The 576,716-nt window shown below is 43.4% G+C and overlaps 3 protein-coding genes across 3 annotated transcripts; 1 reads left to right on the forward strand and 2 right to left on the reverse strand.

Moving 5' to 3' along the window:
* Window positions 1–125,539: 125,539 nt before the first annotated feature.
* CLUAP1 (clusterin associated protein 1) lies at window positions 125,540–349,449 on the forward strand. The gene is made up of 12 exons (XM_082261862.1): window positions 125,540–125,653; window positions 138,109–138,220; window positions 147,955–148,039; window positions 189,153–189,332; window positions 191,943–192,038; window positions 218,332–218,415; window positions 259,445–259,578; window positions 260,392–260,533; window positions 320,869–320,941; window positions 343,935–344,048; window positions 347,671–347,720; window positions 349,232–349,449. The coding sequence occupies exons 1-12, from the start codon at window positions 125,632–125,634 to the stop codon at window positions 349,403–349,405; spliced, it is 1,266 nt and encodes a 421-aa protein (XP_082117988.1). The 5' UTR covers window positions 125,540–125,631; the 3' UTR covers window positions 349,406–349,449.
* An 8,150-nt stretch (window positions 349,450–357,599) lies between these two features.
* NLRC3 (NLR family CARD domain containing 3) lies at window positions 357,600–424,483 on the reverse strand. Its single transcript, XM_082261861.1, has 19 exons — window positions 424,379–424,483; window positions 406,894–407,020; window positions 406,443–406,703; window positions 403,438–405,112; window positions 397,573–397,659; window positions 395,337–395,420; window positions 395,003–395,086; window positions 394,075–394,158; window positions 392,439–392,522; window positions 392,180–392,263; window positions 388,401–388,484; window positions 383,232–383,315; window positions 383,029–383,112; window positions 372,871–372,954; window positions 371,699–371,782; window positions 369,573–369,656; window positions 362,878–362,961; window positions 361,711–361,794; window positions 357,600–358,051 (listed from the first exon to the last, which is right to left on the reverse strand). The coding sequence occupies exons 2-19, from the start codon at window positions 406,898–406,900 to the stop codon at window positions 357,961–357,963; spliced, it is 3,213 nt and encodes a 1,070-aa protein (XP_082117987.1). The 5' UTR covers window positions 406,901–407,020; window positions 424,379–424,483; the 3' UTR covers window positions 357,600–357,960.
* A 48,896-nt stretch (window positions 424,484–473,379) lies between these two features.
* SLX4 (SLX4 structure-specific endonuclease subunit) lies at window positions 473,380–574,369 on the reverse strand. Its single transcript, XM_082260361.1, has 15 exons — window positions 574,277–574,369; window positions 556,017–556,413; window positions 552,877–553,026; window positions 552,609–552,786; window positions 551,643–551,849; window positions 547,115–547,302; window positions 546,675–546,991; window positions 542,084–542,315; window positions 541,900–541,994; window positions 537,119–537,265; window positions 525,577–525,746; window positions 520,361–522,456; window positions 511,907–512,009; window positions 485,188–485,538; window positions 473,380–474,007 (listed from the first exon to the last, which is right to left on the reverse strand). The coding sequence occupies exons 2-15, from the start codon at window positions 556,300–556,302 to the stop codon at window positions 473,680–473,682; spliced, it is 4,848 nt and encodes a 1,615-aa protein (XP_082116487.1). The 5' UTR covers window positions 556,303–556,413; window positions 574,277–574,369; the 3' UTR covers window positions 473,380–473,679.
* Window positions 574,370–576,716: the final 2,347 nt, after the last annotated feature.

Consider the following 576,716-nt stretch of genomic DNA (forward strand, 5'->3'; position numbering starts at 1 on the left):
GTAGACACTCTAACTTTTGTGCAAACCAATCAATATACGCTTGTTGGGATTTTTTTTTTCAAAAAATATGTAGCAGAATACATATTGGCCTAAACTGATGAAGAAATTAGATTTTTAACATTTTTTTTATTGGATATGTTTCATAGCAGAAAGTAAAAAACAATCAAATGCCACCAAAAGAAAGCTCTATTTGTGGGAAGAAAAGGACATCAATTTTATTTGGGTACAGCGTTGCATGAACGCACAGTTGTCAATTAAAGTAACGCAGTGCCGTATCGCAAAAAATGGCCTGATCATGATTGCATTGTAGCCCCATTGATCTCAATGGGGGAGTTTGACAGGCGGTGCTGCCTGCCAATTCTGCAATCCGTGGTAAAGACCTTGTGAAACAATCAACATGATTTCTATTAGATACTTTAATATTGTTTGCAATGCGCAGTTGAAATGTATACTGTATGTCTTGAAATTCAATAAAAAAAATGTATTGAAAATGAAAAATGCAGCAGTCGCAAAGCAAAGCATCATAGCCACAGCATGTGTACAGCCTTGATAGGCTGTAATGTTAGCATTTGAGTGAGCAATTGTGAGGTGGCAAAACTCAGCCACCTGTTTTTACCACTCTGGCCACCCATGTGAAAGAACTGTTAGACTATTGTAGTGCTGCACATTACATGGGCTTCTGCGTTATGGTGTCATTCACTTTAATTTTCACCCCAATGTGCTAAAGTAATGCATATGCTTTGTAGTGTGCCACAAAAGTTAGCAATGCAGCACAGTGCGTTGCAGTGTATTTCAAATTTTGCGACATTTTTGGGACCTTTTGGTGCTTTGGGATCCTATTGTTTTTAATGGGCTAGATCAGGCTTCTCCAAATTTTTCAATATGAGGGTCACATCATAGATTTTACAAATACTTATGGGTTAAAATAATCAGTTTTACAAATGGATGACAAGAGTGCACAAACACCTTGTATATTACCCTAGATAAATGTATTGAATCCACCAAGACAAATGGCTACTTACAAGCGGACAAAAAAGCAAGCATTCAACTAGTGTACTTCAGCAGAACGCGGTGTAACCCGTCCTATGACCAAACAATTAGATGGCTGATGCATTTTTGGGGACAGCCCCCCTTCCTCACAGCTCAGAGAAAGGGGGTCTGTCCCCCAAAATGCGTCAGCTATTCAATGAACTGGCCCTGGGATAGGTTAAACTGTGTTCCCGTTGAAGTACACCAGTTTTATGCTTGCTGTTTTTATCTGCTTGTGAGTATCCATTCGTCTTGGTGGATTCAAAACATTTGGTCTATGGTAATGCACAAAGTGTTTGCGCCCTCCTGTGTTTTTTGCATTTTATTGAAGATTTCCAAGTGTGATGGGGGCTACACCCCTAAGAGGCATTGTGGATTGAAGCATTGTTAGATAAAACAAAGTATAATAAATCTACCGGCCAGATCGCCAGATGAAAATAGAAGAAAGAAAGCCTAAAAAACGGAGACGAATACAGCCATCACATTTAAGAATTGGTAAGCTGCAATATTATATTTGTTTGCTTTTGGGTTTAATACCATTTTAAGCATAGCTCTGCTTATGCGTTTTAGCCTAAACAGCCTTTATCATAGCTGGATATGACTAACAATTTAAGGTTAAAAATTATTGGTGCTAATCACCAAAAACACCTGCGCTATGGATTAATATATTTATAGGTGTAATGTGAATTACCAAGTAAGTATGTGGAGTGTTCCAACAAGTGAGCAGCAACGTAAGCGTGAAAAAACATGCAAAAGAGCTTATATAAAAATAACCGCGCTCAAACAAGTGACATACCATATATAAAGAAATTCCATATATAAATAAACAATAAGTAAATAATTAATTAATAAATGAATGAATATAGACCATCAATCAATCGGTGTAAAAATATAGGAAAAAGTGAATAGTGGTACATAAAAAAAGTCTCTGGTATTGAAAAGCTGCAAAAGATATCCCAAATTCAGGAAAATCCTTTAAGGAAGCACTACTGTTGTTCACCCAGATACAGATCACCTTCACCTTCACTCTTGCACCCGGTGTGTGCAAAATACCGCTTACCAGAATTATCAGACCCCTTGATTATAGAGGGTCAGATAAAGCAATGTTTCATATATCCAGCTGGTATAAATAGGATCACTTTCCTTTCAGATGTATTAATCAGCCCATTTGATTATATCCATAAGGACCAAGAAAATATGTAGAGACAAAAGAAGGGGCTCTCATGGCATAGTATCAGTATCAGGTGTTTTTATAAACCATAAAATTGCACTTACTACAATAGTTTTCCAAAATGGCCAGTGTACAAGACGATGGCGGTTCCCAAACAAGGAGCAACGCTTCCGCATTCCACCTGCATTCCAAATGGAAACTGGAACTTGCGCTATTGACATCCCACGTCCTGACGCGTTTCGTCAGTGCGTAGCCAACGTCATCGGGGTCATTTTATGACCCCTGATGACGTTGGCTACGCGCTGACGAAACGCTTTTGGGAACCGCAATCGTCTTGTACACTGGCTATTTTGGAAAACTATTATAGTAAGTGCAATTTTATGGTTTAATAAAACATCTGATACTGATACTATGCCATGAGAGCCCCTTCTTTTGTCTCTACATATTTTCTTGGTCCTTATGGATATAATCAAACGGGCTGATTAATACATCTGAAAGGAGAGTGATCCTATTTATACCGGCTGGATATATGAAAAATGGTGGTGTCTTACAACAGAATACCGTCTTGTCCAAGTAATTGAGTGAGATCATCGCTTTATCTGACCCTCTATAATCAAGGAGTCTGATCATTCTGGTAAGCGGTATTTTGCACACACTGGGTGGAAGAGTGAAGGTGAAGGTGATCTGTATATGGGTGAACAACAGTAGTGCTTTCCTAAGGGATTTTCCTGAGTTTGGGATATCTTTTGCAGATTTTCTACACCAGAGACTTTTTATGTACCACTATTGACTTTTTCCCATATTTTTGCACCGAATGATTGATGGTCTATATTCATTCATTTATTAATTATTTATTTATTGTTTATTTATATATGGAATTTCTTTATACGTATATGGTATGTCACTTTTTTTGAGCGCGGTTATTTTTATATAAGTTCATTAACAATTTTAAGTACATAGCTCTGCCCCCACAGCTGATGCCTGTGGGAGATAAATCAAATCAAAGAAAATCAATTAAAAGTATATAAGAATAATCAATTCATAATACTCCTTTTAGGATAAATATTTTAAGAACAAAATTAATATTTCACCTTTGATTTAGACCTTGTGGTGTTCTTGTAGCAAATTTAAGGATCCACCAGATCCCTCATTCTAATATTCATCTGTGTGCTTCTCCTCCTCAGGTCGATCTGTTAACCCTTCCAATACCATGGAACTGAAAGCCAGAAATGTCCCCTGCATGTACATTCTTAAAGTGTTTGGAGACCGACGATAATTGTTTGTCATTTTCATTAATGTCATCACAATAATGTCCACCAATGTGGACCCTTAGTGGTTGAATCGTACAACCAATATTATTGTAATGTGCATTGTACCACGTATATGACATTTTTTTTTTATATTCGTTATATGACCTTTTTACTCCCTGGTCACTCCCCCGTGACCAAAGTTTTTTGGTCTTAAAGTATATGTGAGCCCTTACTTTGTAAAACAAACCATTCAATTCAAAATAGAAATGAAATGCAATACTTATGTCTATATGTATAAAAAATTATATTTTCCTTTTTTTTTATAAGAGATCACATAATCTCTGTTCTCAGTTGCATAGGGGGTTTATAGAGACGGGGGTGGAGAAACAGCAATACACTGATCTTCCCAGTGAATGGCGGGGGCAGCACAGGTTTTGGCCAACACAGCTAGAAAACAGACCACATTAAGATTCATGTGCTCTCTGCCTAGCATGGTCAGTTTGAAATAGGAAAGCAGGGGGAGGAAGAAATACAATTAGAACAGGACACTTTATAACACAAGTATATGGTACATCAGGCATTTATCAGGAATATAAAATGTTGGGATAACATATTCTTTATTGTATACCCGACAATATCGGCATGTATTTATACCACTTTTGTATAAGCCAACAGTGGAGAGCCAAGATCCGATAGCTGAAGGTTGTGATTGTAATGTTCTGGTACCTCTGGTACCCTTGTCTCCATATTTCTCCTCTCCTAATTGCGTCCCATCTTGTGTAACAAGGGACGCATATACCTTTAAGACCGGATGACATCATTGTCGAGCGCCGCTATGAGCCGCTATTTCAATCGCCGGTTTGCTCTCACTCATCGCTCGTTCAAACCGCATGTTCACCGCACCTACTCCTGTGAAGTCGGAGCTGCTGACATTCTCCCTTGCTGAACTGAAGCCGGAAACCTCGCTGGTGATCCGTATCTCGCTACGGGATCACCCCTCTCCAATGGACACTGTTACTCCTAAACCTATCTAAGTGATAAGTACCCCGCAGGGGATTCTTACTAACCAATCTCCTACTGTCATCTACTGCAATTACCAAGACTATCTGTATCTATCTATTCACTATCATCTGCATAGACTGTTAGCTCTTGGGACTACCTTCAACTATCCTTGCACTAGGTTACTCTGTCTAAGTATACTCCATCTGTGTCCTCTTACCATCTGCACTATACTTGACATCAGAGCCTATCTGCTTTACCATCACCTGCAACTCTCCTAATACTACTTCTAGTGCTCACCATACAATAGCCTGTCTCTCATCTATATATCCTCATATATTCTATCCCTCCATTAAACATCTATTAATATATATATGGTATATAACAGGCTGTACACGGTGATGAAGTCCTGAGAGTTGGATATGTTTGTTCAACAGATTCTCTACAAGGCTACTGAGTGTAATAATTCTGCAGCTGTAAATCCATCCACTAACAAAAACGCATGAACGTTACAGTGATATGAAGTAGCTATGTGACTTTAGAGAGACGCAGAAAGTAGCGGTTCATGCGAGGATTCTTATCAATATGCCTGAACATCTTTACCATCCTGTAAGTGTTTTTATCCCCTTGTCTGCAAAAAATCTTTTAATGCTGCACTTAGAGATGCCTTTTTTTTCTTTCCTTATGTGACAACAAAGATCTTAGTGTGGGGGCTCTCCTGCTCCAAAAACAGCAGCGCTTCCTAACAATGTCCTGTAGACTACCATCTGTAAATAAGATCGGCAAACTCTTTAAATAATCCTATTTCTTCATTTTCTACAGAATACAGTGTCTCGCAAAAGTGATTATACCCTTCACGTTTTTGTAAATATTTTATTATATCTTTTCATGTGACAACATTGAAGAAATGACACTTTTCTACAATGTAAAGTAGTGAGTGTACAGCTTGTATAACAGTGTACATTTGCTGCCCCCTCAAAATAATTCAACACACAGCCATTAATGTCTAAACCGCTGGCAACAAAAGTGAGTACACCCCTTATTGACAATGTCCAAATTGGGCCCGAAGTGTCAATATTTTGTGTTGCCACCATTATTTTCCAGCACTGCCTTAACCCTCTTGAGCATGGAGTTCACCAGAGCTTTTTAGGTTGCCACTGGAGTTCTCTTCCACTTCTCCATGATGACATCACAAAGCTGGTGGATGTTAGAGACCTTGCGCTCCTCCACCTTCTGTTTGAGGATGCCCCACAGATGCTCAATAAAGTTTACGTCTGGAGACATGCTTGGCCAGTCCATCACCTTTACCCTCAACTTCTTTAGCAAGGCAGTGGTTGTCTTTGAGGTGTGTTTGGGGTCGTTATCATGTTGGAATATTGCCCTGCGGCCCAGTCTCCGAAGGGGATCATGCTCTGCTTCAGTATGTCACAGTACACGTTGGCATTCATGGTTCCCTCAATGAACTGTAGCTCCCCAGTGCCGGCAGCACTCATGCAGCCGCAGACCATGACACTCCCACCACCATGCTTGACTGTAGGCAAAACACACCTGTCTTTGTACTCCTCAACTGGTTGCCGCAACTCATGCTTGACACCATCTGGACCAAATAAGTTTATCTTGGTCTCATTAGACCACAGGACATGGTTGCAGTAATCCATGTCCTTAGTCTGCTTGTCTTCAGAAAACTGTTTGCGGGCTTTCTTGTGCAACATCTTTAGAAGAGGCTTCCTTCTGGGATGACAGCCATGCAGACCAATTTAATGCAGTGTGCGGCGTATAGTCTGAGAACTGACAGACTGACCCCCCACCCCTTCTACCTCTGCAGCAATGTGTAACGCTCCTGCGTTTTTATTGTAAGCTGGATTTGCAGCTGCAGAATCTCCACTCAGTAGTCATGTAGAGATGTGTTGGAATACCAGATCCAACTCTCCAGACTCATCACTGTGGGCCTGTCTGCTTCAGCATACAGATATACACACACTCAATAAGATGTTCCTGGAGTGATAGGATGTATATGATAGTATGGAGGTGATGTGCTGAAGGGACAGGTGTGAGCAGTGACAGTAATGGTAAGCACTTGATAGTAATGTTCAGGAGAGTAGTAGATGGTAATAGGTAGAATGCAGATAGGTTAGTAATCATGTATGGTAACAGGTGGTAAGGACAGCAGATGACATATACAGGATAGACTAACTCAGTGCAAGGATAGATGGTAGTAGACTCAAGAGCTAGCGATCTATGTAACAGTGCAGATGGTAGAATTAGTATGCATAGATAGTAACAGTCCTTAATGTGCAGAAGATGATAGTGTAAGTTAGTTATGGAGGATTCCCCTGTGGGGTACTTATCACTAGTAAGGTTTAGTAAGTAGAGGGGTCCAGTAGTGAGGGAGTGATCCGGTAGCGAGATACGGGATCAGTAGCGAGGTTCCGGTCTGTTCCAGGTAAAGGCAAATAGCTGGAGGTTCCGACAGCAAGGCAAGGCTTGTAAGCATGTAGGCACACATTGAACGAACAACGTGAGAGAGAACGCCGGCGATTGAAATAGCCGCTCAGCGGCGCTCAGCGATGACGTCATCCATCTTAAAGGTGTATGCGTTCCACCTAACTAGAAAGGTGGGACGCAATGTTGAAAGGAAAATGGTAAATAAGGGTACCAAAGGTACCAGAATCTTACACAATGCTGACAGCACTCATACGTCAATTTTCCAAAGACAACCTCTGGATATGATGCTGAGCATGTGCACTCAACTTCTTTGGTCAACCATGGCGAGGCCTGTTCTCAGTGGAACCTATCCTGTTAAACTGCTGTATGGTCTTGGCCACTGTGTTGCAGCTCAGTTTCAGGGTCTTGGCAATCTTTTTATAGCCTAGGTCAGCTTTATGTAGAGCAACAATTTTTGTTTTTCAGATCCTCAGAGAGTTCTTTGCCACGAGGTGCCATGTTGAACTTCCAGTGACCAGTATGAGCGAGTGACCAGTATGAGCGAGAACGATAACACCAAATTTAACACACCTGCTCCCCATTCACACCTGAGACCTTGTAACACTAACGAGTCACATGACATCAGGGAGGGAAAATGGCTAATTCAGCCCAATTTAGACTTTTACACTTAGGGGTGTACTCACTTTTGTTAACAGCTGTTTAGACATTAATAGGTGTATGTTGAGTTATTTTGAGGGGACAGCAAATTTACACTGTTATACAAGCTGTACACTCACTACTTTACATTGTAGCAAAGTGTATTTTCTTCAGTGTTGTCACATGAAAAGATATAATAAAATATTTACAAAAATGTGAGGGGTGTACTTACTTTTGTGGGATACTGTAAGTAGTAGTTAAAGTGACCCAGTTATCCACAGGGCCACATCTCCTACCACATCTGTTTTATGTTTCTAAATCCCTGGTATACAAGTGGGATGGTTAGAATCCAAGAGGCTATCCTGCAGACAATCTCTATCAATTTGGAAGATTCTGGATATGAACATCTCTAATTTCTTTCTCTAAATCTATCTTTAAAGTGGTTATATGGTCTTTAAAACCACTTGCCGACCGCCAGCAGTACATATACTGCAGCAGGTCAGCTCTGTCCCGCAAAACGAAAGTAACTGTACGTCTCTGTCTCTTAGCGGGACCGCGAGTGGGGGTGGAACTGCGAGTGGGGGCGTGCCCGAAGCAACCATTCGCCACAGGGGAACCTAATATGCAGATCCGGATTGCCACCGGGCACCCGCAATCTCTCCCTGTGGAGACAGAACAGCTGTCCCAACATGGCAGACCGCTGTTCTGTCAGTAATGAACACAGGGATCCATAAGTACATCCCCCACACAGTTAGAACACATCCCCTAGGTCAGTGATGGCGAACCTTGGCACCTCAGATGTTTGGAACTACATTTACCATGATACTACTACACTGCAGAGTGCAATAGCATAATGGGAAATGTAGTTCCAAAGCATCTGGGGTGCCAAGGTTCACCATCACTGCTCTAGAGACACATTTAACCCTTTGATTGCCCCTTGATGTTAACCCCTACCCTGCCAGTGTCACTAGTACAGTAACAGCGCATATTTTTAGCACTGACGTACCTGTATGCCGGAGGCGCGCACTCGCACCGATTGGCCAGATGGGGAGCCAATCAGTGGGTTCAGCGGATGCAATTTCTGCCGGCCACCCGCGATCACTCCCCATTGAGACAGAACGGCGGTCTGCCTATGAAGACCGCTGTTCTGTCAGAGATGAACACAGGGATCCTGTGTTCCTCCTATTTAGTAACACAGGTCTCCGTGTTCATCCAGTGAGTCAATCCCCCATACAGTTAGAAAGCACGCCATAGAAGCACACTTAACCCTTTGATCGCCCCTGGTGTTAACCCCTTCCCTGCCAGTGTCATTAGTACAGTAGCAGCGCATATTTTTAGCTCTGATTACTGTAGTAATGTGCCAAAAGTGTCACAAATGTCAGTTAGGTGTCCGATCTGTCCGCCGCAATGTCGCAGTCCTGCTAAAAATTGCTGATCACCATCATTACTAGTAAAAAATAAATAAATAAATAAATAGGAGTTACATAAATCTTTCCCCTAGTTTGTAGACGCGATAACTTTTGCGCAAACCAATCAATATATACTTATTGGGATTTTTTTTACCAAAAATACAGTATGTAGCAGAATACATATTGGCCTAAAATTATAAATATATATATATATATTTTTTTCAGAATTGTCGCTCATTGTTTGTTTATAGCGCAAAAAATAAAAATCGCAGAGGTGATCAAATACCACCAAAAGAAAGCTCTATTTGTGGGGAAAAAGGGACATCAGCGTTGCACGACCACACAATTGTCAGTTAAAGTAACGCAGTGCCCATTTGCAAAAAATGGCCTGGTCATTAGGGGGAAAACCTTCCGGTCCAGAAGTAGTAAAGTACCGTATTTTCGGGCGTATAAGACGACTGGGCGTATAAGACGACCCCCCTAATTTTCAAGTTAAAACATAGATTTTGGGCTATACTCCCCGTATAAGACTACCCCCCTTCCGAAGCAAGGCAACACTATTGAAAAACATCAGATTTCTCATAGATCTCCAAGGTACCCCAAGTACTGTAATACATGTAATCTCTCATAATATCTCCAAGGTACCCTAAGTAGAAGTATTACCAGTAGATGTAATCTCAAGATGCTGGCTGTGCGGGAATCCTGTACCGGTATACCGTATGTACCGCAGCTTCGGCTACATACAGTATACCACGCTGAGCCAATCACAGTGAGCGATGTATTCTATTATTGAATGCAAAGCCTGCTCGGATTGGCAGAGTCAGAGAGGCGGGCTGATGTTACTCCGCCAATTTGAGCAGGCTTTGCATTCAATAGTAGAATACATCGCTCTCCCTGATTGGCTCCGCGCGGTACACTGTATGTAGCCAAAGCTACGGTACAAACGGTATACCGGTACAGGATTCCCACACAGCCAGCGGCTTGAGAGATTATATCTACCGGTAATACTTATACTTAGGTTACCTTGGAGATATTATACTCGGCATATAAGATGACCCCTCATTTTTGGGGGATTTTTTTGAGGTTCAAAAGTAGTCTCATACGCCAGAAAATACAGTAACAGTTTTTCACCTTAGTGAATTCCCTGCATTAAGGTAAAAAAAATGCTACTAACTGTTCCCCCCCCCCCCCCGCCAAACATTTACCTGAGTCCTGTCAGCGATCCAGCACTGTCCCAGCTGCAAGTCTTCTCCCATCAGTCCCTGGTCTTATAGGACACGCTGCTGCTATCAGTCAGATCCTGTGTGGAGGGTACCAGGTACATGGCTAATCCTCGCTGTGTGTCTATGGATGAACACAGCCCGGCTCGGGAGCGTGCCAGCATGGATACCCCCTTATCACCCTACTAGGTGAAGGGGAACTTGGAAGAGGAAGGACTGGAGAATGCCCGTGGGGTACTCCAGGAAAGGATGTAAGGGACCACTCTGTGCAATACTATTGCACAGAGCTGATAAGTATAACCTCTTTTTTATTTTAATAAAAAAAATGAGGCTTTATTATCACTTTAATAATGTTACATTCTAAAACAACAGCAGCCTCACTGGAATAGTTTATTTTTGCACAGAGACATTCCACTACAGGGATAGCTCTAATCGTGTGGGCAGGATGAGAGCTGCTGGCTTGTAGCGTGGAGTTACCTGCGTAGGGCTTACGACAAGACATGGTATTAACTATTCCTGTGCTGTAATCCCCCTCCAGGGAACTAGCTACATCATTGATGCTAACTTCCTGGCACTCAAATGTAAAGGGTCGATTGAGTTCATTGGAGTTCAAATCACTGAACCTGCTCTCTAGTACCTCTCCAAACAAGCATGAGATCATTGATCTAACATCTGTATTTTTAATGGGTTGCCTTAACACAAATTAACACCGCACACATGTAAACGTAAAGCATCTATGGGACCATATGGTTAACCAGAACATCCACACTTTCTAACACTTACACCCCTCACCTCAGTGACCTACATAGCTGTCCCCCACTACACCAGATTATTTCAGGCTATTACGTAGACTCTGGGATTTGTGGATAATGCATTCTTCTAACTTCTAAATGCATTGCAAGTGTCATATCCCACAGGACACCTACATTCTCTGTTATTTGTGCTTGTGTATTGAAAATGTCTTACGGGGGCGCATGCATGGAGGCGTCTGAGGCGGTAATGCCTGGTTGAAGCTCCGCTCCTGACAGACATACAACCGCGTTATAAAGAGGGTTTCTGGCCACAGACTTCAACCAAATTTGCCCTAAAGGTAGCTAATACAATATAGTACACAGCCGTATGGTCTTAATCGGGAACCGGCACAAAAATAAAACTAAATCTCCTAAAGAGACTCTGTCCCGCGCTCCTGGCAAGATGGCGGCGGCTGTGGCTAGTACCTCAGTTGCAGCAGGTGTACCCGTACGCCCAATACGGCCTGCTCAGTGCTCTATTTCCCCTGAGATTTCTGGGTCATTCTCTCATCAGCTTGACCACAATATTTCCTTACAGGGAAGTTTAAACAGTGGAGCAGAATCTCCAACAAATGGAAAATATGTTTCAGAAATTATTATCTCAAACGTCTGACCACATCACAAATAGCCTCACTAAGGAGATTAGAGACTTGGGTTTTAGGTTTTCTGACCTTGAAACAAGAGTGGATGATATAGAAAATTATTCCCAAACTTATTCTGCAGAAATTGAATCTCCTAACCACTTGCCGACCGCCGCACGACTATTTACTGCGGCGGTCAGCCCCTCACAGGCAGAGCAACGTAGTACTACGTCGCTAGCCTGTGAGGGTCTAGGGAGCGAGCGCGCGCCCGCTCCGGCGTGGTCACCCGTGCGTGTGACCGGCGGACCCGATGTCCGCTGGTCACTCGGCAATCGTCGGTGCAGAGGGAGAAAGGCAGGCGGTTAATGTAAACAAGCCGCCTGTCATTCTCCCCTGTGTACGAATGGTGATCATACAGTTCTACTATGTAGGACCGTTGATCACTGTTCATACACCTCAAGCCACAGCCAATCACAGTTAAAATCACGCCCCTAGGTAAACACATAACCCCTCCCTCTCAAAAAAAAGTTACCCCCTTCACTGCCAGTGTAATTTTACAGTAACAGTGCATATGTATAGCACTGATTACTGTAGAAATGTCACTGGTAACCCCAAAAGTGTCAAAAATGTCAGTCAAGGGTCCGATCTGTCCACCGCAATGTCGCAGTACCGCAAAAAAAAACGCAGATCGCCGCCATTACGCGTTAAAAAAAAAAAACAACAAAAATGACAAAAATCTTTCCCTTTTTTAGTAAACGCAATAACTTTTGCGCAAACCAATCAAAATACGCTTTTTGCGATTTTTTTTTACCAAACATATGTAGCAAAAAAGAAATTGGCCGAAAATGTTAAAAAATTTAGATTTTTACATTTTTTTGGGGGGAATTTAATTTAAAAAAATGTGAAAAATATTGTTATTTTTGCAAAATTGGCGCTCTTTTTTTTGTTTATAGCGCATGATCAAAAAATCGCACAGGTGATCAAATACCACCAAAAGAAAGCTCTGTTTGTAGGAAAAAAAGGACGTCAAATTCGTTTGGGTACAGCATCGCACGACCGCGCAATTGTCCGTTAAATTCACGGAGTGCCGAATCGCAAAATAGGCCCTGCTCAGGAAGGGGGTAAAATCTTCCGGGGCTTAAGTGGTTAAAGAGGAAAACCTTTTACTACAATATCGCCTGGAGGATTTTGAGGATAGGGCTGGGCGCTCTAATATACGCATTAGGGGCATCCCTGAATCTGTAACTGATTTACAGACAATTATGTTGGCACTTTTCCAAGAACTGCAGCCCACTATTCTAGCTGATCGCTTAGAAATGGATAGAATTTGCACTAAAATGGAAATGGATAGAAATTGCACTTGCTCCTAGGAAACCTGATGGTCCGCCTCCCGATATCATAGCTAAGTTTCATTATTATCGCACTAAGGAACAACTCGTGTTAGCTGCAAGAGAAAAAGATGTTCTGAACTTTCAGGGCCATACTTATCAAATTTTTGAAGACCTCTCTCCACTCACTATTAATAGACGTAGAGCCCTGAACCCACAGCTTCAAATACTGCAGCAACACCAAATCTCCTATCAATGTGGTTTCCCCTTCTCCCTCCGCTTCACTTTCCAAGGCACCAAATATGTATGCCACACAGCAGAAGACTTGCAGTCCACTCTTCACGATCTACTGTTGACAGAATCACCACCTACCAGTGGCATCCCACGTCGCAGATCATCTTCGAATTCCCCATAGAACTATCCCAGAAAGAATGGGAAGAAAGGCAAGCAAAGTCCAAACAAGCGCGGCCGCTTCATCTCTCCTAATTCTGATCCTGCAGATTCAATGGACTGAGATATCTTAGTTAGCCTCATGGCTACGCCTTTTTGAGAGTACTCCTTTCTGTTTAGACTTCCTGCATAAGTGCTTGGTATTTTTTCAGTAACCCTTTGTTTGCAGGATCCTTTTTTCTTTTTTTCCCTTTTCCATAATTTTTTATAACGACCACATATCATATCTTTTTTGCTCAACATTATTTGTTGACACTGACTGATATTTTTGGATGTCTATGTTTTCTTTTTTTGGTGATTTTTTTGGGGGATTTTTTATACCCCAGGTCATTATAACCCGTGTCACACCATCCTCTCTCTAATACTTACTGTTGTTATGCTTTGTATATGCCATTAGACCCCCGCTGACCTGTTGAGTCCTATTAGGGACCCCTGAGATGTCCTATCAGGGTCTGTGGGTGTAGTTTGGGCATTTTCTTTTGTTTGCCCTCATAGTTCACTATTGGTATTATATATTACGGTTCGGTTGTCTGTCACTGCCGGGGTTTTTTCCATGTGCTCCCATTGGTTACCCTTAAGAGTCTGTGTTCTATATGGGACTCCTGACGTTGGCCTCTTTTCCCTTCGTGGGGGACGATATACCTCTTCTTCTTCTTTGTAAATCTACAAATATTTTTGTTTTATTATATGCATTTATTATAAATTTTTTGTTCTTTTCTCCTTTCTGCTGCTTCCTTTTTTCCCTCTTGCCCTCCTGCTTCTACTTATGATCTCAGACATAAAACCTATATTTTTTGAACGTGTTATAAATGTAAATTTTAATATCATAATATCTGCTAATATAAAATGGCTCCGCTGAATATTTTTTCCCTGAATGTGCTGGGATTAAATAATCCTCACAAACGTACTAAAGCTTTCCGTGATTTTGCCTCCTGGAAATCCCACATTCTGTGTCTTCAAGAAACCCACTTCTCGATTCACTCTACTCGCAAATTTTTCAGCTCTAAATTCCCACAGGTTTTCATAGCCTCTGCGGATACTAAGCAACGTGGGGTTCTAGCCTTCCGCCGCAATACGCCTTTTTCAGTTCTTAAAGAGGTAAAAGATCCTGATGGTCATTACTTGATCTTAACCGGACACCTTTTAGATAGTGCTGTCACCATTGTCTCTTATTATGCCCCCAATAGGAATCCTATACCTTTTCTATCACATCTTTTACAAGTAATAGATTCCCATAAAATAGGTACTATTTTATTGGCTGGTGAATCGAATCAGGTCATTTCACCCTTTCTAGACAGGGCACCCGCTGCTCCTTCACCCCCTCAGAGAAGACTATCTTTGAACGATCTAATTACTCAATACAGCCTTGCTGAATCATGGAGAGAATCCAATCCGACTAAAAAGAGTTTTACCCATTTTTCTCATCCTCATAACTCTTTCTCACGTATTGATCATATTTTCCTTTCTATTGACATGCTCCCAGAACTTTTCATCTATCATTATCCCCATTCCTTGGTCTGATCATAATGCTGTTTGTACCACCCTCACTTCTGCCGTTCCTAAAGCCCATGATCCTACTTGGTATTTAAATTACATTTTGCCCAAACATCCGACTCACCGATCCAAAATAGCCAACGCCTTATCAGACTATTTAGCTAATAATTCCACACCTGAAACCTCACCTTTAACCTGACCTTTAACCCTCTGGGAAGGACATAAGCTGGTACTTAGAGGTATATGTATACGACAGATGTCGCGTTTGAAAAAAAGAACACAAAATCCTTTAGCAATAAATTGGAATCTACCTTTAACAAATGTTATCTTGCGTTCCAAAGTGACCCCAAGCCTGCCCGGAAACATGATTTGGATAACGCCAGAATCGAATTTGATTTCTTACTGAGACGGCTGACAAAATAATCCGTAGAGCAAGACACCACCTTTACCTTAAATCCAACAAACCCGATACTCTTTTGGCCCGCATGCTTAATAAAGCTCACAACCCATCTAAACATATTAAACTTAAGATAGCGAACAATACCTATTCTAGTAACCCTGTTAAAATTCTAGAAAATTTTGGATACCATCTTGCTGCACTATATAACTCCAGCGGTTCTATTAATCCTGATCGGGCAAATCCTGACCTAAATCTTCCCTCTATCCCTACATCACAGCTAGACTTTTTAGACTCTCCCATCTCACAGGATGAAATATTAACAGCTATTAAATCATTGAAACCTAATAAAATACCGGGTCCAGACGGATTTTCTACACTATATTATGAACCGTTCTCCTCTGCTTTAGCTCCCCTTTTGGCTAATGATTTCAATTCCCTTCTGCATTGTGCTTCCTTCAGAGGGGAATCTCTCAGAGCTTCCATATGCATGATGCCTAAACCTCATACAGACGATACTACCTGGTCTAACTACCATTATATATCCCTTTTAAATTTAGGATTCTTGGCAAAAAATCCTTGCTTTAAGGCTAAATAATATTATTGGAAAACTTATTCATAGAGACCAAGTAGGTTTTATTCCTGGTCGTCAAGCAGGCGACAATATCTGTTGGGCGTTATTACTCTCCCACATTGCTAGAAAGAGACATATCCCCACCTGTTTCTTATCTTTAGACATTAAAAAAGCTTTTGACTCAGTCTCCTGGTCCTATATGAATTTTGCTGTACGCAAATTGGGCTTTAACACTCATTTTCTAACATGGGTGTCCGCCCTATACAATGAACCTAGAGCATATATTAAATACGCTGGGTAGAAATCTGAACTCTTTCCTGTAAAAAGAGGTACACAACAAGGTTGTCCCTTGTAGCCCCTACTTTTTCCCCTATTAATCGAACCACTTGCTCAACATATTAGACTAAACTCTTCTATCAAAGTGATCGAATTAGGGGGCCATCATCATAAACAGTGTTTGTTTGCAGATGATGTCCTTCTGTTCCTCTCTGCCCCTCATATCTCCGCATCCAACCTAATTCATACTCTGCGGTCTGCACGAATTTGGTAACAATTCGTGCCTACATGTAACCCTTCATAAGTCTACTGCATTGAATATTTCCCTATCCACAGAAGAACTCCACTTCACCCAGTCCGCATTACCCTTTTCCTGGTCCTCACACCACCTTCCTTATCTTTGTATCAAACTTACTGCTGACACATGTAGCTTTTTCTAGGCTAATTACCCTCCCTTATTGAAAAAGATTAATGATCTATTTAAATATTGGACATCTCTTCCTCTCTCCTGGTTAGGAAGGATAGCAGTTATTAAAATGTTGATTCTTCCTAAATTTCTTTATTTATTTAGAGTCCTTCCGATACCAATACCAGCTCATTTTCTGCGGAAAACATCAAATTTCGCATGGGGGGGTACTAGACCGATGATTTCTAGTAAAAAGTCATTCCTTCATAAGATTTGTGGTGGTTTAGGGTTCCTGAATTTTAATACTTACTATATAGCGGCCCAGATTGCTCCAGTCACCAAATATCATGCAACACAAGAAATACTGTTATGGGTTGCTATAGAATCTGCTGAAATTGATCCTCTCTCGGTTTCCAATTTTATCTGGTTAAAACCCAAAGCTTTTTTTACCTATTCATCATCCCATTATTAAACACACACTTTCAATCTGGGATAGAATGAAAACACCATACGGTCTTCAATCGTCACATAATCCTTTGCTCTCCTTTCTTAGAAATCCTTCTTTTTACCCAGCCTGGATATCTCCATCATCTTTCCGTAACTGGGTCACATTGGGACTAACCAGATTATGTAATTTGATCTCTTCATCTGATTTTATACCTTTTCCGGATTTATGTGCATCCACTTCTCTACCTTCCTTTGAACTTTTTCAATTATTGCAAATTAAAAACTCCTTTTCTCCGCTCACTTCTGGAGCGGTCCCACTAAACCAGTTTTCGCCTTTTGAGCGTATCTGCTATAAGGAACCCCACGTTAGGGGCCTTATCTCTCAATTATATTTTTAACATCTTACTAAACCTGAGGAACGACCCCATGAATATGCAGTGAAATGGGAATCTGATTTGGGTCGCCCTTTGAATAGCACAGAATGGTCTAATACAAAACCCTCTTCCACCAATGTTGTGGTGATGGAGGCTTCTTATAAAGTACTCATGCACTGGTATTTAGTGCCCTCCAGAATAGCTAAATTCGCACCTCAACTTTCAGCACTCTGCTTTCGCGGCTGTTTGGAGGTTGGTACCCACTTACACATTTGGTGGCAGTGCCAGATTGTTTCCTCTTACTGGGGGAAAGTCTTTAGATTGACTTTAAAATAGTTTGATGTGCCATTACTGCCAGATCTGGTGATTGCACTTTTAAATGCAAAACCAGATATTCTTACGTGCACACAGTTTAAACTCCTTATGCAACTCTTAACAGCTGCAAAGCAGACAATTGCTAAAGCATGGAAATCCTCTTCTCTAAACTTCGGTGAAACTAAACAACGAATGAATCTTTCTATGATACATGCCAAGATGATTGCCCTAGATAATGATACCTTGAATAAATTTGACATCTTTTGGAAGCCTTGGATCTCTTACTCCCCCCTGACTTCAATGAAGCTGTCTTACTTTCCTGGTAACATTCCCACACGTTCTATTATACTATTCCCTTCAGCCTGTGCCTTGTTTCCGAGAACTACTCTCGCTTCTTTTTTCTATTTTCTATTCTTTTCTTTTTCTGTTTTCTTGCCTTCTGTCTTCTTTTCTTTCCTTCTACTTCTTTTTTACATTTTTTTTTTTATCATTTGGTTTGCAGTGATCTCTTGATATAACAATATATATTTTCTCTATTATATTTGAGTCCCTGTTTATTTTAAATGACTAGGTACCTTCATGCCACACTATATTGGATTGTCTTTCATATGTTGTATGAGATACTTTTATTGTTTGAGATATGTATTTCCTTCGGAGATCCCCCTATTTGTCGAATGTTCCTTCTGCCTGTTCTCCTTCTGGGTCACAGTTTGAACCCATCAGGGGTGACCTAGAGGGTGGACGCGGGCATGTTGTTTCCATTATTGCAACCCCATTGACTTCCACTTAATCATTACTTATTATACTTATCAATTTTACATTCTCACCTGATGATTCTCTTTATACCTTTGGTTCTACTTAGCCACCCTATATTTGAACTCAATCCTCTCCACATTTTTTGTTGTGTCCTTTTGTACACTTCTGTTGTATATATTGTATGTTCATAATAATAATAATAAAATACTATAAACGAGAAAATGTCTTACAAACCGTTACTAAAAAAAAGTACATTCTACAATTTCTTTAACCACTTGCCGATCAGCCGCGGTAGTTTTACTACTGCAGGTCGGCTCTATAACGTCAATCAGTGGGTTCAGCGGATGCAATGTCTGCCGACCACCCGCAATCACTCCCCATTGAGACAGAATGGCGGTCTGCCTATGTAAACAAGGAGGACTGCTGTTCTATCAGAGATGAACACAGGGATCCTGTGTTCCTCCTATTTAGGAACACAGGTTTCCGTGTTCATCCAGTGAGTCAATCCCCCATACAGTTAGAAAGCACCCCCTAGGAGCACACTTAACCCTTTGATCGCCCTTGGTGTTAACCCCTTCCCTGCCAGTGTCATTAGGACAGTAACAGTGCATATTTTTAGCACTGATTACTGTAGTAATGTCACTGGTCCCCTCAAAAGTGTCAGTTAGGTGTCCAATCTGTCCGCTGCAATGTCGCAGTCCCGCTAAAAATTGTTGATCACTGCCATTACTAGTAAAAAAAAAAGAAATAAATAAATAAAAATGACATAACTCTATCCCCTAGTTTGTAGACATGACACCTTTTGCACAAACCAATCAATATACACTTATTGGGAATGTTTTATAGCAGAAAGTCAAAAATATTGGTTTGTTTTTCAGAATTGTCGCTCTTTTTTCTTTATAGCGCAAAAACTAAAACCGCAGAGGTGATCAAATACCACCAAAAGAAAGCTCTATTTGTGGGAAAAAAAATGACATAAATTTTTTTGGGTACAACGGCGCACGACTGCATAATTGTCAGGTAAATTAATGCAGTGCCATATCGCAATTAATGGCCTGGTCATTAAGGGGGTAAAATCTTTTTTTCCTTTCATAACTGCATTGTTTGGGCATTTCAAAATCTGGCAGTAGTTTAGCTTTGAAGCTTTGCAAAACTTCCTCAAAGAAGAACAGGTGGTAGGCGATCTGCCCACCTATTGAAGACTGTTGCAGCCACTGGGACCCATGAGGGGGCCTGGATTAGCCAATTGTTCCCTGTACTGCCCGAATCTAGCCACTTCTGTCTTTAATAGATCCCTGTCCTTCGCCCTGGACAAGGTCACCCCACTAACTACACACAGCATCAGGCTCCTACCCCTACAACCCTGACAAACAGATGACACCAGAAGTCTCAAAAAATGCAGCCATGCTTTTGAGTTTCTCAGAAAGACTTCAACCAATATAATTCTGCCCTCCAAAAATACAATTCCTGCCTCCACACTGCCGAGCAGATTTATTTTATCACTCTCATTAACAACTTCTTATCCATTCCTCATCAACTCTTCTTCCTCTTCCCCTTCCTCCATCCAGTAACCCACTCACTGCCCAGGAGATTGTCAGTCCATTTGGAGATCTCTGCTGTGCAAATACCTCCTCCACTTAACACTCTATGTTCACAGGCATAATCATTACTCCCGTCATTCAACCCTGCTACCATAGACAAGGTTGCTAAACTTTTTTCTAATGCCCGCCTAACCACCAGTCTCCTTTTCTTTCTCAAATACTGGCTTGAACCCTCTGGCTCTATCCTACACTCTCTAACCCACATCTTTAATCTCTCATTCTCTTCTGGCATGTTCCCTAACTCTCTGAGACATACACTAGTCACCCCCATACTTAAAAAGCCTTCCTTGGACCCCACCAATCCTAACCACCTATGACCTATCTCCTTGCTCCCCTTTTCCTCCAAACTCCTTGAACCAACTCATTAAGAATAACTTTCTTGATTCCCTTCAGTCTGAATTTTGCACTCCACAGAAACTGCTCTCCCAAAACTCACAAATGATTTACTAACAGCTAAAACCAATGGACCCTATTCTGTGTTCCTAATTTAGGACTAGGACCATTCGGCTGCCTTTGATATGGTTGACCACCCCCTCCTCCTCAAACTTCACTCCTTTGGTCTCCATGACTGTACACTTCAATAGTGTGAATCATACCTATCCCATTGCACCTTCAGTCTCACTTACAATTCTACTTCCTCTTCTCCTCTTCCTTTCTCTGTTGGGGTCCCCTAAAGGTTCTGTTCTTAGACCTCACCTATTTTTGATCTACACTTCCTCCCAGGGTCAGCTGATAGCCTCCCATGGCTTTCAATATCATTACTACGCTGATGACACCCAAATCTATCTCTCTATTCCACAGCTCACAACATGAATCTCTTCACGCATCACTATTATTATTCTGGATGTCTCACCACCTACTCAAACTCAATCTATCCAAAACAAAGCTCATAATATTTCCTCCCTCATGTGCCTCTTCTCCTGATTTCTTAATTAAGATCAATGGCACAACCATCAACCCGTCCCAACATGCCTGGGTGCTAGGTGTTATTCTGGACTCTGATCTCTCCTTTTGGCCGCACATTCAACCACTGTCCAAAGCTTGCCACCAGAACCGCTGCAATGTCTCTAAGATACGCTCCTTCCTAACCAATGAAACAACAAAGTTCCTAATTCACTCTCTGGTCATCCCTCGCCTCGACTACTCCCTCCTCATTTGATTACCTTTACATAGGCTATCCGCATTCAGTCCACCATTAATACTGTTGCCAGACTCATCATCCTTACCAACCGTTTAGTGTCTGCTACCCCTCCCTGCCAATCCCTTCATTGGCTGCCACACACCTAACAAATTAAATTCAAAATACTAACAATAATTTACAAAGCCATCCACAACTTGGCCCCCAGCTACATTACTAAGCTAGTCACAAAATACCAGCCAAATCCTTCTCTTGGTTCCTCCCAAGACCTCCTGCTCTCTAGCTTACTTGTCATCTCCTCCCATGCTCACCACCAGGAATTTTCCTGAGCCTATCCCATCCTATAGAACTCCCTACCCCAATCTTTCGAACTATCTCCTACTCTGTCCACTTTTAGGCAATCCTTGAAAACGTTTCTCTTTAGAGAAGCCTATCCCACCTCCAAATAACAACTGTATTTCCATTTTCTCCATCAGCTTATCCCCCACAGTTATTACCTTTTGTATCACTTGACCCTCCCTTTTAGATTGTGAGCAGGGCCCTCTGGTTTCTCCTGTGTTGAATTGTATTGTACCCATACTGTCTGCCCTCATGTTGTAAAGTGCTCTGGGCCTGAGGCCTGCCTTCCTAGATATTTCTGACCAGAGGCCTATCTCCTGTAATGAAGAATGATTGCTCAGAATAATTTTCAATGCTTTACTATAAAACAATAATGGCACATAGTATCACCTCTTCCTCCTTGAACTGTCAGCACAGTGCACTCCAGTGTCATAACACAGAACAGAAGTCTCAGCACAGTACACTACAGTACCATCTTCTTAGCAATCTCTCATGAGTCCCTTAGCAATAGTTCCTCACAAAAGGTATTTCTCTACTACCAGGCCCCAAGGCCTACAATACTCTAAGCTACAGACCTGCTAAACGTAGCTCAGGGGTAGCTAAAGTTTTTCCACCTTCTCCCATTAGAGTCCTTATCTAAGCCCCCTTGCAGTCCAGCCCTGCAGAAGGCTCCATGCCTCACTCTTCAACACAGATCACCAGGTGACCCTTTTCCCATACCCGAAAAGCCCAGAGCGGATAATCAAAGGGCACGGACTCCACCCACTAACATCACTAGAGGGGTGACATCACTGCCAACACCCACATGAGGATCTTCCTTGATTTGCTTGATAAATTGTACAATTGGTGAAGCATTTACTTCTTTTTATGAAGAAAGAAGGTAACAATTACAGATCGATCCTAACTATTTTCCTGCATGATCATGATCTGTTTGGAATTTAAAACCTAAGTTTAGCCTCAATTAAAAAATGGACAAATCAGCACAAGGGACATAACTTACGTTTAGTATGATGTTTCCCTTGTGCCTCTCAATTTTGGAAAAATCTTCATCTGTTCAAGCCCCAGCCACCCCCGCAGCCATAATATTCTGGTGCAGCAGGAGTTAATACAGTTAAGGGACTGTCAGGAGCTCTCTTCAAGAGATCTCAACTATACTCACCTTACTTGCCAGATCCTCCATTCATAGGAGCTGTTCTACAGCCTCTATAAATGACACAGTATCTATGAATGGGAGACAGGAGGATGACTTTCCCAGATCCTGTGTCATTCATAGAAGCTGTAATATGGCTTCTATGAATGGCGGATCTGGCAGGAAAGGTTGGGCATAGGCTAGCTGAGTTCTCGTGATGAGAGCTCCTTACAGCCCTTTAGCTGTATTAACCCTGCCACAATGATTACAGTAGGTGGGGTGGGGAGGGCTTGGACAAAAAAAGAGTTCTCCTAAAACACAAAAAATCAGCACAAGGGACACATCATACTAAATTTAAGTTGTGTCCCTTGTGCTGATTTTTTTGGTTTTTAATTTAGGCTAAACGTAGGATTTAACTGCTACATGGCCAAGTATTCATTAGAGATGATTATACTCGTCTGAAAGAAGCCCTGTGGTTGGCTTCAGTACCTCCAGGTATTAATGAGCCAAAGGCCAAACTTCCAATGCAGTGAAACTTGGCATCTGTTCCTGATTTCCACCAACTCTCCAGGTTTTGAAAATGAGTCTTTGGAAATGTGTCTGTTTTTCAGGACTGACCAGATACACCATAAAATTACTGAATTACTACTTATTTTATTTTATAAAATGTGCTTTTTCAGCTCAAAGGAAAAAGGTCACAAACAAAACATATTGTATGTAGGCTGTTACTATTGACTGACATGCTGATCCCCTAGTTTCAGTACTTTCTGAATCATGGGTGCAGAACAAAAATGCAGGTCTGGAGTTCTGACTTCACATGCTGCATACTTTTTCCGGGTCCTAATTTCAGAAAATATTGAGGCTGGAGTTCCAACAATGCCCCCCTCACTAGAGGTAAACATGCATAGGGACAAATATGAAGGCTGCTATTGCTGACCTTTTACTGTAAAATGCTTGTTGCCTGGCTGTATTTGGCTTTAAAACATACATTTAATGGTCATTTATTGGCCATCTTCGAGCTATTTCCACTATCCCTGCTATTTTGAAAAATGTAAATTTACAGAATGTTGGGATTTTAAAGGTACACAAATTCCAATCTCATTAATCAGGAATTTAGTATTTATATTTTAAAAAATCCTTCATATAAAAATGCAAACGCGGTACATTATAAGGCTGGTAATATCAGTTACAGTAAAATGTCTTACATACAAGCTACCATATATCTAATATTCAACATGCTTAAAATATTTCAAAATGCATGTATTGCGTACTCCTTTCCTAGAAGTGTAGCAACTCTCTACGCGTTTCATGCGCAACATTTACTTCAGAATAGTGTAAGTACATGGTAGGTATAAAGACAGTAAGCCTCAATTTTAAAAATGACATGTTTTTAACACTCTGACATTCTGCTCTATCTGCCAACATCAGATAGCAACTTTGAGGCAAAATAGGATATCTCTCAATGTCCTTTCCTTAACGATTTAGATAACTTTAGTCTATTATCCTTCCCACTTCATACCCCTTTTATCTTTTATTGTGTTAATTACATATCATTTTAATTGTGTTAATTACATGTCATTCATCCTAAAACTGTAACTGGGTATCCAAGAGTTGGTGATATGTCATTAGCTCTATCTCTATATGAGTTTGCACAAAGAGCCCAAAGACAACGTTGTAGCACGCAAAGATTGAGGTTGCATTTAAAACGGGGAGTTTTGTACAAATTTTAATTACATGTAATTTTATTGTGTTAATTACATATCATTCACCCTAAAACTGTAACTGGGTATCCAAGAGTTGGTGATATGTCATTAGCTCTATCTCTATATGGGTTTGCCCAAAGAGCCCAAAGACAACGTTGTAGCGTGCAAAGATTGAGGTTGCATTCAAAACGGCGAGTTTTCTACAAATTTTAATTACACGTCATTTTTTTGTGTTAATTACATATAATTCCCCCTAAAACTGTAACTAGGTACCAAGAGTTGGTGATATGTCAATGGATCTACCTCTATATGGGTTCGCCCAAAGAGCCCAAAGACAACGTTGTAGCTCGCAAAGATTGAGGTTGCATTCAAAACAGGGAATTTTACAAATCTTTGTAACATATTTTTCTTGGACTTCAGTGAAGTGGGGTGTCCTCACCTTATCTAAAGTGGAAATGAGTGGAGAGGTTAGTAATTGCAGCCTCCAAAAGCGACCCAAAAATGTAAACACATGTAGCGCTACCCCCGCAGGAGCCGCTTGAATTTTTTTCTCTCAAAAGAACTGTGTAGCAGATCATCAGCCGGACCATACAGCAGCTGTACGGGATGAACAAGTCCCTTTGTAGCTGAAGAAATTCAGTGGACTTTGCCTCTTTGCGACACTAGGCAGTGTCTCCTTTGGCTTGCACCCAGCAGCTGACTTCTAGCACCCAGAGGGGGATCTAACAGCACAAATCCCAGGGATCCCCTGTGGGGGTCTGTACTCACAAGGCTCCTGAAGCACACATGACAGCCTTCCTCAGCAGTACCAAACAGGATCCACAGACATCCTCCCTCAGTCAGCTTACTCAGGAAACATGGGTTGCAGCTTAAGTGTTTCAGGCCCTCTGGTTGACCACTTGAGGCCGCATGGCAGCCTGTGCTGAGGAGGGGCAGCAGCCCCCTCCCCTCCTGGACCTCTCTCGCTAGAGGAAGACCTAGAGCCCACAAGCTCTTTAGATATAAATGCAGTCACCCAGCATGCCTTGGGGCACACCCCCTTCTAATTGGCCAGGGCTGTCTAGACATCCATGCTCCCATCTGCAAGGTTTCCAACCACTGTCCAGTACATCCAATGGCTACCAGACCAGTGTGAAACTTTCAAGACAGCATGAGCAGCACCAAAGCACACTGAGCAAACTCTACCAATCAATTACAGCTCCCTGTTAAGCAGACAGCATATACATTTGCCTAGCTGCCTCCCTGTAAAGCAGAGAAATCAAAAACTATATAAACTCACTCTAGCACCTACCGAGGAGGGCGCTACACACACAAAGAAAAAGAAAAACTTAAAACGTATCTTTCTTGCTGTCCATTCTTCAAAAAATGTTGCTTCGTTAATAAGCAACGCTCCACTGAAGTCTGTAGGGAGGAGTGCAAACTGACACTTCTGGGAGTGTCAAGTTCATTGCCCCTCCACAGTTCTTACTGGTTCTTGTACTGATGTAGAGGTCAGCAGGAAGAACTGCAGATTGACACTCCTGGAAGTGTCAGTTTCCCAGCATATTTTAGTAGAGGATTGCTTGGGGTTGGATGGGGTGGTCTTGGATACCCCAACAGCAAGAGCTTCCTACCATAATTCCCAACTCTGTTCTCATCCACATTTGTGTATTCAACCTTCTTCTGCTTCATCTCTTTAAAATAAATAGTTCAACAGAGAGAATAGGACTGGACATTTAACTAATATGTAAGACATGGCTTAGAATTATCCAAAAATACCTTTATTAATAACTTCCTTCGTCATAACACATTAAACATGACGAGGTGCTCTGTAATATATACTGACAAGCAACACTGAAAAATACAAAAAAAAAAACCATAGTGCAATTTATTAGGTGTGTGATAATTGGGCGAATCCCTTGAGGCAGTAATATACTTAATTGTCTTATATGCACCAGCCCGGTTGTCAAGTGTCCCCGGAAATTATCCTAAAATGTTGGCAATTAGGCACTCATACAGAGAGCCCAGCTAATAAAGTACAATGTATCAGTATCTGTGCAAAACTTACAATGACTAATAGTTTAATGAATATATAACTGCATTAGTTGGAGTTTTTTCTATACATGCCTGAAGTTTAATTTTCAGTATTAGTCAAGCACCACATGGTTCCTGTACATATCTTCAAGGATATAGTGTACTTTGCACACCTCACCAGAAGAAGCAGCCTCAGATGTTCTTTTCATTGACCAGCATGGTGACGTTTCTGTGCTTTCTAATTAGTGCATGTTATTATAAGAATTATGATGGAAAATTCACTCTGGGGGTGTATTATGGAGTACAGAAAGCTACACCCGCAGCAGGAAGCATTACGGCTGCTATGTGCAGCTGAGTCCAGAGGGTTAACCACTTCTGGACCGGAAGGTTTTACCCCCTTAATGATTTTTCTTTTTTTTTTTGCGATACGGCACTGAGTTATTTTAACTGACAATTGCGCAGTCGTGCGACACTGTACCCAAATAAAATTGATGTCCTTTTTTTCCCACAAATAGAGCTTTCTTTTGGTGGTATTTGATCACCTATGCGATTTTTATTTTTTGAGCTATAAACAAAAAAATGAGCGACAATTCTAAAAAAACAATATTTTTTACTTTCCCAATAAAAAAAAATGTAAAAATCAAAGTTTTTCATCATTTTAGGCCAATATGTATTCTGCTACATATTTTTGGTTAAAAAAACTCCCAAAAAGTGTATATTGATTTGCACAAAAGTTATCGCGTCTACAAACTAGGGGAAAGATTTATATCATTTTTTTTTTTACTAGTAATGGCGATGATTAGAGACTTTTAGTGGGACTGCGACAATGCGGGGGACAGATCGGTCACCTTACTGACACTTTTGAGGGGACCAGTGACATTACTACAGTAATCAGTGCTAAAAATTGGCACTGTTACTGTAATAATGCCACTGGCAAGGAAGGGGTTGACCCAGGGGCGATCAAAGGGTTAAGTGTGTCCCTAGGGGGTGCTTTATAACTGTGTGGGGGATGGACTTATGAAATGAACACAGAGATCTGTGTTCCTAAATAGAAGGAACACAGGATCCCTGTGTTCATCACTGACAGAACAGCGGTCTGTCGTGTTTACACCAGCAGACCAAGTTCTGTCTCCATGGGGAGCGATTGCGGGTGTCCGGCGGCAATCGCGGCCACCGGCCCCGTGATTTAGCTTCCCTGCTGGCGCATGCGCGCCCCCAGGATCGCTCCCGCCGATCGCCGTACAGGTACGGCGATTCGCACAGCCGAGCCAGCCTGCCGCAGTATATATGCGGTGGGTGGTCAGCAAGTAGTTAAGGTGAAGTGATCAGGCTATGAACATTCAAGTATTTACATCGTTTTCACAAGTTGTACATTCAAGTGATTGTAAGGTCTTGTTTTTTTTTTTCTATTAAAATCACAAACATGTAAACTTGCACAGAGCAGCCCCGATCCTCCACTTCTCTTGTCCCTGGCTGGAGCCCCTGGCCCCTCCCTCCTGTTGAGTGCCCCCACAGTAAGCAGCTTGCTATGGGAGCACTCGAGCCGAGCTGCAGCTCCGTGTATCCATTCAGACATGGATCTGCCTTTCAGCCCTGCCCCCCCTGATTGGCTGACTGAATATCAGCAGTGGGAGCCAATGGCGCTGCTGCTTTGTAGCCAATCAGAAGAGAGAGAGTCCCGGACAGCCAAGGAACTTGTGGACATCTTTGGATAGAGAGGAGGCTCAGGTAAGTATTATGGGGGCTGAGGGGGGCTTCTGCACACAGAAGGCTTTTTATCCTAATGCTCTAATCGATGAACCCCCCACCCCTGATTTTTGGATATCCATTTTTTTTTGGGCATTTTGTACCTTTTCTGTCGTTTTTCCAGCAGGACTTCGATTCGGTATCGATTCGGTGTGACTGCAAAATCGAATAGATAATGACGTCACTCCGGGGGTGGGCGGCGCTGGTGCTTGATGAGTGGCGGCGGCGGCCGGGCTTGTGGAACACGGAGCTCCTCGCAGGAGAGGAGGAGAGCAGAGCTATCAGTGCTCTGGCCCCGGGAGGGTTCGGGGTCTTCCCAGCCTAAGATGTGATGGTGGAGGATGAGGAGGCCTCATCCAAGCCGGAGAAGCGGGAGAGCGGCAGAGCCAGGTGAGGGGGCAGACAGGGGGAGCACACTGATAGAGAGGGGGAGCCGGACTATCCGGCATGGTCACAGCACCGGAGATTCTCCAACCCAGATATCCCTGAGGAGACCCCCATCTAATGCCATGTATATAATATATATCACATCCCTGATATCCCTGAGGAGACCTCCATACACCAGTGGTGTATGGAGGTCTCCTCAGGGATATCCAGGATGTGATATATACATGGCTGTGTATGGGGGTCTCCTCAGGGATGTGATATATACATGGCGGTGTATGGGGGTGTCCTCAGGGATGTGATATATACATGGCGGTGTATGGGGGTCTCCCCAGGGATATCCAGGATGTGATATATACATGGCAGTGTATGGGGGTCTCCCATACACCGCCATGTATATATCACATCCCTGAGGAGACCCCCATACACCGCCATGTATATATCACATCCCTGAGGACACCCCCATACACCGCCATGTATATATCACATCCCTGAGGAGACCCCCATACACCGCCATGTATATATCACATCCCTGAGGAGACCCCCATACACCGCCATGTATATATCACATCCTGGATATCCCTGAGGAGACCCCCATACACCGCCATGTATATATCACATCCCGGATATCCCTGAGGAGACCCCCATACACCGCCATGTATATATCACATCCCTAAGGAGACCCCCATACACCGCCATGTATATATCACATCCCTAAGGAGACCCCCATACACCGCCATGTATATATCACATCCCTAAGGAGACCCCCATACACCGCCATGTATATATGACATCCCTGAGGAGACCCCCATACACCGCCATGTATATATCACATCCCTAAGGAGACCCCCATACACCGCCATGTATATATCACATCCCTAAGGAGACCCCCATACACCGCCATGTATATATCACATCCCTGAGGAGACCCCCATACACCGCCATGTATATATCACATCCCTAAGGAGACCCCCATACACCGCCGTGTATATATCACATCCCTGAGGAGACCCCCATACACCGCCGTGTATATATCACATCCTGAATATCCCTGAGGATACCCCCATACACCGCCATGTATATATCACATCCTGGATATCCCTGAGGAGACCACCATACACCGCCATGTATATATCACATCCCGGATATCCCTGAGGAGACCTCCATACACCGCCATGAATTTATCACATCCCTGAGGAGACCTCCATACACCTCCATGTATATATCACATCCCGGATATCCCTGAGGAGACCTCCATACACCACCATGTATTTATCACATCCCTGAGGACAGGGCTCAAAATTTCAAGTCCTGAGCTACTAGCCAGGCCTTAAGAGTTACTCGCCACTTGTTGCCCCACCCAAACCCTACCCTGCTCCGCCCCTAAACACGCCCTTATAAAATATCTCATAAAATTACACTGTTAAATATTTTTATTCAGAATTAAGTTACAAAAATAAATATTAACAACAACAACAACTTTAACAGTATCAATGTTAGCACACCTCCAAACTCCCCTCTCGAGCACACCTAGGCATCCAATCCTCCCCCCCTCCCAATGCAGTGCATTTATGCTTTCAATATTTCGCCAATCCATCATAAATATGCCTCCAATTCCACCCCCCAATCCACCATACCTATGCCTCCAATCCCACCCCCTCCCCCCTAATCCATCATACCTATGCCTCCAATTCCACCCACCTCCTCCCCAATATATCATACCTATGTCTCCAATTCCACCCCCCACGCCAATCAATGATTATACCTATGCCTCCAATTCCACCCCCGTCCAGCAAATGTATCATACTTAATTATGCCTCCATTTTGACCCCTCCCGCCAAATCTATCATACACATGGCTCCATTTTCATCCCTCCCACCAAATCCATAATACCTATGCCTCCATTTCCACCCCCTCCTCCCCAATCTATCATACCTATGCCTCCAATTCCACCCCTCCTCCCTTCCAACTATCATACAGTATGATAGATTGGGGGGCGGAATTGGGGGCATAGGTATGATGGATTTGGCAGGAGGGGGGTGGAATTGGAGGCATATATGTATGATAGTTTGGGGGAGGGGTGGAATTGGAGGCATAGGATCGATAGATTGGAGAGGGGGGGCAGAATTGGAGACATAGGTAAAATTTATTGGGGGGGGGGGTGGAATTGGAGGCAAAGGTATGATTCAGATCTTTGCCTCCAACTAACTCCCCCCCCCCAATCCAGCACATATATGTCCTCAGTCCCCCCACTCCCCCTTCTTCCTCACAGCACACTTCTTTATATATTTTACCAATGCCTCCACTGTAAATTAACAGAAACTCTTTCTGGGTCTGACATGCAATTTAAAAAGGAAAGAAAAAAAATAGTCGTTTAAAGCCTGATTGAACATCTTATACCTAATGTACTGAGGGTGCATATACAGTAATTTTCTTCAATATACCCTGCACCACTTAAATACACTGCTTTAAGTTTATTTATGTATATACACCTTGACAGCATTACAGTGCAAGAGGATTCCATTGGGCTTTAAGATGTTGAAAACTTGGTCCAGTTAGCCATTGTGGTATTTAACTATTGTTGAAATTACCTACCCTAGAAGATCTATACTTACATCTTTCCCCATGTAGTAGCCAACATCAGCAATGTCCACATTAGCTTGTTTCACTGAAGAATTCTGCTTTAGATCTATGTAGATAAAGTTGTCATCATGTCCACCGTTCTCCTGCAGCCAAGGAGGGGGGTGGGGGGGCTTGTCAGGCATCAGTGCACAGTGTGGACTGAGAAGGTTTGAGCCCGCCCACCAGAGGCATGCACCGCCCACCTCCTTGATTATGCAAGAAGAGGGAGGTGGAGAGGGTGGTCACAGGCATCCCTTGAAGCTGCGAGCCTGTGCGGGGCGGGGACATGCTTCAGGAGGTAAGTGGAAGGCAGGAGTCTTTTGTGGGGGGCGAGCATGTGTATCAGGTGGAGGGGTGGAGTGGGTAGGTCCCAGGGGCCCAGTAAGTGTAATGCGAGCCTGTGAGGGGCAGGGACATGTATCGGGTGGGAGTGGAGTGGGGAGGTCCCAGGCGCTCAGTTAAAGCGGAGTTCCGGGCACAAAATCGGTATTTTTTTTTTTGTGCCCTTCCGCTAGCTACACATAACCTGAAAAGGAATTGGATAGTTATTTTTTTTTTTTATGTACACTCACCTTGTAATCGAAGATCGTAAATACTCACCTCAGGGTACTTCCTCCTCCAGCGCCGAGGCTCACCCCGTCACTTCCTGCCTCGCGATGATTCCTGGGAGCTGAACGTCATCGCTCCCAGGAATCAATGCGATGGCACCGGCCCCGCACGTCACTTCCGGGCGACTCCGCATTCCCCTGCTAAACAGCTTCTGCGCATTCTGGGAGAAGAAGACACCGAAGAGGACCGCGCCGGCTTCAGCTGCCCACAAGAAAGATGGAAACGCTGTGGAAGAAATTTTCAAAGTAAGTATTTCTTCTTGCAGGTAAGTGCGAACCGGGACAGATCAGAGGCTAGCCATTGTGGAATGTGCTAGCCCTGACTGTCCCGGGGGTATGTTCATCAAAAAATTAGATCTGTGCCCGGAACTCCGCTTTAACTGAGTGCAATGCTCACGCTGCAAGCCTGTGAGGGGCGGGGACATTCAGCAGGCGGAGAGGGGCGGTCCCAGGTGCAGGAGGGGGAGAGGAGCTGTACACAGAGAATGCAGACACTGGGCTTTCACTACACTCCCCATACAGCACAGCCCTATTTCTTACTCGCCGTCCTCATAATCCTACTCGCAAAATGCTAGCAGGCGAGTGGAATTTTTGAGGGCTGCCTGAGGAGACCTCCATACACCGCTTTGTATTTACAGTATCACATCTCTGAGGAGACCTCCATACACCGTTATGTATTTACAGTATCACATCCCTGAGGAGACCTCCTATATGTTTGCAGTGCACTATGCAGGGCTTGCAGGCCATGCCAGGGTCCAGGGAAATGTCCTTTAAAAGCAAATGAAAATAAAAATGATTCTTTAATTTGTGACTGATTGATTGTTTGTTTGTTTTTTTTTATAAAGTTTTAAAAACCATTGGGCAGTGGGCTGGGCATGGGCATTGGGCAGTAATCGTTATGCATCGTGATGCATCGCGGAATCAAATCGTATCGAATCATTGCCCTAATAATCGTAATCGAATCGTGAGGTAAGTGAAGATGTGCAGCCCTGGTAGCTTCAGCTAGTTACAGAACATCCCTATTAAAAATGTTAGCCCACTGGATGTGTATACAGTACCTTTGGCAGCTTACAGAACGTCCCTGTGCTGTAATACTCTATGTACCGCGCTGAGCCAATCACGGGAAGCGGTGTATTCTATTAATGCATACAAAGCCTGCTCGGAGTCAGAGAGGCGGGTTGATACAACCTTTGCCAATCCGAGCAGGCTTTGTATGCAATAATAGAATACACAGCTTGCCGTGATTGGCTCAGCGTGGTACATAGAGTATTACAGCACAGGGAAATTCTGTAAATAGCCAAAGCTTACTGTATACACATCCAGCGGGCTAAGCTATTAATAATAGAGAAGTTCTGTATGTAGCAGAAGCTACAGTACATATTAGGGCACATCCAGTGGGCTAAAATATTTAATAGGGACGTGATGGCTCCACTGATGTTATGAAATGGAGTTGCCTCAGAAGAGGGGGTAGTCTTATACAGCGAGTATAGGGCAGCACCGCAGGAGTGGACACAAACATTGCGGGTGCGGGCGGGAGTGGACACAAACATTGCGGGTGCGGGCGGGAGTGGAACACAAACATTGTGGGTGCGGGCAGTCCTGGTCATACATTCAGCGGGTGTGGGCGGGTGTGGGTTTAATAAAACAGTCCCGTGCAGGGCTCTAGTACATTGGACAGTGGAGGAAACCAGCCAATGACACACAGGCTTTGATACCATAGCATGGGTTTATCACAGAGAGTGGTGCATCATGGGATAGGGTATCAAAGCCAGGCGCACATGAGGCGGGGGGGTCTTTGGGAGGGAAGCCAGGTTCCCGGAAGGAAGGTGACGGCTGTCTCTCCTTCTGTAGCAGTGGATGGTAGTCACAGGCAGTCGACCTGGTGAACCAGAGTGTGGGGCTGAATCTGGAGGTCCAGGAAAGCTGACTGGTGGAGTTGGAGGCAGCAGTAACTTTGGAAAAACAGTGACCGTGAGTACAGAGGGACTTGCCCAGGGGTCTTCCCAGGAAGGGGACCACTTCAGAGGATAGAGTCAGTGGATGGGTGTCAGCACACACAATAAGAGAGAAAGGGGGTGCCAAGTTTAGATTCCTGAAGAGAATTGCAAGCAGGAACACTAAAAAATATATTAATTTCAGTGGCAGAGTGAAGCAGCGGCCTTGCCGAATCCTAAAGTCAGTTGTCCTCAAGCCAAGAACTTAAAGTGTTATGTTTCTGCGACCAGTTGCTACGGGTAACCCAGAGGAATCCAGAAAGTGTTATATCCAGCAGTCCTCTAGGGGGCAGTGCTACATGGGCATCCCATAATCCCTAACCCCATCCAAGTTATCACCCCCTAATAAAAACAACAAAAACAAGTCAAAGGACCAATTTCTGCATCTGGATGCAAGAAGGAAGTGCTGTGTGACTGGCTGTGCAGCAGTGGGGAACCCTGACATCTGCAACTCATACAGGGGTAGTGCTACATGTAAATTCTTTAGTGTGCATAGTCTAGGCACAGGTTCACTTTAGGAAAATGCATTTAATGGAAGAATTAAATTGTGAATTCTACATCTGACTAGAGTTCAGCTTTGAGGATAGGCTTGAAACTCTATGTCTCATAAGGCAGATGACGATTGTTTCATGCCACAGGCACTTTCTCAAAATGCTTCAAAAAAGTGCCTTGGGCATGAAAAGTTCATAAGCTTCTTGACTTTCTGTACCCATTTTAAATGGAGTTGTCAATAAAGAAGTGGTGCTATAATGAATGCAAATGGTCTTCTCTGTGCGGATGAAATGGGTTCTAAATTGGGAATACTGCACTGGAGGAGAGGCAATGTAAAAGAAATATTAGATTTAAACACTCCAGCACAATTCCCTATGTGTTTTAAAGTATGTTTCCCACTTCTTCATATATTTCTTTATTTTTAAAGTCTGGGTGTAGTTTCATAAAAAAAAAAAAGTCAGCTCAAGGGACGGTACTTACAGTTTCTCACAAAAGTGAGCACACCCCTCACATTTTTGTAAATATTTTATTATATCTTTTCATGTGACAACACTGAAGAAATGACACTTTGCTACAATGTAAAGTAGTGAGTGTACAGCTTGTATAACAGTGTAAATTTGCTGTCCAATCAAAATAACTCAACACACAGCCATTATTGTCTAAACTGCTGGCAACAAAAGTGAGTACACCCCTAAGTGAAAATGTCCAATCGGGGCCCAATTAGCCATTTTCCCTCCCCGGTGTTATGTGACTGACCAAGGTCTCAGGTGTGAATGGGGAGCAGGAGTGTTAAATTTGGTGTTATCACTCTCACGCTCTCATACTGGCCACTGGAAGTTCAACATGGCGTAAAGATGGCCTAATCTATAAGAAGATTGCCAATACCCTGAAACTGAGCTGCAGCACGGTGGCCAAGACCATACAGCAATTTAACAGGACAGGTTCCACTCAGAACAGGCCTCACCATGGTCGACCAAAGAAGTTGAATTCACATGCTCAGGGTCATATTCAGAGGTTGTCTTTGAGAAATAGATGTATGAGTGCTGCCAGCATTGCTGCAGAGGTTGAAGGGGTGGGGGGTCAGCCTGTCAGTGCTCAGACCATATTCCGCACACTGCATCAAAGTGGTCTGCATGACTGTCATCCCAGAAGGAAGCCTCTTCTAAAGATGATGCACAAGAAAGCCCGCAGTTTGCTGAAGACAAGCAGACTAAGGACAGGGATTACTGGAACCATGTCCTGTGGTCTGATGAGACCAAGATAGACGTATTTGGTTCAGATGATGTCAAGCGTGTGGGGCGGCAACCAGGTGAAGAGTACAAAGACAAGTGTGTCTTGCCTACAGTCAAGCATGGTGGTGTGAGTGTCATGGTCTGGGGCTGCATGAGTGTTGCCGGCACTGGGAAGCTACAGTTCATTGAGGGAACCATAAATGCCAACATGCATGTTGACATACTGAAGCAGCGCATGATCCCCTGCCTTCGGAGACTGGGCCGCAGGGCAGTATTCCAACCAGTGTTACCAACCTACCAGATTGAAGTTTACTGGCACGACACCAAAAATTTACTGGCACAGCCAAGTTTTTACTGGCATTTCCAAAATGTAAAAAAATTACAGTTTTACATCCAAATTTCAATATTTAGGCTACAAATAAGTAAAATATGCAATTAGCAATGTGATTTAAGATGGATATTAAGGCAAAAAACCTGCACCTATTCTCCTAAGGAAAAAAAAAACATACTGCAAGTAGTCCAGGTGGCCTGGGCACAGACAGAATGCAGTACTGGATTACAAGGGTGACCCAGAAAGGGGGGAGGGGGGGCCTACCTATACACTGAGAAAAGCAGTACTGCAAGTGGTCCAGTTGGCCTGCACACAGACAGCAGTGCTGGGTCGCTGGTCTTCACTCCTGGTATAGGCACCAGTGAGGAATGTATGGCATTAGATTTAGGTGTAAAAAAAAAATGTTATTTTTTTTTTTTTTATTTAGTACAGGAGTGGAAAGAAGCTTTTAAGCTACAATGTAAAACCATTTTTCAGCAAGCATTGGCTTTTAAATTAAAGTTCTTCTTTGGGCACTCTTAAACCACCCTCCCAAGTGGGTGGTTTAAGAGTACCCAGAGAGGGACTTTAATTTAAAAGCCAATGCTTGCTGAAAAATGGTTTTACGTTGTAGCTTAAAAGCTTCTTTCTAATACAACAAATTGTCTTCAGCTCTGACATTTGTCTTTGCCAGAGGCAGAGCAAACATTCTTTTTAGTAAAATGACTGAAATATACATTAACCCAGGTCCATCCACACAAACTTAAAGTGCGTAAGGGGTTCTTCACTGTAAGAGCGGTAAGGATGTGGAATTCTCTTCCACAAGCAGTTGTATCAGCGGGGAGCATTGATAGTTTCAAAAAACTATTGAATGGACACCTTAAAGACCACAACATACAGGGGTATACGATGTACGGTTAAAAGCAAACACACACACACATCATAGGTTGAACTGGATGGACTTATGTCTTTTTTCAACCTCACTAACTATGTAACTATGTAACAAACTAAATCTATCTGCTGCATTATGTGTTAAGCAGCTGAACAGCAAAGACTGCCTTTATCTGACCGACCTGTGCCTGAGCTGGTGTCCGTGACTCCCTCTGTGACTGTGGATGGATGCCGTCCGTCCTGCAGCACAGTCACACTCCACCACGACACAAGGCTCCATATTCCGCCTGCTCAACTTCAGCTTGGCTCTTGTTTTTTTAAATGCTGGCGCCTGGCGGCAGTGTGGCGGGAAATGCGCCATGACATTCAGCAATCAGCACTCGACTCGCGGCGCCTTGTCACAAGTAGGCGTGCCGCACAGCTTCTGACAGCAGCCAGACCCACCCCCCGGCCAGGGCCCCGCCCGCCCACCCGGCCAAATACAGGAAAGGATCGGGTCATCTCGGGCCTTTCCGGAACTGCACATGCGCAGTTCCAAACCGAGCCGATTGCAGCCATTTTTCACAGGCACTTTTCTCCTGCTACGGGCATTTACGGGCAGGGAGAAAAGTGCCCTGTTTTTACGGGCTGCCCGTAAATATACGGGTGGTTTGCAACACTGATTCCAACATGATAACGACCCCAAACACACCTCCAAGATGACCACTGCCTTGCTAAAGAAGCTGAGGGTGAAGGTGATGGACTGGCCAAGAATGTCTGCAGACCTAAACCCTATTGAGCATCTGTGGGGCATCCTCAAATGTAAGTTGGAAGAGCGCAAGGTCTCCAACATCCACCAGCTTTGTGATGTCATCATGGAGAAGTGGAAGAGGACTCCAGTGGCAATCTGTGATGCTTTGGTGAACTCCATGCCCAAGAGGGTCAAGACAGTGCTGGAAAATAATGATGGCCACACAAAATATTGACACTTTGGGCCCAATTTGGGGTGTACTCACTTTTGTTGCCAGCGGTTTAGACATTAATGGCTGTATGTTGAGTTATTTTGAGGGGGACAGAAAATTTACACTGTTATGCAAGCCGTACACTCACTACTTCACATTGTAGCAAAGTATAATTTCGTCAGTGTTGTCACATGGAAATATATAATAAAATATTCACAAAAATGTGAGATACTGTATATATATATTTATTTATGTATAAATTAATATATATAGTAGATACTTCCCATATGAGCTGACACTGCTGCCTCTGTTGCATTGAAATACCAAGCAGTTTTACCAGCCCTGTCCAAGACTGCTCTCCTGGACTACAGTTGTGGTATGAATATGAGGAGAGGGGGAGCTGTTCTGTAGTCCAAGAAAGCAGAATTGAGCAGGGCTGATGAAAATTGTTGGAATTTCAATGCACCAGATATAATTGTGTTGTTAGTTTACAAAATAAATTTAGGTGCACACAGCATTTATGGCAAGATCACCAGTTATTTTTTATTTTTAAAGAGACAAAACATGGGGAAATGTGCATGCATTGCAAAGATGTACTGCATGTGTTGTTTGATGTATTTTGCCCAAATAGAAACTTTACAAAATAGCTATCATGCTATATTGCAAAAACTGTATATAGTTGATATTTGTAATGTTAGTACTCAGTATATGAATTCCTGTTTTATGGAGGCTTCCATTACTGGCCTCCATCTGAAAAAGCTAGTTGTTTGGCTGCCTCTTACTTCAGTTCATTCCACTTCCATATAGGAGTTGAATGAGAATATTCGGTTGGCTTCACATTTTTCATCTTTTTCACTTATTATGAACTCTTTTTCTAAAAGGACTCAATTTATTTACAATTATATTAATATAGCACTGTTTTATGTATATCAATACCACTTGAACATATATTCATATGCTTTAAAAGGTTCAAATTATTGCAGGTTGGTGATGTGTTACTTTTTAACACACACCACTATATTTGTCACATTTGATTGTATATATTGCATTAGTATTTATCACTGTGCACTATTAGAGTTAGCGCACCATTTTTTCTATATCATCATTACTATATCCTAGTATTCAAGAAATGCATTGGTGCTGCAGTCTCGGTACCTGATTGGCTAAGCGCAACCCGCAGATATTGCTAGTAGCCTGAGTAGTTTTGCAAAAGACAACTGTGAGGGGCTGACGCCACTCAACTCACAACAGGACTGAGTGCATTTCAGGCAAATTTACATTTTTATTTTGTATTTGCAGGATCTTTAACCACTTTACTACTGTCAATAAAATATATATAAAAAAATGGCAGATTGGAAGATGTCTATTTCTGGAGTGCTGCTTATAAATGTCTTTCCAGAAATAGCCCTCAGGTGGCAAATGTGGCTGTTAATGTCTGCGGACTAATGCCTCGTACACACGCAGCGATTATCGCCCGACCGATCGTCCGACTTTTGTCCAGAGTTGTGTTTTGTTGGTTGGAATGTGCCTAGACTGCACACAAATTTTCTCGGCCAACAAAAATCTACTTCAGAAGTGATGTCATGTGCTGGTTTACTTTCCGTGTGTTTTTTCTTCTCTGAGCATGCCCAGTCTTGCTCATCAGATTTTTGTCTGCCGAAATCTGTACTGACTGACGGAAAATCGGCCGTTGTGTTGACAGCCAACAAAACTTTTATAGCATGCACACCAGATTTTATTCAGCCGAAAAGTCGGAGTCGGTTGTCGAAAGCATCATACTAACAAGCCGAAAATCGGCCGATCGGACGTTGGCCGAAAATTCCCGGCCAATAATCGATGCGTGTGTACGAGGCATTAGCCTCCTCAGATTGCTCTGTTCACAAACAGACACTGAGGAGAATTAACCACTTCCATACAAGGCCAATTCTATGGCACTCCACTCCTACATGTAAAAATCATCATTTTTTTTTTTTTGCTAGAAAATTACTCAGAACCCCTAAACATTATATATGTTTTTTAGCAGAAACCCTAGGGAATAAAATGGGGGTTGTTGCAAGTTTTAATGTCACACAGTATTTGCGCAGCAATTTTTCAAATGTGTTTTGGAAACAAACTGTTTCATGAATTAAAAAAAAAAACCCACTAAAGTTAGTCCAATTTCTTTGTATAATGTGAAAGATGAAGTATAATGAGGCGCTACTACCCTTGTTTTGCACCAATTGATAAATGATTTAAAAGTGAAACCATAGAATTAGAAAACAACATTCAATATTTAAAGTGCAATTGTGCCTATTCAAGTGCAATCAAATTGGAGTGTATGCTATATTCTAAAATGGAGTATGATATAGCACTATTATCCTTATTATACACAAGTCAAGTTAGTGGGTATTGAACCATTGAATTATAATAAATCATTTAAAGTGCAATGGTGCAGTTCCAAGTGCAATAAAAAAAAATTGTGCAAATGATGCAAAAATGTATAGATCCCAAAGTGCATGTAGATGTGCAAAAAATTATTATGCTATACTCAACTGTAAGCATCCCTTGTAATAGGAATAGTGCATGACAGGCCCTCTTTATGGAGAGACCTGGAGAGATCAATAGGGCCTCAGATCTCTTCTCCAGACTGAAAAGCCTTAGATAAAAAAAAAAACAATCTAGGCTTCCCAGCTGAGATAGCAACAGTATTTACAACTGCTAGGCCGGAGGTGACCATCTAGTCCTCGGTATTCTCTATGGTTTACTTCTGCCGCTAGTGCAATCTTTCCCCGACTCACTTATCGCACTGGTGAGCTGATAGAAGCACCGGGAAGGCGCCAGAAGGGGGGGGGTGTTTCCCTCCCGTCGCCTGTAAGAACAATCAAGCGGCTGAATAGCCGCTATAATTGTTCTTACGGTGAAGGGAATCACCGGCTGAAAAAAATGATATCTGAATCATGCCTGCAGCTGCACCCATCATTCAAATATCCCCACTCAAGCCCAGGATGTCATATGATGTACTGTGGTAGGAAAGTGGTTAAAGTGGAGCTCCACTCAAAATGGGAAGTTTTGCTTTAAGTCCCTCCCCCCCTCCTCTGCCATATTTGGTATATGATTTTGGGGAAGGGGGAGGCGGGTGCCTCTTGTTATGACAGGTACCCACACCCACTTTGACTCAGATCGCCTAGGATGGACCCCTGGACAGGTAAGTGTCCTTTTATTAAAAGTCAGCAGCAACAGGATTTGTAGCTGCTGACATTTCATTTTTTTCCCCAGAGTGAAAAGCCAGATGGCACCCCAGGGTGCAGTGGCACCTTGGTTGAGAAACACTGGTATAGTATTTACATCAGCGAGGCCTCTAATTCCTCCTATGATGGCGGAAGGGGAAAGCAGGATCAAATGAATGCATGATTCATTCATTCAATAGTTCCAGATCTACAAATTCCTAAAACATGACAGATACTTTTAATGCAAAAACCATATTGGTAAGTATTGTCATCATTGGGCAAAGTGACAACTGGATGTACTGATCACCTTGGTACATCTCCCCTGGTCTGCTGGCAGGATCGTTATGCTTAACTAAAGGCAAAGCTTTTTTTTTTTTCATTTAGGATATAGTGGAGAGGGATTAGAACCCCTGTCAGTTTTTATTGCTGTCTGTGTCCTGGTTAAGGAGATTCACCCTCTCTGTTTGTACTGTTTACTATTACCTTTGAAAGTGAAAGTAAAAGAAAATCCCAAACTTTGGGTTGTCCCCAAAAAAGTAATAGGATTAGGGAGGAAATCTTCCAAAAGGTACACTCGTTCTGGTGATCTGGGGGCCCCGAGGTATTCCTTTAATTTGCAGGGATTTCCTCTCACTTCCTGTTTTGGCTATGGGATAGGAAGTGAAGGGAAATCTCTGAAATGGGACATAGATGGTGAAAAGAAAATCTGACAGGGGTTATAACAAACCCTTACTCTATCCAAAATGAAAAAAAATAAGTTTTGCCCGTGTAGAACAATTCCCAGCCGTTTTGCTGGATATGGGCCCCCCTGGGTTACCGCTAACAACAACAGCACATTTAAGCATGTTCTCCAAGTGTGAGCACTGAGACAATGACCAGTCCAGTATCTTTGGGTTTTTGAATTATTTAGGAACTTGGATGGGAGAAGGGATGAGTGGGATACTCCTTTAACTCAATTATGCAAAATTTGGCGGAGACACTTAAGAAGTACTGTTTGACGCTGGCTTGACGTTGGCTGAATGCCTGCCAATGCTGACTTGATGCTGGTTAACGCTGGCCGGATGCCTGTTAACGCTGAACTATTCTTGTAACTGAGCTTCAATTAAAGAAATCCTCTCTTAGCTGCCTTAGGTACTCCTTCCTGAGGTAGCTACTTGTACACTTTTGCAGCACTGCTGAACGCTTCAGGGCCCACACTGGCGCCCCCTTTCACTCCCTTATCTTCAGGGCTGAACACGTGGCACCCCCTTTCTATGCCACAACTACCGGTTAGCTGGCTTCTGGATCCCTTTGACCTTCTGGAGTGGCCCCCTCTCTTAGGCAGACCCCTGGGCAGATTTCGAGTACTCACAGCAATGTTTTTGCTGGAAACTCCTGCCCAGCAGCTCCACTCGGTCCACAGCACTCTGGATCCTTCCTGTAGCCCAGCTTAACCTCCGGTTCTTCTTGATTTTTCTTGATATCTGGATTAAATCCGCAATACTCAATTCAAATCTAAAACTATATGAATTAGACCAATACAAAAAGCCAAAAAGGTCACAAGGATACTGGACTTTTAGGACCGATGCATGGGACTCTGATCTTTAGTTGAAGGCACAGAGCCCAGGTGCACTGTCCAGCCCCAATGCTGACAGACTGTCAAACTGTACAAGAGGCAAACAGTTTTTGTTGCTGGATGGGGCATCTAGCAATACAAGCAATTGGGGCAGTATGCGCCAGGGGACAAATGCCCAGAACGCAAGAAGTTTGCGTTCTAGGCATTTGTCCCTGGCCGTATACGGCCCTAAACATTCATACCGCTAGATGCCCTGTTAAGCCACAGCAGCTGTCAGCCTCTCTTAGAGTTTGTCAGGGGCTACGGGAAGTGGACCTGAGCAGCACACATCTGCCCTCTGCCCTGGGCTAAATGTCAAAGCCCCCATGCACCAGGGCTACCTGCCCAGAGTGCATAGAGCCTAATTATGTATTAATGATTACAGATCTACCTGAAGTTCAGCTTTTAAAGCATCCCCCCAAGGTAAAGGATACAGTAGTTATGTGGAGGTCAGCAAGGGAAACCAATGATAACTGGGGGGGGATCAGATGTAGAGCTACCCCCAGAGAAGCCACTGAATTGTTTTGTGATTTTTTGTGATTTCTTTGTGTACCTGAAGATGACACACCTAGCTTACCGACACACCTTGTAGCATTTAAATTAATTTATTAGGCTAAGCATTGCTTAAAAAAAAAAAAAGGGGGTAGCAAGTATACTTATGCAAACAATCAATAAGACAATAACACAACTCTGAGAGATATGGTTAAACACCTACAGTATTCTGACTAAGACCCCCGTTTACATAGGGGCGATGCTACTTGCTGGGGCGACCTCGGCGCGACATGCACGGACTTCATATCATTGAAGTCTATGCAGGTCGCCTTCAGGTCGCCCCAAAGTAGTACAGGACCCTTTTTCTAAGTCGGAGCGGCTTGTGTCGCTCCTATTAGAACGGGTCCTGTGCTAATCTATGGCAGGCGACCCACCGCGACTTGTCAGGCGACCAAGTCGCCAGACAAGTCGCGCTAGTGTGAACCGGGTCTAATAGTAACAACCAGAACTAAACTGCACTTACCTAGCAACAGTATATAAAGATAGTCCAAACATGTTACAATAGTCCCAGTTTTATCCCACTGGCCAGTGGTTGATAAAAACAATCATTGGCCAACAAATCTGGAGCCCTTAAGGAAAGCACAACAGCCAAGGCTGTCTTTAATATTGATTGGACCCTGGGCAAACATTTTCTTGGAGCCCCTGGGCTTCCCCCCGCCCCCTGCTTGCATGCAATTTCGCTCTCCACCTTCTCTGAGACACAATAAAAAGCAGCTAGACTCAAAATCTGTTTATGCAACAGATCAGGCAGCGGTTACTTGCCAGGGGTCACAACACATCATTACCGCTCACTGATTATTTGCTAGGGGTTACAACACATCATTTCTGCTTGCTGTTTGGTTGCTAGAGGTTACTGGCCATCCTTACTACTCACCAATTGTTTGCTAGGGCTGGGGGGGGGGGATGGGGGGGGTGTGATCAGTGGCAGTGCTGGTTGGGGGGATCAATTTTAGTACTGGGGAAAGGGGGAGTGTGTGATCAGTGGCCCCACACCCTTTGGGCCACCCGCTCTCTCTGTGAAGATGATATTCGGGGTTCAGACATATCATCCTGCCTGCATCCTAAGGACACCGCTGTCGGCACCAGATTGGCGGATTTTGCTCTGCTGCCCTGCATCCCGCCACCACCACCAGTCCAGGACTCTACATGACAAGGTGCTCAAGGGGCAGCAGCTTTCGGGCCCCCCTAATAATGACTGGGCCCTGGGCAGCTTCCCCTTATGGTCCACGTTAAAGACGGCCCTGACAACAGCTCCCAGGAGACAACAGATTAACTTGTACAATGTTAGTCTCTTACCAGACCCAAACAAAAAAAAAGACAGAAGAGTGCCTCTAAGTGTAATATTTGAATGTATATAAATCTGTTATGAAGCAACAATTGCTGCTTTCTCCATGTCTTTTCCACTGTGATTGGAAGACATGGAGAAAGCAGCAGCTTTGCTTCATAACAGATCAAAGTACCAGTTAGAAGTATATACATAATCTGTTATAATTATAGATTATATACTGTATCTCTACTTGCCCCAAGATTCCTTTCTCCGGTGCTGCGTTCCATTCTGCTGTCCACCCAGCTTTCATCAGGAATTACTCCATCCTCGCTGGCGAGTACACAATACATAAGGGCTTTAAACCTTCTGGACTGGACGCATGGATCTCCCCACTTCTGGATTGGCACCCTTAGATGAGCCTTTATTTCTGTATCCTATGTGAGTTTTTATTTGGCTGATTGCTCCAGTTATGTACATTAAAATATTACACTTAGAGGCATTCTTCTGTCTTCCTTCTTATGCTTTATCCAGAGTCAGCTTCACTCCAGAGAAGAGCTGTGCCCTAGTGTATATTGACCATCCACAGCCTGTCTTACAAGTCGCCTTGATTTTAAACGGACATTGTAATTTACTTTATGTAACTCTGACATTATAATTTTTTATATCTAGCATTTTATTTCTCCTACCAAACCCAGGGCACGCTTCTCTGGGTCTCTGGACACCTGCTCTGGTTCAGTAGACGTTCTCTGAAAGGGATAGCAATTGCTGTGGTGTTTTTCTGTCAGACCGGCTGAGACAGTCCCCATTTACTTCTTCACAAGTAGCAGGAGTGCTCTCCAATACAGTCTGATCCCACTAGGCACCCAAATCTCACCACAAACTCTCCCAGGGAGAAAGTTCCCAATCTCTGAGGCAAGGTGAGTAGTCTTTTTGCTTCTATAGGAGTTTCGTCTGGAAAAAGGACCCAAGGGCACCACATCCCAATTGAGGAAATAGGGAAGAGAGAATTGGGTTGGGGATTTTTTAAGTGCCAGTAAACAGATGAATGATTTAAAATATACAAATTTTATTGTTAAATTGGTTTAAAATGAAGAAACAACAGAAAATTGAAAGACATACAATATTAAAATCAATTTATGAGCTGCATGTATACTCAATTCATATGCAAAATATGTATATTGAAATCGCGGAAGAGCAATCCCGACATGTTTCACCAAAACGGTTTCCTCAGGGCATAATTTCTGAGCTACTTCAGTGATGAGACAGGTAGAAAATCTTTATTAACCGCTTGCTGCCCGCCCGCCGTCATATGACGGCGGAGCGGTGCGACCATTATCCTGGGCCGCCGTCATATGACGGCGGCACTTTAAGCAGGGCAGGCGCGCGATCGCGTGCGCGCCGCCCTGCACTGCCGGTGTCGGGGTGTCCCCGGGACACCCCCCGTCACCGGCAGGGGGGAAACAGCCAATGGGCGTGGCTGTTTCCCACGTGATCGGCTGTGTTCCAATGACACAGCCGATCACAATGAAGGCGCCCACAAGATGACCGCGCATGTGCGATCGGGAGCGCGCAGCGCGGTCATGTCGGTGGCACTGTGTTCCGTAGGAACACAGCTGTCACCGGCGGTAGTAAGCAGTCACTGACAGTGATTGTTTACTATGTGATCGGCTGTGAATCCATTCACAGCCGATCACAAAATGTAAACAAAGAGCAGTAACTCAGTGTTACTAGCTCTTCTCTCCTCATACAGTTTCCAGTATGAGGGGAGCAGAGCTAGAAACAGTGAGTTACTGCTCTGTGTACCTGTAAAATGTAAAAGCACAGTAAAATCACACAAATAAAAGGTCCCCACACAGTCCTCAGTCCCCCCCCAATGTCACCTGTCACCCAACAGTCACCTCATCAGTGCCCAGAAATTGACACCCATAACGTTCACATGTGAGCGCAGCGATCGCAGGCAGAATCACAGCGATTCTGCCCGCGATCCGGAAATCATTGCAAATCACGGGACGCCTGTGCGTTGCCCCTGATTTGCAATAGCACCCCAAACGCTGTGCGATGTTGCCGCCATTTCCGCCTGCCGAATCGCGGTAACATCGCGCAAACATCGCATGACGCCCAAAAAAGGTACAAGAGTTTCTTTGGAGCGTCATGCGTTGTTTGCGCGATGTTACCGCGATTCGGCAGGCGGAAATCGCAGCAACATCGCACAGCGTTTGGGGTGCTATTGCAAATCACAGGCAACGCACAGGCGTCCAGCGATTTGCAATGATTTCTGGATCACGGGCAGAATCGCAGTGATTCTGCCCGTGATCGCTACGCTCACATGTGAACATAGCCTAAAGTTCACTGGTCACCAGAGACTGCCATCAGTACCGCCGTGCACCATCGCCGTCACCTGTCACCCATCAGTGACCATCGCCCGTCACCTGTCACCCCATCAATCACCGTCACCTGTCACCCCATCAGTCATCGTCACCTTTCACCCCATCAGTCATCGTCACTTGACACCCCATCAGTGATCGTCACTTGTCACCCCATCAATCATCGTCACATGTCACCCCGTCAGTGATTGTCATCTGTCACCCCATCAATCATCGTCACCTGTCACCCCATCAATCATCGTCACCTGTCACCTCATCAATCATCGTCACCTGTCACCCCATCAGTCATCGTCACCTGTCACCCCATCAGTCATCGTCACCTGTCACCCCATCAGTCATTGTCACCTGTCACCCCATCAGTCATCGTCACCTGTCACCCCGTCAGTCATCGTCACCTGTTTGCCATATACATGCAATCACTTACTGACCGACTATATGCGTCGGCCATTAAAAGCTAAATACTGGGGTTATGGCAGCAGATAGCCCCCATAACCCCAGTATTTTTTGAAACGGCGGGCGGTCGGCTTTCAGATAAGGGTGGTCCCAGTGGCGGATTCGCCGCGGAATTACCCTTACGGTGCAGGGGAAGAGGTGCCCCCCCTCCTGCCACGTCCCAGACGTTTTCCCAGCTTACCGGACCCGCCGGCAGCGGGGAAAACTATCCGATCCCGGATCCTCAGAGACAGGAAGTCGAGTGAGGGCAAAATGGCCCTCATTCAACTCTATGGTCTTGGAGGACCGGAGCTACGTGAAAAGACGTTGCCTAGCAACCGGTTTAAAGGGCCGCTTTTTTTTTTTGCTTTTTTTTTTTCCTCTTTCAACAATTTTTTTTTTTTTCTTTAGTGTAGTTGTGAGGTGTGAGGTCTTTTTGACCCCAGATCTCACAATAAAGAGGACCTGTCATGCCCATTTCTATTACAAGGGATGTTTACATTCCTTGTAATAGGAATAAAAATGATCAAAACATTTTTTTTTTTTAAACTGTGTAAAAATAAAAAAATAATAAATAAAATAAATAGGAAAAAAAAAAAAAAAAAATTAAAGCGCCCTGTCCCCGTTAGCTCGCGCGCAGAAGCAAACGCATACGCAAGTCCCGCCCACATATGTAAACGGTGTTAAAACCATACATGTGAGGTATCGCCGCGATCGTTAGAGCGAGTGCAATAATTTGAGCCCTAGACCTCCTCTGTAACTCTAAGCTAGTAACCTGCAGAAATTTTTAAAATGTTGCCTATGATGATTTTTAAGTACCAATGTTTGGCACCATTCTGTGAGCATGCGCAATTTTGAAGCATGACATGTTGGGTATCTAATTACTCGGCGTAACATTATCTTTCACATTATGGAAAAAAATTGGGCTAAATTTACTGTTTTCTTATTTTTTAGTTCAAAAAAGTGAATTTTTTTCAAAAAAATCGCATTTGGAAGACTGCTGCGCAAATATGGTGTGATAAAAAATATTGCAACGATCTCCATTTTATTCTCTAGGGTCTCTGCTAAAAAAAATATATATAATGTTTGGGGGTTCAAAGTAGTTTTCTAGCAAAAAAAATGATTTTAGCTTGTAAACACCAAGTGTCAAAAATAGGCCCAGTCTTAAAGTGGATAAATGGACAACTTTGTGTAAAGCGCTACTTGGATGTGAGGCCTATGTATGTGGCCAGGCTGTGAAAAAGTGTTACACATGTGGTATCGCCATACTCAGGAGGAATAGCAGAATGTATTTTGGGGTGCAAGTTTTGCTATGTACATGCGATGTGTTAGAAATATTGCATAAATGGACAGCTTTGTGTAAAAAAAATGTGTTTTCATTTTCTTTCCACATTTTCCAAAAACTTGTGGAAAAAAATGACATATTCAAAAGACTCATTATGCCTCAAAAATTATACGTTGGGCTGTTTGCTTTCCAAAATTGGGTCATTTTATGGGGGTTTCCATTGTCCTGGTGCTCCAGGGCCTTCAAAAGTGCGATAGGTTGTCAGGAAATGATATGTGTAATTTGTGCTCCTAGAATGCCGGACGCTGCTACTTGGATGTTAGGCCTCTGTATGTGGCCAGGCTGTGAAAAAGTCTCACACATGTGGTATCGCCATACTCAGGAGGAGTAGTAGAATGTGTTTTGGGGTGTAGTTGCAAGTATACATGTGCTGTGTGAGAGAAATAACCTGTTAATACGGCAATTTGTAAAAAAAAAAAAAAATAAAAAAAAATAAATCTTCATTTTGCAAAGCATTGTGGGAAAAAATTACAACTTCAAAAAACTCATCATGCCCCTTATTAAATACCTTGGAATGTCTACTTTCCAAAAAGGGGTCATTTGGGGGGTATTTGTACTTTCCTGACCTTTTATTGTCTCAAGAAATGAGATAGGCCTTCAGTACATCAGGTGTGATCAAGTGTGATCAATTTTCAATGATTCGCACCATAGCTTGTGGACTCTATAACTTTCACAAAGACCAAATAATATACACTTATTTGGGTTTTTTTTTACCAAAGATAAGTAGCAGTATAAATTTTGGCCAAAATTTGTGAGGAAAAATTACTAATTTGCAAAATTTTATGACAGAAACAAAGAAAAATGCGTTTTTTCACGATATTTTCAGTCTTTTTTTATTTATAGCACAAAAAATAAAAAACCCAGTATTGATCAAATACCATCAAAAGAAAGCTCTATTTGTGTGAAAAAAAGGACACAATTTTTGTATGGGTACAGTGTTGCATTACTGAGTAATTCTCAGTCAAAGTGTGAGAGCGCTGAAAGCTGAAAATCGGTCTGGGCAGGAAGGGGGTGAAAGTGCACTGTAGGCAAGTGGTTAATATAGTACCATACATTAGGTTGATTATAAACGGATCAAGGAGCGCATCCAACGGATTAATAGGTCAACTATTATATGCCTGAATATCTTCCGATATACAATGTTGGAAGGAATACAGGGATATTCATAATATCAAAATTGGCAGTTTGGGTAAATGTAGGAGGATTTATTCCCCAGGGTTGAGCAAAACTTGGTTAAATGTATTAGATTAGGGAACAATGAGCTTCAGCAGAACATCCGTGTATGGCAGAACATCCATGTTCTCCTTCTTTCTTTTTCATTCTTTTTCTTCTCTCTTTCTTGTCCTTACATCCATGTTTCTGCCACACGATTTGGTGTCTTACTCCCTTTTCCACATCATTAGCATCATGTGATGTAGCATTACCTATACACTTAAATACATTTTCTATACCTCTTTATCCTTCTGCTACCATCATCATGTGATGCAGCATTTTATCTATATTTACACACTTGTTTCAGCAGTACACATGGATTTTCAAGGACACCTTTCCACTACCTTTGGTCTTCCGTGTCCCCCATTTGTTGCCCATTGGGATGTCCATCATTCCACACCTCCAGCTCCGGTACCGTACCCTTCACCACTGCCTCGGGATCACAGTGGCATTTTATCCATTCTGGCCTCACCCTTTTGCAAGTATGTATTTCTAGCAAAGGGTCTTTCATTAGTCTATATATGCTATTAGACAATATGACATATACTTGAATACCTAACAATGATACTCCATGTACTTTTCAGACCTGTCTATTAGCATCCACTCCTGAAGTAGTGAGCTGTGGTCTCACAAAACGCGCTGAGTTCTATGATGCTTAAGTTTATATGCACTGTATTTACTCTACTTGCAAACTTATTTTTTTTATGGATTTATGACATACCCTTCCTGTATGTACATGTGGTCATATATGATGATTGTTATACTTTCAATAAATTGATGTATTTCACCTACTTATTGGCCCCCTTGTTTCCACCTCAATTCAAAGTCCCAGGGCATCCTTTTCTCCTGTTTTGTACCTTATTAGGGATGGAGGTGTGGCACTGACAATATCGGACCTTTTTATCCCTGTTGTATAAATCATAACATATGGGTTATATAGCAACCTACAGGTGAAGGACACTGGCAACCAATCAGAAAGAATGTCCCCCTATATAACCCCTCCCACACAGGAAGTACCTCCATTTTTCGCCAGTGTCTAAAGGTGATGGTTTCGGTGGAGAGTCTCTCAAAACTTCTCTTCAAAGAAGAAAGAAGATATGCTATACACCCCAATCAAAGATCATTGAATTTAAGGGAATAGCTATCAGATCCATCTAAAACAGTCAATGGACTAAAAAGATGGTACCTGAGGCTCGGGAAGCAGATTCGAGGTTTTGCCTGTAATGCTGTCCTTTTTAGGCACTGGACCCTGGGATCCGGAGCCTTGGAATACCAAACCCCAAAGGCGCTCCATGCAGGGTGCTCTACAGGTCCAAAGCTGTGGCCCCTCTAAAACAAGGGGACCCAGTCCTTAAAGGTTGCCAAGACAAAGCTTGCCGTGATGGGTGAAGATTGGATTCCTGTTTCAAGCAGAATCCTGCGGCAGGACTGGTGAGTCCAATTTAAAATATTTACACATACAGAAAACCTTGAAGATAAAATTGCTGGCATGATTGCAGATTGTAAATATTTTATGCACTGTTCCCTTTAAAAGATAACAGAGACCAAGTGCCATGTGAGTCTCTGCATGAGACTATGGATGTTAAGCCTAGGCAAAATACATCTTGTTAAGCATTATTTCTTTGCTTGCTTTTCTGACACACTATTTTCACCCAGTGTTGATCACCTGAAAGGTATCAGCTGTGACAAACCAATATGAGCTTGTACAGTTGTGGGATTGATGCAAAGTTTGTTTAAACATTATTTCTTTGCCTATTGTTATCACATTGTTTTTTTGCCCTGGGCTGATGACCTGAAAAGTATCAGCTGTGACAAACAAAATTCAGCTTAAGCTGCTCTCACCCCATGTGGTGGCTGTTTTCGCCTTGGTGCATAAGCGCCTGCATATTCGTCCCCTCCCTTGAAAGCATGTCTGTGGCCAAGGCCCATTCGCTCGATTTAGAAGGAACTGTTTCCAACGCGCTAGCCTCTGCCAGAGGCTGAAGGGGACACAGTGCAGCAACAGCTAGGTTGCATGAGTCACTGGGGGTGTATGTTACTGGCACAAACAGGTCCTGTATCTTGGGATAATCAGTGCTGTGTGCGATAAGCTGTATAAGCTGGCACAAGCCTTGAGTACACTGAAGTTAGTACCTCAAGTTTGTCTTGCTATAAAGCAATGTCTGCCTAAAAAATGTTCTGGGTGGGGGGCATAGTTGGAAGAGGCACTGTGATGCCACCGTCAGGTCCTAGCTGTGCTTCCTCTGTGTCTAGTCCCCCTGAAGAGCCAGAGGCGACTAGCCAATCTGAGCCATTATGGTTGTCAGGCATTGTAGCTACTTCAAGTACTTCTGCCGCAACCTACGTCACTATGGACGATTTGGCATTGGCACTAGCCAGCCTTGAGGGTAGGATTGCTGGCATGATTGCAGCATCACAAGGAGGGAGGAAACGTGATAGATCCCCCTCACCTGAGCCACCCCCTGAATCAGTTCAGGATAGGGCGGAGGATTAGGAACAAGTAGCTGAGGATGATGAGGATCAAGCTGAGGTTTCCACTTGTGGGGAGTCAGGGTCAGAGGAGTCTCTATCAGCCTCTCAAATCCAGAGATTGTTAGTTCAGTCTCTTACTGAAATGGTCCGGTCTGGATACAAATTTCCTCCCTTAGAGACAGCTGAAGTCTCTTTTTCCTCTCTATGCTCACTGCACCCTCCTCATAGTCCTTGGAAGTTTCCTATACATCCGCTCTTGGAACAAGAAATGTATAATGATTTGGACAATCCTGATAGGATTTTTGTTCCTAGTTTAACCTGCCCTGTGGATAATGCCCAGGTTTTTAAAGATCCAGCAGATAAAAAGTTGGAATCTTTATTAAAAGCCTCCTTTGCAGTTGCAGGAACTACGATACAACCAGCAGTAGCGGCCATAGGAGTTTGTCAGTTTTTAAAACACTGTATAAAGCGAGTGTCCAAGACAGTTGTTTCTCAAGGAGAGTCTATGGATGATCTGTCAGATCTACCTCGCACTATTTGTTTCACAGTGGATGCTCTTACGGACTTTTTTTTTTTTTTTTGCTCTTACGGACTCCATAAGGCAAATGTCACGGGTTGCTCTGATGACAGTGTATATGCGCAGAATTCTATAGTTAAGGAGCTGGTCTGCGGAATTACCATGTAAAAGGTTACTGGCTGGCCTCCCTTGTCAGGGAGAACGCCTTTTTGGTGACGATCTGGATAAGTATATCCAAAAGATCTTGGGGGGGGGGGGAGTACGTTGCTACCTCTAAAAACGAAGAGCAAGCATCCTTCTTTTAAGATCCTCAGCACTCATACTACCAGTGCTTCTAATTCCAGACGGTGGCGATGGCCTCAGGCATCTGGGTCCGTGGACCAAGCCTTCCGAGCAGGGTCAGAAAAAGCCCTGGGCCCAGAGATCAGCCAAGTCTTCCTCTAAGCCTACTCTGTGTAGGGGCACCCCCACTCACTTGGATGGGAGGAAGGCTGCTTTGGGTCTCGAAGGTTTGGGTGGAAACGATCCAAAACAACAGGGTTATCTCCACCTCTCAGAGGGGTACAAACTGGAATTTCAGGGGTTCCCGCATCCTTGGTTTGTAAAGTCAAGTGACAGATCCCTTAAAAAGAAGGTCTCTCTTCCTGGCATTGGACCAGCTGAGGGTCCAATGAGTAATAACGGAGGTTCCGGAGAACAAAAGGTATAAGGGTTTTCACTCAAACCTGTTCCTAATCACCAAACCAAGCAGGGATGTGAGAGCTATTCTGGATCTCAAAGCTCTAAACCAGTTTCTGAACGTTCGTACTTTCCGTATGGAGTCAATTCATTCAGTCATAGACTTTGTAATGTTTGGGGGATTGTGGCTCCACAGGACCGAGTGTAAAAACCGTTAAAGTTTAAACAAAAAGGCTTTTATTCAGCAGGATAAACTAAATACGGCTTCCAGCAGCACAAAAAAACGAAATAAAGTCCACTTGTCTTCAGCACAAAGTAAAAGCAAAAACACATACAGTTTGTAGATGGGTCTTCACCCCAAACACTCCTTGTTAAATCCTGTTTGGCAGCCTCCAGCAGACTCACAGCTCTCCAAGACAGAAGTTCACCAACTTCTCCTCCCCACCACACCTACTACTACTACTTCCTGTCTTTTAAGAGCTGCTTCCTGGAGGTTCTTAACCCTGTGTGTGCTGGAATCCCACTACAGGCGGTCTCTGGGTTTCAAACATCTGACTTACAAATGACTCCTACTTACAAACGGAGAGGGACAACAGGAAGTGAGGAGAAATCTAGCCCCAGGAAGGGAGATTCACTCCTGTAAGAGTTTTCATGGGAAAAAGGTGTCTCCATTGTCTCCACTGAAGCTTTATCACTAATCCTTGTTTGCACAGCAACCCAAATTTTTCAAAATCCAGTTGTCATAGGGACAGAAAGTGAGGTGAAATCTTCTGAACAGGGGTACGGACAGCAAAACATTTGGTACAGGGATTTTAACCCTTCCCTACGCTATCCAAAAACGTAAAAATTATTCTTTTGGCTGGAGCTAAACTTAAAAAAATGTACCTGTTCCGACTTACAAACAAATTCGAATTAAGAACAAACCTACAGTCCCTATCTTGTTTGTAACCGGGGGATCGCCTGTAGTCAGAGGTGGAGACCCCCACCTGAATATCACTTCAGGGTCTTCAGGTCTTCAAAATTTCCAGGTCCCAAATATCTCTCTATTAACACAGAGAGAACTGCGAATCAGTCCTCTTCTGGTTCAGGCTATTCCCGGGAATTCCTCACCCCTCCTGGGTGACCCCCTGAGTACTACCATACTTTAAAAGGGACCATAACCCAAATATTGGTGCTATATAGCATCCATCCAGGACCCAACCCTGGCGTCCTGTACACCTCCCTGCAGGGGGAGGAATTTCTAGCATCCATAGACATCAAGGATGCATATCTTCACGTGCCTATATTCCAGGCTCATCAAAAGTTTCTACCCTTTGCAAAAGAAAACCGTCATTTTCAGTTTGTGGTTCGGGTTAGCCACAGCTCCAAGAGTGTTCACAAAGATCCTAGCTTCAGTATTGGCAGTTCTAAAGTCCCGAGGGAAATCTGTAATAGGATATCTGGACGATCTTTTACTTATAGATCGATCGGCTTCGGCTCTAAGCCGAAATGTCCTCCAGACAGTGCAGTTCCTAGCAAGTCTGGGTTGGATACTGAACTTGGCAAAGTCAGCATTACAGCCAGTCCAGCGTCTGAAATATCTGGGTCTTCTTGTGGACACAGTACAGGCAAAGATATTCTTGCCAACAAGAAAGGTCACAGACCTGAAGGATCTGTTTTGGTTCATAGTAAGGCTGAGATATTCTTCTATACGTCTTTGCATGATGGTATTGGGGAAAATGGTGTCAGCATTCAAGGCAATTCCCTATGCTCAATTCCTTGCCAGACCCTGACAGAACAACATTCTGTCTACATGGACCAGAAGGGTTCAGTCTCTGAACTGGTTCATGTCTATGGTACCAGAGTACGTCAGAGTGGTGGTTGGTGACCAGAAATCTGGAGAAGGGGGAAATCCTTTCTTCCAGTAACTTGGAAGGTGATGACTACAGATGCCAGTCTCTACGGCTGGGGAGCGGTTGTGGAGGAAGCCACTATTCAGGAGAAATAATCTTTGGTAGAGAAAGGTCTCCCCATCAACATGCTGGAAATCTGAGCAGTCAGTCGGGCTTGGAAATACTGGACGCCCAGACTTTGGGGTCACCCTGTCAGGGTGCAATCCGATAATGCCACGGCTGTGGCTTATATCAACCATCAAGGAGGCACAAAGAGTCAGTCAGCCCAGAAAGAGGTGGGTATCACCCTATCCTGGGCAGAGAAGTTTGTACCATGCCTGATTGCAGTTTTTTATTCCAGGAATAGAGAACTGGCAGGCAGATTTTCTGAGCCGTTAACAGATGTTTCCGGGGGAATGGTCCTTACATCTCGAGAATTTTCAATCAATCTGCCTATGCTGGGGGGGTCTCAGACATAGATCTGTTGGCATCCAGGTTCAACAACATGTTGAAGAGATTTGTGTCCAGGACCAGGTATCCGATCGCAGTCAGAGTGGATGCTTTAGTGACTCCTTGGGAGGAGTATTCCCTGATTTATGCCTTTCCTCAGGTGCAGCTGATACCCTATCAGTTGCACAGGATCCAGCTAGAGGGGAAACCAGTAAACCTGGTAGCTCTGGCATGGCAGAGGAGGGTTTGGTATGCACAAATCCAAAGATTGGCAGTGACAAGGCCCTGGGCTCTTTCACTGCTCTCTCAAGGTCCGATATTCCACCCTGCTGTACATTCTCTAAATTTGATGGCTTGGCTATTGAAGCCTTAATCTTGAAGGAGCAGGATGTATCTGGCCTTGCAGTTTATGCCCTGATAAATGCTAGGAAACCTGTCTCTAGAAACATTTATTACAGGGTCTGGAATTTCTGCATTACCTAGTGTGAAGCCAGGAAATGGCATCCCTGCAAATATATCATCGGGAGAATTCTAGCTTTCCTTCAAGCAGGGGTAGATATGAAATTAGCCTTGAGCACTATTAAAGGGCAAATTTCAGCCTTATCGGTTTTCTTCCAAGAACTGATCGCTTCCCATTCGTTGGTTCAGACCTTCGTCCGGGGAATGTTACGTTTGCTTCCACCTGTGAAGCCACCATTACGTCCTTGGAACTTAAATTTGGTGCTGTCAGTTTTACAAAAACAGCCTTTTGAACCTCTGGGGCAGGTTCCCCTGGTTCTTCTGACCAGGAAACTGATTTTTTTTATTGCAATAACTTAGACTAGAAGAGTATTGGAACTAGCAGCTCTTTCTTGCAAAGAGCCAGTTTTGATGTTTCATCAAGATAGGGTGATTCTACATCCACACTCAGGTTTTTTTGCCCAAGGTGGTGTCCGCCTTTCATTTGAATCAGGACATATTACTACCTTCCCTTTTTCCAGATCCTCACTCAGAGTAGGAAAAGTCATGGCATTCTCTTGATGTAATGCGTGCACTTAAGTTTTATTTGGGAAGATCAGCTCGGATTCGTAAGACCAAGAGCTTGTTTGTGCTGCCAGAAGGGCCCAGGAAGGGGTTGGCAGCATCTAAGTCTACAAATTCTTATTGGATTCGCCAGGTTATTACCCAGGCATATGATTTAGAAGGGAAGGTTCCACCTTTTCCTGCAAAGGCACATTCTACCAGAGGAGTAGGTTCCTCCTGGGCACATCACCATCAAGCCTCAGATTTTCAAGGCTGCAACCTGGTTGTCAGTGCATATGTTCATTCCTTCCTATCAAGTGGATGTTGAGACCCAGGAGGAATCAGCATCTGGCCTGCAGTGTTCTGCAGGCAGCAGTGTAATCCTTTTTGTGGTCGGATGGCGGTATTTTTTTGGTGTCCCCCCTCCCCTCAGATGCATGGCTTTGGGACATCCCATATGTTATGATTTATGGCTCTGTGTCCCGTGATGTACAAAAAGAAAAATGTATTTTTTAATACAGACTTACCTGTAAAATCCATTTTCTGAAGTACATCACGGGACACAGAGGTCCTTCCCCTCTTCTATGGGGCCTTTATTGCTTGCTACAAAACCGAGGTACTTCCTGTGTGGGAGGGGTTATATAGGGGGACATTCTTTCTGATTGGTTGCCAGTGTCCTTCACCTGTAGGGAGCTATTTGACCCATATGTTATGATTTATGGCTCTGTGTCCCATGATGTACTTCAAAAAATTGATTTTACAGGTAAGTCTGTATTAAAAAATCAATTTTTTTCAGGTATGGCTTGTTTGAAAAATATTCGTCAAGACTTTGGGGTTGATTTATTAAAACTGAAGAGTGCAAAATCTGGTTTAGCTTGTATGGTAGCCAATCAGCTTCTAACTTCAGCTTGTTCATTTAGGCTGGAAGCTGATTGGTTTCTGTGCAGAGCTGCACCAGATTTTGCACACTCCAGTTTAAGTAAATCAACACATTTGTGTTGTATATTTATAATAATATTATAATAAAATAATATCAAATAAAAATAAAATAATATTAATGTTATAATATATTTTCGATCACCTCACATATATCTATAGGTTGAGAAACATAAAATGTTAATGGTATATCTAAAAAAAGTAAAAAGACTATATATTTGCTCAAACATAATATAAATGAAACTCATAAACATGTATTTTAAATAATACGAGTTTGTCAGAATTCAATTTGGAAATTCGAGAGAGCAGAAATATATTTTACATAAATTGGATCAGTTTGTACTTTTACAGTAGAGAGAACAGAGCTACAAATAATTCTGGTGCTTTTAAGGTACCTAAGAATTTTAATAAGCACACTTTATGAGGAAAACCAGGCTGAGGGAACGGTTCCCATCAAATTATACAGTAAGAAATACATTAGTTTTTCTACATTAGAGCTTTGAAAATTACTTTCTTCATATAGCAAGTTTTGGAAGTCTGTCCAAGTTGCTGGGAGGAATTTTTTTAAAGGGACACTGGGAGGGACATTTATAGATAAAGTCAGGGCCATTGCGTCCCTTGAAGAGACCCCACTATTGGACAATTTTTTGTTTTTAAATCTTCATGTACATTTAACATATTTTATGCATGCTATTTTCCTGTAGGAGCAATCACATGTGTAGAAATCCAAATGGCCTAAGACTGCTACCATCTTGAATGTGATGTCAGCACCCCCAACAGACTCAGAGTTGCAGTGACGCTCTATAGCAGGGATCTCCAAAAGTTCTAAACACAGGGATGGTTTATTGTCCTTCAGACTTTGGGAGGGCAGACTATGGCCAGAGGGAGTAGAAATTATCCCAGCATCAGTGGGAGTAAACAATGCCTTAGGCTTGGTTGTCAATGGGAGTAATAAAAATGACATGTGGACAGTAGGAGGAGGAATAGTTCTCTATTATTGGTATTGGTGGGAGGAATAGTGTCCCATCTTTGGTATTAATGGAAGGATTAGTACCCCATCATTGTTATTAGTGGGTGAAATATTACTCAATCGCTGGTGTCAGTGAAAGAGTGGAAGAAAATGTACCATATCATTGGTGTATTTGGTAGGAAAAGTCCCCCATTGTTGGCATCAGTGAGAGAAATAGTGCCTCATTGTTGGTGTCAGAGAAGGAATAGTGCCTCATTGTTGGTGTCAGTGGAAGGAATAGTACCTCATTGTTGGTGTCAGTGGGAGGAATGGTGCTTCATATAAGTGGGAGGAATAGTCCCCCAGGCTGCATGCCTGCATGCCACAGTTTGGAGACCACTGCTCTTTAGTATTCCCATTTGCTGCTTCCCCTGGCAGCTACAAAAAAAGGTAATGTACGGAGGTGAGGGAGGTGAGGAGGGGGGGGGGGGAGCAGAGTTGCTGAGCAGAGTTGCTGAGCTAGCACAGACCATAATTAGACACCCCCTAAAGAGGAGATGACAAGCAAGGAGGAAGAAGGCTGTGCCAGGGAATTGACTCTTGCTGAGTAGTCACATTTTCCTAGCATGCTTAAAAGCACCTTGCAAGTGATTAAAAAAGAATTAATGGAATGAAAAAAAACTAACAGTATTTAAAATATTTGATTTTTCTGTGCTTATCTGCATTTTTGGTTGATGACATGTTTTCTTTAATGTGCCGAAGTTTGCTAAACTGTTATAAAAATGTGACAGATTAGTCATAATAAAAATTCTAAATTAACCCTTTGCATATGGATATAAACCCTTACATATTTCCAGCAAACTTTAACATAAAAGTAGAGATTTTTAGTTTTTAGTTCACATATATTCAAATATTAGAAAATGGGAATTCCGCGATGGCGCTGCCAAATAATATTATAGTCTATTTGTAGTGGTAAGGATGGAGTATATAATACCACTAACAAATGTATAATAGATGGTAATATAATAAATAAATATAGTAAAAACAGTTGGCAATAAATAATGGTGGTAATAAAATAATAACAATCAACAATATAATAAGTGCAATAAAGTGATAGTGACCGTAATATTATGATCAATATAAAATTATTGTAATGTAAAAATGGGATCTAAAATAAAGTGCTAAGTGAACAATATGTGACTATTTGAATGGCTGAGGGAATACCTATTTTACTTCATGCTGGTTACCCCTGCAGGGGTGTCGAGCTCTGGTGAGTGTGGGAGATCCTGAGGGTGGATCACCGGTTTCCTCACCCGGCACCCAATATCTGGATCACCTCGGAATTCACACATTGAGTTTACCTTGAAGCCTCATCCACTAATTTATCACCTATGGACTTTTATTGCAATTTTTTATAGATAAATTATTATTTTTATTTTTATATACATTTTATACTTTTAATTTTACGCACCAATTTTCACTTGCTAATTTATATTGGCACACTTGAGATTTTGCTCTCAGACCACTTTACATTATATTTATTTATATCAATCAGTTTTTGCCAGTTGGATAATTGGCCTCACACAGCACAGAGCCACTTTGCTCACTTTGCTTTTATTCACAAATTTATTTTATTTATTTCTGATTTTGCTGTATTTATTACATATTGCTCACTTAGCACTTTATTTTAGATCTCATTTTTACATTAAAATCATTTTATATTAATCACAATATTACGGTCACTATCACTATATTGCACTTATGCACTTATTATATTATTGATTGCTATTATTGCATTACCCCCATTATTTAATGCCAACTGTTTTTACTATATTTATTTATTATATTACCATCTATTATACCTTTCTTAGTGGTATTATATATATACTCCATCCTTACCACTACAAATAGACTATAATATTATTTGGCAGCGCCATCCACCTCACTATCCCTACATATATTCAAATATATGTTCAAGCTGGCAAGCTGAGTCAAAATAATTCCTCTCTGGCAAGTCCCTACTCTAATGTGCAAGTTACTTGCTTATAGCATACTTTAGTGGACATAGAGTACTGTGCAAAAGTCTTAGGAAAATGTGAAAAAATGCTGTAAATTAGGAATGCTGTAAACTAGAAATGCTGTAAATTAGGAATGCTTTCAGAAATAGAAGTGTCAATTGTTTATTATTTGTCACTTAACAACATTGCAAGTAAAAGACTTGAAGAGAAATCTAAATCAAATCAATAATTGGTGTGACTACCCCTTTGCCTTCAAAACAGCATCAGTTCTTTAATTCTTCTAGGTACACTTGCACACAGTTGTTGAAGGAGCTTGGCAGGTAGGTTGTTCCACATATCTCAGAGAACTAACCACAGAACTTCTGTGAATGTAGGCTGTTTTATCTCTTTATGTAATCCCAGAGAGACTCAATGATGTTGAGATCAGGGCTCTGTGGGGGGGGGGGGGGGGGGCAAACCATCACTTTCAGGATTTCTTGTTCTTTTTTTATGCTGAAGATACTGTAGATCTTAATAACATTGACTGCATGTTTGGGATTGTTGGCCAGCTGCAGAATAAAACTGGGGCCAATGCCACACTTCCCTGATGGTATGGCATGATAGATAAATATCTGCCTGTATTTCTCAGCATTGAGGACACCATGGATCCTGACCAAATCTCAAACTCTATTTGCAGAAATGCAGCCCCACACCATGCTTCACGGTTGCCTGTAGACACTCATTATTGTACCACTCTCCAGCTCTTTGCAAACAAATTACCTCCTGCTATGCCTAAATATTTCAAATTTTGACTCATCAGTCCAGAGCACTTACTGCCATTTTTTTGCACCCCAGTTCATATGTTTTGTACATAGTTGAGTCACTCAGCCCTGTTTCCATGTCATATGCACAAAAACATAGGAACCTAAAACATTTGCACAGTACTGTATAATGTCAATATGGGGGAGACAGACACAGAGAGCGCTACAGACTTGGGTCTTGCTATCGATAGAGATGTCCCGAACTGTTCGCCGGCGAACAGTTCCGGCGAACTTCGCATGTTCGCGTTCGCCGCTGCGGGCGAACATATGCGATGTTCGGTCCGCCTCCTACACATCATCATTGAGGCAAACTTTGACCCTGAATCTCACAGTCAGCAGACACATTCCAGGCCAATTAGCATACCCTCCCTCCCACACCCTCCCACCTCCTATAAATAAGCAAGGGCAGCATCCATCTTAGATCATTTCTGTGTTACTGAGAGCAGGGAAAGTGCTGCTGCTGCTGCTGCTGTTATAGCTAGGGACAGTTAGTCAGTGTTCCCGGTCTTGTTAGCCAGTGTTCTTGGTACACTCCTGCTGTAAGGACAGCACCCCAAAAAGCCCTTCCTAGGGCTGGTATTTGAGGTTTTTTTTGGATACATATATCTATCTATTGTCCCCAAAAAGCCCTTTTGAGGGCTGGGATTTGTGTAATTTTTTTTGTTCTGTGATATATATATATATATATATATATATATATATATATATATATATATATATCTATTGTCCCCAAAAGCCCTTTTGAGGGCTGGTATTTGTGTAATTTTTTTTGTTCTGTGATATATATATATATATATATATATATATATATATATATATATATATATATATCTATTGTCCCCAAAAGCCCTTTTGAGGGCTGGTATTTGTGTAATTTTTTTTTGTTCTGTGATATATATATATATATATATATATATTGTCCCCAAAAGCCCTTTTGAGGGCTGGTATTTGAGTATTTTATATATATATATATATATATATATATATATATATATATATATATATATATATCTATTGTGCACTGCAGTTACCTGCCCGCTGTGTGTGAGAGGCCACAGACCCACCACAGACTGTACTGTGTGCACACCACACTCATTTCGGGTGGCACAGGCACAGTACCTTGCATTTTAAAAAATATTTTTTCTTTTCCTCTGTCATAATTGCAGTGAGTGCTGTGTCAGGTCCACAGAGTGTACTGTACCCACTGCAGTGCACTGCCCACCACTGATATATATACGGTGGAACAGCATCTTGTTGCAAATTGAAAAAAAAAAAAATATTTTTTATTATTGCAGTTGCCTGGGCTGGCAGTGACTGTCAGGTCCACAGAGTGTACTGTGCCCACTGCAGTGCCACTGCCCACCCACCACTGATATATAAGGTGGCAGGCATGACTTTTTTTGGATTAGTGTCTGGGGGGGTCTAAAAAGCGTACCTGTGAAGTTTCAGCTCTGTAGCATGTCCAGAACCAGAAAAAAAAGATCATATAGGTGTAAAAGGGGTTTCCACCATCCCTGCTCTACTGAAAAATGATCTTTTTTTCTGGTTCTGGACATGCTACAGAGCTGAAACTTCACAGGTACACTTTTTAGACCCCCTAGACACTAAATCACACAAAAAAAGTTCTTAAAAAATTTCATTTTTGATAGAGAGCCAATTATTGGAAAAATTAAAAAAAGAAAATTAAAAAAAAAAAAAATTCTTTGGATTTATTGTCTGGGGGGGTCTAAAAAGTGTACGTGTGAAGTTTCAGCTCTGTAGCATGTCCAGAACCAGAAAAAAAAGATCATATAGGTGTAAAAGGGGTTCCCACCATCCCTGCTCTACTGAAAAATGATCTTTTTTTCTGGTTCTGGACATGCTACAGAGCTGAAACTTCACAGGTACACTTTTTAGACCCCCTAGACACTAAATCACACAAAAAAAAGTTCTTAAAAATTGTCATTTTTGATAGAGAGCCAATTATTGGAAAAATTAAAAAAAAAACTTAAAAAAAAAAAAAATTTCTTTGGATTTATTGTCTGGGGTGTCTAAAAAGTGTACCTGTGAAGTTTCAGCTCTGTAGCATGTCCAGAACCAGAAAAAAATAGAATTAGGGTTAGGGCTAGGGTTAGGGTTAGGGTTAGGGTCAGGGCTAAGGTTAGGGTTATTTTTAGTGCTTAGAGTTAGAGGGGTAGGGGTAGGGCTACTAACTCTAACCCTAAGTATCTCACCGTAACCCTAACCCTAGCCCCTAACACTAAACCTAACCCTAACCCTCTAACCATAACCCTAACCCTCTAACCTTAAACCTAACCCTCTAAGCCTAGCCATAAAAATAACCCTAACCCTAAACCTAACCCTAGCCCTAACCCTAACCCTAACCCTAACCCTAGCCCTAACCCTAACCCTAGCCCTAACCCTAATTCGTAATTGTTTCTGGTTCCGGACATGCTACAGAGCTGAAACTTCACAGGTACACTTTTTAGACCCCCCAGACACTAAATCCAAAGATTTTTTTTTTTTTTTTTTAATTTTTCCAATAATTGTCTCTCTTTCAAAAAATTAAAATTTTTAAGAACTTTTTTTTGTGTGATTCAGTGTCTGGGGGTCTAAAAAGTGTACCTGTGAAGTTTCAGCTCTGTAGCATGTCCAGAACCAGAAAAAAAATAGAATTAGGGTTAGGGCTAGGGTTAGGGTTAGGGCTAGGGTTAGGGTCAGGGCTAAGGTTAGGGTTTTTTTTAGTGCTTAGGGTTAGAGGGTTAGAGTTAGAGGGGTAGGGGTAGGGCTACTAACTCTAACCCTAAGTATCTCACCGTAATCCTAGCCCTAGCCCCTAACACTAAACCTAACCCTAACCCTTAAAGCCCAGTTCCTGTCCCATTTTGGTCGGTTCTGGTCTGTTTGCGGTTGTTTGCGGTGCGTTAAACGGGGAGTTTGGTCTGTCACTGTGAAGCGGGCATAACCCTTACACTACCTGATCGATACAACATCATACCTGATCGTATACACACACTGGATGTTTTAAAGCACTTTATTCCAAACAATTTAGGAATGTTAGGTGATTTATGCCCTTTATGGAATAAAACCCGACTCTGCGTCAACTACGTAATTTTCCATGGGAGTTTTGCCATGGATCCCCCTCCGGCATGCCACAGTCCAGGTGTTTGTCCCCTTGAAACAACTTTTCCATTACTATTGTGGCCAGAAAGAGTCCCTGTGGGTTTTAAAATTCGCCTGCCTATTAAAGTCTATGGCGGTTCGCAATGTTCGCGAACATTCACCGATGTTCGCGTTCGCCGTTCGCGAACGGCGAATTTTATGTTCGCGACATCACTAGCTATCGACCTGCACTATTCCATAGAATTGGAAGATATATAACTGTGCTCAAATCCTAATAACTTACATATACATTATACATAGTTACATAGTGAGGTCGAAAAAAGACATCAGTCCATCCAGTATACAGTATAACACATCAAGTGTAATAGGGGATGTGACCACATTTTAACACAAAAAAATGATGAATTAACCCTTTACACGATGCTATACACCGTTACCTACTTCTAGCAAATCTTTCATAATGGGATCTCCTACAATTGAGCACAAATGGATTAAACTGTTGAGTGTCATGTAATAATTGTGTCATTTTGCTTTGCGTCTATTGTTTTGTCAGGTTACGTGATCAACAATTTGCCTAAAAATAGCCTCCAGAAAAGCACTTGAAAAGAAATGTAGGGGAAACCCCAAAACTCATGGGTTTCAGTAACATTTTGACTGCTGAATCCAAATTGCAAATTAAGATGGGTGGTACCTAACTGCCCTGATGACATTCATCTATACACGAATAGCTTTTCACATAGACTTGTTACTTCCAGCCAGTTTGGCTAAACAGGTCGTCAATGGCTGAGATAGCAATCTTGCAAATTAAAGGGTGGGAAACTGGTGAAAAACTGGTGTTCAGAAAGAGGAAATACAAGATGTTTGATCATCTGCTTCATGACCAATGCATTTTATAATAAAATATATATTTTATTTATAACTTAAATGGCTGTTCCCTCTTCCCCTTCAGAAGCCTCTTCTTTATCATAAAAATTACAGTAAAAGCTCCTTTAGAAATATTAATAATCTACAAACAGATACTTATAGACAACTGAAGGATTTTTATTCTATCCATACCTTATTTTTTCTTTTCCTCTCCATTCTTCTCTTTGTTGCCATTTTCACCAATGGCAGATTAACCCATCTTTCTTTACTTTCTGGAACTCTGACTGTGCCTCCTGGAACAAGAGGTAGTGCACATCATGTGAGGGGAAAGGCACTGGTGCTGGAGCCTTCCCAGGATGCACCTGTGTGACCACAGCTACATCACCAGTGCCTCACTCAACCAGGAAGTAGAAAAACAGTAAGTAAAGGCAAAAAATGTTTGCTTATCTAATGAATGTAAACATGATTTCATATTAGCATGCAGAGCTGCACGCTGATGTGATTTTTAGTGAAGGGAGGGGGGGGCTTTATGAAGGGGGCTTTATGGGGAAAATGCTTTAAGAAGTAATTTCATATAATTGCATCTATTTTAAATGTGGTTCACAACACTTCCTAATTTTGTGACAGATGTTGATTCCGCTGCTATCTAGTTAATTACACTTGCAACAAATGTGTAAAGGCGGGCATTTGCAAATCACTTAAACACATTTAGGTAGGACGGCACTCACAAATGTTCTACTGCAAAATGGAAAATATTGTGTGTGAATGATTGTTCTTGAAATTTTATAGATGGGCAAGTGCTATCCTTACACTGATCAGTGGTTCCAAATTAATGATAACTAATGCAGTAGGGAGTAGACCCAAAAAGATACACTCAGCAAATCACAGTTCTATTTATTTGGCACAGCTGAAGTTTTTAAACACATGCTTACATAGGTATCACACTAATGTTAATATATCTGTATGCTTTTATATTAACAAGCAGCGTAACAATGGCAGGCTAATTTCTTATCAGGACTCAAAAGAATGTGAATACGTAATCAAAACATTATTAGCGCCGGGCACACAATGAGTGCATAAAATACATAAAGCTTACAGCCTGAAATGCAGTTTTATGCAGAATTTACAATTCTGTTCACAATGATTTACTAATTTTTGATGCAAAATTTATAAATAGAGTGCAAGTGGATTGATAAATGTCTTCCGTCAACATTTTCGTTTTAGTTTTCAATATATAAAGACTTATTGCTGATGTCAAAAGGATGAAATCTGATACACATTGGTGTTTATAATTTTATATTTTGAATGGCAGCATTTAAAGTGTATCTGTAGGTCATTTCTATTTTTTAATGTTGGATGGCATGGGAAAGGGTTAGAGCTTCTCCCAAGTTTTCATTGCTGTTTATTTCCCCACTGGGGAGATTAACCACTCAGTTAGTATGGGCGACTAATGTCCCCAAAACAGAAAGTGAAGGGAAATCCAAAGTTTTAGAGTTGTCCCCAGAACAAGAGGTAAGAGAAAATCTTCCAAAGCAAACATCTGTAACGGGAACAACTGTCTAAGAGGAAAATTCTGCTTACTTTTAGAGATTTCCTATAACTGCTTGTTGGGTTCCTGGGACAGGTAGCGAAAGGAAAATTCCCCAGTTTTAACTCTTCCTTACTCTATCCAAAACCAAAACCATGTTTTGGATATATGTACACTTCAGCTAAATATTTTTTAGAGATATAATGTTTAGAGAGATAATTAAAACTCTCTTATTATAACACGGTCTCACTTGTTTTGTGAATATTGACAGAGAATACTCTATTCTAACTTGTTTCAGCTGTTTCTATTCCTACATACAGTAAATAACAAGGAATATCTAATAACAGAGGTTAGAAGAGTACCTTCACTGCTACATTTGACAAGATCTAAAGCCTGAACATAAAAGCATTTTTTTTCCATTTTTAGATAGAATTGTTGAAACACCTGCCTTCCCTGGAATGATTGTCTGTTTTATTTGTGAGCATTATAAAATGGACAGAAACTGATGGGAAAACCAAACTGTTCCAGTTGCTCCCCAAGTTGGGGGTTTGGGGTAATGTTGAAATAAGAACAACGGTTCCAAAGACAACCTATTAAGAGGGGATTTTACCTCCCTTTGGAGAAATGTCTTCTCATGTCCGGTTTTGACTTTTTCATATTTCCTTATTAGCTGTTCAGTTTCCTCACAAATATAAAGGAAAGCCTCTAATATACTGGTTATCCTGGTTACCATAGCTGACTTATTCTAGAGGAATGTAATTGCAAACTGACCATGTCCTTAAAAGGTCATAGTGTTGTTTGCAGTGGGGGTTAGCCATTCCTTACACACAAGTCTATATGCTACAGTTGTAACTTGGAACATTCAGACTCATATTAGAACTGCCAATAGGCATGCGTTTGGACCTAATCATCAGCCACGCCATCATGGGTGGGACTCTGTGCCAAAACTGCATCTTTAATTAGGTATTCCTGTTATATTTTTTATTATTATCTGTATCTGTCATTACTTTTATAAAATGGTATACTATAGGTATTTTTGTGATCTCTCTTTGAACATATCGAATACGACCCCAAAAAAATAAGTTATTATGCGACTGTGATAAATGAAAGTCAAAACTTGAGAAAATTATGAAAAATCTCCCCATAGGTTTTTAGATAGATAAAAAAAAAATAAAAATAAGCAGGCCTGAGACTAAAGAGTTATACCACAAGTTAATCTTCCAAAAGTACATTTATTTCAGTAAAAGATCGTATAGAAACATTATCACAGAGCCAACACATTTATGCGTACAGAAATGGCCCCCTTCAATAATGTTATATAGACACAACAAAAGAATACAATAATAATGTGTATAATTTTATATTGGACATGTTTAAAATAGAAGAAATCAATATCAGAATTGAATTGAAAAGTATAATTCAAAAATGTAAATTCATGATTGGAAAGAATAACAGTGTTTTTAGACTACTGCTGAAAGTAACTTCACTTTAGTTGAGAAAAAAACATTTTCCTCTGGGTAATCTACATACATTACAAGGATTTTAACAAACTGTTGCAGATTCCTACCTTCCGAAGAAATCCCTGTGTGTTTGTCTGTATCCATGCGGAAAAGTGAGTCTAATGGGAGTGATTTCATAATTATCAATCAGCTGTGCACCTGCAGGACTCTAATGAGGGAAGCTGCTGGACCTGCATCCCTTTAGCCGTCATTTCTTATTGGAAGTATCTCACCATAAACTACATTTTATTGCAGAGGATGCCTAAAATATGACTTGTATCTTAGTGTAGACTTCTGGGAAAATTGTTGAGCCAATCACACAAGCAGGAAATTATGTTTACGGGGGGCATTCTGTATACATTCTGTGAATAGAACACCTCCAGGTAGCCATATTGCATTTTCAAAAAATTGCAGAGCTGCAGATTAAAAAGAAAAAGTAATTTTAATAACATTCAATTACATTATGACTTGTGTCGCAATTGTATGTGCTATTTTTTTTTCTTTCTTCAATTGCTTTTTTTTTTTTTTCCAAACGAAAGTGGAGTTACCCTTTACATATAAATTAATGAAGGTTTTTCCATCACTTATTAACATTGACCAAACTGGTATAATGCACCAGCTTTATGGAGATGCAGATTTCATTTTCCAACAGGACTTGACACCTGCTCACACTGCCCAAAGTAACAATGCCTGGTTTAATGATCATGGTATCACTGTGCTTGATTGGCCAGCAAACTCGCCTGACCTAAACCCCATAGAGAATCTGTGGAACATTGTTAGGAGGAAGATGAGAGACACCAGACCCAACAATGTAGATGAGCTGAAGGCTGCCATCAAAGAAACCTGGGCTTCCAAAACAACTCAGCAGTGCCACAGGCTGATCGCCTCCATGCCACACCGTGTTGATGCAGTAATTCATGCAAAAGGAGCCCCGACCAAGTATTGAGTGCATATTATACTGTACATGGACAGACTTTTCAGTAAGTTAACATTTCTGTCTTATATAATATTCCAATTTTATCAAATACTGAATTTTGGGTTTTCATTAGCTGTAAGCCATAATCATCAAAATTAAAAGAAAGAAATGCTTGTAGGAGTTTCACTTTTTGAATTGAATTACTGAAATCAATTACCGTGATGATATTCTAATTTTATGAGATGCACCTGTGTATATACTGTGTGTGTGTGTGTATATATGTGTATATATATATATATATATATATATATATATATATATATATATTTATACACAGTATATATATTCATGACAATAACTGAGTGATTTTTTATAATAGTAATAAATGGGGGGTTTAAATGGTAAAAAGAGCAATTAACTTTAAATGAATTTAAAAAAAAAAATTTAGTTTACTATAACTGCAAAAATATCATAACTGATGTAAAAAGAATAGTAAACACTTTAAATAGTAATGGATTTTAAATTTTGTTAAAATGATGAGCTTGAAATAATACAAAACAAATCGGAATTAATGTGGCTCAGAGTGACTCATATTGTTGAGTACTCTCAATTATATAGTGCCAGCTGGGGATGAACTACAGCATCGCAGACAGTATAATTAGAAGTTATAGCATTAAAGTAAATGCATAAAATGATGAAACAATTGTGTATTACTTTAAAGATGGGAAACAATATAGACTGGAAAAATATAAATACAAAGTACAGCGCCAATATAAACTCAAATGCTGGGAATTTCAGTATGAAGAAAAAAGTCCAACAAATGCAAGTGTTGAAATCCAAAGTTGAAGATTAGAGTCCAACACCAAAGAATAAGATCAATAAAGCTGAAAAAATGAACACCGTGTGCACCGGATAGAAGGGGTGTCTGCTTACCGGAACCTCTTGACCTCTGGTTAGGGTGGGTCAAATGAGCGTGTAGTAAAGATATCCAAAGGGGTCCTCTGGGAAAAGGGAACCAATCCAGTGGGATCACTCTAGAACAGGCAGGTCTCCAGTGCTCAGACAAAAATAGTGCAGCAGATGACAGCTTTGATAGTGCAGCAGGTTCCGGTAAGCAGACACCCCTTCTATCCGGTGCATGCGGTGTTAATTTTTTCAGCTTTATTTATCTTATTCTTTGGTGTTGGATTCTAATCTTCAACTTTGGATTTCAACACTTGCATTTGTTGGACTTTTTTCTTCATACTGAAATTCCCAGCATTTGAGTTTATATTGGCGCTGTACTTTGTATTTATATTTTTCCGATTTGTATTTGTGTACTGACAGCCTTTGTTGTTCAACACATTTTTAATTTTTTCATTTATTCATTGTATCCTGGGTGTGACTAAGCGCGGCCAGTTTTATTTATTTATTAACAATATAGACTGAACTGAATTATGAATACAAAGTGTGTGGTACCTTTAGGTGAAATAAAAGAGAATAAATGAGACCATAAATAGGAATCATAAATAAAAGTAGGAATCATAAGTTTTGAAGCACACTGTTTGACATGTTGACAGCAGCAGAAAGAGAATACCTTGGGAATACAAGAAAACTACTGAGTACACAGAATACACTGAACAGGGCCAACAATCTAACAATATAAATTTTTATTAAAAATCAGAGACCTGATATACCTTTAGGAATATTCCACTAACAACCAAGCAATGCTATAACCAATAGTCGACACTGAAACCAAGACCTTTTGTGAGAAAAGAACAATGACAACAACTCAACAAAATTTAACTAAAAGTGCCCATAATTGGTCTAATCCGCAATCAAGAGCTTGGTCTATCAACACATCTACAGTACAACCATAAACAAGATAAAGTACAAGAACAAATGAAATTCTGCCATCCCACCTTCGATGGGTCTGCGATCATCACTTCTGAGAATCCTTCTAATTCTACGACCACTTCCATTCTTTCAGAGACAGATGTTTCGAATAGCAATCCAGATTCTCCCATAGACACATCCCCATCCACCAATTCTCCAGTTCACTAATAGATATTCTCTCTAGCTCCTTGGCAATCGGTTTACACACTACTCTGATCATTCCACAACTGTGGAAAATAATACGCTTTTGCTTCCCAGTACAGACCAAAAGAAAATATACCGAAAGAAGATGAGAATGTTGAGTAAGTGCAAACAGAAAAAAGATTGCCCCTCAAACCCCCAAAAAGCGAAGAAACAGTAAGAATCTTTAATTTGTTATTCAACCACAATTAATAATCTCTCCTTAAAAAGGTCTTACATTTTTGTCCCACCATCTCTTTATGGACCTCCAAAACTTTGTGAGAAGAATAACCCTCTAACATTATCACACCAATAAAAGATTGAAAACCATTCCAGATTCAGTCAATACTAATTGTATTGACTGAGTCTTTATCAACCCTCAGGGAGTACTTACTCAAAAGCTGTATAGATATAGATCTCAAACCACGCATTACATCCAATTCAAATCAATCAAAGTAGATCAGAGTTAAAAAGTAGCTTTAAAGAGCCTAAAAGAAAGTTTGAAATTATTCATTAGGAATGCTGATAAAGGTGGAGGTGTTATTTAGGATTAAGACTACATTCAGGAATCCAAGATATTACTTAAAGAGTAAAGAAACAGACCCATTAAACAGTTTTACCATAGTATTTGTTGATTTATAGAGGAGCTTTCCACACATGAGCTCATCAACTAAATTAAAAAGGAGTTCACTTTTTGTTTAAGGTTTTTAAATTATTTTTATTACCTTTTTAAAAACTTGAAACAGAAAAGCATTAAGATGCAAAACATTCCCAAACACTGGTAGTATTCCTAAAATATACATATGAGAAAAAAAGGATTTAAAAAATAAAAAATCCCAAAATGGGCCTCCATACACCCCACAGCGTACAGCTAATTTCCAACTTCTATTACATAAAAAAGGGAAGAAAGGTATAGGATGGACCTTAATCTTTGAAGCATAAACACCTAATTAATTCCGCTCCTAACTGTATTTAAAAATGTACCCAATCTCTCCATCTAAACCATCCCCCCCGCCCTCCCCCAGGGAAGAGAAAGAAAAGAAAACATTTTTACACATGCAACACCCCAACTGTGGAATAAACTGTAAAAAAGACAAAACTTAAAAACCAAAAAATATGTGAGTTCACTTTGACCAAAATCCCAACAGTTCTTAGTGTTAAAATTTATCATAAATACATAAATCATTAACTCATTTCCCTAGTGGAGTGATCATTTCCAGAATAAATGCACTTCCATTTTCTCACAGTTTATAGACTTTCACCGAAAAAGATTTGTAAGGTTTCATTCACTATCTTACTAGCAACATATGAGGGTTCACTTCTATGAGTCACCCAGGACCTATTGAATACCTACATGTCACACTGGAAGAGATTAAAGATGGCAAGGTTGTCACCAAAAATTATTTTAAGAAGGTCGACAGCAACAGGTATTTAGTTTTTAGAAGCTGCCACCACAAACCATGGCTCAAAAATTCTCCAGGAGAAACTGATGCCCAATGGCGGGCGCAAGCCCAAGTATTCTAGGATCACTTTATGAAGAAACACTACCCAAAAGACCTAGTTAGGGGAGCATAACAGAAAGCTACTACCTACTATTTATACCCACTACACGGGTCAGCATCTGATGCTCCAAACCATCCTTGAGAAACACTGGCATAAATTGTGGGCCAATTTGCTACTGAAGAAATCTCTACCTGCTCATGCCAATGTCATACTGTATACCGTAGAGCACCTACACCCAGCACGTCTTTCACCCAGCAGAATTTCAAACATGGAGTCAAGCTGTTCCCCAAGGAACCCAGTTACTCGAACAGTTATTGTTTACTTTCAATGCAGAGTGCCAAAATGACTAACCTGTCAATTTCTTGATAGGAGAACAAATTCAGGAATTGCCACAAGCACCAGTATCGAATGGCCTATCGGTTCCTTTCTGAATGTTTTATTTCAGTTTATACTTTATGTTCTCAGATGTGCATTAGGATTTATTTATTTATTTTATTTTGTTCGTACAGGTACTTATATAGCATTGTCAATTTATGCAGGGCTTTATGAATATATTGTACATTTATATCAGTCCCTGCCCTCAAGGAGCATACGATCTAAGGTCTCTAATTCACATTCATACACCAGGGCCAATTTAGACAGGATCCAATTAACCTGCCAGCATGTCTTTGGAGTGTGGGGGGGAAACCGGAGTACCCGGAGGAAAACTCACGCAGACACAGGGAGAACATGCAAACTCCAGGCATGTAGTGTCGTAGTTGAGATTCGAACTGGCATTTATTCTTTCTATTTAACATACAGTATACACGGTCCCCACCTCCAGTCACTCAACATTTACCGCAGTCCTTGTTCATCCAAGTTTATCCATTCAAGAGAACTAAAACCACCCCTTTCAACTGTCTCTCTGCCAGATTCTGGGTGGCTTCTTTAACATTTATGCACAGTTGATCACCATCGCTGGTCACTTCTCATGACATTTGCTGATGACCACAAAATTATTTAAAGTAAAGATTCTCCTTTTCACTCCATTTATAGTTACATTGTCATTTATTCCTTCTCCTTTATCGTACTTGCATACATACCGCTTACTTTGTATTATCAATAATATAGTCCAGTTTATATATTGTTTCCCATCTTCATCCTCTTATGCTTCTACTTTAATGCTTTTAACTTCTAATTAAATTTAACATTCTACAATGTTGCAGTTCAGCCCCAGCTGGCACTTTTATAGCATTGAGAGTACTCTACAATATGAGTCATATTAATTCAAAATGTTTTTTTCTTGTTTTAGCACTATTTTTAAACTCATTGTTTTAACATAATTTAAAGTCCAGTAGTATTCTAATACTGCTGTTTTTAACATAATTTAAACACTTGTCTACCAGTATCCGTTATAAATGCCAAGGTAGACAAGTGGTTAAATCAAGCTGACAGCTGCAGTTGTGATCTTGATACCAGTTTAAAAAGTGGGTTGAAGAGCTTTCTGAAAAAAGTGATCAGTTTTATGGAGCTCTCAAGGAGGTGCCCCCGCCGGCGGCTTCCACAGTGCTCATGGGGCTCTCACATTCCCCCAGAGGAAGTCAAGAACTTCCAAAACTGCTTCCCCCGAAGTAGGAAGGAGGAACTTATGGAACATCCATTTCTTGTCTCTTCCTGTGAATAATTATTCTGGCAGTGATGTGCTACCTCACTTCCAGGGTCACAGCTGTCATTCCTCGGCTAGTGTAGCCAAGGATGCAGCTATTCCAGCGTGATCTGTGCTGGAATAGTTGCATTGGAAAACAGGGAAGACATTGGTCTAATAGATCCCTAATGTTTCCATAAAGAGTACCTAGTTTATCACATGGGGGCTTGTTAGCCCCCTTGTGATATGAATAAAGTAGAAAAAAATTAAAAAGCATAAATAAATGCATAAAATAAATAAAAATAATTTACCATTTTTTTAAAGCACTCTCATAGAAACATAGAAAAGTGATGACAGATAAAGACCGAGTAGTCCATCGAGTCTGCCCATTTTTTTTTTTTATTTAACTTTTTATTGTATAGATCTATTTTGTCCCAAGAATGTTTGAAGCGTATAACTGTTGACTCCTATGACCCCTGCACACACCCAATATAAAAAGCTCAGCATAACGGGAGCATGTGTATGTAAAAATTAATTGCACCACACATTTGAGGTATTCTTGCATCTGTCGAAGTGATAGCAGTAACTCTGGAGCCATGGTTCATGGTTAACACTAAACCGATGACCTGAAAGGGTGTTTAAAGTGTTGCCTATGGTGAATTTTTGCAGCTGTGCGCAACTTTAAGACATGACATGTTTGTTATTCTAGATTCTATAGTACACTCTAATGACATCATAAACATAATTCCACATTTTTCTTTTCACTATTTTTAGCATGATTTAAAGTTGATTATTTTTATTTGTACTATTTAATTTTCAATATTTTTTTATTAACTTTTTTTTAAAAATAACATATGAAAGATTAAAGTTTGAACATTCGTCAAGAAAGAATTAACGGCATCAGAATACATTCGTATCAGTAACAATCATAGAATTCCATAAAATTATGCATACAAATCCTATTACAGAACAACATGTGTCGAATAGTTGCATCTAAAAGCAGTAATCACCAGCAACATCCATGTATCATATCAGTATGGGAAAACGTCAACTTTCGGAAGCAAGCCGTCTAAGCCATATCGGATTATCCTGTTGAAGTAGAACGCAAAATAACGAAAGCAGAAGAGAAGGAAAAGAGGAAAGGAAAAGGAAAGATAGAAAAGAAGAGAAGAACAAGTCAGAGTCTGTCCCCCCCCCAGGACTGTGCCCTATTACAAGTATATCATGCCACCTAATATTCAGGGAGCCTGAAGATATGCCACCCACGGTTTCCACACCTTCTCAAACTTTATCTGAGTGCCTCTACGGATACTAGTAAATTTTTCGTTAACCATGATCAAGCAGATTTTATGTTTGACCATCACAATATTTAGCACCGGTGACTTCCATGAACGCGCTCATGGTATTTTAGCTGCTAGGAGGATAAAGAAGATGAGGGTATGCAGATGTCTGGGAATCTCCCCCGCGAGGTCAGCAAACAGCGCTGTGTTAGCAGCCCTGGAAACATTTTGTCTCGTCACCGAATGGATCAGGTTGAACACCCTGATCCAGAAGCACCGTAACCTTTGGACAGGACCACCATGGTGCATATCGCCTACCTGCCCACATCCCCTAAAACATAGGGACGAGGCACCGGGATATAGCTTTGCCAATTTTGACAGAATCAGAGACCAGCAAGATAACAATTTATATAATTAGCTTCCACCAAGGAGGTGTTAAGTATTCCCCTGTGCACCATAGTCAACCATTTTATCCACTCCTCCTCTTCGATTGTTTCTCCCAGGTCTGTATTTGTATAATTTAAAGCACACATGAATTTTATTACTATTACATTGTGATATTTCACTTGTCATTATCACTATCAGGGTTTTTTTTTTTTTTTTTAGCACACTCAGTTTATATCATGAATACTGTATATATCTGAGTCTTCAGTCTCAGTCTGTGAAGCTCTGAGCAGACCAAACCTAACAATCACTGATCCTGTCATTACACAGAAGCCAAACTTAATTTACCTAGAAGCCTAATGCCTGGTACACACAATGAGATTATCAGACGAATGATTATCTGGTTTTTTTTGCCTGCTAATCTCATATCGATAATGAAAAGATTACTAAAGTGAAGAAAATTCTCGTACAACAGAAAAAAATTTGGAAGTGATGTAATGCGTCGTATTGTGTTTGTATTGTATTTTCGAATCACAACTGTACTTGCTAAAGGAAAATCGTACAATCTGGTATCATACAAGGAACATTTCTGTGCTTGTCCCATTAGATGATATCAGATGAACTGTCGTAATTGACTCTCGAAAGCTGTGTACTAATGATCAGATTATCGTACGATCGCTTAGAGAGCTGTATTTTACATACCATTTTGTGATCGTGTGTATGGCCATAACAAGAAGGGTGCTACAATAGTTTTATCAAATCCATTGCAACCAATCTCAGCCTCCCACTACAGGATTCTGTGCTGTGCAACCTTCTTCTCATGCTCCAATGCATATGGCTGAGAATGCTGTTAAACTAGAAATGGCCAGTGTGTTCGAAACAGTGAACACAATAATTCATGGCAGGTCAAATGATGAGAATACCAGCAATGATATAAATGTCTCTGGCTGGATACCCAGTTGCTAAAGTAAATCCTAAAATGAAAATTAGAACAGGAAATGTGTGTCTCCTGGGTTAGCCAGAATGTAATGTTCCCAGTTTGTATGAGAGGATACCCTTAAAGTGTTACTAAACCCATAACAGTAAATTAATTCTGTTTATGCAGTAAAGCATGCTTGTTATATTCATTGTGGAACCTAAGGGGTTAATCCTCTGCATTGTGTAAAAAGGCTGTTTGATCCTGTCTTCTCTCATCTTTTCATTCTTTTTGGTCCTCAAACAATCTTCTGATAGAACAGAGCCTTGGAGCCAAGCTGCACATGTTCAGTTTGGTGTGTATTGCTAGAGAGTTTTGTTTTCATGGGAGAATGCATGTGATCAGCACAGGGCCAATAAGCATTGTCCAGACAGAGGCTCAGGGGTCCTGCAGCCTCATAGGACAATCAGCTTTAACCGCTTGCCGACTGCTGACAGTAATCCTACTGCGGCAGTGCGGCTCCCCTGGTTCCAGTGACATAGACCTACTTCACTGGACTTCTAGTGGTCTCGGCGGCACGAGCGCGCTGCCAGAGGCTCGCTCCCACTGTGTTTAGACACAGCGGAAGTCAGGCCGGAGGAGAAGAGGCGGCGGAAAGTGTGAGAAGACCCGCCTGCTGTGACAGACAGGGAGAGATCACAGGATTCAGCATAGCTAAACCTGTGATCTCTGTCTGTGTCACAGAACCCCACACACACACACACACACACACACACACACACACACACACACACACACACACGTCAGTAAGCATGAGGCATACATTTAACCCTTTGATCACCCACAGGGTTAACCCCCTCCCTGCCAGTGTCATTATTACAGTAACAGTGCATATTTATAGCACTGATTACTATAGTAATGTCACTGGTCCCCCCAAAGTGTCAAAAATGTCAGTTAGGGGTCCGATCTTTCTGCCGCAATGTCGCAGATCTGCAGAAAATCACAGATCGCCGCCATTACTAGTAAAAAAAAAAACAATAAAAATTACATAAATCTTTCCTGTAGTTAGTAAACGTGATAACATATGTGCAAACCAATCAAAATACGCATATTGCGATTTTTTTTTTTTTTTTTAAATATATAGCAGAAAACAAATTAGCCTAAAATGTTAAAAAAATTTTGATTTTTAATTTTTTTTTTTGGGAATGTTATATATCATAATGTTATGTATAAAAGTTCATAAGCAGTGCTTGATAGAAGGGAAAAACCCCTACCTTCAGTGCGTCTGATAGCACACACCACCAACATGTGATCTCTCAATCTCCTTACCAGAATGAAGATGAAAAAAGCATGTAGCCAGTGTTGGCAGAGGATCAACCCAATGATATGTCAGTCCCCAATTGCAGCTTTGAACCAATCAACAGGGATGGTGTAATCCGATATAACTCTCCAGCCAGCAACAGAATGAAGGTGAAAAAAGCATGTAGCCAGTGTCGGCAGAGGATCAACCCAATGATGTGTCAGTTCCCAATTGCAGCTTTAAAAGAATCAACAGGGATGGTGTAATCCGATATAACTCTCCAGCCAGCAACTCAGATATAACCCAAGAGGGATAAAGGAAATCTCATAGTGCAGTATGTTCAATAACTTTTAAAATTTATGTGCAAACATATTTACAAAAGCAGATAAAATCCAAGCATTAAAACATTTCAGAAGTCCCAGGTCATTCAGCATGTGTCAGCATGCCCACCTGATGCATTTCGGCCAATCAGCCGTTGTCTGAGATGTTATATATCAGAATGTGAAAAATATTGTTTTTTTTTTCAAAATTGTCGCTCTTGTTTTGTTTATAGCACAAAAAATAAAAATCGCACAGGTCATCTAATACCACCAAAAGAAAGCTCTATTTGTGGGAAAAAAGGACGTAAATTTTGTTTGGATACAGCTTCGCATGATCGCGCAATTGTCCGTTAAAGTATCGCAGTGCTGAATTGCAAAATAGGGCCCGGTCAGGAAGGGGGTAAAATCTTCCGGTATAAAAGTGGTTAAAGGGAAACTCCACTTTTGTGGGGAAAACAAAATAGTAAATAAAGAAAAAACAATATAGCGTATATAATTGTGACACAAATCATATTGTAATTGAATGTTATTAAAAATGAATTATTAAAAGATTCCTTTTCAATCTGCAGCTGTTGTATTTTCTGAAATTGCAATGCAATATGGCTACCTGGGGGTGTTCTATACACAGAATGTATAACCAACCCCCAGAAACATAATTTCCTGCTTGTGTGATTGGCTCACCAATTTTCCAAGAGGTCTGCTTAGGATACAAGTCAAATTTCTGGCATCCCCTCGTTGTGGGTGGTTCTGAAAATAATTCACACAATGCTAACATGTGAGTGTTACTTAATGCACTAAGGCTGGTGGTGTATTCTTGACCACCTGGGCTTTCAGGAAGTCAGTTGAACAACGCTGGTTGTCTTTTAACCCAGAAGAGCACCACCTAGCATAGGAAAGTGGCTTTCTGCTGGAAGGCAAGTATTGCAATGCTATTAACAGTGCTGTATTTTGGCCTAGGCCAACACTTTGCAAGGGGGCAGCAAAAAAGCTGTCCCCCCCCTCCACCTGAGACTCTATTGGCCACTGGTTGCTATAGCCACCTCTCCCCCCCAATCTCTCTCACTCACCCCCTCTCTCTCACCCCTCCTCTCTCTCATCCCCCTCTCTCTCATCCCCCCTCTCTCTCTCTCTCACCCCCCCTCTCTCATCCCCTCTCTCTCTCTCTGTCATCCCCCTCTCTCTCTCATCCCCCTCTCTCAACCCACTCTCTCTCACCCCCCTCTCTCCCTCATCCCCCCTCTCTCTATTATCCCCCTCTCTCTCTCACTCTTTGATTCCCCCCTCTCTCTCTCACCACCCTCTCTTTCATCCCTGCCTCTCTCTCCCCCTCTCTCTCTATCATCCCCCCTCTCTCTCTCTCCCTCCCTCACCCACTACCCTCTCTCTCTCCCTCACCCTTCTCTCTCTCCAACCCCCTCTCACCCCCCCCCCTCGGGAGATCTCAGGGGTTCATGCTGGGACTTGAAGTCCTTCAATTTTGGAGGGAGTCACATCCGTTAGAAAAGGAGTGGGACAAATTTACATAGGAGGGGGGCGCCCAATTTTAGTCTTGCCTGGGGCAGCACAAAACCAAAATACACCACTGGCTATTAAGTGTGCTAGACTGGGTATTGTCTAGATGAAAATTCTTATAAGCAGAACTAGAGTTCTCCTTTAAAACAAACTTGGCTTTAGGCAAAATAACAGTTTTTTTTAATGGCCCCTTTCCCCAGGAGCTCATGCTTCTATTCTCCCCCTAGCTCAAAAGAATCAGCTCCCTGTAGGACAAGGCATGTGACATACTTGAAACTTGTACTTTGGCTACATTTGAATATCAAAGGTGACAACTGCCTCTTAATATACCTACAGTAAATTCTATTTGACATTGCATTTTTCTGTTCACCTCCCATTGCTTGTCTGCCAGGGACATGATGCTCAACTGGTTGTCACCATCTGCTCTGCAAACTCCACATCCTCATACCCTCTCCTCTTTTTTTGCAGCAGTTTACATTGTATTTCACAAAATAGGTAATAAATCACGAAAATTACGCTTATTGTGAAATAAGAACACTTTGTACTCAATAGTACCCATTCAAACATGAGCTGGAGCAGGGAATTGGACTGACTGGAGCTAGGCAATATTTTTTTTCCTATTAGCCAGACAATAAACCGGAAGATGTGATTTGACTTTGTCACACATTTGCAATAAATAGGGATGGATCTAGTGGTCTGTGTGATAAGAAGCACTATTAATTGCCCTTTCCAACATCACAGTAGCATGGTACATTCTTTCATTTTATATTGTAAGATTGACAGCTGTACGGAAACTTTTCAAAGATTTTCTTTTCCAGAAGAAAGTTTATATTTCTGTATTGAGCATCCTGGGTTCTGGGGCTCCTAGATAAAGGGCCATCTTACCGAATGGGTATGCTGGGCAGTTGCCCGGGGGTCCCACCTGCCCAGCGACCCAGCCCAGCCAAGCATTATTCAGATTCCCGTGTGCATCTCGCTGCCGAACTTAACAGGTGGCAAGTGCCTGTCGGCCCTGTGCTGTCAGACCACTTGGGCCGTGGAGGGGGAGCCCACAACTGCAGAAATGCCTGTCTGCCTCCACAGGAACAGGCACACACAGGACAGTCAAGTCTGACTCCTGTCCGTATGTGTGTTCACCAGACCCAGCCACCAAACTTGGAAGCTGTCATTAGCCTGGCACTGCTGTATCAATAAATATAGCCTTATCAATAATTTGCATTTTTATTCTCATGGATGATTGTGTAGGCAGGGCCACAGTGCACTGTATTGCCCGGGGCCCTTTAATGTTCTTAAGATGGCTTTGATACTATATAGCAGGGGGTGTCAAACTCAATTTCATTGTGGGCCCCATCAGTATTATGGTTTCCCTCAAAAGGCCGATTGTATCTGTAAGACTATGTACATTTAATCATGGCTTTTTCTCAAATAGGTCAAGGAACTTAACAGCACCCTCTGCCGAACCACATCGAACAGTGGGTGAAGACAAATTGCACTAACAGTGGAAGGATATTAAAGGGACAATAAATACCAGGCGTGGGTTATGTGTGGAATTCAGGGGTGCGCTACATACAGTATCTCACAAAAGTGAGTACACCCCTCACATTTTTGTAAATATTTTATTATATCTGTTTTCATGTGACAACACTGAAGAAATGACACTTTGCTACAATGTTAACCTTTGCTACAAGCTGTACACTCACTACAATGTAAAGTAGTGAGTGTACAGCTTGTATAACAGTGTTAATTTGCTGTCCCCTCAAAATAACTCAACACACATCCATAAGGCTCCGTTCACATTATAGCGTATGGATCACGGGCAGAACCGCCGCGGTTCCGCCCGCGATCGGGAGATTATTGCAAATCGCGGGACGCCTGTGCGTTGCCCGTTGATTTGCAATAGACCCCCAAACGCTGAGCGATGTTGCCCCGATTTCCGCCTGCCGAATCGCGGTAAAAAATCGCGGGACGCAATACGACCAAAAAAGTACAAGAGCTTCTTTGGATCGTACTGCGTCCCGCGATTTTTTTTGCGCGATGTTACCGCGATTCGGCAGGCGGAAATCGCGGCAACATCGCTCAGCGTTTGGGGGTCTATTGCAAATCAACGGGCAACGCACAGGCGTCCCGCGATTTGCAATAATCTCCCGATCGCGGGCGGAACCGCGGGGGTTCTGCCCGTGATCCATACGCTATAATGTGAACGGAGCCTTAATGGCTAAACCGCTGGCAACAAAAGTGAGTACACCCCTAAGTGTAAATTGTCCAAATAGGCGTGTACTCACTTTTGTTGCCAGCGGTTTAGACATTAATAGCTGTGTGTTGAGTTATTTTGTGGGGGCAGCAAATTTACACTGTTATACAAGCTGTACACTCACTTTACATTGTAACAAAGTGTCACTTCTTCAGTGTTGTCACATGAAAAGATATAATAAAATATTTACAAAAATGTGAGGGGTATACTCACTTTTGTGAGATACTGTACATATTGCAGAGTTCAGGGGTGCGCTTTGTACTGAGTGTAGGGTTCAGGGGTACACTATGTACAGAGAGCCATTTCAGGGGTGCCGTATAGACATGTGCGGTTTGTTTCGTTCTGAATAAATATTCGGACAAATTTTTCCTTATGTGGAGATTCGGATATATCCGAATACCTGAATTACAGTATAAACAAAGTTTACGCCCTGAAAAATGAAGTTTACGCCCTGAAATGCCCTGAAAAACGGAACGAAATTCATCTGAATTTCAGAAATTCAAATTGAAATTAGAATCAAATTTTACATCGAATTCCAGTCAAATTCGAACTGTAAATATATTCCAAACAAATGCTGTTTTTGTTAAGCCAAAGGTGATTTAAAGAATAATTGTACTTATTTAATGAAGATTGTTCTTTTGTTTGTTTATTTTGCCAAAAATCTAAAGTTTCCAATTCGACCGAAATTTATAGATTCAACCGTTTCGAATTGAAAAAAGATAGGTAAACTCAAAGTAAATTAAAAAAAGACATTAAACGAATTCCGAATATGAATCCCGAATACAGGTTGAACTAATCAACCAAATTTAACAAAACTAAATAACTAAATTAACAAATGTAAATGAACCTAAATAAATACATTTTTTTCATCATGCACATGTCTAGTGCCATATACACAGAGTGCAGAATTTAGGGATGCGCAGGGTTGAAGAATGTGCTACATACAGAGTGCAGGGTTGAGGAGTGTGCTACATACAGAGTGCAGGGTTTAGGGATGTGCTATGCACAGTGTGCAGGGTTCAGATCTCTTTCACAGGCTATCCACATCTCAATTCCACCCCTCCTCAGGTCTGACGTCTGCACCACCCTCCTCCATTCCTGACCTCTGCATGCATCTCCCTCCACAGCCCTCATCTCTCCCCCCCCTCCCCAAAAGCTTCCTCGCATCTCACCTACCCATCTCTAGTACCTCTGTGCGCTGCACTGTAGGCACCTCTGTCTCTTTCTCACTTGCAGGGAGATCATTGGTTTGCATCTGTGCACCCGGGTAACATATGGGGGATCACAGTTCAGCTTACCATATGATGCCCCATCCCACACTACAACTGAATCTGCAACCCCCCTTATCCCCCCCCCCCATGAGTGCAGGGGAGGTAGGTATCTGTAAGAGCCTTCGAGAAGAAAGCTGTTCTTGTAAACACAGAAGGCTTCTGTGTTTACAAGTGACAGTGGTGAGTGGGGAGCGAAGGGTGAGAGACTGAGGTGGCAGAACTGAGTTTTGCCACATTCTGGCTAACAAAAAGCCCTGGGTGCAAGGGCAACATGAATAGATCTGGGGGGCTGGATTCAGCCTGCTGGCCTTGTGTTCTGGTACTTCTTCCTGTCTGTTTTTAGTTAAATGTGTTTTATATTCCATCAGCCTACGTACCTAAATCTGTTTTGATAGTAGTCTCCTGTCATCCACAGTACTTACTACGGGGAGCCAACATGCGGGGGGGGGGGTGTAGGGATTGAGGATACTGCTTTGGCAGATGGGGAGGCAAAGGACATTGCTTTCAGTGGGAAGAGAACACTGGGGGGGGGGGGCAGCGGACACTGCTATGGGGGGGGTTGTAGAGGACACTACAATTGGGGGGGGGTGATGTGATGTGAAGAGGGGCAGAGGACACTGTTTGGGGGGTACAGAAAACTAAAGAGGGGGAGGGTGATATGAAGGGAGGCAAAGGACACTGTTTTGGTGGTGTACGGGACACTATAGTGGGGGGGGGGGTGAAGTGAAGGGGGCAGAGGACACTGTTTTGGGGGAACACAAGACACTACAGTAGGGGGGTGGTGTGAAGGGGCAGAGGACTCTGTTTTGGGGGGTAAAGGACACTACAGTGGGGGGGTGATGTGAAGAAGGGCAGAGGATGCTGCTTTGGGGGTACAGGACAGGGGCAAAACTAGGGGGAGGCAGGGGGGCGCCTGCCCCGGGGTGTCAACTTAAGGGGGGGTCCCTAAATTGTCTGCAGTGCTGACACTAGCTGGGATTTGGGAGGTTGGATCGGACTGAACTGAGCCAGCTGAATCGCTTAGCTGTATTCACACAGCGGGTGGCTCTGTGAGCCTACACTGCCACTGATTGCAAGGGAGCCAGGATCTTGACTCCGGGGATTCAGCCTGCTACCTTCAAGTCAGACCCCCGGCGGGGTGGAATTTGCTAGAACCGATCGGCTGTATTCTTCTCCTGCTACTGCTGAAAGCCAGAATTAGTGGCTGCAGGAGGAAAATACAGCCAATGGCGATTCTCACTCTGTATGTGAACACTCACTCTGTTTACTAACTGAAGCATAGTAAACTGTGTAGTTCAGCAAAGCGAACTTCCCATTCATTTATCTCAGGCTGCAGAGAAAAGAATTGAAGAACTTGTGTCCTCAATTCCTTAATCTGTCTAAAAAGCGAGACATTAGGGGTCTGTTTAGACGCCTGATATTTCACCAAATCCCCCCAACAGGCTCACTGGTGGGTACAGCTGGCTGGTACTGCCGGAGGGTACAGCTGGCTGGTACTGCTGGTGGGAAATGCTGGCTGGTACTGCTGTGGGTACTGCTGGCTGGTACTGCTGGCTCAGGCTGGTACTGCTGGCTGGTACTGCTGTTGGTACTGCTGGCTCAGGCTGGTACTGCTGGCTGGTACTGCTGTGGGTACTTCTGACTGGTATTGCTGGCTGGTCTTGCTGTGGGTACTGCTGGCTCAGGCTGGTACTGCTGGCTGGTACTGCTGTGGGTACTGCTGGCTGGTACCACTGGTGGGTACAGCTGGCAGGTACTGCTGGTGGGAAATGCTGGCTGGCACTGTTGGCTGGCACTGCTGGCTGGTACTGCTGTGGGTACTGCTGGCTCAGGCTGATACTGCTGTGGGTACTGCTGGCTGGTACTGCTGTGGATACTGCTGGCTGGTACTGCTGGCTCAGGCTGGTACTGCTGGCTGGTACTGCTGTGGGTACTGCTGGCTCAGGCTGGTACTGCTAAACGGTACTGTGTTGTGGGAACTGCTGGCTGGTACTGCTGTGGGTACTGCTGGCTCAGGCTGGTACAGCTGGCTGGTACTGTGCTGTGAGTACTGCTGGCTGGTACTGTGCTGTGGGTACTGCTGGCTCAGGCTGGTACCGTTGGCTGGTACTGTGCTGTGAGTACTGCTGGCTGGTACTGCTGTGGGTACTGCTGGCTCAGGCTGGTACTGCTGGATGGTACTGCTGTGGGTATTGCTGGCTCTGGCTGGTACTCAGCAGTACAAACAGCACAGTACCAGCCAGCAGTACCAGCCTCAGCCAGCAGTACCCACAGCAGTACCAGCCAACAGTACCCACATCACAGTACCAGCCAGTAGTTCCAGCCTGAGCAAGCAGTACCCACAGCAGTACCAGCCTGAGCCAGCAGTACCAGCCAGCAGCACCCACAGTAGTACCCACAGCACAGCACAGTACCAGCCAGCAGTACCAGCCTGAGCCAGCAGTACCAGGCAGCAGTACCAGCCTGAGCCAGCAGTACCCACAGCAGTACCAGCTAGCAGTGGCAGCTAGCATTTCCCACCAGCAGTACCAGCCAGCAGTAACCACCAGTAGTACCAGCAAGCTGTACCCACCAGTAGTACCAGTCAGCAGTACCTACCAGCGGTACCAGCCTAAGACAGCAGTACCAGCCAGGAGTACCCACAGCAGGACCAGCCAGCAGTACCAGCCTGAGCCAGCAGTACCAACAGCAGTACCAGCCTGAGCCAGCAGTACCCACAGCAGTACCAGCCAGCATTTCCCACCACCAGTACCAGCCAGCTGTACCCACCAGTAGTACCAGCCAGCTGTACCCACCAGTGGTACCAGCCAGCAGTACCCACAGTAGTACCAGCCAGCAGTACCCATAGCAGTACCAGCCAGCAGTAGTTACAGCACAATACCAACCAGCAACCAGCCTGAGCCAGCAGTACCCACAGCAGTACCAGCCAGAAGTACGAGCCTGAGCCAGCAGTACCCAAAAGCATCAAGTATTCCCTAAGGAGGAAGGGAGAACATTTGAGAAGCCCAGAGCCTGGAGTTGGACTTTAGTTCTAACCTGAAATTTGGTGTCTCCATCCCTCAAATACTTTTTGCAGTGGTACACATTATAGCTAAGTCCAGCCTTACCCAAGATGGTCAAAGGTGACACAGTTACCTAAGCTGTCCTCCCTTCTCTCCCATCTGATATCTTATGAGACCTCTCAGTGCTAAAGCTTGGCTGTCACATCTTTCTAGTTTTATATTTGAAACCATGTATGCTTTCTTGTAGCCAATGTTTACAGGCAACTGGATGCTCCAATAATAAGGAAACCCTAGGGCCTGCTGTTCTCAAGGTCCTTGGTCTGCAGCCTTGCGGGAGATGCCACCTGGACTTGTTTTGGCAATTATTTTACATTCAATTACATTCAACAGTCACAAAATGAATCCTTCATACTCTGCGCATATTAACAGTATGAATAAACACATTATAGGCAGTGGGAAAAATGGTTTACTGTGGCAGCGATTTACATCAATTACATCAATTAAGCTGACAGCAGTTGCAATGAATTAGACACATTGCCAGAATGCTGAGACTTGTGGTAAGGGTTATGCAAAGAAAGCATTCTTTCCCAGGCCCCTGGGAATGATGATGCCCTTTGTAAATGCTTAAACCATAGGTGTAAATAAAATTCAAAAGGGACAGCAGAATAGTTTTCAAACTAAATAGATCATAGCTCCTTAAAAACCAATCTACTGCTCCTGCCAGCTGTTGATGTTAGTGGCTTTAATGAGAGTTAATGAAATGTCCCTTTTTCAATTCTTACAATCAGGAACGTAACTACGAATCATTGGATCACCAGCAAAATGTTGATGGGACCCCCTGCATAATCTGTCTGTAGCAGCCAGCAGTCTCAGTTGTGACAATATGTATCATTGATGCTAACATAAAGTATGGTAAATCAAGGAGAGGCAGCAGGAGAGCTTCCAGTACAGTCAATTCACTACTAGGCAGCAGAGCTTTGACTATAAGTTATAGTTGAAGTAGTAATAATAATATTCATGATGATATTTAATATTATGACAAAAAAAATAATGATTTTGCACAAAATACTCTAACCCTTGGCATCATTTACACTGGTATGCAAACAGAAGAGGGCACTGTTTCAAGCGAGTCACTGGCAACCTTTTGACAATCCTCGCATGCAAGTGCTTGCTCCGGCTCACTCCTGTACACACTGGAAGAAGGAATGATGAATGGGTGCACACCACTGTGGAACTCTGCTATGATTTATTCCAAGTTTCAAAGAACAGACAGCATAACGCAGCAGAGGACACAAAGCAGCTGTTGACACGTTTCACACAATTCAGTGCTTACTCATAAACATGCTCATAAACAGCTGCTTTGTGTCCTCTGTATATGTTTATAAGGATACTAGTGCGCTGCTATATACAATGAAATTGTTTTTAAATAGAAGTGAAATATAGGTGTTACAATTGCAGAACTGCAGCAACCACTGTTATAGTAAACCACAACCACTAAAAGAATGTATACCAATTAAGGAATGGTGCGCTTGTTCAAAAAAAAAAAAAATGACTTAGCTTATAAAAATACCTTGAACCATGTCATATATAGATTTTTTGTGAAATACCATTTAGTGTTAAATATACACATGTAGCAGGATTCCCAGACATTTTGCTGAATATGGGTCCGCCAAGGTTACGGCTAGCAACAGCAACACAGTTAGGCAAATTCTCCAAGTGTGAGCACTGAGACAAGAATCAGTTCAGTATCTTTGGGTTTTTAGGTTTACTGAGAACTTGGATGGGAGAAGGGATGAGTGGGATACTCTTCTGGCTCAACTATGCCTAATATTAGGGGGACAACTGAAAAAATGCCTGCTGACCCGCCGGTTGGCGTTACTGAGCGCTGATTTGTGGCCTGTTAGCACTGAACTGACTTCTCTCACTTTCTTGTGGCACAAAGTCCTTGTAGAAGCTCCCGTAACACTTTTCTGTGAGGTAGCTACTTGTACATCTGCTGCAACGCTTAACACTTCAGGGCCCGCACCAGCGCCCTCTTTATACACACTTCTCTTCAGGGCTTAGACTCTGGCACCCCCTTTCTAAGCCTCCTCCTGGTTAGCTGGCTCCTGGATCCCTCTGACCTTCTGGAGTGGTCCCCTATCCTAGGTAGACCCCTGGGCAGTTTACAGTAATCACGACACTGCTTTCCTGGAAACTTCTGCCCCAGCAGCTCCACACGGTCTACAGCACACTGGATCCCTTTCTGCAGCTCAGCTCAACCTTCTGTCCTCTAGGCCGATCGCCAAGGACACCTTTCCTGACGCTGACAGGAGGAGAGACAGCCATCACCCTCCTCCTGGGACTCTGCTTTCCGCCAAAGACGCCCTGTCATGTGCTCCCCTCAGACTTATATCCCCTCCCAGGATGCACTGCGGCAGATTTTGCCCTCTGGGGTAGATACAAGCTGAACAATTAGGCCCCCCTGATAAACAGACAGGGCCTCCCTTATGGTTTTCCTAGCACCTTCCTAGGAGGTGCTACATCCACCCCCTCCCCCCCCCCCCCCCCCACCAAAAGTGATTCATGTCCCCATTGGCTCTGAGGCGGCCGCCTCCTGGAAAATTCTGCCAAAAAAACAAGAGTATCCCACAAACTTGGAAAGGGGGAAAAGGGAGAAAACAAATGTACAAATAGATTACGTGATAAAAATATATATATAGGCATCTTTGCTTTACAAATATACAAACATTTAAGGTGCATGAAAAGATGCACCCCCCACCAAACAAATCTGCCTAGTGAGGATTTTAGGTAAACAAAACTTCCTGACTTACTATCTCTACCGTGAGCCCGCCTGTAGAGAGAAACAAACGTTTAGTCACCTGCACACATATAACAATCACAGGCCTGACTATCTGAACAGTTGAGTGAGAAGACCCTTCCCGCAGAGGCAGCCTTCTCACTCTACTCCCTAACTCCTCTGCTACTCAGTGCTTGACACGCCAGATCCAATTCTCCCCCCCTTTCTTGGGAATCCATGCCCTATCACTGACAACCTAAGCAGAGTCCTTGAAGAAGTTAGACACAGCATCTTCCTGCTGTCACTCAGAATGCTTCTTCTTTGTTGGAAACAGGACAAACCACTGGAGCCTGAGTGGTCTGTAATCCTGCTGAGTCAGGGAAATATAAAGGGGTCTTCCAGGGCACCCCCTCATCAAATCTCCTTAGTACAGCCAAAGGATGTGATGGTCATTTGTTTTTCTCTCGCTTGAAATTTGCACAGTTTCTTGCACAATATTTGTAATCCACAGAGATCCTGGCCCGGTGGCCCAAGGGAACTTATAAGGTTCAAAGTATCTTCCTGAGACCCTGGCCCAATGGCCCAAGGGGTCTGTAGAACAATATAACACTTTCAACTTGAAACAGAGCATTATTTCTTGGTCAGTGTGATGGCTAGTCAGCCTTAGATACACACCCGTCTTGCAATGAAGAGAATACATTTAGATGTAATATTCTGGGTGGGGGACGCTAACAAGGGCGCCCTGACTGTCCTACACTTGGATGGACCAGGCCTGGCCCAATACGTCTGGACGGCGGACCTCCACCCTGTCAATATAAATGGACCGTCCATAGTACCATTGTGTTTTAACTGCAGTGAACTTTTCCTTAAGGTCAGCCTCAGGTGAGTCTCTAAAAAGTTTAGGAATAAAGAGGAAGTCCCAAACGGCTTAGTCACACCAAAAGTCCCTTTGATATTCAATGAGTAGCATGACCTCCCTTGGAGCATATGGATAGTCATATCTGTACTCCAGTGCCACCTTGCGTTGCATCCATCTTTGCATCCTGGATAATTGGGGGAGGGTTTTTCTGTTACCTCTCCTTGGCAAAGAGAAAGGGGTCTCTACCCATTTGATTAAAGTATCATATGCTTTATTTTGATCCTGAGCCCGGGCGTAGTTTGCAGGGGGAGTCAGATCTGGAATTCTCTTGATGTAGGCCTCACAGAACCCCAGTTTGTGTGCTAACTCTCCTCTTTCTATGGCCTCCTTGGCTTCCTCGTCAAGGACAGTGATAACTTTAGGGCCTGGGGAGCTTCTCCCAGCCTCCGAACCCCAGTCCCATTTTGTTTCCCCAATCATCAATCCCCTCTTCGATAGATCCATACTTTTACTGAAATAAGGGGGATCCTATATTGACAATCCCAGCTTCCTCTTCCCCACTAGTACTTGTGGGTGAAACCTTAATGGCCACAGGCCATGTTTGCTGAGGAATGGGGATGGGGCAGACCTCATTGCTGCTGCTGCTTTTGCATCCTCTTGCCACTTCCTGGCCGATTGGATGGGCATGCATCCTCTTCCCAGAGCTCCCAGTGCCCGAGTCCCTCTTACTGACAATGCTGGCCCACTGTCTGGTTGCATGGCCTCCAGCTTCATCATAACACGAATCATGTCCCTCTCGCCTCCGTGGTGGAACCTGGACTCTGCACCGGTCACCTCCTCTGTGAAATTGGACTCCCAAGACACACACACACATCTGCTTGGGCTGCCCTTCACTTTTATCTGCCCGCAGCAGCAGATAGCCACACTGCCAACATTGGCTCCACGCTTGCACCTTCATCGTGATACTAGTGTAGCAAGGTTTCCAGGCCTGTGGCCTGATGTAGGTCTGCCATCAGTACCGGTACTCTCTCCAGCCCATGTAAGCTGTGACTCTGGGTGTGACAACTGAGGCAGCGACAACTTTGGCATCTTTGTTTGTGGTTTTTATTTGGTTTAAAGGGGATGGGAGAAGGAAATGAGTGGGATACTCCTTGAGGCTTGAACTAATTACATGAGGGACTTTACTCCTGAAAAATGTCCGTTGGCGCTTCCTTGACGCCAGCCGGTGCCAGCCAATGCTCTCTAACACTGTAAATATCCTGTAGAACACAGAAGTGCTGAATCCTTCCTCCAGAAGATCCAGGACTGAGAACTGTAGAACTCCTGACACTGTTGTGCTGTGGAAGTCACTGAATACTGTCCCCCGCTTTGACTAGCTTGAGGTAGCATGAAGTAGAACTCTGTATAGCTGTACTTGCAACTGACACACTCTGTACAAATCAGGGCCCAACCACAGGTGCCCCCTTTAGCTTGAACTCTTCAGGGTCCACTGACTATGTACCCCCTCTGTAGCTTCAGGGTCCTCAACCTAGGCGACACCCCGAGACATCCACCTTCCTCAGACAGGAGAAGAGACAGCCGCATTCTCCTTCCTGGGACTCTGCTCCCGCCAAAGACATTGTGTCATGTCCCACCCCCAAACTTATACCCACTCCCAGAATCCTTTGCAGCACAATCTGCCTCCTGGGGTAGTTACAAGCCTGGATGTGTCCCCTGATTGGGTCTCCTTCACTTCCCAATGAGAAGCCTCTCACAGGGCCAGCGAGGAGACTCCCCTCTCAGCAGACACACTTGGTAGCAATGACAACCTACCTGCACAAAAGAAAACATGGCTCTGCTGTTAGGCAGACAAAGCCCACTATATTTTACCTAGCACCTACCTGTAGGGTGCTACACTAGTACACTGTGGACATACCATTCCTGGGTACTCCAGGCCTCCTCCTGTGCACAGCACGAGCCCTCCTTCTGGCACCATCCGGATACCGGTGTCCCAAACAAAGGTTTGGCTGGGCAGTCTGGTCTGCTCCGACGTCTGCCTAGCAGGTTGCCCGCCAGTGGGTGAAGCGGTCACACTCTTATGTTTTCCAGCAAGCTCCATGTTGCTTTCTCCTGCACGTGTCTCCCTCTCAGCCACACCCGAAGGGGGGTATTAAATGTACTCCCCTAGTCACTCCTGATTGGCTGGGTGCGACCGATGTCTCCACCCTCTCTCCTTGTTTGGCGGTGGCTCCTCCTGCTAGGCAGTGCTGTGTGGATCTCGCTTTCCCACGCAGTACAGTAACTCTTCCCCTGCCATGCTCTCTCTCTCTAGCCCACAGGGAAGTTACTGTAAAGCAGACCACGTCCCTCGCCAGACGTGCATCCACTCTTCTTACTTGCAACAGGGCCACAGCTGCGCCTCCCTCTCCCGGAGCCAACTGTCCCTCTTTGCCAGGCAAGAGAATTATCCCGCTGTCATAAGCACAGTCAATAGTCCTCTCCCCAACACATGTGCAAGTAAGGCCCTCCATACTGTCTCCGAAGATAGTCCCACTCACTGCCTTCTCCGGCATGGCCGACTGCCATCTTCACAGTATCCATGCACTCACTGTACAGAATGAATGTTCCGCTGTCATAAGCATGGTCAACATCAGTCCATATAGCTTGTACACACACCTAGCCCCTGGCACCTTGCTCTTCGTGCCCCTGGCCGCCATTTTCTTTGCCCCTCCCTGGACCTTTCTCTATCAGGCAGCTGCAACTCTTATTCACTGACACAAACTTTTCCCCTGCTCTCCAATGCCTGATACATGTCATATTCAAAATGGAAGGTTCCCATTGTTTAACAGAACTGACTGGAACACTTGCATTGCCATGGGCAACCCTCCCTGTGCACTTCAATCTTCATCCCACTCTCCCTGCCTTCTTTCGAACTGACCTCACACTTGGCTTGAGTTTTGAACAGCAGTTCCAGGCACAAAAATTTAGATTTTTGAGGTTTTCTTTGGCTGTTGCCAAGGGCATCCAACCCAGTAACCCATAGCGAAATCCCGGACGAGCTTACAAATGTAGCAGGATTCCCAGACATTTTGCTGGATATGGGTCCGCCAGGGTTACTGCTATCAACAGCAGCACAGTTAGGCATATTCTCCAAGTGTGAGCACTGAGACAAGAATCAGTCCAGTATCTTTGGGTTTTTAGCTTTATTGAGAACTTGGATGGGAGAAGGGATGAGTGGGATACTCTTCTGGCTCAACTATGCACAATATTAGGGGGACAACTGAAAAAATGCCTGCTGACGTTGACTTGACGCTGGCTGAATGCTGGTCAACGCCGGTTGGCGCTGATGAACGCCGACCTGCGGTCTGTTAGCACTGAACTGACTCCTGTCACTTTCTTGTGGCACAAAGTCCTTGTAGAAGCTCCCTTAACACTTTCCTGTGAAGTAGCTACTTGTACATCTGCTGCAGCGCTTAACACTTCAGGGCCCGCATCCGCGCCCTCTTTACACACACTTCTCTTCAGGGCTTAGACTCAGGCACCCCCTTTCTAAGCTTCCTCCTGGTTAGCTGGCTCCTGGATCCCGCTGACCTTCTGGAGTAGTTCCCTACCCTAGTGCTTCCCACCAAAGACGCCCTGTCATGTGCTCCCCTCCGACTTATATCCCCTCCCAGGATGCACTGCGGCAGATTTTGCCCTCTGGGGTGCATACAAGCCCTGGTGTGCTATTGGCCAGGTTTCCTCCACTGTCCAATGAGAGCCCTCATTGGACACAGTAGGGAGACTCCCCAAGCTCAACAGATACACCTGGAAACACATCTAGAAAAAAAAAAAACAGGGGTAGGTCTAACTTGAAAATTTTTGATATAGTGCCACAGTGATCACCATAAGTATGGTGGTCCTTCCTTTGGCTCTAGAACCATATGCATATAAAGTGTACTGGGAAAGGCCAGTGGACAGAAAAGAGAGTCTTTGAGGGATGGACAGAATGAAACAGCAGGGCAGTTTGTTCAAAATAAATTGTATTTATTCTGGTTATAAATAAATGCAAGTAACAATTAAGGTTCAGACAGGGAAGTGCAGAGGTATGTGGTGCTTTATATTGAGTAATGGCGTTGATGTGGTACACTTTATATACACCTGGAAACACATGACAGCCTAGCTGAACAATTAGGCCCCCCTGATAAGCAGAGCAGGGCCTCCCTTATGGTTTTCCTAGCACCTACCTAGGAGGGTGCTACACACATATAAGTGACCCTAATATAAAAAAAATCCCAAAAATGCCCTACTACTAATTGTAGTGAAGAAATAATGTAAAATATATTATAAAAATAAAAAATAAATGGAATTAAAAACTCCTCAATATCAAATAACAACAAAGTCCATCTTCACAAACACATTTCAATCAATGCAATATGTGAAGGTCCCATCCATATAATCCAAATTCATGTTACACAGCCATCACCAGACACCTCTGTGTGCAGTGCCTGCTCACCTTTATATTTGTAACATATTACAGCTTATACTTCGCCTTTTAATAAAGTAATGATCTGATGTGGCTTCAATCCGGTCAACAACCTCCTATTACCCTTCTTCTCACATTTTGCATTGAATTGAAATGTGTTTGTGAAGATGTATTTCATTGTTATGTTTTGATACTAAGAAGTTTTTAACTTCATTCATTTTTGATTTTTATAATATTTTTTACATTATTTTTTTACTACATTTGGTAGTAGGGATTTTTTGGGATTTTTGGATGATATTAAAGTCACTTATATGTGTATATTAAACACTAAATGTAAAGTTCGGTACTCCCCCCTGAAGCGCGGTACTCCCTCCCTATTTATTTATTTATTTAACTGTGAGTGGTCACCAGTAACAGTACAAGCAGCATTAAGGGCATACACATTTTTAATATCCACCAAGACAGCGCAAGAATCATACCCATATAAATATAAACACTAAATGGTATTTCACAAAAAATGTATAGTTGAGATGGTTCATTGTATTTTTTTAAACTAAGTGTGTTTTTTTTTTTTTTTTTTTTGAACAGCGCACCATTCCTTTATTGTTATACATTTGTATCCTCTGTGTGTGGCCTGTCCTTTGACAATTGCTGGAATAACCCATAAATCAGTCCCACGGTTGTGTGCAGCCATTTATCATTTCTTCCCATTCACAATAGTACTGTCAAACCTGCGTTTCTATGTATTAAAAGGACTGTCAGAATATTTATACTGCTCTGATATAACAGTGTCTCCATTTAATATGTAACGAGTTCTTTTTAATCCATTAATTTCTTTTTAACAGCATATACCAATATTAGTGAATACAGTCTACATTAGGGAATATATAAGTATATTTATTCACAAGACATGTGTTCACAATAAATGGGTAGACTTGAGGTGACACAAAGAGATAACTTTTACATAAAATACAAACTTAAAACGATAAATGCAATGTGATATATAGTTTAATGATAAATTAAAAAGAAAGCAAGATTACGTTTTCCCCAGGTATAGTAGAAACCATAGATACCGTATATACTCGAGTATAAGCCGACCCGAGTATAAGCCGAGACCCCTACTTTTACCACAAAAAGATGGGAAAAATCATTGACTCGAGTATAAGCCTAGGGTGAGAATGCAGGGCGGCGGGCATGGTACAGGAGAATTCAGGGTGACTGGCATGGTGCAGGAGAATGCAGGGTACTGGCATGGTGCAGGAGAATGCAGGGCGGCGGGCATGGTGCAGGAGAATGCAGGGTACTGGCATGGTACAGGAGAATGCAGGGTGACTGGCATGGTGCAGGAGAATGCAGGGTGACTGGCATGGTGAAGGAGAATGCAGGGTACTGGCATGGTGCAGGAGAATGCAGGGTGACTGGCATGGTGCAGGAGAATGCAGGGTGACTGGCATGGTGCAGGAGAATGCAGGGTGACTGGCATGGTGCAGGAGAATGCAGGGTACTGGCATGGTGCAGGAGAATGCAGGGTACTGGCATGGTGCAGGAGAATGCAGGGTACTGGCATGGTGCAGGAGAATGCAGGGTGACTGGCATGGTGCAGGAGAATGCAGGGTACTGGCATGGTGCAGGAGAATGCAGGGTACTGGCATGGTGCAGGAGAATGCAGGGTGACTGTCATGGTGCAGGAGAATGCAGGGTACTGGCATGGTGCAGGAGAATGCAGGGTACTGGCATGGTGCAGGAGATTGCAGGGTACTGGCATGGTGCAGGAGATTGCAGGGTACCGGCATGGTGCAGGAGATTGCAGGGTACCGGCATGGTGCAGGAGAATGCAGGGCACTGGCATGGTGCAGGAGGTTGCAGGGTACTGGCATGGTACAAGAGGATCTGGGGTTGTGGGCATACTACAGGAGATGCAGTGCTGTGGGCATGGTACATGTGGACCATGCCCGCAGCACTGCATCCCTCGTAGTGTGCCCGCAGCCCATGGCAGGTAGTGAAGCTGTTTCACTTACCTGTTCCAGAGGCGCCTTCATTTTAAAAATGGCGCCGCCCGGCGCAGACACGTCATTGCGCACGCGCCGCCTCCGCTCGTATACTTTCGGCTATTCCCGGCCTCTCCCGAGCGGCGCCGGGAATAGCCGAAATTACACGAGCGGCGGCGGCGCGTGCGCGGTGACATGTATGCGACGGGCGGCGCCATTTTTAAACCTTAAACCCGTCGGAGCGGACAGAATTTTTTTTTTTTTTCTTGACTCGAGTATAAGCCGAGGGGGACGTTTTCAGCACAAAAAAATGTGCTGAAAAACTCGGCTTATACTCGAGTATATACGGTAAGTGTTCTATATAATCAGACCACAATTGTCTGCGAATTGCGCAGCCAACAGTCACTCCGCTGCAGTTGGAGTGAGAATAGGCTATGCAAAACGGGAGACTAAATCGCTAATATTGCGCTAAACTTGTTATTAATAAAAACGTATAAAAACAAAAATCAGTTTTTAGAGAAAAATCTAATATGGTTCATATGGCTGGGACTGTAATCTCGTTACCCTTTCACATGAAATTTAAAACATATAAGGAAGGAAATAAACAATAGTAAATAATAATCAGATAAACAGCAAGGTATATTTACCACACTTAAAATGACTGCTAGCTTAAAATGGTCGTTACCAGAGTCCTTAAGATGGCTGCCTTCCCAAAATGGTGGCCGGTTAGGGAGGAGTTTCATCTGGCGTCCTTCAAAGTTTCAGATAAGGGATGGAGCAAGATGGAGTATGTATAGATGAGTATATGTATGGATGTAAGTAGCGTGTGTGTTGAAGTGTAATGAATGTTGTTGCAATGTGTGTATCCTATCACATCTGGGCTTCCCTTTTTATATTGTGTTGAACAAAAGGGAAGTAAAATTTACCATAAGCCGAAACCAGAAGGAGGAACTTTATCCCCATTGGTTGGGATTACTTATCCATTAACTGGTGAGGTCATTGAGCGACACCTCTACTAGTCATCCAGTATATTGGATATTAGAATTATATGAATCTGTCCATACTCTCATGGTACATAGGTGTCCATCTAAAATCTCCATCATGTATCTAGGTAAGGATTGGACCTGGTAACGCAGTTTAATAAGGATATATTATTAATACAATATATATATATTTAGATTGGAAATTACTGATTTAACCATATACTATACCCAGATACCATATATTTACATTTAGTAGCAGTCACCAGAGGGGGAGTGTTGTATTACTATTAGATTCAGTATATAGAATACAATTGCATTATTTTTCCACAGATAACCCTTTGACCTTAGACTGGGTAAAGAAATGAAATCACTTGAATTCTGTCAAATTCTTCAGACATTTTGGCTAGGATGGAGGATCTATAGCGGTCATAAAACTTTACAAAACCTTACATAAACACTCCCTATAAGTGAAGCAATAGTTTGGGAGTTGCCTTTTTTTCCAAGTTTATTTCAGAGTAACTTGGATGGACTTAAGGAGGAGGTGGAATACACCAAGACACTGAACAGGAATGTGAGGACACTCTTCCCTTTGTAGCTACTTCTCAAAGAAGTTCATTGAGCAGTAGGACTTGAATTGGACAGCACTGGGACACCATAAGCAAGCCTTAATTCCCGTGTACCAAGGGTTAACAGCAACAACAGTCACTAGGATCCCCCCTCTCAGGTCTGTACTCACAGTGTCCCTGGGAATTGGATGTCTCCTTCCAGAATCAGGCAGACAATATCCCCATTGAGCCTTCAGGCTGGATCCTCTGTGAAACCCCTCTTTTATCTCTCTAGGAACTTGCAGCAGAATAGGCCCCTGAGCTATGCACAGCTTGGATTTCAATGAGACTAGCAGGATCTTCAGCTGAATTGCCAGGAAGGGCAACAACACTTCTGGCTGGGAACCTCTCCTCCTGGTGAAGAACCCTGCTCTACCAGGCTCCAGACTATTTATATACTTCCCCAGGGACAATCTGAGCACCTCCCACTAGGGATTAGCTGGAGTTTCATAAATATTCAGGCTGCTCATTTGATTCTCCCACCCAGTATATTTTTAAAGTCTCCAGAAGACAGGCGGGAACAATCAAACTTGCAGCCTGCAGAGCCCAGGGCAGACCACAGTAATCAGATGCTGCTCTGCTAATTACAGCAGAACCACAAGAACTACATTTGCCTTATCCTTACTACATCAATATGTTGATGAATAATAACCTGTGTGATATTTTTTTGAATAGACACTGGTTAGTCCTATATTCACAATCTTTCACTCTGATTTACCATCCCGGGTTAAAAAGCTGTCTCATTTTGATTTCATGCTACTACAAGATGTAACATTTAGAGAACACTAAAAAATGTGGAAAACAAGAAATGCTAGAAAAACATGATGTATCAATAAAACATATATAAAATATGAATAAAACATGAGCTGAGTTAATATGAGTTGCAAGTTATTAAAGGAAATCCTAGTTTAGGAGGGACACATGCATTGTACATAGACACTTCAAAATGAACCGTCATTCTTGCAATTTCTTTAACCTACTTAAACAAACATGGTGTTGCTAAGAATAAAAGGTGATTGATCTAAACGAACGAAGTCTTGTTAAAATTACTTCAGTTTTGAAAGGCTTCATACTCATAAGTATTAATGTATTTGTTAAGGAGAGATTGAGGTTAAAGCATTTTAGAATGTTTACAGAGCTTTTGCATACATTCATTTATGGTTAACATTTTTTGTGACATTCCAGCATTTTCAAAGTTACCTTGAATAAAAGAAAGATTCATGTATTATGCTTAGCCCTATTTATCATCAGGTTATACAATGCACACAGACCTTGGCTTTTTAGTCTTCCAACTCTAAAAAATAACAAGAAAGAAAACATTAAAGGAAAGAAAACACTGAATTGTTGTCAATAGCAATTCAAGTGAAGTTAAACTCATGAAGGAGAAAATATGCTATGTGGTAGGGAACATATAGATATGTTAATTGTGCCTAAGCATTTCCTCTGAAAACTCTACCTTTTGTTTTGAATTGTGACCCACGGTGTGTTAGTGTGCTGCTCAGGCTCAATCAATATGGGGAATGATGTAGAAAGTTCGGCATCCTCTGCGGGAGTGTCGGCAAGAAATGGAGCTCGCCCCAGCTCTTGCAATCACTATAGGGAAAGAGGAAAAAAATCACTAGTGCCGCATATCCACGGAGTCCTGTGGTAGTGAGGAGAGTGGCAACCTCAGCCGGGGCTCCGCTTAGTAGTTGGGATCCCCATGACTAAGCCTGGGGGGGGGGGCAGAGCGAAAAGGATTAGGGGGGCCTGATAGGAGCCCAGGCTGCGGTTGCCACTCTCATTATTACCACAGGACACCATGGATGTGTGACACTAAGAATTTTTTCCTCATTGCCTTGTTTCAAATTCCTCCTGGAAAATATTAATGCACTCCCTGAGCCTCACCATAGATGGTTCGAAAACCGGCCAAGATTCGAACCGGTATGGGCAGGCTCCCGCCATCACTAAAGGGAAAGAGGAAAAAATCACTAGTGCCGCATATCCACATAGTCCTGTGGTAGTGAGGAGAGTGGCAACCTCAGCCTGGTGTAAGATCCTGGTACTTTCAGTACCTTTCTAGCCTCTTACTTCCGCATTGCGTTCCACCATTCAGGTAGGTGGAACGCATATAGCTGCATGTCTCTTTAACATCTGATGACGTCATCACTAGGCGCCGCTCTGAGCGGCTATTTCAACCGACGCTGTGCACTCACAAGGTGTTCGTGCAAGCGCTCATTATACATCCCTGTCTGACGCTGCCGAATCCTCCAGCTATCTTCCTATACCTGGATCGACCGGAGCCTCGCTACCTGATCCTTTACCTCGCTTACCAGTTAGTGATAAGTACCCCGCAGGGGATCCCTTCCTATCAAGTCACATGCTATCTATTCTATAACTAAGTGCTGATGCAGAAGGCTTCCTCTACTTTGACAACAAACTCTACATACCTCCTGGTATGCGTACTAAAATCTTGGAACTATCACATGACGTACCTATGGCAGGACATATGGGTATGACTAAGACATTTAATTTGCTCACCAGGCAATTTTGGTGGCCTGGAATGAAGACGTCTGTACAGAAATTTGTTTCCTCATGTGACATCTGTGCAAGGTCCAAAATTGACACTACAAAACCATCTGGTCTACTTTGCAGTCTACCAATACCCAAAGTTCCATGGGAAGTTGTGTCTCTAGACTTCATAGTAGATTTACCACCTTCCAAAGGATTTACTACCATCCTAGTGTCAGTGGACCATCTGACAAAGATGGCACATTTCATTCCTATTCGCAGACTACATTCATCTAAGGAAACAGCGGAATTACTAGTGAAACATGTGTTCAAACTACATGGAATTCCAAAGACTCTTCTATCTGACCGGGGTTCACAGTTCATCTCTAAGTTTTGGCAAGCTCTATGTCATATACTACGTATTGAGCGAAAACTTACTTCCCCTTATCACCCACAGACCAATGGACAAACTGAAAGAGTCAACCAGTGTATTGAACAATATTTGCGTTGCTACACCTCATACCTACAGGATGATTGGGTGGACCTCCTCCCTTTGGCGGAATTTGCTTATAATAATGCAACCCACAGTACTACTAAGCAAAGTCCGTTCTACCTAAACTATGGGTTTCATCCCACACTTCTTCCACCACGCATCCTACCATCAAGTAATCCAGTAGCCTCTGACTATCTTACCCAAATAAAAGACTCTCTGGGTTTACTTAACACCACCATCTCACATGCTCATAGCCAACAAAAAAGGTACTACGACCTTCGTAGAAGACCTTCTCCTCAATATACTATTGGGGATCTTGTTTGGCTATCTACAAAAAACTTGAGGTTGAAAATCCCCAGTAAAAAGCTTGGACCTCTGTTTTTGGGACCTTTCCCAATCGAGAAACTCATTGGGACATCTGCAGTTCGACTTACTTTACCGGGAGATCTTAAGATACACCCCATTTTCCACGTATCTCTACTAAAGCCACATATACCCAACCAAGGAATTAGACCTACCATCTTGCCTCCACCTCCAGTACAAGTTGAAGGGGGAGAAGAATTTGAGATTAGGGAGATTTTGGATTCTCGTATCCACAGAGGAAAACTCCAATATCTCATCAGATGGAAAAACTATGGACCCCAAGATGACACCTGGTTGGATGCTTCTGACGTTCACGCATCCAGGCTTATAAGAAGGTTCCACTCTAAATACCCTGAGAGACCAGTGCTATAGGCCTTCTGGAGCCGGCCTTATGGGGGGGGGGGTACTGTAAGATCCTGGTACTTTCAGTACCTTTCTAGCCTCTTACTTCGGCATTGCGTTCCACCATTCAGGTAGGTGGAACGCATATAGCTGCATGTCTCTTTAACATCTGATGACGTCATCACTAGGCGCCGCTCTGAGCGGCTATTTCAACCGACGCTGTGCACTCACAAGGTGTTCGTGCAACCGCTCGTTATACATCCCTGTCTGATGCTGCCGAATCCTCCAGCTATCTTCCTATACCTGGATTGACCGGAGCCTCGCTACCTGATCCTTTACCTCGCTTACCAGCTAGTGATAAGTACCCCGCAGGGGATCCCTTCCTATCAAGTCACATGCTATTTATTCTTGCATATTAAGAACTGTTGCTAAACTCTAGGATATATGCACTACAATATCTATCACCTGCATCGTTACTTAGATTGCTAGCTCTTGAGCCTACTACCACCTGTAACTTATATCCTTGCATTAACTTAGCATCTCCTGTACACTTCATCTGCTATCCCCTACCACCTGTTACTTGTACATGATTGCTAACCCTCCTGCATACTATCTATCACCATCTGCTACCGCTCCTGCAACATTACTACCTGAGTGCCTATCATTAATTGCTACCACTACTCAAGCCTATTCCTTCAGTATATCATCTCAATACTATTGCATAGATCTCTATCACTCCAGCAACATCGTATCTGAGTGTTTGTGTATGTGCATACTGAAGCGGGCTGAGCCACTATGATGAGTCAGGAGAGTTGGATAAGGTGATTCAACACATCTCTACAAGACTACTGAGTGGAAATTCTGCAGCTGCAAATCCAGTTCACTAAATCAAACCCCAGAGCGTTACACCTGGGCTCCACCAGGCCACGCCTCCAAGGCATCCTGCTCTGGCCCCCAGAGCTTAGTCGTTGGGATCCCCATGACTAAGCCTGGGGGGGGGGGGCAGAGCAAAAAGCATTAGGGGGGCCTGATAGGAGCCCAGGCTGAGGTTGCCACTCTCATTATTACCACAGGACTCAGTGGATGTCGGGCACTAGGAATTTTTTCCTCTTTGCCTTTGTTTCAAATTCCTCCTGAAAAATATTAATGCACTCCCTGAGCCTTACCATAAACGGTTTGAAAACCGGCTGAGATTCGAACCGTGTATGGACAGGCTGAATGTACCCAAGTTGATTGATCGACCAACTTGGGTACAACCAGTCTGTTGAATTTTAATGTTAAAGCCGCTAGCAATAATCACTGTGGGGGAGCCATGGTTGCAGGAAAATAATTTGCTCTGTCTATGGCTGGCCCGAAGTCACTGTTGCCTTTGACTGTTAATCACATAATATTTGGAATGATATTTGGAGATGTGACTACTATGCTTTTCACTGTTCTTCCTTGCTGGGGAGAAAGTTATACCTGAGGACTTGCAGTGCATTGATCTCCTTCATAACCCAGACTTGCTGCCATCTTTTTCTGGGTACAACCAGTCTGTTGGATTTTACTGTTAAAGCCGCTAGCAATAATCACTGTGGGGAGCCATGGTTGCAGGAAAATAATTAGCTCTGTCTATGGCTGGCCCGAAGTCACTGTTGCCCTTTACTGTTAGTCACATAATATTTGGAATGAGATTTGGAGATGTGACTACTATGCTTTTCACTGTTCTTCCTTGCTGGGGAGAAAGTTATACCTGAGGACTTGCAGTGCATTGATCTCCTTCATAACCCAGACTTGCTGCCATCTTTTTCTTCTCCAAAATCCAGTCACTGCTCCACCACTTCATGTTCTGGCATATCTGTTCCTCTTCCCATCTCTTACATAATTTAGTTTAGCTGCCTTTTCCATTGCCTCCCGCTATATTCTAGTCACCGTACCATCTTTCTCTACTTTCCACAATTTTGATTCACTACTGTCTAGTAGCTCTAGCTCTGTCTCCTTTTCCTTAGTTCCAATTTAATCCCAATACCTTTTCTTTAACTCCCCCCCCCCCCACCCACACACATACAATCCTACCTCGCTGCCTCTTTCCTTCCCCTCCACTATCCAGCCCCATTGTCTCTACTCTCTTCCCCCTATATTCTTCCCCATCCTATATGTGGTATTACTGCCTTATCCTTCCTTATCAAAAACAGCATTTAAAATGGGGTAAAGGTAGCGTAAAGCTGGCTATACACATACAGTGACTAATTCTCTCATTCAGTCCTGATTGGATGCAGTCTCTGTTAGGGTGACCTTTTCCACCCTGTTCCCTCAATTTCTTAATCAAAGTTTGCAAAGCTGAGTGGTGTCAGCAGGGCCACCCACAGCTCACAGGAATTGGCAGAAATTTGCGCTTGGGGTGGCCAGTTTAAGTGAATTTTTAAACATGTTATCTCCCTAATTACCTAATTGTACAGGCCATCCAATTTGTGCAACATACTATGCAATTTTATTTCAAACATGTGACTATTTGGCATCAGAAGGAAGATGATATTAGTCTCCCTGGGCACAGAAGCTGTTAAAGTGTGTCAGTGCAAAGAATAAAAAAAAAAAAAAACATGTTCAGCACATAACTGCAATACATACTCTTGCTTTATCCCCGTAAAAATGCTTCAAGAACGGAAAAACGCTTTTTGATCTTCCAGAGATCCAGTGTGCTCTCAAAATCCTTCTTGAGTTGACAATACCATGGGGTCAATTCACTAAGCTTTACCGCATGCAGTAAGTGTTTTATGTTATTCATTTGAATAAATTATTGCATGCGGTAAATAAAATCAGATTTTGCGGTAAACAATGGAAAAAAATAATTGTCAGTAAATATAAAAAAGAAAATCGTCCAAATCACGAACGAAACAGGAACTAAAAAAGGTGCGATATTTAACACCACCCTTTTATTGGCAGTAACCCGTGCTTTACCAGAAAAAAGGGCCTATTCAAACCCTCAGAAAGGTGCATGCCACCCACCGAGAGCCTAATTCCACCCACAGAAGACCCACAGGAAGGGGTAGTATTACCTCCACAGAAAGGGGTGCAAAACTACCCTCAGAGAGGGGTCTAATTCCACCCACAGAGGACCCACAGAAAGGGGTAGTAATACACCCCACAGACAGGGGTGCAATACTACCCTCAGAGAGGGATCTAATTCCACCCACAGAAGGTTGACACTAATCAACCAGCAGTGAACACAGAAAATGTGGCATTATACATATTATACACGATATGTTATACACGAGTACACAAGTTTATATTTATTAAATCAAAAAGTCATGAAGTACAGTGCAAATTAGATGCAAAAATTGTCTGACATTTAACATCAAGAACTTAAAAAAAAAAATACAACAAGTTAAACTTGGATAGGAACATGAAAAATAAATAAAAGGGTTTTAAAAAATTATTTAAAAAATATAGTAAAGTTTTCTTTAGTTTCTACAATATAAACATAGGCAGCAGAGAACTGGGCCAAAAACATAGAACAATCCAGTTAACAGCACTTTTAACAGCTCTAGTACGCCATACCTACAAAAAAACAAACAAATTTTTATGAATGTATGGTATGATGGATTTAGCAAAGGAGAGCAACACAGCCTAAAAGCTGTTTTCAGGCAACAGAGTTCCACAAAAGACACAGCTTTGATTACCAAGCATCAGGACACATTCATTTGAGAAGATAGTTCCAATTTCAATGCCTCAAAATAAAAATTACTGTAAAAATGTTTGATTGAAAAATAGTTTTTTAGCCAAAGAAAAATAACAAACATGTTAAAACATAAAATGTTATAAGAAATGGATCAAGGGGACGTGATTAATTTAAAGAACCTGCCTTTTGTCTTATCAGCTCTGGTAAGCGTACATCCATAGGGAGCCTGTTTGAATATTGTGATCCCATCTATGGACTTTATGGACTTGATTTTCCATTTTTTCAATTAGCGCGACTTACTATACGGATTATAAGAAAATGACCTTAGACAGCCCTTAACCACCGACACGTGCGATAAATTACCACATGAGAAAATGCAGTACCAAACAATCGAAAAAATACCGCATTCGTTATTTAACACTAAATTCTTGAATTTAACTTTCACAACTGATTTACCGCATTTTATTTGCACTTTTTTTTAACTCTAAGTGGATTGACCCCCATGTCTCTTAGGTAGTAAAAACTCCAACATCATTAATAGTATTGCTTCCTGGACTAGAGAATTCCACCTGTCCCCAACCCCTCTTTGTCTCTTTGCAGTTACACTACTGCATACATAGGCTTTCCAGCAAAATAGTACTTCTGTTTTGACTCCCAGGAGCCTGTCCAGATACTATATGTATGAAAGGGGCGCTTGAGAGTTGTAATTCTGGGGTTCTTGTTTAAAGTATCCCATCCTTTAAGATTTATTAAGATCTTTTTAACTTGTATATGTAAAAAAGGAATATCACAATACAGTATGTCATTCTCTTTAAAACCACACCCATATATTACTACACCCACCTAAGGTTGTGAAAGGACCCATTGGTTATATGTGGCCCCCACTACACCCACCAATAGATGTGAAAGGGTCAGTTGGTTATGTGTGGCCCCAAATCCTCCCCTTCTTGTAAGTACAAGGTATGTTTGTTCGCCACCAGCATCTGAACAGAGAAGAACAGGGGCACCAATGGAAGGTCAATAAAAGTGGCTGGTGGGCACAGCACGGGCTCGTTTTAGTACAATAAATAGGACAATGTTACCAGTTTTCCATTGATCCAGTATACTAGTAATAACCCTTTTTGTACCTTTCTCCCCACAGATATAGTTACAATAGTAACTTATTTTTGCCTTTATTTAACAAACGTCTTGCCTTCGCCTACTCCATAGGTAGTCACTAATTTAAGCAAACCTACAGGGTTAAGAAACAGTTCAGTGTATGAATATATCTGAGATTTTATTCTACTCAAAGGAGTAGTTTCTTATTAAGCGTAGGAATAATTACTGAAATATGCATTCAAATTGTCTGGAGATTCCACTCCAGGTGTATTTATAATAACTTCTTTAATTTATTTTAAAAGTTCTGTGCACCAGAAAAGAGAACACAAAAGCTTAATTGGCTGAACCCTAGAGCTCAGGTTCCATTCTTAATCCACTGCATTACCTTTAAAGTGCTAGTGGCAGATTACTTCACACTAGTGTTAATCATTGCCAATTGGTTTCCCGCTAGATAAAAATGAATAGCTTACAGTTAAATGTACAATCTTTGAAATGGTAAAAATAAAACATCTAATGCAGAAAATAATCATTGTCCTACTATTTATTTTACAGTCTTGGAACCCATCTAAAAAAACGTGTTTTGGACAAGAAAAGGGGCATAATGTCAGTGTTGTTCACCAAATACAGACCTTAAACTAAAAGCAATTAAAAATGACCTGGGCAAACAGACTACTTTTATGATATGAACAAAAGCTTGAATGGAGAACAGGATGATTAGTGAGAATACTTTGTAACCACATCAAAAAGAAAGAAAGACGAGAAAAGTGAAAACAATATAAAAATTGTCAACATTTGTATTCTACCCTTTAATAAATAGGCTCATTAGGGCATATATATATATATATATATATATACATATATATATATATATAAAAAGCAGTAAATGTAAAGCTCCATCCACATGGGCTGAATGTTGGGAGACATTGGCCAGTTTGTATGCCACCTGTTTGGCTGGCTTCTGTCGGATGAGCGTGCTGGAAAACCAGCAGCCAACCGACTCCCAATCAGCGCTTTTGGAGTGCTCTGGTGGGGGGCTCCCCCGTGTCAGAACACAACAGCTCAGCAGGGTAGATGGCTGTACTAACTTTGCATAGTTAGTACATGGCTTTGACAAGAACTGACAATTTTTTTTTCAGGTTGAACAAAAAAAAATAACTCATAAAGTGTACCAGGCTTAACTTTCATCATTCATTTGCTGGTGGCGAATCAGTCACTGTTATTTAAAACACACGCACCTGGAAGACTTACCTGCTGTGAATGTTCGGTGATTGTCATAATCATTGCTTTACAAACTATTCTATTAATATTATTATACAGGATTTATATAGCGCCAACAGTTTGCGCAACGCTTTACAACAGGGGCAGACAGTACAATTACACTATAATTCAATACAGGGCAGCCCATCTCGTCAGAGATTATAGTCAAAAAGGGAAGGTCTAGTGGCCAAAAGGTAATAACTGTGTTAGGTGGAGGTAGGATTCTTCTCTGATGAGAAGGGTTTCAGGGGTTTTCAAAAGTGAACAGAGTAGGAGATAATCAGACAGATTTGGGTAGGGACTTCCAGTCGTATGGGACAGGGTCTCAGTCTCGGGTAGGGTAACCACCCCATCCCTTTGAACCAGGACACACAGTAATTACACAGGTTCTGTGGCCGTTTAAGGTGGAAATTAAACTCAGTTACATAGTGCCTTATGTGCATTATAATAGCCTCAGAACCTGTGTAATTACTATGTGTTCTGGTTTAAAGGGATGAGGTGGCAACCCTAGTTTCGGGAGAAGTCCCGGAGTTGAGCATGAGAGGAGGTGACAAGGGTGTGAGAGCAGGAGGTCTTCGGAGGAACAAAGAGAATGATTCAGTGGGTATTTTGAGACTAGGTAATGATGTAGCTAAGAACAGAGTTGCGGATGGCTGTTTTGAATTTTCTTTGTTAAGGGAGCGGAAGTCAGTGGAGGCATTGCGAGAGAGGGGTGGCAGACACTGATCGGTTGGTAAGGTGGAACGAGTCTGGCAGCAGCATTCATGATGGACTAAAGGGGGGATAGCCTATATAAAGGTAATTCAATGAGGAGGGAGTTGCAGTAGTCTAGACGAGAGATAAATGGGAAGCGAACTAGAAGCTTTGCGGTGTCATTTTGGAGATGTTGAGGGGTCAAGATTTGGACAGACATAGGGCAGAGTCCAGGGTTACACCTAGCACATTGGCATGCTGGGACTGGCTAATAGTTGTGACAGTTGTAGTTGAGGAGGTGGTCAACTGTACCAAAGGCAGAAGAGAGGTCCAGGAGTACAGAATAATGACTATTAGTTTTAGCTATTAGTAAATCATCTGTGAGTTTTAGGAGAACAGTTTCTTGGAATGTTAAGGGTGAAATCCAAACTAAAGGTCATTCTCAGTGAGGTGGTAGCTCAGTCAATTGTAGAGTTCAAGTAGTTTTGAGGTATAGTAATGCAAGGAGATGGGACAAAGATTGGTAAGATTGGTGGGATCCAACAGTGGCTTTTTAAGTATGGGGGTGACTAGTGCATGTTTTAGAGAGTTGGGGAATATACCAAAAAAGAGGGAGAGTTTGAAGATGTGAGTTACAGAGTGCAGGAGGGAATCTAAAGGTGACTGTAGTATTTGCAAAGGAACAGGGTCCAGGGGGCAGATGGTTGGGTGGTCATATAAAAATAAAAATACAGTCCCCTTGCAAGTTAATGGCATAATGTTCTAGTATGTATTATGTATAGTATGTAAGTATTACTTACTGTATATGAAAAACGAAGCCCTCCAGCTGCGAGCTGTCTCCACTGGCAGGGCTTCCATCTTTACCTAGTCTTCCTTCCAGGTTCGCGGGCTCTGAATGGCCGAGCCGCAATGACATTACTCCACGCATGTGCATGGGAATCACGGCCATGGCACAGAGCTCTGGACTAAAGGCACATTCACTGTTCCCTCAATTTACAGTGCAGTGTGCATGCATTGGTGATGTGGCAGGCTGCAAAACAAGCACATTTTTCCTAAAATGTGCATGTTTAGGAGAAATTAATTTTACTTACAGACAGGGCAGCCGATAAGGGGCTAGCACCGGTACTCCTGTACCAGACCCAGTGTCACGTACCTGATCCGAAACCGAGATGCAGATAGGGCTCCCCTTGCAGCTGAGTGCGGCACACCCCTGAGGTTGGGACAGAGGGTGTAGCGCCCACAGAAGCACTGGTTGCCGGCAGCTTCCTGATGGTAGACAGGCGGTCTCTAGCAGAGTGCTGGGCAGGAATACACCGGACAGTCCAAGGAGGAACCAGGAACAACCAGGCAGTAGGTGTAAGACCGGCTAGGGGGGTCAAACACAGGGCTCGGCAGGAAGCTGCAACAGGTGCAAGCCAAAGGTATAGCAGGAAGGCCCGGAGCAGACAAGTCCGTGGGAAAGCCGAGATCAGGTACTGGAGGGCAGGTAGACAGGAAGAAAGTCCGTGGGCCAAGCCAAGGTCAGATAACAGGAGAGCCAAACTGGGATGGTCAGACGAAATCAAGGGTCAAAGCCAGGGGAGAGAGCAGACAGGTCAGGAACAAGCCGGGTCAAACTGGAATCCAGGAAGTAGCAAACCCTCAGGACACAGGAGGAGCTGAAGACAATCCAGCAATTTGATGGGCTGAGCAGAGTCCTTTTATTGGCCAGTGAATGAGTCTATGGCCTGAGTCCATTGCGGCCATGGGAAGTACTGGCGAAGTTGCCATTTGTAGCACAGCCATTTGTCTGACAATGAGTCTATGGCCTGACTCCATTGCGGCCATTGGAAGTACTGGTGGAGTTGCCAGTTGCAGCACGGCCATTTCTCTGACACCCAGGGCAGCAGGGAGAATTGGATGTGGGCAGTAAAGGGGTTGATTGGTCCAGCAGGGGGCAATTATAGGAACCGATCCCCTGTGTGTCTCTCCCTGCAACAGTTGAATGTCAGCTTCTCCTCCTCTCTCTCCCCTGGCTTTCAACTGCTGCAGGGAGAGACACAAAGGGGATCAGTTCCTGTAATAGCCCCCACTGTACCAATCTGTGCACCATCCTCTTCACCCTGCTCCCTTAGGAGATAGAAAGTATGGCAGCCAGGCAGAGGCATCAAGGAAGATTGATACCAGTCCAGGAGGCCAGTAGATCACAGCAATTCTCAGAGAAACTGGAGAAAATAAATTAATTCAATGTGCATCAAATGAGGAGAGGGACAGAGAGGGAGGAAAGTGAAAACCCCAAAAAGGTGCTGTGTGGGGATGAAAGGATTCCCACCCCCCCTCTTTTCTGTCCACTGGGTCTGGGGGAGTCCAGAGAAGACCACCATGGGGGAGGGAAGCAGGAGAACCAGACTCTAATTCATGAAGCCAGGTTTCAGTAACAGCAAGTAGATTAAAGAAGTTAGTAATAATAGCATGTACATGGTGGAGATTGAATTGTTGTGGAGGGGTCCCTTGCACCTCTAACCCAACACTCCTAAAGATGGAAACAGAGAGTGTGAAGGAAAGGAGTGGCACAAGTGCTGGAGTAGCTGGCTGGTGATGTCCACTCTTCAAGTGGGTAGAGCTGGTAGTTGCAATCCTCAGAAAAGAATGCAGAAGCAGCTTGCCACCAGAGCGGAATACAGAAGCAGGATCAGGAGACAGGCAGTGGTCAGCAACAAGTGGACAGCGAGGGACCAAATCAACAGGCAGAGCAAGTCCAGGAGGTAGGCCAAGGTCAGTAGCAGCAAAGCAAAACAGTAGAGAATCAGCAGGCAAAGACAAGTCCAGTAAATAGGTCAAGGTCAGAGTAGTTAGGGGAACAGAGTTGAGGTACGAGCAGAAGCCAAGTCAAAAGCCAAGCCGGGTCATACACAGGTAAGCACGTACAGAGGATCAGGTTTCAGGAACACAGTAACAACCCGAAGACCATTCAGCAACTGCTCATCGTAACAGACCAGTTTAAATAGGTCACTGGGCGGCAAGTGCACACGCTAATTGGTTTATATACGTTTATCTTACCGATTTATCTTTATGGAAAGAGGTGAGTTTGTTACAGACATTTCAAAGGTTGCATAAGAATGGGAAGATATATCTCCAGACATTAGAAAAAGCAGAAGGGTGAGGGAGGTAATATGGGAGTGTAATTTATATGATGGGATATGCCCCAGCACCTTGGGGGTTTTATTTGGCTTAAGAAATGCAAGAGTTGATGGGTGCAGTAGATGACAGAAGAGAGGGTGATAAATATAAGCTGGGGGGTTTGGAGAAGAGGGCTGGAGAAATGAGAACTAAGGGAGAGAGAGCAAAGCTGAGACAAGGAGAGGTAGAAAAAGAGTGGAAAGATTAAGAAGAAGACTGGGTAAGAGATAAAAATTCTGAATGGGAAATCAGGATCACCTGCAGTCTGTTTGCTGTTTAGGAAGGCAGTTTGCAGTGGATTTTCTTTTCCTGCAATCATGGGGTGCATAGAGGAAATGCCCACTTAATCAAAGAAACCCACTATATCGATAAAAACCCAGACTATACTACCCCATCCATGTAATAAACAAATAAAAAACGAAATACATAAATAGATAAATATGTCCCTAGTTCAGTGTTTCTCAACTGGAGCTCGGTTTGGGTTCCCCGGGAGTGCCGCAAACCCCATCATGAGTGGCTGTGGTTACGGTATGGGCAGACCAGCACCATAACAACCATTGACACTTTAGGGCCAGGAAGCACTATGTCATTCATTGCTATTGATTTGGCAGACAGCCTGCCTGCACCATGGAAATGCACAACGCTGATCCAGGGCAGATGGCATTCAGGGCTACCCCCAACGTTCAGGAGAGCACAGAAATCTGCCTCCTCCAGACATGCTCCACCTTCTGCCATGCTGCTGGAATTTAAAGGTAGAGCTCTGTTGTGAAGAGGGGACTATGTGATTGGAAAGCTCCCGCAATGAGAGGACTGTGTGAGTGGGGGGTCTGTGATGGGGAACTGTGTGAGTAGAGGGCTCTGTGATGATAGGGTCTCTGATGGGATGAGAGGACTCTGCCGTGGGGGTACTCTGATGTGATAGGGGAGCCTCTGACATGAAAGAGAGCCGCTGTCATTAAGGGAGGAGTCTGATGTGATGGGGGAACCTCTGAGAAGATGAGGGGGCCTCTGATGTAAAGGGTGAAATCTGACATGCAGAGGGAACTCTGATGTGAAGGGGGGGACATTGATGTGATGTGCATGCATATTTTTAAAGGGTGTTGCCACTGAAAAAAGGTTGAGAAACGCTGCCAGTTGTATCAATGTGTTCCTAATAAGGAATGGTGAATGTACTGTAAAAGAGGTAAATGTGCCTAAGCAATACCCTGAAAAATTTACCTTTTGTGTTGAATTGAGTTTTTTGGCATGTGAGCGTGCCTAGGTAGCCCTATGCCTACAGCCTCATAGTTGTTTATCTGTAGTGCGCACACAGGCAATATTTTTCTATATATTTTATTTTTTTTAATTAGTAAATCTAAGCTAGGCTGAACTTAGTTGGTATACTATGATCAAAATAATTGAACAATGTTATACTTATTATTATTATAACATTATTATTTATTTTAACATTGCTATTATATTATGATGATGATGATGATGATGAAGATGAATATTATTATTATAGCATTGTTAGGCAATAAAAGAGACTAACCTTGAGGACTTGGTCTCTGTGCTCTACTAGTAGCCCTTTACTCTGGGACAGTAGGAGGAGGTTGTCCAGACAGTGGTGTAGGCGTATGCCCTTTCCCCTAATCAAGGCCACTACGGTCAACTAGACCTTGGAGAAAACGGGAGGCGACATTGAGAGACCAAATGGCAGGCATGTAAACTGAAGATGTTGGTCCCCCTCCACAAGGAAGGAGGGGGGCTGAGGAAGCTCTGGAAGGAGACTGCAACCGCCAAGTGGAAGTAGGCATCCTTCAGATCTATAGATATGAGCCAGTTGCCTGAGTGTACTGCCTGCCTAATGGAGCGTTTCCATTTTGAACTTCTCCTTTGCGATAAAGTGATTGAGATGTGTGAGGTCGACGACTGGTCTCCAGGACCCAGATTTCTTTATGACCAGGAACAGGGGCGAATACATGCCCTGAAACTCTTCGAGCAACGGAACTGTTAATATTGCGCCTTGTTCTACTAGGGACTTGATGAAGGATAGGAGCACTCGTTGAACCATGGAAGCTATGTAGGATCAAACTTTAGTCGAGGAGAGCTCTTGAAGGTCCACGCGTGCCCTGACTAGACCGTCCTGGGGGTCTAGGCATCTAAGATTGAGACCGCCCAGACATGCAGGAAGTGGAGTAAATGAGCCCCCACTGGGTCTGTCTAGGTGGGCCCGATCTCAGAAGGGCTTTGAGGCTTCTCAACCCCCTGTGGATGCTCTTTTTGACGACTTCTGAAAGGGCGACTGGCCTCTTCTCCAGTTCTTCCTAGATTCTCGGCCAGGCCTATAAGAACGGGCTTCCCTTAAAATGATCTGAGCCCTGCCTTCCCATCTGGGATTTCTTCTGGATGAGCAAGCGGCGGTGCTGGGGCAAGAACCCGGACCTTCCCCCTGGCAATGTTGAGTTTATTCCCAAATAGAGAAGAACCCTCAAAGGGAATCCTGCACCAGGCCTGCTTGGAGGCAGAATCCGCCAGCCAAGGGTGTAACCACAAGGCACGCTTGGCTGTTACCGGCCAGAGCATAGCCCACGACCAGGGACCGGAGAATATTGATCAAGGCCTCACCAAGGCCAGTTTCAGCTCTGTCACAGGCAAAGATTTGACTGCCCCTCCGAGACACTCTTGAGCGAAGTATCCACTTCATCCACCCAAACCTTCATTGCTTTAGACATGGCTGCGAGAGCCAAGACTGGCTTACAGGCCGACCTGGCCGTCATATAGATCTTCTTCAGATCCGTATTGATTTGCCTGTCCAGACCATCTTTAAATGAGACAGCGTCCTCTAATGGCAGAGTGATGTGTTTTGCCAACCTCATGAGGGCCGTATCCACCAAGGGAGCTGTTTAAAGGTGCTGGACCTCTTCCGCTTTTAATGGATAGAGCTTTATTAATCTACTCTGCTGAATGTTTTTCTCTCAGTCTTGCTCCATTCATCTGTGATGAGGTCCTTCAGCTCTGGTAACAGCAGGAAGTTGCACCACTCTTTCTTAAGATGTTTGAAGTACTTGCTCTGCTTAGAGCGGGACTCCACTGGATCTTCCCATTTCAAAGCCTCTTTTACTGCCCACAGCAGAGAGGCGACTAGTGAGAAGTCGAGCCCAGAGTAGTTGTCATCTTCGTCTGTGCTCTCTGAGGCCCCTGATAAAGGTTGACTAGACTGATGCTGTTACAGTTCCCTGCGGCTGACTCTGGGTGGGGAATCTGCCGACCCACTGGCCGCAACTTGCGTTTGACTGGCATTCCAGTCTTTTAGAGAATCCCGCACCACTCACTTGACCAGTGACACCATCCGCTGGTTGTCGCTTTTTCTCTCGTTCAGCATTTGGGCAAAGCATGCTTCACACAGCGACTTGCCCGCTGGGGTCTGAGATTCGCAACCCCAGCAGGCTCCGAGCCTGGGGCAGCTGGGCTCGCTGTGAGCATGGTACCTGGAAGAGGATTTGACCTTACTTTGTGGTGTCTGAATCTGGAAGACCTGTGGTGCCTAGATATTGAGGGGGATCTGTGCCTATGAGACCTAGGCAGGTCCCTTTCCTCGCATGAGGACACCTGGCGTTCTGACCTGAAAGGGCTATATGCCAAAAAACAAGAAGAGAGAGAGAGAAAAAACCCCAGATGTCTACCTGCTGCGTACGAGCTGACCACCAGGAGGCGGAGACACATCCATGGATCAACACGAGGCTGGCGGTAGAGGTGACCTGTAACAGAGGGGCCAATATTCTAGTGCCCATCAGCACTGGGAGGTGACAGGCGGTATGGAGAGCAGCACATTCACACACTCACCAATACCACGTGGCCGCCAGAGCTAACATCCACTGGTAGCATGTATCCCAATATGACAGGTGATCTGTCAGATTTAAAAATCCCTGCCGAGATGAGTCACGCCCCCTCCTGTGCAAAATCACAGCCCTGGATTCCTTTACGGGGGAATCAACTGCACATGTGCGTCCGGCCACACTGTGCATACACGAACCAAGCCTCAGTTTCACCTCGGGCTCTGTGTATGAACCAGACAACCCGGAATCCGCTGGGGCCACAGAGAGTGGTGGCATGAACAAGCAGGATAGGAGTTGGTGCATCACACATACCTATATAGCATCAAGAGGTATGTAGTTCATGTATAGTCATTAGTCTGGTGTAGTTAATGGCTGGGATGGGTGACACTAAGGCCCATCTCAGGTGCAGAGAGAAGTCAGCTCTGGAAGAGGAAATAAAAAACGAAAAGCAGAGCGCCTCTAAGTGTTATCAGTTTAATTAAAAGGGTAAGGCAGGTACAGGAAAACTGCTCACATTAAAAACAGTACAAAATAGCTCATCTGTTAGGTGGTCTGCAGGAACACAGGGGTCCAGGGCTGGAAGGCTGAGAGCGGTGGTATGGGGCACAGAAGCGCTCCAGCTGCCATGATAGGCCGATAAGCACTAGATCCAGGGAAAGAGACAAAAACAATGCACACAAAGGATAAATAACACCACTCAAGTGACCTGGATCCAAGAGGCAGGAGCAGCAGCAGCATCAATATCACCATCATCATCATTCTTCTCAGCTGCAATCATGCTGGGGCACATTCCAAGGGTCACTACCCCGCTGATTGCTGGGGTCTCAGTGACTGCTGGAGCCATCTTGGAAGCCCTTCTGGACACCGCAGGATACCACAGGACACTCCTGACATTCGCGCAGCTGTCCTGCAGACCCGGTCGCCGACACTTCCAAAAGGTAGGAAAGCTTCTTACACAATGGTCCTATGAGTGAGGAGGACAAAAAAAGAATGTGGCCTCTGGCTCAGCCTGGAAATTTATGGGAGTGGGGTCCTATAGGGTAGGAGCGAGGATGGAGCTACCCAAATGTATGCTGTCATGGAAGTCTGTCAGGAAATAAAAGCTCAAATGCCTGTAAAAGCAGCTTTTGACTGCTACTTATAAAGACTTTGCTTGAGAATCTGTCCTTGTGGGACCTCATCTCTGCACCAACCTGTTCTCAAGTACTGAAATAAATACTCAAAAAGAGACCCCTAGACTGAGCCTGAGTTTTGTTGGTGTGCTCTGGAGCCAGTACCTGAGCTGGCAGCCTCTAAACAGGTAAGGGAGACCTGGTTTATTTCCAGTGGCCCCGTCGAGGGTGAGCACTACGTATAAATGTGCTTTTTACTAATTTATCAGACATTTCTATGACTATGAATATTTATATAATTAAGTGAATGACCACAGGTGCTCATTAACATCCCGTACTTACATACCGCTTCTTCAGGACTCCATGGAATGGAGGAGCTATCTGTGCTTTACTAAAAATAATCACTTCCCTTGTAAGATAGTAAAAAATAAACATCTCATTATGCAAGAAAAGTAATAAACACTTTGGAAACGCTTACACAGACTATGTACCTCTATGTGCCTGCACTCCATACCTGATACCATCTGCTTTCTATTTAAAGCAGAACTCCAGCCTTACCTTCAGTCCTTTATAGATGTACAGACGGGGTCTTCAAACTATGGCCCTCCAGTTTTTCAGGAACTACAATTCCCATCATGCCTAGTTATGTCTGTGAATGTCTGAGTTTTACAATGTCTCATGGGATGTGTAGTTCCGCAACAGCTGAAGGGCCGTAGTTTGAGGATCCCTGATGTACAGGCTCCTCAAACATCATCTAGCTCTATCCTCCCCAGCCAAATGATGGGGCCCAGGAAAATGTTTTTTTATTTTCTGCACAATCTAGGAGCTACCTTCAAGCTTTCAAAACTGCCTGCACACTATAATGTAACTTGAAGGTGCCCAATCCCCCTGTTAAATTCATGGGGCCCAGGCCCCATACAGGAGGACTGGTGGTACCTCCTTATCAGTGGTCCTGCTCTACAGAAAAGGTGAGGTGGAGGGATCCAGACATAGTTGTAGAACAAACAGTTAGTTTAAAGTACCATAACCAAATTCCATAGGCTTAGAGAGGATTGACCCGTGCATTGTGGTAACATGCGTTTTACTATATGTTACCATACAGGCCTTTTATTTTTGAATTACAGTTTTGAATTACATTTGTAGCCAGTGCACCACTATGCATGTGCGTTTTAGCGGTGAACAAAAATGCTGCAGGTGCATTTGTAGTGGTGTGTAGGAAGCCAAAATGTATAGTTGAAACATCCCAAATCCACAGCATTACTCTCTCTGCGTGCCGGCTCAAAAGGCCCATCTCTATTTACCTACAAAAGACACTAATGAATATGTAGCAAGGTTTCCAGGCCTATGGCTTGATGTGGGTCTGCCATTAATACCAGTAATCTCTCCAGCCCATATGAGCTGTGACCCTGGGTGTGATAACTGAAGCAGCGACAACTCCGGCATCTTTGTTTGTGGTTTTTTTTTGAATTAGGGGATGGGAGAAGGGAATGAGTGGGATACTCCTTGAGGCTTAAACTAATTACAATTGAAACTTTTACTTCTGAAATGCCTGTTGGAGCTTCCTTGACGCCAGCCGGCGCCAGCCAATGCTCACTGACACTGAGAATATTCTGTAAAACAGAAGAAGTGCTGAATCTTTGACTTATAGTACAGAAGATCCAAGACTGAGAACTGTAGAATTCCTGACACTGTTGCACTGTGAAAGTCACTGAATACTTTCCCCCGCCTGGCACAGCTTGAGGTAGTATGCAGTAGAACTCTGTATAGCTGTCACTGTAACTGGCACGCTCTGTACAATTCAGGGCCCAAACTGCAGGTGCCCCCTTTAACCTCAAACTCTTCAGGGTCCACTGACTATGTACCCCCTCTGTAGCTTCAGGGTCCTCAACCTAGGTACCCCCTTTGCAGCTAACTGACACTGGATCCCAGAACCTCTTCCGGAGTGGTCCCCTCTAACTTCAGGCAGACCCCCAGGGGCAATCCTCAGTACTCACGACCTGTGTAGGCTTTCCTGGGACTGGACCCCTCTCTCTCTCCGCGGGCTCTCGGCACACCGGATCCCCCTCAGCTCAACTCAGCACTCTCTGGACACTCAGGCAACACCCTGAGACATTCACCTTCATCAGACAGGAGGAGAGACAGCCGCACTCTCCTTCCTGGGACTCTGCTCCCGCCAAAGACACCATGCCACGCACTTCTCCCCAGACTTATACCCACTCCCAGAATCCTTTGCAGCATAATCTGCCTTCTGGGGTAGTTACAAGCATGGATGTGTCCCCTGATTGGGCTTCCCACACTGCACTATGAGAAGCCTCTCATAGGAGCCAGTGGGGATACTTCTCCCCTCAGCAGGCACATCTGGAAGCCCTGACACCTATCTAAACAGATCACAGCCCTGCTTTTAGGCAGACAAGGCCCACTATACATTTACCTAGCACCTACCTGTAGGGTGCTACAAATAGAAGCTGCACCAAAATATCCACGCTTCCAAGCACTTTTGGGGCTCATGCACACAGGGATAAAAAATAAAAGTCTTTTACGGGTGTTAGCCTTTTTTTATTGCCTGTAAATGCATCTCTATGTTAGCCTATGAGTCTGTGCACACATAGGCATTTAAGAAGAGGAGCATTTACAGACTGAAAAAAAACATCACCAGAGAGGCAGAAAAAATGTGGAATGCACAAAAACACGCATAAACGCTGGATTAAAGCGGTTGTATACCCCGCTTGGTTATTTTTACCTACAGGTAAGCCTATACTAACTTAGCTGTAGGTAAAATGAATATCTCCTAAACCTACACGGTTTAGATAGTCACCCTGCATGCAGTCGCTCACATCTGTGGCACATGTGCTCTGGAGGTCCGTCGTATTGTGCCGGGACTTCAGAGCTGTTTGCCTAAACGGAAAGCTCCCACTCGCATGCGGAAGAAACGCAGAGGGAACATGTCAGCCCCCTCAGCGGTGACCGGGTGTCGCCGTGGGGGCTTGTTTATATATGCATACTAGCTAGCACATTATACTATTGTCTTGCAGGTTTTTTTTCAGCAGTTTACTACCCCTTTAACCACTTAAGCTCTTGAAGATTTTACCACCTTCATGACCAAGCCATTTTTTGCTGTTTGGCACTGCACTATATAAATATCATCCCCCCCCCCCCCAATTAGAGCTTTCTTTTGGTGGTAATTGATCAATATTTTTTAATTTCTGCTTTAAAACATATCCAATAAAAAAATTAAAAATAAATAAAATTTCTTTGTAAATTTAGGCCAAAATGTATTCAGCTAAAAAAAAAATCTCAATAAGCTTATATACAGTATATTGATTTGCATGAAAGTTATACCATCTGCAAACATTGGTATACTGTATATATTGGAATTTTTATTTATTTTATTTTATTTATTTTTATTTATTGATCAGCAACTTATAGTTGGACTGCGATAGTGCAGTGGGCAATCTGACACTAACTGACGCTGGGTGGGAACTGACTGACTGCCACTGACATCACCAGTGACACTAATACAGTGATCTGTGCTAATATTAAACATTGTCACTTTACTAATGCCACTGGCTGGGAAGGGGTTAACATATTGGGTAATCGAGGGGTTAAATGTCTGCCCAATGATGTGTAAAATGGGCTGATTTTTTCTACTAAAGAACTCTTTGTTTCTTATCCCCGCTTTGCAGAGATAAGAACAGAGAGACCGTTCCCTCTGTACAGAGCCCTGTGTTGATAGTCAGCACAGGAATCTGGGCTGTGATTGGACATACGCGATCAGCAGGTCCCAGTCATGAATCATTGTTAAATCACAGCAGAGACGGCGAGGTGGGGGCGCGCGCGCCATGAACCCGTGAAAAAGCCATAATGTACATGACGCAGATCCACAAGCAGTTAAATGAATAATAAAATATGAATTAAATTATTAAATAAATATTCTGGCAAATGGAATGCAATAACACGCATTAATGTGCGCAAACAAACATTAGCGTTTGTGCAATACGCAGCTTTTAGCACATTTTCTATGCAGCCTAGGGAGCTGAGCAGATGTTCAGTGTGCATGAAGGCTAATCAAGAGTACAATAGCATCCATGGTATCCAAACCCAGGGACAGTTCCCCCCAATGCATTTCACCACTAATGGCTTGGCATGATCGCAAGGATAGGGACACCCCTTAACTGAAGCAACTGTGGCATCTATACGCCTACCACACATGTGTCGCTTACTTTCATTTGAAAAATAACTTTCAAAGCTGTCCAAACTATACCTCTCATTTAATATATAAACCGATCGACAAGATAAAAACACTTACTAAATGGCAAAATCCTCCTGAAATCCAAATTCGCACAAGGATATTAGCATAAATATTAACAATATCTCACACCCAATGAGCAGCATAATCTGAAACACCAAGATCTTCAACTAGATATAATGTAATGCCCCCAAACCACACTATTATCACGGACACACCACTGCACCAGCAGGCTTAAACAGATTCATTTACAATGTTTCATTTTAAATGAATCATCCTGTGTCTAATCTCAAAAGCCTTCAGATAAACATTTTACCAGATCAGCACACTTGTATGAGCACAGGGACGCCACAGATCCTCATAGCATATGCAAATCACTAAACTTATTAATTAACACCATCAAAACAATACAAAACATATACTGTACATACACTATATTACCAAAAGTATTGGGACACCTGCTTTTACACGCACGTGAACTTTAACCCCTTTACCACCGGAGGATTTTGCTGTCTTACGTCCAGGCCACTTTTTGCGATTCGGCACTGTGCGACTTTAACTGACAATTTCGCGGTCGTGCGACACCGTACCCAAACAACCTTTTTTTTCCCACAAACAGAACTTTCTTTTGGTGGTATTTGATCATCTGTGCGATTTTTACTTTTTGCGCTATAAACAAAAAAAAGAGCGTAATTTTTGAAAAAAATAACAATATTTTTCCCATTTTTTTATATGAAATTCCCCCCCCCAAAAAAATGTAAAAATCAAAATTTTTTTAAATTTTTGGCCAATTTGTTTTCTGCTACCTATGTTTGGTAAAAAAAATCACAATAAGCGTATTTTGATTGGTTTGTGCAAAAGTTATTGCGTTTACTAACTAAGGGAAAGATTTCTGTCATTTTTGGTGTTTTTTTTTAACGAGTATTGGCGGCGGTCTGCGATTTTTTTTGCGGGACTGCGACATTGCGCCGGACAGATCAGACCCTTGACTGACATTTTTGACACTTTTGGGGGTACCAGTGACATTACTACTGTAATCAGTGCTATACATATGCACTGTTACTGTAAAAATGACACTGGCAGGGAAGGGGTTAATTTTATTGGAGAGGGAGGGGTTAATGTATGCCTGGTGAACCCTGCAATCTGTCACTGTCTGTCACTTAGGAGAACAAAGTGTAAACAAAGCGGGCGGATCTCCAAACTCGATTCCCTGACGATCGGCGGTGATCACCGCCGCTCCTCCCCAGGCCCGACTCCCGCTGTGACTGAATACAGCGGGAGCGAGCCTCCGGCGGCGCGCGTGCGCCGCCCACAAGGGGAGGAGGTCTACGTCGCTGGACGGGAACTGACCACTTTGCCGCAGTAGAGCTCCAGTGAGCGGTCGGCAAGTGGTTAATGGCATCCCAGTCTTAGTCTGTAGGGTTTAATATTGAGTTGGCCCACCCTTTGCAGCTGTAACAGCTTCAACTCTTCTGGGAAGGCTGTCCACAAGGTTTAGGAGTGTGTCTACGGGAATGTTTGACCACTCTTCCAGAAGCGCATTTGTGAGGTCAGGCACTGATGTGGACAAGAAGGCCTGGCTCACAGTCTCCGCTCTAATTCATCCCAAAGGTATTCTATCGGGTTTAGGTCAGGACTGCAGGCCAGTCAAGTTCCTCCACCCCAAACTTGCTCATCCCTGTCATTATTGGCCATGCTTTGTGCACTGGTCCAAATAATTTGGTGGAAGGGGGATTATGATGTGGGGTTGTTTTTCAGGGGTTGGGCTTGGCCCCTTAGTTCCAGTGAAATGAACTCTTGAGGTGTCAGCATATCAAGACATCTTGACCAATTTCATGCTCCCAACCTTGTGCGAACAGTTTGGGGATGGCCCCTTCCTGTTCCAACATGACTGCACACCAGTGCACAAAGCAAGCAGGACCCATATACATAATTGCGATCTCTAGGCCTAAACGAGCAATGACTGCTTCAGACTGTGAGACCCAGAGAAAATGTTAATATAATCAGCTCAAGCAACCTGGTGCTGGAGGTCTCCTGATATAGTCTGTTTATTAAGGTGGTATGTGTTTATTAAGTTGGTCTCTCCCATAGTGTGCCTTCCCATTGTTATTGGGTCACCTATTGTTTCTGTCTGTCTGCTAGCATTGTCCACTTCACCATGTAACCAAATTATTGTGGGATGTTATATGTTTGTTGATTAACTTACTGGTTAATTAAGATCACTGTTAGTTGTTAGCTGTTAATTTGTTTGGTGTTTGAAGTTTGCATGGTCATGCTAATATCCTCAAGAGGGGAGTGTCCTCCTGTGGGGTATAAAGTATGTGTCTGAGTTTCAATAAACAGGCATTCCTTTGGTTCTTATCCCAACATCTTGTTTGTGTACGATGCTTGGGGTACACAGCCTGGTAATCTGCCTGGCAATTTTCCACCCCCTGAATGTGTACAGCAGAGATGGATGAAACAAAACGTTCTGCCCACCTTAGAATGCTACTTTCCGAGCCGCCTTGGTGATTGGAATAGGCCACAGCCGTGGTATTGTCTGATTGAATTTGCACTGGACATCCATGAAGACAATCCATCCAATGATCCAGACAAAGTCTGATCGCTCTGAGCTCCAGTACATTGATCAGCAGTCTGGACTCTTCCAGTGTCCAGACCCCCTGAGCAGAATCTTTTCCGAGGATGCCTCCCCACCCGGACAGGATGGCATCTGTGGTGACCACCGTCCAGTGCAGGGGGAGAAAGGATTTGCTGTACTAAGGAGGTCAACAGGTCCAGAAACAAGCAAAGACGACCCCCCGTATTTAACCCTTCTTATTGTGATGGAATAAACTTCATGACTTTTATCTATAGATCACTGTGGAACATTTTTTTTTGTGTTAGACTGTCATCCTTATCTGATCTCCCCTTCCTGGGGATCGCCTGTTTGGAGCTTCCCTGGATCACATCCAGGTCCCGGCGTAAAAGCTTGGTCCACTCAGTCAGAGTTTGCGACACTAGGGCAATAGTAAAACCGGATAAGGAGGGGCTCCCAATGCCAAAATCACCTATCTAAATGCTTCACAGTCATGGCAACCACTACTAGCAATGAGAAACCACTAGAAACTGGCCGCTGAGGCTACACAGACAGGAGGGGTCCCAAAAGCCATGAAAAATGACACCAGCAGAAAGGGGGGCCCAGGTAGGAGCCCCCACAAGATACAGCCCCCTCCCAAAAGCCAATCGTCTGGTCGCCAGACTCCCCATCTCAAGCTCAGCACCCCAGACTGACCTGAAAAGGTGGTATGGCCACCTCATGGGGGAGGGGGGGGTAGGCAAATGAGGGGCAAAGTGTCTGCATGGACCATCGAGGGAAAACCCTGCATGGGAAAGAGGAGAACCCGGGGGTCCGACCCTCCCAGGGAGGGGACCACGTCCATCCCAAAACCCTCTAGGGGGAGAGGGGGGACAGCTACTTACCATACCAGGAACAAGGTGAGCACCGCTCCAGACAGAACCTCCTCTCCATCGAAATAGGGGACTGTCGGCCAGCAGGAACGCTGCGACTCAGGCTGCAGGCAGGTCATATGCGACCTTGTGAGATGTTTAACTCCCAGGCCAGCCCCCATCCACTGGGGCTATGTCAAGGCCGAGCTAGCGCGGCGCTGAGGCCTGTGCGGGCTCGCAGGGGAAACTGGGATGACCACTGGATTTTAAAAAATATCCAGCCCATCGCCCAGTCCAGCAGTTGATTATAGATTCTCACACAAAAAATCCATTAAAAAGGAAAAAATTGCCAGGACCAAAGATCCCAGCAAGGAACTAGGTCCTCACTACTAACCAGGCAGAAAAAAACTGAGTGCCTATAGCAGAGAGAGGGAGTATACCCCGTGGGTCAAGGTTCTTTTTTCTGCCTAGTGTCCTACTCCTGTAGGGGGCAGTATAACCCAGTGGTTAAAGCAGAAGTATCGTCACCTTTTACCTACAGGTAAGCCTATAATAAGGCTTACCTGTAGGTACAATTAATATCTCCTAAACCTGCAAGGTTTAGGAGATATTTGCCCAGCGGCGCATCCGCTCTGAAGGTCTGGCGGACCTTCAGAGCTCTTTGCCGGCTCCTTGCCGGAAAGTGAACTCGCACGGGATTGAGGTCATCGCGGCTGCGACCACTCACAGCGCTGGAGCCGCTGAACCCGGAAGAGACGCTAAGCGAACATGACGGCTCCCTCAGCGGTGTCCTGGCGACCATGTTGGGGCTTCGATTTAAGTTATTCCATAATGAGCTAGTATGCGATGCATACTAACTCATTATGCCTTTATCCTGCAGGGTTTGTTAGTTTTTTCGGTGAGTATACAACCGCTTTAAAAAGAAGCTGTGTCCATCAATGAACGATAGAGAAATAAAAGGCATACAAAGTGTTTCAACAAAGTCACTCAGTTACAATTTATATCAACTTAAATAATCCAAGTAAAAAAAAAACAGATGATTAATGCTGCAGACAAGCTCAGATCTGAGCAGCCCATCAGCACGCACCGCCACTGGCGCCAGATCTTTCCTCACTCACTGACTGTACAGCTCAGGCAGCGTGTGACTGGAACGTAGTGCGCATGCGCCGGCCTCTAGCTCCCTGCGCTTTCTGAGCCCTGTGAGTCACCGTACGACAAGTGGTTGTCATGGAAGCGAACGCCTCCGCCTGGTTACGGCCTGCTTCTTGTAGTGATCTGTTGTGAAGCGGAATACGGCGGCACCGACACCGGCACCATGTCTTACCGGGACCTGCGGAGTAAGAGCTGTGTTCTTCTATCTGTTCTCCTCTATTATGTATTAGACTTTCTTCTTATGGACTGTGCTTGGTCATATGGACCTGTGAGCACCTAGTAATGACTGTGTGTATACCTCACAGCTTTTCTATAGTCCACAGAGGGGTCTGTGTGAGGGGGACAATTGGAGGGGCCCTGTGTCCCTATATAGACCACCATTAGGGCTGATATATAGTTTTCCAGGTGTGTCCCCGGAATGTCTTGTCCTCTATAAGGAACCGAATGATCAGGAAAATTCTTCACTGCGACATGTGGGGTTTAGATGGTTAAAAATGTGCGTTTTTACGGCCTCCTTTAACCACTTGACCTCCGGAAGATTTACCCCCCTAATGACTAGGCCATTTTTTTGCGATATGGCACTGCATTACTTTAACTGACAATTGCGCTGTCGTGCGACGCTGTACCCAAATAAAATGTATCCCCTTTTTTTCCCCACAAATAGAGCTTTCTTTTGGTGTTTTTTAACCACTTTACCACCGGAGGATTTTGCTGTCTTACGTCCGGGCCACTTTTTGCGATTCGGCGCTGTGCGACTTTAACTGACAATTGCGCAGTCATGCAACGCCGTACCCAAAGGAAATTTACGTCCTTTTTTTCCCACAATCAGAGCTTTCTTTTGGTGGTATTTGATCACCTGTGCGATTTTTACTTTTTGCGCTATAAACAAAAAAAGAGCTTAAATTTTGAAAAAATAACAATATTTGTCACATTTTTTTTATATGAAATTCCCCCCCCCCCCCAAAAAAAAATGTAAAAATCAAAATTTTTTTTAAATTTTTGGCCAATTTGTTTTCTGCTTCCTATGTTTGGTAAAAAAAAAATTGCAATAAGCGTATTTTGATTGGTTTGCGCAAAAGTTATTGCGTTTACTAACTAAGGGAAAGATTTCTGTCATTTTTGGTGTTTTTTTTTTTTAACTCGTAATGGCGGCGATCTGCGATTTTATTTTTATTTTTTTGCGGGACTGCGACATTGCGGCGGACAGATCGGACCCTTGACTGACATTTTTGACACTTTTGGGGGTACCAGTGACATTACTGCAGTAATCAGTTCTATACATATGCACTGTTACTGTAAAAATGACACTGGCAGGGAAGGGGTTAATTTTATTGGAGAGGGAGGGGTTAATGTATGCCTGGTGCTTACTAACGTGTGTGGGGGGAGGTGACTGAGTGACACAGGGACAGATCGCAGGTTCAGCTATGCTGAAGCCTGCAATCTGTCACTCCTTGTCACTTAGGAGATCCGCCCGCTCTGTTTACACAAGCGGGCGGATCTCCACACTAGATTCCCCGACGATCGGGGAAGAGCAGTGGCGATCGCCGCCGCTCCTCCCCTGGCCCGACTCCCGCTGTGACTGCGCCGCCGAGAGAGGGGAATGTCTGGCGACGTAGACCTACGTCGCCAGACGATAACGAGCCACTTTGCCGCAGTAGCAGCACAGTGAGCAGTGGGGAAGTGGTTAACAACCTAAGGACCAGGCCTATTTCTGACACTTATTGTTTACAAGGTAAAATCAGTATTTTTTGCTCGGAAATGACTTAGAACCCCCCAAGCATTATATATATATAGTGAAGACTCTGGAGAATAAAATGGCGGTTGTTGCAATAATTTTTATCACGCGGTATTTGCGCAGCGGTCTTTCAAACGCAATTTTTTTGGAAAAGATACATTTCACTGCATTTAAAAAAAACTAAACAGTAAAGTTAGCCCAATTTTATTCTATAATGTTTGAGGTGATTGTAGCCGTATAAGTGCACTTGCGACAGAGACAATTGAGTACTGTCCATCATACATTTTTTATTTGCACTAACATACAATTTTTCAGGACAAGCTTTCAGGGTATGTCCCCTTCATCAGGAGTACTGCTTGGATCTTGATGAAGGAGACCTACCCTGAAGGCTTGTCCTGAAAAATTGTATGTTAGTGCAAATAAAGTATCACAGACAGTACTCAATTGTCTCATTCTCTAATGTGAAAGATAATGTTACGCCCAATAAATAGATACCCAGCATGTCATGCTTCAAAATTGCGCGCTCTAGTGGAATGGCGACAAACCTTGGCACTTAAAAATCTCCATAGGCGACAGTTTAAAAATTTCTACAGGTTACCAGTTTAGTGTTACGGAGGAGGTCTAGGGCTGGAATTATTGCTGTCGCTCTAACGATCACGGCGATACCTCACATGTGGTTTGAATACTGTTTACATATGTGGGCGTGATTTGCCAATGCCTTCACTTCTGCACGCGAGCTAACGGGGACAGGGCACTTACATTTTTTTTTTTCTTATTTATTTTACCTTTTATTTTTACACTGTCCCTTTTTTTAAAAAAAAAATTTTGATCCCTTTTATTGCTATTACAAGGAATTTAAACATCCCTTGTAATAGAAATAAGCAGGACAGGTCCTCCTTTAATGTGAGATGTGGGGTCAAAAGCACATCAGATCTCACATCTACACTAAAATAACAAAAAAATCAAAAGGCATTTTTTTTCATCATAAAAAAAAAAAATGGGCCCTTTAAGGCCGTTGGGAGGAAGCAACAAATGATGTCGCTCCGGTCCTCCAAGGCCATAGAGTCGAGTGGGGGCCAGCTTGCCCTCACTCAACTTCCTGCCTAGAAGGGGAGAGGACCGGTGTAACGTGAGAATTACCTACCCCGTGAGAAAAACCTACCCTCGTCACTTCCGGGCCAGGAACAGCTGAGCAGCGCAGCAGTGCGCATGCTCAGAGCCCCGGATACCTAAAGGAACAACTGAGGAGCAGACTAGTGCGCATGTGCACTAGTATGAAAATAGCAAGGTGTACCGTGAAAAAAAGCTACCCACGCGGCGGTTACATAAAACAGCTGGGCTGCAATATAAGTCATCTCCACTCCTGTCCCTGTCACTTCCCTGCTCTCGGCAAGTAAATTTAAAAGCGGCTGGCGGCTCCGTGATTCATGTTTTCATACACCCGCCGCCGCTTTTATATTTACTTGCCGAGATCAGGGAAGTGACAGGGACAGGAGGCGGAGATGATTCGTATTGCAGCACAATTGTTTTAATGTACCCGCTGCAATACATACAGTCCTGTACACCGGAAGTGATGAGGGGTAGGTTTTTCTCACAGGTAGGTAATTCTCACGGAACACCGGATCATTTTCCCCACTACCGACGGCTCCAATAAGCAGGAAAAATGACTGGTGGGAGGGGGGGGTACCTCTCCCGCCGCCCATAAAAGTGATCCGTTGGTGTATCAGTCGCTGAGACCACTTTTATAAGAAAGAGGACCGGCCACCCAGTAAAAAAAATACCAGGGTTAGGGCAGCTGTTTGCTGCCATAAGACTGGTATTTAACGTCAAAGTAGCGACGTATAACTGCGGCGGGCAGTCTGGAAGTGGTTAATCACCTCTGCTGCTTTTTATTTTTTGCACTATAAACCAAAAAAAATACATTTTTGGGAAAAAAAATAAAAAAATGTTTTACTTTCTGCTATAAAACAAAGCAAATAAATATTGAAAAACAAGTTAGTGAATATATGATTGCAATACCTTTTTATTAGTGAATAAATTCATAAGTCACTCATATATCATCAAACTTGTACCCTATGCAAAACACATAATATGCAATAAAGTGACTGTGCTGGGCTTAGAAAAATTCATTAGCATCCGTGAAAAAGTGACATGTGCTTTGATACAGTATAAAAGTCCATAAAGTGTCGTGCTAAAAGTCAAACAATGAGTCCATAATGCAGTATAACAATACAGCAAAGTGCGCTAAGATGTAAATATGTGAAATCAAAAAACTGCTGCAATCAAACATTCCTTGAATAGCGAGGAGGAAAAAAACATTGTAAAATAAATAAGATGCGCTTTTTTTGACTGAGATATTATCCTAAAAGGGATTAGGTAACAGATGCAATAAAAAATATGCAATAAGCAAAATCAAACAATATGCAAACAAAGGAGTCAAAATATGGGTGACCAAAAACAGGTCTCATAAAGTGGCTCACCCCGCGCACAAAAGAACAAAGTAGATAACAACACGGAACTATGAAGACGCAAAGTCTCAAAGCAGCTACTATACAAAAAGAACTGTTAACAAAGGTGTTGTAGAGTATTTGATCAGGAAAAATAAACTATAACCCTAGCAGCGCTAATAAAAGGTCCATTGAATAAACCAGTGTCCTTAATGACTCATAAAACATATGTAGTGCAGTCCATGCAGTAGGCACAATTCACCAGGGAAGGGGAGTGAAGGGTCTTGACTGTTCCTCCAAAAATGACACCACACTCTCGTGCTCCCCCCCTTTGGATGAAACACTCACCAGAAACTGGTGAATGTAGAGCCTTAAATCCACCAATCAACGGGTGTACTGATCACTGCTGGGCTGCACCAAAATCCTCCTTCCTCCAGAATTCCTCCGCTCAAAGTTCATGCAATTGAACAAAGTGGGGGCAACAATAGTGTAATTCTGCAAACTTTTATTAAAACTACACACAGTAAAGCCCCTCTCCCCTCAAGATGTCTACTTACAGGAGGGTAATGGAGTGAAGGCATAAAGGATCAAAATATGTACACTGGATGACCGATTCGAAACTTTCCTGCAATCCCATAGGAATCACGAATGGTGTCCTGTGCGAAATATTCTGCGACCGCGCACATCAGCTCTGACTTTTCGTCCTCACGACTTCCTCTGAGAGCCCCTGAGAGCGGCGCGGTCGAAATGCTTAAATAATGACGCCAGCGCATGCGCACCTGCGTCCGCCTAAAGCGTCACCCGGAAGTACACCTCTTATTGGCTGCACAGCTTACATCGGTGCTCCGATGTACAGACGTGTACTTCCGGCCATGCGTGATGACGCACATCCGCCGGCGACCTCAAGCCCAATAGCTGATGACAACATCCGGTTATGTCACCGGATGTACGTCACCCTCGGGATGTTCCGATACCTTCTCTGCGGACACCCTATTGAATCGAGCCCAGGAACCTAATACAATCCGAAGAGCGCCATATACCCTCAGGATGCATAAGTCCTCCCACTCGACTGTGAAGTTATCATCAGCCTATATCTATGGGGCAATTTAAAATGTATTTCTGATATGCCGCATCCATATTTCATACTATATGCCTTACACTTTACACCGGTAAGTATCATAAGCACAACTGCAATAAAAACAAGATAAACGCATCAGGCATCAAATATGCGGTCTGGTATATATGAGTGAATAAACTATATACTTCCAACCATAATATATGGATAGCAAATAATATACATAAAAAAGAAATATCTGAAAATATTAAAAAACCTTCATTTAAGAAGGATATACTATATAAAACCTATGATTAAAATATTTTTACACAAACATGAAATCAGTCTGAATATCAACATTGTATATAAAATTGAAACCTTAAAACAGACATTAGAAAAAAGACACAAAAGGGAGAGAAAAATGAAGAAGGGATGGGCCTCAAAGACCTCAATAGTAGATGTTACCACATATATATTTTGGGAATATGCTGCCAACAACAATCTGGATAGGAACTACCTCTAAATATTAATAATTGCTAATAAAGCAGTTGATATCCAGATCAACATTTAGACCCTTGGGATATAAACTATCCGTCAGATAAATCCAGTGTGTTTCGCGTTTCGATATTTCACGAACTCTATTTGAGCCCCTCCAAACTGGTTCCACTTTTTCTATACCCCAAAATTTGAGGTGAGTAGGATCACTATTGTGGAAATCTCGGAAATGGAGTGACACACTGTGATCCTTGAACCCATTACGAATGTTAGTAATGTGTTCCGACACTCTCGTGGTTATTGTCCGTTTCGTCCTCCCAATATAAAGAAAATTGCAGGGACACTGCAAGCAATAGACCACGTGAGTGGTATTGCACGTAATAAGGTCTTTTATTTCAAAGGAAAGGCCATTAGATGGAGAGGTAAAATTGGTGAAATTCCTCAAATGTGTGTTCACCTGTTTACATGTCTTACACCTCCTACACGCAAAGAAACCAACTCTTTCATCCCAGAACATAACTGGTTTCTTTGGAGGGTCTAGTACTTTTTTTACTACCTGGTCTCCAAAGGTTGGTCCCCTTCTATAAATGAAATTTGGAGACTCCGGCAGAACACCACACAGAAGCTTGTCCATGCGAAGCACAGGCCAATGTTTTTTAAAAACCTGTTCTACTTCGCGATGTTGTGCACTGAACTGTGTTATAAAGCTCCATTCGTGTTCCTGTGTCCTTTGTTTGACCGAATCCCTCAGGCACTCTTCCTGCGTTAGTAAACCTATTTCAGTAATTGTCTTATCCAATTTGGCAGTTTCATACCCTTTTTCCAAAAATCTCTCCTTTAAAATTTGGGATTGTTCAAAATAGTCCGCCTCCAGGGTGCAATTCCTTCTAACACGAAGGAACTGTCCCCTGGGAATGTTAGACAACCATAATTGATGGTGTCCACTCTGGACGGGGAGATATCCGTTCCGGTCGGTCGGCTTGAAGTACACTTGAGTCTTCAGCCCACCGTCCAGAAGGAATATCTCCACGTCCAGATAGTGAATCTTTTCGCGGCTCCAACTGAAGTCCAACTTAATGTTATTGGTGTTAACATTAAGTTTGTCACAGAACTCCACTAGGTTGTCTAACATTCCCAGGGGACAGTTCCTTCGTGTTAGAAGGAATTGCACCCTGGAGGCGGACTATTTTGAACAATCCCAAATTTTAAAGGAGAGATTTTTGGAAAAAGGGTATGAAACTGCCAAATTGGATAAGACAATTACTGAAATAGGTTTACTAACGTAGGAAGAGTGCCTGAGGGATTCGGTCAAACAAAGGACACAGGAACACGAATGGAGCTTTATAACACAGTTCAGTGCACAACATCGCGAAGTAGAACAGGTTTTTAAAAAACATTGGCCTGTGCTTCGCATGGACAAGCTTCTGTGTGGTGTTCTGCCGGAGTCTCCAAATTTCATTTATAGAAGGGGACCAACCTTTGGAGACTGGGTAGTAAAAAAAGTACTAGACCCTCCAAAGAAACCAGTTATGTTCTGGGATGAAAGAGTTGGTTTCTTTGCGTGTAGGAGGTGTAAGACATGTAAACAGGTGAACACACATTTGAGGAATTTCACCAATTTTACCTCTCCATCTAATGGCCTTTCCTTTGAAATAAAAGACCTTATTACGTGCAATACCACTCACGTGGTCTATTGCTTGCAGTGTCCCTGCAATGGTGTCCACTCTGGACGGGGAGATATCCGTTCCGGTCGGTCGGCTTGAAGTACACTTGAGTCTTCAGCCCACCGTCCAGAAGGAATATCTCCACGTCCAGATAGTGAATCTTTTCGCGGCTCCAACTGAAGTCCAACTTAATGTTATTGGTGTTAACATTAAGTTTGTCACAGAACTCCACTAGGTTGTCTAACATTCCCAGGGGACAGTTCCTTCGTGTTAGAAGGAATTGCACCCTGGAGGCGGACTATTTTGAACAATCCCAAATTTTAAAGGAGAGATTTTTGGAAAAAGGGTATGAAACTGCCAAATTGGATAAGACAATTACTGAAATAGGTTTACTAACGTAGGAAGAGTGCCTGAGGGATTCGGTCAAACAAAGGACACAGGAACACGAATGGAGCTTTATAACACAGTTCAGTGCACAACATCGCGAAGTAGAACAGGTTTTTAAAAAACATTGGCCTGTGCTTCGCATGGACAAGCTTCTGTGTGGTGTTCTGCCGGAGTCTCCAAATTTCATTTATAGAAGGGGACCAACCTTTGGAGACCGGGTAGTAAAAAAAGTACTAGACCCTCCAAAGAAACCAGTTATGTTCTGGGATGAAAGAGTTGGTTTCTTTGCGTGTAGGAGGTGTAAGACATGTAAACAGGTGAACACACATTTGAGGAATTTCACCAATTTTACCTCTCCATCTAATGGCCTTTCCTTTGAAATAAAAGACCTTATTACGTGCAATACCACTCACGTGGTCTATTGCTTGCAGTGTCCCTGCAATTTTCTTTATATTGGGAGGACGAAACGGACAATAACCACGAGAGTGTCGGAACACATTACTAACATTCGTAATGGGTTCAAGGATCACAGTGTGTCACTCCATTTCCGAGATTTCCACAATAGTGATCCTACTCACCTCAAATTTTGGGGTATAGAAAAAGTGGAACCAGTTTGGAGGGGCTCAAATAGAGTTCGTGAAATATCGAAACGCGAAACACACTGGATTTATCTGACGGATAGTTTATATCCCAAGGGTCTAAATGTTGATCTGGATATCAACTGCTTTATTAGCAATTATTAATATTTAGAGGTAGTTCCTATCCAGATTGTTGTTGGCAGCATATTCCCAAAATATATATGTGGTAACATCTACTATTGAGGTCTTTGAGGCCCATCCCTTCTTCATTTTTCTCTCCCTTTTGTGTCTTTTTTCTAATGTCTGTTTTAAGGTTTCAATTTTATATACAATGTTGATATTCAGACTGATTTCATGTTTGTGTAAAAATATTTTAATCATAGGTTTTATATAGTATATCCTTCTTAAATGAAGGTTTTTTAATATTTTCAGATATTTCTTTTTTATGTATATTATCTGCTATCCATATATTATGGTTGGAAGTATATAGTTTATTCACTCATATATACCAGACCGCATATTTGATGCCTGATGCGTTTATCTTGTTTTTATTGCAGTTGTGCTTATGATACTTACCGGTGTAAAGTGTAAGGCATATAGTATGAAATATGGATGCTGCATATCAGAAATACATTTTAAATTGCCCCATAGATATAGGCTGATGATAACTTCACAGTCGAGTGGGAGGACTTATGCATCCTGAGGGTATATGGCGCTCTTCGGATTGTATTAGGTTCCTGGGCCCGATTCAATAGGGTGTCCGCAGAGAAGGTATCGGAACATCCCGAGGGTGACGTACATCCGGTGACATAACCGGATGTTGTCATCACGCATGGCCGGAAGTACACGTCTGTACATCGGAGCACCGATGTAAGCTGTGCAGCCAATAAGAGGTGTACTTCCGGGTGACGCTTTAGGCGGACGCAGGTGCGCATGCGCTGGCGTCATTATTTAAGCATTTCGACCGCGCCGCGCACATGGGCTCTCAGAGGAAGTCGTGAGGACGAAAAGTCAGAGCTGATGTGCGCGGTCGCAGAATATTTCGCACAGGACACCATTCGTGATTCCTATGGGATTGCAGGAAAGTTTCGAATCGGTCATCCAGTGTACATATTTTGATCCTTTATGCCTTCACTCCATTACCCTCCTGTAAGTAGACATCTTGAGGGGAGAGGGGCTTTACTGTGTGTAGTTTTAATAAAAGTTTGCAGAATTACACTATTGTTGCCCCCACTTTGTTCAATTGCATGAACTTTGAGCGGAGGAATTCTGGAGAAAGGAGGATTTCGGTGCAGCCCAGCAGTGATCAGTACACCCGTTGATTGGTGGATTTAAGGCTCTACATTCACCAGTTTCTGGTGAGTGTTTCATCCAAAGGGGGGGAGCACGAGAGTGTGGTGTCATTTTTGGAGGAACAGTCAAGACCCTTCACTCCCCTTCCCTGGTGAATTGTGCCTACTGCATGGACTGCACTACATATGTTTTATGAGTCATTAAGGACACTGGTTTATTCAATGGACCTTTTATTAGCGCTGCTAGTGTTATAGTTTATTTTTCCTGATCAAATACTCTACAACACCTTTGTTAACAAAATCAAACAATGGTGGATGTTCAAATGGCAAAGTGTTACTAGATAAGTGAAACTCTTGTTGCCTAGAATGCTGTAACAAGTGAATTATATAAAAATACTTTTTATTGTGAATAAGTAGCCATGATCTGTTCATGAAAAATGACAAATAATAAATGGTGCAAATAGTTCATAAATAGTCCAGTGCTCCACAATTCGATGTGTTTAGTGAATAGATGATGCTCCAACTTTCCCACATGCACGCACTGCAGGCGGCCGTGCAAGATTTTATCTCATATCGCTCTAATTCATTGTCCTTGATGTAAGTGCAATTTTTATTAACTGCTTGCTGACCGCCCGCCGCAGTTTTACGGCGGCAGTCTGGCGCTCCCAGGCAAAGTGCCGTACATGTACGGCGCTCGCCTGGGAGGAGCTAGGGGGTGATCGCAGGCCGCCGGAGGCGTGCTCCCGCCCCCACTCATCAGCTGGAGAGCCAGTTCGTGTGCCCGGTGGCTCCGATGGCCACCGGCCACCTGCGATCTCCCGCAGCAGTGAGAGAAGGACAGACGGCTGATTTAAGCACAGCCGTCTGTCATTCTCACTGAAGTAATCACAGAGGCTATGTGATCCTGCTGTATAGGATTGCATGTCTCTGTGATTATTTCACAAGCCATGCCCCCTGACAGTTAGAATCACGCCCCTAGGGAGTCAGGACACACTTAACCCCTTGATCACCCCTTCCCTGCCAGTGTAATTTTTACATATTTATAGCACTGATTACTGTAGTAATGTCACTGGTACCCCCCAAAAGTGTCAAAAATGTCAGTTAGGGGTCCGATCTGTCCGCCGCAATGTTGCAGTCCCGCAAAAAAAAAAAAAAAAAAATCGCAGATCGCCACCATTACTAGTTGGAAAAAAAAAACAATAAAAATGACATAAATCTTTCCCATAGTTAGTAAACGCAATAACTTTTGCGCAAACCAATCAAGATATGCTTATTGCAATTTTTTTTTCCTTTTTACCAAAAATATGTAGCAGAAAACAAATTGGCCTAAAATGTTAAAAAATTTGGGTTTTTACATTTTTTTTTTTTTGAGAATTTCATATAAAAAATGTGAAAAATATTGTTATTTTTTCAAAATTGTCACTCATTTTTTTGTTTATGGCGCAAAAAATAAAAATCGCACAGGTGATCAAATACCACCAAAAGAAAGCTCTGTTTGTAGGAAAAAAAGGATGTCAATTTCGTTTGGGTACAGCGTCGCACGACCGCGCAATTGTCTGTTAAAGTCACGCAGTGCCGAATCGCGAAATAGGGCCTGGTCTTTGAGCAGCCAAATCCTTCAGGGCTAAAGTGGTTAAATAAACCAGCTTTATATGCATTAATGCACTATGAGCGTCTTCCATTATCTTTAATAACCACATGATGTGATTAACGAAATTAAGGAACACCATAAGCCTGGATACATTCCCTGGAGTTGGCTGACCACTTGTCTTCAGAGGTGCTTCCACTCACACGCATGTGATCTCTTGGTGGGATAATTTGATTTTGTAAGCGGCCAATTTTCACACATAGAGCACAGCAGTGAAACACTTTCCATTGTGGATTATTTCAACTGCATTACAGTTTGTTGTATTTGCACGTGGGAAAGTTGGAGCATCATCTCTACACTAAACACACTGAATTGTGGAGCACTGGATTATTTATGAACTTTTTGCACCGTTTATTATTTTTCATTTTTTGTGAGGAGATTGTGCAAAAATATTCTCTTTTTGCAAAAAATAAAAAACCCAGCGGTGATTAAATACCACTAAAAGAAAGCTCTATTTGTGTGAAAAAAATGTCATTTGGGTACAGCATTGCATGACAATGCAATTGTCATTCAAAGTGTGACAGCGATGAAAGCTGAAAATTGGCCTGGGCAGGAAGGGGGTTAAAGTGCCCTCTATTGATTAAAAAATGCACTTACATTGTTTAAACCACAATGCAGCATTTGTAATCAGGAAGTCCGGGACGCAAATGCACACCAGAAGTGATGTGCTGACGCTGGAAGCTTCGCCCTACGTGTTTTGTCACATAAACGTAATCACCTTGTCGGTAGCGCGGAACATCTCTCCTTTGGTTCATTTTGTTTATTAATATATTTACAACTTGCTTAGCACACTATGTACCATAAACTAATATAACATTTTTTTATCAGAGGTTCCCTAGGGCCTGAAAAGGCTGTGCTGTTTGGTTAAATATGGGTTACCATAGAAGCTATATGTTTTATTCAATAAACTGACTTGTTTTTTAAATAACAAGCTTTTGAATAATTTTGGCTCCAGTCAGATTGGTGTTGGAGTCTGTTGAATCTGGTTTTCCAGCATGCATGTCCGACAGAAGCTGGCTGAATGGCTGACTTCTGTCGGACCGACTGCCATACACACAAGCTGAATGTCAGCCAGTTTTATTGAACTGGTTGATGTCACCTGACAGTCTGCCTGTGTGTACTAGGTTTAACCCCTTAAGAACAGTAGCACCTCACTAAATATTGCTAATGGGAGTAGACCTTGCATCGCTGATGTGAGCAGTCTTCTGAATGTACATTGCTATTTTGTTCTTTAATAGCCTTTAAAACCTGGTGATGGACAACAACAAAAGCATGTCCATCAGTAAGCCCTGATGTCCTGGCAATGTCCTGTGTTAACTAGTGCTCAACTTGTTTTTCAGATTTTACAGAAATGATGAGGGCCCTGGGATACCCTCGTCTCATCTCTATGGAGAATTTCCGTAGTCCCAACTTTCCACTGGTAGCAGAAGTTCTCATTTGGTTAGTTAAAAGGTATGTACCTGTAAATATTGAGTCCATCTCCCCAGATCTTGCTAGATGGATAGTTTTTGGTGTTGTCTGCATATCAAATGCATAGTTTTTATATAGAGAAACCGTTTCTACACCCATGTTCTTTTGCTTCGTAAGATAAAAATTAACATTGATAAAAAGGTATACCTGCAGTATCCATTGTGCTTTGGAGGGTAGGGAAGTGAAATGCTGTGGTCCTTTTGACAATAAGGGCTCTTTCACACGGAGCGGACCGTATTGTGATCCGCTCTGGCACTTTTTTTTTTTTTTTCACGGACACTGATGACATTTGTGTCATCTGCTCCGTATGTCCGCATATCATCCCATCCGTTTGCGGATGATATACGGACATAATGTATGTCTATGGGCATTGCGGATGTCAGCGGATGACACCGCTGACATCCAATTTTGCATCCGTTCCATTTTTTAAACAGAACAAAAATAGGGTTCTGTTCCTTTTCAAAAAAATGGAACAGAACTGAAAGGACGAAAATCGGATGTCAGCGGATGGTCATCCGCTGACATCCGCAATCCCATAGACATTCATGGGGTGATTTACGGACATACAGAACGTCCGTGTGAAAGAGCCCTAATGGTGCTTCTAGCTAATTTGATATTTAACCCAGCCCGCTCCCTTTACTGAGCCATCCTGCATTAAGCCAACTGTGAAATGCCAGAACTTCATTGAGAAATAGGGGCTCTGCCATTGACAGGGCAGTTGGATGATCACTGTATTCTCAATCTTGATTTGAGCCCTTGCTTTATAGTGCCTCGAAAAAAGTATTCATACCCCTTGAAATTTTCCACATTTTGTCATGTTACAACCAAAAACGTAAATGTATTTTATTGAGATTTTATGTGATAGACCAACACAAAGTGGCACATAATTGTGAAGTGGAAGGAAAATGAGAAATGGTTTTAAAAATGTTTTACAAATATATGAAAAGTGTGGCGTGCATTTGTATTTAGCCCCTCTAAGTTAATACTTTGTAGAACCACAATTCGCTGCATTTACAGCTGCAAGTCTTTTTGGGTATGTCTACCAGCTTTGCACACCCTAGAGAGTGACATTTTTGCCCATTCTTCTTTGCAAAATAGCTCAAGCTCTGTCAGATTTGAAGGAGAGCGTCTGCGGAACAGCAATTTTCAAGTCTTGCCACAGATTCTCTATTGGATTTAGGTCTGGATTTTGACCGGGACATTCTAACACATGAATATGCTTTGATCTAAACCATTCTATTTTAGCTCTGGCTGTATGTTTAGGGTCGTTGCCCTGCAGGAAGGTAAACCTCCGCCCCAGTCTCAAGTCTTTTTTAAGACTCTAACAGATTTCCCTGTATTTGGCTCCATCCATCTTCCCACGAACACTGACCAGCTTCGCTGTCCCTGCTGAAGAAAAGCATCCCCACAACACAATGCTGCCACCACATTTTACGGTGGGGATGGTGTATTCAGGGTGATGTGCAGTGTTAGTTTTCCGCCACACATAGCGTTTTGCTTTTAGGCTAAAAAGTTCAATTTTGATCTCATCTGACCAGAGCACCTTCTTCCGCATGTTTGCTGTATCCCCCACGTGGCTTTGCACAAACTGCAAACGGGACTTCTTATGGCTTTCTTTCAACAATGGCTTTCTTCTTGCCACTCTTCCATAAAGGCCATATTTGTGGAGTGCATGACTAATAGTTGTCCTGTAGGCAAATTCTCCCACTTGAGCTGTGGAACTCTTGGCTGCTAGTCTGGTTAATACTCTCTTTGCCCGGCCTGTCAGTTTGGGTGTGGGTATGGTTGGCCATGTCTTGGAAGGTTTGCAGTTGTGTTATACAATTTTAATTTTCGGATGATGGATTGAACAGTGCTCCGTGAGATGTTCAAAGTTTGGGATATTTTTTTTTTTTTAACCTAACCCTGCTTTAAACTTCTCCACAACTTTATCCCTGACCTATCTAGTGTGTTCCTTGGCCTTTATGATGCTGTTTGTTTACTAAGGTTCTTTAACAAACCTCTGAGGGCTTCACAGAACAGCTGTATTTATACTGAAATTAAATTACAGTTGGACTCTATTTACTAACTAGGTTACTTCTGAAGGCAATTTGTTTCACTAGATTTTAGTTGGGGTTTCAGAGTAAAGGGGGCTGAATACAAATGCACATCACACTTTTCAGATGTTTATTTGTAAAAAAATTAAAACCACAATGGCTTTCATTCATAGCCATTCATTTTGTACTATTGGGATCTCTATGATTGGTCACAGTGATCACATGGTACAGGGCCAATCACAGCTGACCGGTACAATGTGATAGCTGTGGCAAATCACAGCTATTACAATTGTACACAATAGCACATGAATGGATGCCATTCATAAAGTAAAAAGTAAGTGATCATCACTGTAATAAGCAATCATAGTGTAAAAAAAAAAAAATCCTAATCACCTCCCACTATGGTGAAACCATACTGCTCTGGTGATAGTATGTAATCAAAATTGTAAAAAAAAAAAATATATATATATATATATATATATATATATATATATATATATATATATATATATATATATATATATATATATATATGTCATATGGTGATGCCGTATTGCTCTGGTGACCGTATGTAAAAAAAAATGTATTTAATTTCTTTCTTTTTCAAAAAAATTGGGACAAAAAATTGCAACTTCAAAAAACTCATATATATATATATATATATATATATATATATATATATATATATAATCGTAGATTGTAGACTGAAATGTGGCAGAATACATATTTTTTCCTAAATTTATGAAGAAAATGTATTTTTATTTTTCATTCATTGGCAGGCACAGCTCCTTAAGATTCTTGACCATTGGGTTATACTGCCCCCTACTGGAGTAGGACACAAGGCAGAACAAAGAACTTGAGTATGCCTATGGGCGGTCCCAGGAGGTATACTCCCTCTCTCTGCTATAGGTACTCCAGTTTTTTTTTCCTGCCTAATCAAGAGTAAGGACCTAATCCTTGCTGGGATCTCCTGGTTCTAGCAATTTTTCCCTTTTTTTTAATTTTTCTCCCGTTTTTTTCCTGTGAGAGCTTCAATCAACTGCTGTACTGGGCAACAGGCTGGATAATCTAGATCCAGTGGTCACCCTAGTCTGGCCAGCGAGCGTGCGCAGACTACAGCTCCACGCTAGGTCGGCCGCTACATAGCCCCACTGGATGGGGCTGGCCTGCGAGTAAAACGCCTCGCGAGGACGCATATGACCAGGTCTCGGCCTGAGTCGCAGCGTTCCTCTGGCCGATAGCCACCCATTTTGATGGCGAGGTCTTCTGGAGTGGTGCCCGCCTGTTTCTTGGTATGGTGAGTAGCTGTCCCCTCTCTCCCCTTGGAGTGTTTTGGGGTGGACACAGGCCCCTCCCTGGGACAATCAGACCCCTAGCTTCTCCTCCTTCCCATTTGACCCCCCCCTGTGTTCTAGTGGTCCCTGTGGGTCATCTAACCCCCCTCCATCTAGGGTAGTGTGGTGGTCTGGGCTTTATCTGGGGCTAGGGCATGGTATTGTATTAATGGTAGCCATTTTGTATGTAGTTATAGTCTATGGCCCGCTGCCATGTTTGTGGTCTGGCGCCCATTTTTTCTTTGGTCCGGCATACAACATAGCGGTGGCAAATAAAGAGGAGCCTTTTCCCCTCGTTCTGACTCCTTGGTTTTTCATTTCCTTGGACGCCGCTCATGGAGCAAGTGCTATCCTGGTGCAGTCAGTGCCTTTCTGGTGGGGTGGTGAGTCTGGTGGGATCCCTCCCTCTCTCTGCTGCAGGATTGTGGGGTGCTCTGTTGCTGGCGACCTGGTGGTGCTTCCAGTGCGGTGGGGTGTCCCTTGGCAGTCTTAGACTCGTTTTGTGGGGGCCCCCTCTTTACCAATGGAGTCTTTGGAGCATGTTTCCCCACCTCACCCCCTTTCAGAAGCTGCGGGTCCTTGGGGTCCCAACCATCTATTGATGCACTGGCGTTCTTAGTGTCCCGGGTAGAGGTGACTTGGGTGGTGGGCTTGCAAAAATCGCCCCCTGCCTCATCTGTCTACTCAGATCTTGAATCTGATTTGGCTGCCGTGGATGTGGCCCACCCTGCGGGGTCCGGGGCCATGTGCCCTGACTTTTCTGATAGTGAGGATGATTCCTCCACACTTGTAGCTGCGCACGAAAAGGCCCTGGTGGACGCACTGATTGTGTCTGTGCTTGAGACTTTAAAAATGGAGGATGCAACTGAAGATGTGGGGGAGGTGCCGGTCTCCTTTGACACTCACAAGCTGTCTAGAGCGGCGGAGGTGTTTCCTTTTCCCTCCTATTTTGACAGATTTTGTCGCAAAAGAGTGGGAGCATCCAAAACATCCCTTTGTGGTTCCTAAATGCTTTGCAGTGAGGTACACTTTTTGAGGAGTCCATCCTTAAAAAGTGGACTGTTCCACCAGTGGTGGCCCACCCTGGTTTTTGGGTTGAATAAGGCTGCCATGATTCCGATGAGAAATCAGCTGCCTTTTAAGGATCAGGCTGTCAGGAAGGCGGAGGCTGTGGCCCGCAATATGTTCACTGTTGTGGGTTCAGTGCTTAGGCCAGTCTTCACCATTGCCCTGGTGTCACAAACTCTAACCAAGAGGGCTAAACTTTTGCGCCGTGACCTGGAGGGTGAGCAGCTTCCCCCTGCCTTTGCTGAACTAGCAGACCAGTTGGTCCAAGAAAGTACAATACAGCGCTTGCTGTATATATAAAACATATAAAGAACCAGAAAATTAAAAAGTCCAAAAATGTCCAATAAAAATCAATTATTCAAAAGTAAATCTCCATATAAAGTGCTCTTGTGCTCCAATCTTCTTCAAAGTGCTGAATTGCTCTACATAAATTCACTGTGTGATGTGACAAACACCCCTTCTGTGTCCCTACTTACCAGAGATAATGGACTCCCAGCTTTTCAGTCTGGGGGTCAGACAGGCTTTACTCTAATAAACCGGTAGGTAACAAGTATCCAGTCACGAACTCCCCAATATGACTCTCCGATAATCCAGATATCCCTCAAGCTCAGAACAGAGAAAAGGAGCCAATAGTGAAGTACTGTAGGTTGACGTTTTATTGCGCAGTAAAAAACATACAAAACAGAGGATAAAAACAGGCATATAAAATGCAAGGATACTTTTGCAAATGCCGTAACCAGCATGCGTTACACGGCAACAGGAAGTGGTGTCATTAGGATTCCGAATCGGAAATTACGTCAATGCGTTTTGCCCTCCCACAGGGCATCATCAAGGACCTCATTTCCTGTAGACGGAGATCAAAGATTTATACTCAGAAAGGAGCAGCCTCCTTTTTGGTGACCAATCGGGTTATATGACGGCCATTTTAGATGCAAACCATCAATTACAATTACTTACGATTCCCCTTACTAATTGAGGATAAATCTGTCGTAACTACATCACTTTCAGCTAAGTGCACATAAATTATAAAACGTTAATACAAACAATAATAATAAAAACATTATGACGTTTACTACAAAACGGATAATAACTGATTTGAATTTTACTGATTCAATAGATGCATACTAAAAATAAAGTAAAATAAAAAAAGAAATAAGGATGGAACTGAAAATAAAAATAAACTGAAATGAACATAAGGTCATCTATGTATATTTTGTAAAACCTCAATTGAGGTATATTATTATCACAAATGGCTTCCTTCTCCCAATAGCTCATGAAGAGGTTTGCCACTGAGGGGGCATACATGGCACCTATGGCCACTTCTTTCTTCTGTCTTAAAAATGTTTGGATGTAAAGATAAAAATAAAAGATATAATGTGAAGGTCTGTTTGTATATGTCTATTAAAGCATATAAAGCATCCAAATCCCCTATTTGTCACAGAGGGGATAGAAGTACCATAGTATATTGGACAAGGGAAAAAATAAGTCAATAGTATGCACAAGTCAGAGTATAAAAACCTGTTTGCCTAGATCATGTCACTCCATCCTAATATCGAATCAAAGAAGGGGGGAAGGTTTGGGACTTTAAATGAGAAGTGCGATGGGATTGTCGTGCGTCTCCATCCCTAATTCATGTAATGAAAACAACAAAATGGTTGGGACTTTAAATGAGCGACATGATGCGGCTTGCAGGAAAAAATATTTATTAGAAGATACATATAGGTGACAAAAATGACATGTTGAATATGTTGTAACACAAACGAAATACATGGCTGATGTATAGCCCAATTCCAGTATATCCAAAATAACCACATAGCAATTAACCAGGGACAATACAGTAATATAATAGCAACATCACTAAACTGTGTGGGTCTACAGTATATGGGTGATTGATAAAAACATAACATCATTAGACTTGACGCGTTTCGTGGACTGAATGTGTCCACTTCTTCAGAAGTCGATGTATGGTCTGTAAAAAATAAGTATGTGTGAGAGAATGGCTGATGAGGATAATTGGAAACTGAAAAGGGAAGGGAAAAGAAGGTAATAACCTCAAATCCCTAAAACTTACATTGTGTAGTAAGTGGTTGCTGGCATGGGGAACAGGGCATGGTCTCGGGTGTCTCCCACGGGAGCTGAGGGTGCCCAGGGCCGGCAAACATGGATTAGATCATTAAGAGTCTCTCAGGGGGGAAGAGTACTTTTTTCCGCAGGCTGGTAAGGGTAAGGAACCTCGTTGCAGATGGGGCCCATCCTTCTCGTCTCACAAGAAGTTTTTTCGTTCCTTGGGGTCCTCCAACAAGTGTTCAAAACCTTTCAAATCCTCCTCGGGAGGTTCCAAGTGGCCCTGGTCTGGCAAGCTGAGAGCGGGATTCTCTAGACCCGCGGACAAGGCTCCTTCGGCATGAAAGTGTGCCCTCACCTGTGCCTGGGGTGGGGGGGACGTCTTCGCTGGTTTCTGGGCCCGTGGACCTCCTTGGTGCAAGACAAATGGGTCCACGAAGTGATATGATCCGGGTACAAGATTTAGTTTTGTTCTTACCCTCCGGTTGTTTTCTTTCAATGTGCACCTGTCCCCAGACCGATTGCAAGCTCTCTTTGGGACAGTACAAGACCTGCTGCTTCAGGGTATAATTGTCCTGGTTCCAGCCTCGGAACGGTTTCAGGGTTTTTATTCAAACCTGTTTACGGTCCCAAAGAAAGAGGGCAAGGTGCATCCGGTTCTGGATCTCAAGGCCCTGAACTACTTTGTACTGGTACAAAAGTTCAGGATGGAGTCCATTTGCACAGTAGTGGCATCCCTACATCAGGGGGATTTTCTTGCCTCTATCGACATCAAGGATGCTTACTTGCACATTACAATCTGTGCCCATCACCAGCGCTTCCTCTGCTTTGCGGTAGTAGAGGAGCATTATCGGTTTGTGCCGTTACCCTTTGGTCTTGCCTCCGCCTCTCGGGTCTTCACAAAAGGGTTGGGTCCAGTTCTCGCGTTGCTGCTTCAGTGGGGAATTGCAATACTGGGTTACCTGGACGACCTCTTCTTGCGAGCAGAGACTTCCTGCAGTTCTGACGGACGATGTGGAGAAAACTATAAAGACCCTGAGGGAGTTCGGCTGGCTTCTGAATTACCAGAAGTCTGCTCTGATTCCATCCAGAAAATTGGATTATCTGAGCCTGACTCCGCTCCAGCCAGAGTGTTCCTTCCTCTGTACAAACTCCAGAAGTTGTACGCTGAGCCGGGAAACCAAAGGGTCTCTGGTCTGATGGCTTTGCTCTCCGGCTCTTCGACAGGGCAAATCCTTTCTCCCCTTGTATTGGACAGTGGTCCCTACGGATGCCAATCTGTCACGGTGGGGAGGTGTCCTGGCTTGGAGCTCTGCTCAGGGTGTTTGGACACTGGAAGAGTCCAGACTACCGATAAATGTCCTGGAGCTCCGGGCGATCGGACTGTGCCTGTATCACTGGATCGATCGTCTTCAGGGGTTTCCAGTGCAGATTGAGTCGGACAACGCCACAACAGTGGCTTATGTCAATTACCATAGTGTAACAAGAAGTGTGTTGGCAGCACTGGAGGTAGCCGGCATTCTACAGTGGGCAGAACGCTTCGTTCCTGCCCTGCCGTTCCTGCCCTCTCGGCCGGGCACATTCCAGGAGTGGAAAACTGACAGGGGGGGGGGATTATCTCAGTCGGCAGGCGTTGGACCAAGGGGAGTGGTCCCTTTACCCGAACGTGTTTTATCAGATATGTCTCCGGTGGGGCACCCCCAAGGTAGATCTGTTGGCATCCTGGCTCAAGGGAAAAGTTCTGAGGTTTGTGGCACGGTCATGGGATCCTCTGGCAGACACCACAGACACTCTGGTGGCCCCGTGGGGCCGGTACCATCTGATCTACACTTTCCCCCCTCTCAAGCTTCTGCCGAGGCTCTTGCGCAGAGTCGAGGCAGAAGGGATTCCGGTCATTCTCGTGGCCCCAGACTGGCCTCACCGGGCTTGGTATGCCGACCTGGTGCGGCTGGTTGCCGATGTCCTTTGGAGACTGCCTCTCAGGGAGGATCTGCTGTCTCAAGGACTAATCTTCCATCCTGCTTTACAGTCGCTGGCTTTGATGGCTTGGCTGTTGAAAGCCAGGTGCTGAAGGATAGAGGTTTGCCTAGGTCAGTGATTCCGACGCTGCTGAAGGCTAGGAAATTTACCTCTAGGAATATCTACCATCATACATGGAAAGCGTAAATTCCGTGGTGTGAGTCGATGGGAGTTCACCCTCGCTCTTTTTCAGTGGCTTGACTTTCCTTCAATGGGGGTTGAGCAGAAATTGGCCTTGAGTACCATCAAGGGCCAGGAATCGGCCTTGGTGGTCTTCTTTCAACTACCTCTGGCCACGCACTCCCTGGTGCATACCTTTTTATTCAACGGGTTCCACATCTGACTCCACCAGTGCGGTCTCCTCTACCACTCTGGGATCTGAGCTTTCCACTCTTCAGGAGCCTCCATTTGAAAATATTCAGGAGATTCCCCTGCTTACTCTGTCTCAGAAGGTGGCCTTTTTGGTGGGTATCACCTAAGGAGAATCCTAAGAAGCTGTGCCCATCAGTTAATGCAGAGAAAGGGATTTTACAGTAAATCAAAAATTCTATTATTTGCAATATTGTATAACAAAATAATGTGTTGTCATTTTTTTCCAAAGGTTCGGTATTTTTTCATTTATATAGCAAAAAACCCAGTGGTAAAAAAAATACTGCCAAAAGGAAAATCTATCTCTCAAAAAAATTATAAAATGTTGTTTGTACTGTACAGTGTTGCATTACTGAGTAATTGGCGTTCAAAGTGTGACAGAGCTGAGAACGGAAAATTGACTTGCGGTGAAAGTGTCTGGTATACTGCCTTCATTCCAAATTCCATCATCATTGTGAGCTAACTGGGGCTAGTTCATTTATGTTGCTGCACTGCAAAGTCAGCACTGGCTCATTATTCTCACAAAACCTGACCACTTCCATTTTGAAAAATATTTGCATTCCAATAGAAAAAGTATGTTTTGAAGGAAAAATGAATCCAAAATAAAGTGTGCTTAACTGATTTCATTATGTGCATGTGGTAAACAAAGCCAGATTTTCAAATTTGCTTAATGTGGCTCTGCTTGCATTGAAAGGATGACAGCTAGAAGCTGACTGTTTGCCATGTGCCAGTTTTTTTCTCCGCTGTAGGATTTATAAATGAGCTTTATGTTTTTACCATTTTCCCAGACCAAACCTTTCATCTCTGTGTCTTTTTTTCTCACTAGGTACGAACCCCACACAGTTATTCCTATGGATGTGGATACAGAACAAGACCGAGTGTTCTTCATTAAGGCCGTAGCCCAGTTTATGGTAAGAATCAGCATCATGTTCCTCATACCTTCCTGCCTTTTCTCTGGCAATTGAATAAATCGCTTACTGGAGGTTGTAGTCACAGCATTTAGCATTTAAGCTAACCCTGAGGGCATAGACCACTAGCTGACAACTTCTGATTGTCATAATGGCATACAATATCTTTATTGAACAGCCACACTGCTTTAACCCAAGGGTATATATGATTGTGTGACAATGCAAGACAATAGAACCAACATGCAGTCACTCCACCACACACAGTGGAGCATAAGAAGAAAGCTGCACATCATAGAATTACGATGCAATGGAAGTTTCCAGTGCTGGACTCAAATTTAAATAAGTATGGGAATATATATTTTTTTAATCATACTTACCTAGGAGGATGCAGCATCGGTCCCATGCTGTATCTGTTCCCCACCGGCTCTAACACTGAGAACTAAGCGATCAAACACCGCTGATTGCTTGGTTTTCAGGGCTCTGTGAGCAGAGAGCTGGTGACGGTAAGTCAGCAGTTCTCTGGGCTGTGGAGGGGGCTGGAGAGGCCGGCTCAAGCTCTCAGCAGCTCAAGGGAGGCTGAGCCGGGTGCCGGTCCAGGCATGTAGGCGGATCCCAACTATATGATTGTGATCTTGCCTGGCTCTGTGACGTCAGCTGACAGCGGGCTTCAGCCCACTGTCTGCTGAAAACGGGTCACAGGAGTACAGAACAAACTGCACTCCTGTGATCCACTGGAGAAGTACAGCCAAACAAGCTTTGGCTGTACTTCACCTTTTTAAAGGTGACCTCTACTTTTATATTACTCCAAACAAGTCCATAAGTCCAAAATATCCCCCCCCCCCCCCCCGCTGCTAACAATACCCCCTTGTACTTGCATTAGAACAGCTGATGAGTTGTCCGGGAGCCAGTGCATATGCTGGCCAGCACCCTGGTCCCTTTTCATACCTAGCTTGGAGGGAGATGGATTTTTTCATTAGGTTCTAAAAAGTAAAGTTGAGCATATGCAGTGCTGTGCTGTGCAGTAAACATGTAATATTCACCAAAGCATGTAAACTAACATTATTGGTAAAGTGCTGGCGCTTGTCACACTTTAACTGCACTTGAAATCAGCTCCTTTCTGCTTGGAAAGAACCTTGGATCATAGGCTCAGGCTTTGCATAAGGTCATGACTTCTGTTTAAGTAACAATTAAGCCCCACCCACTGCCACTCAGTTGACAGATGCCAAAGCCCTTGCTAGTTGCTGAGGTTCTGGAATTTGACTGTTTGACAGGGATGGAGATTGATTCTTAGTGAAAAACCATGTTAGGGCTCTTTCACACGGTCCGCCTCCGTAGGCGGATCCGTGTTGCTCAGCGGGGATCGATCCGCGATCCCCGCTGAGCCGGCGGATGACAGCTCCGTCTCCGCTTGCACAGCGGAGAGGGAGGTGTCTCAGCCCCCGCTGCCCTCTATGGGGGATCGGATGAGAGCGGACCTTTTGTCCGCTCTCATCAGATCCGATCCGATCCGATTACTGAACGGATGGAAAAATAGGGTTTCTATCCGTCCAGATTTCACGCACAGGATCGGATGCGGGTGTCAGCGGAGGTGTCTCCGCTGACATCCACTGCCCCATAGAGCTGCATGGAGGATCCGATCAGATCCGCCTAAAAAACTGACAGGCTGATCTGATCGGATCGCCCGTGTGAAAGAGCCCTTAGTAGCAGTGGTAGTAGAGTCCTCATGACCAAAAGGAACCGATATAAAGACCAGTGCACTTTTTTTGCAATGTTAGTTTTGTGCACTTTGTTATACACTGACACTAGATGGAAATATTAATTTATAATTGTATGACATGTTGGTAATTTTTCTGCCTACATGCACTTTCTCTGCTATTGGCTGCACATCATATTTCAGGGTGGGCTTCCCGAAATTAAGTGCACTTTAAAACATCCTTTTGTCCTCTTCCCCTGACCTAACCCAACCCAGTCCCTCCTTCCCCCTCAATTTTTACCACCTAAAACCTTACCTTATAGGGAATGTTTAGTGATTTAGCACATATTTTCTTTTTGTTTATTTTGGTCAGTACATAAGGATGTTTTCCTTGTAGCTGATGACTATTAAAAATTAGGTCCATACCAGTGCGGTCTTCCTGCAGCCGGTTCTTCTTACTGTTGCGAATCCCCGGCGCTGCTATCTTGGATATGGGAACTAGCTGTGGCTTCCTTAGAAACCACAGCCGACTCCCTACTGCACATACGCGAGCTTCACATTTTGAGTTAACTTTCGCTTTAAGTATTGCAAATTAATAGTTGGTGCATTAATAATATTATGTAGACTTCTATAAACGTCTCAAAATGTAATTGAAAAACAAAAAAAATTGATTCTAAATCATTATAATTGACCCTTTTTGAGGTCAGTCCACCAAGGTGTCATATATTTGTAAATGCCTAGCAGGAGTGAAGACCTGAAATCTTGAGTGGAAAGAACTGGCTACAGATTTCCGGGGATGACACTTTTGTGTGGATTTATCATTAAAAAAATCTAAGGAGGTACAGTTAGTATGTGTGGGCACAGAATGACTGTGAACCTCACCTCCTGTATCTTACGTGCTTCCTTTGTGATCAAATAATATGCATGAGGTTATAAAGAGTCTTGGTACTTTGCAAAGCTTGCTTGTTTCTCAAACCATGATGAATAAAACAAACTACAATAGCTCTTGACCTGTTCCTCTTATTCTGCCCAAATGCATCCCGTGATTTAGTAAAGTGTGTTGAAAGCAAAGTAACAGTTTTTGAAATCCTAAAGAATCGTAATGAGCACATGTTTGCCTGTGCTAGTTAGTGTGTCCTAAAGTGTTGTACCTGGGAGGGTCAAGAATTTTTTATTTTTTTTGGGTCTGATACAGTTAAAAGCACACGTGTGCCATAAAAAGTAAGAATTTTGTTTCTTGCATGCTTTTGATTTAAATGCATGTATATTACCTGGCTCTCCTATAATTTTCTTATTGGGATCCTGTCAACAGACCATTAATTTCAACAGTCTTTCAATCTTTCAATAAGATTATGTGTGAATGTAACATATTTTGGGCATTTGGTTTACCTAAAAAAAACACCTCCCTTGTGTAGACCGCACAAAGTGAAAATTCGGAGAAAACCACTCCTTTGTGTGCCCTGACCCTTATCTGTAAAGATGAATTTCAGGTAGCTGTAAGACAAATAAATGTGGCTCTGCATTCAGCTGCATTCATACCTGATCATTGTGTTTTTGAGTGTTTTTGTCAGCGTTTGTATTTGCATTTTTGTGCCGCGTTTTGAGCCTTGGCGCTTTTTAATTAACCAGTAGAGAAAAATATCATCTGCTACATCATTTGTTTTTCAGCTTTTTCATCCACTTGTATTTAATATTTAATAATTTTTTAACTTTTTTTGTGTAAGGTGTTAAGGGTTCAGGGTTGAAGGTTAGGACTAGGGATTCATTTATTATTATTATTTATTTATTTACTTATTGTTTATTAGGTTAGCGGTTAGGGTTTTATATTAAGGGATAATTTTAGGGTTAGGGGTTAGGCTCCATTCACACCTGGGCGTTTTTGAGCGTTTTTCATCTCCAAAAACGCTAAAAAAAACGTTTCAAAAGGCCCAACAAGTAAAACCCCATTCATTTAAATGGCCCCTGTTCACATCTGAGCGTTTTAACGCCTGAAGAAAAATGCCTGTAGCTGAAAAAAAGTACACAAGCTTCTTTTTGGGCTGATTACCAGCGTTTTTGATAGATGTCAATGCCTGCCTCCAAAAACGCCTGACAATCGTGGTAAAAAAACGCGCGAAAACGCTACGCTCAAGTGTGAATGCAGCCTTAGGGTTATTTATTTTTATTTTATTTTTTCATGATGATTATTTATTTATGCGTTTTAATAATTAGAATTTATTTATTTTTATTTATTGCATTGGTGCAGAAAAATGCTCAAAAACCCGATTCAAGCTACACAAAAAGTTCCAGAACTTTTTTGAGCTTCAGGTGACTTGCAGTGGAGATGTGAATGACCTCCATAGAGAATAATACATTTTTTTCTCTTTTAGTGTTTTGGAGCTTCAAGCTACAAAACGCTGAAGTGTGAATGGGGCCTAATGCATCCATTAAATTCTTTTTTTTTAAATGCAAGCAGTGTATGTCACTGAATTTTGACATGTAGTCAAACTCTACAACAGAGTTCGGACTGGAGATGGGAGAAGCAGTACAGGGAGCCAAACCATTTTGCTGCAGGGCTCCTCAAATGTGGCTAGAACATAGTGATTAGCTTATCAGTTGCTTCTTTCACTGTCTAGTAACAGGGTGGCTTCAGAAAAAAAATCATTGTCTTTTATCCTACCAGACAGAGCTGTGCTGTGAGGCAGAGCTATGTAAATTTCAAGACTAGATGGACAGAAATACAAATCGTTTGGCAACTAAAACAGCATTTATACATGTAGTTAACTGTTTGCCCAGAAATCAGCTTTGACCCAACCCTTAGGCCCTTTTCACACAGGGTGATCCGCTTGCTCAGCAGGGGATCTATCCGAGGATCCCCGCTGAGCAGGCGAATGACAGGTCCATGTCCGCTCCGCTTATGCAGAGTGGACACAGACACAGGCCGCTCTCCTCTTCTATGGGCAGCCAGATGTAAATGGACCGCTTGTCCACTTACACACGACTGCCATTCAATCTGATCCGCTAGATGTAAGGGGAACGTTCCCATCCTTTTTTTTTTTTTTTTGATCGGATAGGATGTAGGTGGGTATAAACGGACACAGATCCATTTACAGCAGCTGCTCCATAGAGAAGAATGGGAGTTCCAGTCAGGTCTGCCTGAAAAAACGGACAGGTGGACCCAATCAGAACGTCCATGTAAAAGGGGCTTTAGGGTGATCCTAACAAGTAACTGCCCCCTCACCTGGGCCCTAAATTGTAATTAACCCCTAAAATGACACTGTAACCCCTATTGCTATAAGGCTAAAGTCTAACCTGTCTTCACTTCAAAAGAACTCATCTCTTGCAGGGAAAAAATAGAAACCGCATGATTGGAGTCTGAAGCAAACCCGACTTCAATTCAACAAGCGTGAGAATTACTTCTATAGTAAAATCACCATGTAAATTTCTAAAGCTGATGCTTGTCTTTCCTAAGAAAAAATAAATGTCATCAAGTCAAGGGGAAACTGATATAAAGTACATTTAATAACTGAGCTAGCATAGCACGGCTGAAATTTTTTTTTTTACAGTACTGTGTTACGAAAAAAAAGGTAATCTGTTATATCTGCTCGCCCACTCTGTTCTCTGAGGTGGATATTTTTGTATTAAAGCGGTGTTCCAGCTGGGGAAAGAAAGTTAAAAGTGAGTAGCTACAAATACTCTAGCTGCTGACTTTTAATATATAGACACTTACCTGTCCAGGGAGCCTGCGATTTTTGCTCGGCTGCCGCCGCCTTTCATTTTAAGGGGAACCGCCAGTGAAGTTTTCGGCTTCACAGCCGGTTCCCTACTGCACATGCGCAAAGCGCGTTGCACTTTCTAATTGGCCAGTGGCGGGGGAAGGAGGAGGGGGGGGTGGACTTTAGAGGGACGGCGCCGGGGTGCCGTCTCCCAGAAGTGGGGAAGTGTACCTGCCAAAAACAGTTACCTGTTCTTCCCTCCCACTGAAAGGTGCCAAAAGTGGCATCGGAGGGGGTGGAGGAATTAGATCAGTGGAAGTTCCATTTTTGGGTGGAACTCCGCTTTAACATTTCAAAATAATTTTAAAAAACCAACTGTTAAACTAAAGTGTAGGCCCAGCATGTGGCCTCATATGCAAAATGCGCTTGTACCATCTACTGGTTACAATGGAATAGGTGTGGGAGCTACTTAGCTATAGTTATAGACATGGGTGACTTAAAGCCTGGTACACACTATTAGTTTTTTCCAGTTCAACCCGCTGAGCTGTTATGTTCTTATATTCTGACAGGGGGACCCCTCCCCCCCACCCACCAGAACACTCCAGTCAGCACTCTCAGCCATTGGCAGATATCTCTGATCCGTAGCTGCTCGGCTTCTGGTTTTCGGCTGGCTTCTGTCGAACTGGCTGGCATACACACGGGCCAAATGTCGGACGTGTTTTATTTTTATTTTTTAATTGGGTGATGTCTGCTGGCATTTGGTTCGTGTGTACAGGGCTTAACATGCTTGATTCAATAATGGTGGTAAGGTGATCTAATGATGAGTACTGAAGACTGAGTTGAATGTACTTTGTGTTAATGCACAAGACTTCATATTAATAGTATAATAATGTTGCATTTTGATATTACAGGCAGTCCATGGGTTACAAACAAGATAGGTTCTGTAGGTTTGTTCTTAAGTTCAATATGTATGCGAGTTGGACCAGGTACATTTTAAAAGTGCAACTCCAACCCCATTTTTTTTTTTTTTTTTTACGTTTTTTGGATAGCATAGGGAAGGGTTAACACCCCTGTAACATTTTGTTTTGCTGTCTGTGCCTCTGTTGAGAAGATTTCACTTTACTTTCTGTTCCTCTGACAATTGGATTTTAAACATTTTTGATTTTCATGGAAGCAAGGATTGGTGATAAAGCTTTAGTGGAGACACGTTTTCTCCATGCTAACTCTTCAAGGAGTGAATTTCCCTTCCTAGGGGTAGATTTCCTCACACTTCCTGTTGTCCCCCTCCGTTTTCTAGTTTGAGTTGTATGCAAGTCGGATGTTTGTATCTCAGGGGCTGCTTGTATTAAGTCTGGGTTCACACTAATGCGGTCTACCGCATTGCATGTCATTTGTACAGGAATCTAAACAGATTCCTGTACAAATGACATGTGAATTCAGTGCGGACCGAAATTGCACCGCATCAATGTGAACCCACCGTAAAGTGATTGTAAAGTCTCGTTTTTTTTTGGTGTCAAAATAACAAACATGTTATGTTATGTTACTTTACAACCACTTTAATGCCCTTCTGCGGCCTAATACAGGGTGTAAAATAAGTATTCAACACGTCACCATTTTCTAGGTAAATATATTTCTAACAGTGCTATTGACATAAAAATTTCACCACGTATCGGTAACAACCCATGCAATCAATATATACAAAGAAACCAAAGCAATTAAGTTCAGAAATTAAGTTATGTGTAATAAAATGGAATGACATGGGGAAAAAGTATTGAACGCATGTAAGGGAGGTGCAAAAAGGCATGGTACGCCAAGACAGTAATTAGAACGCAATCCTGCCCCTTGTCAGTGCAAATTAATATCAGCTGGTTCATTCCCAACTGATGGCCTATAAAAAGGTGTCTCATTACCAAGGTGTCACACAAGAAACATCTGTTGATGGGTATAAGCAAAGAGCTCTCTTTAAGACCTTTACAACTTCATTGTTGCAAAACATACTGATGGCATTGGTTACAGAAGGATTTCTGATCTTCTTAATGTTCCAGTGAGCACTTTTGGGGCCATAATACGAAAGTTAAAACAACATAATTTCCCCAAAAACTCTCCACAACCAGGTGCTCCTCCCAAGATTTCTGGCAGAGGAGTGAAAAGAATTATCAGAAGACGTAAGGACCACTTGTGGAGAGCTTCAGAAAGACCTGGAATTAGCAGGTACAAACAATAAGTATTACACTCAACCACCATGGCCTGTATGCATGCTCACCATGCAAGACTCTATTGCTAAAGAAAAAGCATGTTGAAGCTTGTTTAAAGTTTGCTGCACAAGATTTAGACAAGCTTGTGAAATACTGGAAGAATGTAGTCTGGTCAGATGAGACCAAAATTGAACTCTTTAGATGCCATTATACACCCCATATTTGGAGGTCAAATGGCACATCACCCCAAAAACACCATACCATCAGTAAAGTTTGGAGGTGGGAACATCAATGTGCGGGGCTGTTTTTTTAGCATACTGTACTGGCAAACTCCATATCATTGAAGGAAGGTGAATGGAAAAATGTACCAAGACATTCTTGATAGAAATCTGCAGCCATCTACGAGGATGATGAAGACGAAACGAGGGTGGACATTTCAGCAGGACAATGATCCCAAACACAAAGCCAAGGAAACTCTCAATTGGTTTCAAAGAAAGAAAATAAAGCTGCTAGAATGGCCCAGCCAATAACCTGACTTGAATCCAATAGAAAATCTATGGAAAGAACTTAAGATCAGAGTTCATAGAAGAGGCCCTCGGAACCTTCAAGATTTGAAGACCTGTTTTGTGTGGAAGAATGGGCCAAAATCACACCTCAGCAATGCATGTGACTTGTTCCTCCATACAGGAGGCGTCTTGAAGCTGTCATTACCAACAAAGGATTTTGTACGAAGTATTAAATACATTTCACTTAGCGTGTGCAATACTTTTATCCCAGTGTCATCCCATTTTATTTCATTTAACTTCATTTCTGAACTTATTTGTTTTGGTTTCTATGCATTGATTGAATGGGTTGTTATCGACCTGTGATGAAAATTTCATGTCAATAGCACCTTTAGAAATATATTTACCTAGAAAAATGGTGACGTGTTCAATACTTATTTTACCCACTGTATTAATGTAGAATTTCAGGCTATTCCTAACTATGCTTAAACCTGCTTTCACACCCTTGTAAATACTATTCTAAATAGCCTGTAAAAGGAAGACGCTTATACCTACCTATTTTCAGGGCTCTCTGTCCAGTCACATGATCATCCATCAGCAGCGGCTTCAGGGGAGAGGTGGAACAGCCGACAATGGATGCTCCCTAGCAAGCTTATGGGTGACGTCACGGCACAGGTATTTCATCTGTTGTCGGCGATCTCTCCTTTCCCCTGAAGCTGGACATTGAGTGATCACATGTTAGGACCAGATTGCCTTCAGAATAGTCTGCAAGCACTGATCGGATGCTGGTCAGCTGCTGGTTTTCAAGGCTGCTGTACACCCTAGCCGAATGTCAGCTGGTTTCTGTTGAACCCATGTGTACCTGTCTTAAAGCTGTGCATTAGCATCAAAAAGAGAATGGTATTGACAAGCTATATAGCCTGGTGCAGTTTTTGAATGTCAGGATCAAACTTATAAATACACACCAGTTGGATTTTGTGAACCAATTTACTGTCCATGTAAAGCATTTATGTCTAACAGGAATACATTTTGAATTTCTGCTTGCATAAATCTAGGTTCACACTTTTGTGTCTGCATTTTCCTGCGTTTTTTTGTGAGTTTTCGATGCACGTTGAATTGTTGATGCACATTTTACCTTAAGAGTCGGTTCACACTAAGGCGACACGACTCTGTACTTCTTGTGCATTGCCATGCACCACGACTTCGGAGCGACTTGCAGGGACTTCACATAATGGAAGTCTATGCAAGTCGCTCCGAGGTCGCCCCGAAGTAGTACAGGACCCTTTTTCTAAGTCGGAGCGACTTTTGTCGCTCCTATTAGAACGGGTCCTGTAGCGGTCAATGGACCGCGAGGGACCGCGACTTGTCAGGCTGACAAGTAGCCCGACAAGTCGCGCTAGTGTGGACCGGCTCTGAATCTTACTGTGTTGTTTAAATTATGCGTTCTTTTGTTTGACCAATAAATAAAAATGTATCCTTTATACATATTCATTGAATGTTTTAAAAGAAGTATAGTAATGTTTAGCTAACTGTATAGAAAGTTTGATGTTTGACCTAAAGCTTTGTAAAATAAGTTACATTGCAGTTTCCAATAAATATACTTGAGTATGTTATTTATGGGAACATGGTTTTTCAATCAAAGTGGTCCACCTTGCTGTAAAAACACTACAGGAAGCCATTCAGAGCTAAGGCATAATTCACAGAGCTAAGTACAGTACTACAGAGTGCAAGAAATAAAAAGTACATAAAATTTTAGGCCCCCCTAGCGTCTTCTAAAAATGTACGTTGTTATAGATTTTAGAATAGAATTTTGGTCTTTTCATACTGGAACAACATGTGTGTTGCCTTTGTGGTCGCTAACATTGGTGCAAAGTGACTTCTGGTCATTGGGCTCTTTCCATCTATAAGCACGTGACTGACCTCCATTGTTTTATGACAAAGAAATGGCAGGGATGAAGACTGGATCTCTCAGAGAAACCTCTTAGAGCTGAGGTATGTTTCTGGACTATCCTGTTTGGTTCACATAATATTACAGTGCTTCAGGTTTACAGTTTTATTTTGACACACCTTATTTTCTATTTTTTTACTGTTTTTGACATATTCATATTTTGGAAGAAATTACAGTGAGTTTTATTTTTTATGTTTTATTTTTGCTTTTTTGGGGTGCTAGTTTTGATATTCGTGCATGTATATAAATAATCTTTATAATTCTCCTCCTATTTACATTATACACAGGTATAATGTGAAAAATTAATGGTGTTAGTCTCTCGCTCTAATAGACTTGGTAAAGTGCTATGTGACAATTAATAGAAATATTAGAACTGCTGCAACTTATACTATACTAAAATCATCAAATCAGTGCAATACATCAAAAACCATACACCAAGTTGCGCAAGATTATTGATAAATATAAATAAATATGTAAAAAATCAGTATATCATATACAAGAAAAATATAATATAGCTGTGCAAAATTTGCATGTAAATATAATATAGCTGTGCAAAATTTGCATGTAAACAAACTCAAAGTAGTGGACACACACAGTGAACATAAAATTAAAGTCCCGTAATGTGCTTAAAGCGATCAAAATGCCTAAAAACGGGCAGAAAGTCGCTATAAAGTGTAATCCAAGTTCCAAAATAAATCACTAAATAACAAGTGCTCCTGAAACAGTGATCCTTTCAGTCATTGAAATCCTATTTGGACTCTCCAGGTGTGGTTCCAGTGAATCAAACTCAAATCACCTTAATAAACCACCACCAATGTGCACACCAACTTCCATTGGATGGTTCCTTACCAGAAATAGTCCCCCCCCCCCCCCCCCATTCTCATGGTGTGGGCAAAAGCGTTTTGGGAATAGCAGTATCAGTAATTCTCTCCAGGTTAGAATACACTCAGAGGGACCTCTTATGCATGATTCCCATTGTAATGTTCTGGTACCTTTGGGTACCCTAATTACTCTTTCATAAGTGTATGCGCCCCACCATTCTCTTTTGGTAAGGTGCGCATACACCTTTAAGACTGATGCTGTCATCACTGAGCGCCGGACTGGATGGCTATTTAGATCGCCGGCTCTCACTCACATGTGTTCGTTCAAACTGCTTTGTGCCTTGATGCTAACCTGTCTTGAAGCTCTCATGCTTGCAAGCATACCTCGCTGTCGGAACCACGCTGCGCTGATCCCTGTATCCCGCTACCGGATCATCCGCTCTTGCCGAACCTCTCCTCTGCTACATTGCTATTAGTGATAAGTACCCCACAGGGGAAACCTCTATAACCTTTATACTAAAGTTTACACTATCTAGCTCTGCATACTAAGGACTATTACTACATCTGCATTATCTAAGATTGCTAGCTCTTGAGCCTACTACCACCTGTTCTTGCACTGGGTTGATCTCTCTTGTATGTCCACCTGCTACTCTGTCATCTACTACCATACATGATTGCTAAACCTATCTGCATCCCATCTGCTACTATCTTACTTTCAAGAACATTTCCTTTCAAGTGTCTGCCATCTACCATCCCTACCCAACCTGTCTCTTCAGCCTATCATCACTGTGTTACTATATACATAAGTCACTCTAGGAAACATCTTATTGAGTGTGTGTATTTACTTGCTGAATTGAGATCATCCACACATGATGAGTCATTGAGAGTTGGGAATGGTGTCTCAGCGTTTCTCTACATGACTACTGAAGTGGAATATTTCTGCAGCTGAAAATCCACATCATACGTAAAACGCAGGAGCGTTACAGATTGAACGAACCACAAATGGATTCAGCAGAAATAACCACTCAGATGACACAATTAAAACAGCAAGTAACTGCGTTAATACACGCACTTGCTGAATTAAAAGAAGACAATCAGGCTCTGTCGCAGCAGGTAATTAGACTGACACAACTTACCACTGCTCAGTCCCCTGAACCCAAGATAAATCCTCCTTTGGTATTTACAGGCGATCGCAAAAAATTTCGCGAATTTAAAAACGCATGTGAGTTACTTTTCTTGCTAAAACCCCGTACCTACCTTACTGATCACATTAAGGTTTGTACTATTATTTCTTACCTAACAGGCGATCCTCGGGCCTGGGCAGACTCTCTTTTTGAGAAAAACGACCAGCTTCTCAACTCCTACGCCTTGTTCCTAGCAGAACTCACTAGCCTATATGATGATGATCCCAATAGGCAGAGTACTGCCGATCTTCAATTAAGATCCTTGAAACAAGGTAGGAGACCTGTAGAAGACTTTGTCGCAGAATTCAAGAGATGGACCCTTGATTCAGAATGGAATGATGCATCTCTGAAAACCCAATTTAGGCTTGGCCTATCAGAGGCCGTTAAAGACGAGCTCGCCCGAGCGGATCTGCCAAAAACCCTGGATGCATTGATACAACTCAGTATCACCATAGATAGAAGACTACGAGAAAGAAAGGCTGAGAAAATGGGAATGCCATTATCCAGTTCTTCTCGGATTTCGGCCGTTGACCCCGTTCCTATGGAGATAGGAACCATACGCCCACCTCTATCAACTATGGAAAGAGCCAAAAGACGATCTGGTAATCTCTGCTTGTACTGTGCATCCCCGGATCACAAGATAAACGTCTGTCCCCATGTCTACAAAAAGAAGGGTGAGTGTTCACATGTCCTCCTAGGGGGATTGACAACTTCAATCACTAACCCTTACCTTTCTGTTTGCTTAACATTACAGTGGGACCAGAACAGGATTACTACTAAGGCCATGATTGACACAGGATCTTGTGGAAATTATATTGACATACGTTTTGCTGCTTTAAATAAAGTTCCTATTATTTCTAAACTTAAACCTGTCTCAGTAAGTCTTATTAACGGTGTTCCTTTATCCTCTGGTCCGATCACTGATCAGACACAGGCACTCCTAGTCACTACTAACGGGTCTCATATGGAGACCACTACCTTCAATCCAATACCTTCACCCCACTTTCCCATTGTGTTGGGACTTCCCTGGTTGCACACACATCAACCAACCATAGATTGGAAGGAACGGACCCTGGCCTTCCTCTCTTGCTATTGCGAGAGTACGTGTAACCTCCCGTCTTTCGGGAAGATCCTGTCTGTGGTGACAGATGAGATTGCACCACTATGTTATCAGGATCTCTCTGAGGTTTTTCTTGAGAAAAATGCTCAAGCACTACCTCCCCATCGAGACTATGATTGTAGCATTGATCTACTCCCAAATAGCAAATTGCCGTTTGGTCATGTTTATCCTCTTTCACAGGATGAACTTTCCCATCTCAAAGACTATTTGGATGAGAATTTGAAGAAAGGTTTTATTAGACCTTCCACTTCTTCCACAGCAGCAGGACTCTTTTTTGTCCGCAATAAGGACTCAAGTCTCAGGCCTATCATCGACTATAGGCAATTGAATGCTATTACAATAAAAGATCGCTATCCTCTACCGCTTATCCCTGAGCTCATTGAGCAGGTGCGTGGAGCTACCTATTTTTCAAAATTGGATCTGAAAGGAGCATACAATCTCATTCGAATCCGTGCTGGACACGAGTGGAAGACTGCATTCAGAACCAGATACGGATTGTTCGAATATCTTGTAATGCCATTCGGGCTATGCAACGCCCCTGCAGTTTTTCAACGATTTATAAACGATATTTTCAGAGACTTACTAGATGTCTGTGTTGTGGTATATCTGGACGATATACTTATATATTCACGATCCCTGTCTGAACACATAAGACATGTAAGACTAGTATTATCGAGATTGCTTGCACACAACCTTTATGTGAAACTGAAAAAATGCTTGTTTCATAAAGAAGAGGTACTGTTTCTAGGCTACATCATATCCAAAACAGGAATCGAGATGGACATGAGTAAGATATCCTGCATTCAGGATTGGCCTACACCAACCACACCAAGGCGCTACAGCGATTCCTTGGATTTTCGAATTTCTACAGGAAGTTCATCAGAAACTTCTCTGCCATTGTGAGACCCCTCACACAGCTCACTAGCATTAAAAAAACATTCAAATGGTCAGATGAAGCAAATAAAGCTTTTCACCTGTTAAAGACAAGGTTTACTTCTGCTCCCATATTACGCCATCCAGACCCATCCCTCCAATACACTCTGGAAGTAGATGCGTCAAACATGGCAGTAGGGGCAATACTCTCCCAACGACCAACTCACACTTCACCACTTCATCCAGTCGCCTTTTTTTCTAAATTCCTAAGCAGTCCAGAGATAAATTACCCCGTGGGTGAAAAGGAACTGCTTGCTATAAAATTGGCTCTGGAGAATTGGCGACATCTACTCGAAGGAACCCAATTACCAATACTTATATACACGGACCATAAAAATCTCCAATATCTTCAGACTAACAAAACTCTCTCTCACCGACAGGTACCATGGTCACTATTCTTTCTAAGGTTTAACTTCCTAGTGACCTACACACCTGCAGATAAGAACAAAAAGGTGGATGCACTATCACGACTAACTGAAGAAAACTACTTCGAAATCCCTTACGTTCCTATAATACCTCACAAAAGCATTATTGGAGTTGTCCGTTCCTTGAAGGAAGAGGTTTTGCATGGTATAAGTTTGGATTCACCCCCACCACAACTAAATACTGATGCAGAAGGCTTCCTCTACTACAACGACAAACTTTACATACCACCTACCATACGCACCAAGATCTTGGAATTATCGCATGATGTGCCTATGGCAGGACATATGGGTATGACAAAGACTCTTAAGCTGATTACCAGACAATTCTGGTGGCCTGACATGAAAACATCTATACAAAAATTCGTCTCTTCATGCAATGTCTGTGCCAGGTCCAAAATTGACACTACGAGACCATCCGGTCTACTATGCAGTCTACCAATACCCCAAACTCCATGGGAAGTTGTGTCCTTGGACTTTATCGTGGAATTGCCTCCTTCCAAAGGATTTAATACCATCTTAGTGTCAGTGGACCATCTGACAAAAATGGCACATTTCATTGCTATTCGCAGACTACCTTCGTCCAAACAAACGGCAGAACTCCTGATGAAACATGTCTTTAAGTTACATGGTATCCCAAAAACTCTTCTGTCTGACCGTGGATCACAATTTATTTCCAAGTTCTGGCAAGAACTATGTCACATACTACGGATCGAGCGGAAGCTCACTTCTCCTTACCATCCGCAGACCAACAGACAGACTGAAAGAGTCAACCAATGCATCGAGCAATATTTACGTTGTTACACTTCTTACCAACAGGATGATTGGGTGGATCTTCTCCCTCTGGCAGAATTTGCCTACAACAACGCAACCCACAGTACGACCAAGCAGAGTCCGTTCTACTTGAACTATGGGTTTCATCCCTCTATTCTTCCACCACGCATCCTTCCTTCAAATAACCCAGTAGCCTCAGACTATCTTACCCAAATAAAGGACTCTCTGGGTTTGCTTAATACTACCATTGCACACGCTCATAGTCAACAAAAGAAGTACTATGATCTTCGCAGAATACCTTCTCCTCAGTACGCTATCGGGGACCTCGTTTGGCTCTCAACAAAAAATTTAAGACTGAAAATCCCTAGCAAAAAGCTTGGACCTCTGTTCTTGGGACCTTTCCCAATCAAGAAACTTATTGGAAAAGCTGCAGTACAGCTTACATTGCCAATAGACCTCAAAATACATCCCATTTTCCATGTGTCGCTACTGAAGCCACATGTTCCTGACCAAGGAATAAGGCCTACTATCCCACCTCCTCCTCCTGTACAAGTTGAAGGTGGAGAAGAATATGAGATAAAAGAGATTCTGGATTCTCGTATCCACAGAGGAAGACTTCAGTACTTGGTCCGATGGAAGAACTATGGGCCCCAAGACGACACCTGGCTAAACACCTCTGACATACATGCCTCTAGATTAGATTAATCCGCAATTTTCATGCGAAGTACCCAGACAAACCAGCTCCAGAGGCCTTCAGGAGCCGGCCTTAAGGGGGGGGTACTGTAATGTTCTGGTACCTTTGGGTACCCTAATTACTCTTTCATAAGTGTATGCGCCCCACCATTCTCTTTTGGTAAGGTGCGCATACACCTTTAAGACTGATGCTGTCATCACTGAGCGCCGGACTGGATGGCTATTTAGATCGCCGGCTCTCACTCACATGTGTTCGTTCAAACTGCTTTGTGCCTTGATGCTAACCTGTCTTGAAGCTCTCATGCTTGCAAGCATACCTCGCTGTCGGAACCACGCTGCGCTGATCCCTGTATCCCGCTACCGGATCATCCGCTCTTGCCGAACCTCTCCTCTGCTACATTGCTATTAGTGATAAGTACCCCACAGGGGAAACCTCTATAACCTTTATACTAAAGCTTACACTATCTAGCTCTGCATACTAAGGACTATTACTACATCTGCATTATCTAAGATTGCTAGCTCTTGAGCCTACTACCACCTGTTCTTGCACTGGGTTGATCTCTCTTGTATGTCCACCTGCTACTCTGTCATCTACTACCATACATGATTGCTAAACCTATCTGCATCCCATCTGCTACTATCTTACTTTCAAGAACATTTCCTTTCAAGTGTCTGTCATCTACCATCTCTACCCAACCTGTCTCTTCAGCCTATCATCACTGTGTTACTATATACATAAGTCACTCTAGGAAACATCTTATTGAGTGTGTGTATTTACTTGCTGAATTGAGATCATCCACACATGATGAGTCATTGAGAGTTGGGAATGGTGTCTCAGCGTTTCTCTACATGACTACTGAAGTGGAATATTTCTGCAGCTGAAAATCCACATCATACGTAAAACGCAGGAGCGTTACACCCATAGGGTTAATATGGAAGAAAGAAAAAACTCTCCTCGCGTGATACCGTTTTAAACTGACAGATTTATTAAAATAATCCTTCTCCCATTGCACTTACATTAAAAACATTTAAACAGCACATTGATAAATCCACAATAGCAAGTAGCGGTGCACCGATCTGATATTAGGATCGGATATCGGCCTTGATACTGCCAAAATAGCTGGGTTGAATAAAATTAACAGGTCCACGGGCCGATCCGGTTTAGTCGCAGCAGAGCTTACCGCGGTGTCTGCTGAGTCCCGATGTAACGTTAGAAAACCATACCTCGTTAGAATTCCATACCATCGTCACTTCCTGACAGAAACAGCTGAGCAGCGTAGCAGCGCGCATGCTCAGAGCCCCGGATACATCATTGAACAGCAGAGAAGTTGACAAGTGCGCATGCTCGGAGGGAATGAAATTATCACGGTAGTGTCTGTAATGTTATACTTGCGGCGGTTACATAAAAACAGTTCGGCTGCAACATGGGTCATCTCCGCTCCTATCCCTGTCACTTCCCAGAGGTTGGCTACTAAATATAAAAGCGGCGGCGGGTGTATGAAATGTAGATGACGGAGATGTTGGCTCCGTGATCCGCTTTTATATTTATTAGCCGAGATCAGGGAAGTGACACTGGTAGTAGTGGACATGGCTCATTTTGCAGAGGAGCTGTTTTAATGTAACGGCGGCAAGTGTAACGTTACACACACTACTGTGATAAATCCATACCCTCCGTAGGTGCACCGGAAGTGACGAGGGTATGGTTTTCTCGCGGTATGGTTTTTTCACGGAACACCGGCTCAGCCGTCACATACTTGCACGGAGCCGCTACTTCCTGTATAGGTCCGGCTCACAGGCGGAGTAATATCAGATGCACTCCGCCTGTGAATGGAGAAGCCATACTCAGGAAGCAGAAGCTTTGCTCTGTACTGCACCTGCATGCTTCCCGGGCTCAGCCAGACAGACAGACACAGTGCCTACAAGCAAATCCCTGCAAGTACTCTTATTGCTATTACTGTATACTGTGTGTATATGTATGTATGTATGTATGTATGTATATATATATATATATATATATATTATGGTGTGTGTGTATGTATGTATGTGTATGTATGTATGTGTGTGTGTGTGTGTGTGTGTGTATATATATATATATATATATATATATATATATTTCTCAAGTTCAGCTGCTATGTTGTATGTTGCATTTTAAATTCCTGTTTGCAGGATTTTGCATTTCATATTTTTTACATGTTTACTGTTTGATATGTTCAAGCAATAAACTGTTTATTTATTTTTTTCTTGTGGCTACATTTTATTCTTTTTAATTTTGAGTTTGATTACATATATTTTAGATTTTGAATGCACAATTGCTATAACAAAACAATAGTTCTGGATCGGTATCGGCAGATACACAAAGCCAGGCATCGGTATCGGTATCGGGACTAGAAAAGTCAGATCGGTGCACCCCTAATAGGAAGTGCAGCGCCCCAGTGGTCCTTACCACCTCCACGCTGGTTGACAGACTATGGATGCCGTCCTCCACTGCCTTCACAAGTACTTGTGGTTTGCCGTATAGCCATGCTCCAATGCGTTTCGTCACTTCTGACTTCGACACTGGGGGTGACGAAGTCGGCCAGCTTAGTTATGGATGAAGTTTGAAAGGATCAGAACTGCTGTCTGGTTTTTAAGAGTGGTGCATGGGAGAAATACAAAATAACCATCAATCGCCCTCGGTCTGGAGCTCCATGCAAGATTTCACCTCCTGGGGTAAGGATGATCGTGAGGAAAGAGAGGGATCAGCCCAGAACTACATGGGAGGAGCTTGTGATTGATCTCAAGGCAGTTGGGACCACATTCACCAAACAAACCATTGGTAACACAATACTCCGCCATGGATTGAAATCCTGCAGTGCACTCAATTTATAACATTTGCATCCATGTGTTTGTTTTTTTTTTTTTTTTCTGGATTTTTGGTTGACATTCTGTTACTATCATTTAAAATACACCTATGATAAAAATTATAGACCCTTCGTTTCTTTGTAAGTGGGCAAACTTAAAAAATCTGCAGGGGGTCAAATAATTATTTCCCCCACTGTATTTATCTTTTGGTGATCAAACCATTTGCAGTAGCTAATTCTTGAACAGAAATTGAAGTATATGGTAAGGGGTTTATATAACATGATTGTTTAACCACTTAAGGACCACCCCACCTCCGTAGGACCCTTTTTTGTCCTCCTCCTGAAAGGATTATGGTCAAATCTTACCTCATAAAGTTTCCCGATTCAGGCCTGGTGGTCTGCACGTTGGATCCGGTGGTGTCCCCTTCATGTCCAGCATGCCCTAGCTATTAGCGGGGTAGGACACGTGCGTGGAGTCAGTTGTCAGAAGAGCTTACAAACCTGGCCAATGGCAGGCAAAGCGACATGGCCAATCATCCCAGCTATTAGCGGGAGGCCCATTATTACGCCCCATCGTGTGTGCAGCCGCGGTGTCCGTATGGTCCAAGGTCTGGTCGTGGAAGTGGTGATGTACCCTGCTTTACATTCTATGGCAGCAGTTTGTTTTTTTTATATTCTCCTGTTTGGTCTAGTTCGGCTGTGATGGTGAGTGGCGCTACCACCATGCACAGATCTGTTTGTGCATTAAAATGCAATTGACGTAAGGTAATACTTCAGAAAAAACAGTGTTTTAAACATAGACCGTGTTTGTTGAAAAGTGCACTGTGCTAAAATATGGGGTCTTCCCCTTGTGCTGTGTTCAAAAACACTTTATAAGAACACTGTGTTTAAAAGATATTACAAATATCGTGAATATCAAAAAGTGCACTGTGCTGAAGTATTATAGTGCCAGCATGCTGGATGACAATTCCAGATGCTGTTAATATTCTAATAGTGAACAGTTGTTATAAATTGTGCACATTTAAGGACTGCTGCAAATACATAAAAGTGTTAAGTGCTAAAGTAAATGGTGCAAATAAATAAAAAAAGAAAAAACGTGCTTTAAACTTTTTATTGTGATATCCAAGGGGTGAGTAGATAGGTAGATAAATGAATGTTAGGGTGTCAACAAATAGGGTGATGAGTACCAGCCTTTCATGGGTGTGTCACCCTCTGGTCCTGTGCTTGAGGTGCAAGTGCTAGTACCTGTGGCCCCACAAGGTAAAGCACTTACCGCACTGTCTCGCCTGCTGTAAGTGTTAGACTGGTGGGTGAGACTCGGCTGGTGGGTGAACTTGGCGTTCCTTAATAGATATCCCACTGTAGCTATAGAATCAATATACAAAAAGAAAAACCTCCATTGCGTAGTATATCTGTATAATAGGGAAACAATAGCATAGACTCACTATTGAGGAAGTTCACGATCAGCTTCTGGGTGTCCGGCCGCCTCGGCGCTTCTGCGTTCCATGGTCCGGAACCACTCAAACGGAAGTGACAAGTGACGCTGTGTCTCCGTCCTACGCGTTTCGTCACCACAACGTCATCTGGAGCGGCGCCATCTTACGCTACTCCCGGTGATTAAATAGGCCTCCGTATCCTGGTAACCAGTATGTTTACCTCCGCCATATTGAATCCTATTGAAGCCTGTCGGCAGCCATATTAGTACGTAATCAACGTAGTACGTATCATACAGGTGTTATAGAGACTAGAAAAAAAAAAATAGAATAAAATTGCTTTGGTATTTATTGAGGTAGAAATTAAAATTTAAAACTCCCTACGGGAGTGCATGATGCTAAAACGACCAAAAAATGAAGATATGTGAACGCTGGAAATACTGAAAAATACTAAAAATTACTTCAAAGTAGCTTACTTTACATGGAGGAAACGTCTAAGTAAGCAGTTGGGTTAGAAATGGAGGGAACCCCCACCTCACATCTGCTTGGGAGTGGGGTCTGCTTGTCTGGGTTGTCATATATGTTTAATGGGAGCGTATTGGGAAAATTACTTGTGGGGGCGATAATGTGGATTTAAAATGCTTATATAAAAAATGATACAAAAAATTATGTAAGAAAATTCTCTGTATAAAAAATTGAGGATAAAAAGAAAAAGAGGATAAAAAAAAAAACTTGAATAAGAGAGGCTTTAAACCCATTATTGTTCAAAAATCCGTAATGAAACAGTTTAGGTCAATGTCTATGTTAAGGCCTTCGGGCTGGAGGGTTTGCAAGAAATATATCCATTTTGTTTCATTGCGTGATATGTTGATTTTCTTGTTACTGCCCCTCCAGTCTCCCTTGATTTTGTCAATGGCATAAAAAATCATTACTGAGGGGTCTTGGGAATGTGCTATTTTAAAATGACGTGACAGGCTGTGTTTATCAAAGCCCTTTCTTATGTTTTTTTATGTGTTCCCTTATTCTAATGAACAGTGGTTGGGTGGTTCTACCCACATACTGTAACCGACAGGGACATTCAATCACATATGTCACGTGTGTGCTTGTACAGGTAATTGTCTCTTTAATTTTATACTCTCTGCCCATGGCCGTAGACTGGAATGTAGTTTTTCTCCTGTCCTGTCCCTTGTTGGTCCTGCACGGTAGGCATTTTTTACATCTGAAAAAACCTTTTAAATTGCAAACCCTCCAGCCCGAAGGCCTTAACATAGACATTGACCTAAACTGTTTCATTACGGATTTTTAAACAAAAATGGGTTTTAAGCCTCTCTTATTCAAGTTTTTTTCTTTTTATCCTCAATTTTTTATACCAATTTTTTATACAGAGAATTTTTTTACATAATTTTTTGTATAATTTTTTTATATAAGCATTTTAAATCCACATTATCGCCCCCACAAGTAATTTTCCCAATACGCTCCCATTAAACATATATGATGGGGGGGCGTGGCTACCACGCAGCGCGATGGACGTCTGACCCTGCTGCTCCGCTCATAGACCGGGACCCACCGCCTCATACGGAGCTCCATCGCCACATCACGGCCGACATCCACCCTCAGGAGTGTCCCTACACCACGCGGAAGCTCTCTCATTTCTTCCTCCCGGCGGGTCGCGGCCTACTAGAGCTGCACGATTCTGGCCAAAATGAGAATCACGATTTTTTAGCTTGGAATAAAGATCACGATTCTCTCACGATTCTCTGTGTAACAAAAAAAAAATTGGGATAACTTCACTGTTACGTTTTTTTTTTATTCATTAAAGTCTATTAATTGCGTTTGAAAGACTGCTGCGCAAATACAGTGTGACATAAAATATTACAACAATCGCCATTTTATTCTGTAGGGTCTCTGCTAAAAAAAATATATAAAATGTTTGGGGGTTCTAAGTACTTTTCTAGCAAAAAAAACTGATTTTAACTTGCAAGCAACAAATGTCAGAAAAATCCAGTCTTTAAGAGGTTAAACTTCCTTTCTCCCTGGCAGAGGGAAGAAAAAGATACAATGTAATCACTTTTGTTTATAGTTACTGGGAGACTATGCTGATAGTGTTTGCCAGGAGGCTTTTTTTTTTTTTTTTCCCCACAGCTGTTCTCTCTGCTATGCAGCTATGCAAAGAATCGAGCATATCTCAGGGTTAGATCGTCAGGAGGGGTGAATCGAGATCGCGATTTTCATACGATTAATCGTGCAGCTCTACGGCCTACCTCAAAATGGTGTCGAGGCCTCCTCACCAGCGTCCTCCCGCGTCTCTCCTGCTTCCGCCCGTGCCCCGGGATCACCCCAGGGTTCCTCTACAAGATCCCCGGATGCCTCTACACCGCTCTCCAGGAGCCCGGCGAAGTCCAAACCAAGGATGGACACGGATCAGCACAGGGACAAGGTGAGCCCCTCATGATTCCCTGGATGACACCAGGGAGCTCAGCGCCACTATTGATGCCTTTCCACCACCAATCAACCCCTCTCAGACACGGCACTCAAGGACATGTTTGTCTCACTCAGAGCTACCATGCATGCTGACATGATGGTATGCATGCGCTCCTTTAAGTCTGAAGTAACTGCACTGGGGGGGGGGAGAGTGGATCATGTAGAGACTAAGATGGAGGAATTTGCATCCTCCCACAACTCCTTAATTGATGTATGCAATGAACATATCGATGAAGTCGCATGGCTGCGCTCAAAAGTCGCAGACCTTGAGGATAGCTGCGGGGGGTCCCTGAATCAGTACTGCCAGCCCAACTACCGCGATATGCTAAAGACCTCATGCAGGCATACTTCCCTGAGCTCTCTGACATGGATCTGCTTATTGACAGGATTCACCGCCTACCTAAACCTCCTCATCTCCCTGAAAATGTTCCCAGAGACGTCATAATGAGAATACATTTTTTTCATGTCAAGGAACAATTTGCATCAGCTTTTAGGAGAAATCCTCCTCCTTCTGAAGGGCACTCCCGCCTTCAAGTCTTCCCTGACTTGTCTCAGCACACTATGATGCAACGCAAAGCACTCCTACCTATCACCAAAGTGCTTCGTAACTACGCTATTGTGTACAGATGGGGGTACCCCACAAAACTTACTATCACCAAGGATGGTTGCTCCGTGGTAGTCACCTCTTTGGAGGAGGGCTTGGCTCATTTGCGAGAATGGGATCTCATCCCTCTTTCTTCTCCTCCCTCTGAACCCTCTGCTGCTCCCATCCAGCACCTACAACCCGACTGGCAAGTGGTGTCGCATAAAAAGAAATCCAAAAAGAAGAACACTTGAGCTCCTGTTCACTTTTACATTTAAATCCCTACACTGGGTCCTGGCTCCCTGATGAGCTTCTTTCCCACGAAGTTCCCCTCCGCTTCAGATGTGCAGTTTTTCTGCAGATGGATTCCCCTTGGAACCCTCCTTTTTTTAACGAACTGTTCTCTCCATTGTTTTTCCCTGTTTGTGTTTCTCCTTTCTCCCTCTCCCTATCTGATCTACAGATGCTGGAAGCTTCTGCTATCAAGATGATAACCCCTGCTGAGAACTGCCACCTGTCGTGCTTTCAAGCTACCTCCCACACAAACGCTTTGCCTTTACCTGTTGTCTCGCTGGTTCTGGTAAGACATCCCGATCCGGACGCCAGATTTTTGATCCTGGTAGCTGAAATTAACAACAAACTGTACACTATTGTGTCCCTATACGCCCCCAATATGGGTCAGCTTCGCTTTCTGAAGCGACTGTTTCACAAGATCAACGCAGTACGTAAGGGATAGTTGATTGTATGTGGGGACTATAACCTTACAGTTGATCCTACCTAAGACTCCTCCTCCAAGAGCCCCCGCCCTCCACCTAACTTATGTTTGGAGATGCCAACACCCCTCCGAGAGGGATTTTACCTTTTAATTTCTCTAGACATAATATGTATTCACAAATTGATATGATTTTGGTAGACAGGCTCTTGCTCCAGACGGTGTCCTCCTCCACCACCATCCATGACATAACGTGGTCAGACCACGCATCGGTCTCAGTAGGGGTGGTGGAGGGGAACACCCCTGGAGCCGCATACCTTTGGAGGGCAAACTCGCACATTCTCCAGCTGCCTGAACATATTCCTCTGATCACAAAACGGTTGCAGGAATATTTTGATATTAACAGTACCTCAGTTTCTAGCACTTTCTCGCTGTGGTGTGCCCACAAGGCATATATCAGAGGTGTTTTACTGCAATTAAGTGCTAGGGTTAAGAGGCGGAGGACAAAGGAAGTTGACGACCTTCTTTCTCAAATTCGATGCTTAGAGCTCCAAAATAAACAATCTCCCGAACCTGCCCTATCTGACCGACTCACGCAGTTACGCTGTGATTTGAGAATTTCCCTTCTTGGGCAATACAATAAACACATCACTGCATTAAAACTATCCCACTACTCTATGGGCAACAGAGCTGGCAAACTTCTGGCCCAGAGGCTTAAAGAACAACGCCGGAAAACTAAAATCCCTTTTCTGCTCCACCCGACCACTAAGAGTAAATTATATGACCCTAAGGACATTGCTGACTCCTTCGCAACCTACTATAGCTCCCTATACAATCTTTGCGAGGATCCTTCCACCCCTCAGCCTACCGAGGAACTAATTTGTGACTTCCTCAGTACTCTGAATCTCCCACGACTAGACCCCGACCAACTCTTGACCCTCAATGCTCCCATCACCCCGATGGAAATTTCTTGGGCAATTGCATCTCTTCCTGTTGGTTTACCAATGGAAACAGGCCTTCCGGGTGGTCTATCTGGCCTCGAGGTGTGTTAACCTCTGGGAACTTACCCAGAAGATAGCGGTTAGATGGTATCTCACCCCCTACAGGTTATCCATGTTCTCTCAGACTTCCTCCCCCGACTGTTGGAGAGGTTGTGGGCAATCATGTAGGCAATATCTATCACATATTCTGGTCTTGTAGATCGCTCACTAGTTTTTGGAATTGAATATTTCGTATTATCTCTGATATGACAGGTATCCTGACCTGTCCAAATCCCTCCCTGGCAGTTTTAAATCTAGGTATTGAGGTCTTTCCAGCACAATATCGTAGTGTAGTTACACACGTCCTTCTAGCAGCTAGACTGCTTAATTCTAGAAAGTGGAAAACGACCCTGGCTCCTAATGTTTCGGAGGTCCTTGATATTGTCCGCACAAACTTTCATTTTGAATCTATGCTGGCTTGCAGAGCGGGTGTCAGCGCGAAGTTCTCCTATATGTTCTCCATTTGGACTGAATGGTATGAACTCTCTTAATTATTGCTTCCCATCCAGTACCTTCTTTCCCTCCCTTTTTCCCTTTTTGGAATCTGATCAGACAATGTTGTTGTAGTATTACTACTGTTTGCCTACACTAATGTTGTATTTGCCACTTATCCTTGTCTTAACATGTTTGTAATTTATATTTTGTTGTTTGAAAAACTTCAATAAAAACTAATTTGAAAAAAAAAATATAATATATATATATATATATATATATATATATGACAACCCAGACAAGCAGACCCCACTCCCAAGCAGATGTGAGGTGGGGGTTCCCTCCATTTCTAACCCAACTGCTCACTTAGACGTTTCCTCCATGTAAAGTAAGCTACTTTGAAGCAATTTTTAGTATTTTTCAGTATTTCCAGCGTTCTTCATATATCTTAATTTTTTTGGTCGTTTTAGCATCATGCACTCCTGTAGGGAGTTTTAAATTTAAATTTTAATTTCTACCTCATTAAATACCAAAGCAATTTTATTCTATTTTTATTTTTCTAGTCTCTATAACACCTGTATGATAGAGGTTTATACTGTGTTTTTACACTGTTATTTTATATTGTTTTCTCATGCACTTTTAAGGTGTAATAATAAATTATGGTTTATTGGATGCTTCTAGCATCATCATTATTGTACACTAGAGGAAGTTCACATGATGAAATATATACAGGTTTACCGTATCCATATATATCAATTGGCCTCGGCAATAAATAGAGCAATTTGATTATGTACTAATATGGCCGCCGACAGGCTTCAATAGGGTTACCAATATGGCAGAGGTAAACATACTGGTTACCAGGATACGGAGGCCTATTTAATCACCGGGAGTAGCGTAAGATGGCGCCGCTCCAGATGACGTTATGGTGACGAAACGCGTAGGGCGGAGACACAGCGTCACTTGTCACTTACAGTTGAGTGGCTCCGGACCGTGGAACGCAGAAGTGCCGAGGCGGCCGGACACCCAGAAGCTGATCGTGAACTTCCTCAATAGTGAGTCTATACTATTGTATCCCTTTTTGTACAGATATACTACGCAATGGAGGTTTTCCTTTTTGTATATTGATTCTATAGCTACAGTGGGATATCTATTAAAGAATGCCAAGTTCACCCACCAGCCGAGTCTCACCCACCAGTCTAACACTTACAGCAGGGGAGACAGTGTGGTAAGTGCTTTACCTAGTGGGGCCAAGGGTACTAGCACTTGCACCTCAAGCACAAGACCAGAGGGTGACACACCCATGAAAGGCTGATACTCATCACCCTATTTGCTGACACCCTAACATTAATTTATCTACTTATCTACTCACCCCCTGGATATCACAATAAAAAGTTTAAAGCACGTTTTTTTCTTTATTTGCATAATTTACTTTAGCACTCTGTGAACACAGCACAAGGGGAAGACCCCACATTTTAATGCACAAACAGATCTGTGCATGGTGGTAGCGCCACTCACCAACACCTTCTTAAACCCCAATTCATCTTTACCCTAGTGGTAGGTTGGAGGCAGCTAAAACCACTGGTTTTGAATACAGTTTTATATTAGGAACTCCATAGCTCGGGTATACCAACCCTTTTATTCTGTAGTTCGGCTGTGGGACGCACAGCGTTCCATTCCGCGTCCTTCCCCTCCGTTCCACTGCTTCCTGGTGCAGTGGTTCCAGTTCCAACCAACGAGAAGTTCCAGGGTCTATATTCCCCTCTCTTCTTGGTTCAGAAAAAGAGCGGTGCTTGGAGACCGGTCATAGACCTCAAGCACCTGAACTCTTTTATCAAGAAGGAGAAATTCAAGATGGAGACACTATTCACCATCCGTCAAGCAATACAACCGGCAGACTGGCTTGTGTCAATAGACCTCAAGGATGCCTATTTCCATGTGCCAGTTGCAGATTACCAGAAGTTCCTGCGATTCGCAGTAGATCAGAATCATCTACAGTTTGTCTGTCTCCCGATTTGGGCTTACTACATTGCCGCGGGTATTCTCAAAGGTCTTACTAGCAGTGGTGGCTTTGATCAGGACCAAAGGCGTCCGTCTACACCATTATCTGGACGACCTGCTCCTACTGTCACAAGACCGAGAACCACTTCTGGTACACAGGTCTCAGGTAATAGCCACTCTTCGCGATTTCGGCTGGCTACTGAACATGGAGAAGAGTCACCTGGAGCCTACCCAGTCGTTAATATTTCTGGGAGCTCAGTTCGACACAAGTTGAGGCACAATTTCTTTGCCCCTCGAGAAGATCCCGGTAGTCAGGGACAGGGTACGCCTAGCTATGACGGCCACTCACCTTCGAGCATCTCAGTTTAGAAGAGTGGTTGGGACCATGGTAGCCACGACTCCAATGGTGAAGTGGGCACAGTGGAAAATGCGGCCTTTCCAAGTTTGGTTTCTCCATCAGTGGCGTCCAGGAGATCAAAATCACCTCATTCGCATAACATCATCAATGCGGGAGAGCCTTCCATGGTGGCTGCAGAGCAGGAATCTCCTCAATTGCCATTCCATCATGCCCATCTCTTGGATCACAGTTACCATGGATGCCAGCAACACCGGATGGGCTGCCCTCTGTCAGACGGAGATAGCCCAGGGCAGCTGGGATTTCCAAGCTCACAGGGTAGTGTCAAATATTCTAGAATTGCGAGCCGCGTTCTGCGCTCTGCAAGCATTCTGTCACCTAATAGAAGGGGCTTCTGTGATCCTGAGGATGGACAATATGACCGCGGTCTCCTTTGTGAAGCGACAAGGAGGCACTTGCAGTCGCTCCCTGTTGAAGGAGGTAGATCCAATCTTAATTCGGGCCCAGAAACACCTGGTCAACCTCACTGCAGTGTTTCTTCCGGGGGTACAGAATGTTCAAGTGGATTTCCTCTCAAGAGTCCGCTTGGACAACAACGAATGGAGCCTTCACAACGATGTCTTCCAGTGGCTCACTTCTCTGGAATTTCGCCTAGAAGTGGATCTGTTTGCATCCCCATGCAATCACAAGCTTCCGCAGTATTATGTGAGGTTCTGTTGTCCCCAAGCCTTTGGGACGGATGCTCTGACAGACCAGTGGAGATTCCACAGGGCATATGCCTTTCCCCCCAGTTCCTGTCATTCTCCGGTTTCTGGCGAGACTCAGGATGAAAGATGTGGAAGTGCTAACAATAGCCCCATACTGGCCGAACAGGCCATGGTTTCCCCTGCTGATGCTCCTCAGTTTTCGGGATCCAGTTCCTCTACCCATCAGGCCAGACCTTCTGTCCCAGGGAGCAACTCTACACCCATGCCCGGCTCATCTGTACCTGAAGGTATGGTTTTTGAGAGGGAAAGGCTGGAGGCGTTAGGTTGCCCGAGTGGGGCAATTTCTACTCTAAGTGCCAGAAGAGCGGGCACTAACAAGGTCTATGGAAGGATCTGGTCCAAGTTCATGGATTTTGTTACCAAGAAAGGGGGGTCATGCAATGACCTGAATATTCAGCATATCCTTGGTTTCCTGCAGTCGGGACTGGACCTGCCATTATCCGTTAGCTCACTATGTGTGCAAGTTTCTGCTATTTTGGCCTTCACAGGAAATTCTTGGGCGTCTCATCCCCTTGTTCGTCAATTCTTTTGGGGAGCGTCCAGACTCGGGCCACAGAGGAAGCCAAGGTTCCCTAAATGGGATCTTCCACTCATCTTGAACTTCCTTTCTGATGTCAGAAGAAGTCACACGGAGCAACTCTACATTAAAGATCTGTCTCTGATATCGGCCTCCGAGTCTCTGAGATTAGTTCTCTGGGTTGCAAAGAACCATTCCTGACCTTTCCAGATCGTGTGGTTCTTATCCCCATGTTGGGATCACACCCCAAGGTGGTCTCTGTTTTCCACGAGGTACTGTGTTTGGTTGGTTCCTCAAGCCAAAAGAATTGGGATTGTGTAGGCAGTAGCATAAGTTAAAAAATATTTATTTATACAATTTACATACAAAGTGAGAGCAGTAAAGACAACAGTGGTAGTAACAATCGCTAGTTATTCTTATACTTTAGTTCTATTGAGGTGATTCGTCGTTTAAACTGTGAAGACATCCGGGCTGAATGTGAGCCAAACTGACGGTTTTCAGACACGTTTCGGCTGTAGAAATATAACCTTTATCAAGGTATCAGTTTTCCATGAGAACCAGGAGATTTTCCTTCCAACATTCAAATCGTCAGATGCTCCGGATACACATCCATTCGATGTGGGTGCAATTCTGAGACTGTACCTGGATGCAACAGCTTCCTTCAGGCGTTCAGATTATCTATTTGTTCTCCTCCATGGGAAGAACAAGGGCTTGTGGGCCTCTTCAAAGATCCATAGCGGCATGGATTGTTCAGACCATCCAATGGGCATATAAGGCTAAGGGCTTGGCTCCTCCAGAAGCGGTGACCGCGTATTCGACAAGAGGGGTGTCCACGTCCTGGGCGGCTTCTTGTCAAGTGGCCCCTGAAGTAATATGCAAGGCGGCTTCATGGTCTTCCATTAACACTTTCATGACTCATTATTGTATTGAGCCAGCTTCATTGTCTTCTGTTAACTTTGGTTTGCTAGTACTGTCTGTTGATGGTGCAAATTCAATTTCTTTTGGCCAGCAGTTTCCCACCCTTGCGTGTTTCGCTAGTTATTTCCCACACGTAAGCTGCCATGGAGTCTGTCAGGAAAACGGAAAATTGTTATCAAATACTTACCGTAATTTTCCTTTGCTGATGGACTCTATGGCAGCTGGAGTCCCCTCCCATCTGCTGGAGTAGGCTATTTATGAAACACGGCTTCTGGCACGGAGTAAAAATTTATGGGAGTAGGGTCCTATGAGGTAGGAGAAGGCGGGACTAACCCACACATAAGCTGCCATGGAGTCCATCAGGAAAGGAAAATTACGGTAAGTAGTTGATAACCATTTTCCCTTTTTACACAGTGAAATCCTCTGGGGCTAAAGTGGTTAAAGGTAACCATCCTCACCTGTGGTCTGTTTGCTAGTAATTAGTGTGTGTGTATAAAAGGTCAGTGTAATTCTGGACTCCTGACAGACCCTTGCATCTTTCATCCAGTGCTGCACTGACGTTTCTGGATACTGAGTCATGGTGAAAGCAAAAGAATTCTCAAAGGATCTGCAGGAATAATAAATGGCTTCAGCCAAACACTAACCATGAGTGAAAGAAAAGAAAAATGGCCAAGAAATCATCTATTCTGTCAGGGTATGTAAACTTATGAGTACAACTGTATGTCCTCCCATGCTTGAACTGCCTGCTCGCTCCCTCTGGGGCTCGCGCGGCTCGCTCCCTCTGGGGCTCATGCGGCTCGCTCCCTCTGGGGCACACACGTGCGGCTCATTTCCTCTAGGGCGTACACGGCTCGCTCTGTGATCAGCGAGTCCACGAGAGTAAGGGGCTGGTCCTGGCTCCTTACCATGTGATCAGCTGTCAGCCAATGACAGCTGATCATGTGATGTAAACCGCAGTCGGCAATGCTTTTTTTTTTTTTTCTCCTCACGCTGTTAGCGCGAGGAGAAAAAAGAGCTGATCTGCTGCTGTCAGAGGGACATTGGTCCTGAAGAGGAAAAGCAACTGTGCCCACCAGTGCCACCTACCATTGCCACCTATCAATGCCCACCAGTGCCACCTATCAGTGCCCCATCATTAGTGCTGCCTATCAGTGTCACTTACCAGTGCCCATCAGTGCCACCTACCAATGCCCTTCAGTGCCGCCCATCGGTGCCAACCATCAGTGTCGCCTATTAGTGCCCATCAGTGTCACCTATTAGTGCCCATCGATGCCACGCATCAGTGGCGCCTTATCAGTGCCCATCAGTGCAGTCTATCGGTGCCCATCAGTGCAGCCTATCGGTGCCCATCAGTGCAGCCTATCGGTGCCCATCAGTGCAGCCTATCAGAGCCCATTAGTGCCGCCGTATCAGCGCACATTAATAAAGGAGAGAAATAATCGGTTTGCAAAATTTTATAACAAACTATAAAAACTTTTTTTTTTTTTTCGTTCTTTTTTTGTTCAGCAAAAAATACAAACCCCCGTAGTGATTAAATACCACCAAAAGAAAGCTCTATTTGTTTGAAAAAAAAATGATAAAAATTTAATTTGGGTTCAGTGTTGCATGACTGCGCTATTGTAGTTCAAGGTGCAAGAGCGCTGAAAGCTGAGAATTGGCCTGAGCAGGAAGGGGGTTTTAGTGCCCAGTAGGCAAGTGGTTAAAAAGCAAATCAGCAAAATTAGTGTCGGAAGATCTCTTTGTGAGCAGGTCTCGGCCCTGGCCCCCTTTTTTTTTTTTTTTTTTTTTAGAGAAAAGTGAAGAATCCAAAATATCGGCATGGCTGCCATACTAGGTTGAAATGTTTGACATTTGATCCCATACCATGGCTTAAAAAATATTACCACTGCCACCATTTTAGTGCTTTGGCACCTTGACTCCTAATTCAATGATCAAATCTTGAAGTGATCTCCAATTGCCTGGCATTGTTCATCCTAAATTAATTTGCAGTGTCCCCAAGGGAATGCGGTTTGTGTGATTAAGCCTCTATCACACTAGTGACACGATCAGGTCCGCCTATTATTTTTTTTAGGTGGACCCGAACAGACCCTCCTGTCTCCTTTAGGGAGTGACGGTGTCAATGGACATGTGTCCGTTTACACCCACTGACATCTGATCCTATCCACTAAAAACAGACAGATGGGGATCCCAATCCGTCTGATGGATTGGATCAGATGGCAGTAGGGTGTAAATAGACAGACAATCCGTTTACATCCGACCCACCACCTATAGGAGAGGAGGCTGTGTCTGTATCCATTGTGCAAAAGCGGAGCAGAAACACACCAGCCATCTGCCTGCTCAGCGGGGATCAGCGCTCAAATTCCCCATTAAACGGCCCGACTTCAGTGTAAGCAGCCTCAAAGGGTAACTCCGCTTTCATGGAGAAAAAAAATAGCAAATAAATAAAACAATATAGCGTAAACAATTGCAACACAAATCATATTGTATTGAATGTTATAAAAAATTACCTTTCCTTTTCAATCTGCAGCTGTTGTAATTTTCTGGAAATGCAATGCAATATGGCTACCTGGAGACATTGTGTACTGAGAATGTGTACTGACCACACCCCAGAAACATAATTTCCTTATTGGCTCACCAATTTTCCCAGAAGTCTGCCTAAGATAGAAGTCAGATTTTGGGCATCCCCTGCAACAAAAATGTAATTTTTGGTGAGTTACTTCCGATAGGAACACGTCTAAAGGGATGCAGGCCAGCAGCTTTCCTCATTAGAGCCCTGCAGCTGCCACAGCTGACAGATAATTATGAAACCACTCCTATTAGACCCATGATTTCTTCAGAATAACAAAAGGTAGGAATCTGCAGCAAAGTTTGTTAACCACTTTAGCCCCAGCCCTATTTCGGACACTTTTTGTTCACAAGTTAAAACCAGTATTTTTTCCTAGAAAACTACTTAGAACCCCCAAACATTATATATATTTTTTTAGCAAAGACTCTGGAGAATAAAATGTCGGTCATTGCAAAATTTTTTGTCACGCGGTATTTGCGCAGCGGTCTTTAAAACGCCATTTTTTTGGAAAAAATTTGAAAAATCACATTTCACTGCATTTAAAAAATACTAAACAGTAAAGTTAGCCCATTTTTTTTGTATATTGTGAAAGATGATGTCACGCCGAGTAAATAGATACCAAACATGTTACGGTTTAAAATTGCGCCCCCCCGTGGGATGGCGACAAACTACGGTCAATAGAGATCTCAATCTGCGACGCTTTAAATTTATTTAACGGTTACCAGTTTAGAGTTAGTGTGTAGCTCTTTTTTTTTAATTATTGCCCACGCTCTGGCGATCGCGGCGATACCTCACATGTGTGGTTTGAACAGCGATTTCATTTGCGGCTCGACTTGCGTATACGTTTTTTTTTGTGCGCGAGCTAACGGTGACGGGGACGGCTAAATTTTTTTTTTTTTTTTTCCTATTTATTTTTTCTTTTTTTTTAAACTTTATTACAGGTTTTTAAAAAAAAAAAAAAATCTGATCACTTTTATTGCTGTCACAAGCAATGTAAACATCCCTGGTGACAGCAATATGTCGTGACAGGTACACTTTATGGAGGGATCGAGGGTCTAAAAGACCCTAGACCCCTCCACTACACTTCCCTGTATGCAAAACGCCGAAAACGGCATTTTTGCATACAGCCGTTTTTCAAATCTGCCGCCTTTTGCAGCACAGTAACCCGGAAGTGACGTCATGGACGCTGCCTCCGGGTTACGTCATTGGAGATCCGATCGATGCCGTTTCCGGCATTCATCGGGACTCCATCCAGCCGGCGGACGTGCCGGCTGGGTGCTCGGGGCTCCCGGTGGGACGGTAGCCCCGAGCAAAGCCGCGGAAGGCGGCGGGAGGGGGGGGGACGTCCCCTCCCGCCCCCCCGGGTAACGATCGAGCGGCTCCCGAGCCGCATCGATCGTTACCGACGGAAAGCCGACCGTCGGCTTCAAACAACGGTACCGGGATGATGCCTCTAGCTAGAGGCATCATCCCGGTATAACCCCGCAAAGTCTGCTGACGTAGAGGTTACGTGACTGGTAGTAAAGTGGTTAAAATTGTTGTAATGTAAAGAGATCACCCAGAGGGGAGTGTTTTTTCTCAACAAAAGTGGAGTTACGCTTTAAGTCTTTCAACGGTGTACCAGTGAAATAACATGCACAATTAAAAATAACATTTACTAAACTAATACAGATGACGGTTTACAAAAAGGTTTACAAAAACAGCAGCCTCAGGTTTCAGTGTGACCCGGCACACTGGAGCGAGAGCAGTATTTCTAGGGTTATCATTCATTTTTTACTCTAAACTGACGGAGTATAAAGCCTTCCAAATCCTGAGGACAGTTTTGGGTACCAACTTTGTCTTTGTTTCATGGGCGTGTATCTATTTACTCAACACAACCTGTGAAGGAAGCAGGTATATACTTAGCTGTTTCGTAGCTGGTTTACCGAAACCTCACCCACTTGTAGAGTTCTGTGAGCAGATCCTATTTGACTCCTCAAAAAGCTGTCCTCCTGCTGGCTGCTGTATTCTTTCTGCTGATTTATAGTAACTGCAGGATAGGACACAGTAGTGAGGGTTATCAATAGGAACCACAGTGGCCAGCACCTAGAAATGTGGTACCGTATTAACGCACATACTTCTCCCAATGGCACTTTTCCACTGCATGGAACCGAACGGATCGGCTCGCTTTTGTGCTTTTCCACTGCTGGTACCGCATGGTACGGTGTAGGTACGGTACGGCGGCGCTTTTCCACTGCATGGAACCGAACGGTACGGCTCTCTGTACCACCTCGATTGTGGTTCCAAGAGGTACCATACCGGTACCATATCCCACAATCCTTTGCAAGCAGTCACTACTAGCCACTGATTGGTCAGAGAATCGTTGTTATCCCACCCACTTAACTTTAGTACTACTTTAGTGGAAAAGCAAACCGTACCGAACCATTCCAACACCGTACCATGCGGTACCAGCAGTGGAAAAGCAAAGCGGGCCAAGCAGGGCCCGAGTAGAACCGAGCCGGTACTTGCAGTGGAAAAGTGCCATTGTATTTTCTGTAGCCCTCACAGGCTTATGCTCCTCAGATTTCTCTCCTTCCCTTGGACAGGACTGCAGGGATTCAATGCAAGCACTGCATCTTTCTGAAATCTGCTATGAGATATATTGTACATGACCAGCCCGGTAGTGTTATCTTTAGAAACCATTCTTGTACCCATGGGGGCACCTGTATGCTCTATTGGCTTCCAAGCAACAGCAATAGAATATGGGGGGGGGGTCTGAAGGAAAGTAGAATAAAAAAGCAGAAGTGGAATCAAATAGGAATATATCTGAGAATGAATAGAAAGTATACTCCAAATGTAAAATGGTGAGCCAGGGTTTTAATAACCTATTAGGAAAACTGTTGTATATTTACAGTAAAGGAAAGAGCATCTTGTCATTTATCACCACAGGTCTAGCATTGGGCGATATGTCACTGATCAGCTCCTATCTACTCTATATTTCAAGGAATCAGCCGGGGACATTATTTTATAGATTTTCCCTGCAGGCTTCTTACATCACCTCCCACCCCCGGACATCATTGTTCCGTCTAGCAGTGTATGCAATTAGGCGCTGCCTTCCTGAACAATTACTGCATGATGCAAAACTCAACCTCTCCTTTTGAAGATTTAGAATGCCATTACACAGCCATGAGGAACCAGCTTGGAGCCCACCTCTGTGGTGACTAATTGTTGTCATAATTGGCGGCAGTGCTATTTTTCCTGGAAAGCATTTGATTGTGAATGTAGGATCACACTGGTTATCTTCTTTACGTGCCTCTATTAACAGTCTTATTACTTTTTAAATCCACCAAATTATGAATTTGCCAGAATCCCGTAATTATTATTCTTGTTAGGGATAGCAATATATTTTTTTTAGCTAAACTGATTTCAAGAATAAGTAAAAACATTTTTACGTTCACTATGTGGTTTACAAAGCAGAAAACGAGAAAAAAATAGTACAGCAGCAGAAGGCAGTAGTAACATAGTGTGATAGGTATCAAACTGCATACAGTACAGTGTATGATTGCACACAACAAATTAGAAGACAGTAGTCAACATAGCACAGCTACATTCAGTACATGCAAAAAAGAAAACAATTTGAAGAAAATAAACAGGGCCTTACAAATGCCAGGCCTTTACCAAATAAAGCATCATAGTCCATGTGCTGCCATACATCAAGGAAGCAAGATATTAACAATATGTTTAGAGAAATATATCAAAGACATAAACGATTAAACCTCACTAAACTAACAATATTAAGTGCCGGTTCACACTTATGCGCTTGCGCTTGCAATGCGAATTTGCAGTGCGAGTTTACCTTGTGTTTTTCAATAGTACCAGCGCGATTGTAATGAAAATTTGATTGCGTTGATTATGTTAAGCTCAGGAGGGGTGGAGCTGAGGGGAAAATCAAACAAAAAATAAGAATTTGCACATAACAATTCACACATATCTGAACTGATAATGCGAGTCCAGACCGATTTACATTGATGTCTATGGAGACTAAATTCGCAACGCTGTAAACTCGCACAAGACCCTTTTTATCATCGCATCACATTCGCATCTGGATCGCAACGCATAGATGTGAACGACCGTCACGAATTCAATGTATTTTGTAAATGCATGCGATTGGAGACTATTTAGAACGCATCGCATTCGCAGTACAAGCGCATAAGTGTGAACCGGCACTAAAGGAGTGGTCTAGGCAAAAAGATATTATGTCATACAATAAGCAAATCCAGGTAAAGGTTACATATACAGACACAGACTATTGCATCCCTCCACATAGAAAAAAAGTTTGAGACATTTGAGTACAGGACAACCACATTATACCTTGATGATTTAAGAGGGCCAAAAAGGAAGCAAATCATTTTTTGGGTTATTCAAAAGTTTAAAATGTATCCACCATTGTCTCCAAATTTTATCAAATTTTTTAGGACATCCCCTTGCTTCAAAAGTTAGTTTAAAAAGTGATAGTAACTGATCAAATTCTTCCAGAGATTGATGGGGACAATCTCTGAATGAACCCATGGTAACACCACAGTTTTTCTGGCATAGAATAGCAAAAACCTAAGAAATTGTTTTTGATGGGAGTGGAGATCTATGTCCTCCAGGATCCACAGTATACAGCACTTTGGGTTATAAATATTAGGGAGATAAAAATTTGTAGAGATAAAGAGTGACTTGAGACCAGAAGGGGCGTATTTTATCACACCTCCAAAGCATATGTAGAAGGTTGAGAAAAAATGGTGATCACCAAAATGAACTGCGCAGATGGGTATTCACACTCAAATATTATGGGTGTGTTGAATACAATAGTTATTGTGAACTTTGAAAATAATCGTGAATACATAAATAGTCAATGAATAAATATATAAATAAATAAATTAATATGTGGGAATATCTTACACACTGCGAGCTGCAAACAAACAACGTGTTGACGTGATATATGTGGGATTAAAAAGATATATTGCGCTCAACAATCACTTAAAAAAAGTGCATTAGTGCAAATAAATAAATACAAATAAACATAAAAGTCCATTCATGCTTAAAACCATCAATAGTGATTGATTGTTAACCACAACAATTGATAAAAGCACAGGCTTGATATAAATAAATAAATAAACAAATAAATAAAGTCCTTAAGTGCTTAAAACATCAAGGTGATTAGATGGTTAACCGCAGCAGTAATTAAAAGCACAGACTTGACAGAAGTGGCATCTAAAACCTTCACCTCCACACCTTCACCCAGTGCTCTTAATAAATACTCCTTACCAGAAGGACATGACCCCTTGGTTATAGGGGGGTCACAATAAGCATTGGTATCCACAAAGAATCCAGACCATCCACATAACTTTTCCTCTCACCAGCAAGGATGTGTGATCAGATGTTTATGGAACTCCAAGTTACAGGACATATAGGAGTAATAAAAGAAGGCTCTCATTGTGCAGTATATCAGCTTAATATAACATTTTATTGATACATATTGCACTTACTACATTTCGTATAAATTTCCGCCTTAGTACAATCACAATTCTCGGTTCGTTGGAGTGTAGAACGCCGCTCCACGCTAGCGTTCCGCCAACCCGGAAGTCTACGGTCTCACGTTCCCGCCGCACGTTTCGTCAGGCCGGGCTGACGTCATCAGGGGATCATTGATGATGGTCGGATCGCTTGTCTTTCCATCTGAACCCGATCAGGTTTTAAAAACCCCACAGGTGATCAAATACCACCAAAAGAAAACTCTATTTATGGGAAAAAAAGGATATCAATTTTATATCAATACAGTGTCGCACGACCACGCAATTTTCCGCTAAAGTAACGCAGTGCCGAATCGCAAAAAAATGGCCTGGTCATTAAGGGGGCAAATCCTTCCGGTCCAGAACTGGTTAAAAGTCAGCAGCTACACTTTTTGTAGCTGCTGACTTTTAATAAACACAAAAACCAATGGAACTCTGCTTTAAGCAAAGTGCCCATATGGACTCCGTGCTGTAACCGGGAGTGAGATAGTGGTGATGCACTGGACAGGTGGAGAGAGCATTGGCTTTGTGTCGCTCTCTCCTAAATGCACAAGTGATCATGTTGGTGTATATGACATCAAGAGAGTTTACTACAGTTTGTTCATGTCATCTGTTTGGTCATTAGTGTGGCTAAAGGAAAGGTATCCCATGTGAAAGACAGTGACTCTGTACAAAGTGCTATGCTCCATGCTTCTGCTGATTGGAAAGGTCTGACTTTGACTCAGTAGCTGGTGCGCAGCAAAGAGATCATTGATTTACCACAGAGCACAGGGGTCCCCACTCTGCATCTGCTGGCAGAGGGCAAGCTTTTGAACTCCAGTATGTGACTGATTTTGCACATCTTTTGCTATAATGCACCTGGAATGTATTTGGCTAATTTAAACCTAAGTTACGTTTCTTTTTAAAGGCACCGATGGTTTGAAGCGCATACAGTTTGTAACTACATGTGCCATTGTTATAACCTTGATTGTATGAGGTTTACATTGTATAACATTTTTAATGTGTATTTAAGAAAATATAAATTTTATATTGAACGCTTGGGACCCTTTTAAAATAAAGTTGAATAAACTCCATATTCTCAGTTGTGCTCTGCAGGTCCTCCATTGTCTAGTTTGATAAAAAAATAATAATAATATTTTAGGAATTTGGCAAAATATGTCTTAACAGAGTTGGAGCATTTCAAAATCCTTTCTCTGGTGTAGAGTTATTTACACTGAGATAAAATACCAGCCTAACCCATCTAAGACAGTTTGAGGCTTTCCTCTCATATCTTTTGAAAGACAGCACAGAAATAGTCTTTTCTTATATCGACTCTCCATGCCCTTATCTTTGTGTACATTTGATCATTGACTGCTTCTTTTTCTCTCTGAAGTGCCTTGTGATGGGATATATCACATTATTTTCGTGTGAACGTATGTATTTTGAAGAAACCCATTTGCAAAAATCTCATATTATTTTTAAATTGGTAATGTACTTTTAGGACATTGCACAAAGCCAAGTAAAGATCAGTAATACAGAATTTGAGTACAGAGTAGTAAAACAAAATTTTTTAATTTGAGTGCAGTAATTTACTTGCATACAAGTGATATACAGTAACTACAATACTGGCAATGAAGAAGAATTTAAGGCTGGCTATACACAGAGCGAATTTCGCTTGATTTCCCCATCAACACAGACCGTGTTGATGTGAAAATCCCTCCTGCCGGGCAATTGTCTTCTCCCAGCAGGGGGATGGGGGCAGGGGAGGACTGGGCCAGGGGGCAAGGGGGAAATTGCCCCCTGGGCCACCCTGATGCCCTGTAAAAAGGCTGCACTGCTTCTGCCACAGACATGCCTAAAGGATTCCTGGTGAAGAGAAGTAAAAACTCCCCACTGCTGACCTACGAGTTGAAGACAACGACAAAGCGCATAGCCCCCCCCCCCCCCCCCCCAGCATGGATGGTGTAAACTGTGTCCGAGCAGAGGCCAGTTCCATGCCCCACTAGAGACTCTTCTGCCCCGGCCAGCCCCAACCGAGCTGTCTTGGCTCCCCCCAACCTCCCCTTGCTGGCCAGATCAAGAACCCAGATTCAGCCAGTCAGTAGAGAGTATCTGGAGCAGGGCTTCAGCTTGGAATGGGGGTCAGGAGGAGGGTTGGGAGAGTGGGAGTAAGGGTGAGGGAACTTGTGGGAGGTGGGCTGAGTCGCTGCACCATAGGCTTTTTGTTTGTACTTGCCCCCTGGGCCAAACGTTGCCACTCTGCACCAGGATGGGGCAGAGTAGGGGAAGCTGCCCCCCGCCGGGAAAAGGCATTAATTATAGCTAGCGGCTATAGCAGCCACTAGTGATAATCACAAGAGAATTTGACAGGCTGATTGTACCCAAGTTGATCGATAAATCAACTTGGTACATTCAGCCTCCCCTTTAACGGTTCGAATCTTGGCCGATTCAAACCGTGTATGGCTGGCCTTACTCATCTATACTCGTCTATATGCTTACAGACCTTTACTTGCCTATACTCAACAATACTCAGGTCTTTACACACAGTTTTTGGCCCTTTGCACACGGATGTCACAAGTTCCTGAGTAAAAATCAGTCCATTATGATGCCCATTTGCAAGGGGCCTAAATCTGCAACTTTTTTAAAATAATGTCTTGTCTTCTTCACTTATGTTCTGTTTTGGGTGACAACACTTTGTCTCTATCTCCCAGTTGCTCTTCTGTGTTGTCACTCTGTCGTGGGCCTCTGGGTGAAACTAGGGAGCCCACCCTGAACAATAATATGGAGCCACTGCTGGAGCACAAACATGGAGACATAAAGTGGCTACAAATGGGCTGTTGTAGAACAGCAGTACTGAGATGCAGATAAGGATGAAAAACTAGAAAAAAGTATTTTCTAAAAGAAAAAATAAATGGGTCTATATAAACTATTGATTTGTGAAGAAGAAGTGTGCAAGTCTGTATGTTTTTTGTTGCAGGCCACCAAAGCCCACATTAAACTGAACACAAAGAAACTGTACCAGGCAGATGGATACTCTGTAAAAGAGCTGCTGAAGGTAACCACAGTCTTGTACAACGCTATGAAAACCAAAGGGATTGACACTATCCAGGATGGGGAGGAAGACACATCCACTTTCAAGTTTGACTTGGGAAACAAGGCCAGTAATAATTTGCTGTTTGTCTCTTGTTCTTTTACATTGCTTTTACCATTTTCAGCTAGTAGATTAAAGTAGACCTGTAGAACTATAGGCAAAACCTCTTTTCATTTTGGGAGGGAGGGTTATAACCTTTGTCAGATATTTTTTCCGTCATCTGTGTCCCATTGCGGAGATTTCCCTTCACTTCCTGCCCCATAGCCAAAACAGGAAGTGAGAGGAAACACCTGCCAATTAAGGGAATTCCTTGGGGTCCCCCAGGTCACCAGATCTAGTGCCCCATTGCAAGATTTTCCCTCTTACTTTTCCAGGAACAACCCAAAATGTGGGATTTTTTTCTACTTTCACTTTCAATGATAACGGTAAACAGGAAAAATAGGGTGAATCTCCATAACAGTGGTACAGACAGCAATAAAAACAGATAGGTCTTCTAATCCATCTCTAGTCTATCAAAAACTAAAAGAAAATGTTGCCTTTAGTTATACTTTAAGTGCTTATGTAGGCCAGCCCTTGTCTACCGAAAGTACCAACACACCTCTGATATCATTTTCTCTGTGCACTGAATAAGTTCCCTGCCATATTTGGACTAGCACCTTTAGGATTTATAAGGCCTCTACACCCAAAAGCTTTTACAGTCAATTTGCACATAATTGCAGTGAAGAAATGTATTCTCTGTTGCATTCATTCGTATTTGCTTTCAGTGATCTTCTAGTGAACATTGGACTTATCTCTGATGCTGCTGCTCTTATTTTGGTGTGAGAGAACATCAGTGAGTACTAATGGTGTCAAAGCCAATTTCTAAGCCAATGTGAAGACCCAAACAATGTCCAGATGGGAAGAAGGTTGATGGTCTCTCTCAAAAATAATTGAACTGTTTGAACAAGTTTGCTTTAATTTGAAAAAATAAGGCACCAGCAAGGTAACCCCAAATACTACTCTTTTCTATAATGATGTAGTCCATCTAGATATAACCCTAATGGTTATATAAACTTAACCCATCCCTTCAGCAGCATGACTGGTCTTCACTCCTGAGTTCTGAAATTTCCAGGGTTGTGGTCTGACATGCCCCTCTGGCGTGAAGTGACTTTTCCAATAGGAACATTAAAGCGGAGTTCCGGGCACAAAATCAACCTTTTTTTTTTTTTTGTGCCCATCTGCTTGGTCTCCTTCACCTGAAAAGGAATTGGATAGTTAGGTATATTTTTTTTTTTTTACTCACCTTGTAATTGTAGATAGAAAATACTCACCTATTCTCTACTCCCTCCCTCTGTGCCGCGGCTCCATCGTCACTTCCTGTCTTGCGATGATTCCTGGGAGCTGAACGTCATCGCTCCCAGGAATCAATGCGACGGCACCGGCCCCGCTCGTCACTTCCGGGGCGACGCCGCATTCCCTGCTAAACAGCTTCTGGGCATGCCCAGAAGCTGTGGAGGAATGCGGCGCCGCACCGTAAGTGACGAGAGGGGCTGGTGCAGGCGCATTCTGGGAGAAGAAGACACGGAAGAGGACGCATAAGAGGATCGCGCCGGCTTCAGCTGCCCACAACAGAGATGGCAACGCTGGAGAAGAAATTTTATAAGTGAGTATTTCTTCTTGCAGGTAAGTGTGAACTGGGACAGATCAGAGGCTAGCCATTGTGGAATGTACTAGTCCTGACTGTCCCGGGGGTATGTTTATTGAAAAAAAGTTTTCGTGCCCGGAACTCTGCTTTAAACTGGCAGAGAGGATCTAGTGATACAGAGTTCCCATTGTCTTTGGGTTATAACATAATTGTGAATGCCCAAAGATTTTACACAATAGCGAGGTCTGTAATATAATAGTAATTTGCACATTATTATATTACAGATACTTATATAGTTACGTCAATTTATGCTGCGCTTTACATATACAGTATATTGCACTTTCATATCAGTCCCTGCCCTGAAGGAGCTTACATTCTGAGGTCCCTAAACTCACATTCATACATACAAATACTAGGACCAATTTAGACAAGAGCCAGTTAACCTACAAGCATATCTTTTTACTGTGGGGATAAACCCATGCAGGCACAGGGAGAACATACAAACTCCAGTTAGGTAGTGCCGTGGTTGGGATCTGATCTGACAACCCTAGTGCTGCTAGGCAGAAGTGCTGACAACTTTGCCACTGTGCTGCCCCTATTTTCCCTTAAGGTCTGTAATATCTTTATTTAAGCATTCTAGATCCCCGGGAAAAATAAAATGGAAACAGATGGTGTGTTTTATTTAATAAAATGTATTTCTCTGGATGCAATGAGAGCGTGTATACAGTTTTCTGTAAGAATTTACATACAGAACAAGCAGGTTTCTTTGCAAGACTAGTGACACACAGGGATTGCAGACTGATTAGTGCACTTCAGAATCAATAGTCAATCTACTGTAGTGGTGATTTTCCCACACAATCGCTGCAGGTAAACACTGTAATTAGACTTCCCAGTGTTCCCATTCTGTTATCATTGCAGTACATACCAATATGGAAGAAAATGAGTTAAGGTTATCCTATTGCACATAGCCTCCAGCGTCTTTAACTGATGAATTGCAGTCCCTGAGAGCAGTGAGGTCACACTTACTTTTTTTTGTGTATTTTCCTCTGCAGATCACAGACCTGAAGATGGCCAGACAACTTGCATCTGAAATCACCTCCAAAGGAGCATCACTGTATGATATCCTGGGCAAAGAGGCTGATCTCCGAGTAAGTGTGAATTTATAATTTAATAGTTTATGTAGCAGCAAAAAAAGTTTTACCAGCAAGTATTACTAGTACATAAACAAAAATTGGGAAAGTACATATCATTACACAGCAAAATGTGTACCACGGAAACAGCATATACTCAAAAAAACAACATATAGAGGAAAAGGTAGATAGATAAGGAGTTAAATATAAGGTAAACATGTAGTGGTTTTTAACACAGTCTATCTCTCTATAATGTTTAAAATTTAAAATGATAAATGTAATTTTTTTTTTTTTTATAATTTTTAAGGTAAATGTTAAATATTGCATATGAATATTATGTATTATTATATACAACCAGCAAATAGAGCTTCAGGCTCTTTTTCATATGGTTTCCAGTAGGGGTGTTGAAAATGATCGGCTCATTGATGCATTGCTATTCAGCCTTTAACGATTCTGCACCGATGCAGATTCCAGCTGAATTGCGATTACGCATGACGTCATCCCGACTCCTCCCCCCACAGAAGTGTCATTACAGCGCTGGCGGTGTAATGTGTTGGTGCTCTTCCGCATCCTGCTGCTGACAACATGCGCCGGTGGCCTGGCTGCAGCTGGTGCCGTTGCACCACCATTGGATGTTGTAGCCTCAGGAGGCGGGCACTTCAGGACGTCAGCATGCCGCCCCCACCTACGTTCTCCCCCGTCTCCGGATTTGTAGCTCTGCACACCTATCACCTCCCCGATTGGTGGATGCAGCACGCTGTGACACACATCTCTGTTACATGGAAGAGCACAGGGATAAGGCACAGAGTCTGCTTTAGCAATGAGCTGTGAGGTGGGGAAGGGGGACAGTAGGAGGGGTCCAAAGGTTTACATGACCAGAGACCTGCTTGTCATCCTTAATGTAAGTGAGGGGTGAGTGTATAGAAGTTGCAAATCTCCCACTTGCTGCATCTATTAGGTCTTTGTGTACTGTGTGCCTATCAAATTGGGGGCTGCACTCCTTTTTTCTGTCTAGTTCCTTCCTGGGATTTCCCTATAATTTTTCCCCTCTGGAAACATCCACTAATCTGCAAGCAGTATACTTCTTTCTGATTGCTGATTGGAATGCCTTTTATTTTTTGCAGCGATGTTGACCTGTTGTCTATTCAAGTTGCTGCCAAACGACCAATTGATCAATGATTTGTAAAAGTGATACTAAAGGGTATTATTGTTTTTTCTTTAAAATTAAAAAAGATATAATACTTACCTCCTGACCATCTCTGTATCATGTCTGCAGTCTCTAACCATCTATTGTATCATGTCCGCAGTCTCTGACCATCTCCTGTATCATGTCCACAGTATCTGACCCTCTCCTGTATCATGTCAGCTGTCTCTGACCCTCTTCTGTAATCATGTCAGCTGTCTCTGACCCTCTCCTGTATCATGTCAGCTGTCTCTGACCCTCTTCTGTATCATGTCAGCTGTCTCTGACCCTCTCCTGTATCATGTCCGCAGTCTCTGATCATCTCCTGTAGTAGGTCTGCGGTCTCTGGCCGTCTCCTGTTTCATGTCCCCAGTCTCTGACCATCTCCTGTATCATGTCTCCAGTATCTGACCATCTCCTATATCATGTCTCCAGTCTCTGACCCCCTCTTGTATCATGGCCACAGTCTCTGACCATCTCCTGTATCATGTCTCCAGTCTCTGACTGCCTCCTGTAGTATATTGGGGGGAGCCTGGAGCTCTTCTTTAGGTTGGTGTCTGCTGTGTTCAGACTTTACTACATGCAGGAAGTGTCTTTTTTAAAGCGTTTAGTTGTTATGACTGCTTGAATTTTTTGATGAAAACCATAGGTGGAATTTATTCGAATCGTTGACAGGATAATCAAATCGAATCGTGAGACCAATGAAGGTGCGCACCTCTAGTTTCCAGCTTCTCCTGACCTCCTGTTGTAACCAGCCTGTTACCAACAGAGCTCGATAGTTCAAGCTAAAGTAAAAAAAAAACACATGCATGAATTAGTGCAATGAACCAACCACCCCCCTCCCTCGTCTGTCTGTTCAGGCTCCATACAGAAATTTAAAGGACAAAGAGAATATGAAGGCAACGAGCTACTGCGTTACTCATTCTTAAGAAAACATATAATGATCTTGCAGGCTATTATAGCAGGTAGTGAGGAGGCAAAGTAATGTCTCCTCACCGCCTATTTTAACCTCATAATTGGCTCATCAACCCACTGCAACTGCATGCATTGCACGCAGTTGCAGGGCGTTTGCTGTGCTTCTCTATTCACTTGAATGCAATAGGAATGATACGTTTTGCAGTGGGACAAAGCATTACAATCACTGCATGTGAGCACCCCCATTTGCTGCTTTTGCAGCCCTTAAATGCTGCCACATTGCTGATCCCAGTTGTTGGCAGATATTGGTGAGTTAACTAAGGCCTCATGTACACTGCTGCTGATAAACGGACGTTTAAAAGCAGTTGGGTATTTTTTTCAGCAGCCCCTGAACTCTCCACTGTTATCTTATCTGTCCATGTACACTGAGTTTTTTATAGGTGTTTAGAGGCAGTTGCGTTCAGAAGCATTTTCTTGAAAGCAAAAAAATGTGTTCAGGACGGAAGTTTATAGGCATTTCAAACGCCAAATGCTTCTAACAGCTTGCAAACGTGTCCAAACGCGTTAACAATGTCGTTTATAGGCGTTTGTAATAGAAAAACATTGCTGACCATTTGCAATGGGGGGGGGGGGGGAAGAGATGAATGCCAGTAAACTTGGCATGTAAAAGTGTTCAAACAGACGTTTTTTAATATTGTACAGCAGCTGTTCAAGTTCCAGCGTTCAGAAGAGGTTTTCAAACATCCAGTGTACATGAGGCCTAACTGCTACTCCTGTTGCATTCTGTGGTTTGTCTCACTGGCTGCTACATTCTGTAGTTATGTACAAGTTGGTGGGAAGTACCACAGAGTGCAGTGAAAGGGATAGAAACACCTATATTTGCCAAGGATCAGCAACACAGGAGCCCCTGAAAATGTAAGTTTATAGCCTCTTATTTTACTGACTTGGGCTGTTTGAATTTTGACCTTGTAGTAAAAGGGTCACTTTAAATTGCAACACCGTTAAAAGATAGACGTAACCCTAAATAAATGACATTTAGGGCCCATTCACACTAGGAACTGCTTTTGAATCGCACAGGATCTTGCTGCGTGTTTCTCTCCAATTCACATCCAGTTCTGTGCAGTGCAATTTCAGCCCAATAATTTTGAATGGGCTGAAATCACACCACACCAAAAGTAGTGCATGCATTACTTATGAAAACACACTTCAAACGGATCGCATGGTGCATTTGTACCATGCGATCCAGTGCGGGCAAACACTGTGCATTTGCAACCCGCATTTGGGCTGTCATTAACTTTGCACTGTCACCTGCTTCAGTCTGTAAGGACAGTGTGATCTGAATGCGGTGTGGGAAACTGGCACAGAAAGCGGTCTTCCTGCACGACATTCTAGTGTAAACAGGCCCTTAGATAACTACAGCGGCTTGTGTATTATCTTCTATTGCTATTTAAAAAAAATGTATTTGCTACTTTTTATCCTTTTTTTAAGTCTTTTGTTACCTGCTAGTACTGCTGATTTACTGCAGCTCCATCCTGTCTACATAAATTCAGTGAGTGATGTCTACATGTGATTTTTCACAGTGGGTTTCCAAATTGTGACAACAGTGGACCATGCCTGTGTAATGTTTATTGAAAGGGCCACTTGTAGTCTCCATCTGAAGTCCATGTGACAGATACACAGTGCAACATCACCAAATGCCAGAGATTTTTTAAACAAGGACCTTTGTGGCATGATCATTTGGTATTATTTTTTGAAAGCTGCACATTTAAAATGAATAAAAAGGACATCAGAAGTGGCCACCCTGTTGCAGAAAAGTGCAACAAGAAACCTAGAAGATGCAGAGGAGAAAATGGCGCCGCTGACAGATAAAACGGCAAGAGGTAGCTTTCTACTTCAAGACAGGGAAAAAAATCAGTAAAAACTCATAACTTTCAGGTACAGCAATATACACAGAAAGTATGTGTAAGATTTCAGTTATGTTTTGGGCTCATTCACCCAGAGTGTGCTACCGTGTGTGCACGTGTGCAGGGCGGGGTTTACTTGCACAAAGATGTAAAGGTGTTTCCATGCATCCCCTTGCAGGCAGTTCTGTTATTGTTAGAGCAGAGGTAGAAAGGACAAAAAAGAAAAAGAGGGGCGCACCGACCTAGTGCATTACCATAAAAACATTTATTAAAATATTAAAAAGTGTACAAAGTATTCACAAGACTGGTGTGATACAACACACATCGAGAATAGCATATACAGTCTCCAAGGTAGCCAGGTCCCAATTGTGACGAATTGGCATGCAGATGGTCGCATGGGGCTGCTATGGCTAGGCTGATGCGTTTCAGGGGCGAACCCCCTTCCTCAGAGCCAGATGAAGTGCTGCTAGATCACAAGCCGAACGGCCGAAGGCTAAATGGGAGTAGACCCCACCTCTTCCTGCTCTGCCCCAACCCCAAGGGCGGGGCAAAGGGGAGGGGAGAAGGGAAGAAAAGGGAAGAGGAGGGGAAAAAGGAAAGGGAGAAGAATGAGATGGAAGAGGCAGCAAAAAGGAAAGAGAGAGGAAGGAAAAGTGGGGATGCTGGGACGGGGAAGAAACATGGAAGAGGGGGGGGGGGGGTTTCAAGGACACTTGTCCAGCCCAAACCAAGCCACACCCACCTTCCAAGGCCAGCTCGGACTATGTGATCAGCAGCAAAAAATATATATATACAGCAATTGAAACACTTGTTAGAACAAAAAAGGGAACAATAACAAGCCAAATGTAAAGAATAATGCATTGAGGACAAAGGCGGTATACATATATATATATATATACATACATACATACATACATATATATATATACACACATATACATATATGCACACATGCACATACACATGCATATACATACGCATACGCACACACATAAACAGTCAATACTTTAGGTTTCCACAGGAACAGGAGAATACTCCACTACTTTACCTGTGCATCTCCATTATCAAGCAGAACAGTATCAACCACCCCCAACCTGTAACACTGCAGGGGGGACTATCCATGGGAGTAGAACTTGTACAACTCGCCTGGCATGGTGCACGGGGATCCCGCTAGCCTCCACACACACAGATGATCCCTGTAGTCCTAATGTGAGGAGGGCGCCGCTGGCCGGGACTGAAACGGTCCGCTGTATGTTGGAAAAGCGCCATTCGGATGGCTGCGTCCCTTCTCTGGGACGCACGCCAACCCGTACCCGGAAGTGAAAAACCGGAAGGGCAGGTGGATGCGTTCCACCCACATCACTTCCGCCATCACTACGGGGCGCCGCACGGACCATAAGTCCACAGGTCACTAGCTGTGCTGACAGAGCGGAGCTCACCCGACTCCGCCCTCCTCCTTGTATCCCTGTGTAAACTGCCAGTACTACATGTCCACAAAGGCGGCTCAGAACCATGGACAATGATGGCATGGACTTGCAAGACACATATAGAACATGATTGAGACACAACAACAATCAAAGGACAATAAGTAATAATAGATGATTGATTGATAAATTAATAATATAATAATGACCATAATGACACTGAAACACTATACTAAAATAAGGAGATTTTCTTGAGGGATGGAAGTAAACCACATATGGAAAATATATATAATATACTATAATAAAATAATATATAATAGTGGTGCCAATAATCATAAAACGTATATAGATATATGTATACGTTTATATCTAGACATGTAATGTCTTATATTGTTAGATCAGACACAGTGGCTGCACAGACAAAGCCACTCCCAATTTAACAAAGGTGGGTGCAGGTTTGTGTCCCCTAATTCACACTGTTTGCATTTGAGGATATGCACCCGCATTCACCCACACCTACACAGGTGCCAAATTGGGAGCAGCTCAGAGGCATAACTAGAACCTTCAGGGCTTTGGTGCAAGAAACCATGAAGGGCCCCCCCCCTGACTTCCAGGCCCCTTCCATCGGTTCCGGGGCCCTTCCTTCCAAGCCTGGGGCCCTTCCAACTGATCCCGGAGTTTGCAAGCAAGTCGCAAAGAAATTGCAAGTTATTTGCACGACTAAGTCGCAAGGGTCACAACAGTGTGAACTCAGCTGGTCCCACAGGTAGACCCTTTTAAATATTCTGCAGCTGCTCCCTTCCTGCCGTCTTGGGGCCCCACCACGGTGGCGGAATGCAAGGGCCCAGTCGCAAGTTTGATCTTTGCGACCCTGGTAGTTCTGCCACTGGAGCAGCGGCTGTGTCCGTGCAGCAACTGCTTCCCAATTGACATCAGTGGAACTGCCTGCACAGAGCTGCTTGGAACACATGCATCCCAATTTACATCAGTGGGACTGCCTGCATAGGGATGCACAGAACACTTGTACATCCTTGTGAGGTTATGTCACATATACAGTGTGCTATGAGTATACTGTATATATTTCAATGTAGCGCAAAGATCATCATGCAGTAGCTCACAGCCAATTAAACCCAATATTTTTAAAGCAGACATAATAATGAAGTGCAGTAGAATATAGTTGACAAGCACTGACCAAAATTTTGATTTTAAATGGAAATCAACAAGTCATCACTAACTATGGGTGTTTCTGTTTTTTTTCATAGCACTAAATGAAATCCTGGGACTTTTATTATCTATAATAACAGCAAGCCTTAAAATGACCAAAAAAGGGGTTAAATCATTGTGATTTATTACGTTTCATGAAGCAGTTCAGCCACATGCTTGTCAGTGACACACAAACGTGTGTAATTAAATGGGTGAACCTAAGATCCCAGGCAAAGCGCAACCAGGGCACACAAAGACAGCCACGAAGCTAGTGTGTGCTCATTACTCACAGCCACTAATGAACTGAATGTGATGTATTGCGTTGCTCCTATGCACTCCTGAGCACCCCTCCCCAATGTAGTGAAGGGTTTTAAATAGCCAGTGCATAGAGGTGCATCACAAGAAGCATTATCCGGTGTATTCAAAGAGGTTCAGACCACAAGCCCTATTACTGGAAGACAGCGGGCCACCTGGTTTTTCTAATGACATCATTCAGATTCTGATTTTACAACGTGTTTTATAAATACATCTAGTAATTTAAAGTGATTCTAAAGGAAATAATTTTTTTTTTTAAATAACAAATATGTTATACTTACCTGCTCTATGCAATGGTTTTGCACAGAGCAGCCTTGGTCCTCTTCTTTTTGGGGTCCCCCACTGGGGGTTCTTTGATTCCCCCACCGAGTGCCCCCAATAGCAAGCTGCTTGCTTTGGGGAAAATTGAGCAGGCTTGCTTTTCACTTACAGGGTGCAACTTAGCCCTGCCTCCACTGTATCCTCATTGGTTCACTAGCTGTGATTAGCAGCAGCAGGTGCCAATGGGTCCTGCTGCTGTGTGAGCCATTGAGGAGAGAGAGAGACCCGGGAAAGCTGCTGCTCTAATGCACATCGCTGGATCAAGATGGGGTGCATCTCAAAAAGTTAATTTACTTCAGTAATTCAGTTGAAAAAGTGAAACTCCTATATTATATATATTTATCACACACCGATATTTCAAGCATTTCTTTCTTTTAATTTTAAAGATTATGGCTTACAGTTAGTGAAAATCCAAAATTCAGTATATCAGCAAATTAGAATATTGTGAAAATTTTCAATATTGTAAACTCATGGTGTGACACTCTAATCAGCTAATTAACTCAAAACACCTGTAATGGTTTCCTGAGCCTTTCAATGGTCTCTCAGTCTGGCTCAGTAGGTTACACAATCATGGTCAGTCATTGAGTTATGGACACGACTCCACAAGGAGGGTAAGTCACAAAAGGTCATTGCTAAAGAAGCTGGCTGTTCACAGAGTGCTGTATCCAAGCACATTAATGGAAAGTTGAGTGGTAGGAAAAAGTTTGGTAGAAAAAGGTGCACAAGCGACAGAGGTAAGGGCAGGTTTGAGAGGATTATGAAGCAAAGGCTATTCAAGAATTTGTGGGAGATTCACAAGGAGTGGACTACGGCTAGTGTCAGTGCTTCAAGAGCTACCACACACAGATGTATCCAGGACATGGGCTACAACTGTCGCATTCCTTGTGTCAAGCCACTCCTGAACCAGAGACAACGTCAGACGCAAGTTACCTGGGCTAAGGAGAAAAGGGACTGGACTGTTGCTCAGTGGTCCAAAGTCCTCTTTTCTGATGAAGGTAAATTTTCCTTTGGATATCAAGGTTCTAGAGTCTGGAGGAAGAGTGGAGAGGCACAGAATCCAAGTTGCATGAGGTCGAGTGTGATGTTTTCACAGTCAGTGATGATTTGGGGAGCCATGTCATCTGCTGGTGTTGGTCCAATGTGTTTTATCAAGTCCAAAGGCAGCGCAGCCCTCTACCAGTAAAGAGCACTTCATGCTTCCCTCTGCTGACCAGGTTTATGGAGATATTGATTTAATTTTCCAGTAGGACTTGGCACCTGCCCACACTGCCAAAATGACCAATACCTGATTTAATGATCATGGTATCACTGTGTTTGATTGGGCAGCAAACTCACCTGACCTAAACCCTATAGAGAATCTGTGGGGTATTGTCAAGAGGAAGATGAGAGACAACAGACCCAATGCAGACAAGCTGAAGGCTCCTATCAAAGCAACCTGGGGTTCCATAATCGCCTCAGCAGTGCCACAGGCTGATCACCTCCATGCCACGCCACATTGAGTAATTCATGCCAAAAGGAGTATTGAGTGTATAGTGTAAACATAAACATTATGGGTTCTTCATATGAATGATGAGTTCTGTTGAAATACAATCTTTATAATGAAAAAAAGCGAAAAAGATCCACTTCAGTGGAAACTCAGATCCAAACTGCGAATGCTGGTGATATTTTAGGGGGATCTTTTTCACATTTTTGTTTGTTTATTTATAGTTCTGGACATAACTATTCTTACATTAGCTTTTATTGTTATGTTGTCTGAGTGTCAAGTGAAGAAAAAATACCTCTTGTAGGATCTACCATTGGACTTGGAAGGCATTTTAACCCCCCTCAACGTATTCTATTCCTAGCATCCTAGCCTTCCTCCAGTTTGGCCTGGATCAGCATCTGGACCGGCATCTATGTATTCTAAAGGGATAGGTTGCTGCCTTATCCATTTTTATTACAGAAACTTTTGGTTTCAAAATCTCTGGTCAAGGCTTTTGTTCAGGGAGTGGCTCATGTAGGCTCCACACTCTAACCCTCCTGTGTCTCCCTGGGATCTGAATCTGGTACTTTCGGTTCTTCTAAAAAAGTGAACATTTTGGGATATCTCATTGGGGAATCTCATCAGTGAGGTGGCCTTTTTGGAGGCCGTTACCTTTGTTAGGCCTTTATCCAAGTTTGTGGTAAGGAACCTTTTCTTAGCTTGCATAGAGACAAGGTGATTCTTAGACCCAGACCCTCTGTCTTCCCCAAGGTGGTCTCTTTCTTTCACCTCTGTGAGGATGTTATTCTCTCTTCCCTGTGTCCTGCCTCGAAGCACACCAAGGAGAATTCACACCACTACCTAGATGTGGTTAGAGCAATTAGCGTTCACCTAGCTGTAACATCTCCCCTCTTATTCTCTCTTTGTCCTCTTGGGACACCTTGTCGGAAGGTCCCAAGAAGAGACATCCTGCTTCATCTTTCCACCATTACTAGGCGGCTCAGGCAGCTTTTTTTCAGGGCTTATGCCTTTAGAGGGGTTTTAAAGGCAGAAGGCTATATTTATCTTAATGCATTCTATGCATTAAGATAAACATTATAAGTGTGACTAAAACACACTTCCCATAGCACTTGTTATATCAAATGCGTGTACTTGTTACACAGTGATAATTCATAAAATTCATAAAAAATATATACATTCTCTCTGTGATTTCATAAATATGTATATTTAAATATATTTATGCTTAAGCACTATATCACTAAAATTGAATAAATTATGAGTAAATATATGGATAATGGAATGTAAATATAAATATAAAAATAAGTGCTTGAGTATAATCCGTGTAAATCAAAATAAAGTGCTTGAACATATAGTGCTCCGTGTGGTCAAAAGCAAGAGACAAAGGCCATCCACCAATATTCCTCTTAATGGTTAATTGGATATTTGACAGATGATCACTCCAGAGTGTCAGTGAAATAGGTAAAATACCTACTCGCCATATGTAGTTGATCTTGCTTGCCCTATAGCAACAAGATCAAATAAAGCTTGTGTAGTCACCGTGGCAAGGTACAAGACGTCCTCTGAGTAGTGATCCTCCTGCTTCCTTATTTCAAAGACAGGTACCTTGTGCAATTGTAAAATAAGGAGACCAGACTCCTCATAGTGAACTCCATTGATGCTTTTATTGCCCAAACCTAGGCTAAAACAATTTAAAATTGTATTGATAAGCAAACCGCAGCAAGAAAAAAAATTTGTTCGAGTACAGCTTCCCCGCTCAAGTGTTGGGTTTGAAGGCTGGGAAGCGAGGCCACAACCGTTTCCAGCATGCGCTCCACCTACGGCAACTGACGTCACCGCCTGCATTCCAAACTAACGCGTTTCGTCATCAAAATAACATCTTCAGAGATTGGGGAAATGTTTTTCTTGCTGCGGTTTGCTTGCCAATACAGACCTCAGCTCCGTGCTAGGTCAGCCACAACATAGCCCCACCGGATGGGGGCTGGCCTGCGAGTTAAATGCCTCGCGAGGCCGCATACAACCGGGTCTCGGCCCAAGTCCTATCGTTCCTCCTGGCCAACAGCCCCCCATTTCGATGAAGAGGTGCCCTCCTGGTTCCTGATAGGGTAAGTGACTATCCCTCCTCTCCCCCTGGAGGGTTTTGGGGTGGACGTGTGCCCCTCCATGGGACGGTCAGACCCCTGGGTTCCCCTCGTTCCCATTAGGCACCCCCCCCTTGCTGAGTCCCTCACATGCCCCTCCACTTACGCTGGGGCTGTTTGGGTGGTCTGGGCACTTACTAGAGATGGGGGCTGGGGGGGTGCACCGTCCGCGACCGGATGATCCACTATACAGGGGGTTGTATGTGGTGGGGGCTCCTGCCAGGGCCCCCCATCCTGCCTGGATCTGTCCTTGAGGCCTGGTCACCCTCCTGGGTCCCTGTAGGCCTCGTGGTGTTGCACGGGGCCGCCATTTTGTTGTAGCCCGTGTATTTTCTATACATGGCGGCCATGGCAGTGGAGCCCTGTGGGTGGCGATTTTGCCGGTGGGAGCCTGTCCTCATCCCCTGGTGCTGATTCCTGGATCATTGTGCTTCCCGATCACTGCAAGTGTAGTGCATTATCCTGGTGGCTGCAGGTGCTTGTTTCTGTGGCTGGTGAGTATGGTGGGGTCCTCTCGCTCTCTGTTGAGGATCGCTTGGTGCTTTGTGCCTGCCGACTGGATGGTGCTGCCGACGCGTTGGGGGGTTGTCTCTTAGCAGTGTTTTACACCTTTTGTGAGGTCCCCCTGATGACTTATGGAGTCTTTGGAGCACATTTCCCCACCTTATCCACTCTCTGAGGCTGCAGGTCCCTCGGGGTCCCAACTATCCATTCACTGATGGCGGTCCTGGAGTCCCTTGTGTCTCGGGTGGAGGTGGATTTCGGGCGACGGGCTAGCAAAGACGCCCCCCGCCTTCCCCTACCTCATCTGTCTCATCAGATCCTGAATCTGATTCGGCTGCCGCAGACGTGGGTCACCCTGCTGGGTCTGCAACCACGTGCCTGGAATCCTCTGATAGCAAGGATGATTCCTCCACGTCTGTGACGGCACACATAAGGGCGCTGGTGCATGCACGGATTCTATCTGTGCGTGAGACCCTATAGATGGACGCAGCTGAAGCTGCGATGGAGGCGCAGGTACCCTTTGGCACTCACAAGCCATCCAGAGCGGCAAAGGTGTGTCCTTTCCCTGCCTATTTTGACAGAATTGTCGCTAAAGAGTGGGGATGACCAAAGCATCCCCGTGGGGTTCCTAAGCGCTTTACTAGGCATTACCCCTATGAGGAATCCCTTCTTAAGAAGTGGACTGTGCCACCGGTGGTGGCCCTCCAGTTTGCAGATTAAGCAAGGCAACCTTGATTCTGGTTGAAGAGTCCCCGGCCTTTAAGGATCCGGCTGACCGGAAGGCGGAGGCTGTGGCCTGCAATATGTACACTCTGGCTGGTTCAGCAATGAGGCCGGTATTCACCATTGCCCTAGTGTCGCAAACTCTGACTGAGTGGGCAAAGCTCTTGCGCCATGACCTGGAGAAGGAACAGCTCCCCCCTGCCTTTGCCGAGCTGGCGGACCAGCTAGTCCAGGGGCTGCAGTTTATCTGTGATGCCTCCTTTGGGTGCGGCTCCCCTGGTGGCTCGCCTCTCTGGTTTGGCAGTGGTCTTCCGGCGCGTCTTTTGGCTCAAGTGCTGGTCTGCGGATCAGACTTCAAAAAAGGCCCTGACTGATCTTCCTTTCCAAGGATATCGCCTGTTTGGAGCTACCCTGGATCACATCATTAAAGGTTTAACAGGGGGAAGAGTACTTTTCTTCCAGAGGCTACTAAGGGCAAGGAACCCCGTCGTAGAAGTGGGCCTTCCTTCTCAGCTTATAAGAAGTTTTTTCATCCCTCAGGGTCGACTGACAAGGGTTCAAAGCCTTTCAGGGCCTCTTCGGGAGGAACCAAATGAACCCGGTCTGGCAAGCCAAGATCGGGTTTCTCCAGACCTGTGGACAAGGCTCCTTCAGCATGAAGGTACGCCCTAACCCATATAGGGGGTTGAAGGGACGTCTTTGCTGGTTTGCGGATCCATGGATTTCCCTGGTGCAAGACAAGACCTGTTCCTTGAAGGGGGGATTGTCCCGGTTCCGACTTAGGAACGTTTTCAGCATTTTCACTCAAACCTGTTCACTGTCCCCAGGAAGGGAAGGAAAAGTGCGTCCAATCCTTGACCTCAAGGCGCTCAACTGCTTTGGGCGGGTACAGAAGTTCAAAATGGAATCTATTCGAATGGCGGTGGCATGCCTGCATCAGGGAGATTTCCTCGCCTCTGTTGATATTAAAGATGTCTACCTTCACATTGCACTATGTGCCGGTCACCATTATTTTCTCCGCTTTGCTGTGGGAGAGGAGCATTATCAGTTTGTGGCATTAACCTTTGGTCTCGCCTCTGCTCCTCGGGTCCTCCCAAAAGTGTTAGCCCTGGTGCTAGCTTTGCTAAGCCAATGGGGGATTGCGGCACTTGGCTACTTGGATGATCTCCTTCTGCGAGCGGAGTCTCCCTCTGCTCTGGTGGAAAACCTGGAGATCACAATATGAACTCTGCGGGAATTCGGCTGGATTCTGAATTTTCAGAAGTCTGCTCTGGCTCCGTCCACGAAGCTGGACTATCTGGGCCTGACTCTGGACTTTGCCTTAGCCAGAGTGCACCTTCCTCTGGACAAACTCCAGAAATTGCAGGCTGCAGTTTGTTTCCTGCTGCCCAACAGATGGTCGTTCCTCTGGACTTGCATGCGGATGCTGGGCTTGATGGGGTCTACCTTTTGAGAGGGTTCCGTTTGCACAATTCCATACGAGGTCCCTGCGAAGGGAGATTCTGACCAAATGGGACAAGACTCCGCAGTCTCTGGAAATCAGATCTGGCTGAGTCGGGGAACGAGGGAGTCCCTGATATGGTGGCTTCGTTCTCCAGCGATTCGGCTTGAAAAATCCTCAACCCCCCCCCCCCCCCCTGTTTTGGACAGTGGTCACTACGGATGCCAGCTTGTCTGGCTGGGGAGGTGTACTCGGCAAGTATTCTGCTCAGGGAATCTGGATGCTGGAAGAGTCCAGACTACCGATCAATCTCTTGAAAATCCGAGCGTTCAGACTGTGTCTGGATCATTGGACGGATCGTCTTCAGGGTTTTCCAAATCTAGGAAGATCTACCATCGTACGTGGAAGACGTACATTGCGTGGTGTGAGTCGCTTGGGGTTTATCCTCGCTCCTTCTCGCTGGCTCAGATCTTAACCTATCTTCAATGGGGGGTTGAACAGAAGTTGGCCTTGAGTACCATCAAAGGCCAGGTGTCGGCTTTGGTGGTTTTCTTCCAACGATCTTTGGCCACACACTCCCTGGTGCATACCTTTCATCAGGGTGTCCGACATTTAGTCTCTCCAGTGCGGGCTTTGTTGCCGCCTTGGGATCTCAATTTGGTGCTTTCAGCTCTACAGAAGCCTGCCTTTGAAAATATTCGGGAGATTCCCCTGCTGAAGCTGTCCCAGAAGGTGGCCTTTTTGGTGGCAATCACCTCTGCGTGCAGGGTGTCGGAACTGGCGGCGTTATCCTGTCGTTTCTGGTGATCTGGTGATTTACAGGTATAAGGTGGTTCTTCGCCCCTGTCTGTCATTCCTCCCAAAAGTTGTCTCTGACTTTCATGTGAATGAAGACATTGTGTTGCCTTCCCTGTGTCCCAGGCCTAAACATTCAAAGGAAATTGCCTTGAATGTGGTCCGGGCAATAAGGGTGTACCTGGCAGCTATGGCGTCTTTCAGGAAGTCATGCTCTCTATTTTTAAGTACGGACGGATCTTGAAAATGATTTTCCGCTTCCTCTGCGACCATTTCCAGATGGATCAGACAGACAGTGGCTCAGGCCTTTTCCATCAGGGGTCAGGTTCCTCCTTTCCCTGTCAAGCCACACTCTACTAGGGCGCTTAGTGGCTCCTGGGCCTTCTGTCATCAGGTGTCAGTGACGCAGGTTTGCAAGGCGGCCACCTGGTCGTCTGTGCACACTTTTACAATGTTTTATAAAGTGGATGTGTTGGCATCTGCAGATGCTATCTTTGGTCGCAAGGTTTTGTAGCCTGCTGTTTAAGAGGACCTGGTCCTCTTTTGAGGGTGTATTGTTTTTTTTAGATGGCCTCCAGTTGTTTGGTTGGGCTCCTGTTGCCTGGTTGGCTAATGTTTAGCCTTGGGGATTTTTTGGTTGTTCCCACCCCTTATGTTTAACACTGCTTTAAGACATCCCAATGGTTATGAATACCAGGAGCTGTGTCCGTCAATGAACGAAAGAGAAAATGGGATTTTTGACTTACCGTAAAATCCATTTCTCTGATGTTCATTGATGGACACAGCACCCAGCCCTCTGTGGAGTTATTATTCTCCTGACACTGCTTGTAACAAAACTGAGTGGCTATAGCAGAGAGAGGGAGTATACCCTCTGTGACTGCCTATGGGTGTAGCCGGAATTCTTTTCCGCCAAGTGTCCTACTCCTGTAGGGGGCAGTATAACCCAATGGCTATGAATACCAGGAGCTGTGTTCGTCAATGAACATCAGAGAAATGGATTTTACGGTAAGTCAAAAATCCAATTTTTTTTTTGTATATTTGTCCATTACATAATCAGCTAGTCTTGTACAGCCTTACAGCTTAGTTGGGCTGTATCCTTCTGTTTTCTCCACTGTGATAAAAAATATACCCCGGTTCGCAAACTGCACCCAGTCTGCTGAATGGATAATGCAGGAGCATCATCACACTGATAAAGTGTTTAGTTTGCTTTATCATCTGATAGCCAACTTTTTGTGTTAAATTGACGGCTCTGAGCAATGCAGTTGACTGCTTCACAGTGCTACACCTATGTCTCCAGGTGCTTCTTAACTGGATAGTACATGATGCCAAAATAATGACTGATATGGGAAGTTATATTATTGGCTTTCCAGTCATACCCTATCTACCCCTACGCACATTCTAATACAATTCTATCTACCCTGTAAAAGTAAAGATGCTTATACTTACCTATTGTGAAGCAGGACCGGTCTGGACCAGCATCCTGTATCAGCTACAGTGTAGAGCAGTGGTCTCCATACTACGGCTTGGGGGCCAAATGCGGCCCTTTTGCTTGTTTTTATCTGGCCCTTGAGGTACTATTCCTCCAACTGACACCAACGATGGGGCACTATTCCTCCCAGTGATACCAATGATGGGGCACTATTTCTTCCTTTGACACCAACAATGAAAACTATTCCTCCCACTAATACCAGTGATGGGGTACTATTCCTGTCACTGGCACCAACGATAGGGCACTATTCCTCTTACTGACTCCAGCGATGGGGCACTATTCCTCCCACTGACTCCAGCAATGGGGCACTATTCCTCCCACTGACACCAGCAATGGGGCACTATTCCTCCCACTGACACCAGCGATGGGGCACTATTCCTCCCACTGACACCAGCGATGGGGCACTATTCCTCCCACTGACACATCGATGGGGCACTATTCCTCCCACTGACACCACCGATGGGGCACTAATCCTCCCACTGACTCCAGCAATGGGCCACTATTCCTCCCACTGACTCCAGCAATGGGGCACTATTCCTCCCACTGACACCAGCAATGGGACACTATTCCTCCCACTGACACCAGCGATGGGACACTATTCCTCCCACTGACACCAGCGATGGGACACTATTCCTCCCACTGACACCAGCGATGGGACACTATTCCTCCCACTGACACCAGCGATGGGACACTATTCCTCCCACTGACACCACCGATGGGGCACTAATCCTCCCACTGACACCAGCGATGGGGCACTATTCCTCTCACTGACATCAGCGATGGGGCATTATTCCTCCTACTGACATCAACAATGGGTTTCTATTCCTCCCACTGACACCAGTGAAGGGGGACTATTCCTTCTATATTAAAATGGACAGAAATCTGGTATTAGGGGACCGCCAAGGAAAGATACAGCAGAAGGGTGTGGGGCGGCACAGTGGTGTAGTGGTTAGCTCATTCACCTAGCAGCAAGAGGGTCGCTGGTTCGAATCCCAACCACGACACTACCTGTCTGGAGTTTGCATGTTCTCCCTGTGCCTGCATGGGTTTCCTCCGGGAACTCCAGTTTCCTCCCACACTCCAAAGACATGCTGATAGGTTAATTGGATCCTGTATAAAAAAAAATAAAAAAATTGGCCCTACTGTGTATGTATGTGAGTTAGGGACCCTTAGATTGTAAGCTCCTTGAGGGCGTGGACTGATGTGAATGTGCAATGTATATGTAAAGCGCTGCGTAAATTGGCAATGCTCTATAAGTACCTAAAATAAATAAATAAAATAAATATAGGGTTCTACTTAATTACAATGTACAGCACAAACAAGTTGAAAAACTTTCAGAAAACGCTGGAATTTATTACAGAGAGACAGGATCCTAGGGTCACATTTACCTCCAGTCCCTAAATTTGTTTACAAAAAAGCACCTACACTTAAAGATAAGATTTCGCCGGGGGCCATTGATGCCCGGTGGTAGTGAAAAATTAGATGTTTCAGTTTTTGAAAGGTTTCCACGCGTGTGGAAGATGTTCTGCTTGTAAGCACAGTAAAGTTAACCATAAGAAAATCACTGAGTTTACAGCTACGAGCACCCGGAAAAAATATATGCGATTAAAGATTTGATCACTTGTTCAACTGTAGGGGTGGTGTATATGCTCGAGTGTGGGTGGGGTCTCCAGAGCATTACAGGTTAGATTAAGGGAGCATATTATTAATATTAAAAAGGGAAAAGATACCCATATTGTTTCCAAGCATTTCAAACATGTCCATCACAAGGACCCTAGTTCACTGAAATTGTGGGGTGTAGAAAGGGTAGTTACCATTGGAGATGAGGCAGTTTCATTAGAGCCCTAAGTAGGCGTGAATCCGTATGGATTTACGAAACTAAGGTTTTGACACAGAGGGGACTCTGAGGTTGATATTAATTGTTTTATCAGTGATAGATGATTGTGTTTTTTTTTTTTTTTCAGGGAGTGATGTGTTTATAGTATTTTATGAAATTTTTCTATTGTATGTTTGTTTATTTTATATAATTTTATTTAATGTTTTATTACCAAAACTATCCATTGTACTTAATAATATAACTTCTTGTGTCGTGTAATTGTAATTTTTAATGTATGAGGCTATATATTGTTAATGTAGCAAGAGAGCTGGCTGCTGGATCCTGATCCTCTTAGATGCTCCGTTAATTTCAGATTTTCCATCTAAATTTACTATAAGTGACCCCGTATCCTTCCCTGGGACAGTGGTTTTTGTGATTTCAGTTAGCAGGGGACACGCCGTTGGGAGTGCCCTTTAGCCAGGAGGAAGATAAATCTAGTCCGGTGTACTGCCGATATTTTCAACTTGCCGAAAATATCGGCAGTACACCGGCTTGTCCATTGACTCCACCCCTACTGAGGAAGTCGAGAGCTTACAGCCTTTGACACAACGCGTATAGGGTGCCGGAGACGGACGAGACTCGGCAGCTAGCACAGGACGTGGCTCCTGTCTTGCTTACAATACCCGAACAGCCCGCACAGCTATACGTGCTTGACTTGAGTGTACCTTCTTTTATTTTGCCTAAATAAACCTATTTTAAGCGGCGAGCACTAGATTTTCTTTTCCTCTTCTTTCTGCAATGTGTGTATCGAGCATGTGAAGCAGGAGGCAATCTGATCTGCAACCCCCATAGTGTCTCAAGGAAACTCCTGAATATGGTGGCATGACCCCTTACATTCCCATAGGGGAACAGTTGCTTTTGGCCTGGTGGTGACACACAGGTCGAAATTTGAGGTGAGAGGCAATCCATATATAGTGGAAGGATCACGAGCTCTCTTAATTCATGAATCACTTGAGCACCCTTGGGATTTTGAAGAGATTTTGACCTTGTTGGATGCACTATATGGACTGTTATATGTTTATATTTAATGCGAATGATGTTTTACTATTAATTATTGTTAGCACTAGATGCTAAAATTGCACATTAACAGTACTTTTATGTATTTAAGCACTTTATGGTTATACCATTTACTACTCACGCGCCATAATCAATTGTAGGTTTTTGCACAGCAATCAGTATTTGCACTATTGGGATTATTCTGACACTAGATTAACACCTTCATTCATTTATGCACTTTAATATTGTTGGACTTACACATTTTTGTAAGGATTTGATTGTCTACTTTGGATGTGCAGTGATGAGCGTATGATATAGCAGCTACGGTTCATTTCAATACTTATATATTTATTATTGGATTCCAGATTTTTTAGTCGCGCTGACACACACATAATATATTCCTCCCACTGACACCAGTGAAGGGGGAGTATTCCACTGACTCCAGAGATGGGGCACTATTCCTTTCATTGACTCCAGAGATGGGGCACTATTCCTCCCACTGACTCCAGAGATGGGGCACTATTCCTCCCACTGACTCCAGAGATGGGGCACTATTCCTCCCACTGACACCAACGATGGGGCACTCTTCCTTCCACTGACACCAACGATGGGGCACTCTTCCTTCCACTGACACCAACGATGGGGCACTCTTCCTTCCACTGACACCAACGATGGGGCACTCTTCCTTCCACTGACACCAACGATGGGGCACTCTTCCTTCCACTGACACCAACGATGGGGCACTATTCCTTCCACTGACACCAACGATGGGGCACTATTCCTTCCACTGACACCAACGATGGGGCACTATTCCTTCCACTGACACCAACGATGGGGCACTATTCCTTCCACTGACACCAACGATGGGGCACTATTCCTTCCACTGACACCAATGATGGGGCACTGTTCCTTCCACTGACACCAATGATGGGGCACTATTCCTTCCACTGACACCAACAATGTGGCACTATTCCTTCCACTGACTCCAACGATGGGGCACTATTCCTTCCACTGACTCCAATGATGGGGCACTATTCCTTCCACTGACTCCAATGATGGGGCACTATTTCTTCCACTGACATAAATAAGTACAGGTGAACAGCCTCCACTTCACCATCCTGCCTTCTCCCCCAGTTGTGGCCTGTGTCACCTTGGGCATCTCCAGTACTCACTGAGCTGGCGGAGAGCAGTGTACAATGCAGTGCGTAGGAGTTTCTTCATAAGACCTTATGGACAGTTGTTCCAACTGAAGGCTTGCCAATAGACAGATTTTCTTATTGAGAAGCAGCATGGGAAGTATCCACAAGCATCCAGTTGCAATAGAGAATTGCCGCAGACACCCATATCTGTGCTGATTGCAGGCAAAGTGGGGGGGGGGGGGGTCTGGCAGTTGAGTTTTTATAAAAAGCCTATTGTAGGAAGCCTTCCTTAAAATAATGTGATTCTCTATGCCTGAAGTTCATGTTTCAGTGGGGAACTGCTGCTGACATAAACACCTAACTTCTAAACCAGTGTTTGGCGGTCCTTGGTCTACATTTACTTTATAATCTGTAAATCAAGCTGACACAGTATACTGGAATATGTTGTTCAAGAGCATCAAGAAGGTTCAGATTGCTTTAACATGTTTTAATAGATAACCATGTCTATAAAACAGCTGGAATGCACAGCATGTTCAAGCCTGACCTAGATTAGTGCATGGAATACATGTGTCTTCTCCATGTGTGACACAGTTTGGAAGAAGCTGCTCTCCCATTAGTAGGGTCTGTTTGGTCTTTAAATAAATCTGCTCCAACATACAGATAAATGGGAATATCTCCGGCACCTGTCTAATGAATCTTCTCATGCCAAGGGTTTATTTTTCCTTGTCAGAAGATTTCCATCTCTTATTCTTCATTGAGATCCATTTATTGCGTACGAGGACAAGTCATTCACTTTCTTTGAGTGAACATGCATTACCAGTCCTGCCTCTCATGTGCTTGTTACTATTTAATGACAGCACTTTATAATCCCTTTTATTTAAAGGAAACCTATATTTCTTTTGAAGCTTTTTTATATTGTGTTTCTGCATATAATCATCTTAAAGTGCAGCACTCCTTTATTTAATTTTCTACCTGTAGCATATTCAATATAGATCTTTTTTTGCTATATGCATTTATCTTCCTTACCAACTTTCATTACTCTTCACTTTGCTTTACCTTCCATCTCTCTCCTTTCATCTCAATGTTACAGGTTGCTGTGGGTGACCTGTGCGTATGTTTAGCCCTATGTGTATGGCACACTGTGAGGTTGATTTACTATAACTGGAGAGTGCAAAATTTGGTGCAGCTCTGCAGAGAAGCCAATCAGCTTCCAGGTTTTTGTCAAAGCTTAACTGAACAAGCTGAAGTTAGAAGCTGATTGGCTTCCATGCACAGCTGCACCAGGTTTTGCCCTCTCCAGTTTTAGTAAATCTCCCCTATGACCGCTAAAATCCCCCTGACCTGATTTTAGCATTATACAGTAGCACAGCTTCTTCGAGCTTACAATAGAGTGCATGTATTTAGTCAGAAAGTGGCTGCAAGCAGACTGCAAGTGGATCAGCAGCAGCACTGAGAAGCAACAAAGGATGAAGCTGTATTTGATTGAAAGCAAAAACTTTGGAATCATTTTATGCACTGTGCTTTAGGAAACTGTATTCCAGTTAGGGTTTACCTGCACTTTAATAATAATACCCATGTTAATTAAAAACTCAGTTTTAACATTCTTTAAATGAACATAAGCTTTAATTTTATAATAATGTAATTGTGATAGCATAAACAATGATACTTTTGACAATCCAATATAAGCTTACTTGTAAAATCTTTTATTTTGTGTGTATTGCCTGTCTGCTGGCCATCTATTTTCATAACTTCCTGGACAGGGCTGCCGCTAGAAATCCCAGGGCCCCATACAGCCTACCTGACAGCCCCCCCCCCCCCTCACTTCTGGCCGAAAATATCAAAATTATATTATCACCCCCCCCCCCTTCCAATCACCCCTCCCAGCACAACCCCCCGAATCCCTCCACAAATTCACAACCCCATCCCCCCTCCTAGCCCACATCCCCCAGCACCGCTACTAACACAAACTTTCCTCTCCCAATCCCCCCTTCTGGCTCAAATCCCCCCAAACCATCCTACAAGCACATACTCCCCCCCCCCCCCCATTCCTCCTACTAACAACCCCCCCCCCCCCAAATCCCCATTACACTTTCTAGCAAAGAGAGCTGCCAATCCCTCAAACATCCCAGGCATAAATTATTTATTTTCCCATTATTATTTCTGTAAGCCCCCCAAACCGACAGGGAGAAACCACTACTAAGCCAGGACCAGGAGGGGGTGCACTGTGTTGTGCTTTCCCCTCCTGTCTGATCAACACACAGCATAAGAGACAGGATCGCTCTTACATTGCATCTGACTGTACACTCACACACACAGTTTGATTACTGCCCCCTACCCACATTTCCTGCTATCGGTAGATGAGCAGCCCATGGAGGAGATAGGGGGTGGTAATCAAACTGTGTGTGTGTGTACAGTGCGATGCAATGTAAGAGCGATCCTGTCTCTTATGCTGCATGGACCCAGGTCCATGCATCCTGCATCCTGCATCCTCCCAGGTCTCACCTCTCCACGACTCCCCCACTACTCCAGACTGCTGTCCCCGTGTCCCAGCTCTGAGTTTGGGTGGGGACAAACAGCTGAAAGCCGGCGAGAGGAAGAGAAACCGGCTTTCAGCCGGTGGAGGAAGAGTGCATCGGTTGTGGACATTTTTCACCTAATTTGAGCTTTGAGGATTCTCTTAATATTACTATGGCTGTTTGCAGTTTTCTGAATGTCATTTATTCACCTTCTGCTCTTTCCTTTCTTTACCTTGCTGTCTACCACAACATTGCATAGCTCCTCTCTAGCCTAATTTCTTCTTTTTTGTTTTAATATTGCCCAAAAATTTGGCAGTTTTTTCTTCAGTATTCATTTTAACAGACTGCTTCACTAAATCTTTGCAGCACCTTTTCATTCATGACCATGTCTACTCAACTCATTTTTAGGATGCTTTTGTAGCACCACAGTTCAAAGCTTGTGGTCCTCTTTTTTTAGACTACTTAAAACAGCCCCTGGGCTAAACAAAGACACCGCTTTCCATAAATGTAATACTAGATAAAAACAGCACTGAGCACTGAACCAATACTTTTAAAGGCTATTGTCATTCCATCTGTGACTTTCATTATGTTTTGAAAGATTCAAATTTGTGGACTACTTGATCATGGCCGGTGGATGGTTAAAAGGTAGTCGGTATGGGTTCATATTATATGTGTCTTTTTATACCATGTCTCTGTATTCCATCTGGGAGTATAAGATTTCATGTTTAACCACTTCAATACAGGGCACTTTCACCCCCTTCCTGCCCAGGCCAATTTTCAGCTTTTAACGCTGTTGCATTTTGAATGACAATTGTGCGGTCATGCAACTCTGTACCTAAACCAAATTTATGTCATCCCCCCCACCCCCACAAATATAGCTTTCTTTTGGTGGCATTTGATCACCGCAAGGTTTTTTCTTTTTTGCTAAACAAATTAAAAAAAGACCGAAAAGTTTGAAAAAAAAAAGTTTTTTAGTTTGTTATACAATTTTGTAAATAAATAAGTTTTTTCCTGCACTGATGAGACTGCACTGAGAGGCACTGATAGGCGGCACTGATAGGCGGCACTGATAGGTAGCACTGATATGACGCATTGGTGGGCACTGATAGGCGGCACTGCTGGGCACTGATAGGCGGCACTGATAGGTGGCACTGATCGGCACTGATGGGCACTGATAGGCGGCACTGGTGGGCAATAAAATGGGCACTGGTGGGCGGCACTGATAGATGGCAATGATGGGCACTGGCGGGCAGCACTGATGGGGAGGGCAATGGGGGGCTCCCTGAGCCCTGATTGCCATCCCTGGTGGCCATAGTGGGCATCCCTGAGGGCCATGGGTGGGCATCCCTGGGGTCATGGGTGGGCATCCCTGGTGGTTCTAGTGGCACCCCCCCGAGGGTCTGCACTGGTAATCAATGATCTGATTACCAGTGACGGCCCCCCCCCCCCGTCAGAGGAGCCGCTGATCGGCGCTCCTTTACTCGTGCCTGTCAGGCACGTACTGAGGAAAGCCGATCAACGGCTCTTCCTGTTTACTATGTGACCAGCCGTGATTGGACACGGCTGGCCACATGGTAAAGAAACTACGTCAGTAGGCTCTTTACTGAGATCGGAGATGCAGGGAGTCAGTGTGACACCTCGCATCACTGATCGCCGCTCTGCGCGCCCCCGGGGGGCTCGCAGAGCGCATTATCCTGCCGCCGTCATATGATGTCCGGTCAGGATAATGCAACCACATTCCCGCCGTCATTCTGCTATAGGGCGGGCGGGATTTGGTTAAACAAATAAAAGTTATGTTTTTGTAGCATATCTTTGTGCATGGTTAGAAAAGATCTTGTTCCACCTTAAAAGTTTTGAGATATTGTGATGGGAAAACGCTTTTGAGCCATACCTCAGAATAAACCAGACAAGTCTCTTAGTTAATTATAAACCTGTCATCCTTTTCAAGACATTTTCTTTAAATCCACACTATGATAATCTTGCTCTTTACCCTGTAGCAAAAATGTTGTATTGAAAGCTTTAGGTAATAAAAGTGTCTAAGTCAAATACGGCATAAGCCTAAAGAGTGTCATAAGGCACACAAGGCGACGCTTGCTGGTAGTTCATTTTAAAAGGGTCAACATGAGTGGGTATAAAAACAATACTGATTTGGTTTTGAAAGATGTAATCTCTGGGCCTGAGGTCCTTATCCTGTCTTTCCTATCTGGAAAAAGCATGCAGCCCTTTGTTGGCCTCTTGTCCTCCACGCTTGATCAATGACAATAATTTAGTTCTAAAGCTAGGATCAGATTGAAGGCCCTAAAGGCAGCCACTTAAGAAGCAGTTTACATACTGATTTTACTTGTCTATGTTCAATATATTCAAAAAGATATGTGAATAACATTACAATGTTTGTGGAGAACTGATATAAATGTATGGTATTTCCTGCCGTAATTAACTATTCTTTTGGAATTACCTACAGCCTCATTCCACAGGCTAGATCTGTTATGTCATCCCTCCATCAACAGAATGTTCAATACCTTCCAGATGCCTCCCACAGACATCTCCTTTTTCTGTCATCTGCTGTTTGAGTGTGGTCTTTCCACATGACAGTAAAGCAGCAGTGGTTTGACACCTCTCGCTGTGCCTCTGCAGCAAATCACTCCATTTCTAAAGCTGCCTTGATTTGGTTTGTCTGGATATTAATACATTGTAGGAAATATTACACTGGTACTGTAGTATAACATAATGCTTTAAATTTGTAAATGGCTTTTGGTGATGTCATTCACAGACCTCTGTACACAGTACAATGTTGTTTTTCATAATTGATTTCCCAGCAAGAAAGCACCATGTAATTATGGTTGAATAATGAGCCTTACAAGATAGTGACTTTTTGAGGCCCCTTAGTTTGTGCTGTGACGTTAAATAATAAACCTATACCAATTAGCCATACCATTATAGGCTCTCACCCTAACATGACCACCCGCATAATACTAAGTAGGTCCCACTTTTGCCACCAAAATAGCCCTGCCCTATCGAAGCATGTACTCTACTAGACATATGCAGGTATGTTGTGGTACCTGGCACCAAGCCGTCAGATCCTTTAAGCCATGAAAGCTGTGAGGTGTGGCCTTCATGGCTCGGTCTTGGTTTTTCCGGCACATCCCACAGATGCTCGACTGGATTTGTATGTGGAGAATAGACCTCATCTTCCCTTACTCCATGGTCCAGTTCTGATGCTCACATGCCCATCGTAGGTGCTTTTGGCATGTGGAGACGAGTCAGCATGGGCACCCCGACCAGTCTGCAGCTACTTAGCCCCATATGCAACAAACTGCAATACACTGTGTGTTATTACACCTTTTATTTTTTTTTTTTTTTTCAACTTTAACATTTTTATTGGAATTTTAATTTAACAATTTCAATAATAACATTTACAGTTATTTGTTACTTCTGTCTCATTGCTTGGTACATGTAACAACAGTTAGGTATTACACCTTTCTATCAGAACCAGCATTAACTTTTTCAACAATGTGAGCTCTTCTATTGAATTGGATTACACGGGCCAGCCTTCGCTCGCCACGTTCATCAATGAGCCTTGGCTGCCGATGACCCTGTTGCTGGTTCGCAGGTGTTCCTTCCTTGGACCACTTTTGGTAGATCCTGACCACTGCAGACACGGTATATAACCCAGTTGTCTAGCCATTACACTCTGGCCCTTGTAAAAGTCGCTCAAATTATTACACTTGCACATTATTTCTGCTTTCAGCACATCCTACTTCAGGGACAACATGTTCACTTGCTGCCTAATATATCCCACCTACTTTCAGGCGCCATTGTAACAAGATAATCAATGTTATTCACTTTACCTGTTAGTACCCATAATAATATTGCTGATTGCTGTAGATTTTAAAGTTAAAAGAAATTAACCCCTAAGTTCTAAACAACAATCTCTGTATCCTTGCAGGAAATGAGAACAGCTGCCATTGCACGTCCCTTAGAAATCAATGAGACTGAGAAGGTGCTGAGGATGTCCATCAAAGAAGTCTTAGTAAGTAAATGTTACTATATATATATATATATGATATATCAGCCTTATGGCTTAGTGGTAAGGATGGTGTATCCTGCAACATGGTGGTACTGGGTTCACTGCCCACCAGGGTTACTGGCTGCTATATGTTTGTATGTTCTCATTGGTTAACCTCAGGTGGTATGGTTTTGTGCCACCGTCCAAAATATGGTAGGTTTTTTGGCATATGATCAAATTGTCTTTAAAATGTGTATATTTGTGTGTCTGTATTATGTTGGTAATGACATTACTCTGTTAACACTTTTTTAAATTGGCTTGTATTTAAAGTGAATATTTGCTGTCTTATACTTCTAGAAATATGAAGCCCTACTGAATTTTCAGTTTAAATCGGCTACATACTTTCCAGATGTATCAGTATAGGTGTGCAAAGTCAGCCGCAGCCTGACTAGACAAGCTTGTGTCCTGCAGAGAGCATGGGTCCTACGCTGCAACACCCAGGCTAGGTTCACACATATGCAAATTGGATGTGTTTTAAACCACATCCAATTCGCATGACATATGAAAGACCATTACTTTCTGCTGTGCCTGTTCGCATATGTAGAGTGCAGCCGGAGTGCGGATTCAGTGTGAATTAAAAAGGAGTCCTGTCAGTTTTCTGAGCAGTGTTGTCTGGCTCAGGTGTGTATTCAGGCCCATTGACTTCTATGAGTGCTTCTGAATCGCACGTCATTCAGTAGTGAACAGGATAAAATCCTAACCTGATCGTGATCAAAAACTGACCTGAAACACTGAACAATTTTGTCAATTCGCACTACACATGTGGAAACCCAGCCTTATACAAAAAATAAATAAACAAAGGCAAAGGACCTCATACATCCATTTATGTGCAAGTGGCTTCAAGCAATAACAAATAATAAATCCCTGTGATCATAAACCAGCATAACATCCGCCCAATTAAATTGTGTCCCACCTTTAATTGTGTCTTGTGCTCTCACCCAAAATCAATCCTTCTCCCATGACACAATGATAAAAAAGTGTTAATCCAAAGAAAATATAAAGTGTCCACCTCAGTCTTTTCTTTTATTCTTTTGTGTAAATCTGCATTCCACACTGAGCCAAATCCTTCCACCCTGGGATTGATACCTGTGCAAAATCACCACCTCCAATCCACAGTGATCCCCTTAACCAGACAATCAAATTCTCACTCACCACAAAACACTGCCTCTCTTTCATAAGAAAGACTAACGGGCTGAAGCTGCCTCAAAGAGAAATTCTCCACTGCTTGTATAGGTGGCTGCTTGGGAGAGAGGATGAATCACCATTAGGAAGAAAGATCCTTACAGTGTAGTATATTAACCTCTTTGCGCCGCCTCTTGGCTTTTTAAAAGGTTCTAAATGCCGGAAGGCAGAGGCAGACTTTACGATCTTGGTACCACTGTGATTGGCAGTCACAGTGGTCACATGTTCGAAAAGCTCCCAACCGTAAGTATGCATCGGGAGGTTTCCAGTACCCACCGGTTACTGTGCTGGGTCTGTGCAGAGAGCACACTCTCAGCACAGTAAGGTGTTTACATAGGAACACATATATGCACCCTGTTGGGGTTAAAGCCCACCCACCAGGAGACCACATAAATGCATACCGGCAACGGGGAGGGGTTAAAAAAAAAACATGACTGTTTATTTAAACCAAGAATATGCACTCTCAGATTCAGAACAAGAACAAGATAGCAGGCACAATAGTCCAGTAGCCTGCAAAACAACTGAACTGCCCCCGTCTAACAAGTCACCTTAAAAAAAAAAAAAAAGGGGAGGGGCTAGTGGTTGGCATGTAAGCAGCGGATATCCGGAGCTCTAGCCGGGACTATTTATCCCGACACGATCCTGCAAGTCTAAGGCATGATTTTTTTTTTTACTCCAACGTGTGTCGGAAGGTGTACGGAGGTGCCAGGCACCACCATCATGGTTAAAGTCAGCCCAGAACCCGGGAAATCTACTGGAGAACGCCTGGGTAAGTTTGTCTGGGGAGTCCAAGATGGCGGCGGCAGTGACAAGGAGACACGCAGAAAGGAGAGTGAGCATCAGTAGCATGCAGGAGATCTGATATCTGATCTCTAATGTGGCGGTAAGCCCTCTCCCCCGCAGGGATCGAGCCCTCAGAAGGGGGTTCTCCCTAGATAGACTACCCCAAGGAGATGCTGAGTATACTGGAACGGGGAGAGCCCCTGAGTATACTGGAAAGGGATACAGAGCCCTTATTGAAACAAATTATGGAGGCCATTCAAACATGTCAAACACACTAACTAAACGAGGGAATTAGAGTTGAAATGTCCTTCCTGAAGCAAAATATGCATAATGTTAAGGAACAGGCTGCAGTGGCGGAGCAAAGAATAAGTGACCTGGAGGATGTAGTGCAGCGCTTGGAGGGATCGGTACAACATGTTCAAAAAGAGGTGGTTGCCCATACTGACAAGCTGGGATATATGGAAGATCGCTTACTGCGTAATAACGTGCGCTCTGTGGGCTTCCCTGGAAGGCAAACAACCTGAGGACTTCCCTGAATTATGGCTTAAAGATAACATGGAGGACGCTATTTCCTCTCGCTTATTTGCCATAGAGCAAGCTCATTGTGTATCCTCCAGATCCCCATTACCAGGAGCACAGTCGCGACCACTGATTGCTTGCATACTTCTCTTTAGGGAAAAATATTCACAAAAATATTCTGAAAGCCACAAGATTGATTGGAGAGATTGGGTATAATGGCAATTGTATTTCTATATAACCTGATTTTTCTGAAGCTACGCAGAAACAACGCGCTAGGTTTGTGTACAGTTGAGCAAAAAAGTATTTAGTCAGCAACCAATTGTTCTCCCACTTAAAAAGATGAGAAAGGCCTGTAATTTTCATCATAGGTACACTTCAACTATGAGAGACAAAATGAGAAAAGAAAATGACATTGTCTGATTTTTAAAGAATTTATTTGCAAATTATGATGGAAAAAAAGTATTTGCTCAATAACAAAAGTTCACCTCAATACCTTGTTATATACCCTTTGTTGGCATGACAGAGGTCAAACGTTTTCTGTAAGTCTTCACAAGGTTTTCACACACTGTTGCTGGTATTTTGGCCCATTCCTCCATGCAGATCTCCTCTAGAGCAGTGATGTTTTGGGGCTGTCGCTGGTCAACACAGAATTTCAACTCCCTCCAAAGGTTTTCTATGGGGTTGAGATCTGGCTAGGCCACTCCAAGACCTTGAAATGCTTCTTACGAAGCCACTCCTTTGTTGCCCGGGTGGTGTGTTTGGGATCATTGTCATGCTGAAAGACCCGGCCACGTTTCATCTTCAATGCCCTTGCTGATGGAAGGAGGTTTTCACTCAAAATCTCATGATACATGGCCCCATTCCTTCTTTCCTTTGCAGGGATCAGACGTCCTGGTCCCTTTGCAGAAAAACAGCCCCAAAGCATGATGTTTCCACCCCCATGCTTCACAGTAGGTATGGTGTTCTTTGGATGCAACTCAGCATTCTTTCTCCTCCAAACACGACGAGTTGAGTTTTTACCAAAAAGTTCTACTTTGGTTTCATCTGACCATATGACATTCTCCCAATCCTCTTCTGGATCATCAAAATGCTCTCTAGCAAACTTCAGATGGGCCCGGACATGTCTGGCACTGCAGGATTTGAGTCCCTGGCAGCGTAGTGTGGTACTGATGGTAGGCTTTGTTACTTTGGTCCCAGCTCTCTGCAGGTCATTCACTTGGTCCCCCCGTGTGGTTCTGGGATTATTGCTCTCCGTTCTTGTGATCATTTTGACCCCACGAGGTGAGATCTTGCATGGAGCCCCAGATCGAGGGAGATTATCAGCGGTCTTGTATGTCTTCCATTTTCTTTGCAGATTCAGTCTTCCCAGCCTGGTGCAGGTCTACAATTTTGTTTCTGGTGTCCTTCGACAGCTCTTTGGTCTTGGTCATAGTGGAGTTTGGAGTGTGACTGTTTGAGGTTGTGGACTGGTGTCTTTTTTATACTGATACAGGTGCCATTAATACAGGTAACAAGTGGAGGACAGAGCAGCCTCTTAAAGAAGAAGTTACAGGTCTGTGAGAGCCCGAAATCTTGCTTGTTTGTAGGTGACCAAATACTTATTTTACCGAAGAATTTACCAATTCATTCATTAGAAATCCTACAATGTGATTTCCTTGATTCTTTCCTCCTATTCTGTCTCTCATAGTTGAAGTATACCTATGATGAAAATTACAGGCCTCTCTCTCATCTTTTTAAGTGGGAGAACTTGCACAATTGGTGGCTGACTAAATACTTTTTTGCCCAACTGTTTGTCAAGAAAAGGCTACAGAATTACAGATGGTTTATAGTATGCTCTAACCCCACCAAACTTCTTCATCACACTTCTTCACCACTCCCATGCTTCTTGCTTGTTGGATGCTAGAGGGCGCTCTAGTTGCGCTGCAAAACACTGAATGGCTTGCTCTTCTTGTTGGCATGACAGTGTACATATAGAAATGGTAATCTGTCTGATCATTCTATGTTCCCTGTTTAAGCGTACCACGTGTTTCTTTTTTAGCTGGGATGAGAGGGCACTATCTTGACTTCACTCTTCTTTTACAACACAGCTATCTAAAGGATCACTGGGAACTTTGTTTTCTAGTAATTTTGTAGAACCCTACTGACCTCTGGAGGAGTATCCTGAACGTTCTTACACAGTCTATCTGCTGGTATTGTTCTGTGAGACTCTAACAGCAGAAGTGATTTGTCTTATGACTCTAGTTTATTCACATGGGTCCCGTACTGAACTGACGGTGCCTAACATATTTTCAGTACTCTAATGTATGTTCATACACACTCTGGATCACTCCTTTTATGTTTTTCGGGAGTGATTTATTTTTCTTGGTAAATTTACCTGGACAGACTTTTACCTACATGGGATCCTTCATGTTCGTTTCTGGGGATTATTTGTGATAGGTAGTCACTTCTATTGAAGACTTTTGGCCCCCAAGGTCATTCAACAGTTTGGTTATGGGATTGAAGCGTGCAACATGTTGGGGTTGTGTGCAGGGAAAAAAACCAAGGGATGTTTTTTTTTTTTTTGTTCTTTGTTTTTCGGAGTGTGCTGTTATTTATTCTTCTTAAAATTGTGTTATGCGGGTTAGAAGGGCTGCTACTGTTTTCTTGATTATGTTGGGAGGAGCCAAGCTCTATGTTACTGAAGATTTAGCACTGTATTGGTTGACACACACTGTATCTCACAAAAGTGAGTACACCCCTCATAATTTTTTTTTAGATTTTATTATATCTTTTCAAATTTGCTGTCCCCTCAAAATAACTCAACACACAGCCATTAATGTCTGAACCGCTGGCAACAAAAATGAGTACACCCCTAAGTGAAAATGTCCAAATTGGGCCCAATTAGCCTTTTTCCCTCCCCAGTGTCATGTGACTCGTTAGTGTTACTGGTCACTGGAAGTTCAACATGGCACCTCATGACAAAGAGGATCTGAAAAAAAGAATTCTTGCTCTTCATAAAGATGGCCTAGGCTTTAAGAAGATTGCCAAAACCCTGAAACTGAGCTGCAGCACGGTGGCCAAGACCATACAGCAGTTTAACAGGACAGGTTCCACTCAGAACAGGCCTCGCCATAGTCGACCAAAGAAGTTGAGTGCACGTGCTCAGCATCATATCCAGAGGTGGTCTTTGGGAAATAGACTTATGAGTGCTGCCAGCATTGCTGCAGAGGTTGAAGGGGTGGGGGGGGTGTCAGCCTGTCAATGCTCAGACCATACGCCGCACACTGCATCAAATTGGTCTGCATGGCTGTCATCGCAGAAGGAAGCCTCTTCTAAAGATGATGCACAAGAAAGTCTGCAAACAGTTTGCTGAAGACAAGCAGACTAAAGACATGGATTACTGGAACCATGTCCTGTGGTCTAACGAGACCAAGAAAAACGTATTTGGTTCAGATGGTGTCAAGCGTGTGGGGCAGCAACCAGGTGAGGAGTACAAAGACAAGTGTGTCTTGCCTACAGTCAAGCATGGTGGTGGGAGTGTCACGGTCTGGGGCTGCATGGGGAGCTACAGTTCATTGAGGGAACCACGAATGCCAACATGTACTGTGACATACTGAAGAAGAGCATGATCCCCTCCCTTCGGCGACTGGGCCGCAGAGCAGTATTCCAACATAACAACCCCAATCACACCTCCAGGATGACCACAGCCTTGCTAAAAAAGCTGAGGGTAAAGGTGATGGACTGGCCAAGCATGTCTCCAGACCTAAACCCTATTGAGCATCTGTGGGGCATCCTCAAATGGAAGGTGGAGGATCGCAAGGTCTCTAACGTCCACCAGCTCCATGATGTCCTCATGGAGGAGTGGAAGAGGACTCCATTGGCAACCTGTGAAGCTCTAGTGAACTCCATGCCCAAGAGGGTTAAGGCAGTGCTGAAAAATAATCGTGGCCACACAAAATATTAACACTTTGGGCCCAATTTAGACATTTCCACTAAGGGGTGTACTCACTTTTGTTGCCAGTGGTTTAAATATTAATGGCTGTGTGTTGAGTTATTTTGAGGGGACAACAAATGTACACAGTTATACAAGCTGTACACTCACTACTTTACGTTGTAGCAAAGTGTAATTTCTTCAGTGTTGTCACATAAAAAGGTATAATAAAATATTTACAAAAATGTGAGGGGCGTACTCACTTTTGTGAGATACTGTATGTATCCATTTGGATTTTATGCAATGAATTTTATGCAAATGGCACATAAGTTAAAATTGTTGTCCTCGAACGCCCAGGGCCTTTATTCTAAGGTTAAATTAGTATTTGGCTGTATTAAAAGATACAAGCTTCAAATTATACTGTTACAAGAGACCCATTTGCAGGGCTCACGGGGTCATGGCATTGAAAAGAGCAAATGTTATGCAAGTCCAACATGCTAAGTACTCCACCTATGTTAGGGGGGGTTCCTATTCTGACCAAGGCGGTGAATATACACGTCCTACACATCAAGACAGACCGAGGGATTAAAGAGTTCTCCTGCCATTCAGAAATGCATAGAACACTTTAGAGAATTGATATGCTATTATCTACAATTGAGAGTTTGTCTTTAATACATAGTGTAAAATATCTGCCTAGGGCCATATCAGATCACTCCCCTATGAAGTTTATATTAAATGTAGGCTCAAACCCTGGGATAAAACATTGGCACTTGAATGGCCAATGGTTGCAGGAGGACTATATTAGAATAAATTGCCAAACTTCCATCTCTCATTATTGGGCAGAAAATGGAGCAGATACCCCTACCTCTACTCAATGGGAGGCATTTAAAGTGACTCTCAGGGGGACGTTTATCAAAGAGGTCAAGGATTTTTCTAGGACTTTGGGTTCAGATGTTGTACAGGCAGAAGAACGAATTACTGAGACAGAACGTTCCTATGTTTGGGATCGCTCTCCCACCAATTTTAAAACATGGCATGAATATACGCGGACTTACCGTTTACTTTTGACAGAACAAACTAGCAAGAACCAATTGCATCAGTACAGGCACATTTTTGAATCTGCGGACAAGAACGGCCGCCTTTTGTTGTTCTTGGCCAAACCCTCTTATACCTCGGTTTCTATTATGTGTCTTAGAAACTCGGGACACTCTTGTAGAGGATCCCCAGGGGACTCTACATGCCTTTGTAGAGTTTTATGGGCATCTTTATCAATCCCAAAGTAGGAAGACAAATGCAGAGATCTCGAAATACCTTGACAATATTCCCATATCAAAGTTACTCACGACTGAGAGGGAAAGTTTAGATCAAGCTATAACACACAACGAAATTTACTGCTGCTATTGCTACTTTTAAACCTCATAAATCACAGGGCCTAAATGGTTATCCAGCTGAATGGTATCAAGTTTATAAAGATACCTTAGTGCCACATTTAAATAAGGTATATAAAGTACTAGAAAGGAAGGCATACTACCACAATCCATGAGAGAAGCTCGTATTGTGGTGCTACCAAAGTCTGGTAAAGATCCCTTTGAATGTGAATCTTATAGGCCCATTTCACTGATAAATGCGGAGATAAAAATCGTGGCGAAGATATTAGTGAGTAGACTGCAATCGGTGATGACTAGGAAGATGTGCCCAAATTAACCTCAGGAGGCTCCTTATTAACTTACAAGTACAACATGACAATATTGCCAGTAGAGTGATAGCGTCCTTAAACACAAAAAAAGCATTTGACTCGGTGGAATGGGGATTTTCGCACTTTTCAATAGATTGGGATTTGGCCCCAGGTTTATTTCCTTGGTTCAACTTCTGTACTGTGAACCCGCAGTCAGGAATTAGGGTCAATGGGCTTATCTCAGAATCATTTAATATATATAGAGCCACAAGGAAAGACTGTCCCTTATCTCCTCTCCTGTTTGCATTGGCCATTGAACCCTTGACTGCAAAGTTGAGGGAGGATTAGAATGTCTGATGCTTGCAAATAGGAGATCTAGAGGAACGTGTTTCTTTTTATGCCGACGACATGCTCCTATATCTGAATAATCCAGATCACTCATTGTCTGCGGCCTTCTTGTTGATTCAGGAAGTTGGGGACTATTTGGAATTTCGTATCAACTGGTCAAAATCAACATTGTATCCATTGGATCCGAAACCCAACTTACTGGCCCCTACTCTTTGCCCTATCACTATCTCAGACAACTTTAAATATTTAGGGATCAACATTTAAATGCCCCTGGAGGGTTTTGCAGATATAAACATTTGGCCTATTATCAGGACGTTTAAAGACAGGATTCAAAAATTGAAGGACCTCCCATTGACATTACTAGGCAGAGAAAATCTATTTAAAATAATTTTTCTACCAAAATTTCTGTATGTTCTCTCTAATACTCCTGTGTATATCCTTAAAAACTTTTTGATTATATTAATTATTTGATAAATTCTTTCCTATGGGGCTCTAAGGCGCCACATTCCTCACTAGATATTTTACAGCTGCCAGTTGATCAGGGAGGCCTAGCATTACCGGATCTTGTTATGTATTATTTTGCATCTCAATTGATGTATATCCGCAGCTGAATAATGCGGCAGTAGCTGCTGAAGCTGCAGTGGCATCTTCCTTTGAGGTTCTGCTGATTTTTTAGGGGTCATGGACATACTCAAGATTGCTAAACGTATACAGTATCTGACAAACCCTTACATTTGTCTCACTATGGTTCAACCCACATTTAAATGAATTTTTTAAACTGGAAGATGGATCTAGGTGGATTCAGTTTGGGATCAAATATCTCTATCAAATATGACACCGGTAGAGTGATATAATTTTCACAACTACAAGCATAGTTGTGAGTACCAAATACTTGGTGTTTTTAAAATACCAGACTGAAACATGCAGAACAGTGTCAGTTCAGGACTGATCAAATCGCAATTACTGATACAAACTTAGAAAAACTGCTGTTACAGCCTGAGCACTCTAAATTAGTATCTACTATTGCTCTATTTTAATAGGGGTTGAAAGTAATAAAACACAGAGAATTCAGGAAAGATGGCATACCATTTATACCAGAACTGAGGGAACAACTTTGGGAGGAAGTGCTTAACTCTTATATGAATACAGTCGTTTCTGTCAGAAATTAGATGATTCAATTGCTATATCTTCACCAAATGTTCTATACACCTCTCCAGTTGTTTAAAATGGGGAGGAGGGATACCTCTATATGTTGTAAATGTTTAATGGCTGACGGTTCATTTCTGCATATGGTATGGGAGTGCAAAAGGGTCCGCCCTCTTTGGTCACAGGTCACTCAGTTTATAGTGGACACGTTTGATCTCCTGAACATATGCAGTCCCTTGGTTGGGCTTTTGGGAATTATTGAGGATGAGCTTATAGAAAACAGTATGCAAAACCTTCTAAGATTGTTATTTTTTTATGTTCGCAAATTAATTGCAACACAATGGATTAGGACGGACTACCTTACGTTATGGGCTTGGAAGTCACTGGTCAATTCTGATATCACCCTATATAGAATGACTTATGAGGCTAGGGGATGACCTAAGAAATTTAATAGAATTTGGGCTAAATGGATGGAGTCTATGGAGACCGTTGATGACAGCCCTTGAAGAGGGGGAGAGGTAGTATGACACCTTGGAAGATATATGTGGTAGTTTGTGAGATGCTGCATGCCTGCCTACAATCTGATATGCATACTCAGGTGACGTCATTAAACGTCGATAACAAATGAGGTAGTTTACCCCTTTTTCTTCTATGTTTTTTATATCTAGTTAACAAATAAAAAAAAAAAAAGCTTTATGTACACATGCGATTACTGTTGAAAGTTATGACAATTTGTCATGTACTGGAAAAGTAATGTTCTACTTGACATTTTGCATACATATGCTCTTTAAACTGCTTTTTCCTTGGTTTTGGGCATATGGCAATAAAATTAAAAAGAAAAAAAAAAAAGTTTTGTTTGCACACATTTGCAAATACATGCATAAGTTGCAGTGCCCACATCACATCAAGGCTGCTCTGTATACTGTGGTCCTAACTAACTGTATCATTTTCAGAGGTTGAGGGTTTTTAACCTTTATGCATTCTATGAGAGAGCTTGGGGGTGAACCTGTATGAGTGCTGCCATAGCAAGCGGCGAGGGGGAGGGGCCCAGAGCACCAGCAGGGGATGCGAGAAGAGGCTTTTAGGTACACACTGCAATTAGAACTCAAGTTTAATGCTCGATGAGCAAACAGTTTGCTTTTACTTTAATGAAGAACTATATATTTTTAATTACCTTTCCATGGAATCAAGTGCATATAGCACTTGGTCCTGTTCAAATCTGTCTCTTAAGGGCCGTACACACTTGACGAAAATCGGACTAAATATCCTCCGATTTTTCTCTGTCTTCTCAGCGTTCATTACCGTTTTTAGTCGACAGTGCATAAATATTCACGAAATTTCTCGTCCGATTTTTCTTTTTTTTGGCACATTTGTTCCTAGACTTCCGGGTTGTCAGCAACTTCAGATCATGTGCGGTCTTTCGTATCCGATTTTTCACGGACGTACTGCATTCACATTAAACGAAAAATTTTGGTGTTTGTCCCTCCGTTTTTTTTCGTTGAAAATGTCGGCATCGGCTGCTGAAAGTTGTGTACACACTAGGCGAAAATCGGACGATTTCACATTGGGCGGGAATTTTCGGCAGATTTTCTACTAGTGTGTACCCCACTTTAGTTTCCTAGAAGCGTGGTCAGACAGGTTCCCCCATCCCCCCCACCCTCTGTAGCGCTGTGTGATCCATTGGCTGGGCTGTGCATGTTTAAAAGCAGCTGCTGATAGACACACAACACTTCAGCTCTGAGTGACCTGTTATCATGAACAATCACCACTGCTTGTTCATTCATAATAGTAAAAGATCAGCCAGAGCTGCGCCATCGGCAGATACTTTAAACATAGCCAAACCTCTGAGTGATCTTTTACTGTTATGAATGAACAAGCAACACTGAGCCTAGGTTCCCACTACTGCGATGCAGTAACCAACGCAATTCTAGTGCGAGTTACTGCATCGCATCTTCCCCGCAGGCAGTTCACACTGCCCTCTTCAAACCACTGCGGATGTCTATACAAAGTTAATGACACCCTCAGATCGGTTTGCAGATCGCAGTGCAAACTGTGAATTCGAACAGGAATCTGATTGCATGGGTGTGAACACCGATGCAATCCGAATCCAGTGCGGGGGGAAAAAAAAGGTTCCTGCACCTTTTTTGTGCAAATCCAATGCAAGTTCAGCCATACAACTGTATGGCTGAATTCGCATTTGCACAGACAATCACATGTGATCTGCACAGCAATGGGGTGCAAATCACATGCGATGTCGGACATCGCATATGTGTGAACCCAGGCAGAATGTTTATTCATATTTCTGACAGATCACTTAGCTTAGAGAGGGGGCAGGGCTCTGTGCTGGCTGTACCTCCCCCCACAGGAATGCAAATAATGTGGATTTCAAAAAGAGGTGGTGCTACAGCCAGCATATGTGTGTTTTAGGGATAATCAGGCCACCAATTAGAATGGAACCTTGTGCTTACATGAAGGTTACCCCTTGACTAGGCAGATAACATGAAAAATATTTTAACTTCGCTCTTTTTTAAAAAGCCAAGGGCTATGAATATCTTGACAGCATTTCCTTGTGTGGGGAAAGTTTTCCTGGAGAACCTTTTTGAACAAGGTTACTGAAAAAATATGAGCTGGAGTCTGATTGGCGTCATGCTGATGAAAGGTATAAAGTTGCTGGTGTTCAAACAAGAGGTTTCAAAGATAAGAACCTGCTTGGAATCTACTGAAGGAAAGAGAGTCGGATCTGATTTGCAAGTCATTGACTGTTATATATATTGATGTAGATCATATTAGTGGTGCTAAAAAATATGCCATGTAATGAGACGTACAATGTTCTCCTACTCTGTCCACTTCAGAAAGGCCTATCCTGCCCCCACTTAACAACTGTACTTTGATTTTCTCCATCAGCCCCCCCCCCCCAGTTATTACCTTTTGTATCTCTTGTCCCTTCCTCTTAGATTGTAAGCTCTAATGAGCAGAGCCCTCTGATTCCTCCTGTAATAAACTGTATTGTAATTGTACCTTCTGCCCTCATGTTGTACTGTCTGCCCTCATGTTGTAAAGTGCTGCGTAAACTTTTAAATAAATCCTGTATTATAATAATAATAATAATAATATAAAGATTGTACCAAAAATGGAAAGGAATAAAGTAGAACTATAGGCAAAACCTATTTTTTTCATTTTGGATAGCGTAAGGGAGGGTTATAACCCCTGTCAGATTTTTTTTTTTTTTTTTTTTTCACCATCTGTATCTCTGTATCCTATAGCAGAGATTTCCCCTCACTTCCTGTCCCATACCAAAACAGGAAGTGAGAGGAAATCCCTGCAAATTAGGGGAATTCCTTGGGGACACTCAGATTACCAGGATTAGTCTCTTTATTGGAATATTTTCCTGTACTTTTCTGGGGACAACCCAGAAGGATCTGGGTGTTCTGTTCTGGTAGATCATAAGCTTAATAATAGCATTCAATGCCAAGCTGCCGTTTCCAAAGCAAGGAAAATCCTTTCTTGTATTAAAAGAGGCATGGACTCCAGAGAGAGCAATATAATTTTTCCCCTGTACAAATTATTAGTAAGACCTCATCTGGTATATGCCGTTCAGTTTTGGGCACCAGTTCATAAAAAGGATATCGGGGAACTGGAGAAAGTGCAGAGAAGGGCAACCTAACTGATAAGAGGCATGGAGGAGCTCAGCTATGAGGAAAGATTAGAGGAACTGAATTTATTCTCTCCTGAGAAGAGGAGATTAAGGGGGGATGTGATCAACATGTATAAATATATAAGTGGTCCATAAAGTGAACTTGGTGTTAAGTTTTCAACTTTAAGGACAAGTGGGCACTCTTTATGTCTGGAGGAAAAGAGATTTCATCCCAAATACGAAAAGGCTTCTTCACAGTCAGGCTGAGTTCACACATGTCCTGCTGCAGATTGCAGTTTGGTGTTCCGAGCATTTGTGTTCACCATTTCAGGTGCAAAGTTTTTCCTGAATTCGTGCCTGAACCTTAACCTGACCCAAAAAAAGCACAGGATCCTTATCAAATTTGTACCGCAGCCGCCCCTGACATGTGTGAGTGTGAACAGGCTCTATTGAAAGCCAGTCACACTCGCATGGTATGCAAATTGGATGTGGTGTAAAACTAATCTAATTCACATAAATGTGAGCCCAGCCTAAGAACTGTCAAAATGTGGAATAGACTCCCACAAGAGGGGGTTCTGTTCAGCTCAGTAGATTGTTTGTTTTAAGAAAGGCCTGGATTATTTCCTAGATACACATAATATAACTGAATACTAATATTTATAGGTAAAGGTGTTCCAGGGAATATCCGATTGCCTCTTGGGGGATCAGGAAGGAATTTTTTCCCCTGCTGGAGCAAATTAGAACATGCTTCGCTGGGGTTTTTTGCCTTCCCTTGGATTACCTGTGGGTATAGGATTGTGTATATATAGGATTGTATAATTATTTTTTTCCCCCTTTTGTTGGTTGAGCGTGATTGACTTGTGTCTTTTTTTTCATCCAGACTAACTATGCTACCATGTAACCCAAAATGTGTGATTTTCTTTAACTTTCACTTTTAATGATCATGGTAAACAAGACAGGTAGAGAGGGTGAATCTCCTTAAAGCGGTAGTATACTCCGCTTTTTAATCTTTACCTACAGGTAACCCTTTAATAAGGCTTACCTGTAGGTAAAATTAATATCTCCTAAAACTGCATGCGTATCTTGCCGGACCTTCAGAGCTCCTTGCCGGAAAGTGAACTCCCGAATACACGGGAGTGACGTTATCACGGCTCCGGCCACTCACAGCGCCAGAGCCCCCGAATCCGGAAGAGACGCCGAGGGAACATTTCAGTTCCCTCAGCGGTGTTCGGGCGACCGTATGGGGGCTTCGTTCTAAGGTATTTCATAATGTCCTAGAATGCGATGCATACTAGCACATTATACCATTGTCCTGCAGGGTCTTGTTTTTTTGGGGGTTTTTTTTTGGGATACAACCGCTTTAACAGGGGCACTGACAGGGGTTCTAACCCCTATGCATGCTATTAAAAAAATAAGGTTTTGCCTTTAGGTATACTTTTAGTTATCTAAGAAGAACTGGTAGAAACATTGTTAAAGCAGTACAATTTCATTAAAATCGCTTTAAAACACATCAAACATCTGTTGCTCTCAAGCACATTATGCTCGTGCCTGCATTGATGTCTCCATCCAACACCCATTAGCAATCTGTTCTGCTGTAGATTTTGTTCTCCAGTCAGGTGACCAGACCTAATATATATTGAGTTCCAAGTTGGCTAATAAGACGGTGGAATAGAGATGTTTCCCAATGTGTTATGGACATAAACTTTTCTTCTTGAGGAGTAAAAACTAGGCTATCCCTAAAATAAACATGAGCAAAGTTGTATGAATTTCATGTATGTACATGTATCACACAGTTGCATATAATCTACATTTACCAGTTCTGTACCGGAAGGATTTGCCCCCTTAATGACCAGGGCATTTTTTTTTGCGATTCGGCACTGCGTTACTTTAACTGAAAATTGCGCAGTCGTGCGACACTGTACCCAAATAAAATTGGTGTCCTTTTTTTCCACAAATAGAGCTTTCTTTTGGTGGTATTTGATCACCTGTGCGATTTTTATTTATTTTTTTTATTTTTTGCGTTATAAACAAAAAAAGAGCGTAAATTCTGAAAAAAAAAACAATATTTTTCACATTCTGCTATATAACAGTCCCAAAAAAAAAATCTAAATTTTTCATCCTTTTAGGCCAATTTATATTCTGCTATATATTTTTGGTAAAAAGAAAATCGCAATAAGCCTATTTTGATTGGTTTGCGTAAAAGTTATCGTGTCTACAAACTAGGGGAAAGATTTGTCATTTTTATTTATTATACTTCTGAAAGAAAAATAACACTTTTCACATTCTACTATAGAACATGCCCAAAAAAAAATGTTAAAATCAAACATTTTCATCCTTTTAGGCCAATTTGTATTCTGCTACATATTTTTGGTAAAAAAAAAAAATAAAAATTGTGTCTACAAACTAGGGGGAAGATTTATGTCATTTTTATTATTTTTTTTCACTAGTAATGGCGACGATGTGTGATTTTTGTGGGACTGCGACATTGCAGCGGACAGATCGGACCCCTAAGTTACATTTTTGACACTTTTGGGGGACCAGTGACATTACTACAGTAATCAGTGCTAAAAATATGCACTGTTACTGTAATAATGACATTGGCAGGGAAGGGGTTAACACAGTGGTGGCCAAAAGGTTAAGTGTGAGTCTACGGGAGTGTTTTCTAACTGTATGGGGGAGGGGCTTGTGAAATGACCACAGAGACCTGTGATCCTATATAGAAGGATCACAGGCGCTCTGTGATCATTTCAGAGAGAAGAACGGTCAGCTGTGTTTACAACAGCTGACCGTCCTTCTCTCTCAGCGGGGAGCGATCGCGGGAGCCTGGCGGTGATCGCGGCCGCCGGCCCCGTGAATCGGCATCCCAGCTGCCTAGTGGGGGCGGGAGCATGCTGCAGGCGGCGTGCGCTTGCCCCCCTGGCACAACGCGCGCGACCGACGTAGAGCTACGTCGTTTCCCGCAGCTGAGCCAGCTTGCCGCAGTAAAACTGCGGCAGGTGGCCGGCAAGTTGTTAAAGGGATTGTAAAGGCAGAAGGTTTTTTTATGTTAATGCATTCTATGTGTACAGTAGCCCCCCTGTGCCCCCCAATACTTACCTGAGCCTGTCTTTATCCAGCGATGTTGTAGGAGTGTCTAAGCTACCCAGGACTCCCCTTCTCATTGGCTGAGACAGCAGCATGGTACAATTGGCTCCCGCTGCTGTCAATCAAAATCATTCAGCCTATCAGGAGAGAGAGGGGGCTCCATGTCTGAATGGACACAGGGAACTGTGACTCAGCAAGCTTTGGGGGCACTCAACAGGAGGGAGGGACCAGGAGAGCCGAAGAGGGACCTGTGAAGAGAAGGATCCGGGCCACTCTATGCAAAACCACACAGAGTGAAGTGAGAGGAAATCCCAGCAAATTAAAGGAATTTTTTGGGGGACCCACAGGTCATCGGAACTAGTGTCCCCATTGGAAGATTTCCCATCTATTACTTATACTTTAATTGTGCAGCTGGTACAGCCTAACATCTATAAATGTTTTCTAAGAGTTAGTAGACCACTTATCAGGCACATTTTTTTCTTGTTAAGGGAATGCTTGATAAATAATGTGTAAGTGTAAGATATGTAGATATTTGTTTTCTTTGGTGGTAAAAATAGAAGGTTGAGCAAAGCCAGCTGTACGAGGTGTTCACATGCGGTGCAAAACTGATCCCCCTGTCAGGTTTGGTGTTTCCGAACGTGACCTATTTAAGTGAATGGGGCAGTGATGAAACCACGAGTGCTAGGCTTGTGTGGATGCAGTGTGGTATTCCCATTGAAAAAGCCCATTCACCTGTCCAAAAAAAAAAAAAAAAACACAGCCATTGAGAGGTGGCAGTATCATCTCCTGAATGCCTGTCAGCCACCCCCTTGTCATTCCGTGAAAAGCAATCCACTGCAGATTGCTTTTCACAGACATTGCAAGTATAAATGAGCCCTAAAAAATGTATTTTCTCCTAAAGTGGTTGCAATCCTCCAACATAAAATATGAACAAGGCATATCCCTCTGTAGTTTGTGCTTATCTACAGAGCACTAAGTGTCATTTCTCTCTGTTGCTTTGTTCCTCTATCAGCATGAATCATTTCTGACACCAAGAGAAAAAAGGTGACGGGAGGGACCTCCAGCACACAGCCTGTGACTGACAGCCCCAGCCCTGTTCCTGTGTGCTATGTGAAGGTGGATGTGTCATTTCCCTCCAGTTAGCTCTCACTGAGCTCTGCAGAATGTAACCTTAGCTCTCCGTCCCCTTTTTTGGAAAGCTCAGACAGCTTTATAAATTCTGGACTTTGGATGGATATAGAGAAGAGAAGACTGCAGATAATCAGGGACGACTTAAGCAGGAGGATTTGTTTCATCTAGATTGTCACTTTACTGGGTATATATAGGGGCTTACACCCACTTTAATGGAGAAATTTGTAAACTATACAGTTTGCATCCCAATTGATGTTGAGCAAGCTTTTGTTCAGGTATACAGTGAGGAGGAAAAAAGTATTTGATCCCCTGCTGATTTTGTACGTTTGCCCACTGACAAAGAAATGATCAGTCTATAATTTTGATGGTAGGTTTATTTTAACAGTAAGAGACAGAATAACAACACAAATATCCAGAAAAACGCATTTCAAAAAAGTTCTAAATTGATTTGCATTTTGAGTTAAAGTATTTGAACCCTTCACAAAACATGACTTAGTACTTGTTGGCAAAACCCTTGTTGGCAATCACAGAGGTCAGACATTTCTTGTAGTTGGCCACCAGATTTGCACACATCTCAGGAGGGGGATTTTGTCCCACTCCTCTTAGCAGATCTTTTTCAAGTCATTAAGGTTTCATGTCTGACATTTGGTAACTCGAACCTTCAGCTCCCTAAACATATTTTCTATGGGATTAAGGTCTGGAGACTGGCTAAGCCACTCCAGTACCTTAATGTGCTTCTTTGTTGCATTGGCCGTGTGTTTTGGGTCATTGTCATGGTGGAATACCCATCCACGACCCATTTTCAATGCCCTGGCTGAAGGAAGGAGGTTTTTACCAATCATCCCTTTTGATATGGTGAAGTTGTCCTATCCCCTTAGCAGAAAAACACCCCCAAAGCATAATGTTTCCACCTCCATGTTTGACGGTGGGAATGCTGTGCTTGGGGTCATAGGCAGCATTCCTCCTCCTCCAAATACGGCGAGTTGAGTTGATGCCAAAGAGCTTGATTTTGGTCTCTTCTTACCACAACGCTTTCACCCAGTTCTCCTCCGAATCATTTAGATATTCTTTTGCAGACTTCAGACGGGCCTGTACATGTGATTTTTGAGCAGGGGGACCTTGTGGGCGCTGCAGAATTTCAGTCCTTCATGGTGTAGTGTTACCAATTGTTTTCTTGGTGACTATGGCTCCAGCTGCCTTAAGTTCATTGACAAGCTTCTCCCGTGTAGTTCTGGGCTGATTCCTCACTGTTCTCATGATCATTAAAAACGCCACAAGGTGAGATCTTGCATGGGGCCCCAGACCGAGGGAGATTGACAGTTATTTTGTGTTTCTTTGATTTGCGAATAATCCCACCAACTGTTGTCATCCTCTCAGCAAGCTGCTTGGCGCTGGTCTTGTAGCCCATTCCAGCCTTTTGTAGGTCTACAATCTTGTCCCTGACATCCTTAGACAGCTCTTTGGTCTTGGCCATGGTAGATTGTAATTTGACTGATTGATTGCTTCTGTGGACAGGTGTCTTTTATACAGGTAACAAGCTGAGATTGTTTAAGTCCCCGTTCACACTGGGGCAACTTGGAAGGCGACTTAGCCGCCTGACAAGTCGCGCTCCATTCAGTGAAATGGAACCGTTCTAATCGGAGCAACTCAAGACGCTCCGACTTAGAAAAAGGTTCCTGCACTACTTTAGGGGTGACTTGCATTGACTTCTATTTAGGGATGCACCGATCCCACTTTTTTGGTCCAGATCCCAATCTTTTGCTTTGTGAAATCGCCGATCCCGAGTCCGATCCGGAAGTACTGTTTTGTGAGCTTATAACAAAATAATACTTCTGGATCGGTATCGGCAGATACCTTATAACATTGTGCATTCAAAATCTAAAATGTCATGGGTTTAGTCTTTAAGAGGTTAAACTTCCCTCCTCCGGCAGACGGAACAAAAAGATACATTGTAATCATTGTGTTTACTTAAAGGAGTAGTCTGAAGCCCCATTCCACAAAATGCCAGAATTTAGCCAATTGAAATACCTTTTCAATGTCGCTACTTTTAAGAAAATCGGCCCAGCGGTTATTCTTTTATTCCCTCCCGAAGTTTTCAGCACTTCCTGGTTTTCTTCTATGGCAGCCATGATAAAACTACCTCTCCCAGCATGCCCACTCATCTCTTCCTGTAATCTCCTGCCCTCCCCCTGTGACTCCTCTGCTCGGCCCCCTCCCTAAATTATAATATTACACGCCCCCTTCTCTCGAACCTATTTCCCTATCCCCGCCTCTTAAAAAACGTCCTATTCTATTGGCTTGCCGAGCTCCAATGAGCTTTCGGCTGCCTCTGCGTGTGTCATTTGCTGAGCTGAGCCAATGACAGCTCAGCTCAGCGCATATATGAATAAATTAGCTAAGGGGGAGTATTCGACTCCGGGTGAGGAGGCCGGCGCAGCCCGCAGTGACTCCTGGGAATCGATGAGTCACTGGGCAAAGAAAGAAGTCGAGCGTCATGAAAAGACCCAGCTTCCTGCTGGAGAGAAAGTCGAGGAGAAGACCAGGAAGAAGACCATAAGGAAAACGTGAGTATATTTAAATGCGTTATAACTTTGTGTGATGCTCTATTTCCCCCAGAAAAAGTTTGCTTCAGACTACTCCTTTAACTGGGAGAGTTGAAAGGCATTTGCAGGAGGCTCTTTTTTTTTCTTTGACAGCTGTTCTCTGCTCCTTCACAAGCTATAAAGAGCAAAACCGGATCGGCCCGTGGATCTGTTAATTTTACCGATCCAGCTTTTTCGCACGTATCGGGGCCGATATCCGATCTGAATATTGGATCGGTGCATCCCTACTTCTATTAGAGAAGTCGTTTGCAAGCCCCGCTGAAGTCGCGCTGCAGGGGCCGCCCAGGTGTGAACCCAGCCTAAAGCCTCGTACACACGTTCAGATAATCTTACGACTTATCATTCGCATTTTGTTGCATGATACTAATATCGAATTCAACAATACGTACAAAGCGTATGATTTTTTTTTTTTGTACGATCCTGGAAAAATCCTGGTTGCGTAGTTATGTATCAGATAGTGCAAAACAAAAACAATGGCGGCCAGGCTTTTTCCAGGTTATTTTTGTGTTTCTGATCATGCGTGGTCTTTGTCTATTGATTTTTAGCGGATGCATACTGTACTGATTAAACGATTGTCGTTTGCTAGGCTATCATACGACAGAAGTTTTCATGTTCGTTCAGATTTTGCTGGACGAACTGTTGTGATTGGCTGTCGAAAGCTGTGTACTAACGATCAGATTATCGTGCGATCAAGTCGAAAGCGATTTTTTTTCGTACGATTATCTGAACGTGTGTACGAGGCATTAGAGAGTGCTCCTAATCCTAGCTCGTTACCTGTATAGAAGACACCTGGGAGCAAGAAATCTTGCTGATTTGATAGGGGATCAAATACTTATTTTACTCATTAAAATGAAAGTCAATTAATAACTTCTGGATTTTTTTGTTGTTATTCTGTCTCTCACTGTTAAAATAAAACTTCATTTTAAAATTATAGACTGATCATTTCTTTGTCATTGGGCAAACGTACAAAATCAGCAGGGGATCAAATACTTTTTTCCTCACTGTATAGCATATAGATAAGCAATGATGGTCAGATGCCTGCAAACCTTTGGCTCTATAGTGTATATCTGTATAAGCAGCAGTTTTAAACCACCTCCCTCTCACAAATGAAACTGTTCCTACACCCTTGTTTTCTAGCGCCACTCTTCTGTCTATATAATCTTTACAATGCAGCCCAGCAGACCAATATCTTTTTTTTTTTTTTTTTTTTATCCTCTTATAAAATAAATCAGCTTTGCAATTGAAGTGAGTTGCATGAGTTACCCAGGCCTTGGTTTGCTGCAAGATTAAATCTATGAATAATTGAAGAGAAAAGTTGCGGTAATTTTGCAGTAAAAGTGACATTGTTTCCTTTGACATGCAGCAAAGGAAATTGGATGGCAATCTGACAAGATCGTCTTATTAGACCCGATTATAAGTGTCCTATTTATTTTATGTCCCATAAAACATGCACATACTAAGGCTGACAGGCAGAATTGTGCTCATTTGAGAGAACCAAAGATGAGAGCTGAGTTGGTGTGACCTTCCTCTCTTGAAGTGCTATTTATTCACATCTCCAGAGATGTCTTTCTGATGTTCCACAGAACAACAGCCAGCGTGCCAGAGATGGCTGAGCGCTGCATAAGCATTTTCAGACGTAAGAAGAATTCTTAAAAAGGGCCTTCTAGTCAAAATATAAATACACTCCCTGGAGAGTTAACATCATGACAAGAGATGTACGTTTTATTCATTAGCCCCAGTTTGTACACCAATTATACAGCATTTGATGCCTATCTGTAATTGTGCCAGGCAGTGATATAACATGGTCAGGAAAAGTGTAGGAGGAAGCTGCAGAAAAAAAGTCTGTTAAGAGAGCCAAGCAGAGGGCAGCAATGAGCTGTTCAGGATTAGAAAACATGCAGTCTGTTCATTCTGAGTTTCATTTTGCTATTTTGCACTTCAGCTAAATGCAGTGTTATCATAAGAAGAGAGTTGATACAATAATTGCTGTTTGTCTGGGCTTCTATATATTCCCTTCTAGCAAAGTAGAACTATGGTCATTGCGAAAAAAAATGGCATATATGAAGAAGTCTGCCAGTACTAATACAGCAATTATTGTTTGAGTCTTCGTTAAGCCTCGTTTACACAGGCAGTTGGGACAGTAAAACCACGCCATTGAGCCGCAGTTTTACCGTCTCTCCAATTGCTCACACTTTAGCTACAAAGGCAGCAGAGCAGTGTGTACATATGCCACAGCCATGATGCTTTACTGCCCACTGAACAAAGACCTTTTCAACTGAATGAAGGTGCCCTGCAACCGCATACAAGGCACCCAGTCACCTGCAACCGCATGCGTTGCACCCAGTTGTGGCGCACTATTGCATGATAAAGCAGGTGATGAGGAGGTTATACAGTGTCTCCTCATTACCTGGTTCAAGCAGAGGGTGAGGAGGTAAAGTAACTCCTCATTACCTGTCAACTGCTTTCTGAAGAATGATCCACATGCCCCCATGCCTGGTTCAAGGAGTAAAAGCTGCCAGTGAGGAGGCAGTACAAAGCTTCCTCACCGCCTGTCAACTGCTCTCCGAAGAGCAATCCGCACGCTCCCGTCCCTGGTTCAAGGGGTAAAAGCAGGCAGCGAGGAGCAAAACCTCCTCACTGCCTGTCAACTGCTGCCTGAAGAGCAATTTACAAGCTCCCGTCCCTGGTTCAAGGGGTAAAAGCAGGCAGCGAGGAGTCGATACAAAGCCTCCTCACCGCCTGTCAACTGCTGTCTGAAGAGTGATTTGAACACAGATCGCTCTTTAGAGAGCAACAGTGTTTTAGACTAGCCTTTATGGTTTGTCCAACTCCTGTAGCTGTCCCTTCATATACTTATTTATAATATTAAACACGTAACACAGTGCAGTGGTGCAGTGGTCAAGGAATTTGAAAGGCCCGCTTTTCTTCCCCGTCTCCTTTTTAGAGCTTGCAGGAAGAATCAGAGTAATTCTGATTGGTCGAAGTGGTCACGTAAGAAGAATCGCTCTGATCCATCCCAGAAACCCTAAGGAATTTGGGGGAAGAAGAGTGGAGCTTTCAAATGTCCAGACTACTGTATTGACTGTGTGGGCATTGACAGCTAACCACCCATGAATGTAAGTACATCAGGACAGACAGGAGAGGAGTGGGGAGGGTGTAGGATGTTAGTTTTTGTAAAAACATGAATTCACACTTTAAAGCTTCTGGCTCCCCCTAACAGGGAGACGAGAATGCAATGAGGGGCTGGGAGGAGGGTTATTTTTTGCCTAAAGGTGGGCTTTGAGATAAAAAATGCAGCTTTATCTACAAACCTCACCCAATCCGTGACTCAGCAGCCTCATCACTTTCCAATCAGCGCAGGTCCTTATCTTGGTCAAATGACACCCCTCAAAGTGCTTCATTAAGCCCCCCTGGACTCACCGGAGAATGCTGCAGGTGAACGGCACAGACATCATTACTCCTTAACACTATTAAAACTCATTCACACCTGATGTGTTGGGGCTACATTTGGCAGCTTTTTTATCCCCAATGCATAGAGACAAAATACCTTGCTTTCAGGGGTTTCAGTTCATTGCATAATCTACAGCCTGCCTTAGTCTTACAGTTTCAAGTGACAGATAGGAGGGAGTACGTTTTCTATAGGAGACACTGGAGGCCGAGGTAATCCAGCTCTAGAATATAGAGAAAGCTTTTTCTTTTCTGCAGCAGAGGTACAATAATGGTATATTGTTATATAGGGAATGTGGAATTTTTTTAAAAAAAAGTTGAATTTAGCCTTTAATTCACTATAAAAATCAGCAAAGTATGTAGTTTGTCCAGATTAGCTTGTCCTAAAACTTGGATCAGAACAATACTGCAATGATGAGGTCAGTATAAAATACACAGCGTGTAACTAAATTACAAACACAGGTTTCAATAGCAGGTTTATTCTCTTGGCTTCTGTTAGGAGCTTATTTTCTTGATTATGTAATTAATTTCCTTATGCCAGTGCCCACCAGAGGAACCATCAGAAAGTTCGCTCACCATCCGCCTCTTCACTGTGCAGGGAGTATGTTTGAATATGTCTGAATTATATCTACCGCTATGCCAGTACTTAAAAACAAGTCTACCCACACATTAACTTAAGTATTTGTTCATGCAAAACTTTAAGTGCAAATTCTCCTGTTGTCCCGCGTTATAGACAGGTGAGTCACTTAGCTTTATTTTTAGCTGCTGTTGATTTGACTTGAAAATTTTGGCTAAAACTTATTGCAGATTCAAGAAACTTGGAGCTTGTGCTTTAAATAAATTAAATTTAAATAAGCCATGTACAGTGCACCTGGAGAGTATTCACAGCGCTTCACTTTTTCCACATTTTGTTATGTTACAGCCTTACTCTAAATAGATTAAATTAATTATTTTCCTCAAAATTCTTTAACCACTTACCGCCCGCCCGCCGTCATATGACGGCGGGACGGTGCGGCTATTATCCTGGGCGGCCGTCATATGACGTCCGCCCATTCAAGCAGGGCAGGCGCGCGATCGCGGGCGCGCCGCCGTGCACTGCCGGTGTCTGCGTGTCCCCGGGACACAGCCGATCACCGGCAGGGGGGAAACAGCCAATAGGCATGGCTGTTTCCCACGTGATCGGCTGTGTTCCAATGACACAGCCGATCACAATGGAGGCGCCCGGGAGATGACCGCGCATGCGCGATCGGGAGCGCGCAGCGCGGTCATGTCGGTGGCACTGTGTTCCGCAGGAACACAGCTGTCACCGGCGGTAGTAAACAGTCACTGACAGTGACTGTTTACTATGTGATCGGCTGTGAATCCATTCACAGCCGATCACAAAATGTAAACAAAGAGCAGTAACTCAGTGTTACTAGCTCTTCTCTCCTCATACAGTTTCCAGTATGAGGGGAGAAGAGCTAGAAACAGTGAGTTACTGCTCTGTACCCCTGTAAAAAGTAAAAAGCACACAAATAAAGGTCCCCACACACAGTCCTCAGCCCCCCCCCAATGTCACCTGTCACCCAACAGTCACCTCATCAGTGCCCAGAAATTGACACCCATAACGTTCACATGTGAGAGTAGCGATCGCAGGCAGAATAACCGCGATTCTGCCCGCGATCCGGAAATCATTGCAAATGGCGGGACGCCTGTGCGCTGCCCGTGATTTGCAATAGCACCCCAAACGCTGTGCGATGTTGCCGCCATTTCCGCCTGCCGAATCACGGTAACATCGCGCAAACATCGCATGACGCCCAAAAAAGGTACAAGAGTTTCTTTGGGGCGTCATGCGTTGTTTGAGTGATGTTACCTCGATTCGGCAGGCGGAAATCGCTGCAACATCGCACAGCGTTTGGGGTGCTATTGCAAATCACGGGCAACGCACAGGCGTCCCGCGATTTGCAATGATTTCTGGATCACGGGCAGAATCGCAGTGATTCTGCCCGCGATCGCTACGCTCACATGTGAACGTAGCCTAAAGTTCACCGGTCACCAGAGACTGCCATCAGTACCGCCGTGCACCATCGCCGTCACCTGTCACCCATCCGTGACCATCGCCCGTCACCTGTCACCCCATCAATCACCGTCACCTGTCACCCCATCAGTCATCGTCACCTGTCACCCCATCAGTCATCGTCACCTGTCACCCCATCAGTCATCGTCATCTGTCACCCTATCAATCATCGTCACTTGACACCCCATCAGTGATCGTCACTTGTCACCCCATCAATCATCGTCACATGTCACCCCGTCAGTGATTGTCATCTGTCACCCCATCAATCATCGTCACTTGTCACCTCATCAATCATCGTCACCTGTCACCTCATCAATCATCATCACCTGTCACCCCATCAGTCATCGTCACCTGTCACCCCATCAGTCATCGTCACCTGTCACCCCATCAGTCATCGTCACCTGTCACCCCATCAGTCATCGTCACCTGTTTGCCATATACATGCAATCACTTACTGACCGCCTAACGACTATATGCGTCGGCCAGTAAAAGCTAAATACTGGGGTTATGGCAGCAGATAGCCCCCATAACCCCGGTATTTTTTGAAACGGCGGGCGGTCGGCTTTCAGATAAGGGTGGTCCCAGTGGCAGATTCGCCGTGGAATTACCCTTACGGTGCAGGGGAAGAGGTGCCCCCCCCCCCTCCCGCCGCGTCCCAGACGTTTTCCCAGCTTACCGGACCCGCCGGCAGCGGGGAAAACTATCCGGTCCCGGATCCTCAGAGACAGGAAGTCGAGTGAGGGCAAGATGGCCCTCACTCAACTCTATGGTCTTGGAGGACCGGAGCTACGTCAAAAGACGTTGCCTAGCAACCGGTTTAAAGGGCCGCTTTTTTTTTTTGCTTTTTTTTTTTTTCCTCTTTCAACAATTTTTTTTTTTTTTTTGCTTTTTTAGTGTAGTTGTGAGGTGTGAGGTCTTTTTGACCCCAGATCTCACAATAAAGAGGACCTGTCATGCCTATTTCTATTACAAGGGATGTTTACATTCCTTGTAATAGGAATAAAAATGATCAAAACATTTTTTTTTTTTAAACTGTGTAAAAATAAAAAAATAATAAATAAAATAAATAGGAAAAAAAAAAAAAAAAAATTAAAGCGCCCTGTCCCCGTTAGCTCGCGCGCAGAAGCAAACGCATACGCAAGTCCCGCCCACATATGTAAACGGTGTTCAAACCATACATGTGAGGTATCGCCACGATCGTTAGAGCGAGAGCAATAATTTGAGCCCAAGACCTCCTCTGTAACTCTAAGCTAGTAACCTGCAGAAATTTTTAAAATGTTGCCTATGGGGATTTTTAAGTACCAATGTTTGGCGCCATTCTGTGAGCATGCGCAATTTTGAAGCATGACATGTTGGGTATCTAATTACTCGGCGTAACATTATCTTTCACATTATGGAAAAAAATTGTGCTAAATTTACTGTTTTCTTATGTTTTAGTTCAAAAAAGTGAATTTTTTTTCAAAAAAAACGCATTTGGAAGACTGCTGCGCAAATATGGTGTGATAAAAAATATTGCAACGATCTCCATTTTATTCTCTAGGGTCTCTGCTAAAAAAAAATATATAATGTTTGGGGGTTCCAAGTAGTTTTCTAGCAAAAAAAAATGATTTTAGCTTGTAAACACCAAGTGTCAAAAATAGGCCCAGTCTTAAAGTGGATAAATGGACAACTTTGTGTAAAGCGCTACTTGGATGTTAGGCCTATGTATGTGGCCAGGCTGTGAAAAAGTGTTACACATGTGGTATCGCCATACTCAGGAGGAATAGCAGAATGTATTTTGGGGTGCAATTTTTGCTATGTACATGCTATGTGTTAGAAATATTGCATAAATGGACAGCTTTGTGTAAAAAAAAATGTGTTTTCATTTTCTTTCCACATTTTCCAAAAACTTGTGGAAAAAAATGACATATTCAAAAGACTCATTATGCCTCAAAAATTATACGTTGGGCTGTTTGCTTTCTAAAATGGGGTCATTTTATGGGGGTTTCCATTGTCCTGGTGCTCCAGGGCCTTCAAAAGTGCGATAGGTTGTCAGGAAATTATATGTGTAATTTGTGCTCCTAGAATGCCGGACGGGGCTACTTGAATGTTAGGCCTCTGTATGTGGCCAGGCTGTGAAAAAGTCTCACACATGTGGTATCGCCATACTCAGGAGGAGTAGTAGAATGTGTTTTGGGGTGTAGTTGCAAGTATACATGTGCTGTGTGAGAGAAATAACCTGTTAATACGGCAATTTGTAAAAAAAAATAAAAAAAAAAAATAAAAATCTTCATTTTGCAAAGCATTGTGGGAAAAAATTACAACTTCAAAAAACTCACCATGCCCCTTATTAAATACCTTGGAATGTCTACTTTCCAAAAAGGGGTCATTTGGGGGGTATTTGTACTTTCCTGACTTTTTAGTGTCTCAAGAAATGAGATAGGCCTTCAGTACATCAGGTGTGATCAAGTGTGATCAATTTTCAATGATTCGCACCATAGCTTGTGGACTCTATAACTTTCACAAAGACCAAATAATATACACTTACTTGGGTTATTTTTACCAAAGATAAGTAGCAGTATAAATTTTGGCCAAAATTTGTGAAGAAAAATTACTAATTTGCAAAATTTTATGACAGAAACAAAGAAAAATGCGTTTTTTCACAATATTTTCAGTCTTTTTTTATTTATAGCACAAAAAATAAAAAACCCAGTATTGATCAAATACCATCAAAAGAAAGCTCTATTTGTGTGAAAAAAAGGACACAATTTTTGTATGGGTACAGTGTTGCATGACTGAGTAATTCTCAGTCAAAATGTGAGAGCGCTGAAAGCTGAAAATCGGTCTGGGCAGGAAGGGGGTGAAAGTGCACTGTAGGCAAGTGGTTAAACAATACCGTATAATGACCACCTGAAAGAGGTTTGTTTAAAATCTTTGCAAATTTATTAAAAATAAAAACAAAAAAATCACGTGTACTTAAGTATTCACAGCCTTTGCTCAATACTTTGTTAGTCCCGGTTCACATTTGTGCGATGTGGGAACGCTGCGAATATGCAGCGTGATCCCGCATCGCATCCCTGGCAGTTCACACTGCCATATGCAATACGCAGGGGGTGTCAATTAACGACACCCCCAGTTGCGATCGCATATTGCAGTGCGATCTGCAAGTTCGCACAGAATCGGATCGCACAAGTGTGAACCACTATGCGATCCGATTGCTGCGGATAAAAAAAGGGTCAGGTGCGTGTTTAGTGCGGATGCGGTGCGAATTCAGCCATACAAAGCGTATGGCTGAAATTTTCACCACACATGAGATCGCATATAATTTAGGAGCAGTGCGCTCCGAATTACATGCGATCTCCGTGATTGCACTAATGTGAACCGGGGCTTAAAGCACCTTTGGCTCCAATTACAGCCTCAAGTCTTTTGAGTACAAGCTTGTCAGACCTATTTTTGGGCAGTTTTTCCCATTCTTCTTAGCAGGGCCTCCAGAGATGTTAAATCGATTTCAAGTCTTGGCTCTGGCTGGGCCACTCAAGGACATTCACAAAGTTGTCCCATAGCCACTCCTTTGTTATCCTGGCTGTGTGCATAGGGTCGTTGTCCTATTGGAAGATGAACCTTTGCCCCCAGTCTGAAGCAGGTTTTCATCAAGGATGTCTCTGTACATTGCTTTCCCTCCATCCTGACCAGTCTCCCAGTTCCTGCCACTGAAAATCATCCCCACAGCATGATGCTGCTACCACAATGCTTCACTGTAGGGATGGTATTGGCCAGGTGATGAGCGGTGCCTGGTTTTCTCTAGAGATGATGCTTGCCATTCAGGCCGAAGAGTTCAATCTTTGTTTAATCAGACCAGAGAATTTTGTTTCTCATGGTTTGAGAGTTCTTCAGGTGTCTTTTGGAAATATCCAGGCGGGCTGTCATTGGCCTTTTACATAGTTACATAGTTACATAGTAGGTGAGGTTGAATAAAGACAATAGTCCATCCAGTTCAACCTGTGTAGGTGTGTGTGGCTGTACTCATCTCACATACCCCTGAATGTTCTGATCCTTGAGATGTAAGTCTAAGAGTCTTTTGAAAGCCACCATACTACCCGCAGAAACCACCTCTTGTGGTAGAGAATTCCACAATCTTGTAGCCCTAACAGTAAAGAACCCCCCACGTTGCCTGTGGTTAAAACGCTTCTCCTCTAATCGCATTGTATGCCCTCGAGTCCTCATGCAATCCCTTCGAATGAACAGCTTTTTTTCTAAGCTGGGATCCCCATTAAGATATTTATAAATTGCTATCATGTCCCCCCTCAGACGTCTCTTCTCCAGGGAGAATAAATCGAGCGATTGTAGACGCTCTTCATAGTCAAGGTCCTCCAATCCCCTAATTAGTTTAGTTGCCCTTCTCTGGACTCTCTCCAGCTCCAACACATCCCTCCTGAGGACTGGCGACCAGAACTGGACAGAATACTCCAGATGTGGTCGGACCAGAGTTTTATAAAGTGGAAGGATTATAGTCTTATCTCTGGAATACATCCCTTTCTTTATGCATGCTAATATTCTGCTGGCTTTGGCAGCTGCCGCTTGACATTGCATGCTGTTGCCTAATCTATCATCAACCAAGACTCCCAGATCCTTCTCCATTTTTGATTCCCCCAAGGGTTCCCCTCCTAACGTGTATTGTGTTTTTATGTTTTTAGTCCCCAAGTGCAAAACCTTACACTTCTCCACGTTAAAACCTCATTTGCCATGTCGTTGCCCACTCTGCTTCATGCTGTGCAGTTATTGCCCTGGCCAATTTTGTGTCATCTGCAAAAACTGATAACGCACTACTGATCCCGTCCTCAATGCTGTTTATGAATAAATTGAACAAGGTTGGTCCCAGGACTGAGCCCTGGGGCACCCCGCTTACAACCTCAGACCAGTCTGAGTATGCGCTATTTATTACCACCCTTTGGACACGCCCTTTAAGCCAATTCCGTATCCAAGAGCAAACTCTGCTGTCGATACCTGCAGACCTTATTTTATAAATTAAGCGCTTGTGAGGAACTGTATCAAACGCCTTAGCGAAATCCAAGTACACCACATCCACTGGTCTCCCCCTATCTAGCTCACAGCTTACCTCCTCATAGAATGCTAAGAGATTGGTTTGTCAAGAACGCCCATTTGTAAACCCGTGCTGATTACTGCTGATGATGTTGTTGTCTTTAGCAAACTCTATGATATAGTCCCTTATCATCCCCTCCAGAAGTTTACATACTATTGATGTCAAACTGACAGGCCTATAATTTCCCGGTATATGCCTCTGGCCCTTTTTGAATATCGGAATCACGTTAGCTTTCCTCTAGTCACCTGGTACATCTCCTGTCCTAATACTGTCAGCAAAGATCAGGAACAGTGGTCTGGATATAACCTTACTGAGTTCCTTGAGTACTCTCGGATGTACGCCATCCGGGCCTGGTGATTTGTTTGTGTTAAGTTTATCCAGCCTTTCCCTGATTTCACCCTCTGTTAGCCATAGTGGCAAGTCCTGTGTATTACTACTAACCATACAGTCATGGTCAGTGTACCCCTCCGTTTCCTGTGTAAAGACTGACGAGAAAAAAGCATTCAGCACGGTTGCTTTTTCAGTGTCCTCTGTAACCATCCCCCCATCATCGCTAATTATGTGTGCAATATGCTCTGCCCTAGTTTTTTTGCTGTTGATATATTTAAAGAATTTCTTTGGGTTTTTTTGCTATCCTCCGCTATTTGTCTCTCAAAGTTGATTTTAGCCATTTTGATTTCGTGTTTACTTTTCTTATTTGCCTCCTTGTATTGCTCGAAAGCCAATACAGTGCCCTCTGATTTATATTTCTTGAAGGCCAATTTTTTTCCCCTAATAAGTTTTTTAACGCTACGGTTTAGCCAGCCCGGTTTGGCTTTGTCTCTTCTAAATTTATTTCCCATAGGAATGCACTGCAAGATGCCTTTGCCTAATATGTTCCTAAAGCATTCCCATTTTTCCTCTGTGGTCAGGGATCCCAGGGTTTGGTCCCAGTTTACCCTTTCCATCAATGAGTACAATTTTGGAAAGTTTGCCCTTCTGAAGTTTAGGGTTCTTATGTTCCCCACTTGCCTTGTTATATTGTTATTTATACTAAATGTGATCATCCTGTGATCGCTAGAGCCCAGGTTGTCCTGGACTACTACCTCCGAGATTATGTCTGGGTCATTAGTGATCAATAGATCCAGGACTGCATTTTCTCTAGTCGGAGAATCCACCAACTGTGACATGTAATTATCCAGTAATGTTTCTGTGAATAGGCGGGCCTTCTGTGAGTGTGCAGTCCCCTCATCCCAGTCAATGTCGGGATAATTGAAGTCCCCCAATATGATGACTGATCCCAATTTTGCCACTTTACTCATTAGTGCTAAGGATTCCAGCTCTACCTCCTCCCCTTGGTTAGGTGGCCTATAGCAAACCCCCACAATTACTTTCCCCTTTTCTCCTTCCCTATGGAGTTCAACCCACACAGATTCTAACTCCATACTCATCCCTTCCGTAATGTCACTCCTTTCTATCACCTTTATATTGTTCTTGACATAGAGACATACCCCTCCCCCTCTTTTTCCTACCCTGTCCTTCCGGTACACCGAATACCCTTGGATATTGGCCAGCCAGTCATGTGAGGGGTCGAACTGAGCAGTGGCTTCAGTCTGGCCACTCTACCATACAGGCCTGATTGGCGGAGTGCTGCAAAGATGGTTGTTCTTCTGGAAGGTTCTCCTCTCTCCACAGAGAAACGTTGGAGCTCTGTCTGAGTGACCATTGGGTTCTTGGTCACTTCCCTGACGAAGGCCCTTCTCCCCCGATCGCTAAGTTTGGCCGGGCGGCCCACACTGGGAAGAGTCCTGGTGGTTGCAAACTTCTTCCATTTGTGGATGATGGAGGCCTCTGTGCTCATTGAGACCTTCAATGCTGCCCAAACTTTTCTGTACCCTTTGCCAGATCTGTGCCCTGATGCAATTCTGTCTTGGAGGTCTACAGACAATTCCTTGGACTTCATGGCTTGGTTTGTGCTCTGACATGCACTTTCCAAATCATGTCCAATCAACTGAATTTACCACAGGTGGACTCCAATAAACTTGTAGAAACCGCTCAAGGATGATCAGTGGAAACAGGATGCACTTGAGCTCAATTTTGAGTGTCATGGCAAAGGTTGTGAATACTTACAGTATCACACAAAAGTGAGTACACCCCTCACATTTTTGTAAATATTTTATTATATCTTTTCATGTGATAACACTGAAGAAACGACACTTTGCTACATTGTAAAGTAGTGAGTGTACAGCTTGTATAACAGTGTAAATTTGCTGTCCCCTCAAAATAACTCGGCACACAGCCATTAATGTCTAAACCGCTGGCAACAAAAGTGAGTACACCCCCAAGTCAAAATTGGGCCCAAAGTGTCAATAATTTGTATGGTCACCAATATTTTCCAGCACTGCCTTTAACCCTCTTGGGCATGGAGTTCCCTAGAGCTTCACAGGTTGCCACTGGAGTCCTCTTCCACTCCTCTATGAAAACCCCCAACATTGGTGCAAGTGAACACATTAATAGCCCTCAAAATTGGTGCCAGAAAAATAACCCCCTGCATTGGTGTCAGTGGATGCAATGATAACTCCTAGCACTTGAGTCAGTAGAGCTATTGGTGCCAGTGAATGCAATATTAACCCCCAGCATTGGTGTCCGTGAACACATTATTAACCCCCAGCACTAGTGTCAATGAATGCAATAATAACTCACAGTATTGGTGTCAATGGATGCAATAATAACCTCCAACATTGGTGCAAGTGAACGCATTAATAACTCTCAAAATTGGTGTCAGTGGATGCAATAATAACCCCCAACACTAGTGTGAGTACTATTAACCCTCCCCCCATGACCACCAATGCAGGGAGGAGGTGGGTTCACGATCACTGTATGACCACCAATGCAAGAGGGGGGGTGCATTAAATGTCACTGCAATTACCACCAATGTGGGGGCGGGGGGCAATGGCAGTGAAAGTTAACCCCCCCATCCCCATCTTCTATTGGTGGTAATGGCAGTGACATTTAACCCACCCCACCCCCCCTTTTGCATTTGTGGTCATAAAGTGAAAGTTAATCAACCCCCCCCCCCGCATTGGTGGTCATGGGGGGGTTACATTTTTTTGTCACTTAATCCCAGCCCCCACCCGATTGTTGATCACTTACCAGGCCACAGGCTCCCGTGCTGCTCTCTCTCCCTCTAGGCAGGGACTTGCTTGTCTTGCCTACTGTACACTCAGCGTGCTAATGACACAAGGGAAATGAGGGGACACTGGAGCTGTCCTCCTGGAACATGACTGTGGGACAGATGGGGAAAAATGCTCTCCCTCCACTGTCCTATCAGAGTATGGATGAGATAGGCTGCTTGTGTGGATGTGCGACTCCCGCAACTGAAAGACTACACTAGCCTAGCAGAAGCACTGTGGATCGAAGCTCTGGGGGGTGTTTCGACCCCCTGTTCCCCCTTATATATGCCCCTGATCTGCAATCTTCTCTTTTTGACATCAGTTCAAAGTGTTAAATGTACAAGCGTGTTTGAGAGTTCAAAAAAAAGAGGGCGGGGAGCTGAAGTTACACACTGCAGAGCTCAGTAAAGGAGAGGTCTGAGAGATGATTGGAGGTAAGGGACACACCCCCTTCACACTACTCACAGAAACAGAGATGAGGCTGTCAATCTGCTGGAGGTCCCTCCCCTGTCACCATTTTTCTCTTGGTGTCAGGAAAACTTGTCAGAAGTGATTCATGCTGATTCAGGCTTCAGTTTGGAGACCCCTGTCCCAGTAGATCTCTTAAATGACAGCAGAAGTAGGAAAAAATTGTGAACTCTTTTATTTGCACACTTTCTTGACTTAGCTAAATATATTAAAATGAGGTATGAAATGTAATGTTCTCTTATTCTGTAAATGATACTGACCATATTTAATAGGACATAAGACAGTAATACAGTAATGTAGCAGTGTATCTTTAGACTTCTATAATGCCATAAGTGGGCTGCATGTCTGATACATCTCAGCTGTGAAACACACAGAAATTTCTATTGAACTCTGTGGTGACAGTATATATTTTCCCCCTATAATAAATTATTTTTATAGCGCTAAATTAAAGCTATGTTTTATTTAAATTCTGCCTTCAGGTTGACTTGGCGCTTTGTTCATGGCAATTTTTCACTTTGCTGTGCAACAGTAGGAGCAAATCTGCACTATACAGCAATTCAGCTAAAAGCGGTCTCCGCTCCTCTCTCTTTATCCAGAGAAGTCAAGCATGACATCTTCCCTTTATGCTGTACTGACATCTGTCATGAATGCCCACTTTACAACTACTGTGTTAGAACTAGAGAAAGGACTAACATTGTAAATGCACAGATTAATAGAAAATGAACATGCTCATGGCCATTAGAGAGACTCTGAAAATATTGTTAACCAACGTGTTTATACCTTTGACTGGGCCCCTCGCATACATGTCTACACAATAGGATGAACAGTCACAGGATATAAATGAAGACAGTGAAAAAAAAAGAGCTTTCAGGGACCTAAATTAGACCTATACTCAAATGGTACTTTTCAGCTGTGTAATAATCTTGCTGAACTGGATAAATGAACAGGGATAAGAATGCTGGAAACCTCTTCTAGATCTTTCCCTGAGCAAGTGTTTCTCTAGGCTCCCCCTGTGCTGGTTGCATGACCAAAAGCCTAGTCCTGTTTAGTTTTTTGGTCATGTGATCATCACATGAGGAGGGAAAATGGAACAAAATTTTCAAAATCTTTTGGAAAGCCACCATAGCTGCAAAGAAGGGGAGGCGAGGCCTTATTATGCAAATGTTTGTATTGGCATGTCCATAAAGATCATATAGGTGTGATGATCGGGTGTTCACAAGCTTTTGAACATCTTATATATCAGTGGCACCACCCTAACTTTTATATCAATGCTAATTTTAGGCAGATGCCTAAGTTTCATGCAGATGTTGGTGGAGCTGAGGGCTGTACATCAGTGAACAGCCCCCCTTTATTATGTGTGTGTGTGTACAAAGAAATGAATGTCTTTCTTGGAGAAGCACTATAAAATGTTTAGTTTTGGCTTCACAGAGCTTTGACCCCCCCCCCCCCCCCCCTCTCGCCTTTAGTAATGGTGGGTACACAAAAGTAGAGTTTTGTTAAAGAATTAGCAAAATTTGAATGGGTGGGATGGAATTTTTTTGGGAAAAATTGTACAAATTATAATGGGACCTGTTTGATCTGCATATGATTCCATTCAAAAAAGCAAGTGTAGACAAATTGATGAGGACTTTTTAATGAAATTGACTTACTAACGGCAAGAATGCCCTGATAAACCATTTCCACTTGAATGTATGAGTGAAATTCTACGTGTTTACCTAGCTTAAAGCAGTATTAAACCTAAAAGCAAACTTTTATTATATTGCAGCTTACTAATTCTTAGATGTGATAGCTGCGTTAGCTTCCATTTTTTAGACTTGCTTTCTTTTATTCTTATCTGCTGATTGTGCAAGTAAGTTTGTTGTTTTTCAACAGAAAAGCTATCTTGTAGTTACAGGAATGAGACACACCATGTAACACTGACAGGGGTGCTTAAAATGGTCCAGCTTTTATCTATTTATGTAAAACCTTTATTCCAAAAGGATAAAATGGTTAGCTATAACTCATTATAAAGTGCTAGCTGTCATTTTAGCTTCAATTTATTAGTGTATTTAAATCTGTTAAAAAGGAAAGCGAAAGTAGAACCCTATTTTCTCACAGGACATGGCAGACTTTGTAGGCACAAGATGAAGCAGTTTCTAAAAAATATATCAAAATTTTATTACAAATATGATTAAAAGAAAAATATTCATATAAAACCATGATAAAACCCTCTACATTCAGTAGGTCAACAAACACGCAATCCTGAGCATAGAGGTAACAAACCGAGCCGTATTTTTGATGCAAAAAAGTCCATCAGTAGAAATAATATATCTGATGTCAACATGAATATCGAGATTCAGGCCCAGAGTTTCTCCATACTCGTGCAGTTTCGCAAGATTAACTTGTTTCCATAGGACTGATTTGGGTGGGTGCTGTTATTAAAACAAGCATTTAAAAATATTACATAATTATTATATATAAATTACACAATGTATTAATTCATTTCATTTCTTTCTATATCTCTGTGCATTCCATTCACAAAGCAATAGGATAAATTAAATTATGCTTGCCTGATCAAATTTAACTGTAGATGTATGGAGGATGGTAGATCATGGGTGCGAGCACAGGGGTCATCCCAGGGGAGGGGGAACCCAATAAAGGATTCCCACTACTTTTTAGACAGAACCAACCACACGTGAAGGTGTATAATAAATTATTCAAGCCACAACGCTCTATAGCGAGAGGGATGTATGTTACATTTATTCATTGAGACCTAGGTAGGTAAAAGGCAGCCATGTAATATTGTAGCATATCTAGATATATTACCCCAAAGATGTAAGGGTATAGCCAAACAGCAGGTCCTGGAGTAACAGTAGAAACCATCCAGGAAAAAAAATTGTAAACCAGTAGTATAAAGGTGGTATTCAGTGCCCTTAAATCAGGGGGTTAATACCTGTGTTCGAGCCAATATTTGCAACTTCTTTTGTGTTGTTTTCCAGTATATTGCCCAAGTTGCTTGGCTCACCGGTTACACTACCGTAAGGTATCCTATTTATGGTGTCATATTACCGTCTGTCTTGATTTTGGGCGGTGAATCTCTTCCCCGGGATTTTTTCACTTCCCCTTTTCCCACCCCTTTTTCAGGTAGTCATATGAGCCCAAAAATGCTGAGAGGGATAGACTGTCAAGAGTGGTACCCTTCTATATATTGCAAGAGAAAGTAGGAAGTGGAACAGCTATAGAGTCCACAATGAAGAGCGTTTACCCCCAGGGTTTTGGAGTAACACCTATAAAGGAAAGGACATATATATTGATGATGAAAAACTATGTAAAAATGACTGTACTAATGTCATAACAAAAAAACAGCTGCTAGCACTACAATTCAACAAAATATTGTGTAACAATCAAAAGAAATGTAAAAAGTGCAGCTCTAAATATGAAGCATAATAGATATGTAAACCAATATGTATGAATACAAATAATTAAATATATAACTCAATAAAGCGCAATGTGCAGTAAACAAAATATGTGCTTAATACATAATATAGACGGTAATAATACCATGGGACAATGGAAAGTGCAATATGCAAATGAAAGAATAGGTGTAAAAAATTCAATAGTGTAAAAGTCAACACTTCAAAGCTGTGAGTATAAAACTGCCACTGTGTATCAAGACTGTCCCAAATGTAAAAAGTTGAGAAGTCCACTTCAAATGGAGTAATAGAATATCCAATGTCCAAATAAGGAGTCACCAAAACATGTGCATCCACAACCCAGGAGGGAGAGTAAACACGCTTACCAGAACATGTGGACTCAACTGCCACTGTCAGTCTCCCTCCTAGACTCTGCTTCCTCCTCCGACTGCTGTTCCAGCAGAGGCTCCGCCTCTTCATACACACTCAGGAAGGAGAGAATGGAAAATCCCACATCATGTAACACCTTTTACTAAAAGGAAATACTAAGTGAGTGCAGTTTTTAGTATTTCCTTTTAATAAAAGGCGTTACACGATGTGGGATTCCCCTTTCTCCCCTCTGACCGAAGACTGAGACTGACAGAAACAACAGCAGACTGGCAGGAGTGAACGAGGAGGATACGGTTCCTTTGCCATTGGAGTTTATGATCTGTTAGAGGGACCAGATGTGGTGGATAGTGATGGTGACAGCTCTTCAGAGGCTACTATCTCGACCATTGTCCTGGTTTTTCCATATCCATGCATGATTGATTGCAGCTGGCAGTGAGTCCACATGTTCTGGTAAGCGTGTTTACTCTCCCTCCTGGGTTGTGGATGCACGTGTTTTGGTGACTTCTTAATTGGACATTGGATAGTCTATTACTCCAATTGAAATGGACTTTATTCTCAACTTTTTACATTTGGGACTGTCTTGATATACTGTGGCAGTTTTAGGGCTTGTTCACACTTGACTAAATTTCTGATGCTTAACAAATGCTCCTATAGCGTTAGTATGGGCATTAGACTGGCTTTAATGAGCTTTAGTATGGATGTTAGACAGGCGTTTTACAAGCCTTAATGAGGAGTTAAAAATGCTTCTCAAACGCCCTATGGGCAGTTCTGAAGCATTTGATGAGCATTAAGGAGCGTTAAAACTGCTCCACAAACATATTCCATTACAGTTAATAGGCTAATCTTAACGCCCCACAACTGCTCTGCAACTGCTTGCCAGAGCATTTGTGAACCGTTACCATAGACTTGAATGGGAGGCGTTGAAAAGCTTCAAACACCTCCTGACTCGACATGAGGCTTTAATTTTCAAGTGACGCTAACACATCATGCTTTGATAGTGTGAACAGCACTGTGTGCGGTCTATTGTATCTTGTGCATAGGCGTTTGAGGGACGTTTTTAACACCTCTCAAACGCCTGCTTTTAATGCCAGTGAGAACTCAGCCTTATACTCACAGCTTTGAAGTGTGGACTTTTACACTACTTTAATTTTTTACATTTATTCATTTGTTTGCATATTGCACTTTCCATTGTCACATGGTATTATTACCATCTATATATGTACTGAGCACATATTTTGTTTATTGCACATTGTACTTTATTGTGTGATCTATGTTATTATTTGTATTCACGCATATTGGTTTACATATATATTGATGGAATTATATAGTATATGAATCATTATTATAAGTCTAAAACTGCTGAAAGAATGTTAACAGTCCCATATGGAATCGTATTACCCACCTTAACACAACGGGCAGGCATCCAACTAAAGATGTCCCCTACATGTAATTTTCAAACAGAGCTGCTGCTGTAAACCAATGGGGAAATGGGCCTACAAACAGAAGAGGGATAAGGAGTATAAAATGCCAAATGGCATTTCAAGGCATGCAAGCCGCCATGTAACATGGGGATTAACTGCTGCCCCAAGGAAAAAGGCCTCACCTCAGAGTGGATGTCTGATGGTAACGTCAGGCTGGTCACTGAATCGGGATCCCCCAGATTTAAATCTGCTAGTACTTCTAACACCGACCCCCCCCCCCCCCCAAATGACAAAAGCTTCTGTCAAAATCTGCCCTCTGTGCGCCTTCATCCAGAATGTTGTCTGTAAAATAGAGGTGGTGTGTTTTGCTGGCCAGATTACCAGGTAAAAATGGGGGAAAAGCCTAAAAAGTAAACTAATACAGCCACCCCTTCTAATGATTGGTAAGCTTCCATATATTACAGTTTTGGTTTTGGGTTTGATACCACTTTCTAGTAGTTGTAATTCTCAGACATAAAATCTGAATAAAGCACTTTCTTTCTAAAGTGTTTACTTGCCTCGTTCCACTGTATTTCTCTCTGCAATTTTTTTCCTCTGTTATCTGCATGAGTCATTTCAGACTTTGTTCTTGACACCAACAGCTAAAAAGGTGACAGTGACAGGGGAGGGATCTCCAACACACAGCCAGTGATTGATAGCCTCAGCTCTGTTCCTGTGTGCTGAGTGAAGAGGGGTGTGTCCCTTCCCTCCAATCCGCTCTCAGAGCTCTTGTACAATGTGTAACTGCAGCTCACTGTCCTCAGCTTTGTGAGTCTGTGAAAAAAACCTTTTCATTAAAAATGTACAGTAAAAATGGCTACAGATAAACGGGTACAACACATGTAGGGGGATTTGTTTCACTTCCATGTATCATATGAGACTAGTCACTTTACTGGGTGTAGGTAAGTGTTTACAACCACTTTAAAGCAGATTTCCACCCTATTTTTGATTTTTGGCCCCCGGCATTGCTAATCATATTACAATGAATGTTTGGAATGTTTTTCCCAAAGCATATTACCTGTAAGATAAATATAAAGCTCCATTTCCGTTGTACCTCGCCGCAATTAAGTGCATCCTATCCTGCTGCCCATTTAGTTCCTGGGATACAAAGTGTCAATAGTCCCAGGAGCAGCTTGGTATGCTAGCTTTCCTCCAGATTTTCTATATTGATTGACAGGTTGCCATAACAACGGGGTTGGTACTTCCTCCGATGCCGCCATTGTTATGGCAACCTGCATTGCAACAAGTACGCCGCACTTTGTACATAGTGCACAGGCATGAGATCGGGAGGTGCATGCTGGGTAGCCAGCTGCACCGTATCATGAAAGAAACTCCTAGCGGGCTTCAGATGCCCACAATGAAGTAAGTAAAGTAAGTAAATTTAGCAACTAAATAACAAAAAGATTAAATGTACAGCATGTGCCAGATTACATTAGATAAACTGCGACTATTACAGGGATGATTTAAAAAAAAAAAAAAATGACATGAGCTCCGCTTTAAGTCTTCACCCTGGGCTATCCTTACTTGTTTCAGGAGCAGTGTCAGAAAATGAGAGACCTTCTGACTAATGGCACATCAGATGAAGAGAACCTAGAGGCTAAAATTGAGAAGCGCAGGAAGGAACTTGAGAGGAATCGGGCCAGACTGCAGACTCTACAGAGTGTCAGGTAAACGAGGCTTCCCTAAAGGAGGATTTTCTTTTGAAAAGAAATGTACCATCTGCTTCCAACATTTCTATGTAATAATATGAGTCCTTGGTGGGAATGTGGATTGGATTAAAGGAAACCTATAGCAAGAAAAACATGGTGGTTATTATCACTACTGACCGGTTCTGCAGAAAAAGCATAGCTGTCATACTCGTTGTCTTCCTTCAGTACTTAACCTGTTGCCACCTATGTAACGCATATGTTTACTGGCAAAGTGTGTGAGCTTTTATGCCCACTCAGAGCACATATGTGTCAATGGACAACCAAGGTTTCTGTGCTGGGAACGCACAGTGCCCAAGCTGTCATAGACCGCTCTCAGGTCTCTTGTTATGATCAGAACCTGGTAAAACAGACTCCCAATCATGTGACTGCTGTGAAAGCCAATCACAGTGAACCGGAACCCAGCCACTATATGGAGGTGTAAAGATACAGCTTCAGCCTAAACTTCTCTTGTCTATGCTAGAGGGACATGGTCAGGAGGAGTTCAGGCTGTATCTGTATCTTTACCTCTCTATATAGTGGTTGGGTTCCAGTGTGCGGCTTTTTCACCTTCTGTCTTCTGATCTGTTCCAGCTGGCTTGGATAAGCTTGTTTGAACATCTGAACCCGATCTGTGCTTCCGACTGCAGTCACAGTAATCACATAATCAGAAATCCCCCCTCCTTTTTTTTATTTTTTTCTAAGTCCCACCGTGTCTTGGGTAGCATTGGAACATGGTCACACAGCCCTTTGTTCTCCAATCCTCTGAGTTTCATGATGTATCTTTCCACACAGGCCTGCCTTTATGGATGAGTATGAGAAGCTCGAGGAAGAGCTGCAAAAGCAGTATGAGATTTATGTGGACAAGTTTCGTAACCTCTGCTTTCTGGAACAACAGCTAGAGGATCATCATCGGGTGGAGCAAGAGCGATTTGAGGTAAGGACCATAAGGGCCTGCCTACACATTTATCTGTCATAAAACTCATTGAAATTAGAAATACCATTTATTATAAATCATTTTTTTTTAAGTTCTTTCTTTAGCCTTACCTGGTCCTTTAAGTTAATATTGTTTCTTGTTAGTTATACCATATTAGAATAAGCTGTTCACAAATTGGTATCTTATACCTTATTGGAACCTTGCGATGTGTTTAATTCTAAGCACCCATCTCTTAAGCTGTCACTTATTCTGAGGTCTTGATGCAGTATACTACACTGAACATTTCACTGCCCCAGTCTTCTCACTTGTCAGCAATGAACATGCTTCCTACAGGCACCTGCTATGAAGATGTCACTTTTGATGGCTTCAGCCACACTGACTTGGCAATGAAATTTTTTCCTACCTCCAAAGAACTAACAAAGAGTTAAATGATTCTGTCAATTATGCGACATTAATAGTAGCCTCACGAACAGAGGCTGGCCCGCGAGACCCCTAGGTGCATGCCCCACTGTTTGCAGTGGGTATAGTGTAGGGGAGGTCCCAGTGCAGTGCGTGCAGTGGAGTCTCCCCTAACGTGTGTCCTACCTTCAGAAGGGGGTCCCCTTCCAGAGGGTGCAGCATGCACAGGGAAGATCCTGGCAGCATGCTGTAGCTGATGGCGGCCATTTTCTCATAGTCTGGCTGGTCTCCGGTTGGCAGCCATGTTTGTGTAGCCTGATGATGTAATGGGAGCCATTTTCCTTTAGTCTGGCTGGTCTCCGGTTGCAGACATATTTGTGTAACCCGATGATGTCACGGGGTCCATTTTCCCTTAGTCTAGGAGATGCTGGAGATGACCGAAGCCTTGTGGGGATGGCGAAGCTCCTCCTTTTCCTCTTTTTCAGTTTCCTCTTCCTGTGCCCAGGACATATGAACAGGGATGGCGCCCATGGTGATGCTGGGTCCAAATTCTCAGCACTCCTCTGATCGGTAGGGTGAGTCCTTGGGGGTTCCTGTTATCTCTCTCTCTGTTGATAGGTACCCTGAGCCTTGGGGGGATCCTTTAGTGGTGCCAAAAGATCGTTTTTTGTACTGCAAGGTCTTCCTTTCCTTATGGAGCCTCAGGATCACATGTCCCCCACTGACCCCCTCATGGAGGTAGCAAGTCCCTCTGAATCCCAGCTTCCCATGGTTGCACTGACGGTGGTCCTGCAGTCCTTAGTGTCCCGGGTTTAAGTGGCATGTGGGTAAGGGCCCAGGAGGAAGCGTCCCCTGCTCTCTGCTCAGTCTTTCTCATCTGATTCTGATTTGTAAACAAATAAAATTAGCACAATTTCCGTAGATTAACCCATGCTCTATCTAATTGATGCGATATGAGTACTGAACTCCTAATAATTATAGCTGATTTTATATGTTAAAAATTATAAATAAATGTACAAATGTGCAAATAAATGTGCCAAACTAAAGTGCAAATGCCGTATGTCTCTCTCAATAGCATCTGTGTTAATATGTGTTATTTAGCTCTAGCCAATATATATATATAGTATACCCAGATAAATCTTCAATTTTAAATTATGCTAGTGCAATAAGTATTTTGTATATAGGAAAAGTGCCAGTGCAATTAAATATAATAAATGTACAAATTATATCAATTATTGGAAACCACAATTAGTCAAAAAGAATATATCAAAAAGTATATAAATTATAATGGTGACAAATCAATCAATATTGATGTGATAAAGTGCAGAGTACTGCTTGATCACAAACGAAGTGTTCATGGTGTTCACACGTGAAGATCCTCTCACCCATAGTGCTATAATAGTTTGACGCACTTCCGGCAAACGGCTACCACTAGACGTCAATACCTGGATTCCGTGGAACGCACGCCGGCTGCGTTCCCGGAAGGAGCTGTGATCGCTGTTCAAGTGGATATTATATTGTTTATATGCCCAATATTCTTTACTGCTTGTGAGTACTTTTAACCATTTGAATTAATAAACTTTTTACGGGCTTCACTATGTTAGTTTATTCCTTCTTTGAGTGACCCCGGAGAGAGTTTCCTGATTGGAGAACTGCAGGTCCAAACAGCTCTTAGGCTCATTTGACCCACTGGCTCTGGTGAGTGGATTCTCTTAGGGGGACCCGAGGCACCTTCCACTGTATGGAGCACCATAGCACCTTTGGCATCAGCACATCATTGAGCACTATTGCACTTAATTAAGGGACTATCAATTCAAATAATTGTGTGAATTGCTACACTGTGGACATTGATATTGTTTGCACCTTTGCACTTATATTGAGTACCTTATTTTGGCTCCATTGTATTTAATATTGTTTTGATTCAGCACTATTGCACTTTATACACTTACGTATGATCTAACTCGGCACTATTGTACTTTATTGTTTATGTATTTATGTTATTCATACCTAAGTGTTCAAATTTCACCGTCATTGCATGTGCTGCTTTTTGGCATATTCATTTGCTATAATAGTTTGTCTAGATCAAACTCACCAGAAGCTCTGCTGGTAAAATTATAAAACAGCAAGCAAGCATAAACCCCAACGGCAATCAGCCAGACACCTTTTCTCCTTATAATCACACCAGGATGGATCAGGGCTCAGGATGGTCCGTATGGAGAAACATAAAAAGGAATGCCGTTCATGTAAAATTGTATAACACTCATTTTTTTAAACATAAGATTAAACACACTCACATGGGCCGGTGTCTACCAGACACAAAGAATCTGCGTATATAAAATCCTCCACTGCCTCGGTCGCCGTAACAGTGAAGACGTCAGGTGACGAAACCGGTAGGGCGTGGCGTAGGACGCTGAGACATTACCGCATCGCATTGCTACACTGCATCTAGGCTCCGGGTACACTGTTACGGCGACCGGGGCAGTGGAGGATTTTATTTATGCAGATTCTTATGTTTAAATAAATGTTATACAATTTATGCTTGCTTGCTGGTTTATAATTTTACCAGCAGAGTTTCTGGTGAGTTTGATCTAGACAAACTATTATAGCACTGTGGGTGAGAGGATCTTCACGTCATTTGTGATCAAGCAGCAATCTGCACTTTATCACTGGAGGATTTTTATGGATTTGTTTGATGGACTTATTTCTCACAATATTGATTGATTTGTCACCATTATAATTTATATACTTTTTGATTCATTCTTTTTGACTAATTGTGGTTTCCAATAATTGATATAATTTGCACATTTATTATATTTAATTGCACTGGCACTTTTCCTATATACAAAATACTTATTGCACTAGCATAATTTAAAATTGAAGATTTATCTGGGTATAATATAAATATATATTGGCTAGAGCTATATAACACATATTAACACAGCTGCTATTGAGAGAGACATACAGCATTTGCACTTTAGTTTGGCACATTTATTTGCACATTTGTTCATGCACTAGCACTTTTAATTATTGATTAATTAAATTTATTTCTAATTTTTAACCTATAAAATCAGCTATAATTATTAGGAGTTCAGTACTCATACCGCATCAGTTAGATAGAGCATGGAATAATCTACAGAAATTGCGCTAATTTTATTTGTTTACAAATTGCATATATAGCATCGCTATAGTTGATTGGCTGCATTTCTGATAGGCTATCCTTAATATTCAAAAAAAGCTCTCTATTTTTTCCAAAGAGCTCCTAGGCACCAGTTCCCCTTATTATTGGGTATCATCTGATTCTGAGCCTGATGCTGCCATGGACACGGCCCGTCCAGGGGGGCTTAATATCACAACCCCAGATCCATCCGATAGTGAGGATGATTCCTCCATGGTCGCAGCACTTATCACTGCAGTGCCTGAAATTTTAAAAATGGTGGATGCGGCTGATGTAGCCACGGACGTGGCTGTGTCATTTGGTAAGCATAAGTCACCTCCAAAGGTGTTTTCTTATGTGCCTTATTTTGACAGGTTTTCCTGTAAGGAATAGGAACAACCAAAATTACCTTTTGTGGTTCCCAAACGTTGTGCTGTACGTTACGCTTATGAGGAGTCTCTTTTAAAAAAGTGGACTAGTCCACCAGTGGTGGACCCTCCTGTTTCCAGGTTGAACAAAGCTACCATAATCCCAGTAGAGGAATCCCCATCCTTTAAAGACCAGGCTGACAGGAAAGCGGAGGCTGTGGCATGCAGCATGTTTACTATGGCTGGTTCGACATTGCGGCCAGTCTTTGTCTCAGATCCTATCTGAATGGGCCAAGATTTTGCGCCAGGGCCTGGGGGGTGAGCAGGTCCCCCCTGCTTATGTTGATTTAGCAGACCAGTTGGTCCATGGGCTGCAGTTTATTTGTGATGCAGCATTGGATACAGCTCCTGTGCTGTCCCCTTCAGCATGAAGGTCTGGGGTGGGGGGGGGACATCTTTGCTCATTTCCAGCCTTGTGGACCTTCTTCATGAGCGTCTAGGGGATCCACAAAATTATTATTTTGGGGGGTACCCAGAAAGGAGGACAAAGCTTGTCCTTTTCAGGTTTTTTAGGTCCTGAGTCTCCTTTTGCGGATTTAATTCCTGCAAAGGTTCAGGTAATGTCCAAACTACCTAAGGTTCCCCCTATCCCTGTCCAGGAAATTGATTTATCTAGGTCTGATTCTAATTTTGCCATGGAACCACAGGCTGTGATTCACCGGCTGCTTTCACACAGATAGTTCTCTCTCCCATTTTGCATACAGGTTCTGAGTCTGGTGGTATCCACCTTCAAGACAGTTCTGTTTGCACAGCCCTTCTTTAGCAGGTTCGGCTCCACATGAGGATACCAAGATTCATGGCGAGATCATGGGTTCCTCTGGCAGACGCAGCAGGTAAGGCCAGTATCATCCTTCGCTCAGGCTTCTTCTGCAAATCCTGCGAGGAATCAAGGACGTGGATCTTCCAATCAGTCTGGTGGCAATAAACGTCCCTTGGGGGTTTCCTTTCAGAGAAGACCAGTTGTTCCACGGGTAGATCTGCCATCCTACTTTACAGTCGCTGGTTTTAATTGCTTAGCTATTCAAAGCCAGGTACTGAGGGATAGAGGTCTGTCTGGATCAGTGATCCTTACTATGGTGAAGGCAAGGAAGTTGTCTTCCAGCAAGATATATCATTGTATGTTGAAAGCATACATCTTCGATCCTTTTCTGTGGCTCGGATCTTAACCTTTCTTCAACAGGGCGTTAATCAGGAGTTGGCCTTGAGTACCATCAAGGGCCAGATGTCTGCCCTGGCAATGTTCTTTCACCAACCCCTAGCCACACACTCTTTAGTTCGTATCTTCATTTAGGGGGTTTGACATGTGGCTCCACCTGTACAGTCTCTTTTGCCGACCATGGGATTTAGGTTTAGTACTTTCGGTTTTCCAGAAACCTCCATTTGAGAATATTAGGGAGATTCCCTTGCCTACAATGTCCCAGAAGATTGACATTCTTGGTGGCTATTACCTCTGCCCGCAGGGTATCGGAATTTGTGGCATTATCCTGTCTCAGTCCCTATTTAGTGGTCCATAGGGATAAAGTGGTTCTTTGTCCATGTCCATCATTCCTGCCCAAAGTTGTCTCTGACTTCCATTTGAATGAGGACATTGTGTTGTCTTCCTTGAATGGCTTCCAAGCTGGCTCATACCAAGGAATTTGCTTTGCATACCTTGGATGTTGTTTGTGCGATTCGGGTATATCTGGCAGCTACTGAGTCCTTCTGGAGGTCGGAATCGCTTTTTGTGGTTACGGACGGACCAAGAAAAGGGCTGGCAGCTTCTTCGGCTATCATCTCCAGATGGATCAAACAGACGGTGGCTTAGGCCTATTCCCTTAAAGGTCAGGTTCCACCTTTCCCTGTCATGGTGCATTCTACTTGGGTGCTGAGTGCTTCTTGGACCACTTGGTCTTTGGTGCATACCTTCACAAAATTCTATAAGGTAGATACTTTGACATCTGCGGATGCTTCTCTTGGCCACAACATTTTGCAAGCTGCTGTTTAAGTGGGGCTGTTCCCTCTTGAAGTGTGTTTTTCTTTAAACTTTTATTTTTTAGATGGGGTTCCTGTGTTTGGACTAAAATGCCGGAAAAAATTTACATTTTTAAATTTTTTTTGGAATGTTATATAGCAGAAAGTGAAACTATTGTTTGTTTTTGTTTTTTTCAGAAATCTTTGTTTGTTTATAGTGCAAAAATTAAAAATCGTACAGGTGATCAAATACGGCCAAAAGAAAGCTCTATTTGTGGGAAAAGAAGGACATCAATTTTATTTAAGTACAGCTTTGCACGACCACGCAATTGTCCGAATCACTAAAAATGGCCTGGTCATTAAGGGGGAAAATCTTCCGGTCCAGAAGTGGTTAAGGACCGAGTTGGTTTAGTGGAGTGTCACTAAATGCAGCGTGTGATGCAGAGTGTGACTAAATGGCCATCATCTATTAATTAGCACGGAGGTGGTTCACTGAGCACTTTGGAGCAGTTATTTGTACAAGCACACCCAATTTGTTTCAAAGGCTTTGGACTCTAGTTCTTTCTCACAATTCACTTGTGGAACTTTTCTCTAAGGATTGCTAGAGCCTATTGCAAATCCTGTCAATTTGTGTTTATTTGGTTACTTTTATTTCACTAAGTGCCGGTTCACACTACGTCGCTCCGACTTAGGGGGCGACCTGTGAAGTCGCGTGCAACGCGACTTCGGCGCGACTTGCATGGACTTCATAAAATTAATGTCTATGCAAGTCACCTCCAGGTCGCCCCCAAGTAGTACAGGACCCTTTTTCTAATTCGAAGCGACTTGTGTTGCTCCTATTAGAACGGCTCCTGTACCGCACAATGGGATCGTGACGGACCGCGACTTGTCAGGCTGACAAGTCGCGGTCCAAGTCTGACTAGTGTGGATGCGGTCTTAGGGTTACTGTTTACAAATATATTTTTTATTGTCACAAAGAGAAACATTTCATGTAACGTTTTATTTATCTTACCGTTTATAGATAACGCCCTTTTGTTCCATAAAGAGAGAGACACTGTATATAAATGTTATCAATAGATAACGCACTAGTACACAATTTTTTTCTGGTATTCAGGGATTTCAAAGTGCAGCAATCTGATTTCTGAGCTAGCGCATCCTATTACCTTTTTCCATTCCCTATTTGTAGAATTGATTATATAACTTCTGTGTATTGCAGTAACTATATGCTAACTTTAACTCTGATTCTGAATTTTGTGAATGAGCAAACCATACACAGGGATGGAGATTTGACACCAGTGCTGGAGTTCACTATAACTGCAGGACAGGAATCTGTGGGGGTGCAGAAGTACAGTAGAAATAGTACTAACACACAAAACTATCAGATCTATTTTTTTTTTTTTTCTTTATGTTTTCAGAAGTAACGAAAAGGTACATTTGTGGAGATAAATGGATCATAACACTTCTACACATATTAAAAAATGGTGCCAAAATTCAGCTTTAATTCATATGTGTCATCCATTGTCTATGTACAGTGTAGGGGCAGACCAGAAAGACTTTAATTTAATATGCAAATAGAATTTGCAGAGTTCAGCTCAACAGGAAGGGTTAGAGAAGGATTGGACAATCCCTGAACACCATTGTACTAGAGCTACACGACTCTGGCAAAAATGAGAATCACAATTTTTTTGCTTAGAATAAAGATCACAATTCTCTCATGAATCTCAAAATCTTTTTTATTTTAAAGATATATATATATATATATATATATATATATATTTATTTTTTATTTTTTTTATTAACCATTTGAAATAAGGCTGTGACTAGGATTACCCCCCTCCTCTGTCATGGATTACCCCATCCTCTGTCATGATAATAATGGGTTAACTAAAGACAGCTCACATTTGAAAAAGCTTGGCATGAATGTACACTTTGCGGAAAGGGATGAAGGGTGCAATGTCCCCTGAGCCTGTCTGAAGAAGAAACGTGGTACTGCCCATCCACCACATCACGTTGTCTCTCAGCTGATGCCAGTTCCTGTATTGGCGTCATTTGCTTCCACGCAGGCTCCGCCACGGCCGGCGGTTTCCCCTCTGGTCCCAGGTACCTTAGTTTTTTCCGCCACAATACCGATGCCAGCATCCCGGGGACACCCTTGATCCCAGCATCTACAGTTTTTTACTATGCAGACATCCCAACCTGCAAAAACTAATTTCAGGTAGGTGGCACTCTGCGCCCCTCCCCTAACACAACTAGAGGATGATCAAATGCAATGAAATCGGTATACAGTGGTTTACTTCTTCTGAGAGATATTATAGAAACACTCTAACCACCATGACCACTTCAGTGATTTGAAGTAGTCATGGTTGTAGGAGTCAGAAACACTGCACATGCTGGGATACTTACAATTATGTGCTGGGGGCTAGTTGCACCCCTAGCACATGTGACTTTGCTGTCTGGTACTGCTGGTGGGTACTGTTGGCTGGTACATACTGCTGGCGGGTACTGCTGTGGTTACTGCTAGCTGGTACTGCTGGCTGGTATTGCTGTGTGTACTGCTGGCTGGTACTGCTGGGGTACTGCTGGCTGGTACTGCTGTGGGTACTGCTTGCGGGAAATGCAGGCCAAGAGTGAGTGTGAGGAGCTGTGCAGAGCCGATGCTTCCTGTAGCTCTCCTCAGTCTCCTCTCATAGGTGGACTGCATTTGCATCACTCTGCCTGTGACAGAACAGAGCTGAAACTACACAGAAAGCATCGGCTCCGTTCTGACAGCTGAGCTCTGACACAGACAGCCGGCATAACGCCCAGGTATCAGGCAGCCGCAGCCCGCATGCCAAAAACTTGGAATGTCTGGCTATGTGTCATCTTAAAGTGGAGTTCCGGCCTCGGGGGTGAAATTTAGATAAAAATACCCCCGGGACAGTCAGGGCTAGTACATTCCACAATGGATAGCCTCTGAACTGTCCCGGGTCGCACTTACCTTTTAGAAGAAATACTTACCTTGAAAATTTCTTCTCCAGCCCTGCCATCTCGGATGTGGGCAGCTGAAGCCAGTGCGTCCTCTTCTGCGCCCTCTTCCTTGTCCTCTTATCCCAGAATGCGCCTGCACCGGCCCCGCTCGTCAGTTCCGGTGCGGGCGCGTCATCCCTCCACACCTTCTGGGCATGCCCAGAAGCTGTTTAGCAGGGAATGACGCGCCCGCACCGGAACTGACGAGCGGGGCCGGTGCAGGCGCATTGATTCCTGGGAGCGATGACGTTCAGCTCCCAGGAATCAATGCAAGGAGGAAGTGACGCCGCGGCCGCAGAGGTAGGAAGTGGAAGAAAGGTGAGTATATTTTCTTCAATAACAAGGTAAGTAAACGAAAAAAAAATTGTAATTATCCATTTGTTTTTCAGGTGACCTAGAGCAAGCGGATGGCCCAAAATTGATTTTGTAGATTTTGAGGCCGGAACTCCGCTTTAACTCATTATGACTGCACTGAGATTCGTGGAAATTTGGGACTGAGATTGCAGGGGGGGGTAAATCGAGATTGCGATTATTATATAAATAATTGTGCAGCTCTACATTGTACACAAAACTATACACTGGTTTGATTTTGTATGAGTAACAGGTACCTTTACAATTGTAAATGTATACGGGGACGTATTATTGTCTCCCTCCAGCAGTCTTATCGTGCCACTTCTTTATTTCTAGTTTAATCTGTCGTCTTCAGCTTACATGGGAGCACATTCAATTTTAATACATATCACCAGATGTGAGGCAGTGAACATTTTTACCTAATCTGATCACTGAAGATTTACTTTGTCAATTATAAATCTGCCATCCTCTTTAAGCTAATATGCCAGGATGTGATTATACTTCTTGAATTCTGCATAACAGAGACACTTCTATTATGAGATCTCTAGGAGAAAAGGACAGCTGTCCAAACACTTGCCAGATGCAATATACAACCCCAATTCCAAAACAGTCGGGACGCTATGTAAAATTTAAATACAAACAATGCAATGGTTTGAAAATCTCATAAACCCATATTTTATTTACAATAGAAAACGGAAACCATGTCAAATGTTTGAACTGAGAAAATGTACCAAGAAAAAAATTTGGTAATTTTGAAATTGATGGCAGCAACACGCTTCAAAAAAGTTGGGACAGGGCCATGTTTACCATGGTGTAGCATCCCCTCTTCTTTTAAAATTACTCTGTAAATGTTTGGAAACTGAGACCAGTTCCTGGAGTTTCCCGGTCTTCTGTGTCGTATTTTTTGTGTCAAGATGTGCCAAATATTTTGAATATTATATTTATATGAATGGTACATTTAACCACTTAGCGGCCACCTTCAGTACACTTTCTGCTAGAGGGCGACTCCCCCAAGCACCATGACGTACCCTCATATGCACGGGCATGACCGCTGGGGCATGATCTGCGACCTACTTTGTCCAGAGATACAGCGGATTGTGGTGCTCAGTTTCGCTGTGCGATCACATGACACCTAGTAAACAATAGTCATGAATAGAATCCATTCATGACATAATTGTTTACTTCTGTGTGTGATCTGAGATTGATCACTAGTGAGGACATTTTACTTTGGCCAATCACAGCACCCTGTACAATGTCATAGTTGTGGGCCAATTACAGCATCACAATAGTAAACAGTCAGGAATGAAAGCTATTTATGACAGTTCAAACAATTGCTGATAAAGTGATCAACACTGTAACAAGCACTCAGACTGTAAAAAAAAAAAAAAAAAAAATGTTTACAAAAAAGAATAAAGAAATTATTTGATTTTTTTTTTTTTACAAACTGTCACGAGTCAGTATCACTTATCACCGTCATATGATGATGATGTACTGCACTAGTGTGTATGAGAATATGTAAAAGAAAAAAAAAATTATTTAGTTTCTTTATTTTCCAAAAAGTTGTGAAAAAAAAAATGTAAAAAAAATCTCTCCATGCCTCTTACTAAATATCTTGGACTGTCTACTTTCCAAAAAGGAGTCATTTTAAGTCTCTTAAGTATTTTAAGTCATCAGTACATCAGGACTGATCAATTTTCAAATATACTGTATATACCATATTTTGTAGACTCTACCTTTCACACAGACTAAATAATATACACTGATTTAAGTTACTTTTACCAAAGAAATTTAGCAGACTACATTTGACCTAAATTTATAAAGAAAGATTATTTGTTTGCACAATTTTATAACAGAAACCCAGCGCTGATTAAATACCACAATAAAAATACCAGCGCTGAATAAATACCACCAAAAGAAAGCTCTAATTGTGTGAAAAAAATTATCTAAATTTCATTTGGGTACAGTGTTGCATGACCCAGCAATTGCCAGGTAAAGTAACACAATGCTGAATAACAAAAAATGGCATGGTCATAAAGGTGGGTAAAACCTCCAGGAGGTCACGTGGTTAAATGAGCTTTGGCCCAGAGAAGATGGCTTTTCTGGATCATGCTCAGATATGGTTTCTTCTTTGCATGATGTCTTCCAGGACAGCCCACGAGACCTAGGGCTTCTCCTACCAGGACAGGAAACACGTTAACCCCACCAGATAAAAGGCGGTCCCCTAGTCCTCCCCCTTCAGTATTAGTGTTTCCTCTGGACAATGGGTTAACATGTTCCTGGTTCTTTGGGTCTCATGGTCTGTCCTATGAAGACTTGGTAGAGAATCCTAAACAGCCTTCTCCTGCCCAGTGCGTTACCTCATACCTGCAGGTTTGTGGTGTCTGCTAATATCCTGCCCTCAGTGCCTGGGGAGGGCCAAGAACACTGATGATGTCAGGAGAGCAGGAGGGATGGTCTCTGTCCACCTTCCATGGTGGCGGTGTCCTTGCAGGCAGCGTGGCTGGCCGAGCAGGGGGGAAGGAAAGCGCATTTGCCAAGCCAACGGCGTGTAGGGCGGAACGGGTGGAGCTCCTGTGTTCCACGCTGGCCCAGAGGAAGTGGCGTCATCAGCGGGACCCAGAGACGCTGGTTCCATTCTCTCCTTAAAGGTGCGAACAGGGGACTGCTGAGAGGCTGATGTCGTTCGTGACACCCAACAGAGGCTGTGGAACACAAAAAAGAGCAGGATGGACTCCTCTGCAGCTACTGCTCAGGCAGGGGATGCATGCTCTGGCACCAGCACCTCTCGGGTAAGCCTGGGGACTCTTCCCTCTTGCATAACTTGTAGGGATTTTTCTCCTCCATCATAATCTTTGTGGGGCTTGGGGAAGAAGGACATTTCCTCTCTCCTGAACTGGGTGTGTTTGGAGATCTGGGTGGCCTAATTCTCATACTAGGCTTTCTTTTTTGTGTTGTTTTTGCAGACCAAGGCTCTGGACAAGGTCCAGGCCCTACCACCCAAGAGCAAATGTGCAGTTTGCGGGGCAAAGCTAAGCTCCTTGTGGAGTAAAGTGGTCTGCACGTGCATAGACAGTTTAGTAAAGGATGACCCAACAATATCCTCTCAAAAGATGCTCACTTCAGTTAAAAATGAGCTTTCCTCTACCCTTAGTTCCTTCAAGACCCTGATTGACAAGATGCAGACTCCCACTCAGAGTCAGGCCTCAGATAGAACTGTGGCTGGAGCTCAGCTGCAGGGTGCGCAATGTTTCAGTAGTAGTAATGTTTTAGTAATGTTTCTCCAGTAGCATTTGTGATTCAATAATTTGTTGCCTGCAGTTTCTGAGAAATGGAGAAAGTTTTGTTTTTAGCAATCCAGCTGCATATACCATATAGTACATATAGTAGCATCTTAGCCTTTAAAATACAGATGTTTTAAGTACTAAATAAACAAAATTACATTGGCAGGATGATAGTGATACTTCAGACTCTATAGCATGTTCTCATTTCACCTGTGACCGTGTAGATGCTTGGCCTGCTCTAATAATGTCTTCAGGATCCTTTCACACATGGATAATGAGAACGCAGAGTGCGGTTATATTGTTAGTGCAATTGATCGGGGAATAGAGTAAATCGGTCTTTTGCCAGAGCTCTCTAATGAATTTTGAAGGCCTCCCGTGAATTTCCACTTAATGATTTATCTAAGAAGAAAATATTTCCTGAATGTATTAAAAATGTTAGAGAATGTAATGTACTGAAAGTACTGAAGCAAAGCTGACTTTCAGACTCTGTGTGAAAAGCTGACAAAGCTTCACCAACCTGTTACTTTTATTATTATTATTATTATTATTATTATTATTATAATACAGGATTTATATAGCTCCAACAGTTTGTGCAGCGCTTTACAATATACAGTGGGGATCGAAAGTTTGGGCACCCCAGATAAAAATTTGTATTAATGTGCATAAAGAAGCCAAGGAAAGATGGAAAAATCTCCAAAAGGCATCAAATTACAGATTAGACATTCTTATAATGTCAACAAAAGTTAGATTTTATTTCCATCATTTACACTTTCAAAATAACAGAAAACAAAATACAAATCTTTACCTGGGGTGCCCAAACTTTCGATCCCCACTTTACAGTACAGTTACAATACCATTCAATTTAGAAGTAATAGGAGGGCCCTGCTCATGGAGCTTACAATCTAAAGTTCCCTGAAGTAACAGTTCATATTCATAATTTTTTGATGAAAGTATTACATTTTCTAATATTCTTTTTTAAAAAGTGTTGCTTCTTTTTTAATCTCAGCCAGGACACTATCTGCATGGATTTTGCATGTTTCTTCTGTGCTTAGATGGGTTACCTCCCACACTTCAAAGACATGCTGGAAGTTTACCTACCATAATTTGCCTACTGTCAAAATTAGCTCTAGTGCAGTAAGGGAAAAAGTATTTTGATCCCCTGCTGATTTTGTACGTTTGCCCACTGACAAAGAAATGATCCATCTATAATTTTAATGGTAGGTTTAGTTTAACAGTGAGAGACACAGCGGCTGTGTGAGGATGAGAGACGGTATTTCAAACAGTACATATACATATAGTATATAGTACAAGTTCATATAGCCTCCCTTCCTGCCTGACTTTGTCCAGCCTTACCCTCTCCCTCCCTCTGGAAATTCTACTTTGGGTCAATCCTCAATCACTAATTATTAACTATTTTTTTTTTCTTCATTGCTAAGTTCAATACCTTGCTGGTCTGGGGGCATCAATGTGAATCTTTATTGATGCACCTAGGATTGATTGAAAATACTACCTCTTTATAGTGGTCATCTCTTGGAGATTTTGGGACTGGCTGGTGTTAAGATGATTAAGAGGGATCAGAGAGAAATAAGAAACTGAAAATTGAGGAAAAGGGGGAGGAAAAAAAAAAAAGAGGTGAAAATAAGCGAAAGGCTGGCCTAACGATGGCGGAGTGAGGACATTGCTCATGGAGCTCTGCTCAGGGTTCCCACATCCCACATGTTGCTGTGAGGATGCACCCTCTGTGAGCTCCTCCGGGATCCCTGCTTAACACAGCCAAACACTGCATAAATTTATCTCCCAGACATTTTTTTAAAAAAAGATGGGGAAACGAACCGGGCGCTCCCAGCTTAAGAAGCCGCCTTCCTCGGGGACTATCAAAAGATTCCTGACTGCAGGGACCGAAGACTCCCTGGACGTTGGAGGCCTAGGCCGCTCTCCGGCAAGCGATAGCTCCGCCCTCCGCCGGAGCTCACCTATGCACTATAGGTCTCCGGCCTCATTGTGCGGCTCTGACGGCACAGGGGGTTCTCCAAGTCGGTCTTCCGTAGCTGAGCTGGTGAGTGGCCTTCCTACAAAGTTGGAGCTTGCCTCGATGCTCCATGGCCTTGAGAAGTCCATCAAAAAAGAAGTGTCCTCAGTGTGTGCGGACCTTAACCACGTTCTCATTCGAGTGGAAGACTCAGAACACCGGTTAGACTGCCATGCTACAGCCATTGGGGAACTGCAGAGCCACGCCAAGAAGCTTACTATTGCCCACAGAATGGCTCTTTATCGCCTTGAAGACCAGGAAAATCACAATCGACGCAACAACATCAGAATCCGCGGCCTGCTAGAAGCTACCAGAGATTCTGACTTACTTCCCACGGTACGTGGCATCTTTAATAAATGACTGGGACTTCCAATTGATAACCCCGTGAAAATTGATCGGGTGCACAGGGCCCTCCGCTCCCGCAAATTGCAAGTGGCTACCCCGCGTGATGTGATCTGTCGGGTCCATCATTATCCAGAGAAGGAGCTCATTATGCTCAGGGCCAGAGAGGCAACCTCATTGGACTTTGACGGAGCTACTCTTTCCTTCTACTCTGACCGGACCAGAGAGACTGTGGAGAGGAGGAGGGCTCTGAAGCCTCTGACGGAGAAATTGAGGGCTTAATCAATCCCCTACCGTTGGGGCTTCCCCGCTTGTTTGATAGCCTCTAGAGATGGCCGCTCCACCACCCTTGGGTTCCCAGAGGACCTGAAAAAGTTTTGTCTAGACCTTGACATCTCTCCTCCGGATTTACCTGGTTGGCAGGGTGACATTGTGGCCTTCTCTTCGGTTCCTGTGGATGCCTACTTGCAGAAGCAAGCAAAAAAGCCGCGTTCTCCTGCTTCTGCTATTTCCCACAAACATGTGTGATACTCTCATATTCCCCATATTTTTTCTGAGGATGTTTGGCTCTCATAATCTGATGCCTGCTTTGCTCTCTTTGGCTTCTTAGTGATATTATCAGTTGGTATTACGGCTCTTACATTAGGACTCTAATGGACCTGGTGATTATTTCATTTATTCTGGCACAATGTAGTCCGTTAGTCTCCCTATACTCTCAACTACTAAGCGCTTGTTGTTTGGCTGGTTACGTTTTTCTTCTATATATATATTTGTTTCCTTTTGCAGGGATCCCCGGGGGGGGGGGGGGGCACTCAGTCTCTGAGTTGATGGATGTGGCTCTAGTGTGTGGCCCTCTAAGACCGGGGTTTCGGATCTCCCCCTATATGGGGGGGTTTGACCCCCCGTGTATGGGTGAGATGTTTCTCGCCACATGGTTTACTGTTATTTCATGTTTTTCTGTTATTTTTCTTTTTTTGTGTCTGTCGTTCTTCTTTTCCCCTCCCTCCCCCCTTCCTCTTTTCCACTTCCCTTTGCGGCTCATGGTGTTCCCTTAATTATGCTGACATTACTACCCTGCATTCCCTATGGCGGCCATAACCTGTATTTATTATAATGTGCGAGGCCTCCACACCCCTGCCAAACGACATCTCTTGTTTCGTGAACTGGATAAATTGCGGGGTGATGTGGTCTTCCTCCAGGAGACTCACATTACACACATACATTCCATCTCAAATTGTTCTCCCCCAATTATCCTATATGGTACTATGGTCTCTCCGATGTACGTAATTCTAAAGGTGTCGCCATAGGGTTCCGCAAGGGCTCCCCCTTTAAACTTGATGATATGGTATCTGATGATTTTGGTCGCTTTCTTTTTTTAAAGGGCACCCTGGGTAGCTTGCCTTGCACGTTTGCTAACGTAAACGCCCCAAATCGGGACAAGGTCGGCTTCCTTGTCTCCACATTGAGGAAATTCCAGGACTTTGATCATGTTGTTTGCTGGTGATTTTAACGTCACCCTTGAACCTAAGATAGACACTTCCACTGGTAAGTCGGCTATTGCACACAAACGCTTGACCCTTCTTCGGAAACGCTTACACGACAGCCAACTAGTGGATGCCTGGCGTACACAACACCCCTCAGACAGGGACTATTCTTATTTCTCTAAAATTCATTTCACCTATTCTAGACTAGATCACATCTTATTAGATCACTTTCACTTAGAGTTATTACGTTACACCTCCATTGAGCCATCCTCCTTTTCCGATCATTCGCCGGTCACCCTCACGTTTACTGTTCCCTCTCTCCCGCATAAACGTACTCAATGGAAACTAAATGACACTCTTCTTGCTGATGTTCTAGATAAGCAGCGTATAGGTGGGGAGATCTCCATGTACTTCTCTAAAAAAAATTCCACAGTTGACACTGATCCTGCGGTGCTGTTTGAAGCCCATAAATCTTGTATCTGTGGTAAATTTATCGAATTGGGCTTTCGGAAGAAGAAAGAGAGGTCTCTCCTACTGACTGCCTTGCTGTCTGAGATCCGTATCTTAGAACGTAGCCATAAAGCCTCCCTGTCTGCGACAACCTTCCATACTTTAACACAGAAGAGAGAGGATCTTGAGACACTTTTATATGCACAACACAAACAGCTATATAGGCGTGTTTCTCAACGCCAATACGAATGGGGTAATAAACCGGGTAGGCAATTGGCCAATTCCCTTAGAAAACAGAAATCTGCTTCTTTTGTCCCTAAAATTAAGAGAGCCAATGATAAACTGGCCTATGATTCCACTTCCATAGCCTCTGTGTTCCAGGCTTTTACCAAACCCTATATAACGTTCCTAAAACTATTACTGATCAGGACCACCGTTGCTCCTTGAGTATGTTAATCTTCTCCCTGATGGGGGCGTCCTTCGCCCAGTGACATTGTATGCTCATGTTACCGTACTTCCCAAGGAGGGCAAAGATCCCAGTCTCTGTAGCAGTTACCGCCCCATTTCCCTCTTAAATATAGATCTAAAGGTCTATGCTAAAGCACTCGCAGCTAGACTGCTCCCATTTTTATCAGATCTTATTGACAAAAGCCAAACGGGTTTTATTTCTGGCCGAGAGGCCAGAGATAATGTCTCCCGTATGCTTTCTCTGTTGTCCCATATAGGAGGGACCTCCCAGCCCACCCTACTGCTTTCCAAAAAAGATAAGTGCTGGACAGCACCCCCTTTCCTGCGCTCGGAACCTGGTCCTCAGGCTGTCTCAATCCTGGAACTCGTACTGGTATTAGGCATCCATGATGGCTAGGCTTTGCTGCCCCTTACGACCAGGGTGGTCGACCAGACACTGAAAATACAAAGCAAATATGTGCGACCACCATTTTCCAATTTTGGTGAGCTCTCCAACCAATTCCCACCAGAGTTGATTCTGTATGGTGCATTTAAATATAGTTCCCCTAGATATGGTCCGTATGGTACAGTGTACATGATACATCAGCGGGGCACACATGCGTCCTCCCTTTTGCGGTTACTATAGGAACAGCTTACCGGGGGCGGAAGTTGTCATTGCCTGGACGGGCGGAAGTGACGTTATGCGGTGATGCGCACGCCAGTTCCGGGACGAGCGGCGTGCGTTCCACCGCTGTCCCGCCGCTAATGTATACGGAAGTCGGAAGTCGTCACGGCCTGGATGGGCGGAAGTGACGTTATGCGGTGGTACGCACGCTAGTTCCGGGATGAGCGGCGTGCGTTCCACCGCCGCCCTGCCGATATAGCATACCATCTGGAATATCCTGATAGCCGGGCTTACAGTGAACACCATTAGACCACCAGGTAATATGCCCAATATGCCCAGTATGAGATACTTGATTATCGACCTACACGATGGTTTTAGCTTATCACAGCAAACCACTAACGGTCCGCAGTGTATCATGATGGCAACTTCACACGCCATCTACTTACAAAGAGTGTGTGTATGCACATCTCTTTGGATGTGCACAAGCAATGGCTCGTTTCCCACTAGGCGCCGGATTGTCCCTCTGTAACTGCTTGGAGAATGTGATGCTCTATTTGGTTTAGGACCAAGACATGCACAGGTCAGTTTACCACATCAGTTTTAATCTAACATTTTGACATGTATGATATGTGAAATGGAGTCCACGATGAGCTGGGAAGTTTTTTGGATAGCTCACCAATGGAATAAATGGTCGCGTGGGGCTAGCCAATCAAAATGTAATTACAATTGTGACTTGCAACAGTTTTTGGGTAATTAGCTGTGTAGCCACGCCCATTTGGGCGATATCTCCTCCCACATCCCCCAGGGGTCATGTGGAGGCCTGGCCTTACATATTATATTTAAACTATGGATTTGACCATGGCCTCCAGGCTCTGAGGAAGAGGCACAGCCTCGAAACGCGTCAGCCCCCTGCTTCCAGTAAAGACGTTGATCCTCTGGTAGGAGGCAGGTGTATGGAATTGATGTGCCTGAACTTCATGTTTGTTTGTGAGTATTTGATTTTAAACAATTTTATCCAAATAAACTTGCTGAGGATAATGCGCTAGGCTGGTGCACCCTACTGCTTTCCACAGATGCTGAGAAGGCGTTTGATAGGGTGGACTGGGAGTTTCTCATGTCCACTCTCCAGGCTATGGGCGTGGGTCCCAGACTCTTTTACATGATAGGTGCCCTTTACCGCTCCCCCACTGCGCAGATACATGTGAATGGTATCCTTAGTTCCCCTTTTACGCTATTCAATGGCACACGACAGGGATGCCCTTTGTCTCCCATCCTCTTCGTTGTTTCTTTAGAACCCTTTCTGCTATGTTCAGCAACCCCTTATCTCTCTCCCCAATCTCCTATGGCGCCCTTTCTAATTTTAAGATAAATCTATCCATATCGGAGATCTTGAACATTTCTGTTCCCCATCCTGTGGTTGACAGACTCCGACCATCTTTTCCATTTGCGTGGCAATCTTGCTCCCTTAAATATTTAGGTGCCCACCTTACTGCGAACATCTGTGATACCTTGGTGGCAAATTATGTTCCTCTCCTTAATGGAGTTAGGGCCGACCTGAGTAATTGGAATCATTTGGTGACCTCTTGGACTGGGAGAGTGAACGTGGTCAAGATGAACGTGTTTCCCAGGGTGCTCTTCTTGTTTCAAATGTTACCTTTTAATGTTCCAAAAAATTTTGTGAAGTTACTATCCTCCATAGTGATGTCCTATATCTGGCGCCGATCAGCCCTCCGAATAGCTGGAAATATTTTGATGCGTGCTAAGCCGCATGGGGGACTGGCGGTGCCAGATTTTGAGAAATATCTACAAGCTTCTATTATGACCCGGGTCTTGGACTGGAAACATAACCTAGGTACTAAGTTGTGGGTGCAGTTAGAATATGATCTTGCTGAGACTTCTTTGTATCGTCAACTTTGAATTCCTCCTAAGTGTAGAATTTATTCACCTGGAACGTCTCCCTTATCCACCTCTGTTTTCCATACCTGGGTCACATGGCACAAACGTTTCAAGCTACACTACAATTCACCCTTGATGCCTCTCCTAGGCCATAATTATTTCATCCCGGGCCTGCATCATCTCTCTCTTCAACATTGGCTGCCGTATTCTATAAATACCCTGTTACACCATGTTTCCTCCTCTCAGGGAATCTTCCCTGCATCCACCTTTCCTCGGCACTCTGCATCGTCTTTTCGAGACCTCTGCCATTATAACCAACTGAAGCAGTTCGTCAAAAGCCTTCCACAACCCCTACGTACTCTGAGCTCACTGAACCCGGTAGAAAAACTCCTGGTCTCAGATCGTCCTCAAAAAGGTGCTTTGTCCTAAATGTATAAAGCGCTCATCGCCATGGAGCCCATCCAACAGTTGCCCTCTCTGCAACGCTGGGAAACCGACTTGCAACTGCCACTCACGGATTCCGTGACTAATTCTATACTTACCCTTTGCCACTTTTCCGCAATATCTGCTAAAACAGCGGAGATGAACTACAAACTTCTTATGAGATAGCATTTTTCACCGGTGAGATTGCATCGTATGTTTCCTTCCTCTTCCCCTCTCTCCTGGAGGGGTTGTGGTCAACCTGCCACACATGCTCATATATGGTGGTCGTGTCCGATCATATGTACTTATTGGTCCTCAGTGCTATCACTCATAGAAAGTATCCAGGGTTCCCCTGTTGCTGCTGACCCATGGACTGTCCTATTTCATGGTACGACGGTCCCGCCCCATAGGTATAGAAGGTCAATTACACCTCACATCCTCAATGCGGCTAAGGCTCTCATTCCTTTATATTGGAAGAATCCAGTGGCTCCACCTATAGCTCTCTGGCTATGTTCTGTTAACAATACGTAGGACATGACCTACGATTTCAGGGGTCATGGCTCCCAGGCTCATAAGATTTGGGCATGCTGGCCTGCCTTCACCCAATCTAAGAAATACACTGAGCTTTTTGACGAGTAGTCATGATCTGTGTTATTTTGTGATGTTGCAACTTTTTGGTCACACCATGAGTCCCCCTCCCTTTCCTTCCCCTCCCCCCCCCCTCTTTTTTTTTGTTTGTCGCCTGCTGCCTGTCCTGTTTGTGGTTGTGGACTTTCTGCCCTTGGTTCTTCAATACCTTCGGTCAGCTGTGTTGCCTGATAGGCGAACCATCTGATTCATGGAAGTGGGTGTATGCTGCCACAGAGATTCAGGATCATGTAAGGTTTACTTGTTTGCCATGGGCTATGTATGGATGTTCGTCAGTGGACGATGGAATTTCATGGTCCATATATAATGGTTTTACTTGTTAAGTTTAAATGTTTCTTATCTGGATGTTATATTTGGCAGTTTACTGTGTATCAGATTTGTTAAATTTAAAAAAAATGTGTTCTTCAATATGTAGGTTCCTATTGTTATTATTTATATTTTTGTAGACCTTTCCCCCCCCCCCACCCTTTTTTTTTTTTTTTCCCCTCTTCACGTAAATTTTGGGAAATTTCCCCCTTAAAGGATTGATAACTGCACAATGAGCCACTCCCTTTTTTTATTTCACAAGTTCTTCCTTCACGATAATTTTTAGATTTTTTGGGAAATTTTTCACTTAATGTTTTGATAATAATATCACAACGAGAGACCCCCCCCCCCCCCTTTTTTTTTTTTTTTTTCCCTCACAAGTTTTTCCCTTCACGATAAATTTTGTGGGAAATTTTTCACTTAATATTTTGATAATAATATCACAATAAGAGACCCCCCCCCCTACCTTTTTTTTTTTTCTCCTTTTTCCTTTGGTTTAGGAACTATTAAGGTGCAGTAAAGCTGGCATTGACACAGATGTATAAAGGGATAAACCTAATTTTACTTGTTATTTGTTGTTTCTTTTTCTGATTTTTTTCCATTTGGGACTTTGCCCCCGTTCACACTGGGGCGACCTGTCAGGCGACCTGGTCGCCTGACAAGTCGCCGTAGGGCGCCTGCCATACAGAAGCTATGGACCCGTTCTAATAGGAGCGACACAAGTCGCTCAGACTTAGAAAAAGGGTCCGGAGCTTCTTTGGGGTGACCTGGAGCGACCTGCATAGACTTCAATGTTATGAAGTCCGTGCCGGCCACTCCGAGGTCGCGTTGCGAGCAGCGCGCCTCGACTTGTGTGGTCGCCTGGGGAAGTCGGATCGCCCCAGTGTGAACGGGGCCTTAATGTATTGTTGGAAAATTTAATAAAAACATATAAATAAAAAAAAACAGTGAGAGACAGAATAAAAACAAAAAAATCCTGAAAAACGCATTTCAAAAAAGTTATCAATTGATTTTCATTTTAATGAGTGAAATAAATATTTGACCCCCTTCGCAAAACGTGACTTGGTGGCAAAACCCTTGTTGATAATCACAGAGGTCAGAAGTTTATTGTAGTTGGCCACCAGGTTTGCCCACATCTTAGGAGGGATTTTGTTCCACTCCTCTTTGCAGATCCTCTCCAAGTCATTAAGGCATTGAGGCTGACGTTTGGTTACTCAAAACCTCAGCTCCCTCCGTATATTTTCTATGGCATTAAGGTCTGGAGACTGGCTATGCCACTCCAGGTCCTTAATGTGCTTCTTCTTAAGCTACTCCTTTGTTGCCCTTGGCCGTGCATTTTGGGTCATTGTCATGCTGGAATACCCATCCACGACCCATTTTCAATGCTCTGGCTGAGGGAAGGAGGTTCTCACCCAAAATTTGATGGTACATGGCTCCATCCATCATCCCTTTGATGTGGGGAATTTGTCCTTTCCCCTTAGCAGAAAAACACCCCCAAAGCATAATGTTTCCACCTCTGTGTTTTTTACACGAAGGGGGGGGGGGTGGACTTCATGGGGTCTCAGGCAGTATTCCTCCTCCTCAAACTCCTCTGAATCATTCAGATGGTCATTAGCAGGCTTCAGACAGGCCTGTACATGTGCTTTCTTGAGCAAGGGGACCTTGCAGGTACAGCAGGATTTCAGTTCTTCATGCTGTAGTGTGTTACCAAATAGTTTTCTTGATGATTATGGTAGTTTTGGACTGATTCCTCACCGTTCTCATGACCATTGAAACTCCTTGAGGTGAGATCTTGCATGGTGCCCCAGACCGACAGTTATTTTGTGTTTCTTCCATTTGCAAATAATTGCACCAACTGTTGTCACCCTCTCACCAAGCTGCTTGAAGATGGTCTTGTAGCCCATGCCAGCCTTGAGTAGGTCTGCAATCTTGTCCCTGGCATCCTCGGAAGGCTCACAGTGGCGAGTTTGGAATCTGATTAATTGATTGATTGCTTCTGTGTACAGGTGTCTTTTATACAGGTAACAAGCTGAGATTAGGAACACTCCCTTTAAGAGAGTGCTCCTAATCTCAACTCGTAACCTGTATAGAAGACACCTGGGAGCCAGAAATCTTGCTGACTAATCGTGATCAAATACTTTTTAAAATGCAAATCAATTATTAACTTTTTTGAAATGCGTTTTTCTGGATATTTTTGTTTTTATTATGCCTTTCACTGTAAAAATAAACCTACCATTAAAATTATAGACTAATCATTTCTTTGTCAGTGGGCAAACGTACAAAATCAGCAGTGGATCAAATACCTTTTTTCTTCACTGTATGTGTGTGTTTGCACATTAGATTATAAGCACCTTAAAGAATATGTCAACCCATAATTTCAAACCTACCTTGAGACGTTATTATATTACATAGGACATGTCCTTTGTGGACCCTGCTGCTAGACAGCCAATTGGAAATGGTTAAACCACCTAAGCACTGATATGGGCAACTGAAGAAGGGCCCTCACACTCTGCAGCCCAGAATAAAGAAGGCTTGGAACCCAGCACATCATATGACAGCAAATTCAAGCAAGTAAAAGGCGCTTTTAGATGTTTTTTTTTTTTCTAATCCCAGCAATTTGTTAGAAGGTGGTGTGCGTTAAAGGGTAGTGAGAGGGCAGTGTTCCCAAACATGCGCTTTAACAGAATGTCCCTTAATGTGCCCCAGATTGAAGAATCCCTAGAGCAGGGGTCTCCAATTTTTTTAAACAAGGGGCCAGTTTATTGTCTTTCAGGCTTTAGGGGGGCCAGACTGTGGCCAGCGGGAGTGGAATGTTTTCTGGCATCAGTGGGAGTAAACATCACCATGTTTAGTATTAGGGGATAAAATGAAGCCTGATTGTTGGTATCATTGGAATGAGTAGTGCCTCATTATTGGTGTTAGCGGGAGAAATGGGACCCCACAAAGTGTCTTGCCTACAGTCAAGCATGGTGGTTGGAGTGTCATGATCTGGGGCTGTATGAGTGCTGCTGGCACTGGGGAGCTACAGTTCATTGAGGGAACCATGAATGCCAATATGTACTGTGACATACTGGAGCAGAGCATGTTCTACTGCCTTCGGAGCCTGGGCCGCAGGGCAGTATTCCAACATGAAAACAACCCAAAACACACCTCCAAGACAACCACTGCCTTGCTAAAGAAGCTGAGGGTAAAGGTGATGGACTGGCCAAGCACCTAAACCCTATTGAGCATCTGTGGGGCATCCTCAAATGGAAGGTGGAGGATCGCAAGGTCTCTAAAATCCACCAGCTCCGTGATGTCGTCATGGAGGAGTGGAAGAGGAATCCAGTGGCAATCTGTGACACTCTGGTGAACTCCATGCCCAAGAGGGTTAAGGCAGTGCTGGAAAATAATGGCGGCCACACAAAATATTGACACTTTGGGCCCAATTTGGACATTTTCACTTGGGGTGTACTTACTTTTGTTGCCAGCGGTTTAGACATTAATGGCTGTGTGTTTTGAATTATTTTGAGGGGACAGCAAATGTACACTGTTATACAAGCTGTACACTCACTACATTACATTGTAGCAAGGTGTCATTTCTTCAGTGTTTTCACATGAAAAGAGATAATAAAATACTTAAAACATGTGAGGGGTGTACTCACTAATTTTTGTGAGATACTCTATGTCCTAAAACTCTGAGCAAAACAGTAGGTTGAGAGCATGCTCTGCACCAGTATCCATGGCATGGAACCACTTATTCTTAGTGGTCCTCCATATGGGAGGAACAAATCCTTTGTTCTCATAGAATGCCGAAGCCACCTCAGATTGCCGCCCGGTATGGATATAAACACTACCCGTACTGGGCAGAAAGTCACAAGGCCCAAATCCCAGCAATCTCCTGACTGAGGAAAAGAACCCATAGAAAGGCTGCCTTCATGACTGAGTCTTTACTCAAAACGTAACTGAAAGAGATTCCACCTGAAGCAGCAAGCTGTCAAGGGACCTTAAGAGCCCTGATTCTGGCCAAGCTTCCTGCTGTGGATGTAGACCTAGAGAGATTGACATCATGGCTCAATCCTTACTCTTAACTGGACAGGAGGGGATCCCATCTGGAGCTCTAAGTCACCAAAGGACAATAAAAGTCACCAGTTCATGCGCTGATCAACAATTCCCATCAAGGCTAGCTGATAGTCCTTTTGAGAGAGGCTTCCTATGCCAGATCGTTGCAGCTCTCCTAAATATCCACTGGGAGGTGTAAAAGGGAATTTGTACAAAGAAAAAAGGAGAAGAGCGCACGGCTGTCCTAGCATAATACTGTTTTATTGAAATTATACAGGAAGCTTGATGAATAAAAACTCACATTTGGAAAGACAATCATGAGCGTATATAATGTGTGGCATATAGGTGTACACCCCTCTCCTGGATCGCCACTGCAAGAAGTTTGAGGCCGACAATCCTCCAACCCAGGTGGCAGCTTGTAGGATTTATAGATATTAGCTTAGAGAAACAGCCAAGCCTGATTATTGTCTTCCTGCCAGAATAAGAAAATGAAAGAGACGAACAAAGGTGGAATATTGAACTTTACGACAGAGGATCTCATCTGAGAGAAAGGACTTCAATCCGATACCCCAGTATCAAGGCAGGAACCAAGACCTGTTTGGTTAATAGGGAATTATTGCAAACATTGCCACGGTCTTCACAGCAGACCCCCCAGAAGAACTGTATATGGATCGACCTGGAAAGCATATGGCTTATGAGACCTTTTCTGATCTGACACAGCATCCACACCCAGGGCTTGGACCAGGCCCCTAGGGAAAAGCTTTCCAGCTTGTAACAGTAAGGTGATGGTACCAGGTCTAACTCTGAAATCTCGTCCAGAGATAAAATCCACTTGGAGGGACCTGTATGTAGGAACCACTTATTGCCCAATTGGGCCACAGAATATGGATTCTTCCTAGAAATTCTATGTAAATTTAAAAGAAAAAAGGAAGATCCTACTCCACCCAGATCAGTCATCCTCTACATCTTCTCAGTGGACTGACCCTGCAGGTTCTGACCTTCCCCCTGATGTCGGACACCACTGTGAAGTTGTTCAGCCTCACTGGAGACTAAAAAGCCCGCTGTCAGATGAAAAAAGGTGAAGGTAGCATGAAAGAGCTGGCCACAAAATCAGTGTTCAAACTAACTTCCCAACCTTGGATTTCTACTGGCAAAACAACTTCCTGGCATGGGAGTTCCACTGGCAATAACTCAGCAGTACAGAAGATGTATTACTGTGCCAGCACCTACAGCTTTACCTGGCTTTTTTGAACACCTGAATCACTGGGTGCATGATCAACATTGGAGAAAAAACACCCTTTCAGGACAGGAGGCCTTTTCCATTGAGCACACCTCAATATAGGGAAGGGAGAGACCATGGTCCTGATCATCAGGTATTGAGACGCTGACAGGTGAAGAGAGAAATGTCAGGAATACCCAGCATCCTACCACCAGTTTGCTCTAGTGGCAAAAATTATGTATCCTGAACCGTGATGGTTTAAGCTCTCAGATACACAAAGATTTGTGTAGGAGTCATGGGACCCTTTTTAAAAGACTAGCCAGCCAATCTCTTGTAGGGTTCTGAGAACTCCCTCCGTATACTTGACAGGAATTCCTGTCTAGAAGAGGAGTGGATCGAAAACCCAACCAGCAGACATATATGCTGCATGACGTCTTAATCCGTGTAGAAACAGAGTTCTATTGAAAGACCGCTCTGGGAATTGGAAATAGGCATCCCTTTGAGCAACAATAGTACTCCTCTTAAAATCACATCTGCTGGAATTGGAATTGCCATCCCCAGAGACAGTTAGAACCATGTTGGTTAGCAGAACTTGCTTATTGTTGCTGGATTCCTCCTGGTACAGTCAGAGGCTTGAAGGTGGCTGATTGACCAACATGGCCTGAAGGCCCAACCGTTCTGAGACCAAAGCTGTATCCTCATAGCAGAAGAGGAGCAACCAGGTACCCAAAACATACGTATGGGTGGCACAAATATGAAAAAGGCCAGTAAGCAACCTCTCCCCCAGAAGTGGAGCTGTTTGCTGACTACTTGGTTGAGGACTCTTTCTCTCTTCAATTCTTTCTGGACTCCAGGCCGGAACTGCAGGAGCAAACCTTTTTGGAGTTAGACACTGACTCTTGAACTGCAGTCCTCTTTCATTCAGCAGACGTACTCTGAGGGAAGGAGGACAAACTAAACACAGCTCTTAGTTGTCAAATGAGGCTAGCCCTTGAAGGGGACTGTTTAGACTCTTACAATAAAGACAAGATTGTCCTACTTGTAGAATCATCTCCAGCTATTTGCAATCAAGATAAAGCTAGCCCTTTAATGAGCAGAATAAACTCTTGCAATGCAGACCAGATTGTCCCACTTTTCATTACTATTATTTAGGATAGATAATTCTTCATCCCAACTTCCATTGCATTGGAAGAGAGGCAAAGGTTAAGGCAGGCTCCCAGGCTGCAACTGCAGACAGATATACTCCAAAAGCTGGATACACACTATACAACTTTTGTTGTTCGATTTCCTTTAGATTTACCTTTAACTATGTAGTACAAGGGCCTGTCTGTTTGCATACAAATTTAAAATGTTTAGGTTTGACCTCATATTTTCTGGTTTTGGTAAATCTAAAGGAAAACCTCTATTGAAAATTGTATAGTGTGTATTCAGCTTTAGGGACAAGTCCAACACAAGGCTATCACCAGAAGACGCTACACCCCCCAAGGACACACCCAATCATCCTGATTGAGTATACCCCTGAAGGACACAGCATCCTCCAATGAAAACTCCATGTATATGGCTAGGCTGATGAAGGCCACATCAACCAAACAGGTGACTCATTGTGTTTGAAAATCTCTTCCCCATAAGTGTTTTAATCTGACATCCTGCAGTGCGGGTAGAGGTGTCCTGGTTGGGCTTTGAACTTAAGAAACCCAGTACTGCAAGGTGCTGACCACTAAGACATTCTGCTGCTCTGTCTTTCTGTTCAATTTGCACCCCTCTTGAAGAATGATCTTCAAGCTTAAACATCATAGGAAAAAAGGCAATGCGCTCTTTTAGAAGTGCTAAACACAGTAAACCCCCGTTATATCGCGGTTCAGTTTTTGCGGTCCCGGTATATTGCGTTTCTTTTCTGTAAGACCTATTAATATTATTTTACGAATTAAATCATTAATTAAATATTTTTGTGTTTTCCATTGCTCTTGCTGTCTCTCAGTATCTTTTATGTGTTTAAATGTGTTTCTATTGTTTGAAAAGTGTGTTTAAAGACCTTAAAATGCTTTTAAAAGTACAGTGAAAGTTATAAAAACATGCCTAGAGTGTATTTAAATAGGGTCTTTCTATTTTGCAAATTTTCACTTTTCGTGGGTGGGTCTGGAACGTAACCCCCGTGATGGAGGGGGTTTACTGTACTTGCATTGCAGGTACCTCTGCCATTTTAGGCATCCTAGCAGCCTACAAAAGAAGGTACAAAAAACCCACTCAAAAATCTTCCTCCGCTGAATATTCCTTTTAGGAATTGTTTGAAGAGAGTTAAATTGGCCAGTTGACTGGTCGTGCAAGGAAAAACTTGACATTGTCAGAGTAGAGAATCCTCTAGAGTGTCTTGACTACCCGTGGCAACCTGATGGTCACTGTCATCTTGCTCCCTACAAATCAGGAAATGAATAAATGGTTTTACCAGCCATGACATAAGCAGCAAAGGCCCTGTTTATGGTGTGAATAATAAATGTAGATCTGGAGACGCTTAATAGCAAGTGTCCATTAGTTGGCTTTTCATACACTAGATTTAAGAGACCCGCAGAAGGGCTGATAATCCAGGAACGGCATCAGTAGGTTGACACTACCCCCCTCCAGCTATTACCTGCATTGAGCAGACAAGGCATAGAGGTATAAGGTGCAGTGCAAATACAGCGCAAAGATAAGTGAAATAACTAATAACAATATTTTAAATTTTCTAGAATGCAGCTGTTCATAAATAGTGGTATCCAAAATTCATAAATATGAGAAAAATATATCACAGCGCAAACAATAATATAGTGATTACGTTCTACTTAAAAGACTCATAAAGTGCACCGTGCAATTGTGTGCAAAAATTGGGGTGTAGAAACCATATAGACATATAATATATAAATATAATTAAAATGTATAAATATAAAGTGCCAGTCCAGATGTAATAGTTGTTTAAGATCTCAGTAGATGATAAGATGTACACAGTCCCAAAAGATGTCTCACAAAGGTGCTGGAGTGCCAGGAAGAAAGTGCACAAAACATGCAATCTTTTGTGGTGCAGTGAGCCAGTGCCGGACCTCCCCCTTTGGGTGTTCACTTACCGGACAATGGTGACCCCTATGCTGTATAGCAATAGAGATCGACAAGGCTTATGTCCTAGTAAGGAACCGGCTATTAACTCCTCCAAGGCGAAAGTATCTCCACAGATGTAAATACCCCGATACATGTATTGGAGAAAAGGATGCTCATATAGTGTAAATCCGATAAAAGGTTGTTTATTGTGCAAAATAATGAAAATACACTCACATTTCGTTGCTTAGTAAAAGGCATATAGGTTAAAAATCTCGTCCTTCCTGGTAGCAGGTGCCGCTAGAACGCCCCGTGGTTTCGGCGTGCGTTCCACCGCACCGGAAGTGACGTATCGCTAGGACGTAGACCGGAAGTGCGTCGACGCGTTTCGCCCTCCTCTTCCGGGCGTTTTCACAGACGTATTTCAAATACGTTTTCAAATACGTCTGTGAAAACGCCCGGAAGAGGAGGGCGAAACGCGTCGACGCACTTCCGGTCTACGTCCTAGCGATACGTCACTTCCGGTGCGGTGGAACGCACGCCGAAACCACGGGGCGTTCTAGCGGCACCTGCTACCAGGAAGGACGAGATTTTTAACCTATATGCCTTTTACTAAGCAACGAAATGTGAGTGTATTTTCATTATTTTGCACAATAAACAACCTTTTATCGGATTTACACTATATGAGCATCCTTTTCTCCAATACATGTATCGGGGTATTTACATCTGTGGAGATACTTTCGCCTTGGAGGAGTTAATAGCCGGTTCCTTACTAGGACATAAGCCTTGTCGATCTCTATTGCTATACAGCATAGGGGTCACCATTGTCCGGTAAGTGAACACCCAAAGGGGGAGGTCCGGCACTGGCTCACTGCACCACAAAAGATTGCATGTTTTGTGCACTTTCTTCCTGGCACTCCAGCACCTTTGTGAGACATCTTTTGGGACTGTGTACATCTTATCATCTACTGAGATCTTAAACAACTATTACATCTGGACTGGCACTTTATATTTATACATTTTAATTATATTTATATATTATATGTCTATATGGTTTCTACACCCCAATTTTTGCACACAATTGCACGGTGCACTTTATGAGTCTTTTAAGTAGAACGTAATCACTATATTATTGTTTGCGCTGTGATATATTTTTCTCATAGAGGTATAAGGTTGCAGAAATAAACAAATCTCAGTATGTTTAAGAGGGAACTCCATATTGGTAAGAAAATAAATTGTATAACATGTACAATTGCTACTCAAGCCATGCAGTAATTTATTAAATAACCTTCCCAATACAAACTGCAGCTGCTAAAGTTTCTTAAGCTGTCCAGAGAGACCGTAACAGTTATTTGTTTGCTAGGTGAGGTTAACCCCCTAAGGGGTTAACCACTGCTAAAGGAATACTACCACAGCAGACTTCTCTACACAGGTGATTTCAGAAAAACCTTGCTAAAACAAACAGATATCTGTTCAGTACAGAAAGCAACTGCACAAAACATTGATAAAATGCTACAATGCACATCACAACATAGACATCTCAATTTGTTTTCATTTTGGTTATTTATTTATTTTTCTTTTCTAACACAAGTAGAGTTGGCATCTGGTCCCTTCTGCTGACCTCAAGACAAACATACTCACATATTCTGGACTTTGTCCACAGAGCAATCGATTCATCGGCAGGGCGACCCGGATCCGAGGAACAGCAGAGCACACCGTCATGCTGGGCACACTTTAGAGGTCACCTGCTTTTAGCAGGGCTTCCGACCAAGCGCAACTGCTCGCCATTGGCAGAGCTTCCGTTATTACAGGTGTCAATCTTCTGCGCATGTGTGCCATTCACCACCCTACGGTTAGCCAGGCATTTGGGGACTACTGGAGCCATCCTCGAACTTCTGAACACTACAGGACGCTCCCAATATCCACACGGCTGTCCCACGTCAGGCCCCAGTCGCAACGTCTTCCAAAAGGTAGGAAACTTCATACAAAATGCTCCTTATGAGTGAGGAGGACAATAAAGGAATGCGGCCTCTGGCTCTGCCTGAAAATGTATGGGAGTCGGGTCCTATGGGGAGCAAGGACGGGGCTACCCCAAAAGTATGCTGCCATAGAAGTCTGTCAAGAAATACATTTATTTAATACAAATACAAAAAAAAAATTTTCATGTACATGAATACATGGATAAAATCACACAAGTTGACAAAATATTTTGTTAGAATACACAAGTCACAAATAATGTAGCACCCATAGGGTGATGGAAAACCTGGGGTGATACCTGCTCCTCTACATGTTTTGCGTATCTATCCACTCCTTCAAGAGGAAAGCGCAAAACTTATTCTGAAACAGAACATGATATCAATCTAATACAGAAGCATAATATAAATAACTAGTAATGGGTGTAATAATCATAATGTCATGATTTCTGGGTCAGGCTCAGTCCAGTCACAGGAAGCAGCAGCACAACCGTGGTTGACAAGCTGGATCAGGCACATAGAAGGTCAGCCAGAGTGAGGGAGCAAGCAGAAGAGTAGTCGTTAGCCGAAGATCGGTACACAAGCAGTGAAGAGCAATATGACAGCAGGCAGAGGCGTAGTCCTGGAACGTAGCTGGAGATCGGTACACAAGTAGAAGATACCGGAGGATGAAGCACACAAAGCTAGATCTTGGCAAAAGCACAATAATCTGGCATCAGGAAGTGCCCAGATCAGGCTTAAATAGGAAGTTCAAAGGAGTGGCCAAAGGTTCAGAGTTCACAGGAGGCTGGGCAAGGAACTGAACAGGAAATTGGACAAGGTCTAGGTCACTACACAGATCAAGAATGCATAGGTATCAGCTGCTGGATTGCTCAGCAAGAAGAAGCACCGCCAGAAGCAACCGAGGACCTGGATTCGAATCTGGACCCTGACACATAATGATGTGCTGGAATAGTTGACTGGTTGCTTACCAATGTGGACTCGTGTCTCTAAGAGGACAAACTGGGGCATCAACAAAGTTCCCCCACGGCGGACACAGTAGGTAGAGTAGCGAGCGCACGCTACTTTACCCCCATGTCTGCCTTGGGGGAACTTAGTTGATGCTCCAGTTTTTATGTAATTTCAAATGTGTAATTAATGGGTACTGAGATAGTCCATTTATCCTGCCTTGGGGTCATTTCCCCTTGTTTTTCCAGCCCTGGATGATGGTACCCTCTACCTTTTTTTCTTGAGTGAAGTATTGCTGCTTATTTGAGGCACTTATTCAATTTCCGTATAATATATTTTTAAATCAAAACAACTTTATTGCGTACTGAAACATAACAGGAGATATACAACAAGAAAAGGCTGCGAGATAGCCAATATAGAACAAACCAGTCCATAAATCTTGACAGTCAATGCCAGCTCACGAGAGTACATAGCAATTAGTAGAACAATGTACACAGATATGCGATAAATTGAAACACAATGCATTAGGAATTACGATGTACAAGTAGTGGAAGAATTTAGCCATTTATCCCACACTTTATGGTATTTCCCCGGGCAACCTCTATTAACATAAATAAGTTTTTTATAGGGGAGAGTGCTATTGATCTCGCTAATCCACGCCGCCAAGGTAGGCACCGCCTGTTGGATCCAATTTTTGGCCAGCAATTTACGGGCCTGAAACAGGGTCTCCTGCAAGAACTGGGCCACGTGCTTGTTAATCTCAACATCTGGAAGGAGTCCCAGTAAACACAATCTAGGGTCGAGTGTCACAGGCGCGCCCATCTGATCGTGAAGGAACTGGACCACTTGGGCCCAGAACCCGCGTACTCGCGGACATTGCCACAGCAGATGGTCGAATGTGCCAGTCGACAGCAGACACTTGGGGCAATGGGACGCCTGGGTGGGACGAAATTTAGCCATACGTACAGGGGTAAGGTATGTACGGTGAAGGATACATACATGAGTAAAGCGATCCGACATTTTAGGGGAAGCACACTTAGCGCCCATCAGTACATCCTCCCAATCCTCATCCAGTATCTCTCCCAACAAAGGTTCCCATTTGGGTTTCAACGCATACGCGATCTTGGTGGCCGCGGGCGTAAGCAACATCTCGTACAGAAGGGCAATCAGCTTACAGTGGTCCGCGCCCATGAGGACCCTAGTCAAGTCCAAGGGTTCCACCATCGGACAGTCCACCGGGAACTGGGCCCGCAGCGCGTGATCGAGCTGCATGTATCGGAAGTACATATGAGATGGGAGGGCAAACTCCTGCTTAAGTTGGCTGTACGACTTCACTGCTCCCCGGTGCAATACATGGGAGAGCAGGAAGACACCCCTAGAGATCCAGACACTGGGATCAGGTATCTGCAAAAGTTCTGGTAGAAGTTTATTAAACCACAGCGGCGTATCAGCGTGTAAGGCCTCGCAGCCCATCTTCTGCATCGCCAGGTCCCAGACACGTCTATAGTTATGCAAGAGACTCCCACGCGGGGAGGACCCGTGGGATCCCTTTACCCCCCGAAGGAGGTCACAGAATGGATGGGGAACCGGGAAGCCAGAGTCCGCACAGACCAAGAGACGGCACCTCAGATTGTCCTGTTTGTCCAAGTGGTAGAAATGGGATAGCTGAGCCGCCAAATAGTACAGGGGAAGATCGGGGACCGCGAGACCGCCCAACGAGATCGGGAGACGGATCGTACGCGACGACAATTTGCGCCTCGCCGATCCCCAGATAAACGAGTTCCAGAGGGCTTCGAGGACCTTAAAGTAGCGGAGTGGTATATAGACCGGGCAATGCCACATAACATACAAAATTTTAGGAAGCAGAATCATCTTGAGGAGACCTATCCGCCCCATCACCCCCAGCGGGAGCTTAGCCCACGCCTGGAGTTTAGCCTTGAACAGGGATATAACCGGTTCAATATTGAGGGAAACGTAGTCCGAAAGATCCCGAGATATATGTATACCCAGGTATTTAATCACGCTGACACGTCGAAGGGGCAATGAGGCCTGGGCAAAGGTAGGGGGAGAGGCATCCATGGGGAGAATCTGGGACTTGTCCCAATTGATACGTAGACCAGAGAACCTACCAAAGTGCTCGATGACCTGCAGAGCCGAAGCCAGGGAAGGACCAGCATCCGATAAATACAAAAGCATATCGTCAGCATACAGGCTAACCTTCTCCACCAGTGGACCAGCACGAAGCCCCTCAATACCCGGATGGGATCGAAGAGCCGCCGCCAATGGTTCCACCGCCAAGGCATAGAGTAGAGGGGAGATAGGGCACCCCTGACGGGTGCCTCTGGAGAGAGGAAACACGTCCGAGGTCCAGCCATTCGCCAGAACCCGTGCCCGAGGGGCATCGTAGAGGATAGTCAGCCACCTGATGAATCGCGGGCCAAAGCCAAAGATACGCAGACAATGCCATAGATAATTCCATTCGACAGAATCAAAGGCCTTGGCCGCGTCAAGTGAGACCACCACCCGAGCCCCCAGCTGGGCATGCGAGGCCTGTAAATTCATAAATAGACGTCTAGTGTTATAGGCAGTGTTTTTTGTAGGCATAAAGCCCGTCTGATCAGGGTGTATCAACGTCAGGATAACCTTATTTAGACGAATGGCCAAAACTTTAGCAAGGATTTTCACATCAGTCTGTAATAGGGAAATGGGCCTATACGACTCAGGTTGGAGAGGGTCCTTCCCAGGCTTCGGGATCAAAACAACGAGGGCCTCACGCATAGAGTCAGGAAGGGCAGCGTCTTTAAAAATAGATCGATAGAGGGTCACCAACCTAGGAACAAGGGTAGACGAAAATTGTGCATAGAATTCCACAGGGAGCCCGTCCACGCCTGGAGCTTTGCAACGAGCGAAACTAGCTATAGCCGCCTGCACCTCCTCGGCGGAGATAGGGGCCTCAAGGGCCTCCACCTGAACCGCCGATAACTGAGGGAGGGACAGGTCAGCCAGCAGCCCATCCAGCTCGGGGGCCCCGTACGCCACCGTAGAGGAATAGGTGTCACGAAAAAACGACGCAAACATGCTGGCAACCTTGGCAGCGTCAGAAACTAGGGATCCATCCGGACCCGCTAGGGAAATGACCACCGGAGGGCGGGCATCCAGGTGCGCCAAGTGTGCCAAAAGCCTACCCGGGCGTTCTCCCTGTTCGAATATCCGCTGCTTGGCGAAAAATAATTTATGCCTAGCCCTCTCGTAACTAAGCTGTTCGGCCACCCGCGTCTGCAATTTAAGGCCCGCGAGCGCATCCGGAGTCGGTGCAAGAGCATACTGATCCTCCATAGAGGCCAAGTCCTCCAGCACCTGGGCGTATGAAGCTCTAGAGTGACGTTTAAAAGTGGAAATGGCATGGGAAAGTTTCAGCCTCACATGGGACTTGAACGCATCCCACACCGTCAGGACATCCGAGGTACCGTCATTAGTCGCGAAGAACGAGTCCCATTCAGCGTCTAGAGATTCAGTGTCTGGGATTAGGCCAAGCCAGAACGGATTAAGCCGCCAGCTACTGCGCGGTGGCCGGGACAAAACATCCAGGATCACCCAGTAAGGGGCGTGGTCAGACAGGATGCGCGGGCAAAAGCCCGCTGCCTGTAGCTGAGGAGCAAGCTGTGGGGAAATAAAGATGTAATCAATGCGAGACATGGTGGCATGAGCCGCCGAGAAGCAGGAGTAAGCCCTCTTAGTAGGATACAGGTGGCGCCAGGTGTCAATCAGCGAGAACTGGGACATTACCCGACCAAAACGGGTCAGACCATTCGAAGGCCGGGCAGGGAGAGTTGAACTCACCCTATCCAGCTCGGGGTCAATGGTCATATTAAAATCACCCAGCCATATAACAGGCACAGAAGGGTGGCGTGCAATAAAGTCTAAACCAGCCCCAAGGATAGCCCCAGAAAATGGGGGGGGCACATAGTAGGCCAGCAACAGAATAGGAGAACCCGCCAGTGTAGCATGTAGAAGAACATAGCGACCCTGAGGGTCGGTCTCCACCGAACAAATAGCAAAGGGGAGGGACTTAGCAACTAATATTGAGACTCCACGGGAGTAGGAACTGTACGTGGCATGATATGTCCACCCCATCCAGGGCTTCCGTAGAGCGCGAACCAAGGAGCCAGTGGCATGGGTTTCAGTTAGAACAGCAATATCTGCAGCTTGGGCCTTCAAAAAAGTAAAGAGGGCCGTACGTTTGATTTTGTCCCTAATGCCACGAACATTCCAAACTAGCAATTTCAACGGGGCCATGGAGGTAGGTAAAAAAATGGCACCAGGATATAAAGTGTCAGTGGAGACCGAGCCTGCAGAGAGGTACAGACTGAGATATGGCAAGAAAACATAGAAAAATGGCAGCATCGCAATATCATAAGGAACAGCACACAATAAACATTCTGTAAATAAACAACCCTAACCCACCCAGCTCTACACCAACCCCAACTTGTGCGAGCATACATCCCCGAACAGGAAAACCCAACAGTACCCATATTAAAACAGAGGGAGCACCAGCTGCAGCGGAGACCCGAGAGGGGCCCGCACACAAACAGCCAGGACACCAGACATAGTATAGCAATAAACACAATCAAATTTGCACTCTGGGCACAGCGTAACAAGGGGGCAAACATCCTCTGAAGAACAAAAGAGTTCCTGTAGTAGTGCCAGCAAACAGCCCCCACAAGACAGGACATCTGGGGGGCCGAGCCGGCGGAGCAAAACAAAGGGAGAGCACACGGCAGTCTGTAAAAATATTTCCATGGTGTATACGGTGAGTAAACGGTGTCCAGAACAGGGGGAGAAGGAAGAACGAGGGGGGGGGGGGGGGACAGGGTGTCACAAAAAAGAGGGCAAATCCGCAGCAGTTCCTCACGTCTTGAATAGGGATGGACTGAGCAGGGGATCAGGGTCAACAGTGACGGAGGGACAGTATAAAATACAGGTGACTCACAGGGCAAATATGGGCAGTAAGGTGGGCACAGCAGGAAAGGTGACTGCGGACAAAAGTGTACTCACGCACTAGGCAGGTCTCAGTCTGTCCAACCATGCCACAGCCTCCTCAGGATCCTCGAAAAAATGCACCCGGTCCTCGCCCACCACACGGAGCCTGGCAGGGAACAACATAGCATATTTCAGGTTTTGGGCGCGCAGCCTCCGCTTGATATCTGTAAACTTGCCTCTGCGACGCTGGACCTCTGCAGAAAAATCCGGGAATGCGAGCACCTGGCTGTTGAGGTGGGGAATGTTGCCCTTATCCCGGGCCAAACGTAAGATGGCATCCCGGTCCCGGTAGTTGAGGAATTTAGCTATGAACACCCTGGCGGGCGCTCCCGGAGGTGGCGACTTGGATGGCACCCGATGAGCCCGTTCAACCACGAAGGATTGAGAGAATGCGTCCCGGCCATAGGTGGTCACCAGGAGATCCTCAAGGAACGTGGCAGGGGAGGCCCCCTCAGCACCCTCAGGCAGGCCCACGAAGCGCAAGTTGTTTCGGCGCATCCGATTCTCAAGATCGTCCTGCTTAGAGAGCAACAGGGATATATGGCGTTCTGCCTGGTCAGAGGAGGCCTGCAGGGGGGGGACCGCATCCTCCACGCGGCCTAAGCGGTGCTCGGTTTCGGACACCCGGTCTCGCAGTTTCTGGAAATCCTGACGGAGGAGGGAAACATCAATTTTAACTTCCTCAATGCGAGCCGTCAGGGTCGCCTGGCAGGTAGATATGGCGTCAAGCACTTGTGCCAGATCAGCCGTGGATGCAGCCGGGGCGGTGGACGAGGCCGCGCCACTTTCCAGCGGGGCCTCCTTGTCCTTGTGCCGGAATTTGTCCAGCTTCGCAGCGGCCTCCGACTTCTGCCGGGGGGGAGACATACCACCGCGGGATCCGGGAACAGGTAGGGGTCAGGAAGAGATGAGTTCTGGACTCAGCGATGAATCAGGATCGAGAAGTCAGGATATTGCCGGAGGAGCTCTCGTGCAATGCGACCTACTCCATTGCTCTCCAGGCCACGCCCCCGTATAATATATTTTTAAAAAAAAAATATATATAGTGTTCTCATTACCAGCTAGGCCTTATATTTAGGAATGTGCAACCAGGCATTTAATTAGTTCAGCTTAAAGTGGTATTAAACCTTCTGTTTTTTGGCGTTTTTTTTTTTCAATTTGGATAATAAATACTGTATGCCTATACTCACCTATTCTGCGCAATGCTTTTGCAGAAAGCAGCCCTGATCCTCTTCTTCTGGTGTCCCCCGCTGGCGCTTCAGGCACTTCCTCTTCCAGTGGGACTCGTTCCCTGCTCCCGTGTTACAGCTTTTGATTGACAGGAGCTGGAGCTGCTATCATTCAGTCCAGTGAGGGGGGAGACCACTGCGAGAGTCGCTGTGCTCATGCACATCGCTGGATCGGGCTAAGGTAAGAAAAAGGGGAGGAGATGGGGGGGGGCTGCAGCACAAAACGTTTTTCACCTTAATTCAAAGAATGCATTAAGGTGAAACACCTTAAGGTTCTAGAACCACTTTTGTTATATTCTCCGTGTTGTGAGAGACACAGGACTCTGATCTGGAACAACGGTTGTTTATTCAGGACTCACTGTACACTCCAACATGCATTACAGGACAGCTCTTTATATCAATGCATCTCTTACATGTCTCTAAGATGGCCACTCTGCCCCTTGACCCTTGTCATCACTCCTGGGTGGAGCCAGCCTTAAAGTAACAGTACATGTGAAACCCTTCAGGTATAACACCTTCCATCCATCCCTAAAAAAAAAAAACACAACAAAACGAGAACAGGCATAAAACAGTAACTAATAATTGTCCAATACAGTCCTCCAACTCAGGAGATTTACATGGCTTCTTCCGCGTCCGGATGTGAGAACAACTTCCAGGAACGCTACGGGGAGAACATGGCAGCGGATCACTTTCGGCGGCCCGTCGAAAGTCTCGTAACCGGTCTTGCAGCTGAAACCGGTCAGGAGGGCGACAGTGTCGTTGAGGACGGGCACCCAGCGACTCGGGGCCGGAGGAAGCAGGACTGGCCGGAATGGACACCGGCGGGGCCAAGAGGGGATCCCCTAGCTCAGAGGGTGCACAGACCTCCGGACCAGGGCTGGAGGGCTCTGTTGGAGCTGAGTTCAAAAGTTCAGAGTCCCCCCAAACATCAGTCTCAATGCCTCCTGATCCGGTAGGAGCAGATCCTTGAGACACTGGAGGTGCAGCCGATGTCAGGGATTCGGGCAGCTGAGAACGAGGACGCAATTGGTCCGCATGCCGTCTGCAAATGGAACCATCTTCCAGGCAGACCCTATACATTCTGGGTCCCAAAGTCTCTGCGACGATAGCAGGAAGCCAACGAGTGTTGGAAGCGCCATAAGATCGGGCCCATACCTTTTGCTGGGCTGTAAACCGGGGAATCTCGTCGTGTTCGACCCTCTTGTCTTGGGACTGCCGTACATGTTCCTGGACCATTTGAGGGCGGAGCATGTCCAAAACAGTCCATGGCTGCCGACCCAAAAGAAGTTCAGCTGGAGTTTTCCCAGTGGTTGCATGTGGTGTGGTTCTGTAAGCAGAAAGGAAGGAGTCCAGCTGCTGGGTTGACAGGGACTGTTGTTTACTTGTAGCCACAGTAGCTTTGAAATAGCGTTTAAAGGTCTGTACAAACCTTTCTGCTTGACCATTTGTAGCCGGGTGGTAAGGTGCGGTCAACTTGTGTTTGATGTTGTGGGCAGTCAGGAAACTCCGAAACTCCTGGCTTGTGAATTGTGCACCGTTGTCTGTGACAATTTCTCTGGGGTATCCAAACGTAGCAGCGAGATGTAACAGTATGGAAATCGTCACCTTAGTCGGCGGCTGGGTAACAGGAATGACCTCAGGCCACTTTGAATGGGCATCAATAATGATCAAAAAGGTGTGTCCTCTGATCGGGCCTGCAAAGTCCAAGTGTAGGCGAAACCAGGGAACCGTGGGCCAAGTCCAGGGCTGAACGCACCCTCAAGGAGGGTCTCTTGCAGTTTGTGCACATCCAGCACACGCATTCACATATGTCGTGATATCTGAGTCTAGGTTCGGCCACCACACATAGCCTCGGGCCTTTTGTTTAATACGTGTGCCCCCGGGATGACCAGTATGTAACAAGTCCAGAATGTGTCTCCGGAGGGTCTGTGGAACGATCACTCGTTCTCCCCATAAAACACAGTTGCCAGCCACAGTTAATTCCAGACGCCTGCGGAAGTAAGGTTCATAATCCTGTGTGACAGTTGCAGGCCAACCGTACCGTACCCAGGAGAGTATTGTCCTAAGGAAGGTATCCTTGGCTGTATGGGCTGCTACCTCCCCAGAAGACAAAGGACAGGCTGGTGTAACGACAACTCTTGACTGGTGGAGAAGAGTCTGTTAATGTCCTTGTCAGACGGGACATGGCGTCTGCATTAGCATTGGCATCATGGCTGCGATACTGGATTTTGTAGCTATATGCTCCCAAGAATAGGGCATAACGTTGAAGACGGGCCACAGTCGTCTGGGAGATGCCTTTGTCAGGGCTAAAGATCTGAAGGAGTGGTTTATGATCAGTCAGTATGGTGAATTCCCTACCATACAGGTAAAGATGAAACTTCTTAATTGCCATCACTCCTGGGTGGAGCCAGCCTTAAAGTAACAGTACATGTGAAACCCTTCCGGTATAACAACTTTAGGGTCTGCCTAGGTCAGGTTAAGCAGAAGAAAATCTGTGATCAGTATATTTAGGCTTAAATTATGTTTTTGATAGTTCAAAACCCACATCTTCAAAAAATATTATGCCTCTTCCACCTCAGAGCATAACATTATTAATTAACAACTCCAAAGGAGATATCTAGCAAGGGGTTTGTATGTAATTTGCCTTTTAAGCCACAGGATAGAGGTGTCGACCTGAAAAGCTGCTCAATGTAGTTGTGTATCCTTCCTGTACTATTTGCTAAGAGCCTACAATTGTTGGTGTTATTAAACTTGGATCAAGTGGCCAGATGTAGAAAGTCTTCAAAAAGAGTACAGTGTGTACACTAGGTGTGTGGCTGCACATACAGTGCCTTGCAAAAGTATTCGGCCCCCTTGAACTTTGCGACCTTTTGCCATATTTCAGGCTTCAAACATAAAGATATAAAACTGTAATTTTTTGTGAAGAATCAACAACAAGTGGGACACAATCATGAAGTGGAATGAAATGTATTGGATATTTCAAACTTTGTTAACAAATAAAAAACTGAAAAATTGGGCGTGCAAAATTATTCAGCCCCTTTACTTTCAGTGCAGCAAACTCTCTCCAGAAGTTCAGTGAGGATCTCTGAATGAACCAATGTTGACCTAAATGACTAATGATGATAAATAGAATCAACCTGTGTGTGTAATCAAGTCTCTGTATAAATGCACCTGCACTGTGATAGTCTCAGAGGTCCGTTTAAAGTGCAGAGAGCATCATGAAGAACAAGGAACACACCAGGCAGGTCCGATATACTGTTGTGGAGAAGTTTAAAGCCAGATTTGGATACAAAAAGATTTCACAAGCTTTAAACATCCCAAGGAGCACTGTGCAAGCGATAATATTGAAATGGAAGGAGTATCAGACCACTGCAAATCTACGAAGACCTGGCCGTCCCTCTAAACGTTCAGCTCATACAAGGAGAAGACTGATCAGAGATGCAGCCAAGAGGCCCATGATCACTCTGGATGAACTGCAGAGATCTACAGCTGAGGTGGGAGACTCTGTCCATAGGACAACAATCAGTCGTATACTGCACAAATCTGGCCTTTATGGAAGAGTGGCAAGAAGAAAGCCTTTTCTTAAAGATATCCATAAAAAGTGTTGTTTAAAACATGTGGAAGAAGGTGCTCTGGTCAGATGAAACCAAAATCAAACTTTTTGGCAACAATGCAAAACGTTATGTTTGGCGTAAAAGCAACACAGCTCATCACCCTGAACACACCATCCCCACTGTCAAACATGGTGGTGGCAGCAATCATGGTTTGGGCCTGCTTTTCTTCAGCAGGGACAGGGAAGATTGTTAAAATTGATGGGAAGATGGATGGAGCCAAATACAGGACCATTCTGGAAGAAAACCTGATGGAGTCTGCAAAAGACCTGAGACTGGGACGGAGATTTGTCTTCCAACAAGACAATGATCCAAAACATAAAGCAAAATCTACAATGGAATGGTTCACAAATAAACATATCCAGGTGTTAGAATGGCCAAGTCAAAGTCCAGACCTGAATCCAATTGAGAATCTGTGGAAAGAACTGAAAACTGCTGTTCACAAATGCTTTCCATCCAACCTCACTGAGCTTGAGCTGTTTTGCAAGGAGGAATAGGCAAAAATTTCAGTCCCTTGATGTGCAAAACTGATAGAGACATACCCCAAGCGACTTACAGCTGTAATCGCAGCAAAAGGTGGCGCTACAAAGTATTAACTTAAAGGGATCTGAATAATTTTGCACGCCCAATTTTTCAGTTTTTTATTTGTTAAAAAAGTTTGAAATATCCAATAAATTTCGTTCCACTTCATGATTGCGTCTCACTTGTTAATTCTTCACAAAAAAATTAGTTTTATATCTTTATGTTTGAAGCCTGAAAGGTGGCAAAAGGTCGAAAAGTTCAAGGGGGTCGAATACTTTCGCAAGGCACTGTAGTTTAGCAGTTAGTGTTAAGAAAGCCCCTGCTTACTGGCAATAAGGCAGTTCTAACCAGTGGTGGACTGGGTTGGTGTACTACAAAAATTCCTGCATATCAAACAAGGTCCATTTTGCATTACCATGTTTTAACTGAAGGTGATGCTGTAGGAGAAAACTAACCTCTGGATTTTCTGTCCAGCAGAACTCGGTGAACCCGTGAAACTGCTTTGCAGCCAGTGGTTTTGATTGATAGTTTTTCTTTTCAATGTTGACAGCCCTCGTTTCTTGAAAATGACATGCTATTGGGTTTCTACTCTTCTACAACTGGTGAAATCCCCCATCCTCAAAGACATACATGTCCCATGGGTTCCCATGAAATCACAGGATTGCAGAAGCCTGTAATTACATTTCATAGTCTATATGCATCAATCTTGTCTTATTGATTTTGTATTTTAAGAAAAATATAGGTCCTTTTCCCTGTACTTTCTCTGGATCCTTGCTGATTGCTGCTTTCACAGACTCAAAAAAAGCTTGTATTGCATCTGTCGCTGAAATGATAGTGTTTAGTGGTTTATATATCTCACTATCTACTTCACAAGTGCTGTAGCGCCTCTGACAGAGATGCACTACTAATAGAAGTAAGTATGTGAGCCTAGATCAATGATTGTGGGCCCATGTATTTATTTGTGCCTGCAAATAAGAGCTGCCGAGGGGCTAGCTTGTTAATGAATAACTCCCAAGTGCCAATACTTTTTCCTTGAGAAATAAATTGCAGTGTTTGCAGTAAGGAAAAACATACCTTGATAAATGTGACTTTATTTTGACAGAATAGCTAAAAGATGCGGTCATTTAATAAAGATACACATATTTGGGGGTGATTCTGAGGTGATAATTAGAACACCAAATTACTTATTTTCATGAAGCCAAGTAATTAAAGTGGCATTCCAAGGAAAATATTTATTTCTCTTTCATTCATTGATGGACCTGGTATTCATAACCATTGGGTTATACTGCCCCCTACAGGAGTAGGACACTAGGCAAAAAAAAATTCTGGCAACACCCATGGGTCATCCCAAGGGGTATACTCTCCCTCTCTCTGCTATAGCCACTCAGTTTTTTTCTGCTTAGTCAGGAGTAAAGACCTAATTCCTTGCTGGGACCTTTGGTCCTGGCTACATTTTTTAGATAGGACATTTTTTTACTCCTGGATTTTTCCTGTGAGATATACAATCAACTGCCGGACTGGGCGATAGGCTGGATAACAGTCTGGCCAGCGAGCGTTCGCAGACCTAGGTTGGCGGTGACATAGCCCCACTGGACAGGGTCTGGACTGCGAGTAAAACACCTCGCTAGGTCACATACGAACGGGTCTCGTCCCGAGTCGCAGCGTTCCTCCTGGCCAACAGCCCCCCATTTCGATGGAGAGGGGTTCTGTCTGGAGCAGTGCACGCCTGGTTCCTGGTATAGTGAGTAGCTGTCCCCCCCCTCTCCCCCCGGAAGGTTTTGTGGTGGAAGTGGGCCCCTCTTTGGGACAGTCGGACCCCCCCGGGTTCTCCTCTTCCTTCTCACAGGGGAGAAGAGTACTTTTCTTCCCCAGACTACTAAGGGCAAGGAACATCGTCCCTCAGGGTTGACTGACAAGGGCTCGGAGCCTCTCTGGGCCTCTTCAGGAGAATCCAAATGAACCTGGTCTGGCAAGCCAAGATTAGGCTTCTCCAGACTTGTGAACAAGGCTCCTTCAGCATGAAGGTGCGCCCTCGCCCGTATCAGGGGTGGGGGGGGGGCGTCTTTGCTGGTTTCCGAACCCATGGACTTCCCTAGTGCAAGACAAAGGGGGGGCTACAAAGTCATTCGTCTGGCTACAAGATCGAATTTCGCTCTTGTTTTTCCTTCCAACTTGCGCCTGTCCCCAGACCGCTTACAGGGGTGGTTTGGGGCACTACAAGACCTGTTCCTTCAAGGGGTTATTGCCCCACTTCCGACTTCGGAACGTTTTCAGGGTTTTTACTCAAACCTGTTCATAGTCCCCAGGAAGGAAGGCAGAGTGCATCCAATCCTGGACTTAAAGCGCTAAACTGCTTTGTGGGGGTGCAGAAGTTCAGAATGGAGTCCATTCGAATGGTGGGGGCATCCCTGCGTCAGGGGGATTTCCTTGCCTCTATCTATATCAAGGATACCTACCTTCACATTCCAGTACGTGCAAGTCACCAGCGTTTTCTCTGCTTTGCTGTGGGAGGGAGCATTATCAGTTTGTGGCGTTACCCTTTGGTCTCGCCTCTGCTCCTTGGGTCTTCACAAAAGTGTTAGCCCCGGTTCTAGCCTTACTACGCCAACTGGGCTACTTGGACGATCTCCTTCTAAGAGCGGAGTCTCCCTCTGCTCTCGTGGACAACCTGGAGATCACAATACGAACTCTGTGGGAGTTCGGCTGGATTCAGAACCTTCAGAAGTCTGCTCTGGTTCCATCCACGAAGCTGGACTATCTGAGCCTGACTCTGGACATGGCCTTAGCCAGAGTGCTCCTTCCTCTGGACAAACTAAAAATTGCAGGCTGCAATTCGCCTCCTGCTGTCCAACAGATGGTCCTCCCTCCGGACTTTATTGTGGGTGCTGGGCCTGATGGTGTTTGTCTTCAAGGCGATTCCGTTTGCACAGTTTCATACGAGGTCACTGCAAAGGGAGAATCTGACCAAATGGGACAAGACTCCCCAGTCTCTGGAAAATCAGATCCAGGTGAGTCGGGGAATGAGGGAGTCCTTAATATTGTGACTTCCTTCTCCGACACTTTGGCTGGGAAAATCCTTCCTCCCCTTGTATTGGACAGTGGTCACCATGGATGCCAGTCTATCCGGCTGGAAAGGCCTGCTTGGCAAGCATTCTGCTCAGGGGATCTGGACGCTGGAAGAATCCAGATTACCGATCAATGTCTTGGAACTCTGAGCTATCAGACTGTGTCTGGATCATTGGACGGATCGTCTTCAGGGTTGTCCAGTGCGCATTCAATCGGACAATGTCACGGCCGTGGCTTATGTCAATCATCAAGGGTCACAAGAAGTGTCTTGGCGGCTCTGGAGGTAGCCGGCATTCCAAGGTTTGTTCCAGCCCTCTCCGCCATACACATTCCCGGGGTGGAAAATTGGCAGGCAGATTATCTCAGTCAGCAGGCGTTGGACCACGGGGAGTGGTCCCTTCATCCGGAGGTGTTTCATCAGCTGTCTCCAGTGGGGCACCCCCAAGGTGGATCTGTTGGCGTCTCGGCTCCACAGAAAGGTGCAGAGGTTTGTGGCTCGGTCAGGGGATCCTCTGGGGGACGCCATAGACACGCTGGTGGCTCAGTGGGATCAGTATCTGCTGACTTACGCCTTCCCTCCTCTCAAGCTTTTGCCCAGACTTCTATGCAGGATCGAGGCAGAAGAGATTTCAGTCATCTTAGTGGCTCCAGACTGTCCTCGGCGGGCTTCGTACTCCGATCTGGTACAGCTGGTCCCTGACATTCCTTGGAAGCTTCCTCTCAGGGAGGATCTTCTGTCCCAAGGACCGATCTTCCATCCTGCTTTACAGTCGCAGGCTTTGACAGCTTGGCTGTTGAACACCAGGTGCTGAGGGATAGGGGTTTATCTGTCAGTGAGTCAGTCAGGAGTCAGTGATTCCTACCCTGTTGAAAGCTAGGAAATCTACTTCTAGGAAGATCTACCATCGTACGAGAAAGATGTACATTGTGTGGTGTCAGTCTTTTGGGGTTCTTCCTCGCTCCTTTTTGGTGGCTCGGATCTTAACCTTCCTTCAACGGGGGGTTGAACAGAAGTTGGCCTTGAGTACCATCAAGGGCCAGGTGTCGGCTTTGGCGGGCTTATTCCAACGACCTTTGACCACACACTCCCTGGTGGGTACCTTTCTTCAGGGTGTGCTGACATTTGGTTCCTCCAGTGCGGGCTCTGTTGCTGCCTTGGGATCTTAATTTGGTGCTTTCAGCCCTGCATAAGCCACCCTTTGAAAATATTCTGGAGGTTTCCCTGCTTACATTGTCTCAGAAGGTGGCCTTTTTAGTGGATATCACTGGCGGCGTTATCCTGTCGTTCACCTTACCTGGTGATTCACAGGTATAAGGTGGTCCTTCGCCCATGTCTGTCGTTCCTTCCAAAGGTCGTCTCTGACTTTCATTTGAATTAAGACATTGTGTTGCCTTCCCTGTGTCACAGGACTAAACATCTGAAGGAAATTGCCTTGCATGCCTTGGATGTGGTCTGGGCAATTAGGGTGTACCTGGCAGCTACAGAGTCTTTCAGGAAGTCAGACTCTCTGTTTGTGCTCACAAATGGGCCTCGAAAAGGGTTGTCCGTTTCCTCTGCGACCATTTCAAGATTGATCAGATAGTTCAGGCCTATTCCATCAGGGGTCAAGTTCCTCCTTTCCCTGTCAAGGCGCACTTTACTAGGGCGCTTAGTGCCTCCTGGGCCTTCCATCATGAGGCGTCAGTGACGCAGGTTTGCAAGGCGGCCACCTGGTCGTTGGTGCATAATTTTACAAAGTTTTTTAAAGTGGATGTGTTGGCATCTGCGGATTCTTCCTTTGGCCGCAAGGTTTTGCAGGCAGCTGTTAAGAGGACCTGATCTTCCTCTTCCCGTGCAGACAATGTTAGTTTAGTTTTCGTCCCAGGATAAAAATTCACCGGCAGACCCCCTAGGAGTGACAACTGGACCCTCCGCTTCACTGTCGCTGCCAGAAATTGCAGTTTTTTTGCAAATCCTGAGGTCAAAAGTGGATTTTTGTCATTTCTGGTGCTGCCAGCCGCAAACTCCCTCCGCCCTCACCTCCATCGGCAGGGTCTTCGGGTTCTGAGACAGATATGGTCGCCGTGGACGCTGACCACCTTGAGGGGTCGGTGTCTTCACATTCTGACGGTGAAGAGGACATGTCCTCATCAGCCGCCACGGGGGAATGCACATTGGTGGAAGCCCTGATAGTTTTTGTGTGGGAAACTCTGATGAACCTACAGCGTCAGATACGCAGCTGTCTTTTGGCTCCCACAAATCCTGTAAATCGGGCAAATTGTTTCATACTATTGTGGATGAACAATGGCGACACATTAGGCACATGCTGGTGGTGCCTAAGCATTTTGCACACCGTTATACCTTTGTGGAGGCGGTGTCCAATAGGTGGACTATACCACCGAAAGTGGATTCTCCGGTATCTAGGTTGAATGAAGCGACTCTGGTACCGTTGGAAAAGGCTCCAACCTTTTCAGACTCCGTGGATAGAAGGGTGGAATCATTGTCCCGCCATTTACATTAGGTAGCAGGTCACATGTTAAAGGCTACCTTTGTGAATGTTTTAGTAGCACAGACTGCTACTGAATGGGTGAAGTTACTGAAAAATAACTTGGAAACGGCACAGCTTCCCTCTGCAGTACTAGAACTAATAGACCAGTTGATCCAAGCCCTGGTGTTCATGTGTGATACGTCCCTGGACTCAGCTTTGTTGGTGGCCAGGACGTCAGCAGTGGGGATTGCTATTAGGTGCATGGTATGGCTAAAATGCTGGTCGGCTGACCAGGCTTGTAAGAAGACTGTGACTCATCTTCCTTTTACAGGGGAGAGGCTGTTTGGATCCTCCCTGGATGAGTTGATCAAAGGTATCATGGGGGGGTAAGAGCACTAATCTGCCCCAACCCTCTAAGGGCAAGGTGCCATGTACTAGGCGGGGGCCTTCCTTTACTGCTCACAAATGTCTTTTTTCGTGCCTCCGGGTTGCAAGAAACCAGTTAAACCGTTTAGGTCTTCTGGGGGTTCCAAGAAGCCATGGTCTGGAAAATCTAAGTCCGGCCAATCTGGACCTGCATACAAGTCCTCAGCTGCATGAAGGGGCGCCCTCACCCGAGTCTGGGGTGGTGGGACGCCTTTGATTCTTTCAGGAACCCTGGACCTCCTTGATTCAGGACAAATGGGTTCGTGAACTGATCCGATTAGGATACAAGATCGAATCCAGTCTCGTCTGTCGGACAGGTTCTTCAAGTCCAATCTTCAATTATCCCCAGTACGGTTAAGAGTCTTGCGAGGGGCGGTACACGACTTGCTGTCGAAAGGAGTGATTGTGCCGATTCCTGCTCCAGAACGTTTGCAGGGGTTTTATTCAAACCTATTCACCGTGCCCAGAAAAGAAGGCAAGGTGCGTCCCATCCTGGATCTCAAGGCCCTGAACTGCTTTGTGTGAGTAGAGAGGTTTCGGATGGAGTTCACCCGCATGGTAGTAGCGTCTCTGCATCAGGGAGATTTCTTAGCCTCCATAGATATCAAGGATGCATATCTACACATCCCTATCTACGCTGGACACCAGCGGTTTCTTTGCTTTGCGGTAGCAGAGAAGCATTATCAATTTGTGGCGTTAACCTTTGGTCTCGCCTCCGCTCCCAGAGTGTTTACCAAGGTACTAGCACCGTTATTTGCACTGCTGCACTGGCAGGGGAATGCAATGCTGGGGTACCTGGACGATCTCCTGTTGAGAGCAGACTCTCATTCAGCCTTGTTGGGGCATCTGAACTGGATTATATGGGCTTGACTCTGGATTCAGCCTTGGTGGGGGTTTTTCTTCCCCCGGACAAGCTGCAAAAGTTGCAAGGGGGGGGGATACAGTTGTTGTTGGACAACAATCTGTCCTCCCTACGAGTTTGAATGTGAGCCTTGGGTCTTATGGTATCGACCTTCGAGGCAGTTCCGTTTGCTCAGTTCCATACAAGGCCTTTGCAAAGGGAGATTCTTATCAAATGGAAAAAGGATCAAAAGTCCTTGGTTTCTGTGATTCGGTTGAGCTACAACACAAAATCTGCTCTGTTCTTCCTTCCGTTGTTTTGGATGGTGGTAACCACGGACGACAGCCTGTCAAGCTGGGGTGGGGTGCTGGGGAAGCTCTGTGCCCAGGGTACCTGGACGATGGAAGAGTCAAAACTTCCGATACATTTTTTGGAGCTCAGAGCGATAAAGCTTTGCCTGAGACGACTCGTCTGCAAGGTTGTCCGGTTCGGATTCAATCAGACAACGCCACGGCTGTGGCTTACATCAATCACCAGGGGGGCACCAAGAGTTTCTTGGCGGCCAAGGAGGTGGCTGAGATTCTGGCCTAGGCGGAAAGCTTTGTTCCAGCCCTCTCTGCTGTACACATTCCAGGTGTGGAAAACTGGCAGGCGGATTACCTGAGTCGTCAGGTGTTGGATCAAGGGGAGTGGTCCCTACACCCGGAGGTGTTCCACCTCCTGTGTGTTCGGTAGGTGACTCCCGAGGTCGATCTGTTTGCCTCACGTCTCAACAGGAAGGTGCAGAGATTCGTAGCCAGGTCTCGCGATCCACTGTCCAACGCCACAGACGCACTGGTGGCTCCTTGGGGTCGGTATCGGCTGATTTATGCATTTCCCCCATGGAAACTCCTGCCGAGGCTTCTGCACAGGATAGAGGTGGAAAACATTCTGGTCATTCTGGTGGCTCCAGACTGGCTTCGCCGGTCTTGGTACGCAGACCTGATAAGGCTGGTCACCGATACCCCTTGGAGATTTCCTTTCAGGGAAGATCTGCTGTCTCAAGGTCAGATCTTTCATCCTGCTTTACAGTCGCTGGCTTTAATGGCATGGCTGTTGAAAGTCAGGTGTTGAAAGATAGGGGTCTTTCTGACTCTGTGATTCCTACACTCTTGAAGGCTAGGAAGTCATCTTCCAGGAAGATCTACCATCGTACGTTAAAATCGTACATTTCATGGTGTGAATCGTTGAACGTGCACCCTCGCTTGTTTTCGATCACTAGGGTTTTGGCCTTTTTGCAGAAAGGGGTTGAACAGCAGTTGGCTTTGAGTACTATCAAAGGCCAAGTTTCGGCTCTGGCTATATATTTTCAATGCCCGTTAGCCACGCATGTCCTAATCCGGACTTTTATCCAGGGAGTATGCCATATGGCTCCTCCGAGGCAATCCCCGTTACCTCCATGGGATCTAAATCTGGTGTTATCTGTTCTTCAAAAGCCTCCTTTTGAAAATATTCGGGAGAGGTCGCTACTGTCTCAAAAGGTTGCTTTCTTGGTGAGGATCACTTCTGCCCGCAGGGTATATGAATTGACCCGTTTCGTAAAGCAATGTTCACTTCTTCAGGAGATAATAAAATCCAGATTGGAGGAGAAATAAGTGGAGAGTCCATGTCATAAAAGTACATAACATATATCCACACAGGAGACTATATATAAATTTAATTGAGAGGCTTAGATCCCGTTTGCAAACAAGTAATTATACTAACACTTCAAAAAAAAAAAAATCTTTGATGGTACAAAAATCAACTATCAACAAATGGCAGGTGCAACCGAGGGAGCACGGTTAGATCAGTCTTGTCTGGGAGCTGTGTATGGGGCAGGCCACCAAGCAGAGGGCACAGGGGAGTCACCAAATCAAGGCCAAGCAGAATGATGGTTAATTAACATATGTATAAAATATTATAATAAGCAGTGCATCCAAGTAGTCTTATGTCCTCAAACCAGGAAAAAAAGAGTTTTAGGGTTAGTCCCATCTTTTCAAGACGCTTTCAATTTGTATTTATTTTTTTTTTTCTCTGGACTATCTAGACTATTTGTTTCAGGGACTAAATTCTGCCCACATCTTTGCACTCTGGTCATTCTTTTTATAACATTGTGTGAAGTATACAGATCTTTTTTGTTTTTTTTTTGTTTTTTTATACAGGGTATGCAGGTTAGGTAGCAGGGGAGGCAACCTTTATTAGAATTGTTATGTTTGCCTTACTACCACTTTTAGGGTAGCTGGATCTCCACTCCAAGGTAATTGAAATTATCAGTGACTTTTTTTTGACAGTCCCTAGACAGATTTAGGCCAAGTGAGCAAGTCATGTAAAAAATATTGGATTTGCTCCAATCAACCTTGAATCCAGAGTAGCAACCTAAATCTTGAATGATATCTAAAACAGGACCCATTGCAGACTGCAGATGGGACAGATATATCCCTAGAGACCTTAGTTATATTACTAATAAAATCACTAGTGCTTTGAACACTGATGGGCAAAATGCAAGCCTAGCACCAAAATGACTACATTCAAGTGTATAAAAGTGTAGCGCTATAAACATTTGCCTTCTTGGTAAATAAATTTGCATGAGGATGCATAAGATAATCAAACCTATAAAGTGCTACATATAAACATAGTGTTTGGTAAATCAGTAGCTGTAAAAATTGCAAAACCATTTAAAGTGCAAAGTGACAAATGTGCAAACAAGCAACCTCTATATGTCTTAATAGAAAACAAAAAAATATATAAAATGTATAATCCTCAGAAACGTGAATAATAATGTGTTCAGATAGAAGATAGAGTCCATATCCAAAAAAGGGAATCCTGTGTTCAGAATGGAAGATTGCCAGAAAGGTGTGACGGCCACCACAGGGGAGAGTCAAAAGCGCTTACCAGAGCTAATGGATTCTATTGAGAGTTGTTCAAGCAAAAGGTATTGAAACCGTGATGAAACAATGATCTCTGGTTGGCTGTCAACATCTCCTTTATCACATCAAATCTTACCTAAGTGTATAGGGACTCAGATACCTGTTGATCCTGCCTGCTGCACTTTCCGTTACAAATTTCTTCCAGCCATGTGCAGTCTTCACCATCCTCAGCGCTCCTGGGTCCTAGTGCTCACCTTATTTCTATCTAGGTGATATTAGATACAAAACTGTTCCAGGTGTCATACTACTGCTGAGGTGCTAGAACCTGTGGATGTTGATGGGGTGCACAATATCGCTAACACCGTGGTATCGCTCACTCTTTTGGCACTTTTCCACTGCAAGTACCGGCTAGTACCAGCTCGGCTCTACTCGGCCCTGCTTGGCCCGGTTTGCTTTTCCACTGCTGGTACCGCATGGTATAGTGTCGGAACGGTTCGGTACGGTACGGTATAGGTTTGCTTTTCCACTAAAGTAGTACTAAAGTTAAGTGGGTGGGATAACAACGGGGTGGGTGTGATTCTCTGACCAATCAGTGGCTAGTAGTGACTGCATGCAAAGGATTGTGGGATATGGTACCAGTTTGGTACCTGTTGGAACCACAATCGAGTAGGTACTGTTTTTTCAGAGCCGTACCGTTCGGTTCCATGCAGTGGAAAAGCAAACCTATACCGTACCGTACCAAACCGTTCCGACCCTATACCATGCGGTACCAGCAGTGGAAAAGCACAAAAGCGTGCCGAACTGGTACGGTTCCATGCAGTGGAAAAGCGCCATTTGTGAACTAGTATGACCAGTGCACAAAATAAAATATATATTGTACACATATATAACAGGTGAACTTCTATATGCTTATGAGTTTTCACCCACATCGGTCCCATCCAGCCAACACATAGGCAGTTTCGGCCTTGCCTAGTTTGCAGCCTGTTGGTTGGAAGGCTTGCGTTGCTATGAGGCATGTTATTTCAAAATATCCTGGTAGACTATATATAGTTATCGGAAGAAGCAGTAGGACCCTGAGGTCTGTACATATTCTTCTCTGTGCTACAGGCTGGCAGCAGATGAGGCCAGACATGTTGTATACATGTTCTGCTCTCCATTCTGGGCAGATGTTAAGTGCTGAGCATCTTCTCCAGATGAATAAACCTGTCTCATCTAATACACAGTCAGCCCACTGAGCACTACTGAGTCTCATAGCCTGCGCATCTGCTTTTCCTGGACCTGTCCACATTAGTCTGCTTACACCCGAGTGTCACCAGCCCAGGAGGCCTTGGTATTAACATATCACATGAATGAACACGGTACTGTGACAGGACCACTATAGAGAAAAATATTTTCGGAACGGTATGAGGTTATTACCTGTAAGTATAGTATTCAGTATACAAATGCTTTTTTAAATTACACATGCCCTTTTTTTATACTTTTTCTCACATCTACATTAAGGCCAAGGTGTCCAGCAAAAGTGCTACTTTCAGGAGATGGGACAAACCATATTACACTGCCAGCAGTGGTACATACAATGCTCAGATTGTTTTCATGGATTAAAAGATTTTTCCAAAGAAAATAAAAACCCTTTGCATAAAGTGTTGGAAAAAGCTAGAGTTGGACTTAAAACTTCTAAGTAAAGGCAATTTATAGGGGATTTGGTAGGGGTTAAGGTCAATGTCAGTTTTTGTTTTCCTTCCATTAGGGAGAGTTCCCTTCACTTCCTGTCCTGTAGGTAACTTAACGTATTGGATTTCCCCTCCCTTTCATATCTAGTGACATTGGTGATCACGACAATTAGAGAGAGTATATCTCTTGAACAGGGAAACAGGAAAAAAAGCAGACTTGACAGTGGTTCCAACCCTTACACTATCCATATTAAAAAATTAGTTTTACCTCAATTTGTTTTGATCAGCTTAAAGTGTAACTAAAGCCATTTACTTTAGTTTTTGGATAGGAGAGGGATTAGAAAAGTCTGTGCTCCCATTAACAAGATTCACCGTCTCTATTTGTCCTGTTTACCATTCTCATTGAAAGAGAAAGTAAAAAAAATTACAAAGCAATAATGGAGGGGAATCATTCCTAAGAGGACACTAGTTTTGTTAACCGTGATGACACCCTGGGATTTCCTCTTACTTCCTATTTTGGCTATGGGACAAGAAGGTAAGGGAAATCTTCTGTATAGGACACAGATGGAAAAAAAAAAAAAATTCACAGCGGTTATAAACCTCCTTGTCCAAAATGGAAAAAAAAAGTTTTGCCTTTATTTCCACTTTCTTTTTCAATTATTTTTTCATTGAAAATAAGTTTTTGACAGACATAAAGGTTCTAAATAACATAAGTAGCATGTCAACAACAGTGTTATAATAGTGGGTGTGAGATCAGTACATTTTGGTTATTGCACACAACTATACCATATCAAAGTTACTAACCATGACCGTCCCTGTCCCCAGAACAAGGTGAAGATTCATGAGATACCTGGAACTCACTGATCGAGGAAAACTATTCACTGTATGCATAACAATGGTATTTTTAACACTTATAGTAAGTCAAGGCTATTCTGCTTATATGATTCCGAAACGCATCCCACGGAGGGACTCTCGTGTAATGGAACCAAATTTTCCAGCATGAAGCCAAAATAAAAACACATAACCCAGTATAATCTAGGTTTAGAGTAACATTAAAGCCTACTATCAAACGTGTGGGAACCCAAATCAGAGCAAAGTGAGAAATTGCATGAAGGAATAGAGGAAGAAAAATAAGAAAAGAGAAAAGGGGCTACTGACCTGTCCCCCCACCCCACCCCTCAAGTATCATTAAAACATGACATGTGATGTCATGACATCACTTCCGGGTACTCAGCGCCAGATTAAAAAAAAATGACAGCATTCATAACAGCCAAACTTAGCGTTTTGAATGCTTTTAAGTGCAGAGGAGGGGTTTGGGGTCTTTTAGACCCCCCAGATCCCTCCACAAGAGTACCTGTCAAGTAAAAAAAAAAATAAAATATTGGCCGATACCGATATGCAATGGCCAAAATATATCGGTATGGGCAACGAAAAACCGATATTGATCGATCACTAATGAGAACTAGACTGTTCATTTTGAAACTCTTTACATGCTTGTTACAACACAGTGGCAATACCTGAATGTGAATTGAGTACCAACCGTACTATATAGAACTGCTTTAACCCCCAATCAACGCAAGTAACATTTGGTGCACACATTTCTTAGCGTAGACTAGATACGTTTCCAATTGGTGATTTAACCCCATTGTGGAAATTCCCCCCGGATACCGTGAGGAACCCATTGTAATTATAAAAGAGAAATGTCTAATTAAGAAAATTAATCAAGAAAGTTGTACAAGATAATGATTTATTCATGAGTTTCCACTATACCATTCATTCTGTTGCATTCAATTCCAACCATCATATTTTATTTCTGTTTACCAACCAATTCTTCGCTATCCGAGCTTCTAGGGGACTTACCTTGCAAAAGGTTTTTTTCATATACAGATGACTATACAGCGGAGCTGTCAATATCTCAGCATAGGCAAGCAGTAACAGTATACCGGCCGGTTGTTATTTTCTGTTTCTGTTGCATTGTGTTTAGGTAATAGTGAATTTTTTCATAGAATAAATTAAACCATATATACACTAATAATCTACTTTCTCTCTACCTATTTTAAGCTAACTATATAACCACTTTTTCATGTTCTATATGGGATATTTTTTGTCCATATATATATATATATATAGGTTATCTTAGCTTACACTATTTAGTGAAGGTATAGTAGAGTAATTATTTATTTAATAACCCCATTCATTCAGATTTTTCTATAGTCCTTTAATTCTACTTTAAAGGACAACTTAAAGTAGAACTAATGACAAACCATTTGTTTCAATTGGAGGGATAATGGAGGGATATAACCCCAAATTTTACAATGTTTCACATTTGGGAGATTTCCCCCCTCACTTCCTACCCCATAGCCAAAAGAGGAAGTGTGAAGAAAATCTTGGTTGTCGCCAGATTTAGTGGAATATTCCCCATCTTTTCCTGTTCTGGTGACAACCTAAGATTTGGTATTTTCTTTTAGGCTCCATTCACACCTTGGCGTTCCGAGTAGTGGGCGGAATCACGGCGATTCCAATTCCAGGAAACTTAAAATTAGTGATACCGACTGATATTGTTTTTTATATTGCCGATATTTTGGTATCAGCCGATATCTGCCGATATTTTCGGACATTTAAAAAAAAATTATTTTTTATTTTTTTACAGGTACTCTTGTGGAGGGATCTGAGGGTCTAAAAGACCCCCAAACCCCTCCTCTGCACTTAAAAGAATTCAAAACGTCAAGTTTGACAGTTTTAAATGCTGTCATTTTTTTAAATTTGGCGCAGAGTACCCGAAAGTGATGTCATGACATCACTTCCGGGTTTTTACAAGAAGACCCGATCAGAGCCGAATGCGGCTTTGATCGGGTCTTCTCTTCGGCAGCCGTGCAGGTAGGATGCCCGGGTCTCCCGGTGGGATGGGAGACCCGAGCGAGCCGCGGAAGGTGGCAGGAGGGGGGGGTGTCCCCTCCCGCTCCTTGTAATCACAGCCGAGCGGCTTCTCAGCCGCATCGGTTGTCATTGCAAAACAGCCGACCGTCGGCTATGGACGCCGGTACCGGGGTGATGCCTCTAGCTGCAGGCATCACTCCGGAACAGCACTTTCCCGAAATATCGGTAACCTCGGGGGCCGATTCCGATATATCGGGGAAAGTGCAGATCGGCCCTTGATATATCGGCTTTGCTGATAATCGGTCGATCCCTACTTAAAATCTCCTGCTTGAAATTGGCCTGTACCCAAATTGCAAGGGTTAATTGCATGTTTAGGTCTAGGGGGAATAAAAAGAAGAAGAAGAAGTTTTACTTACCCGATCCTCCGATCTGCTAGATCAGGCCACGCAACATCTTCTCCCAGAGGAGGATGGGCTAAGGTCCTGAACCTCATAAAGACCAAGGTAGAGTCCATAGCCCTGCAGTGGACATGATGACACTGAGGAACATTCCACTGCTGGATGATGGGGGTCTGCCGGGGGGGGGCGCAAAGGATCTGATACAAAAAATGCTTTTACTCTCCCCTAGACCTAAACGAACAGTTAATCTCACTGCAAGGAGGAATTGCAAGATTTCCCTGAGTTAGGCTTTAAAGCGGAACTATAGGCAAAACTTTTTTTATTTTCATTTTAGATAGTGTAAGGGAGGGTTATAAACTGTGTAAGGTTTATTTTTGCCTTCTGGGTTCCATTAGGGAGATTTACGTTTTTCCATAGCCAAAACAGGAAGTGAAAGGAAATTCCTGCAAGTTAAGGAAATCCCTTGGGGGCCCCCAGGTCAACAGAACTAATATCCCCATTGGAAGATTTCCCCTCTGTTACCTTTCTTGGGACAAGCCAAAATTTGGGATTTTCCTTGACTTATAATGGTAAACAGAACAAATGGAGAGGATGAATCTCCCTAACAAGGACACAGACAGCAATAAAATAGGTCTAATCTCTGTCCACTCTATCCAAAAAAGGTTTTGCGTTTACTTATACTTCAAGAGACACCATGGGCTGTTTTAGAGGGTAACATGAAAACATACAGCAAGCATTCTTAACTACTTACCAACCGCCCGCCATGTATATACTGCAGCAGTGTGTCTCTATTGCGCGAAATTATGTATCTGTACGTCGTTTTGTGCAATAGCCTCTAGATAGTGCGATCACTAACGGAGGTGATTGGCTTTGGGGGATGTCAATCAACGGGTCCGGCGGACCTGATATCCACCGGCCACTCACTATCGTTCCCGTGAGAGGCAGAATGGCTATCTGCCTATGTAAACAAGGCAGATCGCCGTTCTGACAGGGAGGAAGACAGAGATCTTGTGTTGCTGCTAAGCAAGAACACTGATTTCTGTCTTTCTCCAGTCAGAGCAACCCCCCAAACAGTTAGCAAGCATCCCCAGGGAAACATTTAACCCTTTGATCACCCCTGATGTTAACCCCCTCCCTGCCAGTGTCATTAGTGCAGTGGCAGTGCATTTTTGTTTAGCACTGATCACTGTAATAATGTCACTGGTCCCAAAAAAGTTTTAGTTAGAAATTTGTCCGCTGCATTGTCGTAAATATCACTGAGGCTGCCATTACTAGTAAAAAAAAAAAAAAAAAGCAAATTAATAAAAATTAGGTAAAAATATTGCATTGTTTGTAGATACTATAACTTTTGCTCAAACCAATCAATATACACCCATTGGGATTTTTCTTTTACCAAAAATATGTAGAATAGATATTGGCTTAAATTGATGAAAAAATTAGATTTTTTACATATTTTTATTGGCTGTGTTTTATAGCAGAAAGTAAAAAATATATATATTTTTTTTATTTTTCAAAATTGTCCCTCTTTTTGTTTTTTAGCGCAAAAAAATAATACCAGCAGAGGTGATAAAATACCACCAAAAGAGAGCTCTGTTTGCAGGAAAGAAAGGACATACATTTTATTTGGGTACAAAGTCGCACAACCGTGCAATTGTCAGTTAAAGTAATGCAGTGATGTATCAGAAGAAATGGCCTAGTCATTAAGGGGGTAAAATCTTCTGCCCCAGAAATTGTTAATGTGTTACTAAACCCAGGAGCCTGCACTCACTATATCTGGTCTCCCACAGTACACAGAACATGGAAATGCAATTATTTTAGTAGACATAAACTGCTAAATATACATTTTCTCATCAGCAGTATATAGCAGTCTTGTGACTCCTGTCAGTGTCAGGCCAAGCACTGGCTAAAGCTTGTAGGAGGAGTTTTCATTCTCCTCTGACTGTCCTATTAGGCTGCAGGACCCCTGACCCTCTGTCTGGACAGTACTGATTGGCCCTGTGCTGATTTCATCCACACTCCCAAGAAAAAAAAAACTTACTAGCAATACACACCAAACTGAGCATGTGCAGTTTGTCCCTAAGGCTCTGTTCTATCAGGAGATAGTTTTATGGACAGTGGAAGAAGAGGAAAATCAGAGAAGACAGGATCAAACAGCCTTTTTACATAATGTAGATGATTAACCCCTTAGGTTCCACAGTGAGTATAACAAGCATGCTTTACTGCATATGCAGCCTGATTTTACTGTTGTGGGTTTAGTAACACTTTAATGGTTGGTCTCTACATGCCTATTTTGCAGCCCTTCGGTCAAGGTATAGATCCCCTTAAAAAAATAACTCCATACAGATGTTTTTTTTTTTGGTTTAGGCAAGGTTTTATCAGCTTTGGAGTACTTTCTCTTCTTTAGCAGCCTCTGCTAACTCTGTGCATCTCTCCAATAGCTGCTGTCTGGCTTTTTAGCTGAGCTACCATTGTCACGGCCAAAGTGATGTCTCCTTACATTCCTATTGAGAATCCATTAGATTAGAGTAACCTAAGGGTTCAGCTCATATTCTTCATACTTCACCTGCAAAACAGTTTTCACTTTTGAATCTCTGTTCATTTCTCAAACACTGAAGTGCACACACAAATCAGGGAATGTCATTATTCTTTTACAGTTTGAAGATATTATTGATGTAGTCAGACATGCTTTATTATTGATATGGTGGGGGTTAGAGTTTCTTTTTTTTTTTTTCTCTAATCAGTACAGTGTGGAACATACTTGCACAGGTACCAAAAGGTATAGTATTAATAAATTATTCCTTTTAAGATGTCTGATAGTGATACCTGCTGTGTCTTGTAGGAGGCAGAGAACACGCTGAGGCTGATGCAGAACAAGCTGAGAGAAGAGGAGAACAGACTGCAGAAGACAGCAAGTAAGTGTGAGCTCACAGAGGAAGAAAAAATAAGTTTCACTTGTGATTCAGGGTTCCCATAATAAAGTTTTTAAGAAACTAGCATTGTGTTCAACAGGAGTTTTGTAAATGTATCAGTCTTGCAGCACCTAATACCAGCACTTGCATGATCCATACACTAAATGAAGAGAGGAACAGAAGACAACTTAGTGCAGTAAAACAAATTTAAATGAAAAAAATATATATTTTCTTTGTTACTTTATTTTTTAAGTTATAAATATGAACAAAGCACATCCTCTAAAGTGTCTCTCCATTAAGAGCACTTAGTCACATTCCTGTTTACAGCTTCATTCCTCTGCTATCAGCATGAATCACTTCTTACAAGTTTTCCTGACACTAAGAGAAAATTGGCAACAGAGGAGGGATCACCAGCAGATTGATTGCATCATCTCTGTTCCTGTATGCTGTGTACCTTCCCTCCAATCAGCTCTCAGAGCTCTCCTCACTGAGATCTGCAGAGTGTAATTTCAGCTCTCCATCCCCTTTTTTCTGAAAACTCAGACAAGCTTTACTAATTTTGGACCTTAAAAGGATGTAGAGCAAAGAAGACTGTTGATACAGGTACAACTTATATAGGAGGATTTGTTTCATCTCTGTGTATCACCTGAGGCCAGTCACTTCACTGGTCATACTGTATGTAAGGGTTTACAGTCACTTTCATATGAGGTTCTTTTGCCCTCTCTATTGGTTCTCCTCTTTGTGTATGGGCACACCAGTCTAAACTATCCCATTCTAAAACTGGTTATACACTAGTAGATTTTCAAGTGAACATTGGTATGAAAGTTCTCTGTACATTTGATGACTTGATGAATGTGTTTGGAAAGGACTTCAACATTTTGTTTGCTTTTAACATTCAATCTTAGAGTGAATGGACTTTCCTGAACAAAAGCCACAGTCACCGATCGATAACATTTTTTCTATCCTGCTGCTTCTAAATTTCTTATCACTAGGGTTTAAGAGGAAGTAAACTTCCTTTCCTAACTTTTACTTATAGGTAAGCCTATATTAAGGAGGAACCATTGTTTTATTTAGGTTTAGATAGTGTCTGTTGGGGAGATTTCATATTATTTCTTGTCCTAGTTAGTAGCTGGTCATTGGGGGAGGAAATAAAGAGAAATTTAAAGGAGTTGTAAAGGCAGGTTTTTTATCTTAATGCATTCTATGCTTCTGTATGTAGCAGCCTCCCCAGCACCCCCTAATACTTACCTGAGCCCCATATCTGTCCAGCGATGTCCACGAGTCTCTCGGCCATGCAGGACTCTCCCTCCTGATTGACACAGCCCCGGCGCCATTGGCTCCCGCAGCTGTCCATCAGCTGTCCATCAAAGTCAGTTAGCCAGTCAGGAGAGAGAGGGGGCGGGGCTTAACCGCAGCCCCATGTCTGATTGGACACAAGGAGCTGCAGCTCGGCTGGGGCCCCCTATAGCAAGATATTTGCCGTGTGGGGCACTCGACAGGAGGGAGGGGCTAGGAGCAGAGAAGAGGGACCCGAGAAGAGGAGGATCCAGGCTGCTCTGTGCAAAACCAACTGCACAGAGGAGGTAAGTAAAAAAGTTTTTTTTTTTTTTTGTTCGGTTTTTTAAAAACAAGACTTTACAATCACTTTAAGAACATTTCAGCAGTTAGGTGCATGATTTTAGTAAACCTGTATCGGCTTTTTATTACTAAATATGTTCTTGTTGGAGATTTTCACTCACTTCCTGTTCTCTAATGCCCCGTACACACGTGCAGATTATCTGAAGACTTTTGTCTGCAGACTTACCAAAACCATATAATATGAGGTCAAACCTAAACACTTTCAATTTGTATGCAATCCGGCAGGCCCTTGCACTACATAGAAAAGGTAAATCTGAAGACAAAAGTCTTCAGATAATCTGCACGTGTGTACGGGGCATAAGACAGAAATTGAGATAAAACCTCTGCAGTCTCAGACCACGTAATCATACATTTTGGCTGAACCAAACCTGCTTAACCACTTCTGAACAGGGCCTTTTTCTGACACTTGTTGTTTACAAGTTAAAATAATTTTTTTTTTTTGCTATAAAATTACTTAGAACCCCTAAACATTATATATTTATTTTTTTTTTAGCAGAGACCCTAGAGAATAAAATGGAGATTGTTGCAATATTTTTTATCACACCATTTTTGCGCAGTGGTCTTACAAATGCAATTTTTTTTGGAAAAAATTCACTTTTTTTAATTTATAAACAAGAAAACAGTAAAGTTATACCAATTTGTTTCTATAATGTGAAAGATAATGTTATCCCAAGTAAACAGATACCCAACATGTCATGCTTCAAAACGCTCGTGGAATGGCGACAAACATTGGTACTTCAATATCTCCATAGGCGACAGTTAAAAAAATTCTACAGGTTACTACCAGTTTAAAGTTACAGAGGAGGTCTAGGACTCAAATTATTGCTCTCGCTCTAACGATCGCGGCGATACCTCACATGTGTGGTTTGAACACCGTTTACATATATGGGGGCGCGACTTGCATATGCGCTCGATTCTGTGCGGGGCACTTCAATTTTTTTCTTTTCCTATTTATTTTATCTTTTATTTTTACATTTTATTTTTTATTTGATCACTTTTATTTTTTTATTTTTTTTTTACACGGAATGTAAACATCCCTTGTAATAGAAATAAGCAGGACAGGACCTCTTTAAATGAGATCTGGGGTCAAAAAGACCTCAGATCTCACATCTACACTAAAAAAGAAAAAAAAAAAGGCCATTTTTTTTAATCTTGAAAAAAAATGGGCTCTTTAAATCCGTTGCTAGGAAGCAATGTATGATGTTGCTCCAGTCCTCCAAGGCCAAAAAAGTAGAGTGAGGGCCATCTTGCCCTCACTCGACTTCCTGCCTGAGGGGACAGCAGACTGGATCGCTTTCCCCGCTATGGGCGTGTCCGGCAAGCAGGGAAAACGACCGGGAAGTGACGGTAGGGGGGGGCACCTCTCCCGCCACCCATAAGGGTGATCCCATGGCGAATCTGCCGCTGGGACCACCCTTATGTTAAAGCGGGCCGCTCGCAGTTTAAAAAAAATCTGCTGCCATAATCCTGGTATTTAATGTCAAAGTACCGATGTAAAACTGCGGCGGGCGGTCCGTATCATCATCACAACTACTTAGTGTATCCAGGTAGATTATACCTTGTTTTTTTTTCAGGACAAATTGGTCTTTCTTTTAGTGGTAAATGGTAATGTATATCTCCTGACTTTATTTTTGTTATTAAAGGAAAACTGGCTCAAAATAGTAAAAAAAAAATCTTTTTTTTTTTTTTAATTTAGCTGTATATTTCATGCTATTATCATAATTTACCCCCAAAGAACAACCAATTTTTCCTGCTCCTGGCGATTGCAGTGATATCACATGTGTGCATGCTAGTACCCGTAGGACAGCCCAGAAAGAATGGTGTCAATTTGGATTTTTTTTTATCCTGCCTAAAACACACTGACACTAACTGACATGGATACCAATTTTTATAATGAAAGTTCATTACATTTTGCAGAAATACAAAGTGCAAGATATGCAACAAAAATTACAAAGAAGTAGAAACATAAATTCCACATCTGATGTACATATTTGAAATAATCCACGAAATACAAGATGCATATTACACATGTACAGGTCAAGTGTGTATCAAACATCAAATGCACCAGGTTCTCCACCCATCTCCACACCATCGTCAGCACGGTTGTGGGGACACTGATACCAATTTAAAACATTTTTTATTTTAAATTCTTCCCTATATTTGCTGACTGTGACCTTTGTACTTGACCTTTTGACCCTGACCTTGACCCTAACAATAACCCTGGCAACTTTGCTCTTGTTATTTTTAGTTTATTTTTTATTCTTTTTTTTTTCTTTTGCGCACTTGGTTTGTTTACAATTCCTCTGCTGTAAGAAGAGGAAGATACAATGTATCTTTCTTTTCATTCAGAAGAGGAAGGAAACCCAGGGGCGGGCTCACAATGACTGATCACTGTGAAAGCCAATTAGAGACTATCACAGCGATCAGGTGACCCGGAACCTACAGTCCTGGCTCCCGATCAATAGTGCAAGACCCAGGCTTCTCAGTGAGATCCTGGTCTCTGTGCTGGGAGTGTGTCGCATATATACGCATATATGTGGCCTCACGGAGAAAAATTCCACTTCCTTGTGGCCGCATATATGTGTGCGGTCCACGCAAAGGGGTTAACTTTTGTTTTGCGCCCCCCTCCCCGGAGTCCTGTTTTAATCCAGCGCTGTGCCCAGCTGCATCTGGTCTTATCTCTCTCCCCACTCTCACAGGCTTTGCTAAGGGAGTCATTGACTCCTGCTGCTGTCAGTCAAATTCTGTAAGCAGGGGACAGGACAGGAACAAGCCATGTTGTGTGTGTGTCTACCGATGCACACATCCTGCCTTGGGAGCGAGCCTGCACTTCTGCCCCCTCAGCCAGCAGCTTGGTGTGCAGGCAGACACAGAAAAGGAGCAGTGGAGAGCGCCCGTGGGGGACCTCAGAAGAGGAGGAAAGGGCCACGTTTATAATTTTACACTCACTTTACCATAGTAATGGAATTTGAAATGTAATTTTCAATTTTTTTAAATCTGCAGCACTCAATAAAATAATACCCAGTGACCCTGCCAAAAAGGTTCTTTTTGAGGCATTTCCTGTTGTAGGGTGACAATGCTCCATCCCTGCCTCCTGTGCTCCTGTGTTGTCAAACTGTCATCCAATGGAGATTACATGTGGCTCTTTTAACATGTTACGCAGGCGAGGTCCACTGTTATCGCCATCAGTAAACTCACCCTACGAAAAGCTATGCATCTATTGCTGAAATGCATATAGGCAGGAAGTGGTTCTCCACTGGATACCACAATGTTATTCCACATCATGGCCGTGGTGTTGAGCCTGCAGTGACCCACCGAGTTTTCTTGCTGCAGAGAGAACACCTTAATTGGAAGAGAGACCAGTCACATGATTGTTGACAGGTCACGCTCTAAAGCCTGCAGATCGCAGTGCACATTTGTAAAGTACATTGCTGCTTTATGAATGGAGCCCTAAATGTTATTCAGTTAGGGGGTACATCTACATCTACCACAGTATGGTTTTCAGACCATGCTCTCTACCACACTGCATATTGCCTGTTGATTTTTGCAGTGTACATGTGAACATTGCATAATAATGTATTTTTGTAGCATTTTTTTACTTTTTTTTTATATAACATCTGTAAAATAATTTAGCTAAGAAACTGAGGTGCTACTAGGGAAAAAATGTAATTACTTTCAGAGCATGCAGAAATTATATGAATCGCAACTAGAAGAAAATAATAATCTGTGTTTTCATGCCTCTCTCAAGGTTGTCAGATACGTTTTTATTTTAAAGCATCAGGAAAGTGAGGTGAAGATAGGAAGAGAAGTAAACAGATGAGGACGAAGAACTAGAATTGGGGGAGAGGCATCTAGTCCTCTTGAAAGTCACCTATGTCAGAGAAAATGTCCATAATAGATGAGACATGAAATAAGATGAAAAGATCATTGTAGTTCCCAAGGACATCTAGGACTTTGCACAGACCTAGAGACCGGAAAGTAGAGCTAAGTATCGGTCTGGTCTAAGAAAATTGGAAATTCTCTTTCATTCATTGATGGACACAGCTCCTGATCTTCTTAACCATTGGGTTATACTGCCCCCTACTGGAGTAGGACACTAGGCGGTAAAAAGTCTGGCTACACCTATGTGCAGTCCCAAGGGGTATACCCCCTCTCTCTTCTATAGTTGCTCAGTTTTTTTATCTGCCTAGTCAGGAGTAAGGACCTAGTTCCTTGCTGGGATCTCTGGTCCCGGCAATTTTTTCATTTTAGATTTTTTCTCCTGTTTTTTTTTTCATGTGAGATCTACATTAAACTGCCGGACTGGGTGAGGGGCTGGATAATCTAGATCCAGTGGCCACCCCAGTCTGGCAATCGAGTGCGCGCAGACCTCAGCTCCGAGCTAGGTCGGCCGTGACATAGCCCCAACAGACTGGGGCTGGCCTTCGAGTTAAATGCCTTGCTGGGCTGCATATGGCTGGATCTCGGTTCGAGTTGCAGCGTCCCTTCTGGCCGACAGCCCCCCCATTTCGATGGCGAGGAGGTTCTGTCTGGAGCGGTGCCTGCCTGGTTCCTGGTATGGTAAGTGACTATCTCCCCTCTCCCTCTGGAGGGTTTTGGGGTGGACGTGGGCCCCCTTCCTGCCTGTCCCGTTTTTTGGGTCCCTGGGAGCCTCGTGGTGCCACCATTTTTCTGTAGCCTGTGTGCTCAATGCACGGTGGCCATGTTTGTGTAGTCTGGCGGCCATTTTGCAATGGTTTGCCATTCAAAATAGTGACAGCTATGACAGTGGAGCCCTGTGGGTGGTGATTTTGGCGGTGGGAGCCCCTCATCCCCTGGTGCTGACTCCTGGATCTTTTCACTTCCTGTTCGCTGCACGTGGAGTGCAGATTATCCTGGGGGCTGCAGGTGCCTGTTTCTGCTGGTTGGTGAGTCTGTTGGGGTCCTCTCCCTCTCTGCTAAGGATCTGTTTCTGGTGACCGAGTGGTGCTGCCGGAGCGATGGGGGTCTCCCTTAGCAGTGTTTTTACACCTTTTCTTGTGGGGTCCCCTTATTGACTCATGGAGTCTTTGGAGCACATTTCCCCACCTGATCCCCTCAGAGGCCGCGGGGCCCTCTGGGTCCCAATCATCCATTGATGCACTGACGGCTGTCCTGGAGTCCCTTGTGTCCCAGGTGGAGGTGGCTTTTGGGCGACGGGCTAGCAAGAAGTGCCCCCTGCCTCATCTGTCTCCTCAGATCCTGAAGCTGCAATGAAGGCATCGGTTCCCTTTCGCACTCACAAGCCATCCAGAGCGGCAAATGTGTTTCCTTTCCCCGCCTATTTTCACAGAATTGTTACTAAAGAGTGGGAACGGCCAAAATGTCTCCTTGTGGTCCCTAAGCAATTTGATATGCCGTACCTCTATGAGGAGTCCCTTCTTAAGAAGTGGACTGTTCCACTGGTGGTGGACCCTCCGGTCTCCAGACTGAACAAAGCAACCAGGATTCCAGTTGAAGAGTCTCCGGCATTTAAAGAGGAAGTAAACCCTCCTCTGCAACTTGTACCTATAGGTAAGCCTATATTAAGGCTTACCTATAGGTACTGTAAATATCTCCTAAACATGTACCGTTTAGGAGATATTTACTTTGCATGCAGCCAGTGACATCACTGGTGCATGCGCTCTGAAGGAATGGCCGCTCGTGCCGTTTCTTCAGAGCCCCGTGCCATGACCGTTGGCTCCTGTGCGCATGCGTGGGAGTGACATCATCATGGCTCCAGCCAATCAGATGGCTGGATGCCGCAAACCCGGAAGAAGGGAGACACAACATGTCACCCATGAGAGAGGTGAGCGTTTGGCACTTCGGGGGGTTCGTTCTAAGGCAAGTATTTCATAATGAGCTAGTATTCGATGCATACTAGCTCATTATGTGTTTGTTTTTCAGGTGTTCGTTTTAAAAAATAAAATAAAAAAATTTGGTGGTTTACAACCTATTTAAGGGCTCGGCTGACAGGAAGGCAGAGGCTGTGAACCGCAATATGTACACCCTGGTTGGTTTGGCATTGAGGCCAGTATTTACCATTGCACTGGTATCGCAAACTCTATCCGAGTGGGCTAAGCTTTTACACTATGACCTGGAGGGGCAACAGCTCCCCCCTGCCTTTGCTGAGCTGGCAGACCAGTTGGTCCAGGGGCTGCAGTTTATCTGTGATGCCTCTTTGGATCCAGCTCCCCTAGTCGCAAGGCTCCCTGTTTCAGCAGTGGTCCTTCTGCGTATTTTTTGGCTCAAATGCTGGTCTGCATACCAGACTTCGAAGAAGGCCTTGACTGATCTTCCTTTTCAAGGAGATCATCTGTTTGGAGCTACTCTGCTTGACATCATTAGGGGGCCACAGCGGGTAAGAGTACCTTTCTTTCGCAGGCTACTAAGGGAAAGGACCCTCGTCGTAGACGTGGGCCATCCTTCTCGGCTCATAAGAAGTTTTTACGTCCCTCAGGGGGGACTGACCGGGGATAAAAACTGTCCAGGGCCTCCTCTGATGGATCCAAGCAAACTTGGTCTGGCATGTCGAGAGTGTCGAGAGTGGGTTTATCCAGACCCGCGGACAAGGCGTCCTTCAGCATAAAGGTGCATCCTCACCCGTATCGGGGATGGGGGAACGTCTTTGCTGATTTCCGGACCTGTGGACTTCCCTGGTACAAGACAAGTGGGTTCACAAAGTCATACGGTCCAGCTACAAGATCGAGTTTCGATCTTTCCTCCCAGCAAGGTTCTTTCCTTCCAACCTGCGCCTGTCCCCGGACCACTAACAGGGTCTGTTTGGGGCAGTACAAGACTTGTTACTTCAAGGGGTGCCCAATCCTGGACCTTAAGGCGCTGAACTGTTTTGTGCGGGTGCAGAGGTTCAGAATGGAGTCCATTCGCATGGTGGTGGTCTTGCATCAGGGGGATTTTCTTGCCTCTATCAACATCAAGGATGCTTACCTTCACATTCCAATATGTGCCGGTCACCAGCGCTTCCTCCGCTTTGCTGTGGGAGAGGAGGAAAGGTGGGAAGACAATGTAATAGAGCAGCACGAAATGCCAGCAGAATGCTTGGATGTATAGGGAGAGGTATAAGCAGTAGAAAGAGAGAAGTGCTTATGCCGCTGTACAGAACACTGGTGAGACATCACTTGGAGTATTGTGCGCAGTACTGGAGGCCATATCTCCAGAAGGATATAGATACTCTAGAGAGAGTTCAGAGAAGAGCTACTAAACTAGTACATGGATTGCAGGAAAAAACTTACCAGGAAAGGTTAAAGGACCTTAACATGTATAGCTTGGAAGAAAGAAGAGACAGAGGGGATATGATAGAAACTTTTAAATACATAAAGGGAATCAACTCGGTAAAGGAGGAGAGCATATTTAAAAGAAGAAAAACGACCACAAGAGGACACAGTTTTAAATTAGAGGGGCAAAGGTTTAAAAGTAATATGAGGAAGTATTACTTTACTGAGAGAGTAGTGGATGCATGGAATAACCTTCCTGCAGAAGTGGTAGCTGCAAATACAGTGAAGGAGTTTAAGCATGCATGGGATAGGCATAAGGCTATCCTTCATATAAGATAGGGCCAGGGACTATTCATAGGATTCAGATATATTGGGCAGACTAGATGGGCCAAATGGTTCTTATCTGCCGACACATTCTATGTTTCTATGTAGTTTGTGGCGTTACCCTTTGGTCTTGCCTCTCTCCTACTGCTCTGGTGGAAAAACTGGAAATCACCATATGAACTCTGAGGGAGTTCATCTGGATTCTGAATTTTCAGAAGTCTGCTCTGGTTCCATCCACCAAGCTCTACTATCTGGTTCTGACTCTGGACTTGGCCTTAGCCAGAGTGCTCCTTCCTCTGGACAAACGCCAGAAACTGCAGGCTGCGATTCGTCTCCTGCTGTCCAGCAGATGGTCATCCCTCCAGATTTGTATGCGGGTGCTAGGCCTGATGGTGTCTGCCTTTGAGGCGGTTCCCTTTGTACAGTTCCATGCGAGGTCCCTGCAAAGGGAGATTCTGACCAAATGGGACAAGACTCTGCAGTCTCTGGAGAATCAGATTGGGCTGAGCCAGGGACCGAAAGAAGCCATGATATGGTGGCTTCGTTCTACAGCGGGGCAAATCCTTCCTCCCCTTATATTGGACAGTGGTCACCGTGGATGCCAATAAGTGCAAATGAATCAGCGCTGCCTTGAAATAGCTTATAAAATGTTCTTAAGCAATCTATTAAGAGGATGTGTCAGTATTTGCATATTAACACCCTAAAAAGCGCTTATAATAAATATATAGATAAAATCAATATACATCAATTATAAAGTGCTCAACCGTGCTGTGTTTAGCAATCATATAGTTACCATATATTGTATAATCAATCTAAATAAATAATTGTGCTAAATATATCCATAAATAAACATAAATTATGTGAATTAAAAAATTATGTAAATTAAAAAATCTGTGAATAAATAAATAAAAAGTGACAAGTGCCAACGTGACTTTTCAAATATCTTCCTTCATCTGCTCAATAGTCCATGTGCAATACAGTTCATATGAATCATAAAGTGACCAGTGTCCAATGTGCAATTCTGTTCCACTCGTGATTTCACTGTGATCAGTGTTCCACACCATGCTCCCCTCTCTCCTCCCTACTTACCAAAGGTAGGCAGGGTTCAAGCCTTTAAAATAAAGTCTTGCACCTCCTTTCAGGGGTAGGGGACGCTCCAACTATTTCATTTTATACTCCAGGGTAATCTCCTCCACATCTCCTCGTTATCGCCATCATATAAAAAAACATGCTTCCATAGTGTAGTAAGTTTAAACTAAGCTTTTCATTTCCATTTCCTGGAAGGAGGTGCAAGACTACCCCTGTGGATATTATAATTTATGTATATTGATTTTATCTATATATTTATTATAAGCGCTTTTTAGGGTGTTAATATGCAAATACTGACATATCCTCTTAATAGATTGTTTAAGAACACCTTATAAGCTATTTCAAGGCAGCACTGATTCATTTGCACTCATTCACTTTCAAAGGAACTTTCCTTTTATTCAGCAGCAGCCCCTTCACCCAACCTTTTAACATAAGTGTATTTTCCTAAGCGCAGGTATACCCCCACTTTTTATAACCACGGATGCCAGCCTGTCTGGCTGGGGAGGCTTTCTCAGCAAAAACTCTGCTCAGGGTATCTGGACACTGGAAGAGTCCAGACTATCGATAAATGTCTTGGAACTCTGAGCGATCAGACTGTGTCTGGAACATTGGAGGGATAGTCTTCAGGGATGTCCAGTGCGCATTCAATCGAACAATGCCATGGCCGTGGCTTATGTCAATCACCAGGGGTGCACAAGAAGTGTCCTAGCAGCTCTGGAGTTAGCCGACATTCTAAGGTGGGCAGAATGGTTTGTTCCAGCCCTCTGTGCCGTACACAATTCCGGGGTGGAAAACTGGCAGGTGGATTACCTCAGTCAGCAGGTGCTGGACCAAGGGGAGTGGTCCCTTCATCCAGAGGTGTTTCATCAGTTGTGCCTCCTCCGGTTGGGCATCTCGAGGTGGATCTGTTGGTGTCCAGACTCAACAGAAAGGTGCAGAGTTTTGTGGCTCAGTCACGGGATCCTCTGGCGGACGCCACAGACGCGCTGTTGGCCCTGTGGGGTCAGTATCGTCTAATTTACGCCTTTCCTATCTAGCTTCTGCCAAGACTTCTACGCAGGATCGGGGCAGAAAGGATTCCGGTCATCTTAGTGCCCCAGACTGGCCTCGCCGGGCTGGTACGCTGATCTGGTATGGCTGGTCGCTGACGTTCCTTGGAAGCTTTCTCTCAGGACGGATCTGCTGTCCCAAGGACCAATCTTCCATCCTGCTTTACAGTCACTGGCTTTGACGGCTTGGCTGTTGAATGCCAGGTGCTGATGGATAGAGGTTTGGTGATTCGAACGCTGTTAAAAGCTAGGAAATCAACTTCTAGGAAGATCTACCATCGCACGTGGAAGAGATACATTGCGTAGTGTGAGTCTCTTGGGGGTTCATCCTCGTTCTTTTTGGGTGACTCGGATCTTGACCTTTCTTCAACGGGGGGTTGAGCAAAAACTACCCATGAGTACCATCAAGGGCCAGGTATCGTCCTTGGCGGTCTTCTTTCAACGGCCCATGGCCACACACCCCCTGGTGCGTACTTTTCTTCAGGGAGTTCAGCACTTGGCTCCTCCAGTGCAGTCTCCGTCACCGCTTTGGGACCTCAGATGTTGTGCTCTCAGTCCTCCAGAAGCCTCCTTTTGAGAATCATTGGGAGATTCCCCTGCTTACACTATCCCAGAAGGTGGCTATCACCTCTGCACGCAGGGTGTCCGAATTGGTGGCGTTATCCTGTTGTTCACCTTACTTGGTGGTTCACAGACAAAGGATTGTCTGCTTCCTCTACGACCATTTCCAGATGGATCAGACAAATGGTGGTTCAGGCCTATTCCATCACAGGTCAGGTTCCTCCTTTGCCTGTCAAGGTACATTCTACTCGGGCGCTCATTTCCGCCTGGGCCTTCCGTCATCAGGCATCAGTGACGCAGGTTTGCAAGGCGGCCACCTGTTCGTCAGTGCACACTTTCACAAAGTTGGTGGAGTGGAAGTGTTGGCATCTGCGGATGCTTCCATTTACCGCAAAGTTTTACAGGCTACTGTTTAGAGGACCTAGTCCTCTTTGAGGGTGTATTGTTCTTTTCAGGTGGGCTCCAGTTGTTTTGGTTGCGCTCCTGTGTACCTGGTTAGCTATAGTTGGCTATAGTTTAGCCTTGGGAAATTCTTTTTTGCTGTTCTCACCCCTCAAGTTTAACACTGCTTTAGAATGTCCCAATGGTTAAGAAGTTCAGGAACTGTATCTGTCAGTGAATGAAAGAGAAAATGGGATTTTTGACTTGCCGTAAAATCCATTTCTCTGATGTTCATTGACGGACACAGCACAGCACTGTGGAGTTGTAATTCTTCTTCTGGTTGTAACAAAACTGAGTACCTATAGCTATACCTATGAGTACCTATAGCAGGAAGAGCAGGGAGAGGGAGTATACCCCCTGGGACTGTCCATAGGCATAGCCAGACTTTTTTCCAACCTAGTGTCCTACTCCTGTAGGGGGCAGTATAACTTAGTGGTTAAGAAAATCAGGAGCTGGGTCCATCAATGAACATCAGAGAAATGAATTTTACGGTAAGTCAAAAATCTGATTATTTCAGATTTTTAAGTAAAGGTGATATGAATGGCAAAACATTTAGCCAAGGTTTCTATGGTAACAATCACATTCACGTCAATAGACTTAAAGCACATATGTTTGACAATAATATTTATTGAGTTTTCACCAATTTACAGGACAGCAACAGAGATAATGCATAGTCTTTATGTTGTGCCCAAAATAGCAATGTGTATGTATAGAAGGCCTTTACAAGGCTATCGTTCAACGTAATGAGACAAATATATCAGTCTGTTCCTGCATTCACAATGTGCACTTGAAAAAACAATCCCAGGGATATCTCATCCCAGAACTGGGGGCTAGGGGCATAATTACTTGAGAGAGATGTAGCCCCTGTGGAGGGCAATCAGAAAACAGGAGAGGAACAGTATCTACAGTGCATCTGGAAAGTATTCACATGCTTCACTTTTTCCACATTTTGTTATATTACTTATTGTAAAATGGATTAAATTCATTATTTTCCTCAAACTTCTACTAATACCCCATAAAGACAACGTGGAAGAAGCTTTTTTGAAATATTTGCAAATTTATTAAAAATAAAAAACTAAAAAAAATCACATGTACATAAGTATTCACAGCCTTTGCTCAATACTTTGTTAAAGCACCTTTGGCACCAATTACAGCCTTCGATCTTTTTGAGTATGATGCTACAAGCTTGGCACACCTATTTTTGGGCAGTTTCTCCCATTCTTCTTTGCAGGACCTCTCAAGCTCCATCAGGTTGGATGGGCAGCATCGGTGCACAGCCATTTTCAGATCTCTCCAGAAATGTTCAATCTGGGTTCAAGTCTGGACTCTGGCTGGGCCACTCAAGGACTTTCAGAGTTGTCCCATAGCTAATTCTTTGTTATCTTCGCTTTGTGCTTAGAGTAGTTGTCCTGTTGGAAGATAAAACTTCGACCCAGTCTGAGGTTCAGAGCACTCTGGAGTAGGTTTTCATCAAGGATGTCTCCTGTACGTTGTTGCATTCATTTTTCCCTTGATCCTGACTAGTCTCCCAATTCCTGCCGCTGAAAAACATCCCCTCGAATAATGCTGCCACCACCATGCTTCACTGTAGGGATGGTATTGGCCAGGTGATGAGTGGTGCCGGGTTTCCTCCAGACATGATGCTTGCTATTCAGGTCAAAGAGTTCAATCGTTTCAGCAGACCAGAGAATTTTGTTTCTCATGGTATGTGAGTCCTTCAGATGCCTTTTGACAAACTCCAGATGGGCTGTCATGTGCCTTTTACTTGGGAGTGGCTTCCGTCTGGCCACTCTTTCATACAGACAGGCTTGGTTTGTGCTCTGACATGCATTGTTAAATTTGGGACCTTATATAGACAGGTGTGTGCCTTTCCAAATCATGTTCAATCAACTGAATTTACCACAGGTGGACTCCAATTAAGTTGTAGAAACATCTCAAGGATGATCAGTGGAAACAGGATGCACCTGAGCTAAATTTTGAGTGTTATGGCAAAGACTGTGAATACTTATGTACATGTGATGTTTTTTGTTTTTTATTCTTAATAGACTTGCAAAGATTTTAAACAAACTTCTTTCAAACTGTCATTATCAGGTATTGTTTGTAGAATTTTGAGAAAAATAATTGATTTAATCCATTTTGGAATAAGGCTGTAACATAACAAAATGTGGAAAAAGTGAAGCGCTGTGAATACTTTCTGGATGTACTGTGAATAAAGGTAGAATTTTTTTTTTTACCTTCATGCTTTCTCTGGATAAAGGTAAAAAAATCTGTGTACAGCTTCCCCCTTTATACTTACTTGAGCCCAATCTTGATTCAGGGCTGTGTCCGAGAGCAGCACCTCTCTTTGCTCGCTTTCTCTTTCCTCTCTGGGGATTGAAGCAGCTGCAGGATCTATTGGCTTCAAGTGCTGTCAATCACAGCCTGTGAGAAGAAAGCAGGGGCAGGGCTTAGCCATGCTGTTTGTGCCAATGGACACACGGCACGACTTGGGAGCAAGCCCACACGAGTGCCCCCATACCAAGCTGCTTGCTATGGGGGCACTCAGAGGGGAGATGGAGCCAAGAGTGCCAGCATGGGACCCAAGACAAGAAGGATTTGGGCTGCGCTGTGCAAAGACAGAGCAGGTAAGTATGACCTGTTTTTTATTAAAAAAAGAATTGAGAATCATTTAGAATCACTGTAAAATCAGCATAGGGAATGAATTAGAAGGCATAACAGGAAATAGGGTAGGTAGAGGATAAGTGGTAGAGGAGTGGAGGGAAGGAATAGCCAGTGCTCATTGGAATGGGTTGAGCACACGTTTTTTCATACAATTTTAATCCCTTGTATGTTTGTCATATACACACAAACCATCTCCTGTATTTGGCAGGTGGGTTTACAGCAGGTTATGTTGGCAGACAGGAATCAGTGGAAAATACCATATTCCTTGTTCCCGTACGCTTCCTTCTCTTCACATGACTGGTACCCCAAAGCCACTTCACTTCGCTGGTCAGTCATTTGCAGCTCTTTGATGTCATCATGTAGAATGCAGGGCCAGCAGTCCTACATTGGCTTACCCCCAACCTGGAGTGCAAGACAGCGGAGGAGAGTGTTGGCTGCTAGGGGAGGCTTACCTGCTTTGCAGGTTTTTTAGTAAAGGTGAACTAACCTTTTAAGGTAGGTGTTTTGATTATTCCCAAACAAACAAGTATTTATTACTTGCAATGCAGGGGGGACATCACTGCATGGGTAAAGTTAAAAGCAGCTTGAAGTTGGACCTTAAAATTAAAAAAAAAAAAGCAAAATATATAACATTTGCTAAGTACTATTGGCTAAGTACTTCTGGTGACACCCCCTGGAGGGTCAGAGAAAAGGACAGGAACTGGTAGAGATCTCAGTTCTCATCCTACCATTGAGGCCATAAAATCGCTCAAGGGGAACCGATCATACCTGTTCAGCTTCTGAAACTAAGGTAATAGCAGGACCGTTTTAATGCAAGTATTTCATTCTTTATTCTCATACTTCTAAATTGCTGTATTGTGTCTCTATTTCATTGTAACCCATTTTTCTGTAAATATTTTTATTCGCACCAATTTTAACCTTTCTTATAATTAAACCTTATTTTGAAAAGTGTTAACTTGTCTCTAAGCTCTTGAAAGCAAACTGACCCAAAGAACCTGCCTCCTGAGAGCGCTACTGTTAGGATAAATCCTCCGGACATGCCTGTCTGCATGTGACAGAGCGTGTTACGGATGATTATCCTAAAGTCATAATTGATATTTCTAAAATTACGAGCGTCCTCTGGGCTCATTATAAACGTAGAGGTGGTGGCAGAGAAAGGGTTAATTGTTTAATTAGCCCGGTGACAATCGCTCTCAGTCTGCTGGCATCTAGATTGTGGTCCCGCAAGCTGGACAATCTGTGTGCTGGGTGCAGCTGAGAGTGGCATTGTTACGCAAGTGACCGCAGGGTGTGGGATTGCCTGGTCTTGGGTCACGAGGTGGATGAGAAGGCTAGGGGTCTGATACCCGCCACCGTCACAGAGACTACCCCCCTTGGGCCGTTTACACCCACTAATCTGTCAGCCCAAAACGAACGTCTCTAATCTCTCAGCCCGCTGGATGTGCGGCAATACTGTATGTACCGTAGTTTCGGCTACATACAGTATACCGGGCTGAGCCAATCATGGCGGGCGATGTATTCTAATAATTCAAAGCAAGCTCGGATTGGCTGAGTCCGAGGTTGTAACATAATCAGCCCGCCTCTCTGACTCCGCTAATCTGAGCAGGCTTTGTATTCGTTAACAGAATACATCGCTCACCGTGATTGGCTCGAAGCTACGGTATTACCTCACATCCAGCGGGTTGAGAGATTAGGGACGTTTGTTTTGGGCCAACTTGGACCAAACTAACTTAGTAAAGTAGTCCTCACGTTTTTATACTCCGTGTATAAGATGACCCCCCCCCCCGATTTTTGGGGGAAGTTTTTAAGGTTAAAAAGTCGTCTTACACGCCAGCAGATGCGGTAAGTGTATACTCTCTTCTTTTACAAGGTATGACTTAATTTGTTGTCTTTAATATAGTGACGTCTCTTTAATCCCTTTTTCTTTGCCAGGGTAGATATTTGAATGATGGATTAAATGCCCATTATTTACCCAGTGCTGTTTATAAATGGCACTAAATTAGTAGCTATTGTGTGGCTGTTCCACTTTCTAGTCTCTGTATACCGAGCTGCCATTAGAAGGCTTGATACACATAGATATTGTATATACCATGTGATTGCTGTGATTGGTCATCACAGTGATCACATACTGTTGTTTACAGTCTTGATCCCTCTTCTTCCTCCTACAACAGTTCTACTTGTGAAAGGGGAAAGCATGAATTAATCATCAGCAGCTTAACCCTTTTATGCCCCCTCCTCTCCCACACATATCTTTATACTGTCCCTCTAGTGATTTGTATATTAACCCCTCGCCTCCCTTATCCTGCACAGCTGAACATATGCATCTTCCTTTCCATCCTGACACTGTATGTGACCCGCACCCTCAGTCTGTGTGTGACCTATAATGCTGCTGTATCCAGTGCATCATTCCCCAGCTCACTGATTTACCCCCTTGATACCAGCTTGTTTCTTTATGTGTACAAAAAAGTGGCAACCACCCCAACTTATAACTAGCCTTTGCATTAACCACTTGCCGACTGCCTAACGAAGATTTACGTCGGCAGTCAGCCCCTCACAGGCAAAGCGACGTACGGTCTACGGTCTACATTGCTAGCCTGTGATGCTCTAGGGAGTGAGCGTCACTCACGGACCCCCCCCCCCCCCCCCCCCTGCGCGTGTGCCCGGCGGACCCGATGTCCGCCGGGCACTCACGATCGTCCGTTAGAGCGGGAGAAAGGCAGGCGGCTAATGTAAACACAGCAGCCTGTCATTCTCCCCTGTGTAAGAATGGAGATCACACGGTTCTACTATGTAGGACCGTTGATCTCTGTTCTTACACCAGTAGCCACATCCAATCACAGTAAGCATCACGCCCCTAGGGACACACTTAACCCCTCCCTCTCAAATAAAGTTAACTCCTTCCCTGCCAGTGTCATTTTTACAGTAACAGTGCATATGTCTAGCACTGATTACTGTAGTAATGTCACTGGTAACCCAAAAGTGTCAAAAATGTCAGTCAAGGGTCCGATCTGTCTGCCGCAATGTCGCAGTACCGCAAAAAAAATCGCAGATCGCCGCCATTACTCGTTAAAAAAAAAAACAACAAAAATTACAAAAATCTTTCCCTTAGTTAGTAAACGCAATAACTTTTGCGCAAACCAATCAAAATACGCTTTTTGCGATTTTTTTTTTTTTTTTTTTTTTTTTACCAAACATAGGTAGCATAAAACAAATTGGCCTAAAATGTTAAAAAAATTTGATTTTTACTTTTTTTTGGGGGGGAATTTCATATAAAAAAATGTGAAAAATATTGTTATTTTTGCAAAATTGACGCTCTTTTTTTGTTTATAGCGCATGATCAAAAAATCGCACAGGTGATCAAATACCACCAAAAGAAAGCACTGTTTGTGGGAAAAAAGGACGTCAAATTCATTTAGGTACAGCGTCGCACGACCGCGCAGTTGTCCGTTAAAGTCATGCAGTGCCGAATCGCAAAATAGGCCCTGGTCAGGAAGGGGGTAAAAGCTTCGGGGGCTTAAGTGGTTAAAGTGCACATGGAAGGCCAACACGTCAGAAACAAAGATTTTCCAGCACATTTACCAGCTAGCCTGCAAAAAAAAAATACCCTGTCTGACAATTTATATTAAGAACAGGGGGTTTTATTTGCACACATTTGCTAATATATATTGCAGTGCCTACACCGGGGGTTCTTCTGTGTACTTTAACTCCTATAATTCCAGAGTCTCCTAATTGGAGCACCTATAGCTGTGGATAGATTAATGGCAGGGTCTGTTTTTTTAATGCAATCTTTATTTTAAATTTTTAAACAGTACAAGGAATAAAGTAGGAAGAGTCAATCAGCATCCATAAGAGCAGGTCTCGTCTGTTTTGTACAAGTGAAAACATCAATATCTCAACATCCTATGTCCCAAACTCTCATCTAAAGAGAGCAGACCCCCCGTACATTGGGGAAACGGGCATAACAACACGGGAGCTTATCTGAAACATTTTAAAGAAAAATAAAGGAAAAAAAAGAGGGAAAAGGAGAGAGGATAGAGAATATCACAAACACAATTAGTGCAAACAGTGGCCTGTTGACGCTGTCAGAAATGCACCGGTGAAGCAAACAACCAAGGGCTAGTTTGGGGAGGTCTCACATGGCGACCAGATGTCATGGCCAGCCACTCGTGAGGCAAAACCATGTATAACAGCTGAGTGCCCTTAAGCCTCCTGTGGGCGTCAACCTGACAGTGGGTGAAATAGAAAAAAATTGACTTTCATAGAGCACGAGCGAGACCGACCACTAGCTTAAACGGAGTAGAAAAGGACCTCTAGTGTTCAGCCATGACAAAATAAAATAAATAAGAAAAACACCACAAAGTAGAGTACTCCAAAATATATAGGACAAAAATATCGCTGGGGTTCTGAAATGTGTCAACCACACCTAGTTAACGGATTGATAAAAAGGAAAATGGAGGAAAAAAGTAATAAATCATTATTGTTGGTGCGCCTGGACAAGGTATTGGAATGTAGGATCTGCTAGGGCCAGCAGGGCAACGTCCAAGCTCCTTCATGAGGCCAAAATAGAATCAAAATGCTCCTGAGTACCCTTGCATGTGGTGATCCACTCTTCCATTTCCATGATCTCCGTCACCTTCCCAGTCCAATCCTTTTGACTTGGAACATATAAGCTCTTCCAATGGAAAGGTATAAGACGTTTCTGCAGCCATGAGAAGATGAGGGAGAGCTCTACGTTTATAATGGGATAGGGGATAGTGGGGATGTGAAGTAGAAAGTGTTTCAGGGAGAAGGGAAGATCTATGTCTAGGATTTCCATTATGTGTTTATGGACAGTTGCCCAAAAAAATTGATATCGCAGGGCAATCCCACCAAATATGGAGAAATTTACCTCTTTGGCCACATCCCCTCCGACACAGGTTGGAAACGGATGGGTAAATCCGGGCGAAGGGGCGCAAGCACACCATACCATCTCGTCAACAACTTATAACTATTTCCTGTGTCCTAGTCCACTGAACTGGAATGTAAAGATGTTGCAGTTGCTCATCAGTAAACTCACACTAGAGGTCACATTGCCATTCCCTGATGTATAGCGGCTTAGAGCTGTAGGGGTGGCCGAAGCAAGCAGCTTTTAGAGGACCAAAACCATATGGGGTTTTGGGTCCCTGGCAGCCCACAGGTGTTCAAAATTTGTGAGAGTAGACCTGATCTGGGCTAGGTGGTGTTGTGTGAAAATGAAGTTATGAAGCTGGCGATACTTCAGAAAGTCTAAAGGGTAGCAAGTGAGGCCAGAGTACCACCCTCCATGAAGCAGGATAGGCTAACATCCCTGTCGCTCACACAAGGTCCAAAAAAGGACAGCTTCTCTCCGAGGAGAAACTTCGGAAAGCCCCCTACTAGTGCCAGCGGTGAAAGGGGAGGGGCCAATGCAAAGGACCTTTTCAGTCTATCCCAAACTTTGAGGACAGAAACAGTCAATGGGGAAATCCAATCTGAAAGACCTCTATTGCCCAAAGGGACCCAAGGTGCGTATGACAAATTCCAGCCTGCAATAGTATTTTCGACGGGAAAGCTTAGAAGAAGCATGGAACTTCTAGTTAAGAATTTGCTGCAGTACTGCTCAATAGTGTTGTACGTCCAGTATATCCAAACCCCCTGTCCACTTGGACTGTTTCAGTATAGCCGTGGCAAGTTGGGATCTCTTGCCATTCTAAACAAATTAAATAAAAGGGCAGGGGGACAGGCAGCATTTGCAGGAGAAAAAGTATCCGGGGCAAAATAATTAATAATAACGTTAGTACGACCTATCCAGGTGAAAGTCACTCTATCCCACCACTGTAGACCCCAGCGAATCTTAATAAGTAGGGGGGCATAATTATGAGTATACAGGGAATCCAAGCAGTCAGTGGGTTGGACTCCCAGATAGCCTAAAGAGGTGGACATCCAGGTAAAGTAGAAAGCATTATTGAAAGCAGTAGTGAGACTGCATAATTTATCTTGAAATTGGACACCTGGCCATAATCGTTTCATTCCTCCAGCAGGTTAGGCAACGAGACAAGGGAGTCAGTAACATGAAAATGTATATCATCAGCATATGCCAAGAGTTTTGTGTTCTGTTCATCCCACTGATACTCCCCTGATTCAGAATGGCTTAGATTTTCTAGAGCAACGGCTCTAGAACCACTGCAAACAAGAGAGGCGAAAGTAGACACCCCTGTCTCGTGCCCTTCTGGATGCGGAATACTGGGGAAAGGGAGCCATTAACTTTAACCTGAGCAGTAATAATAATTTTTAATAATAATGTTTTGCAGGAAGATACAATCCTTCCCCTCTTTTAGGAGAACCGTAATGTGTGCTAGTAGGTGAGGTCATGATCGGGGCGTGGTCAGAGATGGTGATCTGCTCGATAATGGAATCAATTGGAAGGTCCAGGGTGCTGTGGTCCACAAACAGGTTGATTCTGGTATAGGTATCATGAACGTTGGAGTAGTAGCTGTAATCCCTTCCGGAAGTGTGTAGGGCCATCCAGCCATCCACCAAAGCAAGATTTACGAAAATGCTTTAGAAAAGTGTAAGAATGTGTAGGGTGATTCGCAGAGGTGTCTAGGGAAAGATCTAGGCTTGCATTAAAGTCCCTTCCCAGGACCAGCCTATCCTCCTTGAAATCTGCTAAACGTTCACCTGTCAATCCTAAATGAACAATTTGTGACACGACAGCACATGAGCAGGATGACTTTGGCCAAAGTCATTCAGAATTCTGCGCATGTGCCGCTGCCACGAGTGACTAGTTCAGGGCTGACCTGTAAATATCATTAGTGTGTGTAATCAGTAGCTCCATTGTTGATATTTACATGTTGGTCCTGGGCAGCGGCCAATAGGGTCGTTTTATGCTGTACATATATAATTTTAGCACAAAGATTACATGTGTACAGTATGTAAGCAACTTTTTACACAGGATCCTGCTGGCTGCAAGTTCCTGCACAGATCAGTGCAACTGTGTGAATTCTGCCTTAATCTCCTTGGCATGTCCAATGACTGGTTTACAGGCAAAGCAGGGAGCATTGAATGCTGGGACTTGTTGATCACAGAAGAGCACTTCTTGTGTATTCATTTCCCCACAGGAGCCTGAAAAGCCAGTTAATGATGAAAGCGGCCACCATTATGGTTCATTTTAGCAACAGAGCTAAGTTAGGTGGCAAAATCTTGGTTTATGTGGAAAAAACTTAAACTATTTAGTAATAGTAATTTATTAAAGAAGAAGTATAGCCAAAGCTTTTTTGGCTGTACTTCTCTTATGGATCACAGGAGTGCAGTTAGCTCTGCACTCCTGTGAACAGTTTTCAGCCAACAGCAGGCCGCTGTTAGTTGGCATCCCAGAGCTTGTCCAGGCTCTAAAAAGACTCTGACCACATGGTTGGGATCGACACAGAACCCTGGACCAGCACCTGGCTTAGCCACTCAGCGAGGCGCTGAGAGCCTGAGCCAGCCCCTCCCGCCTTCTCCACAGCCCAGTGCTCCAATGAGCACTGGGGGTGCAGAGCAGAGAACTGGTGACTGACGGTCATGGCTCTCAGCTCAGAGCGGAGGGGAGAACTGATCAATCAGCGGTGTTTGATCGCTCAATTCTCTGTGCAGAGGCACCATTGGATCAATGTTGCATAAATTTAGAGGAGTATGATTTTTATTCTACAGCCCATATTTCTCTTTTAAGTGTGCTTTGCTCAAACAATATTAGTAAAACAAAGGTGCAGTTGTCCTTTAAGATTTACATCTACTATTCCTATGGAGATTGTATTAAACATTTTTGTTGGAGGTGAATTTCTTATTACATTTATCGAGGCCAAGTTTATGGCTCAGAGGCAGAATTCTGATATAGGACTCCAAACCATTTAATGCAGTGCAGTCCAGTTCAGCTATGTATGTCTATGTGGAAGCAACTACATTTATGTTGACACTACATTACCTCTCTGACACCTCACATATCTTTCTTTTTCACCCAACCAGACAGCAATGAAGATTCAGACAGTGAGATCCAGGAGGACGAGGGCTCTGATGATATGGAAGATGATGACAGGAGACCAGGGAAGATACCGATGGGGAGAGGGATGATGTCTCAAGGTATGTACAATGTGAACATGTCACATCGCAGCACCCATAGAGAGAAAATAAGTACTAGAATAACGTAGTAACTACATAATAACTAGCCCAGAGGCAGCTGCGGTCCCCATCTGATCTACAGTGACATTGATGTTACATAAAGGTGTGTTATACTTGGCATCTGCTCTCAGTGCCTCGCCTGACAAGCTATTAATTTAAAAGGTATACTTAAAGAGGATTTATTCTTTTCAATAAAAACCTCAGATGCGTCTGATATGACACTGACACCAAACAGCATCAACATTATTTGTTTTCCCTCTACCCAAAATAGCTAATCTTGTAGGTGGAAAATGATTTTGCTAACTCAGGTGAGCCTTTCCTGTTAATGTTGCAGCACTTAGTTCTTTTGCATCCCGGATTCCAGACAGTGCACACATGCTGGATCCGGCTATAGTGAATAATTGCCAAATCACACTTAGGTCAGTGAATGAGCCCTGGTAGGCACAGATCATGGACTCTTATTAGAATACAGGCTGTGGAAGAACGAAGTGCCACAAAATGAAAATACTTGCTCATCTCTGGGCACCAGACAGCTAGGTGTTCTTTTTTTTCTGCATCTGAGGTTTGTAAGCCATTGGGGTTTTATTAAATTTATTTATATGGAAACAAACCCATCACAAATACATAAAGCCAGCTAGAACTAGTGGGACTTTTGTGCTCCAGATAATAATAGTTTTTTTTTTTCTATCAGCTGTTTCAAACCACAATCTCTATATGTTAAAAAACACCAGCTTTTCACATGACTTGTAGTGATACTTGTTTCTTATATGGCTAGTTATGATGATGATTTTAACAGTCTGGCAGAGAGGATATGGGGATGTATTGGGCAATACATTGGGGGTCCTTAATGTTAAAGAGGTTAAGAACTACTTTACAGTGATCCTGACCTGACATAAAACGTGCATCAGGGGTCAATGCTGCTTGAAGTGGTTGTAAACCTCAGACATTAAATATGAATGAAGCATATTCCTCTATAGTGTGTACTTGTCTCAATCCAGCGTCACTTTTGTTGCTGCTTCGTTCCTCTGCTATTAATAAGAATCACTTCTGACAGGTTTTCCTGACTCCAAGAGAAAAATGGTGACAGGGGAGGGACCTCTAGCTCATTGACAACCTCAGCTCTGTTCCTGTGTGTTGTGTGGAGGGGGTGTTCCTTTCCTTCCCTTTCCATTCCCTTCCCTCCAATCAGCTCTCGGATATCTGTTCACTGAGCTCTGCAATGTGTAATTTCAGCTTTCCGCCTTTTTTTCTGAACTTTCAGACAAGCTTTAAAATTCAGGACTGAACTGATGTAGAGAAGAAAGGGCTGCAGATAGACAGGTACAACTTATGTAGAAGGATTTGTTTCATTTCTGTGTATCACCTGAGGGCAGTAACTTCACTCAGTATATGTAAGGGTTTACAACCACTTAACCGGTTGCCGACCGCCGCACGACTATATACTGCGGCGGTCAGCTCCGGCCAGGCAGAGTGACGTATCGGTACGTCACTCGCCTGTCACTGACTTGCGAGCCTATCGCGGGCGGGCGCGCGCCTGCCGAGGCGCGCGCCCGCCGCGGCTCGTTCACAGGCAAGTCAGTGCGTGTGACCGGCGGACTCGATGTCCGCCAGTCACACTGCGATCGCTCCTGTGAAGGGAGAAAGACAGAGCAGCTTGTGTAAACAAGCTGCCTGTCAGTTCTCCCTGTGTAAAAGTGAAGATCTGTCCGTTCTACTATGTAGAACGGTTGATCTTTGCTTTTACACCAATAGGAAAGTCCCTACACAGTTAGAATCACGCCCCTAGGACACACTTAACCCCTCCCTGTCCAATAAAGTTAACCCCTTCCCTGCCAGTGTCATTTTTGCAGTAACAGTGCATATATATAGCACTGATTACTGCAGTAATGTCACTGGTACCCCCAAAAGTGTCAAAAATGTCAGTCAAGGGTCCGATCTGTCCGCCGCAATGTCGCAGTACCGAAAAAAAATCGCAGATCGCCGCCATTACGCGTTAAAAAAAAAACCACCAAAAATGACAAAAATCTTTCCCTTTGTTAGTAAACGCGATAACTTTTGCGCAAACCAATCAAAATACGCTTTTTGCGATTTTTTTTACCAAACATATGTAGCATAAAACAAATTGGCCGAAAAATGTTAAAAAATTTTGATTTTTACTTTTTTTTTGGGGGAATTTCATATAAAAAAATGTGAAAAATATTGTTATTTTTGCAAAATTTACGCTCTTTTTTTGTTTATAGCGCGTGATCAAAAAATCGCACAGGTGATCAAATACCACCAAAAGAAAGCTCTGTTTGTGGGAAAAAAAGGACGTCAAATTCGTTTAGGTACAGTGTCGCACGACCGCGCAATTGTCCGTTAAAGTCACGCAGTAAAAAATCGCAAAAAAACCCCTGGTCCTTTAGCAGCCAAATGCTCCGGGGCTTAAGTGGTTAAAGTACAGGCATCTTATGACACTTGCAGCTTCCTGTGTTAAGCCGGCCGTAGATGGATTCAAATTTTGCTGGTTTAGCAGGAATTGGCCAAATTTCTAACTATCTATGGGCAGGCTGCTTGGACAGAAGTTGATCTGTCAATCGACTTCTGTCCAACCAGCCTGTCAAGTTTTTTTTTTTTTGCCCGATTAGTGCCGCTGACTATAGCTGTCAATATTGATTGATGTATTTTGCCGGCAGGGAAGGCTCCCCTTTGTCAGAATACAATAGCTAAGCAGGACGGATTCCCCCATCCACATCAAATGTGTGAATGGAGGGAATTCGCACATTTGTGTTCCAAACCCGCTAGGTGAATAAAATAAATGTATTCTGTATGGCCTGCCTTATTCTTCAAATAAATTCTTGGATCCTAGATACAGACTGCATTTATGGCCTCAACACACAGCTTCTCCCTGAGCCCTCCCTGAGCCCTAATCAGAAGGTGTACCTGCTGAAGATACGTTTTCCTATAACATCACTATACCACTGTTTATTGTTTTCTTTAAAGCTGAACTCTAGCTTTACTTTCTTGCACAGTTGTCTTGGCTTCTTTCCTGTACCGGAATTGCATTCTCTGATTTCACTGCACACTGTGAGCATTTTACAGTGTACATTGGAAGCTTTAGCAAGTCAGACCTTCCCTGGCCCACTTATTTAAGTCATTGGATGGAGGCTCAGTACTACCTGTGGGTATTTCCAAGGACAGTCTTCCTAAGAATTCGTATGCCTGTAGACTAACTTTCACCCATCAAAGCATTTTTATGTGTGTGTAACTTCTTCCAAGAGCCCGCCCACTGCTTGTATAGGAACTAAGGGCCAATATTGAGGCAAGGTACTGTGATGATTTCCAAAAGCTATATACAGCACTCTGCCAGCCTTCCTACCAGCCACGATCTATCTGTCTGCAATGCATGGAAAAGCACCAGAAGATATTATGACTGGGTCTAAAATAAGGTATGTAATGGAAACAGGTTTTATTTAAATGTCAGAGAGGAGGCAGGAACCAGGGAAGGTAAACTATAAGTAAAATAAACTTCAGCTTTACCCATTGTAGTGTGCAGATTGGTGAAGCACCTGTAATCTAAGGAAACCAATTTGTGTTTCTACAGGAAGGGAAGCACGTTTTGTGGGAACAATGGACGGTGGAGACAGTGACGAGGTATGTGTCATTAAGAGGCAGCAACATTCAGACAGTCGTAGTCCATTAGCCATTTACAAAAGGAAAGATAACAAACCGTTAAATGGACATTATTTATTTGCTTTGTTAGATTAAAAAAAAATTGTCTTTTTGACAGCTTGTAATAAATCGAATGTATACTTATTATGTGCTATACTGCTATCTAGTGGCTGGTCAGGTTACTACAAATAGGTTTACCTTAGGAGGAAAGGAATAAATTGGTAGAATAAACGCCATGGGTGGAAATTTCTGTGCACTGTGATTATTTTGATGCATTATGGAATTCAGCAGTCTCATACAGAGCTTAATTCACTAAGTTATACAAAGGTTTTATACTTCCGTGACATTATTTTTAGCCATGTAACTTTTCTTTTCAGTTCTAGTTGCTGAAAATAATGGCATGTAGTGATCAATATAATGTATTGAGCCTACATGTATAAACAAAGGCCAGCACAGCCAAAACTGTTTTAGGTGGAGTCTGGTGGGTGGAACTTCCTACTGACTTTACTAACTTTTTGAGGACTCCAGCCATGACCTCTCCATACCTCAGGGAGTGAATAAAGCCTTGTACAGGCTTTGTGCAGAATTGGTGACAAAGTTCTCGCTATCAGAATTTCCAGATCATTGACAGGAGCATTTGACTTGCAGGTGACCTGCGTTTCACCTGCTTTTACTGAGTTTCACAATCTGGTAGACTTCTATTGGAATGCAAAACCCTGTTGAAGTGAACAAAGGCCAACACAGGCCCTTGCTAATTTAAAAGTTAAAGGTGTTTTAACACACCAGTATGTTCAAAACACTGAAATACCAGTTTGAGCTGGACTGACCTAAAAGAGCTGCATTCCAGGTTTATATTAAAGACACAAATGAATGCAACTAGGAATTCAATAATAAACCATTGAATGCATTGTTTGTAATGGATCTAGTGTAAGAACCTCAGCCTGGAGAGTGACAGGCAGAACATGGAAGAAAGATAAACATGGGCTTTAAATAATAGTTTCTCTCAATAGCTGGTTATGCCAAGTTTTGCTTTTTTTTCCGTGCTGTCAGTATGTGGAGGCGGGAGCCAGTCCTGCCACGGTACATAACCCTGAAGCCATCAGCGAAAACAAGCAGGTTGGTACATGCTCTCCTGAATAGTTCCTCCCACAGTCCCTCTCAGCACAACAATTGTAAGCAAACCATTTTGCTGCTTGCAGCAAAATGGGTAAATTGTCTGTGGTGCCCACAGCTACCAATAAAATACTAGCTTTGATTTGCTAGCCGTTTGAATGTTTTGGCCAGTTGATGGTTTTTCTCCCTCGCCTTATTATAGATTGTCCAAAACCCTCACCCTGTGTACCCATGGCCTCCGTCTGCATCCCACATTCCCAGCCAGGAGTCTCCTAGAATCATAGTAGTTGTAGATATAGGTCAATCCTTTGCATCATGGGAAATTCTCTTTTTGGTGTACCGTCATTTGCTTTTGTACCATTAATGACGTCTTCACACAGGATGGCCTAGATGACAGTGAGATGGATGTCGATGATGAAGATGATGATGATGAAGAGGAGGAAGACGAAGAGGATGAGCTCATTAGGACAATGGGACCAAGAAAAGAGCTGGGCAGACCCAGCAGAAAAACAAGACAAACCCAGTCATTTGTAGAGCATGACAGTGACTTCTAGAGATGGCCGTCCCTGCAGCAGTTCCCACATGTGTGTATATCCACCTAAAATTAAGAATTGTGTTTATATATTCATATTTCTGCTGACATTCGCCATGAATACATGTCAGAGGTATCATTCATCACTCGTCTATTAAACCTGTGATTCCCACAGATGCAGAAATGATTTCCTAGTTAGAGGGGTCGTTATATTGAACTAGTTTATCAATATTGTGTGTCGGTATAATGTCAGGAGTGAATAGGGAGCATTTGTGAGTCCTGACAATAAATTGTTTTTATTTTCTCTTCTACGCAGCATTTGTTGCATTTTGCTGAGGTTTACAGAAAAGGGAAGAACTAAGAATGAATAGACTGCATGCGATCTTATATTAGAGCAAGCTCTTATGTGCAACTCCTCTCTCTCCAGAGACCGCAGCCTCCCTTATCTGCTGTCAGTTTATCATATCTTCAACAGTGTTCACCTAATCGATTTCTCTGAAGACTGCTGTAATCATTAGTCGGAGCTGGAGATATTTGGCTGTCAAAAGTCTTCTGGGAAATTGTGGTGTGACATTGAATCATGACTGGTGGATCAGTGGCACTTGATGGTGAATTAGGAGATGGACCAGATGTTCCCCCATTCCTTCACCCCCAGTTATGTTATAGGGAGCCTAGTAATTGCTAAGTGTGCAGAGCTGCTTAATTGATTTCTGTCTAAAATGAAAAAACACCACAAGATGCCCACTATAACCTCTGATAAACAAGAAAAGCCTCTTATGTGCCCCTCTCTGATTTAGTTTGACCTTGTTAAACAAAAATTGGCCTGACTTCATGGCGAAGCCCCGCCATTTGCTATTACCTCTGGCAAATGAAACAGTTTTATTGGTCAGTAGAATGAAAGTTGGAAGGTTTAGCTACAAAGTCCATGAAAATCGGGCCCCAGTAATGCTATGAAACTACTTCAGAGGGGGCACATAACACATTGGCATGTTATAGTGTCTGCTCTTAGGCAGGACATTTAATGTATTTTACATAGATTGACCAAGATGATTGGGGTATTTAAATTGCCAACATCCCTTGATAGATATCATAGACCAAAAAACCCTTATAGGGAAATTAATTTTCCTATAGAAGTGGGATTTTAAGGGCAGATTATGAAACTACATATACATATCAAAAATATATTTTATTGAATTTAATTTATATACACAAATGAATAAATACCATTTAAAACCATAGAAAACGTAATTTCATACATACAGCTGCAAGGAAAAGTATGTGAACCCTTTGGAATGATATGGATTTCTGCACAAATTGGTCATAAAATGTGATCTGATCATCATCTAAGTCACAACAATAGACAATCACAGTCTGATTAAACTAATAACACACAAAGAATGAAATGCTGCCATGTTTTTATTGAACACACCATTCACATAAACATTCACAGTGCAGGTGGAAAAAGTATGTGAACCCTTGGATTTAATAACTGGCTTAACCTCCTTTGGCAGCAATAACTTCAACCAAACGTTTCCTGTAGTTGCAGATCAGACGTGCACAACGGTCAAGAGTAATTCTTGACCATTCCTCTTTACAGAACTGTTTCAGTTCAGCAATTTTCTTGGGATGTCTGGTGTGAATCGCTTTCTTGAGGTCATGCCACAGCATCTCAATCGGGTTGAGGTCAGGACTCTGACTGGGCCACTTCAGAAGGCGTATTTTCTTATGTTTAAGCCATTCTGTTGTTGATTTACTTCTATGCTTTGGGTCATTGTCCTGTTGCAACACCCATCTTCTGTTGAGCTTCAGCTGGTTGACAGATGTCCTTAAGTTCTCCTGCAAAATGTCTTGATAAACTTGGGAATTCATTTTTCCTTCGATGATAGCAATCTGTCCAGGCCCTGACGCAGCAAAGCAGCCCCAAACCATGATGCCCCCACCACCATACTTCACAGTTGGGATGAGGTTTTGATGTTAGTGTGCTGTGCCTCTTTTTCGCCACACATAGTGTTGTGTGTTTATTCCAAACAAATCAACTTTGGTTTCATCTGTCCACAGAATATTTTGCCAGTACTGCTGTGGAACATCCAGGTGCTCTTGTGCAAACTGTAAACGTGCAGCAATGTTTTGTTTGGACAGCAGTGGCTTCCTCTGTGGTATCTTCCCATGAAATCCATTCTTGTTTAGTGTTTTATGTATTGTAGATTCGCTAACAGGGATGTTAGCATTTGCGAGTGACTTTTGTAAGTCTTTAGCTGACACTCTAGGATTCTTCTTCACCTCATTGAGCAGTCTGCGCTGTGCTCTTGCAGTCATCTTTACAGGACGGCCACTCCTAGGAAGAGTAGCAGCAGTGCTGAACTTTCTCCATTTATAGACAATTTGTCTTACCGTGGACTGATGAACAGCAAGACTTTTGGAGATACTTTTGTAACCCTTTCCAGCTTTATGCAAGTCAACAATTCTTAATCGTAGGTCTTCTGAGAGATCTTTTGTGCGAGGCATCATTCACATCAGGCAATGCTTCTTGTGAAAAGCAAACCCAGAACTGGTGTGTGTTTTTTATAGGGCAGGGCAGCTGTAACCAACACCTCCAATCTCCTCTCATTGATTGGACTCCAGTTGGCTAACATCTCACTCCAATTAGCTCTTGGAGATATCATTAGTCTAGGGGTTCACATACTTTTTCCACCTGCACTGTGAATGTTTACATGGTGTGTTCAATAAAAACTTGGTAACATTTCATTCTTTGTGTGTTATTAGTTTAAGCAGACTGTGATTGTCTGTTGTTGTGACTTAGATGATGATCAGATCACATTTTATTACCAATTTGTACAGAAATCCATATCATTCCAAAGGGTTCACATACTTCTTCTTGGAGCTGTAACTGTATGATGTTCCCGGTTACTGTACATGATTTTTGGATATATGCATCCTTTCTGGAATATATTCAACAGTAGTTGGGGATCACCACTTCTCAACAAACACCTTAGTACAAGTGAAGTATCTGTACAAGTGATGCATTGGAATATGTATGAAATGACATTTTCTATGTTTTTAAATGGTATTTATTCATTTGTGTATATAAATTAAATTCATTAAAATATATTTTGATATGTTTATGTAGTTTCATAATTTGCCATTAAAATCCCACTTCTAGAGGAGAATAAATTTCCCTATAAGGGTTTTTTGGTCTATGGACATTTACTTTCTAATGATTTGAAATGCAATGCGTATTTATTATAACCAACACTCCAGCAATAGGACCTGAGAAGTAATTCTTCTCATTTTCTAATCTTAGCCAGGCCAACAAAATGGCAGACTGCACAGATTGGAGCTGATAGGCACACTTTTCCTTATGTCTGCCATGCTTATGTTTTCCCCTAGATCCTGTGTGCTACAGACAGCAATGGGCCTCTTGTACAAAAGTCCGAAGAAGGAATGCGTTGACGTGGCGCTAGTAGCCAGGCAGAGCCCTGCTTTTCTGACCTGTGTGAGTGCTGCAATCAATTTTCCTGTCCAACTCAAATGTGTTCTGCTCCCCCTTTTATGTAAATCTGTTTTTATTTAAAGTACAACAGTTTTGTTGTCTAATTATTTTATTTACAATAAATATAATTTGTGATCTTTTCATATACACATATCAGTTATAATAAATACTGTTTTTTTAAAGTGTGTGTAAACGCGAACAATGAAGTCCTCTTATTTGCCCATTTTCATCTGTTAAACATGCGACTGGAAGCTTTTTGTTATATCTGTTGATAAGTGTAAATATGAATTCTTGTCAGCTGATAACTTCCTGCTCTCTCTGCTAGTGCTGAGTGTTATCAGATACAGGGGTAGATTTACTAAAGGGAAATAGACTGTGAACTTTGCAAGTGCAGTTGAAATCCTTTTCCCCAGAGTTTAGGGAATGTGGTGAAGCTTCACGTTGTCAAAAAATCCCCAATCAGATACAAGGAAAATACACAGTATTTGTTCTTGCACATGATTGGATGATGGAAATCTGCAAAGCTTTGCCACATTCACAAAGCTCTGGGGAAAATGAGTGCAGCTGCATTTGGAAAGTGCACAGTCTATTTGCTACTTTTGTTATAAAGCAGAAAAGAGGAAAAGGTGTTCTGTAGTCCTGCCTTAAGGTAACAACATACAGTAGGGTGAGTGAATAAATGTGTTACTGGCAGATTCAGCAGGTGAAAAAGTAAAAAATGAAAAATTATGAACCTATAGCAGTGATGGCAAACCATGGCACCCCAGATGTTTTGGAACTACATTTCCCATGATGCTCATGCACTCTGCAGTGTAGTGGAGCATCATGGGAAATGTAGTTCCAAAACATCTGGGGTGCCAAGGTTCGCCATCACTGACCTATAGCATCTAAGAACTGGTAAGCTGCTGTATATTAAGTTTTTGCACTTAATTTCTTTTATCAAGATAACACAAGCTTTTAAGACCCAAAACTTTATTCATGACTGCCACTTAAAAGAAAACATTAATAGTTTTCGGTCAGTTTTATTTAACATTTTTTAAATATTTACACATTTATAGGTTGTTTGCATTAAATTGTGATGTTAGGATTAAACATTTAAAGTGGAATTACAGTCAAATTCTAAGTAAACCTAAACCTATTCCCATCCCCATTCGAAGACTGTTCTATCTACCCTGTTAAGAAAAGATGTCAATACTTACCTATTGTGAAGCCGGTTTGGTCACATGATCGAGATCTCAAGTGCCAGCTTCAGTGTAGAGGAGAAGCAGCGACAATGGCTGCAAAACCTGATGTCACCTATAGACTTATGCTGGCCATACACTATACGAAAAATCTTTCAAACTCATGTTTGAAAAAAAACGAACACTCGGCCGTGAGAGCAAATGGTCGTGCCATAATGTAATGACTGATAAATCTTTCAATGGACAAAAAATTAATCTGTTTTTTGTTCCTTTTTTTTTTCATATCTACCTAGTGCAGTGGTTCTTAACCTTGTTGGAGGTACTGAACCCCACCAGTTTCATATGCGCATTCACCGAACCCTTCTTAATTGGAAAAATAAAATATGATTTTTTCAAATTCAAAACATAGGTATATATTATTTTAGGTATATATTTATACATAGGTGCACAAAATGAACAAAACCATTAAGAACAAAGAACACCATTAAAACATGATTTTCACACAAAAACATAATAATGAATATTTACTGCAAATTAGTGTGACTTCTGCTGTTGTCTTTCAGAGACCAGTTCAGAAATGCGCGGCTTTATCTTGGCAAGTGCCACTCTCATGTCATTTTCGCAACAAAGTCTGTTCCTTTTCTTTGTTTTTATGTCCAGCATCTCCCCTTACAGCAGGCCAGGGTGAGGTGAGGTCCCGTCCCCCATATAGATCACCCCCTTTACAGTAGGCCAGGGTGAGGGGTATCTATATGGGGGACCCCGGACTCACCTCACCCTGGCCTGCTGTAAGGGGGAGATCTATATGGGGGACGGGACCTCTCCTCACCCTGGCCTGCTGTAAGGGGGGATCTATATGGGGGACCTGGTCCCCCATATAGATCCTCCCTTACAGCAGGCCAGGGTGAGGTCCCCCATATAGATCCCAGGTCCCCCATATAGATCCCCCCTTACAGCAGGTCAGGGTGAGGTCCCGTCCCCCATATAGATCTCCCACCCCCCTTACAGCAGGACAGGGTGAGGTGAGGTCCGGACCCTGGCCTGCTGTAGTGGGGAATCTATATGGGGGACCCCAGAGTGACCTAACCTCACCCTGGCCAGCTGTAAGGCGGGGATCTATATGGGGGACCCCAGAGTGACCTAACCTCACCCTGGCCTGCTGTAGGGGGGGATCTATATGGGGGACCTCACCTCACCCTGGCCTACTGTAAGGGGGGATCTATATGGGGGATCATGTCCCCCATATAGATCCCCCCTTACAGCAGGCCAGGGTGAGGTGAAGTCTCGTCCCCCATTTAGATCTCCCCCCTTACAGCAGGCCAGGTTCCTCATAAAATACATCCCCTTTACATAGTCTTCTCAGTGTTCTCACACAGTCAGTCAGACAGTCAGTCACTAGACTAGTACAGCCAGTACTACTCCGGTACTACCTTTTTTTCCAACTGTGTCCCGACTCCCGATCACAGGCTAGGTTTTCCTCCTGCAGGCTGCAGCACCACTGTCACCACTGGCTCTCTGGCCTCTCACCTGCTGGCTTCTTCTGCTGCTGCGGCTGCCTGGCCTGGTGGTTCTCTCCCGTGCTGCGCTGGGCGGCCACTGCTCGGGTTGGTCCCTCCCCCAGACAGTCCCCCCCCCCACCACTCCACAGTGGGCGACGCCGGCTCCGGCTGGATCGGATTCAGCCGGGAGCCGAGCTGCACAGCCAGCAGTGAGAGTGAGCCAGGGGCAGAGAGACCTGCGAGTGCGATCAGACTCAGCGGGCAGCGGCGGCCAGCCTATCATGACAGAGTGAGTGACATGACACTGCGGAGCGGATGCGCCCCCCCAGATGTTGCGCCCGGTGCAGCCGGCCCCCCCTGCACCCCCCCACGCTATGCCACTGGATGTTATGTATTTCCATGATAACGGCGCGGAGCGGGAGCAGAAGGACATGCCCGAAACTGGAGAAATAGTCCCTGACAGCGAAGTGGTACTAGCGGAGGGTGTGCCGAACCCTCGAGACTGACCCACCGAACCCCTGGGGTTCGATCGAACCCAGGTTAAGAACCACTGACCTAGTGCAAACAGTTTTTTACGAGAGACACATTAACCTTTCAATTTATTGTTTGTTCGGTAGAAAATTTCCAAACTTCTCCTTCGTCTCTTCGGCTCAAAAACATCACAACCGATTACTGATTTGTGCCCATTACCTGGCCAAAAAACGAAAGAACTGTCCAAATGGCCGAATTTTGGCTGATTTTTCGTATAGTGTATGGTCAGCATTACTATGGGGCATCCGTTGTTGGCTGTCCCTCCACACTGAAGTCGACACTGCGACCCGATCATGTTACCAGACCGGAGCGGCTTCAGAATCGGTAAGTATAGACATCTTCTATTTTACCGTGAAGATAGAATAGTCTTAGAACAGGGTGGAAATAGATTAGGCTTGGGTGGAATTTGACCGAAATTCTACTTTAAAGCCCACCTCTCTCCAGATATTTTTTTTTTTTGGATTGTGTAGGGTAGAGTTACACATTTCTGTTTTTTATTTGATGCCATATTGGGGAGATTTTGCCTGATTTTTGTACCTATGACACCCATGAATGAAATGGGAGGTATAGTTATGACAGGAAGGCGCAAACGACAAAAAAAACATTGCCAGAGAAAATTAGGGGAAATCTTTCCATTAGGGACCCTTCTGTGTTGTATCAAAAACAACATAAAACAGTTTGGCTTCCCTTCCATGGCCCTGAGCATTGCAGTCTTTATAATAGACAGCCCAGCAGTAGCTGATCACTTTTGTACTCTTTTCTCTCAAACTCCCAATCTATGCAGAGACAGGAATGAAGGGGGTCACATCAACAGGACCCACAATTTGTGTTCACACATTAAAAATCAAACCTGCAGTTTTTGGCCAATGCAGTGCACAGATGTGAACTAGAACCATTAAAAACAATGGCAAAGCTGTAAGCATGCATTGACATGTGTAACTGAGGTGATTAGAACACCTGCCAGGTTTTTATTGCTTTCTGTGTCCCTGTTAGGAAGATTCATCCTCTCTATTTGTCCCGGTGATCGTTATCAGTGAAACAAAATCCTAAATTTTAAATGGTCATCAGAACTGGAATAAATCGGAAAGCTTTCCAGTGGGAACACTAGTTTTGGTGACTATCAGCCATTTCCCTCACCTTGGAGGGATATCCTCCTACTTCCTGTTGTGTCTATGGGATAGGAAGTTAATGAATGTCTCCCCAATATGACAGGGGTGGCAAAAAAAAAAAAAAAAACTGACAGGTAAAACTTTCCTTTTCTCTTTTCAAAATGAAAAACAAAAAAAAAGGTTTTGCCTTTAGTTCTACTTTAAATTGTAAAGGTATGAACTGGGCATTAGGTTCTACAGTGCAACAAGCAGTTCAGTGATCTACACAAAGAAAGTCGCTCCTTCCTTAAAGCCCAACTTCTGCCATTTTTTGTCAGGTTAGAATAGACTTGAAAAGAGTAAATTCTTCTGTCAAGTTTTTAATGTTGTCCATGACCCCAATGGGGAGATTTTGCTTCATTTCCTGTCCTTGATACAACAAAAAGGAAGGAGTTTCCAAGGCTGACAGAATATTCTGGAGTGGTTATACCTCCCAGTCAGCTGCAATCATCAGAAACTGCTAGAGTCCATAGCCAGCAGTGGTGTGCCACTTTTTTGAGCTCCCATCTTGTGCTTGCAGATAGGAGATCTGCTCTAATGGGGACAAAATATGGATTTGCTGAGTATTGCACTTAGTAGATTGAGAAGAAAACTCTATAATAACACAGGCTGGGTTTTAATCAGTTAATATCCTCTTGTCTTTGATGAATTGCACTGCTCTCAGACCGATCATTTTACTGCAGTGCCTAACCTTGTACTGTGCAAGCACTGCTCCGTCCTCAGGGCCTTCATATAGTCACTGTGCAGTTCGGAGCGTCATTCTTCAGGGTTTCCACTATCACCTTAGCACCAGAAGGCCCAATGTTGTTCCCCTGCAAACTGAATAGCAAAAATCACATTAACGTTTAAAAGTAAAAGGAAATTATAGAATATAAAAATCAGTATAGATAAGACAAATAAAAACTACAAGGATCAGGTGGTGCTTAAAACAAAACAAAAAAAACACTATGAAAGCAGTAACATGGACTAAACACAAGCACTGAGGATGCCGGCAGAGAATGCATAACAACTGCCTGATCTGGCTGTTTGCAGCCAAGATGGATTTACCTAGCTGATCACTATAGTGTCTCTGGAGCGCTAGATTCCCTCTTAAGCACCAACTCACCTTGATATATGCAGAAGAATATTTTCCTCAATAGTCATTCAAGCATGCTTGACAGCAACCTGTTTGTAAGCAGCTTTAGATTGTCTGAGTTTTTCTGGCCACATGATTGACAGACAAGCAGCTGCAGATCCAAGTGCAGAAAATGCACCCAGCAAATCAGCTTGTAGACTAGAATCCAGTACCTAATGCTAGTGTTCAGTGTATGGCATGTCTACAACCACTGTCTGCAGACAGAATGGTTAATCTTTGTGTCGTTTCATGTAAGATTTTTTGGAATGAGTTTGTGTATTTTCAATATACAGTAAACCTTGGATTGCAAGCATAATTTGTTTCCGGAAATGGGCTTGTAATTCAGAGCACTCATATATGAAAGCAAATTTCCCCATAAGAAATAATGGAAACTCAGTTGAATTCGTTCCACAACCACTTATTCATATTAAATTAAAATTATTTAACCACTTCTGGACCGGTAGGTTTTACCCCCTTAATGACCAGGTCATTTTTTGCGATACGGCACTGCGTTACTTTAACTGACAATTGCCCGGTCGTGCGACGCTGTACCCAAATAAAAGGTATGTCCTTTTTTTCCACAAATAGAGCTTTCCTTTAGTGGTATTTGATCACCTCTGTGGTTTTTATTTGTTGCGCTATAAACAAAGAGCAACAATTGTAAAAAAAAAATTAAATGTTTTCATCAATTTAGGCCAATATGTTTTCTGCCACATATTTTTAGTAAAAAAAAATATCCCAATAGGTGTAAATTGATTGGTTTGCACAAAAGTTATCGCATTTACAAATTGGGGAAAGATTTATGTCATTTTTATTTATTTTACTAGTAATGGCAGTGATCAGTGATTTTTAGCGGGACTGCAACATTGCGGCGGACAGACCGGACACCTAGCTGACACTTTTGAGGGAAGCAGTGACATTACTACAGTAATCAGTGCTACAAATATGCACTGTTACTGTAATAATGACACTGGCAGGGAAGGGGTTAACACCAGGGGCGATCAAAGGGTTAAGTGTGTCCCTAGGGGATGCTTTCTAACTGTGCGGGGGTTGTAGTTACTAGATGAACATAGAGATCTGTGTTCCTTAATAGCAGGAACACAGAATCCCTGTGTTCATCTCTGACAGAACGGCGGTCTGCCTTGTTTACATAGGCAGACCGCCGTTCTGTCTCTTTGTAGAGTGACAGTGGGGAGCGCGCCCTGACTGGCTATTACACGAAATGACATACACGTACGTCATTTCGCATAATAGAGCTGACCTGCCGCAGTAAAAATGCAGCGGTTGATCGGTAAGTGGTTAACAGGGTTTGTTTCTGTTGAAAAGTCCTAATCGGGTTACAAAAAAAAAAACTAAAAGAGCAGCACCATTTAGGTGTACTGTAGTATGATCACAGGTTTAATGTAAAAAAAAAAACCGGAATGACACTCGCAATGTTAAAAACAACAGCCAGCCTTAAGTAGTCTGGTGCTCATCTGCGTAAAGCCGCTGGTGTATACAGTACACAGAGACGCTGGGGAACTGTTGAGGTCACTTCCGGTTGCTCCAAACACGTGCTTCACCTGCCCCACCTGGGTGGGAGTGTCTCTGAGTTCTCCAGGAAGCACTGGGAGCCACCAGCGCCCCCCCGAATGTCTGGCCCCGTACTGTATACACCAGCAACTTCACACGGATGAGCACCAGACTCCTTAACGCTGGATATTGTTTTCAAGAATTTGAGTGTCATTCCACTTTCTTACATTAAAACTGTGATCATACTACTTGTATAAAAAACAATAAAATCTGCGCTGTGAAAATCTTTTGTTAATGTAGGCTGCCAACACTAAAAAGCAGTATGTCAGTGCTTCAATAAGAATGTAGACAAATAAGTTCAGCGCCTTAAAACAAATCGCATATATATCTATATATATATATATATATATATATATATATGTACACAGTGAAACCTTGGTTTGCGAGTATAATTGGTTCCAGCAGCTTGCTTGTAATCCAAAACACTTGTATATCAAAGCAAGTTTTCCCATAGGAAAGCATTGAAACTCGTTGATTCGTTCCACAAGCATTTATAGTATTATAAAGATATGCTGTTATTATATATAAAGTACATTACTGTACAGTATAAGTATGCCATCTCCTCTGTTAAACATTATGTGTCCCTGTGTCCTTGCTGTACATAACAGTTGCCGATTATACTGTATTAGAGCTTGTCTGGCTGTTCACTGCAGCCCTCTGCTTCTCTCCTCCCCTCCTCCTCAGATGACGTCAGAAGGAGTGATCAGCCCCTCCTGCCGGGTAGAGCAGAGAGACAAGGTGAGAGAGAGGCAGAGAAACGAGTACACATATACAGTAAGTGCAGGGACACTGAAACAATATAAATCGGCATGTTTATATACAGTACAAGCACTGGGACACATAATGGTATGTAACAGAGTGCATTAACAGAGGGGATGGCATGCTTTTAGTGTATAAAACTGCTTGTATATCAAGACAGTTTTTTAAAAAAAAAATGTTGCTCGTCTTTCAAAACACTCGTAAACAAAGGTACTCGTAAACCAAGGTTCCACTGTATATATATATATATATATATATATATATATATATATATATATATATAGAGAGCATTAAAGTCCAAAATAAGACAATAAAAGAAAAAGCACCAAATTCTCTGACCGACGCGTTTCATCCAATAGGATGTAATGAGTGTTGAAGGCTCTTAAGGAGACGTCCTGGGAATCCCTATGTTCCAAAGATCCGTGTCTAGGCAACATGCTGACCAAGGCGATTATATTGCTGTAGTGGCAGTCACTCATTTTGGTGAGCTTGCATTTTGTACAGGGGTGATGGGAGATCACTGAATCACTTTTGAGAAGATATACATCACAAATTTTGGTGTCATCTGTTTGCATATTTTCATTGGACTTTTTCTTTTATTGTTTTATTTTGGACTTTAATGCTATATATATATATATATATATATATATATATGCGATTTGTTTTAAGGCGCTGCACTTCTTATTTGTCTACATACTACTTGTATAGCAAGACATCGCTCGTATATCAAGTTAAAAATGTTTTCAAAATGTTGCTCGTCTTGCAAAACGCTCGTATCTCACGTTACTTGCAAACCAAGGTTTTATTGTAAATCAACCTTTTGTATTAAAGGTCCCCTTTGCAGGAAAATAAGAGGTGGTTTCAGAAGACAACCAAGTATATATAGTGCTGCAACACCACTGATAGATATATTGCAACACAAGTTGTCATTCCAACATCACTCAAGAAGGGCCTCTAGTTGTTTGTTAAGAGACCTGTGGAATGAAGAAGAGGAGACAAAACTCTGATGCGGACCAGTAATAAAATTGCATACCTGAGAGACAGAAGAGAAGAGTTTCCTGAAATGGCGTTTGCCAGGCAGATAGCGCCATCTAGACCGATAGAGTTTTCCTGCAAGCTGGAATAATACAAGACAAGCTGTCATCTGCACAACTCTTATAATTCTACACACACACCAAAATATAGGCTCTGTCCTCTGCTCCAGTAGTTGTGCTTTACTGTTGCTTCTCACATATCGGTTTTACTGCTCAGAAAATACATAGGTTGGTCACGTGCTAACCAATCTGATTGTGCAGTCTCCTATAGATATACCTGTTTTATTTATTACAGGTACTTCTATCGTCCTGACAATTTACACAGCTCTTTACATATATGTTGCACATTCACATCAGTACCCTCTAGGAGCTTATACTCTTACGGTCTCTAAATCAAATTCATATATACACATACTGGAGCCCATTTAGACAGGAGCTAATTAACCTATCAACATGTCTTTGGAGTGTAGGAGGAAGAAGGAAACCCACACAGGCAGAACATGCAAACTCCATGCAGGTATTGCCATGGTAAGGATTTGAACAGATGACCCTAGTGCTACCAGGCAGAATGGCTAACCACTTAGCCACTGTGCTGCCCCAAGAGCTCGATCAGCTATTACAAAGTTTTGTGGTAACTCAAAGTTGAAGGTACAAGGAATATATGGTCAAATTACGTGTGTGAGAACTCAAATATTATGCTCCCATTGACTGATCTCTCATTGCAGTATCTGATTGCACAAAAATGCTAACTTCTCTATTTAGTGGCTAATTTATAAATCTCTATATCTAATACAAGAGTCCATTCACATGTTTATTGCATTAAAGAACTTTACCCATATCAATTTCATAAAAAAATAATGTTCTTTAGCATGGGACATACATTCTACATTATTAATTATGCTACCAAAATTAGTGTGTGCTGTAAATTGCCTCCAGCATTGTTTCTGTTTCTTCTTGCTGGAGGCTGACATTTTGCTGAAGCTCAGAGCCCTTGAGCAGCAGTAAATCTTTAGGCTGTCCGCAGAGAGGCCTGATTTTCGTCACAGTGCCAAAAAATAGAGAACACCTGACCATGTGCAGAGCAGGGTGAGACAGTGTAATACTGTAGGGTGCTCAGTTACAATGGATCAGCTGCCCCCTCTGTTCATCGGGCAGCTGGTACTTACTTGAGGATCTTCAAAGAGCAGTTAACTTTGAGTGCTCCTGCCAAGGCTTTGGCTCCTACAAGGCCAATGTGATTCCCTCGCAGACTGTTGGCAGACACAATTTAAGCATTAGTTGTTACCGCGTACTTACAGAGCAATCACTATAAGATTATGGGTCAAAACATAAATTTTATTCTTGGAGTCATGTTCATGAAGACACTTACACCTATATGCCATGAGTGGCTTGAAACCCAAAAGCAGGAGGTACCCAGTGAAGTTTAAGCACTGTCTACAACAAAACAAGCCTAAAGTTTATAAGAAGGATATTTTTAGTAAAGCCATAGATAGTACTATCTCCTGGTAAAGTGAAAGTGGCATAGGGCACTGTGGCCCGTATATGGCCAAAGGTTTGTGGACTCTTTACCATCACACGTATACTGCAAGGTAAGTGTGTAGCATGTGGAAATCCTTCCAAAGTAATGAGTTTAGGTGACTGCAGTGAGAGGGTATTGGTAATACTATAGCATAGAAAGCCAGCTATACAAATCCTTGGACTGATTAGTGAAGGAACTTAAGTGGCCTGTACAAAGTTCTGACTTCAAAGCTATTGATCACCCTGGAATGCATGGGATGCCAACTAGGAGCCAGCTCTTCCCATCTCCCTATCTGCACGTGACCTCACAAATGCTCTTTTGGCAAAATGGGCACAAAGACCCACAGACACACTCCAAAAATTTGTGGAAAGCTTTCCCAAAGGAGCAGAGATAATTGCTGCAAAAAAACTAATAGCTGCAAAAAAACAATGTGGTGGGGGGAGGGGTCGTCATATGCCCAAAGTTTCAGAATTGGATGTCCATTAACCACTTGCCTCCCGCCCACCGTGAAATGACGGCGTAGAGGTGTGGCTCTCGTTCTGGGCAGATTCTGAATCCAATTCCGAATTTGAACCAAATAATAGTAGTGGATCGGCGACAGAATCGGAGGAAGAATGGGTCCCTCCTTAAAGGGCACGGCACTCTGGAAACCAGGCAGCCACCAGCAATAGACCCCAGGAACAAATGCCCACACCTAGTACCAGCACTGCCACCAGTGATACACCCAGGATCAAATTGCCAGCACCAGCACTGCAATATCACCTCCAAGTACCAGCGAAGAAATTTCAAATCCCCCAACTACCAGCATTGCAGTGTCACATCCCCTAAGAGCCAGGGCCCCTACATAGTACCTCCCAGATGCTCCTGCCAACCCAAAATGGCTGCCTTCCAACTCGGGATCAGCAAACATTCCCCCTTTCACCACACAGCCAGGTGTGCAAGCCAATCCTGAGACTTTCTCAGAAACTGATTTACTTTATTTATTTTTGCCCAACACTTTGCTGCAATTTATCGTGGACCAGACCAATCTCTATGCCCAGCAGTATATTGCAAACAACACCCAATCATCCTATGCTCATCCGTTTGAGTGGAGAGATTTGAATTTGGAGGAGTTTAGATTGTTTATGGGTCTCACTATAACTATGCTGCTTACAAAAAAAATGAAGGACATGCCTATTGGTCCATCAACCCCATACACCACATGCCCATTTATTCTGCCGTAATGTCCAGGTCCCGATATGAGATGATTATGCGCTTCCTTCACTTCAGCGACAACACCCAGTGCCCTCCCCGAAACCATACAAATTATGTAAAATTCACCCCCTCATAAAATTATTTTCCCAAAGATTTGCAGAACTTTATGTCCCTGATCAGAAAATATCCCTGGTACACATTACAGGGCGGCTAGGGAAAAAAAACAATATACTCCTAACAAAAGGGCCAAATACGGGGTCAAAATCTACAAGTTATGTGAAAGAGCCACGGGATATCTGTATGCGTTCCGCATATATGAAGAAAGAGATTCCCAGCTCCAGCCCCCTGAGTGCCTGGCCTACATGGGCACAACTGGAAAAATTGTATGGGACCTGGCATACCCACTGCTGAACAAAGGTTATCATATATAACTGGATAACTACTATACTAGCCTGCCCCTTTTCAAACACCTGCACCTTGCAAAAACCCTGGCGGAACCACCAGAAAAACAGGAAGGGCTTTCCACAATCTGGTCAACAGAAAAATGCGAAGGGGGGAAAAAGCAGCTTTTAGAAGCAACAAAGTGCTGACCTTGAGGTGGAAGGATAGCAGGAATGTATATATGATGTCCACCATCCATAATGACACCACAGTTGAGGTTCAAAGAAGACGAGGTCCCATTCAAAAGCCAACTTGCGTCCAGGAATATAATCTTTACATGGTGGGGGGGGGGGGTGGATTTTAATGACCAAATGCTTCAGCTCTTTTCTGGTACAATAAAGTCGCAATTTATTCAATCAATTTGGCCATTTATAATGCATATATTATCTACACCAAATCCATGAAAAGCTCCACCCCCTTACTAAAATGAATCAAAGAAATTGTCACGTCCCTCATCTATCAACAAAGACCCCCCCAGAAAATCTTCACTCTGATGCCGTTAGCCGACTTCACGAGCGCCACTTCCCAGACAACATTCCACCATCTAAAGCAGGCCGAAAACACCAAAAAAGGTGGCGTGTATGCAGCAAAAGAGGATTTCATAGAGATACCAGCTATCTTTGTCCCCAGTGTCCCTCCCAACCCGGCCTGTGCATTGGAGAATGCTTCCAACTTTATCACACATCCATAAATCATTAGCCCATATGTTATTAATTTCCCCATTTTCATCTGTGCTGATCATTTTCCATGTTTCCTCAAAAAACCACGCCAGCGCCTTCCACGAAAACTGACCCTGGCCTGACTATGCCTCTGCCTACCGTTTGGACTGCTTTCACGTGAACTGACCCTGGCCTGTTTTACCAACTACGCTTCTGCTTACCGCTTGGACTACTTCCCTGTGAACTGACCCTGGCCTGTTTTATCAACTACGATTCTGCCTACTGTTTGGATTGCTTCCCTGTGAACTGACCCTGGCCTGCTTTATCAACTACGCTTCTGCCTACTGTTTGGATTGCTTCCCTGTGAACTGACCCTGGCCTGCTTTATCAACTACGCCTCTGCCTATCGCTTGGACTGCTTGCACGTGAACTGACCCTAGCCTGTTTTATTTACTATGCTCCTGCCTACCGCTTGGACTGACCTGTTGCCCTGCTACTGTAATACACAAGGGTCTCACATATGTGAGGGTGTTTATCCGGGTGGAGAAAACCAATTTTTTGGTTCTCTTGGGGGTTTCATAATTTCCGGATTAGGGTCTGGAGTCCGGAGGCTTCAAAGAGATTTGGGTGGGAGAAGCCTCTACCCCTGTCCCCAGGTCTTACCTGACCAAGGCCCTCAGACTGCTGCTGACCTACTACCATCATGCTTCTGCCTGCCGCATAAAATTATCTGTAGCAAGAAGCAGTATGTTTATAAAGGGCTGGAGAGCGGTACAATAATGAGTGTCTGCAGGTAACAGTGTACCAGGAACAATATTATGGCTGTGCTGACTATGTCTCTGCCTGGACAATTTCTTTGGACAAATGCTTTGGCTGTGCTGACAATATCCCAGTATTGACTATAGAGGTTATCCCTGCCTGCTTCCTGGATAATTACTATAGTAGTCACTAAGCATGTCCCTGCCTGCTGCCTGGACCAATGCTCTCCTCTGTGGACAACTGCACTAATTAAGCCACAGGTAATACTTTTTTTTTTTTTATATACCCTTTCCTCAATAGAATGTATTTTGGAGTGTAATTCTTGGTATGTACATGCTATGTGTTAGAAATATGAGGGGCCTTCAAAAATGATAGGTTGTCAGGAAATTAGTGGTGTATTTTATGTTCTCAGAACGCATGACGGTGCTACTTGGATGTTGGGCCTCTGTGTGTGGCCAGGCTGTGTAAAAGTCTCACACATGTGGTATCGCCATACTTAGGAGGAGTAGCAGAATGTATTTTGGGGTGCAATTTTTGCTATGTACATGCTATGTGTAAAAATATTGTATAAATGGACAACTTTGTGTAAAAAAAAATGTGTTTTCGTTTTCTTTCCACATTTTACAAACACTTGTGGAAAAAAAAACATGTTCAAATGACTCATTATGCCTCAAAGATTATATGTTGGGGAGTTTGCTTTCCAAAATGGGATCATTTTATGGGGGTTTCCATTGTCCTGGTGCTCCAGGGCCTTCAAAAGTGTGATACAGATAAGGAAGCAAGCGCTCTGGTATAGGCTAGATGGGATGATGGCTATATACAAAATAGTGACCAATACATGCCACTGTTAGGGTGATAAGGGGAGGGACAAATCAATGGACTGTAAAAGACAATAAATGAAGTCCATGGATATAGTCCAAAAGGTAAAGTTCCAAACGATGTAAGTCAATAATGCAGTAGGTGATGGTTGCTTCTGTAAGGGCTAGCTCCTAGAAACACAGTGAAGTCAACGCTGTGGGTACATGTTTACTCCTTTGCTTATATATATATATATATATATATATATATATATATATATATATATTTATGGCCTGTTCCCGGAATATTCCCCTATCTTACACTTGAAAAAAGAGCGCGCATGCCCATTGAGAGCCGTGCGCAGGCTCTGAAACGCGTCGTGTCATTTCCCATCTCCGGTGACGTCACGCAGCGTGCGCTGCATTCCAGCGTGGTCCTTGGCGCCCAGCCGTACCTGGAACCCGGAAGACGGAGGATCCTCTGCACAGCGTCCATCCCTCCATCCGACCGGCACGGAGTGTTCCATTCTCCGGGACCCCTGGGACAACATCCATCTCCTGACATGCCACCGGAGTATACAAGCCAAAACTCTACTTCCATCTAGTGAGTTGTTACTACATAGTGATTTTAAGCCTTAATAAATTGCTGCATTTTTCAAAAGTGTGATAGGTTGTCAGGAAATTATATGCATAATTTTTTCTCTTACAATGCCTGTCGGTGCTCCCTGCATGTTGGGCCTCTGCATGTGGCTAGGCTGTAAAAAAAAGTCTCACGTGGTATTGCCATACTCAGGAGGAGTAGCAGAATGTGTTTTGGGTAGGGATGCACCGAAATTTCGGCAACCGAAATTTTCGGCCGAAAATGGGCTTATTCCATTTCGGCCGAAAATGGGTTAAAGATGCCGATATTAAAGATGGCCGACTACAGGCGCAGCGCAGGTTTCAAAAGACCCGCCTCTGGCCGGCGGCCCACCTCCCGGTGATGTCACTACTACTGCGATCTGTGCATGAATGAACTAACACACCGGGCTGGCGGGCGAGCGGCTGCTAATAGCTAAAACTATGTGAGCGCATCTCCTCTGACAGGGAAGTGAAGTGCTCACATAGTTTTAGCTATTAGCGGCCGCTCGCCCGCCCGGTGTGTTAGTTCATTGATGCACAGATCGTAGTAGTAGTGACATCACCGGGAGGTGGGCCACCGGCCAGAGGCGCGTCTTTTGAAAGAAAGGACACCGGAGGAGCAGAGTAAGGAGATTGCATCCTTGGGTTGGGGAGGGACGCTGAGGCAGGGGGGGGGGTGTACTGCCGAGAGGGACGCTGAGGCAGGGGGGGGGAGCTGAGGTGAGCTTACCAATGGTATCTAGTATTATGCAGCATGAGGGGGTTAATGTATTGCCACTGCTGGTCACTGATGCATTAGTGACCGACCAGTGGCATTTAATTAACCCCTTTGTGCTGCATTAGTGCAAAAAGTATCAGTGCAACTAGTGTTAATTAACACTGATACTGGTTGCACTAATTCAGCACGAAGGGGTTAATCAACTGCCACTGGTCGGTCACTAATGCATCAGTGACCAGAAGTGGCAATACATTAACCCCCTCATGCTGCATAATACAAATACCATTGGTAATTAAATTAACCACTTGCCAACCCGACACATATACTGTGACAGGGTGGCAGCGACAGGTGTACGTCGCTGCCTGTTTTTGGTGTATGCCCCTGTTCTATCTATTTTAAAATTATTTGGGGGAAAAAGTCATTTTCGGTTTCGGTTTTCGGCCAAGGGCATCCTGCATTTTCGGTTTCGGTTTCGGCCCAGAATTTTCATTTTGGTGCATCCCTAGTTTTGGGGTGTAGTTGCAAGTATGCAACTTGGCTTGTTGGTTTCTCAAGAAATGAGATAGGCCTTCAGTACATCAGGTGTGATCAATTTTCAATGATTGGCACCATAGCTTGTGGACTCTAAAACTTTCACAAAGATCAAAAAATTTACACTTATTTGGGTTATTTTTTACCAAAGATTAGTAGCAGTATATATTTTGACCAAAGTTTATGAAGAAAAATTACTAATTGGCAACATTTTATGACAGAAACAAAGAAATTGCGTTTTGTCACAATATTTTCAGTCTTTTTTTATTTATGGCACAAAAATTAAAAAAAACAGTAGTGATTTAATACCACCAAAAGAAAGCTCTATTTGTGTGAAAAAAAAGGACACACATTTTATATGGGTACAGTGTTGCATGAGTAATTGTCATTCAAAGTGTGAGAGCACTGAAAGCTCGAAATCAGTCTGGGCAGGTAGGGGGTGAAAGTGCCCTGTATTCAAGTGGTTAAGCTCATATAAGTGTGATGGTCAGATATCTTTTGCCATATTCGTTCATCAAGTTGCCTTATGTTTAGGCTCTAGATAATGATCTAATATGTTTTTTTTTTTTTTTTTTGTAAAACTGTATCAATTTACTTCTAAAAATGACCTGAACATACTCACTCAAGAGTGGTAAGACTCCTATTGACCTGCAAAGTCTCTGCCAGAGCCTGTGCCCCGGACGGTCCAATGGCGGTTCCCTGTAAACTGCAACATTATTGACAATCAGTAATACAAGCAAAGAGACAATTAAAACATCATGCTCATATATTGCGAAACACCTGGATTAAGGAACCAAAAAGATTTTTTCCTATTACCACCACCGTCGCCTCTTCACCTCATCCATTCAAAGAACAATTCGCATTCATTCACAAAATGCAAAGCATTCTCTAAATAGTGCCCATGCTGGGCAGCCAACCTCCTATGTTCCCAGTGCATCAGGCTCATCACTCAGCGTGGGACCCAGAAGCTGGTGGAGATTACTGGGTTAGCGCCGTGTCTACTTCTGTGATTTTCTGCTTCCAGGGGCATTGACTAGGTATGGTATACACAGCCGTGGCCAAAAGTTTTGGGAATGACACAAATATTCATTTTCACAAAGTCTGCTGCTTTAGTGTTTTTAGATCTTTTTGTCAGATGTTACTACGGTATACTGATATATAATTACAAGAATTTTAAAGGCTTTTAATGACAATTACATTAAGTTTATGCAAAGAGTCAATTTGCAAGGTTGACCCTTCTTTTTCAAGACCTCTGCAATTTGCCCTGGTATGCTGTCAATCAAGTTCTGGGCCACGTCCTGACTAATGGCAGCCCATTCCCGCATAATCAATGCTTGGAGTTTGTCAGAATTTGTGGGTTTTTTTGTTCACCCGCCTCTTGAAAATTGACCACAAGTTCTGAATGGAATTGGGGAGTTTCCTGGCCATGGACCCAAAATTTTGATGTTTTGTTCCCCAAGCCACTTAGTTATTACTTTTGCCTTATGGCAAGGTGCTCCATCATGCTGGAAAAGGCATTGTTCATCATTAAATTGTTCTAGGATGGTTGGGAGAAGTTGCTCTCGGAGGATGTTTTTGTGCCATTCGGAAATAGGATTCATCAGAAAAAATGAGTTTACCCCAATCCTCAGAAGTCCAATTCTTGTACATCTCGTAGAAAATCAGTGTGTCCCTGATGTTTTTCCTGGAGAGAAGTGGCTTCTTTGCTGCACTTCTTGACACCAGGCCATCCTCCAAAGTCTTCTCCTCACTGTGTGCAGATGTACTCACAACTGCCTGGTGCCATTCCTAAGCAAGCTCTGCACTGGTGGTGACCCAATCCCGCAGCTGAATCAACTGTAGGAGACGGTCCTGGCGCTTGCTGGACTTTCTTTGGCGCCCTGAAGCCTTCTTCACAAATGTAGTGGAATGTTTTTTATGAAATTCATTTTCATGGTAAAGAGGGGCTTTGCAATTAATTGCACTTCATCTCATCACTCTTTATAACATTCTGGAGTAAAATGAAAATTGCTATTATAAAAACGGAGGCAGTAGACTTTGTGAAAAATATTTGCATCATTGACCACAGCTGTAAATAGTTACATTGGTCCATGCTTTTGATATGGTTTATAACAGAAAGTAGAAATGTTTTTGTTCAACATTTGTATAAAAATATAAATAATAAAAATACTATTTATATAATAAAAAATAAAAATACTGCAGTGGTGATCAAATACCACTAAAAGAAACTTCGATTTGTGTGAAAAAAATTATATATATTTGGGTACAGTGCTGCATGACCAAGCAATTGCAAGTTAAAGTAGTGCAGTGCTGAATAGCAAAAAAATTGCCTGGTCATAAAGAGGGTAAAACATTTCGGAGGTCAAGTGGTTAATCTTTAAATGTAACACAGTACAGGTCATTTGTCTGGTCATATATATTAACCCTGGTTCACACCATAGTGATTTGTCATGCCATTTGGCAGTCCAAATTCTCATGACAAGTCACACCCCATTGAAGTCACAAGCTGCAATAAAATTGGAGATCCAAATCACACTGATCTGCGGCTGAAGTAGTGCGATTTCATAGCCACGCTTGGTATGAACCAGGGCTAAAGCAGGCAAAAAAATAAGCAAAAAAAAAAAAAACAAAGAAGTGTCCCTAAGGCACCTTTTGCCCAGAGGATGGTGGAACATTAGGCAGCTTATTGTATTCCTATACTGTCTGTATGCTTCTGTTCATACTCATTGTGCTGATGACTTCACTTACTAGAGCGCTGAAAGAGTGGAGTTCTCCTGCAGAGCCTTGCAGAGCGCAGACACCCCCTCATCTCCGATGGCATTTTCCTGCAGACTAATTCAAAAATACAACAAACCTTGACATATTCTGTTTATTGAAGTGCAGCAAGATGTAACATAACTACAAACAGTTTTTAACTTTTTACTTGATTTTTTATTTTTTACCCTTTTCCTCATTTTGCATAGATTTTCCAACATCTGTAAACGCTAATGGGTTGTTGGAAGCCTTTCCCTTTGTTTAAATCCTGTCCCCAGCCATAGCTTATACTTGGGCACTAGTTAGAGTGGAGTAGAGATGCTAATCATTTTTAGTTTTTATTGATGTCTGTGTCCCTGTTGGCAAGATTAAATTTTACTTCCTATCCAGGTGACCACACAGGACGTGGAAAAATTTCCCCAACAAGCATAGAGACAACAATAAACATCTGATAGCTTCTTACCCTTTACCACTCTGCTTTCAAAACATATTTAGTTACTGTCTGTGGCCCGTTGGAGAGATTTTCCTCACTTCCTTGCTCAGTGACTACACGAGCACTGAGCGAGGCGAGGAAATAATTATCTGCAATGGCTTTAGAAGCAAAAATAAACACCTGACTGAGGTTTTAACCCATTTTGAAAAAAAAAAAAAAAAAAAATGTTTTAGCTGGAGTCATGCTTATAAACCATGTATGGATCTCTGCAGTTTTTTTTATAATGTGGTCTGCAAACACACACAAAGTAAAGCTGTTCACACACGTTCCAATCTGATTGTACAATTTTATTTAGATCTACAATTATGTACTGTCTGCCTGATTGTAAAGGAAATTATTTGTTTAGGTAGTCCTTATTACACAAACATGGTAAACCCAAAAGAGGTTGTACAATCAGACCGTAGTGTGTATGGCAAGCTTCAGGCACAAACTGTTGCCAATTTGGATGAAAGCGTAATAACCTCCCAGTATGTTTTTAGATTGCGTGAAGACATTGGAGGAGCACCTGGAGAAAATGCAGATAAGGAATTGCAGATTCCATGCAGACAAAGGGAAGTAAAGCAGGACCCCAGGGCTGTAAGGCAAAAGGTAACCGGGTTTTGTGCCACATTTTACACTGGGCCCAGTCATTACGCTTGCACACTTACTAAGTGCAAATACATGGTACACTTACTCTAAACAGCGCAAACACGTGTTCACTCGAAGGGCATCGGCAAGGGACCTCGCTGACCCTACTCGTAGGAAATTCCACTGGAGGCTGAAAGGCACAGAAGACCAGAGTTACTTCAGTATGGACAGGTGATCTAACAGGATTTGCTCCATCTGGTGACTGGCAATATTTTATTCATTTATAAATTGCCAAAATTTTCTGCAGCTCTTACAGAGTACACAGAGCACTTACAGCAGCCCCCTACAATCTACTGTCTCTTTCAAAGTCACAAACACATATATAGTATCTCACAAAAGTAAGTACACCCATCCAGGGCTGTCTTTAACACAGGGCAAAAGGGGCGGCTGCCCTGGGTCCAATCATTGTTGTGGGGCCCAAAGCAGTTGCCCCTTGAGCCTGCACTGCTTGCAAATAGTTAATAAGTGGATTTGGGTGGGCCCAAGAAAATATTTGCCCAGGGTCCAATCAATATTAAAGACGGCCCTGCACCACTCACATTTTTGTAAATATTTTATTATATCTTTTAATGTGACAACACTGAAGAAATGACACTCATGTTGGAATACTGCCCGCGGCCCAGTCTCTGAAGGTAGGGGATCATGCTCTGCTTCAGTAGTGTCATTTCTTCAGTGTTGTCAAAATAAAAGATATAATAAAATATTTACAAAAATGTGAGAGTGTACTCACTTTTGTGAGATACTGTATATCTAAAGACCAATTTTTAGTAGATGCCAATAATTGACCAGCATATTATTTTCTGACTACTAGAAATTGAAGTGATGACACATAATTAATATTATATGGACCCTGGGCAAGTCCTGATCTGAGGATAAGCCCTATCTTTTTTCTTATTGCCTTTTCACTCCATCACTTGCAAGCACTTATTTTCCTAAACACAAAATGATGACTGCACTCCGATATGTCAGGCTTATTTGGGGAGGTTAAATTTAAAAAAAAAGAAATTAAATATTTCATATTTTGTTCTATATAGAAATATGAAGCAATGACATCCATTTTTGTTAGGTTACTGAAAGCTTAAATATCCTTTAACAAAAAGTGCCTATTCAGGAAATTCTTAAACAGGTTTACCCAAACATGCTGTGTTGACCTAAGGTAATAAACAAATAGTCTATTTAACTTTCTTTAAGATAAAGTCTAAGACGCTATACCAAGGTAATCTTATCTGTGTGGTAATCATAAACCTTAGTCAGTATTTTCTGTGTTTAGATCCATTTAAAAATAAGATTTACAGATACGTTATAATCTTATATGTAACACAATATTAACAATGAAATATATATATAACTAACATACATAGATATGTAGAAAAACCGTTATATATTATAATTGTTTCATCCTTGCTAAAAGAAAGTTAAACTGATTTTGATGACTCATCACTGCATGTTTAGAAAGACTTCATGTTAATCCTTTGTAAGTTGTAAAAATTAATCATAAAACTTTTCTAACCTTGTCAGACTCTAGAAAGTCTGAGATGGTAAGCTCTTTGTCAATATAAGGTTCAAAGTTTATTTGTAGGTAAATATTGCTGTAATACTGAACCTAAGAGCAACACAATACTGCCATCTCTGGTGACTGACTACTACTAATTGAAGTCTTAGGTTAAAAAGTCATTTTCAATATATATAGATATATATATTAAATAATATATATTAAATATTAGAATGGTGTTACCAGATTTAATCTTTATTTAGATACATAGTGGATATTAAATGGACATGTAATAGATGAGAGTATGGATACATTTCATGTTGTTTTATGATGATTACTCTTAAATATGGAGAAATCATCATTTAATATTCTGGTCAACCAAGAGGTGTCACCCAATGACCTCACCAGTTAATGAATAAGATGTCCCAACCAATGGGGATAATGTCACTCCTTCTGGGTTTAACTTATGGTAATTTTAATAGTCCTTTGTTCTATACCATATAAAAAGGGAAACCCAGATGAGAGAGAGACAGGACATTTGCACAACATACCTTACATATACAATACACACGCTACTACAGCCATGCATAGACTCATCTATACAGACTCCATTTTGCTCCATCATGTATCTGAAACTTTGAGGGACGCCAAACGAAACTCCTCCCTACCTGACCACCATCTTGGAGAGGCAGCCATCTTAAGGACTCTGGTAACGACCATTTTAAACTAGCAGCCATTTTAAATATGGTAAATATTCCTTGCTAATTATTTGATTATTATTCAATATCATTTATGTACTTCCTTAAATGTTTTACATTTCATATTTTAGGGTAACAAGAGTACAATCCCAGGCGTATTAACCATATGTAGATTTTTCTCTAAGAGATGATTTTTGCCTTTTTATACATTTTTAATAATATCAGATTTAGCGCATATTGGCGTATTAGTCTCACGTTTTGCATAGCCTATTCTCGCTTCATCTGCAGTGGAGCGACTATCAGACTGCGCATTGCGCAGACAATTGTGGTCTGATTATATAGAACATTAATTTATGGTTTATACTATACCTGGAGAAAACGTAATCTTGCTTTATTTTTACTTTCATTATTGAGCTACACATCACATTGCATTCATTGTTTGAAGTTTGTATATTTGTAAAGTTCTCTTTTTGTGTCATCTCAAGTCTGATCATTTATCGTGAATACATGTCTCGTGAATAAATATTCTTATATATTCCATACTGTAGACTGTTTTCACTAAGATTGGTATATGCTTTTAAAAAGAAATGAATCAATAAAAAGAATTCACTACATATTGATTTGTGGAAATAAGTGGAGATTCTCCTTCCGCACAGATCTTTGCTTATTGACATAAATAGACACTGTTATATTCAGAGCAGTATAAACATTCTGACATAATGGAGACACTGCTGAGATATTATTAATTTCTTACATATGCCAATCATAATTTTGATCATGATGACATAATTCATAACTTCAAAAAAAAAAAAAAAAACATTTTTTTTTAAATTTTTTTTTTTAATTAATTGTGATGTTGATACAAACGCCCTAAACATGTCTACGTAAGGTAAGGTTCACGCTGCCAACTCTGGCAAGGTGTCAGTCCCTAGAGGTAATACCACAGCCCCAGTAGATTCGGCACAGATCAAAAATATGTGGAAACACCTCTCTGAGTCTGAAATGGTGGAATATGTAAATGCTGGTTAGAGTCATATATCAAAATCCTCAGAAGTCAGGCCAATAATGGGCATCTGACACTTGGGTAGAGGAAAACCCGCTATATGAACTCACCAATAGCTTATCTAACACCAAAGACACCAGGAAGTGTGATCACATACTTTTAGAGTCATGGCCAATCTTACTGTATCTCTGTGAGGAACTGCACCAGAAGGCTCAGCAAAAAGGAATTTAGTAAAGTTCCAATCTCCACTCCAAATAATAGGAAGTGAGATAAGGAACCTCCTTGAGCAGGTGAAGGAAACCTCTATTGGGACACATCAGTTAAGAGAATGTAGCGTGAAACTGCACATGAAACTGCAGAATGAAGTAGAACTGTGGCAGAAGTTTTATTCAGAAAGTTGTATTGAAATTAACCATTTGTAAGAGAAATGTAACTGATTAATGCAAGAAGTAGGAAGTTTTGAGCAAGGAAAAATGTTTTCTAGCGGAAGTTGCCGAGTAACCAGCAGTGAAAAAAAAAAAAAGTGTAACGGTTCAAGTCAGGACAGGAACTCATCAGTAAATAAATAGGAGAGTTCCAAAAGGTTATGGTGTCCATGCAAAAGGGTAATGCTTATCAGTCCTGCATTATAAAGGAAGTAAATTAAATAGACCCAGAGATGACTCCCAGTCTGATGGTTATGACCCAGACAAGGGGGGGAGTCCGGCAGAGAGTCCACATCCTACCCCAGCCATCTTCTAAACATAGGAGGGCAGAAATTGGGCAGCCATGCATAAATAGGTATGAGTCATATCAAGGTCACCGCAAAAAGACGAGCACCCCTAAAAAGATACCGGAAGCCTCCAGAATTTAAAAGTTTTAAAAAGAGTACTGTCCCGATTTTTGTTAAGAGAGGGTCCTTAGACATTACTGATCATCTTGAGGCCTATGAAAACACCCTTTTTGTGTTGGACCTGTAGGATGTAATTTAGAATTCAGCCCATACACAACCTTACCGCTGCTAGAGCTGCAATCTACAACCAAAAATGTACCCAGCACCAAAGCCCATTGAATTTTTGGCTGTACTCAAAAGTGCCTAACACCCTTCAATGAAGGAGCCTGAGTACAACCACCCGGAATTTAATCCCTGTGCTTTGAGGCATCGCCTAAGTACATAATAATAGGTTTGGCAAGGGACTACAAGTTGGGGTGTTCACTGGAATAGTTGGTGAAAAAAGAGCGACAAATTGTACTCCATCCAACAGACCGGTGAATACAAAGAAAGGTGTGAGCCTGTCACCAAAATTGTGGCAGAAACACATCTTTCTTCTCAACCCTCACAAAAAAAAGGAGCAAGATTTTATACCGGATACCTCAAGAAGGACACCAGATCTCCCACCAATAAGGAGGGGGGAACAGAGGCCACTTCAGGATTTCCCTCCAAGGGGACAGGGCCCAAGGTTTAGAAGAGTCTCTAGGGAGTATCCCCAAAGAGCCCAATTTACCCTGAGGATGGAAACCCTCGCTATGCCCAATATCCTCAATAAGAGGGGGCACCCACAAATAAATAGGGATTTGCCCCACCTTAGGGCTCCCCAAAATCCTCGGGAAGATCAAGAGACATTAAGGCCCAGACCCCATGCCAGAACCGAGCAAATGGTTCTGATGGGGATCTGTCCCATTTGTCTGTACCTGAGAGACATAGGAGCCAAAAATCCAATTCTGAAGAGGTTTTCAGCAGAGTAGATGCCAAGTTGGATCAGACGATCACTTGGTTCACTCAGGGCACTGCAGCCCAGATCCAAAATAAGCCCTCTTTAGGAACAAATCCTGTGGCCAGCCAAGGGCCACAAAATCTTTAAATGCCCAAGTAGTCAGGAATCAGAGGGATACACTGAATAAAGGCATAGGAGACAGAGGTTCTAACACCATTTTATTCCCAGGTCACAGTATTGAGCATCCTGAAATCCCTGCCAGGGGATCTTGGTTGTTAGATACTAACTACCCACCTATTTTTCAGTGGTCACTTCATCCCTCTGACTCAAACAGGTTGCTCAAAGCGGGCATATTTTGAAAAATTGCCAATGACGGTGATACCTTGGAGGATCAAACCCTAATGACGTAATGAAGTCAAGAGGTTAAAGGTTGTATACGGTAACCAAGAAGGAATCCTCAATGTCAGGTAGTTTTGTTGCCTACAATAAATGGCATTGATGCCCCAAAGGGGGAGATATTATATTTTTCCTCCCAAGTAGTAGGTAAATTTTAAACAAAATATTGTATCATTGTACAATCGTTCAATGTGTGTTAGCCATGGCAATGAATACATCCCCATGTTGATGAGCCCTAGAAGTCAGTCTCCCCTAGGAAAGGTCGCTTATATATAGTCTCACATTTCATGGTGGTCAGATAAAAGACTGATCCCACAATGGAATAAAGGAGGACTCTAAGAAAGCTTAGATTACCAACCTCACATTGAAATGTCAATTGATGAGAATATATATTCATACTGTATATTTCATCCAATAGAGGGAGATTAACCTTCCATGCCAGGTCGTTGATTGGTACAGACAATGATGTTTACCATAAACGTGGCAATCGGATGGGTCATCTTACTCCTTGGAGCCCAGCTCAGGACGGAACCCCTCATTGAATCGGGTCCTTCTTCAGGAATCATGCTGCGAGACGCCCACGATTCTTGTTGACGGAGAGGAAGATTTGTTTTAAAAGATCTTTGTGCATTTGATCTGAGGATATCCATTGAGAGGAATCGCACTACCTCCTGTTTTCAGTTGAAGGAGATGTGAGAAAGGTGCATTGCACATGTGAGCAAAACTCAGTCTAGGTGTATGACACTCTAGACCATGCTGAGACCATTCATTGTTCAATCCACATTTAAAGAGATTTCTCGGATTCCTGTTTGCCAACATTGTTTTACTGCGCTTTGAATGGTATTTGCCAATACCATCGCACTAGTTAATCTCTATAACTATCAAAACTTTGCAAACTGAAGATGGAGATTTCAAGGAAATTTGAGTTTCTTTACTAGGAGATCGAAATTCAAAAGACTAACAAGGAATAGTTGTGACATAGCTAACAATAGCAAAGTCGCTACGAACTTACACTTGGAACTGCTTTTTCATTTCACCGCTTTGCTTGAAAGTTATGATGAACAATCCCCAATATGAACTACTCTCTTATAAAAAGAGGACAAGACATTTTTCTTTTCTTTCTCCTGAAGCTTATTCCCAGTTATTTCTAAGGTTGGTCACCTGAATACTGGGAAGAAGGGGGGGGGGGATATGTCAGGCTTATTTGGGGAGGTTAAATTTAAAAAAAAGAAATGAAATATTTAATATTTTGTTCTATATAGAAATATGAAGCAATGACATCCATTTTTGTTAGGTTACTGAAAGCTTAAATATCCTTTAACAAAAAGTGCCTATTCAGGAAATTCTTAAACAGGTTTACCCAAACATGCTGTGTTGACCTAAGGTAATAAACAAATAGTCTATTTAACTTTCTTTAAGATAAAGTCTAAGACGCTATACCAAGGTAATCTTATCTGTGTGGTAATCATAAACCTTAGTCAGTATTTTCTGTTTAGATCCATTTAAAAATAAGATTTACAGATACGTTATAATCTTATATGTAACAGAATATGAACATTGAAATATATATATAACTAACATACATAGATATGTAGAAAAAACGTTATATATTATAATTGTTTCATCCTTGCTAAAAGAAAGTTAAACTGATTTTGATGACTCATCACTGCTTGTTTAGAAAGACTTCATGTTAATCCTTTGTAAGTTGTAAAAATTAATCATAAAACTTTTCTAACCTTGCCAGACTCTAGAAAGTCTGAGATGGTAAGCTCTTTGTCAATATAAGGTTCAAAGTTTATTTGTAGGTAAATAATGCTGTAATACTGAACCAAAGAGCAACACAATACTGCCATCTCTGGTGACTGACTACTACTAATTGAAGTCTTAGGTTAAAAAGTAATTTCCAATATATATAGATATATATATTAAATAAGATATATTAAATATTAGAATGGTGTTACCAGATTTAATCTTTATTTAGATACATAGTGGATATTAAATGGACATGTAATAGATGAGAGTATGGATACATTTCATGTTGTTTTATGATGATTATTCTTAAATATGGAGAAATCATCATTTAATATTCTGGTCAACCAAGAGGTGTCACCCAATGACCTCACCAGTTAATGAATAAGATGTCCCAACCAATGGGGATAATGTCACTCCTTCTGGGTTTAACTTATGGTAATTTTAATAGTCCTTTGTTCTATACCATATAAAAGGGAAACCCAGATGAAAGAGAGACTGGACATTTGCACAACATACCTTACATATACAATACACACGCTACTACAGCCATGCAAAGAACTCATCTATACAGACTCCATTTTGCTCCATCATGTATCTGAAACTTTGAGGGACGCCAAACGAAAATCCTCCCTACCTGACCACCATCTTGGAGAGGCAGCCATCTTAAGGACTCTGGTAACGACTATTTTAAGCTAGCAGCCATTTTAAATATGGTAAATATTCCTTGCTAATTATTTGATTATTATACATTTTGCATTTCATATTTTAGGGTAACAAGATTACAATCCCAGCCATATTAACCATATGTAGATTTTTCTCTAAGAGATGATTTTTGCCTTTTTATACATTTTTAATAATATCAGATTTAGCGCATATTGGCGTATTAGTCTCATGTTTTGCATAGCCTATTCTCGCTTCATCTGCAGTGGAGTGACTATCAGGCTGCGCATTGCGCAGACCATTGTGGTCTGATTATATAGAACATTCATTTATGGTTTATACTATACCTGGAGAAAACATAATCTTGCTTTATTTTTACATCACATTGCATTCATTGTTTGAAGTTTGTATATTTGTAAAGTTCTCTTTTTGTGTCATCTCAAGTCTGATCATTTATCGTAAATACATGTCTCGTGAATAAATATTCTTATATATTCCATACTGTAGACTGTTTTCACTAAGATTTGTATATGCTTTTAAAAAGAAATTAATCAATAAAAAGAATTTGCTACATATTGATTTGTGGAATTAAGTGGAGATTCTCCTTCCGCAGAGATCTTTGCTTATTGACATAAATAGACACTGTTATATTCAGAGCAGTATAAACATTCTGACAGATGTAAATGAAAGTGTAAAATTTATTCACCACTGTAGATCCAAAGCTGGACTTCAAAACATCACGGACAAGGACAAAAGGTTAACGCGTTTCACGAGTTACACTTAAGCGAGTGTGAACTTGTGAAACACGTCAACCTTTTGTCCTTGTCCGTGATGTTTTGAAGTCCAGCTTTGGATCTACAGTGGTGAATAAATACTACATTTTCATTTACATCGGAGTGCGGTCATCATTTTGTGTTTAAGTATGCTGCTGGAGACTACGGATCTGACATGCACTTGATTACTTATCTTCACCTGAGCAGCTTATCTGCATTTGTTTTACACTTATTTTCCTAGCTGCAGTACCACAAGGTGGCATTGGCACCAATGAAACACCATATAATACACCTAGGGGTTAATTCTCTGCATTGTGTAAAAAGGTTGTTTGATCCTGTCTTCTCAGATCCTCCCCTTCTTTTACTGTCCCCAATTCATCCCCTAATAGTGCTTAGCCTTTGGGGACATTCTGCACATGCTTAATTTGGTGTGTATTGCTAGAAAGTTGTTTTTTTTTTTTGGGGGGAGGGTGCATGTGATTGGCACAGGGCCAATCAGTACTTTCCAGACAAAGGGTCAGGGGTCCTGCAGCCTCATAGGACAATCATGGGAGAATGAAAACCCCTCTCAGAAAAGAAAAAAAACTCTCTAGGCTCTGTGCTATCAGGGGATGGAAAGGGGAAGAAGGGGAGGATCAGAGAAGACAGGATCAAACGGCATTTTTACACAATGCATAGGATTAACCCCTTAGGTTCCACAGTGAGTATAACAAGCATGCTTTACTGCATATACACACTGATTTTACTGTTGTGGGTTTAGTGACACTTGGCAGAGCCAGCTACATGACACCAATATTCTTTCTAACTGTCTCTAAGGGGGGTATCCAGACCACACCACCTCATTCTTTCCAATACCCACCAATGTAAGAGGCATTTTTTCTCACTTACCACCAACTAATTGGTTCTTGGAATGGTTCCCTGAGACCTGAAAATTATTTCAAGGGTTCCTCTGTGTTTAAAGAATAAGTTCACCTTTCGTAACATGTTACATGGTACACCAATATTTAGTGTTTAACATGTTATGAACAGACCGGCCCCCACACCTTCCCAATCCCTGCTGTGACAGCTAGCAGGGTTCTTCCTCCTCCCCGCTAGATGTCACAATTTAAAAAAAAAAACCTGGCCATGCAAGGCTCCACCCACTCAGCTGCGTCACTGATTGACAGGGCTCTGTGCATAAAAAACTACAAGGCGTGGCAGCCTTAGCAGCTGTCTGCGTATAGTTTTCAATGAACTACCACAGCGCTGTGGAGTGCCATGGTAGTTCATTCATGCTTCCTGTCAGATTGTATCTGCCTGCCCATATGGGATGTATGAGTAAGCAGATACACTGGTAGATCTGCTGGAGCCCTGCATGGCACCAGCGAACTGCTGATCACTGGTGCCATGCTTTGCAGGCGCAAATAAATAAATAAATGCACATTTTTTACCTGCAAAAAAAAATGTGTATTTATTTATTATTTTTTTTTTCCAAAAAAAGGAACTTATCCTTTAAACGGTAAAGAAAGGCTGCTCTAGAGTGACCAGAAATTGGCCAGTTTATGTGCACTCCAGTGTCTCAAAGACATCAAGAGAAACCTTTTCTGTTATTAAAAGAATAAGGGGAGTGCAAAAAATTTGAACTGTAGGTTCATTAAATGGCCGCCCTTTTTGTGCAATAAGGAAATTATGGAATTTTACTGCACATTACTTCTCAAAAATATTCCACTCAGATTAAGTTGAATGTAGAAACGTACTGTAGAGTGTCCAGGCTGTGGTTCTCCCTAAGTGCTCCAGACAAGGCCTCCACTCCCTCGTCATGCAGAAGGTTGGCCGTCAGACTGTAAGGGCAGAGGGCACAGATATTATCATTTATACATCTCTGTACAGAGTGAAAAAATACAAGCATCAGACAAATCCTGAATCTGGTGAAGTGGACAGAGTATGCTTGCTTACTTACTCTAAGTGTGCCAGGGTGGTGTTGGCCTGGAGGGCCTGTGCCAGAGCACGGGCTCCCTCGATGCTGATGGAATTCTCACGCAAACTGAGAGAGAAAAAAACAGAATAATCTAGATAACCAAAACAAGAACAATGGAACATCTGCCTAGGATCACCTCCTTCATGTCCCACTTTTTTACCCTATAATATATTAATGTGGGCACCAGAGTAAAAACAGCAGGAAAGACAGGCTACTGTCCACCACACCAATGCCAGGACACAGAGAAATCCATTATTGCACATCACGCAAAGGTTGCAATCCTGTCCATTTATGTTTGCACTCTGTGTCCTTGCTGGGGAGATCTCCTTTACTTCCTGTCACAGAGATGATACAGGAAGTGATAGAAAATCTCTACAAAGTGAGGTGAATTCTCCACTCTGACAACTGTCACCAGTACAGGTGGATTTATCCTCACACTTGTTCTGGTGACAATTTTAAAACATTCTTTCTGACAATAGAGATATTGGGTGAATCTACCATGCGGGAACATAGATAGCAAAAACTTTGACAAGGGATCTAATCCATCCCTAACTAAAAACAAGTTTGGACTATACATACGGAACAATTTCAGAGCCCATTCACATCATCACATTAGAAAATACATATGTAGCAAGATTCCCAGCCATTGTGCTGGATATAGTTCCCCTGGGTTACCGCTAGTAACAACAGCACATTTAAGCATGTTCTCCAAGTGTGAGTACTGAGACAGGAAACAGTCAAGTATCTTTGGGTTTTGTATTTATTTAGGAACTTGGATGGTAGAAGGGAATGAGTGGGATACTCCTCTGGCTCAACTATTCACAAGGTAATGGGACAACTGAGACAAATGCCTATGGACGCTGACTTGACGCTGGCTGAATGCCGGTCAACGCCGGTTGGCGCTGGTTAACACGGACTTGCTGTCTGTTATCTCCAAACTGACTTTGTGCCAACGGGGAGTGACAAAGTCCTTTGTACTGCTTTGTACCTTTAGCCCTTCTGGCTGAGGTAGCTACATGTAAGCACTGCTGCAACTCTTAACACTTTAGGGCCCACACTGGCACCCTCTCTCACAGACTCCTCTTCAGGGCTTAAACTCTGGCACCCCCTTCTCTAAGCCCTCTCTCCTGGTTAGCTGGCTCCTGGATCCCTCTGACCTTCCGGAGTGGTCCCCTATCCTAAGCAGACCCCTGGGCAGTTTACAGTACTCACGACACTGCTTTCCTGGAAACTCCTGCCCCAGCAGCTCCACTTGGTCCTCAGCACTCTGGATCCCTCTCTGCAGCTCAGCTCAACCTTCTGTCCTCTGGGCCGACCGCCAAGGACGCCTTTTCTCACACTGACAGAAGGAGAGACAGCCATCACCCTCCTTCTGGGACTCTGCTTCCCGCCAAAGACACCCTGTCATGTGCTCCCCTCAGACTTATATCCCCTCCCAGGATGCACTGCTGCATATTCTGCCCTCTGGGATAGATACAATCCCTGGTGTGCTATTGGTCAGGTTTCCTCCACTGTCCAATGAGAGCCCCCATTGGACACAGTGTGGAGACTCCCCTCAGCTCAACAGGCACACCAGGGAACACATGACAGCCTACTGAACAATCAAGGCCCATCTGATAAGCAGTCAAGGCCAAATAAATGATTTTCCTAGCACCCACCTAGGAGGGTGCTACACATATGTGTTTTTTCACAGCTAGGGATGAGTGCAGGAATGTTCAGGTCCTAGTCCTAACTCACCTTACAGCGAGCCCCGCCAAGAAACTGTCACTGAGGCGTTTACACAAAGGATGTTGGAGTTGCCGCCTACTACTTTTGCTTTATGCTAAATTCTGGTGTATTGAGCACATTATAATGATCCAGAGCACCTGTTTTTGGATTCCATGTGTGATTCATGGATCTGTCCCCTGCTGTGAATGCTGCACTTGTTCTCCATTTCCTTACGTTTACACACCCCTTGCATATGTGTGGCTGTGCGGCAAGACATGCTTTGGCTGCAGATGATTGGGCCAGGTGGGATTGCTCAGGTGGGTTCGGTCTAGGATCTGAATACACCTGTGATGATCCCTATTCACAGCACATCTTATGTTTTTAGTGACTTTTTAACCACTTGCCAACTGCCGCACGACTATTTACGCAGCAGTCAGCCCCTCACAGGCAAAGTGACGTAGGGCTATGTCACTCGCCTGTGAGGTTCTAGGGGGCGAGCGCGCGCCGCCGGAGGCACGCTCCCGCCCCCGTTCGCTCCCTAACATGTCCGTGCGTGTGACCGGCGGACCCGATATCCGCCAGTCACTTGCGATTGTCCGGTACAGAGGGAGAAAGGCAGGCGGCTAATGTAAATAAAGCCGCCTGTCATTCTCCCCTGTGTAAGTGCAGAGATCATACGGTCCTGCTATGTAGGATCACATATCTCTGTAGTTACACAAACAGCCACATCCCTTTACAGTTAGAAACACGTCCCTAGGGACACACTTAACCCCTCCTTCTCCAATAAAGTTAACCCCTTCCCTGCCAGTGTCATTTTTACAGTAACAGTGCATATGTATAGCACTGATTACTGTAGTAATGTCACTTGTAACCCCAAAAGTGTCAAAAATGTCAGTCAGGGGTCCGATCTGTTCGCTGCAATGTCGCAGTCCCGCAATTACTCGTTAAATAAAAAACAATAAAAATGACAAAAATCTTTCCCTTAGTTAGTAAACGCAATAATTTTGCGCAAACCAATCAAAATACGCTTACTGCGATTTTTTTTTTACCAAACATATATGTAGCAGAAAACAAATTGGCCTAAAATGTTAAAAAGTTTTGATTTTTCCATTTTTTGGGGGGAATTTCATGTAAAAAAATGTGAAAAATATTGTTATTTTTGCAAAATTGTCGCTCTTTTTTTGTTTATAGCGCATGATCAAAAAATCGCACAGGTGATCAATACCACTAAAAGAAAGCTCTGTTTGTGGGAAAAAAAGGACGTAAATTTCATTTGGGTACAGCGTAGCACAACCGCGCAATTGTCTGTTAAAGTCACGCAGTGCCGAATCGCAAAATAGGGCCTGGTCAGGAAGGGGGTAAAATCTTAAGTGGTTAATGTGTAATGCACGTGTTTTATGTTTATTTTTAATGCATTTTCTACATTTTCATTTTTGGCAGTGCATGGGAAATATGGACACGTGACTTGAGAAACACATTAATTAATTAATTAAACGCATTTTGCATTTTCACTGACTTCATTGACTATAATTTAATGTAAAAAATGCAGCTTCATACGTAGTAAGTCGTTTTTTTTTAGCATGCTATGATCCTGCGTTGTAGCACACATAAAATGCAATGGTGTGAATAGGCCTTTAAAGACCACACTACCTGAAATAAAATACTTATTATTAGAATAATTTATAATAATAATTTATTAGAAAAAAAGGCATTAATAACATTTTGAGCTATTTATTTAAAAAAATCATCACTCCTGTACACAAACGAAGATATTTAATATTTGTAATATTTTGCTGTGTCTCTATGAATGCTGCTATGGGGGGGGGGGGGGGGCAACAAACAACCAATGGGATAACCGGACTGGAATATATTGGATTCATTTCACCTAGCTTCTCATCTATTACCAGCATAAAGGCTTTTACATATACAAGTGTGTCATTTATGTTCATTAGCCCTTCAACTGGTCCTAAAAACGAAGTCTTAGGAACAATCACTAAACAGTTAATTCTACATAAAACGGAGGAAGAAATGGCCATGTGACTTTGGGAGAAAAGAAGATGATGAACAATGTCTATTTCTGCAGCATTCTGTTCCATGATCCTCTGTTATGAACTGTCCACCTCCCTCCCTACCCATGAGCCAATAACAATCTCAGACCACCAGAAGGTAAAATACAATTTTTAGGTTGACCGAACCGTAAATTATAACAAAATAACCAGAGGATGATCAATAAGGCTGACAAGGCTGAAACGCATTAACAACTGCTGTATTGATATTGTTTTTTAAATTCATTTAAATTTGCAGGTTTTTTAAAGAGCATGCACGGAGTAGCGGATTGCCTTCCTTCATGATTGTGCCTTCAGCTGTGCAACTGCTCATCACACACCCATCAGCTCTGGAGTATTTTCACTTATCATTGGGTTGTAGCACCTTATCTCTAATTTATAGTTTGTTACACCACCTGCAATGTTATAGTTTGTTACACCACCTGCAATTATTACTGATACTGTGGCTGTACTGACATGCAAAAAAAAAGAGAAGTGTGCTGCTCAATATGAGTGACTCATCACTTGCTCTACTGCAAAATCCCTGGGTGCTGCTCCAGCTCATTGTACTCCAGCAAATCAGTCAGAAAAGAAAATGAATCACTGCACTCCAGGCTGCAGCAACTTTTCTTGTTTATTGAATTGGAGCAGGGCTCACCTTTAGAATTGACTCCTACTACTAAGCAATAAGCAAGAAAGGTTGCTGCAAGTGGAAGTACGGAGATCAGGGGTGTTGCTAGAACCTAGCACCCAGGGCACGTGCCCCAGATCTTCTACTGCAGGGATCCTCAAACTATGGCCCTCCAGCTGTTGCGGAACTACCCTTCCCTTGAGGCATTGTAAAACTCTGACATTCACAGGCATGACTAGGCATGATGGGAATTGTAGTTCCCGAACTGGAGGGCCATAGTTTGAACACCCTATTCTACTGAGTGCCCCAGGTCTCCTTTCAGATATGGAGATGATCTGTTCTATGCATTATACAGTTTTGGAACATCATATATTTTATCTGATTTTTAATCCATACATTATTTATTTTTTCATCATAATGTAATATTCTTTTTTTTTTACACTAATTCATGTTTTGTTTAGTTAAAAAGAATACATTAATCTTAGATTTGATCCAAAATGGCCATCATGGTATCCTACCTGCCCCTCAACATTTTAGTCTGTATGCCAAGAGGTCCCCCTGATCTTTTAGGACCTTAGAGATGCCCCTGGTGGGGCATTCATTGCAGCATAATGCTTATTACCAGGAATCCTGCCAGCCTAGAATGGTCTCTGGTTAGCCCACAAATCTGGGGCTAATAAGTGCAATAAGTAGGTAGATATCCCCATTATAAAAGGAAAAAGTTTATTATAATGTATTATAAAGGATGTACAGAGATTCCAGGCTCACTTTAGGTGTTTCAGGCTCTGATTCTTGATAAGGCCAATGGTCAGAGATTTCAAGCCTTGGTTGCTGATGGAATTACTCTTCAGACTGAAACAGAGAGAGTTCAGTTAATACACAGTATAAAAAAAAAAAAAAACAGAGGTCTTCTTTTTTCACAACAGACTTGTCAGCTAGGGTTTGGTCCAAATTTAGGCCCTATATGGCCATGTGGACATATTAGATCAATGATGTCATGAGCATCCCTGCCCTTTGTTATGTGTGGCAGCAGGGCAGGGAGTACCCTGGTCGCAGTTAATTGGGTCGGAGTGATGGCTTGCTTTCGGGTTCGGTCCGAACCTAAGCTTGGAACAAACCCGTGCTCATTTCCATCATTCTCATTTGTCACTAACTGTGAAAAAATAACATTTCTGCTAAGCCTTTTTTCAGTGCCGACCCTTAAATAGCCACTTTTGTGAGAAATTTTGTATTCCTACAATTGTACAGTATTCACAGCACTTCACTTTTTCCACATTTTGTTATGTTACAGCCTCATTCCAAAATTGATTTGATTTATTATTTTTCTCAAAGATCTACAAACAATACCCCATATGGCAATGTGAAAGAAATTGTTTGAAATCTTTGCAAATTTATTAAAAGTTAAAAACAAAAAGAAAAATCTTATGTACATAAGTATCACAGCCTTTGCTCAATACTTTGTTAAAGCACCTTTGGCACAAATTACAGCCTCAAGTCTTTTTTGAGTATGATGCTACAAGCTTGGCACAGCTATTTTTGGACAGTTTCTCCCATTCTTCTTTGCAGGACCGCTCAAGCTCCATCAGGTTGGATGGGGAGCGTCGGTGAACAGCCACTTTCAGATCTCTCTGGAGATGCTCAATCAAGTTCAAGTCTGGGCTCTGGCTGGGCCACTCAAGGGCATTCACAGAGTTGTCCTGTAGCCACTTCTTTGATATCTTGGCTGTGTGCTAGGGTCGTTGTCCTGTTGGAAGAGAGTCCTTCAGGTGCCTTTTGGCAAACTCCAGACGGGCTGTCATGTGCATTTTACTGAGAAGTGGCTTCTGTCTAGTCACTCTACTATATGGGCCTGATTGGCGGAGTGCTGCAGAGATGGTTTAATTTACTGGAAGTTTCTCCTCTCTCCACAGAGAAACACTGGAGCTAAGTCAGAGTGACCATTGGGTTCTTGGTCACCTCCCTGACTAAGGTCCTTCTCCCCCAATCGCTCAGTTCAACAGGTGGCCTGTTCTAGGAAGAGTTCTGGTGGTTTCAAACTTCTTCCATTTACAGATGATGGAGGTCACTGTGCTCATCAATGCTGCAGAAATGTTTCTGTACCCTCCCCTAGATCTGTGCTTCCATACAATCCTGTCATGGAGGTCTACAGACAATCCCTTAGACATCATGGCTTGATTTGTGCTCTGGCATGCCCTGTTAACTGTGGGACCTTTAATAGGCAGGTGTATGCCTTTCCAAATCATGCCCAATCAACTGAATTTAGCACAGGTGGACTCTAATCAAGTTGTAGAAACATCTCAAGGATGATTAGTGAAAACAGGACGCACCTGAGCTCAATTTTGAGTGTCATGGCAAAGGCTGTGAATACTTACGTACATGGGATTTTTTTTCGATTTAAATTTTTAATATATTTGCAAAGATTTCAAACAATCTTCTTGCACATTGTCACTATGGGGTATTGTTTGTAGAATTGTGAGAAAAATAATGAATTTAATCAATTTTAGAATAAGGCTGTAACATAACAAAATGTGGAAAAAGTGAAGAACTATGAATACTTTCCAGATGCACTGTATGTGGTTAGTTCATGTTATAATAGTATTCACTCTATTTTTTGCCACATGTACAATGCAGGTCACAAACTATTCAGCAAAAGTAACAGTGACAGGCTGGGAAACTATAATACAGCTGGCGTTCTGGAGCAGTTGCAGCAACAGTTAAAAAAATAAAGTTTTAAATAAGTAAAAAGTTAAGAATTCATTAGAAACATCCTTTTTAAAAAATAATGATAACAGAAATCACCCAAATGGCCCTGATCAAAGGTTTCTATCCCCTGGAATGTCTGGCCTTGGTTCAGACACACAAGGTGACACACACAGGTTAAAATGGCAATTGAAGGTTAATTTCCCACATCTGTGGCTTTTTTTTTCTTTTTTCCAAAACGTGGCTTTTTAAATTGCAATTAGTGTCTGTGTACAAATAGTCAATAATTTTGTTAGCTCTCATGTGGATGCACTGAGCAGGCTAGATACTGAGCCATGGGGAGGGGAGCAGAAACAAACCTTCAAAAGACCTGCATAACAAGGTAATTGAACTTTATAAAGATAGGAAAGGAAATAAAAATATATCCAAAGCCTTGAATATGCCAGTCAGTACTGTTCAATCACTTAAGAAGTGGAAACTTTAGGAATCCCTTGATATCAAGCCAAGGTCAGGTAGAATAAAGATTGCAGCCACAACGGCCAGTGGAGCACAATATGACGATACTTGAACAAAAATGAGCTGCATGGTCGAGTTGCCAGAAAGAAGCCTTTACTGCGCTAATGCCACAAGAAAGCCCGATGAGGCATGTCAAGGTGTTGTTGGGCATATTGTAACCAGGCTTTTTTTGGCATTAGTGCAGTATAGCATTCTTTCTGGCAACTAGACCATGCAGCTCATTTTTGTTCAAGTATCGTCGTATTGCGCTCCACTGGCAGTTGTGGCTGCAATCTTTTTTGGTCTACCTGACCTTGGCTTGGTATCAAGAGATTCCAGAAGTTTCAACTTCTTAAGTGATTGAACAGTACTTACTGGCATATCCAAGGCTTTGAATATCTTTTTATATCCTTTCCCATCTTTATGAAGATGGCATATTCAAGGCTTTGGATATCTTTTTATATCCTTTCCCATCTTTATAAAGGTATCCAAAGCCTTGAATATGCCAGTCAGTACTGCTGAATCACTTAGGAAGTGGAAACTTTAGGAATATCTTGATACCAAGCCAAGGTCAGGTAGAGCAAGAAAGATTGCAGCCACAACTGCCAGTGGAGCACAATACGACGATACTTGAACAAAAATGAGCTGCATGGTCGAGTTGCCAGAAAGAAGCCTTTACTGCGCTACTGCCACAACAAAGCCAGATGAGGCATGTCAAGGTGTTGTTGGGCATATTGTAACTGGGCTTTTTTGTTGCATTAGCGCAGTAAAGTCTTTTTTCTGGCAACTCAAGCATGCAGCTCATTTTTGTTCAAGTATCTTATTGTGCTCCTTGAAAAAAAGATGCCAACTTTTTGCAGAGCACAACTGTATCTGCAGACCTGACAGGCAGCCAATGGGCAGCTAAAGGAGTACACATGGCAAGCTGACAACACTGTTGCTAATTGAATGGCTTTGGCTTAGTGTTGTCAGAATGAAACAAGAAGTGCTGTTACTTGCAGAATCTCCATATAATAAACTGTGTAACAGATTTACAAACATTATTTGCTTAAGGCAACATATGCATGGAAGCCAACATACTAAAAAATACACATCAGTTTACATACTCTTTATTTGTTCAGAAGGCCTTTAAAACTATTAACAAGTGAGCTCAATGACCCTGAGACAGGTATAAATGGAATGGTGGATGCCAGGATCTGACATAGAAGATAGACAGGTTTTGATACTGTGCTGAGAAAAAGCTTGTACAGTATGCACATTGTGAGTTTGCAGAAAGTCGGATGGCACCTTGCAGGAGGATATGCACTTGTATGGGGTAAATATACTGGAATAAACTTATGGGTATCACTTACTCTAAGGTAATTAAACCTGAGTTCTTGGTGAGAGCTTCAGCCAGGGCTGTGGCTCCTTGGTCTCCCAAAGTGTTGCTGGATAACCTGCATGTAGAAAGAACAAGTGTTTGTCAGCAGTATGGGCACAGAAACATACAGAGCAGTGAGTTAGATGAAACGTAAGAAGATTAAATGTTTATTCCCATGCATTTGTTATACGGAGGAGTAATAACAGGGGGACACAGAGGACGGGCAGTTACAACTATAATCACAGACTAACCATAGCTCCTGGAGCACCTGGTTCTCTTTGAGGCTGGCTGCCAGGCTCTCTGCCCCCTCCCAGGCAATGCCGTTCTTCTGAATGCTGCAAGATAAACAGGCAAGCTTCTAGTTTTCCAGCTAAGATCGGTCTTATCAACAGAACAGCCCCAAAAAACATTTCAAGTCTCTATACAATAAAACAATATATATATCAGTGATCATAATATTAATTTAATGACTGGTCAGCTGAGTTTCTCCATATTCTCCTGGGGTAGACAGTCCAAAGCAGCTGGGAATTGTTTGATCTGTTCAGTCATTTTTGTTATTGAAATCTGGTTGAAATATTCTGAAAATTGTCCTGTGTGTGTGGTCAACATTAAAATATATCTAGAGCCATTTGCAATGTACAGACTGATAAAGTAAGGGTGACGGGACTTGGAGCCTGGTCCTGGAGGGTCTACCAACGGGGGCACTTAATTTCTACTCTGATTGCTTCTGATCTTTCTCTTTTTTTTCGCTCTTTCTCCTCTTTTTTAATCTCTTCCTATCTTTTCCCTTGAGTTTTGTTTTGAAAATTGTTTTTGAGGCACGGTTACATGGTTTGAATTCAGGGCTATAATCTCCCATTCATTACGGGATGGGGTGGGAGGTAGAGGTTATACACAGATGTCATAGCACCCTCTTTCTCATTTACTTTGTGGTGCTGTTATGAAGAACACGGTTTATGCCCCATTCAAATTAACAGACAGTATGTAACGCTAGGGGGCTGTGGAACTTTTTATTTTGTACTATTTGCATAACCTAATGTTGTGTGACACTTTTATACATGCGAGTTATGTTGTATGGTGCCTTATTTTATTTATTTTATTTATTTCAGGTTCTTATATAGCGCTGTCAATTTACGCAGCACTTTACATATACATTGCACATTCACATCAGTCCCTGCCCTCAAGGAGCGTACAATCTAAAGGTCCCTAACTCACATTCATACATACATAGTAGGGCCAATTTTATACAGGATCCAATTAACCTACCAGCATGTCTTCCTTGTCTGCTTCTAATTCTTTGTGGTTTTTCAAAACAATAAAAATTGTTAAAACAGGAAAATATATCTAAAGCCCACTTTCTTGTTTTTTTTTTTTTTGTTTTGGATAGATTAGGAAATGGCTAAAACCCCTACCAGGTATTATTGCTGTCTGTGTCCCATTGCTAGATTTCACTTCACTTCTTTCTCCATAGACAAAACAAGAGGAGATAAGAAATCTCCCTATAGGAAACAAAAATCCCCACTAACACAGTTGTCAGCAGAAAAGGTGTCCCCAATGGCAGTTCTATCCAATTTCTGGTGACAGCTGTTTTGGATTTTCCCTCACTTTCAGTGCGGAGAGTGACTCTCTCCAACTGACAGGTTGTTGATTTTCTAAAAATGTATTGCATTTATGTTGTCAGAGCTTGGAAGCAAACTGGGCTTGCTGGAGTTCGTCTTGAATGCAACTTTCAGAAATGCTGTATTTATGATACAGCAATTTGTAAAGGTATGTGTGCTGAACAGGGATTACCTGTAGGTTGTAAAATACCTAAAGTCATGATTCTGTGCTACATTCATGTGTCTCTGAATCACATGACCTTCCCCGGACAGACTGACCTATACTTACTTCAGGGCCATCAGCTTACGGTTCAGCAGCAGAGCCTGGGCCAAGTACTGCACTCCTTCCGACTTGATCTGGTTGTTCTGAAGACTGCAAAATAAACAATGCCAGATAAAAAATAATATGCATTGTGAAAATATGTAAAGTATATCTAAAGCCATTATTTTAAATTATGGATAGAATAGGGAAGAGTTTAATCTCCTATCAAGCTTATCACTTTTTGTTATTTTGACACAACAAGAAATGAGATGCATTTTGTCACTGGGACAAGTGAACCCATTGAAAGATTTACCCTTTATTCCTTTTATGCTGATAACTCAGTGATCACCAGGACCAATATTGAGGGTGCATCTGCCTAGCAGAGAAACAAAAATGGAAACTGATGCACGACTACACCACTGCTAAGAGGTCCAGACACAACTTTATTCCAATGAAAGTCAGAGGGACAATCCAAAAAAGTCCCTGACTTATTGGAATAAAATTGTGTCTGGGTCTCTTAGCAGTTGTGTGGCACTTCAATTTCTATATTTGTTACATTACACTACAAGCCAAGGAGACTGTAGATATCCTCTGAGGTGTAGAAGCCACCTGCCCAGGGACTAAATCATTTACATCACCATCAATACTTTAAGATGGGATTACCAGTAAGACAACCCTATGGGTCCAGCGCTTTTTTCCACTTTCCTCAACTAAAAGAAACTGACAGAGGTTGTAACCCCTACTCACTCCATTCAAAACCATAAAGGTTTTGGGTTATCCACCATAATTTCTAGGAAATAACCATTCAAACAATAAAACCTACCAGTCTATGCTCAGAATACCACCCCTAGGTCCCAACACCCACTCTCAAAACATTTGTCTCTTGAGGAAAGGCCAGACCCATTGTCTGCACACTGAACATACACAAAGAGTAAACTTGGCATTCTCTACTTACTTCAGGCTCTGCAGCACTTGATTGTTTTTTAGAGCCTCCGCCAACGCCTTGGCACCGCTGGGTCCAATGTTATTTCCATGGAGGCTGTGACATAAAATGTAATGGAATTATTGCCAAATTCATAATTATATTTAGATTACAAAGCTTTCACATGGAGAAGAAGCAAATTTGTCTCTGGTTATAGTCAGTCATCCCATCCATTCACTTGGAGCGTGGGACATACAAGGCAAGATAGGATTTGAGTGAATTCCCAAAAAAAGGCCCAGGGAACAAGATAGCTGCCTCTGCTGCATGTTGACATTGGATACTTGGAGTCTGATACTGCTCAACTTACTCAATGGAACAGAGTGTACGGTTCACCATCAGGGCTTTTCCCAGTACCTTCACACCTCTGTTACCCAGTTGGTTTTCCGACAGACTGAAAAGAGAGCACAGCAAACAGTCCATACTGTAATGATTGCAGTATAAACAATATAATGATTATCTTCTCAATACACATGGTTCATAAGGAACTCCAGTCTAATTAAAAAACAGTAATATTGTCTTGACATAAGAAACACTAAAGACAATGTTTTTGTAATGGGAGAGCAGGTTATATAGACACATTTTAGAGACACTTGCTCCCACAGGCATGCGCACAGGGTGTGTCGGGTGTGCCTGGGCACACCCTAATCACCTAGGGCACATTAGCATTATCGCTCTGTTTGCCAGTGAGGAGATGGGAAAGATCTCCCTCGGACCTGCTCTGCCATAAGAGAAGTGCCACACACTTCTATTTCACTTTTCCAGCAGGGAGAGTAATGTACCTGGGCCATATACATGTAGGCAAACACATGCATGTGTATTTAAACTTTGGGGTGCACACCCTAATGCAATAGGCTGCGCACACCTATGCTTGCTCCCTATGTTTTCTCTGGAGAGTCTAACACCCCCCCATGCTGAGTCAGACCTGAAGCTCACTGATTCACTGATTGCAGAGCTACAGTATAGGTTTGACACAGCAAGGGTTTTGTTGGACCCTGCAGAGGGACCACTGCTTCCACACAGAGAGCAAAGGTACTTCTCTAAAGCATGCTAACAGAGAACAGGCTTTTCTACTCAAGATGTGGCTGCTTTCAAAAGAAAATAAACTGTAAGACTTTGAACACCTTTCTTTTTGATCCACCTGAAATTTATTTGACTGATTCTTTTTATTTTCTTCTATTTTGGGAATGGTACAATTTTTAGGAAATATCCACAACTTACATCTTAATTACTCTTGCATTATCATACTTAAGATTATGATGATTTAGCTGATTTAAAGGTTAAGTTTGACTTTACTTGCCCACCGCCCCATAGCAGTTTTACCGCTACAGGGTGGTAGCTGTGCACCAGATCATGTATATATACGCGATTCCGCAGTTACTGGTAGGCGATGTGCATGCGGCTCACTCCAGCTATGATTACATATGGCGGATGCTGGGTACTTGATGTCTGCCCGCACCCGCCGATCGTCAGGCAGAGACGCAGAACTATGATATGCCTAAACAAGGCAGGTCACAGTTCTGACAGGGGAAAAGGGATGGAATTTGTCTCCCTGCAGGGAGCAGAGAATAAATTCCATCTCTTCCCCTAGTAAAAGTACCTCACACAGTTCACATACACACTACCTGGCACGCCATTACTAATAAAAATAAATAGATAAATAAAAACATCCCATAGTTTGCAGAAGCTATAGCTTTTGCGCAAAAAACTCAATATACACTTATTGGGTTTTTTGTTTACCAAAAATATGTAGCAGAATACATTTTGGCCTAAATTTAGGAAGAAATAGGATTTTTTCATTTTTTTTCATTGGATATGTTTTATAGCAGAAAGAAAAAATGTTGGGTTTTTTCAAAATTGAAAGAAAGCTCTACTTGTGGGGAAAAAAAGGACACACGTTTTATATGTGTACAGTGTAGCGTGACCGCGCAATTGATAGTTAAAGTAACGCAGTGCCGTATTGCAAAAAAATGGCCTGGTCATGAAGGGGGGTAAATCAACTGGTCAAGTGGTTAAAGCTTCACCCAAAAGGGGAAGTTAGGCTTTAAGGCATTCTCCCCGCTCCTCTTGAATAGATGGCACTTTTTTTGGGGGGGGGGGGGAGTGGGTACCTGATTTTGACTGGTGATTTGAGTGGAAATTGTCCTTCCCCCCCCCCCCCCTTCCTCCCTGTGACATGTCCCAGAAGACTGTGGGACTATTCATAATGACCAGCATGGCTCGCGCATGTGCAGTGGGCAGCTCGCTGTGAAGCTGCCACAGCCAGGCGTCCACAGTTAAGATGCCTGGGACTGAAAGCTGGTGGAAAAAATGTGATCACAGCACTGGATCCTGGGACAGGTGAGCATATGTTTATTTAAAGTCAAGTTGTAAATTTTAGAAATACGATTGGAGCTCCTCTTTACTATCCCTCTAAAGGTAAAGGTTAGATTTAATTTGCACATAAGAAATGCCTGAGATAAGCTGTTCCACAGCAAGGGGTTCATGTTGGCAAGCATTGGTGTTTAGAAAGGGGTTAATGGATTAAGAAAGTCCAGATCTCTTACCTGATCTTCTGGATGGCGCAGTCCTTGGCTCGCAGGATGGTAGCCAGAAGCTCCATCACATCATCTTTAAAGTTGTTATTCTCCATTCTGGGTTACAGAAAAATAGTAATGATAAATTGTATCAGACTGCCAGTTTTTAAAAAGCCACAGCAAAATGGCCATTAATGAATTTGGTGTGTCATGGGGTCATTTATATTACAGATTCAGGTCCTCACCCCAAGCTTTCCTTACTGCATCACCTAAAATGAATAGCTATCAATAGGTATTGCCCCCTTCCTCTCAGACTACCAAAGATCTTTGAGTATAGTGGGTACAGACATAAAATAGCTGTGAGTACCTGTTTAGGAAAATCACATCATTTGCATATTAGATGTTAGGCGCAGGTTTCTAAAGGTTTTTGGTGAATACTATCTGAAAAAGTAGTGGGCAGTTGACTGCATACATATGATGATGTACATACTGTATATCATCATATGATAAAATTACCTAGAAGATTACCTAATATGTATTTATTTTATGTTTGTGTCATGTTGCAGAGATTTTCCTTCAGTTGTCACAACACAACAGGATGTGAATGGAAGTCTCTCCCAAGTAAAGGGAAACCCTATCTAGACAGTTATTACCGGAACCGATGACCCCATTTTTTTTTGCCTCAACTCAACCTCTAGGTTTTTGCCTCAACTCTTGTTCCTGTACCAACTATAACATTTTAGATTTGCTATCACTACTTTCCTAGTGACATTGATCACCAGGACAAATAGAGAGCATGAATATCCCAGCTAGGACACAGACCTATTAAATCTAAAACTAAGGAAAAGGGTTTAGGCTTTAGGTGCCCTTTTAGTGACCTATACAGGCATTACCAGCAGGCCTATGTCAACTCAACACAGCAATTATACTGCGGCAGGGTGGCATGCGCAGACATGTACATCATTGTGCCTGCTCCGGTTTAGGAGTTCACTGTGCCCCCCCCCGCGTGGATTGCAGATCCAACGCTGTGCAATCACATGATAACAATGCAAACAAAGCTGTTATTATTGAAACTCATTCACAACAGCTCTGCTTCCTATATCATGATTGGCCTACAGCTATCACATGGTACCATCAATCATACTATCATAGCACCCTGTACTGTACCATTTGATAGCTGTATCCACTCACAGATCACTAGTAATCACAAAAAAAATCCCTGATAACCCCCCCCCCCCCCAGAGTAATACAGTGTTGCAATGGTAACACTGAACTATTTTAACCGATTCCAGACTGCTCCACCTATATATACTGTGGCAGGGAGGCCCTTCAGTGAGAAATCACCTACGTGTACGTCATTACGATTTACAAGTCTGGAGCGCGCATGCTCCCATTGGACACAGCGGGAGCCAATCAGCGGGTCTGGCGCCCGGCGATCGTTCCCTGACAGAGGCAGAATGGCAGTCTTCCTTTGTAAAATAGGCATATCACCATTCTGTTGAAGGGGAAGATGGAGATCTTGTGTTTCTGCTAAGCAGGAACACCGATCTCTGTCTCCCCCCCCCCAGTCAAATCCCCTCCCCCACACAGTTAGCAAGCACTCCCAAGGAACACATTTAACCCTTTGATCGCCTCTGATGTTATCCCCTTCCTTGCCATTGTCATTAGTACAGTGACAGTGTATATTTTTATGCACTGATCACTGTATTGATGTCACTGGTCCCCAAAATGTGCCACTTAGTTTAAGATTTGTCTGCCACAATGCCGCAGTCCTGCTAAAAATCACTGATTGCCGCAATTACTAGTAAAAAAAAAATGTAAAAAATAAAAATTCCACTAATATATCCCATATTTTGTAGAACTATAACTTTTTCGCAAACCAATCAATATATGCTTATTGGGTTTTTTCTTTTACCAAAAGCATGTAGAAAAATACATATTAGCCTAAATTGATAAAGAAATTTGATTTTTTAATTTTTTTTTATTGGATATGTTTTATAGCAGAAAGTAAAATATATATATATTTTTTTTTTCAAAATTATCTGTCTTTTTTTTTGTTCATAGCATAAAAAATAAAAACCGCAGTGGTGATCAAATACTACCAAAAGAAAGCTCTATCTGTTGGGGGGAAAAAAAAGGACATCAATTTTATTTGGTTACAGCATTGCATGTCCACGCAATTGTCAGTTAACCACTTAAGCCCCGGAAGATTTTACCCCCTTCCTGACCAGGGGGTATTTTGCGATTCGGCACTGCGTGACTTTAACGGACAATTGCACGGTCGTGCGACGCTGTACCTAAACGAATTTGCCGTCCTTTTTTTCCCACAAACAGAGCTTTCTTTTGGTGGTATTTGATCACCTGTGCGATTTTTTGATCACGCGCTATAAACAAAAAAAGAGCGTCAATTTTGCAAAAATAGCAATATTTTTCACATTTTTTTATATGAAATTCCCCCCAAAAAAAATGTAAAAATCTAAATTTTTTAACATTTTCGGCCAATTTGTTTTATGCTACCTATGTTTGGTAAAAAAAATCTCAAAAAGCGTATTTTGATTGGTTTGCGCAAAAGTTATCGCGTTTACTAACAAAGGGAAAGATTTTTGTCATTTTTGTTGTTTTTTTTTTTTAACGCGTAATGGCGGCGATCTGCGATTTTTTTTGCGGTACTGCGACATTGCGGCGGACAGATCGGACCCTTGACTGACATTTTTGACACTTTTGGGGTTACCAGTGACATTTCTACAGTAATCAGTGCTATATATATGCACTGTTACTGTAAAAATACACTGGTAGTGAAGGGGTTAACTTTATTTGGGAGGGAGGGGCTGTGTGTGTCCCTAGGGGCGTGCTTTCTACTGTGATTGGCTGTGGCTTGAGCTGTAAGGACACTGATCAACGGATCTACATAGTAGATCCATGTGATCAGTGTCTTTACAGCGAGGAGAATGACAGGTGGCTTGTTTACACAAGCTGCCTGACATTCTCCCTCTCCCCCGCCGATCGCCGAGTGGCCGGCGGACATCGGGTCCGCTGGTCACACGCGCGGGGGGGTCCGTGACCACGCGGGAGCGCGCCTCCGGGGGCGCGCGCTCGCTCCCTAGACCCTCACAAGCAAGCGACGTAGCCCTACGTTAGTTTGCCTATGAGGGGCTGACCGCCGACGTAGATAGTCGTGCGGCGGTCGGCAAGTGGTTAATTTGCAGAGATTTCATCTCACTTCCTGTTTGGCTATGGGACTGGAAATTAAGAGAAATCTCCCCAATGGGACAAAGATGGCAAAAAATGAACCTTACAGGCAGAGGTGTAACTAGAACCTTCAGGGCCCCGATGCAAGAAACCATGAAGGGCCTCCCCAGACCCCTGGCCGGGGCCCTTCCCTTCAAGCCTGGGGCTCTTTCCACTGATCCTGGGGCCCTTTGCCCTATATTACAGTCCTGCAGCGGGACCCTTTTCACAAGTTCTGCATTGGGCCTCCTTCCTACCATATTGGGGCCTCCCCACAGTGGTGGAATGCCAGGGCCCTATCGCAATTATGACCTTTGCGATCCTGGAAGTTCACCCACTGGTGTCAGTAGTTTTTATTTTTGGTATTTTAATTGTATTATTTTTTAGCATTTTAATTTATTTTTTTACAATGTCACTGACTATGACTCTGTCCATTCACAAAAGGAAGGAGGTGGTGAATTAAATATTTCCCAGACCTTCCTGGTTCTCTATTGTAACACAACCCCTGCAGCAGCTGGCAGGAGAGGGTAGGGAGCACAGTGGGGGGGGGGGGGAGCACACAGGTGCCCAGAGACAGCAGAACACAAATGAACTGGATAGGAGGAGTGGTGGGGGCAGCATACAGAGGAACCAATCTCCTCCATTTTCCTCTTGCAGCTACAGGAGGACAGTGATTTCTCTAGATGCTGTCCCCGCCACCCCTCCTATCCAGGTGTACAGGGGAGCTGCACAGGCCCCCTGGAGCATGGGGCCCGGTTGCAATTGCAACCCCTGCAACCCCTGTAGTTACGCCCCTGCAACAGGGGTTATAACTCTGGCTTATTCTATCCAAAATGAAAAAAAAAGTTTCGGCTATAGTTCTACTTTAAGTTAGCAATGGGGGGAAATTGTGATTACAGCCTATAAGTCCTTGGAAGCGGGGGTTGCATTAATTTTGCTATTTTAAGGCTAGGTATATTTTCTGCAAGTAGCACAGCAAAATACCTGTTGATCCCATCAAAAAAACGTGCGTTCTATAACTTCCTGGGTACTTTTTCAGCAATCTTCTGTGAACCACAAAGCAACGCCCCTTTATGTAATTGAGATGAGCGGGGAGGTTTTGGTGGTCCATGCCCAGACAGCAGCCAAGAGTGACAACGCTACGTCTCCATATATACAGGACAGAGAGTGAGCGTTGTCACACTAGGACAGGAAGTGTGTTACTGGCAGGATTATCAGGTGAACTAAAGCCTGATAAAAAGAAAACGAATGCAACGACCACATCTAAGGACTGGTAAATTGAAATATGTTATATTTTTGTTTTTAGGTTTAAAATCCTAGCTTCAGATAAAGTTTATTGTTTAGTATTAAATAGTATTGGAGAACAGTAAAACTGTCTGTTTTTTCTTTCTTTTTAAAACTTTCCAAATGCTAAACAATAACATTTCCAAAGGAAATAAACTTTTACAGATTTTCTTCCAGTATGGAGTTAGGCATTCTTGGGTGCCTCAGTGACATAGCTTTGTTAAAGCTCAACTTTATTTAAAACATTTTATTTAATTTAAATAGATAATTTAACCACTTGCCGATCGCCCCCTGTAGATTTACAGATTTACAGGCTGGCTCGGCTGCGCAAAACGACGTACCCCTACGTTGGTCGCACGTGTGGTGCTTGGGGGAGAGCGCGCGCCGTCACCGGTGCGCTCCCACCCCCACTAGGCAGCGGGGATGCTGAACCACAGGACCAGCACTCGCGATTGCCGCCAGGCACCCGTGATCGCTCCCTGCTGAGAGAGAAGGACAGTCAGCTGTTGTAAACACACCTGTGTTTGTAAACAACCGTTCTTCTCTCTAAAATGATCACAAAGCACCTGTGATGCTTCTATTTAGGATCACAGCTCTCTGTGGTCATTTCACAAGCCCACCCCCCCCCCCCACAGTTAGAAAACACTCCCCTAGGCTCACATTTAACCCTTTGATCACCACTGTGTTAACCCCTTCCCTGCCAATGGCATTATTTCAGTAACATTGCATATTTTTAGCACTGATTACTGTAGTATTGTCACTGGTTCCCCCAAAAGTGTCAAAAATGTCATTTAGGTGTCCGTTCTGTCCGCCGCAATGTCGCAGTCCCGGTAAAAATTGCAGATCGCCGCCATTACTAGTAAAAAAAATAAATAAAAATTACATATATCTTTTTCCTAGTTTGTAGACGCAATAACTTTTGCGCAAACCAATCAAAATACGCTTATTGCGATTTTTTTACCAAAAATATGTAGCAGAAAACAAATTGGCCTAAAAGGATGAAAAATTTTGATTTTAAAATTTTTTATTTTGGGAATGTTATATAGCAGAATGTGAAAAATATTGTTTTTTTTTCCAGAATTGTCGCTCTTTTTTTGTTTATAGCGCAAAAAATAAAAATCACAGAAGTGATCAAATATCAATTTCATTTAGGTACAGCGTTGCATGGCAACGCAATTTTCCGTTAAATTAACGCAGTACCGAATCTCAAAAAATGGCCTGGTCATTAAGGAGGCGAATCCTTCCGGTCCAGAACTGGTTAAAAAGCACTGTATATTTATTTGGTATTAAAACATATTGCAAAAAAAAAAAAAAACATTAGTTTAATAAGTAAAAAAAATAAACTTCCAGCAAACCCATTACAGTTTTCTTTTGAGACCATACCTGAGGTTAGTGCAGTACTGTAGCTGTGGCAGGAAGTTTTGTACCAGACTGTAATTAAGACACTGGGAAAGGTTTGCTTCTTTGGCACAACTGTGAGATGCTCTAAGTAAAAATGCAAGAGCACAGCAAGACAAAGGGCTCAATTTTTTGCCAAGTGTTCCGGTCTTCAGAGCCTCTTCCACCATACAGATTACTTCTGTGTGGCCCATCTCATGCAAGCAGCACATTAAGTTCACCATTCCACAGGAGATTGTCTTACTGGCACTCAGCAAGCTCTGCAGGTAATCAATTACTAGCCCACGGTGGCTGCTGGGCTCTTCCTTGTTTGGCAGGCACCCAGCTAAAATCCTAACAACCTGCAAAGACAGGAGGCCAGAGAGGAAGCGAAGAAAGATGGACAGCTGAGGTCCGTCAGTTTGTAGAACCCGCTGTGTTGCACTTTTGTAATGGTTTAGAAAGCCCAACTTGGGCCAAGAAACTCCTCCCTCAGCAAAGAGGTCAAATATGGCACGTTTGGCGGCAGAATAGTAGTGAACAGCCGCAAGGAACTCCTGCACAAGGAAGTGGGCGAAACAGAAAGCCAGACAAGAGGGTGAATTCTGGGGCAGCAGCAGCCGACTACAAAGGCTTCCTGGTAATATTGGGCTCTCAATCCCGCAAGATTTCAAATCTGATTCGTAAAACACAGTCCGTCTTCTAAGCAACCCCTGAAATGCTAACTTTCCTAAGTTGCCAACAGTTCGCCGGGCACTGCTTGGTTGCTCTATTCCCTCTAAGTAGTTAAACTGAGCTTTCAGATACCAGGAGAAGATGGTGGAGAGTGTCATAGGTAGAGATGAACATGTAGAATCATAGGCACGAGCTGCAAATCCTAGAGATACTCCTATGATGTGGCACAAGGTGGGAACAGAACACAAAGCATTTAAGGAACGATGGCTTTCTAGGTGCCCACAGATCTTGTCTGCTAAGCCATTGGTATCATGTAAAAGCTGATCCATGTACTGCTTTATTTCACTTGATTCAAGTCCAGATATCTCTGTCATTCGATCCACAAGTCCTCCAGGAATCATAGCAGCAGCTCCTGGCCTTGATGTCACCCACACAAAGACATCGGGCAGAAGATTCCCCCGTAGGATGTTGGTAATGAGACATTCAGGGGGAAGTTCTTTCTGAGGGTCAGTGCTAGCTATTGAGTCAGAGAAGTCAAGTGGGGCTCGAAGCTCATCCAAGCCATCCAAAATCAGAAGGGAATTGGGAGGTGGCACTGAATAGCTAGGACAGGCAATCCGTATTAATTTCTCCACAGAAAGACGATCAAAGATGTTCAATTCCCAGAGGTTCAGGGTAACCAAACAGGGAATGTTAGCGCACAGCTCCCCCCGTGCCCACTTCTCCACAAACAGCCTAACCAGGGTACTTTTACCAGCTCCTGCCACTCCTACGGTTAAGGTGATACGTGGCGGAAGGCTGACCCTCGACAGTGGTGTCAACAGTTTTTCCAAGGGTAATCTTTTCGGGGTACATCTTCCGCCCTGGCCTAATTCCAGCTGCACAATGTCATGTTCTTGAAGCTGGGCATCTGTAAGGCCTTCGACCAAGAGGAGAGAGTCCAACTGAGCTAGCAGCGGCTGCTGATCATATTTCACACTGTCCAAATGTTTCTTCACCAATGGATCTGTCACAAAAAAAGACAGAGGCACAAACAGACAAAATTAAAGGAAACTAACTAAAAAAATGTTCCTCATTTATTCATGTTCAGCATGGAAATGTAAACACTTGATGCAACTATTAACAATTCCTTGGGACAGTTTCTGTTCAGCTTAAAGACATTTTAAACTTTCAAATGCTTTTGTTGTTTAAACTAGGTACTGTAGTTATATAACCTGTGTCGTTTGTTTGCTTTACCTTGTAATGATGGGCTCAGATGTTGTGGCTGCAGTTTGTAGTATCATGGCTGATCGATCTCCTTATGTCCGTGCGATCATTTACCTAGCTTGTCCCTATTCGCTAAAGGGACAGGCAACCTCTTTTTCACAATCCATGCTTCACCATTTCCTCTGTATTGCATACAAATGTGGGAATGCTAATGTGATGAAACACTGCATGGTGAGCTCTCTGTTAAGGTAGAATTTTGGATAGCATAATGATTTTATCCCTAGTAAGGTTTATTTTGGCCATCTGTCTCCCATTGAGGAGATTTCTCTTTACTTCCTGTCCCATAGCCAAAAGAGAAAGTGAGAAAAAGATCCCTTTAAAGTAAGGGAATCCTTGGTTGTCACCATAATTAGTGTTCCCAATTGAAGATATCCCCAGTATTCCTGTTCTAGCGACATCCCAAAATTTGAGATTTTCTTTTACTTTCACTTTCATTGATAATGCTAAAAAGGACAAATAAAATGGGGTGAATCTCCCTAACGGGGACAGTAATTAAAAACCTAACAGGTGTTCTAATCCCTCTCTTCTATATCTAAAGCTGAAAAAAGTTTTGCTTGCTTTATCTGTTTCAGATCTAATTACTAGCTGTCACCTGAAGAACATTAGACTGAGACCCAGGATTGTGGAATATATACGGTAGTTCCTTCACACAAAGTGTCCGATCTCAAACCACAGACAAAGGTCAAGCACTTTGCTCTCGTTTGCAGAGCAGCGCTATTGAATTAAGTGGATGAGTTCCAACTCCACCGCCCAAGTCAAAAATGCCCTAGTGACCACATTCCTAGTAACCACATAAAAAGTGAGCGGAAATATCCTCTACCGGGACAGAGATTGCAATAACACTTTGCAATCCAACTGTAGGTATAGGATTTTGTAAATGGGATTGTATGGTTGTGTTTTCTTTTTTTTTTGTTATTGGTTGAGCTAAATGGACTTGTGTCTTTTTTTCAACCTGACTAACTATGTAACTATGTAACCCAGGAACAACAAAGACATCAATAATAATTTGGTTGAAGCTCCAATCTTGCCAACTACATTTTTATAAACTACGGACAAAGCTGGTGACTCACCATAATGACGTATGCGCAGGTAGATAGAGGAGCGACTGTTTTCTATGCAGGTCTGCAGCCCTTGAAGGTACCAACGGCCCTTCCCTCCTAGTGTGTCCATCAGTGCCTCAGCCCGCTTGTTTAATGGTGTCAGTTCTTGAAGACGTCGGATCTCCTCCACGCTTAGCATCTCCAGCTCCTGCAGTTTAGCCATGATCTCCTGTATGGATTCCAGACTGGCACTGGACGCCAGCTGCCTCCTGTATCGGAGGATCCATAGACCTGGCAGAGAGGAGAGAAGCCAGTTACTAGAGACGAATTGCGATAAACACTACAGGCAAAACAATGTAAACCCAAATTATTAAAACCCCTAAAGCTAACCATAAGCACTCTATTTTTCACTGCCAGATAAACCCAAGAAAAAAGGTATCTGCTACTACACAGCCTATGCACAAAGTGCCTACGTACATACCTTCCATGTCATTGTTTCAAAACACCATGAGACTCCAGGCTTTCCAGGTTGTTCAAGATCCATGTCATCTCCAGGATAAAGGGAGGAGTGGATGGAACCCTCCTAACATCATCTGGTAGAGCAGAACCTAGTTCAGAATTGAAGAATAAGATACATTATACTTTTTTTTTCTTAAATAAAAGATCTAATTTTCAGAAATATTATGCCGTGCTATGGTCTTGGTGCAATTTGCTTTTCTTGACAGTAAAATTAGGTAGCATGTAAACTTGTTGCAAATTGGGCAATTTTATTTGGAGATATAATACAAAACACATAGGCAAAGGTATAATAATCGTACATCAAAATGATCAGCAGATCCAAAGATATAAACAACTGAAGGTATATAGAAGTCTGTTCTTTACCAGGACACATATTTTGCCCCCATATAATATACACCACATCTCCAGTATTATTATAACATTTTTTTTTTTTTTTTTTTTTTTTTTTTTTTCAAATATAATTTTTATTATTTTTTTTCAAACACAAAAAATTTACATGAAGTCACAAATGAAATAAGAATACATATCAAAACAGATTATCATCCAAGAATAGACTCGGTTAACCCTTAAAAGGGAGGAGTTCCTTAATACTTGTATCCCCTATCCCCACTATGAACACGTAAGCTAGGTTTATTCAATTTATATCACTATCCATAACAAGTATTCACAGTAATGGGCAGGAGACATCCTTATCTTCCCCGTCTATTCCAATTCTATTTCATTTATTCAAACTGTAACTAAACATACCCTAACCCTCCCTTTTTTTTTTTTTTTTTTTTGGAAAAGAAAACGGGATCATGGAGGTTTGTGTTCTTTTAGTCGATCAGTGAATTTACACAGTTCACCTTATATTCTTATCTAAACATCATAAGTCTTTATTTTTTACAAATGGTATTGCAGATTTCCTAAAAGCAGTGTCATTTTCTTGGTCTTACAGACTGAAACATTTCCATATGCCTTACCTAGATTTAGTTCAACCAAGTATACATACAGTATACATCTGCATTATTCATAACTTTCTCTTTATTATATGTTGTAATGATATGTTGTACAATACAGGGTAGCTGACACACTGGATGTGTTTTACAGAAAGAGTCTGCTTCTTCAAGCAGGAATGGAAACGTCAATGTAAAATATATGATACCAGTTCATATACTGTATATACAGATCATTGCTCATCATTTGTCAAGTACCATTTAATTATTGACGTTATTCATCATATATAATTTACATTCACATATCATGTATTTTTATGAATCTCTGTAAAGATATAAGAACATTCCCACAAGGGACTGCAGGGGAAAAAGATGCACAACAGCCCTGGAATACAGATTCCATCATTTTACTTTAACAGGAAAAATTGAGACTAGAACGTCACCTTCCTAATGGGTTCATTGATCAACAGGGAGGTTTGGTAGGCAAATCAGATTTTACAGGAAAATTGAAAGTGGCCTGCCTACTTGAGCAGGCTCATTGACTAATAAGAAAAATAAAATAGAAGGTGTAGGAGGCAGCTTAGATTTTACACTAAAGTTCAAAGTTTGTATTAAAGCTGAACTCCAGACAGTTATAAAAGTACAGTCAATGCAGCTCTGTATTTATTCATTTATACACCATTAAATGCATTTTAAAATACAAACCGTGTAAGTACCTGCATGCGCGGTGCTTCACTGTAATAGATTGGTTGATTGATTGATTGAACTGTTATATACATAAAAGTCCCAATAATAAATCTGCAACGTGAACTAGAAAAAAATCTTCTATGTATTCAAAAGGTTGCTGCAACGATGGGTGTGGGGTGCCAAACCACTCAACAGAAAAAAGACTAAATCCAGAATCAAATAAACACACTTCACCCAAAGTTTTAGGAATGATCTTCCATAGTGATGCACCTCCATCAATCTAAACACTCACCAGATGGTTATCAGTAACAAGCCTAGAACTGTTGCTATGAAACGTAGTGGCATCAAGCTCAGGTGTGTTGATTGCATGGTAGGCTTCAATGGGGTCAGACTGTTTAAAATACATTAAAAAGCATATCAATAGGTCTCCAGCAGCTGGAAAGCACAATACAGCAGTGCAGATGCTAGGCACGGGACCCAGAAGATAATGGAGATCACTGTAGTAGCAGTGCCACATCCCATACAGTGCATTCATAAAGTATTTAGACCCTCTTCACTTTTTTCAATTTTGTTATGTTGCAGTCTGATACTACAGTTGTTTCAATTCAGTCTGTACTAATTAATCTACACCAGTGTTTCTCAACCTTTTTTAATTCAAGGCAACCTTTAAAATTATGGACGATCTCGAAGCACCCTCCAAAATTATGGACAGTCTTGAGGCGCCCCATTCTAAAATGTAAAAACTAGTCTGATCGTTTTACATGATGCAGCAACATCAATACATGTTGGACACCCAACATTAGAGGTAATTTATTCTTCCAAAGCAAATACACTTTTGCAAACTGGTACTGACTAGTATTCCAATGTTTCTCTTCTCCCTCAAATTTGAGACCCCAAAGCAGATGGAGAAGAGCAAGAGAGGGTCAAACAAGGATGTTATGCAGGCAACTGACATCCTCCTTATCAACTGATGATGTCATTGGTCCTTAGGAGGTTGGCAGCTAGAAGGCTGTAATGGTGTACAATGGAAACCTGTGGCTTTGTGTAACTAAAAGGCAGGTTTTATCCACCCACCCACTTATATACAATTTTGGGGTACATTTTAGGCATTTTGCTAATAAAACCTCAAGGCTCCCTGGTTGAAAAAGGCTGATCTACACTCAGTACTCCATAGTGACAAAGTGAAACAGAATTTTATAAATGTTTGCAAATGTATGAAAAAAGAAAAGCTGAAATATTACATTAGCGTTAGTATTCAGACCCTTTGCAACAACACTTGAAATTTAGCTCAGGTGCCTCCCATTTCTCTTGATCATTGTGGGATGTTTCTACACCTTGATTAGAGTGCACCTATGGTAAATTACATTGATTGGACATAATTTGGAAAGGCACACATCTCTCTATATGAGGCCTCACAGCTGGCAATGCATACTGTATCAGAGCAAAAGCCATGAGGTCAAAGGAACTGGCTGTAGAGCTTCGAGACAGGATTATTGCACAGCAAGGATTTGGGGAAGGCTAAAAAAAATGATGCTGCACTGAAAGTTCCCAGGAAGCACAGTGTCCTCCATAAATGTCAAACAGTGGCGGCTGGTGCTCAAAATTTTTTTTTTTGGGGGGGGGGGGGCGCAAACAGAAAAATGTAATAGGCATTGCTTTGCGGCAAACAATGCGGCAAAAAAATTGCATGACTTTGAGGTCACAAAAGTGTGAAAGGGGCCTTCAGTAATCAAAGTATAGTGTGCCCCCTTCAATGCAGAGTGACCACAGCGTGCCCCCTGCAATGCAGAGTGACCACAGCGTGCTCCCATCAATTCAGAGTGACCACGGCGTGCTCCCATCAATGCAGAGTGACCACAGCATGCCCCCTTCAATGCAGAGTGACCACAGCGTGCCCCCCTTTCAATGTAGAGTGACCACAGCGTACCCCCATCAATGCAGAGTGACCACAGCATGCTCCCATCAATGCAGAGTGACCACAGCGTGCTCCCATCAATGCAGAGTGACCACAGTATGCCCCCTTCAATGCAGAGTGACCACAGCGTGCCCCCCTTTCAATGTAGAGTGACCACAGCGTACCCCCATCAATGCAGAGTGACCACAGCATGCTCCCATCAATGCAGAGTGACCACAGCGTGCTCCCATCAATGCAGAGTGACCACAGTATGCCTCCTTCAATGCAGAGTGACCACAGCGTGCCCCCCTTTAAATGTAGAGTGACCACAGCGTGCCCCCATCAATGCAGAGTGACCACAGCGTGCAGAGAGACCAGTGCATTTACCTGATGCAGCGGCGGCTTCTCTTCAGTCCTCCGCGTCTCCCGAGTCCTCCTCCTCCTCCTTGGCCAATGGCAAAGGTTCGCCTTTCGGCCAACCAGGAAACGGGTCTATTCATTCGCTATTGTCACACAATGGGTGGGCTCAGGGCACACTGCTATGCGCCCCAGGTCCACCCTTTTCTGAAGCCGATTAGAGCCTCTGGCTCCAATCACGTGCTTCAGAAGAAAAAAAACCCCCATTGAACTCCATGCGTCCGGCGCCCCGCATGTAGATTAGGGGGCCGGACGCATGGATAGGAGGGGCGGTGCCCCTGCGCCCCCAATGGACAGGCCGCCACTGATCTCAAATGGAAAAAGTTTGGCACAAGTTGTGTAAAATGAGGGGTTATGCTGAAACCAAACCACGGTAAGGTAGACCAACAAAAATTTCAGCCACAACTGCCAGGAAAATAGTTTGTTCAGGATGCAAAGAAAACCCCACAAATTACTTCAGGTGAAATACAGGACTCTCTGAAAACATGTGGTGTGGCTGTTACAAGATGCACAATAATTAGGCACTTGAAGAAAGACGGGCTGCATGGTCGAGTCGCCAGAAGAAAGCCATTACTATGCAAATGCCACAAAAGTATCCCACTTACAATACGCCAAACAACACAGAGACAAGTCTCAAACCTTCTGGCACAAAGTCATTTGGAGTGATGAGATCAAAATTGAGCTTTATGGCAACAACCATAAACGCTAAATTTGGAGAGGAGTCAACAAGGCCTATGATGAAAGGTACACCATTCCTACTGTGCATCCTACTGTGCAACACGGAGGTGGATAGCTGATGTTTTCGGGATGTGTGAGCTACAAAGGCACAGGAAATTTTATCAGAATTGATGGCAAGATGAATGCAGTATGTTATCAAAAAATACTGGAGGAAAATTTGCATTCATCAGCCCGGAAGCTGCGCATGGGGCGTACTTGGACAATCCAACATGACAATGATCCTTACCACAAGGCCAAGTTTTAACTTGTAAACAACAAGTGTCAGAAATAGGCCTGGTCCTTAAGTGGTTATGAAAGATGATTTAGGAACTGTTCACTTTTTGAAAAGCAACACTTCCTCAGACCGCAGAATCTGTACGCTTACATTTATTTTTATCAGCTACTCTAAACTTTTGAACAGTGTCCAGCTCTAATTCTGGATAAAATAAAAGCTCTGTGACCAAAATGAAGTCGGGACCCAGACTTCAATCTGGATATCAGAGCTGTGACTAATGCCATAAAAAAAGGTTCATGCTATTTTTGTACATAATTTATTATTTACAGAGCGCAGATTTCCATAAAGCAAACATTCTGTCTTTTCTGGGACAGTGCATATCTAATGCATGTACAGGGAATTCATCCATAATGGCTTTACAACTGGCACATGAAACATCTTAAAGCTGAACTCCAGGCAGATATAAAAATGGCTCCAGGCAGATATAAATATTGGCTTTTCAACTGGCACATAGTCTCATGAAACATCTTAAAGCTGAACTCCAGGCAGATATAAAAGACACACAATAATGCCGTTCATCATATTCTTTATGATAGCCTAGTGTCCAAGGTCCTGAAAAAGCGGCCTCGTCCATTAAAACAGAAAAAAGTTGCAAAAAAGTTGGACCCGGCGCTACCACTTTAAATCGTGCATGTGCAAATTAGAAAAGTGCATACAGTGCTAAAAGTGCACCCAATAAGATATAAAATATATATATAGTATATAAAGTGCTACGTGCTATTTATGGGCTGTGCTTAGTGTGCCACATTGTAAACATCATATGTTGTACATATAAAGTGCCGAGTGCTGATAATGCCAAGAACCACGTGTAGTGATTAAGGAACCAAATAAACAAGCAAAGATATGGCGTTGGTAGATGACCCACCAAAGACACCGCTGCTTACCACACTCTCTCGGCCGATGCCTCGACACTTCCCGGTCACTAAAATAAAGGATAAGCCTCCATTGCGTAGCATATGTTATGTCAACCAAAATAACGTAGCATCCACTCACAGTTAGGGAGTTCACTGTCAGCTTGAGAGGTGTTCGCCGGACCGCTTCCGCGTTCCACCGGCTCAAACCACCGTTCCCGAAAGTGACGTATTGACGTACACAAACCACGCCCTACGCGTTTCGTCAAACGACGTCATCTGATGACGTCGTATGACGAAACGCGTAGGGCGTGGTTTGTGTACGTCAATACGTCACTTCCGGGAACGGTGGTTTGAGCCGGTGGAACGCGGAAGCGGTCCGGCGAACACCTCTCAATTTGCACATGCACGATTTAAAGTGGTAGCGCCGGGTCCAACTTTTTTGCAACTTTTTCTATTTTACTACCTCAGAGGTAGGTTGGAGGCAGCTTACACCACCATTTGAGCCTGATTCAGTACAACTCCATAGCGCTGGTATACAATCTCTTTTTTCGTCCATTAAAACGCTTAGACCAAAGAGTTAGCCCCGTTCACATCGGACCGATTTGCCAAATCGCATGCCAAATTGGAGCCTATTGCAGGCAACAGAACCGTCAAATACAGTGCAACCCTGACTTTGCGGCGCCGCGCCGATTCCCAAAAGTAGTTTCTGCACTACATTTGGTGACTTCGGGGGCGATTTCAATAGACATCTGTGCATGAACCAGAACAGATGTCTCTCAAATTGCCCCCGAAGTTGCACTGAAATACCGGTTTTGAAATTGTGCGAGTTCAGATTTCAATGTGAATGAGGGCTTATTGTCTCATGCTAGGACACATACTGGTATATCAGCTTGCAGCACTGTTAGGGCTCTTTCACACGGCCCCTCCGCTGTTCTTATCTGCTGCGGGACTTTTTTTTTTTTGTCACGGAGCGGATGACACTTGTGTCATCCGCTCCGTGTGTCCGCATATCATCCCATCCGTTTGCGGATGATATACGGACATAATGTAAGTCTATGGGCATTGCGGATGTCAGCAGATGACACCCTGACATCCAATTTTCCTTCCTTTCCCTTTTTTACATGGAGGAAAAATAGGGTTCTGTTCCGTTCCAAAAAACGGAACAGAACTGAAAGGAAGAAAATCGGATGTCCGCGGATAGTATTCCGCTGACATCCGCAATGCCATTGACTTACATTATGTCCGCAAATCATCCGCAAAAAAATAGGATGATTTGCGGACAAGCGGAGCGGCCGTGTGAAAGAGCCCTTAACTTGTTTGCTTTTCCTGATATATTGTGAATGTTTCTTCTTTATTTACAAAGGTATGTTTCATGATATATACAATTTTGTCTTTAAAGTGATTGTAAAGTCAAAAGCTTTTTTTTATCTTAATGCATTAAGATAAAAAACCTTCTGTGTGCCGTAGCCCCTCCCCCCCAGTCCCCCAATACTTACCTGAGCCCCCTCTCTATCCAGGGATCTCCATGAATCCCTCAGCCATCCCGGGACTCTCCCTCCTGATTGGCTAAGACACAGCAGCGGCGCCATTGGCTCTCGCTGCTGTCAATCAAACTCAGTCAGCCAATGAGGAGAGAAAGGGGGCAGGGCAGGCTGCAGCCCCATGTATGAATGGATACTCCGAGCTGTGACTTGGCTCGGGTGCCCCCATACCAAGCTGCTTGCTGTGGGGGCACTCACCAGGAAGGAGGGGCCAGGAGAGAAGAAGAGGGACCCGAGAAGAGGAGGATCTGGGCTGCTCTGTGCAAAATCAACTGCACAGGAGTAAGTATATCATGTTTTTTTTCTTTTTTTTCTTTTTAAAACACGACTTTACAATCACTTTAACTAATAAAGAATATTTGTGGTGATGTTTGATGTACAATATGTTTTTGGATGATGCCCCAGGATATCATCCATATACTGTACTACTTGTTAGTTCCTCCATCTAAACATAATCAATAGAGAATTATCACTCTGCTGCTTCTTTTTTCACTGTCCAGTCACAGGCTGGGGGAGGGACAAGACCTGTAAATTTTATTTACCACTTCAGCTCTAGAAGGTTTAGCCCCCTCAATGACCAAGTGAGAGGAAGGTGGAGGATCCTAAAGAACGATTTCAGGGACTTAGGTAAAAGATTGAGGAATAGGACCCCCAAGGTGGCTTTATCTGAAATACTGCCGGTACCTTGATCCACACCAGAGAGGCAGAAAGAGATTAGGGAACTGAACAAGTGGCTGAGGAACTGGTGTAGGAAAGAGGGGTTCAGGTTCCTGGAGAACTGGGCTGACTTTTCAGTTGGCTACCGGCTCTTTAGTAAGGATGGGCTGCACCTTAATGGGGACGGTACAGCTCTATTGGGGAGAAAGATGGCCAAAAAGTTGGAGGGGCTTTTAAACCAGGAGATGGGGGGGAGGGTTCAGAGGCAGAATCAGTCTGGAGGGAGCAAAGGACAGAAGGTATTATTGAGGTCAGCAGCGACAGTCAGGGGCAGACTGGCAACTTTCAGCCCAAGGGGCAAGTACAAACCAGAGGCGCATGGTAAAGTGACTCGGCCCCCTCCCACTCTCCTTCTTCCCATCCTCCTCCTGACCCCCATTCCAGGTTGAAGCCCTGCTCCAGGTACTCTCTACTCACCGGCTGAATCCAGGTTCCCAACCTGGCCAGCAGGGGGTGGCTGGGGGGAGGTGGGACAGCTCGGTTGGGGCTGGCCAGGGGAGGAGAGTCTCCAGTGGGGCATGGAACTGGCCTCTGCTCAGACACAGTTTACACCATCTATGCTGGGGAGGGGAGGCCTGCGCTCTATCCTTGTCTTCAACCCACACTCAGTAGTTGGGCGGTGGGGACTTTTTACTTCACCAGGAATCATTTAGGCATGTCTGTGGCAGAAGCGGTGCAGCCTTTTTATGGGGCATCAGAGCGGCCCAGGGGGCAATTTCCCCCCTGCCCCCTGGCCCAGTCCTCCCCTGGCGACAGTAGATCCGTAACGTCAACCATTGGGGGGTCTGAGCGGAAAAACCTCAGACCAAACAGGAATAAAATTAAGCACTATTCACGATCAACTTCCACAAAATTAAGAGGAGTATATGCAAATGCCAGGAGCCTAGCTAATAAAATGGATGAGCTGGAAATGTTAGTACATGAAGAGGACATAGACCTTGTGTGAATAACGGAAACTTGGTTCGACCCCTCACATGACTGGCTGGTCAATATCGAAGGGTACTCTGTATATCAGAAGGACAGGGAAGGAAAAAAAGGGGGAGGGGTATTTGATCACCTCTGCATTTTTTTTTTTTTGTGCTGTAAACAAAAAAATACAGACGATTTTGAAAAAAAAATATTTTTTACTTTCTGCTAAAAAACACATCCAATAAAAAGAATGTAAAAAAATCGAATTTCTTCATCAAATAAGGCCAATATGTATTCCGCTACATATTTTTGGTAATAAAAATTATAAAAAGCATATATTGATTGGTTTGTGCAAAAGTTATAGTGTCTATAAACTATTAAATATTTTTATGTAATTTTTACAGATTTTTTTTCACTAATAATGGCGGCGATCAGCGACCTACAGTGGGACTGTGACATTGCGGCAGACAAGTCGAACACTGACTGACATTTTTGACACTTTTTTGGGGACCAGTGACACTAATAGTGTTCAGTGCTAAAAATATGCACTGTCCCTTAACTAATGACACTGGCAGGGAAGGGGTTAACATCAGGGCAATCAAAGGGTTAAATGTGTCCCTAGGGGGTGCTTTCTGTTTGGGGGGGGGGCGGACTGTAAGAAGACAGAGATCTGTGTTCCTGCTTGGCAGAAACACCAGATCTCTGTCTTTCTCTGTCACAGAACGGCGATCTGCCTTGTTTACCAAGGCAGACGGCCATTTTGTCTGCCTGGGGAACGATCAGTGGTGATTGGCTCCCGCTTTGTCCAATCACAGCAGGACCGGGTCGCCGGCGGCGTGTGTGCGAACCCTAAGACCCGGAAGAATAAACCATGTACAGGTACGTGATTTCGCGTTAAAGGGCCACCCTGCCGTAAGTATTTGTACGTGGGGTGGTCCTTAAGCGGTTAAAGTAAATGTAAAGTCAGAAGGTTTTTTTTATCTTAATGCATTCTAAGCATTAAGATAAAAAGCCTTCTGTGTGCAGCAGCCCCTCTCAGCCCCCCTAATACTTACCTGAGTCCCCTCTCGATCCAGTGATGTCCACGAATGCCTAGGCTATCCGGGACTCCCTCTCCTGATTGACTGAGACACAGCAGCAGCGTCATTGGCTGCTGTCAATCAAACTCAGCCAATGAGGAGTGAGAGGGGGCAGGGCCGAACCATAGCTCTGTGTCTGAATGGACACAGAGCTATGGTTCGGCCCTGCAGAAGACGGTTCTGGCAATGCAGGTACAGTATTACCATATGACAGTCATGAAGTGCACATTTGGTGCTATATAGAACACTTTCCCTTTAGTGCAGGAACCCAGAGCTCCCAACTGTCCCTGATTTTGACGGACTATCTCCAAATTTTGAAACAAAGTCCCTCTGTCTCTCTTTCCACCTCATTCATCCCTTATTTTGGTCTGATCTATATAGTTGTATACAAAATGCACTATTTACAGGGCAAAAAATTCCATCCAAATTCTGATTGGCTGCATTTTTAAATTTCAAAAGGCAATATAAAGGAATAGTTGGGGTAAAAAGCACTTGGGGGGTTAACCAATCATTTTTTTGTACAATGCTTCTTTAAGGAGGAAGTGGCAGGGGCGTGTCCTATGCCTGCACACTTTTGCTAACATGTGTCCCTCGTTCCCATCTCAGAAAGTTGGAAGGTATGGGAGCAGTGCAAAGTGATGGGAGAAATCCCTAGATATTCCTTATGCGCTGCATCCCCATTCTTGCCGCACTTGTCTATAGTAACCATCCACTACCATCAAAAGGATGTTTTCTTTGCCCTGTATTCTGAACCCTTTCTCTCAACCATAACACCGGCTGGTAGTTGATCTTACTGTACACATTGCTCAGGAAGACAACTGGGCCCACTGCCATGCTTGAGACTGATAGTCTAGAAGTTGTGTCTAAATAACCAAGTATTGATCCCTCAGCAGTCTTTAACCTTTTACTAGTTACATAGTTACATAGTAGTTGTGGTTGAATAAAGACGATAGTCCATCCAGTTCAACCTGTGTAGGTGTGTGTGGACGTAATAATTTCCCATACCCCTGAATGTTTTGATCCTTGAGATGTACGTCCAAGTCTTAAAAAAAGTAGCCATACTCCCCCCAGTTACTACCACTTGTGGTAGAGAATTCCACAGTCTTGTAGCCCTTACTGTAAAGAACCCCCTGCGTAGCCTGAGGTTAAATCTCTTCTCCTCGAATCACATTGTATGGCCTCGTGTCCTCTTGCATTCGTTGCGACTGAACAGTTTTTTTTCTATGTTGAGATCACCATTGAGGTACTTGTAAATCGCTATCATGTCCCCTCTCAGGCGTCTCCTTTCGAGGTAGGTTGTAAGCGCTCTTCATAATTAAGGTCCTCCAATCCCCTAATTAGTTTAGTTGCCCTTCTCTGGACTCTCTCCAGCTTCAACACATCCCTTCTGAGGATTGGCGACCAGAACTGGACAGAATACTAATGGTTTCCCACTGTGTAGATCCTTTACTTATCACATTCAATGTATAAGTAATAGCACACCAAGCTTTCCTCTCTCTCCCCAATGCCCTCCCTGGGCACAGACAGAATAGAGGTCCACCTTCTGAGAGTAGGAACTGAAGATCAGCCAGAACCCCCTTACAGCCAGAAGGACACCTACACACTCCAGTCAATGGCAAAGAAAGGATGAGTCCACTTCATTTGGCATGACATTGCATTGAATTTAAACAATTTCCTTCACTGTAGAAAAAGTGTGCTGGAACTGCAGCTGCACAGAAGGGTTCCCTCTACCAGCAGCCAAGGTCTGGCCACTTCCGTTATGTCACATAGGCCTGACAGGCCAGATGTACTGCCGTTAGCACAATAAGCTACTCAGCCCAATATGGGGCCTTCTTAGCAAGAAAAGGGCTGTTTAAAGGACATGCCTCTCATATACCAGCCCAGCAAATACAAAGTCACTATGGTTGAAGCTATTGTGTGTCATTTCCTTACTGATAAGGTCTAAGTAGAGATGAGTAGTCATAAATAATTTGGAATGCCCCTCAAAGATTATGGGAAACAGGACTATGTAACCGTTTTGAGTACTAAAAACCTTGCTGCTGGACAGACTAAAGGCACAACTTTTTTTTAAAATTTGGATAGAGTAGAGAGGGATTAGAACACCTGTCAGTTTTTATTTCTGTCTGTGTCCCCGTTAGGGAGATTCACCCTCTCTTTTTGTCCTGTGTACCATTATCATCGAAAGTAAGGCCTCTTGCACACGATACTCCTGTTTGAGCATCTACTTTTTTCCAGACCTTTTTTTTGTATGTATTTGCGAGTATTCGCAAGTATTTGCGAGCATTGAGGCTTAAATTACTGACCAAAAATGCAGATTTTTCTATTTTGTTCTTACTGAAGAATGCACAGTGCTTGTTTACGCGCCTGTGTGCACAGGCACATTACAATTAATGGGCTGTATTTTAGCTCAAAAAGCTGTACTGAGCATTTTCAAGCCGCAAGATGCTCAAACAGGAGTATCGTGTGCAAGAGGCCTAAAAGTGAAAGTAAAAGATAATTTTGGGTTGCCCCCAGAAAATTAATAGAGGGGAGATCTTCCAATGGGGACACTAGTTTTGGTGACCTGGGGGGGGGGGGCCCAAGAGATTCCCTTAATTTGTCAGGATTTCCTCTAACTTCCTGTTTTGGCTATGGGACAGGAAGTGAAGGTAAATCTCTCCAATGGGACAAAGAGGGCAAAAATAAACTGTGTAGGGGCTATAACCCTCCCTTACTCTATCCAAAATAAAAAATAAAAGTTTTGCCTATTGTAGGGGTTTTTAGTAACATTTTGACTGCTGAAGCCAAATTGAAAAATAGATGTATTTATTATACAAGCATGTAGTTACCTGCATGCACTGGGAGCAGCACAATAAATAGTGTTGGTTTCAAAAGAATTGCTCTAACTGGCTGGGGGATCTAATACAATTTATATGGCCTAAGATAGGTGGGACTTAGCTATCTGACTTTCTTTGAAGTACATCTGTGTCTCTGGAGATGCAAAAATGTGTTACTTCCACTGGCTCTTTAGGGGAAAAGGCTGAGATAGCCATCTTCACAGCTTCACGCAATACAACTTCTGACAAAATATACATCCAATATATCTGCTTAATCAGAAATAAATGTTTGATACATAAAATGGCTATTCCATTTAACCTATCGCCTATAGTTCTACTTTAATAATGTTTATCCCCTGAGCTCTGGCGCCTCCTGGCCTTTTAAAGGGTTTCAGATGCCGGGAGGCGGGTGTTTATGATCATGTGACAGCCGTGATTGGCTGTCACAGCAGTCACATGATCAGAAAGCCGCCAATCACAAGTAGCGATCAAGAGCTCTCCATTAGCCACCAGTAACTGTGTTGGTAGTGCGCAGGGCGCACGCTCTCAGCACAGCTCTATGTACAATGTGGCCACTCGGCATTAAGGCCCACCCGCCGAGAGGCCACATATTTGCGTACTGTCAGTGTGAAGGGGTTAAAGATGTTTTATGGGCCAAGCTAACCTCAGCAACACATTTTTTTCAAGAGTGAGACTAATATGTTACATTCAACCTCTGAAAATGTCGCTATGTTCACTCTCCTGCGCTGTGCGATAAGTTACAACGTCGTGTCAAACTCCTATCTTGACATTTTACTACATGTGGATAATGTGCTCCTCGCTGCCCTCAAAAAACTGGGGGCGTTTGATATGACTGCAAGTATAGGAAACAAAGAAGGCGCGTAGGCATGTTTTATTAAATGGTATAAAACCGAGGTGAATGTACTCACAAACCAATGCTTGCATCATAGCTTAGACATAACATCATCTGCTTAAGTCCATATACGTAAATTCGCAATGCTCGTAGACATGTCGGCTAATGCGTTTCGAGGTTACCCTCTTCTTCAGAGTTTTGTCTGGATGACTATTTGTATAGCTGAAGGATTCTTGTGGTCCAATTCCGTGCAGTCACTTTGCAGATCCTCCTCTCATGTCTGAGTCAAAGCATTGGTTTGTGAGTACATTCACCTCCAATTTATACCATTTAATAAAACATGTTTTGAGGATAATGCGCTAGGCCTACGTGCCTTCTTTGGTTACATGCAACCCTCTTCTTCTATGTGGCCAAGATCATTTTTTTACACATTTCTGGATTACTTCTCTGCACTAAAAACCTTGCTGTTTGAGAGACTTAATAAAGTTTGAAGACATTTTATGGGTCAAGCTAACCTAGAGGGTACATCTTTCGCAACAGTAAGAATGATCTGTTATCAATTGGTTAGGTGCAACCACTAAATCCCTTCTTCTATGTGGCCAAGATCATTTTTGCAAAGCTCTGCAGCTCTAGTCTGATTGGGCCTCAAAGCATTAACAACATATTAAAAATGCATAGACAACTTTAGAGCTAGACTTCAAGCAAACAGCTAAATACAAGATTGGAATTCACGTTATTGTGTATTTGGGTTATTTTGAAGCTCTTATATTTGCTAAAGACTCTGTATTTATGTCCATCCAATTCCTTCCACGGCACTTCCAGCTGGGCTGGGGGCTAAATGCGGTAATGCAGTATCCATACCTGATATTTGGAGCTCCACTGGAGATCCTGAAAATCACTGCAGTAGTCTGCACTACATACAGTGAAAGGTGTGATCTGTCCTGCACTGCTTCAACAACTTCCCCTCTGCACACTGAACACGGGGGGTAGCTCGCTCTGCACTGCTGCCATTAAAGTGGTTGTAAAGGCAGAATGTTTTTTTATCCTTATGCATTCTATGCATTAGGATAAAAAAGCCTTCTGTGTGCAGCAGCCCCCCCCCCCCTCAGCCTCCCTAATACTTACCTGATCTCATCTCTATCCAGCGATGTTGCAGGAGTGTGTCAGCTGCCCAGGGCTCCTCTTCTTATTGGCTAAGACAGCAGCGTGGTGCAATTGGCTCCTGCTGCTGTCAATCAAAGTCAGTCACCCAATCAGGAGAGAGAAGGTGGGGCTGGGTCACAGCTCTGTGTCTGAATGGACACGGGGAGCTGTGACTCGGCTCGGGTGCCCCCACAGCAAGCTACTTGATGTGGGGGCACTCAACAGGAGGGAGGGGCCAGGAGCACCGAAGAGGGACCCGAGAAGAGAAGGATAGGGGCCACTCTGTGCAAAACTAAATTCACAGAGCAAGGAAGTATAACATGTTTATTATTTAAAAAAAGAAATAAATGAGACTTTACAATCACTTTAAGTCCCTGTTCACACTGGGGCGACCTGTCAGGCGACCTGGTTGCCTGACAGGTCGCCGTAGGTCGCTCGCCATAGAGAAGCTATGGACCCGTTCTAATAGGAGCGACACAAGTCGCTCCGACTTAGAAAAAGGGTCTGGAGCTTCTGTGGGGCGACCCGGAGCGACCTGCATAGACTTCAATGTTATGAAGTCCGTGCCGGCCGCTCCGAGGTCGCGGTGCGAGCAGTGCGCCGCGACCTATGAGGTCGCCCCGGCAAGTCGGATCGCCCCAGTGTAAACGGGGCCTAAGAATAGAATAGCAGGGGTTCTGAATGGGTGACCCCCTGTGGTCAGTGTGCAGAGGGGAAGCCACTGGAGTAGCACCTGGAAAATCACAGTTGTTACTGTATGTAGCAAGGAAAGCTACAGTGATTGTCAGCATTCCTAGCAGCCCCCCGGATATCAGAGACTGATACTAACATAGAGCCAAGATGGACCAATGTCTGCTTAAAGAAAAGATAATTCTTGCAGTTCCACCTTCACTTTTCTGTATTGCAGTAAAGAAACCCTGCAAGGTCACCTCTCATCCACCAACCTGTGAGTGGACAGTGAAGAAGCAGCAAAAAACTGATGAGCTCATCTCTCTGCTCTCTCCTCCCATCAACATGCTCTATGTCCACCCAGGTGCATGCAGCTCACCTGGTTGGCTCCTAGTACTGCCCCTCCCTCTCCTTTTCTGAGTGTTTCTTTAGGCTATTTCAAATGAGCGCATAGCCCTGTGCAGTGTTCAGAGCCATAAACTATTTTTTACTAGCGCTGAGCTGGGTGCAGGCAGCCCATGTAAGTGAAAGGAGATGCATGGATTGTACGGACTCACCCACATAGCCAAGTTTGACAGGTATGCAGGGACAGGTGTACAACGTAAGCAGTAAAAATAAAAAATAAGAGAAACAGCTTTGTAGGGTGCATGGGGCTGAACAAAACCAAAGAAATTCCATCCTACACTAACCGACCAGCCTGCTAACCAAACTAATTATCCCGTCTAACAGTATGCATTAAAAACAGGGGTTTCATTTGCACACATGTGCAAATACATTTGTAAGCTACAGAGCCCTGTCAAGCCACCCCAGTATATTCTGTAGTCCTAACTCAAAATTTGAGAGACTCCACAGTAGAAACAGATACATTATAACAGATAGGCAGAGGGCAGGTGAGCCTGGAGGGAGCCTACCCCTCAAAGGCACAGGGGCACACTGGACACCCAGCATATAGCAAACGTATGTGCAAACTACCTGTTTTTAATGCATACCGTTAGACAAGACAATTCGGTTGGTTAGCAGGCTGGTAGGAAAGGTGGAATTTCTTTGGTTGTGTTTTGCATGTGTTGCCCTTCCATGTGCACATTGTTGCAAAGGCCAGTTATAGGTGGGGGCAGTGGCCATTTTCTGTACATGGGCCTGAACGCCAGTGTGAATGAGTCCTTACCAGGGCTTAGAGGAGTCGGAAATCAGGTAAAATATATGTATATACACTAGTTGCATTTAAAATACATGTTTTTATTTTTCTTTAAATTCATAAGTGCATTTATTTGTGTTTTTGTTAAAATCTACCTGGAGTTTCCCACCTCCAGCAAATCTATTTTGGATAAAGTAAAATGTTCAAATCTCTGTAAAGCTTTTTTTGCTGTGTCTTTATAGGGCAGATTTCCCCTTACGTCCTATCTTGGTGACACCATGCCAAAAAAAAGAGACAGTAAGTGTGTCGCAGGGACAGAAAAACACTGAGAACAATAAACGCCTGATAAATATTCTAACACCCCTGTGCTGTAATTGGGCTGCCTTAAAGCAGCCCACATCTTTGCCTGAGTCATGGAATGCAAAAGTGTAGAGGGACCCTGGAGGGCACTGCACAGCACGCAACAGACATATCAGCTTGGTTGTTGTGCTTGAAAAGAGGAGTAAGGTAAAGGTTGCCGCCATTGGTTTAGCACAAGGGGAACAAGAGCGATCAAGATACAGGTTCTAAGCTGTCCAATCACTATTTTTAAAAAATGCAGCATCTGGGACCACTCAAAGTCGTAGCATCTTCCTACAAACCCGCCTGATGTCTATATTGGCCCATATGTATAGGTGGCCTAACCTATATTATCCAGATTCCTAGTTTTAAGTGACAGGTGAAATCTGATTGGTTGCTATGGGCAATAGCTCCAGTTTAGATCAGTCAGACAAGGTATATACTCACCAAGGGACACAAAGCAGTAAAGGCGTCGGTCAGTTGCAGTTAACACCAGGTATGTGGGTCAGATGCGTTGTTTCTTCTTCCCTTCAGTATCTTGGGCACCTCTCTCTATATTCTAATATCTCTGATCACAGTGCATTTAAGCTTCTTCTGTTTATATTTCTTTTGTGATCACGTCTGAATCCTTCAAGAAGTTAATTCATTGCAACCCTTTAGTAAATATCCACTGTAGCTCTTTACCATAATGTCATGCTGCTACCCAGTTCTCCTTCGATGTCTACTAATCTCCTCTCTCTTCTCAGTCTGCGATATTCTGATACACGGCTCTCACCTCTTCCTGCTGTAATGCACTTTGACTTCCTGTCTTCAAACTGAACTTACAAGAATGACAAATTAGTGAGGTTTTATCTAAGAGAATCTGTAGAAGTAAGAAAAAAAAAAAACGGGTTACCAATACGCAAAGTCAGAAGTGTATTTTTTTGAATGGACTAAATGATGAAAGTACATCATCTTTTTAGAAATGTGAGTAGGCTAGCTGGATTTAGCTAATTACCTTGCATAGCTCCCATATCACCTTTTTTCAGGACAGTCCTTCTTTGGTCCTTTTTTACACAAGCCGCCTGACTTTCTCCCTCTCCCCCGATGATCGCCGAGTGACCGGCGGACATCGGGTCCGCCAGTCACACGCGCGGGGGGGGGGGTCCGTGACCGCGCGGGAGCGCGCCTCCGCGGGCGCGCGCTCGCTCCCCAGGGCCTCACAGGCTAGCGACGTAGACCTACGTCACTCTGCCTGTGAGGGGCTGACTGCCGCAGTAAATATACTGTGAGCAGTCGGCAAGCGGTTAAAGGCAGGCAGAAGGCAAAGGACTAGTCATCTGTATTGTTTGCGGTCTTCCTGTAGCTAATCTTTCCTCATTACGGATCTACCGTGCCTTGTGTTGCAGCTAACTTGGTAAAGGTAGGGCTTTGCTTCTTTATGTCAGAGCCCCCAGCAAGCAGAACAGGGATCAGCACAGTGGTGACCTCCCCAAAACTCACTCCAAATCTGAGACTAGCAGTCAGAGGCAGCAGTGCCTTAGAACTCACACTGCAGATATACAGCTAGGAGGCTGTGGGTACATACCAGGAAGTGCGCTGCTATATTTTTTGAGAGTAATTTTCAGATAATAAGATGAGATAAAGATTATCTGAATTTAAAAAAAAAAGAGTAATTTTAAACAAAAGCAAAATGTTAAGGTTAGTTAAGGTACAATTATTATTTCTAGATCTTCCCTAAAACAGAAATTTTCACTTTTTGAGTACAGGTCCACTTTGAATTACACATACTCAGCTTCGCTGAGAGCGAGGTCACTATCCATGGAAAAGTATCTACTTTGTAGGTCAGGGAATGGCTGATTATACCAGAAACCTCTGAGACAGGCTTTTACTTTGCAACAAGATCCTTTTAAAGTGAAACTCTCATTTTGCCCTCTTCGAGTTATTTACAGGTGCATTCCATAAAATTAGAATATCATCAAAAATTTCATTTATTGTAGTAACTCAATTCAAAAAGTGAAACTTATATATTTTATATAGAGTGATATATTTTATCACTTCATCATTTTCATCGCTTTCTTTTAATTTTAATGATTATGGCTTACAGCTAGTGAAAACCCAAAATTCAGTATCTCATTTTTACATAAGACCAATAGAAAAGGAGTGTTACCAGTTCCTTACCAGGCCATAGTCAAATGACGCTGGCAGGAACATTGCAGCAATCTGGGCGGCCGTCATATGACGTCCGCCTCGCCCATTCTAGCCGCTACTGCGCTCTCCCGGGGGCGCTCAGCGGGGCGAAAGGGGATGAGGCTTGTCCCTCGGACATAGCCCATCCCCCATCAAGGTAAAGAGCCAATGAAATCGGCTTTTTACCATGTGATCGGCTGTGTCCAATCACAACTGATCACATGAGAGGCTCCAGTGCGAGCCGCTCGTTCTCGCCGCTACTGCGCGCCCCCGGGGGCGCACAGCTCAGCGATCGGGGATGAGGCTCGTCCCCCGGACAGAGTCCATCCCCGATCAAGGTAAAGAGCCAATGAAATTTACTTTTTACCACGTTATCGGCTGTGTCCAATCACAGCCAGTCACAAATGTCAACAAAGATGGGGGTAACTCACTGTTACCAGGTTCTCCTCCTCACACACCCATCCAGTGTGAGGAGGAGATCTGGGAACAGTGAGGTACCACTTTACTGTGAATACTACTGTGCCCTGATTGCCCCACCAAAAAAAGAGGACCTGTCACCAGCTGATCCTAGTACCTATCTGTGAGCCCATCAGAGTACCTGTCACCTGCCCATCTGTGTACCTGTCACCTACCCATCAGTGTACCCAAGTACCTACCACCTGCCCATCAGAGTACCTGAGTACCTGTCACCTGCCATCAGAGTACCCGAGTACCTGTCACCTGCCCATCAGAGTACCCGAGTACCTGTCACCTGCCCATCAGAGTTCCCGAGTACCTGTCACCTGCCCATCAGAGTTCCCGAGTACCTATCACCTGCCTATCAGAGTACCTGCCACCTTCTTATCAGAGTACCCAAGTACCTTCCATCTGCACATCAGAGTACCTGCCGTCTGCCTATCAAAGTACCCGTGTACCTTCCACCTGCTTATCAGAGTACCTGCCGCCTGCCTATCAAAGTACCCGAGTACTTACCGCCTGCTCATCAGTACCCGAGTACCTGTCACCTGCCCATCAGAGTACCCGAGTACCTGTCACCCTTAACCACTTGCCGACCGCCGCAAGTACATTTACTGCGGCAGTCAGCCCCGTGCAGGCAAAGTGACCTAGTACTACGTCGCTCGTTCCCGCCGCTCTGGGGCGCGGTCCCGCTGATGGCCTGATTGGGTTCAGAACTGATCAGTCATCAGGTCCAGGCCAATTATTTTTGGCCTGGATCTGTTGATCGGTCCTGCCCAATCAGATTCTATTCTGAGCCTGTGTAATGTAAACACAGGCTCAGAAAAGACCCGCTCTCCTCTCCCATGATCCTTTTTGGATTAATCGAGAGGAGAGAGCACATCTAACTGTGAGTACTGCACCAAGCACACATACACACACTTAGATAGGCACACTTAACCCCCGATCGCCCCCCCCCCCAGTTAACCCCTACACCCCCTGTCACAACACACTGTATATAGTATATAGCATTTTCCTATATACCCGTATAAGTGTGATTTGTGACCAGGTGTAGCGTTTGCGGCCCTTCCTTTTACACTTAAAATACCCGCCACCCTCCCCAATAAAGATTTAACCCCCTGATCCCCCCCTGATAACCCCCAGTTAACCCCTTCCCCCCTGTCACATTGCACACTAATACACACGTAATATAGTGTCTTACTGTATTTTGTATTAGTGCGATTGTGACTTGAGTTAGCGCTAGCGAGTTAGTTTCTGTCCCAAGGAGGTATAGGGTTTTTTTCTGATCACTATTATTAGTGACACAGATGACATTAGCTAGTATTAGCGTCAGTCTAAAATAGCGCAGATCCCCGGTGCATAGTTAGAAATAACCCCTTCATTACCACACACACACACACACACTCACACACTTCCATTACTAGTATAGTGTTTGAACAGATCAATATCTGATCTGATCAGAACTATACTAGCGTCCCCATAGTTTAGGGTTCCCAAAACGCGTTGTTTGCACGATCAGCACTGATTCCTGCCAGCACCTGCGTTTAACCCCTCCACCCACCCCACCCAGGCAAGTGTAGTAATCAATAGATTACTGTCACTTACAAAAAACACAAAACCGCTGTGTTAGAAGAGTCAGGCCTGATCCCTGCTAGCATTAGCAGTTTTTTTTGGTAGCGGTTGAAATAGTCCTTGACAACCAGGTGCTTTTATTACCTGTGAGTCACACTACTGTACCGGTAAATTTAGTTACTAAAATGTCCAAACGTTGGTACAGTAGTGCAGAGGCTTACAGTATACTGACCATGTCAGATGAGAGCGATGGGGAAGCCTCACTGGCAGAATCAGGGTCAGTATACGAACCTGATGACAGCAGTGGCTCCCTGACAGATAGCTCCGACGACAGATGGGTCCCTTTTAGACCCAGGTGTACCCGACCCCATTCTGGAGTTGTTGAGATGCAGGAATCACAGGATGCTCGTATGGTGCAGAGTGTCGGTACTAGTGCCGCTCATCCTTCTGGTGGCCTGGCAAGCGCCAGCGGCCTAGTACACCCTGGACCTAGTACAACCAGCACTACAGTAACACTTGGTGACGTGGCGAGTCCCATAAGTGCAGTTGAAGCTGGTGCGGTGGCTAGCACGAGTAGTGGCCCGCAGCCACCGCGTATTCGAAGACAGGCTTGTAGAGCCCATAGTGCCCTCCCTGATGTGCTGGCATATCCCAATTGGCAACCCACTGATACTACAGCGCCAGTACTTCCCCCATTCACTGCCCAACCTGGAATCCACGTGGAGACAGCTGGTTTTACGCCCCTGAACTTTTTTGAGCTGTTCTTCACGGAAGATCTTTTCGGATCTATTGTGGATCAATCAAATTTATACGCACAACAATTAATCGCCGCTAACCCAAATTCGCTCCTTGCCAGACCATTCGGCTGGAAACCTATAAGGGTTCCCGATTTTAAAATCTTTCTGGGCCTTTCCCTGAACATGGGCATAACCAAAAAGAGTGAATTGCGGCTATATTGGTCCACAGTGTCTGTGTATTTATTCCAATTGGCTATGCTGAATGCCTTTGTCCTATACAGGGCGTCAGGATGAACCGGATCCTTCCGAGAATTCCAGGAAGAGATCATCAAAGCCTACATGTACCCAGTAGGTGTTCCTGTCCAACTTCCCCTTCCAGATGCAGTTAGCCGGCTGCATGAGAGGTACTTTCCACAAGTCCTCCTGCGTACCCCTACCCAAAGACACCCCCAAAGAAGATGTCGTTTCTGTAGCAGGCGCGGATGTAGGCGTGACACCCGCTATTATTGTCCCGACTGTCCTGGCCAACCTGGTCTCTGTATCGGGGACTGTTTTCGTCGCTACCATACACTAGTGGAGTTTTAGTGTAGGGTACAGCACGATACAGTGTAGGGCACACAAACACAGGTTCTCGAAAAAGATGTTCGATGGCTATCGACATTTTGAGAGACTCAAGCTGGAAAATCGCAGTTCACAGAAAAAAAGTGTTAAAAAAAATATGAAATAAAAAAACAAAAACAGTTGTCGTGTCAGTTATTTTTATGTTCTTCTACTCTTCCTACTGTACTATTACTGTACTTTGTTTGTTTTTCATTCTTTTGTTAACCTGTTTCTCTTGCAGGTACCCGTCAGCTGCCACACTGATTTTATATATTCTGAAACAAACAGCGTTTGTGCACAGCATATATGGATACCTCTGCTGGCAGCAGCTGTGGTAGGCTGATTTCACCACTGCAGTTAAAATACCTTTAGGTATACGTGGAATATTGTCATGTATACCCACCATTAAATCAGTGGGTTTGGTTGTTGGGCGGTTAATGGTGTGTAATACTACACAATATTCCTGTGGTGATTTCTATTAGGTTCTCTTTTTTTTTCGTTCAGCCCACAGGCTGCATGAAAAAAAAAAAAAAAAACATACAATATATGCCAAACAAGGACCAGCAATGTACTGGTACGTTGCTGGACTTTGAGTGGTTTACCGGGATGATGCCTGCAGATTTAGGCATCACCTTGGTATCGTTTTTTACAGCCAGCGGTCGGCTTACATTTAAAAGCAATCCTAGCGGATAATTGGCCGCTAGCCTGCTTTTACATGCAGTGGGAGGGGACTCCCCCCCCCCACCCCTGCCTTCCTCCGCCTTCCGTGGTTTTTCTCGGGCTCTCCTGTCCCACCGGTTAACCCGAGAGTGCAGCCGGTGGCTCAGTTATCTAACCATAGAGCTGATTGGAGATGAGAATGGCTCCAATCATCTCTATGGCCTAAGATACCGGAAGCTACGAGCATTTCATGACTTCTGTTTCGCCAGAAATAAACAGCACCATTGGGAAATTGGGAAAGTATTTTATCACACCAATTTTGGTGTGGTCAGATGCGTTAAGGTCAGAGGAGAGATCTAGAGTCTAAAAGACCCCAATTTTATAAAAAAAAGAGTACCTGTCACTACAGATTGCTATCATAGGGGATATTTAAATTCACTGTGATACCAATAAAAATTATTAAAAAAAAAATCAAAGGAAAGGTGTCAAAATAACATAAAAAAGCAAAATAAAAAAAATCAAGCCCCCCCCCCGTGCTTGCGCGCAAAGGCGCACTCAAGCATTGGCCTAGTGTCATATGTAAACTGCAATTGCAGCATGCATGTGAGGTATTGCCGCGAACGCCAGGTCGAGGGCAGTAATTCTTGCAGTAGACCTTCTCTGTAAGTCTAAAGTGGTAACCTGTAAGGACTTTTAAAGGCTTTTAAAAATGTACGTAGTTTGTTGCCGCTGCACAGGCGTGCACAATTTTTAAAGCATGTCATGTTTGGTATCTATGTACTTGGCATAAGATGATCTTTTAAATTTTACCAAACAATTTGGAATTATATAGTGTATTTGTGCATTACATTTTAAAAACATTTTTTTTTTCGCAGAAATTGTGTTTGGAAAATCCGTGCGCAAATACCGTGTGACAAAAAAATTTGCAACATCCACCATTTTGTTCTATAGGGCCTCTGCTTTAAAGAAATATATAATGTTTGGGGGTTCAAAGTAATTTTCTAGTAAAAAAAAAACAATATTTTTTAATGTAAACAAAAAGTCACAGAAAAGGCTTGGTTTTCAAGTGGTTAGAAGAGTGGGTGATGTGTGGCTAAGATTGAGCATAAAATGCCGGGACAGTTCAAACACCCCCCAAATTACCCCTTTTTGAAAAGTAGACACACAAAGCTATTTGCTGAGAGGCATATTGAGTCCATGGAGTATTTTATATTTTGCTCTAAGTTTCGGGAAGGTGACAGTTTGTTTTGTTTTTTTTTTGTTTTGTTTTTTTACAGAAAGTTGTCAATAAAAATGATATATTGCTCACGCATTTTCATTGCATTTTCTCACTATCTATAACGGTTTAGGAGGCCCTGAAATGTCAAGATACCACAAAACCCCCCCAAATGACCCCATTTTGGAAAGTAGACACCCCAAGTTATTTGCTGAGAGGCATGGTTAGTCCATGGAATATTTTATATTTTGTCACAAGTTTCGGGAAAATTATTATTTCTTTTTTTTTTTTTTACACAAAGTTGTCACTAAATGATATATTGCTCACACATGCCATGGGTATATGTGAAATGACACCCCAAAATACATTCTGCTGCTTCTTCTGAGTACAGGGATACCACATGTGTGAGAATTTTTGGGAGCCTAGCTGTGTACGGGACCCCGAAAACCAATCCCCATCTTCAGGTTTTCTAATGGTGTAAATTGCTTATTTTACCTCTGCACTACCTGTCACAGTTTCAGAGGCCCTGAAATGTCAAGATAGCACAAACCCCCCCCCCCCAAATGATCCCATTTTGCAAAGTAGACACTCCAAGCTATTAGCTGAGAGGCATGATGAGTCCATGGAATAGTTTATATTTTGCCACAAGTTACGGGAAAATTATTATTTTTTTATTTTTTTTTGTTTTTTTACACAAAGTTGTCAGTAAATGATACAATGCTCACACATGCCATGGGTATATGTGAAATGATGCCCCAAAATACATTCTGCTGCTTCTTCTGAGTACAGGGATACCCCACGTGTGAGACTTTTTGGCAGTCTAGCCGCGTACAGGACCCCTTTCTAAGGGCGTAAATTGTTGATCTCACTCCTTACTACCTATCACACTTTTGAAGGCCATGAAATGCCAAGATGGCACAACCCCCCCCCCCCCCCAATGACCCCATTTTGCAAAGTAGACACTCCAATCTATTTGCTGAGTATTTTGCAGCTCTCATTTTTTTTGGAAAATTAAGAAAAAAACAAGAAAATGCATTTTTTTCCTCTCTTTTCAATTTCCAAAACTTTGTCACAAAAAGTGAGATCTGCAAAACACTCAACATGCCTCTCTGCAAACAGCTTAGGGTGTCTACTTTCCGAAAAGGGGTCATTTGGGGGGGGGGGGGGGTTGTACTGTCTTGGCATTTCATGGCCTCCGAAACTGTGATAGGTAGTCAGGAGTGAAATCAACAATTTATGCCCTTGGGAAAAGCCTGAAAGTGGGGATTGGTTTTCGGGGTCCTGTACTCGGCTAGACTGCAAAAAAAGTGTCTCACACATGGGGTATCCCTGTACTCAGGAGAAGCAGCAGAATGTATTTTGGGGTGTCATTTCCCATTTTGGGGTGTCAGTGTGAGCAATATATCATTTAGTGACAACTTTGTGTAAAAAAAAATATATATATATATATATATACTGTATATATATATATATATATATATATATTTCCCGGAACTTGTGGCAAAATATAAAATATTCCATGGACTCACCATGCCTCTCAGCTAATAGCTTGGGGTGTCTACTTTCCAAAATGGTGTCATTTGGGGGGTTTTGTGCTATCTTGGAATTTTAGGGCCTCCAAAACTGTGACAGGTAGTGCGGAGGTGAAATGCACAATTTACGCCATTAGAAAACCTGAGAGTGTTGATTGGTTTTCGGGGTCCTGTACACAGCTAGGCTCCCAAAACAAGTCTCACACATGTGGTATCCCTGTACTCAGGGGAAGCAGCAGAATGTATTTTGTGGTGTCATTCCACATATACCCATGGCATGTGTGAGCAATTTATATTTTAGTGACAACTTTGTGTTAAAAAAATAAAAATAAAAAAAATAAATGTAATTTTCCCGAAACTTATGGCAAAATATAAAATATTCCATGGACTCACCATGCCTCTCAGCAAATAGCTTGGGGTGTCTACTTTCCAAAATGGGGTCATTTGGGGGGGTTTTGTGCTATCTTGAAATTTCAGGGCCTCCGAGACTGTGATGGGTAAGTAAAATCAAAAATGTACGCCATTAGAAAACCTGAAGATGGTGATTGATTTTCGGGGTCCCGTACACAGCTAGGCTCCCACAAAGTCTCACACATGGGGTATCCCCATACTCAGGAGAAGCGGCAGAATGTATTTTGGGGTGTTATTCCACATATACCCATGTCATGTGTGAGAAATTTATCTTTTAGTGACAACTTTGTGTTAAAAAAATAAAATTAAAAATGTTTTTTTAATTTTCCCAAAACTTGTGGCAAAATATAAAATATTCCATGGACTAACCATGCCTGTCAGCAAATGTCGTGGGGTGTCTTCTTTCCAAAATGGGGTCATTTGGGGGGGGGGGGTTGTGGTATCTTGACATTTCCGGGCCTCCTAAACCGTTATAGGTAGTGAGAAAATGCAATGAAAAATGTACGCCCTTTGAAATTCTGATGATGGGGATTGGATTTTGGGGTCCCGTACACAGCTAGGCTCCCATAAAGTCTCACATATGTGGTATCCCTGTACTCAGGAGAAGCAGCAGAATATATTTTGGGGTGTAATTACACATATACCCATGGCATGTGTGAGCAATATATAATTTAAATGTCAACTTTGTGTAAAAAACATTTTTTTGGTCATTTTTCAAACACCTGTGACAAAAAAATGAAATATTCAATGAGCTCAACATGCCTCTCAGGACATTCCTTAGGATGTCTACTTTCCAAAAAGTGGTAATTTGGGGGGGGGGGGGTTGTACTGCCCTGCCATTTTATCACTTCATGAAATGAGATAGGCAGTCAGAAATTAAAGCTGCGTAAATTCCAGTATTTACACCATAGTTTGTAGACGCTATAACTTTTGCGCAAACCAATAAAAATACACTCATTGAGATTTTTTTTGTCAAAGACATGTAGCTAAACACATTTTGGCCAAAATATATGACATAAATTGAGTATATTGGATATTTTTTAAAAGACAAAGTTGAAAATGTAATTTTTTCTCAAAATTTCTGCTATTTTTTTATTAATATCGCAAAAAATAAAAAGTGCAGAGGTGATCAAATACCACCAAAAGAAAGCTCTGTTTGTGGGAAAAAAAGGACGTAAATTTCGTTTGGGTACAGCATTGCATGACCGCGCAATTGTCAGATAAAGTCACGCAGTGCCAAGGGTCTGGTCTTTGAGCAGGAAAATCCTCTGGGGCTTAAGTGGTTAATACAGCCACCATGTCCATATCCCAAAAAGTTTTCACTGCCGAAGAGGCATATCAATTTCTAACCCTGACGGATGAGAGCAGCGGGGAGCTCTCACTGTCCGATTCCAGTTCCGAATACGGTTCAGAATCCGAGCCCTTTGAAGGCTTTACATCGGGGACCGAATCAGAGGAGGAAGAAGTCTGTCCTAAAAGAAGACGCTCTGAAAACCAGGCAGACACCAGCAACCCCATATATCCCAATAGCCAATTGGCAAAACGCCAACGGCGCTAGACCCCAGGAGGAAGGGCCCAGTACAAGCCCTGGAATTTCACACCAGCCCCAAAGAATTAGAGCCCAAACGCAGATTCCGGATGCCTTAGCAAACCCATTGTGGCTGCCTTCTAGCTCAGGGTCAGCTACAATCCCCCCCTTCACAGCACAGCCAGGTTTGCAGGTCAACACCGAAGATTTTCTCTAATTGATTTTGTAAATGTATTTTTCCCTAACGAGTTTCTTCAAGGGATCGTGAGCCAAACAAATATTTTTGCAACAGTTCATAGATAATAACCCCAACTCATATCATGCCCGTCCTTTTGAATGGAGACGCCTAACAATAGAAGAGCTTGAATTGTTTTTGGGCCTTACAATAAATATGGGGCTTAGAAAAAAAATGAGTTGCATTCCTATTGGTCCATCAAACCCATCCACTACATGCCAATGTATTCATAGACCATGTCCAGGTCCCACTATGACATTATAATGCACTTCCTGCATTTCAGCGATAACTCGCAGTGCCCTCCCTGAGATCATCCCAATTTTGACAAACTCTATAAAATTTGCCCCCTAATTGATTTCTTTTCTAAGAGGTTTCCCGAAGTTTATGTCCCTGACCAGAACATCTCTGTGGACGAATCACTGGTCCATTTCACAGGCCAGCTGGGATTTAAGCAGTACATTCCCATCGAGTGGGCTAGGTACGGCTTAGAACTAAACAAGCTCTGTGAAAGCACCACTGGGTATGTGTACGCCTTTCGCGTGTACGAAGGCAGAGACTCCCAGCTCCAGCCCCCTGAGTGCCCAACGTACATGGGTATAAGTGGAAAAATTGTCTGGGACCTAGCATTCCCACTGTTGCAAAAGAGGTACCACATTTATATGGACAATTATTATACGAGTTTGCCCCTTTTCCACCACCTGTACCTGAAGAAAACCTTGGCCGTCAGTACAGCAAGAAAAAACAGGAAGGGCTTCCTGCCGTGTCTAGTCACCACAAAATTACAAAATGGGGAATCAGCAAGCCTTAGGAACGAGGAAGTGTTGGCTGTAAAGTGGAGGGATAGGAAAGACATTTACATCATGTCCACCATCTACGATAACACCTCAGAGGAACTTCATAGAAGACGCGGTCCCGTTCGAAAGCCTGGTTGTATCCACGAGTACAATAAGTTCATGGGGGGGGCGGGATTTAAATTATCAAATGTTGCAGTCCTATCTCCCAACACGAAAGTCCCTCTTTTGGTATAAAAAAAGTCAAAATTTACTTTTTCCATTTGCCCATTTACAATGCATATGTCACCTATCAAAAATCTACAGAAACACCAAATACCTTCCTCCAGTTTATCGAAGATATTGCCACTGCCCTGATTTACCAGCAAGGATCCCCCACAGAAAGTATTCATTCCGATTGTGTCAGCAGACAGCAGACTGCATGAGCACCATTTCCCTGACCATATCCCACCATCAGAAACCGGAAGAAAAAAGTGTTGGGTGTGTAGCAAAAGAGGAATTAGGAAAGACACCAGTTTTTATTGTGCCCAATGTCCCTCCCAACCTGGCCTATGCATCAGAGATTGCTTCAGACTCTATCACACTGCTATTAGCCCATATTTCAATCAGACTGCCATTTCCCCTTTTTCAATTTCTGTGCTGAATATTTTCCTGCTGCCTCAACCAACCATATCACTGCCTTCCATGTGAACCGACCCTGGACTGTACATCGACTATGCCTCTGCCTGCCGTCTACATTGTTTATCCGCCACGTTTCTGCCTTTCACGTGAACTGACCCTGGACTGTTTATCAATTATGATTTAGCCTACCGTCTATTTCTGCCTTTTACTGTACCTGCGCTGACCTTGGCCTGTTACGACCATGTTTTTTCCCTGCCCCTTAGACTGATCTTTCGCCCTGCTACTGTAGTAGTGGGATTCAAAATAACACAGGGGTCTCACTTTTGTGAGGGGCTTTCAGAAGCAACCCAGATCCTCCTCTTCTCGGGCCCCTCTTTTGCTCTGCTGGCCCCTCCCTCCTGTTCAGTGCCCCCACAGCAAGCAGTTTGCTATGGGGGCACCCGAGCCGAGCTGTAGTGTTCTGAGTTGAGAAAAACAGTTTTTGGTTTTCTCTGGGTTTTGTAATACCGGAACAGGGTCTGGAGTTTGGAGGCTTCAAAGTAATTTGGGTGGGAGAAGCCTCTACCCCTGTCCCCATTCTTTCTCGACCGAGGCCCTAAGCTTGATGGTCCTGCCTGCTGCCTGGACCAATACTTTCGCTGTGCTGATAATATCTCTGCCTGCACTGACCCAGGACTTTTTATGGAACATGGGCCTGTTGCCTGGACCAATACTTGGGCTGTACTGACCATATCTCTGCCTGCTGCCTGTACTAATTATGGACAGTATTCCTGCCTGCTGCATGGACAATCCTTTTGCTGCTGCTGACCATATCCCTGCCTGCTACCTGGACCAATGTTTTGGCTGTGCTGACAATATCTCTGCCTGTACGGACTATGGACAGTCAGTATTTCTGCCTGCTGCCTGGACGATCCTTTCACCGTCGCTGTCTACGTTCCTGCCTGCTGCCTGGACCACTGCACTGCTAAAACCACAGGTAATCTTTTGTTTACCCTTTGCTCAGCAGAATGTATTTTGGTATGTATTATGCTATGTGTTAGGGGCCTTCAACAATGTGATAGGTTGTCAGGAATTTATGTGTGTGATTTATGTCCCTAGAACGCATGATGGTGCTTCTTGGATGTGTTGCCCCTCGAGGTGGCTAGGCTGTGAAAAAGTCTCACATATGTAGTATTGCCATACTCAGAAGGAGTGGCAGAATGTATTTTGGGGTGTCATTTCCTCTTGACAATAACCCACAGATTCTCAATGGAGTTTAGGTCAGTTTGCTGGCCAATCAAGCACAGTGATACTATGATCATTAAACCAGGTATTTGTATTTTTGGCAGTGTGGGAAGGTGCCAAGTCCTGCTGGAAAATTAAATCAGCATCTCCATAAAGCTGGTCAGCAGAGGGAAGCATGAAGTGCTCTAGAATTTCCTGGTAGAGGGCTGCGCTGACTTTGGGCTTGATAAAAAACAGTGGACCAACACCAGCAGACCACAGGGCTCCCCAAATCATCACTGACTCTGGAAACTTCACACTGGACCTCATGCAACTTGGATTCTGTGCCTCTCCACTCTTCCTCCAGACTCTGGGACCTTGATTCCAAATTGAAATGCTGGAGCTCCCAACTATATTGTAAGTCAATACAGTGATATAAGTACCTGACCTATTTGCTTTGTTTGTATGTTAAATTTCATAAATATTATGTCTTTTCTATTTTATTTAGGACAATTGTCTGGGCTGCCAAGTTATATAGGTCCTGATGAAGCAATTGAATGAGAAACGCGTCAACCTCTTGTAAGCTGGGGAACCGGTATTGGGTACAAAAACCCCCTGGGATGAGCAGTCTTTAAGGCACAGATACCAAATCCTCTGATGTAGTGACAAACAGAGCGGTGTTTATTGGTGCTATATACAAGTTTATAAACAGGTGCTGTACAGTGCTTTAAGGAAAACAAACAGGAATACTAATAATAAACAAAATCCTAGCCGTGTCCCGGCGCTTACTACACACAATGTAGTCCCTAACTAACCCATACTGAGCAAGCCTACAGCTTGTCAGCTTCCAAAGACAGACACAGGTAGTTGTACTGACCTTCGCTCTCATAGACAAAAACGTTGTCTGTGTTCCCAGGCTAAGAGAGCACTGCTGTTTGTCTCAGGTGAGATTAAATTGGCCTGGTGAAGAGGGCCAAGATCTGAACTGGATCATGGCTCAGAGATCCCTAAAGGTATAGGAGAGATGCCTGGGTGATGTATAAACCCCGAACAGGACTTTTCCTGGCTCTCTCTGGGACACTCTGCTACACTCTTAAAACAACCAGCATAGTAACAGTGATTGTTAGACTATTTGGTATACTGTATGAGAGCTATAGAGCTTTCTCTCTTTGGTTTTAAACCAGCCCTCCCAGGGGCGCGCAGCCTGGCGATCAGGGAAGCGGCGCGTCCGTCGGGACACAGCCCATCCCCGATTCGTGTAAAGAGCCATTAAAAAAATGTCTCTTTACCATGTGACCGGCTGTGTCCAATCACAGCCGGCCACATGCACTTCCCTCGTGCACGGCGCTCGGGGATGGAGAGTGTCACTCTGACACAGTCCATCCCTGATCAGGGTAAAGAGCCAATGAAATTGGCTCTTTACCACGTGACCGGCTGTGTCCAATCACAGCTGGTCACAGAATGTCAACAGAGAACACGGTAACTAGCTGTCACTGTGTTCTCCTCCTCACACACTGATCCTGTGTGAGGAGGAGATTGCGGTACCAGCTAGTTACCGATTACAGTGCACCCCAAAACACACTGATTGCCCCCCCCAATAAAAAGGACCTGTCACTAGCCCATAAAAGTATCTGTCACTAGCCCATCAAATTACCTGTCACCAGCCCATCAGAGTACCCGAGTACCTGCCACCAGCCAATCAGGTACTCTGATGACAGGTACTCGGGTACTCTGATGGGCTGGTGACAGGTACTCGGGTACTCTGATGGGCTGGTGACAGGTATTTGAGTACTCTGATGACAGGTACTTAAGTACTCTGATGAGAGGTACTCGGGTACTCTGATGGGCTGGTGACAGGTACACAGGTACTCTGATGACAGGTACTTGGGTACTCTGATGACAGGTACTCGGATGGGCTGATGACAGGTACTCGGGTACTCTGATGACAGGTACTTGGGTACTTTGAGTACCTGTCATTAGAGTACCTGTCATTGGAGTACCCAAGTACCTGTCATCGGAGTACCCGAGTACCTGTCATCGGAGTACCTGAGTACCTGTTACCAGAGTACCCAAGTACCTGTCATCAGAATACCCGAGTACCTGTCACCAGCCCATCAGACTACCCGAGTACCTCTCTGTATCCCATCAGAGTACCCCAGTACCTATCTCCAGCCCAGAGTACCCAAGTACCTCTCTTCAGCCCATCAGAGTACCCGAGTACCTGTCATCAGAGTACCCGAGTACCTGTCTCCAGCCCTTCAGAGTACCTATATGCAGCCCAGTAGAGTACCTGAGTACCTGTCTTCTGCCCATCAAAGTATCTGAGTACCTGTCTCCAGCCTATCAGAGTACCCAAATACCTCTCTGCAGCCCATCATAGTACCCGAATACCTCTATGCAGCCCATCAGAGTACCCGAGAACATGTCATAAGCGTACCCAAGTACCTGTCTCCAGCCCAGAGTACCCAATTACCTGTCTCCAGCCCAGAGTACCCGAGCACCTGTCTCCAGCCCAGAGTGCCCGAGTACCTATCTGCAGCCCATCAGATTACCCGAGTACCTGTCTCTAGCCCATCAGAATACCCAAGTACCTCTCTGAAGCTCATCAGAGTACCCGAGTACCTTTCGGAAAGCCGATCAGTGTACCTGAGTACCTGTCTGCAGCCCATGCCTCCTAGATTATGTGTTGGGGTGTTTGTTTTCCAAAATGGGGTCATTTTGTGGGGGTTTCAATTGTCATGGTGCTCCAGGGCCTTTAAAAGTGTGATTGGTTGTAATGAAATTATATGTGTAATTTATGCTCCTAGAACACCTGACGGTGCTCCTTGCATGTTGGGCTATGCTGTGACAAAGTCTCACATATGTGGTATCACCATACTCAGGAGGAATAGCAGAATGTATTTTGGGGTGTAATGTTTGCTATGTATATGCTATGTGTTAGAAATATCTTATAAATTGACAACTTTGTGTAAAAAAAAATGCGTTTTCATTTTTTTTCCAAAAATTAGTGGAAAAAAATTACATGTTCAAAAGACTCATTATACCTCATAGAATATACGTTGGGGTGTTTAATTTCCAAAATTGGGTCATTTTGTGGGTAATTCCCTTGTCTTGGTGTTCCAGGGCCTTCAAAAGTGTGAGGTGCTAATTTATGCTCCTAGAACATCTGACGGTGCTCCTTGCATGTTGGGCCTCTGTATTTGGCTATGCTGTGACAAAGTCCCACATATGTGGTATCTTCATACTCAGGAGGAGTAGCAGAATGTATTTTGGGGTGTCATTTTTGCTATATACATGCTATGTGTTAGAAATATCTTATACATTGACAACTTTGTGTAGAAAATAAAATGTTTTCATTTTCTTTCCACATTTTCCAAAAACTTCTGGAAAAAAATGACATGTTCAAAAGACTCATTATGCCTCATAGAATATACGCTGGGGTGTTTGCTTTCTAAAATGGGGTCATTTTGCGGGTAATTCCATTGTCCTGGTGCTCCAGGGCCTTCAAAAGTGTGATAGGTCGTTAGGAAATTATGTGTGTAATTTATGCTCCTAGAACACCTGACGGTGCTACTTGAATGGTGGGCCTCTGTATGTGGCTAGGCTGTGTAAAAGTCTCACACATGTGGTATTGCCATACTCAGGAGGAGTAGCAGAATGTATTTTGGGGTGTAATTGCAAGTATGCATATACTGTCTGTGAGAAATAACTTGTTATTGTGATAATTTTGTGAAAAAAAAAAATAATAATTTCTTCATTTTCCCAAGAATTGTGGGAAAAAATTACAACTTCAAAAAACTCACCATGCCTCTTACTAAATACCCTGGAATGTCTACTTTCCAAAAAGTGGTCATTTTGGGGGTATTTGTACTGTCCTGACATTTCAGGGCCTCAAGAAATGAGATAGGCCGTCGGTACATCAGGTATGATTAGGTGTGATCAATTTTCAACGATTGGCACCATAGCTTGTAGACTCTATAACTTTCACACAGACTAAATAATAACCACTAATTTGGGTTATTTTTACCAAAGATATGTAGCAGTATAAATTTTGGCCCAAACTTATGAAAAAAAATTACTTATTTGCAAAATTTTATAATAGAAACTAAAACAAAATGTTTTTTTTTTTTCAAAATTTTTGCTCTTTTTTCACTTATATCACAAAAAAAATAAAAAACCAGTGGTGATTAAATACTACCAAAAGAAAGCTCTATTTGTGTGAAAAAAATTATAAAAAATTTGATTGGGTACAGCGTTGCATGACTGAGTAATTATCATTCAAAGTGTGAGAGCGCTGAAAGCTGAAAATTGGTCTGGGCAGGAGGGGGTGTAACTGCTCTGTATGGAAGGGGTTAAACATGAAGATGGTACAGTAGGGACTTCCCTATATAGAAAACCCACTGCTGGGAATAACATTCTTCATGCAGCCAGTGCTCACCCCCTTCCTCTGATTAGAAGCGAACAGTCACACAGAATTTATATACAGCATGGACCTCCCCCTCCTGATCAAACTACCCCATCGGGTCAGTTGTTGCCTGATTACATTATCATATGCAGATGAAATTGTATACAGAAATATAATTAACATATTGTAAGGGGTTGGCTCGGTAGCGGGTGTGGGTGACCCCTTGGGTGGGTTCGTTACACAGAGAGACAGCCGAGAAGTGGTTGAAAACAACGGTCTATGGTTTATTCTTCCAATTTGCTGGAAACAAGTGCAACCATCCAAACAGCATAAATCAAACAAACATAAAATAAATCCTGGCCACTTGGGGCGTCTACCTTCACAACACAGGAACCTACCTATGGAGTCTGTCCCAACCTACTGCTGGGCAGACACTGCTGGTCATACAGCAGAAAACCAATAGTCTATTTGTTTTCTTTTCACACAGAAAAAGTCAACACCACCTCACCTTCAGAAGTTTTTCTCAGCTCACTGCTCTCCTTAACGCACAAAGCCTCAGGATGCAGCAATCAGTAGTCATCCTCTGGATAACTTATAGAGGCCTTAATTGCCTCATTCTGAATAGCTGAAGCTTTCCAACATCCTTAAACCTTTCTGGCTACCTCTGCAGCCGACACCTGATAGTAATTGGTGAATTGTCTAAACAAGGCAGAAATGTATCTTCCGTCTGTCAAACACCGACAGTTTACCTGACTTCCTGTCACATACCCCCCCCCCCTCTTGTTTCATCCCTAGGGTTGGGACACAGGTTGCCAGGCACGCATGCACTTGGGACAAACCATCTGCATTCCCCATTTTAACACCAGGGCGATGCGTTACCACAAAACTAAATTCCTGAAGGGCCACGAACCACCTATTTATTCTCCTATTGGTCTCCTTGTTCTGTGCCATCCACTTTAATGGGGCATGATCCATCACCAGTTCAAACTGTCTACCCAGGAGGTAGTACCAGAGAGAATCCAAAGCCCATATCACCGCCAAACACTCTTTCTCAATGGTGGCATAATTCTCCTCACGGGCCTTCAACTTTCGGCTGAGTTACATAACAGGGTGTTCTTCCCCCTTGATAATCTGGGACAGTACAGCTCCTAAACCCACATTTGATGTATCTGTCTGAACCACAAAGTCCCGTGAAAAATCAGGCAAATTTAAAACTGGCTGACTACATAAGGCCTGTTTTAAAGCCTGAAAAGCTGTTTCTGCTTCGGGAGTCCATTTGATCATGACAGACTCCTTCCCTTTGGTCAAATTGGTCAGGGAAGCAGCCTGTGAGGCAAAATGGGGAATAAAACGGCGATAATAACCTGCGATTCCCAAAAATGCACGAACCTGTTTCTTGTTTATGGGACGTGGCCAATCCTGAATAGCCTCAACTTTGTTTATTTGGGGCTTGATTAGACCTCTTCCAATGGTATACCCCAGATACTTCGCCTCTTCTAGCCCAAGGGTACATTTTTTTGGATTGGCTGTAAACCTGACTTTCCAGATGGAATCCAACACAGCCTGAACTTTAGGTAAGTGTGAGTCCCAATTCTCATTGTGGATGACCACGTCATCGAGGTATGCAGCAGCATAGGCTCGATGAGGCTGAAGGGTCTTATCCATGGTGCATTGAAATGTGGCGGGAGCATTCTGTAACCCAAAAGGCATCCTCCGATATTGGAAAGATCCGTCTGGAGTTACAAATGCTGTTTTTTCCCTGGCCGACCCCGAGAGAGGAATTTGCCAATAACCCTTGGTCAGGTTTAACGTCGTCATGCACCGGGCAGTGCCTAGGCGATCAATCAGTTCATCTATGCGGGGCATAGGATAGGTGTCAAACTTAGTAATTTTATTCAGGTGGCGAAAGTCATTACAAAACCGCCAACTTTCATCTGGTTTGGGCACTAAGACAATGGGACTGGACCAATCACTATTTGACTCTTCTTTCCACCCCAACTCAAGCATTTTTTTTACTTCCTGGCGAATTGCCTCTCGCCGGGCTTCTGGAATTCTATAAGGCTTTAACTTGACCTTATCCCATGGTGTGGTGATAATGTCATGTTTAACTCAGGAGACCCAACCTGGCAGGTCTGAAAACTTCTCCCTATTACGGAGCACAAATTCTTTAACCTCCTGTTGCTGAGTTTTGGACAGAGTCTCCGCTATCCCAACTTCAGGGACAGCCAGGTTAAATGGAGCAGAAAATCGGGTAGTCTCAGCGACCAAGGACTCTCTATCCTTCCATGGTTTTAAGAAGTTCACGTGATAGAGCTGCTCAGGTTTTCGTCTTCCCGGTTGGCTAATTTTATAATTCACCACCCCCATTCTCTCCAACACTTCATAGGGACCCTGCCATTTGGCTATGAATTTACTTTCGACCGTGGGGACCAGCACCAACGATTATAAATCCTTTGTTGAGCCAACTGGGCTTGGGCTAAATGTACCTTCACAATCGGCATCACTTGGGCAATTCTATCTTGCATTTGTGCCACATGTTCAATCACACTTCGATGAGGGGAACTCTCACTCTCCCATGTTTCCCTGGCAATGTCCAGTAGGCCCCGGGGGTGCCTCCCATACAGCAGCTCAAACGGAGAGAACCCTGTGGATGATTGGGGAACCTCTTTTATGGCAAACATCAGATAAGGGAGCAGATAATCCCAATTCTTTCCGTCTTTATCCACCACCTTCCTCAATATTTGTTTTAAAGTTTTATTAAACCTCTCCACTAACCTGTCTGTTTGAGGGTGATATACTGATGTACGTAATTGGGTCACTTTCAGGAGTTTACACAGTTCTCTGGTCTTGGGGTGAAAAGTCTGTGCGTCTCTGGGGAAAGAGGTCAAAGTCTTTGTTGTTAGGTACCTTTCGACCAGGTCTACTAGTTTGTCTGTGGTTTTCGGACCACCGTGGCTCACCCATTTCTGCAGGGTGTTAGGAAGAGACCTAAGAAATTTGTCCATGGCTAAAATTTTTGGTCCGGACAGAATTTCTGGCTGCAGCCATTTCCTAGCCAAATGGATGAGGTCATACATCTGCGACCGAGGTGGCTTCCTCAGCTGATAACTCCAATTGTGGACCCGCTGAGCACGGACATCCAAGGTTACCCCAAAATGTGCCAATATTTCCTCTTTTAATCGATCATAGTTTTTTGCATCTACAAGCTCCAAATCAAAATATGCCTTTTGGGCTTCTCCAGATAATAGGGGGGCCACTAGTCCAGCCCACTGTTCTTTAGGCCAACTCTCTTTCTCCGCTGTTCTTTCAAACGTGGTCAGAAACATCTCAGGGTCATCATCTGCAGTCATCTTTGGCAATAAATGGCTTACCCGAAATGTCGGTATGTTACTGGCCTGACTCCCAGCCTTGGTCTGCTGTCTCTGAAGCTGTTTCACGATGGCCTCCATTTGCTGCTGGTGTCTCTGTTCCAGGCCTGCAATGCTCTCTTGGTGAGCCTGTTGTTGAGCTGCAAGGCTCCGCTGAAAATCTGCATTTGTCTGCTGTTGATTTGCATTTGCCTGCTGTTGAATTGCATTTGCCTGCTGTTGATTTGCATTTGCTATAGCCAGTTGTTTCAGTATCTCCTTCATTTTGGGTTTACTTTAACTGCCCGCATCCTCCACCATGTGTAAGGGGTTGGCTCGGTAGCTGGTGTGGGTGACCCCTTGGGTGGGTTCGTTACACAGAGAGACAGCCGAGGAGTGGTTGAAAACAACGGTCTATGGTTTATTCTTCCAATTTGCTGGAAACAAGTGCAAGCATCCAAACAGCATAAATCAAACAAACATAAAATAAACCCTGGCCACTTGGGGCGTCTACCTTCACAACACAGGAACCTACCTATGGAGTCTGTCCCAACCTACTGCTGGGCAGACACTGCCGGTCATACAGCAGAAAACCAATAGTCTATTTGTTTTCTTTTCACACAGAAAAAGTCAACTCCACCTCACCTTCAGAAGTCTTTCTCAGCTCACTGCTCTCCTTAACACACAAAGCCTCAGGATGCAGCAATCAGTAGTCATCCTCTGGATAACTTATAGAGGCCTTAATTGCCTCATTCTGAATAGCTGAAGCTTTCCAACGTCCTTAAACCTTTCTGGCTACCTCTGCAGCCGACACCTGATAGTAATTAGTGAATTGTCTAAACAAGGCAGAAATGTATCTCCCGTCTGTGACAACACCCACAGATTTACCTGACTTCCTGTCACAATATCTAAAGAACAACCAACACAAACAGTATTTCCACTCAGCAACTAACAGATGGCAATGATTCAATCAACCTGAGCCAATTAACTAGCAGACGGCTGTCCTCGAGCTCCTGAAATACAATACACATTATCATATTCTTAGTGTCCATTAAGTACCTGTCTTTCACTCCCAGTGACGGTGAGTACCGTCACACCATATATTGTGGATTATTCTATAGGCGCTTATGTGGAGGATTCCTAACGCTATAATAAATCTATCTTGATGGTGGTTGCATCAAGCCTGGAGGCCTATAACATCTAATATAAGTAATTATACCTCTTGCCTAGGGATAATAATGATTGATTAGAAGGGTATACTATATAAATTATCATATAATAATCCCATAGGTTGTGACAACATTGAGGGGAGGAATGTAATCTATACTTTGTTGGGCCGATCACCATTATTTGGTTAAAAAAATGTAAAGCTAATATCAAGTAAGTAGAAATGAGCCAATAAGTATAATTAAATACTGCCCTTAGGGATGTGGATCCCGTAGCTGGTTTATATTACTGTTGTGCTTTGTCTGACTCCATATAGGGGTATATCTTCAAAAATTCCTGAATAGGAAACACACGTAAATATCCGTAAAAGTGTCAGAGACTATCTCATGTACTACCACCCAGCTGTTACTGCTGGAGCTCCAAAGTATATTTTAAGTCAAAGCAGTGATATAAGTACCTGACCCATTTGCTTTGTTTGTATGTATGTTAAAGTTCATAAATATTATGTCTTTTCTATGCTATTTAGGACAATTATCTGGGCTGCCAAGTCATGTAGGTCCTGATGAAGCAATTGAATGCGACCTTGAGGGCCGGTTCACATTTGTGCGAGTGTGGCGATCGCATGTAATTCGGAGCGCACTGCTCCTTCATTACATGCGATCGGATGTGCGGATGCTAATTCAGCCATACACTTTGTATGGCTGAATTCGCACTGCACCCACACAAAAGACGCACAGGACCCTTTTTTCCAGCCGCATCAGGATCGGATCGCACAGTGGTTCACACTTGTGCGATCCGATCCTGTGCGAACTTTCAGATCGCACTGCGATATGCGATCAAACTGGGGGTGTCGTTAACATTTCATTGACACCCCCTGCGTATCGCATATGGCAGTGTGAACTGCCAGATGTGCGTTTGCGATGCGGGAACAGGCTGAGAATTTGCAGCCTTCCCGCATTGCACAAGTGTGAACCGGGAACAACCAGCATAGTAACAGTGATTGTTAGACTACTTGGTATACTATATGAGAGCTACGGCTCTTTCTCTCTTTGGTTTTAAACCTTTTTAACAAAACAAAGTTGTTGTGAAATAAATTTGATACTTTTATATGTATAATTGTGTACAGTTGTGTACTCCTTTTTGGTACTGGTAAAGTCCGACATCTTTTTAGCATTTTTTCTTCTTTTTCTTTTATTAGTCTTTTTTTTTTTTTTGGTTAAAAATGTCCATTTACAGTATAGTATGCATTCAATACTTGTTAGTGGTGGGCTCCTGTTGCATGAATTACTGCATCAATGTGGAGTGGCATGGCATGGAGGCGATCAGCCTGTGGCACTGCTGAGGTGTTATGGAAGCCCAGGTTTCTTCGATAGTGGCTTCAGTTCATCTACATTGTTGGGTCTGGTGTCTCTCATCTTCCTCTTGAGAATACCCCACAGATTCTCTATGGAGTTTAGGTCAGGCGAGTTTGCTGGCCAATCAAGCACAGTAATACCATGATCATTAAACCAGGTATTGGTACTTTTGGCAGTGTGGGCAGGTGCCAAGTCCTGCTGGAAAATGAGATCAGAATCTCCATAAAGCTGGTCAGCAGAGGGAAGCATGAAGTGCTCTATAATTTCCTGGTAGAGGGCTGGGCTGACTTTGGGCATGATAAAACAGAGTGGACCAACACCAGCAGATGACATGGCTCCCCAAATCATCACTGACTGTGGAAACTTCACACTGGACCTCATGCAACTTGGATTCTGTGCCTCTCTACTCTTCCTCCAGACTCTGGGACCTTGATTTCCAAATGAAATGGTACGTTTTCCACAGTTCATGATCATTTGGGAGCCCTGTCATCTGCTGGTGTTGGTCCACTGTGTTTTATCAAGTCCAAAGTCAGCACAGCTCTCTGCCAGGGAATTATAAAGCCCATCATGCTTCCCTCTGCTGACCAGCTTTATGGAGATGCTAATTTCATTTTCAAGCAGGACTTGGCACCTGCCCACACTGCCAAAAATTTCAATAGCTGGTTTAATGATCATGCTATCACTGTGCTTGATTGGCAAACTTGCCTGACCTAAACTCCATTGAGAATCTGGGGAGTATTGTCAGGAGAAAGACGAGACACCAGACCCAACAATGCAGATGAGCTGAAAGCTACTATCAAAGAAACCTGGGCTTCCATAACACCTCAGCAGTGCCACAGGCTGATCGCCTCCATGCCACGCCGTATTGATGCAGTAATTCATGTAAAAGGAGCCTCGACCAAGTATTGAGTGCATATCATACTGTACATGGACATACTTTGCAGTCAGCCAACAATTCTGTATTAAAATCCTTTTTTTTTTATCAGTCTTATGTAATATTCTAATTTCGAGATAATGAAATTTGGGGCTTTCACTAGCTGTAAGCCATACTCATTAAAATAAAAGAAAGAAATGCTTGAAATATATCATGCTGTCTTTCACTTTTTAAATTGAAATACTGAAAAAAATGTACTTTTTGTTGATATTCTAATTTTATGAGATGCACCTGTATACTGCAAGGATCTTAGAAAATGTTTTTGCAAGTTTTCTACTGCTCCAGTTTTATAGATACAGGCCATTCTGCTGTCTTTTCTAATTAGTTTTCACTGGCTTCAGATTCAAAAGAAATCTAACTTTTAATTACCTTGAATTACAATAGAGTTTGTGTAGCAATAATAAACTGCTAGCAAAATGTATGTTTTCCTTCACACAATGATAATATCACTTCACACAGTGATAATTATAGCTAAGCCAACAACATCCAGCATGAAAGTATTTCATGAGTGGAAAGCGTCACCCATGGTCCTTTGTGGTCTACAACTTCCTCTTCCTCTTTCCTAAACTTCCGCAAGAGTAGTTATCAGAATTAATGGTCATTTTCAGATCCCCAAAAAAAAATAATTAGATGAGTAATAAAAGATTTTTAATTAAAGGGAGTTTCCATTTCAATGTAAGAGTGAACTTCTGTTCCCAAATCAACAGCTTGGATTCGTGAATGACCTCAACCTGATAGAACACCTTCGTAATGAATTAGAGCCAGGCCTTCTCATCCAACATCATTGCCTGACCTCACAAATAGGCTTCTGGAAGAATGGTCAAACATTCCCATAGACACACTCCTAAACCTTGTGGACAGCCTTCCCAGAACAGTTGAAGCTGTTATAGCTGCAAAGGGTGGGCCAACTCAATGTCCATTATGCCTTGTTATACTTTTTATCACAGGGTAAAATAAGTCCCCATTCTTTTTTAGTTGTGCCTGTAATTACTGTTCTGTTGTGATCCTTTATCTGTACTTTTTTTTTATAAAAATGACTGTTTTAACAAGTTCACTTCTGTATTAAACAGTTCGCTTCTGCGAGCGAACTGTTTAATACCATGGAAGGTTCCTACTGTATCAGAAAACCCCAAAGTAAAATGAGAAGAAAAACCTTTATTGCACAAAATTCAGTAATAAGCCATGTACCAGTACTTGCATTTTGTGTTTGCATATGTCTGAAAAGTATTGATCTGTATTAGATCTCTGCAATAGCTACTTCAGAATGTGCAATAGCCACTTCTGCAATGAAAGGAAATATAAAGACACCCCTTCTAGAAAACCCTTAAAATTTAAATGAAGTCACCTACAGTATATTGTATTTTAAAGTTGTTGTGAACACTCACATATACTCAAGCTCGCATATATACACAAGGATGAAACAAATCCTCCTACATAGGTTTTACTTGTTTATCTCCAGTCCTCTCTTCTCTACACCCTTTCAAAAGTGCAAATCGTGTTAAAAATATTTCTTCATCTGTCAGAAGCACAGAGGAGGGTGGAGACAGTGGTGGGATTCAAAAATTTTAGTAACCAGTTCCGACTTTCAATGCACAGTGACCAGCGTGCCCCCTTTCAATGCAGAGACCAGCGTGTCCCCTTTCAATGCAGAGACCAGAATGCCCCTTTCAATGCAGAGACCAGCGTGCCACCTTTCAATGCAGAGACCAGCGTGCCACCTTTCAATGCAGAGTGAACAGCGTGCCAAGCCCCCCCCCCCGCCCCGAGACCAGTGCACTTACCTGTAGCGGCGGCTTCTGTTCAGTCCCGCGTCTCTTCGAGTCCTCAGTCCTCCCGCCTCCTACTCGGCCAATGGCATGGGGTTTGCCTTTCGGCCAATCAGGAAGCGTGTCTCGGACCCGCTTCCTGATTGGCCAGGAGGAGGATCCGTGTGACAATAGCGAATTTTCATTCGCTATTGTCACACAATGGGTGGGCTCGGGGCGCACTGCTCTGTGCCCCGGGTCAACCCTTTTCTGGAGCCAAATTGTAATAGGCGGAGACTGGGAGGCGGAGGCACGGCGGCCTGGAAAGGGGGTGACGTCACTGGTTGCTAGACGCTAAGCGGCTCTAGTCTAGCAACCAGTGCAGTGTGTGGGCTCCGGCCGCCTCCCCGCAGAGAGAGAGCGCCACCGCCGCGGCCACAGGCAGGGACAGAGGCAAAGAGAGCCTGAGCAGGTGATACAGATGGTCACAGTATGGCGGTTCAGCGAACTTCCAAATGTTTAGTAACCGGTTCTGTGGAACTGGTGCGAACCTGCTGAATCCAACCACTGGGCGAAGAGACTGCAGTTACACTGTGTGAGAGCTGATTGGAGGAAAGAAACACACCCCCTCCACACAGCAGAATAACTGTGTTGTGAATAAACAATCTCTGTTCTGAGCTCTTCTCCCCCCTCCCCCTCTTTACACAAATTTATCTCATGTGTCGGGAAAACTTCCCAGAAGTGACTTATACTGATAACAGAGGAAGGAAACACCAGAGAGAAATGACACGCTTTGGAGAGAGATAAGTAAGGAGGCCGGAGCCGCTGAACTAATAATTTGATGTTAGTACAGTGATCTTCCCTACTAAACTATTGTGTTCTGACAAAGGGACGCCCCCCCCCCCCCCCCCCATCAGGACACTTCGATCAGCACTCTCAGCCAATTAGAAGCTGATTAGCAGACCGTTTTCGGTCATGAGCCTTCGACATTTATCATTTTGAAAAGGCCTTAAGCCGGCTGTAGACTAAGCGATCGTTCCCCCGCTGAGAGAGAACGATGGTCTGCTGTTGTAAACACAGCAGACCGTTGTTCTCTCTAAAATGATCACAGAGCGCCTGTGATCCTCCTATTTAGAATCACAGGTCTCTGTGTTCATTTCACAAACCCCTCCCCCATACAGTTAGAAAACACCCCCTAGGCTCACACTTAACCCTTTGATCACCCCCGGGTTAACCCCTTCCCTGCCTATGTCATTATTACAGTAACAGTGCATATTTATAGCACTGATTACTGTAGTAATGTCACTGGTACCCCCAAAAGTGTCAAAAATGTCAGTTAGGGGTGCAATCTGTCTGCTGCAATGTCGCAGTCCTGCTAAAAATCACAGATCGCAGCCATTACTAGTAAAAAAAAAAAATAAATGACAAATCTTTCCCCTAGTTTGTAGATGCGATAACTTTTGCGCCAACCAATCAAAATACGCGTATTGTGATTTTTTTTACAAAAATATGTAGCAGAATACAAATTGGCCTAAAAGGATGAAAATTTTTGATTTTTCAATTTTTTTTGGAGAATGTTATATATGAAAATGTGAAAAACAATATTTTTTTTTCCCAAATTGTTGCTCTTTTTTTGTTTATAGCGCAAAAAATTAAAATCGCACAGGTGATCAAATACCAGCAAAAGAAAGCTCTATTTGTGGGAAAAAAAGGACATTATTTTTTTTAGGGTACAGTGTCACACGACTGCACAATTGTCCTTTAAAATAATGCAGTCCTGAATAGCAAAAAATGGCCCGGTCATTAAGGGGGAAAATCTTCCAGGGCTGCGGGCATGGTGCAGGAGATGCAGGGGCTGCGGCCATGGTGCAGGAGCTGTGGGCATGGTGCAGAAGATGCAGGGGTTGTGGGCATGGTTCAGGAGATGCGGGGGCTGTGGGCATGGTGCAGGGGCTGCGGACATGGTACAGGAGATGCAGGGATTGCGGGCATGGTGCAGGGGCTGCGAACATGGTGCAGGACATGCAGGGGTTGTGGGCATGGTGCAGGGGCTGCGGACATGGTACAGGAGATGCAGGGGTTGCGGGCATGGTGCAGGGGCTGCGGACATGGTACAGGAGATGCAGGGGTTGCGGGCATGGTGCAGGGGCTGCGGACATGGCACAGGAGATGCAGGGGTTGCGGGCATGGTGCAGGGGCTGCGGACATGGTACAGGAGATGCAGGGCTGTGGGCATGGTACAGGAGATGCAGTGCTGCGGGCATGGTAAAGGAGATGCAGTGCTGCGGGCATGGTACAGGAGATGCAGGGCTGTGGGCAGCATGGTACAGGAGATGCAGTGCTGCGGGCATTGTACAGGCATGGTACAGGAGATGCAAGGCTGTGGGCATGGTACAGGAGATGCAGGGCTGTGGGCAGGATGGTACAGGAGAGGCAGTGCTTCGGGCATGGTACAGGAGATGCAGTGCTGCGGGCATGGTACAGGCATGGTACAGGAGATGCAGTGCTGCGAGCATGGTACAGGCAAGGTACAGGAGATGCAGGACTGTGGGCAGCATGGTACAGGAGATACAGGGCTGTGGGCAGCATGGTACAGGAGATGCAGGGCTGTGGGCAGCATGGTACAGGAGATGCAGGGCTGTGGGCAGCATGGTACAGGAGGAGATGCAGTGCTGTGGGCATGGTACAGGAGATGCACCTGCATCTGCTGCGGAGGAGTCTCACTTACCTTGAGGCGACATTACGTCACCGCGCATGCGCTGCCGTCCCGGGAATAGCCGAACGCGTTCGGGCTTTCCCGAGCGGCGGCGGCGCATGATCAGTACGCATGTCGGGCCAGCCGCGGCCATTTTTTTTTCTCCAAGTCAGTGCCAGTGCAACGGATCTAGGGTTTTTTTTTTCATGCGGGGGCGTGGCTTTTTTTCTGCCCCCCCACAAATTGCCGGCCTAGGCCTAATTACAGCAGTGCTCCTAGCAAGGGGGGGACCTGACAGTGATTACTGTTAACAGCTATAATAGTCACTAGCAATAATTGCATGTAAAATCCGACAGGCTGGTTGTACCCAAGCTGATCAATTGATCAACTTGGGTACATTCAGCCTGCCCATACCATAGTTGCCAACATTTAAAAAAAATTTCCAGGGACACTTTACAGCACAGCTATCAATTGCCACATCCACTTCCCTGAACCCCCGCCCACTCTGCATAATTAATCTCGCCTATTTATCAGATTATAGAGTCTCCTCAATATAGAGAGAATTACAGGAAATTAAAACGGGAATTTAAAATTTAAGGCCACTGTAGCAGAGTTGGAATAATTCTCCCCATTCAGCTGCACTACTTCTGTGTAACATTTATGGGCAGCCTGATTAACAGTCGCTTCCAGGGACAATATAAATTACCTGGGACAGGCTCCTATTTGCAGGGACTGTCCCAGGAAAAAAGGGACAGTTGGCAAGTATGCCATACATGGTTCCCAACCATTCGGATGGCTTAAGGTTACATTCAGACAGAAGTTTAATAGTGGCCAAGGGTGGTCCCTGGCAAGAATCAGTAGCCGACAGTTGTAAGTGCTGCCTGCAAATGAGTGCATGGAAAGCTGCAGCTGTCAGCAGTGGCTGTCAGATTTGTACTCTGTACAAAACAATGGCTGGTGCTATCACTGTTGGCATGTAACTTATCATGTGAGCAGTTACATGCAAATAGAGCCTCCCATTGACTTAGACAGTGCATAGGCTCAACTTTTCTGCAGAGTTTTGGCTGCAAAAACTGGCCTCAGCTCATCAGCCAGTTTGTTTGCAGCCAAAGCAAAGAGGGTTGCTGCATCCAGAGGTTGCATTAAGCTGCCTCTGAATGCAACAAACTATCCATTGATAAACTGTCATTTGATGGTAACCTTTGAGCTCATTCACATGGGCAATGAGAGAAAGACAACAAAGGGAAGGAAGCGCCAGTTAAGTGTAGTAACGTGGTAAAAACTTTAACCACTTGCCGACCGCCAGCAGTGCATATATTGCGGCAGGTCGGCTCTGTCCCGCGAACCGACATAACTATACATTGCTTAGCAGGACCGCGAGTGGGGGGCGTGCGCGCGCCCATATTTTTAGCACTGATTACTGTAGTAATGTCACTGGTCCCCTCAAAAGTGTCATAAATAGCAGTTGTGTGTCCGGAATTGGAACAGTGTAATGTCTATCATAGGAGCTGATCCAGCAGGTGGGACTTTGTTTGACAGCGGCTGGCATCTCAGCTCTAAGCGGTGATAGATCCCCTCTCTGTCTGCCCTGGCTGGCTCTCCTCCCCATTCAGGCTGTGATTGGATACAGTGTCTTACAGAATGATTGCTTCTCCACTGCTTCCGCTGGCCCTGCATGTCTGTGGCAGAAGAGGTGCAGCATTTCAGGGGGCATTAGAGCGGCCGAGCAGTCCACCCCTGGTGTCAACCCTCTGGCGGGGGTCCTCTGGGTGCAGTCCGCACCCCCCTAGCAATGGCACTGTGGGGGTCATGCTGCAATCTCCCTGTAATGTACATTGCACACGATTGCAGAGCTGTATGTTGGCATTTTGAGGGTAAAACAGGTGGTGAGGGAGCAACATTTTGCCACCTTTCTTTCTGTCAAACGCTCTTCAAAAAGTCACCTGTCACAGATCACTCTGCAGAGGGATGGCAATAATAGCCTCATATGTGAATGAGCCCTTTGAAGCTGAAGTAAATTTTTTGCCATTTGTGTTCCTTGGGGGTGATTTACGGTTTTAGACAGCTGTCACTACAACAGGTGTCCCTATTAGAAGATTTCCTCTTTCTTCCTGTTCTCCTGGCAGCTAAAAAATCTGGACTTTGCCATCGCTCTCAGTCCCAGTGACAGCGGTCACCAAGACTAATAAAGAGGATGAATCTCCCCAACAGGGACACAAATATTCCATCAAAAACAGATTTGGGATCTAACCCTTCCACGATATATTCTGTTTCAATATTTTTATTGGAATTTCAAGAAGTCATAACAAGCCATGGTTTGCCCATGCAGGAGCGACATCGAACAGGCTTCTGTGCAAAAATTTAAAGGAAAAAATGTTTTGGCTTTAGATTACTTTTATTATATTCTTTTCAAATGCAAGTAGTGTAAGGAATGTCAGAACAGATCATGCAGCGTTTTAGGCCCAGGGTCCCCAAAGTATGGCCCACGAGGATGTTTTTACCGGCCCACAGCTTGAGTCCTCAGACTCACTGCAGGGTCAGTCTCTGCTCAAACTATGTAGGGTTGCAGGACCTACGCTGCATACTCACCCCTGTCAGTATGCAGTGAAGGCTCGGCAACCCAAAAAAGCCCGCCGAATCAGGCGCCTCACTGTGTTGGTTGCTAGGACCACTGGCTTCCTGGCAACCAATGAAGTACTTTGGTGCGCACCTGCTGCACCTCCTGGCTCCCGCCCCGCTGTTAGCATCAGGGTCCTTTACCAGGAGACAAGAGGTGCAGCAGATCTGCACTGAAGCTGGTTTAAACAGTCTAATCAGTGAAAAAGGAAACTGATGTAAGTGGGGCACAAATGTGGGGAAGACTTCTGGTGATACAAATATACCAGCGGGTTGTGTTTCTCTGATTGGGACACAAATGTGCAGGGGGGCTCTGATGGGGACATAAATGTGGAAGGGGCTCTAAGGATAGGACACACGTGGGGGGAGGGGGTTCTCATGGGGTCATGAATATGCAGAGGAGCTCTGATGGGGACACAAATGTGAGTCGGGGGGGGGGCCTGATGGTGACATAAACGTGTGGCAGCGGGTCTGATGGAGACATAAATGTGCATCGTGGGGGTTTGATGGGACACAAATGTGTGGCAGGGGATCAGATGGAGACATAAATGTGCGTCGTGGGGGTTTGATGGGACACAAACGTGTGGCAGGGGGACTGATGGAGACATAAATGTGCATCGTGGGGGTTTGATGGGACACAAACGTGTGGCAGGGGGACTGATGGAGACATAAATGTGCATCGTGGGGGTTTGATGGGACACAAACGTGTGGCAGGGGGACTGATGGAGACATAAATGTGCATCGTGGGGGTTTGATGGGACACAAATGTGCGGCAGGGTGTCTGATTGGGACACAATGTATGGCGACAAACATTTGTTGGGGGGTTTTAATGGGGACACAATTGTACAGGAGGGCTCTGAGGGGGAGACAAATGAATGGGGGGCTCTGATGGGGACACCAATTTGCATGGAGACTCCGTTGGGGATACAAACGTATGCAGAAAATCTGATGGGGACACAAATGTGCAGGGGGCTTTGATGGAGACATAAATGTGGAAGGGGGCTCTAAAGGGGGGGACATGGGGGGAGGGGGGTTCTGATGGGGTCAAAAATATGCAGAGGAGCTCTGATAGGGACACAAATGTGCGTGGGGGGGAGCCATGGGGACACAAACGTGTGGCAGGGAGTCTGATGGGGACACTAATGTGCATCACGGGGGTCTTATGGGGACACAAACCTGTGGCAGGAGGTCTGATGAGGAGTCAAATGTGTCGTGGGGTGTTTGATGGGGACACAAATGTACAGGAGGGCTCTGAGGGGGAGACAAATGAACGGGGGGGCTCTGATGGGGACACCAATTTTCATTAGGACTCCGATGGGGATACAAATATGTGGAGAAACTCTGATGGGTATACAAATGTGTGGGGAAACTTTGATGGGGACACAGATTTACGTGGAGACTCTGATGAGGACACAAATGTATGGGGAGACTCTGAGGGCATACAAATGTGTGGGAAAACTCTGATGGTGACCATATGTACAGGGGGAGTTCAGACAGGTACACAAATGTAAGGGGCTGTGCACACTGAAAGTTTAGCCCCCGTGCATGAGGCTCCCGCATTTAGATATAAGCGGATTATATAGTTGCACCATCCAGCCCTGCTATTCTATTCCGCTGCTGAAAATTTATTTTTTTAAATGATCTGTTTTTTTTTTGCGACCCGCAAACATGTATAAAATATACAATGTGGCCCTTGGAGTGAAAAGTTTGGAGACCCCTGCTATAGAGGAACAGTGTTGTCACCCTAGGGCAGGAAGTTTGTTAGTATTACAGAGCATCTGACACATTCCTTACTCTTTAATTGGGTACTCAACCTGAGGCCCTCCAGCTGTTGCAGAACTACAAGTCCCATGAGGCATTGCAAGCCGCTAACAGTTACAAGCATGACTCCCAAAGGCAGAGGCGTTAAGGGACTTGTAGTTCTACAACCATTGGAGGGCCATGCTCTATAACATGGGTTTAGGATTTTGTAGTGAACCAAGTAGAACTGACAGCTGATGGTGCTAAAATTCAGCACTGGTAGGAAACACAGCAAGTTAGGAGCTTACTGAACTACTGGCAGGATTAACGAGGTACTTATCAAAAAGATATAACAAAACATTTTCAAGGGCATTTATAAAGAGGTCTAAGACACTTTAGAATTCCAAAACAAATGGGAGTGCAGGTAACAGATTTATGTACTTATTGGAAACAGGTAAGTGAATTTGGAGCATGCATTACATGCAGAGGCGCACTAAGATTAGAGTGTTAATAAAGACATTCCATATGTGGTGGTACTGTCCTGCAATAAGGCCTTTGTGGGCAGATATTCAAGACCGTATAGCAGAGATGCTAGGCATAGTTCTCCCTCTTTGCCCACTGCACTTCTTCTTAATCCACTCTTCCACTCACCCACTATAACCGTAGTGCTCTCCCTCATCTTCTCAATGCCTCTAAACGTCTCATACCTATTCATTGGAAAACCCAGTGAGTTCCAAGTTGTGGGGACTGAATCAAGAAGGTGACTGGGGTCATGGAGGCTGAGGAGTGAATTGCTACATGTAAGAGTACTCAAGACCAATCTGACTCCATCTGGGCAACATGGAGGCATTATGTATCTGGGTCGTTCACTGTCTCCTCCAGCTTAGACACTGCCTTACTTGCCCTAGCAGACCCCCGCCTTTAAACAACTTGTCCAGGCACACCAATGATCTTGACCTTCTTAACTCCCATTCTGTTTTTGATTTTGTGGGTTTCTATTTCAGTTCCCTTCAGCCCATAGACTGGTTGTGGTTGACGTGTCTTAGACTCACAGTTAGCCTTGTGTTCCTCATTTTATATAATTTTTTATTGTTTTATTTAGTCACAGCCTGTAGACGGCTTTACTGTCTATCAGTCCAGCCCAGTGTACAGTTCCACCCGAGCTATAAGTTAACTAGTTCTTATTTGTGGCTTGGTTGTCACTCACTGGTGACCTGTTGATATGTGGAGGAGACGTGTAATTTGGTCATCTGGGTTATTGGCCTGGCCACCTTGGCACCATATGGCCAGGTAAAGCCTTCCTGGAACAACCCCAGACTGCTTATTTATCTTTTTTTTTTTTTTTTTAATTCTTTATTTAGAGGTATGCATGAAAAATATACAATGACAAAAAACAGTACAAAGTGATTGCATCCTGGTGACAGGAAACTTGGGTACAAAGTATACAAGTCATACAGATTAGGAACAATAGTGTGTGAAATGCCCTAGTCTTGCAGCGTACCAGCTGTTTCGTAGTTATCTCAACATTACCAAATACAATCAGTTCCGTCATGTAAAAGGGACAATGCTAGAAGAGGTCTGCTTCGAAAAAACCGAGGTGAGAAGGGGGAAGAGAACCCCACCGGCACCTATCTATAGGCCCAGGTGGGACCCACCTATCCCCTTATTGTAGCACATACAGTATAAGACTAACATGCGGACTCTCTTTTTAATCACATTAGGCACACCTAGTGAGAGTTTGTAGTGAATATGGAGGGGAAGGGCACAGGCATGTCCTAAGAAAGGAAAGAGGGGCGAGAGGTAGGAGAGGGAGCAAGACAGCAAGAATAGGAAAAAAAAGGGAGGAAGGAGGAGAAAGTGGGGGACGCAGTGGAGGTCATGTGAGATCCTCTTGAGAGAACGATTCTTTAATTAAGAGTATGATAATCATCCGAGAAGTGGAACAGATCCCAGTTGGCCCATCGTTTTCCGTGTTCCTTTGTCCTGTCTTTCAGAATCGCCGTAAGGTGTTCCATTTGTTGTATATCATTCACCCTGGCAAACAACTGGGAAGCAGAGGGGGGCATCTGCTGTTTCCACATGCTGCGGATGCAAGGTATAGCCGCACTGAGAAGGTGTTTCAGTAAAGATTTACAATATTTCTTTCCTAGAATGGGTGTCAAGTTGAGAAGAACGGCAGCAGGGTCATCAAGTAGAGAGTAACCTGTGAGTTTGAGTACAATCTGTAAGACCTGTTGCCAGAATGGAGGAACCCTGGGACACTCCCAGAAGATATGAAGGAGAGTACCATTGTCGGCACCACAACAAAAACAAAGAGTACTGCAGCTCGGAAAGATAGATGCTAAGATAGCCGGTGTGTGATAGCAATGTGTCAAAATTGTATAGGAGGATTCCTGGTACCTGCTACAGAGGGAGAATTTGTGCGCAAAAAAGAGAATTTTTTTCTTTTGATCTTCCGTGAATTAAGTGTTTAGATCCCTTTCCCATTTACGGAGAAAGGTTGGATCTCAGCAGGTGGCAGTAGTAATTAGGATGGAGTACGAAGCCGAGAGAGACCCCCGAAGTGGCCCCTGTCCCACACAGAGGTCCTCGAAGGGTGTCTGTTGTCTTCAGAATTCAGAGTGATCAAGGAGGGTCCTAAGAAAGCATGAGAGCTGTAGTAATTTCCAGCGTCCCAGAACGGAACAGTTAAATGGGCTGTATAGTTCTGATGGCCTTACCCAACTTGATTGACCTAGAAATTCTGAAGCCCTGACAACTTTAGAGTCCGCGTGAAGGCGGAATGTCCCATCGGCAAGTCTGGGTATCCAATGATGGGCGTCATTGGCGAAGGACAGCTGGTCTTTTATGCCAGTTTAAAGTATCTCCTTAATTCAAACAGTGTAGAATTAAACAAGGAGTGGGAAGGTATCCAGCAGGAGTGAGAAACTCCCACCCAAGGTAGGCCAGTCAGTGGAGCTGCCACCATTTCTTTCTCCAATGACACCCATAGCTTATTAGAAGCATGTCTGCACCAGTCAATGACCCTAGTCATATGGGCCGCTGTACAATACAGGGCAGGGCCTGGGAGGCCGACACCTCCATCGAGTCTAGGGCGCTGTAATAATGTTTGCTTAAGTCGAGGAAGTCTCCCCTGCCAGACTTATCTGATAAAAGCCAGAGTTTGCAAAAAAAACTCTCGTGGGAGCTTAATCGGCAAGGCTTGTAAAAGATGTAGCACTGCCCCCTAGGGGACTGCTGAGAATTACACTTTCTGGATTCCCCTGGGTTACACGTAGCAACAGTCTATGGAAACGTATCACTTTAAATGCTTGGCTCAGACAATGAAGAGTCCAGGGGATGTTGTTTTGTAGTTTATTATAGAACTGGGATAGGAGAAGGGATGAGTGGGATACTGCAACTGATTTCTATACACAATGTTGAGGACAATTGACTTAGAATGGGGCAAGGCCGCTGCTTCACCTTGCCACTGGAGTGAAGATACTTTAAGTGTTCCTGCTAAATTATCTCTTCAGGGTTCTAAACTTGGCACCCCCTTTTTCTCTTACTGTGTGTGCTGACACCCGTCCACTGACTATCCACTGGAGTGGTCCCCTTCCTGGGCAGACCCCCGGCAAGCTTCTCTGTACTCACGGACACTGTTTTTCCAGAGTCACTCTGCCTTCAACTTCACCATTCATCTTTCCTGGACCTCTGGATTCAGTCCCACACTCCTGGCTCACAAGGCCGATCGCCTGTTACCACCATCCACAGCAACAGAAGGAGAGACAGCCGTCACCCTCCTTCCGAGACCTGGCTCAAGACCCTGAGCACATGTGTCCCTGGCTTTATGTACCCTGCCCCATAATGCACCGAGACAGCAGTCTGTGCCAATTCCTGGGGCAATAACAAAGCCTGTGTGTCACTGGCTGGGTTTCCTCCACTGTCCAATGTGCCTCACTATTGGACACAGTAGGGATACTCCCTCAGCCCAGATGAATCACACAGTGGACACATGCAACAGGCCTAACTAGAAATCCTGCTCCCTGATAAGCAGAAAGAGCAACTAGGTTTTGCCTGCTGCTCCTCTGATAAGCAGGCAGAGCAAGATATACTCGCTCCAATGACAGGACAAATAGTAGCCTAGATAGAAGGCACCCCTGCCTTGTGCCATTTCCTATCCTCAAGGGTTTAGAGGTGTCTCCGTTTATTCTGCCCATCGCCGAGAGATTTGAGTATATGGCCGAGATTCAGGACAGCACAGGGCCCGACAGACCAATGTGTTTTAGTGTGGCATGTAAAAAGGACCAATTTACCCTATTAAAAGCCTTTTCGGTGTCGGTTGACAACAATATCAGAGGTGAGTTGAGACGTTTTGCTCTCGTAACAATGTTGATAGTTCTGATCGTGTTGTCCCTAGCTTCTCTGTTAGGGATGAAGCCAACTTAGTCTAAAGGGACAATACGTTGCAAAATGGGGCTGAGTCTCATGCTTATTTATCCTTATATTAGGAGCACCTGCCGGCACCAGCAGGCCAACGATTGCAATGCAGTCTTTTTTTTTTTTTTTTATCATTTTTCTTGTTAGATTAGCCTGCTGCTCAACTCTTGTTCTCTTGTAATTTTTTTTTTACTTGAACGTGGCTTTTTGGCTGGGAGCTTGAGGCACAGTAAAACTTGTGGGTGTCGAGATTGCTGAATTTTTGATTTGTAAGCATTGTATGTCACACTCACTAGTGGATACTGACTTGTTTCTTTAGTTTATTTTTGTATCTGTAAAACCTAAAATAAAGATTACATAAAAAAATAAATAAAGTCACCCCTATCTCAGTACAGCGGAGTTATCGCCTGCTGCTGCAGTTGTCATACAGACAATGCAGCAGCCAAGATGTTTTGTAGCTGGGTAAGCGGAGCCTGAAGGGGATTCAGAAACACTAGTTTCTCTTCAGAGCTGTTACCCTTGTAACTGACAGCAGGTAGTAGGTTGATTCCTTAGCCAATAGAAAGCCTGCTATTGGCTATAGAATCCGCCCACTGCCTGTTGTCAATCAAAAGAAGAGAGACAATCCAAAGGGGGATAAGCGTCCCAGCATCCCCATCAAGTTTCGTCCACTGTCAGCATCACTGGTTGATAAGAGGCTGTAGGCTGTGAGGGAGACAGCATCTTTGGCAAGTGACAGGCAGGGTGGGGACGGAATAACAATTACAAACAGAAAACATACCACTCTGCTACACAGCATACAGAGACAGGCACTCTGCCTGTCTCTGTATGCCAAGTTAGAACTAACTGTAGTTTTGTTATCTACAAATTGGAGGTACTTATTTTTGAATTTAGTGGAGCCATAGCACCATTTTGTAAAAGCGTTGCTATTAAGAACTACCTGAATCTGCTGCATGTGTAAAGCTATTGAAACTGGTGGCAGGAATCAGGCGCAGGCCATTTTAAATCGCCATATAGCCATCAAAGTGTTGTAAGTGTTTTACTAAATTCCCTTGTTTCAATGGTTTAACAGACCAAAAGGGAGCAAAAATAGTAGGTAATTTTAAGGTTTTACATACACTATAATAATACAGGTGATTCAGAGACAGAACACAAAGCTGTCCTTTGGGAACAAACTGCTTTAATGAAATTGAGGTCAGTTACAGCAGCAGAGGTAAGTCCCATCATCCATTCAGCTCATACACAGTACATCAGATAGGCGGTAACCCTGCAGTGGTGACATTTTGTGTGTTTAAATATACACATTTACAGGAGTGTGCAAAAAAACACGGGTTACACTCAGGAAGTTATAAACCACACAAGGAAGACAAAGCTAGCTATATGCATGAATGATGCTCAGCTACTCTGTATACACGTCTTGGACCAGCTACACTCTCTGCATGTTTAAAAAGTGATCCCTACAATCCATGGACAATGGGATTATTTAGTTTGGTCCATGTATGTATCACCACTCATGGGATCCTTACCAATCTCTTGCATGTCCTTTGTGTTAGTGTATCTAAAGCCAAGTTTTATCTTTTTTTTTATTTAATCTATTAATCTTGCAAATAACACACTTCATGTCCCACTTTGTCTACACTTAGCTCTTTTTCATATGGGCTTAGCTATTGCCTTGCAATCCGTAGAGAGCTGCATTGTCAGCAGCAGCCAACCCACAGTTAGCAGGCTATCGGGAGGGGATTTGTCACCTCCTGTTAGGATTTCACTCTTAAATTCTTCTTCAATCTGCTGCAACTGCATCCAGTTGATGTGTGGCCCCACTCACCTCTTAGAGCACAATGGCAGGAAATATGCATATGGTTGTCCAGCCCTTAGCTCATCCACTTGACAGTTCCCATGTGAAAGGAGCCTTACTCCTCCACTGTGTCTTTGAACATGGTTGTCATACCAAACTGGACTATGTCTGCCTTTGTTCATCTTTATTAAATGGTAGTTGATAGAATTAGGGCTCATGCAAAACTGGCATAGTTAAAATATGCCCATCAATCCTACAACCTGCTTCCAGAAGCTGGTAACAAGATCCTGCATTAAATTATGCCTGTATGCTCTATGCAGTAAATGTTTACAATACATGCATACAACTGTACAGCGCAAATAAGCACTATTGGTTGCTAGTACCTTAGACTCAAGCTACCTGCATATTAGTAGCAACAAAGGATGCATGTTGGCCCTGAATCAGTCATTCATTGGCCGACGCGCATTTGCAGAATGATCAGCCTTCAATCGTTCATTGCTTATTCATTCAGGCCATCATTTAAACTTCAATAGTAACTAGTGTGGGTGCCGCCTGCTTACACATTATTATATAAATATCAGCCCTGAGCAGTGCTGTTTCTCTCTCAGCTTCTGCTACCTTTCGCCCTTCATGGCTAGGAGGCAGGTGGCTCCAATAGAGTGCATTTGTGCTGTATGTCTATAAATTTTAGTACAAGGTTTTCTACGCTTACAGTGTAAAATAAACAAGAGTTTTGGTGAATGTGGGATTTGGGTATTTTTTTTATGGATCTGAACTCTGCTCTAGAATACAGATCTAAAAGCTGCCATGTGGATGGAATCATTGGCTATAACAGAGCCACATTTAGGTTCGATAAAAAAAAAAAAACACTGTATGGATCTATAAGCGCCATTTTTTGCATCTATTTTCGGTTCACATGAATTGACAACGATACTGCATATTTGGAGAGATCAACAAGTATTTTCTGCACTTCCTTAAGACTGAAAAACAGAAAATAATGCACCTATATCTAAAGACTGGTCCCCTGTTCATCTTTGCTTGCTAGCGTCAGTGGTCCCCAATGCTGACTAAAACTGTGGTTGCACTGTAACATGCTGCGATCTATGCAGTATTTCACTAAGGCTCTGTTATTACACACCCTCAGGTAGAGTATCACTGACAGCATGGGCTCCCAAGAAGTGGTTGAATGATGCTGAGTGTTGCTCAACCTGGAAGAGGAGTAAATCTCTGGTGACGTCAATCATCCAATCATGTGCAAGCAACAGATGTTTCACCAATTATAAAAAACAGCTTCTATATTTCTTTCTTGATAAGTAAAATCGAATTCGCCTTTCTGTGTACAAAATTCTCCCCAGGCCTCGTTAATTTAAAAAAAGCCTTTATTGCAATGCTCACCTTGTTTTTAGTGCTGTGCCCCTGCAGACTCATTGCTCCGAGATTCAGCACCTCTCTTCTGGTTTCAATGGCCCCATGTGATTTAACCCTCATCCTGTGAGCCCAAGGTGTGAACGACCCATCCCTTGGGAGTATTTCTTCAAGCTTCACTGGGCTCACAGGAAAGAGCTGCAGGGCCACACTTTTCTACAGCATTCAGGACCCAACCACCACCGATGTTCATTGATGGTCACAGCTCCTGATCTTCTTAACCATTGGGTAATACTGCCCCCTACAGGAGTAGGACACTAGGCAGAAAAAAAGCTTGACTATGCCTATGGGCAGTCCCAGGGGGTATACTCCCTCTCTCTGCTATAGGTACTCAGTTTTGTTACAAGCAGTGTCAGAATTACAACTCCACCGAGGGGTGAGTGCTGTGTCTGTCAATGACCATAAGAGAAACGGATTTTAGGGTAAGTCAAAAACCCCATTTTCTCTTTCGTTCATTAACAGACACAGCTCCTGATTTTCTTAACCATTGGGATCTCCCAAAGCAGTATTAAACATCAGGGGTGGGAACAGCAAAAAAGAAATTCCCAAGGCTAACTATAGCCAACCAGGTAACAAGGAGCTCAAAAACAACTGGAGCTCATCTGAAAAAAGCAATACACCCTCAAAGAGGACCAGGTCCTCTAAACAGAAGCCTGCAAAACCTTGCGGCCAAAGGAAGCATCCACAGATCACATCCACTTTATAGAACTTTGTGAAAGTGTGCACCGACTACCAGGTGGTCACCTTGCAAACTTACGTCACTGATGCCTGATGACGGAAGGCCCAGGAGGCACTGAGCACCCGAGTAGAGTATGCCTTGACAGGGAAAAGAGGAACCGGATCCTTGATGGAATAAGCCTGAATCACCGTCTGTCTGATTCATCTGGAAATGGTTGTAGAGGAAGCAGACAACCCTTTCCGGGACCCATCCATGAGCACAAATAGTGATTCTGACTTCCTAAAAGACTAGCTGCCAGGTACACCCTAATTGCCCGGAACACATCCAAGGAATGCAAGGCAATTTCCTTCAGATGTTTTGGCCTGGGACAAGAGCAACACAATGTCTTCATTCAAATGAAAATCAGAGACAACCTTTGGAAGGAACGACGGACAGGTACAAAGAACCACCTTATCTCTGTGAATCACAGAGTAAGGTGAACGACAGGATAACACCGCCAATTCTGACACCCCGCGCACAGAGGTGAAAGCCACCAAGAAGGCCACCCTCTGGGACAGCTTAAGCAGGGGAATCTCCCGAAGATTCTCAAAAGGAGGCTTCTGGAGCACTGAGAGTACTAAATTGAGGTCCCAAGGCAGCAATGGAGACCGCACAGGAGGGGCCCAGTGCCTATCTCCCTGAAGAAAGGTACGTACCAGTAAGTTTGTGGCCAAGGGTCGTTTGAAAGAAGACCACTAAGGCTGACACCTGACCCTTGAGTACTCAAGGCCAGTTTCTGCTCAACCCCCCACTGAAGGAAAATCAAGATCCGAGCCACAGAGAAAGAGCGAGGATGATCCCCAAGAGACTCACACCACGCAATGTAGGCCTTACACGTACAATGGTAGATCTTCCTAGAAGTAGATTTCCTAGCATTTAAAAGCATTTGAATCATCGACTTTTAAAACAGGATGGAAGATTGGCCCTTGGGACAGCAAATCCTCCCTGAGAGGAAGCCTCCAAGGAATGTCAGTGACCAGCCACCCCAGATCGGCGCACCAAGCCCGACGAGGCCAGTCCGGAGCCACTAAGATGACCAGTATCCCTTCTGCCTCAATCCTGCATAGAAGTCTTGGCAGAAGCTGGAGAGGAGGGAAGGCGTAAATTAGATGATATTGACCCTAAGGGGCCAACAACACGTCTGTGGCGTCCGCCAGAGGATCCCGTGACCGAACCACAAACTTTTGCACCTTTCTGTTAAACCGAGACGCCAACACATCCACCTTGGGGATGCCCCACCGAAGACAGAACTAATGAAACACCTCCGGATAAAGGACCCCTCTCCTTGGTCCAATACCTGCCAATTGAGGTAATCTGCTTGCCAGTTTTCCACCCCAGGAATGTGTACTGCGGAGAGAACCGTTCTGCTCACTTAGAATGCGCACTGGACATCCCTGAAGACGATCCGTCCAATGGTCCAGGCACAGTCTGAACGATCGAAGCTCCAAGACATTGATCGGTAGTCTGGACTCTTCCAGTGTCCAGAGCCCCGGAGCAGAATTTTTGCCGAGGACGCCTCCCCAGCCAGACAGGCTGGCATCTGTGCTGACCACTGTCCAATACAAGGAGAGGAAGGATTTTCCCATGCGAAGTGCCGGAGAAGGAAGCCAGCCAGATCTGATTGTCCAGAGACTGCAGAGTCTTGTCCCATTTGGCCAGAATCTCCCTTTGCAGGGACCTCGTATGGAACTGTGCAAATGGAACTGCTTCGAAAGTTGGACACCATCAGGCCCAGCACCCGCATGCAAGTCTGGAGGGATGACCATCTGCCGGACAGCAGGAGACTACAGCCTGCAGTTTCTGGAGTTTGTCTAGAGGAAGAAGCACTCTGGCTAAGGCCGAGTCCAAAGTCAGACCCAGATAGTCCAGCTTTGTGGACGGAACCAGAGCAGACTTCTGAAAATTAAGAATCCAGCAGAACTCCTTTAGAGTTTGTATGGTGATTTCCAGGTTTTCCACCAGAGCAGTAGGAGACTCCGCTCACAGAAGGAGGTCGTCCAAGTAGCCCAGTACTACAATTACTCATTGGCGTAACAATGCTAGCACCAGGGCTAACACTTTCATGAAAACCCGAGGAGCAGAGGCGAGACCAAAGTGTAACACCACAAACTGATAATGCTCCTCTCCCATGGCAAAGCGGAGGAAGCCCTGATGACTGGCACATACTGGAATGTGAAGGTAAGCATCCTTGATGCCAATAGAGGCACGAAAATCAACCTGATGCAGGGATGTCACCACCATCCTGAACTTCTGCACCTGCACAAAGCAGTTCAGCGGCTTGAGGTCCAGCATTGGACGCACCTTGCCTTCCTTCATGGGAACTGTAAACTGTAAAGGTTTGAGTAAAAACTCTGAAAAGTTCAGAAGTCGGAACCAGGACAATCACCCCTTGAAGTAACAGGTCTTGTACCGCCCCAAACAGACCCTGTAAGCGGTCCGGGGACAGGCGCAGGTTGGAAGGAAATAACCTAGCCGGGGGAACAAGAGCGAAACTCGATCTTGTAACCAGATCGAATTACTTTGTGGACCCACTTGTCTTGTACCAGTGAAGTCCACGGGTCCGGAAACCAGCGAAGACGTCCCCCCACCCCCGATACAAGTGAGGGTGCACCTTCATGCAGAAGGAGCCTTGTCCATGGGTCTGGAGAAGCCCGCTCTCGGCTTGCCAGACCAGGTTCGTTCGGATCCTCCAGAGGAGGCCCTGAAAGGCTTCGAGCCCTTGTCAGTTGACCCTGAGGGACGAAAAAAAAATCCTTTTAAGCCGAGGAGGGCCCACATCTACGACGAGGGTCCTTGCCCTTAGTAGCCTGAGGAAGAAAGGTACCCCTTCCCCCTGTGAGACCTTTAATGATGTCATCCAGGGTAGCTCCAAACAGGCTACCCTTCAAAGGGGAGATCAGTCAAGGCCATTTTAGAAGTCTGGTCCGCAGACCAACATTTGAGACAAAGACACGATGAAGGACCACTGCTGAAACAGAGAGCCGAGCCACTAGGGGAGCCGCATCCAAAGAGGCATCATAGATAAACTGCAGCCCCTGGACCGACCAGCTGGTCCGCCAGCTCAGCAAAGGCAGGGGGGAGCTGATCTCCTTCCAGGTCACGGCGTAAAAGTTTAGCCCACTCAGTCAGAGTTTGCGACACCAGGGCAATGGTGAATACCGGCCTCAGTGCCGAACCAGTCAGAGTGTACATATTGCGGGCCACAGCCTCCGCCTTCCTGTCAGCCAGATCTTTAAAGGCCAGGGTCTCTTTAACCAGAATCAAGTTTGCCTTGTTCAATCTGGAAACCGGAGGGTCCACCACTTCTTAATAAGGGACTCCTCATAGGGGCATCACCTGGCAAATTACTTAGGGACCCCAAGGGGACGCTTTGGTCATCCCTACTCTTTAGCGACAATTCTGTCAAAATAGATGGGGCAAGGAAACCCCTTTGCTGCTGTGGATGGCTTGTGAGTGCCAAAGGGAACCTGCTCCTTCGTCGCAGCTGCATGCTCCATCTTTAGGGTCTCACGCACAGATATGATCAGTGCTTCCACCAGCGCCTTTTTGTGCACCGTTGCAGATGTGGAGGAATCATCCTCACTATCTGAGGATTCCGGGCACGTGGTCGCAGACCCAACAGGGTGACCCACGTCCGTGTCGGCTGAATCAGATTCAGGATCTGATGAGACAGATGAGGCAGAGTAAGGCAGGAGGCGCATTTTGATAGCCCGTCGCCGGAAAACCACCTTCACCCAGGACACAAAGGACTCCAGTACTGCTGTCAGTGCATCGATGGATGATTGGGACCCAGAAGGCCCCACAGCCTCAGAGAGGGGATCAGGTGGGGAAATGTGCTTCAAAGACTACAGGGGTCACCAGGGGGACCCCACAAAAAGTGTAAAACACTGCAAAGAGAAAACCCCCACTGTGCTAGTCAGCACCAGGGCTCCACTGTCATGGCCGCCACCATTTTCAATGGCAAACCACCACAACATGGCCACCGGACTACACAAAAATGGGCACTGTGCACTGAGCACACAGATAAAGAAAATGGCAGCCCCGCGCCGCATCACGAGGCTCCCAGGAACCCAGGAGGGGTCCCTAGACCTCAAGGACTGGCCCAGGTAGGACAGGGGACCCTAGCAGGAGCCCCCAACAGGTGCAACCCCCCCTCCCCGCACAGCTGATCGTCCGGTCGCCAGCGGCACCCCCCCCATCGCCAGCATAGCGCCCTGCTCCCACCACAGGAGGTGAACCAGACCACCCACACATAAGTGGAGGGGGGTAGGATGGGGAGACAGATGAAGGGGGGTGCCTGACGGGAAGGAGGGGAACCCGGAGGTCCGACCATCCCAAGAAGGGGCCCATGTCCACTCCAAAACCCTCCAGGGGGAGAGGGGGGACAGTTACTCACCATACCAGGAACCAGGCAGGCACCGTTCGAGACAGAACCTCCTCTCCATTGAAATGGGGGGCTGTTGGCCAGGAGGAATGCTACGACTAAGTCCAAGAACCAGTCGTATGCGAGGCGTTTAACTGAACTTACCTGACCTGTGGGGCTATGTCGCAGTCGACCTAGCGCAGAGGTCTGTGCACGCTTGCTGGCCAGACCACTGGATCTAGATAATCCAGCCCGTCGCCCAGTCCGGCAGTTGATTGTAGATCTCACAGGAAAAACCAGGAGAAATATTTCTATCTAAAAAGAAAAATTTGCCAGGACCAGAGATTCCAGCAAGGAACTAGGTTCTCAATAGAAATCTCAATAGGCGACGCTTTAAAAATTTTTAACGGTTACGTTTAGAGTTGGAGTGTAGCTCTTTTTTTTAAATTATTGCTCACGCTCTGGCGATCGTGGCGATACCTCACATGTGTGGTTTGAACAGCGATTTCATTCGCGGCTCGACTTCCATATACGTTTTCTTTCGTGCGTGAGCTAACGGCGAGGGGGGCGGCTAACATTTTTTTTTTTTCTATTTATTTTATTTTTATTTTGTTTACTTTATCACAGGTTTTTAAAAAAAAAAAAAATTTGATCACTTTTATTGCTGTCACAAGCAATGTAAACATCCCTTGTGACAGCAATATGCAGTGAGGACCCTAGACCCCTCCACTACACTTCCATGTATTCAAAACGCAGAAAACTGCATTTTTGAATACACTGTTTTTTTTAATCTGCTGCCTTTAGCAGCAGAGTAACACGGACATTACGTCGTGGATGCCGCCTCCGGGTTACGTCATCGGAGACCCGATCGAAGCCGCATCCGGCTTAGACCGGGACTCCATCCAGCCGGCGGATGCTCGGGTCTCCCGGTGGGACAGGAGACCCGGGCAAAGCCACGGAAGGCGGCGGGAGGGGGAACGTCCCCTCCCGCTCGCCGGGGGAATGATCGAGCGGCTCCCCAGCCGCATCGGTCATTACTGCCGTAAAGCCGACCGCCGGCTCTAAACAACGGTACCTGGGTGATGCCTCTAGCTAGAGGCATCACCCCGGTATAACACCGCAAAGTCTGCAGACTTACCCATACGTCACTTTGCAATAAGTGGTTAAGAAGATCAGGAGCTGTGTCTGTCAATGAACGAAAGAGAAAAAGTATTCAGAGGAGTGCAATTATAGGCTTCAATAGTGCGCCACAAAATGTGTTAAGTGCTCTGCAGATGCTTGCTGAAGCCAATGCTCTTTCCAAGCGAAGATAGTACATGCACCACAAGAAAAACGTGGAGACACTCATTGCTGGATTTCAGATTTACTTTTAATGATAACTTTTTAATGTTATCAAATATATAGGTTTCAGGAACTTAACAGAACGGAAGAGAATCGAGATAAAGTTCTTTTTTTTTTTAAATGAGACATTTTCCTACCCACAGCTGACTTCCTCTCCTGTAATACCAATTATAATGTAGGATAATCTCAGCATAGGTGTCAAAGAAAATCACATATTATTTGGTGAGGCATTTAAACTTAGTCCAATTTATACAAAAATGTTTGACAGGAAGCTAAATTTGAACTAAAAAAAAAAAAGGGGGCATTTTATTTTATTTTTTTTTTTCAATTATTCTAATAAGGCTACTAGACACTAAAATAGAAAAACACAGAAAGGAAATAAGAATTTCAGGAAAATGCTGCTTTATCGTGTACATAATTTATTGTGAGCACAGCCTGATTAACAAGGGACTAGAATGGTTATGGCTTATGCATCTAGCAGTAGACATACTCTTTATTCTCTGATAATCATCCCCTAAGTCCTAAAGTAAATAGTTGGGTAAAATAAAAATGCATTGAGTACATCTCTGCAATACATACACATTTCCATATTTTATGGCTTAAATGCTGCCACTACATAAAAATACCTAGATATGCCAAAAATCCAGTGTGCTCCTAGCTTCTTGTAGTAGGCAGACAACTTTGCTTCTCCTCCCCTAAAATGTCTAAAATGGGGGGGGGGGGGGTGATGCGTAGTCTAATTGGAGAGACCTGGGCAGGACTGGCAACACTGCTTGGAATTTTAGTGCAGCAGAGGCAGCATTTCAGCTTACACAGGAAGTTAGGAACTAGATTTCTTACAGATTACCGTAATAGGTATTTTTCTGTAGAGGTTTAAAAAGAGACAAAACGGGGAAATGTGCAAGTGTTTGTGAGATTTACAGAACTGGTTCTTTTAATTTTGACTATTTTTGCTCTGCTGAAGTACAACCAGTCATTATAACATTCATATTTATTACATATAAAATCCAAAACAAAACAGCCATCACATATATTTTTTTTCTTTAAAATCCATACACATAGTTTGATACACAATTACAATATATATTTACATTGAGGGAAAACCCCTCTGTCTTAAAATGTCAGTCCACCAAAAACTGTAATTCCTGGTTAGATGATGAACTGAATTAAAGTGATTGTAAAATCTTGTTTTTTTTTTTCTTAAACAACAAACATGTTTTACTTACCTCCTCTGTGCAGTTGGTTTTGCACTAGGCCCAGATTTTCCTCTTCTCGATTCCTTCTTCAGCGCTCCTGGCCCCTCCCTCCAGTCAAGTGTCCCCACAGCAAGCAGCTTGCTGTGGGGGCACCTGAGCCGAGTCACAGCTCCCTTCGTCCATTCAGACACGGGGCCGCGACCTGGCCCCACTCCCCCTCTCCTGATTGGCTGACTGACATTGATTGACAGCAGTGGGAGGCAATCGCTTTGCTGTCTTAGCCAATGAGGAGGGGAGTCCTGGGTAGCTGAGACACTCCTGCAACATCGCTGGATAAGGTTGGGCTTAGGTAAGTAATAGGGGGTGGGGAATTGCTGCACACAGAATGTTTTTTATCTTAATGCATAGAATGCACTAAGATAAAAAAAAACTTCTGCCTTTACAATCCCTTTAATCCAACTGGTTTCTCATATCTCTCTGGGACTCTCAGTACATGAGTTCTCAGCTCCGCCCACCTTCTACATCCATAATGAGAGTTTCCCTGTTGGATTTTTTATTAGTTTCACATTATGGAGAAAACAACAGGCACATATAAATGACCATAGTAGCAGTAAGTCTCTATGTTAAATGTAGGGAAAGTTGAGACTTTGCTGAAACCCTTAAGAGATATATATGAAGTAGAATAGTGATTAGGTATACCAGTGTCCACCCATAGCTAACCTATCAGTTTTTGGAGGGCTGACTCTTTAAAACAATTCAGTGACGCTTTCCTGCTTTCCTCCTTCCGCGGCTCTTCTTTTCCTTTCGTGCAGTGGCAGTTGTAAAAGTCACACAGTGCGCATCAAGAAAGTCCAAAAGCTTCCCAGCAGCTATCTTAATCCCACTCTGCTTAAGCTCAGCATGAAGGGCTGCCAGGTCCAGAGGCTGGTAGAGCAAGATACGCTTATGTAAATCAGGACGATCTTCTATAAATTTTCTCACTGCCTCGGCTGTCAGCGCCTCTTTGTTGGCTGCTTGAGAAGCCGGCAACAACTCCTCATCGTCTTCATCTGCAAACGCAGTTTCAAACTCATTGGTGTTGGAACTGTAGAGAGAGGTGGTACATTTTACAAAACAACAATGGCCCATGTATTAACATAATGGAGGGGAAAAACATTAGGAAAAGCAACCTCTGGCAGCCTTAAAGATTGTAATAGTTTGTTTTTTTTAAAACTCAAAAAAATATTGGTTGGCGTTATGGGCGCAGAGATCTCTTTCAGTCTACATAGGCTCACGAGTCTAATGGGCTGCTGCTCCTTAAATATATGCATTCAGATAAAAAATCTGTGTGCAGCAGCCCTAAAGCTTACCTGAACCCCCTCTCGAACCAGCGATGTCCACGACTGTCTCAACCATCCGGGACTCCTCTCCTCATTGGCTAATGAGGAGAAAGAGGGGGCGGAGCTGAACCGCAGCTCCATGTCCGAATGGATCCAGAGAGCTGTGACTTGGCCTCATATCAAGCTGCTTATTGTTGGGTCACTCAAAAGGAGGGAGGAGCCCGGAGAGCCAAAGAGGAACCTGAGAAGAGGAGGATCTGGGCGCCTCTGTGCAAAACCAACAGCACATAGGAGATAGGTATAACATGTTTGATATTTTTATTGAAAAAAAAAACAAGACTTTACAATCAATTTAAGCTTTCTCTCCTTTATTTTCAATTGAGGATCCTTGCTTTGTGGCTGCGGCAGGAATTCTACCGTCACTTTCAGTGGGATTAGCACCCACCAAACGCGATCTATTCAAGTAAATGGGGTCGCACTGCAAGCACCATGAAGCTGCATGCAATGCACGCAGTTGTGGCGTGCTAGTGTGAGATTCAAGGGTTAAAGCAGGCAATGAGCAGATGATACAAAGCCTCCTCACTGCCTGTCAATTGCTCCCTAAACAGTGTTCCAAACGGGGATCACTCTTTATAAAGCAAAGCATGTGTAAACGAGGCTTTAATGTGTCGTTACCTGTCTGGTGGGTAGCTTTTCAGCATCTAGCAAAGACTCAAACATAACTTTTGAGTGGACTCACCCCTTAAGGAAGAAGCAAAACTCTCAGTTTTAATACTTCATCCTATACAAATCATAGACGTTTTTCTCTAAAAATATACACCTATAGGCTTAAAGCTAATAATTTCACCTGTCGACACAACGTCATTTCATTACAGTTAAATTTATGCTGTTCCGTGTAATCCCTGAATATGTCTCACCATGTGGGAGTAAAGCTACATGTAAATACTATTCTTATCCTGCAGTATGCCCTGAATCACGGACAGCTGAGTGACAGAGTTCAAAATTCTGCATAATTATGATACACAGAGAGTGTGGCACGTCATTGAGGATGAGGTCACCATAGACACTGCAAAGATTCTTATCACTGCAGAAGTTTCAGTAAAGTGGCAATAATCCTTTTATGGCTAGAGACCACTGAAGCGTTGATACTTAAGCTAAATCTCTTTTGCTAATTTGCATACCTAAATCATTTTTATAATTTTGCGGTTGACCTAAAAAGTTTTTGTTTTGTATTTGGTACGCAGTTTTAATAAAAACCCTGCTGTGTTTTTACAATAGGCTAACAAATACATAAATATGTAATTAAAAAAAACAAAAAAAAAAAACTGCTTTTATTATTTAATTTACTATTATTTTATACTGTAATTGTATCTGACAGTTACAGTATTAAATAGAAGAACACTCCTAAGTTTCTGCTGCAAGTCATCACATGATCGGGAACCACTCTGATTGTTTCCCAATCAGTAGTGGGCTGACTGGACCCAACAGTGGCAGACAGATCTGACAGGTACCTTTAAAAGGAGGACATAGATTAACGCTTTCTAAGCACTGGGGAACAATCTTCTAAAGATTGTGGAAATCAAATAGGTTAAAATTTTTAAATATTTTAGTATTTTTGGTAAATTCTGGCAGGTTGTACAGAATTATATAAGGTTTATATTGTTGATATACTTTTTAGGGATTTTAACTGTGAAATCTTCCATTACACTTTCCATAACAGCTTAAGGTCATCAAACAAGGCTGGATTTTCTCTCACAGCTGAGGTGGATGGAGCTGAGAACACCGGTAAAAAACTATGCTGTTGTAAGTCTCAAGGCATGAAAAAAGTAAGTGCTTAAAGTGGAACTTTGGTCAGAAACTTAAAGGGATGCTGCAGTCAAAAATGAAATTTTTCCTATTAATAGTATGTTAAATATCTTTGATATTATTCATTTTCTGCCTAGCTGCTTGTGAAGCTTAGAAAGTCTTATCTAAGCTGGACAAACAGCTTTTTCCTGTTCTTCAATGACAACTCTATTTCCTGTTATCTGCAATTTGCTAAGCTGTATTTCACTTCCTGATGAGATTGACAAGCTTTCTTAGACAGACATGCCTAGAGCTGCCCAGCCCCATCCATCACCATGACCTCCTGTCTTCAATGTCGAGAGATCGAGAGAGAGAGAGGTCACGTGACTGACACAATATATGAAAGCAAAAGGGCACAAAGGAACATTTGTAAAAGTTTAGAAGGATACAGATCCATTTCTATTGCTCATTACATGTGAGTAATGAGTTTTAGGCTGCGTTTCCACTAGTGCCACTTGTGATGCAACTTTGGACACATTAAGTCGCATGACAAGTCACAGCCCATTGATTTCAATGGTACCCTGTTCCCATCTATGCCACTTTGAAAATCAGTGACTTTGAAAATGTGCCTGCACTACCTTGATGCGACTTTGATCCAGAGAGTGTAAAGTTGGATCAAAGCTGTACTCAAAGTAGCACTTTAAATCAAACTTAAGAGTCGCACTAGTGGAAACATAGCCACTAGGCTAGAGTGCGACTTTGGAGTGCAACTTTGATCCAACTTTACACTCTCTGGATCAAAGTTGCATTAAAAGTTGTATCAAAGTAGTGCAGGTACCTTTTCAAGGCCACTGATTTTCTAAGTCGTACAGGTGCCATTGAATCAATGGGCTGTGACTTTTCATGCGACTTTGTGTGTCCAAAGTCACATGACAAGTCGCACTAGTGGAAACTGAGCTTCAGTCTACGTTTCCACTATTGCGATTTAGAGTGCGACTTTGATGCAACTTTACACTCTCTGGAACAAAGTCGCATCAAAAGTTGCATCTAAGTAGTGCAGGTTTTCAAAGTCACTGATTTTCAAAGCCGCATAGATGAGAATGGGTGTCATTGATTAGTCGCACTAGTGGAAACGTAGACTTAGTGTGGTTGCCTGTACTATGATCATTGTAGACTGTGAGCTGAGACCCCAGAGACCTTCCAGCTACACTGACAGTTCTCCTCCCCCCAGTTTTCAGCTTCCTTCTCCTATGGGAGTCTTCATTCAAAGCCCAGCACAGCTATACTGTATATGTGCCCCTCCCAGCACAGCTATACTGTATATGTGCCCCCCCAGCACAGCTATACTGTATATGCCCCCCCCAGCACAGCTATAATGTATATGTGCCCCTCCCCCAGCACAGCTATACTGTATATGTGCCCCTCCCCCCAGCTATACTGTATTTGTGCCCCCCAGCACAGCTATAATGTATATGTTCCCTCCCCTCCAGCACAGCTATACTGTATATGTGTCCCCCCCCCCGGCACAGCTATACTGTATATGTGCCCCCCCAGCACAGCTATACTGTATGTGTGCCCCCCCCCCCCAGCACAGCTATACTGTATATGTTCCCTCCCCTCCAGCACAGCTATACTGTATATGTGCCCCTCCCCCCAGCTATACTGTATATGTGCCCCTCCCCAGCACAGCTATACTGTATATGTTCCCTCCCCTCCAGCACAGCTATACTGTATATGTGCTCCCCCTCCCCCCCAGCACAGCTATACTGTATATGTGCCCCCCCCCCCACAGCTATACTGTATATGTGCCCCCCCCCCCCCGTGTCCTGTGAGATTTCTTCCTTTTCTCATGAATTAGGATGTACAGTGCATCCTTACTGATAAGAGAACACTGGGCGGGAACCTATGATCAGCTCCTCCCATTCTGTATACGCCCACTGGCTACACAAAAACAGCGCTACTCCCTGGAAGTGATGTCACTGGCTTTCAGTAACCACACCCACTTGCTTCTCTTGGACTCAGCAGGAAGTGGAATTGAAGTCATGTGATAGCAGTGAATACTACAGAATTCAGGTAAAAAAAACTGTGATTTTTAAATTTTGACTCATAAGGCTGAACTCAGCTTACATTAATGATTGCAGGGGAGAATTTAAGGTATTAGGCCGGACTTCTGCTTTAAGTCCTGCTAGATTACTTCAGGCTGGCCCCTTTTGCATGATATAGCTGTTTAAAAAATTTAAAAAAAGTGTCTATACTGTTTAAAATCCAGTAATACACTGTCTCATCTTGCTCTGCACATGCTCAATTGCTCTCTATTTTTAAGTAATGTGCCAAAAATGTAGAATCCAATCTGCTGTCAGCCTTAAGATTTACTGCTGCTTAGGGGATCTGGGCTTCAGCATAATGGCAGCCTCCAGCAAGAAAAAACAGTAACAATGCTGGAGGCAATTTACAGCACATACTAATTTTGGTAGCATAATTAACGTGGAATGTATGTTCCTTGCTAAACAAAGTTTTTTGTTATCATGTTGCTCTGGGTAAAGTTGCGCTTTATTGTAACCCTTCAGCCAGTAACAAAAGTTAAAATTTCAGTTTGTGATTCACTGGAATGTTTTGAAGTTCTAGATACAATTTATTTACTTACTGTGATCAGGTTAAAAAAAAAAAAAAAAAAAAAAAAAAGTTAGGTAAACATGCAATATTACATATGAATATTTTGTAAGTTAACATTAAGCCAGCAGCTGCAGCTTTTAGCCCCTTTTCGAATTTTCCTCCCCTGTACTGAAGAAAAAGCCTGGGGGTTACAGAGCTCAGTAGCTGCTAAATTTACACAGGAGTTAGTGAGTCAGAACTGTAAACTACTGACTTGCTTTGGGTCATGGATGTACCTTGCAGTAAGATTACCACATTACAGTTTCTCTTTTATGAATTACAGATAACTAAGCAAATGATAACACACAAAAATAATAAAAGGTGCAAAAGCAAAAATAATTTGCAATATGTACCTTGAGATGGCAGATCTATAAGAAGCATACAGGAAAATCTAAGCGTTTTAACCCGCCTGCAAAGGCTGTCTGTGGGATAAAATGTTAACATGAAAAGATTTAAACTACTGAGAATATATTGTTTCTGGGAATATATTGTTAATAGGAAAAGATGTCCTCGTCTACAGTTTTACTAGAGATTAGGTTAAGGAGAACATCCTGTCACTGTTTCAGGGCCAGAGGGTATGTTTATGCCACATTGTGAAATTTCATGACTATTCTTTGTTCTGTACTATATATAAGCTCAAGTCCATTCCTGAATAAATTGAACATGTAATGAATCTACCCCAGAGTGGTTGATTGTATGTTCCTAAAGCTTCGAGGGGTTCTCCAGCCATCAGTAGAGAACTTCAAACAACACTGTCCACAATTAAAACCTTGATGAGAAAACACAAACAGAAAAAAAAAAAGGAAGTCTCTGGTCATGCATGGAAAATCTCTTCCACAGATAGGTTAGTGGCAACCTTGCTCACACTGCACCCGCTGTGATGCTTCTCCCTGACTTAAACTTACGAATGAAAGAGCTATTCCCTTTTCCATAGGCAAGAGACATTATTCGTTCACCAATAGGCTCAGTTTACATACTATCCCTTTTTTCCATTGTTCAGACTTTACTTTCTTGATGCTGCACATCAAATAGCTTATATCTCTAAAACAGTAGCGGCTGGTGCTCAAAAATTTTTTTTTGGGGGGGGGGGGGGGGCGCAAACAGAAAAATGCAATAGGCATTGCTTTGCGGCAAAAAATGCGGTTAGAAAACGCGTGACTTTGAGGACTCAATGGTGCCTCATTGCCGGATACCTGAACTCCCACATTCCTCCCAGCTCCAGCATCTGCTTAACTCCACTGAATCACACAGCCCTGCCTTTTATATAGTATTTTAGAAGTTGGTGCTGGGCCAAAATCCAGTATTATACTGAGGTCTGAGAAAACAAGGGGACATATAGTTAACTAAGAAAAACCCTAAAAAAAACCTCTAAAAATCACCCCCTAAACTACCACCTCATCGTTAACTACCTTATCAGAGGCTGAACTGTTCTACACCCGGTGACCGAGTCTTGCACTGCCTGTGCCAGCACCATTAAGGGCCTGTACTCATTTAGTAATAAGTAATAGTTTAGTAAGTCAGATTCAGATTCTGCATAAGAACTTTTTTCTTGGGTCCCCTGCTGTACAGCACATACAGGATACATCAGGTATATGCAAGAGGGGAGAACATTTACATTTAATGTCATTCTAAGGCTCCAGTGTGGACTTATACTGGTTGGCCCCCAGAGTTCCCCCCCCCCATACTGATCCCGGTCGATGTTACGTAAGGAATGTTACTACACACTCTCCGCTCCGAGAGGAAACCAACAATATGACTTCATCTAGGAGCAATCAGCACCGAGTATGGAGACCCCCTCCGATCTCCGGGCCGTGTATAGTACACACACTGATCGCACAGTCCGGAGGAGGAAGTTCAACGCCGGTGGGGGGGGGGGGTGGTCTCCACTCACCCCTCAGACCACACACAGCCCAGCCCGGTCTCCGGGCAGGTGGCAGCGATCCCTCCGGCTGCGATAAAATACCGATCGTACACCGTGTGTCATCTGCCGAGCGAGCTTTCCCCTTCCCTCACTCCAAATCGGGCCATCCGAGCTCCGACCACGATTTCCTTGTTGTGAGTGATCGCGGTCCCACCCAGGGAGAGGAAGGGCACGCACATGGGCGCCGAGGGGCCCCTTACCTGCTTTGCTGGCTGTAGAGGGGCCCGGGGGGATGGCGGATGCCGCTAGCTGCAGGGAGCACTGAGATCTGCAATCACAGAGTGACGCCCAGCACAAGCACTGCCCCTGCGACATCGGACGTCCTGATTGGTCCAGGCTGGACCAATCACAGGATGGCAACCGTGAGAGGGAGTGTTCGGGGCGCATCGCTCTGCGCCCCGAGGACACTCTAAAAGGCTGCCAATCGCCTTACAAGAAAAGAGGCACATGATGCCAAAAGCCCCCATCCCTACCATAGCCAGCAATGTGTCTGACGCCTCTCTGCCATATTAAAAAGATACACTTTTTTTTTTATGCTGATTTTACGGTGACTAGCCTTGGGGGGGCGGCGCCCCTATTGACCAGCTGCCACTGCTCTAAAGGCTCACTCTTCAAAGCCTTTATTTAGCCTACTCTATAAGTGGTGCTGTTTTGCCGATACTAGTGACAGCATTATATGACCTTTGTGATAAAACCATTAGAAAAGTGAGTTCCCAAAATTTACTGTGCAAGTTATCACTCCTTAAAATAACACTAGCTACACAATGGAGCATTTGAAGTCTCAGGAACAGATTTTGGGATCAAATAATCTTTGAGAAAAATCAGGCTTTCAAACAAGTGTATCTATGGTCAAAATGTAAAAATCATATCTTCATTTTCACATTGTATTTTAATTATTTCTAACCTACTCCTATTAATCTGAATGATCTTGAAGTTTGCAAACGTACTTTGTTTAGATCTTCACACATTTACTTCTTTGACCCGTATTCACTATGCCCTGTGAGTAGGCACTACTGTGTCACATATTTCACAGAGCCTGCCTTCTGAACTACAGAAGTATTAAAAGGAGGAGTCTGAGGCTGTGGAGTCAGTACAGGAATCACAGCTTGTAGGCAGAGAGGTACCATGGGATATGTAGTCCTTAGAAATTGAAATTAAACTGCAAAGGAGAAGATGCAAAGCATGCAGGGAACCCAGTAGGTTGTCGAAAGATGGTCAGCAGACAGGTAGAACTCACAATATCACAATATGAAAAGAGATTTCAAGTAAGCTTGTATTGGATTGTCAAATATAACTATTGTTTGTACTGATGTTACAATGCGGATGTTATAAAAGGAAAGTATACGCTGTGACCATAGATTTCTTTTAATATCATGGAAAAAATGATTACATATCAACAAGATATTTATGTTTGTGAACTATAGACTAAGTCAGGGATCCTCAAACTACGGCCCTCCAGCTGTTGTGGAACTACACATCCCATGAAGCATTGTAAAACTCTGACATTCACAGACATGGCTAGGCATGATGGGAATTGTAGTTCCTGAACAACTGGAGGGCCATAGTTTGAAGACCTCTGGACTAAGTGAATAAAAACTCATTCAAAATTACTAAGATTACCTATTTGCCATCTGCCCACAGTAGTTTTACTGTGGGTGAGCAGCACAGGCAGGCCAGATAACATACCTGCAAGTCGCCAGCTTGCTTTCGGGTTTGAGGTGTGCTTGCAGGGCCCCCTGCAGACCCATGCTGTGATTGGACACAACACGAGTTTGACTGTTGATTTTTAGGAAATGATTTTGCCAGAAGTCAGCTGATTGGCGTTGGCCAATCACACACAGAGTTCTGTGTTTACAAAAATACAGAACTCTGAGTACTGTGAACAACGATCTGGCTGTTTCTCCTCCCTGAAAACAAGGGAGAAAAAAACAGCCAAATAGGTAAAATTAGCACAGCACATGGAAGTTACTTTGTCCAGGCACTGGGCATTGTAAGCACAGCACAGCGTGCATACACGGCGACTGTACATTGACCTGCATAAGTGGCAAGTTAAGTGCTTTATAATGGCAGAAGAAACATCTGTCAGCAGGGATATGGCATCATTTTTTTTTTGCATTATGCTGCCACCTAGAGGCACAGTAAGGTTACTTATGATTGGCAGAAATTAATTTAGCACTGGTACTGATGAAAGGTACACTCCAATCAAAATTGAGCGCTCAGCACCTTAGTTTTTTCTAGACATTGCTGTAGTGCACTAGTCCACTCTACTCCCTCCGGTCGATAGTTTGGTGATTTGGGAGCTATTCCCACCGACCCACTGAAAGTTCCTTGTTTTCTTTGGCATAAAGAATGTTTTGAAATAAAATTGCCAGTACTAAGAAGTTCCTCACAATCATCAATCAAATTCAATTCTGTGAAACCAACTGGGGTTATGGGAAGCAGAGCGGTGAGAGGCTTTTTCATAATGTATATCTAAATCTAACAAAATGCAGCTCACCAGTCCTTAGATGATGATAAAGAAGATAAATTTAGCATATCTGTAGTGTTTCTTGGATTGTATAAGTAGCTCACTGCTTGCTTTTACTTGCTTTCTGGAAGTGCTCTTTTAACTTAACTTGATTAAGCCCTGGTTCACACCAAATGCGGCTTTGAAATCTTGCTACATCAGCATGATTTCAAAGTCATCGGTCACTGCAATTTCATGTAAAGCTTGCCGACACCCATGCAATTTCATGCACAGATGTCAATGCAAGTTGCACATGAAATCGCCAAAAATAGTGCAGGAACCTTGTTTTCAAATCGGTGCAAGTCGGAGTCACATCGTTTCGAATGGTTCCATAGGCACAAATAGGGTGTGCCTTGTCATTTTGAACTGTCAAATCGCATGACAAGTCGCAGTGGTGTGGAGCGGGCTGACAGTGAAATTTTTTAATACTACAGCTTGAATAAAATCATAAATTATGTAAATAGTTATCGCCAGATAAATTTATCTTGAGACAAATGAACATTGAAATCACCCTACAGTTTGTACAACTGTATGAAAGGGTAGGTATATTCAATATCTGCTCTGTTTTATGTGACTAGTGTAGGTTGCATGAAATGATTCTTGGAACAAAGTGGTGGTGGAGAGTTTGCAGGAATGTGTAGAAACTGTTACAGTTTAATTGCTTAATGGCACCTCTTCCGGTCAGCGGGCGCGAATGTGCGCCAGCTCACTCCCTCTGTGATTATACACACTGGGAGCTGAGCGGTGAGTACCACGGACTCAATGTCTGCCGGCACCCGCCTATCCTTCGGTAAACAGGCAGAACGGCGAAAAACAAGGCAGATCCCGTTCTGTCAGTAGGGAAGGCATAGATCCTGCGAAGCATGTCTTCCCTCAGTGAAAGCACCTACCATAGTACACAGAAACACTAGCTAGGTACACAGTAAATTCTTTTATCACCCCTGATGCTAATCCCTTTCCAGCCAGTGCCATTAGTACAGTGGCAGTGCATATTTTTTAGCACTGATCACTTTATTAGTGCCACTGGTCCCTAAAAAGTGTCAGCTAGTGTCAGAATGTCCACCGCAATATCGCAGTCTCACTATAGCTCAATGATCGTCCATCATTACTGGTAAAAAAAAACCCCATAAAATAAAAATATCCCACAGTTTGTAGACTCTATAACTTTTGACCTTTGCGCAAACAAATCAATATACGCTTATTGAGATTTTTTTTCAATTTTTTTTACTGGCTGTTTTATAGCAGAATGTAAAAAATGTTTGTGTTTTTTCTTTCAAAATTGTTGGCCTTTCTTTGTTTATAGCGCAAAACATAAAAGATGCAGAAGTGATCAAATACCACTAAATGAAAGCTCTATTTGTGGTAAAAAAGGACAAACATGTTATTTGGGTACAGTGTCGCACAACCGTGCCATTGTTAAAGTAATACAGTGCCGTATTGCAAAAAAATGGCCTGGTCATGAAGGGGGCAAATCTTCCGGAGGTGAAGTGGTTCATAAATAGCAGCTAGACCCTGCAAATACTTACGTATCTCCTGGAGTGTGGTCCCCTGAAACTTAAAAAAGTGCTGTCTTTACCTAAGATTTATTGACACCTGTGCATTTTACACTTGGGGAATGCACCTGCCCTGCAGCACACAGTAATGCACTATTGTGCTGTGGTGCTGAAAAAAATGGTGTTGGTCTGATTTTTGGGCCATTGTGGTTCATTGGCTGTCCATTCAAATGCAAGCAATGATTAGGCACTCAGGCAAAGGCCTTAGCCTCGCACAGAATTGCAGAGAAGATTGAGAAGTGGAATTGAGGAACAGTGACTAGCTGGTCTCAGGCTGACCTCACTCCAGGGTATAGATAACTATTTGGAGTGCTTAGCTGCAATTTTTAAAATGGCAGCAGCATGAGAAAGGTGTGATTTTTTTTTTACTTCAGGTCTGTTCCAACTTTAAATGAAAAAAAAAAAGGATATACAGAAAGCTATAAAAGAGATGAACTTTGTATAGTAAAAAGCAGCTATAAATACATCTCTGCGCTGTACCTACTCATAAATGTGGGCGGTTACAGTAACAGTGATGTTTCTTATTACCTGTGGGATATAGAAGAGGTGTCACTTGCAGCCACAGAGGATGTTGTAGATTCCTGTGACGCTGTTGGTGGCTGATCATCTCCACTGTCTGCTTCCTGTGCTGCACACACAGTTGTTGTCCTCTTCCCCATCTGAGTTAGGGAAATGCTGGTGGTTGTAGCGGTGGTTGGAGCGCTTTGTTTGCTGGACGCAGTCAGACGCTGACTCTGGACTGCACGGATTATGTTTCGGCTAGGCTGTGATGATGAAACGTCATCTTCAGAATCAGAGCTCATAACCTGATGTGTGTAGCGGAATATTTCTTTCAGTTTCAGCACCATCTGCTTCTTGGGAAGGGCTCTCACTCCGTATCTGAGTAACAGGGAAAACTTTATATGGCAAACAGATCAAAACCTTTTTCTAATAAATCAATATTTCTGCGCCAAGTGACTAAATTCAATAAGGGTAAATCAATATGAATCATATAAATCAATACATGTGTATAAACATAAATCACCATATACAAATATGATAAAGTGATCCAATACAAATGACAAAGTGCACGTGCAACAAAAAAGGGGCGAAATGCAAAAATGTTCAAAAAAGTGCTATATAGATTCAAGTGATCAAAAAAAGAGAGTCCCAAACTCAATCTTAATCAAAAGAAGAGTTAGTAAGATATCTTCATCCGTGATCCAGTGTGTTAAAGGTGCAATCGTGCTCCAAACACTTCAACCAGGTGCTCACAGTGATTGGTGCTAGATTAGCAGCTCACCTCAGGGTTAGACTCAAAAGAGTCATGCACACATTGGGATAATTTAATGGACAGCCTGTTCTTTCCACTCCACAACTTCCACTTCTCCTTCACCGATAATCAGTGTGCGATGATACTCAGCAAAAAACAAAGGAAGAAGGATCTAGTGCTCTCAGTTTAAATGCTTTATTAAAGAGTCAAAAGTAAACTCACTTACATTTGCAGGCACTTCAGACAGTGCGGGCTACGAACAGCTGGGTCTGACGTTCACCGAGTAGGCTCCTCCCCCGTACGCGTTACGTCAGATGACTTCGTCAGCGGGGTCATCACGTAGACACTATCAACTGTTGGTAGCCCGCACTGTCTGAAGTTCCGGCAAATGTAAGTGAGTTGGTGTGACATGGTGTGTCACGCCCCTCCAGCCTGTATCTTAGAATAAGAGGGAGGTGAAGCCTCCATGAATCTACATGTAATATCCCACCCCCATTGTGTTTAGCTGGTTAGTGGGCATGGATAGGAGGGAGTGGGCTGTCATTTACCACTGTGTATCCCCCCACATGTGTCACTCTATAGTCACATGGCCTGCTCAGATGTGATAGGGAGGAAATGCTCCCTAGCATAGAAACTCACTGAAAACTGAGCATGTGCAGAGTTGCCTCCACAGCTACAAAATCCCTAGCTGAATTGGGGACATGAACAGAAGGGGGAGATAGAGAGCAGCAGGATCAACCAGGGTTTTTTTTTGCAGAATAAGGAAAAACGAATCTCATAGTGACTGAGTGAGTATGAACATCATGTAATACACAATTTATTGACAGTTTTTATGATGTGGGTTTAGCGACACTTTAAAAGGAAGAGAAGCATAAAATAATAGAATCAACAGTAAAAAACAGACACTGCATAAAAACTGATCAGCCAGCGACTGTACAGGCCAAAGATGAGGAGTCACCTATCTCAGCGACGGCTCCTGAAGAAAGGACATACACAATATTGCGCTGTGTTCTCATTAAATGATAAAATAAATGCAGCAGTTTAGCCATTTTAGTGCAAGCTCCTGGATTAGCTAAATATTCATTTTATCCTACATATTCCCTAAATAAATCGGTAAGATATCAGTAAAAAAAATGGATTTTTGTCTTACCGTAAATTCCTTTTCTCTGAAGTTCATTGACAGACGCAGCTCCATATAATTCTTGACCATTGGGTTATGCTGCCCCCTGCAGGTGTAGACCATTAGGCAGGAAAAAGCCTTACCACGCCTATGGAGCCGTCCCTGCAGGCATACACCTACACACTCTGCTATAGGATTCATTTTAGGTGCAAGCAATGTTTAGAGGAAAAACCCCCAACCCAGTCAAGATAAAGGGGCGGGTGCTGCGTCTGTTAATGAACTTCAGAGAAAAGGATTTTACGGTAAGACAAAGTATGGTTTCCACGTACAATGATAGCTCTTCCTGGAAGTAGACTTCCTGGCCTTCAACCATGTAGGAATCACTAAATCAGAAAGACCCCTATCCTTCAACACCTGGCTTTTAACAGCCACGCTGTTAAAGACAGCAACTGTAAAGCAGGATGGAAGATCGACCCTTGAGACAGCAGATCTTCCCTGAGAGGAAGTCTCCAAGGATCGGCGACCAATCTTACCTGATCTGCGTACCAAGACCAGCGAGGTAAGTCTGGAGCCACCAGAATGACTGGAATCCCCTCTGCCTCTATTCTGCGCAGAAGTCTCAGCGGTGGAAACGCATAGATCAGCCGATAATGACCCCAAGGAGCCACCAGTGCATCTACGATGTCAGCTAGGGGATCCAGTGACCTGGCTACAAACCTTTGAACCTTCTTGTTGACCCGAAAGGCCAACAGGTCGACATCAGTTGTTCCCCACCGAGCACACAGGAGATGAAACACCTCCGGGTGTAGAAACTATTCCCCCTGATCCAACACCTGACAGCTCAGGTAGTCCACGTGCCAGTTTTCCACACCTGGGATGTGTACCGCGGAGAGAGGTGGAAACATTTTTATTCTCTACCCATTTCAAGATCTTGGCCACCTCCTGGGCCGCAAGGACTCTCTTGGTGCCACCTTGATGATTGATGTAAGCCACAGCCGTGGCATTGTCCGACTATTTGTCCAGTGACAAAAGGCAAAGTAGTCTGGACTCTTCCACTGTCCAAGACCCCTGGGCATACAGCTTCCCCAGCCGGAGAGGCTGGCGTCCGTGGTGACCACAGTCCAATACAATGGAAGGAAAGACTTGCCCTGGAGCAATGCCAACGAGCGAAACCCCATAGAAGAGCAGTCTTTGTGTTGTGACTCAACAGAAACATAGAATCCAACGACTTTGGATCTTTGTTCCATTTGATCAGAATTTCCCTCTGTAATGACCTGGTGTGGAACTGAGCGAATGGGACAGCCTCGAAGGTCAACACCATCAGGCCTAGGACTCTCATGGAAGTCAACAGAGAGGATAGATTGCTGGACAAAAACAAACGAATCGCCCCCTGCAACTTCTGCAGGGGAAGAAAAACCTTTGCCGAAGCGGAATCCAGAGTCAGACCCAGGTAGACCAGTCTTGAGGATGGTACCAGGGCTGATTTTGCGAAATTGATGGTCCAGCCAAACTCTTGCAAAGTCCTTACAGTGATTGCCAAATCTCCCAACAGAGCTGAATGAGAATCTAGTCTTAACAGGAGATCGTCCAGGTATCCCAGGACTGCAATCCCCCTCTGACGTAGAAGTGTCAATATCGGAGCCGACACTTTTGTGAAGACCCTGGGAGCAGAGGTGAGACCAAAGGGTAACTCCACAAATTGAAAGTGCTCCTCTCCCACAGTGAAGCAAAGAAAATGCTGGTGTCCAGCATAGATGGGGATGTGTAGATATGCGTCCTTGATATCAATAGAGATTAATAGGTCTCCCTGATGTAGGGATGCATCACCATGCAAATAAAGTCCATTCAAAACTTCTGTACCCACACCATGCGGTTCAGAGCTTTGGGATCCAGGATTGGATGCACTTTGTCACCCATAGTGAACAGGTTTGAATACAACCCCTGAAAACTTTCCAGAGAGGGAACCGGCACAATCACTCCCTGTGACAGCAGATCTTGCACCTCCTCTCGTAGGTCCATTACCGATCTGGAGATAGGCGGAGGTTGGACGGGAAGAACCTGTCTGATGATCACGATCTGAATTCGATCTTGTAACCCGATCAGATCAGTTTGTGAACCCATTTGTTCTGAATCAAGGAAGTCCATGGTTCCGGAAAGAAGCAAAGACGTCCCCCCACTCCAGAAACGGGTGAGGGCGTCCCTTCCTGCAGACAAGGATTTGTCCGCAGATCCGGATTAACCTGTTCTCGGCTTACCCGACTATGTCTTCTTGGAACCTCCAGAGGACCTGAATGGCTTAGCTCCTTTCTCTTTCCCCCGTCTATTATCCGGTGCCTTGCACAGGGTGGATTGGGGAAGAAGAGTACTCTTTCCACCCGTAAGGCCTTTGATCAACTCAACCAGGGAGGATCCAAACAACCTGTCCCCAGTAAAGGGAAGGTCAGAAAGAGCTTTTTTGGAAGCCTGGTCCGCAGACCAGCTTTATAGCCACACCATGCGTCTAATAGCAACCCCCACTGCAGACACTCTAGCAACCAGTAGAGCTGCATCCAGCGACGCATCACATATATATAGAGGGGCTTGGACCATTTGGTCCGTTAGCGCTATCAGGCCCGACGAGAGCTGCTCCGTTTCCAAGTCACCTTTCAGCAACTTCACCCATTCTGTTATGGTCTGTGACACCAGAGTGATCACAAAGACCGGTTTCAGTATTGAGCCCGCTATCACATGCAAATGGCAGGTTAGAGACTCAATCCGTCTATCCACGGGGTCTGTAAATACCGGAGACTCCTCCACTGAAACCACAGTAGAGTCTGTTCCGGTGGAGGAGTCTCCACCGGAAGACTCCTCCACCTGAACCAGACTCTACTGTGTCTGGAAACCGGATGATCCACCTTTGGTGGTACGGTACATCTAGCAGATATCACGTCCGTGAAAGGGTAGTGCCTTTTAAATCGCTTAGGCACCACTAACATTTGTTTGATGCGCCCCCCACTGTTCATTGACAATGTTGTCAAAAAGTTCCAGGGACAGGGAAAAACCTTGCCTGACTTCTGGGATTTGCGGGTGCCAAAAGACATCTGCGGCCCTAACGCTATAAGTGCCTCCACCAGTGCGCTTTCCGCGTGGCTGCTGACGAGGATACATTCTCCTCGCCATCAGAATGCGAAGACGCAGATCCATCAGGATGGCATGCATCTACCGTGGCCATATCTACCTAACAATCTGAAGATACTAGAGAGGCAGGTGAAGGCATAGGGCGCTTTCTACTAGTGGCATTTTTTAAAACGAAATCCACTTTTGACACCAGGCTTTCCAAAACTGCTGTAAATGCAGACAGGGGCTGCGACCCGGAGGGTCCCGCAACCGCACTGAGGGGGGGGGGGGTCTGTGGGTGAGATTTGTTCCTGGGGCTCCATATTTATTTAATACAAAAAAAAAGGTGTCACTTTAAGAAAAAAATGCAAGAAAAACACTGCACCAGTAGCACCACAAGTCCCAGCCCTCGCACAGCCTGCAGCAGGGTGAATGAGAAATACCTACAGGGGTCACAGTAACATACCACCAAAACGATATGGAGGGATATAAAAATGTTCTGTGCAGAGACGATCTGACACAGGAACAGAAAATACCTGGGTCATGTACTAGAGTCACCCTAGCTTCTCCCTGCTGTCCAGCGATCGTGGACTCCAAGAAAATGGCCCTCTTATGCATTTCTATGGGGGAAATACCAAAACATGGCCGCCCATGCAGTTCAATGGGAACATTTTTACATTGATGCAGAGCAAAATTACAGCAAAATGGCGGCCCACATGGCGCGTCATGCGGTCTCCAGGACCCCCCAGGGGGGTCATTATACAGTTGCATTAAGGGGTCTGTGTAGAAGAAAGGGGGGAGGGGAAGCCGCTCAGGTGCAAGCCCAACCTGGTGCTGGCTAGATCCGCCATCCGGAAGCATGCATAGTAGGTTTTGAAGCTGCACACAGGTAGATGAAATAAAAGGTGTCTTTATTCTTCAAAAATCATCAAGGACAAACAGACAGTGCGGGAACAGATGAGTCCAAGGTAGACGCGTTTCACAGCACAAACGGCCGCTTACTCATTACCACGGTGACCGTGGTAATGAGCAAGCGGCCGTTTGTGCTGTGAAACGCATCTACCTTGGACTCATCTGTTCCCGCACTGTCTGTTTGTCCTTGATGATTTTTGAAGAATAAAGACACCTTTTATTTCATCTACCTGTGTGCGGCTTCAAAACCTACTATGCATGCATTAAGGGGTCCCCAGGAGGGGCCGCCATGAGGATAAACCCCCCCCCCCCCCGCAGAACGGCCGCAATACATTCGCCCCCCTGCGGTAGGAACCTGCTTGTGGTGGTGAAAAGCCTAAGGGGGGGCCTGGTATCACGAGAGGCCGGAGAACCGAGGGAAACCTGAGGGTCCGACTTTCCAAGGGAGGGGGCCACATCCACGCCGAGACCGCCAGAGAAATGGGGGGTGCTGACGGCCAAGGGGTACGCTGCGACTCAGGGTGACCCAGGTTGTATGCGTCCCAGTGAGGTGTTTCACTCGCAGACCAGCCCCTGTCCATCTGGGCTCTGTCGTGGCGAGGCCTAGTGCTGGGCTATAACCTGCGCATGCTCGCTGACCGGGCTTGGAGACCTTATGGATCTAGCATATCCAGTCCAAAACCCAGCCGGCTGTTGAAATTGTGGTATTACATCAGTATCCCTCTCCTGGATCGCCGCCATGCAATGCTGACAGCCTTCGCCTCCAACACCAGGCAGTGGCTTCTGGGTTCTCTTACGTAAGCCTCAGAGCATATGAGCTAGAGTGCGCCTGCGTCCAGACCAGCTGGCGCTGCACTCAATGGAGTAAAGGGAACTTACAGAAAACACAGGGAGGAGGGGGAGAGAGAGAAACAGAACAGTTGATGCCCGACCAAGTGGTTAATACCGTATGACAACGCGTTTTCGGAGGCATGGCTTCCTTCTTCAGGTCATGCCCATACTGGCACCCAGCAGCAATTTAACTACACTGGCCCCTCCTGTACCCATCTTTTTAAAGGAGCCATACCAGGAGAGAGATACTTACAGGAAAACCAGTAATTAGAGCTTAAAACAACCATAAATGCATCCTAAAAATCAAACCTAAATTTGAGTAACAAATGTATTAATACAAAGCACAATCCTTTATAAAAAAAAATTTATATACGGTATATGGTATATATAAAAAAATAATATTTAACAAAATGTGATGACCCTGGCTGATGGGTATAACCATTACCACTATTCTTAAAAAAAAAAAAGTGAGAGGTGGAGAGGCTCATATCCCTAAGGCATGGGACCATATCTGACACTGACGGTGCAATGTGACAAACCACTGACTGGCCGAACCCTAGATAAGGGTGCTAACCTCTAGTTCCTCATTTAACCCCTCTGGGGACATTGAGTTGAGCGTAAAAATCCAAAAGGTTTCCCGCATACATAGCTGCATAAACCTTTCCCCTTCAGGCAGGGACATGGATATAGCTTCAATGCCAAAGAGCTCAAGTCCTACTGTACTGCCTCCATGCATCTAACAGAAATGCCGAGGGACACTATGTTTGTCCTTTTTTCGCTCTATGTAGCGACTCTGCTCGCCAAACCTCGTATGCATGGCCCGGACTTTCCTACCTACACAGAGCAAATAACAGGGACACCTGAGTCCATATACTACAAATTGGGTACTACAACAAATACATTGCTGGATGTTTAAGGCCCGCCCATCCCTACTACTAAACATCTTTTTCCCATGATGCATAAATGCACAAGCCTTACGTCTATTTAATTTGCATTTAAAGGATCCTAACATGTTCAAAAACAGAGGGATATCTTTTGCCTGTCGTTTGTTGTGGATTCAGCTTGGTGCAACCATGCTCTTGACATTTGCTCGTCTAAAAACCACCTTGGGTCTTTTAGGAAGTACTGGACCTAGGGCAGTGTCTTGCCCCAGGATCAGCCAATGTTTTTGGATGGCCTTTTTAATGGCCCAATGTTGATTATTGAACCTGGTGGTGAACAATATGTCCCGAGGCTCTGGATTCATTCCATCGGACCTCCTGTTTCCACAGCCATCCCTATACCGATCTATCGCCTTTTGGATGTGTTCCTTCTGATAACCTTTTTCTAAGATTTTCTTCATCAAAACTCCTTAGACTTAGGGAGATGACAACTCTTTTGGTGTAGTTAGGAATTATCCGCCGTCTCCTTAAAGTGTGTTCTGGAGATTAGGTTACCCTCATGATCCCAAGACAACTCCAGATCCAAAAAAACTAAAATATGCAAATCCACTACATGTGTGAACTTCATTCCAAACTGATTGGAATTTCAGTAGGACACAAACTTGGCCACTGAATCCAAATCACCATTCCAGATGACAAGCGCATAATTAATATATCGCCCATAATATACTAAGTGCTGGGCAAAAGGGTTCTGGGTCCAGATGTGATACTTCTTCCAGAAACCCATAAACAAATTGGCATAGCAGGGTGCAAAATGTGCACCCATAGCTGTGCCAGAGATTTGTCTATTAAGGACCCATTAAATTCAAAGTAATTCCTTTCTAGAGCAAACTTAGTACATTGGCAGACAAATTCAGATTGGATGGGTTACATATACTCTGCTTCTGTCTTACAGCGTGGTTGCGTCACTTCCCGATCCGGATCTATCGTGGAACACATTACGTTCCGGAGCTCTGCATTGAACTGCCGGCTTATTAGTGAGTCTCTAGATGAGACAGTTTTATACGCTGATTTCCCACTGCTGTAATGTGAGTACCTTTTTACCTACTAATAATAAAAGTTTATCAAACGGAGTTACACTATATGTGCCCCCCCTATTTATTTTTACACACTGCACCACCGGAGCCTCGCCCATAAGGAAGACTGAAGTGCAGCAGGGTCCCTTCCCTCTCTCCTCCATAATAAAGACCGAGGAAGTAGATGACCATAAAGGAATACATTTCCTGCTGTGGCTGACCGTATATATCCTGGCCAGTACCCCTGTGTGGGGTTGGGCACTCTGGTGAGTGCATTCTATATCACCACCTTATATCACTTATCCTTATCACGAGGATTGGATCACAATATCACTTAAAGAATTGAACACAATTCCCCTGTGTGTCGGAGTTTGGACTTTATTTTATAATTAGCACCTTAAAATATATAGTCTGGTGCATGTGTTTACATACACTTCTATATATCCCTACCTTGGACATTTTTATCTACACAGAATATAAGCACTGGGGAATAAATTGCTTCACATATCTGTCACTGTGCACCTATTGATATACACATATACCAGTGTACATCACAGTTATATTGATTCACTTAGCACATGGCACTTTAATAATTTAGATTTAATCACGTGGTTATGATTTTTGGATATTTTTTGAACATGTTTTAAATATCAAGTACAATATATTTTTATATATATATGGTAGATGTCACCTATATGATCAGATTGTTCACAATTATTGATTATTTATTTCCATCACTATATCACTAGTCACTTTTAATATAATACTTTGGTTTATGAGAAATATTACTTGTTTTTATATACTCTGCTATTAGATATATATTTGCTTGTTAGCAACAGGGATCACTTCTATTTACCATTTATTTATTATTTTATTTATATCTTATCTGTGATAAATTATTTGGTACTAGGTCCTCTCCCAGGCAGCGCAAGTTCCCTATCCCCTTTTAATATTCTGGGTCCAGATGTGATACTTCTCCCAGAAACCCATAAACAAATTGGCATAGCAGGGTGCAAAATGTGCACCCATAGCTGTGCCAGAGATTTGTCTATTAAGGACCCATTAAATTGAAAGTAATTCCTTTCTAGAGCAAACTTAGTACATTGGCAGACAAATTCAGATTGGATGGGTTGCATATACTCTGCTTCTGATAGAAAATGTTCAACAGCCCTTAACCCACCTTCATGTGGAATGGACGTATACAAGGAGCATACGTCCAAGGATAACCACTGGTACCCAGGCTCCCACCTATACTTCTGCAAGGTATCCAAAACCTGAGAGGAGTCCCTAATGTAGGCCGGCAGGGATGCCACCAGCAGTTGAAGAAAAATGTCCACATATTGGGACAATCTGCTGGTGATCCCATCCATGCTTGCCAAAATAGGCCTCCCTGGTGGGCAACCCGGGTCCTTGTGGACCTTTTGTATATGATAGAAGTATGGTGTTTTAAAATATTTGTTGAGAAAGAACAATCTCTCAGATTTATTGATAACTCCATTTTCAAGAGCCTGATTGACCAATTCCTGCAATTCCACTTTATACCCAGATAAAGGGTCCTCACTCACGTTTTCATGGTGGTACAGTCAGATAGGAGTCTATTAGCCTCTTTCAAGGAAATCTGGTTTATTCTAAATCACTATACCTCCTCCTTTATCGGCTATCCGAATCACAATATCATGATTTTTCTTAAGAGCATCCAAGGCCACTCGTTCAGAATGAGATAGGCACTAATTTTCTCTTTTGGTTGAGTACATAATTTATTGATATATATCATAGGTAAAAAGGCGCTGGTAATCTTAATATATCACGTGTTATAAAAATTAATAGGTGATTTAAAGTGTAATATATGTGATTAAAAATTGCTACAAATATATATATGATCTACTATTGGTGCAATTAGCAAAGAAAAGTGCATACCAGTGCAATTTCAATTCAGAAGTGTTTGTGCTTCTCAAAGTAAATTAATCCACAAAGGTGTGGATCAGTGAACCAATAAATAGATATATAAAGAATTCCATACAAAAATCACATAAGAATATATAAAAATATAAATATATAAATGTGCTCCAAGTAGTGTTTAAAAATCCAGGCAATAGCATGCAATCAAAATTGTGCTTGGTGGATTCTTATTAATCCCTTCACAGTGCTCCAGGTGCTGGGATGTGACAACCGTCAATTAAGAAGTGCTTGTGCTTCTCAAAGTAAATTAATCCACAAAGGTGTGGATCAGTGAACCAATAAATAAATATATAAAGAATTCCATACAAAAATCACATAAGGATATATAAAAAAATCACATAAGAATATATAAAAAAGTATAAATATATAAATGTGCTCCAAGTAGTGTTTAAAAGTCCAAGCAATAGCATGCAATCAAAATTGTGCTTGGTGAATTCTTATTAATCCATTCACAGTGCTCCAGGTGCTGGGATGTGACAACCGTGGCCTCTTACCAGCTAGCAGCAGGTCACAAGGACCCCCAACGCCTGTGATCCCTTTATTGGGTGGATCAGACCTCTCCTCGATTGCTTGGATCTCTGGCTCCTATATTACTCGAGTTGGACCATGTAGTCCCCCCATACACATAAAGATATAGAAGAACAAATAGCCTCCAATAGTGAAATACTGTTTTATTCTCCAAAAAACATACACTATAAGGTGACAATTAGCCTCTTACTATTTGTTGTGCCCTCCTGGCACTGGGCAATTCGGCAGTACAAAATCGTTTTTTTGGGTCTTAGGAAGATATTCTCCGGGGATCTGCAGCACCCTGTATCTCCTTTCCCCCTTTCTTTGTATTGCAGCGGTGGATGTGTATCCCAACCTCTGTTCCGAATGCCTCTGTGTGTTACTTCCGGGTTAGCATTGACCACAATGCATTTCGCTTAACGAGCGTCCTCAGGCAGTCTGTGCTGGCCCTGTCAGTCACATCTTAAGTATCGCTATCTCTATTATGATTGGCCGGTGTTTAATTTTGCTTTTGTAGCGCCATTCATTTATTTTTATTGACATTAAGTGCCGATCTGTATATTTAACAGGATGGTATCGATTTATTACGTGACCCTTTTATTTTATGTGTATTTGACATTTGCTGCAAATCGCCCGGGTATATTCCTATTCCCCGCATTATACAAACAGCAATTCACATCCAATAATTCTTAAAAACACATAATGTATTTCCCACAATTATAAAACTATTTATATCTAGTATTAAATCTTTATTAATAAAACATTATAAATAAAATTGAAACTAGACATTATAAAATAAAAAATAAAAAAATATATATCTTTAATTGACGCCATCTAGTGGTCATCTAATTTTTCCTACATTCTTTTTAGTGTAATTCGGGACTATAACTCCATCTAGTGGCCATATATAGGAACAATTATTTTTTATTTTATCATTCTTATGGACATAGATATTAATTTATAGGGACATATGCTTATTAAAAAGGTACAGTGTACATTATAAATTTTTTAAAATAATATTATCTATATAAAAATCCATAATTTGTAAAAAAAATATATATATAAAATGGATATATAAAATATAAATATGAGATATATTATCTAAAGGCAAGGGATATAATCAATTAAATTCCTAAAAATTATTTAAAAAGCAATTAAGGTCTATGTCTGCATTTAACCCCATGGGTTTTAATGTTTTTAGTCTATGGATCCATGCGGTTTCGTTCTGCGATATCATTTTTCGCATATCTGAGCCTCTCCAATGACTGAATATTTTGTCAATTCCACAGAACCAAAGGAGGGAGGGATCTTGGTTGTGGAAAATTCTGAAGTGATTGGACAGGCTGTGCTTTTTGAAGCCTTTCTTTATGTTATCGACATGTTCTCCTATCCTAATTGCTAAAGTGCGGGTCGTGCGTCCGATGTATTTTAATCCGCAAGGGCAAGTACACATGTATGTAACAAATCTAGTGTCGCAGGTGATGAATTTTTTAATCTCAAATTCCCGATTGTCCGCGGAGAAGAACTTGTGTTCAATCCTTTTCTTAAATCTGCTTGTCCTGCATGCTTTACATCTTCTGCACCTATAGAAGCCATTTTTTGCGAAAAACATTTGTGGTTTTTTTGGTGGGTCTGGAACATTTTTTGATAGGATATTCCGTAGTCCCGGGGCTCTTTTATAAATAAATTTTGGATTCTTTGGGAGGAGTGTTTTTAAAGTGTCATCCCTTAATAGGATGTGCCAATTTTTCTTTATGCATTTTTCAACCTCTTTGTATTGGGTGTTGAATCCCGTAATAAAAGCTAGTTCAAAGTTTGGGTTTTCTTTCTTCTTTTTCTTCTTATTCTTTAGGAGGTCTTCTCTCTTCAATTCGGATATTTTCTTTTGTGTGATTCTCAGGTCTTTCTCTTTGTATCCCTTTTCTCTGAATCTTTCTATTAATTTATCTGTCTGTGTATTGTAGTCTTTTAAATCTGTACAATTCCTTCTAATTCGGGTGAATTGCCCTTTTGGTATCGCTTGTATCCAAGCCGGGTGATGGCAACTCCTCTTAGAGATGTAGCCATTAGTATCCACCTTTTTAAAGAAGGTTCTGGTGTTTAAAGTGCCGTTGTGCTTAAAGATCTCCAAGTCGAGAAATTGCACTGTATTTTTGTCCATATTACCTGTAAATTTGATCTGATATTTGTTTTTATTCATTTTCTTGAAGAAATGTTCCAGGGATTCTTGCGATCCTTCCCACACAACCAAGATATCATCAAGATATCGGCGGTAATACTTCAGTTGTTGTGGAAGTTTTGAGTAGATATCCTCCTCTTCCCATTTGGCTAAAAATATATTTGCTACGCTGGGAGCATAACGTGCTCCCATAGCTACACCCTTTATTTGGTTATAGTACTCATTCTTATACCAAAAATGATGATTTGACATAGCCATATTCAGGCCTTCCAATAGGAAATCTCTTTGTGGTTCCTTTAAATTGGTGTATTTTTCTAAGGCCCATTTGATAGCCCTTGATGCATCCTTCTGTCTGATGTTCGTATATAATGATTCCACATCGATCGATGCCAATATTGTATTTTCGGTGATATTTATGTCCACTAGTGAGGTTAATGTTTCCTTGGTATCCTTTAAAAAGGATTTTCCAATAGCAGCTATAGGCTGAAAAAATGTATCCAAATATTCACCCATCCTAGCATATAAAGATTCTATGCCACTGATTATGGGTCTTCCCGGTGGCTGCTGTAGATTTTTATGAATCTTGGGGATTTGATATATCACCGGCATACGAGGGGCTTTAATATTCAGGTATTTTCCTTCTTTTTTGTTCAGGAGGCCCTTTTTCATCCCTTTATTAATCCACTGTATCATTTTGGCTTTCAATTTATTTGTAGGATTTCCAGGTAATTTAACATATGTATCTTCATCATTTACAATACGATCCAGTTCCTTGATATAATCTTCTTTTTTGAGAATCACTAGACCCCCTCCTTTATCAGCTGCTCTAATAATGATATTCTTCTTTTCTTCCAAACTTCTGATGGCTTCCCAAACTTCCTTTGTATTTTTAGTTGGCTTCCTTTTCATCATCTGTACCTCTTTTTGAACAATATTCCTGAACACTTGGATATATTGGTAGGTACTGGATTTAGGATTAAAAACTGATTTGTTCCGAAGTTGGGTATGTTGGTATTCTGTTTCTTCCTCTCCTCCTATCCCTTTCTTGTGTTGTTCCGCAAAAAATTTCTTAATATTAAGTTTTCGTGTAAACTTTTCTAGATCGATAAAAGTCTCAAAATGATCTAGAGATTTAGCAGGGGCAAATTTCAGTCCCTCTTGTAATATTTTCAATTCTGATGGTGTAAGTTCCACCCCTGCTAAATTGAATATCCCTTGCTCTAGACGTCCCTTTTCCGTTTTCTTTCTCCCTCCTCTACATCCTCTTTTTTTGCGTTTTCCCGCATGTTGGCCCAATAATTGTCTTTCCAAGACCTCTCTTCCCCCTGTTGCTTGAATTGTCCCGAGGGACCTGGCTTTTGTCCATCATTGGGATGAGGGTAGATATAGTGTTCTGAAGGTCCTGGTCTTTGGCCATCTGAGGGGTATGAGTAATGATGTTGGTTGTTCCTATATTCCTGATGGGAAGGGAGTCGTTCTCTCTCTCTATACATTCCCGAGGGTTCCTGTCTTAATCTGCCCGGCGGTTGATAATATTCTTGGTCATTTCTATATGTTGTCTGTCTTTCTCCTCCTCTTTGTTGTTGGTAATTGTTATAATTATCATATTGATAGTTATTTTTCTTATATCCTCTCCCTCTTCCCCGTCCTCTTCCTCTCCCTCTGCCTCTCCCTCTCACCGGCTTAAATTGGGGTTGTTGGAAGGTATGTTGGGGTGTATAGGGTGTAGAGTTGGAGTTCCTCCGTTCATAGTTATGATTTTCCCTTATTTTTGGGTGTTCCATATATCTAGGAGTAGAGAATTCTTCTCTATTCCTTAAGGGTGAGAATCTATTACTTGTGGGTATCAAGATGGTATTGGCAGTAGTGTCCCCCTCGTCATCTTCACAAATGATGGGAGTCATCTCTTCTCTCCTTATATTTCTATGTGGTGTTACCCTGAAGTCTTTCATAAGGTTGTATCTTACGTCCAGGCTATTAGGTTCCCTTTCTGGGGATGATTCCCTTGAATTAGTACCTATTACTTCTTGCCATTTGTAAACCACACCCTTTTTGTAATCTTCTATGTCACGTTGGTATTTCTTTATTTTTTTCCTTTTTATCTCAATGTCATATTGTGCGATATGTTTTTGCATCATTGTTATTTTATCTTTATATTCTTGGGTCTCGTTGAGTGGAGCTAGTTTTTCTTTAATTATTTGTATTTTTGATTCTATAATACTGAGTTTGGTTTTCCTCCTTTTAGTTAAGAGTTCCATTAGTTGTTTCTCTTTATTATTGAAAAATTTGAACCATTCCTCCATAGAGGTTTTGTCCTCTATTCCATCATTGGGATTGACATCCCATCTAAGGCGTCTGGGGGTAATATCTTCCTCTATGTACCTATCAAAGGTAGTGATATCCCACCAGGTTCTTATTTGTCTCTCCAAATTATATTGTAGCTGTTTAAAATTTTGGGACATATTAACCTCATTAATTGATCTTTGTTGGAAGATCTCACTAGAGTTATAGGTTCTTTCTTTTAATAAGTTAAATACATCCATTTTCTCAGTTGCTTTAGAGCCGGCTGCCATTCAATAGATACAGAGTATCTAAAATAGCAATAAAAAGAAAAGAGAAGGCGCCTGGCCCTTTAAATAAAAGATTGTTGAACCTGCTGCCCTTTTAATTGTAATAAAACAATAAATAGGTATATATCATAGGTAAAAAGGCGCTGGTAATCTTAATATATCACGTGTTATAAAAATTAATAGGTGATTTAAAGTGTAATATATGTGATTAAAAATTGCTACAAATATATATATGATCTACTATTGGTGCAATTAGCAAAGAAAAGTGCATACCAGTGCAATTTCAATTCAGAAGTGTTTGTGCTTCTCAAAGTAAATTAATCCACAAAGGTGTGGATCAGTGAACCAATAAATAGATATATAAAGAATTCCATACAAAAATCACATAAGAATATATAAAAATATAAATATATAAATGTGCTCCAAGTAGTGTTTAAAAATCCAGGCAATAGCATGCAATCAAAATTGTGCTTGGTGGATTCTTATTAATCCCTTCACAGTGCTCCAGGTGCTGGGATGTGACAACCGTCAATTAAGAAGTGCTTGTGCTTCTCAAAGTAAATTAATCCACAAAGGTGTGGATCAGTGAACCAATAAATAAATATATAAAGAATTCCATACAAAAATCACATAAGGATATATAAAAAAATCACATAAGAATATATAAAAAAGTATAAATATATAAATGTGCTCCAAGTAGTGTTTAAAAGTCCAAGCAATAGCATGCAATCAAAATTGTGCTTGGTGAATTCTTATTAATCCATTCACAGTGCTCCAGGTGCTGGGATGTGACAACCGTGGCCTCTTACCAGCTAGCAGCAGGTCACAAGGACCCCCAACGCCTGTGATCCCTTTATTGGGTGGATCAGACCTCTCCTCGATTGCTTGGATCTCTGGCTCCTATATTACTCGAGTTGGACCATGTAGTCCCCCCATACACATAAAGATATAGAAGAACAAATAGCCTCCAATAGTGAAATACTGTTTTATTCTCCAAAAAACATACACTATAAGGTGACAATTAGCCTCTTACTATTTGTTGTGCCCTCCTGGCACTGGGCAATTCGGCAGTACAAAATCGTTTTTTTGGGTCTTAGGAAGATATTCTCCGGGGATCTGCAGCACCCTGTATCTCCTTTCCCCCTTTCTTTGTATTGCAGCGGTGGATGTGTATCCCAACCTCTGTTCCGAATGCCTCTGTGTGTTACTTCCGGGTTAGCATTGACCACAATGCATTTCGCTTAACGAGCGTCCTCAGGCAGTCTGTGCTGGCCCTGTCAGTCACATCTTAAGTATCGCTATCTCTATTATGATTGGCCGGTGTTTAATTTTGCTTTTGTAGCGCCATTCATTTATTTTTATTGACATTAAGTGCCGATCTGTATATTTAACAGGATGGTATCGATTTATTACGTGACCCTTTTATTTTATGTGTATTTGACATTTGCTGCAAATCGCCCGGGTATATTCCTATTCCCCGCATTATACAAACAGCAATTCACATCCAATAATTCTTAAAAACACATAATGTATTTCCCACAATTATAAAACTATTTATATCTAGTATTAAATCTTTATTAATAAAACATTATAAATAAAATTGAAACTAGACATTATAAAATAAAAAATAAAAAAATATATATCTTTAATTGACGCCATCTAGTGGTCATCTAATTTTTCCTACATTCTTTTTAGTGTAATTCGGGACTATAACTCCATCTAGTGGCCATATATAGGAACAATTATTTTTTATTTTATCATTCTTATGGACATAGATATTAATTTATAGGGACATATGCTTATTAAAAAGGTACAGTGTACATTATAAATTTTTTAAAATAATATTATCTATATAAAAATCCATAATTTGTAAAAAAAATATATATATAAAATGGATATATAAAATATAAATATGAGATATATTATCTAAAGGCAAGGGATATAATCAATTAAATTCCTAAAAATTATTTAAAAAGCAATTAAGGTCTATGTCTGCATTTAACCCCATGGGTTTTAATGTTTTTAGTCTATGGATCCATGCGGTTTCGTTCTGCGATATCATTTTTCGCATATCTGAGCCTCTCCAATGACTGAATATTTTGTCAATTCCACAGAACCAAAGGAGGGAGGGATCTTGGTTGTGGAAAATTCTGAAGTGATTGGACAGGCTGTGCTTTTTGAAGCCTTTCTTTATGTTATCGACATGTTCTCCTATCCTAATTGCTAAAGTGCGGGTCGTGCGTCCGATGTATTTTAATCCGCAAGGGCAAGTACACATGTATGTAACAAATCTAGTGTCGCAGGTGATGAATTTTTTAATCTCAAATTCCCGATTGTCCGCGGAGAAGAACTTGTGTTCAATCCTTTTCTTAAATCTGCTTGTCCTGCATGCTTTACATCTTCTGCACCTATAGAAGCCATTTTTTGCGAAAAACATTTGTGGTTTTTTTGGTGGGTCTGGAACATTTTTTGATAGGATATTCCGTAGTCCCGGGGCTCTTTTATAAATAAATTTTGGATTCTTTGGGAGGAGTGTTTTTAAAGTGTCATCCCTTAATAGGATGTGCCAATTTTTCTTTATGCATTTTTCAACCTCTTTGTATTGGGTGTTGAATCCCGTAATAAAAGCTAGTTCAAAGTTTGGGTTTTCTTTCTTCTTTTTCTTCTTATTCTTTAGGAGGTCTTCTCTCTTCAATTCGGATATTTTCTTTTGTGTGATTCTCAGGTCTTTCTCTTTGTATCCCTTTTCTCTGAATCTTTCTATTAATTTATCTGTCTGTGTATTGTAGTCTTTTAAATCTGTACAATTCCTTCTAATTCGGGTGAATTGCCCTTTTGGTATCGCTTGTATCCAAGCCGGGTGATGGCAACTCCTCTTAGAGATGTAGCCATTAGTATCCACCTTTTTAAAGAAGGTTCTGGTGTTTAAAGTGCCGTTGTGCTTAAAGATCTCCAAGTCGAGAAATTGCACTGTATTTTTGTCCATATTACCTGTAAATTTGATCTGATATTTGTTTTTATTCATTTTCTTGAAGAAATGTTCCAGGGATTCTTGCGATCCTTCCCACACAACCAAGATATCATCAAGATATCGGCGGTAATACTTCAGTTGTTGTGGAAGTTTTGAGTAGATATCCTCCTCTTCCCATTTGGCTAAAAATATATTTGCTACGCTGGGAGCATAACGTGCTCCCATAGCTACACCCTTTATTTGGTTATAGTACTCATTCTTATACCAAAAATGATGATTTGACATAGCCATATTCAGGCCTTCCAATAGGAAATCTCTTTGTGGTTCCTTTAAATTGGTGTATTTTTCTAAGGCCCATTTGATAGCCCTTGATGCATCCTTCTGTCTGATGTTCGTATATAATGATTCCACATCGATCGATGCCAATATTGTATTTTCGGTGATATTTATGTCCACTAGTGAGGTTAATGTTTCCTTGGTATCCTTTAAAAAGGATTTTCCAATAGCAGCTATAGGCTGAAAAAATGTATCCAAATATTCACCCATCCTAGCATATAAAGATTCTATGCCACTGATTATGGGTCTTCCCGGTGGCTGCTGTAGATTTTTATGAATCTTGGGGATTTGATATATCACCGGCATACGAGGGGCTTTAATATTCAGGTATTTTCCTTCTTTTTTGTTCAGGAGGCCCTTTTTCATCCCTTTATTAATCCACTGTATCATTTTGGCTTTCAATTTATTTGTAGGATTTCCAGGTAATTTAACATATGTATCTTCATCATTTACAATACGATCCAGTTCCTTGATATAATCTTCTTTTTTGAGAATCACTAGACCCCCTCCTTTATCAGCTGCTCTAATAATGATATTCTTCTTTTCTTCCAAACTTCTGATGGCTTCCCAAACTTCCTTTGTATTTTTAGTTGGCTTCCTTTTCATCATCTGTACCTCTTTTTGAACAATATTCCTGAACACTTGGATATATTGGTAGGTACTGGATTTAGGATTAAAAACTGATTTGTTCCGAAGTTGGGTATGTTGGTATTCTGTTTCTTCCTCTCCTCCTATCCCTTTCTTGTGTTGTTCCGCAAAAAATTTCTTAATATTAAGTTTTCGTGTAAACTTTTCTAGATCGATAAAAGTCTCAAAATGATCTAGAGATTTAGCAGGGGCAAATTTCAGTCCCTCTTGTAATATTTTCAATTCTGATGGTGTAAGTTCCACCCCTGCTAAATTGAATATCCCTTGCTCTAGACGTCCCTTTTCCGTTTTCTTTCTCCCTCCTCTACATCCTCTTTTTTTGCATGGCAGCCGGCTCTAAAGCAACTGAGAAAATGGATGTATTTAACTTATTAAAAGAAAGAACCTATAACTCTAGTGAGATCTTCCAACAAAGATCAATTAATGAGGTTAATATGTCCCAAAATTTTAAACAGCTACAATATAATTTGGAGAGACAAATAAGAACCTGGTGGGATATCACTACCTTTGATAGGTACATAGAGGAAGATATTACCCCCAGACGCCTTAGATGGGATGTCAATCCCAATGATGGAATAGAGGACAAAACCTCTATGGAGGAATGGTTCAAATTTTTCAATAATAAAGAGAAACAACTAATGGAACTCTTAACTAAAAGGAGGAAAACCAAACTCAGTATTATAGAATCAAAAATACAAATAATTAAAGAAAAACTAGCTCCACTCAACGAGACCCAAGAATATAAAGATAAAATAACAATGATGCAAAAACATATCGCACAATATGACATTGAGATAAAAAGGAAAAAAATAAAGAAATACCAACGTGACATAGAAGATTACAAAAAGGGTGTGGTTTACAAATGGCAAGAAGTAATAGGTACTAATTCAAGGGAATCATCCCCAGAAAGGGAACCTAATAGCCTGGACGTAAGATACAACCTTATGAAAGACTTCAGGGTAACACCACATAGAAATATAAGGAGAGAAGAGATGACTCCCATCATTTGTGAAGATGACGAGGGGGACACTACTGCCAATACCATCTTGATACCCACAAGTAATAGATTCTCACCCTTAAGGAATAGAGAAGAATTCTCTACTCCTAGATATATGGAACACCCAAAAATAAGGGAAAATCATAACTATGAACGGAGGAACTCCAACTCTACACCCTATACACCCCAACATACCTTCCAACAACCCCAATTTAAGCCGGTGAGAGGGAGAGGCAGAGGGAGAGGAAGAGGACGGGGAAGAGGGAGAGGATATAAGAAAAATAACTATCAATATGATAATTATAACAATTACCAACAACAAAGAGGAGGAGAAAGACAGACAACATATAGAAATGACCAAGAATATTATCAACCGCCGGGCAGATTAAGACAGGAACCCTCGGGAATGTATAGAGAGAGAGAACGACTCCCTTCCCATCAGGAATATAGGAACAACCAACATCATTACTCATACCCCTCAGATGGCCAAAGACCAGGACCTTCAGAACACTATATCTACCCTCATCCCAATGATGGACAAAAGCCAGGTCCCTCGGGACAATTCAAGCAACAGGGGGAAGAGAGGTCTTGGAAAGACAATTATTGGGCCAACATGCGGGAAAACGCAAAAAAAGAGGATGTAGAGGAGGGAGAAAGAAAACGGAAAAGGGACGTCTAGAGCAAGGGATATTCAATTTAGCAGGGGTGGAACTTACACCATCAGAATTGAAAATATTACAAGAGGGACTGAAATTTGCCCCTGCTAAATCTCTAGATCATTTTGAGACTTTTATCGATCTAGAAAAGTTTACACGAAAACTTAATATTAAGAAATTTTTTGCGGAACAACACAAGAAAGGGATAGGAGGAGAGGAAGAAACAGAATACCAACATACCCAACTTCGGAACAAATCAGTTTTTAATCCTAAATCCAGTACCTACCAATATATCCAAGTGTTCAGGAATATTGTTCAAAAAGAGGTACAGATGATGAAAAGGAAGCCAACTAAAAATACAAAGGAAGTTTGGGAAGCCATCAGAAGTTTGGAAGAAAAGAAGAATATCATTATTAGAGCAGCTGATAAAGGAGGGGGTCTAGTGATTCTCAAAAAAGAAGATTATATCAAGGAACTGGATCGTATTGTAAATGATGAAGATACATATGTTAAATTACCTGGAAATCCTACAAATAAATTGAAAGCCAAAATGATACAGTGGATTAATAAAGGGATGAAAAAGGGCCTCCTGAACAAAAAAGAAGGAAAATACCTGAATATTAAAGCCCCTCGTATGCCGGTGATATATCAAATCCCCAAGATTCATAAAAATCTACAGCAGCCACCGGGAAGACCCATAATCAGTGGCATAGAATCTTTATATGCTAGGATGGGTGAATATTTGGATACATTTTTTCAGCCTATAGCTGCTATTGGAAAATCCTTTTTAAAGGATACCAAGGAAACATTAACCTCACTAGTGGACATAAATATCACCGAAAATACAATATTGGCATCGATCGATGTGGAATCATTATATACGAACATCAGACAGAAGGATGCATCAAGGGCTATCAAATGGGCCTTAGAAAAATACACCAATTTAAAGGAACCACAAAGAGATTTCCTATTGGAAGGCCTGAATATGGCTATGTCAAATCATCATTTTTGGTATAAGAATGAGTACTATAACCAAATAAAGGGTGTAGCTATGGGAGCACGTTATGCTCCCAGCGTAGCAAATATATTTTTAGCCAAATGGGAAGAGGAGGATATCTACTCAAAACTTCCACAACAACTGAAGTATTACCGCCGATATCTTGATGATATCTTGGTTGTGTGGGAAGGATCGCAAGAATCCCTGGAACATTTCTTCAAGAAAATGAATAAAAACAAATATCAGATCAAATTTACAGGTAATATGGACAAAAATACAGTGCAATTTCTCGACTTGGAGATCTTTAAGCACAACGGCACTTTAAACACCAGAACCTTCTTTAAAAAGGTGGATACTAATGGCTACATCTCTAAGAGGAGTTGCCATCACCCGGCTTGGATACAAGCGATACCAAAAGGGCAATTCACCCGAATTAGAAGGAATTGTACAGATTTAAAAGACTACAATACACAGACAGATAAATTAATAGAAAGATTCAGAGAAAAGGGATACAAAGAGAAAGACCTGAGAATCACACAAAAGAAAATATCCGAATTGAAGAGAGAAGACCTCCTAAAGAATAAGAAGAAAAAGAAGAAAGAAAACCCAAACTTTGAACTAGCTTTTATTACGGGATTCAACACCCAATACAAAGAGGTTGAAAAATGCATAAAGAAAAATTGGCACATCCTATTAAGGGATGACACTTTAAAAACACTCCTCCCAAAGAATCCAAAATTTATTTATAAAAGAGCCCCGGGACTACGGAATATCCTATCAAAAAATGTTCCAGACCCACCAAAAAAACCACAAATGTTTTTCGCAAAAAATGGCTTCTATAGGTGCAGAAGATGTAAAGCATGCAGGACAAGCAGATTTAAGAAAAGGATTGAACACAAGTTCTTCTCCGCGGACAATCGGGAATTTGAGATTAAAAAATTCATCACCTGCGACACTAGATTTGTTACATACATGTGTACTTGCCCTTGCGGATTAAAATACATCGGACGCACGACCCGCACTTTAGCAATTAGGATAGGAGAACATGTCGATAACATAAAGAAAGGCTTCAAAAAGCACAGCCTGTCCAATCACTTCAGAATTTTCCACAACCAAGATCCCTCCCTCCTTTGGTTCTGTGGAATTGACAAAATATTCAGTCATTGGAGAGGCTCAGATATGCGAAAAATGATATCGCAGAACGAAACCGCATGGATCCATAGACTAAAAACATTAAAACCCATGGGGTTAAATGCAGACATAGACCTTAATTGCTTTTTAAATAATTTTTAGGAATTTAATTGATTATATCCCTTGCCTTTAGATAATATATCTCATATTTATATTTTATATATCCATTTTATATATATATTTTTTTTACAAATTATGGATTTTTATATAGATAATATTATTTTAAAAAATTTATAATGTACACTGTACCTTTTTAATAAGCATATGTCCCTATAAATTAATATCTATGTCCATAAGAATGATAAAATAAAAAATAATTGTTCCTATATATGGCCACTAGATGGAGTTATAGTCCCGAATTACACTAAAAAGAATGTAGGAAAAATTAGATGACCACTAGATGGCGTCAATTAAAGATATATATTTTTTTATTTTTTATTTTATAATGTCTAGTTTCAATTTTATTTATAATGTTTTATTAATAAAGATTTAATACTAGATATAAATAGTTTTATAATTGTGGGAAATACATTATGTGTTTTTAAGAATTATTGGATGTGAATTGCTGTTTGTATAATGCGGGGAATAGGAATATACCCGGGCGATTTGCAGCAAATGTCAAATACACATAAAATAAAAGGGTCACGTAATAAATCGATACCATCCTGTTAAATATACAGATCGGCACTTAATGTCAATAAAAATAAATGAATGGCGCTACAAAAGCAAAATTAAACACCGGCCAATCATAATAGAGATAGCGATACTTAAGATGTGACTGACAGGGCCAGCACAGACTGCCTGAGGACGCTCGTTAAGCGAAATGCATTGTGGTCAATGCTAACCCGGAAGTAACACACAGAGGCATTCGGAACAGAGGTTGGGATACACATCCACCGCTGCAATACAAAGAAAGGGGGAAAGGAGATACAGGGTGCTGCAGATCCCCGGAGAATATCTTCCTAAGACCCAAAAAAACGATTTTGTACTGCCGAATTGCCCAGTGCCAGGAGGGCACAACAAATAGTAAGAGGCTAATTGTCACCTTATAGTGTATGTTTTTTGGAGAATAAAACAGTATTTCACTATTGGAGGCTATTTGTTCTTCTATATCTTTATGTGTATGGGGGGACTACATGGTCCAACTCGAGTAATATAGGAGCCAGAGATCCAAGCAATCGAGGAGAGGTCTGATCCACCCAATAAAGGGATCACAGGCGTTGGGGGTCCTTGTGACCTGCTGCTAGCTGGTAAGAGGCCACGGTTGTCACATCCCAGCACCTGGAGCACTGTGAATGGATTAATAAGAATTCACCAAGCACAATTTTGATTGCATGCTATTGCTTGGACTTTTAAACACTACTTGGAGCACATTTATATATTTATACTTTTTTATATATTCTTATGTGATTTTTTTATATATCCTTATGTGATTTTTGTATGGAATTCTTTATATATTTATTTATTGGTTCACTGATCCACACCTTTGTGGATTAATTTACTTTGAGAAGCACAAGCACTTCTTAATTGACGGTTGTCACATCCCAGCACCTGGAGCACTGTGAAGGGATTAATAAGAATCCACCAAGCACAATTTTGATTGCATGCTATTGCCTGGATTTTTAAACACTACTTGGAGCACATTTATATATTTATATTTTTATATATTCTTATGTGATTTTTGTATGGAATTCTTTATATATCTATTTATTGGTTCACTGATCCACACCTTTGTGGATTAATTTACTTTGAGAAGCACAAACACTTCTGAATTGAAATTGCACTGGTATGCACTTTTCTTTGCTAATTGCACCAATAGTAGATCATATATATATTTGTAGCAATTTTTAATCACATATATTACACTTTAAATCACCTATTAATTTTTATAACACGTGATATATTAAGATTACCAGCGCCTTTTTACCTATGATATATACCTATTTATTGTTTTATTACAATTAAAAGGGCAGCAGGTTCAACAATCTTTTATTTAAAGGGCCAGGCGCCTTCTCTTTTCTTTTTATTACATAATTTATTGAAGTCTGCATATACCATAGAATAATAGGTTTTAATAAATTCCTTATTACCATGGTGCGGATAAAATGCTGATTTAGGACGGAAACTGGAATAAACAATATCATTCCTGAACGGGGTTGAAACCAGATCATCAGATTCCAAACCCCCCTCAATCAAAAATTCCTCCAAAATATTTAGCACTTCTGCATCTGTATCCATTTTTGTGGACTCTCTATACTCTGCAACTAGCAGATCAATACTGACCTCAGATGCACTGTTATATTTGTCCACCTTATCTCTATCAGACTTGAGACTATAATATCTCTGCACTTTAATGTCACATATGTATCTATGTAGATCTCTGAACAGATCAAATACATTAGCATTGCAACTCGGAGCAAAGTTTAATTCTTTCTGTAGGAGGCTCAGCTCCCCTTCATTTAATGTATGTGTGGATAGGTTGAAGATCTTAACAGTGGAATTCAAAAATCTACAAAAACACGTTGTCATAGTAACCACTTGGTTGGCATTGACTGTTCTGTTTCTCTCTCTCCCCCTCCTCCCTGTGTTCTCCATAAGTTTCCCTTACTCCATCGAGTGCAGCGCCGGCTGGTCCGGACGCAGGTGCACTCTAGCTCATATGCTCTGAGGCTTACGTTAGAGAACCCGGAAGCCACTGCCTGGTGTTGGAGGTGAAGGCTGTCGGCATTACACGGTGGCGATCCAGGAGAGAGATACTGATGTCAAATGTGAGTTGCATTTTATTGAGCTTCTAAAACATTATTATGCTAGGGAGGCCATGCGCTCTTCTTTTTTATCCTTTGTAGAAACAAACTGAAGCCTATAGCAGAGTGTGTGGGTGTATGCCTGCAGGGACGGCCCCATAGGCGTGGTAAAGCTTTTTCCTGCCTAGTGTTCTACTCCTTTAGGGGCAGCATAACCCAATGGTCAAGAATTATATGGAGCTGCGTTTGTCAATCAACGCTAGAGAAATGGTGATAGCGGTGAGAAGAGGGGGGGGGGGATTAACAGTGTTGTTTACTTACCTGTTTATTTCCTTCTTTAAGATTGGGGTGTCCATGTCTGAATAATCCGGTAGTGGAGTGATAGCAACCTTCGGTGGTAGCTCCCTCTTGCGTATAATAGAAACTAAAAGCGAAGAGAGATGTTTTTTTAGGAATATCATGTAGGGCCACAGCAAAATGACAAAGCTTTTCTATGTGATGCACTCCAACTACAAGCAGATTGCTTACTCCAGAGACCCCTCAAGACATATCTTTCAAATTAACCACTTAAGGACCAGGCCTATTTCTGACATTTGTTGTTTACAAGTTAAAATCAGTATTTTTTGCTAGAAAATTACTTAGAACCCCCAAATATTATACAATTTTTTTTTTTTGTAGCAGAGACCCTAGAGAATAAAATGGAGATTGTTTCAATACTTTATGTCACACCGTATTTGCGCTGCGGTTTTACAAATGCATACACAAAAAATACACTTTTTTAAATGAAAAAATAAAAAAAAAAACAGTAAAGTTAGCCCAATTTTTTCCTATAATGTAGAAGATAATGTTATGCCGAGTAAATTGATACCTAACATGTCATGCTTTAAAATTGTGCACGCTCGTGGAATGGTGAAAAACTTTGATACTTAAAAATCTCCATAGGCGACACTTTATTTCTACAGGTTACATGTTTAGAGTTACAGGGGAGGTCTACTGCTATAATTATTGCTCTCTCTCTAACAATCGCAGAGATATCTCACATGTGTGGTTTGAACATTGTTTCTATTTGTGGGCACGACTTGCGTATGCGTTCCCTTCTGTGCACGAGCTCAGAAGGACGGGGCGCTTTATATTTTTATTCTTTTTTATTTATTTTACTTTTTATTTTTATGCTGTCCCTTTAAAAAAAAATGTAATCACTTTTATTTCTATTACAAGGAATGTAATCAGCAACTGTGATAAAAATAAGCAGGATAGGTGCTCTTTAATGCAAGATCTGGGGTCAATAAGGCATCAAATCTCATATTTACACTTAAAAGCAGAAAAAAAATGGATTTTTGTCTTACCGTAAAATCCTTTACTCTGATGTTCATTAACGGACACAGCTTTATATCTTCATTGACAATTGGTTATGCTGCTCTTCATAGGAGTAGGAGAAAGCGGAAAAGAGTTAACAAAGCTTGGCTACGCCCCTAGAGAGTCCCAGAGGGTATACTGGTATACTCCCACTTCCTGATATAGCTATCTCAGTTTTGTAACAAGCAGTGTCAGAGGAATACATAACCCAACTTCACAGAGGGGTGGGTGCTGTGTCCGTCAATGAACATCAGAGAAAAGGATTTTACGGTAAGACAAAAATCCAGTTTTCTTTCGCTCGCTGACGGACACAGCTTAATATCTTTATTGACAGTTGGGGTGTCCCAAAGCAGTGTCATCATGAGGGGTGCACACAGCAAAAAAGAACCAAATCCCAAAAGGGTAAAACATAGCCAACCAGGTAACCAAAGAGCCCAACCAGGAACAACTGGGGCTCACCTACCAGAAAAAAAAAACACCCTCAAGAGGCCGCAGCCTCTACAACAGCGGACTGCAAGACTTTGCGGTCAAAAGCAGCATTGGCAGATGCCAGGACATCCACCTTGTAAAACTTGGAGAATGTATGTACAGACGACCAGGTGGCCACCTTGCAAACCTGACGCCTGATAACAGAAGGCCCAGGAGGCACTAAGCTCCCTCGCAGAATGCACCTTAACAGGGAAAGGAGGAACCTGACCCTTAATGGAATAGGCCTGCACCACTGTCTGCCTGATCCATCTGGAAATGGTCACAGCAGATGTGGCCTGCCCTTACGAGATTTATTCGTAAGGACAAATAAGGAATCTGATCTGCAAATCGACTCGGTCGCCACCAGGTACACCCTGATGGCGCGAACCACATCCAGGGAATGTAAGGCAATCTCTTTTGAGTGTTTTGGCTTAGGACACAACACAGCGAAGGCAACACAATGTCCTCATTCAAATGGAAGTCTGAGACAAATTTAGGAAGGAATGACTGACAGAAACGGAGAACCACCTTGTCCCTGTGAGCCGCCAGGTAAGGCGACCAACAGGGCAACGCAGCCAATTCTGAAACCATGCCACCAAGAAGGCAACCTTCTGTGATAGAGTCAATAGAGGAATCTTACAAATATTTTCAAATGGCAGTTTGTGAAGAACCAACAGCAGCAGATTAAGATCCCACGGAGGCACTGGGGACCTCACTGGAGGAGCCAAATGGCGAACCCCCCTCAAAAGTGTGAACCAAAGAATTAGTGGCTAGTGGGCATTGGAAAAAAAAAATCGCCAAGACTGAAATCTGGACCTTGATGGTGCCCAGAGCCAAACGCTTATCTACCCCACCTTGTAGAAACTCCAGCAGACATAATACTGAAAAGGAACAGGGGAAAACCCTCCGAGACTCACACCAAGTAATGTACGCCTTCCAAACCTGATGATAAATCTTCAGAGAAGTAGATTTTTTAGCTCTTAGAGTAGGAATCACCGAATCCGACAACCCTCTATCCTTCAGTACCTGGCTTTCAATAGCCAGGCCGTTAAAGACAGCGACTGTAAAGCAGGGTGCAAGATCGGTCCCTGAGACAAAAGATCTTCTCTGAGAGGGATCCGCCAAGGAGCATCGGCAACCAGTTTTACTAACCCCACGTAGTAAGATCGACGAGGCCAGTCTGGAGCCACCAGAATGACTGAAATCCCTTCTGCCTCAATTCTGCACAGAAGTCTTTGTAGAAGCTGTAACGGAGGAAAGGCATATATTAGACAATACCAGCCCCAAGGGGCTATCAGAGCATCTGCGGCATCTGCCAAAGGGTCTCAAGATCTTGCCACAAACCTCTAAATCTCACAGTTGAGGCGAGAAGCAAGTAAGTCCACATCGGGAGTCCCCCAACGGAGGCACAGTTCTTGAATCACATCTGGGTGAAGAGACCATTCGCCTGGACTCAGGGCCTGCTGACTGAGGTAGTCGGCCTGCTGATTTTCCACCCCTGAAATGTGCACAGCAGAGAGGACCGGAACATGTAGTTCTGCTCACCTTAGAATGCCGGCCACTTCTTTGGCTGCAAGGGCACTCATTGTGCCCCCTTGATAATTGACATATGCCACAGCGGTAGCATTGTCCGATTGAATCCTTCATGGACACCAGAATTTCCAGGATGTTGATTGGCAGATCGGACTCCTCCCCCACAGCAAGGTGGTCCTCGTACTCTGGTTCAACCGGCTCAGATTGTCCAGGGACCAAGGATTCTTGTCCCATTTGGCCAGAATCTCCTTTTGCAGAGGTCTGGTGTGAAACCGAGCAAGCAGAACCGCCTCGATGGTGGAGACCATCAACCCCAGCACTTACATACAAGTCCTGAGAGATGACCAGCGGTTGGACAACAGACGCTGAATTGCAAGCTGCAACTTTTGCAGTTTCTGCTTCGGAAGAAACACTCGAGCCGAGGCCGAATCCAATGTAAGACCCAGGTAATCCAACCTGTTGGATGGGGTCAGAGCTGATTTCTGAAAATTAAGCGTCCAGTCGAACTCTTGTAAGCTTCACACAGTGATGTCCAAATCATCCTGTAAGACGGAACGAGACTCTGCTCGCAGAAGATCGTCCAGGTACCCCAGTACCGCAATCCCACTCTGTCTGAGTAAGGCAAGCACCAGGGCCAACACTTTTGTGAACACTCGAGGAGCTGAAGCAAGACCAAAGGGTAAAGCCACGAATTGATAGTGCTCCTTGCCCACGGCAAAGCGAAGAAAACGCTGATGCCAGACTTAAATTGGGATATGAAGGTAAGTCCGTCCTTAATATCGATGGAGGCTAAAAAATCCCCTTGATAAAGGGGAAGCCACTACGGTGCGAATGGACTCCATTCTGAATTTCTGAACCCGCACAAAGCGGTTCAGAACCTTGAGGTCCAAGATTGGACGGACCTTGTTCTCCTTCCTGGGAACAGTGAAAAGGTTTGAGTAAAACTCCTGGAACTGGTACAATGACCCTTTGTGAGAGCAAATCTTGTACCGCCCCCCATAAGGCCCTGCAACCGATCCGGGGACAGGTGGCGGTTGGAAGGAAAAAAGCCTTGCTGGAGGCAAGGACCGAAACTCGATCTTGTAACCAGACTGGATTAATTTGTGGACCCATTTATCTTGAATGAAAGAGGTCCACGGGTCCAGAAAGAAACAAAGATGTCCCTCCACCCCATGTCCCGGCAAGGGCATCCCTTCAGGCAGAGGAGGACATTTCTGTGGGGCCAGCAGAACCTGCTTTTGACTTACCAACCTAGGGTCTCTTGGAAAACCTGAGAAGGCACGGGAGGATTTTGAACCCTTATCCTGCGCCCCCCAGCAGGACGAAAGAGACGCTTGTGGGCTGAGAAGACAGGACCACGTTTGTGGTGAGGCTCTTTGCTTTTTAGAGCAAGGTGCTCTTACCTCCCGTGAGACCTTTTATGATCTTTTCCATCAAAACTCCGAACAGACGATACCCCACGAAGGAAAGCACCCTTTATGAAACTTGGTCCGCAGACTAGCATTTCAGCCAAATCATGTGGCAAAGGGTCACCACAGTAACAGACGCCCTGCAGGCTAAGAGGGCCGCATCCAGGGAAGCATCACAGATATACTGCAACCCCTGTATCAGCTGGTCCGCCAATTCCACCAGCTTAGGGGGATGTTGACCTCCTTTGACTAGGCAGCAAAAAACTGAGAGCCTATAGCAGGAAGTGGGAGTATACCCTCTGGGACTCTCTAGGGGCGTTTTTGTTCCGCTTAGTGTCCTACTCCTTTGAAGAGCAGCATAATAAACTGTCAATGAAGATATAAAGCTGTGTCCGTCAATGAACGAAAGAGCTTAGTCTTTTTTTTAATTAAAAAAAAAATAATTAGCCCCTTTAAGGCCGTTGGCAGAAGTAACGTTTGACGTAGCTCCAGTCCTCCAAGGGCATAGAATTGAGTGGGGGACATCTTGCCCTCATTCGACTTCCTGCCCATCAGGAGAGGGGATTGGATTGTTTTCCCAGCTACCGACAGCTCCAGTAGGCGGGGAAAACAACCGGGAAGCAGCCCATAAAAGTGATCCCGCTGCTGGGACCACTTTTATTTCAAAGCGGACCACCCGCCCTGTAAGAAAATACCAGGTTATGGCAGCTATCTGGTTAAATCGTGCTGTGACTGATGATCTGCATACCATCCCACATTGCCGTACCACAATGAACCTTTTAAAGAGAAATGGGTATAGTGATAAATGATGCCACTGTGGATATAACAAATGACCCTACCAGCACTCAACAACAAAGGATAATCTCCTCCGCTCTGCAAGAAAATAAACCTTCTTCAGTGTTTGCTGCACTGAATAAAAGAGTACTCTACAATACTGAAATGTTAAGGTGATACAATGAACTGGGGGGTCAAGTCACACAGAAAAGGGCTCAGGATAACAAAACTTTGTGTGCCTAAAAGACTATTAGCCCCTTGCAGACTACGGGTGTGCAGCGTATGCCCTGAAAAATGTCAATAGTGTATGTAGCATGGCCTGTCCCACTCATCCTTCTTTCTTGCTAGCACAGCTGGAACTTGCTTTGTATTTATTATTAAACCATAGTAAACCAAGTCCCAGCTGTGTAATTATTATTAAATCATAGTTAATTTCAAGCAGCCCTAACTACCTCCTTCTTTTCCTTTTCTCTATAGCTAACATTTTTCTGCAGATTTATCTTTATTTCTATTTTTTAACCAATGATATCTAAACTTTTTTTTGCTTTTATTCATTTTATTTGCTAATTTTTTTTTGCGTCATTGATTATTATATTGAAAAAAATGCCCTTATTTAATTTGTAATTTTTACTTGGATTTAGTTGTTTTGGGTGTACAATGCAAAAAAGTCCATAATTGGCTAAGTAAAAACAAAGTTATTTCTGAGTCAATCGGCCCATAGCAGAAGTATATAAATTGTCCTGGTTCATAAGAGGTATACAGGTGTGAGGGCTGAACTTATTAGATATCGATGGGGCTTTTAATTTCACTGTGCACAAAAATAAACAAGCCTAAATTAAAGAGGGTGTGAAAAAAGGACTGAAAACCCAACTTCCAAGCTTTTTCCTAGAGCTCTGGTGTTCTTCCACACCTTCATTCCTAAAGGTATCCACTACACTGCCTTGTTATAACTTGTAAGTAATACTTACAAGACTCTTATGGACCTGTAAACAAGAATGTGTATATTACCAGACAAACAAAATGGTCAAGTCTATGGCAGCAGGCCAATGGGCTCCTGCCCCAGCCAATGAGGAAGGAGAGTCCCCATACAACAGAAGCTATCCTGATCATCGCTTAATCGGAGGGGGCTCATACAAGGATTTGGGAGGACGTTGCATATAGAATGCATGAAGGTAAAAAAACCTTCAGCCTTTAGAACCACTTTAAGTTCCTTGCCTAAATTCTTCTGCAGGAACACCCACCTCCTGATCTCCATAAAGAAGTTTTGTAGTCAAGCAAAGGAAAATTTAAGCCAGGGAATCCGATTTCCTGAAATTTTAGTGCAGAAGAGGCAGCATTTCCGCTCACTACAGAAAGTTAGGGGCTTACTGGATTTCTGGAAAATTAACAGGTGTTTTACAATACTTTCCAAACTGTAAAAAAAGGGGAGCACACGCAGACCTCGGATAATAACGTTTTATGAAAGGACAATACAATACAATAAGGTTGCATTCACATTTAAGTCCTTACCAGCACATCAGCATATCAACGGTAGCTTCCAGCTCCTCCCGTCCCTCCGGCGTGACCTCCAGACTTGTCTATCGCAGCAAACGCCGCTCTAGCCCGCTCTCAGCCACTTCCTGCTTCTGGCCCCTCTGCCGGATCACAACATGCTAATGCTCGTGCGCCTGCGCACCCGCCCGCCGTCATTCACCGCCGGATAGGCTGGCCTAAGCCTCGGCCAAGGCTATATGCAGTGTGGGGCTGTTGAGTGGAGGGATCCAAGGGGATGCAGTACCTCCTGCTGGTTGCTATGATCAACGCGTTGTTGATCATAGCAGGAAGTGGCTGAGAGTGGGCTAGAGCGGCGTCTGCTGCGATAGACAAGTCCGGAGGTCACCCCAGAGGGACAGGAAGAGCTGGAAGCTACCGTTGATATGCTGATGTGCTTGTCCTGCAAGGACCTAAATGTGAGTGCAACCTTATTGTATTGTATTGTCCTTTAACAAAACGTTATTATCCGAGATCTGCGTGCGCTCCCCTTTTTTACAGTTTGGAATCTGCTATACATCTGCCACCCAGTGGAGTACAAGAGGAGCTGCAGTGACCTGGATAAATTTCATTTCAAAATACAAACTGTCACAAGTAGGGATTGGACACAGGACCAGCGCCAATGTCTTGTAAAGTACGCTCTCATATATATGTTGGTGCCTGATATGTATATGGGTTCTTGTTGATTGCAATTTCATTTTACAAAACTTGAAGCTTTCTAAAGAGAAAAAAATATGGGGAATTGTGAGTGTTGCAAAGAAGTACTGAATATGCTTATTTTAAAGACACTTTAAAGCATGGGTGTCCAACCTTTTGGCTTCTCTGGGCCACATTGAGTGTAGAGAAATTTTCTCGGGCCGCATATAAAATATATACTATTAGTTAAGGTATATAAGTAATAAAACGCCACCGCGCCCTTCCCGTGCTGCCGCGCCCCACCCCCCAGCACTTATTTAATTTAACACAACTAGTGGATGATCCCCTCCAAGGCTGCCTCTGTGGCCGTGCCCCCGACTTGACTTCCTTCCTCCACAGCAAAAAAAATTGTCAGGGGGCAGTGGGCCGCATTGCCTGTGGTTCCGGGCAGGAGGTTGGACATGCCTGCTTTAAAGGCTAATTTCACCTATAAAAAGAAAATAAATTGTACATGTTTTTGCAGGTGAAAAAAATGTGCATTTATTTTTTTTAGCCTACACAGCATTGCACCCGTGATCAGCAGATTGCAAGTGCAATGTCAGAATCCTGTAGACTCTCAATATAGCTGTCTACCCATACCTCACATAGGAGCAGACAGTTACTGACTTGCAGAAAGATCAATGAACTACGAGAGCACTCATTAGCAACCTCCCAGTTCTTTGAGAACTACAAGCCATCTGCCACGGTCGAAGACAGTACTTGTAGTGCTTTCATTTTCAAAACTTAAAGCTGCACTGTCTTTTAGTTGTGACAGCGGGTGCAGGAGAGGATCCCCCACCTGCTGTTACAATGAGGGATCGGGGGTGGGGCTACCAAGAGGTTCTTTTTGGTAACATGTTACACCCTAAATACTGCTGTAACATGTTACCAAAGGTAAACTTATCCCTAAAGACATTTACTGTTATTGTTTATTTATTTTATTTATAAAGGTTTTGTCACATACATTTTCAGATAGCCTGGTTTTAGTATTGGTTCAACTGTGTTTTTACATCATGGTGGACAAACCTACCTGGGGTCCTCAGCAACTTCTGCACATCTGGGACTTTGTTTATTCGCTGAGACAATGGCAGGACAGCAGGCAACTCAGGCTCTTCATCCTCCCACTCATCCCACAACTTGGAGTTGAGGTAGCTTGATTGCTTGCTCTGTGAAGCTGTAGTGTGGGGAGAGTCCTCACTTTTATCAGGCTCACTGTCTCTTTCCTGTAGTGCAGACATTCTAAAGGAGGGTCTCGGGGTCTTGGCTGGTGTTGAGTGCAAAGAAGCGACCTTTTCTGGTGAAGAGTAAGGCCTTGCTGGACTCTCCTGTGCGTTTAGCCACAAATCATCTTCAATGGGCATAGGTGGCTCATCGTAATCCATCTGGAAGCTGCAAGCACTGGTATCAGCCTGGGGCTCAGACACCGGTCCCTCTTCTTCACTGTCCACAACTTCAAACACAGTACTGCTAGCAATGGACGACAATGGTGATGAGCGGACACAGGAAATCTTGCTACTTGTGCTAGTGTGGGACCCTACAATCTTTTTAGGGGAGTTTGGGTAAGGGGGTCGATTAGCAAATGAAGAGGTCTGTGTTGTGTTTAAAGTCACAGCGAGAGAAGTGCTTCTCTGAGTTGGTGACACCAAGTCATGACGAGAATCATCATGGTTGCCTGCTTTGGATGTTTTGGGTGACTGCACTATATGTGATGCTTGGAGCAGGGAAACTCCTGTACCTGTTAAATGTGGCATAGGCGTAGCAGGTATCAACCAAGACATCTCTGAACTGCTGCTTTTATCCAGGTGTGAATGTCCGTCACTGCTTTTCCTTATACTGAAGCTAGCGGGAGAGTCTTTAATGCTCGTGAATATACCAGACGTACCGCTATGTGCTTTAACTTCAGCAGTTTGAGCACTGTCCTCTGTCTCTTCATCAGATGACAGGATCAAAATAATGTCTTGTTCCTGGGACACAGCTGTAGAGGAAATCTTGCTAGAATTTTGGGTAGGTTCACTATGTTTAGAATCTTTACACATGGAGGCTGAGGAATTTCCATTCTCAGGAGCTGATAAAGAGGACTTTCCTGAAAAGGACCGTGTTTGCTGCTGGATGTTAGGTGAAGATTCAAGCTCTGGAAGAATAGGACGCTGAATGACAGAAGGTGAGCTTGTAAGTACAGGTGGCCTGCGACAAGGAGTGTCCATGTGCATGCGGGAGCTTGAATCGCAAGATCCTGAAGGTTCTACATACTCGCCACATGTCTCTGAAAATACACGGTCAAAGCTATCATCGAGAGGTGTGGGGCTGTGCTGGGTGAACAAGTCTGCTTCAGGATCTTCCTCTCTGTCTGGGGATAGGAGTGAAATAGTGTGGACAACTGCAGCAGAGATATCACTGAGCTCAGCTGAGGGACTTACTGATGGCTCTGAGTGTGTGATACAAAGTTGACGTACTGGAGAATTAGTTGTGAAACTGTGTCTTTTGGAAGGAGATTGAACAGGGGGAACAGAGTGAATGGGAGGTGGCTGAATTTTGGTCCAAGAAGGAGAAGCTAAGGGAGGTATTGCAGGAGAAGACTGTAGGCTGTTAGAGTTAAGACAGGCAGGTGATCTCTGAAGAGGAGAACCTGTCACATCCTTTTGCATAGGAGACAATGTTAAATAACTATTTTTTATATTGCTTTTCGAGTGACAATCTACAGACTGTTGATTTACTATATCCATAGGCTGTTCTTCTCTAGCAGCCTTGTTTCTGGTTAAAGGAGACTGGTCTTCAGACTCCTTGTCTTGATATCCAGCTTCATGTTCACTACTACTTTCAGCTTCTGTGGTCTGTTCCTCTGGCTTTCTGCGTTGAGTGGCTGCAAATTCATAGATTTCCTCCAAATCCATTTCCTCAACCCGTCCATCATTAACATGTTCCTCAAGTGCTTCCACCACCTCTTGGTCTGAAAAGAGATCTTCGTCCTCATCCACCCACATGGACTTCAATAAGTCCTGGAAATTTTCTTCTCTCTCTTCTCCATTATCATCCTCGTCTTCTTCTTCTGCAAGTGCCACATCTTCTGACCCATGGGGCATGCCCACTAAAAGCTCACAGGTGTCTATAAGACTTTTTACTTCAAATCTATAGAACATATGACAAAAAGAAGAAAATTCTACATTAAAAGGTGGAGACAAACCAACACAACCATTTCTAAAGTTGGCTTTCGTTATCATAATCTCAGAGAGCACAACACAAGTCTAACAAGCCAAGTACTGTTTGGCTTCTAAGGAAGTAAGTAATTTGTGCCTTAAGCAGAGCTTTCCACATTTTCAGTACAGGAAATACTGGGTGAGGGCATGTATTCCTCATGGCTGAGACTGTATTTTAGTGAAATTGGGTTTCTAGAGACCCTATCACCGTGCCCATTTAGGGTCTGGGTAAAGCTCACCCCTGACCACATATTTCTCACCTCTCCAGTGCACTCCTGTTGCTCCTCTGTCTATTGTAGCCAATACTAATAAACCCATTATTGGGACTAAGAGGGAGTGACATATTCTCCTCCATCAGGTGAAAGTGCTTAAGCCTAGCAGCCAGTCAATATGACTGAGTCACATCATGGAAGGGATAATGTTACTGCTTCCTCATAGCTCTGACATTGGGTTTCTGAGGGGGGTTGAGGTGAAAATGATGGGAGGATGTCACATCATGCTGCCCTACACCTGGAAGCACCAGGTCTATTCTAACATCAGCCATGAAAGAAAGAGCAGGAGTAGAGTGCTGGAGAGGTGAGTATAAGGTGGCCAAGGGTTGGCTGTGGACAGAGTGTGTCACTTCCTAATATTTGCATAAGTGCATAGTTAATCTGGTTGAAAAAAGACACATGTCCATCCAGTTCAACCAAAAAAAAAAACCTCCATATATACAATTCATTACCCACAATTGATCCAGAGGAAGGCAAATAAAAAACCCTAATAAAGCATGATCCAATTTGCTCCAGTGGGGGGGAAAAAAATCCTTTCTAACCCCGCACCAGGAAATCAGATGTTCCCTGGATTAACTTTACCTAGAATATTAGTATCCAGTTATACTATATGTGTTAGGAAAGAAACCAGGCCATTTTTAAGCAATCTACTGAGCTGGCCAGAACCAGCTCCTGAGGGAGTCTATTTCACATTTTCACAGCTCTTACTGTGAAGAAGCCTTTCCGTATCTAGAGATTAAATCTCTTTTCCTCTAGACGTAAAGAGTGCCCCTTCGTCCTCTGTGATGACCTGAAGGTGAAAAACTCTACACAAGTTCATTATATGAATCACTTATGTATTTATAAATGTTGATGAAATCCCCCCCTTAATCTCCTCTTCTCAAGAGAAAATAAATTCAGTTCTTCTAAACTTTCCTCATAGATGAGCTCCTCCATGCCTCTTATCAGTCTGGTTACTCAATATTATTTTACTGTAATGGGTAGTCCATACAAAATCTATATTATATATCTATTAGTTCGATATAGTGGGCTGAAATATCTAATGGCTTTAGAACAACACCTACAAGATGTATTTTTCTATTGAAAGATAATATTCCAAGGTATATTCCCCGCACCTGGAGGTGTGTGAGAGCAGTGAATATTATGAAAATATAAAATATTAGAATAAGTGGATGGTGCAGCAGCAGCTATAGAATAAAATGGATAAATGACCGTAATAGCCTTTTAATAAGACTACCTACAGTGCTTGCTGGAATTAAATATACCTCTGTTGGCAAAAAATGTGCTATGTGAAATGTATTACCAATAATACTAGGCTCTTATTCTTAACCATAATAAAGTGCTAAGTACAATAGATGAAGCTGTGACTGAACCAATAAACATCAATTAGGTATGTGAACACAAAATAATAATAATATATAGAAAAAATTCAATGATATATAAATAAATGGAATATACACTGTGGTGAGGGTTTAAAAGTGCATGTGATCCATAGGAATTAAATCAAGTCCATATAAAGTGACTGTAGTGATCAGACAGTTCAAAAAATATTATTCCTTGTGCAGGTATGCTCATCCAATAAGCTCAAGGTGCAGGTGCCCAATGTGGATTTATATCCAATATCCTTTGTGACATAGATCTTTCCACCGTGGTAAGGGTAAATTGGGTTACTTACCAGAGACTGTGGGTCCTATATGCCTTATGGCATTAAGACCACTTACGCTTGAGTGGCCCCCAGGGCCGAGATGGATTCCCCCTTGGCTCTCTGGTAGGGTAGTGGGGTGATGTAGGATTCCTCCTCTCCTCTTACCTTACACAGGGTATGGGCCAAGATATGTAAGGGAAAAAGAAAATGCTCCAGATCGTGTAGTATTGTTTAAAATATTTTATTCCCAATCCATGGGTGAAGGCATAAAAAAATAGCATAAAAAAGAGCATAAAGAGATGCTGAGCAGTCTAACTGACAGGCTGTACGTCCTCTCTGCAGAGTGGCGAGCGGAGGTTTTCGGTTTGCGCTCCACCTGTTGTGACGCCGTCACGCTGTACGTTCCAATCTAACGTGTTTCGTCACTTCCTGTGACGTCCTCCTGTCAGTTAGACGGCTCAGCATCACTTTATGCTATTTTTATGCCTTCACTAATGGACTGGGAATAAAACATTTTAAACAATACTACACCATCTGGAGAGGTGGAATCATACATCACCCCACTACCCTACCAGAGAGCCAAGGGGGAATCCATCTCAGCCCTGGGGGTCACTCAAGCGCAAGTGGTCTTAATGCCATAAGGCATATAGGACCCACTGCCTCTGGTAAGTCACCCAATTTACCCTTACCACGGTGGAAAGATCTATGTCACAAAGGATATTGGATATAAATCCACATTCAGCACCTACACCTTGAGCTTTTTGGATGAGCATACCTGCACAAGGAATAATATTTTTTGAACTGTCTGATCACTACAGTCACTTTATATGGACTTTGGATTTAATTCTTATGGATCACGTGCACTTTTAAACCTTCACCACAGTGTATATTCCATTTATTTATATATCATTTAATTTTTTTTATATATTATTATTATTTTGTGTTCACATACCTAATTGATGTTTATTGGTTCAGTCACGGCTTCATCTATTGCACTTAGCACTTTAATATGGTTAAGAGCCTAGTATTATTGTATTTTTCTATACAGTATATCATTTTACACAAAGACTAGTTCACCATCCATATAATCTTCCTTTGTGAAAGGAACAGATTCAAATGCACATGTGTAACTTACCTTCGAGCCAATTCGCAAACATGCGGTAGGCAGTGGCTGGGGAGGTCTGTCTTGGCAGAGTACAGAAATCGCAGAAAAACGAGAGCCGCTTCAGCAGACACATCATTGAGAAGTAAACGTCTCACACGACCTGTGCTAGCTTCATCTACATAGAATCCTTCGGAGTGTACCTGGACAACATAGAAGGAAACATTAAAAGCTATACCTCCATGGTAGTATGAATACATATTTTTAAGTAGAATGCAACTCATTATAAAACTTAGTAGCAAGGCAATTGAAAGAGCCATGGGGGTTGATTTACTAAAGGATAATATACTGTGCACTGCAGGTGCACTTGCTCCAGGGCTAGGTAAAACCTCACTTTGCAAAAAATACATAATCACATGCAATGGAAAAAAAAACTGGATTTTTGTCCTACCGTAAAATCCTTTTCTCTGAGATTCACTGACGGACACAGCTCCATGTCTTCTAGACCAATGGGCTTTATGCTGCTCTCTCTAGGAGTAGGACTAGGCGGAAACCTTTTTGGTTACGCCCCTGAAGCAGTCCCAGAGGGTATACCATCACTTCCTGCTATAGGACTTCAGTTTGTAACAAGCAGTGTCAGAAGAACACATAACTCAACCCAACAGAGGGGCGGGTGCTGTGTCCGTCAGTGAACCTCAGAGAAAAGGATTTTACGGTAAGACAAAAATCCAGATTTCTCTTTCGTTCACTGACGGACACAGCTCAGTGTCTTCTAAACCATTGGGATGTCCCAAAGCAGTGCAATATGAGGGGTGGGAAAACACAGCAAGAGATATAATTCCCAACAAGGCTAAACATAGCCAACCAGGTAAAACAGGAGCTCAACCAGGAACAACAGGAGCTTACCACCAGGAATAAATTACACCCTCAATATGCAGGAGCCTCTGCAACCGTAGCCCGCAAAACTTTGCGGCCAAACGCTGCAACGGAAGATGCAAGTACATCCACCTTTAAAATTTTGTGAATGTGTGTACAGACGACCACGTAGCCGTCTTGCACACCTGAACCACTGACGCCTGATGACGGAAGGCCGAGGAGGCACTAAACGCCCTCGTAGAATGCGCTTTAACAGGGAAAAGAGGAACCTGACCCTTAATAGAATTCGGCCTGCCCCTTATGAGGTCCATTCGTAAGAACAAAGAATCAGACTTTCTAATTGGTTCAGTCACCGCCAGATACACCCGAATCGCCCTGACCACATCCAAGGAATGTAAAGCAATTTCCTTAGGATGTTTCGGCTTAGGACATAAAGATGGTAACACAATATCTTCATTCAAATTAAACCCAGAGACAACCTTAGGAAGGAACGCCTGACAGGGTCGCAACGCCACTTTGTTCTTGTGAACCACCATGTAAGGCAACCGACAGGATAATGCAGCCAACTCCGACACCCTGCGTGCAGAAGTAATAGTGACTAAGATGGTCACCTTCTCCGTTAGAGTGAGCAGAGGAAGTTCTCGAATACTTTCAAAAGGGAGGCTTTTGAAGCACGACAGTACCAAATTGAGGTCCCATGGAGGCACCAGGGATCTCACCGGCGGAGCCAGATGGTGAACTCCCTGCACAAAAGTGTGAATCAAGGACTTTGCCGCCAACAGTCTTTGGAAAAATATAGCCAAAGCGGAAATCTGGCCCTTAATGGTGCCCAGAGCCAAACGCTGGTCTACACCTAGTTGTAGAAACTCCAACAGGCGAGACACAGAAAAAGAACGGGGGAGAAATCCCCCCAAGACTCACACCAAGTAATGTATGTAATGGTATCGCACACTGGATATCCTGCGCTGGGATACGAAAGCAACCATTTTGTTTAAAGCAGCCATGACGGGTAGACCAGAGACCACTGACTCCGAGATATTTCCCCCCCGCCCCCTCTCTCTCCTCAAACTAATTACCCCCCTGGGTCCCTTTTGCATTAGTATGCAAGGCTTCAAAAAACCCCTTATCTTAGCAGACAGACATCCTAGCCGATATGTCTCTTCCTGGCAAGAGCTATGTCGTAATCTGAGCAAAGCCATAAACGAGCAAGCCATAAAGACTGACCAGGCTGGGTCGTAAATAAAACACAGCCCAGATGGCCATTAGAACTGTAATACATTTACACCCATTTCATAAATGCAGATAGGAACATGACACATTAACCAAAAATATATATTTGAATGCCAAATAAAATACCGATCGAATTAAGATCAAACATGATCACGGTCGCTCCTATGGAAGACAAGCTAGCTGTCAGATGCCTTACGGGTCAGAGGTTATTAGGAGATAACCTATGTTTGGTGTCTATGAAAATAGAATTCAGTACTGCACAAGATTATATCAGTTTCAAGAAGGCAACTGGTAGACATTGGAAGATATGAATTATGTTATAAATCTGTCTTTACGGGAGGTTCCTTGATGTTGTCTAAACTGTAGGGCCGCCCATGGCCACTGTGTTTATTATTGGTCAAGGACCTCTGGTGACGCCCCCTGCGGGTCAGAGAAAAAGAGAGAAGCTGATGGAGTTCTCAGTTCTCATTTTTAACATCAAGCAGTAACATCACTCAAGGGACGAACCGATCACACAGGCTCAGCTCTGAACCTCTGATAATACAAGGACTTTTGAATGGAAGTATTTCCATTTCTAATTCTTTATCTATTCTTCTAAATTGTTGAATTGTGTCTCTATTTCTTTGTAACCCATTTTTCTGTAAATATTTTTATTTGCACCAATTTTAACCTTTTTTATAATTAAACCTTATTTTGAAAAGTGTTAATTTTGTCTCTAAGCTCTTAACGCAAGCTAACCAAACAACCTGCCTCTTGGAAGAGCGCTACTGTATAGAATAAACCCTCTGAACATTCCTGTCTGAGGTGACAGTGTGTGTTACAGATGATTATTCTAAAGTCATAATTGGTATTTCTAAAATTACGAGCGTCCGCTGGGCTCGTCCTAACGTAGCGGTGGCGGCAGAGAAAGGGTTAATTGCTTAATTAGCCTGGTGACAATCGCTCTCAGCCTGCTGGCATCTAGATTGTGGCCCCGCAAGCTGGATAATCTGTGTGTCGGGTGCAGCTGAGAGTGGCATTGTTACGCAAGTGACGGCAGGGTGTGAGATTGCCTGGTCTTTGGTCACGAGTTGGATGAGAAGGCCAGGGGTCTGATACCCGCCACCGTCACATATTGGCTGGCAGCGTACGTGGGATAGTCTTGCATTTTGGAGCATTCAGTGCACTGTTAGGAATTAGCCCTGCACTGAAGGATTGTAATGGTTGTGGAAAGCAGTCCTTAGAGACAAGCTGGTGCATATTTTTTGTTTTTTTTTAAAAAGAGACATACAGCAACCTCTACTTTCTACAGCTCTTTCCTATCTTTGCTTTCTGTTCTATCTTTTCTGCTTGCAAACATGCCTTGTTTAATCTGAATATAAGAAATTCACCAAAAATTATCTGATTACGGAGTGCACATCAAGAGGACTTGACGTCAGTGGCAAAACTCGTGAAGGAATGATTCATGCCCTGCAGGAGCATGATATCCAGGCAAGCCAAAATCTGGCGGAACCAGAGGAAGAGGCTTCCGTTTCTTTAGAGCCCAGTGATTCAGGAACGGCCGCGCAAGATGGGCCAGCAGAGACTGACACTGGAGTATCACTGGAAGTCACCCCCCAGCCACCACATGAGCAGACCAGCCCCCGCTTGCCTGCAACCAGCATAGACTCTCCTCAAATGCAGGAGACATTCCAAAGTGTCAAGGAGATGGATCCTATGGCGTACCTGCAGTTTCTGGAGCGCCAGGCTGAGAGAGAGGCGGTGGAACGCCGGGCTGAGAGAGAGGATGCACAGAGGGAGGCTAATCGTCGGCACGAACTGGAGATGGCTAAGCTCCCGCCGCAGCGACAGTCTCAGAACCTCGGATCCCTAGATCACAGGGACCCTCTCTGCTTGTAAGCCAGGCAGCCAAATTTCCAAGTATGGAAAAGGACAGTGACATTGATGTGTACCTCCTGTCATTTGAAAAGACTTGCCATCAGTACCAGCTGCCCCAAGCACAGTGGGCCCAGTACCTGACGCCAGGGCTGCGAGGCAAGGCCCTGGATGCTTACGTCGAATTGCCAACAGCACAGGATGGTGATTATGAGGCCATAAAGGTTGCAATCATCCAAAAGTACCAGTTAACCCCGGAAGTGTACCGGAAGCGATTTAGGACCCTGCAAAAGGGGCCTGGGGACTCATATATGGATGTGGTAAGCCGCTTACGCACCACATTCTGGCAGTGGACTAAGGGCTTGAAAGCCATTACGTTTGAGTCCCTGGAGGATCTCATGATTGGAGATCAACTTGTGCACATCTGTCCTACAGACGTCAGACAGTTTGTGTTGGAACGGAAGCCAGCCTCTGCCCAAGAAGCAGCAGAACTGGCAGATACCTACATCCACACTCGGGTATCTGACCATCGCAAGGCTCCGCTGTAGGCGCGAAAGGAGGGAAATCGCACATGGAAACACCTCCTGCACCTAGGAGTCAAGTTCCCCAGCAACCAGCCCCTGCAGTTCCTGGTGCCAAGGCATTCCTGACTGACAACCGCAGATGTTACGCCTGTGGAAAAACCGGTCATCTCAGGACGCAGTGCACTGAGCAGAAGAAGACGACATCATCTGGCCAGCCGGCCAGCCGGCCAGCAACCCTGCTGCCGTGCTGTTTCGTCAGTGGGAAACCTCAGGAAAACAACGCCAATTTGCAGCCAGTCATCGTAGGCAACCGGACTGTAACTGGATTTTGTGACACCGGAGGTCACTTTGGTCAGACCAGAGGTGATAAATGAAACTGACATCATCCCAGAGAAGTTTCTTACCCTCACCGGAGTTGGGGGCACCCGTTCCCGCATACCTCGCGCCTATGTGTTCATTGATTGGGGCGCAGGAAGTGGGATGAGGGAGGTGGGAGTCTCTGAGGAAATCCCCACAGCTGTTATTTTGAAAAGTGTTAATTTTGTCTCTATGCTCTTAACGCAAGCTAACCAAACAACCTGCCTCTTGGAAGAGCGCTACTGTATAGAATAAACCCTCTGAACATTCCTGTCTGAGGTGACAGTGTGTGTTACAGATGATTATTCTAAAGTCATAATTGGTATTTCTAAAATTACGTGCGTCCGCTGGGCTCATCTTAACGAAGCGGTGGTGGCAGAGAAAGGGTTAATTGCTTAATTTGCCCGGTGACAATCGCTCTCAGCCTGCTGGCATCTAGATTGTGGTCCCGCAAGCTAGAAAATCTGTGTGCCGGGTGCAGCTGAGAGTGGCATTGTTACGCAAGTGACGGCAGGGTGTGAGATTGCCTGGTCTTTGGTCACGAGTTGGATGAGAAGGCCAGGGGTCTGATACCCGCCACCGTCACAATGTACGTCTTCCAAACTCGATGATAAACCTTCCTGGAGGTAGATTTCCTAGCTTTCAACAGCATAGGAATCACTGACTCCGACAGCCCTCTGTCCTTCAGCACCTACCTTTCAATAGCCAAGCCGTTAAAGCCAGCACTGTAAAGCAGGATGGAAGATTGGTCCCTGAGACAGAAGATCTTCCCTGAGAGGAAATTACCAAGGGACGTCTGCTACCAGCCTCACCAGGCTTGTGTATCAAAACCAGGGAGGTCTTGATACACAAGACCACAATGACTGGAATCCTTTCTACCTCGATTCTGCGTAACAGTCTTGACAGAAGTTGTATTGGAGGAAAGCCGTAAATCCGACGATACTGATACCAAGGGGCCACCAGGGCATCTGTGGTGTCGGCCAGAGGATCCTGAGACCTTGACATGAACCTCTGCACCTTCCTCTTGAGACGGGAGGCCAGCAGGTCCACATCGGGGGTCCCCCATTGAAGGCACAGTTGATAAAACACCTCTGGGTGAGGAGACCACTTTCCCGGATCTAACGTCTACCGACTAAGATAGTCTGTTTGCCAATTCTCTACCCCCAGAATGTGTACAGCCTAGAGGGCCGGAACATATAGTTCTGCCCACCTCAAGATACTGGCCACTTCCTGGGCCACCAGGGTACTCTTTCTGCCCCTTTGATGATTGACATATGCCACAGCCATAGCATTGTTTGATTGTATCCGCACAGGGGGTCCTTGCAGACGATCCGTCCATTGAAACAGACAAAGTCTGATCGCCCGAATTTCCAGGATGTTGATCGTCAGCCTGGACTCCTCTTGAGTGCAAACACCTTGGTTGGACCAAGTACACTCCCAAGACACCTCTCCAAAACGGACAGACTGGCACCCATAGTGATCACAGTCCAATACAGGGGAAGAAAGGATTTTCCCAGACGAAGGGACAGGAAATATAGCCACCATAGCAGAGACTTCCTTGAACCCCGACTCAGCAGGATCAAATTGTCCAAAGACAGCGGATCCTTGTTCCATTTGGTCAGAATCACCCTTTGCAGAGGTCTGGTATGGAACAGAGACCATGGCAAAATGGCAGCGCTGCACGGGACCCCACTGGACCCCAGGGAAAAGGTCATATACCAGGAGGGGACCCCCCTACAGCACCCAGGTACTGGCACCCCCAAAAGGGGAGGCCGACAGCGGCACCCACCCACCACTCTATGGCCCAACACCCAAGCCCCCCTACCCAATGCACCTGTGCCCCCTAAGAGGGGCTAAGGGGGGGGATAGGGGGCCGGTGCTGAGGGCACCTACGCAGGGGATCCCCGATGTGGAGATGGGGAAAAGAACATGAGGGGGGAGGGAGGACACAGGAAGGGGCCTACCATTCCCAGGGAGGGCCCGCGACCACCGCAGAAATTCTGTAGGAAAGGAAGGGGGACACTACTCACCACACCATGGCACCAGGCGGGCGCTACTCCCAGCAGTCCACCGCACCATCTTGGAATGAGGGTGCTGCGGCCTGAGGTACGATGCGACTCTGATCGTGACTGCTGTCATGACCAGGGCTATTGGACCTTGTGAGGTGTTTCACTCGCCGGCCAGCCCCTGTCCAGTGAGGCTATGTCGCGGCCAACCTAGTGCAGAGCTAATAGTTGCGTCGCGCTCACAGGCCAGACTGGGAAGACCATTATGATCTAGGATATCCAGTGCATCATCCAGTCCGGCTGTTGATTGTAGCTCACACAGGAACAAAGTTGTTTGTAGTTCACACAGGAACAAAAATAATAAAGAAAAGTAAAAAATTCCATTTAAAAAGGAAAAAATGCCAGGACCGCAGATCCCAGCAGAGAGCCAGGTCCTTACTCCTGACTAGGCAGAACAAACTGAAGTCCTATAGCAGGAAGTGATGGTATACCCTCTGGGACTATGTGAAAAAATAAAGGTGCGCTGATAAACGTGCGTGAAGCTGCTACCAAGATGTGTAGGTATTTATATGTAAAAAAGAATTGGTGCGCTAAACTTACAATATCACAAATAAACAATGTATACAAAAGTATAATATTTGTGAAAAATTCAAAAGAAAAAGTCCATTCTCTTGTGACAACGTGCAGATGAATAAACTTTAAAGTGACTTGAAACAAATTGTAAATCCTGTAACTTGATTGAATGTATGTGACCACCACGTGAAACGATCCCCACCACCGACAAGCTGTTCTTCTTACCAGATAGACAGATTTATACGTGAGTTAAACATGTTAATGCAGCTTCCCCCGAAGAGTGTGTATAAGCCGCTTACCAGATAACAATAAGGTTTGAGCATGGGAATGTAATCTCCTCTCTTCAGAATAGGCTGTCTGTTGGTATGACGATCCAAATACAGAGTATAGTGTCTCCTTGTGGCTCCGCAACGAATATGTAAAGAATGCAAGAGGACCAATAGTGCATTACCCCCAATTTATTAAAAGGATAAAAGCAATTGCACTTACATGTCTCTTTAGTATCACAGGCATATACGTTGAATAGATACAGGAACGCTCCCGTGTCCGACTGCAGTAACGGACGAACGGGATGACGCGAGTGACCGCGCGACACGTTTCCTCTTACGAGACTTCCACCGAGATAGGAGGGACGTGCGCGCCGTCACGCTCGTCAATATATACCTCCTAGAATGAATGACCACTTCCGGTGTCCGCAAATAGCACACAGGAAGTGTTTACATCCGACATAAATATCGGTGGGATGGATCAGAATTAAAACTAAAAGGAGTATTAATTAAAACTCTTTATTAATATGTTTAAAATCAATAATGATTAATTCTAATCAACCTTATTTTGCTGATTGATATGTTACTGAACCGTACTAGTATTTACTTCCGGTCCAATCTGTTTAATGCATACCAAGCTCCGGACACCGGAAATAACATTCCTAAGCGCTATTCCGTGGGGACATAGCTATATAACACACATGTATGTTATTTCTTATCTGTAAAAATTAAAATTACATGTCTAGCTTAGTATATATGCACAAACATATACATAATGGGCATATTGGATTTAGGTTGAACTTTTAAAATGATAAAATTATAAAAAAAGTTAAAAATTTTTTTTAAAAAATCTTTTGTAAATTATTTGACATAATTTATTAAAATGACATTTTGGAATTAAGGAATGAAAAAATACTTTAGCTATTGTTTATATGAGCATTGATGTCCCATTCTACATTTAACCCCAAGGGCCGATAACATCTAAGCTCATATATCCAGAAGGTTTCCCTTCTGGATATTGACCTCTTGAGGTTGCTCCCCCTCCAATGGGGTACATATTTCTCGATCACTGTGATCTGCAGATTTTTGGGATTCTTTTTGTGACATTTACTGAAATGTAGAGAAACACTATGTCCTATAAAACCGGTCTTTATATTTGTCAGATGCTCCCCAATGCGAATGCTGGCTGTTCGAATAGTACGTCCCACATACTGGAAACCACACTCGCATTGTAGGAGATATATTACCCCTTTGGTATGACATGAAATGAATTCCTTGATTTGGTATTCCTTCCCTGTATTGCTCGAAATGAACTTAGAGGTTCTTTTTGTTTTTGCTCCTTTGCAAATCTTGCAACTTCTACAGGGAAAATACCCTTTCATGTCAGGAAAAATTCTTGGGGCGACAGGTTTTTGTACTGGATTAGGGGCTATGATGTCTTTGACATTAAATCCAATATGCCCATTATGTATATGTTTGTGCATATATAGTAAGCTAGACATGTAATTTTAATTTTTACAGATAAGAAATAACATACATGTGTGTTATATAGCTATGTCCCCACGGAATAGCGCTTAGGAATGTTATTTCCGGTGTCCGGAGCTTGGTATGCATTAAACAGATTGGACCGGAAGTAAATACTAGTACGGTTCAGTAACATATCAATCAGCAAAATAAGGTTGATTAGAATTAATCATTATTGATTTTAAACATATTAATAAAGAGTTTTAATTAATACTCCTTTTAGTTTTAATTCTGATCCATCCCACCGATATTTATGTCGGATGTAAACACTTCCTGTGTGCTATTTGCGGACACCGGAAGTGGTCATTCATTCTAGGAGGTATATATTGACGAGCGTGACGGCGCGCACGTCCCTCCTATCTCGGTGGAAGTCTCGTAAGAGGAAACGTGTCGCGCCGTCACTCGCGTCATCCCGTTCGTCCGTTACAGCAGTCGGACACGGGAGCGTTCCTGTATCTATTCAACGTATATGCCTGTGATACTAAAGAGACATGTAAGTGCAATTGCTTTTATCCTTTTAATAAATTGGGGGTAATGCACTATTGGTCCTCTTGCATTCTTTACATATTCGTTGCGGAGCCACAAGGAGACACTATACTCTGTATTTGGATCGTCATACCAACAGACAGCCTATTCTGAAGAGAGGAGATTACATTCCCATGCTCAAACCTTATTGTTATCTGGTAAGCGGCTTATACACACACTTCGGGTGAAGCTGCATGGGGAGTGAGTGGTCGTTTAACATGTTTAACTCACGTATAAATCTGTCTATCTGGTAAGAAGAACAGCTTGTCGGTGGTGGGGATCGTTTCACATGGTGGTCACATACATTCAATCAAGTTACAGGATTTACAATTTGTTTCAAGTCACTTTAAAGTTTATTCATCTGCACGTTGTCACAAGAGAATGGACTTTTTCTTTTGAATTTTTCACAAATATTATACTTTTGTATGCATTGTTTATTTGTGATATTGTAAGTTTAGCGCACCAATTCTTTTTTACATATACCCTCTGGGACTGCCTCAGGGGCATAACCAAAAAGGTTTCCACCTAGTCCTAGTCCTAGAGAGAGCAGCATAAAGCCCAATGGTCTAGAAGACATGGAGCTGTGTCCGTCAGTGAACAAAAGAGAAACAGCATTTTTGCTTGCACATAACTGGATGACAGAAATCAGCAGAGCTTCCACTAAGATCTAGAGCAAATGCACTTGAAGTGCACATTATATTTGCCTTTAGAAAATCAACCTCCCCATGTTCATGGTATTTGCATATAAAGCACAACAGACGCTGCCAATTTTCAGACTCCCATTTGTCTTACTACAACTTCTACTAAGCAAGCAGCTAAAGGATGAGTTACTGTTCTGACTTATTAATTGGGTATGTTCATTTTTTTCTTAAAGCGATTGTAAAGTCTTTTTTTTCTCTAAAAATACCAAATATGTTATACGTACCTGCTCTGTTTAGTGGTTTTGCACTGAGCAGCCCAGATCCTCCTTTTCTTGGGCCCCTCACCGACTCTCTTGGCCCCTCCCCTCCGTCGAGTGCCCCCACAGCAAACAGCTTGCAATGGGGGCACCCGAGCCGAGCCGCAGCTCCCTGTGTCTATTCAGACACTGAGCCAAGGCACCGCTGCTGTGTTTCAGCTAATCAGGAGGGAGAGTCCCGGATGGCTGAGGCACTCGTGCACATTGCTGGAGGAAGATCAGGCTCAGGTAATAGGGGGGCTGCAGCACAGAGAAGGCTTTTTATCCTAATGCATAAAATGCATTAGGAAAAAAAAACCTTCTGCCTTTACAGCCACTTTAAGCTATTGAGTTCTGTAAAAAATATGCTGTTAAATAAGTAAAGAATCCAAAATAGGTAAAAAGGAGTCTAAGGCTCCTTGCACACAAAAAAAAAAAACATGTCAGGTCCCTTGGCAGAAAAAAACGCTCATATAGAGAGTTTTTGTACACAGTTTAGGGGAGTTTAGCATTTTTTCTGCCAGAAAGCTCCAATCAGAAATGCAAACCAGAAGGTTTATTTTTTTTTATTCCTGCTTCTAAACGCTGAGCTTAAAATATGCCTGTAACCACCCTAATGTGCATGGACACATAGGATAGCATTGAGCTGCTTCAACAGGAAAAACACAAACTCCTGTAGAAGCAGCGATTTTTAAGCCAGTGTTCATGGAGCCTTAATCTCTACCTGCAGACTTCCAAAAAAGAATGCAAAATATTATGCAAAATTTCATATTTACATGAGAATAAAATGTAAATGATATATTTTTTTTTCCCTTGCTATACTAATGATAAAGACTTTGTGCGAAAAAACTGTACACTCTTTTTTATTGTTAAAATGCCTGTTAATAAAAAAATGTCACTTACCGCTTCAACAAGCAGGGGGCAGCGGGCATATAACACAAACATGTGCACATTTAGCACCTCCCCACAGTCCGTCTGCAGCTGAGCATCACTCAGATGAGGATTATTCACCATCTCTATGAAATCTGCCATCAGAGTAATGACTGCGTTCTGGCAATACCAAGAACAATGAAAGATGAAATAGCAGCAAATTAAAAAAAATCAGATGTATACATTTTGTAAAACTTTTCTGTGGATTAACAGTTTTAAAGTATATTCTTGAGCAAATTTAAGTAATGCTATAATAAAATACAAGTTTTATCCAATATAATTATTATTTTTTCTTTTTAAATAACCTTTTCTTTATGATGTCCCACATAACGCCGCACTGTGGTGCATGGCAGGAACACTCCTCCTAAATGTTTTGAGTGACCTGGGATTCCTGCCTTTAAGGCAATGCAAATACCAACTTTCATAAGTAACAGGGTAAAATAGGACATTCTGCCTACCAACATCATCATCAATGTGAAGCCAGTCAAACGTAATTTTGAGCAAGATCAATAAACTAGACATTCCAATTCTCTACCCCCGGAATGTGTACAGCAGAGAGGACCGGAACATATAGTTCTGCCCACCTCAAGATACTGGCCACTTCCTGTGCCGCCAGGGCACTTTTTGTGCCCCCTTGATGATTGACATATGCCACAGCTGTAGCATTGTCAGATTGTATCCGCACAGGTAGTCCCTGCAGATGATCCACTCATTGAGACAAAGTCTGATCGCCCGAATTTCCAGGATATTGATCGGCAGCCTGGCCTCCTCTCGAGTCCAAGCACCTTGGGCCGAGTACACTCCCAAGACACCTCCCCATCCGGACAGACTGGCAACCACGGTGATCGCAGTCCAATACAGGGGAAGAAATTATATTCCCAGACAAAAAGCCAGGGAATTGAGCCACCATAGCAGAGACTCCCTCAATCCTCAAATCAGCAGGATCAAAGACAGCAGATCCTTGTTCCATTTGGTCAGAATCTCCCTTTGCAGAGGTCTGGTATAGAACAGAGACCACGGCAAAAAGGTGGCGCTGCACGGGACCCAGGACCCCACTGGACCCCAGGGAGAAGGCCATACACCAGGAGGGGACCCCCCAGGGATGGCCCCGCAGCACCCAGGAATGGGTACTCCCAAAAGGGAAGGCTGAAAGCAGCACCCACCACAGAGGGATGGTATGGAACTGCGCAAACAGAACCGCCTCAATGGTGGAAATTATCAGACCCAGCACTTGCATGAAAGTCCTGAGCAATGACCGATGGTTGGACAACAGGAGCTGAATCGCATCCTGTAGCTTCATTATTTTTGCCTGAGGAAGAAACGCCCGGGCTGACGCTGAGTCCAGCGTCAGACCCAAGTAGTCCAGCTAGGTGGATGGAGTTAGTGCCGCTTTCTGAAAATTTAGTGTCCATTCAAACTCCTGTAGAGTTACGCACAGTGATGTCCAAGTCGGCCTCTAGAGCCGAGGAAGATTCTGCATGCAGAAGCAGATCACCCATGTAACCTAGTACCGCAATCCTCTTTTTGTCGTAGCAAAATGAGAACCTTTGTGAACACCGGAGGAGCTGAGGCGAGACCCAAAGGTAACGCCACAAATTGATACTGCTCCTTGCCCACGGCAAAACGAAGAAAACGCTGATGCCCAACATATATTGGAATATGAAAGTAAGCATCCTTGAGATCGATAGAAGCCAGAAGATCCCCTTGATCAAGAAAAGCTACTACCGTGCAGGTGGACTCCATCCGAAATTTCTTAACCCGCACAAAGCGGTTCAGAGCCTTGAGATCCAAGATCAGACAAACCTTGCCTTCCTTCCTGGGAACTGTAAAGAGATTTGAATAAAATTCTTGAAAACGTTCCAACTCTGGAACCGGCACAATAACTCCATGTGCTAACAGGTCCTGCACTGCCCCGTAGAGGCCCTGTAGGCGCTCGTGAGACAAGCGTAAGTTGGAAGGAAAGAAACTTGCCGGAGGCAACAGCCAAAACTCGATCTTGTAACCGAACCGAATCAACTCATGGATCCAGCTGTCCTGAATGAGCAAGGTCCACAGATCCGGAAAAAGCGAAGACGTCCCCCCACCCCAGATGTGGGTAAGGGCGCCCCTTCAGGCTGGTAAAGGCTTGTTTGCGGAACCAGAAGTGCCCGCTTTGGACTTACCATTCCAGGGTCTCTTGGAGCCTCCCGCAAAGTTACGGGTGGATCTTGAACCCTTTTCCGGACGGACAAAAGGGCCGCTTATGAGCCGAGAAGAAAGGACCACGTTTATGATGAGGTTCCTTGCCCCTAGCAACCTGCGGATGTAATGTACTCTTAGCTCCCGTAAGACCCTTAATGATCTCTTCCATAGAGGCCCCGAACAAACGGGTAGATCAGTCAGCACCTTTTTAGAAGCCTGATCGGCCGATCAGATCTCCAACCATATCTTGCGGCGAAGAATCACCGCCGTCACAGATACCCTGCCGGCCAAGGGGGCCGCATCCAAAGATGCATCACAAATGTACTGTACCCCCTGGATCAAAACATCTGCCAGCTCAGGAAGGACTCTCTTCCAGATCCTGGCATAAAATCTTTGCCCATTCCGTTAAGGTTTGAGATACCAAGGTGATAGCAAACACCGGTCTCAAAATTGAACCAGCCACCGTGAAAAGGTACCAGACCAGAGCCTCAGCTCTCTTGTCCACAGGATCATTAAAAGACTGAGAATCCCCCACCGGCAAAAGTGTGGCCTTATTTAGCCTGGAAACCTGAGAGTCCACCAAAGGAGGAACCGTCAGTTTCTTCAGAAGAGACTCCTCAAAGGGATATCTCCTAGCAAAGCAATTAAGTATTCCAACCATGCGTTTCGGGGAACCCCACTTACTAGTGACAATCTTGTCAAAATAGGCAGGAAAGAGGAACACCTTAGTCACCTTGGAAGATTTGCAGGTGCCAAACTGCACCGGCGTCGCCGACTCAGCATCCCCTGAGTCTTCCAACTTAACGTTTCCCGCACTGACACAATTAGGGCCTCCACCAGCGCTTTTTCATGTGTGGCTGCTGTGGAGGAGGACTCATCCTCACTATTAGAGCCCACCCAGAGGGCTGACTCTCATCCGCTGTGGCCAAATCCACCTCAGACTCTGAGGAGGCAGAGGATACAGGTGAAGGCGGGGGGCGCTTCTTGCTAGGCCTCCTTTGCAGGGCCATATCTACTTTGGATACAAGTGACTGCAGGGCTGCCATCATGGCCGCCAGGGCACACTGAGACCCAGAGAGTCCTGCAGCTTCCAGGAGTGGGTCAGGTAGTGATGAACGCTCCAGAGCCAACAAGGAGTTAAGCGGAGCCGCGCCGTGCATAAGCGAGAAAAAAAGTTGTTTTTTTTAAAAAAAAACAGGCCGCCCCCCCCCCCTCCGCTGGAGCACCACAAGAATCAGCGCACCCGCGGAACTGTATATAACACAGAAAAGATCGTATACCCCCAGAAACTCACCACCCCAAAACTGGAAAGCGCCAAACAGCCTGCCACACTGCGATGGAAAAAGAAGCGCCGACACTGACACTAGAGGCCCCTGCAGCACATCACCGCACTCAGACTACAAGAAAATGCCCACCGTTATTCTCTATGGGAAACCCAAAACATGGCTGCTGGACTACAGAAACATGGCCGCTGAAGCCGGGAATGCAGAATCCACTGCAAAATGGCGGCGCCACGTGGCGCTGCATGGGACCCAGGACCCCAGGGAAAAAGTCATGCACCAGGAAGGGAACCCCCAGGGACCCCCCCCCCCCGCGCAGCACCCAGGTACGGGCACCCCGAAAAAAGGAAGGCCGACAGCGGCACCCACCCATCACTCTGGCCCAACACCAGACAAGCCCCCATACCCAATGCACCCGTGCCCCCTAAGAGGGGCTCAGGGGGGGAGGCAGAGGGCCGGTGAGGGCAACCTACGCAGGGGGAACCCCAATGTGGAGACGGGTTAAGAACATGAGGGGGAGGGAGGACCCAGGAAGTGGGGTGCTGCAGCCTGAGGCACACTGCAACTCTGGTCGTGACTGCTGTTGTGACCAGGGCTATGTGACCTCGTGAGGGGTTTCACTCGCCGGCCAGCCCCCGTCCAGTGAGGCGATGTCACGGCCAACCTAGTGCAGAGGTAATAGTTGGGTAGCGCTCGCAGGCCAGACTGGGAAGACCATAAGGATCTAGGATATCCAGTGCGTTGCCCAATCCGGCTGTTGATTATAGTTCACACAGGAACAAGTTGATTGTAGTTCACACTTAATTCTGACTAGGCAGAAAAAAATCCTATAGCAGGAAGTGATCATATACCCTCTAGGACTGCCTCAGGGGGGTAACCAAAAAGGTTTTTCGCCTAGTCCTACTCCTAGAGAGAACAGCATAAAGCCCCAATGGTCTAGAGGACATGGAGCTGTGTCCGTCAGCAAACAAAAGAGAAAAAAGTTTTTAGCTTTAGCTCCACCTTAATATAGATTTTCTAAAGTTGTGTTAATATTAAGAACTGCCCTGCCCTCCCCTGCCTCACTATCGGCTCCAAAATGTGATGGGCAGGCACAGATTATGACTTTCTGAAGCATGGATGGCGTTAGTGTGTTTGGCACATCCACCTACTCAAAGCACATCCAAGGTGAATTCTAAATACAAAATAATTAAATTTTTTGGTATTTTTCATAAACCTGTCACCGCTTCTATAGGAGGTGAACAGATTCACTGCACTGTATCTACTAGTGATATAAGGGTTAAACCAACATACTTTGTTAGGATCAGGAATCTGGCTCTCTTTTCTTGTTGCTTCTTCTTCTGAAGGAATGAATCCACTACATGCAATGCTGACTGGTGATTCTCGGCCTGGGGATAAATATTGTGCTACGTAAGTGGTCAGTAAAAAGTAATATCAAAGGAAACAGTTTAGAATTTATTTTGGATTTTCAGATCACCTGCTTGGTTGCTGGCTTTGCTTGGTAGGAAGTTCCACTGAGTCAGTGTCATGCCTTCTCCTGCTAGTTCTGCTAGGTCCAGCAAAGCTTGTTTGTCCTTCTGGCTGTCAGATAGTGGCTTCTGATCTTTAAACGGGGTGGCAGGAGAAGCAACCTTTTCATTGTGTGCTTGGTTTGCTGGCATTCCCGCAGGCAAGTTGGGAGCAATAGGAGTAACCGCCTGTAGCACCTTCTGCAGGAACAAGTTACACAGTTATAATACTCACTAGAAGCATAACTCCATCCAAAGCTAAAAACATTATTTGCCCTCTCAACACAATTCAAGCTTTTTAGACACTTTCAGTAGCTTCATCAAGCTACTAAAATTTCCTGTAATTAGTGAAGAGCAGCAACTGTAAACTGATGGGACGATGAGCTCCCTATGGTGTTATCCACACAACAGCATGTAGCTGTGATTATTCATGTCCAACAGTCGCAAGACAGTGTGTAAAAAGCAACCACTCTAATTCACGCTGACTTGCGCTAAATATATGGAAAATGCATGTAAATTTCCATCGATTTTAGTCACATTTGAACGCGTGTTGATGTCCATTGACATACATTTTGACATCCCTTGACATGCATGCGCACCCCATTATGGAGTGACTAGGACACATTGGAAATTATTGTTTTTCAGAGGTCCTTTCATTGATCTGTGCTAAAACGCAGATCAACGTACTGGTGTGAATCGGCCCTAAAATAAATAAAATTGTCACATATGGAGTCTCACTGTCTTTAACAATCCACCACATGAAGACAAAACTGTAGGCGTAACCGTAGGCACTATCTTCCTACGCATGCCATTACTGATCAGGTTGAAACACAAAAAAAAAAAGTTTTTTACACGATGTAACCAAAACATTCCCTATTTTGTTGTCTACCCAAATCAACTCAACCAATCATGATTTGGTAAGGCTTCAGGAAAATTATTTCATTAGTTTCTAAGTTTCCTGCACTTCACACTAGGTGCTGTGCTTGGTGCACTCTTGTTAATCAAACCGGAAAGTGTAATAGGTATATATAAGCTGTGCTCCCACAGGGTAAACAGGTAAATTAGCTATATTTAGTGATTTCACCAGTGCCCCATAAAATATGATTTGGAGAAATGTATACATTAGAGAAATGTTCTCCTTTAATGTCCATAGTATAAGGACCAGTTCACCTTTAAAGTATTAACAAATTCTCAACAAGCAGTAAAAGAGTTTTAAAACAAGCCTTTCCTGACCTCTCTAGCTGCTTGTAATGTTAAAGGGAACCTTCACCCTAGGGCCTTCATTTGGACATGTGGGTCGGAAGGGGGGGGCACAAATGCACAGCTGAGACACGCTTTCGCCTCTCGCCAACCCACCTACCTTCCTTAAGCTGCAAAAGGCAGCAGATGGTGGTGTTTACATGCGGCGGTCATGATGCTTCACGCCCGTGGCAAAGTCTACCCGACATGTAGCAACCGGCGGTTGGCAAGTCAACTGAATGTTACACACTGAAGCAAATAGGGAATGCAATAAAAAAAGGTTGTGGCACATTTGTCGGCAAAAATAGGGTTAAAACAAGCGGTGAGGAGGTGTCACCTTGCTTCCTCACCACCTGTCAGTAGCCTCTGAAGCACAAACCGAACATGGATGGGCCCTTGAGAGTAAAGGGAAATTTAGACGCACGTCTAAATCTACCCTAAGGTCATGTTATGCTCCCCCTCCCTCTTACAAACTAATTTTGGTTAAGTGATTTATTTATGCTGCAAAGCAGCATTACCGCAATTCTTTTTTAGGCAAATATTTCTCCCTTCCCCATGCGCAGTTATGCGAGGGGATGCAGAGCTACCTGAGACACGGACTCCACTTCTGGTAAAGTTCATAAACCGCATGCTGACCGCCTCATGTAGGGATAAGGCGGCAGAGCTGCTTTCCTGCGCTGGATCACGTATCAAGTACGTTACTTAGGACTTTCGGGTAGGGGGTGCACCGGCTCTGCTGTGATTAGTCACAACACAAGCTGATCAGCGAGTGCTGGCCAATGATTGACCGCTAAAACCTGCTGATCAGCGAAGAGGATGACAGGACAGAGCTATGTGAATGTAAACAATACAGAGCTCTGTCCTGATAGCGGCATATCACTTAGTAAAAACAGCACACAGTGAATGCACCAAGCACTGTAAGAGTCGGTTCACACTGAGGCGACACGACTCCTTACTACTTCGGGGGCAACTTGTGCATTACATTGCACCACAACTTCGGAGCAACTTGCAGGGACTTCACATAATGGAAGTCTATTCAAGTCGCTCCGAGGTCGCCCCGAAATAGTACAGGACCTTTTTTCTAAGTCGGAGCGACTATGCAGCCCTTGATGCACTATTCCTCTCACTGACACTAAAGATGAGGCACCATTCCCTTAACTAATACCAACATTGGAGCATAATTCCTCTCACTGATATAAACTATAGAACATTATTACCCCACTTTTCCATCCACTGATCCCAATCCTTCCACTGACACCAATGATGGGGCACCATTTCTGCTGCATTTTACGCTCCCTTTGTTTACAGTCTGGCCCCCCTAAAGTCTGAAGAATAGTAGACTGGCCCTTTCTTCAGAAAGTTTGGAGACCCCTGCCCTAGATGTTAACCCCTTCCCATCCAGTGTCATTAGTACAGTGACAGTGTATATTTTTAGCACTGATCAGTGTATTAGTGTCACTGGTTCCCACAAAGTGTCAGTTTGTGTCAGATTGCACGCCATACTATCATTGTCCCACCATAAGTCGCTGATCGCCGCCATTACTAGTATAAAAATAAATAAATAAATAAAAATTCCAGTATATATACACCATTCTTTATAGACACTATAACCTTTTTTCAAACCAGTCAATAGACCCTTTTTGGGATTCTCTTTTTTATCAAAATAGTAGCATGTAGCAGAATACATATTGGCCTAAATTTTTGAAGAAATTCGATTTTTTACATTTTTTGATTAGATATATTTTATAGCAGAAAGTAAAAATAAGTATATATATATTTTTTAAAAAATCTTTAGTCTTTTTTTTTTTTATATTGTACAAAATATAAAACCAAAGTGGTGATCAAATGCCACCAAAGGGAAGCTCAATTTGTGGGGAAAAAAATGATATAGATATAAATATAAGTAAAAGCAAAAAATGGCCTGGTCATGTAGGGGGTAAATCTTTCAGAGCTCAAGTGGTTAAGTAAATAATTTTTAACCACTTTAGCCCCGGAGGATTTGGCTGCTCAAAGACCAGGCCCTATTTTGCGATTTGGCACTGCGTGATTTTAACTGACAATTGCGCGGTTGTGCGACGCCGTACCCAAACGAAATTTACGTCCTTTTTTTCCCACAAACAGAGCTTTCTTTTGGTGGTATTTGATCACCTGTGCGATTTTTACTTTTTGCGCTATAAACAAAAAAAGAGCGTTTATTTTGAAAAAATAACAATATTTTTAACATTTTTTTATATGAAATTCCCCCCAAAAAAGATGTAAAAACCAATTTTTTTAAAAATTTTTGGCCAATTTATTTTATGCTACATATGTTTGGTAAAAAAAATCGCAATAAGCGTATTTTGATTGGTTTGCGCAAAAGTTATTGCGTTTACTAACAAAGGGAAAGATTTCTGTCATTTTTGGTGTTTTTTTTTTAACGCGTAATGGCGGCGATCTGCGATTTTTTTTGCGGGACTGCGACATTGCGGCGGACAGATCGGACCCTTGACTGACATTTTTGACACTTTTGGGGGTACCAGTGACATTACTGCAGTAATCAGTGCTATATATATGCACTGTTACTGTAAAAATGACACTGGCAGGGAAGGGGTTAATTTTATTGGAGAGGGAGGGGTTAATGTATGCCTGGTGCTTACTGACGTGTAGGGGGGGAGGTGACTGTGTGAGTCATGGACAGATCGGATGTCCAGCTATGCTGAACAGTCCGATCTGTCACTCCCTGTCACTATGGAGATCCGCCCGCTGTGTTTACACACAGCGGGCGGATCTCCAGACTCGATCCCCGACGATCGGGTAAGAGCAGCGGCGATCGCCGCTGCTCCTCCCCTGGCCCGACTCCCGCTGTGAATGAAAACAGCGGGAGCGAGCCTCCGGCGGCGCGCAAGCGCCGCCCAGAAGGGGGAGTGTCCAACGACGTTAATACTACGTCGCTGGACGATAACGAACCACTCTGCCGCAGTAGTATTACTGTGAGCGGTTCTAAAGTGGTTAAAGAACCCCAAAAATTACAATGAAGAATTTAAAGTGGGGTTTCAATTGGTTTCTAACAGCTACATTAGAGGGCTGGTAACCTTTGGTGCAATTAAAAGTAATAGGGGAAAAGCTAAGATTTTATTGCTTCTGTTGTGACCTTTGAAGGTGAATTTCTCCACATTGCCTATAGCTAAAGAGGTAAATGGTGTCTTGTTTTGTACTGCTTCATCAGAATAGATAAATACTTTAGTATGCATAGTCTGGGCACAGGTTCACTTGAAAGTTAATTTTGTATTTGGGAAATTCTGCCCAAGCATTTTTATCATTACATACTACGGTCAGGTTTACCTTTGAGGGAGGCTTCCATGGAGTTATTGGAGGATTTAACTCTGCTGTATAGTAGGTGACTGCATCTCTAGTTTCCATCATGTTGCTGATATCCCAAAAGACACAATTCTTTCCAGCACGCATTCTCCAGGTTTCTCTGTCCTCCTCCTGTATGTTCCAGAAGCGGCTGGCAGGCAGTGCAATGAGATTGTTCTCCAGAGGTTCCTCGCTCAGCAGCAAAGAAAACCTCTTCTGAAGCTTCTGCACGGCCTCTTCTGGGGCCTGGACCAGCAGGACAGAAGGTGGTTTGTCCTTCTTTCTCCTGCGACTTTTCTTTTCTAAAACACAGACAGCATCATACTAGTTTACAAATGTCTCTTAAAAATGGCATGTCATAATATTTTATCTTGCAAGCCTTAGCAGTTTAATTTCTGAACAGCAACAGAGTGATGTGCCTGTACCCATTAAAGTGATCGGTCTGGTTGGCTGAGCGCACTCGGGGTTTGGTGAAAGGTTTCCTTCTTGCAGAGAACGTGACAGCGCCATCGCAACCATCAAATTTTCCATATCAGCTCCAGTCTGTGCCACCTTCCTTCTTTTGGAAGGCTCCTTCTGCTTCGGTGCCCCTTTCCTCTTTACATGGACTTTCCTGCAGGGGTGAGAGATGTACAAGGTATTTATGACTGTTTAACCACTTTACCACTAGAGGATTTTGCTGTCTTACGTCTGGGCCACTTTTTGCGATTGGGCGCTGTGCGACTTTAACTGACAATTGCGCGGTCGTGCGACGCCATACCCAAACTAAATTTACGTCCTTTTTTTCCCACAAATAGAGCTTTCTTTTGGTGGTATTTGATCACCTGTGCGATTTTTACTTTTTGCGCTATAAACAAAAAAAGAGTGTAAATTTTGAAAAAATAATATTTTTCACATTTTTTTATATGAAATTCCCCCCAAAAAAAATGTAAAAATCAAAATTTTTTAAAATTTTTGGCCAATTTGTTTTCTGCTACCTATGTTTGGTAAAAAAAATCATAATAAGCGTATTTTGATTGGTTTGCGCAAAGGTTATTGCGTTTACTAACTAAGGGAAAGATTTCTGTAATTTTTGGTGTTTTTTTTTTTAACGAGTAATGGCGGCGATCTGCGATTTTTTTTGCGGGACAGCGACATTGTGGCGGACAGATCGGACCCTTGACTGACATTTTTGACACTTTTGGAGGTACCAGTGACATTACTGCAGTAATCAGTGCTATATATATGCACTGTTACTGTAAAAATGACACTGGCAGGGAAGGGGTTAATTTTATTGGAGAGGGAGGGGTTAATGTATGCCTGGTGCTTACTGACGTGTGTGGGGGGAGGTGACTGAGTGACACAAGGACAGATCCAGGGTTCAGCTATGCTGAACCCTGCAATCTGACCCTGCCTGTCACTTAGGAGATCCGCCCGCTTTGTTTACACAAGCAGGCGGATCTCCAAAGTCGATTCCCCGACGATCGGGGAAGAGCAGCGGCGATCGCCGCTGCTCCTCCCCTGGCCCGACTCCCGCTGTGACTGAATACAGCGGGAGCGCGCCGCCGAGAAAGGGGAGTGTCTGTCGACGTAGGTCTACGTCGCCAGACGATAACGAGCCACTTTGCCGCAGTAGTGCTCGAGTGAGCAGCGGTAAAGTGGTTAAATTAAGTCAAAATTTAAAAATAGACCCTGAATACTATGATAATGATGATCATCATCCAATCTGACTTTACAACCTAAAGCTGAACTCCAGCCTTACCTTTAGATTTGCTTAGTTGTACAGGCTCATCTCCTATACTGAAATTGTTATCTTCTCCCAGTGTGCATTAGAAGCTGCAGCAAGTCAGAGAGACCCTGCCTCATATCCTGTCTGGAGGACATCCAGCATCATCTAAGGCTTATTAAGCTCTTTCCTCCCCAGCTTTGTATTCCCAGCCCACTGCTTTCAATCATTCGATTTCACTTAATTTATTAATAGAGTTACATTTGGGCATTACCTAGGTCGGTCTACCATGCTAGCTATGTACAGCCTCTCCCACCAGCCATGATCTACTTTCATTGTATAGAGAAGCACAGAGCCCCAGTATTGAAAATAGAAAGGTGTTTTTTTTTTTTTTTTTTTTATTAGCATGTTGATGAGGGAGGAAAGTAGGATTTAGGGAGGGCAAAAAAAAAAATAAGCAGATTAAAGAGTAACTCCAATTTTGATTAGAAAAAAAAATCCCCTCTGGGTAATCTATGAACATTGCAAAGATTTTAACAAACTTTGCTGCAGATTCCTACCTTTTGTTATTCTGAAGAAATAGCTTTTTGTTTGTCTGTGTCCATGTGCGTGAATATGTATGGGAGTGATTTTATAATTATTAGCCAGCTGCTGTACCTGCAGGCTTCTAATCAGGGAAGCTGCAGGGTCTGCATCCCTTTAGACGTGATTTGCCATAGTGAGTATCTCACCAAAAATGTTGTTGCAGGGAATGCTCAAAATCTGACTTGTATCTTAGTGCCGACTGGGAAAATCAGTAAGCCAATCACATAAGCAGGAAATTACATATCTGGAGGGGGTTCTGTATACCATCTGTGTACAGAACGCTTCCAGGCTGTCATATTGCATTGCATTTTACAGAGAACTACAGCACTGCAGATTGAAAAGGAAGTCATTTTTAAGAACATTCAATTACAATATTACTTGTATCGCATTTGTATACGTACTGTACTGCAATTGTAAGTACTGCACACAGTCAAGTTTGCAGGATGCTGGCCGCTCTTCAGCAGTCAAATCCAGGTGCTGGTTCCCTCTCGGAAAGCTGTCCTTTACATTGGAGAAAAGCTCACATTCATGCAAGTGAAAAACCAACATCCTGATGTCAGTCAGTTAGTGCAGTGGTCCTCAACCCTGGTCCTCAGGGCCCACTAACAGGCCAGGTTTGCAAGATAACTGAAATAAATCCCAGGTGATAGAATTTGCTGCTCAATGATTGCAGTACTCTAGTCTGCATCTCCCCAAGGTAATACTTAAAATCTGGCCTATTAGTGAGCCCTGAGGACCGGAGTTGAGGACCACTAAGTTAGTGTACCTCGCAGCAAAGTCCGTTAGTGCCAGATTATCCGCCACCCTATCACAGTGCCACTGTAAGTCGCTAATCACTGCTATTACTAGTATGGCGTGGGTCATAGCTGCATACATTTTAATATATATATATATATATACACACACACACACACACACACACACCATATTTTGTACCGTATGGAGGATATGTCATACTCATTACGCAACCTCTCTGCCAGATCTAATACTATCTGGGCTTGTTGGCTGGCGCTCACACACTCGGACGAATATGCTAATTTGCTATCTACCCCTGCTGATGTTGCTCACACCCTTTAAGGAGAGTATAGATTCTTGATTGGTCCTGCTGTCAAATATTGTGTTTTTGCTGTAGGATGAGGTCATAGAATGTTTCACATCTTGGGAATGATGAGCACCCCCTCTTCCCTATCCCCATCCCCCCCTTTTTTCCCTTCCTCTTCCCCCCCTTTTTTTCCTCCAGCCCTCTCCCCGACCCTCCCCCCCTTCTTTTCTACCTCCTTTTCTTTCTCGCCTACATCTCCTTCTGTACGGTTTAAGTAATCACCAGAATAACTGTATCACCCTTGACCACATGATTGCATTGTTGTGAAACGTATCCTGTGATTTTTCTGGTTGATTTTATATGTCTCTCTGTTCTCATGTTTTTTCTGGTTAAAGACTTCTCAATAAAAACGTATTAAACAAAAAAAAAAAAAACATATTTTGTAGACGCTATAAAACTTTAACACAAACCAATTAATATACACTTTTTGGGGATTTTTCTTTTACTAGACATGTAGCAGAATACATTTTGGCCGAAATGTATGAAAAAAATTATTTTTTTTTTTGATTGGATATGTTTTATAACATAAAGTAGAAAATATTTTTTCTATTCAACATTTTCTGTCTCTTCTCATTTATACAATAAAAATAAAAACCCAGTAGTGATCAAATACCACCAAAAGAAAGATCTATTTGTGTGAAAAAAATGATATAAATTTAATTTGCGTACAGCATTGCATTACTGCACAATTGGCAGTTAAATTAGCACAGTGCTGAATAGCAAAAAATGACCAGGTCATGAAGGGGGTAAAATCCTTTCAGAGGTCAAGTGGTGAAAGGTAATCTATGGACATGTTAAAAAAAAAAAAAAAACACAATTGGACCCAACAATCCTAAGTAAATTTAAATTTTTTAAATAACAGTACTAAGCAACCACTAATACTCAACTGAAATCATGGTAGCTGGACAACCAACGTTCCAGTCCTCAGACTTTCAGCACTGCAATGCGGTGCATTTCTTGCAGTTGTCATTATCAAGTATTTGTTGTCATAATCAAGTATCAAGTATTAGTTGTCATTATCAACTAACACTGATGAGAATAGTTAGTTGATAATGACGTTGAAGAGAGGAAAGGGAACAAGATCAGCTTAATGGACTGGTTAAGACAACTGGAACTGTCAGGGCAGAAGAACATGTGACAATGGATTAAAGTAAATTTTAGTAGGTATTAAACAAGAAATATAAATTGCTTAGGAGTGGGTGGGGGAGGAACCAACTGCATTTGTTTCATATCCATACTTTAGCTTTGGAGCAGAACTCTAGCCAAAACATATTTTTGCATACAGTACAATGGAGAAAGGTTTGAACATGTGTCAGTTTTTAGTTGATGTCTGTGTCCATGTTGCAAAGCTTTACCCCCAATTATTGTTGTAGTAACTGTTGCTCCATGTACAGAAATTGATGATATATGTTCCCCAGCAGTAAAACCTAACACTCATTTTTTCCATCTAAAACATAAAAAGGTGTTTTTTTTTACGTTTTTCTTATGAAATTAGATATTTTTTAGAAAGTAGTTATTTTTGTTCTCGAATGAAATCATAATGCAAGTTTTACATTCTTACCCTGTTGGCACTTCTGTGCCGGTCTCAGCAGCCTGTCTCTGGACAGCTTGCAACAACGTCTGTGCAGGCACCTCCAGCTTGGCAGCACAGCGCTTTAGGTGGGAGGCACGGGCCTTCTCTGTGGTGAAGGGCTTCCCACATAATGGACAACTGGGAACTGCCGATGCAGCTGAATTACCTTGTACACCCTCAGTCTGATCGAGACACCTGCAAAATCATGAAACAAGTCTCAGAAACCCAGTAATAGACAGGTAGTACTCTGGAGATTTCCAAAAAACAACAATATCTCTCCTGCGCTCAAGTGGTATGGGGGAAGGTGAATCTTCTAGGCGGTTTTATGACACAAAAGAAGTGGTCTTGCTGCCCCCCTCAGGACCAAGGGTATCCAAAAGGCACTACAAGAAAACAAGAGAAGGGCGCACCGACCTTGTGCATTACCACTTAAAAGTTTATTAAAATCAAAGAATGGTGGCGTACAATATACTCACAAACGTAGCATATGAACAAGCATATAGGAAATAGGCACCGCTCGCTTCCAGGACACTTCTCTACTGCTGGATAGCGTGATGGCGTCCTCAAAACCTGATGTGGCTTACGTGTTTCGAGGGAGGACCCTCTTCCTCAGAGCCAAAATCGCCACTGACCCACCATGCACTCCTAGCCTTAGGAGTGCATGGTGGGTCAGTGGCGATTTTGGCTTTGAGGAAGAGGGTCCTCCCTCGAAACGCATAAGCCACATCAGGTTTTGAGGACACCATCACGCTATCCAGCAGTAGAGAAGTGTCCTGGAAGCGAGCGGTGCCCATTTCCTATATGCTTGTTCATATGCTACGTTTGTGAGTATATTGTACGCCACCCTTCTTTGATTTTAATAAACTTTTAAGTGGTAATGCACAAGGTCGGTGCGCCCTTCTCTTGTTGTTTTCTTGTAGTACTCTGGAGTAATGATACATTCTCTTGCCCCACCTGTTTACATGCTGTTCCCGCAGCACGCTGCTCAAGGCAGTGAGGTCTTTCTGGCACAGCTGACAGAAGAAGAGTCCTTCATCTTGTAGGTCACTTGAATGCTTCTTAAGGTCTAGTTGCAAAGCCATTGCAAGATCCCCATCAGTGTGAACATCTGCATCCACTGTAAACGCTTCAACTTAACAAGAACAGTAAGGGTAAAGTTAGATGAGCTTTAAATCACTGCAGATGTGTCAAAATGTACAGTATTCATTATGGAATCACTCACCCTGTTCTCCATTATCTTCCAAGGAATTCAGCTTCATTCGGACAGGGGATGCCCTCTTATACTGCTGCATCCTTTCCAAGACAAGATCTTTCACACAAGGTTGGTCCTGCTGTCTGACTGTTTCTTCCTGAGACTCCTTACCACTGCAATCTGATAAACGAGACATGAGGGATAGGTCTCAGTACTGTTAAAGAGACTACAATAAATGTTCAAATTTTTCTGTTGCTTGTAAAGATGCCTACACTGACAACCTCTGCAGTAGTAAAGCAAAACCCCTGGCTGAGTGAGGATCCTGCAGAATCCAAAACTTTCAGGAGTGCTGATTTTCTGGTTTGCCCTGTGCAATGCGGTTCCACCGGCTGGTCCCGAAGACACTACAGGACAAAGTAGTGACATGAGGGGCAATCAACCAAACTACTGAGTGCAGCAGAGGACCAGAAATGACACCCCCCCCAGAAGTGACGGATTTGGCAGGATCTTTAGTTGGATTTTGATTTAGATTTTGAACATATATTTCAGTGAAGATATTGAGATATTGTAGATATTGAGAAAAAGCAGCCAATCAGCTCCCATCTGTCTTTTTTTAGAGCAGGAAAAATAAGGAAAATAAACATGTGACTGACTGATGTGGAAATCACCTCTCCTTCAATAAAAAACAAATGGTATATATGTGCATGGATGTTTCCAGTTAAAAATAATAAAAGCTGAAATATATTAAAAAAATAAATAACATTTTTACTTCTTTTCTCAAAGTAAACTTTCAGGGCTCATGCTCAGAGGGCGTTAGAATAAACAAGCTGCACAGCCACTACCAAGGCCAACTTTTTCCAAATAATGCGCATTTAGCAGCGTTTTTCTGCCTCTATTCAAAATCAATGGTTGCCTATGAGCAGTCTGAAACGGTGATGGTTGTGGGGGTCTGCAGGCAAGGGACTTATCGGAATCTGGACGCCCCCTGTAACAAGGGAGCCCCCCAGATCCTGTCCCCCTCCTATGCGAATGGGTATGGGGCACATTGTACCCCTACCCATTCACCCAAAAAAAGGCAGTGTAATGACAAGTTTTAAGTCAACTGAGGTAAAACCAGGGTAAATTTTGTGTTGGGTGGGTTCTATAAAAAAGATTAGCAGAGAGCGACGCAGCTTTTTTTTTTCACATTGTTGCCACCGCAGACAAGGATGAGAAAGTGACTGCCAGGATCAATGGGTATTTTCATCACAAGTGAAATTACAAAAAATCAAAATAAGGTACATATTGTTAGTTGAAATGTATTGTGAAGCCTTTAACGGGATTTTTACTTATGGGTTTACTGACACTTCAGATTGAATGTATACCCAAACAATGAACTTGTCCTAATTGCTTCCTTTCGGTCTAGGAAATATGCTATTTAGAGTTTTTTGGTATATCAATTTGAAAAGTGCAAAGAATACCTATTGGTCTCGTCAAAGAATTTCAGAGCTGTTCTCTGTACTCTGCACACTTCCTGTGTTATCCCAAGGAGAGTAATTAGTCCTCCCAGTTCCTAAGTCTACAGAAAAATGAGTCTTTATGTTGTGGAGAACATGACTCAAAACAATTTGGGCAGGTCCGAAACCACTCAGTCCCGGTTCACACTTGTGCGATGCGGGAAGGCTGCGAATTCGCAGCCTGTTCCCGCATCGCAAACGCACATCTGGCAGTTCACACTGCCATATGCGATACGCAGGGGGTGTCAATGAAATGTTAACGACACCCCCAGTTTGATCGCATATCGCAGTGCGATATGACAGTTCGCACAGGATCGGATCGCACAAGTGTGAACCACTGTGCGATCCGATCCTGATGCGGCTGGAAAAAAGGGTCCTGTGCGTCTTTTGTGCGGGTGCAGTGCGAATTCAGCCATACAAAGTGTATGGCTGAATTTGCATCCGCACATGAGATCGCATGTAATGCAGGAGCAGTGCGCTCCAAATTACATACGATCGCCGCACTCGCAAAAGTGTGAACCGGCCCTCAGTCCACAAAAATCAAACAGAATGAGAGTGAGGAGGTTATGAGCGCTTCCGTGGGACAGAGCCCCTGGTCCAGTTGGTGGTTCTTGTCAGCACGCACTCGGGGAGCACTTAGGGGGGAAAAGCAGCTCTGTGGAAATGTGAGAAGTACACAAGGTGCCTCTAAGTGCAGTACAGACAGTTTACTTTGACACATAAGGGTTAAAAACCCCCTTACAGAAATTTCCATAATGGTAAGCCTGATGATAGTTCTCAGCATTCAGCACCCTCCTGTGTGGATGGAGTAAGGAGAGGGAGCCAACTAACGGCTGTCCGGTATCCAGAAGGACCCTGGCGCATGCAAAGCACAGTGGTGCAGCCGGGCTTCTGGAACCACATTGGAATGCACGCGGCCGGTGTCAGGTGGTTGAGGGCAGTAACGCGTTTCGGAGCATGCGCGACTCCTTCAACAGACCTCTTACTCCATCCATACAGGACGATGCTGAATGCTGACAACTATCATGTTACCAAGGCTTACCATTATGGAAATTTATTTGTGTTTTTAACCCCTATGTGTCAAAATAAACTGTCTATACTGAACTTAGAGGCGCCTTGTGGTCTTTAAAGGGATAAAGCATGAGGAAATGTACAAGTATTGCAGAGATGTACTGAGTATGGTTTTTTAATATGGCATATTAAAAAAAAAAAAAAAGAAGAGGATTAAAGACTGATCAAAAAATGAAAGAGGGGACATCTGCGTGTACACAGCCAGAGAGACCATGGCAGTATGCTATTTCTAATATCTCCTTCTGGAATTGCTATCTACCTAGCTAACATTGTAATTCAGTGGCTTTATTACTTTCGAAGACACTGACACTGAACATGTATGCAGATCAGAAGTATTGACTTTACTTTCACCTTCTAATCTGCTTGTTTTGGATCAGTTAGTCAGAGAATGCTTGTTCTGGTTTAGTATCTCAGGCAACAAACATTTTCAGGAGACCGCCAAAGACTGGCCTTGTTTTTCTCTATATACAGCTTCCTTCCAAAAGCCAGAGGGTGATTCGACCCAAAACTCAAAGATCAGCTTGCTTTAGCGGTAGCCTGTTACCTTAAGACAATGAATTGAGCCTTTCAGTAAACTGAAGCAGTTTTGTGTATTTTAATTACCTTTCTCTGAGTGTCCATTGGACAGGTGGGTCTGCACAGCACTCCCTGCTTCATCCGCATTACTTGGCTTCTCTGGTCCATCTCCGACCTTAATGTTCTGTTCCGCCTCCTTACTGACCCCATTACTTGTTTTGCTTTTGGCCCTGGAAGGTTTGGGCTTTTTTATCTTGCTCCTGCCTGTAGTGCTGGCTGTGGATACACTCTTGCCCTCCAATGGCTTGCTCTTTTTAACCCGCTTCAAGAGCTTGGTACATAATTCAGTAAATTCATCGTCTGACTCAAGCATTAGTAAATCTTTTAGTACTGGACAATACGAGCGGGTCAGCAGACAAAGGGAAGGCAAGCCGAATCTTCATCTCACCATCTCAAGGTAGGGACAGCCATTATTGTAAAGCACCTTTAGAAAAAAAAGAAAAAAAAATATACATTAAAAAAGTTAGCACAGCTATATTTGTCAATCCATTTCTTGATCCCCCCAAATTACATGTGTAATTTCTCTTATTTATGTGCCTCCTTATTTACAGGTCAGGAATGTCTTTACAGTTTTTCAAGGGGAAATATTCTCACACATACAGTGCATCGGGTAAGTATTCCCAGTGCTTCACTTTCTACACATTTTATGTTACAGCCTTATTCCAAAATGGATTAAATTCATTATTTTACTCAAAATTCTACAAACAATACCTCATAATGACAATGTGAAAGACATTGGTTCAAAATCTTTGCAAATTTATAAAAAAAAAAAACAAAATCACATGTACATAGGTATTCACAGTCTTTGCCATGACACTCAAAATTGAGTTCGGGTGCATCCTTTTTCCACTGATCATCCTTAAGATGTTTCTACAACTTGATTGGAGTAAACCTGTGGTAAATTCAGTTGATTGGACATGATTTGGAAAGGCACACACCTGTCTATATAAAGTCCCACAGTTAACAGTGCATGTCAGAGCACAAACCAAACCATGAAGTCCAAGGAATTGTCTGTAAACCTTAGAGACAGGATTGTATTGAGGCCCAGGTCTGGGGAAGGGTACAGAAAATTGTCTGCAGCATTGAAGGTCCCAATGAGCACAGTGGCCTCCATCATCCGTAAATGAAAGAATTTTGGAACCACCAGGACTCTTCCTAGAGTGGGCTGTCCAGCCAAACTGAGCAATCGGGGGAGAAGGGCCTTAGACAGGGAGGTGACCAAGAAGCCGATGGTTACTGACACAGCTCCAGCGTTTCTCTGTGGGGAGAGGAGAACCTTCCAGAAGAACAACACTCTCTGCAGCCCTCCACTAACCAGGCCTGTATGGTAGAGTGACCAGACAGAAGCCATTCCCCAGTAAAAGGCACACGACAGCCCCCCTGGAGTTTGCCAAAAAGGCAACTGAATGACTCTCAGACCATTAGAAACAAAATTCTCTGGTCTGATGAAACAAAGATTAAACTCTTTAGCCTAAATGGCACGCGTTATGTCTAGAGGAAACCAGGCACTGTTCATCACCTGGCCAATACCATTCCTACAGTGCATGGTGGTGGCAGCATCATGCTGTGGTGATGTTTTTCAGCGACAGGAACTAGGAGACTAGTCAGGATCGAGGGAAAGATGAATGAAGCAATGTACACAGACGTATTTGATGAAAACCTGCTCCAGAGCACTCTGGTCCTTAGACTGGTGCGAAGGTTCATATTCCAACAGGACAATGACCCCAAGCACACAGCCAAGAGAAGGAAGGAGTGGCTAAACTCTGTAAATGTACTTGAGTGGCCCAGCCATAGCCCAGACTTGAACCTGATTGAACATCTCTGGAGAGATCTAAAAACGTCTGTGTACCGACGCTCCTCATCCAACCTGATGGAGCTTGAGAAGTCCTGCAAGGACGAATGGGAGAAACTGCCCAAAAATAGGTGTGCCAAGCTTGTAGCATCATACTTAAAAAGACTTAAAGCTGTAATTCCGTTGTTTTGAAGATTAAGTAAACCTCCCCCAATGTGTGTCCCAGGCAGAGGAATAACAGACCACTCCCAAATCACCACACCACCAAGGTAAATAAAGAGACCAGTGCATAAAAAAAATAGGGTGGGACGCTAGACGCTGTCCTGGAAGATTCATGAAAATATCATTACCGGTAAGTCTAACAGGGAATTTTCCCTTTCATTTTCCAGGACAGCTATTTGGAGAGGATAAGTAAGAGTCTATACCTTAGGGAGGGATGACAGCCTGTAGAACTTTCCTTCTAGAGGTCCTGGCTGCAGAGCATCTGGACTCCGTAATGCTTGATAAATGCATGAAAGCAGAACCAGACAGCAGCCTTGGATATTTCTTCCCACAATGATTCTGCTCTTTCTGCCCATGATGTGGCCAAAGAGAGCCCAAACTCTGGTAGGAGGGGCCTGACCTGAAGACCTGTAAGCCTTGCAACTAGCTTCTCTGATCCATCTGATTGAGACCCTGAAGGCATTGGTCCCAACCAACAGCTGAGACGATTTCCTAAAACTACTAGAAACCTGTAAATAATGCACAAGACATATTTTCACATCCAAAAAGCTAAACTTTTCCTCCTTCGAATTTCTGGGGGAGGAACAAAAACTAGGAAGGACTACCTCCTGAGATCTGTGAAAACTGGAAGAGACCTTGAGTAAGTACAAAGGGTCAAATCTAATCACCACCCTGTAATCTAAAATTCTTAGGAAAGGGACTTTACAAGAAAGGGATTCCAAATCCGAAATCCTTCTCCCCGAAGTGATGGCTAAAAGAGAGGTAGTCTTTAAAGAAACCAATCTTAACCACTTCCCGCAAATCAACATACCTGTACCTCGGCTCAGAGAAGTGGTTGTACCGGGATGATGCCTGCAGCTGCAAGCATCAACCCAGTACCATTCTTTAGAGCTGGCGGTCGGCTTTCAGAAGATAACAGCCGATGCGGCTTAGGAGACGGTCAGCCGTTATCCCAGCGAGCAGGAGGGGGCGTTCCCCCCTCCCGCGGGTCTGCCCAGGTCTCCCGTCCCACCGGCACATCCTGTTAACCCGGAAGCCAGTGTACTCTGCGGCTAACGGCGCCGAATTAAAAAAACTGTCAGTATTAAAAAATGCTGATTTCGGCATTTTGAATACTTTGAAATGCAGTGGAGGGGTCTGAGGTCTTTTAGACCACCGGATCCCTCCATAAAGAGTACCTGTCACTGCCTATTACTGTCACAAGGGATGTTTACATTCCTTGTGACAGCAATAAAAGTGATCAGATTTTATTTTTTTTAAAACATTGCTAAAAATCAAAATCAAAATAAAATAAATAGGAAAAAAAGCGCCCCTGTCACCGTGAGCTTGCGCACGAAAGAAACCACTCACGTAAGTGGCGCCCGCAAATGTAAACAGTGTTCAAGCCACACATAAGAGAGATCGCCGTAATCGACAAAGCGAGAGCAATAATTCTAAAAAAAGACCTATGCTGTAACTCTAAACTGGTATATGTTAAAACATTTTAAAGAGTCGCTTATGGAGATTTTTAGGCAACGTAGTTTATCGCCATTCCACGAGTGTGTAATTTTAAAACATAACATGTTAGGTATCTATTTACTCGGTGTGACATCATCTTTCACAATATACAAACAAGTCCATCAACAAGCAACCACTTTTTACATACAAAAAAATTGGGTTAACTTTACTGTTTAGCTTTTTTTTAATGCAGTAAAATGTATTTTTTCCCAAAAAAATGCGTTTGAAAGACTGCTGCACAAATACGGCGTGACAAAAACTATTATATATAAAGTTTGGGGGTGCCAAGTAATTTTCTAGCTAAAAATACTGATTTATCTTGTAAACAACATGTGTCAGAAATAAGCTTGGTCCTTAAGTGGTTAAAGAAGCTTAATCCAATGGTTCGAAAAGGAGCTCTGGTAAGAGCATTCAAAACTAAAGATGGGAATCTGTATAATCAATCTGGGAGTTTGTCTAGCTGTTGCTAAGAGAAATCTCTTGATTAATGGCTCTTCAGCTAGCCTGATCTCCAGGAAAATCGACAGGGCGGCAACCTGAACTCTAAGTGTACTAACAGAAAGACCTTTTTGTACCCCCTCCTGTAAAAAGTTCAGTGTACAAGGGATGTAAAAGGAGTCAAACCCGGCTTTCTTCTGCCAGGCGACAAAAGTCTTCCACACCTTACTGTAAATTTTTTTGTGACCGATTTACGGCTGTCCAGAATTGTACCAATAACCCTTTCTGAACACCCCTTTAGTTTTAAAAGGCGTCGCTCAGCCTTCAGGCCATCAAGCGGTAAATCCGAGGGTTTGAATGGAAAACTAGCCCCTGTCAGAGGAGGTCTCTTCGATCCGGCAGGGACCAGGGGGGGGGAGCTGTTAAAAGTTTTTTTCAGAGCAGAAAACCAACTTCTCCTGGGCCACCAAGGAGCAATCGGGATTACCTCTGCCTTGTTCCTGGACAATCTTCCGGACCACCAGAGGTAACACAGAGGGAAGGGTGGGAAGGCATTTGCCAGACTGAACTTCCATGGGTAAGTCAGTGCATACGTCCCTAAAGCTTCCAGCTCTCTTTCTAGTGAGGAGAAAGTTGGTAGCTTCCTGTTTAGACTGGATGCAAAAAGATCCACTGTGGGAATACCCCATCTTAGAGAGATCTCTTGGAAGATCTCTTGGTTCAGCTCCCACTTGCTGCATCTGGTACTTACTCGGCTCAAATAGTCCGCTAGAATATTTGCTGTGCTACTAAATGTGAACCGCCCTGATGGAGACAACATTGTTCTCTGCCCAGCCTAGAATCTGCTGACATAAGAATAGAAGACTGTGCAAGTGGGTACCCCTACTGCTTGTAGAGGTATGCCACAACCGTGGCATTGTCCAAAAAGGCCAACAGCTCCCTTGCTTGGATTCTTTTCTCTAGCGCAACTAAAGCCTTTCCCACTGCAAGAAGCTCCCTGAAATTGGATGACTGGGCTGCCTCCTCTGGAAGCCAGACCCCCTGAGCCTGCCAGTCCTCTGAGAGAGCTCCCTAACCCCACAGGCTGGCGTCTGTGATAACCTTTATAGGGAAGCGCTGCGCCCAAGGTTTCCCTCTCTGCAGATGTTCTGGCTGCTCCCACAAGGACAGAATGAGGAAATCTCCACCTTCAAGATGAATCGGTTGACTCAAAGAGCTCTTCCTGTGATCCCAATGAGAGAGAAGAAAAACCCAAAAGGGGCCTGGAATGTAGTTGGGCCCATGGCACCACTGGGATTGCTGCGGTCATTAAGCCTAATAACTGCATTATCTGGCGGAGGGAGGATTGTGGGAGCAACCTGAAATTCTGCAAAGAGAGAATGAGATTTGAGATCTTCTCTACTGGAAGAAAGATCTTTTGGCTTACTGTGTCTATCAGGTAACTTTAGAAGAGAAGAGCCTGGGAAGGAACCAGACAAGTTTTTTCCCAATTGATCTTCCAGCCCAATCTCTGGAAGGTCTGCAAAACCAACTCTAGATCTCTCAGAAGGTCCTCTTTCTACCACGCGAAGATAAAGAAATCGTTCAGATAAGGGACGATTGAGATCTTTTGCATTAGAAAATAGGCCATGACCTCGGCCATCATTTTTGTGAAAATCCTCGGGGCAGCAGAGAGGCCAAAAGGAAGAGCCCTGAACTGAAAATGGCATGGGCCGTTCTCCGTGAGGACTGCAAATCTCAGAAATCTCTGGTGATCCCTGCAAAATGGCACATGAAGATAAGTGTCCTGAAGATCTAGAGTTATCATGAAAACCTCTGGAAGCAACAGATTCCTGACTGAATAAATGCTTTTCATGCAGAATCATCTGTAAACCAAAAAGCTGTTCAGGACGCTTAAGTTCGTGATCATCCGGAACTTGCCAGAAGTTTTCCTTAAAGAAAAACGTGGGAGTAGAACGCCTGAAATTTTTGATTCTCCGGAACAGGAGAAATCAAATGCTCCAATTCCCAAAGGAAGATCAGATTCAACATGGCCTGTTTCCTTTCTTGATCCCTGGGCAGATGGGTGAGAAAAAATCTCCGGGGAGGAGGCAGTCTGAATTCCAACCTGTAGCCCTCTCTTATAATTTGGAGGACAAAAGAATTTTCGGTGACCTCTGCCCACTGTCTGGCAAACCGGGTCAACCTTCCTCCTACCCCAAATTTGGCGTCCCTTTGGAACCTTTCGTAGGGGCTGAAGGAGCAAAGAGCGCCCCCCCCCCTTTGCTTTATATTTATTAAATGATCGCTTTTTCTTGGTACATTGAACACCCGATTTAAAATAAGATTTGCTCTGGAAGCCACGAAAAGGATTCTTGCCCTGGGGTCTATTTTTCGGAGAAGAAGGGAAACGTTTACTCTTCTCTGGGGAACGGGCTAGGACCTCATCTGAGGTAGAACCAAACAATATCTCAAAGGGGATACCGCACGGTTTATTTTTGGAGGTAAGGTCCCCCTCCCAAGACTTCAACCAGATCGCTCACCTAATGCAATTAATAAGAGCTGAAGTTCTGGCCACAGACCTAACTGTCTCTGCTACCGCATCAGCCAGGAATGCCACAGATTTGGCAACCAGGGGGAGAGATTCCCTGACCTCCTCCACAGGAGCATTGGAGGAAAGTAAGCCATCTAGTCTCTGGATCCAAACATCTAGATTGCTAGTGACACATGTGGAAGCCAGGGCTGGACACAAAGAAAAGGTTGTGGCATCCCAGGCCTTATGAAGCAGAGCCTCTGCCTTCCTGTCCATCTGATCTTTCAGTACACCAGAATCCTGATCCAAATGAAGATCTGATTTCATAGATACCTGAGACATAGGGGCATCTAATCTAAGTCACTTGAAAAATACATATTCAATTTCAGATTTAAAATTATGCCCTCTGAATTGAAACAACTTATTTTTGGGCTCTTTCCACTCGGAAAGGATCATGTCCTTAAGAGAATGGTGGACAGGAAAAGTCCTAGGTTTACGTTCCTTGTAGTTCCCTGCACATTTTATCTTGAACAGACTGAGTCTGCTGTGGAACCTCAATCTTTTCAGAAGTATAGACCGCTTTTAAAAGTTTGTCAATTTCTTCACCCGGAAAGAGATACCTAGCAGAGCTAACAGTTTCCTCAACCCTGAAGCAGAATCTCAATCAATTCTCCCCCTCTTCCAGATCAGAAACAGCCCATGAACTAATGGTCTCTAGTTCTAAGACCTAGCAGGGACTGAAGGCTCCTGACCTACAGTAACAGACTTTGAAGTGGAAGGACCCAGACCTGCAAATCTGTCGCTAAAGGACTGAAAGGAGGAAACCACCTCCTTCATAGACGTCATCAATTCCTTTAAAGAGGCAGTAGATTCAGAACCTGTCACTGATGAGATACAATTCTCACATAATAACTTTTTACAGCTATCACACAGCCTAGACCAACAGTTCCCACACTTTTTCTTAAAGGGATTGTCAGCCTAGGAAAAAACTGAGTAAATTAGATATAAGCAAAAAACATTTTTACTGAATGCACCAAAAACAAATAACCCCCAGACCTAAAGGCTCAAAAAAAGAAACATTTTAAGAGAAGGACATACCTTGAGGGCAGTATTGGAACTAGATGCAGCCGCTGGATCAGCCTAGTCTAGTGAGGGACACGCTAAATGAGCGCCGACCCACACTCCTGCGCCGCTAGGCCAAGAACCTGCCCTGTGCATTGGCAAGGCTCCCTGTGCCTCTTAGCAGCAGCCTTCCAGTCCACCGTTTAAGCCTGGCCCAACTGGAGTAAAAATCACAGCGGCTGCCAAGTGTGTCACACAACTTCCGGTTCTGGCGCCATCTTGCCACATCACTGGAAGTGCGTCATCCGACGCCATTTTGGTACACCCAATGCGGAGAAAGGACATCCGGCGCAGCTCTCCCGCCAATTCTCCACAATTAGGCTAACCCTGGCCAGGCGCTCTCCAGATACAGGACACTGGGATGTGGAAGTCGCCTATAAAAGCAATAAGGCAAGTAATCCACAATAGAAAAAAGGGGAACCCCTTTTTAGGCAAAAGAAGAACTACAGCAGACATAGCCACAACTAGTCTGATAATATAAACCAAAAAGGGGGGCCCGCTAACCACAGTTACCAGACCTAAAGAAAAAAACAAATGTTTCAATGTGTACTCCTAGAGGGTCTGGAAACACAAAACAACTGAGGGTCCAAGGAAAGGGAGGGCCTTTAAATTTGTGTTTCCTGTAGAGGGCGGAGCCAATTCTCATCTCTCAAAGTAGCTGTCCTGGAAGATGAAGGGGGGAAATTAATTGAATCCCTTTTGGAATAAGACTAACATACCAAAATGTGGAAAAAATGAAGCCCTGTGCATACTTTCCGGATGCACTGTACAAGTGTAGCACAAGGACCTAGTTTACTTCCTTGTCATCTCTCCCCTTGACTACTGCAACTCCCTCCCTATTTACTTACCTTTAAGCACTTTACGTCTGCCTGCGGTAATATTACTGCGGCAAAGTGGCTCGTTATCGTCTGACGACGTAGTACTACGTCGTCAGACACTCCTCTTTCTCGGCGGCGCACGCGCGCCGCCGGAGGCTCGCTCCCGCTGCATTCAGTCACAGCGGGAGTCGGGCCAGGGGAGTAGCAGCGGTGATCGCTGCTGCTCTTCCCCGATCGTCGGGGATCTAGTGTGGAGATCCGCCTGCTTGTGTAAACACAAGCGGGCGGATCTCCTAAGTGACAGGCAGGGTCAGATTGCAGGGTTCAGCATAGATGAACCCTGGATCTGTCCTTGTGTCACATAGTCACCTCCCCCCACACACGTCAGTAAGCACCAGGCATACATTAACCCCTCCCTCTCCAATAAAATTAACCCCTTCCCTGCCAGTGTCATTTTTACAGTAACAGTGCATATATATAGCACTGATTACTGTGGTAATGTCACTGGTACCCCCAAAAGTGTCAAAAATGTCAGTCAAGGGTCCAATCTGTCCGCCGCAATGTCGCAGTCCGGCAAAAAAATCGCAGATCGCCGCCATTACGCGTTAAAAAAAAACACCAAAATTGACAGAAGTCTTTCCCTTTGTTAGTAAACGCAATAACTTTTGCGCAAACCAATCAAAATACGCTTATTGTAAATTTTTTTACCAAACATAGGTAGCAGAAAACAAATTGGCCAAAAATTTTAAAAAATTTTGATTTTTACATTTTTTTGGGGGGAATTTCATATAAAAAATGTGAAAAATATTGTTATTTTTTCAAAATTTACGCTATTTTTTTGTTTATAGCGCAAAAAGTAAAAATCGCACAGGTGATCAAATACCACCAAAAGAAAGCTCTGTTTGTGGGAAAAAAAGGACATAAATTTCGTTTGGGTATGGCGTCGCACGACCGCGCAATTGTCAGTTAAAGTCGCACAGCGCCAAATCGCAAAAAGTGGCCCAGACGTAAGACAGCAAAATCCTCTAGTGGTAAAGTGGTTAAATAGGCTATCCCCCCTTCAATCCATCATGAATGCTGCTGCCAGACTCATCCACCTTACCAGCCGTTCAGTGTCTGATACCCCTCTCTGCCAATCCCTCCACTCTCTCAATTAATAAATTCAAAATTCCAACAACTAAGTCCCCATACACACTAGCGCAACTTGTCAGGCGACTTGGTCGCCTGACAAGTCGCGGTGGGTCGCCTGCCATTGATTAGCACAGGACCCATTCTAATAGGAGCGACACAAGTCGCTCCGACTTAGAAAAAGGGTCCTGTACTACTTTGGGGCGACCTGCATTGACAATGATATGAAGTCCGTGCATGTCGCGCCGAGGTCGCGGTGCACGCTGTGCACCATGACTTCACAGGTTGCCCCAGCAAGTAGCGTCGCCCCTGTGTGAACGGGGTCTTACAAAGCAATCAAACTGTATATGACATAGGGAAGATTTATATGGTAAATTGTTGAAACATGCATGCCCCTCCCATATGGATTATTGCTGCAACACGTATGCCCCTGCATTACCATCAATAGGGCTGGCTGACCATATGACACCCCCGAGACTATGATGAAGTGAGCTCAGGGGATGAAATATCAAGGCTTTTTCGAGTGATACATATATTCCTTTTTAATATCAGTTTTGGAGCATATACTGCTAAAATATGGGATCTTTTTGACATGTATTATGGGCTTGTTATATTATAAAGGATATTCACATTAGTGAGACAAGATGGAAAAATATGGCTGCTGATCATGTGACTCTGGGTTTCCAGGTTACCAGGCCATATAAAATACCGAGAAGTGTAGCAAGAGTGTAGCAAGGTGATGCCGCTCCTGATGACGTCATAGTGATGAAACGTGCAGGGCGGAGCTACCAGCACCATTGCCTGACTTCCGGTTAGAGTCCCTGGAACGCATCACAACCCGGACTTCCTGTTCTTTCATGCTGTTCAAATGTAAGACTCCTCCCCCTGTGGGCGGCGCGCGCGCCGCCGGAGGCTCGCTCCCGCTGTATTCAGTTACAGCGGGAGTCGGGCCAGGGGAGGAGCGGCGGTGATCACCGCTGCTCTTCCCCGATCGTTGGGGATCGAGTGTGGAGGTCTGCCCGCTTGTGTAAACAAAACAGGCGGATCTCCTAAGTGACAGGCAGGGTCAGATTGCAGGATTCAGCATAGCTGAACCTGCGATCTGTGCCTGTGTCACACAGTCCCCTCCCCCCACACACGTCAGTAAGCACCAGGTATACATTAACCCCTTGATCACCAATAAAAATTAACCCCTTCCCTGCCAGTGTCATTTTTACAGTAACAGTGCATATTTATAGCACTGATTACTGTAGTACTGTCACTGGTACCCCCAAAAGTGTCAAAAATGTCAGTCAAGGGTCCGATCTGTCAGCCGCAATGTCGCAGTCCCGCAAAAAAAAAAAAAAAAAAAAAATCGCAGATCGCCGCCATTACTAGTTAAAAAAAAAAACAATAAAAATTACATAAATTTCCCGTAGTTAGTATCTGCGATAACTTTTGCGCAAACCAATCAAAATACGCTTATTGCGATTTTTTTTACCAAACATATGTAGCAGAAAACAAATTGGCAAAAAAAGTTTAAAAATTTTGATTTTTACATTTTTTGGAGGGAATTTCATATAAAAAAAATGTGAAAATATTGTTATTTTTTCAAAATTGTCGCTCTTTTTTTGTATATAGCGCAAAAAGTAAAAATCGCACAGGTGATCAAATACCACCAAAAGGAAGATCTATTTGTGGGGAAAAAAAGGACATAAATTTAATTCGGATACAGCATTGCACGATCGCGCAATTGTCCGTTAAAGTAATGCAGTGCCGAATCGCAAAATATGGCCTGGTCAGGAAGGGGGTAAAATCTTCCGGTCTTAAAGCGGTTAAAAATACGCTCATTGACAATTTTTTTGTCAAAGACATGTAGCTAAATACATTTTGGCCTAAATATATAACAAAATTTGAATATATTGGATATTTTTTAACTGTCAAAGTAGAAAAATATTGTTATTTGTTCAAAATTTTTTTTTTCTTTCGCATTTCTTTATTAATAACGCAAAAAATAAAAAGTGCAGAGGTGATCAAATACCACGAAAAGAAAGCTCTGTTTGTGGGAAAAAAAGGATGTACATTTTGTTTGGGTACGGTGTTGCATGACCGCGCAATTGTTAGTTAAAGTCGCACAGTGCCGAGTTGCAAAAAGTGGCCTGGACGTAAGACAGCAAAATCCTCCGGTGGTAAAGTGGTTAAAGAGCATCAGTCATTTTTTTGGCATGGAAGGACTTATTTAACGTAGCATATTCTGAGTATGTAAAATTGCTGTCTTTGTTTATAATATATTTATATATATATATATATATATATATACATACACACCATTTCCCTAAAAATAAGCAGTAGTAAAATCCTTGATCTCAGCCCCTTCCTCTGCAGTATACAGAGAGGGAAAGAAGAGCTCTAAAGGGTCACGTGAGCGCCCAGCGGCGCTGTAAATAAGGTAATTTACACAATAAATTTACAAAAGGAGACACACTGCACATTATATAATCTTTTTACAAAATCGAATACATAATTTTACAATGACTTTATCCAAGGTTTATTTTTGGGATTACAGAATGTCATAATGCTGATTCTTGAGCTGACAGGGAGAGAGGGGGAGAGAACTTATTTTTAACATTTTATTATTTTAATTCCAGGTTTTTTTAGAACATAAAGAGGGCTAAATGTGCTGTCAAGCACTGTGCTGTCAATCATGCTTTAAAGGATCAATATATTTATTTTAGGGTTACAATCCCTTTAAGATCGTCTTTTTACATACTGCACATGAAGACATCCCCTGAAAATAAGCCCTAGTGTGTTTTTTGTAGCCAAAATGAATATAAGACCCGGTCTTATTTTCGGGGAAACATGGTACATTTTTTACAAGCACTATTCACCTGTTATGTATTTTCAGTGAATTCACTAGCACACACACATATTATTTGAGCACCACGCACTTTAGGATACATATGTACATCCTCTTCATAAACATAATTCATATTGCAAAGCAGCGTCATACCCATTATACACACTTTCATCACTAAAACATTCCCTTTTCTAAGGGGCTGTTTTTAGGGGAGGCAGCAGCTTTGGGATATTGCACAGAACTAGCTTCAGCTTCTTTTAATACTGAGAATTGTCATTCCACAGCACATTTGCTTGGGAGGATAGTAATGCATACTGAGACTTGTGGTTCCACTGCACAGCTGCTTATGAGGACATTCATCCATGCTGTGACCTGTAGTTCCTCAGCATAGTTGCTTGTGAGGACAGTAGTGCATGCTGTGACCTGTGGTTCCCCAGCATAGTTGCTTGTGAGGACAGTAGTGCATGCTGTGACCTGTGGTTCCCCAGCATATTTGATGTGAGGACAGTAGTGCATGCTGTGACCTGTGGTTCCCCAGCATATTTGATGTGAGGACAGTAGTGCATGCTGTGACCTGTGGTTCCTCAGCATATTTGATGTGAGGACAGTAGTGCATGCTGTGACCTGTGGTTCCCCAGCATATTTGATGTGAGGACAGTAGTGCATGCTGTGATCTGTGGTTCCCCAGCACAGTTGATGTGAGGACATTAGTGCATGCTGTGACCTGTGGTTCCCCAGCACAGTTGATGTGAGGACATTAGTGCATTCTGTGACCTGTGGTTCCCCAGCATAGTTGCTTGTGAGGACAGTAGTGCATGCTGTGACCTGTGGTTCCTCAGCGCAGTTGCTTGTGAGGACAGTACTGCATGCTGAGACTTTTGGTTCCCCAGCACAGTTGATGTGAGGACAGTAGTGCATGCTGTGACCTGTGGTTCCCCAGCATATTTGATGTGAGGACAGTAGTGCATGCTGTGACCTGTGGTTCCCCAGCATAGTTGCTTGTGAGGACAGTAGTGCATGCTGTGACCTGTGGTTCCCCAGCATAGTTGCTTGTGAGGACAGTAGTGCATGCTGTGACCTGTGGTTCCCCAGCACAGTTGATGTGAGGACAGTAGTGCATGCTGTGACCTGTGGTTCCCCAGCATAGTTGATGTGAGGACAGTAGTGCATGCTGTGACCTGTGGTTCCTCAGCGCAGTTGCTTGTGAGGACAGTACTGCATGCTGAGACTTTTGGTTCCCCAGCACAGTTGATGTGAGGACAGTAGTGCATGCTGTGACCTGTGGTTCCCCAGCATATTTGATGTGAGGACAGTAGTGCATGCTGTGACCTGTGGTTCCCCAGCATAGTTGCTTGTGAGGACAGTAGTGCATGCTGTGACCTGTGGTTCCCCAGCATAGTTGCTTGTGAGGACAGTAGTGCATGCTGTGACCTGTGGTTCCCCAGCACAGTTGATGTGAGGACAGTAGTGCATGCTGTGACCTGTGGTTCCCCAGCATAGTTGATGTGAGGACAGTAGTGCATGCTGTGACCTGTGGTTCCCCAGCATATTTGATGTGAGGACAGTAGTGCATGCTGTGACCTGTGGTTTCCCAGCATAGTTGATGTGAGGACAATAGTGCATGCTGTGACCTGTGGTTCCCCAGCACAGTTGATGTGAGGACATTAGTGCATGCTGTGACCTGTGGTTCCTCAGCATATTTGATGTGAGGACAATAGTGCATGCTGTGACCTGTGGTTCCCCAGCACAGTTGATGTGAGGACATTAGTGCATGCTGTGACCTGTGGTTCCTCAGCACAGTTGATGTGAGGACAGTAGTGCATGCTGTGACCTGTGGTTTCCCAGCATAGTTGATGTGAGGACAATAGTGCATGCTGTGACCTGTGGTTCCCCAGCACAGTTGATGTGAGGACATTAGTGCATTCTGTGATCTGTGGTTCCCCAGCATAGTTGCTTGTGAGGACAGTAGTGCATGCTGTGACCTGTGGTTCCTCAGCATATTTGATGTGAGGACAGTAGTGCATGCTGTGATCTGTGGTTCCCCAGCACAGTTGATGTGAGGACATTAGTGCATGCTGTGACCTGTGGTTCCCCAGCACAGTTGATGTGAGGACATTAGTGCATTCTGTGACCTGTGGTTCCCCAGCATAGTTGCTTGTGAGGACAGTAGTGCATGCTGTGACCTGTGGTTCCTCAGCGCAGTTGCTTGTGAGGACAGTACTGCATGCTGAGACTTTTGGTTCCCCAGCACAGTTGATGTGAGGACAGTAGTGCATGCTGTGACCTGTGGTTCCCCAGCATATTTGATGTGAGGACAGTAGTGCATGCTGTGACCTGTGGTTCCCCAGCATAGTTGCTTGTGAGGACAGTAGTGCATGCTGTGACCTGTGGTTCCCCAGCATAGTTGCTTGTGAGGACAGTAGTGCATGCTGTGACCTGTGGTTCCCCAGCACAGTTGATGTGAGGACAGTAGTGCATGCTGTGACCTGTGGTTCCCCAGCATAGTTGATGTGAGGACAGTAGTGCATGCTGTGACCTGTGGTTCCTCAGCGCAGTTGCTTGTGAGGACAGTACTGCATGCTGAGACTTTTGGTTCCCCAGCACAGTTGATGTGAGGACAGTAGTGCATGCTGTGACCTGTGGTTCCCCAGCATATTTGATGTGAGGACAGTAGTGCATGCTGTGACCTGTGGTTCCCCAGCATAGTTGCTTGTGAGGACAGTAGTGCATGCTGTGACCTGTGGTTCCCCAGCATAGTTGCTTGTGAGGACAGTAGTGCATGCTGTGACCTGTGGTTCCCCAGCACAGTTGATGTGAGGACAGTAGTGCATGCTGTGACCTGTGGTTCCCCAGCATAGTTGATGTGAGGACAGTAGTGCATGCTGTGACCTGTGGTTCCCCAGCATATTTGATGTGAGGACAGTAGTGCATGCTGTGACCTGTGGTTTCCCAGCATAGTTGATGTGAGGACAATAGTGCATGCTGTGACCTGTGGTTCCCCAGCACAGTTGATGTGAGGACATTAGTGCATGCTGTGACCTGTGGTTCCTCAGCATATTTGATGTGAGGACAATAGTGCATGCTGTGACCTGTGGTTCCCCAGCACAGTTGATGTGAGGACATTAGTGCATGCTGTGACCTGTGGTTCCTCAGCACAGTTGATGTGAGGACAGTAGTGCATGCTGTGACCTGTGGTTTCCCAGCATAGTTGATGTGAGGACAATAGTGCATGCTGTGACCTGTGGTTCCCCAGCACAGTTGATGTGAGGACATTAGTGCATTCTGTGATCTGTGGTTCCCCAGCATAGTTGCTTGTGAGGACAGTAGTGCATGCTGTGACCTGTGGTTCCTCAGCATATTTGATGTGAGGACAGTAGTGCATGCTGTGATCTGTGGTTCCCCAGCACAGTTGATGTGAGGACATTAGTGCATGCTGTGACCTGTGGTTCCCCAGCACAGTTGATGTGAGGACATTAGTGCATTCTGTGACCTGTGGTTCCCCAGCATAGTTGCTTGTGAGGACAGTAGTGCATGCTGTGACCTGTGGTTCCTCAGCGCAGTTGCTTGTGAGGACAGTACTGCATGCTGAGACTTTTGGTTCCCCAGCACAGTTGATGTGAGGACAGTAGTGCATGCTGTGACCTGTGGTTCCCCAGCATATTTGATGTGAGGACAGTAGTGCATGCTGTGACCTGTGGTTCCCCAGCATAGTTGCTTGTGAGGACAGTAGTGCATGCTGTGACCTGTGGTTCCCCAGCATAGTTGCTTGTGAGGACAGTAGTGCATGCTGTGACCTGTGGTTCCCCAGCACAGTTGATGTGAGGACAGTAGTGCATGCTGTGACCTGTGGTTCCCCAGCATAGTTGATGTGAGGACAGTAGTGCATGCTGTGACCTGTGGTTCCTCAGCGCAGTTGCTTGTGAGGACAGTACTGCATGCTGAGACTTTTGGTTCCCCAGCACAGTTGATGTGAGGACAGTAGTGCATGCTGTGACCTGTGGTTCCCCAGCATATTTGATGTGAGGACAGTAGTGCATGCTGTGACCTGTGGTTCCCCAGCATAGTTGCTTGTGAGGACAGTAGTGCATGCTGTGACCTGTGGTTCCCCAGCATAGTTGCTTGTGAGGACAGTAGTGCATGCTGTGACCTGTGGTTCCCCAGCACAGTTGATGTGAGGACAGTAGTGCATGCTGTGACCTGTGGTTCCCCAGCATAGTTGATGTGAGGACAGTAGTGCATGCTGTGACCTGTGGTTCCTCAGCGCAGTTGCTTGTGAGGACAGTACTGCATGCTGAGACTTTTGGTTCCCCAGCACAGTTGATGTGAGGACAGTAGTGCATGCTGTGACCTGTGGTTCCCCAGCATATTTGATGTGAGGACAGTAGTGCATGCTGTGACCTGTGGTTCCCCAGCATAGTTGCTTGTGAGGACAGTAGTGCATGCTGTGACCTGTGGTTCCCCAGCATAGTTGCTTGTGAGGACAGTAGTGCATGCTGTGACCTGTGGTTCCCCAGCACAGTTGATGTGAGGACAGTAGTGCATGCTGTGACCTGTGGTTCCCCAGCATAGTTGATGTGAGGACAGTAGTGCATGCTGTGACCTGTGGTTCCCCAGCATATTTGATGTGAGGACAGTAGTGCATGCTGTGACCTGTGGTTTCCCAGCATAGTTGATGTGAGGACAATAGTGCATGCTGTGACCTGTGGTTCCCCAGCACAGTTGATGTGAGGACATTAGTGCATGCTGTGACCTGTGGTTCCTCAGCATATTTGATGTGAGGACAATAGTGCATGCTGTGACCTGTGGTTCCCCAGCACAGTTGATGTGAGGACATTAGTGCATGCTGTGACCTGTGGTTCCTCAGCACAGTTGATGTGAGGACAGTAGTGCATGCTGTGACCTGTGGTTTCCCAGCATAGTTGATGTGAGGACAATAGTGCATGCTGTGACCTGTGGTTCCCCAGCACAGTTGATGTGAGGACATTAGTGCATTCTGTGATCTGTGGTTCCCCAGCATAGTTGCTTGTGAGGACAGTAGTGCATGCTGTGACCTGTGGTTCCTCAGCGCAGTTGCTTGTGAGGACAGTAGTGCATGCTGAGACTTTTGGTTCCCCAGCACAGTTGATGTGAGGACAGTACTGCATGCTGAGACTTTTGGTTCCCCAGCACAGTTGATGTGAGGACAGTAGTGCACGCTGAGGCCTGTGGTTCCCCAGCACAGTTGCTTGTGAGGACAGTAGTGCATGCTGAGACTTTTGGTTCCCCAGCACAGTTGATGTGAGGACAGTACTGCATGCTGAGACTTTTGGTTCCCCAGCACAGTTGATGTGAGGACAGTACTGCATGCTGAGACTTTTGGTTCCCCAGCACAGTTGATGTGAGGACAGTAGTGCACGCTGAGGCCTGTGGTTCCCCAGCACAGTTGCTTGTGAGGACAGTAGTGCACGCTGAGACTTTTGGTTCCCCAGCACAGTTGATGTGAGGACAGCAGTGCTAGGGTTACCACCTCATCCCTTTAATCCAGGACACATATTATTAATTACACAGGTTCTGTGGCTGATTAAGGTGGTAATTAAACTCACTTAGTGACTTATGTGCCTTATATCAGCCTCAGAACCTGCATTATTCAGGAGTCCTGGATTAAAGGGATGAGGTGGCAACCCTAAGTAGTGCATGATGCTGTGACCTGTGGTTCCCCAGCACAGTTGCGTGTGAGTACAATAGTGCACGCTGAAGCTTGTGGTTCCCCAGCACAGTTGGTTGTGAGCACAGTACTGCATGCTGAGACTTATGGTCCCTGAAGAGCATACTGGAACATACAAATAAAGCCCTCTGGGCTCTTATCCTATCCCTCCGCTCTCTACACCAGCACTGCCACCCTCTCCGTGCCCCTTACCACCTCCCCCATTTATCTCACGGTACCTGAACCCAGCCGTACACACGGATCCGGAAGTAGCTTCATTACGTCACCCTGAGACCAGCAACAAGCGTCACATCGGCCCCGCAGCAACCGAGTGTGCTGCCCTCTAGCGGCGATGCGCTGATAGTAATCCTGCCGAGCAAAATGGCCGCTGAATGGTCCAATAAGGGCTGATTTTTTTGTGTTGTGTACCTCATATGTACGCGATATGGCCTGTTCCCATCAGATAGTCAGGGGCACAGGTTCATGATATGCTTCCCTCAGTCTTCCTCCTGGACACTGAGCTGTTACATGACTCTTGTATACATTCATGTAATGATAATCTATTGAACGGTCTTATGAGGGACCCCAGAGTCCCATATGCCCTCTGTTTTTCCAGATCCCATGGGATAGGCCCGGTATTAAGGCCGGGTTCACACTAGCTGTGGCCGTGACCCGGTCCGATGCGTCCCTGTTCTCCATTTCAGGTTAAAACCAGGTTCAAATGAATTCAGACGTGAAATGAAGCCAAAGACGTTACAGATACCTTTTCCAGTACGCCCCGGAGTGTGAACCGGCTCCATTGAGTGTGAAGCCTAAAACAGAATCTGTCGTTCCCCTGGGGTCCTGATCATGTCCTGCTGAACATCCTGAATTGTCCTTACGCATATCATGGGTCCAAGTCCTTGCACTTACATATTTACAGCAAACTTTTGCATAAAAAAACAGATTTGGGTTATCATATTTTGGCAGTACATCTTCAAGTTGGCCAAATGCATCCACTGTGGTCACGCACTTTAGCACCTCATGTGATTAGTAAATATTTACTGAACAGCTATAAAAATACAGATTGAACTTCACACTAAGGTATTAGAATATTGGTGTCCAAACTATGGACTGCAGGTTGGATGTGTCCCTTTGTCTTTATCCGGCCCTTGGGGCATTATTCCTCCTATTGACTCCAACAAGGGGGTATTATTCCTCTCGTTGACATCAACCATTGGCCACAATTCCTCCCGCTAATACCAATGATGAGGCACTATTCCCCCCACTAATACCAATGATGAGGAACTATTCCTTCCACAAATGCCAACAATTGGGCACTATTCCTCCCATTAATACCAATGATGAGGAACTATTCCTCCCACTAATATCAATGATGGGACACTATTCCTCCCACTAATACCCAATAAAAAGGAACTATTCCTCCCACTAATGCCAATGATGGAGAACTATTCTTCCCACTAATACCAATGATAAGGATGTAGTCTTCCCACTAATACCAATGATGAGGATGTATTCTTCCCACTAATACCAATGATGAGAAACTATTCCTCCCGCTAATAACCAATGATGAGCCACTATTCCTCCCACTTATAACAATGATGGGGAACCATTCCTTCCGCTAATACCAATGATAAGGAACTATTCCTCCCACTAATACCAATGATGGGATACTATTCCTTCCACTTATACCAATGATGGGACACTATTCCTCCCACTAATACCAATAATGAGGAACTATTCCTCCCGCTAATAACAATGATGAGGCACTATTCCTCCCACTGATACCAATGATGGGGCACTATTTCTCCCACTAATACCAATGATAAGGAACTATTCCTCCCACTAATGCCAATGATGGGGAACTATACCTCCCACTAATACCAATGATGGGGAACTATTTCTCCCACTAATACCAATGATGAGGAACTATTCCTCCAACTAATACCAATGATGGGGCACTATTCCTCCAACTAATACCAATGATGGGGCACTATTCCTTCCGCTAATACCAATAATGGGGCATTATTCCTCCCACTAATACCAATGATGGGGCACTATTTCTCCCGCTAATACCAATGATAGGGCACTATTCCTCCCACTAATACCAATGATGAGGCACTATTCCTCCCACTAATACCAATGATGAGGCACTATTCCTCCCGCTAATACCAATGATGAGGCACTATTCCTCCTCCTAATACCAATGATGAGGCACTATTCCTCCTCCTAATACCAATGATGAGGCACTATTTCTCCCGCTAATACCTGCCGATTTTTTCGGGACACACAGGCAGAATGGTGATCTGCCTATGAACACAAGACAGACTGCCATTCTGTGATAAGGGAAGATAGAGATCCTGTGTTTCTGCTAAGAAGGAACACGGATCTCTATCTTCCCACAGCACAAGCACCCTCCACACAGTAAGCATTCCCTAGGAACACATTTAACCCTTTGATCGCCCCTGATGTTAAACCTTTCCCTGCCAGTGTCATTAGTATAGTGGCTGTGCATAATTTTAGCACTGATCACTGTATTAATGTCACTGGTCTCCAAAAAGTATCAAAACTGTCAGTTAGTTGTCTGATTTGTCCGCTGCAATATTGCAGTCCAACTATAAGTCGCTGATCGCTGCCATTACTAGTAAAAAAATAAATAAATAATAATTTCAAAATTCT

This window comes from Pelophylax lessonae (assembly GCF_965119305.1).
Source record: "Pelophylax lessonae genome assembly, chromosome: 6".
NCBI lineage: Eukaryota > Metazoa > Chordata > Amphibia > Anura > Ranidae > Pelophylax > Pelophylax lessonae.

Bases quoted from the DNA above. Each gene is read 5' to 3' on its own strand.
- CLUAP1 (XM_082261862.1), top strand. From the start codon at position 125,632: ATGTCTTACCGGGACCTGCGGA. The intron at 138,221-147,954 runs GTATGTACCTGT...TTTTCTCACTAG, and splicing joins CTCATTTGGTTAGTTAAAAG to GTACGAACCCCACACAGTTA. The intron at 218,416-259,444 runs GTAAGTAAATGT...TACTTGTTTCAG, and splicing joins TGTCCATCAAAGAAGTCTTA to GAGCAGTGTCAGAAAATGAG.
- NLRC3 (XM_082261861.1), bottom strand. The intron at 397,660-403,437 runs GTATGGTCTCAA...TCTGTAACCCAG, and splicing joins CAGTACTGCACTAACCTCAG to AATGGAGAATAACAACTTTA. The intron at 372,955-383,028 runs GTACGTTTCTAC...TGTGCCTTTCAG, and splicing joins CACAGCCTGGACACTCTACA to CCTCCAGTGGAATTTCCTAC.
- SLX4 (XM_082260361.1), bottom strand. From the start codon at position 556,302: ATGCTTGAGTCAGACGATGAATTTACTGAATTATGTACCAAGCTCTTG. The intron at 541,995-542,083 runs GTGATCTGAAAA...ATTTATCCCCAG, and splicing joins CAAAGCCAGCAACCAAGCAG to GCCGAGAATCACCAGTCAGC. The intron at 537,266-541,899 runs GTATGTTGGTTT...TGGTATTGCCAG, and splicing joins AGATTCCTGATCCTAACAAA to AACGCAGTCATTACTCTGAT.